This window comes from Tauraco erythrolophus, chromosome 6, assembly GCF_009769465.1.
Source record: "Tauraco erythrolophus isolate bTauEry1 chromosome 6, bTauEry1.pri, whole genome shotgun sequence".
NCBI lineage: Eukaryota > Metazoa > Chordata > Aves > Musophagiformes > Musophagidae > Tauraco > Tauraco erythrolophus.
Window position 1 is genome coordinate 65,289,413 of NC_141470.1, and position 576,716 is coordinate 65,866,128.

The 576,716-nt window shown below is 42.3% G+C and overlaps 8 protein-coding genes and 1 long non-coding RNA gene across 13 annotated transcripts; 4 read left to right on the plus strand and 5 right to left on the minus strand.

The window, feature by feature from the left end:
* Positions 1-364: 364 nt before the first annotated feature.
* AKAP5 (A-kinase anchoring protein 5) lies at positions 365-1,762 on the minus strand. The gene has a single exon (XM_009980947.2). It carries the CDS (start codon positions 1,760-1,762, stop codon positions 365-367), a length of 1,398 nt encoding a protein of 465 aa, XP_009979249.2.
* A 6,063-nt stretch (positions 1,763-7,825) lies between these two features.
* Positions 7,826-54,699, minus strand: MTHFD1 (methylenetetrahydrofolate dehydrogenase, cyclohydrolase and formyltetrahydrofolate synthetase 1). The gene is made up of 27 exons (XM_086613056.1): positions 54,659-54,699; positions 45,621-45,705; positions 43,183-43,242; positions 42,459-42,512; positions 41,958-42,094; positions 41,724-41,824; positions 41,245-41,381; positions 39,085-39,196; positions 34,372-34,499; positions 33,604-33,701; positions 32,731-32,904; positions 32,067-32,203; positions 31,719-31,765; positions 28,540-28,647; positions 28,364-28,438; positions 26,494-26,596; positions 25,193-25,269; positions 24,104-24,244; positions 20,935-21,003; positions 20,270-20,381; positions 17,127-17,266; positions 16,644-16,685; positions 15,488-15,588; positions 14,385-14,562; positions 13,131-13,238; positions 11,748-11,900; positions 7,826-7,915 (listed from the first exon to the last, which is right to left on the minus strand). The coding sequence occupies exons 1-27, from the start codon at positions 54,697-54,699 to the stop codon at positions 7,826-7,828; spliced, it is 2,808 nt and encodes a 935-aa protein (XP_086469182.1).
* A 60,714-nt stretch (positions 54,700-115,413) lies between these two features.
* On the plus strand, positions 115,414-148,095 carry ESR2 (estrogen receptor 2). The gene is made up of 8 exons (XM_009977453.2): positions 115,414-115,847; positions 122,279-122,454; positions 125,222-125,338; positions 134,925-135,224; positions 140,811-140,949; positions 143,412-143,545; positions 145,654-145,828; positions 147,906-148,095. Exons 1-8 carry the CDS (start codon positions 115,414-115,416, stop codon positions 148,093-148,095), a joined length of 1,665 nt encoding a protein of 554 aa, XP_009975755.1.
* Positions 148,096-164,298: 16,203 nt separating this feature from the next.
* Positions 164,299-326,521, minus strand: LOC104383626 (nesprin-2-like). Its single transcript, XM_086613635.1, has 96 exons — positions 326,363-326,521; positions 325,295-325,429; positions 323,579-323,790; positions 323,224-323,299; positions 321,988-322,106; positions 321,288-321,411; positions 320,264-320,421; positions 319,679-319,826; positions 317,882-318,480; positions 316,347-316,526; positions 315,215-315,365; positions 312,593-312,751; positions 311,733-311,894; positions 309,229-309,330; positions 307,702-307,902; positions 306,513-306,678; positions 305,489-305,601; positions 303,509-303,711; positions 302,995-303,114; positions 302,604-302,892; positions 301,644-301,813; positions 299,658-299,970; positions 298,753-298,917; positions 297,531-297,887; positions 296,897-297,031; positions 295,304-295,465; positions 293,810-293,956; positions 292,228-292,383; positions 291,562-291,827; positions 287,264-289,373; positions 285,926-286,248; positions 280,784-280,928; positions 279,833-280,048; positions 279,185-279,450; positions 278,263-278,419; positions 275,327-275,482; positions 272,385-272,525; positions 271,858-272,040; positions 271,176-271,313; positions 269,572-269,757; positions 267,954-268,076; positions 264,749-264,931; positions 259,045-259,167; positions 256,448-256,642; positions 255,782-255,856; positions 254,304-254,423; positions 253,383-253,490; positions 246,465-246,632; positions 244,383-244,508; positions 241,208-241,320; positions 240,416-240,557; positions 239,432-239,563; positions 238,721-238,873; positions 238,255-238,464; positions 236,553-236,654; positions 235,341-235,460; positions 234,978-235,178; positions 232,945-233,118; positions 232,221-232,352; positions 230,017-230,213; positions 228,795-228,927; positions 227,675-227,857; positions 227,078-227,224; positions 225,231-225,407; positions 223,068-223,223; positions 221,272-221,421; positions 218,745-218,915; positions 216,756-216,889; positions 216,265-216,469; positions 214,084-214,263; positions 212,479-212,607; positions 211,760-211,914; positions 211,280-211,427; positions 210,337-210,431; positions 207,291-207,525; positions 205,702-205,896; positions 204,798-204,923; positions 202,679-202,834; positions 198,879-199,037; positions 197,697-197,863; positions 183,583-183,745; positions 179,813-180,000; positions 179,503-179,653; positions 178,821-179,003; positions 177,352-177,489; positions 176,268-176,462; positions 175,163-175,439; positions 173,817-173,953; positions 172,867-172,996; positions 171,473-171,684; positions 167,599-167,799; positions 167,100-167,228; positions 166,406-166,594; positions 165,636-165,725; positions 165,374-165,417; positions 164,299-164,524 (listed from the first exon to the last, which is right to left on the minus strand). Exons 1-96 carry the CDS (start codon positions 326,519-326,521, stop codon positions 164,299-164,301), a joined length of 18,219 nt encoding a protein of 6,072 aa, XP_086469761.1.
* A 1,218-nt stretch (positions 326,522-327,739) lies between these two features.
* Positions 327,740-354,796, minus strand: LOC147528638 (nesprin-2-like). The gene is given in 19 exon segments (XM_086613636.1): positions 327,740-327,760; positions 328,714-328,887; positions 330,673-330,837; positions 331,004-331,191; positions 331,358-331,439; positions 333,129-333,285; positions 333,971-334,083; positions 335,972-336,096; positions 336,099-336,135; positions 337,014-337,151; positions 338,595-338,696; positions 339,462-339,562; positions 340,039-340,235; positions 342,618-342,799; positions 344,024-344,116; positions 344,209-344,286; positions 344,555-344,650; positions 345,609-345,670; positions 354,718-354,796. Coding segments are annotated over 19 exon segments (2,190 nt in total).
* A 54,939-nt stretch (positions 354,797-409,735) lies between these two features.
* On the plus strand, positions 409,736-425,401 carry SGPP1 (sphingosine-1-phosphate phosphatase 1). The gene is made up of 3 exons (XM_086613840.1): positions 409,736-410,353; positions 422,804-422,893; positions 424,850-425,401. The coding sequence occupies exons 1-3, from the start codon at positions 409,736-409,738 to the stop codon at positions 425,399-425,401; spliced, it is 1,260 nt and encodes a 419-aa protein (XP_086469966.1).
* A 16,312-nt stretch (positions 425,402-441,713) lies between these two features.
* Positions 441,714-458,770, plus strand: WDR89 (WD repeat domain 89). The gene is made up of 2 exons (XM_009987714.2): positions 441,714-441,734; positions 457,222-458,770. The coding sequence occupies exon 2, from the start codon at positions 457,253-457,255 to the stop codon at positions 458,420-458,422; it is 1,170 nt and encodes a 389-aa protein (XP_009986016.1). The 5' UTR covers positions 441,714-441,734; positions 457,222-457,252; the 3' UTR covers positions 458,423-458,770.
* A 12,123-nt stretch (positions 458,771-470,893) lies between these two features.
* LOC147528639 (uncharacterized) lies at positions 470,894-486,916 on the minus strand. Its single transcript, XR_015222198.1, has 3 exons — positions 486,834-486,916; positions 483,819-483,890; positions 470,894-472,661 (listed from the first exon to the last, which is right to left on the minus strand). It is a non-coding gene; the product is annotated as an uncharacterized LOC147528639 (long non-coding RNA).
* Positions 486,917-487,702: 786 nt separating this feature from the next.
* On the plus strand, positions 487,703-569,674 carry PPP2R5E (protein phosphatase 2 regulatory subunit B'epsilon). Of its 5 annotated transcripts, none has more exons than XM_086614150.1 (14): positions 487,703-487,787; positions 490,595-490,758; positions 535,785-535,981; positions 549,396-549,497; positions 551,588-551,680; positions 556,192-556,322; positions 556,407-556,466; positions 557,129-557,237; positions 558,054-558,107; positions 558,203-558,253; positions 559,106-559,225; positions 560,347-560,474; positions 562,891-562,992; positions 565,609-569,674. In XM_086614150.1, exons 2-14 carry the CDS (start codon positions 490,602-490,604, stop codon positions 565,706-565,708), a joined length of 1,404 nt encoding a protein of 467 aa, XP_086470276.1. In that variant the 5' UTR covers positions 487,703-487,787; positions 490,595-490,601; the 3' UTR covers positions 565,709-569,674. The 5 variants fall into 5 exon arrangements, with proteins under 5 accessions (XP_086470276.1, XP_086470278.1, XP_086470277.1 ...); XM_086614152.1 differs by having other exon boundaries at positions 562,891-562,977; XM_086614151.1 differs by having other exon boundaries at positions 490,598-490,758.
* Positions 569,675-576,716: the final 7,042 nt, after the last annotated feature.

Consider the following 576,716-nt stretch of genomic DNA (forward strand, 5'->3'; position numbering starts at 1 on the left):
TGGCTAAATGCACGGTACATACAGATCTACAGCATGAAGAGCAGGGAAACCTGGCATGGACGATGGCAGAAGCGTGGCCTCAACATAAAGATGCCATTAAATGAAACTACAGTCGCTGCAACACCTTAATTTTTCTGCAGCTGCGGCTGATGATGTGGTCTGAAGGCCCAGTCCCGGGGGACACGCTGGGCATAGGAGGGTCTGCCCCACGTCCCAGGATCCGTTTCACATAGACACACAACTGAACAGGCATGCAGAGTTAACTACACCTCGGCCCTGGGAGCCCTTCGAGCTCTCCCCCTCCCAGGCCAAATGGAGCTTTAAATCACTCCCTGTACTCTTTATTTCAGGGGCATCGCTGCCATCACAGAAAACTGTTGTGCTTGTTCTGTTCCAGGGCCATTTCGTTGACCAGCTGCTCTATGGATGACTGAATGGCCGCCTTCACCAGGGAAGACGCGGTTTCTATGAGGAGCAATTCGTACTGCTCCCCAGTTCTGTGCCCCTGGTCACCTGGACCTTTCTCCTCTGCCTGGGGACCGCCACCAGCCTCGGGGCCCTCTTTTTCACCAAAATCAAAGCTCCCGCTTGATTTTTTATTCCCTTTTTGCTTATTTCGGTGCAAAACCGGGGACGGCTCATAGGCCTGGTCAGAGTCAGTGCCGTCAGAGTCCTCGGCTTCAGTGACGGTGATGATGATACCGACACCGGTGCCCACGTTTGCTTCTGATGTCACCTGATGGCTGGAGGAGCCCTGCACGCTCGCTGTGTCATCTTTAAACGCTGACTGACTGAAATCCATCACAGTCTCTTTGGCTCTGTGCTCCTCAGGAAGATTGATGCTCTTTTCTGATTCATCTCCTTCAGGCAGCTCTTTGCAGATACTGGGGGTTTCCTGCAGCGCAGTGGTTTCAGGGGCACTGTCGGGCTGATCCGTGGAAACAGGCACTTCGGGAGCAACTTCCTCGCTTTCCGCATGGACTGTGGTTTGAGGCTGGCTCCCCTCCTGCACTGTTTCCGGGGCTGTTTCATTAACTGTCTCTGAATCGGTTATCTCTGATGGAGTGGTGCACTCTGGATGTTCCTCTGCGTCAGGTGTGGGCTCTGTCAAGGGCTCGATCTTCCCAATGGCGTTGGTGCTTTCCTTCGTTGTATCCTGGTCCTCCTCTGCAGAGACTGGGCTGAAGGATTCAGACTTGTCCGTCGGGGCCACATCCTCTGGCTCTTCACCAGCTTTATTCAAAATACCCATCACTTCATTTGCTTGAATGCTGCCCTCCGAATCCTCCACTGCTTCAGCAGGGCTGGGCTTTTTCTTGCCTCTGGAGAACCGCACGCAGGGCATCTTCACCCCAGAGCTCGCCCGTTTCTTCGGGAAGCCTTGCGCACAGCCCTCCTCGGCATCCACCTCCAGCTGCACCTGGGAATCAGAATGCACCTTCTTCCGCGAGGAAGGCTTTTGCCTTCTCCGAGGTCTTGCGAGGTTTTTGATGGCTGCCCAGGCTCCTCCGGAGGATCGCGATTGATGAGAAACTTTCGCCTCCCCTTGCTCAGTGCTGACGCATTGGCTTTTCTCCTCCGAGGCTCCTTCGCACGCATCCTTCACGCTCAACCCCTTCCTACAGGACTTCTTCCGCTTCTTAAAACAGAGCATGGAGGGTTTTGCTGCCTGATCTTCCGATGGGGAGCACGTCACCCCTGTGCTGTGAGCCTCTACCTCTCTTGAGTTCTCCATTTGAATTTCCTTAGTGGCCTTCGCCATATTTGCTCCTCTCCTTTGTGTTATAAATTTTTTTGATTAATGCATCAGACACAAGAATTGCTCCAAGAGCATTTTTTTTTTTCCCAAAAATTTTCAAAATGACGTTAGTTGCTTTTTAACAAGTGGATATGGCAGCGAAGAGAAGTTCCGCTGAAGCTATCGCATCCGCTTTGTAACTCCCACTTTGCCTTATTACTCACTTTATCACCTCTCCAAGGAATCCCGAGTAGACGTGAAGTTGAACAGGCTTCTCCTTGGCTTTGCCGGCCAGAGTCACTCTCACCTCCAGGACAACGCACTTCGAGTTGCGCTCAGTCTAACAGCACGACTATTTAATTGCCAGTCTGACATTACTTTTTTTTTTTTCCCCCAAAGGATGACAAATCAAGCCAAGAGTTAACAATTTTTATTCAGTCCACGGACCTGGAAAGAACTTGTGTTTCCTGAGCCGTCTGCAACGCCACATTGCACAGGGAGCTTGACTGAAGCACCAGTAAAACCAGCGGCCGCCAGTGGTTGCTTTCTGCCCCCCAGTGACAACGTCTGATGCTGCTTTGTCTCGGCTTTGCTTTCCGCTTCAGTTCCTCTCGCAGGTTACCTGAGGTTTGCTGCGAAACACGGCCACCACCACTTCCATCTTTTATCTGTAACACAACAAACAAACGATAAGACCTGTAGAGCATTTTTTTTTTTTTTAAAAAAAAGTATTAAAAAGTATATTTTTTAAAAAGAATATTTAATTTTGAGAGGCAGACCAGGGCTGGAAAAGCAGTTCTAGCTCTAGATGCACCGTAACAGTTTTTTTTTTCCCACTAATTAGCATCATATATGCAAAGGCAAAATAAGGCCACCAGGATGTCAATCCAGTGATGTTCCACCACATATTTCGTGTGGTTAAATGGGATTTTTTTTTTTTAATTGCTCATATTACGGCAAATATATATTACGCACGCACACGCATATATTTTCCTCTCCTACGGTTAGCTACATCTTTTCCCCACTGCTCCATACACACTCAGAGTTCCAGCTAGGGAAATTACACCCTGAGACAGCAGATATTTTTATCTTTAATGCACCATACGACAATATGCAAAACCACAGAATACAAAAAAGAGGCTTGTGGAATACAGAAGCGAAATCACATGGCAAGGAGGGAGCTTATTTATACTACATGTGTGCCTTCCATGGCAACCTCAATTAACACCGCGTGTGTTCATCAAATATATGATACTGTAAGATATATGTCACCCTTAAAAAAAAAAAAAAAAGCGCAGCCTCAAAACATCATCAGAACATTTTTAGATATAAAGATGCAAATATGTGTCACCGCAAACAGATCAACTTCTCCGGGACCGGCTCAGTGAGTCCAGGCAACCCTTCGCACAGTATTTTGCCCTCTGCTTTTAAGTAGTAAGGTGATTAAAGTGGGGGCTCCGGCGGGGTGCGCCCCCCCGCCGAGTAGATTTGTGGGGTTTTTTTAATGTATTTTTTTTTAATTTTCATTTTTTTAAGGGGCAAATGAGCCAAGCTGACAGAGGCGCGTGTGAGTGGGAGAAGCCCGCAAGCTGCCGGTGCCCCGAGCCCGCTGCCGGGCTCCCCCGCAGCCTCCGCAGCCCTGGAAGTTTTGGGGGCGTCTGCGGGTGCCGCCAGCGGGGGCGGGAGCCGCCGGGCACCGGCGCCATCCCGCGCGTCCCCCCCCCGGCTCCGGCCAAGGGGAACATCCCGAAAGCCGAACCCCTCGGAGGGGATGTGCGTGGCGGGGGACGCTCCCCGCGCAGCGACCGCGGCGGCAGAGGCCGACCCAGGGCACCCCACGCGTGTCGTCGCCCCCGCGGACCCCCCCGAGGCGGTGCGCGCCCCCGCCGCCCTGCCCCGCGCCCCCCGCGCCCTCACCTGCCGCCCGGCCCGGCCCCGCTCCGCGCCGCTGCGCGCCGCTCCGCGCTGCCACCGCCTCCCGCCGCAGCCGCGCCCCCCGGGCCGGCGGGGAGGGCGCTGCCGGCAGCCCCCCGCCCCCCGCCGAGGCGGCCCGCCGCCGCCAGCCCCCGGCCCGCCCCCCGGCACCGGGGCGGCTCCGCGGGCGCCTGCTCGCAGCCTCCGGGGAGCGCGGGGCTGGGGCTGGGGGCTCCGGGACCCCGGGCCAGCCCCGCATGCGGGGCAGCGTCTCTCCTCCTGCAGAAAAGCATCTCTCCCTGTTTGCACATCAGCATCCCTTCCCGTTCGTAAGGTAGCACCCCTCTCTCTCATGGGAAGGCACCCCCGCTTCTTACGGGACAGCGTCCCTGCCCTCTGCAAAGGCAGCATCCTTCCCCGTTTGCAGGGCAGCACCTCTCCGTGCGGGGCGGGATCCCTCTCCCTTTCGCGGGGGAACCTTTCCTCCCCTCCCAGGCTGTGCACAGCAGCAGCGGACACGCAAACCGCAAACGCTCGAGGCAAAGGTCTTTCTAGGGACTGAGCTGCCGTTTCCAGTTTAGATCCCAACGGCAGCAAGACGCACTCTCTGAGAGTGGATGCTCACCCAGGAGGAAGGGACCGCTGGCATTTGCAGATCCAGCGTTTGCCTGGCGATGTGGGTAGCGAGGGGGTCTTGATCGCGGCAGCTGGAATTTTTGTCCCACCTGAAACCTTTGCAGCTTTAAGCACACAGTTTGAGTTCCTGCAGGAGCTACGCCTTCAGAAGTGGTGGTAAAGACGGCCAGTTCTTGGGTTTAAACTAATCCTTGCCCAAAATACCAGAGAAAGTGCCTCTTTCATATAAGCCTATTTTCTCCAAAGCAGCCGAGATCTGACTTTAAAAAAAATTGCATCTCCAGCTGTTATAATTGATGGGAGGGCCTCCGGAAAAACAACGACCGAGTGCAGCTGATGAACTACATGAAACTATAGTTCGAGATGCCTGAACGTCCCCATTCATCTCCACGGGGAGCTGACTGACGCCCACAAACGTTTTAAGGACATTAACCACTTCACAGCAGGCTTGCACATAAGAAACCAGGCGAAGCAGCATAATTTGAACCTGCAAAGTGGCTTCCAGTGTAGGCCGGCCTTAGAAAAATGCAGATGGCCTCCTCCTTCCTTAGCTTCTTCAAGGAATAAAAGGTACAAAATGGGTTCCTTGGGCTAAAATGGGATTTCCCCTCGTTGCAGTGGGAGGCAAGAGGGAGGAAAGCAGGCAGCAGCAACAAGGATGGCCAACGTGTGTGTGCTTCCTCAAGGGTGGCATGAAGAAGGCAGGTTGTCATCAATCCCATTCAGAAACATCTCGAGTGGAATTCAGTCATTCCTGCTGCTCCAGGGGAAGATGGCAACACCAAAGGCTATGGTGGAAGGGAAATAAGTAAAAGGGTCTGCAGCAAGCAGAGGATCTGGTCAGAAGATGGATAAGCTTGAAAGAAGATCCCAGACCAGCTGTAGGCTCTGGTTTTCTTTCCGGGCCCACGCTGAAGTGCTGGTGACATGCAGCAAGCCAGCCAAGCAATGCTTTCTCCTTTTTCTTTTGTCCCTATTGGTAGTAAAAAAAAATATATATCTCTGTGTTATTTCTTACATGACATGATGCAGGCCTCTCATTACAGCACAGCTGGGGGAACCGATGGCCATAACACCAGCTAAGGGCCCCCAGAGACCAAATTTGTACGTAATTAGTTTTTTCTCTAGGCAACAAAAAGGAAGACAATCTTCCAATATTTAGTTAGACGAGATTAACTGTCCTTTGTGTCCCATTTGATAGGGCAAGAACTAGGAGGCACACTTAGTTGCAAAGGAGCAAATTAAGAATGAATCGGTCCTGCAAGATCTAAAGTAGGGATGCTGGAGAACTCACATCCCACTAGGTTGAAAGCACAGGTTAGAAAAGCTTTGCCACTAACCTCTAGAGATGCTTGGGGCTATTTTTTGGCCCTTAGGCTTTGTTGCCACCAGTCCCCCCACGCGTAGCAAACCCTTAAACAGCCGCACGCCTGAGCCACTGCACAGCTTCACTGCAGGAGATGGACTAGCAAACTCTTGAACCGACTCTCTCAAGCACATGTCTATGATCTCATGCTAAACGAAAAGGAGGCTAATCTTAGCATAAATTTGCACTTATCCCATCTTTCATAAGCATAAAATGAAGGTGGAACACAGAGCACTTGCAGGGAAGCAGTGTAGCAGGGAAGATTAAATGTAGGAACTGACAGCAGACTTGGCAGCATCAGCTCTGGCAACCTGCTCCAAGGGAAGGCTTGGCCGAGGTGCCGCAGGTGAAGAGCTACTTTCAGCCAGGCATGGGGTCTGGGGCAGCAACTGGGGAACAGCCCTTCCTGCCCCCTGCAAGCGGCCTTGTGCGTGCTCTGGCAAACCTGGCTGCCAACGGCTCCTCAGCTGACACCATGGAAAAGAAAATTTTAAGAGGCTGTGAATGCATCTCAAATGCTCTTACGACGATTTAAGCTATTCTGTCTTTGCTTCTGTGACAACCAGGTAATTTTTACATAATTACTCTCCCCTCCTGAATAACTTCAGAGATGTAGACCTCTCTCTCTCTCCCTATACTTACACAATATCTGTGTACTACCACTGCGCTCTTACATTGGTGCACACTTACACCCCAATTCTCCCAGTTCTCACCAAAATCGGAATGTTTTCAGCTTCACTTCTGATGCAAGCAGATGGGCCTTGCACGTCTTAATTCAGATCTTTCACTGTCAGCTGCAAGTATCTCAAATCCACGGAATAATTCAGGTAGTTTATTTCCCACAGATGACATACATCCTCCAGGAAAGGACACAAGATTAAACACATGCACGCACACACACACACACGGAGTGGTGCATTGCAGGCAACTTATTACTGCAATAATCACTTCCACTTGTCAATTGTATTCAGTCAATCACAGGAACAAGTTCTACTTCAGTAATGTCAGTGCATGCAATGAAAACTCAAAAAGCACTTCAAGTATCTACCAGTTTATTTGCATTAGTTAAAAAATTGGCAGGAACTATGTTTTATGTTACAAAATGATTTTTGGCCTGCTGACAAAACCTGCTACAAATGCCTTGATCGCCGCTCACATTGTCTCTGTTCACTAAAAAGGTCTTGTAGGAAACCAGGCTCGTCCATGGTGTCACTGTACTTATTGTTGAGCATAAAACGTTTCAAAAGCCACATTTGGTAAAAGCCGCAGATATGGGCCAGAGATTCAGTCTCTACAGATCTGATATCCAGAGGTTGCATTTCCATTAACGGTAGAATATGGTAGTCACAGCTGGGCGTTCTAAAAGGGGAACTTGATGCAGCCCAAGTATCTGCAGGAATAATTCACAGCAGAAGCCAGGGGAAGCACTTCTGGAGAGAGACGAGAAGCAAAGGGGATTCCTCCTTGTTCCCTCTGCTAAATGACACTGGCGCAGTTTCAGAACACGGCGGTTTCTCCCATAGTGCGAGAAACAGAATATGGAATTCAGTATGGCAAATAGGAATAGGCAGTATACAAGTCTTTCAAAGATAATATATGGTACAAAACCCCTATGGTTAAGACAATTAAGTCTCAAGACTGTTCCAAACAGCTCCAGCTTTAGGATTTTTAATTATTAAAATCACGTCACTGAATCAAAAGAGTTCACTACACCCAAGCTTCTGTATTCTGCTTCAGCTACAATTATGAAGCAGCAGGTTTGTAGAGAAAGTGTGCTTTATATGCTTAGTTTCAACTAGCTCGGAACATAGCAGTTTAAAAATTATTACAGATTAAAAGCAAGCGGTCGATTCTTTAGCACTCCTCCTTCCAGTCACTTGCACTGTATTTTCAGTCATGTCTTGTTTTGACTTAAAAATAAATCAGGGCATAATTCCGTTTACATGACTCATCAGGTGTTCTTCTGCAAGCTAAAAAGAAAAATAAATTTAATTACTATTATATAGTACTGCAGGCAACTTTCAGGCTGAGTTATAATCAAATGTCATTTTGAAGCATATGGCATAATATGAGATTGGCTTAACTGCATTATCTCAAGACGAGAAATAAAGCCCAAATATTGAAAGCTTTCTACCCTAAGGAAGGCACCTACCTTTGGTTAATAATTCCTTTCAAAAGAGCCCATTGACTTCTCCTGACACTGTGTCCAAGTCTATATCATAGAAACAGGGTCTTGTAGGAAGTCCTGGCATGGTGCTCATCTGAAGAGCAAAAGATAAACTGTTAAAATGGAAGCAGCATGTTTCGTGCAGAAGATACAATACTTAATCACTGCTGGAGACTAGGATGGCACCAGCTGATGCAGCTCCTTGCACACGTACAGACCAGTTGGATGATGGTTGTATACCATTCTGAAGCATCCCGCAGGAATCAGGAACTCAGCAGATAGATTGGACGTTTCATTTTTTTCAGGCTGTGCTAGTGAAGCAGCTGCCTGAGGCCAGTCCTCTCCAGTTGTCCCACTGCCGAGTAGCTGCTCTCAGAGCTGCGGAACGCGAGGCCAGTGGGGACTATGCTTGGCCTGATTTACTAACGCAGCTGGGAGGATTTCCCCTTCCCTCAGTCAGCGTCTAGCCCAGCAGCACATGTAGGCCAACACGAGATGCTCCCCAAAGGTGGGCAACTCGTGACCACGCTTGGTAGTTTGTGCCAGTGATCACTAACCCCTTTAATAAAAAAATTCAAGGTCTCATTTTCTATCTGCATCATCCAACCCTAGCTTTCACAATTGGTATTGTTATGCCTGTCTCTATTAGATTAAAGATCTCTTTGGCAACCTGGTATTTTCTCCCTGAGCAAGCGTTTCGCACGCTAATCAAATTACCTCCCCATCTCCCTTTTGGCAATAAGCCAGGAGGCAGAGCTCTACTGGTTAGGTGCTTTCAGCAGTTCTCAAAACTGTCCAGGGAGCGTTAGGAGTCCCATCCCGTCTTCCTAGGCTGTTCACAAGTGCTAGCACCAGTCCCATATGTACCGTACCACTGCAGGTCTTGCACGGCTTATGCAGAGGTGAGAAAAAAAACCCACTTCAAGTCTACTCTTTGTAATGAATTCTGGGACTGCACTAGCTTTTTGTCAGAGCCGTTGCTTCCCCAGACAGAGAACAGGGGGGCTACAGAGAAGACCCCCATTCCTGGTCTTTGTGTTTAGTCGTATGAATATTTTGCTCTCAGGAGCCAAGGTACTAAGAGATTCAAAGTGCCTGGAGGGGTTTTCCTGTTCTCACCATAGTCGCTGCCAGTCTCCGGTCATGCAGAGCAAGAAACTTCCTATTTATTTACGTATCACTGCAGAATCATAGAGCTTTGCAGATCTCCACCTACAGATTCAGAGGGCCACAGCAGGAGCTGAGACAGTGACATTCAATAGAGTAGGAGGTGCCATATTGCTGAAGATGGGCCTGACTTTGATATTTCTTGCACTTTCTATTTTGAAAGGATCGGTCAATTTTCCTCCTTTCCTATCCATAGAGCAGCCCACAGTGGCTACTCTGCTATCTACTACTTAAAGGCAGGTCTGCTTAAACCCTGAACTCTTATGCAGTACGGCATAATTTCCATCCAGGCTACTAATTTTCTGCACAAGTGTCTACAATGCTTAATGCACTCAGTTATTTTCAGAACTGAGGAAATGAACTTTTCCTCCATCATCCTTCTCCCCTTCAATACCACATGTGGTGAAAAAGAACACAGGGCAATTCACACTGTTTACATCGATGAAAAAAATTAGGCCACATGGATATCATCAATCCCCTTGCAAGATTTCAAATAAAACCAACACCAACTAAGCATGTATTATTTATTGCACTTGTGGAACTTCCAAAACCAACGCCATTTAGGAACTAAAAAAATGAGAGCTGAATAAATAATTTGTTTTCAATTCATCAGCAGCACCAGAAAAGAAACACAATCAATTTCAGTCCAATGATTTATTTCACTTTCATTATCTTCCATGCTCAAAGTTAAATCTAGATAATATTTGAAATTTTCATTTCCTTTAAAACCTCAAAGTATTATGTTAAAATACAACAGCTTCAACTTTGAGCTAGAAAGGGAAAAACCCAAAACTCAGAAGGCTGAGAAAAAAAACCAAAACGTGACATACCTTTCTGATTAACTTCAGATAACGAGAATATGCAGGCACTGGTGATTAATTTCACCTCAAGTTTCACTTAAAAGCTTCTGCATAGAGCTACATATTTGCTGCATCTTCAGCTCACAGTTCAATGGCTGCTGCCAGAAATTTATTCTGAGGCTAACGTACCTCCTGCTGAATGGGTTTAAAATAGTGATGTGATTCAACATGCCCTGGATTGCTTCTCAAAAGGACATCTCTTCCCTGGCTTTGTAGACACTACAGAAGAGTGATCATCATGTCCCTAACCAGAAGACTTACTGTTAATTCTGGCAGAATTAACACCATGATTTACTACATGTCCAAGAAAACATTAGGCATCTGGGAAAGGAGCAGAAAGAAAAGAATACAACTTCATAGAAACTGAAGACATCAGAAAGAGAACCACAATGTTAGTTTTAATGTGTGAAAACATCTTTCTCTTGCACAGCTCATTAATGCTGTGTACCCTTTCCTTCTCCAGCACTTATTAAAAAAAAAAGTCATTGTTTGGATTAAATCTTGGCTTGCAAAAAAATGCCATTAATAACAGGAACAAGTATGCTATCTTTCATTTTATCCCAAAACATATTACTCTTTAAAAAGATGGATGAAGCAGACTTGAATCGGGATGTGGTTATTTTATTTATGTTGGGTAATCTGGAAACCTTTACCTCCCATTTTTTGTTAAAAAAACAAAAAGAGAATCAAAAGATATCCAATATTTGGCTCTAGCTAGCATTTGAAGGAAGAAGGGATCCAACTCTTAAATCAGCAAATTTCATCATCTGAGCCACGCACCCCTAATGCTTTTGAAAGCTTATTAAGCCAAACATTTTGCCATGAAGACTTCAGAAAAAGGTTCAGGTCAAAAAAAAAAAAAAAAAAGAACGGCAGAGCTGCTTGCTCCAACTGCTCCATCTCCTAAAATACTGTAACAAGTTACTTAACATTTGCCCAGAAGAGATTCCTCAGATAAGATTTCCAGTGGATCCTTTCATCCTAACATTCTTACTTTGCACGCAAACCTGAACATTAGTTCATTTTGAAAGTAGCTCCTCTTTCTGCCAGGCTATTCATACCAAAGCTATTCCAGGATCCTGCTTCCACTGTAGCTTCTCTCCCTCCTCTCAGCTGACGTTATCCCAATCATATCAAAGAACAGAAACTAAGAACTCAAGGACATAATGAAATGTATTGTTAGAACTGATGCAGGCTGAACAGCAAACAGATGGTCAGCAAAACTATGAGAACCAAATGGGAAGGGAGTCTGATAAATGATTAATAGTACAGGCCAGCTTCACTTTGGAGGTGTCTCATCAGAGTTGTTTGCTTTGTAAGCTTTGGAGGAGTTGTCTTGTTCTACCCAGATCTGCAGGTGTACACAGACTTCACCTGCAAAGTGCTTTCATCAGGAACGTAAAGTCACAAGAGACTGCTCCATCCCTGGAGACGTTCAAGGCCAGGTTGGATGAGGCCCTGAGCAACCTGATCTAGTTGGAGATATCCCTGTTCCTTGCAGGGGGGTTGGACTAGATGACCTTTGAAGGTCCCTTCCAGCCCTAACGATTCTATGATTCTATAAGAGCAATTAGGTGGGCCAAGGATTTCTCCCATCCCCTCTACCAGACTGCAGTTCCCAGAATTCATTAGCTACAGAGTTCATCCTTTCCTCAAAATCCAGGAAGACAGAAATGTGGGACTTGAGGAGTAGACTGGGGGCTTGCTAAGTATTCAGATGGTCTATTTTAGCTCCCCTCTTCCCTCTGAAAAAAAACTATTAAGGGCATCTAATACACTGGACTTTTAAAACACCAACAAGGACTCTCCTAATTCAAGATACCTTTTGTAACTGCTTCCTGGAATGCACATGAAGTTTTTTCCTCACCCCACAGTTGAGTGTTTCACTCAATCACGTACCGTTCCTACTAGTGGATACAGGAATCCAGCGCCAACACTGGCCCGAATGTCTCGGATTGGCAGAATAAAACCCGCAGGTGCTCCTTTTTGTTCAGGGTCATGAGACAACGACAAGTGAGTTTTAGCCATGCAGATTGGCAGGTTTCCAAATCCCTGGGAAAGGCAACAAAAGAGGTGAGAAATAAGTGAAACACCAGGAACTTTTCCTGTACACAAATGTAGTTGCTCTATTCTGCCATTCTCTGCAGACATCAGACATTTCATCAGGACATTTTACTCCTCACCAACTGCTTCATCCACAGCCTGTCCGATCCATTGACCATTCTGCATCCCCATTTCTTCTCTCAAACTCTCTCCCTGCCCCCCGTTAAGTATTAAAGAACGAACCACCATGGCCCCCAGCACATCCACCTGAGGAAAAAATTAATGGTATGGAAGTGTTAGATATACAACCTTGATAGCTAACTTACTTTCTACTCTCTTCCCAAAACATTAATTTAAAACAGCTCAGAACTAAAGTTGTTGTTCGGCTGAGGTCAGTTAATTAGAAGCGTTTGATCAATATAATTGCAGGTTGTGAGGAAGTGGCAATTACATGCCTACGATATTTTAATAGACTAGTAAAGGAAAAGAAAGAAACATGAAAGCAAAAAACTATACATGCCAGTAGTAAATGGACTGCAAAAGCAGAATTATTTGAGTAATTTTGTAATTGAGTAAACAAAGAATGGCCAGTTCTCACACTGCTCTTCTCTTCAAAGCCCTTAACAGACCTTCATTAATGCAGAAGCAGGTAAATTGATAAGAACATCATGCTAGAAAAGAGTACAAGCAACACAACCACCAGAAAGCATCTAATCCAACCATCAGATGCCAGGTTCAAGACTTATGGAATTAGACGTTTTTTCCACAAGAAGTACTGTATCACCTGAGGAACTCTTTCCCCAACATAACTGCAACTGCCAAAAATCCATATGGGTTCAAGAACTGATTAGTCAACCCAGTGGAACAAGATTAAAAAGAAAAAAAAAAAATCATCAGAGACTACTTAGCACCAGAGTGACCTAATTCCCAAATTGCTGAAGGATTGGAGAGTCCAGTAAAGAAAGATCACTGAATCCTCCTGCCCTTCTCTCCCCATACACTCCCACAGATGTGCTACTCGGCCAGATGAGTTCTGTCTTTTCTACTCCAAGCCAGGGCCTGTTTTTCCCTCCCCACACCACCTCCTCTTCCTCCCCTGCCATAGCAGCATCTAATGAGTCCTGGACAAGGACACGATTTGAGTGACGATTCCTTTCACACACAGTTTGAACATCACTGTTCAATATAAACATTTTAAATGAAAAGCATCACCGGTATCAGGTGATGTGGAAAACTCACTTGCTTAGTGTACAAGGCAACTTTCTCCTGTGCTTCTGGAAGTAGCTCAATGTCACTTGCCCCATAGATCTGCTGGGCAATAAGCCTGATCTTATCTATAACAGGGAGCTAGGAAAAAAAAAAAAAAAGGCAAGTCAGTGTGGCCAAACTACAGAGAGCCATAGCATCACAGCAGCTTCACAATCCTTCCTACGCGTTGTGTGTGCAATGCCCATCTGCAGATACAAGTGCTACTCCCACTTGCAGTAGAACAAAGCTATACAGTAATCTGAGGGTTTTCAAAACATGTTTCATTTATCTTCTTGCAGTTGTTTCCTGTTGTAGTTGTTTCTCATGGTAAGCGGGCAAAACTAGTTTACTACAGTCAGAAACAAAAAGATACACAACAGTATTTCTTATCATCTGTGCTTACATGTTACCCCCACTGCAAAAGAGGCACCTTTACTCTCTTTCAAGTCAAAGTCAAAAAGAGGACAAAAATAATTTGAGGGAATACAAGTTAATGGTTAAATAAAAGCACAAATAAAACAGGTTAAAGAAGAAAAATGGAAAGCATCTGTTAAGGAGCCAAAATAGATGTAATGACATAGCTCTGTACTTCATTAGGTTCTTGAATAGGTGCTTGCTATTAAAGGAGGATTCAGGCCACAACTTGGGAACTAACAGTGACTTCGTTACCTCCAAGTCATCTGTCAAATTTGCTTAACGTATAAAGTCATTAGAAATATACACATACACACTCTCTTCACCCCAACCTGTAGTGTGATTCCATAAGCCTTGCTTGCAGAGAAAAAAAAAAAGTTAAAAATGGACAAATTCTGTTCCATAGCCTGTTGTATTGACTCTTATCCTGAGCAATGAGTGCACCCAGAAGCTCTGCAGTAAGGTAACAGATTTGGTCAGGCTTGTTCCAGTCCATGCTCCGACAGGAATGCATGTCTCAAGTTCAAGAACTAGACTTCTCCCTACCTTGGAGCATGGCTGCCACGGTAAAAGCCTGTTTGTCATCTCTAGCAGAGTCACAGCAGCATCTTTCAGTGTCAAAAGCAAACAATATTTCACCACGTAGTCAAAACAACAAGAACTGACTAACTAGGTCTCGAGACTGGCAGAATAAATGTTGTGTTCTAAACCCAAATTTTTTCTTGGTTTCTCAGAGCAGCCTTTCAGACAGCCTTCAGCAATTTAAGCCAGTGAAACCAACTGACCTCCACCTTAGAAACAAAGTACCTCTGTAATACTGCAAGTTCTTACCTCCAAATTGTAGAGGAACCTGAAGTTGCTGGGTGCCTGTGATGCTCTTTGAACAGCCTGGGCCAGTGCAACCGCTCCTTTACCTCCCTCTGCCCAGTGAGTGCACTCCACAGCATCAAACGCTCCCGCTTCCTTTGCCAGTTGCACAACAAGAGCCAGTTCAGCCTGTGTATCTGTTCTGAAAGGAGAAAAGTTGGCACATTTGTGCCAGAATGCACACGCAGTCAGCTAAGGTTTGTTCTAACCATTTTTTACTCTGGTTAACAACATCCAAAAGTTGTCCAAAGAAATCACAGGATCCAGCCATCAGGAAGCGGCGGAGGGGCTATCCACCACAGCCTTCTCCACCTTGGTGAAGGAAGCTACTCCACAGAGGAACAGACAGCAACAGGTAGCTCTGAAACTACATGCAGAAACCACGACTAATGACAGAGCAGCATTCCAGGCTTGCTGTTGTATCTGACCTGTATTGGCAATGTAGCTCCTGTTTTCAGAAGCAAACTCAAAAAGGCATTGGTATTGCTGATTATAGAGGTGCTACATCATGTGCACGCAATAAGCTAAAAACCATAATTTCTCTGTATCAGCCAATATGCATTTCCTTCAGATGAAGGATCCTTGGCTGGCATCAGCTTTAAAACACCAGTTCAAAGCTCTTCTGCTTGCACAAACAGACCACACGCAGATTCTATTTCCTGTGCAGTACAATGTGCAGAGCCCAAAACGCTTCTTAGCGGGGCATAATCATTCCATACAGCAGACCACTGAACACAGTGTGGTCGACAGCACAGGCACCTCACCACCTATTATGAGCTTAGATTCCACATCGTCACAGGCACCTTTTGTCCACAGTAATTTGGTCAGCCAGGGTGTAAGTGATGGCAGATCATAGTCACTGATCATAAAATCCTAAGCTAATTTGAACTATGGAATGCATTTGAAATGACTAAGCAGAGGTCCCCTATTTATTCAGCCTCCTCCAACGATGCAAAACGCTGCAAACAATACATTGACGGTACTGAAAACAAAAGTTTGTGTTAAACAGCATAGAAAGTGCCACAATTTTATTCCCATGCATCACGTCCACGTCCCAGCTCACTTACTTGAAAGCATTGACAGCCACTACCACTGGGACGCCAAATATCCGTGCATTTTGGATTTGCTTGTTTAGGTTACTACAGCCCTTTGCCAACAGTTCAAGATTCTGTAAAGAAGACAGCAAGCAAGAAGCACGTTTTACCAAGGCAGTGAAACTTTTGTTCCAAATCCACTACATTCACAGTTAATGATAAAAAATGTCAAAATAGGAAAGAAACCACAAAGGCAAATCCCCAGTGCTGCTTTCTGAACAGTCCAGATCAGTGCATGGTCAGGGATGAAAGATAGGAAAAGGAAGGACTACTTCTAATGATCACTGGTTTCAGCCAGAAAGCCAAGGTAAGAGAAATCACTTTTCATCTTTTTTTGTCATTCTTAGTAATTTAATACCTGTGCTAATTAACTCCCCACAGTAAAGCCTCATTTTCTTCTCTGACACATTCCTCTATGTATTAAATACCATTAGCAGTGAATTTCATGACACTTGTTTGAAGTCTGTGGCAACAGCTTTCGGTTTACACATATTTATATTTTGCAGCATCAGAGATTGTTCATGGAAATCCAGACATTTCATCCCTTCCTATGCAAAGTATAATCCATATAGAAGCTCGACAAGTGAAAAAGCTGCAGCTGTGTGAAGAGAACCAGGCCAATAATTCAAGTGTACACAACCATTCAAGGCACAAGGGTAGAAGCTGAGACTTTAGTCTACTTTCCTCTCTGCTTGCAAAGGAGCGGGAGTTAAACAAAAACAGAAACTGCTGCTGCTAAGAGGAGTGTAATTAAAGAGGCACTTCGAATATTTTCAGAGACAATATTTCAGCCAAGAAATTACTGCATCCTGAGAGGATCAGGGGACACAGGGTAGATACTACTATGAAAAATGGAGCACACAGACAATTGCATGAGCTCAGGAGAAACGAAAAAGCCCTGAATACTGGCTAGGTCAAGTACAACAAATGCTTGAAAGAACAGAGCCAAAGTAACATCATAAAAAAACAAACCAAACCAAACCATTACAGCTTGTATGAGGAAGCATTTCCCCGGCAGCTAAAGAAACGACACACATTAGCTATCCAGACATGCACTGCATGACAATATAATATCATGTCATGACTGCAGCTAGTTTGGTCAACTGTCACAACAGCTAAAGAAGGTTACCTCTTCCATGTACTCCTTTGGTAAAGGTACCCCAGCAGTAACCTGGGAAAAAAAGGAAAGAAAGAAAAAAGATGGAACCCTGTAAGATTTTTATCCATGACAGCAATTCATGCTTGATTCTTATTAAACAGTGTCAAGATACAACATTCTACTTCAGGCTAATCCTTTCTTCTACCAAAAAAATAAAAGGAAAAAATAAAAGACTGCAAGATGCACTCCCAACACAACAAATCACTGACTGTGGTAATGTTACAAGTACCCCAGCATACAAACACTTCATTAGGACAATAAAACGAGCAGGTATGTACCTGTTACACACTACAATGAAGCAGCTTACAAGCCACAGGGACATATGGATTCCTTTTACAACTGCAAATCTCAAGACAATTACAAGCAGATCAAACCCTACAAGTCTTTAAGTGCCGAGATCAGAACAATAGTTACAGCCTCCCAGGCCTAAAGAAAACCTTGCCCAGTACTTACTGCAGGCCCTCCTCCGTGCATTTTCAGAGCTCGGACTGTAGCAACCAACACCACCACATGAGGCCGGAGGCCAGAATAGCGGCACTTAATATTGAAGAATTTCTCCATGCCTATGTCTGCACCAAAACCTGCTTCTGTAACTAGAGTAGGAATTAAAAGAAAAGATTCATAGATTCATAGATTCATAGATTTCTAGGTTGGAAAAGACCTTAGAGATCATCGAGTCCAACCATCCCTAATCCCCATTAAACCATATCCTCAAGTAGCTCATCCACCCTATTCTTAAACACATCCAGGGATGGGGACTCAACCACTTCCCTGGGCAGCCTATTCCAGTGGCTGACAACCCTTTCAGAGAAGAAATACTTCCTAACATCCAACCTGAATCTCCCCTGACTAAGCTTATGCCCATTTCCTCTTGTTCTATCTCCCATCACTAATGTAAAGAGCCCTTCCCCTAACTCCCCACCATCTTTTCTCAAGTATTTATAGGCCGTAATCAGGTCTCCCCTCAGCCTCCTCTTCTCCAGGCTAAACAGCCCCAACTCCCTCAGCTGCTCCTCATAAGTTTTATTTTCCAGCCCCTTGACCAGTTTAGTCGCCCTTCTTTGGACTCGCTCCAGGAGCTCAATATCTCTCTTAAAGCGAGGGGCCCAAAACTGGACACAATATTCCAGGTGCGGCCTCACCAGTGCCGAGTACAGGGGCAGGATCACTTCCCTGCTCCTGCTGGTCACACTATTCTTGATACATGCCAGTATCCCATTGGCCTTTTTGGCCACCTGGGCACACTGCTGGCTCATATCAAGCCGGTAGTCAACCAACACCCCCAGGTTCTTTTCCGCCAGGCAGCTCTCCAGCCACTCCTCCCCGAGCCTATAGCGATGCTTGGGGTTTTATACCCCAAGTGAAGGACTCTGCACTTGGCCTTATTAAAGCTCATGCCATTGGCCTCAGCCCAACGATCCAGTCTGTTCAAATCCCTCTGAAGGGCCTCCCTACCCTCGAGCAGATCGACACAGCCTCCCAGCTTGGTGTCGTCCGCAAATTTACTGAGGGTACATTCAATCCCCTCATCCAGGTCATTGATAAAGATGTTAAACAGAACTGGACCCAGCACTGAGCCCTGGGGAACCCCACTGGTGACCGGCCTCCAGCCGGATTTAGCCCCATTTACCACCACTCTTTGGGCCCGGCCATCCAGCCAGTTTTTAACCCAAAGGAGGGTGTGCCTATCCAGGCCAGCAGTTACCAGTTTCTCCACCAGAACACTATGAGAAACTGTATCAAAGGCTTTACTGAGGTCCAGGAAAACTACATCCACAGCCCTTCCCTCGTCAACCAGGCGGGTCACCCTGTCATAGAAGGTGATCAGGTTTGATTGGCAAGACCTGCCTTTCATAAACCCATGTTGACTGGGCCTGATCACCCGGTTAACCTGTATGTGCTCATTAATAGCACTCAAGATAACCTGTTCCATGACTTTGCCCATCACCGAGGTCAGACTGACAGGCCTGTAGTTCCCCGGATCCTCCTTCCGCCCTTTTTTGTAAATGGGGGTAACATCCGCCAGCCTCCAGTCCAGCGGAACTTCCCCAGTGAGCCAACACTGCCCAAAGATAATGGACAGGGGTTTGGCAATGACATCCGCCAGCTCTCTCAGGACTCTCGGGTGGATACCATCAGGCCCCATAGACTTGTGGGCATCCAGCCGAAGGAGCAGATCCTTGACCCGTTCCTCTTGGATCACAGGAGCTTCGATCTGCTCTCCCTCCCTGCACTCAGACACCGAAGGCCAGCTCACCTGGGAACTGCTGACCTTATTATTAAAGACTGAGGCAAAGAAGGCATTAAGGGCCTCAGCCTTGTCTTCATCCCTAGTGACTAACGTACCCCCTGAGTCCAGTAGGGGCTGGAGGTGATCTTTAGCCCTCCTTTTGTTATTAATATATTTATAGAAAGACTTTTTGTTGTCCCTTACGGAGCAGGCTAGTCTAAGTTCCAATTGGGCTTTTGCCTCCCTGATTATCTCCCTACATGCCCTAACTTCCTCCCTGTATTGATTCCTGGATGCCTGCCCATTCTTCCAAGACTTGTAGACATCCCTTTTTCTTTTGAGATGTTCCCAAATCTCCTTTGTTATCCAAGCTGGTTTTCTACCCCGGCGGCTCGACTTCCGGCACACAGGGACAGCTCGCTCCTGTGCCTCCAGAATTTCCTTTTTGAATAGTAACCATCCCTCCTGCGCCCCCTTACCCTTGAGAGCTGTCTCCCATTGGACTTTGTTAACCAGACTTCTAAACAGCCCAAAGTCAGCTCGCCCAAAGTCCAGCTTGGCCGTTTTAGTGTACCCTCTCCTAACTTCCCCTAGAATTGAGAATTCTATTATCTCGTGGTCACTAAGCCCCAGGCGTCCTCCAACCTTCACATCTCCCACAAGACCTTCTCTGTTCACAAACAGCAGGTCTAGGGGAGCTCCTTCTCTAGTCGGTTCACTAACCAGTTGTGATAGGAAGTTGTCCTCCACACTCTGCAGGAACCGCCTAGACTGTTTCCTGACTGCCATGTTATACTTCCAACAGACATCAGGCAGGTTAAAGTCACCCATAAGGACAAGGGCTAGTGAGCGCGAGACTTCCCCCAGTTGTTTAAAGAATAGCTCATCAGTCTCACTGTCCTGATAGGGTGGCCTATAGCAGATACCCACTACAATATCCGCCTTCATAGGCCCCTCTTTGATTTTCACCCACAGACATTCTACTAGGTCATCCCCAACATTTAACTCTAAACAGTTTAGATCTTCCCTTACATACAGGGCAACCCCACCACCCCTTCTACCTCTCCTATCCCTCCTGAAGAGTTTGTAGCCATCCATGGTAGCACTCCAGTTATACGAGTCATCCCACCATGTTTCAGTGATGGCAACTATGTCGTAGTTTCCCCGGATAGCAAGAGCTTCCAGTTCCTCTTGTTTATTGCCTTGTGAGAAGAAGCTTGTGAGAGGTCGATGGGTGGAGAAATCATGCTCTGATTATATAAATCAGAAGCTTCTTGCAAGACAACAAACCCAAAGACAGTCATGATAAAAAAGGCAGATCCATTCCTTCAAAAGAAACAAAAAAAAAAACACCCCACACACTTACCAACAAATCCGTCTTTACCCACAAGCTTCAGTGCTATTTTGTCTGCTAACACTGAAGAATTGCCATGTGCGATATTGGCAAAAGGTCCAGCATGAACAAACACTGGTGTTCCCTAGAAAAGAAGGTGGGAAACGGGGGGAGAGAGCGAAAGAGAAAATCAGAGGGTACAATTTAGCAAATCTGCAACATTTCAGGAGCTAACTACTACGGTACCTGAAGGTAAAGAAAAATGCTTTTGGAATACAGATCTTAAAGCCTTTTGATCAGGCATTTATTATCAGTAATAAGGACTACAGGGCAAACAGGATTATTATAATCTGCACAAGTGGAGATATTAATCTGCTTAGGAAAAGGATGGCTAAATCCCAGCAACTCTTTGCCATTCTCCTGCATCCACACTGTTCAGATTCCCAAAACGCTTCCTGGCATTAAACACAACAGAAGAGATACAGCAAAGCTTAGTGCATTTCCCTGGGGTCATCCCACATGCCAACGGCAGACCTAGAAAGAAGCAAGCCTTCTCCCCTGGCCCTGAACCTTAGGTAGGAAACCACAGTAAACCTCCAACTCTAAGCCAGGTAAGCCCATGCTGATTGTGATGAGTGAACTAAATTGGTTGTTTCTTGGCTCAGAGAACACACATATAGCAAGTCTCCTGTACTCACCTCTAGTGTCTGCATGAGGTTTGGTTTAATAGCATCTTTCATTAAGACAGCCAGAGCACCAGTCACTCCCTGAAAGGAAAAAAAAGGGACAATCAGTTTCCAGATGTACCAAGACCTTAAGTACAGTTCCCATGCAGTGTCAAGGCCCTGCTTTTGTCCTGGCGAGCTCTCAGGATCAGAACCAGCAGTTGCTCTCGATATAACTAATTCTGGTCAAGGTAAGGCCAAATAATGACCTTTACATCCTTGTAAGAGGATCTGTGATTTCTGCTTAGTTCTGACCTTGCTTGGCCATCACTTCGTAGAGAACGCGTAAAGAACCATTGCTGTTTCAATGCTTTAGCAAGGTTAGTAAACAGCAGCAGCGAGAGAGTAACCCTGAGGTACGTATCGTTTACCCTACTCAGTGGCACAAAGCAGGGATTTTTTCAGGACGTTTATTAGATATGTTGAAATACACTCATCACCCTGATATCTCACTTGTAGCATTACTGTCTTTTTTTGCAGTACCTAAACACACTAAGAGGTTTAAAGTTACACATATGTCAATGTTCTTGGGTTTTGCAGGTAGATTTGTCTTGGACTTTTTTCCTTCCTCATTTCAGAAACCAGGCTCTACATGTTGGCCTTAAAATGTCATAACAAGCTGCTACATCCTGGCCAAGTCTCTTGTGCAGAAATAACATTTAAAGTGAACCTCTGTGCTCATAAGAAAGACCAGCCTGACATCATGAAACACAAACACCAGAGGTTAAATTTCCTCTGAGGTGCAGAATACACCTTGCTGCAATTCTGCTTCCTGCAAAGCAAAAGCTTGTGATTTTATCCACATCTGCTTTGGGAAGAGAAAATGAGGGTTTGGTCATCCTTGTGACCGACACAGTCCAGTAGAAACCAAACTGGCTGTCACCCAGAACTTGCAAAATTAACTAGAATTGCTATCACGAGTACTGAGCCAAATGTTCACAGCAGTTATGAAAACCTTGAACCAGAATTTCTTTTTCTTTCCTTTTAATTTCAATTGGATTGCAGCTCTCAATTATATGAAAGATTTTATTTTAAAGACTTTCGCTTCTTTGTTTCATTAGTTTCAATCTTACCAGATGAAAGCTTTATTAACATTTAATGGATAAGCTTGAAACTTCAGTCATCTTCAGAATAATGAAAAACACAGAGCAAGATTTCCATGGCGACATTTCAGGCCTGTGTCACTCAGTGGCACTTCAATACATCCCATCTCTAAAAACCTGCAGTTAGTTTTAGATTCCACATTTCTTCCCAGTTTCTCTGCGCTTCCTGGTTGCACACTCATGACTCTGGTTACAGCAGAAGGACCCCAGACATGTTACTGTGCCAGTCTGATCTCTGCAATCACCACATTTCTGCCAGCAGGAGGGGTATGTAACACAGTCCTAACGATGCAAGCCAATGGCCACCGTCAGTGCAAACATAACATTCAAGAGAACCCTCTGATACCACCCTCCATTCTGCAGTTGCAATGGACAAACATAAATATAACTAGATTTAAAAAAAAAAAGTAAAAAAAATCTTGGGATAGAATCATAGAATGGTTTGTGTTGAAATGGACCTTAAAGATCATCTAGTTCCAGCCTCCCTGATATGGGGGGTTGTTCTTTTCATTCACGAACATTTCATGTTCGTTTTCAGAGATGAACGACTTCTATCACCTGGACTCTACATAAAACTCAAAGCAACTCCCTACTCAAGGACCATCTGCCTCCACTGCTGATGGGCAGCAGGAGAGACTTCAGTTTTCCAGAACAGGGTTTAACTCGGGTACTGAAGGTTAAACTGGCAGCATGCTAGCAGTAGGAATTAAAACCTCAAAGCAGCCTACAGAACTTCAGCACATACCCTCCCTCATTCCCAATAAATGTCTCATATAAGAACATTTACAGATAACTGGTTCCCAGCCTAGCCCTTTTCTGCAAGGCCAGAGTCAGGCCACATCGCTAATCTACTGTTTCTTAGGCTTATCCTGGGAGGAAGTAAAACAAACCAAACACACAAGAAAAAAAAAAACAAAACACAGCAAGATAGAAAGAGTTGGATAAGCCTTAGTGCTGTGTCCCACCTTGCTGGAAACACAGATCAGGATACCCACCCTGTGGATTCTTCTATCCCACTGGAAAGGTTCATTCAGAAAACGCATGACAAACCTCATTAACACATCATGCAAATCTGTAATACTTGTCTTTTGCAAAGCAGGCTGTGAAATATCTGCTATACAGGACAGCAGGAAGCGTCAGTATCTTATCTCTACCGACTAGTGCACGAGTCCTAAGCCTGCTCTCTGACTTGAGGCTGAACGGCAGGGCACAGTTCACATACAGAGCTCAATTCCCCTTCCCTTCTCCAAGCACGGTTGCTACCTTCAAAACATTTATTGGAATAAGTGTCTGGAGCACAGGCTAGTCCCCTGAAACCGCACTGAAGCATCATTTTGGAGAGTGCCAGTTGGCACACTCCACAAACATGCTAAAAAACGTACTAATAATTATTGTAGGGACAGTTGCAAGACAGTGCTGCAGCTTGCAGCTGCTGCTTAGGACTGCTTTACACACTGGCAACAGACATCACCAGTGCTACTGCGTTCAGCACTTCATGCAGCGGAAATAAGGATTTATGCTCCTCATCAATGGCTGTCTTACGGAGACTTTGCACTTTTTGCACAGAGTTTGGCTTTTATAGCATTCACAGTCTCCCGGAATAAGATATTTCATAATCTGTAATTAAATTTGCACAAGGCTTCGTTCCTGCTCGATGTTTTCCGCACTCCAGGGAGCCTGAGAAACAGGATGGGAAGCAGGATGCGTTTTCAGATCTTCTCATTCGTAAATATGCTTTTTATGTAGAAGTCACCATATATTTCCCCATTAATTCCTACGGTGCTAGCTTCGACTTGACACACAGCACATCACATCCAGGCCCCTTTGTCCCTGCCCAGGTCACACGCACACACACTCTCGGGGTAAGGTGCTAGCCACACTGAAGTAAAAAAACTTCAGTAGCTCCAGGGGCTCAGATTTCATCTTTGATCTTCTGTATGCTAAGGTCTTTTCTGTACAGAACTGTATGCTTTTCAAACCAAGGACTTCCAGAAGTAATAGGAAAAAGTTAGCATTTAAGAACTGAAGGAGTCTCTTACAAGGTCATCTGTTGTAACTGGTTCTCCTCTCTTGCTGGAAGCTACTACCATTCTGCCCAGTCGCTTTTTCATATCCTCCAACCCATCAGAGAGTGCTAGAACTGCCATGATTTCGCTGCTCACCGTGATGTCAAATTGAGCCTGCAAGAGACGAGTAAAGAACACGAACTCATCAAGATTCCCTAGCGGCAATCCTTACCTCCATTAAATTCTGGAAATAAGGCCAATTATCACTATCGCAACAAAAAAAAAAAAAATCACCCAAACCCCAGACACTCAAATATAAAAGAAATCCAAAGCATTACTCTCAGAAAATATTTCATTTAATTCGGCCATTTTAAACTGGATTTTTTCTCGCAAAATTAAGTAAATTACTTATTCCATTGCTATTACATGACTCTCTCCTGGCATACATTAGTGATTCATGTAAGTGCTTAACACTTACAAATTACATTTTTGAAGACTGAGCTTACTAACTCATCTGACTATCACTAAACAGTACAGTAAATGACAAAAATCAAATTCTATAGGAAATGAAAGGTAGAATTCATCTGACATAACACAGGCACCTCCACTGAAGCTAAGCACCCTAGGGACATTTCATAGAAAGAGGCTTTTCTGAGCACAAGTCATTTGAACTATAAATTTGACAGTTACTTAAGGGATGAGAGGAGTCACAGCCCAGATTGTCTATTTGACTCTGTTCATTATATAATGAATCTGAACAACAAGCTCAGATACTACGTCTAGTTTTGACCAGATACATCCCACCCAAAGCATCTGCAGTGGCAAAGATTACCCATTGCTATGCATTGTATTTACAGAGGGTGTTTGTGTACCACTGCTACTATGCCTTAGTTGTTCCAGCTCGGGAAGCCAACATTTAGGAAAGAACAGGGAAGGAGAGAACAGATAATAAAACTAAACACTGCACTGCAGCAAATTTAACTGCTTGGTTGATGGGACTTTCTGCTTTCTCTTTAACAAGGTACTGGTAAGAGATGGAAATATCTGGAGTCACAGCAACTTGCTTTAGGACCACGTTTTTCGAAGTACTTTTTAAAACTTGCAAGAAAAGGGAACAATTACCGTTCGTGAGAAGCCTTTTTCTGTTGGAGACTGTCCAATTGTGATTTTCCTAAGGAACCTGTCGTTTGTATCCAGCACTGTGAACACAGAAAGACAAGAAGTTACGTTGCAAGTCACAAGTCACATCTAAGCCCTATGACAGACACTCAGCTAGATTACCTGTGAAGAAGGATGGCAGTTTGAGATACCATCTTTTCCTAAAGAATAGCAAGTGCTGCTCAATGTGATTCTTCCCCAAAACTGAACCGCAACAAAGCTAAGATGCTCACAGTCTAAGATGCAGACCCTGCACTGCATCCAGAGGGAGTCTACCTCCCTCTGCGTGCATTAACCACAAGTCCAAAGCCTCTCCCAATAGTAGAGCAGCTAGTATTATTCCAAATGCTTTTTCTTCATCATTAGTCAATGTGAAATCAGGAAATTATTACAGATAAAAAGAAATAAAATGATCATTTTATAGGTTAAGTGATAAAATGGTCAGATTCTACTATTTAGGGAGATTAGTTTCACACAGCCCCATTAACTCAAATTACCTTGGAAACACAAACTATCAAAACACTGGTTTAAATCTGCTGTTTCTTACTACCTGCTTGAAAAACTCTTAAGTATTTTATAAAATATTTCCCATGAGGCAGACTACTTTAGCCCCGCTGCAGGTTACGAAGTGTATTTTGGAGAATACATTTCACACTGTATTTTAATAAAGAGAAGAAAAAGCAATACTCTTGGGGTCTAAATTAGAAAAAAAAAAAGTCCATAGTTGAAATTTCATTTGCTAGTGAAATATGAACTCTGCCAGACCAGAGATTGATGTTACCTTCAGGTATCTTTAAAAACTTTTTAAATATCTAGCCTTTATTTGCTGTCTGTCTCCCAAAGAACAGCAGAGAAGAAGAAAGTCTGTTCTCTTCCACTTCAAGCACATCATTTAGAATTGAGTTAATCTCAGAGCAGAACCCTCTCCTTGCTCACAGTGCTTTCTTAGCCAGGTAGAAAGGCTGTTGGTTACAGCTGCCAAACTCAGCGCTCTCAGTGACTGACAAATCCAGAAACACAAATTTGCACCAATTAGTGAAGTCTGCTTTGAATTCACAAAGATTAAGATTCAAGCCCCGGTGTCAGACCCTTTAGAAATGGGATCCCAGCTGCAGTCATTTATCCCACCAAACACTCTGGCAAGGAGAGGCCAGCCTTGCCCTCCTTCCCATTTTCCCAGGAAACAGCTCCTGCTGCACTTGCAAACCTCTCTTTTGACATACATTTTGTTTCTTAATAATTCTTTCACCTAATGGCTTTTGTACCTCTTTGCCATGTTATGGTGCCTGGGTCAATGTCCAGTCTCACAAAGGAGTTTACTTCTTCCTTCGTCAAAGCCGTAGGATCAGTTTTGTTAATGCCCAATTTCTATAGGAGGAAAGGACAAATAAAAGAAAAAAAGTATAATGAAAAGATTCACAGAAGTGAACCTTTCACTAAAGCAATGAGCCTTTGTCAGCAGCATCTGCATATTCAGAAATAAGGAGGAGCTGCCTTTTTGGTGTGCCTTCTCCTAGACCCCACAACAACCTGAGATGATCCACATCAGTGTGCACCTGGAAGCAGAGTTTGCTGCTGGCCAGCTGGTAAAGGGCAAGGCAGACAACAGAGATCATCAGGGCAGGTTGTCACCAAGCTTTGCACAAGGCATCTACAGAAAGAGTAAGAGAGAAAGCTCTGCAGTTTCTTACACGCCTTGTTCTAATCATTAGTCTCACATGCTTACATCCATTTCTCATTAGTTTGCCTCGGGTCACTGCACGCAGCCATACGTACTTAAAGGCACTGCTTTCAGCACGCTGGCTAAGCAGTACAAAGGAGGAATTAAACAATTCAGTCACAAGGCTGTCAGCATCCCAGAAAGCTGATCTTGAACATACTGAGAGGATGGGCAGTTTGCCAAGTTGTTTAATTGAGAGAAGAATCATCTCAAGAAGCCTGATACAAATGCGAGCTTAGGAAGGAGGAAAACGATTGAGTTGATTTATGAAGGAGCAAGCTTTTTTTTTAATTGACAGCTAAATCGTATTTTTCTCCCAAAGAACAGCAGGGAAGAAGAAAGTCTGTTCTCTTCCACTTCAAGAACATAATTTAGAAAAATAAATAAATATTTTTTTTTTCTTTTTTCTGGAGTATTAGAATCCCGTTCACATCTTGACATTTAATAAGCAGAAGAATGGTTAGGGTAGAGTTCCCTCAGCAGTCCATCAGGAACACCAAGCAGTATGACATAGTTTCTTTGCTCAGCTTCTTTGGAAGCAAATCACACATTCTCTAATGGTTGAGACATTATAGCCAATTACCAAATCAGAGTTTTAGCTTCCTAAGTAGCCTGACTATTGCTCCTGACTTCCAAATGGGCAACTGATCCAGCCTGAATATTATACAAACAGGTTTGTTCTTGGAATGGACTTAGCAGGCCCCAGGCTGTCCTCCTAGCCAGAAGGTCCAAGGCCAGTGCAAACCTACTCCTACGTTAATCCTTGGTTTTTTTCAGAGGCCAGGGACACATGCTAGTTCACAGTAATTTCCAAGGATCAGAGGAGCTGTGGTCTGCTCAGGGACTGCCACTCAATGACAGGGCTACTCATTTAACTGGAAATTCTTTTTTTGGGGAGGAGTGGGGGATGTAGGGGTCACGTATTTTTTCCATTTTTCCCTGTTTTCTCAATCTGGATAAGACAAAAAATTCTCTATGTTCTCTTTTTGCTGAATTTTATAAATCGCCTTTTTTTGTACTGCATTATCTATATAGCTGTCACCTGGGAAAACATGACATGCTGTAACTGGGTATAAGGTTCAGAGACTGATTCTGGTCCTTTCTTAAACTGCATGAAGGACATCGACTTGCCACTGTTAATATAGGGCACTAAACGCTTTGCCTCTTCCCAATGTGTTACTCATACCGCATACGATAAAGAGAGTTGCATCAATGATTCTTCCCCTTAGGGCTGCATCTCTGTTTTCTGCACTGTACAACGGGCTACTACACCTCTGCACACTTTATGCAAAAAATAAACACCAGCACAACGACCTACAGGACAACACGAGGGCTTCTGTAACCTAGCTCTGCCTACGTAAAGGATGAGTAAAGTGGAACAGAACCAGAAACCCATGTGAAACCAGTGAACTTACCTGTAGTCTTCGGATCTGAATGTCTGAGAACTTCCTAACATCATTGACAGAAGGAACCAAACGGTTGTAGAGAGCCTTACAGAATGAAGCAGGTAGGTAGTTAGCACTGCTGGCACACCCAAAACATCCCGGCCAAAGTGTGCTGGGCTCAAATGTATCATAAGAAAGGATCGTACCTGGTCAGTCTGAGTTAGCTCATGGAACATACGTGCATCGACAGCAGCAGCGACCAGATTGTTGGCTGCAGTGATAGCATGGATGTCACCAGTGAGGTGAAGGTTAAACTAGAGGACATAAAACATATCAGTTACCTCATCCTGCTGCAATTTTCATTTATTTCAATTCATCGTAGACAGATGGAAAGAGAAGTATTAATAGCAATGTTAAAGTGGGTGAGGGTGGAGGGGGAGAGATTGCTCAGTGCAGTATGTGGAAGAGAGGAAAGAATTTCTCTAAACCAGAAAACTGCCTCCCCCACATTTATGTCATTTTACGAACTTCCAGAACGAAGCTTCCAAATAAAAAGGTGTGGTGGGTTTTTTTTGGGGTTTTTTTTTTTCATAAAAACAGTTCTCAGAGGCTCCTTGACACCTGAGAAGACCACATTATGGCACATCTGCATTGCTCCTCTCTCACCTTCCTTCTGACCCACTCTCATTATTTGCACAACAGCTTTCACACATACATTAGCTGAAGCTCCTGCTTCTCCCACAGAGCTATCTGAGCTAAATTGAAACTAGCAACCTTGTGTAGTGCTAGCAGTAGAGCTGTGGTTGCACAGAGCTCTGCATAAGTTAACCACTCAAACACACAGTATCGTAGGCAGAACTTGTAGACCATGTACTACACAGTGTCACACTGCTAGTAGTTTTCTTGGTTCTACCTCATTAAAAGATAGTGTGAGTGGGTTTGTCTACATGAGTTATCTGGCTGCACTTTAGCTATACTTACAAATGGCTTGGGATATATAGCTTATGTGACAAACTTGCATTATGGCAAGGGAGTAGAAGGCGTGGTTAAAATAATCCTTTTCTTCTCCAGCAGAGCAGCAAAGGAGGAAGATGAAAAGGGGACATTAGAAAAGGTTGTATGACAAAAAACTTACAATACTATTTTGTTGAAGCCTTGCTACTGTGGTCTTAAAAAACAGATAGCTGTACTGGGTTTGCATGGTGAGGTTTTGGTAGCAGGGGGGCTACAAAGGTGGCTTCTGCGAGAAGCTGCTAGAAGCTTCCCCTGTGTCCAATACAGCCAATGCCAGCCAGCTCCAAGTTGGACCTGCCGCTGGCCAAGGCTGAGCCCATCAGTGATGGTGGCTGTGCCTCTGTAATAACATATTTAAGAAGGGGGGCACTGGAGCTGAGATTCCCCTGCAGCCCATAATGAAGACCATGGTGAGGCAGGCTGTCCTCCTGCAGCCCATGGAGGTTAATGGCAGAGCAGAGATTCACCTGCCACCTGTAGAGGACCCTACGCCAGAGCATGTGGATGCCCAAAGGAGGCTGTGACCTCATGGGAAGCCCGTGCTGGAGCAGGCTCCCAGCAGGACCTGTGGGCCCATGGAGAGAGGAGCCTACACTGGAGCAGGTTTGCTGGCAGGACTTATGACCCTGTGGAGGACCCACTCTGGAGCAGTTTGTGAATAACTGCAGCCTGTGGGAAGGACCCATGTTGGAGAAGTTCATGTAGGACTGTCTCCAGTGGGAGAGACCCCATGCTGGAGCAGGGGAAGAGTGTGAGGAGTCCTCCCCCTGAAGACAAAGGAGTGGCAGAGACAAGGTGTGATGAACTGACCACAACCCCCACTCCCTGTCCCCTTGCGCCACTGCAGGGGAGGAGGCAGAGAAATCTGGAGTGAAGATGAGCCCAGGAAGAAGAGAGGGAAAAGGTGTTTAAGGGTTAGTTTTTATTTTCTCATTATCTTGTTCTGATTTTGATTGGTAATAAATTAAACTAATTTCCCCAAGCAGAGTCTGTTTTGCCTGTGGCAGTAATTAGTGAGTGATCTCTCCCTGTCCTTATCTTGACCCACGGGCTTTTCATTAGGTTTTCTCTCCCCTGTCCAGCTGAGAAGGGGAGTGATAGAGCGGCTTTGGTGGGCACCTGGCATCCAGCCAGGGTCAACCCACCGCAGTAGCTAAAAGCAGAATGCAGCTAGTCACACAATGATTATAAATCCTAATCAGTAAATGTTAATTGTTGTCTCATTCTACACACGTGCAACAAGAAGCAATTATTACTACCTTGGTTCTGCAGTACAAACTCAAAAGTTTTTCATTTGCTGATCTTTTCCTAGGATGAAAGCTGCATGCAGAAATATCCAATGCTGTATCAAGGTCATTACTGTAACCAGAGACTCCAGATATTTCAATTTTATGAGACACGCATCGATTAAAACACCTCCACAGACCTATGTGTATTTATACCATGTGGGTCATATTTAAAGAAAGTCCTTTCAGCCAGTTTGGTTCCAAGAGTGGGGCTGTTTCCCACTGCTGCACACAGTCAAGTATTTTGGCTCGTCTTATTAACACTCCCAAACAGGAGAAGATTATTTTTCCTGTCACATCTATCATCCACACATGTTCTTGGCATCTGACTAAATCAATATTCTGCCTCCTTAACATTTTTATCTTTTATGGACTTGCCGCATCAACTGGAATGAACAGCCCTTTCGATCATTTCTGCTTTTCTTCCCAGAATTGCCCTGTGTCAATCTATAGTGCGCAAGACAAAGGCAGAATTATACAGGCAATTACTCTGAGAGTTGAGAGAAGCACAAGAGCATGTGCTACACGTGCCTTTCAGCTCCCTGTCCCCAGACACAGGATTTCACTTGTTGCCAAGTCACGTCAGAAATATGCTGCAGTGCCAGTCCCCCACAGGCTGAGGTCTTGGCATTACTGATCCCCAACTTCCCTCTTCTCATTTCATGTTAGTAATCTACAACACAAGTACACCAAAAGAGCTCACAGTGTCGGTGACCACTGCTGCTGACAGAACTACTTCATAAATTTTGGAAGCATATTAAGTCATTATTATCTTCATTTCAGTGCTGGGAAAAAGAGGCACAGGATGTACTTTGCTAAAGGGTATGCAGCAATTCAAGGCAGAGAAGGGGAGGGAACAGAGGAACTGGGAATTTCCAGTTCTGTGAAGTTCCCTGACCACGCAGGCACCATTCCGAAACAACCAAAGATGTTTGTTTTGATTTTTTTTCTGAAATCAAGCATCCAGTTCTTGGAAGTGCTACACCAGGCCATAAGCAAAAATAGATTTTGTAAGTTATCTGACTGCAGTATCTCTCCAAGGTCTGTGAGCTACATGTGCAATGAGGCTTTGTATAAAGAATTACCTCTTCCATGGGGATTACTTGACAATAGCCACCACCTGCAGCTCCACCTACAGAGAGACAACAGTCAAATCATGCAAATAAAGGTCTCCCTAGCCCAGAGTGGTATTATGTGTGTTTGCTTAATGGCTTTAAGAAGGCAGCTACTGTTGAGCAGCTTAGTTTAAATCCTGGCACAGCACTTGAAGACAACACCGAAGAACTTACCCAAGGTTTTTCTTTCTTAAAAGAGATGAGAATTATGTAAAATCGTAACTGGGAATTATGTAAAACTACAACGCAGCAGAATAAAATCTCTGAATGCCATCTTTCCCCATTTACTCCAACTGCAAGCAACAGAACAGCTCATACCTTTTATACCAAAGGTTGGCCCCTGAGAAGGCTGCCGAACACAGGCAAAGACATTCTGGTGAAGGTGTGCTCCTAAGGCTTGAACAAGACCGACAGTGGTGGTGCTCTTCCCCTCTCCCAGGGGAGTAGGAGTTATCCTGCAGTGAAAAAGCAGAACAGACACAATGAAACCCTTGTAGCGGATGAGACTCAAAACACTTACAGGGATAAAACAGTCACCCAGTGACTGCAGTTAATGCCAACTCAAATTCTAGATTGGCTCAGACTTCAGCTGATCTTCATCAGTTCAAAACTGGAATGAAATTGGCAAATTGCCACGTAACTGCTGCAGACTTCATCTGAAACAACTTGCTAGTTACTGCTGAAGGCAGGCTACTAGACTAGGAAAACTCTGACTATGATTCAGTCTGCCCTTCATAACCTTGACCTGCAGAGCAAAACGATTCATCTCCAGGACAGAAACATTAAACTACATTCCCACTATTTGCCATAAGAGATAAGTCTATTTCCCAAACCACTAGATTTTCATAGTGTGATTTACTGAAACTCAGAGCACTCCATACAGTCACTTTACCAAAAGTCAATACAACGACAAGCCATGCTAATAAAATTTCCTTTCACCTTGACATCACGTAAGTGATGCCTCAGTTAAGGAAGTACCTACCCAGTAACGACAATGTATTTGCCATCTGGCTGGTTCTTCAGCCGTTTCAGAGCCGACAGATGAACCTTGGCTTTAGTCTGGCCGTAGAGCTCTACCTCATCTGGGAGCAGGCCGACTTCTTTTGCAACTTGATCAATGGGCTTGGGTACATAAGACTGCGATATTTCAATGTCACTTAAAGAAAGAGAGCAAGGTCAATTTATAAGTCAAAGGCTTCTCACAAATTCCCCACTTTTGGACAGCATAAGCTACAAACACCCAATCTATGTTTTAAAAGGGAAGCTTTAATGCCTCCTAGTTAAATGAATCAATCCCACCAATGGTGACTACATTAGAACAGACACATCTTCAAAGTTCACTTTAAAAAGAAAAATAAAAAACCCAGCAGAAAACCCCAACCAACACCCCTCACCTCCAATCCAAGAATGCCTTTTTTAGGCAACGTTATGCTCCTGTATGGTATTTTCTATGTTTTTCAACTGCTTCTCGTGGATTTGACACCAACAACTCCTACTTCAAGACACTAGGGTTTTTGCCATGTCAGACTGAAAATTTTCCAAAATACAACTGTCTTGCTATCTGCTGAATCAGCAAGATATCTAGCTGGCCTAAAGAGTCTGTGGAAGTCCCTGTTTATGCTTAATATCATCTGGATTACCCAAGCCTACACTTCAACGTATCTCACAGCACCACTGCAGGTTAGCTCTGCTCCCTTAGGAAGGCCTCACAGTGCTTTCTCTCTACTTCTCTCCAAACTTCAACGCCAGCTACAGTCTACACACACACGTATGCCCCGTAGCACACAAAGCTTGGGAACAGAAGTGAATACTATACTGCATGAATACTGCCAGTGGCTTCATTTGAAAGCATTACCTTGGAACAGGCATCTTTAGGGTAAGCTGATTATATTGGATGTTCCATTTTCCAGGCTGGAACTTCTCCAGAAAACGCTGCGCACTCTCCACTGTGCTCTAAAATGAGCATGAGAATGCATTATAGCAACCACCAGTGTATGAACCGTGCTGGCTAACAAAGAGACTCAGAAAGTTTTCCCCTTCCCTCTGTCTCAGTTTGGGATTAACACAAAGTGCTTTGATTAAAGCATTTGCTAACGATCCAGAATGAGATTCTGTTCTCAGTTTTCTTAAAAAGAAAAAAACCCCACCATATCTATCTATCCATCTACCTATTTATCTTCCAGTGTGCTGGATTTTTTAAGGTGTTCTGTGCCAGTACGGTTTCTTAAGCAACGCAGGAAATAGAGAGCACTGGCTGATACTGTTACTCTCCTTTTTATCCAATCACCCTATGGATAGCTTTAGAATTACAGCCAGAGCATTGTAAGCATTGTTTTGAAAGACCACATTTAAAAAAACAAAAAAAACCCCCGACCACCAAAAAAGCAAAACAAAACAATAAAAAAAAAATTCCCTTGTCATAACATTTCCTTAATCTTCATATTCTTCCTCAGTTAACTGAATCCAAACTGCTTAGACTAGAAGTTGGAAATGCTGACAAGACCTCTGTAAGAGCAAGAAGGAAGCACCAGTTGCTTTGGTAGTGTGCTGATGGTCAGCAGCAACATACCCTAAATGCAAATGTAGAGGAGATGACCAGCAGTCTCACAGTCTGTCTACTTACCTGCATTAACATGGCTACAGTCATAGGCCCAACGCCACCAGGAACTGGGGTGATGTAAGAAGCTTTTTCCTTTGCTGTACTGTACGCCACATCTCCTACAACTCTTTTTCCACTGGCCTTTGTGCTGTCTGGGGATTTAAGGAAAAAGTAAGTTATACATCATATTTCACCAAAACAGAGGAGGCAGCACTGACTGAAGCTGAAGTCTTTTCCTCTGATGGAATAAACAAAACAGAAGCTGAGTACCCAGGAAGCCGTAAAGAAAGATAAAAAGTTAAAAACAACATCACAAGATGAAGCTGTTATCATCATACTTCACTCAGAGAGTGGAAACAACTCATGCAACACTTCTTCCCACTAAGTGGCCTTTATCCTCAGCCAGATAGATCTCCCTTTCCTTGAGGATGCAAGTATTTTCTCAGTGGCACAGGGCCCACAGGGCAGTCTGAAGATGACTCCAAAACAAATGCAGAGGGACCAAAGCACAGACCAGGTCTTACACCTGTGCAATAATAAAATACAAATGGGACACACTCTGACAGCCCATACTGTATTGCTCTGAAGGATTAGTACAGTTTCCAGTTTGAAGGAGATAGAAACCAATGACCCAAGAGAAGTGAGAAAAGAAATATGGCTGACTTGTTCCAAAAACCCAGATTTACATTGGCTCTGTTACTTTTCGGAGGAAATCTAGGCCTTACTATCGAATAAAATCATCTGCCTTTACAGAAACTGCAGACAGAAAGTGCTGAGCTTTTCAATTATTCATTGCCATTATAACGATGGACTGGTAAATACTGCAGTTCACAGAGATCAGTGTCTTGTCAAAACAAACCTCACAGGTGGCTTAAGAGAGCTCTAGCAGAGGAATCTCCTTTCTCTCTGGCAAAAAAACCGCTATATCCTGCTGCACTACATGACCTGACAATTCAGAAGCAAATATAGCACTTTTTTTCCAGTGGTGACCTTTAAGATCACCCATAAAGAGAGAGAAAAAGACAAAATACATTAGCAAACTAGCACAGTCATTCGAGGAACTCACTGATTACTGAAGTAATGAGTACAAAGAGCATACCAAAAAAAGCAAATTTAAGTTTCTCCTGGAGTGGCAGATCCTCATTTCAGATATGAGGACTCTCAGTGTGAAAAACCTGAAGATAGATTTTAAAGTTGTTACTTTGCAACATCATATTGGATACATACAGCAAGTGTATGTTTGAACAGAACACAATCAATAACTGTAACATATATTTGGCAAGGGGCAGAAAGGGAAGAGAAACCAAACTCTGGAACAGCTGATTATGGTAAAACCAGAGAGGGAACAAAAGCAGCTCCTGTCAACACTAATTTCTAGCTGCACTGTTACCATCAATTAGCAGAGCTTGAATGTTTTGCTGTGTTTGTGTTTTAAGCAATGCTTTTTATCCCTAAAGTTCAAAGCTTGAACAACATCACAGCTGTTAAACAGTGTTTCTACAGCCTCTGTCAGCTTTGCTGCCTGAGCTGCAGAACAATCTGGCCTTCCAGCCTAGAGACCAGCTTAATTAAGGTTGCAAAAGGCAAATAACGTAATCATAATTTCTTCCAAGGATGCCAAGCAGGCTTCCCAGCCCCCTGGCCAGGAAGACTCCAGGCCCAAGAATGAAGAAACCGAGCGATAAATTAGGCACCCCGAACACAACAGCTTAATCTGTTACACAGACACAGCGATGAGCACAAGCCAAACAAACCTGCCTCTGCATCCCCACCTCGCGCCAAGCGCTGCCGAGCACGACCTGGGAGCTGTTCAATTACCTTTAAAATATTCTTCTGAAGGAAAGCTCACATACAACACTTTCCACCTCTCCACATAATTTCACCTTCTCAATATTCATCATCTCACTCTTAAGAAACACTTGAACTAGTTACAGAGAGTATCAGGGACACTATAACCATTCCCTGTGACTTCTTTGGTCCAGTAGGTTCTCTAGCCAGCTGGAACACATGAGAGAGACCATCCAAGGACTCTGAGACCAAAGAAGTGAAGGACATGCCTACACATATGGAAAAAGCATGTATAATGATCTCCATCTGTCTCTGGAGACAGCTGCATGAGAGACAGCCTAAGTGCAGCTTGTGGACCAGAGCTAAGTCACAGTCCTACTTTCACCAGATGAGGGCTGGAGATATCCACGTGACTTCCAAGCAAACTTGTGCCAATGTACATGAAACTGCAACACGTTTCTGGGGGATATATGACTGCAAGCATACAAGACTATATATGACCCTCATATACAAAACATGAGACCACTGGCTTGCAGTGTACTTCTTTTTCAGGACACCACTGGGAAAAGTGTTTCATGAGGGATTCAACGCAATCGGATCTTACAGGCCTGTGATGCCAGCCTGATTCCCAGTACACGAAGATACAACCAGAGCACCAAGTCAAGGCTTTCTGTATCTTTCTAGCTCCTCTGGTGTTTGAAGAGTGTGACACTGAGATCCACAGAGGCTGATCCTCTTTTGTTGCTCTCATATTCCACTGTTCAAGATTCCCTGTTACCTAGGGCTGCAAAATCCCTTAGCAGAGGAGGACTCTGAACAGGGTTGCTTCCTCCATCAGGACTCAGAGGGACACTTCAGAAACTATGCCATCTCTGGGAATATCCTCTGCCTGCACTTCTCTCCCTTCCTGTAGCAGAGCAATTTCTACAGGCCTGGAATAAGGCATTCAAAATATTTGCTGGACTAGCCTCCAACTGCAGAGGTGGGGAGAGAAAGACAAATACAATCCAGTTTGGAAAGGGAGTAAGACACACTTGTTTAATGGAGGTTTAAGGAGATCCTCTCTTGCCCTGTCTCTACCTAGAGACCTGGAAGAAATTCTGTTCAGCTGTAGAACTAGCCAGATGTGCCTAAACTGCCTATTCTAACCTCCAAAATTGCAGCCTTGGGAATATACAGGCCACTCTCCACAAAAGCACAAAGCTGCATTTGCATGGCACTACATGACTACAACTTTTTTTAACTCCAACTTGGCAAGTCTGAATGAGGTTAACATACTGGTATGTCAAATCATTTGCATTTGCCTGTACAGGGCACCTTGGCTTGCAAAGTATAGGCATATCCAGAGATTGCCATGTCCTCCAGCTGCAACTCACATTTACACCTAAGAGGCACCTAGCTGGGCGCACTTACAACTACGGTAAGATGTATGGCAACTGTGCTTTTTCTCCCCCCACCATGTTCAAAGCACCGTCACGGCCAGCAGCAATATTCTACCTGTACAGTGATGTAGCTGGAGGAGCTGGCAAACTAGCTGCTGTTCTTTCTGTAGCATTGCAATTCCCACAATTCCAGCACTGATTTCCCCAACAGACTAATCTGAAGACTTTTTCGCAACTTATCAGAATGGAAGAAAGAGTCAGGAAAATGTAGCAGCTTCAGAAAACCACGGAAAAGCCCGTGGCATCCATCATTTTGAAATCTGACAATTTCCATGGTACTCTATCAGGCCCTGACTACGGAGTCTCACCACGCTGTTCAGCGTCTTGCCATGTAACACTGACTAGGCTGGCTGCACGAAAAGCTCAGATCTCAGTGCACTGCCCGAGGCAGGCTAATTGCAGAGAAACAGGGATGTGTCCTCAGAGATGCAGTTCACTTCAAGCCTGAAAAAAAAAGGTCACACTACCATATGTCAGAAACATAATGGTAGTTTTATTCGCAACTTGTTAGTGAGGGAGACTCCAAGCCATACTACTTAATGCAAACCAGCAGTGACCTTGTGGGGTTTGGCAAATCGCCTAAGTTTGGGTAGCTTGGTTCAAATATATCAAGCCACAAACAACAGCAGCAGATGACTTTTTAATTTTAATCAGACAGAAGACCAATATTTTTAAATGCAACTCAATGTTATCTTTGAGGAACAAGTCTGCTGAACAGAAATTTCTTCACATTCCATTAAATAATGGCAACAAAATGACTGATTAATTATGAAAACTACCTTTTAAAAGCCTGTGGGTGTAGCACAGAGATAGTTGGATGGTGACTAATTTTCCATATCATTCAATATCTGTAATTTGGATTTAAAATGAGATGAAAACAGAAACTGCCAGACTGTCTGTTCCTCCCTTATAAGGAAGGAGTAGCTAAGTGAAACTCTACCCTAAAACCCATTATGTTCAAGCACTTTATTCTATGCCAAAGCCACTGTCACCAATGATCTTGTAGAAGCTGCTTTGTTTCAACACAACAGCCATTCAAGCCTAAGAAGTTAACGTCGTGGTTCCACAAATCCACAGCTACTTTAAGAGACTGTTTGCCACTTATGTATTTCAAACAAAACAGCTTAATCAGATCTAACTGTAAAGCAACGACAGCAAAGCTGCACGCTCACAAGTGCCAACAGCAGCCAGGCTTCACTATGTAGTTGTGGTAAATTACATGGATATTCTGTTGTAGTATTTCCTAGGCCTCCTCTTTGCTGATCATCAGCTTTATTGAAGGCAGAAACAAAACTGCTTCTGATTTGGCTTTAGGACAATACTTCAGACCAACCTTTTTTTATTCTGGCATCTTCAGAGGTTGCCATCATTACCTAAGACAGACTTAGAGAAGAAAGAAGTCTGCATTGACTAGAAACACCAAGGAAACAGTATCCATGTACTTACTTAGCAACTGCATGTATATACAAATAAATACATCCCCGCTCTTTATACATTACCCACGCACCTGGCACATGGTTAATTCCACAGTCTATTACGATTGCACCAGGTTTGATCCATTCACCTTTTACCATTTCAGCTTTACCAGCTGCAACCACCAGGATATCAGCTTTACCGACCTATAAAAAAAAAAGCCAGATAAACAACTCTGTATCACACCCGCAGTGGAAAAACACAGAGCTGCTTCAGTAGCAACTTAGATCAGCTTCAATTGCAGTGGAACTCTGCGCTCGCCCATTGCCATGGAAGGGAAGGAAGGGCATCATCAGCAATTAAAGGTAGCTAGCTGTTCCTTGGCAAGGACAAATTCCTGCAGCCAGAAATTATGGCCTGTTTTCGCACTCCTACACTGAATTACTGCTAGTCAACACTTTACAGCCTCCTTTGAACTCCTCCATGATGCCCAAGTGGATCATACAGATTACTGTGAGATAAAATTAAAGCCATCTGCATATTCTTACCTCCAAATATCCCTGCATATTCAGTTGCTCTTTTCAATGCTAGAAATACACCCAGCACTCATCAGACAGCAGCCAAGAACAACCCCTGCACAGAGCTCTAAGCAGCACTTCACTTATGGGAGCACTGTCTTGTGGTTTTTATGTCCAGGACTGTGCAAGTCCAGGGAAAGCTGATTCTAATTCAGCACTAATATTCATTCAGACAGTACTGGTCCAAAGCTGGTGCTACTGATGCTAGCTGGTGCAGAAGCTCAACATGAGCCGGCAATGTGTGCTGGCAGCCCAGAAAGCCAACCATATCCTGGGCTGTATCAAAAGAAGCGTGGCCAGCAGGTCCAGGGAGGTGATTCTGCCCCTCTACTCTGCTCTCGTGAGACCCCACCTGGAATACTGTGTTCAGCTCTGGAGTCCCCAACACAAGAAAGACACGGAGCTGTTGGAGCGGGTCCAGAGGAGGGCCACAAAGATGATCCGAGGGCTGGAGCACCTCTGCTATGAAGACAGGCTGAGAGAGTTGGGGCTGTTCAGCCTGGAGAAGAGAAGGCTCTGGGGTGGTCTTATTGCAGCCTTCCAGTACTTAAAGGGGGCCTACAGGAAAGCTGGGGAGGGACTTTTTACAGGGGCATGTAGTGATGGGACTAGGGGCAATGGATTTAAACTGAAGGAGGGGAGATTTAGATTAGATATAAGGAAGAAATTTTTCACTCTGAGGGCGGTGAGGCACTGGAACAGGTTGCCCAGAGAAGTTGTAGATGCCCCATCCCTGGAAGTGTTTAAGGCCACGTTGGATGAGGCTTTGATCAACCTGGTGTAATGGAGGGTTTCCCTGCCCATGGCAGGGGGGTTGGAACTAGATGATCTTTGAGGTCTCTTCCAACCCAAACCATTCTATGATTCTACAGACTATGACCAAAGCTCGTCATCAGTTCTTGCACTGCTTCATTCATGTTTGCTTAGGAAGCTGCTATCCCTTGGAATTTTTTCTTTTAATCCTCAAGGGAGATAAACTATTTCAAAGATTTCATTAAGAATTAGCACTTCACTTGTTAATCAACCTAATGACGGTCTTATTGAACAGCAACTTAATGGCATGAAGCATTGCAGTGTTTCTGATCTTCTTTGTGAGTTATATTCAAATACACCTACCCCCTTTTCAGCTTTAATGCTTTCCTACAGAGCCTGGCAGTGTTGATTGCTCTATGAAATCCAAGTAGGTGGCAGCACAGCAACACACTATTTCTGTCATTCTCACTGCTAAAGAGAAAAATGGTACCAACGCCCTGTCATAGAAAATAGAGTGGAAAAAAAAAAAATGGAGAAAACATTTGGCCTAGCATTTCCCAGCTACTAAAGCAAAAGATCACCTGGCCTTTTCAGGAAAAAACCAAAAACATACGCTTTCTTGCAGGCCACTACATGGAGATTAGGAAAGGTGATTAAATTCTCAGCACTTGCCCAAAGAAAACAACAACAACAAAAATTATTGTTATAATTAAAACCCTCTAATTAAGGGCCAAAAATAATCAGCACCCTATTCCAGTGGAAGTAGTTACACAAATGTGCAATGAACATGACCAGGAAACTGTTCAGATGAGACAACCCAGACCCAATGACGTAGAGTAGCAATACACCAAGGAGCAACGTGCAGTAGGAAGTATTGGCTTGCAGCAGACAACTACAGCCACGTGCATCCAGCCTGCCCTTACCTCCTCAGCCAGCGTGGAGGTCTTTGAATGGCAAGTGGTTACTGTTGCATGATTCCAGAGCAGCAGGTCATGCATGGGAGCACCAACAATCTTACTGCGACCAACCACTACAGCTCTTTTCCCTGCAACCTGGACACCTGCACCAAAGAAAGTTAGGAGAAAGTAGAAACAGGTCATTGTGCATCCTGGTACAAACTAACTTCAATGGCTCTGGAGTTTTTTGGTCAGTTTAAGTCTGGGTCTGGTACTTCAGGATACTATTTTTCTTCTGGGTTGTGTGTGATAGCTGAATTGGAGCTAGGAGGGAGGAAGGAAGGAAGGACCATTTTAAAACTAGCTCTTTTACTATCTGCTAAGGCAGAGCTGAACAAGGCATCTCAACAGAAGTCTCAGTGTGAAGCACAGCCTTGAAATGCACACAATTTCTCCTCGTATTGAAGACTACTGCACTCATGAATAATGGATGGAAACCTCCTTACCTGTCTGCCTGATAAGTTCCATGCATCCTTTCGGCGTACAGGGAATAAAGCAGTCTCCAAGGTCCCCTCTAGACAGTTTCCCAGCATTGATGCTACTTAAGCTGTATTTTGAAAGAATAAAGGCCAAGTAAGACTCTCAGTCTAATGATCACTATTCAAAAGGAAAAAAAAAAAAAAAGAAAAGGTTTCTTTCTGGAGCAGCTGTCATGCTCTCCAGGGGTGAAGTCAGTTTACCCATCTACATCCTTCTCAGGTGCAACAGCATTGGTTATTTTTTCTGTATTGATGGGTTTATCGGAGTCAAGTGGCAGCTGCACTATAAAGCCATGAACAGCGGGGTCTCCATTCAGAGAGGCAATGCACTTGAGGACCTACAACAAGCAAAGACCAAAAACCTAATGGCCGATAAACTGAAATATGACTGATGCAAAGGAAAAAGCATAATCCTATCTAGATTAAAAGATACATACAATACGTTTAGTTTTTCCACCCAAGAGTATAAATTACTCACATTTTTTTATTTGTAGAAAAATACCTGTTAAAGTCTCTAAATTTTACATTGCAGTGTTTTAGTTTGCTTTTAAAATAAACTCAGCAGGTTCCAGTTCTTTTTTCATTAATTAATATCTGTGGGCAAGTAATCTTTTTTTATAAAATAAGAGGACGATTGTAAGTTCATCTCTTGGGCTCAAACCCAAAGTTATGTATTTTTTCATTACTGGCTATATTACTTACGTCAGTTTCTGTTGCTGTGTTTGGCAGTTTTATGTGATTGGCACTGATCCCAATCTGCAAATGAGAACATCAACAAATTATCTGATTTCTGAACCGACATGAGAAATTGATCTGGCTATTCTCTCAGTTCAGCCCAGTCACAGCTACATTCTGTCGCATTTCCCAAGTCTATCTCCTATTCCTGTGGCTACAGTTCTATTATTTGGAAATGCCAACAATGAAGGAGAAGAAAGATTAATGCTTTGCCTACTTAGATTGGTCCATACTTGAGCTGTCCTATTCACCTTTTGACACGAACAACAACATCTTGGCTTGGCAGCATGCTGCCTCGAAATGCCAGCAGAAAAGATGCCAGCTATTACCTATGTTCCCAGCCCTGCTGTAGAATGTAATGTACCACCTGGTGACTGCAAGGCAACTGCAGGTACAAGACATTCAGGGAAGATAAGTGCATGGCCACAGGTCAGGAAAGACACACCACCAGCACTTCAGACACATGTGATCTAGGAGATGATCACACAAAAAGCAGCACCAACCCACATTTGTTATCAGAGTACCCCACATACCTATACCACCTCTTTATAACAAGGAATTCAGGCCAACATTGGTTTCTCAAATATGGGCAAAGCTTAGACAAAACTATTTGATTTGCATCTCTTTTTTCCTATGCAGATTTGACCTACTGTAAGAGTGCAAGAAGAAACATTAAGAGTTTGGGCGTTACCTCAGCAGCAGCTTTCAGCTTCATAGTAATGTAGAGGTTTGAATCATCCCGATTTCCAACCTAAGGATGAAAAGACAGTTGACTCACACTGCAAAACAGAGACTCAGTTACAGGCTGATATGGGCTTAGCCTTTAGGTTCCTTGGCTTCCTCTGAGCTACACTAAGGAGACAGAGGTATTCTTGAATAACTGTAAAACACACTGATAGAGGCTACAAGTAGCTGGAGCTAACAGAAAGTGTTCTTTCAAGTAATGGGCAGCTAAAGACAAGTTAGCTGATCTCCTGCATAAACACTGTTTACACCTGTTGAAATACCTTAAAAACACAGTGCTCTCCAAAGCAGAAAATACTGCCTGCCATCTCATCTGAGAAAGTTAAATCTCTAGCTAATTAACATGATCAGCAGGTGCTGATAACATTCAATTATCTGATTAAGGCTTTCTGAAAAGTCGGGCCTTTTGATACCCAGGAATCTTAATTTTCTGCACATATGTGTGCCTTGACAGAGAGATTTCTTCCACTGCTGTTTTGAACCTTGTGAGTTTTCCTGCCAAACACAAAAACAGCAGAACAAGGACAAAGCGATGCACAAAGAGAAAGCAGCAAGTGGAACAAAGGCCTGTAGTTTTTGGTAGTATTGGGTGCTTACAGTACAACTGCATTTCAGAAGACTGCATGTGCCATCCAGTATGTTTTGTTAAAGGTAATGCTCCTTGCAACCATAAGAAAATGAGGGACAAATAAGGAAAAACTGATAAGCAAACTCTTGAAACCCTGTTCCCTGGTAGTTGGGAGCTACCCCTAGTTCTCACACAGACTACAAGCTGCAGGGGTGACCTGCATTACGTGATCACCCAGCACACACTGGTTCTTCTTCTCTAGGGTCAGACAAAGAGGATGTCTCTCCTTTAAAGTCTGCTGGGTTTAGGAAAAACGTATGCCTCGTACAGGGTAGAAAGGAAGTGAGTGGGCATCAGGAGATGTTAGCAAACATATTGTGCAAAAGAGGACACTCCTGACTACAGGCCAGAAAATAAAGATTAACTTATTCCTTGAGCTCAGAGTACACCAGATACCTCCCAAGAAAACAGCACCTATTGTATGGGGTGCTACATATCAGAAACAGCTATTTGTCCTGACTTCACTGCAAAACAGACAGCTGCAAATATCGGTACTAGGAGATGAACTCCAAGCTCAGACTGTTTGGTAGCTTACAAAAGTGCCAGAAAGTCAAGGAGCAAAGAGGTTGTAAAGGACTCTGAGGTAACCCAGGACTGAATAGAAAACAGACCAACCAAGAAAAAACCCCAGTAACACTACAAGACAGCAATTTTTTCAAGACAGTTTACAAGGTCAACAGTTCAGGGACTTCCATCAAAGCATCCCTTACTGAATTTTAAATACAAGACTTTCCTCCTTCCTTCTAAACACCTGAAAAAAAGTCTTCTGTAGAGATGATCTTCTTAAAGCTACTGGAAAAGAAAACCAGAAACAAAACCAAACCACAAACAAATTTGTTTCTGGCATTGAAAAGGAACATGGTCTTTGTGTACTATAGCGGTCCCAGCATTGGAATCCAGAGACAGGCACCAAGAGCTCTTCAGGAGCCCAAAATACCGAATCAGGACAGAGGTCATCCCTCTAAGCAGCCACTTACAGTCCATCCATTCTTTGTGGCCACACAGTTCCTTCCTGTTGCATGACACTTGCTACTGCTAGACTCCTTTTGATCTAAGCATAAAGATTTTTCCCTGCTTTATAGCTGCAAGGAAAAAAAACAAATCACCTTAACTCTGCCAAACACAGGCCAAAACCCTGTACTGATGAGTGCTTTTTACCTCCACAAGCATTTCTATGTAGACTCTAGCACTAACACTTCTGACAGACACCAAATTCAGTGATGAGATTTTGTTCCATTCCCTGCAAAGTCTTCTCGGCCAAAGGTATTTCTGGTGGGTTACCTCCCCCCTGCCATGCCCTCCTTCTCTCTCCATGTTCTGGTGTAATAGCAGACCAAATCCCTTAAAAAAAAAACCCACTTCAAAGATTTCTGATACAAACACTCTCTGAAAGCTGACATGCTTTGGAGCTCACACAAATGCAGAAATTTGGAATAGAGTCTACAAGCACTGCTTCCTCTTAATAGGCAAGAAGCCTACTTTCACCATTTCACAAACATAACCCTCAAACAAAGAACTGCAAGGGTCTGATGACAGAAAAAAAAAACCAACCCAAAACCCTCAAAATGTCTCCAGGCCCTAGTATCTGAGGAAAAGATATCACAGAATTGTGTTACCATCCCACAGGGAACTCTGCTCTTCTGTTCCTTACAAAACGTTACCATTGCAAGGCAGCTTTGACGAAGCTCATCAGCTGTGCACTTACCGTTGCAAAGCACCACAGATTTTTTTGTAGTTGTCATTAAAAAAAACAATACCTGCAAAATTGCGAGTCCTGGTCTGAAGCCTGGAAATTTCTCCTTCATTTCAACAACTTGCTTCTTTAGCCTCTCTCTCACTTGTCTGAAAGGGGAAAAAAACCCACAAAGTACAAGTTAACCAAGGGGCTGAATTCTCGTACAGTGGTAAGTCAGGAGTTGAAAAGATGACAGACAGGCAGACTGGCAAACACGTGCTTATGCCTTGAGAACCCAAGACTCAGCAATCTCCAAATAAGACTAATGTCCGTAAATCACTAAAATACTTTGAAAGTTTGAATTAAACTGTTTGGGGTTTTTTTTGGAGTCCACATTGTGCTTCTTCACACTCCTCTTCATTGTCTCATAGGATACAAGGGCACAGGTAAAAAAAGTACAAACTTTGGCATAGAAATTCCTGGGATTTCAAACTCCCCACTCAAAAGCAAATCCTCTTTCCACATATGCTGTATCAAACCTACCTGTCTTCCACAGGTACCAGTCAAGACTGTCACGCATGCTGTCCTGGTAAATGATGATGAATCTACAATGGTAAAACTCTTAAAAATTGCTAAACAAACAGGAGGTACCCAAAGACACACCTCTTAGCCTGCTTGGCGTAACCCAGGCTGAGTAGGCTGCAGTCCTACACCCACCTTCATACCTCCAGTCTGCTTCTGTGCTTGCCAACACACATACAAGAAAACGTTCCCAGCCCAAGGGCTTCCAAACAGGGCAAAGATATATCCATGGGAGCAGAAAGGAGAATGAAAGATGGACAGAGGTGAAGCAGTGAGGAAAATTCGCTAAACCCTGGTACACAGCTCAAGTCAACTCTTCAGTGAAGACAATTTTAAGGATGGAAGCACAAGAGGATTCACTGATTAGTTAATGTAGCTCAGATGTCAACTCATAACCTGTTTACTACAAAATGCTTTATACTCATCACTGATAAATTAGCCACGGACAGCTCAAAAGCCACTGTCACCACCCGCTCCAGCCCCACACTCCTCTCCAATTTCTCAACCACTGTCTGCCACACATGCACGATCCTTCACCAGGGAAGGTGGTGGGGAAGACGTCCTGGTGCCAGGCCCAGTGTGTTCTTTCAAATTTGAAATTCTGCCAAAAGCCTGGGTGCACACCCAGCATCACTGCTCTGTCTCCTCACCAGAGGCAGTCAGGATCCAGAGAGAAGAAATGACCAGTTGCACCCATCTCATGGGCTCACGGCATTGGAAGGAGGCTATGGCCCTTCACTGCAAATGTAGAAGATACTCAGTGGCAAAAAAAGCTAAACAAACCTCAGAGGACACTAGAGGCTTGACAGGTCTGTCCTCCTCCATGTGATCTCCAGCCCCTGTCCCACACACTATTCTCAAAGAGGTGAGAAGGCATTACCATCACACTTAGCAAATCTACCCTGCTCCAAACACCCTACTGTTTAAAACACAGATGGTCTCCTAGTGCTCATTCACCCTGAAATCAGTATCACAAGGTCTGCTACTTCCCAAGTGGAAGCACACTTCCCAGATCAGAGGAGGTGCTGTTGGTACCAGTTCATTAAAAATGCTAACAGGAATGGTGCAGGGACAGAGTAGGTAGCTGATGACTGCTGGGAGGCTGCAATTGTGGCTGTATAGGGAAATTCCAGGATGACAGATAGGCAGTGAAGCGAACTCTACCCTGCAACAATATGCTCCAAATCAGAAATGCCAGAGGCAAGAAGGGAAATGGTAGCAGCACATGGCTCTGCTGCAACCCAGCAGCACTGATCTCAGGGGATGGTTGCAGCTGGCCCAGCCAGAAGCAGCCCTGAAGCTGTTCTAAGTCCCATCTCGGGGGAACCACACAGCCTCCTGCTCCATCCCAAGTCATGCATCTCTCCAGCTGCATCCCAAATCAGGCAGTCAGAACTCCGTTGCCCCTGAGGAGCAGGTCCAGAGTATTTATAGGTGTTTGTGTCTGGCAAAGCTGTTCAAAGTCTCTTAACAAGCTTTGGTAAAAGAGCTTGTTCTCCATCTTATTTAACAAATAGTTGTTCCTAGGCTTCCTTTAGCTATCACTTCTGTAAAAGACTTGACACTAAGACCAGCTGATGAGCTCAGAAAATTGTGTCATAGTAACTCTTGTACCGGCAATTCTTCATGCTGAAGTGACAAAAGTTCATCTGCTGGGTAGCAAAAATCACCAACTGCCTCTCCTTCCACTCCAGCTGTAAACCTCTTAGGGAAGGCACCAAGCCTACAGCTGCAGACACAACAGGGCTTGAGCTCACGAGCGGCCCGTAACAACGAGGCGGCAATCGCCAGGAGCGTCAGAGAGCCACTGCGTGTGGCCTCCGAGCGGGTGCCGCGGGTCAGCTCCACCAGGGAGCTATTTCTGAGAACAGCCGCCGGTGCTCCAGCGAGGAGAGCACAGCACCTGGTTCGTGGCCTGCAAACAAAAAAGAAATACCAACAAACGTGAAACGCATCATGATTTATGGCACAGTAAAGCCCTCATAAGAGACATTCAACCGGAAAGGGTCTCAAGTCTGGGTTTTACTCTTAGTTTTCTCACTGGAGGAGAACCAAGCCCACCCAAGGGTCTAGTTTCCCTCTGCCCTCTGTGAAGCAGGGCTGTGGAGCGCTTTCACCCCCAGCAGCCATGACTGTTCCCATAGCATATTGCTGTCGTTTTCCGTAATTAGGCACTAGCTCACCTCCCCGTCAGCTACAGAAGAAAGGTAACACGCACAGACACACCAAGTGGTGCTGCCAGCGCTGATTTGCTTCAGGAGCCTTGAATCAAGAAACTACTTGTTAGACAGCCACCTAGTGTTAAATACTAGTGCTCTCTCGTTACCAGAAAAGCCACAAGTGCGAAGGTTTCAGAGAAAATTAAGGAAAAAATATTAAAAAAACCCGCTTGCTTTAACTCTGCAGACTTACAAATACATTACTAAACGAACTTCGCAAGCCAGCGGCCATTTAGTGATACAGTTTGCAAAATTCCATTGTGGACCTCAGGTCTTCACAAAGATGAAAGTCCATATTGACAAATCAACAATTTTTATTAGCTGTATGAAAACACTTTTAAGTCTTCAAACATACATTTGCAATTGTACATGGCTGTTCCTCCAAAAGCCTTCCCTCTGATGCTAGGACCCCTCCTGTGCTCACACGCTCTTCCACAAACAAGCTCACACAGCAAACAAGGGTCCAGGGTCCACCGAGGTTAAGGACAGCACATAGCTCTAAGCACACAGTGCAAAAGCCATCTCCAAAGATTAAAAGAACCTATTAGCTTTTCTTTCTCTAGACTGCAACACTGAGCTGAATTTAAACTTGTTAAGAGAAGTTCCCAGAACAGCAAAGGACAAACCACACTCCTCCAGCTCTGCTGTAAAAGGAGAGGGAAGCAGAGCTCCCACGCCAGTGCCTCCACAGGCAGACCCCATCAGCACACCTAAGGGGTTCTGCACATGCAGTGGCTCCATAGGAGCCACAGGGGGGCTGTGGGGCAAGAGGACACATGACTGTATTGAAGACGACCTCAGGCTGTGTTTCTGTCCCTTCTGTGAGTAATAGGGCCCACAGCCTACATGAACACAACCAAACGTATCATCTGGCAAATGCCTCCTTCAGTGACAACAATTCTCTAGAAGAGGCCTGCCCCCAAGGGTTCGGCCTCACTGTCTGGATCACGGATTCCCCAAAGGTTTCAGAAACATGCACCAGAAATGCTCTTGTGGCAGCCCTCCACAAATGGCTGTACAAGGCTGATGGTCCTCTGCAGGTCCTGCACCATCTCGGTCACAGCTGTTGTCCCTGCAGCCATTGTTCCTTACCGCCTGCAGCACTGCCACTGCTCACTTTCTGTTGCCCCCACGACAAACAGTCAACTACAGTATGGAGACACAAGTGTCCTCTTCTTCAGATCACCTCGGCACCATGTCTTGGCTAGAAGGACAACTGCTTCATCTTCAAATATTGTGAAGAGCCTGCAAGCAAGCGTGCCACAAAACATCCTCCTGGCTCCTCAAAGAAGTGACAGAAAGGAGTCCCTCCTGGGGGAGTCACGGGTTGGCTGTCCCAGTGGAGTGGCAGTGGCATGGGAAATGCCTTGGGAAAGTCTGAATGCTGCTGGTAACTCCATTGATGGCTCTCATTGAGTGAAGACACTGTTTAGAGAAGGGAGCTGGCATCTGTTCAAAAGTCTCCTGCCCTATCACTGTATGATCCTGGCACACCGTCACCATCTTGTAGGGGAACTACCTGCTTCTTTCTACCACTCCCACAGTTTTTAACCACTCTTTTGGTTGTGTCAGCTCAAATACCTGTCTGAGCACTCTTCAGGCCAGGTAAATACATGAAGATGCTTTTGCTGTCTCATCATGTCCAGAGCACTAGTCCAATGAGGGCCACAAAACAGCTGAGCTGAAGAAGCAATCGTCCGTAGCGGATGCGATAGGCAGCATTTGAGGAACTTCTCAAATGTCCCTGGCTGCCAACGGAACAACAGAGTATAAGTTTCACATAAAGCTGAGTCTTTAAAACTTACACAGAAGAGTTTGTCCCAAACACAAGTTACAATACCATGAACTGTCACGACCAGCTTCCCAAGCTGCAACATCAATCACACCAATCAGGTCTGCATCCCAAAACGGATACCACATACAACACTCAAGGATCAGGTAATTTAATCAGAGGAACACATAAGAGAAACAGATTAAGGACTCAATCCAAACTTGTGGGATTGTGCACTCCAGACAATACTCTAGGCCATACCTACAATGGTCTGTCTTCACAAAGAGTGATATGGAGATTTTATTCTTTCCACAAATGAGACAATGGCAGTCCCTTACATGTTCTTTCCCTTAGGACTCCCCCCTTCCATGTAACCTGGTGCTGATGCGCACCAATCACAGCACTGTGGCCCTGTTGTCCACTACACAATGCTTTCTCCTAGCTGGTAACCTCTTTGGAGCAGGGTCTTGTTTTTAATGTCAGTGTCTGTATAGTACCTAAGACAAGGGGTTCTTACATTTTGGGTAGGATCTCATAACTGAGATCTCACAGACTAGGGAATTTTTTCAGTTCAGGCTAGATTTACCCGGAGTTTCAATAGGAACTCCAAAAAACTTTCAAGGCCCAGTCTGAAAAAGCTGAAGAGTTGTCTTTACCGCACTGTTACCTCCAGTTGTAAGTTTAGCCTGATCAACGCTATACCCAGTACTTTGGCGGGTGTTGAGTCCTCCCTGCCATCACAACTCATCAGCCACTCATCCAAACCAGGGATGTTGGTCCATTCCTGGTGCTATCAGCCAATTCAAGCTAAGCCAGGGGTTTCCAAAACTGAGCTACTTCAGGTGGTAACAAATGAACACACTGCTCACTGCAACAGACATAAGCTGTAAAGAAGAGCCACTACAACGTTTTGCCCTGAGTATCTATTTCAGATACAGAAATGACATGTTTTTATTTTAAGGGAATAATGGCAATTAAAAAAAACGTTGAGAATACTGTATTTTGATTCCCTCCACCCCTCCATATTCTGCATACTTAAAGCACTGTTTCTCTGCCTTTTATTAGTCATTTGTTCACTGTACCGTTACACAATAACTCATCTTTTGAGATAACCAGCCAGCTCAGATTGATGTATAACCCATCCAACACTTAATATCTTTCACAGACTGTCCAGGTGTAAGAGTTTGTTTCTACTGAAAGAAGCAGCATCAACTTAAACACCTAAATCCTGCACCAATGATGTCTGCTGCCCTGTATGTTTGCAAAACACAACCACATTTACTATCCTCACAGGTAATATTCAAAGGCACTGGATACGTCTACTTGTCCTCGTACCTCTTCTGAGCCTTCCAAGACTTTCTAGGTGTGAACTAGCTTTACCTCCTCATCAAGTTCTCCTTATTTATAGAGACAGAGAAGCTCTCTAAGAATTTAGTCTCATGTTTCACAAATTAAGAATACCACTGTCTACCTGATTTTTGTTTAAATAACTGGCATGACTCTGAATTAGGTATTTTTTTCACCTCTCTTTGGTGAAGGGGTGCTTGGTGGCAGAAGAAAGTTCACGATACTTAGGAGTTTTCATTTAAGACACACACAGAAACCCAGAATTACGTACCTAGAACACTACTTGATTCATTTCTCTCATTTGTTAATATGTTAATGACTTACAGACACTTTTCTACAAGGCCCTGAGCAACCTGATCTAGTTGGAGATATCCCTGTTCCTTGCAGGGGGGTTGGACTGGATGACCTTTGAAGGTCCCTTCCAGCCCTGGCCATTCTATGATTCTATGATTCTAGATTAAAGGACAAAGTAGCAAAAAACACCCCCTACAAGATAGTAACTGAAAAGATTTTGCAGTTGATGTAAAGTCAGAAACACTCCCTTTCTGCAACGAGCAAGTCAGTTGAAAATTCCTAGAAAAAACACATGCCTAATCACTTTGGCTGCTGCTGCCAGAGCCTTGGCCTGGACATGAACTCTGGACAAAGAGAATCCTCTAGATCAGCACTTCTCCAGAAAGTCTAGAAGAAAGGGACAGGTGAATAGCCCATTTCCTCATGCCTCCTTCAAATACTCCACTAGGAAAATGCTGAACTACATAAGGCCTATTCCTGTGGAGCACATGATGGTTTTGCGATGCTGGACATAAATACAGCAGAAATAAAGGAAGTGAAGAAGGAAAGCTGTACAGCTGCAATTATTTTTCCATTTTGTGTTGTCTTCAGGTCAAGATTTGATGTCTTTGGAAGACAGGCTTCAGCCAAACACATCAGAGATGTGCTGGAAACTAAACAATCCTTTCTCCTGTATGTGCCTATCAAAAAGCTTGTGCCTCTTCCCAAGTATTTGCACATCACAAAGGTCCTCATCTCTGAAAACAGCTGCTGCCGTAATATAGAAAACAAACAGAAATAAAAAATCCCACCACTGCATCTATAAATGTAAAGAAATTAAGTGATGCAATATGCACTGCCAATGAAGCTAGGAGTTTCAAGGTGAATGCTCAGAATATCTCCAAAACATACTCATCTAGCTAGCATCTTTCCAGATTTCTTGTCACTCTAAAATTGTAATAACGTGTAGCTTGAAAGGACCTACTACACTTCAGGGGCATTTTCTATGCCAGAAAGAGGAAACCTGCAACAGGCATATTACTACGTATCACCAGAACCACACACAGGCATTGCAGAGCACAGTGGCTTCAAGACTACCAAAAGTGTAAGGTGTCATGAAGCACACAAGACCGAGGGAGTGCAATACCCAAGTGGTACTGGCCCAAAACTACCAGGTAAAAAATAAACAAGCAGTCTTTCATCATGGATATTCAGATTCAAGACACATTAGATTTACTTTTCAGAAACGTTCCACTGTCAGTTAGCTGTAGATGTGTCATATATAGCAATATCTAAGATAGGGTTTAATAACTTTTCCGAGATTACTTTAGATAATTTCAAATTTACATTCATGGTCCAAATTCCCCGGCTATGAGAAGAGGTACCCAAGAAACCTACCTAACCAAACTGTTGCACAGAATACAACAGAAGTGTTATCCTTTGCTAAACACTACATTTTCCTAGGGTTAAGGAAATTATTTAACTTTCTTAGCAGATATGTATGTATAGCAGCAGTAGGAAAAATAAGCAAACCAAAATACACAATACAGGGTCACCAACACTCGGGGCTTGCCAGCTAACTAAAAGCTGAAAAGCACAAGAAAGTCTTTTCCTTTAAGATCTGCCAAATCTTTCAAACACCTTTGGCAGGACACCTGCGAACATTCATCTTGATGTTATCCAACATACGGATTAATTTATCTTGCTTTACAAAAAAGCGACCAATGCCTGTACAGTAAGAACACAGAGACCATACCTAAAGCATAAGTTCCCAACTCCTGCTCGTAAAGCATCTCAAAAGCCCTGCATAAATACACAAAACATGTACACCAGCTAGCCATGTGGCCCATCCCATTATCAAAAAACCAAAATTGTGGCGATGACACCACGATATCATTATAGACATTTCACACCTGCCTGGGCACTCCGCTCAGTGCAGAGATGCTGAGGGATCACAAGCTGCTCTGCAGTGCTGCTGCAGGATGCTGCCACCGAGAACCAAGCAGACACGCCACTGGGTTTTTCTGGGGGGCAATGCAGTCGTGATGGCACTTTAGGTTATTCTGAAGATCTTTAATACTACCTTCATTTAATAACTCCCACCGTTTCCAGCCAGGAAGAAATGAGCTTTGAACACAACGTAGTGAAAAAGTTTTAGGGTATCTATCTAGGGTATATCACTATTTAGGTGATATCTATTTAAGGTACTGCGTTCAGCTCTGGGGCTCCAAACATAAGAAGCACGTGGAGCTGTTGGAGCAAGTTCAGAGGGCCATGAAGATGATCCGAGGGCTGAAGCACCTTTCCTATGTAGACAGGCTGAGAGAGTTGGGGCTGTTCAGCCTGGAGAAGAGAAGGCTCCAGGGTGATCTTATTGCAGTCTTCCAGTACCTAAAGGGGGCCTACAGGAAAGGTGGAGAGGGACTTTTTACAATGGCGTGTAGTGATAGGACAAGAGGTGATGGCTTTAAACTGAAAGAGGGGAGATTTCGATTAGATACAAGGAAGAAATTTTTTACGATGAGGGCGGTGAGGCACTGGCACAGGTTGCCCAGAGAAGCTGTGGATGCCCCATCCCTGGAAGTGTTCAAGGCCATGTTGGATGAGGCTTCGAGCAACCTGATCTAGCCGAAGGTGTCCCTGCCCATGGGACAGGGACAAAGATGACCTTTGAGGGCCCTTCCAACCCAAACCACTCTATGATTCTATCTTCAAACTGCTTCGTCCCGGCGGCCAAGCTAGAGCAAAGGCCACGGCAGCCGCATTCCCCCGGCCAGCAGGGCTGAGCTCCCCAGGACACCGCTCTCCCTCCCGACGGCAGCTACCCCGCGGGATAAAACGCCCCGCGGCTCCCCACAGCCTTCCCCCGCCCGAGGAAAGCCCCGCCGGTAGGAAAGGCGGGCGGGCGGGCGGCCCCGGGGTACGTACGCGGAGACTATCTTGCCGCTGAGGATCTCGGCGGGGGCCATGGCGAGGGCGAGGAAGGAGCGGCCGAGCGCGGCGAGACTCCCGGAGCGTCTGCGGAACGCGGTGCCCCCACGGCTGCCCCACTCCGCTCCCCCGCGCCACACGTGGCCCCAAACTTTCGGCTGCCGCCGGCCCCACGGCGCAAGCGCTGACCCCGCCCCGGGGGAGGGCGGAGAGGGGCACCGAGAGCTGACTGGGTCTCCTCCCGCGGTGGCGGCTCGGGGGTGGTTGCGCTGCGTCTCCTCCCCTGCCGTTCCCGCCGCCGTATGGGGCGGTGTCTCCGGGCCCTGTACCCGCCCGCCGCCGAGGGGGAGGAGGGCCGAGCGGCGCGGCGGAATGGCGGCCGAAAGGCTTTACAGGCGCCGCTGCCGGCCCCCGCCTTCCCTGCCGCCCGGTTCTGCGGAGAAGGGGCCTGGGCGGGCGGAGTCAGCTGCAGGCGCCGGGAGGGGAAGGCGAAAGCTGCGCCCCGGGAGCTGGGGCGGAGTGCGCGGCCGGGGGACGCTGCGCGCCGGCCCTAGGGGCTGGCAGTGCCCTTCTCCTGGCGGGCGGCTCGGCACAGCGAATAATGGCTGCATCTTTACGAAAATTGCAAATCAGTGTACGAATAAATTCTGCTTCTTGCCCCGGAGTAGTACTGTGGTGCTCTTCAGAGGTTATGCTAAGGGTAATTTTTACTGTCAACACGTTTGTTCAACATAAAGTCATCAGATTGCTGGCTAGCCGGCCTGGGAAAAGGGCAATGAAGAAAAGGGCGAGATGGTGGTGAAAGGTGGGGTTGTGGTGGAAGTCATGAGTCATCAAGAATGATAGAAACAGGTTCCTAATGGTCGCCTCCAAGGGATGAACTTGGACTGGGTAATCCCGGTAGGACTGTTTAGGGACTGTTTGTCCCTGCCCATGGCAGGGGGATTGGAACTAGGTGATCTTTGAGGTCCCTTCCAACCCAAACCACGCTATGATTCTATGGCCGATGGAGGTGTAGCCTCCTGTCCCATCCATGCAGTTCCCCCATATGTGCTGTTGTGCTGTTACCTACATAACCAAGGCTTTTCCTTAGCTGTGCAGGCCAGTGCAGACGTTTTAGGACCTTGCTTTGAGAGTCAGCGCTGTTTCAGTCGTTTTCTCACGCACATGGCAAATGAGTGATTAGGGTCTAGACGGAGTTGGAGATGGGACAAGCAGTTAAATGTCGCTGAGGCAGGCTTGCTCAGGCAAGATAATGCCACGACCCAGAGAAGTTAAGGAACTCGTTAGTTTTTCCTGCTAACATCTAGCACATGGTTAGAGGACAGGTCCACGATTCAAGAAAGTGGTGATAAAAAGGTCAGCGACAGGGAACTGGCAAATTGGGATTGATGATGGGGTGGACCCCCAGCATTAGGTTGCTGTTGGGGAGTATAGCACACTCGGGTGCCTGCAGTAAAGCAGGACTCCCCTTACTGTTTTGGGACCTAGCCACGTTTGCCACATGTTATGGCAGCACAGCAAAGAAACAGCATGATCCCACTGCAAATTAACAAGCTATGGAGAAGGGGATTGGATGCTAAAGCAGCAGAGTTCCTGCTGACAATTTGAAACTTAAAAGACCTATGTGAAGTACTTTCACATAGATTTTTGCTTTTTGTAGAAGGCACAGGTTTGGAAAAATAAAGTGTTCTGAGGAGTTTATTGAGAAAGCATGCAATCCTGCTACTCCATAATGTAATCGGTTCACAAAGGGATTTGTGGAACTGTCAAATTTTGAGAAGGGAGAAGGGCAGGCCTCACAGCTTCCACCTAGGGCACGAAATTATGAGGACGCAAATATATGTGCCTTTCTGTTTCAGAAGCTCAGAAGCTTTACGGTTGCTTCGTGTATTCTAGGAGGGGAATATAAACCATACATAGTTCAAAACTTGATAAGGCTTTTCTTTGTGCTTCCTTTCACAGCCTAACAAGTGACACCTTTTCTGCTTTCTTCTCTATTGAGGGTAGAGCTTGTTACCTTGAGTGATTAAACTACTGTAGTTAACAATATGTTGTAATTGTAGAATTAAAGGTCAGAAATTTCTCTTTAAAAGTGACTTGGAAAAGACAGAACATTTTGTGGTTTAGGGTTTTTAAATGCTAAATAGAAAAAGCTAGAAAGAACTTATTTTTCTCTTCTTTCATTATGTATTCCCTGTATTTCCTGGAATGCTCCAACAGGCACTTGCAGTATTATACAATCAAAACTGAGATTACACAATTAACTGAGAGAAGGGATTTTTCTAGGCTGCTTAAAATTCTGTGCCTTATTTGTTTGTTCTGTTGCCTTTATCTGAGGCCTGAATGAACTTTTGGGGGTGAAAAAATCCTGTGTTTTTATTAAAAAAAGCAGAAGACAGACTCTTTCCATTGAGGACAGGATATGCTCACAAAAACAGCTTTTAGCAGAAAAAGATTTGACATCCAGGATGGTAGCGTAAAACTATCAGGCAGGAAAAGGAAAAGAAGAAAGCCATCTTATTTAAAGTATTCAGATGACCTTATTTACAGGGTGAACAGAAGAAGCTATTGCCATCAGGAGCTGTAGATTCCTACCCAGAGTTGCTCACTTGCATGACTTGCATGTATGTGTGAGCGTTAACGTCACTTGCTGCTTTGCGTAATGCCCCAGCTCCTGGAAAAAAGATGTCTCATGATGACAGGTAAAACTTTGAAAATGACCTGAATTTATTGTAGAGTGTAAAAAATAGAAAAGGAAATAAAAGTAACACTAAACAACTTATTTTATTGTTTAATTATTTTTGAGCCAGATTCTCATTTTAGGGAAGGAACAGACTCATGAATTTTAAATGCTCGTGCCAGAAAATCAGACTAGCTAACCTCCTTTTGTCATAGCAGGAAGCTCTTTTGTATTTCTAACTTGTCTTGTGGCAGTCAAGTACTAAAGCTGAGAATGTTACTCAGAAGTCGTGTGTGTCATGCCTTTATGTAAGAACACAGTCTCTTAACATTTATTCTTAATTGTTGTCCTGAGGTTGAAATACTGGAAATGAGGTGGGAAAGGAACAGAAAAGGGATTATGTGATGAGAAATGGCTGAACAAACCCTTCTGCTCAGTTCATGTCAGAGCTGAATCCAGCCCCAAAATGCAATTAAAACATTAAAACTACTATTCACATACAGGAAATCTCAGAGAAACATAGTGGCAAAGGAGACAAACATTGAGAAAATGTTTACAAAGTCGACAGCAATGATTGTTGTTTCATGCTTTCAATACAATTCTTTTGACCATATTAATGCAAAAAAAAAGAGAGAAAAACTAATGCCATGATATCGGACAGCTCCGAGCAAAGTCTGTTTTGTACCAAAGCACACTTTTTTTCTAATGACTGTTAGGATGAAGGAGGGTAACAACAGTTACTTTGGGATAGGCTGAAGCCTCAGAATAAGAGAGACCTCTCTGCTGTGAGCGTTGCCCCAGAACAGTTGCTCTGCCTCGCTCACCTCCCTGCCAGGCATCCCCGGGTTTGATTTGACAGCTGCGCAGTGCGATTATTTGCTTTTGCATCCACCCCCTCTTACCCAACATGTCAAAAGTTACAGAGGTTGCTTTTTAAGAAAAGCCATGAAGGCTGCAAAATGCATGCCAGAAAGACTTTCAACATTACTGATGAGCTCACGGCTATTCCTCTGATGACACAGTGCCCCAGATGCCGCAATTTGCTATGAGAAGCTGACCTTGAGTCAGCAGACTGAGGAAGAACATTAGGCTTTGCTTCACCCATTAAGTGGGACAGTTAGGATAGGTCATTGTTTCCGGCAAAGGAAGAGGAACAGAAAACTTAGATTAGCTTCATAAACCTCGGTCGGAAAAGAGATTTTGAGAAAGCTTGTTTGTGGGAGCACACCAGCAAAAGAGCATTAGTCTTTGATTCTTCAAACAATTACGGGGAACGTTTCCTGCTTAGAGATGCCCCACTGAACAAATCAGCATTGATGGATAGGGGAAGAGCAACTGACATCGTCTACCTGGACTTATCCAAAGCATTTGATACTGTCCCACACAACATCCTTGTCTCTAAACTGGAAAGACATGGTTTTGATGGATGGACCACTCAATGGATAAGGAATTGGCTGGATGGTCGCACTCAAAGAGTTGTGGCCAACTGTTCAATGTCCAAGTGGAGGCCAGTGACGAGTGGTGTTCCTCACGGGTCAGTACTGGGGCCACTGCTATTTGACATCTTTGTTGGTGACGTGGACAGTGGGATCGAGTGCACCCTCAGCAAGTTTGCAGATGACACCAAGTTGTGTGGTGTTGTGGACACGCTGGAGGGAAGGGATGCCATCCAGAGGGACCTTGACAGGCTGGAGAGGTGGGCCTGTGAGAACCTTATGAAGTTCAACAAGGCCAAGTGCAAGGTCCTGCACGTGGGTCGGGGCAATCCCAAGCACAAGTACAGGTTGGGCGGAGAATGGATTGAGAGCAGCCCTGAGGAAAAGGACTTGGGAGTGCTGGTGGATGAGAAGCTCAACATGAGCCGGCAATGTGCACTGGCAGCCCAGAAAGCCAGCTGTATTCTGGGCTGCATCAAAAGAAGCGTGGCCAGCAAGTCGAGGGAGGTGATTCTGCCCCTCTACTCAGCTCTCGTGAGACCCCACCTGGAATACTGCATTCATCTCTGGAGTCCCCAACACAAGAAGGACATGGAGCTGCTGTAGCGGGTCCAGAGGAGGGCCACGAAGATGATCCGAGGGGTGAAGCACCTCTGCTATGAAGACAGGCTGAGAGAGTTGGAGCTGTTCAGCCTGGAGAAGAGAAGGCTCTGGGGTGATCTTATAGCAGCTTTCCAGTACCTAAAGGGGGCCTACAGGAAAGCTGGAGAGGGACTTTTTACAAGGGCGTGTAGTGATAGGACAAGGGGCAATGGCTTTAAATTGAAAAAGGGCAGATTTAGATTAGATATAAGGAAGAAATTTTTCACTCAGAGGGTGGTGAGGTACTGGAACAGGTTGCCCAGAGAAGTTGTAGATGTCCCATCCCTGGAAGTGTTCAAGGCCGGGTTGGATGAGGCTTTGGGCAGCCTGGTTTAGTGGAGGTGTCCCTGCCCATGGCAGGGGGGTTGGAACTAGATGATCTTTGAGGTCCCTTCCAACTCTAACCATTCTATGATTGTATGATTGGTTAAATGTATCACCTTACTCTAGAATGTTCCTTATCTACCAGGATGGAGAACACAACTTTGTAATTAGGTAACAGTGACACATTTAAATACATGGTGTTGCTCAGCTCTCCCTTTGATCAGAAGATGAATGAACTTTGATGTAAGGCTTGAGATTGATCTCAGTGTACATGCTTTGAAACAGTCCTTATAGATGTGTTAATGTAATACTAGATAGCATGAGCTGACATTTGTTTCATCATAAAGTGTTTTCCTGAGTGTAATTATCCCCTCATCTGTTTAGCTATGTCATCTGCCCCGTCCATTTTAGACATATCACGGAAATAAGTTGGTGATGCAGCCATCTGTTGGACAGTCGCTGTAAAAATGTCTGTCCTGAGTTAAATGGTATTTGCTTTCTGTCTTTCTCCTCAGAGTTCCTGGTCCAAAGCCTGAACTAGCAGAACAGGGACTTGGAGTGATTCTTGTCCACTTCAGTGCAAAGGCAGACAGATCAAATCAACTCCGTGAGCGGTTTCTAGCTACAATGAATGGGTTTCCTATAAAGCAGCTGAAGGATACTTTCATCGTAGTTTTTTTTGGCAGGGAGGTGAAGCTGGTTGCGTACAACAGAGTAGCAGTAGCAAACGGGTCTCTGATGTGCTTTTCTGACCCTGTCTCAAGTTTGCCATTCACTTGCGTAGCATGCAGGGGTTTTGATTTGACCATAGTTTATCTGTCACTGTAAATTTAAACAGCAACAACCAGGTTGGACTGTCTCTGAACTGCAACTTGTGTTTCTTTGCCAGTGACACAAATTTGTACATATTTGAGTGCATTTTCCCTTGGCTGCTTTTCTTGTTGCTCTTTTAGGTAACTTCCTTTAGAAACGTCACTTTCCCTTCGCACAGAAGTCTTCCAACACTTCTCATTGACCTCTTAGGGATCCTGCAGAAGAAAGATGTCTTGTTAACAGTTTGAAGAATTTCTGCCACACTTGATTCCACTGGGAACAGTGCCAGAGTGCTTGATAAATATGGGCCCTAGGACGTCCTGACTCTTTGATGTTAAGAGGTAATTCAGAGCAAAGAAACCATTTTCGAAGCAGTCCTCTCTCACACACATAATAACCATTCCTAGTACTTTTACAGCATGTTGTGGCACTCCCTGCAATAAACAACAGCCTAATTCACTATCCCAGCTCACTTGTGAGTAACGTGTTACCACATTTTCCAGATAAGGTAACTGAGAAAGAAGGATTAATTGATTGCCTAAAGCAAAATATAAACACAAGCAATGGAGCTGTGATTAACTAGCTTGTACTTTCCAACTCCTCCTTATTCTCCGTGGCTAATAATTTTTAGTTAGTGGCTTGTGACTACATAGGACTTTCTCCTTTTTTTTCCAGCTGCTAAATTTCACTAGAAGACTATGCAAAATATAGTTCCAATACTTTCTATAGAAATACTCGTTATACCAATTCCACCTTTCTAACTGTGTAGGGAGTTACACACACTGATACAGGCAGAGGAAGGCAGTGAGAAAGGTGAGATTCAGGGCTGCAGGTAGGAGGATGTTCAGAAGACAATCTTTCCATTGCAGTTTAATCCACATGGCCTCTCAGATAATTCTCCCAGCCCAAGTGAGGACATCTCTGGCAGAGCAAGATTGTGTAGCTAGTTCTATGCAAGAACCTTCACAGGGTGCTTTCTCAACCAAGCAAATCCTGCTCTTGCAGTGTCCTGCAGAGAGACAGGAGGAAGGTGAGATCCTGTGAAGTCTATGGTGGGGGAAGTCCAAGACTGGCGTGAAACCTACTTTCCCACAGACCATAGTTCCAGCAAGTGGGATATTTGGAGATAAAAACAGGTAAATGGAATTTTGCACTTCAGACTTGGGTGATAACAGTATTTACGTGTGTCTTAACATCCAGTTTGAAATACTGAGTGGTGTTTGATGGCGTATGCACACAGTTCATATATGAAGCAGGCTTAAGTAGTTGTACCTTCAATGTGCTTTTACTTACAGCATTCCTAATTCCAATACACATCCTTGTTTCTATGTAATTGCCTCTAGATTATAGGACTGTCTATACCAGATCAGACAGGTTGTCCCAGCTCAGGGTCATGGCTCTAATAGCGACCAGCTGCACATGCGTAAGGAAGGCTATAGGAACAGGGCAAACAGATGATATTCCTGTCTCCAACCATTTACTGTTGAAAGAATTTCTAAGACAAACAGGATACTGGAAGTGAGGAAGAAATAGGGTAAAGTTAGGGACAAACAGAATGGTTTGAAGCCCCATGCCTCCTATTCTCAGAGGTTCATGAGAGACAAACCACTGTGCTCCATTATCTCCTTATTGGGGTTGTTCTTAATCAGACTTTAATTTCTTAGCATTAAAAATAAAAATCCGTATTTATCTGCCATTTCCCATGTTTGACAACTGCTGTTCGTGATTAGAAAGGAACAGTAAATTGAAGGAGGAAGAGGCCTAACTTATCTGCTTACTCCCTTTTCCTTTGAGGATTCGGTAGCATTCCTGGAGCTTTGTGAAAGGATCTGGTGATTGGGGTAAATAATTTTTCCCCTTTATAGACAGTTTTTTATTTCCAGTCCCTCTCACTTTCTATCATTTTTACCAGCTATAGGATGATGGAGGTTTTGTGCTACAGGCGGCCCACGTGTCTTTCAGAGAAATGATGAGAAGCTGCTTTCCAGGCTGTCCTGGGATCTGAAGAGAGATGCCTTGACATTTTAAGCAGGAACATTTTCACACAGGACTTCATGGCAATTTGGATTTTTTCTTTAAAAAGTCTGATTTTGAGACAGCACGCATGGCGTCCTTCGCTCAGGAAGGTGCCCTTCACTCAGGCACTGCAGGCGTGAGTGCTCCTGACGGAGAAGCATTCTGGCGTCACATGAGGGGTGATTGAAAAAGCCTGAAGGGTTGTCTTGTATTCACTGACTGGGAAGTAGAGCGACACATAGGCAAATAAATAGGCAAATTTGTTTTTCAAAGAGAAGAGTGTAAGAGTTCTGTAGCCTTCATATTGATCAGTATTCAACTGTCTTCACCTATTCCAGGGAGAAGAGGGGTTTAGACATCACCAGCTTACACACAGGCAGAGAGGAGGAACGATGGCTTGCTTGGGTTCCCCACCTCACGTTATGCTTTCAATCTGTTACTTGGTGTTGGTGATCAAGAGTCTGAACTCCATATACCACACATATAGATTCATAGATTCATAGATTTCTAGGTTGGAAAAGACCTCAGAGATCATCGAGTCCAACCGTCCCTAATCCCCATTAAACCATATCCCTAAGTAGATCATCCACCCTATTCTTAAACACATCCAGGGATGGGGACTCAACCACCTCCCTGGGCAGCCTATTCCAGTGGCTGACAATCCTTTCAGAGAAGAAATACTTCCTAACATCCAACCTGAATCTCCCCTGACTAAGCTTATACCCATTTCCTTTTGTTCTGTCACCCATCACTAATGTAAAGAGCCCTTCCCCCACCTCCCCACCATCCCTTCTCAAGTATTTGTAGGCTGTAATCAGGTCTCCCCTCAGCCTCCTCTTCTCCAGGCTAAAATATTGATATATGTATCAATGACATCAGTTCCATCTCCTGGAACTGGGAGAACCCTGAGTGTGGAGGAAATCGTTTATGAAAAATCAGTAAGTGTCAATTCTTGGTATACTTTCAGGTGACACTGTGCCTTTTAAAGCGGATGTAAAATGCAGTGCTTGATGACATATGAATATGAGTCTGTTTTCAAATTAGCTTATTAACACTTTCTTATGAGAGGCATTTCCTGATTGAAATATTCAGATTAATAGCAAGTTTATGGCAGTTTAATTTGAAACGTGCGTACTAGGTAGTGTTTCTGTACGGTGGGAATTCACAAAGCATGCTGAGACTTAGGACTCTGAGGAAAACTTCTTTTTCTTTAGCTCAGCCTTGGAAAAAATTAATATACCAGAGAGCTACACACAGCCTGCATCCACAGTGATGCTGGGCCTCTAGAAATGGCTTTGAATTCAAAGGATCAGACGTTAAGGCTGGAGAGAAAGAAAGAAGCGTTTGCTGCTCATCTGTCTGTTGCCCGTGGCCATGGGGTGATTTGTGCCACCATTTCACCTTCTCAGGTGTGGCTGCAGCACTGTTCCACCTCCTGCTTTCCGTGGAGGTACACAGCTGTGCAGGAAGAAGAGGAGCATCCTAGAATGTGTCAGATGGTCAGAGGTGATTGTGGTTTTGTTGTTTGAGTAGGAACACTTTTCTGGTTTGGGTAAGCACTTTTTATTATGTTTTTGGCCCAAATCCCTGTCGAGAAATTCTTGGTTAGCTGGATCCAAGTGCTGTTGAAACCAGTGAGGTTATTTCTGTGCCTGTTGATTCAGGAAATTTGTGTGTCAGGCATGTCTACATCAATTTACCAGTGTATTTCTCTTCAGGTGTGACATTGTTTTTCACCATCACAGACATTAGCAACATTTTTAAGAGTGGAAAGGATAAAAAAAAATAATTACTTATCCTATAAAGAGAAACCACCATCCTAATCCAGGCTGAGGCCTTAGAGTTTGTTGAAAAAGGATGCTGTTAATGGTGTTACTAACATAAATATTTCAACTGATTTTATATAGAGAACTTTTTATTTGCACCAACAGAGTTAAACCTTTTAAACTCAGCATATGCAACTGGGCTACTGCTGTATGTCAGGGCTGGATTACTGGGAGTAGGGGAAAGCTGTCTCTGCACAGAGCAGCCTCTCCTCTCCTGTGGCATTGGTGTCTCCCACAGCCACAGCTAAAGAACCATAAATTCAACCCAAAAATGACTCTATGCTGGAATTGAATTGACCCATCTGTCAATAATCCAAGGTGCTAGTAATACGGGAAAAGATATCTTTTGGGTGCTTTCAAATTCTACACTTGCTGAGTCCTTTTCAGTTGATGTAAGCTAGGTGGTGGCCAAGGGCCACCTTGCTGAAGGTTTCCTCTTTGCTTCCAAGTGTTGTAAGTGAGCCTTTCTTTGCTTGAAAGATATCCAGTTGTACCGACCAGGTCTTTCTTTAGTTTAACATTGACATCTCTCCACAGAAAGACTTTACAGGAAGACTGAAGTGAAGTGAGACACAGAGTCTCTGAAGGGGAAACACCAGGGTCTGGCAAGGTGCACAGGCTGGTGCCATGGCTTCCACTGAGAGGAGGGGAGGAGCAACAGGTTCTGAGGGCACCTTTCAGAGGGACAGCTCTTGGTGGGCGTGCTGAAATGGAATCGGCCATGTGGTGGGTAACACAGATTCTCTCGCTGCACATGAGGAAGCTGTAGGGTGGAACAGGGCTGTGAATCCTGAGATGTCGCAGGTCTGTGTGATTGCAGCAGCAGTCTAGGCACAGGGAGCTGCATGTACTTCTGCCCTTGGCTCGTATCTCAGGAGCTACAACTCCTTCCCCACCTCACTGCACCCAGTGTGAAGCATTTCACAATTACCTTTTAATCATAACAACTGATGCTGGTAGCTCTTAGTGTAATGTTTATTATAGTTTATTTAAATGGGATTGTTACAAGGGGAAGAACATCCATGTTATTAGCTAAAATTGCTTACAAACACAAACATACACTCAGACTTTCCTTTAGTCTCTGTGATTTACCATTTTCAATTGCCTCAGTGCTCCTCAGTGAGCAGGTAAAGCATTTGGGATATGGAGCTTGGCTTTTTTCCTGGTAGCTTGCCACCAGTACCCTTCTTACAGATTATGCAGGCTTAGACTCAGAAGATTTATAACATGTTATAACAGAGGGCTTCTATGAAGGCGCCGGCCAATTTGTCTGCTTGCCATTGGCCTTACAACATCCCTTGAAGGCCCTGGGAAGTAGGGGATGGATGGATGGATGGATGGATGGATGGATGGATGGATGGATGGATGGATGGATGGATGAGTCTGGTGGGCAGCTGGTGTCCTGCCAAACCACACTGCAGGGTAGATGTGGCAGAGCCTGTGCTGAGCATCTGGACGAGCTCAGGTTTCCCAAATCTCAGCATGACATAAACATGTGCTTCTGAGCTTGGACTCATAACCAGGCAGCTTGACTGCAAGATGAATTTGGGCTTAAAACTGAACAGGCCAGCTTACTTAAAGTGAGTCAACAGCAGTACACAGGTCCATACCAAACCTGCCAGCTTGTGGTCTTTTGTGCTAGTCACTGCAGATATGGCACACCCAGTCAGGGAAAAGATACCTTGTGTGAGTCTGTCCGTTATTGTTCTTATGGCAGCAAGATTTCCTGCAAAGAGACACTAACTTTCTGTGTTTGTGCAATGGGATGCAGACAAATGTATGTATGCAATCTCTAACTGCTGACATCCTCATGGGTGGATTAGTGCTCCCAATGGGCCAGCGTTAGAGTAACCAGTGTTAGACCCATGGGTTCAAGGCATTAGGATGGGGACCCCTCCTTCCTATCCGTGTACGTAGTCACTTGCACTTCTGTCTAGCTTATTTCAGCCCTCCACAGCTTCAGCTCTAGTCAATTGTGTAAAACTGGCATAACAAATACACTTAAAATTTCTTTATAGTCATTTTTGGATTGGGAAAGCAAAAAGGCTGGGGGCAAATGGCCACTCTCAATGTCCAAGCTTTGTTGGGTCTTTGAAGCCAAAGAAGTTGTGATAGGAGAAGAAAGAAGAAAATTCATACAAGGTGGGAGGCAGTTAGGGAAAGCACTTTCTGCAGAGACATTTTGAAATGGAACCGAGGGGAAAAAAAAGGTATTTTTCCTTAGCTTTTGGGTTGCATTATGCTAGTTCTTGAAAAAGGTGACACTAATGAGGAGGACGTGCTCTTCCACTGACTCAGCGATGAGTGTACTCTGGGTTAATGGAAGATGTGAGGACAATTTGCCCTAATAACTGCCACCTTTGCTATTGGGCTTTCTTTAATCTAAATTTTAAGGTGCCCAGAGCCTTGTTAGCTGGAGTACTTTCCAGGTTTTCATGGTAACAGATCTCCTAGCTACCTAGTGCATGCCGCTTCATTAATCAGTCGGAATATGCCAGGGTGGAAGGACAAACTACAAACAATGAACCAGAATCCTGTTTCTACAGTGCTCCCTATAGCTATGCAATTGGTAAAGTCTGAAGGGGAGTGCTTTCATGTGTGAAGAAAGTAGAAAATGTGGGCATAGTTCAACTGTCCATGCCTCCCTGATACTTTCTAAGGAAGACAGAGTGAACTCTGGAGCTCTTAGCACTTCCTATGCAGAGTTGGCTGTTACATATTAGGAATTTGATTGCATTGGTGGTCCCTTCAGAAACAGTCTATTCCCAGAAGCATTGATTGAGAACATCTTGAGACATTTCTGTCACAATCTCTTTTTAAATAGTGATTCCTGACCTTATTTTATCAGGCTTTGCTAATGCCTTCTTTTCAGCCCTGGCTTCTGGGGTCCAGTCGTTCTCTCTGCCATTGTGCCAATAGTTGAGGCTGGAAGGGACATCTGGTCAAACGGCCCTACTCAAGCAGGGTCAGCTGGATCAGTTTGCCCAGGACCGTGTTGAGTTGGATTTTGAAGATCTCCAAGGATGCAGAGCCCGTAACCTCTTTGGGCAACGTATTCCAGTGTTTAGCCACCCTCATGTCTCTCTTATTATTGTTGCTTTCCCCCCCTTGTCTCAGATATTGCCTTCTTGAACCACTTCCTTATGCTGGACTGTGCACTCTGTGCTCTATCCACTTTTAACACTTGCACATCTCCTTCCTGAGACCCACCTCATATTTAGGAAGCAGTGAGCCAAACCAGAACAGTTGGTAATGCCACCATAGGACAATGTTCCTAGAAAGCTTTTCTTTTTGACGGTACTTGAATACATGCTTGAATCAGTCAAGAAACCATAACTTGTTTTATAAACCAAGAACTTTGCCTCTCAACTGAGAGTAACTTCCGTGCTTTTCAGCCACAGGCAATCTTATCAAATTCTTAAATACTTGAATTCAGTAGGTGCCCTGAATGTCATTAAGGCAAAAAGACATCTGAAACTTGCAAGTCATTAAGCAGAGGAAAGCCTTTCTGAGACGGCCTTATGGAGATGAATGAGCAGTTTATTAGTGCACAAAAAGACAACATAACTTTTATCAGTTGCTTCTTGTAAAAATTCATACTTTTTCAGCACTGCATTTTAAGAAGTCCAGAGCATTTTTTTTTCCTTTTGTGGGCTTTGTTACAGCAAGGTTGCTATCTGCGTGGAAAGGGGCTAAAATCAATCCAGCCAGGTTACTTTTTAGTTTAGAATTTACTGAAGACTTTGTACACTCCTGTTAAGTGTCTAGTGAGAGCTAACATTTCTGATGGGAGGAATAGGGATTTTCCTGAAGATACAGGCCTAAAACACTACTCATGACAGTGCTGAAATCACAAAATTATGTCCCATGCCCCAGAATTAGTAGATCTCAAATACCTCTTTATGGCAGGATTAAGAAGTAAACAAATAGGGAATTGAGTGGTACGAAAAGTACCCATGCTGAAATCCATACTTGGGCAGACCCATTCAAAGTGGATCTGCCCAAGATAACAGGCTAAAAAGTCCCTCATTTGGTTTTGGGTGCCATGGTGTTACGGCACCCCACATATAGAGAGTCCTGGTGTAGTGCTGTTGCTGCTGGGGTGTTGCGATGGTGCACACTGTGTGAAATCCCAGCCCACCGAAGTCAGTGGGAATCTCGCCATTTTTTCTATGGCTATGTCAGTGACTTCTGTTATCACAGGTGATGCAATATCTGTGGTACAATGATACAAACGTCACAATGTAGGTGCTTGACCCTGTGGCAAAAAACGCAAGCAAACAGTACTAGTAGCAGCCAGCCAAAGCAAATAGAGAATTGGAGGGAGATCATTTGCTCAGGATTTTTTTCTTAACTTTTACAGAGTATTCTGAGTACACACAGAATTCCTGTTCTTCTTGTTGATTAGCTGTAGAGAAGAATTAGTCAACATTTCTTAAGTAGTAAGAAACATTTCGGCTACAGCAGAAGTCCAAAGTAAATGCTCCTCACACAGCAAGAGCAGAAATGAGTGCTTCTTTCCTCGGTGCTATAGAAATATGAATTTCACAGAGATCTTCTTTAATATTACTCGGTGAGGTCTAGATTGGGTTATCTGTCAGCTACGTCCATAGGCATGCTGTTCCCTATGGGCTGAGCCCTTTGAAAGCCAAGGGGCCAGCCAGAAGGAATCGCTTCGGGTATGTCTTTAGACTTTCCCAGTATGGCCCTGACTCTGCACTAGGTATGGCAGATAATGCATCCGGTGCCGGTGGAGGTGAGCACAAGGTGAAAATCTGCACAGAGCAGAAGGGGCATTTTGAGCTGTGTGTAATCAATGCCACAAGCTCACTCTCTCAGTGCTGTTCCGCAAAACCCCGACAGCTGTATTTAAATAATCCTGAAGGACTTTCTTGGTAAAAAGCAGTGCTGTCGCTTCCAGTTCCGAGGGAGCGATCGATACGAACTGAACCTTTTCCCCCACCCTCTCATGACGAGCGACAGTGACAGCACATGCTGAGCCCATTCAGACTGTGGCAGAGATCCCAGTGAAGCACATGCTCCCCTGAGCTTCAGGAGCGGAGCTGACTGGGCCAGACAGCGTTTTGCCCAAGGCCTCTCCATGCTCCCAGTTCTGGTTGGAGGCAGCCAGTTATTTATAGAGAAGCAATGTGAGTTCTCCTACATCAGTCTCTTTCCTGAAAACTGTTGGCTTTTCAGGAAGTTTTTTTGGCAGTGCCATGTCCTGCAAGTGGTAATATAGTCAGAAGTCTTTCTTGCAGCTTTGTTGGAGAGTTCTCCGTATCTTTCCAAATAAATGGGAAACATATTAGGCTGAATTCAACAACCAATGAATTAAGCACAGACCCACCACTTAAGCCTGTTTTGTGAATATTTACAGTTTTCAGTAACTTGAACAAGAACTTCGTGGATCTAACTGTATATTCTACCATTCGTCCCAGTGCCAAAACTATTCCTGGAATAAATCTGCTAAAATCAAAAAAGTTAAAAGACAAAGCAGTTTCGCAGCACCTGATGTGGGATCAGTGGCTGAGAACAGCTAGTAGAGTGATATGGAGTGATTCTATGTTATGGAACTAGACTTCTACTCTATGGAACTAGACTTCTACTCTATGGAACTAACTCCTATTCCATACATAGAATTCTATGATTCTATGATTTTTCTTGCTAAGTGGCCTTTGGCTTTCTCCTTGGAACTCCTCCTGCAGCTGTAAAACTGGAATGGGTTACACACATTTCCATCAGAGTATGTTGGTACTGCATTTTTCACTCCAGCATGCAGTAAACATGCTCCACTGTACTCTGAGTTTAGTGACCGTATGGCTTTTGCATGCCAGAATCTGGAAGACTGGACCCAACGTGGACTCCAAATAAATTTGCAGCTAAAACTGTTATTCACACATTTGACACTAAAGGGAGCTCTTGTAACAGAGAAGAGAAACATGCCCGACAGCTTGCGTGGACCCTGAACAGGAAAAGATGGGGTAAGACTGCTTGTAGTCTCAGGCGAGTCTTAGGGCTTTATTTTGCAGAAGCTAAGAGTATTTTATCTCATTTGTTAAAAAAGAGCTCTTTTTATGCAGGCAGCTGCAGCTCATACAGCTAGTGAAATAATCGCACCTGCCCGTGTGCTGCTGAGCTCCTGCTTGTCTGGCTGAAGACAAAAGCTTTCTTTTTGTCTTTCTAATCTTTGAAGTTTCAGCCACAGTTCTACTGGCTACAAATTAGTTCAGTCCCTATCACCCCTTGGTTTGTGCCTAGTCTTAAAACCAGGGTACAGACTTTATGTGAAGGCAAGGTTCTCTGTTGTAAGATGATCTCATATGTATTGCCCCTGTTCTTATTAACAAAGGAAACAGAATACTATGATTTTATTCTTTTTTTGTTTGTTTGTTTTCTATTTTCTTATGGGTAGGATAAAGGCAGAAGGAAAGTTAAGACTAGCTTACATTTTTCTGGGTTGCAAAATTAATGTCCGGGAGCAGCAAGGGATGGTTGCTCCCTAAGGGAAGGCGAGCCAGGAGCCAAGGGTGACCCTAGCCTGGGCACTACCCTCACTGAGGGACGGCCATGTCCTGTCTGAACATGATGGGCAGAGCTGGATGGTGGTAACAGGGTCCATCAACAGTCTCAGGCCAGGCAAGCAATGAACCAGATCCAGGGTCCAAACAGTGAGTCAGGAGCAAACGGAGACTGAGCCATAAACAGGGCTACTACGTTGTTCCAAAGTCCATCCAGGAGACAGGGACAAAGGTAGGCTGGAGACAAGCTACAACATACACCTGCGGGGTCCATCCAGGAGAAGAGCAACCTACAGCACAGCTCCAAGGCCTGTCCAGGAGGCAAAGACTAGAGACAGATTTGTGTATAACATAGCTTGGGCAGGGACTGAAGTCCCTGATGGGTGTCTGGTCAGGGCCGTTATGGCTCAGTGCACTGGCAGCAGCCTCCCCTTCCCTCTGGGGGAGCCATGGGGACAGGGTCCTGCATTCACTGTAGAGCAGCCATCAATACTGCATGTAGTGAATAGTCAGCCCTGCAGGTGAAAATATGTGCCTTCGTACTGAGATATATAAAATAAATACTGTTATGCTGCATTGTGGGTTATAGATTCTTCATAGACATGGTGAAGCAGGGAAAAAAATAATTGGTTGGGACTTCTGTAAGTTTAGTTCTAGTTATGACAGTGAAAACTGTAATTATTAATCATGGCTCATCTGGATTTTTGTCGTGCCATGGTGAGGGTTTTTATAGCACTACAACCTGCATTGCAGCCTTTCCCTGCCTGCAGCATGAATGGCAGGAATGATTTCCTCATTTACAACCGAAAGATAACTTGCTTGGTACTTCCCATTGGCTTTTAACCTGAACGGCACAATTCATGAGAAACAAGCTCATATGCTTTTTGAAAGAGGAGCATTTAGTTCTTTTACAGAAGGCAGTTTATTTTAATTATGATACCTTTGCACTCTCCAGCATCTGGAGAAATTTGTCTGAGCAAGATACTAACTGGTTTACCTCTTGGTGTGACAGATCATTTGTTGGTTTCTCACTTGCTATATGTTTGCATGACAGATGGGCTCAAGCTTGAGAAAAAAACCCTAAACTGTCCTTCTTCTGGCTGCATTTTCTGCCAAATCTGATAAACAGCCCAGTTTGAATTTTGACTGCGAACTTACACAGTTTCTGTTATCTTTTATATTATGGCTCCTCAGTTGGCCCAGAAGTCCTTATCTCCTCTGACTGTCCAGGTTGTTTAGGAAGATGCTGCTGAGTGTAAGGATATCTCCTTACAGATCAGGATATCTGTGAAAGACAAGTCTAGAGCCTGTAATCAACAAGATGTGATGATTTCTTGTTTAGTTAGCACTGTCTTCATCACAGCTACAGGTCTCTGCCATTTTCCTGTGAGTCTTACAACTCACGTTTTGTCAGGCAGAGCTGCGTGATTGGACAAGTATCGTGGTAGCAGGTAGGGAGATAATGAATTTCATGTCTGCATGAAAAACTGCTTAGTTTTTCTGGCAAATAAGAATTCTACCTTTGAATAAAGTGGCTTGTGTCTTCTTTGTTTTAGATCTCCTGCATTTCCAGTAACACACCTCTTTGTTTCTGATGCTAAGCCAGGATTGCTTGCTCCTGTTACATGTATTGCACCTGCCTGCTTAGACAGACAGATGCTTCATTTCACCTTACGGTTTTGGCTCTTCTGCAATCTAGTCATGCTCTTCATAGGTACGTAGCTGCATTAAGATCAGATGGGCAATTTCAAACTCCCAGTCTCCCAGGTGAAATTTGTGTATCATAGCTTATATCAGAATTTTACTGGTTTTCTTTGTGACTAGCTGGTTGGCTCCTCTGTTAGATTAACTTATTTTAAAAGGTCCCACTAAGTAGCAGATGAGAGCTTTTGTAAGCTGAGAGACCAGTATCGCTTTTCAGGCCAAAAAGATCATGGATCATTTGCAGCTGCTTGCCTTTGCCCTGGCGAGTGCTTCCTGAAAGATGTTATCAGGCTGGCAAAGGCTGGTGTGACTCAGCCAGACCTGATACAAAAATAGTAATGACTTCTGGATACTTAGTAAATTATGAAAGCCACGCTGTTACGGTATGACACTGGTCAACTTTATCCAAAAAAGCAGCCAGGTGATAACTAGGAGTGACTGATTGGATTTTGTATTCAGTAAAGAGCTAAAATAGATTAAAATTTCAAAATAATTGCTGTAGTGCTAGCAGATTCGTACTACATTAGTTATAAAATAGATGATATGATAAGAACTGGTACTTTGTTACCTAGTGACTGTACCAAGCACCACAAACATGCACAGATTGAAACTTGTTATCTCTCACTCCGATGATTGCACGGAGAGAATAGCAAATAATTGACGGTAGGGAAAACATCTACTGAAGATCATATTTTAAAAAAAAGAAGAGGGGGGACACTCATACCTAATCATGGTTTCTCAAAGGACTTTTTTTTTTAAATGAAACTGTGATTAGTTTAAAGCACCTACTTCTGACACCTGTTTCCATGAGAACAGGAGCAGCAGCTAGAAATCACGTCATTGGAGTTCTTGTTGGTTGCACAGACGCAGGAAACTGCAGATACCGCATATACAAGCATTAGGACCGGTCAGCATATTGTTGTCAGGAGAAGAGGAATGTTTTATGATGTTTTAAAATCCCTTAATAAACTTACAGGAACTCCTTACAGCTAATATTACTGTTATTTTTTCACACACACACAAAAAAATCAAAGGTAATTTTAAATTTAAAGCTAAAATGATTAGTAAGAAGTAAATTTTGCTTTGGAAAACTGCACCTCTCAAGCAGCTAATAACATGAGGCTTGAAAAAGAGAAACTAAGTGTAACCACATTAATGTATTGTTCTGTGCCTGCAAAACTGCCTGAGAAGCGCTTATTTGCCTTATATCACACCCTTTCCTTACTGGTATTCCATTGCATCTAATTTTGATATGTGCTAGCAAAATATCTTTTTGTGTGTTGCTGAATCATGTATTTACTTGGAGTGAGTTACAAAGAACAGTCTTAATTTTCTATGGGATTTGCCTAAATATTTTCTTTGACAAGAAGTGTTTTGCAATGGAAAATTCAGGCATGAATTCCTACTTAGTTGGGCCATACTGTAAAACCTGGAAAGGAACATAACGAGCATGATGGAGTGTTATATTTCTGGGGAAGCTGTTGTTCAGATGTCTTTCATGTAACATGGAGGTGTGGCCATTTGTGCAGTCATTTGAAAAAATCTATTATGTCAGTCATGGGCAAAGAAAAACATAACTCTAAGGTGCAGACAGAACCTCAATAACTGCAACTACAGGTACAGGTACTGCATCAAACCATCAAATCTCACCTCATTTCAACTTTGATTATGAACTGTGGAATCTCTGAATATTTGCAAAACTGCAGATCTGAGCAGCCCTGGACTAAGTGTAATAGCTTTCATCTTTTTCCACAAATTGACTCTTTTGCCTAAGAAATGCAAACCATTCCTTCATCTGAAAGTGTATTAAAAAACATAATTTGTGATTCGTAACACCTATGAATTAATATATAGTTTAGCACAAGGTTCTCATTTCTAATACTGGTCAATCATTGATGTCCAGGGAAAAGTATAAGGAAAGGCTCATGTATGGAGTGACTGGCAATCAGTAATCTAAGCTTAGTTTTTTGTGTGAAGGTATAAACCCCTTTTTCCTGTATCTGGATGCAGGTACTTAATTGTGCTATCTATTTTCTTAAGCTGTTTCTTCAATAAACTGTTGCATGCCTTGTTCAACAGTATTTAGTTAATTGTGCTGAGCCTATCTAAAGGCAACCTTTTTTTCCCAGAGGAAAAACCCACAAGAAAACAAGGAACAAAGCCTGGAAGCTGCAGGTGACTTGTGTACACGTTGCTTTTTCAGGGAGAGGTTGGACAACTTGTAATTGATGCAATTTCTTGCAATAACAAAATGTTCCTGACCTTTTGTTGATCACATAGCAAATGTACTTTCAGTATGTCAAGTAAAATCAAATATCGCTCCTGCTAGTTTTCAAGGATGGTGTTATATTCTAGGCCACTTAATAAGAAATTTGAACTAAGTAGATCAGAACACAATGTTATATTTGAAGACCTTAATGGCCACCAAGCAGCTACCTCGATTTTCCTATTTCAGTATTTTTCATATTTACAAGCAATTAGAACATGTATGTGTGTGAGAAAGAGAGCTGTCAGCATGACATTGAAGAACATAACATTTTGATGCAGGGAGATTTTTGCAAAATAAGGACCTAGGAAATGGTTCACAGCCAGTTCCTTATGTTAACTGCCGGTCAGATCCCACAGCAAACACATAACGTCCCTGTCAACAAATGATAATGCGACTGCAAGAATTAAGTACTTTATTCTGCTTATTGGCAGCTGACCATTCTAGTTAAGCAAAGCACAGCTTTGCAAGATACAAACCCAGGGACAACGTCCTCAATTTCAGTAGAAGAGAGCTTTGCAAGGGGCAGAGGTCAGAGGAGAGAGGAGCAAGAAGGACAGTACCTCACGATGGAGGTCATTCCTACTCCGTGCTCCCTTTCCACCTGGGAGATCGACACAATGATAAATTTTATCGAGGATCCTGCTTTTCTACTTTGACTGTAACACGTCTCCTGTGGACTCCTCACACCAAAAGGAGGAGATAGCTGTGAGCAAGCTAAAACAGCTTTATTCCAAACACAAACTCTTTAGCTTGAGCTAGAACCTGGGCAATGATTATGTACTGAACTAAACAATTGATTAACTTATATTTCCAATGTGCTCTAAAATAGTTACTACTTACATTTGGGGATTTGAGGAGTACTTTAATAGTGCTGCAGTGTTGGAGAGGCACTGAACATCTCAGTTTTGTTTGCAAGATCTTTCAGACCGCTTTACCTTAGACACTATAGAAGTTATTTTAAACGTTACTGAGTTTTGTAGCTGTCACGTATAATTGGGGTGTAATTTTGCTGCTGTTCTTTCAGTTAGCATCACACAAACATAGAAATATCCAACAGAAAAAGTTTATCATTTCCAAGCTGCCTTTTCTTTCCAGATTACAGATATTGTGTGGAGTGGACAATAAGATGGTGGAGCCCAGCATTCTGTGAGAAGGGAACAAGGCAAATTGCAGGATCCTTGCCCTGGACTTCAGAAGAGCAGATTTTTACCTGTTCAGGAAATTTTCCTGGAAAACTCCCATAGCATATGATCCTGGAAAGAAGAGGGGCCCAGGAGAGCTGATGGACTTTCAAAGATCACCAAAAATGGTCCATCCACATGTGCAGGGATTCAAGCAAATGTGGCAGAAGGCCAGCACAAATGAACAAGGAGCTCCTGAGTAAACTCAAACATGGAAAGGATGCATAAAGAGGTGGAAGCAGGGGCAGGTGACCTGGGTAGAATAGACAGACACTGCCAAGTGTACAGAAATGGGGTTAGGAAAGCCAAAACCCACCTGGAATTGAGTTTGGTTAGGGAAGTGAAAGGCAACAAGAAGGACTTCTGCAGGTATATCAACAGCAAAGGGCTGACCAACCTGATAGCCTTCTATGATGAAATGACAAGCTTGGCGAACAAGAGGACAGCAGTGCATATTGTTTACTTGGACTTCAGCAAGGCTTCAGACACTGTCTCCCATAACATCCTCACACACAAACTGTTGAAATACAGGTTAGATAAATAGACTGTAAATTGGATTGAGGGCTGAACTTCTGGTCTCAAAAGTTGTGAACGACACAAAGTCCAGCTGGACCAGTAACTATTGCTGTATTCCAAGGGTCAGTACTGGGCCCACTACTGTGTAACATCTTCATTAATGACCTGGGTGATAGGACAGAGTGCACCCTCAGCAAATTTGCAGATGTTAAAAACTAGGAGATGGTTGTGCCACCATTTAGAGGGACCTCGACAGACTGGGCAAACAGCAACCTCATGAATTTCAACAAAGCACAAGGCAAAGTCCTTCACCTGGTGAGGAAAAAACCCATGCACCAGTATAATGTGAGGGCCAATTGGCTGGAAAACAGCTTTGCAGGAAAAGCCCCAGGGTTCCTGGTAGACTGCAAGCTGGCCCTGAGACAGATATGTGCTGCTGCAGTAAAAGCTGCCAACAGCACTCTAGGCTTCCTTAGGAGGACTAGTGCCAGCAGGTTGAGGAAAGTGATCCTTCCCCTCTCCGCAGCACTGGTGAGGTAACATCTGGAGTGCTGGACCAGTGCTGGGCATCCTAGCACAGGAGAGACATGGACATACTGGAGTGAATCCACTGAAGAGACTGGAGCATCTGCCATCTGGGGAAAGACTGAGAGAGCTGGGATTGTTTAGCATTATCAAGAAGAGGCTCAGGAGGATCTTGTCAATGTATATAAATCATAGAATATTGGAATCATAGAATCATTTAGGTTGGAAGAGACCTTTAAGATCAAGTTCAACTGCTACCCTAACACTGCCAACTCAACCACTAAACCATGTCCCTAAGCACCACATCTACATGTCTTTTATACACTTCCAGTCATGGTGACTCAGTCACTTCCCTGGGCAGCCTGTTCCAATGCTTGACAACCCTTTCAGTGAAGAAACTTTTCCGAATATCCAATCTAAACCTCTCCTGGCACAGCTTGAGGCCATTTCCTCTAGTCGTATCACTTGTTACCTGGGAAAAGAGACCAACACCTGCCTTGCTACAACCTCCTTTCAGGTAGTTGTAGAGAGTGATAACGTCTCCCCTGAGCCTCCTTTCCTCCAGGGTAAAAAAAAAACAGTTCCCTCAGCTACTCCTCATCAGACTTGTTCTCTAGACCCTTCACCAGCTTCGTTGCTCTTCTTTGGACATGTTCCAGCACCTCAACGTCTTTCTTGTAGTGAGGGGCCCAAAACTGAACACAGTATTCGAGGTGCCCCCTCACCAGTGCTGAGTACAAGAGGATAATCACTTCCCTAGTCCTGCTGGCCATGTTATTTCTGATACAAGCCAGGATGCTATTGGCTGCCTTGGCCACCTGGGCACACTGCTGGCTCATATTCAGCCAGCTGTTGACCAACACCCTCAGGTCCTTTTCCAGCAGACAGCTTTCCTGCTACTCTTCCCAAGCCTGTAGCATTGCATGGAGTTGTCGTGACCCAAGTGCAGGACCCAGCACTTCACTTTGTTGAACCTCATACAATTGGCCTTGGCCCATTGATCCAGCCTGTCCAGATCCCTCTGCAGAGTCTTTCTACCCTTAAGCAGATCAACACTCCCGCCCAACTTGCTGTCATCTGCGAATTTACTGAGGGTGCACTCAATCCCCTAATCCAGATTACTGGTAAAGATATTAAACAGAACTGGATAATAAAAGTACCTGATGGGAGAGTGTAAAGGCAGAGCCAAACTCTTCTTAGTGGTGTCCAGTGAAAAGACAAGAGGCAATGGGAACAAACTGAAAACCAGGAAATTCCATTTAAACATGAGAAAAACCTTTTTTACTCTAAGGATGGTCAAACACTGGAAAAGGTTGCTCAGAGAGGTTGTGGAGTCACCATCCCTGGAGATACCCAAAACCCAAATGGACATTACTCTGAGAAATCTGCTCTAGCTGACCTTGAGCAGGGGGTCTGGATTAGGTGATCTCCAGAGGTCCCTTACCCTCAACCATTCTGTCTCTTGCAAATACAAGTATGTCTTCTCCTTTTCTATCTTTTTGTTTCTGTGGTGTGTCTCCAAAGCCAGCTGGTAACCAAAGAGTCACCTTTGCAAGGAATGAAATCAGAATTAGGAATCTAGAAAAAAAGATCATTCTTGGCAGTCATCTCACATTCAGTCCTTGAAAGCTCATGTCAAGTAGCTGAAAGAAATTGCTGCCTCTGTAACCACTGTAGAGTTGCAGTCAAATATCAGTATTTATACACTCAGTATGGAGAACTAAGTGAAAGAGTCTGAGAATTGAAAAAGTGTCTGAAGTAGAATTCCAAATCCTTTTCAAAAGTGTCAGTTTTACAGCTATTATGGTTGTTAACTATTTGACTGTAACAGCAGTTACAACATGACGCTCTAAATGAAAGGGAACCATGATAGCCTGTCTGGATCCAGCACACCCATGATGTATCTCTGCCAGGAGTTAGGAGAGAGTTCAGGCATCGTTCAGCCACAGTGCATATGTTATGGGACTTTGTAGAGTGGCTAAAGGATGTGCAGGGTGACACGATTTGGAGTACTGTTTCCCCTGGCGTTGCAAGATGTGGATCATCCAGGCTTTTCTTGCCATTACTGGCTTGAATACCATGAGTAGTAATTATAGTCAGTGACATTTTTATTCTTTCATGATAGACAGTGTCACAGTGCCACAATGGAGGTTTTAGTGGAGTTTCAGAGCAAATGATGGTGGATTGAAGAGTCTCTTTCAGGAGAGTCTGGGACTCTTTCTGGGGACTTCATTCTGTGTTGGAGGTTGAACCATGAGGTAGAACTGAGGGCACTGGAACTCTCCCGTTCTTCTTGTGGTACAGAATTCTTTACCTGATCACAACCTCTCTTGCCCCCTGGAGTGGTGGGTCAACACAAATAATGCTGGCATCCTCTGAACAGCAGGACACGTGAAGAGCCAGTATGACAGGGTAGTACTGATTAGAGTCAGGCTATGCCATGGAAGGCAGCGCAGGTGGTATACAGGAATACGCTTTCAAATTCCATCAGAATATGGATACCTCATAATTTTTGGTATTTATTGCTATCATGTGCATGTAAGAAGTATGATGCCACCAAAATATCAATGGATTGCCTCTCACTAGTAGTAGTGACTGTGAGAACAGTATGTGAACAATGTAATTTACTGCTTCCTCTAAGGAGTTGTAATTTAAAAACCAATGTTAAAATCTTAATGCTACACTGAAGCTATGTCTTAACATGCATTTTGAAGTATTTTAATTAAAAAACCCAAACTATTACAGATTGTCACATATAGTCCCGTGTCCAAAATATCAGAGCATTCATTGTCTTTGTGAAAATCCAGCTGGAAAGATATTCTAGCCCTCACACGTATACTATGCTGCAACTTGTTGTAAACAAAAGTCACTGTTCCTTGAAAAGTTTTCCTACCTTAAACCAGCGTTCTTACCCCGAGAAGCCAAGAAATACCCAAGAGATATGTGCAGTCTTAACTTTCTTGATATTTGCTTATCCCTAGATACCATTTTCAGCCAATTTTGTTCTGAAGAGTGCTCATTAATATTTTATTCTGAATGTCTCTACAGAGGGAGAGAAAGAAGAGCAGAAACAGCCTAGAGAAGAATCTGAGAGGCTAGAGACAGGTTATCCTCTTATATGACATTAATGGCAAGAGGATCTGCTGGGATTTCTACTAATAAAGGCAAGGGTATTCAACTCCTTCTTTATTTGCAGAGATTATGAGAGGAATCATTGCAGCGACTTGCCATGATACAGTTTTCATGGCTACACTCCTCCATGCTGCCAGAGGAAAGAATCTTTTGTCTGTTATAGACTCTTTCCAGAGGGGATACTTGCTTTTGTTATTGTCTCACATCAGATCCACCAGCAATGATTTAACAGGAGATGGTGAGGGTGCTTTTATGCCCTGCTCAGAAACTCCGGCACATGTGAAGCATGTTTCCGTGTCATTGCATGCAATTGACTTTCAGCTGAAACAACAGTCCTTCAGGGTGGCAAAGACTAATCACGCACTCCCTGCTGTGTGGTTACGAAGTCTAGTGGCTTAGCTATCAAGGAGGTAAGTTGTGATACCCAACTGTGAGTGATGTTCAGGTAAAGTCATGCATGAATTTGTAGTCTCATGCTCCAGCTTTGTCCTGATGCTCAATAATCGTATCCATAGTCACTAACAGCTGAATGGAAATGTAAAAAGATGCTCCTAATCATCTCTCAACTACGAGTACCAACTCCCACCTGAGACCAGTACTTTCTAAAAGTGTGCAAGTGGATTTAGCTGTGGGCTAGCATACCAAATCTTTTTGTAAATGCAGTTTATCAGCAGACATGCTGTGTCTGAGACGAAGACCTCAGTGGATGTGATGAGAATCAACAGCTACTCTAAAAGAAACCAGTTGTATCTCTATAAATTTGGAGCAATTTGTCTTTCTCCTTTCCTGCCTGAGGTGAACTCTAGCTAAAAAAGATAGTAATAGAGCAGTGCTGACAGAGCATCCATGGTACATGTTTTTGTGTAGAAAGAAAAGGTTCTAGGGAGACTTGGTGCTCTCTTTGAAGCGTTATGTATTTGGTTTCTTCACTGTAACTAGCATGTTCCTGTGCAGCAATTTTCAACTGGTGAAATGTCCCTAGAAGAAACATCCTCGCCAGTTACTCCAGGTCAGAGTAATCAATGACATCTCAGAGATTCAAAATAACTCATTTGTTGCCTTGCCATTCACTTGGTGTATCCACAAGTACATTAAAGGTTTGTGTAAATAATGGAAGGTGTTTGTTACTGAATGACACTAGTGTTCCCATATTGCATTATATACTGTTCAATATTACTTTCATTCCCTGACTTGAGCTGTAAGTAGGGTACTAAAATGTAACACTTCCTTTGGACATCTGCCTTTTTTAACTATATGGTTCATTGTACCCTGGAAGAACATCGGCTGGGGGAGGACCTGCACTGCACTCTTGAAAAGGCATTAACTGCTCAGGAACTTAAATTTAAAATTAGTAGGGAAGCTAAAGTGACTTTACTTTGAGAAATACAATAAAGGGAACAAGAAGCAGCAGCAGCCGATTTCATTGAACAACAAATGATACCGAGAAAAGATAGGAAGTTCTTCTTATTTACCTCTCCTGATACCTATCAGTTGGCTAGCATCACTGTGAAGAGCTGTGCTATTTAGCAAAAAAGGAAAGCAAGATGCTCGTATTACTTTGTGAGAAAAATAGCTTTAATTTATGGTACCTCAAACTGCTACCTGTTGATGCTAAAGGCAGTACTTGTCTAGGCCATGGTACTTGCTGTTCTCAAGTTCAGTGATAGGTCACTACCCCTTGTTGCTGGGCTTTAGTGCCCAGGTATTTCCTGGTTACAAAGTTATGGGGGTACCGGATGACACAGGAGGATCCTGAAACTAATTCTGTAGTAAAGAGCACAAAGTACAGGTGCTATCGTTGCCTCAGGCATGAGCAAAACTTTCTGGTTTTGCCCTATACAAAACATCAAATGATAGTGAAATATAAAAGGGTTTTTATCCTTTTTGGAGATGTATAACTTGCAAGGAAAGGGATTACCTTCCTATGAAAATTGCATTATGGGAATACTGGTGTATTTAGGAGTCACAAAAAGATTTCGCAAAAAATGCAACAAAATCACAATCCTTCTCTTCGAAAACAGCAGTAACATACACTGTTTAATAGGCAGGAGAAAATGATTGTTATTTTTCTGAGTGAAGTGTTAGTGATTGTGACCATCTCCATAGCCTGTGAAGCAGTGCCTTGATGTAATTTGGTACTGTTGAGAGAGATGAGGCTGTAGTGACCATGCAAAATAGTGAAAGGAACAATAATATTTTCCTAGAGATAGCCAAAATATTTGCCAAGGTCTAATTCCACAAACTTCCACATAAAGAGGAAAAAAACCCACTAAGTTAAAACTCTGTTTGCCTCCAAGGACAAGACTAAAACTATCCAGAGCCTACCTCAGCTGGCTGCACTCCTGAGCAACAGCTGCATGACTGGATGAGACAAAAACAGCCAAAAAATAATATCATAAATCTGTGGCAATGAAGATTCCAGAAATGTATAAGACGAATCTGTGTAATTTAAATTGCCATTTCCTTTAGGATTTGTAGTAAGTCTTCAAATACAGAGCTGTGTATCTTCCATTTTAACTCTGGGTACGTGGCTTTTCTGCAATTCTGCAGTATAAATTACTTCCGATAGAAGGATTTGAAGTGCTGCGATTACATCGGTTGGCAAAATACGTCATAGAGAACCACATGTGTTTTTCCAAAAAAGCCCTTGTTTCTGTTTTCTGCTTCACTTCAACGTCATGAAAATCCACAAGCATTTGGGCAGATTGAGACTGCTTTTTAGCCCTGTGCTTTTGAGTAAAACCAAAGGGAGCTTTTGAGTAGAATATGTGAGGTTTACTTCAGTGAAGTTTTCTTCCTTTTCAGTCTTATACCTGTTACAACACTTCTATTATTTACTTTTTCTCCACGTGTGAGATTCAGATCAAACATAATGACTTTCTATAGATATGACAGACATCTCTGCTGCTTTTCAGCCTTTCTGATAAATCTGAAAGCAGTTATCCTGCATGATCTATGATTGTGTTGAAAAATGCTTGGTCTCCAAATGTCTGCTCTGTTAGATCTGGAATAATCCAGAGTGACAATTGGCTGAACTCATTATATAGTGAAACTTCACGGATTATGAAGAAAAGGTAACATGGATGAATTTTCCCTAAAAAACTCTTCCTAAAATTATTACAATAAATCAGTGTTATTTGGACATATACCTCCACTATCTCTATTTTAGAAATAGCACAAAAAAAAACAAACCAATGCAATTTATAGCGAAGTGTTAATACAAAATTTCTACATTTATATCCCCAACCAAATATTTTTGTGTAAGTTTGCTGTATTATTTGAAGAGGTCTTGTTTTAAAGATGTTTTCCTTTGATTGGTAGCTACTTCCAGCAGACAGAGAAGTGAGTATTTTTCTGAGCACAAGTGTTTTTTGATCTACACTGGAGAACTGTAGAATCCCTTTCTACTCTCTTCAATAATTGAGCCCCTTCTGTTCCTTACCTCCGATATCCACACTGTGTGTTCATACAAGTCACACAAGCCTGCTGTCCCACACAGCTGTGACCATGCTTCTTGGCAAGCTCTTCTTCCATGCACGTCATTTGCACGAGTAGTCCTTGCACGCCTTATAACTCCTCTCTAAATTTGCTGTACGAGCAAGCTGCTTTGTCCTGATGGCAAAGACCAGAGACACTCATTCCTGAGGGGTGAGGAAGTGGAAGGCTGAAAGTTTCCTTAGACTTTACTCTTGTCTAGTTCCCAGGACACTACAGGTTTTCTGGCTAGAAGGATGCTTCCTCCTTTTCCCAGCCTTCTGCCACATGTGACACAGGCCTGCTTCCTGAGAAAGAATAGTGATTGCTATGGCCGGTGTAGCAGCAAGATACACCACAAGCTCAAGTAATAATACATGTTTCTTCATGATCCCATCCATGATCTTCTGAACTTCCTCATTTTGCTCTTTCACAGGAAACCATTCTGTCTTCTTGCTCCTTCCTGTAAGTCAAGAAATTTCTTTTCTCTCCCTCTCCACCATCAGTCTTTCCCTTTCTGTTGCTTTCCTGTAGCATCCTCAAAAAAAAAAAAAATTATTCCCTTTCCTTGTAGTTTTTGGATTAAAAACAGTTGATGGAATGTAATCACAGGATCAGGACAGATCCTATATTTGCTCTCAAAATAACATATTCCTTACATAAGGGAAGGGATAGACATAAGCATGCAGTGGGATCACTTTGCTTTGTATTACAAATGTGTTTTTTAACAATATTTTACTTTGTGTCTAGAATAATAAAATTCACATTTGGTGAAATGTCATTGATTTTATTTTAGCTCTATCAGATTGTGAACGGATCCCTTCATTAATTATATTGTTCCTGAAGGTACTTAAAAAACACTTTTCTCAATGATTTTTGTAGATTTTTTTTCCTCTTCCCCATTGTATTATGAAAGAAGCAGATGAGTAATTACGTAATATAATTTTGATGGAACTATACTAGAGCTAATAAGACATTAAGCAATATTTTTGCCATTTAATCTACTGCATTTACTCTTGTTCTCAAAAATTTCAAATTAAAAACACACTCATGGCTGTTTTCTGTGAAATTTGAAAATAAAATGCACTCCTACACAAATTAACACAGCATCTGCTGTCACTTAATTAAAAATAATTATGCAGTGTTCAGAATTCACAATGTAAGTTGCTGGTAACCAGGAAGATACTGGCCATGCTGTTTAATATTGGATACCTAGGCTGGAATATTATGAATGGTTTTATTTTCCTCATTGTTCATCTGCATTGCAGATGGCAGCTGCATATACACCTACTGAAAGCCAACTAGCCATGGCATCAGAGAAGTAAGAACTTCTTGCTAGAGAAGTGAAGGCCATGTGAAACACCAAGCTGTCACAGTTAGATGCTCCTGGAGCTTGCGCTTAGTAAAGCTTTCTTGAATATCTCTACAGTACAGGTTCAGTATTTGATATAGTGATGACTGTTTTGACAGGAGGCAGAATAACTTGCAAAATGGGCCATTGATTTCCCTGGCTACTGCAGTCCACTGTTCCTGAACTCCTTGACTTTTTCTGGACCAACGTAGGAGTACTCCAGATAGTCACTCCCTGACGCTGCGAATACAGACCACAGCTCTATTATCTGGTGTTTCTGCAGGGCAGCATTCTCACTTTGCTGGGAGTCTGGAACCAAATGGCTACCAAGTTGCCTGATGAAATATGGCCTCAGGCGGGGAGTGATTAACTGGCGAGTGTTGCAATCCCTTGGTCACTGAGCTCTCTAGTTGCCTCAGACACACATGGGCATACCCTTCTGCAGAGTGTTCCCTGCACTACCCTGTTGGAGCATTGTCTCTAGTGTCAAAGAGCTCCCACCGTAGCTCTTTCTGCCCTGTACTCGTCCTGCATGGATCTGTTTAGAAAAAAGACAGCCTGGCAGTGCTCTTAGAGGTGAACAGCCTGAAAGAGAGATGCCAAGAAGGAAGCATTGTGTCCAGTACCAGAGAGAAATGATTAATTGTAGTAGCACTCTAGCCACCCTACGTTGAGCCCAGCAAATGGCCACCAAGATGATTAGAGGGATGGAGCAAATGACACACAAGGAGAAGCTGACTGGCCTGATTTTTATTCATCTTGAAGAAGAGAAAGGGATGATTGAATGAATCTAATTCAAATACCTCTATAAACATGCACTAGAAAACAGAGCCAGACTCTCCATTCATGCGAACAATGAAAAGACAAGAAGCAGAAGAAACAAATTGCAGCAAGGAGGAAAACTCCAGTGAGATACAAGAAGAAAAATTCTTCACTGCGAGACTGAACCAGCACTGGTACAAGCAGCCCAGAAGGGTTCTGAAACCTTAGTCCTTGGAGATGCTCAGAATTTGACTGCCCTGAGCAACCTAATGTAACTACAGAGGACCCTACTTTGAGCAATGGAATTGGACCAGATGATCTGAATTATTCAATAATCCTAAAAAACTCCGTCACTGACCTGTTGTTTAGAATAACAGTGAGATTGCTACCACAAGGCTCTGAGGAAAACTTGTACAGAAATGTACTTCAAAAATTTAAAACACTTGGAAAGAAAGCTTTAGGAGGAAAGTTTACATACAGAGAGAACAAGATTCAGAAGACATAATGGCAGACCTTGTTAAAGCCACTGTCTAATTCTGGCAATAGCAGCTCTGACATCCCACTGACTAATTTGCGGTGTATTTGGCCTTGATAAGGCAGCGACACGACATGTAAAGCAGGAGGGGGTCAGCCCTTAAGGCACTGGCAACTCTTAAACTTCACAGGGGTTTTAAAACATTCAACACTTTCAGGGAGAAATGGCAGATTGTGACAAGGCAAAAGAAGAGCCCAGTGGGCGAATGAACTGGGAACCGTTACACTTTCCTTTCACTACGTTTTTCCCCTCAGTGCTTTTTTTCATTCTTGTTCATGATTCTTCTCATTTCCCTATTACTTTCTCTGATGCTTCATCCAACTACATACATCTATTTCTTCTAGGGTGTCACACATGGGTCTGTGAGACGATAAGGAGTAAATACACATGGTACTTCTGTTGATTTTGGAGTCCTTCTGCCTGCATCCATCTTCTCTGTTCCCTTTGCTGCTGTGCAGAGTATAAAGGAACATCTGATTATATTCTTTATGCCTGGGTACATCTCCTGACTTGATTTACTTGAATAATCAAATAGAATCAAGGTATTTCCTTTTCTAGTGTGAAGCTTTGATGACGTTTCTTTTAGATCCAGTAGACACCATCAGTGTCTTTGCATAAAATCTGAGATAATATGCCTAAAGACAAGTGGGTTCAAAAAGGAAGGAAAATGCCAAGCAGATTTCTAAAAGGTACAGACTGTTAGCTGATTTGTTAGTAATCTTGTCTAGAACAATGGTAGAATTGATTTAAATCTGTTTACTGACATATTTTCTGTACAACACACATGGAAGAAAGGTGTCGATGCTGAAGATAAGCTAGTTTAGTTTAACAGATCTCTGAATTCTTATTGCATTCTTGGAAACAGTGGAGCAGCTCAATGAACAAGACCAGACTATCTCTACCAGTACAAATAGCACATCTAACCTACAGGGAAATTCAGAGTAAATTTTCAATTTCACATTCAGAATCCAGTCTGATTGATTCCTCCTGTCTTAGGGTGGTGAATCAATGTTACAGGCTGCAGTAGTCTTGTGTCAGTTGCTGTGATGCCATGGGAAATCACGTAGGAGGGACTACGTGATGAGCAGAAACGTGATACATTGAGAACTGAATTATGAATCTAATGAATACTGATTAGTTAAAATTAAGAATATAAACATATATTCCCCTTTCAACTACAAACCTTTCTTACAGGGTACAGGAATCTGTAACTCCAATCTGCAAGTCCTTCAGATAAAATACTGAGTTGCAAAGTACTACTAAAAAGGCAACAGTATATTCCATATTGTAAGGCAAGTTTTCTCCAACCAAACTTCAGATGAAAAATCTGATCAGTAGAATTGAAAAAATAATCTATCTTTGGTAGTCCTATCTGGGAGTTAGAGAGATAGCAACGTCACACATGATTTTCACACAGGTCTTTGTCAAGATTTTCTTGGTGAGCCTCATCACAGAGGAAAGTTGGATCTTCCTGCTGTTTTACAAGAGGAACAGACTGCTTTTCTCCTTCAGAGATTGCTAGAGCAGTAGGACATTTTCAGTGCTTAGAAACAATTCTAGTTTATTTCCCAAACATGATATAAGCCATTAACTGTTATTAAACCAGTAAATTTATAAATGCAGAAAAGCACTTTGGAATAATAATATATGTGTGTTGAGAAGCAACTGTGTCATCCTGCCCTTTCACTCAAACCTGTTCATCAGGTTGTCTTTGTTTTAGGGAAGAGAAGTCAAATGTTAACAGGAGGAATTCAAGTGTTTCATAGCACATGCTGTATAAAATTAATTCTCGTAATATGGGTAAGGTTTCCAAAGGAGGGGAAAAAAACATGCAGAACAGCAGATAAACAAATGCAACAGGAGATTTAAGCAGCATGGGAAAGATGAAGGGCAACAAGTTTGTTTGAATTCTGGAAGTTTCTCAGAACTTCAAAACTCACGACGGTGCTGAGAAACTTCAGGAATGGCTTAGTGAAAAGAAGATGCCGAATCAACAGCTACAGGCTCAATTTACAATCTGAACATTAAGTACAGCAATCCTATTTTACTGACCAGGTAGAGGACATTGCTGCAGATTGCTAACACAGTAGCACCAAGGCAGACAATTTTAGGCAGCTCTTTTCAAGTCAGATGACTGAGCACAATGTTACTCAAGTGGCAGCAGGGAGCAAAAGCAATCAGCTGATGCAGTTTTAACATTTATACCCAAATCCGTATCAGCTGTAACAAGATGTCTCCATTTGGCCATAGGTGCTTCAAGCAAATAAGTTGATATATATCTCTTCTAGCACCTACATATTTCTCAAAATTTAGATATCATTTGAGGATTTGTCCCATCTTATTCTTTCAGCTTTAAACTTCTTAGTGGATTAACTACACCAAAGAAGCGTTTGACAAAGCCACTAGTTTGGGGAATTTAGCTCCCTATTCACAATTTGAATGTTTGAATGCAATTTCAGATTTGTATCTTGTCTTTCTGAAATATATTTTACAGAAAAAAAAAAAACGTAGCAGAACTCTAAATCTCTAAATATTTTGGAAGAATTTTAGAAAACTAGAGAAAAAGAAGTATCTGGAAAGGTGGTCAGTTTGAAAACAGAACAAGTCTCCACAGGCTATGAAACAGAGAAAGACGAAGATGGCATATGCTGGAAGCAGTCACTAATGAGCTGCGCTCAGCCAAAAGAGCACTTGAAGAAACAGCAAGATGAGAAAAAAAAAGAGCCAGGTATTTTTTTTCCTCTATATTGCTATTAAAGCAAATCATTAAGGTCTCTTAAGAGACTCTTTAAAAGCTTATTAAACAGGTTTTGGGTGCTTGAGCTAATACAAGTTGACTCTCTGTTCATATGATGGTAGCTTAAGGAGTTTTTAAGAGACTTCTTCAGCAACCTGAAAGAATGATTTTTGTCACAAAGAGAGGTACAATACGTTGCAGAAGAAAAGTACTGTTTGTAAGAGAGGAGTCACAAGAACTGTATTGTTCCTTTAAAAGGCAACCAGGAGCTGGTTTATCCAGAGTTTTAAAAAATGAACAAAGAACAATTTTAAAGGTTTAATTCAAAACAATCTTGATCTTTTATTAAAAATAATTCTAGTAACAGTCTCATTGCCTTCATACTACTGCTATTATTGTAACCACATTCACTGTTCTCTACAGCTCGCTGGTTTCACAGAATATGTTATAATGCGCTTTAAAATGAGTGGCCTTGGTTGTATCAGATGTAAACATTAGATAAGTGGAGTAACTGTTGAAGTTACATGAAGAATTAATTAGAACTTTCAAACTCTTGGGTGTTTTTTTTTAGCGTCAGAGCAGTTCCTGGATGTCAGGAAACATGTTCAGTAGAATCACAATTGTGATGATATGGGCACTGGTTTCAAGTGATCAAAATGTGAGACTGGATTCCATGTCTGGCTGTGCTCTCATTTGCAATACACAGAGTAATTCTCTCATTGCCTTTCCATTTATTTATATTGAGACTTCAGATGCTCAAAATGTCGTGGACATTGTAAGCTGAAAACAAAACAAGTTCTTTTCCTATGGAACGTAGAGAGATGAAGACTGACCAAATGTTCAGGAAATAAGTACACTTTATGATTAGGATTATTACAATGTCTCTATAATTACGTTTGTTTATCTTAATTCTTTTCTTACTGTTTTGCCTCAGCTCAGTCCTACAATTTTTCTATACCAACACACACTGCTTTGACATCTCTCTAGCATTCATCCTTCTCGCAACATAAAGGGGAGTTCGAAATATCTTATGAGCATGGTCAAGAAAGTAAATCTACAGAAAAGATAAAATAAATAGATGTAACTGTGGATCTGGTCAGAGGAAATGTTCTAGGAGATAAAACACAGAGAAAGGAGTTCAAAACCCAGGAAAGGAAGTAATTATGCCACCTTTTTTCGCTAAACTTTTCCTTCTGTCTGACTGCCCATGTCTAATTTTTGAGAGAGACCTCAAACTGCAGGTACCACCAGGATTGATATTATGGTCCACATCAATGGCTTCTCAAAGTCTACCAGCATTCTTTAAAATTGCCAGGGAGTCAGTGAGGTTCGTTCTTATTGCTATTGAACCTGAATACCTTACAGAGGAAGAAAAATAACGTATTCCAGGAGAACAGCTGCCAAGCTAGAAAAGAATTTCTTAAAGTAGTTAATTTCATCCCAAATGTCCTAATTGTTCAAAGCTGGTGAAGAATATGCATAAGCCCTAAACAGAGGAATTAACATCAGGAACTCTGAATTCTAATTACATTCCAATGAGCTTTCTGATACTATCCTTCACTGACTAGTTGTCTTGCAGAAATGCTACAATTCTGCTGCACTTACATTTTACAGACATATTTTAGGTAGACTCCATGCTACTTTCAGTTCTGTGGTCTCTGTCTCAAATGTTTGGATCAAATTAGATGTTTCTGAGGCCTCAAGAATATGGCCAATGTAAATCACAGTATAGGAACTATTTGTTAGTTCTTTTTGTGTATTTTTGTGATTAGATTATTTTGATCCAATGCAATACAAGCAAGTGAATGTTAAATTTCATGAAAGAACGTATGATTGGTAGGCTTTCCATCATATGACTGGTGAAGAACTTCGTGTGTTTTTCTCATGCTTTAAATTTAATTAATGAATAGCCTTTGGATTTGTCGTGGTTCCTGGTAGACTTTAGTCCCATAGCCCAGCTTAATGTAGTGCATTCATTAATAATTGCATTCTTTCCATCCGTGACAAATTAAAAAATACCTAATTCAAAGCATATTACAAAATCAGAATATTTATTTTTCTTAAGCCATTTAAAGTACAAAATGTGAGAGGGATAGTTGTTTGCCTGATAGCACGTCTAGAATTGCAATGCTGATCTCATCTAGATGTAGATTCAGAGATTTATTTTGAAGTACACTCCTTGTACTTACTTTATTGCATTTGGTCCCCTAATTGAGTTCTTACACTGTCATCCCTCCTTTGGGAGGCTGAATGTTAAAAAAGCAAGCAGTATCCAGAAAAAAGCCCTCCTCCTCTTCCCTGTTTATCTGCACATTTTCATGACTCGCACTCCATCGTGTCTGAATAGGAGGTAGAAGAAGAAGAAATTATCACAAGTGACCAGTTGCCAATCTAAAAACTCTGAGGAACATCTAAGTGGATGTCTTTTGTTTTGTTCTTGCACAACTACACTTAGAATTAGATATTGAACTATATGTAGAAGGAAGTAAAAAATACATATATATGTGTGTATACATATGTATGTTTAATTTTATGCTTCAAGCAGACTTATGAAGTTGAATGCATCTTCAAGTGCAGCTGGATAATGATGATTGTAAAAGATGCAAAGTTGTTCCAAGTGTTCAGGAGCAAAATTTTCTTTCTCATTATAAGAAAGAAAATGTTCAGTATCTTCCTTATCTCTGCTTCACTGCTCTTTGTAATACTTCTGGGAACATGACCTCTTGGATGAAAAACATCCAGTTACTGTAATTGTAAATGTACCAAAGAAATTTCAAATTTATTACTAGGAGAAGAAAGAAAAAACAGGAAGTATTAGACTATAGGCAGGTTCTCACTTATTACTGGCAGCTATTATCTTCTTATCCACTGGAAATGCATTTGTATTAAGGAACATGCCTTAGGCTTTTCATGAGAGAAACCTAGGGATTACAAACTATGTGGAATATTCTAAGATCACTTATAAGGCAGCAAGCAAACACTCACAGTTTAGAAAGTCATTTAAACAATCTTGTACCTATCTAGATTAAACATCTCACATTCCAGCACATAGTAATGTACAAAGTATTTACAGTGTGCTTTTCCAATTAAGATTGTATAAATTGTCCTAGTAGCCTAATCCACTTTTCACACTATGGGAAATTGGAAGGAAAAAAAATGAAGTCAAAATAAGTGCAAGTCGTGGTCAGGAGATAATTAGGTCTATTACATGCAGGAATAATACATGGTTTTTTTTCTTCCCAAAAATGCAACTCAGGAAATAGTAGGCTAGTCCAGTCTTACTGCATGCTACGTCATGGTGAAACAGTCTGTTTGCCCAAAGCTGTGAATTATGACTTCTGGGGAAAAATATTTTTGCTACCTTTGGGTCACCTGCAAGCGGATATATTTCTGATTATATATGTTAGCAGTGTATCTCAGCTCTGGAAGACATGTTTGACCAAGGCTGTTTCGCTAACGAGACTGGAGTTTGGCATAACAGTGCTCCGCACTTGAGGTACTCACCCTGTGGCACAAGCAGATCTTGGCAAGTGGGTGCAGTCAAAGGAAAGAAGATGGTTGGCACTGCTGGGGCTGCTCTTAGCAGCCCTGTAGTACCCCAAGGTGCTTTTATTTCCTCTGAGGCACAGAAACAGTCTATAAGCAGCCTTCAAATCTAAACCTCTTATAATCATGTAAAATCTCATTTGTTTCGGTGAGCTCAGCTAACTGGCTTCATGATATGGAGATGCTGGGAATCTGAATATGGTGTTTGTGCTTGCTCTTCTTTGATTATTTTTGGCATGGAATGCAAGTAAAGCCTAATCAATGAAGTCTTGGGATTACTGTGGATTTTGAATGCTAATTTTCCTGCAGTTTAATCTCATATGCAAGTAGAGATCCTGGCGCTGATGGGTTTAATGGTGAGACTTCCTTTGACTTCAGCAAGGACAGAACTTCTCAGAGAGACCGTGCCCTTCCACCAGAGACAGTTTCACACAGCTAAGAATTTGGAGACAGGTCATAAAAATGTCTAGAAAGGAGGTTCCTTTCCCAGAAAAAAATCAGCAAAATAGTTTTGAAAATGATTTTCTAACACTAATAAAGAAAATGTAATAGACCATTTTATGCTCCTGTCCTTAGGCTGTGCCTTATACCATGATCAATATAAAAGAAAATGATATTTCCTTGATTACTCATTCAAGCAGAAAATGAGTTCTGTTACCTGAAAATTTAGAAGTTTCTTGAGTAATTGGATAGCCTTTGTACATCTTCAATTTTTGATGTTATTGGGTAGTTTATGGTATTTACTAAGAAGTTTTAGCCTAATCATTTTTTTGACAGGATAAAATATCACTATTACAGTGGGAACATTCTCCTAACAGAGGAAGCCATTTAACAAATTAGATGCTGAATGCAATTTGCTGGTCAGCGATGCAGAATATAAAATGCATGTGCAAGAAATAGTTTGAATATCAACCAGAAACTAGTTATGTAAATTACACAAAAGCATCCTTCATTGTGCTGACTTTCTCTTTCTTCCAAGACTGCAAAAGGCATTAGCAGAAATAATTGTAACGTCGCAAATACGTTGTATAGAAATCTGTCTGCTTCAGAATTACAGGCTTTTCTTTCAGTGCTGAACACACTTTAAAAAAAAATCTAGTTTAACATTTGGAGGAGAGCGGATTAACCAGCAGTATTCACTCAATTCCTTCTGGTGCTTCTACAATAGTGATCGGCCTTGGAAGGTGGCTACCAAAGATAGGCTCATATCTTTCAAAGCAGTCATAGGAAAGATCTGCCGCCTTGGCCTGCGAGAGTCTCCTTGTGAGGCACGCTAGCCCTGGTGTGGGTTCTTCTTTCTTTGAATTTGTGACTAGCATAGTACCCAGCAACAACAACAATTCAGCAAGTGCCAAAGAAAGCTCTCCTGGTTCTTGCACCTGCTGAAGTTTCAGTAGTGAGCACGTAGGAAACCAGAGATGGAATAAAGCACTCTTGTATTTGCATCTCAACAACTGGCTAAACGCCATGATCTTCCAACAGACACAGTGTTTGCTTGAAGTAGAAATCAGCATGGTAAAGATGCAACAGGACACAGGCTACTGTTATTTCTAGATTTTATTTGTGGTCCCAGGAGATGGATGACTGTCACTTAGTCAGAGATATACAGGTAGCTGCAGCTGCTTTTCAATTCTACAACATGAAACATGTAGTGCAGAGTATGAAAGAATTCCCTCCAGCCTCCTTCTTCTCTATAAGTCTACTTCAGTTGTCCTAAGTGCTGTCACTGTTAAAACTTTACAGCTCCCAGGAGCTCTGTTTAGCCATTTTGAGCATATATACTTCCAATAGTTAAAGGACCTAATGTGCTCAAGTTTAACTTCTCAAAAAAACCAATAAGTGCTTGTAAATGTTGATCCTAGTTCAGCTTTGCTAACTGGTGCCCCTCTAGTGTCATACTATGAGAGACATGCTGAGAAACTGAGGTGAAAGATGATGAAATGAGTATCCCTGCCCACCTTTTGCTTCTTGCTGGGAAGATAAAACTTTTCCTTTGCTCTCATCTCACATGGACCACCCTTGTGAGAACTGGTTGAAGCTTTCTTCTACTTGGTTGTGGGCTCTGCAATTGCATGGAATGTTCTCTGTCAGTGGAGAAAGGAAGTGGGGTGGGAGACGGGAGAAGTAAATACAGTTTTGTTCTCTAGTTCATGCACAGAATCATTAAAAAAAATGCAACCTGGTGAATATCTGTGCCTTTTTTCCCTATATTTCTCCCCCTAATCAATTTCCGATGTTTTACTTTCTTTTTCAGGCAGTGGACTCTAATACTGTCTTGTTGGCAATTTCCTTGTTAGCCCTAGACTGGATGCATTTTTATATCTTGCTGCTTTTGACTGTGTCTTCAGATATACACAGTTCTGACTTTTTCCTCTAAATCTCCTCAATGAGATGAACTAGCCAGATGTCTTTAGTTTGCATGTTACAAAGGTTTCATCGGTATGGAATTGAAGAGTCATAATTTTATGTGTTAAATTTGTTCAGACATGAGCCTCAGCTGAAAGGCCAGTTCTATTCCTTCGTAATTCCTACCACCACTATTACTACATCTCTTCATAACGCTGCCCAGGCAGAGATTGACAAAACAGGAAATTAATTGTTGAAAACTCTCTAATGTTCATGAATCTTTTGGCTATTCCAGATAAAACAGCTTTGAGAGACAAGTAGGAACGCTGTTTGTACTCAACTAGAGCCACCGTTGCTGGTCTCTAGCAGTCTCTTTATTACATTTATAACTGGTGCAGCAGAAGTAAATGACTGCTCTCTCTGCTGTTTTCATGTTCACAAGCCTGTGGATTTTGTGACTGTCCTTTCCTATCTTCCTTCCTGCCTCTTGGTTTCATGTGAAGATCTCTCAGAGCTCTGTCCTTCATCTTGTAAATGAAGAAACTGACAGAAAGAGATTAAGGTTAAAATGTCAGGTTTCTCTCAATTTTGGGTGCTGATTTTATATGTTCAGGCCCTGATCCTTTCAAGTGCACTCTGCGTTATTGGACTTTTAGATGGAAGCTGCCCTTTGAAAACTAACCATTGTTGCTTCTTGCTTTTCACATCCTTCAAGGCTGGGTAAAAAATCTCCTTGAAGCTGATGGGTGTGCAAGTTGCTTTCCATTCTGGCTGAAAGTGGGAACAACGATATGCTGCTTTGTTTAACAATAATTGGAACATGGGACGCTACTTCTGAGACCACTCTGAATGCAAGTACAAGCTGGGAGGTTTTGATCTGCTTGTGGGTGGGTGTGCTCAAAAGTGAGTAAGGAAAGAGGCAACTACAAAAAGAAGTGCTTCTAGTATGAGCTTGAGAGAAAAACAAAAATTTCTTGGAGCTTTTTGTGCGGAGTATTTTGGGAAGAGTAAAAAGAACTTCTGATTGATTGCTACCCTGATCAGAGAAGCAGTGTTTCATAAGTATTCTGCAAATATACAGTCAAAGAGAAATTACTGCAGACTTCACATAGTGTAAGCATGGGCTTAGAAGAGAGGTTGACCATAAACCCGACAAAATTGTTTAATGAGCACTTAGATTAAAAACATTAGGTGGGTGGTAATTTGGAAGTTCTGCGACTGGGCTTACCAGGACAGTCTTCTCTGATGTGCTGTGTGTCTTCTGCATTTAACTTCCTAATGCTGCACTGAGCCACATAGTCCTCTCCTTCAATTGTGCTGCAGGAATGAATAAAGGAGTAGTGCTGAAAGATGTAGTTCCCATGGCTATCTGGCCTCATATCTTACTGAGTTAACATGCTAAAGCATAAGCAACAGGCTACTTCTGGAAAAAAAAGGATAAAATAGTTAAATTACTCCAAAGATTGGATTTCATTCTGCCAAAATATTATGTAGCACTAGGCAATTTTTTAGAATGGAATGGTCCAGTTACTTCTCTGCTGCTACTCTCTTTCCTCATTGCTATCCCCCCGTCTAGTAGGCAGTCTAAGTCCAGTCCTTCCAGCTTTGAGAAACCAGGAAACAGAGCAGAGTTCAACAGAGCAAGTGTGAAACCACAGCCAGTCACCCAGGCGATGATCCTTGTTGTTCTCCTCAACTGGATAGACAGACTTCTTCAAGATTATAGCTAGGTCGTGTTTTCTTTTTTTTCTTGAAAGTTTATTTTTTCAATAGTTCAAGCAAATCAGACTCTACTACTTCGCTTTCCCCCATTGTGTTTGCTTTAGCAAGGTAATTGGTGAAAAGAACATGTTCTGCACTGATATATTGGCAGCAGATTTTCTCTAAACGTCTGTTGCATTTAAAGCCTCTTTGCATTTAAGATGTTGCCTGAATTCCTGATGATTCTGGATGAAGATCAAACCTGATTAGTCTTGGAATATACTACAACCTCCATCCCTCAAGACCAATCCTGGTTGAAAATCTGGAGCTACTTTCCTGGGAGAATGCAGAAGTCATGTCCCCACTGTAGGAATTTAACCCCTTCCAAATATTCTGTCTCTGCGTCAGAGTACCTCAGCTCTAAAGCTTCTCAGTAAAACAACAATGTACATAAGATGCTGTTGTTTCATGACTCCACTGAATGATGCTTACACTTTATTATGACATTTATTATGAAGAACTGTTTTAGGTTAGAAATCTTCTGTTTGTTTGTTTTCTTGAGAAAGAGGTGTTGTTTTTTTTTTTTTTTTTATTATTTTATTTTTTCCCGCTGTGTAAATTTTGATCTGAATCCCTTCTCTGTGCTATGAGACAGTGGGAATAAAAGGAGGAAAGCAGTTCTTTTGGGAGCGTGGATGTAGGTCATGGATCAGCTGGCTAGAAAGGTAGGAAAGGGTTATGGTTGGAGAAGTGAGAGAAGGTTGGTGTAGAGTGAAACAGAAGTGAAGTGAGTGCAGGAGAGTGCTGTGGGAGGACAACCCACCAGCACAGTGTGGCAACATGGCCTTCCAAGCTCCAGAGAATGCCCTAATGTTGTTTTTGTGACACCTCATGCTGGCTCCTACTGCCCGTCATCCTGCTCACTTGTTGGATCTTCTTTGTAGCTTTACTTCCCTGGGTGGCAAAGGAGGGTCTGCTTGGGGAGCAAGGGAAAGAAGGATACCCAATGGTTCTTAATGCGTTTGGGCAGAGGGCTGACTCCTTCATAGTTTGAGATGATGGCAGAAGAGGGGTGTGTACAGGACAGGTGGCCTGACTGAATCTAATTTTATCCTCTATTTTTATCCAGTCAGTGCCTAAGCTGTAGCTAGAAGTCCTCCTTGGAGGAAGAAAGGAACTGATCTGAGCTAACAGTTTGCAGTCAGGCAAAGGAGCAATCTTTCCTCCCCCTCTCCTCCTTGTGCAGCCCTGCCTTTCTCTTGGTTTGCCATTTGTCTGTCCTCTCGAGGAGCAGATTCGTTTTACTAGCCCAACAGTGAGATGAAAAAAGAAAAAAAGAAAAAGAAATTCCCTCTCTCTCTCTCCATCTCCTTTTGCTGGGATAGCTTTCTGCAAAGTTCCCAAGCTGAAGTGACTTCTCCTGGGTCAGGTGAGCTCCCGAGCCAGCACAAGGGACAGAGAGGGACCATGTGGTCCTGAGAAGGCAAGGGAGAGCCACTGCTGCTGGTAATGGCAGTGAGCTGTCAGACAAGAGAAGATAACCCAATTTGACCTCAGCCAGTAGCTGCTGCCATCAGAGACTGATTATTTTTGAAGGGGAAGTTGAACTAAACTTGCTGCAAAATGAGGTCTGATTCAGAAAACTGTGAATTAAAAAGATATGTGGGAAGAGTCACTGTTTTTTTGTACCTACTTCTTTGTGGTGACATTGAAAAGAGAAACAGGAGTTTTCACCACTATGGTGTTTGTGGTGTTTTGATTTCTTTTTAAACAGACTACTTTAAAGGGCAAGTTGTTTTTAAGTGTCTGCATTGATCAAAGAATAAAGCTCAGTTGCTTCAATTGTTGTAGATACTTTGGGAATCTTTCAGCCACTTCAGGTGGCTTTGTAACTCTCTCTTCTCTTGTTCTTCCGCTGGCATTATCTTCTGCATCTTGAACTTTGCTTTGCTAGTTAGATTCAGGTTGTCTGCTGAAGAAAGAAAATATATTTCAGTTTGCTTGAGTATGTTAGTTTGTGGCAAGAGAGACTCTGAATTAAGGACAGCTGTTCTTGATGTCTGTTGAAAAACTATTGAAGAGCAGTGGGTGTGACCAATTACATTTCATCCCCATACCAAAGCCACTTCATTAGTGATCAATTTGAGCTAGCAGGCCTTCTCTGTCTTGCCCGACTATTCTTCCCTCTCCCACTGCCTACTTCATTGTAGCAAAAAAAGGAGGCAGGAATCATTTGCAAGCTTAGATTGAGTAGATCTAATAAACAAGTGTATTACATCAGTCATGTCCTTCATAGCAGTTGTTGTCTTCTGTGATTTCACGGTTCACATTTTATATCACCTGCCCGGCATATGTAAGGTAGTTAACTCTCTCTGCTGCTTCTTTGTGGCTGTATAGAAAGCAGTTTTCTCCAAGGGCTCCTACGCTATAATGTTTGTATGTCTTCTTTTTTTTCTGACCTTGTCTAGTAGACTAAATGTAACTATAATTAAATGAAGAGGTGTTGCTAAGACAGTCCTCAAGAGGCAGTTTTGGCTGTAAGGCAGATGTGAAATTAATCCATTGCCACTAGCCCTGCAGTGCATAGGGAGGAATTCCTTTGGGGAAACAGTAGCAGGTTGGGCCCTGGGGAGCATGGGAGGTAGGTGAAAGAGGAGAGGGAAATGGACATTTATCTCCAGAACAACAAGAAACAAAACCCTTCCCCCATGACCTGACTGTGGTTGTGTATTGGCAAGAAAGAGTTCATGCTATGGAAAGGACTTTGTTTCTGTCATCTCTAGAGGCCAACTTGTCTGGAAGCAGAAAGGCTGGAGAAACAAGGTCTGATTTTGGTTTTAGGGGAGCAGGGTTGCCTGCTTCATAACATCAGTCAGTCAGCTAGGATCTCAGAAGAAAATTGATATTTGTTTATAATAAATTAATTGCTACTTCAGGACACGTGAGTCCTAACAGACATGTTCTACTATAGCAGTATATTCAAGAGGTCCAAGGGAAGATACAGGAATATGTGTCCAAGGGAAGATACAGGAATATGCTGCAAGACCACAATCCATGGCTGGGAGCTGTATCTGGAAGGACTTAAATAAGGGAAGAAGGGAGTTTGAGCTGTGACAGTAGAGGAAATCCTTTGGATCCAGCAGACCAAATCTCCTATGTGGTAATATCCTATACTGAATGTCTGATATGGAGACTGCTTGTTTTTTCATGTCTGATTTATGAAAGTTCTGGATCCATGTTGAGTGTCTGGAAACCCAGGTTTCCTACATTTAAAAACTAAGTTGGATTCAAAATCGCCTATGTTGAACCTGTATTAGATGAGGTAAACTAGAGGAAAAGAGAATTATTTCTTGCACAGAATCAAGAAACACAAGTTCCACGTGCTCAGCCAATGACTTTCAGCCTTTGACCTCAGTTGTCTGCTGCCAAGACTGCAACTAATTGAAAAGAGAATAAAATACTACAGCAATCTTGAATCCTAGTGTATGTTGCAATCATTTAATATTTAACATTTAACATTTGAAACTTTAGATTTTTTTTATTCTCTCTCTCAAGGATGAATCTGCTAGAAATGGTTTTCTTTAATTCCAGCCTAGTACATAAGAGACCTGAATAAAAACCGAACGATAGAGATTCCTTGGAATGCAAGCAGGAATGAATCCTCAACAGTGTGGACACCATATGATTTTTGATCTCTCCCTAGTGCAATGGCAGCGCTGCTTATCACTACAGCTGAGCTTCAAAGGAGTGGACCTTCAGAACCTGCAGTTGACATCGAATGCAATCTAAATATATTACAGCATCCAGACATATCCCTGCTGAGTTTGAAGCTAGAAGCCTCAAGGAGAGGGGCTAGTATGGTGGCTGAAAATGTTATCAGATTTGGAGGTGCTGTATTTAACCAGGTGGCTATATTTAAAGCTGTTTTTTTCACAGAAGCTTTTCTGTATGGAGTGGAAATAAGCCTTCCCTTGTGATGCTGATTTTTCATTTCTTTTGGCAATGGTTAAGGAATGAAGTGTATGGTGCTGGGATGGAAGCTGTGGTAACAAAGCAAGGCATTCACTCACTGGATACTCACACGTGATGAGAAGAATATACTTTTGCTCAACATAATACAGGGATGGATATTTTCTTCCAAATACTTTGAAGCGTAGTTGTGGTTTATTGTAGCCTTCTTTTCTTTAAAGTTTTTTTTTTTTTTACGGATATGTGAGATACTGCGATGAAATTGGGTAGCTTTTTTCTTTTATAGCTATCAGTGAGTGTCCTTAGGGAGATTGCCGCAGCAATTTAATAATAGGCATGGCAAGAACATGTAACCACTGATGAACATTATCCAAGAAGATTCTCTCTGCAGTTCTGTTCTGGCTCTTTTTCTTCACTCCTCCTTTGGTGTGATCCTTTTACTGTAATACTGTTAAGATTTGTGGAAAGTGGTAAAAAGGTTCTTTGTTAGGTGAATCCTCGAGTCAAACCACTCTTCAAATTGCTTATATAGCACGAATTTGCTAGAAACCCAAGTCACGACTGTGAGACCTGAGGTGCTAAACACAGTGGGAATGCTGAGAAGAAAACTTGGTGCTTTACTTGAGGAGTATACAGACGTATAAACCATACAGTTGGCATAGTGAATCCTATGGTCCTATGAGATGCTCAGCCTTGAATAATTTTAGATAATAATAATATAAGTAACTCTTTGTGTCTGGGACAAGATAAAATTTATCCATTAATCAGTGGTGGGCCTGGGTTGTCGAGTAGGTAAATTTACTCATATAATTCACTGTAACAACTTTGTCTATAGGAACTGCTTTTTGAATTTATTGGCACTAACGTATTCTTCTTTATGCACTTGTACATGCTGGGGAGCGTACCATCCTGAGCTACATCTTATCTGGGTTATTTTTGTCTTGTGTATTGTCTCAAGACTCCTCATAGCTGCTCCACATGTCTGCTAGACAGGTGCTGCTCCACTTGCAAACTGCTGTAGCTCAGAGTCTAATGATCCCAGCTCACAGTCTAATGATCTCTTTCTATGCATGGAAACTCCTGTCTTGATGCTCACCCCTCAAAAAAACTATGAGGAAAATACATTAATTAAAGGCCTTCTCATTTTGTATTGTTTTAGGAAACATTAATATGCATCATATATATAAAAGAGAGAGAAAATAACTTGTCAACCTGTTCCTGAAGGACATGGAGCTGTTGGAGCGGGTCCAGAGGAGGGCCTCAAAGATTATCTGAGGACTGGAGCACCTCTCCTATGAAGACAGGCTGAGAGAGTTGTGGCTGTTCAGCCTGGAGAAGAGAAGGCTCCGGGAAGACATCCCAGCAGCCTTCCAGTGCCTAAAGGGGGCCTACAGGAAAGCTGGAGAGGGGCTTTTTACAAGGGCGTGTAGTGATGGGACAAGGGGCAATGGCTTTAAACTGAAAGAGGGCAGATTTAGATTAGACGTAAGGAAGAACTTTTTTACTCTGAGGGTGGTGAGGCACTGGAACAGGTTGCCCAGAGAAGTTGTGGCTGCCCCATCCCTGGCAGTGTTCAAGGCCAGGTTGGATGAGGCTTTGAGCAACCTGACCTAGGGGAAGGTGTCCCTGCCCATGGCAGCGGGGCTGGAACTACATGTTCTTTAAGGTCTTTCCAACCCAATCCGTTCTATGATCTAGTTACTCTTTATTCCATCTGGTTATCTAACACATAAAATCCTTAATACAATCTTTATTTCCCTTGATTGGAGGTTTTTGCTTCTATTATGTAAAATAGCTGTGGCTCCTAACTGAGAGAAGACCTGAACGAAGAGGAAAGGTACAATTCACAGGTAAATACTTAATGCTGCCTCTAATGCTTATTTGGTATCAATAGTCCTTGTTCCCCTTTCCCTTCTTAGATCTGTGTTTTGTGGACACTTGTGCAGAGGTGCACATGTATTATTCTAATCTTGGTCAGGGCTATATGCCAGGAAGAATATGTACATTAGCTCTTAGATGTGCCTGTGGCAACACATCCTGAAGTTATTGAAGGTAGTCAAATAAAGAACAGCTTGCTTCTGCAGAAAGCTGGTGTGATGTAATGTGACTGATGACAGGGATTGCTGTAGTTTCTGGCAGATTTACCCCCAAAAGTTCAGGTGTCTGTTTTACTAGTTGACTTCCCCTGGATTTCATGGGATGAAGTCAGCCATAATGTTCTCTTGACCCCACTGATGTCCTCACAAGTCTATCTCCTGCTGACAGCTATGGGTAGCATGCCCTCTGTCCTTCCTGGTATTGAAAATTTTTGCCATCCGTTGGTGGAAAATAAGGGGCCCTTTTGCAGTAGACAGCAAGCTGCTGTCTTGGTAAAGGGGCAGGAGGACAGTTGCTAAAAACAGAGGGGAGCTTTGGCACGGATTGGGTATTTTAAGTAGAGGGACTTGCAGGATCAGGGCCTTGTACAGATGGTTTAGGGGCTACGGCAGGACACGAGGGGAAAGCAGCCCTTGTACATGTGAACAACCAAGGTGCACTTCTATAGTATTTAGCAGTAAACCTTTATGTTGCTATCCCATTAGTACTGAGGGTGGTAGGGAACACGACCTTGCCCTTAAGCACTGTTTAAGGGTTACCACAGACATCAGTAGGATTGGGTAAACACAGGTCCAACTCCATATAATAACTAATTATCAAAAAAGTGCTGGCAACAGGGATTTAAATCCCCTGTGGCTTGCGAAAGCTGCTAAAAAAATGCGTTTCAGATTCAAAGCAGCTGTATTTGGACCTGCAAAACAGTAATGAAAGGAGATGGAGGGGCTCAAGGAAAAGAACATAGAGACAAGGTAGAAAGGCAAATCTGATGCTGAGAAAAATTGCATTAGCATAAAGTAATTATGGGAATGGCTGACTAAGTGAATAGCAATACTATCTTGGTTTAGTCTTGTCTTCTTCTTGCAGAGAAGCTGTTGATAGCCAAGGGGGCAGGACTATTTCAGCTGCATGGATCAACAACAATCGAACCTCCGAAATCAGACAAGAGATTTCAGAAGGTTGTGGAGACTTGGAGGTATTTTGGGGTCTAAAATGCAAGAATGAATAACATAAGGCTTTATCCTAGCAAATTTACAAGCATGTCATCTTCCCTAGAGTAAATTAGGTTAATGCTATGCAACTAATCAAGCATTTTGAAAGCAATCCCAATGTATAATTGAGAATTGGACCTTGCTGCATGTCTTCAATTTTTATTATTTTAAAATAAATGTTAACTTGGCAAAATAAAGATATTACTTTAAATGGCTTCCGGTTAATTGGCTTTGTTTGAAAAAGAGTGGTTACAGTAAAAACAAACAAAAAATCCCTCCTTGTCTGTGTTTGTGCAGCTGGTGTTTAAAAACAATGCCAAAGTAGTTTATTAATTGTATTGACCAAAATGTCTAAGATAAGTACATTGCTAGTTCAGAGCAAGTGTTAATTATATTTCAGTTTTTCCTATGACAAAGATATAAAAAGTTTGATTTAGCTTTTTAAAATCTCAGTATTTGCTTCCAGAATTGCTGGTTAGTTAGTCATTCATATTTCTGTGCTAAATATGAGAATGCTTGGCTTATAAAATGATTCAATCATGTAAGAGCTTTAACTGCAGTGAACGACAAATTCAGAAGCTTGTTATGTCAGAAAGGAGGAGGAGGAACTTCTGTTTAGGTCTTGCCTTCACAGGGAAAGGAAACACTCATAGTATCTGTGTAATCTTGCACTGATGAGCAGGCATCACATTGCTTTGAAAAGATTCATATTTGGGATCTGATGACTAAGTGGTGGTGGGCACAACTGCTTTAGACTCAGAGATAAAGGAAAGAAGGAAAACAAATCCAGAATTGCTATGTGAAAACCTTGCTGACATGTAATGCTGTCAGAACATTTATAAAGAGCAGAAACCCTGTTCAGTGTCAATCAGGTACGTGCTATATTGAATGAAATATTTATTATTTTAAATGTTGCCAAATTTCTGCAATTGATAGTCTCTGGATTTATGAACAATAACCTCTATAAGTGAAATGAGGTAGTTAAATTATCGAGAGTTTATGCTTTGATTCCAGTGCAAATTTGTTCTTAAAGTCTAACAGTTTATGCAGATTAAATGATCTCTCAACAGGTTTGTGTTTTAAAAATTCTTTGAAAATTCAGAGAAAATTGTGAAATTTTGCTATATTTTAGGACTTTGGCTTAAGAATCTAATTAGAATAGGATTGCTTCACTAAAAGCAGGAGAATTTTTGAACATACATTAGGGATTTGAGTTTTTTAAGGTTTTTTGAAAACTGCAGAAATTAATATGCTAATGAAAGGTAAAAGCCACTTCTTAGCATCATAGTATTTTTTAGGACCTGATCCAAAGCAAATTGGAATTATTGGAAGTTTCCTCATTGACTTGACTGGGCTTTGGATCAGGCTTTTCAAATTCCAGATCTCATAATGATAAATGTCTCAGGTTTTGTTCTTACAGTTGCTGTGTCTACCTAAGTAGTTTTCCCATATTAAAGTCAGTGATAGTTCACATTCTTTTAATGAGAACTTCACTTTTGAAAAGGATCTTCCTAATTAAACAAAAAGATACAAGTATGCTTCTCCAGTTTGCTTTTGGCAATGCTAAAGGGTATATTTAGCAGTAACTAAAGATTGGACAGCACATGCGTAAATCTTCATCAAACCCATCAGAACTTCTGCCTGAATGCTAGTAAAGACTTTTGGCTAGCAATGACAAGAATAATCAGGTCTTTTTATCTTGGAGGTTTTAAAGGTGAAGTTTTATTAGAGAAAATAAATTTCAGTCTGGAGAGAGGACGGGATAAACAGCAAATTATGCAATTTAGACCTTGGAATGGCTGGTAAATGTGCTGTTTCTTTTTGGGAAAGGGCTCAGCCTTGTCATATGGAGAATGATGCACAATTATCATTTATGTGCAGAGAAAGTTTTGATATAATTATGAGTTGCATGAGAAACTGCTTTTAACATAAAGTCATTCAGCATTTGGTACTGGTGTGCTGAGTATTACTAGCAATCTGTTTCCTCATCTGTATCCTTGAAATTCCTTGCTCATCTGTTGTCCCCCAAGAGGGGGAGAAATCTAAGACCAAAGTGTGATGCCTTTACTGAAGCAGCAAATCCATTTTGTGTTTCTATTTTAAGCTTTAGAACTTTTATTTGCTATTTCAGAACTTTATCAAAATTCCTCTTTATGTTTGTGAACAAAGGTTAAACATGGAATCACCCTCCTGTTGCTATCCTCCTTTTTGCTTTCCTTTCTTAACTTTCCTCTGTCTTTTAAAATAAGATGTAACTTACATTTTGCAGACAGAGTGACTGTAACACAGTGTTAGGGAAAAAACAGCTGTAGTGTCTCCATTCTCAGACTGGAAACTCTGTGTGTGTGTGTGAGTGAAGAGTTCAGCTTCCTCAGGCTTTCAAAGGAGAAATAACAATAAAAATGTTAGACCTGAAGGGATGGACTAAATCTCATACTTCTTTACAGCTGATCTCTTAAGTGCTGTAAATTAGGAGAATCAGTTAATGGAGCTTCAGATATTGCTGGAGGAAGTGGAATCAGAAAATTTATTTTATATCCCAGTGAATTTGTTTGTTGGTAACCTGATAAACTTAAAATATCACGGGAAGAAAATACCTATAGTTTTAGGTGTGATTTTAAAATGTTGCAATTGCAAAATTTCCTTCAATAAGTCATCCACGGTGAGTGTCTGTGATGATACTGTGATAAAGAATGGATTAAAATGTATTAATTAAAACCACTATAAAGCCATGTTAGTATATGATCTCCTTAAATACACTTAGTTTTAGTTCTAGTTCTTGAATATTGATTTAAAGACGCAAGTAGCAAAGAACTTACAGTGAAAAGGGATGGTGATTCAGGAAGCTGAATAGATTTTATATCCACTATGTTATTGTGCTCTTCTGTTATCTGCAACATGCTTTTACTAGCAGCAAGAAATATTCACATAGATGAGTTTGCTGGTCCATTCCTCCAGAGACAGGAAATATGAAGCTCAGAGAATAGAAATCCCAGAATAATTGCTCAGATTTCATTGTAATAAGACTAGGAGGACGTTCAATTTTGTCTTGATTAATATATTAGACAAATGTCCACCCGTGTGAATCAACAACAAAATTCTGACTAACTCAGTTGAGACAGGATTTTGCACACGGTAAAAAACAGATTTTCATGTCCAGGTTAATGATGAGACAAATCTAGAACAGCTTTTTTGTTTGTTTGTTTGTTTAAGGGACTAAAATATGTACACAAACTTTTGTTACCTGTGGATGGTGTTAAACGTATCTGATCTGGGATTTCATGCAGCATTATAACAGTTTTTCATAGGTTGCAAGGCAAGAATAAGCCATACCTTGGTTTCTGTGTTTTTTTTCAGTGAATTAGTGATGATGAGGGAAAAGTTATGGCATAATTACCAATTTGTCAGGCAGTTGTAAGTCTTTTAAGTCATCAAAATTATGTCATCAACTACTCTGCAAAACCTTTTTTTTTTAAAAGAGAATAAAATTTCAGGGACAAAAATATTTAATCTTTGATTTTCTATTAATGTGAAGATGCAGAGCAAGATGAACCCAAGTGAAATAGTATTTTACATAAATGTCAATAAAGAAACAAATTGACTTAAAGCTAAAACCAGAAAAGCAGCGAAAACCGTATTACATTTCATACATAGATTTCATTTCTATCCAATGATAGAAAAGGTGGTTTATTCAAGTTTTATGACTAAAAAGACAAAAGTTTGCTTTGTGAAGTAAAAGGTAAGGCAGCCACGCGTCGATGAAGTGTGTTGTTTGGATACAGAGTAGAGCAAGATGGAAACTGGGCACTCCTTGCTGTCATAGTCACACAAAGGAAGCCAGTCTCTCAGCGTCTCCCAAAGCGTGGTTCAGCTCCGCAGCTTTCGTGGCTGCCTGAGTGGCAGTGATGGAAAAGGCATCGTGCATGTGGCAGGTTTTTCTTGGACAGACAATGGGCTGGCTTGAAAACAATGCTGACGCGTGCTGTTAGTTGAAGAGGCTGTGAGCTTCATTGCTTAATAAGTCCATTGGTGAAACAGACTCTTTCGTTACATAAATTAATCCTACAGCATAAATAATTCGCATAGTAAAGAGGCTGACTGGAAAAAACACAGTAAATAAGATGGGTTTATTTGGGGGAGGAGGGAGTTGGAATAAGGGATATTGCACATTGGTCTGACAGGAAAAAGCCTGCTGCTTTTTTCTCCACTCTTCAGGTCACCTAATCTGAACAAATGATTTCCTGACAGCATGTTTGCAAAGAGGGTTTTCTTATGCCAGAGACAGCTATGGTTATCACTGTTCCTTCTCAGCCTCATAAAGCAAGAGGTCATCTGAGGAGCCTGCGGCATGGCATGCTCAAGGGAACAGTTAATGCATCATGTCTGCTTAGCCAGAAGAAATTAAATCCTGCATTCACCGACACACGTGCCAGACAGAAACTCCCATCCCATGTTTCAGAGCTATGGCAGGTCAGATCCTTGGGTGGTATAGCGTGTGCTGCAGAAATAGATTAGTTCACGTCATCTGGGCATATGTCCTGTTTGTCTACCCACCCATCTAATCTCGTTGCTTATAGATTGCCAGGGGTCTAGGTTTTAGGGACAGTTATGACCTTACTCTATTGCCTGTTGGCCAAAGGGCTCTTGATCTCATCACAGGTTTTGATGCCTGGTGATGGACAGCTGCTGCCAGGGCAAATCGCTCGGCTTTGCTTTCCTCAGAAAGCAAGACAGACGGTCCTCTCCCTGAGAGAACAGGAAGTTTCAATTTCTGCTCTATTCCTATTGCCTGATTTACTTGTGGTTTTTTTTCACATATTGACTTTTTTCCCCCTACCTTTTCTCTCTTAAATTTCTGTCTGGCATGAGTGCATTGCTGCTGGCACTGCTCAGTGTGTGCCTGCTGTATATCCCACAGACTCACGTTGGGGAACTGCTGTGGGAACAGGGAATAAAAGCGGCGGTATTTTCAGTCCCCAATTTATTTATTTCTAACACGGGAGATGCTGAAATGTTGTAAGAGTAAACAGAAAGAACTTGACTTGAGTCAAAGAATCTCAGCCGTTGTGCCAGCTCATGTCTACACCGTGCCAATAACTAAGAGGAGGTTGGATTAGATGATCTCTGAGGTCCCTTCCAGCCTATGCCATTCTATGATTCTATGATTCAGTAACCCTCTAAGCTGTGTAAAAGTCCTGCTGGGCAAAACGAGGCTATTTATCCATATATGTTTGCCCTTTTTGATGCCAGATGATTGAGCGTGGCACTCCGTTTCTTAGCAAAGTCATACAAATTAAAGATGTCCCTCAATACAGGCTCTTCTAATGACTAGAAGGTAATGAGGTGGAGGAGGGCTCCCATATGCTCGTTCTAGGGCACTGTCATTGAGGGAGAAATGGTGGTTGAAGAAATTAATTCCTCCTGGATCCAAGGAACTGGTGTATTCTCTGCTGTGGCACAGAGCTATGTTCCGATCATCAAACGAAGAATTAACTTCTCAGAATTAATTTCTTAAGAATTAGCTTAATTAATTAGCATGTACTGAGAGACCCAAGTGTGCTTCAGAAATTCTGGATACAGATGCACATCCAGCTCCATGAAAATCTGAGTCCCAGGTGTAGGCCAGCCTGTATCACTCTTCCCTGCCCTTCCTTGCATCAGGGGGAGATACTTTGTCTCAATAATAAAGTTCTTATTGGACAAGAGTGGTATTCTGTTCACTGGCTTCTGCCACCATACTGCTGTGGATTGAAGTGTGGTTACAAAATCCTCGGATAGATCCTTGTAATTCCTACTTGTGTAATAGTTTTAATAGATGTTTATTTTCTAATGGAACATACTAAAATTTTCACGCTGCAATTCAAATATTCTTTTTGATCAAATATGTATGGAGTGTCCACGCAGTACTTCGAAGTAATGGCACAGAGAGTAAAGGAGCTGAAGTGTCTTGGTTTGCATCTGCATTCTTGAGCAGGACAGTGGCTTTCCATTTCTGGTCTCTGAATCCCTAAGTGTATGAAACATACCTAAGAAATGCAAATCACGGAAAGCTTAAATCCATTCTGAGGTCTGATAACATTTTAAGGCTCTACAAACTGAAAGGCTACAAACTACTTCAGAGAACCTTAACTCTAGTTTGAATTGAGATCTGAAAACCTTTTCCAATTCTATGTGTACCTTCTAGTGAACTAATCCCATTGCAGTATATGCAAGACTGTTGCTCACCAGCCTGGGCTGCGGCACCAAGGACACTGTTGCATCTTCCGCAGCCAGGAGGAAATGGCCTGCCTCTTGTAGGCAGGATCTGTACCTTGAGTTAATTAGTTCATTAGTTCATTATCTTCAACTCAGTCCAGCTGGCTGATAATGATTGGATGCCATACAAGACGGTCATTTTCATGTACCATGAAGTGTTAAATGTTGGCTGCCTTTGGACAGGACCCACAGCTCTTACCTTCTTGAACTAAGTTGACAAGGTGGCCAGTGTCCAGGGTAATTAATGATCCTTTGATATACTTCACTCTTTCCAGCACAGGTAAAATGGAATTTCCTCTGCTATGAATGCTTCCAGTAGTGGATGAACATAGTCCTAAAAAAAATTCTGGTGGGAAGGGATATCTGGAGAGCAACTAATCCAGCGTCCTGCTCAAAGTGAGGTCAGATTGCTCAGGGCCTTTTTCATTCAAGTTTTTTTAATATCTCCAAAGATGGAGATTTCACAGCCTTTCTGGGTATCCTGTTCCTGTAGTTAATTCTCACCGTGGAGAATTCCAACTGGAATTTCCCTTGCACTGACTTGTGACTGTAACCTTTTGTCCTGGCTTGTGCACTTTTTCTGAAAAGAGTCTGGCTTTGTTGTCTTTGTAACCCCACTTCTGAGAGTAGAAGACTGCAATTAGACCCTCCTGCAGTATTGTGTTCCCTTGGTGGAGCAAACCCAGTTCCCTTTGTGCCTCCATGTATGTCATATCATTGAGCCCTGAAATATATTTATGAACCTTTAGAATAACCTAGAAGTTGTCAGTGTCCTCAGTAACACGAAGGCTAAGATAGACCAAAGAGAGTCCTCATTTTGCTTAAGCATTTCAAAGTGTTCTTGCCCATGTGCTTTTAATCTGCAATATTTTCCTCAGAGGAGTTCTGTATCTCATTGAGAACAGGCTATGAATTTTGCAAGAATAAGTACAACATCTGAGATCTGGACAGTTAACTTTATTTTCATTTTGCTCCCCTATCTGTCCAATACTTGTTGCATCTAATCCTTCTCAGGTAATAATAAACTTGTTTGTTTATATGCCTTCTGTTGGCAGTATCTGGCACTGCTGTGTTTAATGAGTAATAAGTTTTTCACAAAACTTGAAGCACGAGTGCCATTTTATGCATTAGGAATTGCTTTCCTTTAATGATCAGTCTTTGAGAAAATGGTTCAGTTTATTGTTGCAGTGAGTTGCATACAACTTAACTTAGCAGAATAGCAATAGAACGCTTTGCAAGATGACTGAGGGACTTAGGCTGTGGGGTAGTGGAATGCATGCTTGCTGAATCACCTCTATTAAAACGAAAGGAAGAATGATTGCACTTTAAATTAAGCCTAGCAGAGAAAAAGGTCATCTTAATTCTCTATTGCAAACAAATCTTTACTCAAAATATACAGCTGGCCTAGAAAATTCTAAGCATGTTGTAGTGTATATTGATGGTGTAGTGCATGAGAACTCCATCGCTCTATTGCTTTTTGCAGACTTGTGTTTTTCTAGGAAAAGCTATTGTATTATGTTTCCAGGCAGGCTCTAAAACATGGCGGCCTGCCCTCTCTACCTGTTTTTTCCCTCTTTCCAAAACTAAAAAAAAAATTTAATTAGTTATTTCATATATGGCTTTTAAAAAGATATTTGTTATAGGTAATGTGCAATGACTGGCTTTTGAGTTTGTTCAAATAGGTCAGATGGCTTAATTATTTACCCACCTATCTGTTTGACTATGACATCTAAACCAGATCTTGCACCTGATCTGGTGTGCCTTGCATGGTCACCCTCAAGACACATCGAGTTCAGTATCTAGAGCTGTTTAAAGACAAGAAACCTCTCTTCTTTATCTTTTTTTTTGTGGAGAGCACTGATAGCATCACATTTTTGTTCTTACATCCTCATGGATAGTGGTATTATCCTTCGGTCCTCCGGGTACTGGAGCCAATGGAACCATTTTCTCTTATGCCTGATGTGAACCTTGCCCGTAGTGTGTTAGACTTGTGAATGGTAAGTGTTACTCAAGAAATCGGACAGAATGACTATTTACTTACTAATGGCATTTTATTGGTAATGAATAAGCTAAGCTAAACAGACCTAAGTGGATCAAAACATTTGCAGTCTCCCAGAAGACTGTAGTATAAAAATAATGGATACCTGTTTTGTTTCTGTGGCTGGTACAGATCTAGTGCAGTGCTGATGGACTAGATCTAAATGATGAACTTTATAGTTAAATCTTGCTTTTAAAATCTTTCTTCAGAGAAGGAGGCAGTGTTGGGACAGGAGTTCACTTTATGTAGAAGTTCATTTGTGTTTAATGAATGGTGCCTAAGATATGAGGACATTAAACCAGGATAGAAAAATTTTATTAGCTTGTTGCACTATTTATTGTAATCGTTGGCTTAATGTGGTCATGCTTCCTTCTGAGGTATTGGTGTTAGTGGAGTTTGTTTTCTTTAGCTTTAAGTCTTAAGATTTGGTTCCTTCAATCTGCAATCCTTCTTTAAGACATATAACTTCAGAGTTCAGCTGTCAATTTTTAAAACCTTCTGAGCAATACAGGATAATTTCAGTAGCTTCCCTTTATTTGTAAGGCTCTGGGCTTCCCATTTTAAATTCTCTGGGTACAAGGAGATGTGAACTACATGATCCCATGTAGATCCATAGTCTACTGTGGCAAAACTATTTCTGCTACCCAAGTTAATTATCTTAAGCCAATTCTGTTATTTTTTCACTATATTGCAGTCTGCTGAAGACCATGAGTACAGTTGTACAGTTTTCTTTAACCTCCTGGAACCCAGAGTCCCTTCTTTTGTAAATAAGTCATGAGCAGTCTGTTTTTGAGGAGGGCTGTACTGACTTTTCATGCTTGCATGGACTCTCTCTGAAATAAACTTCGCTCTTGCTTCTGGTAACTTCTGTGTATGTTTCTAAATACTGTGTGTTGCCCTTTGGAGACAATATGTCCTTCTGCTAAATAGGCACTTATCCTGCATACCACTCTAGTGCATTACCTCTCCAGAAAAACATGGTTTAAAGCTCAGCTGATTGCAGTTCACAAAATTGTATAGTACCAGCTCTGTGTTCTCTCTGCTTCTACAACATACATCCATATATTTTTTGAGCATCTGAGGGAAACTACACAACCAGTTGCCTGCTGCAAAAACTATCAAAGTATCAGAGCAGACTGTCTCTAGCTGACTGTCACAGAGATATGACTTTCAGGTCCTTCTCTCAGCAGGGTTGGGAGTTATCCTGCACTGTGTGCTCTTTGCAGGGGGGCAGAGGAACACGGTTAGCATGGTCAGCTCTTGCTGGACATTCCCAATGCTCCTGCAGTGTGTCCACCCACACCTTGAATGCCTGCAGCCTCTGAGTAAAGCTGTACAGCTTTACTTACACAAAAGCTTTAAATGCATTTTGAATTCAGTGTGTTCCCTGGGCCCTTTTGTAGGGCCACCGAAAGTAGTCTTAAGATCATTTCTTAGTTCCATCATCTACTGCTTAAAAATTATTTGGGCCACCCACCCCAGAATATGGGAGTGAAAGCACCTTTGGGATTTTCAGCGCTCTTTTGTAGTGAAAATTGAATGATGCTTGGTTTCTCTTAGAGGAGACTGTGAAGCATCTGGCTGGGGGCCAACGAAGCGTGCAGATTGTGTGAGGAGTGAGGTCAGATTCTCCTGCTTTGGCTGCATTGAAGTTCCAGTGCAACAACTGCTGGACATAAACAGCTGCTGAGATATCTCATTTTCCTGTTTCCCACAAAGGAAAAAACAGCAGCTGGGACTGAAGTGCCTGAGATGATTTAAATGAGTTCCTGGTTATTTCTACAGATATCTTCAGTTTCATCAACAGACTGCAAAGTGAGAAGGAACTATACATTTTATTAAAAAAAGACTATTTCTTACGTTTTTTGTTAATGCATCTACCCTCAGTCCTGGCCCGAAAGGAGAAAAATGTATCAATGCCCCGAGACGGCATACTAGAAATGCCATCTGGCTGAGAATTTTTGGGACAGGGAAGTTGCTGGCACTTCAGCAAACCTGTGTTTGAATCTTCCTCATCTTGCTTTATGGTCATGTGAGGTGAGAAAAGGTAAGAATATTTAGCATCAATGCTTTGGCCACTTCTGGAATAGCAAAGCTGTGGGTAACTTTTTAATTGTCTTATGAATTTTCATGTTAAGATCTTATTACCATCTGTAAAAGTACAGTAGAATATCAGTTCTAGGGGCTGGAACTTGCTGTTTTGGGAAAAGAATTGTTTTGGATTGCAAGCTATAAGAGGGCTGCATGTCTGCCTTCAAAGCTGGAATGAATTGCAGATGAAACCCTTAGTGAAGAATAAAAAAGACTACTTTTAAATGCTACTGTAAAAGTAATGCTTCCAGGACAGGGGTTATGTCTTAGGAGGATGGGTTTAGTAGGCTTTTCTTTTTTTCTTTTCAAAATGTTTTCTCCCTTAAATAATTTGGACATATCTACATCTGGCAAAAAGTGTTTGCTGTGGGCAACTTAAGGTCTCTGTTTTTATAATTGATAGTTGATTTAGATGGGAGGAAGGCTGGAGAGTAGTTGGGATGGGGATGGAGAGTGGCAGGAAATTGTAAAACTTCTGGACCTTATGAAATCACTCGAGTTCCGAGTTGTTAGCTTTGGAAATATCTGCATTTTGTGACTTCTACTTTTATAATGGCTCTGTTCAGAGATGCCGTATCCAGGCACCTCCCAGTGATGAAGATGCATTGCTTGCTGACATCCATTACATGTCTTCCTCCTCTGTGGAGAGGGACATGCAGTGGAGTTCTGGGTTTGGAAGGGAAAGGAGATGTATGTGTGTGTGTTTGTGTGTTTTCAAAATATCTGCTATTCCATGTTTGTGTTGATAAAGGGAAGGCTGAAGTTGTACACTTACAGCAGGAGCAGGAGATGCTGAATTTTTACAAAGAGAACTGATTTCTCAGGGCACTCACTCCATAGTTGTGGACTGTAGGGTAATTTTCCCTCTGGCACAGAGCAGTTTTACCCTGGCTGTAATGAGTTACTTTCGTTAAGATCCGAGTTGCCACTTGCATCTTTGTTTTAGACTTCAAGCGACTTACTATTTTTTTATTCATTATTATTTTTTAAGAGGGTCTGAACTCAACGTGTGTCTTAGCCTTTATTTTTAGGGAAATTCTAGAAAGCTTTCTTTTTCTTAAAGGTAGTAAATTTGTTTTGCTTTTACTGTTTCAGTGCATTTGGTATGTAATCTGTCTTAACAGGAGATTTTTATATTTTCTGTTTTACTGATTCCTTTTTTCTTTTATAGAAAAGACTTAATACAGAACTGACTTGCTTTTTAATTCAACTTTTTTATACCTCACCATCTTAGGATGAATATTTAAACAGCAGTCTTCAGTCTTGTTTCAAAATGTCCCTGTGTGCATCTTCTCACAAGGACTTTTCTCAGTTGCTGCCACTTCAGGATATTGGATGCAATAAAACAGAAATTAAAAACTCACCGGCCAGTATCGTCTCTCCAGTTCCCTACAGCTGTAATCAGTCCACGTTGACAGCAGAACACAGTCCAGTCTATATTCCCTCATCTTACATGGAAAACAGACACGAATATTCTGCGATGGCATTCTGCAGTCCTGCTATGGTGAATTACAACCTTACCAGCAATTTTGGTGATTCAGAGGGTGCATCTGTGAGGCAAACATCAAGCCCCGGTGCGTTGTGGTCGGCTCCTGGCCACCTCTCCCCTCTGACATTGCATTGTCAGTCATCGCTTCTGTATGCAGAGCAGCCGAAGAGTCCGTGGTGCGAAGCAAGATCAATGGAGCCAGTGCTACCTGTGACCAGGTTGGTACTACTCATTTCTTTGAAACACCGCTGAAAATTGTTTAGTTTCTTTAATTCTTTTAAGTCTTTTCTTTTTATATTTGACTTCTATGTGTTGATCTCTCAAAACCAAAAACAAACAACGAAACTAAACCAGAAATCCTCCACGAAAGACCAAATTGGTCCTGGGTTTTGTGGGTTTTTTACTGTAAGTTTTGAAATGGGATTTTTTTTTTCAATAGCTCCTTAGAGAGCTATACACCAACACAAAGCACTACAAATGTCTTCAATGTGGGAACTGTTTACTGTGTATAAACAAAAGTTCAAGACTGCTAGGTACTACTTTGTGTAATAAAAATTAATTTTGCTCTGGCAGATTAAGTCCTTTGAGTGAAAAAAATAAAGGTTTGTTCTTTTTTCCTTTTCATACAACATTGTTTAAATTCCATTTTATTTTGATTTCTTTTCTCTAGATATGTTTCTTTACTACATCTAATAGTTGTGAAGGCTCTTCATGAACTTAGAATTCAAGGGAGATGTTTTATTTGGTTTTTTGTTTTAGTATTAACAGTCACCCAGCAGCATGCGTCATGTTCAAAAGGGTGCTGCTACTGAAAAAGTCTGACATTGTTTCTTGTTGCTGTTCTCAACTGACTTTATAAAGGCTTTGTGAAGAGCAGATTCATGGTCTAAATTTTCAGACGTGAAAAAAACTGTATTTGCAAAAACATGTCCCCGTTCTGCACATTTAATCATATTAGAAACCATAAGCTGTTTGTAGATCATCAGCTGATGAAATTGCTCCATTCATGGGCACAACAGCTGTTGGATGGATAAAAGCTCAGGGTGTTGCAGGTGCTGTTCCAGTCTTAGCAGCTGTATGTTTATTCATAGGGCTCCTTATTTAACTCCAGCAGTCATTGTCAATATGAAAAATGGTGTGTCCTGGAAATAGTTTTAGTTCAATTGTTAATAAAGGATTCATGCTATTTTTGAGACTACCCACGTTCATTCTGCAATGAGTGGGCCTTATGTTATCTGCAGACGGTTAAGGCGTGAGATCTACATTTGCTTCTGACTTGTAGGCTGCATAGATCTTCAGCCTGACCACTTGACTAGTCTGTATTTGGAGTCGGCAGAGAGGAGCAGGCAGTTCTGGAGTGCAAATCTACTTTAAGTGTAGACGTGTGGATTGGGAGAGGCTGTTTGGATAGCGCTGATATAGAAAAGAATTCCCCAAGCATGTCTGATGTGAACAGGAGTAACATCCAAACTCTTCCTGCTTTGGTTAACGTTTCAGAACTTTGACAGTCCTGGGAAGGCTGCTGTAGGTTGGTGTTCGAAGTTGTCCAGATGATGAGACAGCAGTTGGAATAACCCAAGAGCAAGAGCTTCCTGTCTGATGCTCTGCAGTGTGCTCTCTCTACATAGACAGAAGCGAAGCCAAACCTGCCACACTAGAGTTTAAGTAAATAAGTCCTCTGGCATTTGTATAGATTCATACAGACTACTGCTCTTGTAGCTGGTGATGACCTAACTTACAGAGGAGAAATGAAATTTGGAGTCTAAATATATGGATGATATTTATTGTTCAGCAGCAAGTAAATACTGTGTTGCTTGGTAGCTGGACCCTCTCAGTGGTTCATTTGTCTCGATATGATGCATTGTAATCCTTCCTTTGTGTATAGAAGTTGTAAAAAAGAAATAAATTTGACAGAGAAACGCAAAAAGCAAGAGCTGTAATTCCCTCATTGTGGATATCTGTCCTGAAATAAGGCTGTAAAGAAAAAAAGAAGTCCTGTGTTTCCTTTTTCTTTATCCTTTGGTGAGGTCTCAAATTAATGTCATGAACATTATATTTATTGCCATGGGAACAATGACTGTGACACTAGAGATTCGTAGATTATACCTTGGAGGAAGAGTTCTTGGGATTGAAACTTAAAGGAATAGCTCTGGGGGAAGGGAGAGGCTAATGCTGTAAAGTGTAAGTAATTTTAAACAGCGTTGTAGTTTGAGAAAAGAGATTTTATTTCAAAGATGAGTAAGAAAGCATTACTACATATTTAGACTTGTTAACAGATTATTTTACCTTTCAAAATAAAGCAAGAATCTCACCGTGACAGGAGTTTCTTTTCCCTGGGTATAAATTTCCATTAACATTAGCTAACGTGGTCCACTTTGCTGAAGCTGATCACTGTGTAATTTGGATCCCCCTGTAGATCAGCTTAAAATAAGGAACCTGAATTCTGGGCATTCTGTTTCCTCACAAATAGGTTCATTACATGGATACAGAAGAAATTTGTTTAACTTTGTTAAGTGCAAATGTTATGCAGTGTAGTGTTACTTTGCACCAATAGTTCAACAAAAATGAATTCTATTCCATGTAAAAATAGGTGTGACTTTTTAGAGTTCTATTTTTGTTTTTTTTTTTTGTATGAAATGGCAATAATTGAGTGATAAAGACTGCTATATTTATTTGCATTGTAGGTCCTGTACCTAGTGAAGACAATAGAAATAGTCTCACAAATTTTGTTGGTGCTGGATCATTGAATTTATATTAAAATTCCATGAAAAGAAAAGGAATATGACAATGTAATTATATTTTAAAGTAGTCTGAAATTGATTTCTGTCTTCATCCTCCAAACAACAAAAAAAATCTAATTAAGGAAACAAAAGGTTTCTTTTCAAAATGAACAGATATATTACTTTCTAAAGAGTATTAGGAAACTTTAATGAAGTTGCAGGAGTGATGTTTCTGGAACTTAATTTGTTCCTCTTTTCTATTATTTCCTTCTGCTTCTGACTAATTTCAGGTAGAGCATGTAAGTAAAGGTTTTTGGGTACACAGGCTAGCAATGCATATTTGAATAGAAGTCATTTAGTAACTTTGTCTTGTTCACTGTGCACTAATCTTATATTTATACACTGCTGAAACTCTGCTCTGAAGGCATAATTATTTGCATTATTCTACTATGGTTTTTTCATTGTGCTCAGTCTGAGAGCACTTAAACCTATCTTGATGTCTCTTTGAGGTGGTGGGTTGGCATCTCCAACTAGTTACAGAGATTAAGTGAAAACATGCCCCTTACTTTTGAGATATCTATGACATGATTTTCAGCATATTAATCAATGTGTAGCAGACCTGTGCTTTGGAAAGATAAGTATTGACAGTTATGTAGTATTAACAATTCCAGAAGTTATAGTGGAGGGAGTCTCTAGAAAATGAAGAAGATAAAGATTGAAAAGTATTCCTCAGCTGATTTTTGCCCATCATCTTGCATAAATTCTGGAAGAGAAGGGAAGAGCCTTCTTCATGCTACAGGTTAGTCTGTATGGGATTGAATTATCTGCAGGCACTGCACGAGCCACTGGCTTGTGGGAGAAAGAAAAGAGTTATAAGAAACGATAAAATCTGGACTACTAATGTTTTACTTAGTAGATTTTTTTTTTCTCAGTGTTTTTTTTTTCCTCTCTCTCTTTTTTAATAATATACAATAGCTTAGGTTTTAAAAAAACCTGTCAGGCGACAAATGCCATGAGCAAATCCTGCTACTTTCTAGGTCAAACCCTTGCCACTCTTCTTCATTTTTAATAAAAAATTGAATTTAGGTTCAAGTTTTCCAGCTGTGACATATGCATCAAACACTTACTGTGGCAAAGCCAGAGGTAATTAGGAAAGACACAATAGATACTGAATAAGCTAAATAGTCTTGCTAGTTCCTTCTCCTTTGGGGTAATCATCTTGTCACTGTTGATGACTAGTACGAAATCACTGACTTGTTAATTTCCAAAAATTCTTAATTCTTTTTCTGGGAACATAATATCTCTATATAGAAACCATGATCATAAAATAAAGAGGAGTCTTAGGAGGTGTAAAGTGATAAATCTTTGTCCATGTGGTTCTTCAGTAGCGGCCAGAGTACATCCTCCATTTTCCTGCATTCTTTGGTGCAGGAGCTTTGTAGTTATACAGCCAGCTACCACCAGTTTTTCTGGTGGACCTGGCAGCTCATTCATCTGCTGAACATGCTGGAGGGCACCAGTCCCAAGAGCACTGGGAGGTGGTCTCTAACCATGTGCGGGGCCACCCACTCCAGTTTGCCGTTGCATGGATACACCGTCTGATCGCGAGGTTCTCGGGGTAAGGAACGTGTACCTTGAAGCTCTTGACTGTTACCTAGCTCTGTTGTCCTTAAAGACAACAGCAACGAAACGATCGGGTTTGAACCTCCTGCTGCTTTGCGGCAGCTGTGGCAGATGAGCAGGTTCGATGCCCGTTCGTCCTGCGGCAGGAGTTTGTCCCAGATTGCTGCTCTGTGCCCAAGCTGTTTGCCGGGGTCCACGAAAGTCATGCAGTTTGGGTGTGTGCAGGGTGACTGTCGTTAAACTTCTAAGCAGGCTAAGAAAAATGGTGTTTTAAAACACTTGTTATGACTGAAAAGTAAAAAACACCACTCCTCAGTGAGATGTTACAGTGTGTGCTTTTGCTTTGTTTTCATCCATAACATCTCGGTGCTTTAACGAGGGCAATAAGCATCACTCTCCACAGCATATCAATCAGTCGCTGAGATCCTCTCTAGCTGATTTCGATTCTCTTCTGACTGTCACAATTGGGTCTTGATTCTTAAGTAGAGCTTAAATATACACCTCTTCTACTAATGTGAAATGCCAAATTACTTTTTCTTCCAAATACAGTGAAAAAGAAGGAATAGCAAAGCTTTTCCCTCCTTGCCTTAGCAGCATATTAGGCATGTGTGATACAGTCGTCTTGTTCTAAGTGACAGTTTCCCCCACACTGGTCTTCCCAGCATGGCAGAAGGGGAAATAGCGATTCAGCAATCCATTACTGAGGGGATGTGTGTAATCAAAGACCAGGCTCATTAAACATCTAAACACCTTTATGCCCTGCAATATCTGAATGAATTAACATTTTTTTAAAAGCTTGCAGTAACTGAATTGTACAACAAATACCTTGATTTTTCTGTTTTGGAATTTGTTCAAAGAACCACCTTTTTTCTTTTCAAATTTTCTACTAGGAAATTGGAGCACGTTCTCCTCAAATACTTATAAACTTGATAATTTTTAGTTGGCATGTGGGTGTACCTCCTGTCACAAAACCAGCACAAAGTGTGCTTCTAATACGTTAGTTAAAGCCGCTGTGACAGCACTTTCAGCATGTTTCTGTTGTTCTGTTTACACTTGCTCTTGTTGGTGAACAGATTTCTTCTGCCCTGGCAACGTATCCTTGTTCTTTAGAAGTCATGAACCATGCTGTCTGCTGTCCTATCCCAGCTGATATTTCTTCTCCTCCCTAACCCTGCTGGAAGATGGGATGCAGTTTCCAACTTCTGCCTCTGTGCTTAAGTTGATACCTCTAAGTTGACTATACAGCTTTCCTTTTGTTGAACTGCTGCTGAGAGTTTGCACATGACACTATTTTCTCTCCGTCTAGAAATTGTATTGACCATGAAGGTAAGGCATGCTAAAACCACCAAGAAAATGAAGTCCAGAGAAAAAGTACACAATGCATGTGCTTCCTCTACCTAAAAACCACTTTAGTGATAATATAAGTTCCTTTCCTCTTGCTGTTTGCAGGATCTCGGTGTCAGGAACTGGCTGTTATTTCATGTGTTTATCCTGTTCTAATTTTAATTCAGTCACTAAGAATAGTTCCAGTAAGTTGCAACTTTTTGCAGCACTTCAGGAATGCATATATCTTATTAATTTATATGGAGCAATATTTTTTTAAAATGTATGAAAGCATTTTATTGTGTTTCTCCATTCTTCATGTATTCAGACTTTCTTTTATTTAGCAGTAGGGTGATCAACGTGGGTTGTCACCTTGAACAGAAAGCTTCGTCTAACATTGTGAGTTCATCTTGTAGGCTGAGATTCACATCTCAAGATGTTCATCTGCAGCATCTCATTGAATGAATAAAGCCTTCTTTATAGGATGAGATACTTGAGACTAGATGTGTATTACTCCATCTAGAATTTTGCCTTGCTAACAGCACAAAGCAACCACGACTCTGTTTGCGATAGTGTTTATCATGTCAGTCCGAGTTGTCTGAGTTCGCGTTTTCCACATGAAGCTTCCCAAGGGCAAAGTTCTCTTGGTTCACAGTTTCCTGGACTTGCACCTTTCCAGGAATTCTTCAGGATCCATCAGCATTCCATATGATTTTTCCAGAGTTCATGTGAATGACACATCAGCGATCTAGTTTTTTGCCTTTAGGTACTTTAAAACTTTATAGCCTGTCATCATTGAAAGCTCTGGGATCAGTCTATATGCTTTAAATAACCTTATCAGAAAAAGGCTGAACAGTGTTTCACACTAGTCGGTAATAAGAAGACTCTATAGAGAAAATAGAAGACAATGGAAAATAATGAAACTCTTCGCATGTAGATTAATTTTTTACTCTTTTCTAACAGATGTTTTTCTTTTCTATCAGAGAAACGTTAAAAAGAAAAACTAATGGCAATGACTGTACAAGTCCAATTACAAACCATCCTGGCTCAAAAAGGGATGCCCACTTCTGTGCAGTCTGCAGTGACTATGCTTCAGGATACCACTACGGGGTCTGGTCGTGTGAAGGCTGCAAAGCATTCTTTAAAAGAAGTATTCAAGGTAGGAGAACTAGCTTTTGATAACTTTACTCAAATAAATTGTTTCATACTATTAGGGACTGCAGCGGCTGATCTAGTAACAAGTTGATCTAAAATCCAGGTGTATGGTGCTGCATGCTGAAAAGAGAGCAACACATGATTTGACTGCTTTGTCTTTTGGCTCTTATGTTATGGAGAACTGGAAACATTACAAAGCAAACAATTGATTTCTTTAGGGAAGAGGCGGAATACGTAACATGGGAAGGCCCTGCACCAGAGGCCTCGGTGGGATGGCATGGCAGACTTCTGAATCTGATTGCAGTTTGTGTCCCAAAGTAGACATCATAATTGTGAATTTGTTATAATAGACACAGTTAGAGTAGGTAATTGTCTGGAGACTTTGCTTACCAGAAACTATTCTTAACAAGAGTATATTATCTGGAGCTGTTGAGTCATAGCATATAATATATGCACAGTATGTAGGATATAAAAATATGTGTAGTAAATATTAGGCACAAACCCGATTACTGTTATTTCTCAGCCCTCCACCCCCCACAGCCTATACTGCAGTATTTCTTACTCTACTAGATCTCTCAATCTGAGACTTCCTCTTCAGTGTTTAAATTCTGAAATATTTGGTATTTAGTTCAAATTTGCTGAGTGACTGCAGTATGAAGTAGATGTAGGTCTGCATGTTTGTTATCACAGCCTATGGGCAGTGACTTGTGCACCACATTGCAGCCTTGGACCACTTCATTTCTTTAACCTTGGCTCTAGTTATTGTGTTCTTTGGCCTCATCTGGGGCCTCTTGGTAGAAACTTAATTCAATTGACCTTAGATAGTACCTGCAATTAGTAACACAGAAAATTCTGCAATTTTTTGGTCTGTAATGGTCCCTTCCTCTCCTACAAACAAAGTCTTTAGCAATCTTGAGATATTTTCTTGTGGATCAATATGGCAGAGTTGGTGTCACCATTAGAATCAAACTTAATTCAAAACTTGTTTGCCTTTTCGATTTATTGTGCAATTTCTGCATGGACGAATAACAATTTCTATAAGCTGGTGCAAGTTCTTTTGATTTCTAAAATAATTGAAAAGAACTTTGTCTCCAGTTTGTCACAAATGGAGACTGAATTTGATCTCAAAGTGTTTTCTGTCAGGAAAATTATTTGCCTGCTCTGCATTGCTCACTTGGGCTTTGGCTGTGAACAGGTTACCCATTGTGGCCTTTTGTACACCTTAATGTACCCTGTCAGGTAACATTTGCGTGTAATTCAGATAAATGAATGTAAGTTCTTGGCATAAAACACTGTCAAGCACTCAGTCACAAACGTTGTTAAGAAGGATGTTGCTTATAAAAATAAAAAACTTCTGGGCCTACCAGAGACCAAACTGTTGGGCTACTGTCTAATTAAAATTAGATGGTAGGACTGAGCAACTGTGTGTGGTCTCCTCTGCTCATCCAAGTTTGTAGTGTGGTGTATTCATCCCACATCTCTGAACATCTGCCTGCAAGCTAAATTATCCCAAGGCCACAGGAGTTTTAAACCACTTTATACTCCTGCGTGCTTGGGTTATAGTGCAATAGAGAGCTTCCTCCTCCTTCCCCCCCATGTTGTGTGAAGAGTGATAAACAGTAATTTGTTTTTCAGTCGTATCTGCCAGTAGGAAATGGGACAAACTGTAACCTGATCTCTGCTTTTCAAAATTATCGGTTCAAAAATTCAAGGTTAAAATTATTTTAATTTTACAAGGAAATAGTCACAATGGTTGAGTTAAATAATTTCTCTTGAGGACATGAACTCTTGGACTTACATCAAGTAAAAAACTCTGGTAGCTGTAGCTTTGCCTGATCTATTCTTAAAGTTTGAAAAAATAACTTAAAACAAAGCCCGAGAGAAAAGACGTTAAGAAATGTAAATGAGTGAATACTTTTTGCACCCATTGGTAACTACCTCCAAGAGACATTTCCAGTATTTGGCAGGAGATGATTTGACTGTATTTACAACAAGAACGTACTCAAGTCCAGTTTGCAGTAATAAACCTTTGGACTAGATTACTGATTAATGAAATACAATAATGTAAAGAGGTTTGGGTGGGGCGAGGTGAAGAGGGAGACAAGGAGAAGACAACAGAAGGGGCTGTAGTGGAAACTGATGAAAATAAGAGAAGCACTTGCCCAGAATATCTAAACGTTATACCTTCTGCTTGTGCTTTTCTTTTACTATACAGTATACATAACTTTATACTAGTCTTCTTTCTCTCTTGGGCTGCTTTTTTTCATTAACTTTAGGCAAGGGTCAATCCTCCAAAGGCTTCTTCATTCCTGGAACTCACCACGTCAGAGAGTTCAGTAAATAGAGCTGTAGTTTACTTAAATCTTTGCAGGACTGAAGCTGTGTGCACTGCTGTTTTCAACTCTGCTGAGGAAAAACATTCTACTATCTACCATCTGTAGTGTCCCAATATACAGTAAGAAGTTGGAGGTTGGGAGCAAATTTCCACAAGAGCATATGTCCCATTTTCAAAAATGAGTTGATACTAGCAGGTGCTTGGTTATCTAACAGTCTTCAGTAAAAGCTGATACATGTTGTCTGGTTACTTTTTGAGGCCACAGACTGATGTTTTCAGTGTAGGATAAATACGCGTTTTTGCATCAGTTAAATTAATGGAGCTTAGATAAGCGCATGTGAAAAAGCTGAGATGCTTAGAATGAAGGTCCTGATTTAGGAAATGGCCAAGAGAGACTGTTGGAGATGTTAAATTTTCTCTTCTTTTTCTGCTGCAGGACATAACGATTACATCTGCCCAGCTACCAATCAATGCACAATAGACAAAAACAGGCGCAAAAGCTGCCAGGCATGCCGACTACGGAAATGTTATGAAGTGGGAATGATGAAGTGTGGTAAGTTTTGCATATCTGCTTGGGCTTTCCTGGCTTATTTTTTTTTCCCCTTCGGTCAATTCTGTATAGATTTTGTCCCCCTCTTTTTCTTGGAATCCTAAAAAGGCACAACAGGCGATTAGAGCAAGGTTTAAGCTGGTTTCGTAGCAAGGAACGTACTGATTCTTAAAGCAGAAGACGACTCTTCATTTTCAGAAGAAAACCTGTGGGAAGGTTAACCCAGGATCCTGCCTCCAACAGTGGCAAAAGTGGGTGCCTCAGGAGAAGTGTAAGAATGAGACTAGCACCTGAATGAAACTAATGCTGACAACTCTCAGCTTCCAAAAATTAGCAATTCAGTACTTCTGGTCTAGAAGAGTTTTCTCATATTTAATAGGTCTTAATATATTAATAGAATGGCAACTTTTCTGTTGTCTCTCTTTTTAATCCTGTAAAGTCTTAGCATCTACAACAACCCATAGCAGCTTGACCACCTGTCATGTGAAAAAACAGCTCTCTGGTTGCCAGGCTTTTTTGTGGGACTTTGGTGGGGCAGTGAGGGGAAAGCAGTGGGCAGGCTGTTCTTTTTGTGAACAGATTATTTTCAGATGATGTGATTCAGCTCTTCTGTCAAAAGAAGTAGTGAAGAGCCACTGTTTGTCACTGCACCCCTCAGAATCATCCAGCCTTTTATCTTATTCTTATCTTGTACTTACAGTGATGTGATTTCACTGTAGTTGTACATTTATAGACGATATTTTAAATGTTACTTTTAAGAAGAGTATAACTTCAAAGATATTTCAGTATCTAATGTGCTTTCACAGTCACGGTTTGCTGTTGTTTCTTATAAATTCCCCAATGTACGTGATAGAAATAGGCTGGGAAAACATCACATAGGAACGCTGGAGTGGAAAGGAGAAGGTCATTGTGCTTGGTCCTCTGCGATTTGCAGGCATGCATCTCATTTCATCCCATTTAATGTAGATATCTATTTCTATGTCAAAACTAGGCAATGTTTTTGTCTTCCCACTGCTTTGATCTGAAGGATGTTTGCAGAATATTCTTTCTTTCATTAAGAACATTCTTTAGACTTCCAGCTTGCATTTATTGCTGGACAATTAATGCCCATTTGTTCTTGTGGCAACATTTTCTTGTAGCTTAGAGGCTCCTCTTCTCTTTATTGTTAATAGTCTGGTTTTGTTTATGGACTACATCACATCCACTCACAACCTTCATTTTATTAGGCTAAATAAACCATGAAATCTCTTGCAAGACAGAGAAGTCAACAGATTCTGGAATTCATCAGGGTAGTTTGTCCCTCAATCTGCTCCAGGCTGAAATAATCCACTTTGCACTTGAATGACCAGGATCATGGACAGAATTCCTGTGAACTCACTGTAGTAGCATTAATACATGTGTTTCTGCAGGAGCTTTTCTCTGTGCACAACCCGCGATCCTATTTGCCTTTTCCATGGTTGCGTCATGCTGGCAGTTCATCATCATTCTACAATCTGTTACGATTGCAGCCTCCCTGTTCATTTCTGGCTGATAACTCCCAGCTTAGAGCTACAATTTCAATTGTTCTCTGTTATAGTTTTGCTCTCCTGAAGTACATTTAGTTTCTGTTGCTCAAGTCAGCTAGTTCTTTCTACATGAAGCTCCTATCTTCCTCTGCAATGATGATGCATCTCAACTTTATTTGTGTTTTTCATTAATATGGTCTTAGCTTCCTTTACTGTCTGGCCTCCAGAAAGGAAAGCCTTATGCTTGCAAACGAGACTCCTTTTGAAACCTTACTTTCTGAATGGTGTCACTGTCTTTTGTTCATCTTTATGAATGAGAATTTTGCTCAAAGTTTTTCCAATTGGAATTTCTATCAAGCCCGGGTTCTGGAGATGGAGAGTTTTTGTAAAGGTTGATTCCACTATGATGTTATAAGTTGGTCCTCCACAATGCTTTCCTTAAATGAATCTTTTTATTCTAATTGTCCAGGAAGTCTTGGTTTGTGATTAGACCTCATAGGCACTATAGTATTACAAGTAATAAATAATGATAATATGTACTTATGTCTTAGCTTTTGTTCCTTTTAATCTTGTCACGTATTCATAAACATATTTTTCTACAATAATGAATACTTATAGTACATTAATGACTGTGCCAGACCAAAAATGACACTTTGTAACAGGAAAGTAAGAGGAATTGTATTTTTAAGAAATTAGTTTTTTAAATAGTAGCACTGAAATTTGAGACTCTTGAGAATTTGAGAATCTTAACAGTTTAATTTCAGAAAAAGAAATATAAAAATTATTCAGAATTGTCTGAGTTGCCTGATGAGTTAAGAGGCGCCTGTGAATAAAGCTGGTGCATGGACACATGGTGACAGACATTTAAACCAGACAGATTTTAAGACTGTATTTCTTGCATGAAACATAAATGACATTTCCTGCAGACCAGAGTGATTATCTTCCAAATTTTTTCTTGTTAGAGCCGTGCTTTAGTATCAATTTTTTACTGTAGAAAGCCATAAAAGAGAGTGTTTTCTTTTTAATGAAGGCTTTTCCCCATCTCCATTGCTTTCCCAGGTCGCTTAGTGAATGCATTGGTTCACATCTGCTAAAACCCTGGCTAGAACAGAATGGTTTGTTAAGTGCATTTTTGCTCAGTGGAGACTTGTTGTCCAGCAGAAGTGATAAAAGAACCTCAGTTACCACTTTGTGGTTTATGAAAGCTCTTCATAAAAACCTTGCACTGTTTGCATCAAATCTTTAAATCCCTATTTTGCATATTACCAATAGACACCTTGAGAAAAAAATGCACATATATGTATGCGTGTGTATATGTAGCATACGTTTCTGTGTGTAAATGTAATTAGGCAGTACATACCATCTTTAAAACAGTAGGAGGTAGTAGGAAAGTGTTGTTTTGGGGTTTCCTGGTCTGAAATTCTCTCAGATCTCATTGCATTCATAGACTTTGAGAAGTCAACCCAACAAGCCACGGGTATTTCAGTGGAGGCTAGCTTAGGGGTGCTTTGTATAAAAGTGACAGTGAATTTTCTTACAAAATATACCATCGTTGCCAAAAACACAGTGAGGATTTTAGACACTGCATCTCCAGATTTCTCTATAGGAAGTCTGTGTTGCCTACTGTTCCAATTAAGAAAACTGCTGCTAAATTTTGGCACTGGGACTGTAAGCAATGGTAGAAAAATAATCGCAAAGCACTGTCACCAGGAACAAGGAAAACAGAAATACTGCAGTAAACTCTGCCCAACAAGCTTAAATAAACCAGATTGGGATAAAATTGATCTTCTCTTGGAGCTTTCTGGTGTTTAACTGGGGAGCCTGAAATAGCTGTTTGCCAAAGGCAGTAAAGAAGAGGAGAGCTGCTTCAGCACTTAGCTGTAGCCACTCTGGGAGCAGCTATGCCCATGCTTTTCTTTTTTGCTTCCTGAGGCTCAAATAGACCTTCTTCCACACGAGTTTTCAGTTTCCCTGTTGGACTAGACTTACCTTTTATTCCCCCCCCACCCCGCCCTGCTCCTGTATCTGTTTCCCCATGTGCCAGTTCTCATCTCAACATGTTAAAAATGTTCCAAAGATAAAGCTCCCTTCTGCTCCCTCCTCGCCCCGAAAGAGGAGACTGGGGACCCATACTAAAAAGTGATGGAGAGAGAACTGCCCTTGGATACTGGCGCCATTCCACAAGTTGGCGGAAAGAAAAACAGGCTTTTCTGTGGGCTGGTATGGTTCAGGATTCGACTTTTACTCCAGTGCTTGAGTTGCTGCATGCAGTTTCTAGATAGCACTTTGAAATACTGCAAATTACTTTTTCACACAGAAAGTAAGTGGGGAAAAAAATGTTTCATGGCATTCTCTGGACATCAGATGTATTAATTGTATTTTAGCTATTATAAAAATTACTGTAATTTCAGCTCGTGTTCTCATGTGTGTATGGCAGAAGACAGCTTCTTTGTCAGCAGGTCTGCTCTGTGAATACAGGCATACTCTCCAGAACATTTGCATTTGATTTCAAAGGTGACTGGAGTGATAATGATTTACTAATGTGTACTTGAGCAAGTCTGAAGCTCAAACACTTACAAAAACTGATTATAATATATTCAATGGTAGAATCTGCAGTTACTGCTGAACTGGTTAGTTACATAAGCAGTTGCCAGAGACTAAAATCAATATGAAGAGCAACATGCCATTTAACTGCCCACCATATCAGACAGCAGAGGCATTTGCATTTTCAAAGAGTTTTTAAAGCAGGAGTTACTTTTAATTTTTATTTTTTTTTTCCCTGATGGGTCTTATTTCTTATATTCTTGTGATCATTTACCCGTGTGGTCTATGGTGCTGTAACTCGAGGTCTTGCCCTTGTTGCAGCACCCTCAGCTGAATAAAGCTATTTTCTTGCACAAAGAACAGCTCTAAAGAAGGAGAGAGCTGTAGGAAGAATGAGGGATTTGATCATCTTGTGCACTTCTCCAATTGCCTGAATTACCTTTCTGTGAATGAATACGAGCCATTAGGTGTAGTTAGGGAGTTGTGGTAAAGTCGGAGATAGTCCCTAATCTGGGAAGCTGTAAGTATTTTATTGCTGTGCCGTTACACAGATTGATCCACATCTCCGTGTCTAGTTAAGCCAAACGTTAAGCTGGTCTATAACTCTTTATAATGTATAGTTTTATAAGCACTTATACATGCCTGCTGGATGCTAATAGACATACAGGTAAAATTTCTCAGTTCTGTCTAAACTTTGGGCGTGAATAAAAAGCACAGAAGTTCCTTTAAATTATTGAAATGTTGTTTTGATTGGAAAGGCTGCTACTTTCAGATGTGTCAATTGACTAGCAAGCTTAAATGTTGTTTTCTTAGTTGTGTAATCTTACAATGCACTCTTTTTTTCTTTTTTTTTTTTTTTTAAAAAAAACACAAGCAGAATAAATTTTAGTGTGGAAATAAATGGTATCTCTTAATTACCCACGAGCTGTGTTTTATGCACACTGCTCAGTGAATCAGCCTTCGCCTGTTTTGACAATATATCATGATACAAAATACAAACAATAATTCAGAATCTGATTCATCAAGGTTTTCTTCTCCCCTTTTTTTTTGTCACCAACTATATTTTTTATCAGTAACAAGTTTTTTATGTAGAAATGTCATAACACTCCTAGAAACTGTTTTTATGTTTTAAAATTTTTGAATAAGTACCGGTTATAGATGAAACTTGATTTAGTTAGATAACCTAAAATAACTTAAAATGGCTTGCTTTTTGCCAGTAAGAACCCTCCACAAGTATTGAGACCTTTAATACTGTCAATAAGTATCACAACCTGACTGAATTATTTTAAGGTGGAGCATGGAGTGCAGCTGCATAGATTAAAATTGTACAAGATTGTATCAATTAGAACAGGATGCTGGACTACTATTTTTAATAATTTTAAGGTTTTATGAGTTTCTTTGATCTTCATTAAAGTACCTGGTCACTTATCTGTATGTTTATATTTTGTATAGACTACAAAGCTATTTTTGTTTAAAAATCTTTAAAACGGTGAATTGCAAAGGATAACTCAGGTCTTGACACCAAAGGCCTGATATTTTCTGTGCCACAGAGAAGTCTGGGTAACAGTATAACAGAGCTGAGGACAGCTGATCAGAGGATGTGGAGTGCCACAAGAGTACCCTTGGTTCACTTCAGTGCCAGGAGCTCAGCTAGGGCCAATGAGCTGGTTGCAAATGCTTGCTCGACCACATGTTGCTTCCAGCAGGTGCGTCCAAACTGCTGGAATTTCTTCCTCATTGTATCATCAGTCATGTCCTCCTCTCCCCAACTCCCTCTTAAACCAGTAGTTTTTCTGACTTTATCATTTTATATATGGTCCCCAACTGAACAACTTTTCCATGAGTTTAATTAAAGACTGCTCTTTGTGTGTCTTCTTTTTTGAGGCTTCACAGCTCCAGGTACTGGAGAATAAAAGCTATGCATGTCATGGACCAGTTCATATTTTTCGATAGCCCAAGAAAATGTCTTCCGCCCTGCCTCTCCCTATGGCTTTTAGTCCCTCTGTGCTAATTTTCTTGTTCTGTCCTTCAAGATGCCCATGTCCAAAGTGCTTCAGTTTTGTAAATAGTGGAAATGATGTGAGGTGTTGATCCTTGCTTTAGTTCAGTTCTCTCCTGGTGGTTATGGTCTTTACCATGCACATTCATACGGAAACCAGAACCATGGAGATTTCTGTAGGTAGACTACCCTGACACCTAGACATTTGCTCATCTGCCTCCAGTTGTACTTTTATTCCTATCACTTAGTACACTGTCGACCTTTCCTCTTTGTCTTCCCTTATGGAAAATATTTACATGCTTTCCGTGCATGACATGACTTGAGAACAGTCTGCAGCCCACTGTGCCATTCTAATGTTTTTCTGAAGCTGACAAAGTACTTTAAGATTTTCTTCTTGACCTTTGTGCATCGGTCCAAAATGAGGCTTAGCACAGAGCTCACTACATCATCCAAGTGTCTTTGTAGAAATTAGTCTATGCCTCACTGTCCTTTGACTCTCTCAGGAAGAAAAGGATTTGCCCAGACAGATGATTGAAGAAATTGCTCTGTGACTTGTGTAGCTCTGCAGGTAACCTTTTTTTGAGTATCATCAAATCTGATTTCATGAATCCACCATAAGATAATGTCTCCAGCTCTGATTGTCTCTGCTGGTATGTTATGTTTCATTAATTGCTGTTCAGCTGCTTTGGCAACTTCTAGATAGATGTCATTCAGCTAAGCCTTTGATTCTGCGAATCATTGTTTTCCTTCAATCCATTTTTTGTGCAAATATCCTGTCAGTACTCAACCTATTTCATCCTATCCCTATTCCTTTTAAGGACACAAAACCATCCTTGTCCCAAACGGTGCAGACTTTAGCCGGACTTCCAGCTGATAATGCTTCCATTTCCAAATGCCTTGTTCCACTTGGATACCTCCATGCCTGAAGACTGTTCATTGAATCATCTTTGCCTGTTTGTCTTCTCCAGTCAACCCAAACTTCTTTTGGGTTTCTAGATAAAGGATGTTCTCCAATATTGGGAGCTTCTTTGATGGTCATCCTGTTCTCCTTTACATCTGAGGTGGTTTACTGAACAGGCAGCAAGTGTGCAGTCCACATTGCTGAAGTCCTGGCAGACTTTGTTAATCCTTATCCAGTCTTTCCAGTGTTGTCATGTTGTACCTGTCTGCCTTTGCATCTCACCTTTCTCGCGGGTTGACTCGAATAGTGCTTGATGGCTGCTGAAGACAAGACAGGACTATGACCTGAAAAGCCGCCTCATCTGAGGAACCTCCGCTGCTGAGAGTCTGCATTCACCCAACATCTTATTTAAAAAGACAAAGCCATCAGCATCTGAAATTATTTTTTTATGCACCAACTCCATTTATTTTTAATTTGGCATATGGTTGGACCTCTTTGCTAACTGAAACCCAGGACCAGAATTGCATTTCTTCATTGGAATTTAGACAACTCGTGGTCTGTAGAACCCTTACGGATATGGATGAAGAATGGTAGGAATTGTTGAGTCCAGTAGCTTGACAGAAGGGAAACTTCCACATTGCCGTGTCCCAAGGTCCAGTAGCAAGTCTGAGCATGTATTGTTATTCAGCACTTACACACACAACACCTGTATCCGCTGTCAGCCACACAGATCAGCACAGACAGAAAATGTGGCACTCGTGAATGCAAGTAGCTGGGTTTAGACAGTCTGTCAAATAGTTGGTGTGTGGATCCTCGTATCTCCCCAGGTGATGGCCTCTGGATCTGCAGCTTCACTCCAGTTGCTGGTACTTAGACCTTCTCCCGCACAATGGTCACAGAAACACACATATGCTATGGATCCCTCCAGTAATGGCTTTAGAAAGCCAATGTTAACCAGTAGCTGGCCCCTGGATCCTAAACACACACACACAAAAATAGGTCTCTGGCAGCTGGTCCAAACCTATAGCCCTACTGACAGCCGACATCCAGGTTATCTGGTCTTCCTGGTAGATGACTTGGAATGCCTGATCCCTCCAGCTGAACTGAAAAGCCTTTCCTGTTGACTTATCTGCTGGGTGTCATGCCCAGACCACAGGCTGATCATTTTCCTTTGATAGTCCTGAGATGAGCCTAGACAGTGTGCTTGTTGTCACTGTTTAAATTCTTGGGATTCTTCCATCTTCATTGATCCTTTGCTTCTTTGTCTTCATGCTCTTTATGAAGCCTTTAATCACATACCCTAATGAAGATAAACCAGAGTTTGTGACCAGGACAAGAAGTCTTAAGGCAACACACCAAAAAGACTTTATAAACGTAGTAACGTCAAGATAGTAGCAGTAACAGAAAAGATGCTTTTGTCAGATTTGTTGTGGGACTGAAACCAAACGAGACAAGTTACTATGCTTTAAGACTCCATGGTGTCTATGTATGCAGTAATAAATGTTGGTCTGGCATACATTTATGTTAGCCCAGGCATTCTCATATCTATGAAAGTTCAACCTTTGGGAATCATATGTCAGTAGAAGTATTGATGACTAGCACAAAAAATTAACTTCAAAAAGATTTAGAGTACAATTTAGCTGTGATATTAGAAATGTTAAGTGCCGGAGGATTCCAGTCGAAGGATTTCTTTGGTAACTTAATATTTTTAAGTATCCTGACTTCTATAAGGTGGAATCTTGCACATTTGTTACTGTCAAGGATTTTTTGTGAATCAGTAAACATAGTCCTTGTTACAGAATATGCTGAAGGGGTGAGGGAAATAGAAGCCATGGCTGAATGTTTTAGCAAATCCCCGTACCATGTTTTTGCAGATGCTTTTAGACTGTTTCCGTGGCAGCTATGCAAGAACAGGTGACAGTGGTCCCACCAATAACACTGACAGAGAATTGGAGAATGTTTGGTGTTGTCAGAATGAACACTGAATTAATTCCAGGAATTTAAAGGACTGCTCTTTGCAACAGAAATAGCATTCTGCACGCAGAACTCCAAACAGGAGTTTGGAGCTTGCTCCTTCTGGATGTGGATATCTGAATTCACTTTGGGGTAATTCCTGCTGCCTTAATGGGATGTAGGGAGAAAATGGGTTGCATCTCAGTAAGCCCCTAGCTGAACACCCAGATAGCAGTGAGGCCCAGCTGTGCTTCTGGCTGAGGTATTTACTCTGCATCATGGCCTAGACTTTCCGATGTTTTTTCTTCCTCCAGTTTACATCTAAACCAGAATTTAAAACCAGAACTTACAAAGATCTATCTTTATTTGCATTGAAAGACCTGATTTATCTCTTTTTGATGTCAATGGGAATTTTCCCATGGACTTTTAAAGGGAATTAACTGAAGTTCAAAAACGAACATTTCCTAATGTTATTTTTTGTTTAGCAGAATAAACAAAATCCTCAGCTGAAGTCAGTGGAAACAAAGTTAAGTCAATGCTGATTGCTCTAGAAATTCTGAATCTTGATGTTCAATATTAGAATATCCAATATTAAAGGACTTTTTTCCTTCTCCCAAACATTTGCCTTCACTTAATGCAACACCGAGAGATAAATACTTCAATGCAATCATGTGCCTCTTGTGTCAGGCTCAAGAAGAGAACGTTGTGGATATCGGATCCTGCGTCGCCATCGTGGTTCAGAAGATCAGGTGCACTGCATTGGCAAAGCTAAGAAATACAGTGAGACGGCAACCCGTGTGAAAGAGATCCTGCTCAGCACAGTCAGTCCGGAGCAGTTTGTTTTGACGCTACTTGAAGCGGAGCCTCCCAACGTGTTGGTCAGTCGTCCCAGCAAACCATTCACGGAGGCCTCCATGATGATGTCCCTGACAAAACTGGCAGACAAAGAGCTGGTTCACATGATCGGCTGGGCCAAAAAAATTCCTGGTAAGAATTTCAATCACCTTTTTCTATATTTTATTCAATGCTTTTACTGTCAATGTGTCATTCTCTACCCTGAAATAACAGCACAGCACAGTAAATGTGCAGTATGAAAATCTTTAGCTTTTCATCCTATAAAGTAATGGACAATTTATTGCTTTCAGTAATTCACCTGGATGTATTTTGATTTAGACAATGACCTAGCCCATAATTTGCCATCTGATGTTACTCAAATACTTGTTCATCTTGCTAAAAACTGTAGTTGGTGTTGCATGTAATTTCTACCTCATCAACTATAAATATCTAATTAATCTGATTTAGAAGGTTCATTAAAAGGTCTATTAACTGAATTGCTATAAAAGAGAATTTAAGACCCAATTCTTTCCTTGAAACCTGATAGAAGGTTTCTAGCACAGCTGATGGAAACTGAAGTGTCCAAGCACCGAGTGTGCAATTGCTTTGGTTGATATAGTTGCTACACAAGAGCATCAGATTGCAAAGTGTCGAGTAGTATCGATTTCAGAATTAGTGTGTGCTCTCCTTCAGAAAAAAAATCAATAAGGATCCTTTTGGTTGTTGGCAACACAAAGAATATAGACTGAAGTACAACTACATCTGTTAGTGCCTTGAATGTCTCAAATGTGACTGTAGTATTGTGGCAATGTACCGTTTCACTTCTTACAAACTACGAGTGGGGAGCGTTTGCGATTCCTTCTCCATGAAGCACCCGTGATTAAAACAGTCAGAATAAAGAATAAAAGCAGCCAGCACGCAAAGAAGATAGTTGGCAAAGTTGAGCAGAAAAACTTGCTGGCTGGCATAGACTAAACAGAAGACTGTGGCCCTTTAGTGAGAGCTAAGGTGACCAACTAATAATACTGAGCTGAAATGACAGACGTGGAGTAGCATGGGGCTTAATTCTTAACTTCAGATATAGTGCTCTGCCTGAAGTGATCACAGGAGCATAGAACCATAGAATGGTTAGAGTTGGAAGGGACCTCAAAGCTCATCTAGTTCCAACCCTGCTGCCATGGGCAGGGACATCCTCCATTGCACCAGGTTGCTCAAAGCCTCATCCAGCCTGGCCTTGAACACTTCCAGGGACAGGACATCCACAACTTCTCTAGGCAACCTGTTCTAGTGCCTCATCACCCTCAGACTGAAGAATTCTTCCTTATATCTAATCTAAATCTGTCCTCTTTCAGTTTAAAGCCATTACCCCTTGTCCTATCACTACACGCCCTTGTAAAAAGTCCCTCTCCAGCTTTCCTGTAGGCCCCCTTTAGGTACTGGAAAGCTGCTATAAAATCACCCTGGAGCCTTCTCTTCTCCAGGCTGAACAGCCCCAACTCTCTCAGCCTGTCTTCATAGGAGAGGTGCTCCAGGCCTCAGATCATCTTCATGGCCTCCTCTGGACCCGCTTCAGCAGCTCCATGTCCTTCTTGTGTTGGGAGATCCCTATGACTGTGCTTACATCGCATGGCTAATACATTCTGCAGTACGTCTGGTAGTCCTAACCCCACCTCCATCAGGACTGAGGGACCTGCACACCATGCCTCCTCTCTTGGATTTTAGGCTGAAGGCAACCAGAGTGTGCTGGTGCGTGCGCTGGTCGTGTCATGTTTGTGCACTATAAACAGCACTTGCTACTTCTCCAATATGCACACAGGAAGACATGACAGTAATGCTGACATCCAGAAATAAACTGAGTGTGTACCCAGTGCAGGAAACAAGCTTGGTAGAGAATATTTCATATGATCCTTAAACTGAGAATTTAGGATAAGGGAAACATATCCTATTTCAGATCTCGGTGGAGCGGCTGAAGGCGCTGCCAGCTCCAGCTGCTAGACCACATCTCCTAGTTGCAGATTACAGTCTCTAGGGCTCAGCCACTATGTTGGAGGGTTCAGGTGTGATGGTTTTAGGGTGTGCAAATTCCAGGTCAGCTGCTGAGCTGCTGGGGAGGAGATGCTCGCACAGCATGAGCATCTTAAACCATGCTAGCTATTTGCAAAGTGATAGTGGTTTTGACGTTAATGTTTGAAACTGAGAGTCCAAATCCTTAATCCTTATTTTTGCTGATTTAAGAAACTCTGAAATAACTGTAAAGTAAGTAACCATAAGGGATTAAATGGTGTCTATTGTTATAATTTCCTGTCTAATGAGAAAAACTTGATAAAAAGGTACCATTTCAGAGGACTCCATATAGTTATGTTAATCTGGTAGGAAGTGAATTGTGAAAGAAAACCAGGAAAAGCCTTAGAAAATGACCTCATTTTAAGCAATATTTGAATGTGAAAAAAAAACAAACCAACCTTTTCCATTTTCTGATTGTTCTTAATTTTTATTTTTTTAACTACATCAGCCTTTTTTTTTAAAAAAAAACAACAAACAACTGCAAACCCAAAACCTCAACCAGTTGAGATTCATTTTTTGAATTTTTTAAAAGATCAGTTTTCAAACCAACTCCGGTTTTGACATAGATCACTTTTAGTTTATTTTCAACATATGTCAGAAATAAGAACTTTTTCTTGGCAATAAGAGAAATGTATGAAGAAAACGCATTGGAGCAGTCAAAGCCCTTCAAAACAGTTCCTGGGAATGTTGACACTTCATCATGTATGTTTATTTTTTTCTGATCATTCCTGTTCCACAGAATAGAAGCAAACACCATTTTAGAACAATGCCAAAAATAGATGTGATGTTTAATATATACCTAATTATAAGTAATATTACCATATTACGTGGTAGTTAGAATATTTACTTGAATGTGGATTTATTTATTTTTTCCATTAAACTGTGATGACTAAAGCCTAGGATATAGAATTTCAGTTTTCAAAAATTCTTGACTGGAGTTAATCATCTAGATCCATGCTCTACTTCCTGGAAGTAAGGTCTTAGAAAAAAACCACAAAGTTCTTGACTAATGACCCAGTGAACAGTAATTTTACTTTCTGTAAAGTTGAATATTTGCTTTTGTGTAGCTGGGTAAGAAGCCCATTTTCACCTCTAAATTATTATTGGATATTATTTTGACACTTACTAAAAGGGAAAGAAAATATTTTAGTTTTTCCTTGTAGATGCTGATGTTAACAGTAACTTTCTGCCTAAATAGGAAAGATAAATGGGTTTGGGTCTTTTTTTTTTTTTTGTATTTAATATTAAATAACCTTCTTTTATTATGAGTTTTATTCTGTGACTGTATTTTGGCTGTACTTTCAGCTGAATGGATTGTATTTTGTTGTTGCTTAGTAAAATAGAAGCTGACACCTGGATTTTTTCCCTCTGAATTCCAAGTACTTTAATTCTAAGTTGTCAGACGCAAGAACATAACTTCTGAAATTGCCTTTTACTTTGCTGACCTAGTCTAAGAGAGTTGAACGTGGTTCACAGTAGAACCTGTATTGCTAATCGATAGGATGTTGTCATAATATTGAAATTTAGGTTCATTATGCAACCTAGTGAGTTGCTGGCCAGAGCACTGTGTCATTTGCTAGTTACCACACATCCAGCATAAGTTTCTTCTTGACTGTGTTAGTAATTTATAATTAACTGATTGAGTGCATGATTGAAAGGACAGGTATTACAACCATAGAGAAATAAGTAGTTTAATGTACTCTGCAGCAAATGAAATAGTATTTCTGACACTGCAGTGGAAGCTGAGGTGGTGATATGCTGTCCTCAATCTTTAAAGCACAAGATTGTTAGGAAAAGGAAAGTTATAGCCCTTCTAATAACTGGGCTCAATGGCCATAAATCATACTGCTGGTGCTGATAATGCGAGTTTCGCAGATGACACCTGAGATAAATCTGGATCTTTAAGTATCTGTAGATAGAACACTGGGACTGGGTCTGACAACTCGCTCAACTGAGATGATACTTTTTAAACCAAATAGCTGGTTGTTTATGCTAGAGAAATCAGCACACTCCTGTGTAAATGTTTATTTAAATCAACTTCTGAAATGTCTTTGGGCTGTCGTTTCCTGGGAAACTGCCACTGTCAGTTTATGCTATTCACACTTCCGTGATTATTTTTCTAAAAGCTCTTTTAAAATTATGAGTGCGTGTCTGGCAGATAATCTGTTGTTGGCTGCGGATATTGTAGTAAATTCTGTGACAGCGAAATCCGGGAGGGAAGGTACTGCTCATAGGCTTCTGCCTACCCTTCTTCCAAGATAAAGAGCAAAGCTATCGATTCCAAAAGGCAGCACTTTTAGCAATGACACAAGAGAGTGCACTTTACCCAGTTTATGTCAACCTGGGGCTGTCACTGACTGTCTTCCAGCCTGGTAGTTTAATAAGATTAAAATAAATGGAGCATTTGTATAAATTACCGACAGCAGATTCTTTGACAGCGCAAACGTACTATGTGTGTTTTAAGACTTCAGACAACTGGAAAGAGCTATGGGAAACCCGTCTCCCATGGCCAAGCCGAGTAAGGATTTTTCACTCTGCAGAGCTGTAGATACCAGCACCTGTGCTGAGAGACCCGTCTAATGCAGCTCTATTTTATAAACTGTGGCCTCATCATGGTTTTGAACACAGCTGCAGTTTGACCACTGAACTCATGGTCATCATCATATTTGTGTTTTATTCCTTGACTGAGTAGTCTGCCTTCCCAATTCCATTTTGATAGTTCACAGTTCTTCTGATTTTCTGTGGTTTGGTTTGGGATTTTTTTTTCCCTGCATGTGTGTGAATTTTATTTGTCTTGATTTGACTTTTATACATCTTTTTTCCCTAGTCTTTTTTTGCAGGGGATGGGAAAGGGAGGGCAATGAGTGTCTCTCCCTTCTGGCTGTGTTGCAGTGCTGACACTTTGCTATAAGTTCTAGAGAGAGCTAGAACATATTTGGCTTATGCAAAATCACATTAATTACGTTCTTGCTTCTAGAATGCTGTGAATAGAGGCAATGGGGACACTGATACCATCACCAACTACCCTTGGTTTGGTTTTTTTTTTTTTTTTTCTGGTTTATCTCAATTTTGGGGAAGGGGAGAGGCAGCAAAAGGATGAGCTGGGTCAACACGTCACAAAGAGGATGATAAGACAGAGGTACCAATATGGGAGTTCTTTCATAGTTACCCAACAAACCCAGAAACATGCCTGTCTTACGAGATTAAAAAATCCTGCAAGCAACAACCATATGCCTTCTGGGGAAAGGGCAGACTATTTTCTTGGGAGTCTTCTGCAGTGCAATGCAGTAATCTCCAACAAATGTGAGTTTTTCAAGTGGATTCCTGGTGCCTCTCAGGAGGCTGTGGGACCGTCAACTTAAAGAGGTTGCCAAGCATAAGGCAGGTCCTCTGCAGTCACTTGAGTTTCACCAGCTGTACGGGAGTGATTCACCTGGACATCACTCTGCTTTATTTCAAATGTGTTGTGGAAGATTTGACAATGATAATAACAAACGTTTATGTTCCTGTTTGAGATGGCAGTATGGTGCTTCTGATGTCAATGTTCCCTTTTCTGGCTTTCTTCACAACCCATAACTCTTTCTGTTTCTATTTGTTTCTCATATATTCAATCTTCTTTAACAAAACAGAGAAATAAACAGGTTGATTTATTTTATGCTATTTTCATCATTTTAGGCTTCATCGACCTCAGTCTCTATGACCAAGTAAGACTCTTGGAGAGCTGCTGGATGGAAGTTTTAATGGTTGGTTTGATGTGGAGGTCAATTGACCATCCTGGGAAACTGATTTTTGCACCAGACCTTGTGTTAGACAGGTAAGAGAAATAAATTTCTTGAGAACACTTCATATTAGCATGTTAGGAAGTAGGGTGAATGGTAAGAGGAAGAAGATTAAGTATGGGAGATGCTATCACTCTATCACTGTTTTATTATAGAATCGTAGAATCATAGAATGGTTTGAGTTGGAAGGGACCTTGAAGATCACCTAGTTCCAACCCCCCTGCCTTGGGCATGGAAACCCTCCACTGCATCATGTTGCTCAAAGCCTCATCCAACGTGGCCTTGAACACTTCCAGGGATGGGGCATCCACAATTTCTCTAGGCAACCTGTTCCAGTGCCTCACCACTCATTATATTGTTATCTAGCAATATAATTTACTTGTATTTGTAACAATAATGCCTCAAGGTTCCACATCCTTAGAGGGACTTAAGGAATGCTACGCATAAAAAGGGGTGTTGAACTTGCAAATTACTGAATTCCTGTAGCACATGACAGTGTGAAGTTTCTCTGTATTTTTCATATCTTTTGTTGTTATTTTTCCTTTTGGTCCAGGCCTCTTGATGCTGAAACTGTAGACACATCAAAACAATGCACTACATTGTCGATTTTTCCCCACATCCCTCAAAAAAGTAGACATAGTGTCAGGCCATATTTGAATTTTTTTAAGTAGCTTTTCTACCTGTTTTTCTTCCTGCCACTACTGCAGACTCCGTAGGTAGCTATAATGATGAACGTTGCAGAACTAGCCAAAAGGGATTTAAAAAAAACCTAGCTTGCTGTTTAATACTGAGAATACTTTTTCAAGATAAAGCAGGGTGTTTAAAAATTATTTCTCCATAACATCATGTACCAGCAGGGCAGGAGATGGATTAATAAGGATGTTTTTCTACAGAACCTTAGAAGGATTTGACCTGGGCTTCACATTGGTGAAAAGTCAGGGAAACATTCTACTCTCTTGGGTAGGCTTAAACTGTCTCTTAGCCTTTTCAACCCAGGGAAATTCAGATCTGTACCAGCTCAGTGACTTGAGCTCAATAATAATCATCATCATAGATACAGAAAGCAAACTAGGTTGGTAAGAGAAATAAATTTAATTTATAAAAGATATGAAATAAATTATTATTTGTTCATATAAAAATCAATGCAAGGACAGGCCGTGTTGTTCAATGCAACGACAGGAAAATGCTGAAAATGTATGATACATTTTGTTCCTTGGGAGCTAATATGTGCTGAATAGAGCGAGCTTATTTGATGCATTCCTTCATCTCTGCAAGACACAGCAGAGTGGGAGCTAGCAAGCGTCTGGGCATGCTGTAATTTTATTCTTTTTAAGACATGCTGATATGAAGCTGGTCTGTAACTTGATTGGTTTTATCTTAGCTGAACTTCAGATACATTTCCTACACAATCTTTGTAAACAGGTACTTCTCTGATGCTTGTGTCTTTGTTTTGAAACTGGCAGCTGCCTGTCCTTTTCCAAAGCTTAAAATTTTTCTTTTGCTGCAAGGACCACAAGAAAGTGTGCAATATGCAGGCAGCTGCCTTTCCTCATGGGATCCAGTAAAGGAGTAAAGTTCTTTAATTCTCCTGTACTGCTGTGCTGAAGTCTGTGCCATTTTAAAAACTGTACAGAGAAAAACATCTCATACCACAGATAAGATAGGAAGCAACCCTTTGAATACTGTGTTGTAGAACTTAATTGTTTTTAGAGTCTAGTACATGTGAAAAAAAAAAATAATCAGAAAACTGGAACAGTAACTTCACTGGTTTGAAATTTGCTGCTGCTTAATTTTAAACCCATTGGAATGGCATAGGGTTGTTTGGGATTTTTTTTCAGATCAGAAAATGGGACCATTTCTAGCATCCAAAATGGAGAAAGTTGTATTCAGTAAACACTTGCAAACATAAAAATAACCAAACCATAAAACCCACCAAAAAAGCGCAAAAATCTATTTACATTTAAACAAGAAAAGAAATTCAAAGAAAAAGGTGCTGGGGGATGGGGATAGAGATTGTTTTATTCATTAAAAATGTCTTATTGTTCCAAGAAGCTTGTTTTAGGGAGTCTTTCTTATCCACCAAGTCCTCAGGCCTATATCAGGTACAAAGAGTGATGCCACCAGTTGAGGTTCTAACTCCTTGTGAAACAAATCTGGAAAATGGTTCAAGGTGGTACTGCACCCTGCACTATAGAGTTTCAAACTGATTATCCAGAATTATACTGGGTGTGAGGATAAAGCCTCTTACGAAATATGGTCATACCCACCTGTGGTCAATCCTTAAGGTGCTTTAGAGAGAAAATCAGTTTCTTAGAGGTGTCAACCTTTTATACCAGTGTAATTTTCAATTTAGATTTCATGATGGAACCTTTTGAATTCTCCCAAAGATGAGATGGATAGGCCTTTTGCAGCCTCCTTTGTGCTTTGACTTTTATCTGGCTGAGTCAGAGTTCCTTCATTCTACTTTTGGGGTAACATTTTAAATGTGTTTCCATAGGGACGAGGGGAAATGCGTAGAGGGAATTTTGGAGATCTTTGATATGCTCCTGGCCATGACCTCGAGGTTCCGAGAGCTGAAACTGCAGCACAAGGAGTATCTGTGTGTTAAGGCGATGATCCTCCTCAATTCCAGTGAGTATGCAGTTGACTCTGACGCTCACCAAACTGTGCTTTTTATTTCGAGGGTGGCTGGGAAACCAGCCTCTAAAAATGACAGATACATCAAATGAGATAAAGCCATTGAAAGAGAACAATAGGAAAGGACTTCTAACCCTCAGATTGTAAGGATTTTTGCTCAAGAAACTTCTAAACTGTGTAATTTGCTGGATTTAGGGTCTGAGCTCTGTTGTAAGAACTGCATGAAAGACTCCAAGTCTGAAAGCTTCTCACAAGGTGGGGCTCATGGCCCAGGCTATGGGTATGTCCTCTTCAGTGAGAAATTTTGCTCGTATCTCTGTGGATCCTGGTCATGTGTAAAGTTGCTGTACAGCTCTACAAACCTGTCCTTAATTCTTACTTCCAGTAAAGCTAGTTATTCAACTGAGTGATGATTAATTGGGCTTCAATGTTCCTATTTAATGGTAATTAATTGGCAGAAATGATTGAAAGTACTCAACAGCTCTGCAAGATGAATTTCAGGATAGGAGCTTTGTTTTGCAGCCTTTCATGCAAGGCAAATAGCAGTGTGTGTTTGCTAGTCTAGGGTAGTCTGCAGTAAAACAATTTTATTCCTCAGAACATGTTGTAATTAATGTTGTCAGAAAAACCCAACAACAAAATAACACCTAACTATTTACATCTACTGTTTTCAGCAAGGAGCTGCTGCGTAATTCTCAGCCTGGTTCTGAAGACAAATAATCTGGCTGTTATCCCACTTGTTTTATTTCAACAGGCGACAAAAGCATTTCTTTCTTCTTAAAAAAAAACCCCATCACCACCACAACCAACCAACCAAAAAACCCAACCAAAAAAACCATGTTCATCAGCTATATTTTCTTCAAAGCCTCACCTCTCAAAAAAATCTCTCCTTTCACCTCTCCCTGCTCTCCTTTCTTGCCAAAGTTAATCGTTTGCTCCTAATTTTCAAGGTGTTCTGGAGCTCCATCCTTCCATAAGTATCTTTGAGAGGACTTTTCCCCCCAAGTCTCTTCTGCTCTGTCAATAATGTTACTATGTGTTTCCAGACCTTCCCATTGGTGATTTCTTCTCTTATCATAGAATCACAGAATCACAGAACGGTTTGGGTTGGAAGGGACCTCAAAGATCATTCAGTTCCAACCCCCTGCCATGGGCAGGGACACATTCCACTAGACCAGGTTGCTCAAAGCCTCATCCAACCTGGCCTTGAACACTGCCAGGGATGGGGCAGCCACAACTTCTCTGGGCAATGTGGTCCAGTGTTTCACCTCTCATTATATCATAAAAATTTTCTTCGTTAGATCTAACTGAAATCTCCCCTCTTTCAGTTTAAAGCCATTGCCCCTCGTCCTATCACTACATGCCCTCGTATAAAATCCCTCTCCAGCTTTCCTGTAGGCCCCTTTTAGGTACTGGAAGACTGCTAGAAGGTCTCCCTGGAGCCGTCTCTTCTCCAGGCTGAACAGCCCCAACTCTCTCAGCCTGTCTTCAAAGGAGAGACGGTCCAGCCCTCTTCCCTCTCCATAGCCCCAACCTCCTTTCTATGCTTTTGCTGACTTTTACGGTTTGTCACTGTAGGCAAGTGCTGTATTGCGGCACCCTTAGTGAGCTGCAGGGAGACCATGGCAAGCTGGGTACTATAAGCAGTGTGTCTCACCATGTTGTCCTCCCTCCCTGGGATATACTCAGAGAAAAAAGATTTTTTTCAGCGAGTAGAGATTAGAGCAAGCATAATGCTATTATTCGTAATAGTTACTCAACTACAAGATGCAGAATGATTGAAAGGAAAAAAAAAGCAAACTAGAAAATTGAAAGCATGTCCATTCTCTAGACTGAAGGGTCTGTGTTCAACACGTCTTGGGAGGATTTGGGAGAGTTACTCAGTTTGCAAATGATGTGTCCATCAAATTTTGACGAAGGGATGTAAGTCAGAGCTTGGCGTGGCACGTGGAGCGTTGTTTGCACAGACTTGAGATGGGTTGTCAGGAAACGTATCTTCTCTAATCCTGTTGAAATATTATATCAGAAAAAAAAATCCACAGTCGTAGCTTTTTTTATTCTTCCTCATGAGCAGGGAGTATTTCTTTCTCTTCTCTGGTTAGGCATGTTTCCCTTGTCAGCAGAAGAGCCTGAAAGCAACAGGAAACTACATCACCTGCTTAATGTGGTCACAGATGCTTTGATGTGGGTTATTGCAAAGAGTGGAATCCCCTCACAGCAGCAGACGACTCGTCTGGCCAATTTGTTGATGCTCCTCTCTCACGTCAGACACGCAAGGTACGTGTTACAGAACGCGTGTAACACGCAAGGTGTTACTGTGTGTTTATCACAGCAGCAAAACAAGGCTTGGACTCCGCAGGACTCCTGAGGGAATCCTGGTACTGCTCTTCCTCTCTGTTCATTGTGAGGCTTTCCTTCCTGGCACAACTAAATAGGCGATGTACTCAAGCGCTTGCTGGCACTCAAAAAAGTCGTTGATATTGAAGTGTTGTCTTCACTGTATTACATTAAATTGTTCATTATGTATCTGCCTGAAACGTTTTGCAATGATAACACAGATTCAGCCTTTCAAAAAACACCCCACCCAGCCACCAAAACTCTTCTGTCCGGAGTAAAAGTCTCTTTCAAAACTGGTCGGCAGTGGTGGAGCAAAGTGTACTATGGGTGCCGTGTTTGTCCCAGGCCAAGTTTGTTGTGTGTCCCAGGAGAAACTATTAGGTCTTTTATTCGGAACCACAGCATTTTTGCCAAGTGGCTAGTGCTGCAGCGATGCCACACTGCTGCATTCCCCATGGGAAGCAGTTCCTTTGCTCCCTACTGGTTCCTGGACCTCCTTGAGCTGCTCATCCTTGCTTGCAGTACAGCAGACTCAAACACAGGGTCCTACAAACAGATGCTTTAATTTTCAGGCTGTTTGTCATTTGAAATTATTACCTGGCAACCAACTATTCATAAAGCTGCCTTATGCCTTGGCTGTGGAGCGTGTGTCCAGGGAAGACAGCCCTGGGAGTGGGCTAGAGCATGCAAAGGAGAGATGGGCATATCTGCCTTTGTGTAGGGACACTGGAAGAGGAACAGCCATCTTTGCAACAAGCTTCCTAGGAGAGTGGGTGACAGCAGCAGGGACCTGACTGTGCTTGAAGGCAGTTTTTAACAGCCAGTTTGTGAACTGGGGGTGAGTTTGGGAGCTGGCCCTACAGAAGCTACAGCCCAGCCAGAGCCAAACTCGACTCATGGCTCTGATGCACTTGCCGTCACCTGGGTCGCCCACTGTGGTGTGACACTGCATCACAGCATTGCAGGAGCTCTTGTTCTGGCCTGGCGTGAATAAACCTTGTGACTATTTGCAAAATCTTTATATTTTCTTATTAAACCAATAGTTTTTACGCTGTGCCTGTCTCAGCCAAAGCCTGGAGGCTAGCTGTTGTGACTTGTCTCCTTTACGTTGCTTAGTGCTGATCAGTCAATTAGACTTTGTTCTAGAAGTAATTGATGCTCTCAGCCTTGATTACCAAATGATGCAGGACTCTCAAGAGCTGGGTGTAAGAGTGGGGGCTGTGATTTCTTTTTTGCCATTAGCATATTTATAACTCTTCAGTTGTAGCAGAACCTCATTTTTCTGGAAGCATTGCCCGCCTCTCAATCCAATCCACCAGGCCAGATCTGTGCTGGCTGTCTGCTGCTTTTTCCACTGTGATAAATTTGATGTTGAGCAAGTGCGCTTAGATTTCAACCCTCAGACCTCGAGTGCGCCTGAAGTGTATGTACGTGCAGCTGCAACAGCGACAGCCATCTCCCGTTATCCCAAATCACAGTACAGCCACAGAGCTAACAAGGTGGCATTGTATCTTACTGCATAACAAAAAATTTACTTTTAAAGCCTGTAGCCATCTGCAAGATCTGACACTGGACATGCAGAGAGGAAACAAACTACTTGAAGTTAGCCGGAGTAATTCGGTCTGCCTACTCGGCCAGGCAGGAGAGGTAGGTAGGCATTAGAGCTACACACTATAAATTCCCCTTTTGTACAAAGCTGCAGCGTGTGGGCCTCCCACGTTTACAGCATCAGAGAGGTTCTCTCTTTGATTTCAATCAGATTGGTACATCTGATTTATTTTCTGAAGTCAGTTTGTGCGGTGTAAGACAAATCTTGGTTCTCTAAATAGTAAAACACTCAGCCTCAAAGTATTGCGATGGTGCTACTCTTGATAGCGGTAAGTCATCTCAGGGACTGCAGCAGCTAAATCCTCTTAGCTCCTAATAAAAAAAGGGCTCTCTTGAAGCCATGAGCATGTTTTCTTTCTCTGCATTTTTGGACCCAGATCACTGACTTATTTTCTGTTTTTCCTCACAGTAACAAGGGAATGGAGCATCTCCTGAGCATGAAGTGTAAAAATGTGGTCCCTGTGTATGACTTGCTACTGGAGATGTTGAATGCACACACTTTCCGAGGGCAAAGAAAGTCCCCGGTCACGCATCCCGAATTTGGCCCGTTAGAACAAATGGAGACTGGAGACGGTCTGCGAAACGGCGCAGCCCAGTAATTCTGTTGAAACTTGGAAATGTGAAGCTCGTTCAAAGCTATGGGAGAAAACAAAGCTACTGTGATGGGACTGCTGAAGTATGACCAAGTGCGAGTCCTCATCTCCTCTAGATTTGCACATCAGTATCTTGGAAAAGGCCTGTGGGACGCACACCCCTGTCCGTGTTTCTGACATTATAATAGCTGCACTTTTATAGTGCCTTTTCTGAGACTCTTCAAAAGCACCTTATGAAATTAAGCCTCAGAACAAACAGTACTGCGAGACAGGGAATTACTGCCTCTCCTTTTCAGAGGCAGGTGAACTGAGACAGAGAGACAAAGAGCCTGGTCTAAGATGACAGAAGAAGTGTGTGTCAGGGCTAGGAATGAGCACCTAGGTCTCTGTCTCCCAGACCAAGGCTTTTAAGCGCTGACTAGGCAATCTCCTCTTTCTGCAGGAGATTGTATGAAGCGTAGAGCAGCATCGGTTGGGACAGATCCACTTACCTGTGTGTGCAGGTGCCTGGGGAATACCTGCTTTGCAGCTGATCTAGATAAAGTGCCAAGATATGTACAGTGTAAAGGAGTTTCTTTTATTCTTAAATATGCAATGGCTGCAAGAGCCTTCATTTGAAGGCCATTCAGAATAGCTTCTAGGGCCGGTTCAGAGCCTCTTCAGAAACGTTAAACCAAGCTTAAGTTTGTATTTCGTGAGCCTGTTCTTAACACTCACATTATTATCTGTGCATAATTCTTCAGCGCTCTAAACAGTGACCAAACTGCCTGGATATTTCAGCCAATACTGGCCTTTGAAATGTGTTTTGTCTGTGAGATGAACATGTTGTTTTATATATTTATTAATGATGTTCAATCTATTATAATATTGAGGTACAAGAGATTGCTCTGTGAATATTAACCGTTTGCATTTGTATGTGATCTGCTAATTAGGGCTTGTGAAATCAGCTAGAAACAAACCATCTTCCCTCCCCTTTTGACTCGCGCACAGAATTATGTCCTGCCCACCCGAAACCTCTTGCAGCCATCTTGCAGGGCGTGAGGCAGTAGATGGGAACCTATACTGGGACCTGCTTTTGCCTGCTGCCCTCAGGTTTGCTGCTTGCTTCTTTTCAAAGTGCATGGCACCTTGTGCTGTGGTTTCCATATCTTATACAGGATCCCTCCAAGAGCAGGGGGAGATGATGGTTCTGGCTCCTCCTTTTCTTTGCAAGCATAATGACTTGTTTGAATTTCACTGAAAATGGGGGTTTAAACCTCCATGTTGTGCTGATTTCTGCATGCCTTTAAGCTGCACTGAGCAAAAAACCAGAGGAAATAGCCTGGTCAATGACCGCAGCGAAGAGCAGGATGACATCATTCATTGTGGCAACTGCCAATATCACATTTTGATGTAAGCTAGAATTGCAATCACTCTAAATGGAAATCTTTACATATAATACGTGCATGTTCTGGGTATTGCAGGTATGGTGAAATTAAATTGGGATCACACCAAAAGTCTCTTTTGACCCAGTAAGTCTTTTGGTTTAGGGACTTTGATTAGTATGCCGTTTGCATACTCCGAATATTAGTCAAAACTTTGTTCTTGGTGGGTTTTTAAAGCCAAGGACAATATTTTTTATAGGAAGGACATAAAGAGTTTTCAGTGAGTTACACAAGTCTATTGTCTTGTTTTGATCTTGTACTATACCAATGCTGCTGCTAGTCTAAATTTTTACTAGCTACCTTTTTATTGTTTTTAAGAAACTGTACTATAGCAGTGCCCTTCTAAATAAGTGTACTATTTGCAACAAAAAAGGGAAAAAATGTGAGTACAGTCTGGAATTCATTGGTACTTTCATTCTGAAGGAAGTTTTGCTGTGAAACTGATGTGTTATGGTGTTTCTTGGGCTCAATCACCTTCTGGCCTCAGTGCCTGTTGTATTGTTCTTTCTCTGATTTTCGTTATCCCGTGTAATCTTTTTGTTAAATACAGTTTTTCACAGAAATGTTTACATGATTTTTTTGTTTGTTTTGCTTTAGAAGTGCTGAATTTATGTGCAATCTTGAAACAAACCTCTTAAAAAGAAAACGGGAAAGAGTGGGTATAAATGGTAAAATTAACTTCTAAATGGAAATTTGCTCTGGATTGACTCTGTAAAAGGGTGACACTTCAGTTTTGTGCCACACGTTGCGATTCACATATGCCGTTACTCGCACAGTGCAAATAGGAAAATGATGTGATTTTAACAGCTACTTTTTGTCTTGTTGAAAATAATTTTATTAAAAGTCACTACTAGTGTTTTAAAATGGGCAAAATCCCATAGCTGTCGGCTGTCTGCATTAATGTAGCTGTGTTCATATTTGGATAAGGAGAAGGTGCATGTCTCTAAGCCAGCACGGTTTATAAACAGGGAGCTGTGTGACAAAATGACTGAACAAGAGACTCAACGTCTTTTGAGATGTTGGATTTGTCGTGAGTCCGTATCCCACAGACTCTCTCAGATGCTGCATTCCTGGTGTGGAGCACGTCCATGTCCCGGCCAGGCCCGAGCAGAGCTGCCACGTTGCTTTTCAGTTTTGATATCGGGAGGTCTTCTTCACTTTCAGCGTGAATGGATTGAGCTGGGAGGAGGGGAGGAGAGCATGGCTGGTTTAGTTCTTTCCTTCACTGTTCTGCCATGTCAGCTTCTGCTGCTGAGCTGAAACCTGGACAGAAGTGACTGTTCCTACTTGAACAAATTATCCTGCAGTTCTGGGATGTTCACAGAGGGGACATCATGCTTTAATCCCACGTGGGGCAGCTAAGCCCCACTCAGCCGCTCGCTCACTCCTCCCTGGTGGGATGGAAGAGAGAATTGGAAGAGTAAAAGCGAGAAAACTCATGGGTTGAGACAAACAGGTCTCCGAACATCCCCTTTCTTCCCTTCCAGCTCTATCTGCTGGGCATGATGTCATATGCTACGGAATATCCCTTTGGTCAGTTGGGGTCAGCTGTCCTTGCTGGGTTCCCCTCCCAACTTCTTGTGCACCTCCAGCCTACTCGCTGGTGGGATGGGGTGAGAAGCAGAAAGGGCCTTGACTCTGTGTAAGCACTGCTCAGCAGTAACTAAAACATCCCTGTGTTATCAACACTGTTTCCAACACAAATCCAAAATATAGTTCTGTACCAGCTGCTATGAAGAAAATGAACTCCATCCCAGCCAAAACCAGTACAGGTGAGAAAAGTTGGTTCATGCAGGGGTGCCATTTACTATGGATTTAAAATAAGAGAGAAAGAAAGAAAAAAAACCCAAACTTTTCCTTAAGCATGCTTTTAAAAACATGCTGAGGTTCCTCTCAAGTCTGGAACCAGAACCAAATCACAAAACAACATTGATTTTTTTTAAAGAAACGTGGTAAGTCTTGGAACATTTCAAGCAGGTGAAATGTCTTCAGGAATGTGGGACCTTTTCCACACCTCTGTCTTCTTGCAAATTACCCGTTTGTAGTGCTGTCACATTGCCAGTCAGAGAGGAGAATATGAGGAAAAGACGTGTCGGAACAGTCTCCCTTGAGATAGTGCTCAACAGGCTGGGCACTTCTATAACACGGGAAGCAAAGTAAGAAGGGTATCACTTAAACATTTTTTTCCCCAATAAATATGCATATTTCCATGATAATAATATGTTAATTCCTTACTGACTGACTGATAGATCTATACAGGGATCATTGAGATAAAAGCAGAGTGCCCTTTTAAGTGCTGGTACTTTTCCTCCTGATGGCCTGTGGAGTATGAAAGACATTTGCTGTACTTGCGTCACTGGAGTGATTTAACGGAGAGATCCTAAAAATGCAGTGAGCCTCCAGAAAGTTGCCTGTGGGACCTATTTGAGCTTTCACCAGTGATGAATCTCTTCTGAGGTAGGAATTTTTGTCTTGTTTGGACTTTATCGCAGGATCGTAGAATTGTAGAATGGTTAGGGTTGGAAGGGATCTCAAAGATTATCTAGTTCCAAGCCCGCTGCCATGGGCAGGGAAATCCTCCACTACACCAGGTTGCCTGAAGCCCCATCCAACCTGGCCTTGAACACTTCCAGGGATGGGGCATCCACAACTTCTCTGGGCAATCTGTTCCAGTGCCTCACCCTCAGAGTAAAGTTCTTCCTTAGATCTCATCTAAATTTACCCTCTTTCAGTTTAAAACCATTACCCTTTGTCTGCTACACTCCCTGATAAAGAATCTCTCCCCATCTTTCCTGTAGGCCTCACTTTTAGTACTGAAAGGCTGCAATAAGATCACCCCGGAGCCTGTTCTTCTCCAGACTAAACAATCCCAACTCTCTCAGCCTGTCTTTGTAGGAGAGGAGCTCCAGTCCCTGGGTCATTTTTATGGCCTCCTCTGGACTTGCCCCAACAGGTCCATGTTTTTCCTGTACTGAGGACTCCAGGTGGGGTCTCACGAGAGCAGAGTAGAGAGGCAGAATCCCCACCCTCGATCTACTGGCCATGCGTCTTCAGATGCACCCAGGACACGGTTGGTTTTCTGGGCTGCAAGTGCACGTTGCCGGCTCATGTTGAGCTTCTCATTAACCAGCACTCCCAAGTCCTTCTCCTCAGGGCTGGTCTCAATCCATTGTCCGCCCAGCCTGTACTTGTGCTTAGGATTGCCCCGACCCATGTGCAGGACCCTGCACTTGGCCTTGTTGAACTTCATGAGGTTCTCACAGGCCCACCTCTCCAGCCTGTCCAGGTCCCTCTGGATGGCATCCCTTCCCTCCAGCGTGTCCACAACACCACACAACTTGGTGTCATCTGCAAACTTGCTGAGAGTGCACTCGATCCCACTGTCCATGTTGCTGACAAAGATGTTAAACAGCCCCAATCCCAATACTGACCCCTGAGGAAAACCACTCATCACTGGCCTCCACTTGGACTGCAAACTGTTCATCGTAACTCTTTGAGTGCAACCATCCAGCCAATTCCTTGAGTGGTCCATCCATCAAATCCATGTCTCTCCAGTTTAGAGACAAGGATGTTGTGGGGAACAGTGTCAAATGCTTTGAACAAGTCCAGGTAGATGATGTCAGTTGTTCTTCCCTTATCCATCAATGCTGTAACCCCATCGTAAAAGGCTGCCAAATTTGTCAGGCACGATTTGCCCTTAGTGAAGCCATGTTGGCTGTCACCAATCTCTCTGTTTTCCATATGTCTTAGCATAGTTTCCAGGAGGATCTGCTCCATGATCTTGCCGGGCACAGCGGTGAGACTGACTGGCCTGTAGTTCCCAGGATCTTCCTTTTTTCCCTTTTTAAAAATGTGGGCTGTGTTTCCCCTTTTCTGTTCACTAGGAACTTCGCGAGTCTGCCACGACTTCTCAAATATGATGGATAGTTGCTTAGCATCTTCATCTGCCAGTTCCCCCAGGACTTGTGGATGCATTTCATCAGGTCCCATGGACTTGTGCACCTTCGGGTTACTTAGCTGGTCTTGAACCCGATCTTCTCCTACAGTGGGTGGTTCTTCATTCTCCCAGTTTCCTGCCTTTGATTTTTGTGAACTGGACATTGTGGCTAGAGCATGTGCTGGTGAAGACCGAGGCAATAAAGTTGTCAAGTACTTCAGCCTTCTCCATGTCAGTTGTAGCCTGGTCTCCCGTTTTGCTCATCAGAGTGGTCATAGTTTCTTTCATCTTGCTTTGTTCTTCTATATACCCAAAAACCCTTTTCCTGTTATTTTTCAGGTCCCTAGCCAAGTTCAGCTCCAGCTGTGCCTTGACTTTCCTGATCCCCTCTCTGCACTCACCGCCATATCCCTGTAATCTCCCCAGGATGTATATCCCTACCTCCACTGCCTATGTATTTTGGTTTTGTGTTTTAGTTTGGCTAAGAGGTCTTGACTTAGCCAAACTGGCCTCCTGCCTCCCCTGACAGACTTCTTGCACATCATGATTGAGAGCTCTTACTCCCTAAGAGAAAGGTCTTTAAATATCTCCTGATTCTCATTCACTCCTTTGCCTCTGAGGGCAGTTTCGCGAGGGATCCCACACACTAGCGCCCTAAACAGCTGAAAGTTTGCCTTTCTGAGGTTTAGGGTCCTTGCTCTACTTTTCACCCATCTTGTACGCCTCAAGATTGAGCATTCCACCAGGTCATGATCACTGCAGCTCAGGCTACCTCCAGTCTTGACCTCTCTAAGAAGTTCTTCTTAGTGAAAAACGGTTTCAGCAGTGCCTCTCCTCTGGTTGGGCTCTCCATCACCTCTACTAGAACTGCTGGCAGTTTGCTGTGTCACTTTCCCAGCAGATGTCTGGGTGGTTGAAGTGCCCTACCAGGATCTGGGTCTGTGAATGTAATTTAGAATTGCTTGTAGAAGATTCAAAATACATGTGTATAAATGGGCACAAAAGTTTCACGTGGAAGCTCAGCCTGAGTGCACAGAGTATTGCTAATGGCCATGGCCATGACTGAGGTCTTGAAGGCACAATGTTTCTGCTGCCACCGGGTGCTCCTGATGGCTTTGTAGCCTAATCATATGGAAAACAAGCCTGAGCTTTTCCCATCAAGCTGGACCCAAATGATTTTTTTAAAAGGTGGCCCAGAGAGCTTGCTTTTGTGCACCCAAGGTTGTTCCTTTGTCTGAATAATAGAAAATAGTTGTGCACTGATGAAATAACTGCTCTTCCCTAGGATGTGCTTCAAGCCACATGTATTGAAAACGCAGTTGTGATTATGAGTCTATTTTGATCCTAGCACAGTGAGCAGATGGCAAAGATAGATGGCATTCTCTCCCTTCCCTGCCCTTCTCCACCAAGGTAAGTGCCCATGGGAGACAAGTTGCTCTTACCTTGAGAGCTAAAGTTAAAACAAAGTATGGATTTGCATGGCTTCATCTGAGATGCCTTAAAGTGAGTAGAGCTTAAGGGCTTGTCACAGGAATTACTGTTTTATGGGGCTGAACCCTGACCATATAGACATTCAATAAACACATCAATATATTCTGCCCAGTTCTTTGGATGGAAGAGTAGCTTATAAGCTACTGTAAGTGAACACCACCAAGGACAGTCCCCACCATGGCAGCTGCTTTTAGTCTCAGCACAGCTGTAGGCTGCACAGTTTCTTTCAATGGTGCACAGTCTCATGATCCTTCCATGCACTCAGAGCTGGAAGTCATGGAAACGCCTCTGCTGTCATCACCATTCTTCTCAGAAGAAATAATTTGACGTTATTTATGTCCTGCCAGACAATGATTCAGCAAAACAGTTAAGGATGTGGTCATCTGTTGTGCTGACCCAGTGCCTAAACCAATACTAAAGAGATTGGTGTAAATGGGATGATGAGAAGCAAGTGGATTTCTAAATTATGGAAAATAAGTATTATTTACAATCATTTTTCACAGTGTTTTACTACTGAACTGAAGTGCGGTGAGTTGAATGGCGCACTGTTCCATAGCTAAGACCTCATTTGATTTACGACCTGGATGTTTTTTAACTCTTTCCGTCTTTACGCGTAGGAGTCGCCTACACTCCTCCTCACGCATTGTTGAGTGTCAGTGATTTCAGTTTAAGTGCACGAAGAAAACAAGATTGCTGTGCTACAAAAATGCCAACTTCTGCTGCTACTGCCTAAACAGGCAAAACCTTCCTCACTCATCACCAAGTCTCGTACTGAGGAGCTGGCATAGTCGGTAACAGCGGTAACTGCACGTTTCCTGTCTCCATGTCCCCAGAATTTTGCTCCTACTCTATATGCGGTTTTAGTGTCAATGTTCCACCTGCACTGCGAGTCTGTAACGGAAACGGCTTTACGGCTGGAGTTGGTGCCTTTTAAAGTATTTTCTGTACATGATACCAATGCGAAAACAACCCGACAACCCCTACCTTTCGCTCAGCTGCACTCCAGTTCTGTGAACTTACAGCATCCGTCTAGTGATGCACGTTTCATTCTGTTGTAGATGGTTATGGATGAATAAATAGGTCTCATGAAAACTAAATATATGGCTTTTGGGTCATTCTTTCCTGTAGATGAGCTCAGCCTGGTTTCACGGGCGCATAACGCGCGCGATCGGGGCGTGTGCGAGCAAGCATCTCATCCTTACCTCTGCAGCTACTCCACAAGCTGTAGGTTCATCTCTTTGTCAGGTACTTGAGTTCTCAGGACATTCCCCAGCACCAAGTGACTACAGAAGAGGCAGGTTGTGCCCCAGTATTTCAGGGACTGGCAAATTTAACCGGGGGGTGGGCAAGTCTTAATAAACAAATGTTTCTCTGCTTCCCATGTCAGCGGAATTGTTGTTGACTATTTTGGGAGGCGGGGGTAGGTAGAGCTGAAAACAGACTGAGGCCTCATCTCCCTGCCAAAGAAATGACTTCAACGCAAAACCAGTTCTGTCCTGGTTTCACTCCTACACGCAGCGCATGTGCAAAAGCGCATGGGCATGTACTCGCTCTCGCTGTTGCTCTTGCCCACCTTTTTTAATCTTTTATTCCTGCACTGAATGAGAACAACCCCGTCCTGAGCAAGAGGACGACACTAAGAAATTGGTGGATGTATAATGAATTGTTTGAAGCAGACTTCAGTGTTAGCCTACAGTGCAGTGGTTATAATCAACTGGAAGTAAAACTATTTAAAGTAGGTTTGGGGGAAAAAACACTTATTTTCCCAGCCTTTTTTTTTTTTTTTTTTGTGACATTTTCAGATAATTTCATGAAAGCTCCTCATTTTATATATTACATCAGCTCAACAATTTGATATAACTGTACATAATGAAAGGAAATTGCAGGCTATAAAATTTTCTTCAGACCTTTTAACATTGTTCAAATTTTTTTCCCCTGCATAGGTTCTTTAATGGCAGAGGAACTGAATATCATGTCAGCAACTGACTATTAGTTCTTGGCAAAAAGGTTTGCATGGGCATTTGTGACAACCTGGCAATGAAATAATGGTTTGAGTTGGCTGACTTCTAGAGAGACAGAAACTTATTGAGATCCATCTGAAAGTAATTGCTTCCGAAATACAAAATAAGGATGGCAGATGGAGTGTGCGTCTGCGTGTGACAAGGGGTGGGCAGGATCCGTCCTTTCTCTCTGGATACAGCACTACTGTGAGAGCTGGAGCTGTAGCAGAAACCTGGCTCTAGAGGTACAGCTACACAGAGCGGCATGCTGGCTTCCAGCCTGTGCAAGCTGTCAGGTCTGGAAGGGCTGCCAGATCCCTGTGTCTTTAGTAGGCAGGAGCCTGGGCACTGCTCCTTGAGACTGAGGTCAAGACGCATCAGTACGGAGCTGGGTATCTTGACCGGTATCTGAGCATACGGTGTGGATGTAAACTACAGTATGGCACCAACACGAAAAAGTGCCAAATCATTAAGCTTTGACTTTCTTAAACCATGATGTTAATTTTGTAAGCTTAACTGCATCACAGTTAAAGTATTAGTTTGGTTTAATAGCCTGGAAATAAACCAGGCTTTTTTTGCCACCGTGGTGAGGAAGAAGCTGTTGGTTTGCTACAGGGTCTGTCGTTCCCTGAACATAAGAATGCAGAACAACTTGTTTCATAAATAGCCCTGCCAGAAGATGGGGAATATGCGACCACCAATGGTGATGAGCGTAGAAAAGGTGGAAGAATTCTCACAAGTTAATTATAAATCTCATTTTCTAAAGGCAATTACACAAATTGGCTAATCGTTGGGTGATTAGCACTGCAATCAAAACACAAAAATTCTTCATGTTCACACAACCCCCTTACTATCGCACTGAGCTCTCCTTGATGTGCGCTTCACCCTCTGCAGCACTGCCATAACTCCTGGTTTAGAAAATCAGATCCAGGGTGGGGAAATATTTCAGTATTTCAAACTAGTAATAAGCATTAGTTGGTTTGATTTTTGTATTCTTCCTCCTGGAAATTACAGTCAGCTGCAAAGGGAAGGAGCTGTGCCACTGAACGCAGGCTCTACTCCTGAAACGGTAAACGCTTCCTCTGAGAAGCAAGAAAGTGGTTATAGATCATCATAGAATGGTTTGGGTTGGAAGGGACCTCAAAGATCATCCAGTTCCAACCCCCCTGCCATGGGCAGGGACACCCTCCACTACACCAGGTTGCCCAAAGCCTCATCCGACCCGGCCTTGAACACTTCCAGGGATGGGGCATCCACAACTTCTCTGGGCAACCTGTTCCAGTGCCTCACCACCCTCTGAGTGAAAAATTTCTTCCTTATATCTAATCTAAATCTGCCCTCTTTAATTTTAAAGCCATTGGCCCTTGTCCTATCACTACATGCCCTTGTAAAACGTCCCTCTCCAGCTTTCCTGTAGGCCCCCTTTAAGTACTGGAAGGCTGCTATAAGATCACTCCTTCTTCACTGTTCTGGTTTTAGCTGGGACAGAATTAGCTCCTCTTTTTAGCAGCTAGAAGAGCTCCGTGTTTTGGTTTTACTCAGAGGCTCGCTCTGAGAAGAACGCTGACAGCGCACTGATGTTTGTAGTTGGCACCGAGGTCTCAAGGACTTTTCGGCTGCCGTGTTCTTGCCAGTGTGCAGGAGCACAACAGGATAAGGGAGGAGCATAGCCAGGACAAGGGGGCCACGACTCTCCTTACGATTTGTACCTGAACTTAAGATTGAGGCCAAACTGGCCAATTAGTATTCCATATCATGCAGCGTCGTGCCCAGTATAAAAGTGAGGGTCAGCCGGAAAGAAGGGCTTTTGCCCTTCCGGGACTCTCACTTTCGGGCTCTCGGAGTGTTTTTTCTCTCTTTCGCTCGCTGTCTCGGGGCCTCCCGTTCATCCGAGATTGCGGTATCGGGATTTATCTGTTTTGGGATTGCAGCTTCGTAACGAGACGGGCCTCGGTCAAGGGGTGGTGAGCAATTACACCGTACATCACTCGTTTGTATGTGTTTATCCTTGTACGTATCTCTATATATGTATATTGGTAGCGGTAGTAGTAAATTGTTCTTATCTCAACCCTCGGGTCTCTTTTCTTTTCCTCTTTGATTCTCTCCCTCATCCCTGAGGTGTGGGAGGGTGAGGGGGGACTGTGTAGGGTATAGTTGCCGGAGCGGCCTAACCCACCACAGTCTTAATTGGTGCCCAACGTGGGGCTCGAGCGGTTGAGATAACAAAAGTAAATTGCTGTGATTTGCCATTGTTGTCCTCCAGGATGTTGCTGGCTGCAATGTTGCTTGTAATGCTCTCATACATGTTCCCAGAAGTCCGTTATTTGGTGCCTCATCTGCCTTATATGATATTAGCTGGAATGTTTACTCGATTTACTGGCTCTGAGTGCTGGACTGTTATAAAAAGCAGGTTCTCGTTAATTAAGGGGCTTGCTATAATGTACTGTGTAACGCTGATAAGATCATGGGTGTTGGCACCAGCTCAGTCTCTGTATTCCGTGCTGCAGAGGCAGATGGCGACGTGGAGATCGTTTATTAACTCTGAGCGTCACCTGGCTGATGTCATTGCCAATTACACCGGTAACTTCTCACTTACAAAAGTTGGTGTTGATTTTGATAATGCTGAACATTATTGGAATATTTCAATGGTTTTGAATTTGCTACAAGGTCTCCTGAATATATGTTTAATTATATATGTACTCAGAGTCAATCGACCATTTAGGGGTGTATACCCATTTATTTCTCGTGTTATTGCGCTTGCCATTCCGACCCCCATGACAAGCACTATAGCTACTCAGACTAGTACAGTATCAGTTGCCCCCGTAAAAAAGAAGAAATGTGTACAAAAGTTAAGACATGCAGGAGACGATGATGAAGGAGAGCCAGGGCCATCACAACAGCCAGAGGAGGAAGAGCAGCCAGGGCCATCACAACAACCAGATGAGGAAGAGCAACCAAGGAAATGCGTACAAAAGTCAGAACGTAGAGGAGAGGATGATGATGGTGAGCAACCAGGCCCATCACGAGAGATGAAGTGGAAACGTTCCGTTTCATGCCAGAGAAGTGAGGGCGTAGATGAGACAATAGCCACCCGATCTCTAAAAATGAGCAAGCTGCGAGATGTTCGAAAAGATTATGGCCGTCTTAAAGGCGAGCCCATTGTCACTTGGTTACTCAGATGCTGGGACATGGGAGCCAATAGTCTGGAGTTAGATAGTGTAGAAGCCAGGCAGCTAGGAGCCCTTGCCATGGATGGAGGCATTGATAAAGCGATTGGAAAACAGACACGAGTTTGTAGCCTCTGGAGACGGCTCCTGGCAGCTGTAAAGGAAAGGTATCCCTACAAGGACGAGATGCCATGTAATATAAGCAAGTGGACCAGCGTAGAGAAAGCTATTCAGCATCTGAGAGAACTGGCTGTGCAAGAGTTGATTTATTATGACCAGAGAGGCGGACCAAGATGTGAGGATCCAGATGACGTCCGGTGCACACGACCAATGTGGCAAAAGATTCTACAGAGTGCGCCACCAGCATATTCCACCTCACTGGCAATAATGGACTTCGGAGACGATGATATACTCCTAACCGTAGGTAATCTGGTCAGTTACCTCCGACGATATGATGATAATACTTCCATTCGAGCTTGTGTTGCGGCTATGGAAGAAACGCTGTCTGAGAAGGATACGTCTATACGATCCTGTGTTGCAGCTGTGGAAAAGCTGTCTGAGGAGGTCCGAGAATTAAAAGGAAAAGTAGACTCCTTGCCACCTGAACCTTCTAGAATTGCAGCTGTTAGAACCGGGTGTTACCATTTTCGAGAGAGACGGTACAGATCATGGGGCGAGCTGTGGTCCTATCTGCGTGATCATGGAGAAGACATGAGAAGATGGGGTGAAAAACCCACCTCAGCCTTAGAGGCAAGAGTACGCGAGTTGGAAGGAAAAACCAACAGAAGTAGAAGCTTTTCCAATTCCTCAAGGAAAGCCGTCGCCCCAGTCTACTGTGAGCGGTCCCATAGTCAACATAGGAGGACCGATACTCCTCGCAATCCTGATTCTAATCCTGCTGATTCCTCTAATAACAGGCAATAGAGGGGCCCTGCCTCCAGCCAGGTGGAGGAAAGGGACAATCGAGTTTACTGGACTGTGTGGATTCGTTGGCCTGGCACATCAGGCCTCCAAAAATATATGCTTTAGTGGACACTGGTGCCCAATGCACTTTGATGCCGTCGAACTTTAAAGGGGCAGATCTAGCTCGTTGGGCCCCTGATACCTCAGGCCATCAAGGAAGGGATGCAACATACAGATAGGCTCGTGATCGAGGGGTGGACTTCACTATAGACACTATTGCACAGGTTATCCATGAATGTGAAACGTGTGCTGCAATCAAGCAAGCCAAGCGGTTAAAACCTTTTTGGTATGGAGGGCGTTGGTTGAAATATCAATATGGAGAGGCTTGGCAAATCGACTATATCACACTTTCACAAACTCGTAGTGGCAAACATTACGTGTTCACAATGGTGCAAGCAACCACTGGATGGTTGGAAACCTATCCTGTGCCCCATGCCACTGCCCGAAACACTATTTTGGGCCTTGAAAAGCAAGTCTTGTGGTGGCATGGCACCCCAGAAAGAATTGAGTCAGACAATGGGACTCATATCTGTAACAATCTTATAGACACTTGGGCCAAAGAGCATGGCATTGAGTGGGTGTATCACATCCCCTATCATGCACCAGCCTCTGGGAAGATTGAACGCTATAACGGACTGCTAAAAAACACACTGAGAGCAATGAGTGGTGGAACTTTTAAACATTGGGATACACATTTAGAGGAAGCCACCTGGTTAGTCAATACTAGAGGATCTGCCAATCGAGCTGGTCCTGCCCAATCAGAACTTTTACGTACTGTAGAAGAGGATAAAGTCCCCGTAGTGCACATGAGGAATATACTGGGGAAGACAGTCTGGGTTATTCCTGCCTCGGGTAAAGGTAAACCCATTCGTGGGATTGCTTTTGCTCAAGGACCTGGGTGCACTTGGTGGGTGATGCAGAAGGACGGGGAAGTCCGATGTGTACCTCAAGGGGATTTGATGTTGGGCGAAAACAGACGATAAATGAATTTTGTGATATTAATTGCTGAATAACCCTGTCATTGCATACCATTATTACTATGGTTGTCATATTATACTAATGCCATTATATTAAGAATCATCCAGGTTAATGAAGAATGAACTTCGCTGGAACCAGAAGCAACTTCCTCGAGATCAACATCTTCAACCTGCAGACGGTGGACATGGACTGTTGCTGGATACACCAACTACAAGCTCCAGCTGTCACACCCAACAGAGACTACATCATCTTTTCTACTGACCGAGTGAATTCCGCATCATCTTTCCTGCCCTGAGAGACTGCTACAACAGATGAAGTTTGGAGCTACGGACTGAATGAACTCAACACACATTTTGGAGGGATGACCCATGAGCTAAGGAAATAGTATATATATATGTAAGGTTTGAACATGACATGCATGGTATGGAATAAGGGGTGGATACTGTCCTGGTTTTAGCTGGGATCGAGTTAGCTCCTCTTTTTAGCAGCTAGAAGAGCTCCGTGTTTTGGTTTTACTCAGAGGCTCGCTCTGAGAAGAACGCTGACAGCGCACTGATGTTTGTAGTTGGCACCGAGGGCTCAAGGACTTTTCAGCTGCCGGGTTCTTGCCAGTGTGCAGGAGCACAACAGGATAAGGGGGGAGCATAGCCGGGACAAGGGGGCCACGACTCTCCTTATGATTTGTACCTGGACTTAAGATTGAGGCCAAATTGGCCAATTAGTATTCCATATCATGCAGCATCGTGCCCAGTATAAAAGTGAGGATCAGCCGGAAAGAAGAGCTTTTGCCCTTTCGGGACTCTGATTTTCAGGCTCTCAGAGTGTTTTCTCTCTCTCTCTCGCTCTCTGTCTCGGGGCCTCCCGTTCGTCCGGGACTGTGGTATCGGGATTTATCTGTTTCGGGATTGCAGTTTCGGGACGAGACGGGCCTCGGTCAAGGGGTGGTGAGCAATTACACCGTACATCACTCGTTTGTATGTGTTTATCCTTGTACGTATCTCTATATATGTATATTGGTAGCGGTAGTAGTAAATTGTTCTTATCTCAACCCTCGGGTCTCTTTTCTTTTCCTCTTTGATTCTCTCCCTCATCCCTGGGGTGGGGGAGGGTGAGGGGGGACTGTGTAGGGTATAGTTGCCGGAGTGGCCTAACCCATGACATTCACCTATGCTTCTTCTGACGCTGTTGTGTCAGCACGGAAATAAGCTGACGCATACAGGAGTGGAAGGGTCAACACTGTTGGAACACACGGCTGGTTGCCCCCCACCAGACACACTCATAGTCCCTGCAGACACTGGCAAAACTTCAGTAACAGTACTCAAAGCGTACAACCGAGAAGCAATGGCAAGGCTGACTGTACACACTGTTTCTCTAGCCCTTGCCCAAGTGTCAGTTTTATTTTAAAGACAAAGCATATAAAAATGCACAATTCTCTCCCAAGGTACTGTACACTATTCAGCAGGTTAAAAACCAAAAAAAATCTTTCATTAAAAAAGTCATTACATTATTTGTATACATCAAGGATAGTCTACATAATCATGTCAATCTAGAAAATATGTGCATTATAAACCATTTCCATGCAACGGAAAAAGTTCTGATTTCAAAGGTGGTATAAAAGACAACACAGCAGTCCTAACCACTAGAACACTATATGTAAAACAAAACAAATGCGCATCCTTTTATTGAATGTGTTTGATGAATAAAAGACAATAACGAAGATTCCAAAAGATGAAGATATTTTTGTTTCCACCAAGCGACTACAGTACCAGAAGATACAGGTAATGTGAAGTGTGTGCAGTCATCGTTTTAGGCAAAGTGCCTCTTCAACTGCTTGTTTGTCGTGCTTACCCGAGACAGACTGCTGTGTTTAAGATGACTGTGGTGTGGTTTCTGCATCTAGTAACTAAGTATTCAATTACCTTGCGAGCTTAAGAGCACTGCACCTATAAAATAGTGTATCTATTGCATCAAAGTATAAAATGTGTTCCTTACAGTTTAAAAATCTATAGAAAAAGTTTGTTTTCCGTACAAAAATGCTAAAATTTTGTCAAGATATACATTTTGATTTGTGAAATTTAACACATTCCCTGTGACAAGGAAAAGAGGCTAATAAACATGAGGCATTTCTTAGCTGTACCAACAACCTGTATTTAATTATGCAACACCACTGCTTGCTTGATGCTAGCAGCATGGAAAAAAGCACCACAGAGAGTGTGTTTTGGTGTAACTGAAGAGTCACAAACTGCTTTCTAAGTTGGTGGAGGCCCATTGGGGTATTGCAGCATGGGATAGAAAGAACGGGCGAAATTGTTTGCCCTGGTGCAGCTGTAGTGTTCCTCCGGAGATCCAATCGTGCAAGCCAGAAGTAAAAGCAGTAGCTGGAGCAATATAAAAAGTAAAGACGCTCGTAATACCCGGTAAATGAAGGAGGGAGATGCAGGAATCGCTTCAATAGGTTGTGGATGGCGTTCGCCTCTGAAAAGGAGAAAAAAAGGAGGGGGAGAAAAAAGAAGAGAGACAAATAAAAAAAAGGCACTTCAGAATCTGAATCAAACAAGCTGTTTGAACTCCCTCTCTCTGGGGTTCACACTACCCTTCCAAGATGCAGGGCTGCATAACTGCAGGGAAACACACTGCACATGAAACACTTTTAACCAGAACTTGAAGGCGTGCGAGACTACTCAGTAGGAAGCCAGCTGCTGGCTTGGGTCTACTGTCCTTACTACTGAAGAAGAAACATTTCTTTGGAATAACTAAGATCAGTGAGTTTCTACCCTGTTTTCAGATGCAAACTTCAGTTTTCCCAGCAGACAAACTAACTACTCTAAATACATGCTGAACTACAAAGGATAGCCACCATTCAGACTGATTATGCTCTTCTTTGCCTTGGCATTACTGAGCTCTGTCCTTTGAACAGACCCTAACGTACTGGGGTGAACTTCTGCCTCTGTCCTTCACGGTTTGTTTGTAGTAAGAGGCTCTAAGCTGCAAGCTTCTTTCTACAGGTATGCTGGTGGAATTAAAGGAAGACTGAAAAGCAAAATATTCTCCCATTTGGCATAAAAAATATTTTCTCAAGAGTAAAGACAAGCCAAGGTTGCACATTGGTGCAGAGGTCTAGGAGCAGGAGTGCTAAAGGAAACTATTCACCAAGGTGCAGCCCAGAGCTGGCAGGTAGAGGAGACACTACATACAGGTAGGCAGAAATCACCTCCACCTGTATGTCAACCTACGAGGTACAGCTGCTTGGGCTTCTGCTGGCACTCAGCTCTCCTCTGCCATTTTCCCTATCTTTCAAGAGGCCAAGCTAATGTTAAATACTACCTTGTCCTTCTCCTTCTGCCATCTGCAGTTCTCCTTACGGTGATCTGTTGAGAGAAATAGCTTTTAGTATCCAGGTTTCAGAAACTACAAGGAATTTCTCTCTCTCAAAAAATACAGTTGTAGACTTTAAAGTCCTGTTGTAAATTCTGTAATAAGATACACACATCTAAAGGTAAAATGATGACATCTGAGGAGCTTTCAGGCTAAATATGTCAAAATACGCTATATGCCGATAGTAAACTATTACAAAAAAAATACTTGCCTCCTCCTCCACAGGGCTGGATTTTGCTGTGACTCGATTACTGGCTCCTGAGTCTGAGTCATCTGGAACTTGCAGGAATGCTCTTCTATCCTAAAAGGGAAGCACACCTTCCTCTTTAATATGCATGTTCAAAACTCACAACAGATGAAGTGCAAAGGGCCATCTTTCATTGCCTTTCTGTACGTGCACAGCCCATTTCCTCTTTAGATGTGCATACCTAGTGGTAAACAGATGCTCTGGTTCTCCAGCATAAAGAAATGATTTACTATGCACAACCTGAAGGAATTACGATGGAACAGGGGCGTACAGGTATTAACTTGAAAATATTTTTATCAGCTCTCTGGATAAGCAATGTATTGCTATGAAATTTTGACTCCTCTGTATTCATTACACACTCCTAGCCTGATACTTAGTATGGATCACAGGATAATTCGGGTTGGAAGGGACCTCAGGAAGTTCACCTAGTCCAACCTCCTGCTCAAAGCAAGGTCAGCCATGAGACCGGACCGAAAACCTTACTCAGGGCTTTATCCTGTCTGCTTTACAAACCCCTCAAGGATGGAGACTGCACAACCTCTCTGGGCAATCTGTTTCAATACTGTACTGGCCTCATGGTGTTGAAGTTTTTCCTATAGCCAGACTTAATTGTTCTTTTTCCAGCTTATGAAAGTGAAAGTACTTAAATTTTAAGTCAGTCTTTTATAAATACCTTTACTCTTAGTATGTTATTACTCTTCAAGGAGAAAGATCCATTTAAACTCTTAACTCACCAGATTTCTTTGTACTGTTTTTAAGTCATGTGAAACTTGTTCAATAAGCTGTTTCAATTTCCATCCAATTGCATGGACCTTCTCATCAGCTTCAATGTGACCACCATCTGATTTAAGCAGCAGGTAAGCAGTGAGTTCTTGAAGTGAGTTTATATCGAGCTGCTTTTCCAGCACCTCTTTCTCCAGTTGCTTAGAACAAACAAACAAAAACCAGTGCAACAGACTGTTACTCTCAACTTTAAGGACGGTCTCAGAAAAGGAGGAACTCTGGTAGGCTTTAAAGAACAACTCAACCTGCCTGAGAATCTGCAATACCTAGGAATGTCTATTACAGCTACATACGAAATGAAGTTCTCTTGAAGAGACTGGTTGTACCTGCTTGAACTAACATTTAGAAATCATTCTAGCAGTAACTAATCCATATGGAAAAGATATTATATCTTGAAAATTGGAAGTCTTACTCCAGCATAAAGACTGTTCATAAGGAACTTAATTATGATGTGTAATTATGGAAAAAATGCCTCATACAGTCAATATCCCAGTCCATTTCAGAAACCAGCCCTGTGCCTAAATACAGCAGGTTCAAGGACAGGCTGCAGACATCTTGAGAAATAAACATATTGCTCTTCATTCTGTGATGAGAGCTACTGACTCACTGGAAGAGCTGAGGTGCTGTAGTTAAGACTACACTTACCTTTAGATCCTTTTGGCATTCCAGTATCGTACTGAGGTCAGCATTTGGATTTGTGATTTGCGCTTTATTCCTTCGGCTATCAGCACTTGCTAACCACAGGATTAGTTTTTGGCTCTGATCATGGAAGTCCTAGAGAAACAAAAGAGTTGCACATAAGAGAAAAACCACTTTTGCAGTGCTTTCACCTGGCTTTGTCTATAAACAAAATGACCAGCCCAGGCTAGAGAGAGCAACCAACAAATTCATGATTAGTGAGGTTACAGCAACCTAGTTAAACTATTCCACCTATGTAATAAAAGAGTATTATCCACTTCAAAGGTATTTTACCAAACTCTTTAAACCCAATGGAATCAAGTTTATAAGAAAATGAAGCATCTTGGATTCTGAGCAACCATTCCACTGATGTACAGAAATTACCCCTCTGCCCTCTTCCCTTCTCTGCCCCTTAGTACCACCCTAAAGAGGAGTTTTCCCTTAAAAGCTGGCATGTGGTAAGCACCTGAGAATGCAGCAGGGCTTGCTGTAAACCTTTCCTCCAGTTGTTTAATGCATGAGTTTCTTTCTCCAAACGCAAGTTCACCTTCCGAAGCCTGTTCTGAAGCTCTTTGAACTCTGTGCTATCCGCTTTCCGGAATTCTTTGCTCTTCAGGTTAACAGAAAGCACCACCGTCTTGTAGTTATCAAATGCTTTAAGCATGTCCTGGCAGAAAAAGAGGATTAGAAGCTTCAATGAATGATGAAAAACATGTTTATTGACAAGAAAAATATGCCCTCAAAAGAATCATAGCTATTGGGGAAAGTTGTTTGAATCTGGTGGCTTTTCAGATACTGTTAAGGAACATATTAAGGTAAGTGGCTGTTTTATGTTATTTTATATTTTTTTAAAGCAAAACCCTTCACTTTGAAGAAAACAAATCTGGTTGTGCCTGTGCTTCTCCCTAAGTCACAGGCATTACAGCTTAATCTACATCTGCCCTCAACTCCTCTGAGCTGCCTCTTTCGCTGACATTTGGACAAGTATTCCTACCGGTCATCACATGGTATTTCCTCTTGATTTATAAAGGTTTTGGTGCCTCAAAATCCTAGAATAATGCTCAAAGGGACACCTGTAGGTCTGTATTTATCCTCCTGCTCCAAGCAGGGCCAACTTCAAACTCAGAGCAGGCTGTTCAGGGTCCCATCTAGTCAAATTTTGATTCCCTATCTCCTCTGGCCTCCTGGTCCCACACCAGGCCACCCCATTGTGAGAAATTCTTTTTCTTCTTTCTAGTCAGAGTTTCTGTCAGCCCATTTCTCTGACTTGCCAAGGTCCCTCCAAATGGCAGTCCTGCCTGCTTTGCTCCTCTCCGTTGAAATTGCATGGGAAAACAATATGGAAGCTGCGAAGTCATGGCTGTATCATCTACCCACATTTATGTTAAGGTAGAGCCTGTATTTTTGAAGGTTTTTTTAAAAAAATGAAGAAGCAACAATACCTTGTACCCTCAAGAAGTTTACAGTTTGAATCAAGGGTACTCAGTCTTTTTCAAGTTGCGGGCTCTTGCAGCAGAAAAGTAAGAGCTGCAGGATGAGCTCCTGAAATCAACACAGCTCAGATTGCTTTTCTTAGCAACCTTTGTAACGAAGAGCGTCAATCTATATATGCTCAAGATCTGCGTCCCACTTGTTGAAAACCACTGGTCTAAATTACATTTCGCCCAACAAAGAACCCGTCTCCCTCCTTCAAGCCACAAAGTTTCTTTCAAAATCAGACAATACAAACGGTCCATCACAGAATTCTAAACACTGGTAAGCCAGTCGGCAGCCAGACTGGCTTTATCCTTATCCAGGACAATTGGGATGTCCTGACATCTCACGAAATTCATGTCTTAGAGCATGCTGGCTCTTTTAGACACCCACAGAAAGCCAAGCTGTCTGAAAAGGGGATTTACAGCCAGCTGGACTCCTCTTAAGAAAATACACAAGAGAGAAGTGAAGCTCTCTTCCTTGAAGAGATCAGATACCCAAATCCAGCCTGAAGGGAAGTATCTCCCTCCACTCGCGAGGCATCACCGAACTTTTCATAGTGCTTGGTGCCTAAGCCAGATCAGCTGGTGGAATCAGGGTCATTCTTGCTGGAGTCACACACTGAAGTGCAGAATCATTCTCCCATGCCTAATGAGTACCCAAGGACATGTAGGCTTAAGCGTACTCTCAACAGGCTTAAGAAATCTCTCCTCTGTCCTGCAGAAGGTCTTGCTTGTGAGCATCATAGAATCATAGAATGGTTTGGGATGGAAGGGACCTCAAAGATTATCTAGTTCCAAATCCCATGCCATGGGCAAGGACACCCTCCACTACACTAGGCTGCACAAAGCCTCATTCAAGCTGGCCTTGAACACTTCCAGGGATGGGGCATCCACAACTTCCCTGGGCAACCTGTTCCAGTGCCTCACCATCCTTAGTGTAAAAAATTTCTGCCTTATATCTAATCTAAATCTCCCCTCTTTCAGTTTAAAGCCATCACCCCTTGTCCTATCACTACACGCCCTTGGAAAAAGTCCCTTTCCACTTTTCTTACAGGCCCCCTCTAGGTACTGGAAGGCTGCAATAAGATCACTCCGGAACCTTCTCTTCTCCAGGCTGAACAGCCCCAACTCTTTCAGCCTGTCTTCATAGCAGAGGTGTTCCACCCCTCGGATCATCTCCCTGGCCCTCCTCTGGACCTGCTCCAGCAGCTCCATGTCCTTCTTGTGTTGGGGCCTGCAGAGCTGAACACAGTATTCCAGGTGGGGTCTCACGAGAGCAGAGTAGAGGGGCAGAATCCCCTCCCTCGACCTGCTGGCCACGCTTCTTTGGATGCAGCCCAGGATACGATTTGCTTTCTGGGCTGCCAGTGCACATTGCCAGCTCATGTTGAGCTTCTCATCCACCAGCACTCCCAAGTCCTTTTCCTCAGGGCTGCTCTCAATCCATTGTTCACCCAGCCTGTACTTGTACTTAGGATTGCCCCGACCCATGTGCAGGACCTTGCACTTGGCCTTGTTGAACTTCATGAGGTTCTCACAGGCCCACCTCTCCAGCCTGTCCAGGTCCCTCTGGATGGCATCCCTTCCCTCCAGTGTGTCCACACCACGCAGCTTGGTGCTGTCAGCAAACTTGGTGAGGGTGCACTTGATCCCACTGTCCATGTTGCTGACAAAGATGTTAAACAGCACTGGCCCCAGTACTGACCCCTGAGGAACACCACTTGTCACTGGCCTCATCATCCTGGGTGTGATGCCAAACTGACCAGTAGCCTCAGGATCTGAGTGACTCCACACCAGGCTGCTGGCAGAAGGGTGAGCACACAGAGATTCTGCACTCCCACAAGTGTTAGGAACACTTGCTCTCTCAGAGTTCAACCTGAGGCATTTCTTACCTAAGCCCTAGGGACCTAACACTTACATGTACCCTGGTAATCTGCTGGTTCAACTTGCAGACCTGACTTAGTCCTAATTTATGGAAGGTGAGTCATAGCAGGCAACATAACATGACCATGCACATGCTGACAAATGTTTGCATTATTCTCTAACTGTTCTACTAGTTGGCTGAAGATTAGCAGAGACTGAATTTATTTCGTTTCTCGCTTTGAACTAACACATTCTATTCGATGAGAAATCTGCATTTGCTAAGTGAAAAACTGCACATTTTGAAATTACGTATCCTTCAATTATAGAACAAAGGTGCTGTTCAGAGCTAAGATTTTTTTTGTGAACATCATATTGCTAAAACCTACAGCTTTTGCGCAGATCTTTCTCAGTCTCTCTGTTGGAGCTACAACACTCCCCCCTCCACACTAATTAAAATTAAAAAAAAACAAACCAGCTTAGACTTTGCAGCCTGTAGAACTGGCTAATTTTCAATCTGCTTCTGGTTTGCATAGCAGGGAATGGCACAGAACAAGTTAAAACCACCAGTACTGCTCAGAATACTCGACTCCCCAAGACAAGGTCTGACCCTAGGTATCTGGGGAGCCTCAGCCTTCATTATTTAACTTTTTTCTATTTTTGTTGTCTAAAACAGAAGGCCTAAAAAGAGAAGTTTGGGGCTGAATGTTTTGTTTGAGAGAGAATAAAGTGTCTGTGCAAGAAAACTGAAAGGAAGAGGTTTTTATTTCAGCCTGGCTGCCAGTTGTACCCAGGCATATTGCCTGCAAATCTCTGCATATGAAGACAGAAGCACCTTGCTTAACTACCCTTCTTAGTCCTCTTAGCTGAAAACAGCTTAGTGCCTCTGTGGCATATGCACATTGTTATTAGCATTCCTGCTGCCCACAGATCCTAGGAGCACAAAGACAATGATAAAGAGCATCAGCACCTTGAAATCCCACTTCTGAGTATGCCATAACTTACTTTCAATTTCTTGACCTTTTGTTTCAACTCCTGCATGCTGGTTGGAGGTTTTGCTTTTTGCAGCTCTTCCAGCTCTGTCTCAGTTTTATCAAGCCAAGCAGAGACATCACTGAGATCTGAGTTCAGCTGCTGCCACAGCTGCGCTTTTTCTTTCATCCTAAGTTTACTTCTGAGGTCTTGAGCGTGGAGGAGCTCCCACCCACCAATAATGCCTATAAATCATAGAACAACAAACGTTTAAATCTTCAGTAAGGTGAAGAGTGCATAAAACAGATGCAAGGAGTTTTAAGAGTAAATTATTCTCCAATCTACTCAAGGCCAAATAATTGCTACCATGTACTACTGTTATCCAGACACATTTTTTCTTGAGATTCTGCAGTGTCTTAAGTTTCATTTTACTGGTCAAGTTAGCCACATAGTAATGCTACACAGGATTTTAATCACATTAATTGAAGACGTTTTAATTCACTTGGAAGAATAAAGAAAATCTAAGGAGACGGAATTCAATGAGCCTAGCTGCGATTTGGTAGATATCAAAATTCATAATGGGACAAAGTACGATCCACCAGTCGGGACTCAGGTTTATGTTTCATCAGTTCAGTGCTAAAGGAGATGGAGATGCCACCTGTGCAATCATTAACACTAATTATGGAAGGACATCTAAGTCCTTCTCAGAGGTCTTCCTATTCATCCCATGGATGGGACTCAACCCTGGTCCATTTGTGAGACCGGAGACACAAACTAGGTAAGCTGGTGCCTATAGCTGCAGTCTTCTTTTTATCACTTGATTCGCTTCTGTGATTGCAGTACAGATGTGTTGTTATTACAATCTCAAGCACCTGAAACCAGGAATGAGGTCCTGAAAGGTTAAGAGAACCAGCTTGTTGGCTTATTTGGAAGCAAGGACCACAGTGAAGAATGGAATACATTACCAGCTTTGGCAAAACACTTCTGTCAACGGGAGCTGTAGCATCTTGTTATATGGAGTACCAAAAACTGAGAAAACGAACTATAGCAATCTTATTTTAGACAAAGAGACACACTTCTTTGGTTTGAAATCTGATTAAAAGTCTCTGAAGTATTCAATATCACACAAAAGTGAAATTGTTCCCATTCATTCCAACCAGCAAAGAGATAGAAGTATATTATGAGTGATAAAAATCTCAATACTGGCAGGAAATATAAAAGCTTAGAACAGCAAACACGGGTTGGACAGTACCAGGTGAGAAGGCAGCTCAGCAAATCTTAACAAAATACATTAATTTAGAGGATAGCAGTTTACTTCTATTCTGTTGGCAAGGCAAACATGCTGCCTTTGTGCCATCTCTGCTTTGTCTCCCCCAGAGTCACAGGACAAGCACCACAGCATCAAAGCCACTCCCAGCGCTCCGTACCCGACTGCTGCTCTGCAGCTGCTTTATTCACAAGCTCGTTGTCAGCTTGGGGTTCTCCACTGCTCATTTCAGGAGAGGTAATTTTCTCCTTGTTGCTGCTGTTGCTGCTTGCAGAGCTGAGCTTCTTCACCTGGAATGACATTTTGGTGAGTGAGCCCTGCAGGTTAACAAACCATCAAAGGTGAAGCCTCATCTGTGTTACTTTGGGGTGGCTGGGCTGCTGCTGAGCTCTTCCATGTCAGATTTAGCACTGGGCTTCCACATCTTTGCTAACAGTTTACACTGGCTCTCTGCGCCTTCTCAGTAAACGAACACTGACGCTCTTAGATGGATTCTAGGTCTTGGCAATATTGACTCTAAGGCTCTAAGATTGGATTAATGATGACAAAAGCAGCCAGATACCAGTACCACTAGTGCCTGGAAGAGTGCTGACAACTGGTCCAGATCCACTGAGCCTGGCAGCTGCTGTTGAAGCCACAGCTGGTAACCAGCCACCAAGGCTGAGGTACCAAGGAACGATAGCCATTTTGGCACATTTTTTAGTGCCCAGCAGCAGATGAAATAGTGGGTTGCATGCTAGAAAAGGACCCTCCAAACCGGTCTGCTTAGGAAAGGTAGATATGTCAGTAAGTATTAAGGGACACCTTCTCCTTGACAGACGTAAATTCTCCCAGACTTGTCCTTTGACAATAGAGGGAGTAAGATCCTCCAGACACTGACTGATCAGAGACCTAACATGATTGTTCTGAATGGCTTTAAAGAAGCTCTTCTAGCAAGCGGATAGAGAATCTCACTGGTTCCCTGAGCCACCAGAAATAATGCCTAAGTTTGTGAACACACCCTCCGCGACTAATCTTTTCCTTCATGCTGGAGGAGGGAAGAGGACAGAGTGATGCAGGAACAACAAACAGTGTAGTACAGCTTCAGTGCCCACAGGGCCTCCAACTCACATAGTCTGGCTTATAGGGAGTACTTGCCTCTGGATCAGACAACACATTTCCAACCATCTCTGCCTGGTTGTATGGGTGTTTCCTGCAGACTGGGGTACCTGGAGAATGCCAAGGATGAGCTTCTGAAAGAGACTTTTCTGAAACAAATAAAACCAAAACCGTATCCCATGAGAGCAAAATCCCATCTCCACAGGAAGCTGTTGCTTTGTATTAAGTTAGAAAGCGCTCTGAATAAAATGGTATCAAGTTATGGCATAAAAATGACAGTTTTGCAGCTTTCCTTGCAAAGCATGCACATTTGCAAAACATCAACAGTGTTCAAAGGTAATGAGATGAGAGCCATGCAGTTATGGGACATTCTGTTTTCTTCTGGAAAATGCTTCAATACAGGTACGAGTATTCAAAAAATAAAAGAAAAAGGCTGCACTGTGGTTTTGGAAAGTTTGTATCTCAACAATACTACCACACATCTGCAACGCATTTCAGAAGGGACAGGTATAGACATGTCCTGATTTGGAGAACGTTTGTTCTGGATTTAACAGACAGGACACACGGTTCTGTCACGCACAAAACACAAAAAGTACTTGCATATGCAATTAAAATAAGAACCAACCAAAAAAGTGATACTACCCAGAGCAAACCACCAAGAAAGTACCAAAAGACTTTGAATCGATATAGAGAAATGCACATCAACCACCTTGGCATTTACCAGGCAAAACCTAAATGGTATGTTCTTGGCTGCTTTGTAACGTACATGTGAATACTGCAGCGTAAGAACACCATGACAGGATGAGACATGGTGTCCACACAAGGCAGGAAGTCAGACATTACGTATGAAAGAGGTTGAGGAATATAGCGTGCAGCACAGGGAGATTGCCATGTTCAGACACATGCATTAGCAGGTGCCTACCAGAAGATGCTTTCAAAGTTTTTGTGGTCATTTTAAGATATGCCTCAGGATTTTCAGTGATTTCTACATCTGAAAAAAGAATAATGTCATTTTCCTCATTATTCAATATTTTCCAACTATTAAAAACAACTAAAACAATGAGGGACAGCAAAGACAAATAACAAAATAAGTTGTTGGTACTATTTCCATCAAACAACCTTAAAAAGTGAGGTTTCCAAAATCCTTATGTTTCTGAAAATATAGACTTGGTTTAGACAATACCATTCCTTTCATCAAAACCTCTAAGAGATGAGACTGCTCACATCCATTAATAGTACTTGAAAACCAATCAACAATGTGGAGCAAGACTTCAGTCCCCCCCCCGCCGCCAACTTCCCACACAGGGACATCCTGCAGTTGTCCATGTCAAAATAAACAGCTGGCAATCGGTTCTCACCTGACAGAGAACTGTAGTATGTTGCTTCTTCTTCGTCTTCATGAGAGGAAGAACCTCCCACATCCCCTGTGTGATCCCACTCGAGTGGGATGGAGTCAACACTGACAGGGGTTTCACGGCCTGATCTTTCATGACCTTGGGTAGGGGGCATAAGGTGGCAAAGGGACTGTGAGGGCCCCTCACTGATAGCCTTCTTATGCCAGGGATCATGCTGGATTTCTCTGGAGTCTTCTGGATCTGTCTCATTTTCAGAGGTTTCGTTTTCATCATCCAATTCCTAAAAATAAATAACAATTATTGCGTATTAGCAAGATTTACAATAGTTCTACACGGCTTAATGAGCTAATGATTGAGCCACACAGTACTACTGAGACTTTGTGGTCAGCTGTAGTAATCGAAGACCATGTGCCTAAAACTAGAGGCAAGCATCACTTCTGCCTCCTTCCTCTTTCACCAAAACAATCCTCACATCACCAGCTACCTCTCATCTTTCAAGACACCCAACCACCACCATAACATCTATTTCTAGCTTGCAGGGAGGGGTATCCACTTCCAAATGGACACCACAAGTCAGCAATGAAATGACGGTCAGGCAGGGGTGAACGGCTACTTCCTCTACCTGGCTTTTTAATAGATGTTCCTTCTTTTTGAGCCAAAGCAAACTGACCATCAGCTAAATGTTCCCAGTGAAAAGTAAAGAGCATACTGTTCCCCATTCAAGGTTCCCACAAAAAAGTGGACAGATGGACCCTCACAAACAAATCCATAAAAAGATGTTCTAAGCACGCTATTAAACTAAAGAAAATAAAGCAATATTAAAAATACCAAAAAAGCTTTCGAAGCCCTCAAATCACTACTATCTAAACATTAACCCTGTGAATTACTCCCATGCTATTATCCAGATTCTGCAGATGGAGAACCAACACAAGAGGCGTGAGGAGACGAGACTGGTGACAAAGTTTTAGCAAAACTGGCACAAATGCTGAGAAGCTCCTGACCCTTTTGAGGTCCAACCACTCAGGCAAGCTGCTAGAGATAAGCAATGAGCATTGCAGTTCAAACACCAAAATCTTGCCAAAGCATCACAACAACTTTTGCTTCTTACAGGATGCTTTGAAGTCAGTCTTTGATGAAATCGGGCAACTCGCCCAAACACTTCCTGGCAGTATCTATGAAGTTCTTCCAATTCGTCTTCGATCAGGGTAGCATCCAAAGGCTCACTCTTCTGAATCAACTGCTCCCCAAAAACTATTAGCTGATCAATCTTGTTGGTGTTTAGTGTTATTTCCTGCTGGAAACCCTATTTGAAACACACAAGAAAAAGAATTACTTCTTCAATGTCCCTTTCTAGCCTAAGGTTTGTCCTTCTTTTCTCGCTCACTACAGTGAAAGAAAAGCAGCAACTGACATTGATGTCTAATTTCATTTGGCAAATATCTTTTTACTCAAGCAGTCCAGAGGTCTGTTTTATTAGCAGGATTACAGTTCCAAATGAAGTGGCATTTTCCACCCATGTGTACATCAATATCATCACAGAGTCCTGAGCCTGCAGGGGATCACGACACGAGAGTTCAGCTCATCAGAGTTTATTTTTCTTTTGGGTACACATAATCTTTTTCTCAGTAGCAAAGAAGTTTGGCTGGTTGGGCCTCCAGCCTACACAACAGTAAATCTACATCCCAAAACAATTAGTGCAGGGGGAAAGGAGAAACGAGCATATGAGCAGGTCGCAAAGAACCAGTATATTCTTTAGAATCATTCCACACGCCCGCTGTCTTATTTCTGTTTGAAAGTCCCACTTACAAAAAATGCACTCAGAGGAGAGATCCTACCATAATGTCAATTCGAAAAAAAAACTCATCAGAAAAGAACACCTGACTTTAGGAATGTAGCTTTCACAGTTAATCTGCATGCGCTTCCTTCCAGGCCAGATATCACTGTCACTGACACTCAGTGTTAGGAGAAAATGGCAAGAATAGGACTGAGCTTGAACACTGAATCTGACTTTAAATACTGTACAACTTAATCTTGATTCAGAGGATAAGTCTTAACAATTTCCTGGTGTCTTACAGCCCTACAGAGATCTGTTGGCTAATGCGAAGTTCCAGAAAAGTAGATGATTCTGTCAAGAGAGGGCAGCCCAATAGGATCAGCTGGACTACGTTAAACTGCTTGATAAGGATACCTACATTTAACTGGCGCATTTTGTCACCGAAGTTACTTTTTGAGAAGTGCTCCACGTTTGTCAGCTGGAGGTCCATTTCTGTGAGCCAAACAAGGATGCCTTCCCTCATGCCCTCAAACTCCTCTCTCCGATTGGTGAAGTGCTGAATAGAAAGAAGGAGACCACTGTTAGAAGACTTCAGGTACTGAAAAAACGGGTTGCAGGAGCCCCCTGAAAACAGTGTTTTGTTTCAAAACTGCCGTTCACCTTAAAAGCCTTGAGGGCACAAATGGCACCACGTCACAAATATCACCACGTATAAAAACTGTCTCCTTCCTGTAGTGATGCAGGAACAAAGCATCCTATATTAATACACTATTCATATGGGAGAGGGAATAAAACTTCAGCAGTGCAAGATGCTTCTATAGAATTATATTCTGGCTTCCACACTGTATACCTTCTCCCACATCATATACTAGTGTAACAGTTATTTGGACTCAGGTTTAACATCTAATTTGTTCTAAACTCAAAAGACAGGCAGACAAAGGAAGCAAGCTCGATCTCTAATTAAAGTAATTAAAACTATGACATTAAAATCAGTAAAATAATGGAGAAGCTGGATCATGGATGACCATGCCAGTGTAACTAATACATCATGTGACGTGGAAGCCAGGAGGAGCTCTCCTAACAGACACGTAGCTTGCAGTGCCTCAGTTCTCCTCGGTGGATTTACTGTTCAGGAAGGGGATTATATGACATCCCAAACACAACAGCTTCTAACTGCACAGACCAAACCCCATCAGCACTCTCATGGCCTCATCCACTGACTTTTGGGATCTATAATTTTACCTGTCAATTGCTTGCAGCACTGCTGTATTTAAAAATCAGGCAGTGACAAGTTTCCCCCAGGGCACAGTGCAGAATATCTGCCCAGAGATCAGTTTAGCTGGACAAGCAGGACACTTCTCTGAAGTGTCACAAATACACTCTTCGATAGCATTCTTTTGGCTGGCAGAGAGCACAGCAGGAGCTGGTGACAGCAGCGTGTCTCTCCATCACATCTCCATGTTTAAAGCCTTAGAGGTGAATCATAACTTGGCATAAAGTAGACCTGCATTGTAAACTCCAGACCTTGTCTGCACTGGGGCCTTTTTGTCTCTCTGCCTCTTATTTATGAAAAGGTGCAAGTGCATGAACGCACCCACCCATGATGAGACTGGATGAGAGGAAAGTGGGATAGGAGCCATAAGGTCTACACACCTTCCAAAATCCAGACCCATTCTTCCCTTATGCTTCTTCAACTACTAAGAACCCATCTACCAAGGACACGTTTATGTCATGTACTTGGTGACCTTTCCAGAGCTGCTCTCCTACACAGGTAACTCAAGACAGAAACCAACACAAGATAGTGGCTCCAGCATGTGTTTTGCCCTTGGGTGATTCCTACAGAAACTTGCACGTGATCCTTGCTCTCTCACCCCACAGTGCAATTACCTTGAGCCTCCTCAGAATGGCAACAACTCGTTTCTGGAGATTATCCCAGCGCTGGTTGCCTTCATATACCATCTGCTTCAATTTGCTGGCTGAGTCCGTGCGGTTCTCGCGGGCAAGGCGCCTGTACTGCTTATTGATCAGCTCCAATTGAGTGAGTCGTTCATGAATTTGCCGCTGGAATGCCTGCAAGGCAAAACAAGGAACTTGGTTCCCTTGCTTGTATGAGAAAGGATCAGATGAGACTATCCATCAAGAGAGATGGATGATGCCCTCCCCTTAAAAACAGACCTTCCAACTGCAAAAATTAAATCTAGAGAAAGACCCATATTTTAAATCATTTACTCAGACTTAACTCATTAGGAAAAGGAAGGAAAAAAACCCCAACCCACAAAGGACTCCTGCCTATAAAAAGCAACTCTTTAACTTATAAGCAGGATCTTGTCAGTTCAGAGCATTGGATTCTCCACATTAAAAAAAATTCTGGAGACAAATAAATCAGCCAGATACCTAGCAGCCACACAATGGCCAAATTATTGACCAATAATTATTATGTTGTCTATACCACCACCGCCAAACTAGTGTTTTTCAGTGATCCACATATTTCACACAGACAATAAGGACTTAGCAGTCTGACCATTCAGCCTGCTGTTGAGCATAAAAAAATGAAATTAAAAAAATTCACCTCAAATTTCTTCAGCTCCTCCTTTGCATGTATGTACAAAACCTCTGAAGAATTAGGCTTAGCTGCTACAATTTCAGATGTTTTCAGCCAATCTTCAAAGCAAGAATAGTCCTCCGAAAACTTTTGCCATAGGCGCGAGGTTTCCTCGATTCTGAGAGAGGGAGACACCAAAATGGAAAGGTTTTATCACAAGCTAACTATTAATTTTGGATTTTTTTCTTTTTCAAAATTCAGCATGTGACAAAAGCTACATCATTTCTTCAAAATGCTGCCACAGGCTTCTTAGGAAGAGTCAGAAAAAGAGACTTACTTAATCCGCCTTTCCATAGACATGGCACAAATGTTTCTCCACCGTCTGTCCAAACTCCTGCTAGTCTGCTGGATGGAGTCACACTGCGTCTCGTTAGCACATGCATCTGAATCATGCAGCAGGACTTCACAAATATTAAACACGGATTCCACTCCTGCAGTGTGTTGCTCTATGTCTCGTTGCAGATCCTGCCATTGGCAAAAGAATAGCTTGAGCAGAAGGAAACACGTGCGGCTAGACTGCAGACATACCCTTTCAAAATGCTCCAGAGGATGGGGAAAGAGCAATCTGTGTGTCAGGAAAAGCTTATTTAGCTTTAGAAAACAGACTTGCAGGGTGAGCTGTGCAGATGACAGGCTGACAGGTCAGGACAGAACTGCCATGCAAAAAGCGATGGTCCAGCTTTGGTTTCTCAGTGAAAGCTCAATCTTCTCGTTAACCATCTGGATAATTTTAACGCGCATTCAAAATCCAAACCCTACACTTACTAGTTTTGACCCTACAAGACGACAATGTCTCATATCAGCTTACACTGTAAGACTTGACAGAGAACTCACAGCACAGTTCGTGCACTTTCGTGACTGTGTGATCACAGGCTGATATCACAAAACACAGCACACAAGTAGCTGGTGTTACACTTTTTCTTATTCCCTTTTGTAGGGCTCCTGTTTTGACAAGAGTATTTTAAAGGGTCTGGCAAAGACCCTTTGTCTATTCTACACGACAAGCTTCTTCTCCAGAGCCTGCATCTCCATTATAGTCTGGCCTCTCGTTCTGTACCTGTAACTAATCCTAAAGTCAACGTAATTGAATCACAGAAAAAGAAGGCCTTATCCAAATATTTCTTACTGGAAAGGCAGGTCTGTACAACGCTACCAATTGCAAATATTAATAAAATTACAACGTCCACTACATTTCCATTTTTTCAACCCATTTCTGGCTTTCCTAATGAAGGATACAGGGACTTTTGCTTGAATAACACTAGAACAACAAACACAAATGAATATTTTACTGATAACAGTGAACAGGTACTCCCATTAAATGGTATTACTGATTTCAGTGAACAGATGAAGCAGAATTGGTTTTGCTTTAGACTTACAAAACCAAATCAAAATCAAAATAAAAAAAACCCCAACCCCAAAACAGACACAGCTTGTAGTAAATACAAAAGGAGTTGAAGGAAGATCTTCTCAGAAGTCAACAAGCTGCAAGGAGCTGAGTATCACCCAGTGGCAGTCTTCAGTGGTGTTACATGGGTAACTGAAAGGGCTGAGCCATAAATGGTCAAAATTTGGCTTGTGGGATTTGCAGTAATGTACAGCTTTAAGGAATGTAGAAGCCAAAATCTTTACATAGAAGAGAGAGTGTGAGAAGCAGACCCAACATAATTTTTGACAGCATATTAAGGATTCACAGCTGTTTTCTGAGCAAGAGGCAGCAGTGCTTTTAACACAAGCTCTACATCTGAAAGCAGGCTCTATCCCACTACTGGTACCTGGAGAGACTCTTCTGAATTCATTAAATTACACTGGATTAACAGCTGTATTAGTGAAAATACGGATTTGGACCACAGATTACAAATACACTCTACTCGGACAATGACAATGTTGCTGATACAATCTCATTACTTTTGGTCAAGCCTGGGTTCATGGAATAACCCTAGGCAGAATCCTTGCTGTTTTCCAAGCTGTTATTCCAAATGACCTGACTGTATTATGGTGAGACAACACAACAAACTAAGTAATTAGGCCAGGAAAATACACTGAGCCCAGAAAGGTACTTTTCCTTCAACTCTGCATAGCATTGCCCAGAGAGCTTAAACAGACTACATGCTGCTAGACTTCTGCATTAGTGAAACAGCTTTGAAATCTTAAAATTAATACTATTCATGTTTTAATCTTATCCTTTAATTGAACAAACATGCCATAAAACATTTCTGTGGATGCACGATGCTTTTAAATGTCATTATTCAAGACTGGACAGGTAAAGCTTTTCCAGTCACGGATGTCAAATAAAAGAAGCCTGTAGGGCATATTTCTCACCATCATTCTGCTCTTGCTGAAATAATGGTTCAGATAAAACCAGGAAAAATCTTTTTGCTTGTCGCATTCACATAAAGGTTGTTTCTCTAATGCGGAGCAAAAGAGGCTTTTTGTTTTTTTTTACTGTGGTCTTTTTAGTCAGCACAGTCTTCTCACACTCAGTCTGCTAAAAGGTTACAGTAGAAGTTGTCTAGAGGTGCCCAGAGGTCTATGTTTGAAATAGAATCCAAACAACAAAGCAGTAGGTAGCTCTGAGCAGCAGATGATGGCTTTTAAAGCGAGCTGGAGCTTGAATGCTCATAATAAAAATAAATTAGTTTGGACACAATTCCTTTGTGCACCACATTCTTCTCTGCCTGGCAATTTATCACAGCCTTTGAGAATGCAAAAGGTTTGGATGGGGAGAAAATATTTCCTTGTTGTTTACATGACCATTCACAATGCAGTTGAAACCATCAGAGGCATTGGGCCAAGGCTTCTGGTGTTTGACGAACTCCTGCAGTGGAGTCAGTGGGAACCATCTCCACTCCTTTCGCAGAGGAGCTGGCCCTTCCCGTGACATCTGGGACATGAGTGGATGGAGAGCCATATCAACCACAGCCCTCAGGTCTAGGTCACTCAGGGATCTTTCCTTCGGCACGAAAGCAGCAGCCACAGAGAGAGAAGATAGGAATGATGGGGAGAACACTCATAAGTGTTCTTAAAAGCAGATACCATAAAGCTTCCATGCTTGATCCTCAGTTTTAGGGCAAACATTCTTGTTTAACACAAAGGCCAGATGATAGCTGTGGTCATTCTCAGCCTTCCCAAGGAGACACTTTGAATTTAGGCAGACTTATAGCACAGCCCTGAGCAAAACCTGACTCCACCACCAAGTCTGTGCTTTGGAGAAGTTTCTTTTCCTTCCCTGCCTGCTGGAGAGAGAAATTTACTCCAGGACTATCCAACTCATCTCACACTTCCACTTGGCTAAGATAGCTGGCACATTCAGCCATGCCCAATCCTTCCCATCTCCAGCACTTCAAACTAGCATAGATCCTTAAGATCCCCCTGGTAAGCCACTGCCTCGGATAAATGTCTACACGCACTCAACCAACACCCAACAGTGCTAGGCTGGTTCACTCTTATGCACGCAGGATTCATGCACCATCTCACTCAACCCTGATGGGATCTTCAGAGCCTCTCTACTGGATCAGGCCTCAAAGGTATATTTGCACAAGTCCACCCTCCAAAGTTCAAACATGCTTTTCTGCCAAGCTTGCTCTGCTGTCTGCAAGGAGGGGAAGAGAACTGAGCTAGGGAGGACAATACGTCAAATCACAGCACTTAAATCTGTCACAGCCACTTTGCAGGAGACCCGGCATTCACACCTTGTCAGCCTAAGTCATCCTCAAGGATTTTGCCCGCTGCCTGTGTCCTGCCTAGCCCTTTTGAAGTCTGTTGTACTTAATTGAGCAAACTATCAAATGTAAAAATGCTCTTGTTTGTGTTTTGCATGTTTTCCTTGGGTGAAGGGGGGAAGGAGGAAGTGGGGGTAAGTCAACATAATACTGAAATTACAGCAAACAAATAAAAATTCTCCATGTAACGCGTCTTGGCAGGAACATGCCGTGAAAAGCAAACAGTTAGAAGGCCTGGCTAAAGAAAAGAAACAGGTGATTTTAAACCAGGACCAGTTGTAATCAGCAGCATTTTAGCTCATTTACTCTGGCTGCCACTATTTCCCACCTGCTGTTCTGCCAGTCTCTTCTGGATTTCTTGGTCATCACAGATGTCATAAATGACAGGCTTGGAAAGCTCAAACTCGATCTGGGCCAACCAGGTGCGAAGGTTACTCGTTGTTTTGTCCAACAGGCGTACTAAATCACATGTTTCTGTCAGTTTCTTCACCCTGAGCAAACCAGGAAGAACATTTTGTTACAAAGATCTGCAATCAGTGGAAATGATGTCAGCAGAAGGTGATGACAGGCATGGCTTTATGAAGCACTTACTGTCACACCAAGCTGTCACCTGTAAATCAGAGCCATGTTTTAGTCAAAACCCACCTAAATTGGCTCAGCAGGTCCTTGCTCTACAGCTGCAGGAAGGTCTTGTGTGAATTCTTTAACGAAACTGTATGAGCAGAGTGAATTTTTGTAGCCCCATTCGTCTGCTAACGAGCTGTTCAGTCAGTTCTTGGACATTTGTCTAAGGGGGAGTTTGTACCCTAACATGCTGCAGATAAACTAAAAAGGGTGTCTACGGTCTTATTTTCCTGCTGTGAAATTACGTTCGGTGTCTTCTTCGGCAACCAACAGGCCCACCCTAATCAGCGAGGTACCACTCTGCCAACGGAGGCATCATTTGCCCAAACTACAGGTCCGACACCCTGGGTAAACAGATGCTGACAGGAGAGGAGAAAGCCTGAACAACAGCCACTGTAGAACTTACAGCGCCATGACATTAAAAGCTCTTCTAAACAACACGCTGAAATGTGCGGAGATGTGCCAGACTCCCACTGGGTGAAAATGAAAAAAAACAATCTCGAAGAGGGAGAATATCCAACGGTTAGAGAGAGTTGTGCAGCAGAGAAGCAAATGAACCAGAGATCATTTACTTTTCTTACCGCTGTTTGTAGCACAGCTCCCAAACGGCAGACAAACTTTTCTTTATTTCCAGCTTTTACAGCATATTCCCATGTTAAAACCTCTCATCAGCCCCTCAAATTATCCAAGTAGCATGTTTGCACATTTTGGCAAAATTGTCCCCATATGTTGGAGGAATAGCTGTTAAACTACCTCACTGCTCTCAAATCTTTCCTTGAAATTCTCATTTATTGCAGTTCCCAAGAAAACTTGCTAAAAAGCCCAACACTGGTGCCGTGGGTTAGGCTGACACTCCCACACAGAGGGTCACTCACCCTCCCCCACCTCCAGGAATGAGGGAGAGAATTAAAGGAGAAACGGGAAACCCGTGGGTTGAGATAAGAACAATTTACTACAGATGATTTAATACACAGTGTAGATGCTCACCACCCCCTCGTATGCGAAGCCCATCTCGTCCCGAAGCTGCAATCCCGGACGAACACGAGGCCCCGAAATAGAGGAGGGGAGAGAGAGAGAGTACTCCGAGAGTGGGAGTACTGGGAGAGAGAGGAAAAAAAAAGGCAATAGGGCAAAAGCGCAGCAAGCGCAAAAGAGCAAAAGCGGCGAAAGAGCCAAAGCGCAAAAGCCCTTCTGTCCGGCTGTCCCTCACTTTTATACTGGGCATGACGCTGCATGATATGGAATACTAATTGGCCAGTTTGGCCCTCAATATTAAGTTCCACCACAAATCACAAGGGGAATCGTGTCCCCTTTGTCCCAGCTATGCTCCCCCCTCATCCCGTCGTGTTTCTGCACTCCGGCACACTGAAAAGTCCTTGGAGTCTCAACCATCAACTTGCTATCAGCATTCTTCTCAGAGCGAGCCTCTGAGTAAAATCAAAACACGGAGCTCTTCTAGCTGTTAAAAAGAAGAGCTAACTCTTGTCCCAGCTAAAACTAGGACATGGGGTGACATCTCTTCTGACTTCGGACTGAATTGGAGCTTGCCATCTAGACCTTGGTAGTTAACGAAGGAAAAAAATAATAATCTAGATCATGATTTCCATCAGACCTGTCTTAAACATCCACATCAGGAGATGAGATGAACTGTACCAAAAAGCACGTATTTCTCTCCATGAACAGCAATGGTCTACCATGCAGTACAATAAACATCAACATTGCAGATGCTAAAGTCAGGTGAAATCATTCCACCCCGTCTTAGGGAGAACCCACTTCTTAGCCAGCATCCCTTCCCCATGCTGTCCTCCTGGCTGCTTGCATCTTTGTCTACTTCTGTCCCTGTGCCTTGGGATGGATTTCTGGACCTTGCATGTCATTTTTAAAATGCAGATTTCCAAATCCAATCCTAAGTCACTGTCTGGTCTAGCAACTACCCAAAAGAGCCTCTATCTAAGTCAAGTGCAGTGCAAAAAGTTGAAGTATGTGTTGTGAAAAGGCCAAACCACTACCTGTTCATGAGCCACCATGACCTCTTTGCCAAACTGCAGGAAATTGTCACCAGCTAAACAAAACTAGCAGGTGGGACTGGAAGGGCAGCTCATACAAGGGGATCATTGCATGTGCCGAAACACAGGGGACTGTTGAAGGATTCAAGATGAGCGTTAATAGTACTTGGCAACACTAGTATTGAGCAAGCTAGGGTTGTGGCGGGGTGGGGGGGGATGTAATGTCATCTAGGTGCAGGCAGGGACAGATTACACCAAGACAGAGGTGCCCTGCCAGGGTACCTGGATGCTGGCTTCATACAAAGGATCTGTCCCTCCTTGCAAGAAAAACAAGTAGTTTCCTGGCCCACCGTCCTGCCTGCTGCCAAACTGTCCTAGCGAGCTTCAGAGGAGAGAGGTCCAAACTGCCTGTGACTGAGTGGCTTTTGCAGGTGCCTGTTGTGGCATATGATACAACGACAGAAGATATGCAGGACAGCTAATCCACGGTGAATATGCCACTCTGTAAGCAACAACTAATCTTATTAGCAACCTTAAGGTAATCAAAGAGGATATGTACGTCAGCTAGATGCTCGATTTAAGGTAAAGCACTTATGGCGGAGATGTGGGAACAATCCTGCTGGATTTGTTCAGTGCTATTGTTACTGCGAAGGTACAGAGTAATGTCAGCAAATTTGGAGTCTCATAAGAATTAGCGTAATGGGAAGCAGGTTCCCCAACCTCTTGTCCCAAAAGGACCAGGCAGTATTTTCAATTGTTTTGCAAGGAGAGAAGACGACAATACTCCTGGCAGGTATTTAGCAACTCTGCACTCTCCTAAAAGTAAAACCAGTCTCGCTTGCTTGATGCAACTCTGCAAGCCAGCCTGAAGGATTTAGCCCAAGTCCATGGTCCGCCTCGTCACTGCCTTGTGCCCACAAAGCCACTGATACTGGTTGTCGTGGTTTTAGGCTGATCCAGCAACTAAAACTCACACAGTCTCTCCTTCTCCAGTAAAGTAGAGAGAAGAGAAAAAAAAAACACCAAAGGGACTGAGGGTTGAGACAAGAACAGAGGGAGCACCCACCAACCATGGTCCTGGGCAAAACAGACAGGGCTTTTCTTAAAGCAAAACAGTTTATTAATGATTACTTAGAAGGACAAAGGGAAACAAAAACCGATTACTCGAGAGGACAGAAAGAAACAAAACCAGATCTTAAAACCGACACCTTCCCCCCCCGCCCCCTTTCCTTTTCCTCCCGGCTCTACCTCCTCCCCCCAGCAGCACAGGGGGCAGGGACTGGGGGAGTGCAGGTCAGTTCATTCCGTGCTGTTACTGCTGCTTCTTTCTTAAAGGAGAAGGAGTCCTTACACCCTTTTCCCCTGCTCCAATGGATCCCCTACCCACGAGGAAAAATCCACAAACTTCTCCAGCGTGAGTCCAGCCCACTGGAAACAATCCTTCCCCACAGATTGCTCCGGTGTGGGCTTTACCACAGTCTCAGGTACTTAGGGAGCTGTAGCCACTCGCTCCGGCGTGGGTCGTCACGCAGACTCCAGATGCCTCTCTGCCTTGTCGTGCACCCCAACACGACCATCCTGAGGCTCAGGCATCTTCTCCCCACGGGCTGCGAGTGGGTCTCTGCTCCACCGAGGCCGTCCTGGTTGCAGGGGGGGCCGCCTGCCATCTCACCATCAGCCGCAGGGGAAACTCGGCTCCGGCACACCTCCTCCCACTCCATCCTCACTGACCTGCTGTCGATGAGGCTGTTTCTCTCAGATCTCAGTCCTCTCCAGGTGAACTCAGCCCAGTGGGCACCCCGGAAGTGGGGTGCCCCCGAGTTCCCCAGCTGGCTCCGCCGCCGCCATTCTCCGTGGGCGGCGCTGGCCCGATGCAGGCAGCTGCCCGGCCAGGAGCCAGGGAGCGGGGGCAGTGCCCTCCTCCCTTCTCTGCTCGATCCTGGGCAAAGCACCTTTTCCGGTTCCTTTGTCCCGACTTAAATAGGGCAATTCGCAGAGGCGCCCTATTGGCTCAACCCCGAGGGGGATGGCAGTCTGATCTGGTGGCCAGAACTAAGCCTAACCCGGTTCCAAAACCGGGGAGGTCACAGGGACCAAAACCTCTCTCTCTCTCCTGCCACCAGAACCACCCCCCCCTCCACATCAAACCATGACACTGGTGTAAAGTGCAAAGCAGCTGCCTCTGCTCCTTTACACTGATGGTGCTTTCCACCGCTGCAGCTGAGAGGAAGCCAGTGGATGACAACAGTGTTTAGCTGCTCTCGCTTTCCTTAAGCTCTTTTCAGAGCTCGGCACCTAAGTTCAACCCTGTATGCAGAAGGCACCTGGCTCCCGAGCAAACAGCAGCTATGTAAATCTTCCTGCTTCTGGGTTTTAATTCCATTAATTGGTACTCAACAAACATGTCATACTCTGGTCACTGTACAGCATTTTCTTGTGCTATCATGGGCTGGCAGTAATATACCCAGAAGTCCTAATTCTCCCTCAACCCTCTCCCCTGCTCCTGTCCCACCAGTCAATTTGGATACAGTTGGTTATACTGCTCCACAGTGCCTGGTGGCTCCCCAGGGCGTGCAGCTCACCAAAGACAGGCAACTCAGGAGCCCTGCTCCCTGGAGAGATGGGACAATATAGGCCCTCTGAAGGGAAGAACTGCTAGAAGAGTCAGGCCTGAGGAAGAGTCTGAGCCAAACATCTACACTGTTGCATTGTTAAGTCTGCATGACTTCAGGACGGTCAGGAGGAAAGTAAGGCTAGATCACTGGACTGTCTCTAACTGTCACTGTCCCTGACTGTATCCAGTGGCAATTTATTCTCAGCATATTCTATGACGTTTCCCACTAGTGCTTTGGAAAGGTCTCTCTGGTGACTTGCATGAGATGTACATGTTGGACCATCTGATGCTACAGTTGACCTGCTGAGACCACAGCTTACTGTGCTGCTCAGGACCATCTCTCTGCTTCCCTGTACTCCCTTCTCTGTATCTACCTGTTTCCTATCCTGAAGTTGCACTACAGAAAAATTCATGGCTTGCAAAACATGTTTCTTCAGCCTGCATATCGGATAACAAATAGGTAAACACAGCCAAGGAAGTCCAAGGCAAAACCAAGGGATATTAGAATATAAACGCATGTTTTTACTACTGACAGCACATCCAATAAATCTAAAAAGCAAAAGTTTTAGAATCCAAGGGGGGCTTTTTTCACCAAAAAGTCCAGCAGAATATTATTTTGGCTTAGAAATCACTCTAAAATTCAAGTTATGGATATTACCATAAATATGCAGGTCTTTATCTACGAGCATTACTAGAAGCAACAGTCTCAAAGACAGCATCACTGTGGTACCGCCAGCTTGTATTTGCTTTCTAGCAACTACCATTACAGACACACTATTGTAATTAAGTAATTTAATTTGTTACATATTCTGGATAGAATGTGTCATTTGTCAATCATTTAACCACCCTTAATGTTCTAAGTCACTAATCTCAAACTTGAGCTAAGCAGCCAGAGAAGAATGAAAACCTAACAGAAGTTCCCATTAGTGCAGTGTATAAATAGGAAGGCAGGCTTGTCCAGATGTTCACATTGGCTGATGTGCTCTTGTTGCAGTCAGCAGACACAGGGCCCAAGGTAAAGGGTTCTACACTGAAGCAAAAGGTGAAATGATGAAAAATTTGAGCATCCTCCTCGAGCTCCCTCAGCTTGCCCAGAAATCACAGGGAGCTGCCATTTCTCTGGCTACAGCTCAAAGGAATGGTGAAATAGACTAATTACATCCACAAGTCTTACATTTGCACAACCATTCTCAGATGCACTTCTGCACACTGCAAGCATTCTTGCCAATTATCTGCTCTTTGCATGAAAGAAACCTCATGAATTCTTTTGAGATGCATCCTGAAAAGACTATCTGTCCAGAAAGACAGGCCTCCTGGGAGCTGGGCGGGAGGTGCACAATGCAAGTCACCAAGCCTTCAGGCAAAAGCTCTCCCCATGTCCAGGTGACCAATCACCTAACACACAGTGAATTAACTGCAATAAAAGTTCAAGTGCAGCAGAGGAAACCAGCTCCTCCCAGTTACCCAGAGAGTAGTAGTAATGGCTGCCACCACTGTTGATTGAATTCTTCCTCTACCAAGTGTAATTTTCAAGGTCAAACAGGCAAAACTCACTGTTCACTGAATAAAGGCCTATCTATCCATAGTTCACTTCCTAATGAGAACTCACCTGCCACCATTCAACATGGCCACAGAAGCAAAAAGTAGTAAAAATGGAAAGAAAAATACCCAACAAATATCACCACTAATCTAAAAAACCCAAACAAACTCAAACATCTCTCGTCCTTTGCAACGAGCCCAAAATAAAAGATATCCTGATTCACAACAGCGCTTAGACACATGTGTAAGATGCCTGGACAAGCCAAACAGCCAGTTTCTAAATGTCTTAACCTCTGCACCAAAATAGAAGGGGCAGAAAAAGAACAAAACTAAAAGCTGGCTGCAAAAGTGAACAGAAGGACTAACTGACCTGACTCGAGATTGGATTTGGGTCTTAATACCCTCAATGAAGTTGCCAGCATTGTGTTATGAGAGAAATGAGTTAAGCTCTTTCAGGCTGCATCATTGCACAGCCTCACAAATACATAGAATATTTTGTAGTAACTACTCAGGAAATATCTGGCAGTAGAAGGCACTTCCAGGTTGACTGAAATGTATTCACACGAACATAAAGAATTGTAAAATGCCTGCCAATCGCATCGCATTAGCTGTCAAAATGCTGCGGGAAAAGGTGCAGGAAAGCTCAAACAATAAGTAACATTGAAATTTTAGTGTCTGGAGGAACGAAAAGCATCCTGATATATATTTCAAACTGTCCTTCACAAGCACAAACGTCATCAGAAAGTCTTTTTAATGGAAGAGGAGCTGGAATCGCCCTGCCAGCTGATGAGATTGTTCACAACCCGGTAAGGCAAAGGAGATGCACAACCCAGGAAACCTTTGTTCAGCAAGCTGCGGGGCGAGCTCAGCCATGGGCGGGACAAAAGACTCGGTTTGGAGAGGTGATGTCGAAGGCAAATTTTAGGCCTCCTTATAAAACACGAGGAGGTTTCTCGGTCCCGCGCCGGGCCCTGGCACAGCGCCAGGAGCCCCCGGGCTGGGGGCTGGCTGGGCAGGGCGAGCCGGGCAAGCCGCGGGCGAGCCGGGGGAGGCTCTGGGCGCGTCACCCCGCCGGCCAGCCCGGGAGGTGGTGGTCGCGGATCTCCACCGCCTCGGGTACAAAACCCCCAAACGCGGCTGGTTTTAAGCGAGAGGCCCCTGGGCGCTATTCCTCCTGCCAACGTGCCGCATCTCTCGCTCCTCCGCTGGCCCGAGGCGAGTCGCAGGGAGCCACCGGCGCTGCGGTGCCCTTCCCCGCCCCCCCCCCCCCGCCCGCCCCCCGCCCAGGGCCGGCCGGGGCCGCTGCGCCAGCGATGCCTGCGTGAAGAAAAACCCACCTCGACCAAACCCGCGGCCGCTTAGCAACATGGCACTTACGGTTGGCAAGAAAAAACCATTCCTCGGCTTGCAAATCCCAAGCTGCGAGGGGGACCGCCTGTGCGACCACGGCAGGCACGGCAGAGGAAACCCCTCCTCCGCAGATGCCCTATTTATCGCCGCTTTAGCAGCCCGCGTAGGGGGGAGGCTCGCCGGTCCTCGGCGCCGACCCCCCGAGCCGGGGAGCCGCTGTAGCTCTCCCCGGTTTTAACCCCTACGGTTTTGGGTTGGCATTTTACCTGGCAAACGGCCGCATCCCTCCTCAGAACAAAACCGCCAGAGCTTTGTTCTGACACCAGAGAAGCGCCCGCCGAGCGGCTGCCCGCGGCTGGCGACGAAAAGGTTGCAGGCTGGAGGCTTCGGTACCGAAAAAGGGAGACGCGGCGCTCATTTCTCGTTCGGAAGAGGGACTGCAGCCTCAGACCCGGATGATTTGCGGCAGAATCGATGTGAAGCGAACCCAAAAACCCGAGGAAACGTACATCCGTGCACAGGCACCACGCACGCAGATATATCCTTACTTCCCCTGCATTTTTTTTCCTCGCCTTTACCATTATATCCCAGGTATTTAAGTACGAATTAAATCTCCCACACACTAACCTGTCCTCTCTTTAACCTTCCATTGCAGGCGGAAGGCCTCCAGTCCAAGTAGCCTGTTCCACCGGAGGACAAAATAACCCCTAATCTTCATTTATGGTATCATTCGTTTGTGGAAAAACACGCTGTCATGATTTCTGTGTGTTATCACTGCCAGAGGGGTGGGAAAAAAAGGCGGAAGTCAGAGAACCTTGGATTAAAAGTCACTCCCCACACAGCCAATATCGGGGCGGGGGGAAGAGGTGATGATAATCCCACCAAAAATGCAAGGAATGATTTTGAAATCAAAGAGTTTTCAGTATTCAGGTAATCTTCTGCAGGCCTGTATTGGCTTGCTGATCACTCACAGTCAATATGTGGAAGGATAAAAAGGGCCTGGGAAGACACCACACACCGTGAGCGGAGTTCAAACATTTGCACGAGTAAACCACACCCAGTCACCTTGACAGTTCAACCTGCTTACGGTCCAGGAAGGTTCAAAAACACTTGAAATGGTAGGTCTGAGGCAGGAAACAGGGAAATAACCCTCCCAGCTTGACAGGCAGACACTGGGAATGGTGACAGCACGCAGAAGATAGGGACTGGAAGACAGCACCACCAGCTCCCCCCTGCCCCCGGCAGACATTGCATAACCAAAATAAGCCCAACCATCCTGCCTGATACGATAATGAATTCTGTCACAGCTTTTGCACCAAAGAGAAGCATAATCCCTAAAGGACCAGGAGCCCAGAGAACACGGAAAGCAAGCAGGCACTTTGTGAGCGAGATTTCAACTGCACAGATTTTTTTTTTTTTTTTTCACCAAAATAATTACAAGAATAAGATTTTACAGTGATAACTGCCACAAATCAGTATAATTCTGCTGAACATGGCTGTATTGTTTATTTAGGATCCTCCCTGCAGCATACTTTCCTTTCCTTTCCAGGCAATACTGATTTGGAGCGATTCAAAAAGACCTTTGAACTTGGAGTGCACCCACACTGCCTGCGAGCCGCCCGGCCGCAGCTGCGACAGAGTAGGACAGCACACCAGCGCGGTGCCTGACGGTCTGCCCTGCCAAAGGGTAAGCAACATGGCGGAAAATAAACAGGGACCAGAGGAGAGGCGGTACGCACACGCTCGCTCTTTGTACCTACCAAGCTGGGGCCCGCTGCCGCCGGAGCAGCCGCAGGGAGGGTGCAGGGAGGAAGGGGAAGCACAGAGCGGCGGCTCACTGGAACTCCCCAACACACCTCCACGGAGCCCCACAGCATAAGGTGGTGTCACTGGAGGGCTTCAGCTCCCTCCTGTTCTACTGCGACCTGAGCGGTTTCAGGCTGTTTGAGAATTCCAGCGGAGTATGCAAGAAACCAGCTGAAAACACCTTGAATCTCCTGAGTCCGATGTGGGAAGGAAGGGGCTGAATTTGCTTGTGGCAGTTTAAGATTCCTGGACCCTGCAATGAGGCTGTTGGCTTGTAAATGCAGGGAAAAGACCTAGTTGCCAAGGATTCACATTTAAAACAACGAGAAGGCACATCTGGTCTTGCTAGCTCCTGTGTATTTTCATGCTCGCATTAAAGGTCACAGCCTTTTGAAGCCATTTGTGCTACATACACAAAAACGTGCCTTTCTCCACAAGGCTTAAAACAGGAACCAGATCCACCAAGTGAAAAAACACATCACAGTGCACCCACAGCCAGAGCAGCTGAGAAACAGCATTCCCTTTCCACAGGTTAGTGGCAGTGGGAAGAGCTGTAGGATGCCCAGAGGTACAGAAATGCAATGTTTGTTACTTTAGAGAGCAGTCTGCAGACCCAAAACTGCCCGAGGCAGCTCCGGATGAAGCTAGTGGCTTTAATGAAGGCTCAAGCACTGCCCAAATGCTTTGCACGACCTCAGGCAGCACAGACGCCCTCCCCCAACACGGGGATGCTCCTCCAGCCTGCCAACGGGCACTGTGCAAACAGCAGCACGGAAGGCAAACACCTCCCTGCCGGGCTGGGAAGCAAATCGTGGAGTTAGTATCGGCGGTGGATGGGCCAGGGAAGAGCACCGAGGGACACGGCTGTGTGCAGCACAGTTCCTTGGCGATTCTCACCACTTCATGCATGGCCGGGGAGTGCTGCTCCACAGCATGCCAGGGACGTAAATCCCACTCCACGGGTTTTTGGCCCACATGCAGCCTATGCACTCCTTCTGCTACTGTTTCAGGCCTTCACTTGAGTGCATGTACAAGCATGCAATGGTTTCTTCTGGCAGAGCATTGCTACGAGGCTGGTGACGAGAGAACAAAAGCAAGAGATTTTCTGTGTCCGGTTTTACAGTCGGTACAACGCTCCCTTTCTGCCTGTTAGTATGTTGTATTCCCCCTCTACCAACAGAGACTTCAGCATGAGAACTTCCCCTGGTAAGAGTATCTTCTGAGCTGAACAGAAATGCATTTGTTCTCCTTTCCAGGCATGCTAATATCTTGATGGTTACTTTATCCCACGACAATTAACATTCTGAGACTTTTCCAAGTTTGCAGCAAGCCACCCTCCGGCTGCAACACATGCAGCAAAGCTTTTGTCACAGACAAGCCGAGCACAGGCACGTAATGAAAGCGTTAAGTCCCGCAGGCACAGCCATATGGCAAATCTGAGCTTGTCACCATGAACTAAGAGAATCACTTCACGGACTACATGGAGAGCTCACCTAATTTGCCCATCTGTCCCAGGATGTTTATTGGTTTAAAAAGGTGAAAAAAAGCTATCTGGAGGAATGCTCTGTATTGATACATTGGCTTGAGACTGGTTTGGTTTCATGTTAGTATCACACAGACATAAACTGCACTACAGAAAAGATAAGACATTACTTGGGTTGCAGGGTCAGCCACGGAGACATTAGAAACCACAGAACTGAAATTGCCTATAAATCTTGATTAGACTCCCTTGTGGATACAAGTTACTTTACACTCTTTAACCACAGGACCATAAAGTGCTTGCCTACCAGAAAGATTCAGCGCCCAGAACAGAGGATCGGCTTCCAACATACAGCTATTCAACGTACATTTTCTCCTCCTGCGCAGTGCATGGTTCCGTAGTTTACTTACTGCCCAAGTTTTGGCTTGCCATGAAGACATCGTGAGATTTGGTCCCTGCCTCCATTACAGTCGGCCACTGAGGGCCAGGGAAGCAGTGCAGTGGGCTGTGGTGCACCCACAAGTGTGAATAAAGGCAGCAGCTCGTTATGTGTTTAACAGAAAGTGCTGATGTCATAATACTTGTCCAAAAAAAGCTTCAAGCGGTTGCAGATTCGGCACCCAAAAACTCATAAAATTTTCACTTCTATTTTCATGGGCTCTTTCAACATAACTTAATTATTTCTTTTTTTTTTTAAAAAAAAAGTTTTTTCAAAAGCAAAGTGAAAAGGAAGGAGACAGTCTATCAGCACGGTGCATCACAACCACTCCTCACAGGTCATCTGGCCTCCAGCTCAAGCCTCCTTGCTCTCCTCCACTCCTCCATGAAGAGGCCCAACTTGTGTCACATCTGTGATCAGTAGAACTGCTGCCTCCTCCCCATCACCTGACCTGAAGAGAGGAGACCCAAAAGCACAGGAGGAGCCTCCTGTTAAGTACCCCAAAGCGTACCTGCGAGCGAGGTGGAAATTTCAGTTAACTGAAGTCTTAATTTAATTCCTTTAGAATTCAGATCTCAGAAGCAAGCCACCATCATAGCAGTGATCTCGAAACAGAAAGTCGCAAGGTTGTAAAGAAGGCAAAAAAACCTCTTAGGACCACGCTCAGATTCTAGTGTGTCTAGTCTGGTGGTTATTTATCACTGAGCAGCTGAGAACATTCAAGCTGCGAGCCAAGCCCAAGCCAGGTGGATTAATTGAGGGAAGAGATGTGATACACCCATGATGCAAAACACTGCAATACACTGAACCTCTGTTAGCATTAAGTGCAAGAGGACTAGCAGAAGCCATTGGGCTGCCTGATAACCTTGGACCACTGAGGGAGCTGCTTAAAACCACGTTCTGTCAGGCCCTTCCAGTTCATTACCCTGGTCCTGAACATGAAGTCGGTGGAAATCACAAGTAGAAGCTGCTATGTTCCAGACCTTCTGGGGTAATAACACAGGAAAAGTCATAAAGCATCACACCAACTCCCGAGTAGCTGCGATATCCACTTAGATATCCAATACTGGGAGCTACACTGATGCTCTAGGCAAATCGGCATTAACGTACCTCAAAGCACCACCATACACTTGTCTAAAGATAAAGATTTAAGACATCCCAGGTAGACAAGTGCTCTGTTGTCACAGGTGACTTGAATAAGACTGCCAGATCTCTCTTTAAATATCTTACCAGTTCTTCAGCATCTTTTCGTAAAAATTACTAGAAACATGCCACGTTTACCTCAGTTTTGAAATAGTGCATCGCAATCTGCATTTAAAAATTGATACAATTCAAAACTAACACACAGCAGAACACGAATGATCAGACAAGTGTTTTTAAAGTTGTATGTTACCGTTAAGATGAGAAGAGAAAATGTGCTGTTACAAAAGTGAAGCTTTCTTTCCTACATCAGATCAAATACAAAGACACCTTGAGAGGGACCATTGCAAGACTACCTGCAAAGTGTTAGGCACCTTCTGCTTAATCATTCATGGCTCATGTGTCACCATTAATTCAGATCTCATTCCTGATTAAGATCCAGCACACTTAGGGCTATGTTTTCACAGCACAACCACCCACCTTAGCTGTCCCAAATGTTAATCGAGCAAGAGAGCTTCTGCAGGCCCAGAGAGGGGCTGCAGGTGAAACAAAACCTTGGGAGAGAAGTTTAGACCAATACTAATTTGGTGTTTAGCCGTATTATTTCTGGATTACTGATAAACTCGGGCAGGCGGTGAGATCAGCCCAGCATCCTCCTCCCAAGCTGTGGTAGAAACTCAAGAGATAATAGTAAAATGGGATCGTCTCTGTAAAGCTAATACTAAAATGATCATGATGTTCTTAACTCTGTCAAGTATAATAAAGATGTTTAATCTTATAAGAAGAGGTCATTGCCTCCACTATGCAGGCTTTTGTTTTCATTTCAATTGATAGTGTTTTCCATTTCACCCTCATGCAGAAGATCCTGAATTTAAAAAATAAACTCATGGTATGGTCTTCCAGTTGTTTTTAGGAAAAGAGACTGAGTAAAGAAATAGCACTAATATTAAATGAAATTCATACACTTTTGAACGTAAAAAGGAACATTATAATTATATAAATCTGACTGTCTACAAAGACAGGCCAGGAATCTATTCCCAAATTCTGTGCATTCAGACATAGGGTGAAATCAAGTCTTGTCCTAAAATAGGAGGTTCTCCTAAAGAGCCTAAGTGAACTCCTACCATACTGCCTTAAAATTAAGTTGCAATTCAACACATGCAATAGAGAAATCACTTTGACTCTTCCTTTTACATAGCTCCCATGATGAAAATTATATTTTATATGAATTCTTACACCCTGCCCTCTACCATTAGATAAATTAAGACATTTGGTGTCATAATACAGCAACAAGTCACAACAAAAAAGCATTATTTCAGTTTAATTTGACTCTTAACAATAAATTTCAACAGAACTGAAAAGTCATGTCAGTCTGTTTCTGGCAGTCAAGGACACTAGCCTCTCATTTTTATCTCATCTAAAACACGGAAAATCATTTTCTTACCGTGCTCCAATGACATCAAAGAGATGCTGCCAGCGATCATTGATTTTGGTGAGTTTATCATCTATTTCTGCAACTCGACTCTTGTTGGTAGCCTTGATGAGCTGATCACCCATTTGTTTCAACTGAAGCTTCTTTTCACTAAACAGGTTTATTTCTTCCATGCAATCCTGACAGATATACACAAACATTACTTAATTCCTGGGCAAAACAAAACAACAAAACCAAAACCAAACTAGCTGTTTTTTTTCCCAGGTATGTGATGTGAAGTCAGGTTTGGCTTGGGATGGCTGAGGCTTCTACATTAGCATGTAGAACTTTCACTTAAAACAAAACAAAACAAAAGGGTCAATAGAAAAGCACTCTCACCATGAAGCCACCACGAAAAACTAAGCAGCTTAAAGACTTGCAAGTACCAGGAGTAAGTACTCCTAAAAATAGCAGTTTAATGTTCTGATTTTGTCTCTGCTTTCCTGATTTAACATAATTTTCCAGTCAAGCTACCTCAAAAGAACCCAAATTCAAGTCTAGGATGACTTGACTTTGCTGGTATTCTTATCCAGAGGAGATCTGGGATTAGGTAGAGAGACCTTTAAGCCATGGGGAGGAACGCTGCAGCAAAATAATGGTCCTGTTTAAAATCGAGCTAATACGAAAGTATTACAAAGCACTAACTGCACTGAAGAATTAGTGTGAATTAGAAGGGACAGAATTAGGTTTTATTTTTGGTTGTGGTGACTTCTTGTTTGCCTGGCATAAGACCTACCCCATCCTTCAATCTTTTCTCTGCCCTTTGCCTATGAGTTTCGTGACGGCCAACACGGGTGGAGGTGGTGAGAGCAGCGAGAGGCTCCCAGGACACCACTGATCCTTAGCAGAGAACGCTGTGAGCAGTGCTGTACGTGCACATGTGCCCAGCAAGCCAGACCCCCACCACCGCAACTCACATACATGGCACTTCAGGTCTAAATGCAGTCAGGTGGCATTTCTGTTTTGTATTATGCTCCAAGTCTGAACGTGAAGAAGATAAGAGCTGAGGCTAGAAAAGCTCATCTTCTCACAAAAGCCTGCATGTGCTGGCTTTAAATCACTTATCGCTTCCGAGAGGCAAGGCAGAAATGAGGAATGGTGTCTCTATAACGAGCTATCAGACCGCAATTGAAGAAAAGTAGTGTTACAACTTACCTTCTGCAATTTGTCTATCATGTCGTCAATGCTTCCATCTGCAGTCTGCAACACTTTGCTCTCCATTTGTACCAGAAAGGTGCACAGCTCGTTACTCTTTTCATTGAACACAATCCAGGCACTGAGCCTGTCCTCGATCTCCTGCTTATGCAGAGACACCTATAGAGAAGCACACACATTAACTGCTGGCAATATCTTTCTCAGGAAGGAAACCAGCAATTACGAGCCTTCTAATTTCTAGTCTGCAGCTGATCATATTCCATCTTGCAGGAGCAGTTATTAAATATCTCTAGCTTTCTTTTCAAAGCCAGCAAGCAGATTGTTATTACATCTTATTTGTGATAGCAGGGCCAAAAGTTGACTGGCAAACACCAGATTCCCTCCCTCAGAAGAATTAAACTGAGTGACAGATTTATAAATAATGATATTACTATAACAATTTAAATATTACTCAGTGAAAACCTGAAAATGTCAAACAAAGAAGGAATCTAAACTATGTAATTACTACATACTGTTAAGTACGGTCTCATAAATAACACAAGAGAAATAACACCTATGTAAGTTCTTATTTTTCTGAAACTGTAAGAGAAACTTTGCCACTACTGACTGCAATTATTTTATCTCTATTAAAATCTCCCTCTTTTCTTTCCATTTCCTCACTGGTTCTTGAAGAACTTCCAGAAAAATCACCATTAAGAATCTATCCTTTTTATTGAAAACTATGGATTTTTTTTCCGCAAAACTACATTTGCCAGGACAGGTAAACAAATTATCTAGACAGGGAAATTAAGGTCTGATGCTGCCTGAACCAGCAAAGCTCATATCACTACTCCAACATCTCAGAAAGAAGCAGGGTCACTCTTCTACTAGCTAATAGCACTTATTTCTAGCCTAGAGGTCCTATATATTTGTATTCATTTATCTACTTTGATCGATTCCTGTACGAAGACGTATGGGACAAAGAAAGTGAAAAACGGTACACGTTCTACTAAAACAAAACAAGACCAACAACTCAGTCCTCACCTTCACCAATAAACTTTACATAAAGACAACCGAGCATAACATTTTGCTTGCCTTGGCTGCGAATGGCAACTCTAAATCACCCCATGGCAGGACACATTCCCTCTTCACATCTAACATGCACCTTATACAGCGTATGACTTCTCAAAATGCCATTACTGATTCTCCTAGACTAATCTCTAACACCGCTTTTTACTTCAGAATGCAGTTTAAGTGTGTAGTGCAGAAGCAAGACCAGCTGCATGTAACACCAGGATCAAAACAGGAAGCACCAAGTCATCTCCCACTAGATTGCTTTCGTCCTTTAAATTCTGACTTTTTTCAAGGAGGGGACAGGGAGGTGAAAGTGTTTCTAAATCTTTCGTGCTGATCTAAGCAAAGAGATGAGGCCAAAAGCACTGCCTTGGGACACAGGGAAACCATTTCCAAAGTTCTCACTGGGAAGAAGTCTCCTGGATACCCCAGGGACCTCAGAAAATCTCCCTAAGAAGGTCTCTGCTCTGGGATGCTCCTTTGTACTCTCAGCCTCAAAGGTATGAAGTTTAAATTCTTCATCTTTCCTCTACCACTTGCAACGTCTCCCATGTGTGGAGGCAAGTTAGCTTGGTCTGTGGAAGAAGAGACTATGCATGTCAGCAAAACCATCATTAAATCCTGAAATGATCCTGACTTCATTTTTGTCTGCTAAGCATGGGGCAAGCAGGATTTTAAGAGCAGGAAGCACCTTTTAGCTGGCTAAGCAATACAGATTGGGGGTAAAACAGGAACGAGCCAAAAAAAATCCCACAGAAGCTTCTAGGAACGCGACTCCTTCAAGCCAGGCCTTGCTTCGAGCACTTTCTCTGCAGACCAGCTGCTCCAGAAGCAGCTCCAGTTTTGCATCCACAGTGTGATGCGGGAGCAATTTGGGCATTCCCAAGAGAGGCTAAAAAGAATATCGAGGCCCAGGCATCCAACCCGTACGCCAGCGTTCATTAGGGCAGGATGCTCGCTGATAGGAGTAGTTAAATCTCTGACCTACATGTACCTTGCAAGGGCAGCTATGTAAACGCTAATCCCTTGAGTGCATCTGCTCACTAAGTGTGTTTGTGGCCCAGCACCGGCATCTGGCTGCCCCACTCCCATGGCCGTGACAGCTGCAGCAGCGTCTTGCTCTCAAAGGCGTTCACCGCTCTGCATTTATACTGCAGATTTTTATTTTTTTTTCCCCCCATACAATACATCTCGGCTCCTCCATTTTGTTAGCCAAAACAAAGCAGTCGTGCTAGCAGTAGAACTGATCAAGCCTGCTTTCCTACCCTTGTGTCCAGCGCTGAGCATCAGTGCAGCCCCTCCGGGGGCTCAGAAGGGCTGTGGAAACATTTCAGTACGTCCCTCTGCTGCAGCACTGAAGAGATTCCTCCCACTACAGACTTTTGTGTGCCCAACACCGTCACATTAACATCACCCCTTTCTCCTCTCCAAGACAGACTGAACTAAATGTTGTTCCCTCAGAAAATTAAAATGGAAATTTGGAATAAAATCTGAACTTAAACTACTACTTGGACAGACTGAAGTGGCGTACATACAAAAGATAGCTTAATTTTCAAGGTTCACCACAGTTGAAACAGCAGGCATCAGTTGTTCACCATAAAAAGGAAAACCAACAAAGTTCCCTCATTTATAGACTTAACTACGGATTTCCATTAGGAAAACGGTTCAGGCATTTCGATTTAAAAATAATGGCCTATATTGCCAGGATCAGGGAGAGTATCTCTGAAATTGCTTTCAGAGTTCAGCGACAATAACAGAGAAAACACTGGTTGTAGATTAACTGTCCAGTTTAAGGCAAAGATACTAAATTCTTCTTTCTTGTTGCAACGCAAAACATAAACCCAAATAACTATTTCATCACACCAAAGTTAGTGAAATAAGCACAGCTGTTCATTACTCTGGCAATATTCTCACCAAGATTGCTTTGCCTTTGCCTGTGTAAGGGAGTTAGGCAGAAAATACTAACCTGATTCACTACTTTTTTTACAAACTGTAAAATATAAGCTATTGATTTGGGAGTAAAGAAAGGCAAGAGTTTGGCTCTATGTGCCATCCAGAGTAACTTCAGACCCCGAAGTGTTTTCCTTCTTCCAATCCTATTAACAGAGCAAAGTAAACACCCATTCAAACTGCATAATAACCTAATGAATCAAGTTCATGTGACTTCGCTGGTAAATGTTCCCCAGCAATTTTACACGCAGCACTAAATTAAGGGTAATGGAGCAACAAGCCACAAAGAACAGGAACGTTTCACAGTCTTTTACTGCTACAGAAAAGACAAGTCAGTTCTGAGTGTGTTTAAAACCAAGGGGTCAGTATGTAAACACGTGTAAGTTTTCTTTCTCACCTCTCCTGGCATTTTTTTGCAATATCAGATTGCAAAGACCTCCCCCTTCCTTTCCCTGCTTCACGCCCTCAGGCAATTCCTGTGTTTATTCCTCTCTCCCCCCTTCGGCAGCCCAGAACAAAGCCACCAAGTTCAGTAAACAGCTGCAGTTGAGCTCCGTGCAATTCAGGCACTCACTACTCACAAAGAGGTTTTTTTAACAAATAAATCTCAGCGATCTGTGTCCAGGAGACAAAGTGCAAACTTCAGCCCTGGTCAGCTGCACGAGAAGCCCCATCCCCACCCAAGACTGCAAAAGTGAGTCAACCCCAAGAAAAATCCCATCTGCTAACCCGCTCCCCCTTTTTCTGCCAGGCCCTACGAATATCCCGCTATAAAACTCCAGAGGAGGAAGACTTACTTGCAAGCAGAGCTCTTCCCACCGCTTGTGCAAAAGTTCAACCTGCTCTGCGAACACCATCACGTCCTCGGCGAGGATGCAACAGTCCAGCTCCGCCTTCGTGCCCCGCAGCTCCTTCATCCTGCGGGCCCAGTCTGCCAGCGACTGCTCCAGCTCCTGCATGGAAACGCGCCCAGAACAAGCCTTGGCACTAAGCTCCTCTGGTTTCCAAACCTGCTCGTTAATCCCCTGCCCGGCCTGCGGGGGAGGAGAGGAGGGGACGGTGCAGTCGCCTGTGCTGCGCTCCCCGACGCACACCCGTGGGTCGGGATCGGGATCAGGATTAGGGCACGACTCGGAGCCCACGGGAGCCCCGGGCAGAGCTGCTGCGGGTCGAGCGGTGCAGCAGCAGCCTCCACTGCATCCAAAAGCTTCGAAACGCTGCCTGACCCTCCCGCAGCTCCCCGTGCTCCAGGGCGGCGTTTGGGGTTCGACATCCAGGGAGGAACTAGCCCACTTTTGGGGTTTTCTCTTTTTAATTGTTATTCTTTTGGCCAAGTTGCTTTCCACCTGCATTCGTTCCGATTCCAGGTTATTTATTTGAATGCTAAAAAAATTAAAATTGGTTCCCTTCTCTATGGAACGATTTCACAGGCACTCCATCAGATTTCTCAGAAATCTGGAGCTTTTAAACTGCTCACTCACACAAACACATTTCTCTCTCTTCTGCTTCGTCCCCTCAATTCCTCTTTCCCTTCATAACAAGCTTATGTGTTTTCCTGGTCAGTGTTCAAATTGTCATGTAAAAAGCAGAGACACCACTGCACACACTGGGCAACAGGATGTTCCACACAAGTACTAGGTCCCATTTTGCAAGGCAGTTGCTGAGAAGTGTCACTGGCTCCTCTAACAACAAAAGCTTTCAATTTGTCTCATTTTAAAGGAAAAAAAATTGTGAGTGTTTGTGCAGGAGAAGCGTGCTGGGTCCAATCCAAGCCCTATGAGAACTTCCACAGGTCTTTTGATCCAGTCACTTATTTAAATTGGAGGAGGGGGGGTGGGGCGGGAAATCTGATCTGCTTCAACATTTGAAGAAACAGAAACAAATAACCGATACTAAATTACTCCCTACAGATGTGGACACATGCATTTATACATCCTAACACAGGTCGAACCCCTGCATTAATGGAGCTAACAACGGAATTTCATGGGACTTTGCTAGCCTCATATAAGGTCCAGGCCTGAGAGAAAAACAGCTTTATTCCATAGAAGAGTGAAATGCCAGGAGAGGAAAGGAGGTTCCTTCTCCCCCGTGCCATTTGGGGTCTTTTATTATACTCTGATACCCAAGAGCAGCAACTGCACTGACACTTGTCTGACCCTGACACCTCTGCAGCTGAATTTCTCTTACTGGAACAAGAGGCAGGAGGTATGTGCTGCCATCTCACAAATAATTCAGGGCTACAGCAAGACTGCTGCTGTGGGAGAGGCAGCCAGCACCCACAAAGAAGATTTCAAACAGCTGATAATGAGTTCAAAGCCTTGGCTCGTTAATAAGCTTATTGGTTCCCACTACATATGTCAACAATTCACTTCATAAAAGGATGATGAAAGACTGACCAGTCCAGACAAAATGTCTCCTATCCCTTGCTGTTTAATTCTCATGCTGCACTACAGGCTGTGAGGGCTTTTGCCACTCCCTTACTCTTAATTTTCCTTCTCTTTAATTATTCTCAGATCCCACAGGTGTGCACGGTGCTTTGCAGACTTACAAGGTCTCTCCCCTGAGGAGCTCCTTGTCCAAAATGGACTGGAAAACAAAAAAGGAGGTTCAGCCATCAGAGTAGCAGCCAATTGAGCTGAGACTAGGGAGTTTTCTCCCTTTTGTTTGAGAAACTGCTAATTTTATAAATTCAGGCTGTGGAAAGGGAGCAGAAACAGGTAAAAAAATTCGAACACTACTACTCTTCTTGTAATTTCTTTGGTCAGCTGGACTTTGCAGCATTGGTAGCAATCAGGATAGTATAAAGGAGAGAAATTCAGTGTCATTGAAGAGCAGGCAATAGGGGAAACTGATTTTACAGGGATCAAGTATAGTGCAACTTTACATCTATTTAAATATAATATGGCTGTTCAATACCTTAATGTGTTCCTTGGCTTTGCAGAGCTCTTCCTGTTCAACTGGGAGTGGGTCTTTTACTTTCTCCTCCAGCTCTTGCAGACTGCTTTCTAATTCCTTGGTTTGCTTTTCAGCGCAGTCCCAACTCTACTCAAGGAGACCCAAGGAAGTTATAAAAGGTTAAGATACTTTATCATGACATATTGAACCATATGGGCATGTTACAAAACAGCCTCTTCGACCCACTGAAGTAAATAATCATGTGCTCTTGTTATTTGGATTTTCTTTTTGATATGCAGTACCCCCCTCCCCAAGAATTTGGTGCATGGATTTACAGAACTTGAACCTCTCTTGTATTTAAGGTTTGCCTTACAGAGAATTTCTGCTCATTTTGTTTTGTCCAACTTGAGAGGCTTTAAGCATAGTTTTAGGGCTGAGTGTTGTATTAATGACAGCATTCAGTTTTAAGACATACCTATGTGCTGGCTAGCCATGAAAGCAAATTCACTGCTCCAAGTCAATATGACCAACCCTTCTGTTTAGAGGTGCAACAACAGGAGGAGCAATAAGTAATGCTAACTCCCTCTAAGCTAAATTTTAGTTCAGGTTTCACAGCCCGAAGCCAGAGGGAGCTCCAGGCCACAGGGAGCATGAGAACAATCAGAGCAGGAACATCGGTTGTACCAACAAACGGATGCCAACTCCGTTTTCCTTTGGCGAATCAGGTGACTACAGTTTTAGCTTTCCGTAAGCCCTGATGGTGCACAGCAGGCACTTCCCACAGAGCCCCTCTGCAGTGAGCAGCAGCTCAGCATTTGCCTTGTTGCTACAGAGCTCAGCTCCGGGGATGGTGGGGCAGGGAAGCTCTTGAGACCCAATATTAGAGAAGCAGGTGCTGCTCCTCCCTGGGGAGGGCATCATCTACCTGTAGGGTGCTGCTGAGCTGCATCATCATCTTCTCCAGCTGGACCTGCGTGTGCCCCCAACTCTGCTGTAACTGGCTGAGCTCCTCCTGGAGAACTGCATCAATCTTGGGATCGGAGACAGTCCTTAACTTCTCCCCAACATCGATGATTAAGGAGTACATGGCTTGCCACCTCAGAAGAGTCACTGTCTTACTCTTTAAAAGAAAAAAAATTAATTTTAATATTTAGAAGTGCACTCCTGGCATTTTGTTTGAGAAGAAGTGAAGCCTCACATAGCAAGTTTCAAGGCACTAGTTTGTTCAAATTCATGAAAGCGTAAGGAACAGATCTTCCTCCATCTGCTTTTTTAATTTCAGAAAAATCAGATTCTTTCTGATCTTCCAATTCACAAAACTCTAAAACAACTTTTCACAGACTGAATCTATAGAGTAAAAATGCAGTAATTAAAAAAAGATGGAAATTAAGTTGTATGAGTTATTTGGAACAAAAAAACAGTTTAAGTTCTGTTAGCACCTCTACCATCAACAACTAAGACGTGTTTTTTAGAGATAACAGCTCTGTTAATCATGACATACTCCAAGTGACATAAGCCACCAATAATTTACCTACAACACATATTGGACTATAACACAAGCAAATATGATTATTGTTTCTTTCTGTAAAACAACAGCAGGAGGGAAGGGCAATTTGGAGTAGGAGGGAGAAGAGTTTCTGGCTTTTCTCACTAAGGAAAAGCATGAACACTAACTTGTAAAATCTATGGAACATCATCTTTACGTAGTAGGTAAAAATAAAAACAAATAGGGCAAGCGCCAAATGGAATACTGGTAATGCGTTAATCCATCAACATTAGGTCTGTGGGAACGCAATAAATATTGAACCGTGCAAGTAGCATTGGATAGTACATTTTTGAAAGGTTTTAGATTGCCTTAAGCAACCATCGAGTTCACTTCTTGTTTTTACTTTCTTATAAAACAAAGAGGTGCATAATTAAATGGAAAACCAAGACATCCAAAATTAACAAAGGAGAACATTTTTTTCCACTGCATGTAAAATGCAGAACTGAAGAACTGCTGCCCAGGTCTGTGCATCCTGGAGCAGTGGGTCCAAGGATAGACCCAGACCCCCTTGCAAGTGCTTTATCGTCTGCTCCTGGCACCCCCTGCCCACCCCTGCCCACACAGGACCCACATGGCCTGTCTTCCTGCATATGTGCCTGCTTCCTTCAGGCAAACTGCAAGGCTTGCATTCAGCAGCCATGTCAAGAAGGTGCACACAGACCCAGAGGGTACCCGCTGACCAGGTTCCTGCCTAATCTCCCTGTCGCTCTGCATTTCCATGGTCATTATCAGTAGTATTTTTAAAGCTTACAAGGCTACTAAACGACAATGTTGAGCGGGAAGTTTCCTAGTGTAATGAGCCTTTCACAATGTCACAGTTTTCTCACTGTGCTCAGCTTTAAGAAGTGTCAGCAATTGTTCTTCTCCAAAAAGCATGTGACTTGAAAGCTTTTTACATTACAGGACAGAAGCTGTTTCAGTTTGAGAAAAAACACAGATTTTAGATTTATGAGAAATAAATACAGTACCTTGACATCATGAATTAGATCTCTAAGCTGGCAAATGTTATAGCAGTCCTGGCTCTTCACAGCTTGGAGGAAGCCGTTTGTATCAGCAAGAAATCTGCTGAGACTCTGCAGGGAATTCTTGAAGAGCTGCCACTGGCCAACGAGTCCATCAATATCTTTCTTTCTCTGCTGAACCATCCGGCTAACGTTCTGCCACTGGTCTATCAGCAACGTGAACTTGGAAATAAACTCTGTTCTGAAGATGACAAGTGTGGAGTGTCAATATATTTTGATCTCAAGGCTCTATTTTACAACAATCGTGATGGATTTCCATTTGCAATATTGTATTCCAATTACAATACCCAACTATGCAAAAAGCTCTATGCAGCCCTAAGCTCAGCTGAGCTCTCTGTATTCCATCTTTCAAGCAATGCAAAACCACTTTTACGTGATAAAAGAACAGATAATGCAAGTTATTCTTGTTATTGTGGTATTAGAAACGTATATAGTACAGCAATCACAGAAACAACAGGCACTAAACATTTCTCTGAAGTCAAAGGTTAATGCAAGTGAGACAAGATCTCTGATTAAACTGCAAAATTGATCTGTGCTTTTACCAGGCTGTAAGCAAGAGTTCAGTAATCATTGTATCCTACAGCAGAGGGACCTAACTGCAAAGTGAAAAGGCTCTGCGTTGTTATCTGACCCATTCAAGCAGTTTTTTGGTCTCTCCTATAACACTGTCAGATGATCCAGCAAATCTGTGAGAACCTCAGGAAGTTCAACAAGGCGAAGTGCAAGGACCTGCACGTGGGTCGGGGCAATCCCAAGCACAAGTACAGGCGGGTGGACAATGGATTGAGAGCAGCCCTGAGGAAAAAGACTTGGAAGTGCTGGTGGATGAGAAGCTCAACATGAGCTGGTGTCCTAGTTTTAGCTGGGACAGAGTTTTTTTTAACAGCTAGAAGAGCTCCGTGTTTTGGTTTTACTCAGAGGCTCGCTCTGAGAAGAACGCTGATAACAAGCTGCCAAGGACTTTTCAGTGTGCCGGAGTGCAAAAACACGGCAGGATAAGGGGGGAGCATAGTTGGGACAAGGGGGACACGATTCCCCTTGTGATTTGTGTGGAACTTAAGACTGAGGGCCAAACTGGCCAATTAGTATTCCATATCATGCAGCGTCATGCCCAGTATAAAAGCGAGGGGCAGCCGGGAAGAAGGGCTTTGGCTCTTTTGCTCTTTTGCTCTTTTGCGCTTGCTGCGCTGTTGCTCTGCTGTTTTTTTTTTTTCTTTCTTCTCTCTCTCTCTCTCTGCCCCTCTCTATTTCGGGGCCTCGCGTTCGTCCGGGATTTGCAGTTTTCGGGACGAGACGGGCTTCGCATACGAGGGGGTGGTGAGCATCTATACCGTATTAAATCATCTGTATTAAATCATTCTTATCTCAACCCACGGGTTTCCCGTTTATCCTTTAATTCTCTCCCTCATTCCTGGGGGTGGGGGAGTGACCGGCTGTGTGTGTGTGGGGGAGGAAGTTTTCAACCTAACCCACGACAGTCGGCAATGTGCACTGGCAGCCCAGAAAGCCAACTGTGTCCTGGGCTGCACCAAAAGAAGTGTGGCCAGCAGGTCGAGGGAGGGGATTCTGCCCCTCTACTCAGCTCTTGTGAGACCTCACCTGAAATACTGTGTTCAGCTCTGGAGTCCCCAAGCACAAGAAGGACACAAGAAGGACCTGCTGGAGCAGGTCCAGAAGAGGGCCACAAAGATGATCCGAGGGGTGGAGCACCTCTGCTATGAAGACAGGCTGAAAGAGTTGGGGCTGTTCAGCCTGGAGAAGAGAAGGCTCCAGGGTGATCTTATTGCAGCCTTTCAGTGCTTAAAGGGGGCCTACGGGAAAGCTGGGAAGGGACTTTTTACAAGGGCGTGTAGTGATAGGACAAGGGGCAATGGCTTTAAACTGAAAGAGGGCAGATTTAGATTAGATATAAGGAAGAAATTTTTCAGAGGGTGGAGAGGCACTGGAACAGGTTGCCCAGAGAAGTTGTGGATGCCCCATCCCTGGAAGTGTTCAAGGCCAGGTTGGATGAAGCTTTGTGCAGCCTGGTGTAGTGGAGGGTTTCCCTGCCCATGGCAGGGGGGTTGGAACTAGATGATCTTTGAGGTCCCTTCCAACCCAAACCATTCTATGATTCTATGATCTAGCTGGAATGCTTAAGACAACCCCCATCTATCTATTCTGCTCCTTCTTCAGGAGGCCATGGCCCTCAGATTAGCTCTTATACAAACACCTGTGTTTGTGAGGCTAGCTTCAATGCAAAAATCCAGCAGCTTTGCTTAGTTTAGCCCTACCTTCCCTGGCAGCTTTCAGCCAAACTATGGACTTCATACTGAAGTGGCTGAGGGGAGCACACACACTGTCCTGCCAATTCTCTGCAAGCAGCAAGCTCTGGCAGAGAAGGGTAATGTGTTCACAGCAGAAATGCCTGAGACAGTTGAACCTCTGCTCACAAATATTACTTGCTGCTTCTCACTCTACATTGATTAAGAGAACAGCGTAAGATCATACTGATAAAAACCCGGTTTAGCTACCACATATTTTGGGGTTGTGGCTGATGACTCAGGGCCCTGCCACTGTGCCAGGGGCAATGTGAATAGCCTCACACCTCTGCACTTCAAAAAGTAGAGAGGTCTAGTGAGAGAGAAAGGATCCTTCATATGCAGCATCCTCATTACCCTTTGTAAGAAGGTAGCTTCTCCACCACAGTTAGAGGTTCAACAACTGCAGGGTAGCAGTAGACAAAGAAGCCTCCTGTGCAGGAGCAGTTATTTTTGTTAGGTAGAGCATACAGTTACTATCCAAAATGCAGTTTGGCCAGGGCATCTGTGTTTCTTTCTCATTGCACATCCTCCCACTTCTGCAAGATGTGCCAGGGGGTTATTTAAAGAGTGAACCCAGTCAAGAATTTGGGTTTATATCCTCATAAAAGCAAAGATTCAATATTAACCCTAAGGAAGAGAGCATATTCACTGAATTACCAAGATCTTAGGGAGAAAAACAAATAGATTACCTTTTCTCTGCTTCTCCAGATTCCAAGGAGAGTAAAACTTCTGGAATGACAGAATCAAATGTCTGCTGATTTATGGAAATCTCAATTTGCAGCATCTGAAAATACCACGAGAACAACAGTTTTAACTATTCACTGAACAACCTTTGCTAAGAAAGCTGGTTCTGCTCATGTAGAGTGACAGCATTTATTTAATTTTAAATGCTGAAAGCTGTATTATTTTCAAATGCTAGAGTCAAATGCATCCTAAAAGATTCCACACTTTTTGCATATCAGGAGGAATATGTACTTATATGATAGCAGAACCCATCAGGAGCTGTATGGTTGTTTTTCCATCCTCCTGCCGCTAGGACAAAGTCTCTAGATAGACACTTTGCTTAGAATTGCATCCACATGCTACTGCTAGCATGCAATGTAGCTTCTCCTCCAAATGGATACTGTCATACATGTGTGATGCACTCTGTAACACATGGCAAATGTTTGGAAGAATGCCAGTGAAACAGATTTTCACCAAAATCTAACAACTGGTCAAAACAGAAATATGCTGTGAAAACATTTTGGTTTAAATGCAATTCTTCCAAAAACTGGTAAGGTTGCTGCCAGATCACCAGCAAACTGCCTACCTAGTTACCACAGGCTTCAGAGCTCTGGGACAGGAAGACAGGCAAGTAACCTCAAGGTTGGAGAAATCTAGGACTTCCATGACACAACACTTGAGGTCGCATTCCTAAAGGTCTGATCCCTGTAAAAAGGGATCCATCCATTTTGGAAAAGGATTTTCACATTTCAAAGTTTTCCTCTGAATAAGTACAAGGGCACATTTCAAGAGTGAAATGCTCTGTAAAACTCTGCCCAGATCTGCTTTCAAAGGGCACAGTATTTTCTAGAGATTTCCCCCCACCCTCACCATTCAAGAAGTTGCTTCCATTTTTAGAGCTAGCTTTACCTCATATACTCTCTGTTGCTCCTGTAGTTCTTCCAGCCGTCCTGGAATATCTGTTTTTAAGGCCTCTTGCATTTTTTCTAGGAATTTCATCAATTTTTCACATTTCTGAAATAATTTCTTTCCATCATTTTGAGTTCCCTCAACCACACTGTAAAACAGAAGAAATAATCAGAAACTATTGTGTTGGTGGTTGTTTTTCTGGCTATGTTTGCATAGGGTCTGATGCGGTGGTTGGCAATACTAACACTGGCACTTCGCTACCTTCTTCGCCTATGAACATCCAGATTTTTGCTTCAAGTGACTTGAAACACAAATAGCCACTGAATAATCTGGAGTAAACTGAAAGGGCAGGAATTCAACTTGGAAAGCCCCTGAGAAAGCTGAGAATAGACGGCAAGACTTCCTATGCTTTCCTCTGGTTTTGATTTTCCTCACAGAAAAAAAAATTAGTAGTAGTGATTTTTCATTTGCATTTCGGACCTGCAGTGTTCCAGAGCAGTTGCTGTTTTCTGACTCCACTGCCGAGTCAGGCTCTGAATTTTCTTCAGGGTGAAGTCACTGAGTGGCAGCTTAATGCTTTCTTCATTCAAACTCTCTATGCTTGGAAAAAGTGCAGCAAGCTTCAGTGTCTGATTCTGGAAGTAAAAGAAAAATAAATTAATTTCAAAAGTACTGACTTTCTTTCCTTTCATAGAAATACAGCAGCCTGTTCTGTAGGAAGCATCTGAAAGTTACACATCCAAAACGCTGATCCAAAAAACCCCAATGTTTCTGTGTTAACTTCAAAGAATATAGGAAACAAAAAAGTCACAACTCCTCTCTTACTCAGGGCCCCTTTTTCCAACAGTATTGAACAGCTACTGAACAGCTGGTACTTGCAGATTTACTTTGTCGCCTACAATAGGGCAACGGGGCAGCTCCATAGCAAAGCTGGGGAAAAAGTTCTCCCATCAACCCCAAATCGATGTGATTTTCCTTCCCTCCATGCAGGCATTTGGCCTGCAACGCTTATCTAGAATTTTTAGGAACTTAAAGAGTTGCTTTTTGTGTTTTGGATGAGATTACCGTTACTCTGATGGAAGTGCTATAACTACGACACTTGGGACATAAAGAGTTTCTTGAAGTAGGCAAGGGCCGCTATCCTCTGGACACTTAAATCCTGAGTATGTATCTTTTTCTACTTGGGAATCTAAACATACCACGAGCAATTCCGAGTGGCCCATTTCTCCCTCCAGACAGAGACTATTGAAGGCGCCTGTGAGACTCTTGACATGACCCTCCAGCGTTTCAAGGCACTTCTCAAAATCCTCCATTTGTAAAAGATTGAACTAGGGTGAATATTAGATACTTACATTAATTATGATTTGACACACATACTCAGTATACAAAAAGAAGCAATAAGCAGTACTGTCAGGAAAACAAATGTATGTTAAATCTGAATTCCAATGTATTTATAACTCACTAACTAAACTTTTACAGTTTTTGCACTGGATAAGGGGAAAATTTAAGCCAAAGCAGAGAGCAAGAAACTGAATCTCTAAACACTGAGAGATTCATAGCTGTCTGGAAGGAATAGGGGCATCTGCAGTACCTTTTTGTAGCTTTGGGCTGTTTGATTTATTGTGAAACTGGGAAATCCAAATTTAGTTTATCAGAGGGAAGAAACTTGTGTACATGAGCTTCCTCTGAGCTGCACACAGGGGCTGCTCCCATGTGCCTCCAGCTAAGGCTGTGCAGCTTATAAGAGCTCTGTGGAGAGAAGTAACGAGGGCTGGAATTCAACTTTTTGATTCCCTAGGTTGGTATCTTTGGGTCAGGGAGAAGAGCACCGGGGAAGATCTTTCTTTCTTACAGCTCCACATTCTCTAGGAACAGCAAACAGCAACATTTTTACAAGGAATGCATGGTAAAAATTGGTATGGGGAGAGAGACAGTTCGGTGGTAATGCTACAGGGTTACACCAGAGAAAATGACTACCCAGAAACGAAATTTTTCATGGAGCAAGAAGTTCACAGGGAATATGAGAAATCTGCTATCTTCACAAAGATATCTGGCTTCCAGCCATTGAACTGTGCTGGTTGATAGAGTCATAAAGAGAGCTGGCTGAGAATTCCTTGACTAATTTGAGTTTACTTTAGAACAGAAGAATTCATTGAAACCAGACTTTTTCACAGGAACAGACTAGTTTTACACCAGTAAATGTACAGCAGCACATTTGCTCTCAAGTTTTCTCAAGAACACACGCACAGAGGGAAAGTCAATCTCACAACACTCCTGTGAGCAGAGCACCATATGGGGAAACCTGGATCGGGGTCCCTTCCTGCTCTGCCTAAACAGGGATGTGAATCTTGTCATCAAAAGTACATCAAGTGACCACAGTTTTCTGCTTGGTTTTAGATACATTGTGTGTACTTTTATCAAAGCAAACTGAAGCCCTTAGGCTTCTTCCAAGGCAGAGCTGAGCAAGTTTACAACTTACTTTGAGGTTCACAGAATGAACATACATTTCCTAACCTGTAATCATCTGGGGGTCCCGTACTGCTCGACCATAATAGGTCCACTTACAAAGGCTTGCTAGAGCAACACAAGCAGGTAAGAAGGCTGAAACTCTTCCTTCATCTGTCCCTCTGGCTTCGTGTATTAGTTCTTTAGATAGTTGATCATACTGTCAAACTTTATTTTATTGAAATTTTATTTTATTTCATTCAATAACTACAGGGCTCTAGTGAAGAAGGTAGCTCACACAGGGCTCTAGTAAAGAATTTACCTCACACTGACAGCTAATTTCATACTCAGAAAAATACCTCAAATTCATCTAGCTTCCTCTGCAACATCTTTTCCAAATAAGATACTCTCTGAAGCGGCTGCAGCTTCTCCAACAGACTGGCTCGTGCAGTTGTCCCAGCCTGCTGTTCTATCTGATCAGCCATCAAAGAAATCTCGGCATGGCGTGCTGCTATCTTTTGAAGGCCATGCTGTAAATTCTGATGAGAGAAGGGGAAAGAAAAGAAGTCAGCAAATGAATCAGATCATCATTCAAGTGCCACTTTCATTTAGTATCTTTTGTTGCTGTAACTAAGCTCTTTTTGTTGATCTCCTCCGGGAGCCAAATTCAGCTATGGCGAAAGCTTCAGTCTTTTACTCGAAGAATAACAGGAATCGCATCCATTGACTCTACTGCTAGGAAAGGCACGGTTCAAAGTTCAATGCAACACCAGTGACTTCAGGCAGTGGGATACTACTGCTACAGAGGAGAATAGGGAGAGAAATCAGAATAGCCCTCTCTACAGAATGGATTTATACTAGAGATGGAGAAACGAGCCCATGCTGCGGATGAGAAATGTCATTAAGTTACAAACATACCAGTACTTTGGATCCCTTAGTGACCGAGGACTATGGTTTTGGTTTTATTTCTTCCCCTTTACTACAGAAATGATGCTATAACATTAAACTCTAAAGGCAGCACAAGAACAAAGGGAGTCATTTTAGACTCATTCAATGTACTTTTTTTTATTTTTTTGACCTGGACAAGGCATGGCAAGATGTCATCTTGAAATGTACCTATTTCTAGAACCGTCATTTACTTTTAGCCATGAAATCCCCTGGAATTTACCACTGTATGTTGTGTTTTCTGTGAGTAATGATCAAAGACTTCTGACTGATAGCAAAGAGTGGACATATTTCCCTAAAAAGTAAAATAGCTCTTAGTTCCTGGATCATATTGTGAACTGCCACTTCAGCCATTTAGTAAAGAATCCATTTTGATTTCTCTCTAGATCAGACATTATTTTTATTTATTGTGGGGACAGAGTTCCATAAAACCATAATCTTTCCTAATATATACTAGAGGACAAGATAACACAGGTTAAAATACAGTTTTATAATGCACACGTATTTTTAAACACACATAACTCATATGCTGTATCACTGAACCCCTTTCTTCTAACTCACCACTTTCAAAAACCACAATAAATTCCACGTGTCCTACGCACGCATACCAGGACAGGTTCTACAGTGCTAATGGCACTCTAGTGGTCATGCTTTGCTTAATAGATGCAAAACTCTTCCCAAAAATTTCCAGAAAACATGATGCCTTTTTTGCTGATATATTGATTAATTTATGTCATAGCCATTAATACATCAGAAGAAAGTGAAAATGTTTTGGTCTAAGTTTTGCTGTTGTCAGTTTCTTCTGACATGAGAAGAAATACATGAATGCTCTTTCCCATAACATAAAGTTTCTTAATTGGCCACATGCAAAATGGAGTACTTTGGACTTCTTCCAATATGTGGCTAGAGGTTCATAAAGCATGATGAATCATTGCTCTGCCCTGACATAAGGATTATTATATTTCTTTATTGCAGTCTGAAGAAGCCAAAAATGTCAGAACCTAATGACAGTTTGCTGCCTGAGAGAGGCAAATGTACCCTGTGGTCTCAGCATGAGATCTCATCTGCCTAAAGTCAGAAGCATTTAGAATAACCTAATGAGCTCAAAAATCTGTGAACTTATGAGTCCAGGCCAAAACAAGTACCAAACCCAAACAGAACCAATTTGAAGACTGTGGAATGCCTCAAGATTGTCCTGTGTTCTGGAAAACAGGTCTTTTTTCTCCAGGTATTGTTCTAGCAGATATTATCTCTCCTCCCAAGCCGTGTCCCATAAAGTAAATAATTCTCGGTTTACTGATTCCTTCCAACACAGGCTTGATTCTTTGTACAGAAGCGAAAGGGGCAGAGATGGAATATGATGGCTCCCTTCTGCTCTCTTCTCATCCTATGCTAACTCTAGTTTGGTTTGGTTTCAGGATCTGGTCAAAGTATTTAAAGGAAACACAAAGGTGCTTGGTAATGGAAAAAACTCACAGATTTTGTGCTTGCCACTGACTGGATTCAGGGAGGAAAGGGGAAGAAGGTGTTCTTTCGATTTGTTTCTCAAAAATAAATCCTGGTTTGTACCAGGCAGCAGAAACATATTCACGTACCTTTATATCCTGTATCTTCTGCTTCAGGGTTTCTATCACATTATCCTCGGGTATGTGAGCATCCAAGAGCTGAGTGCACTGCTCTCTGTGCTCTTGTAACTTGGCTGCTGCCTCAGTGCATAAAGTATCGAAGGACTCCCAAAGCTGCAGGGTTGCTTGCGCTGCCCGCAGTTGATCTGTGATGTCTTCATTTACTGAGTTCCATCTGCCAACATATCAAAGGATAAGAGTGTTTTCCCAGGAAATTCTCCTCCAGAGTATTATTTGGTGTAGGATTCCTGTGGGAGTTTCTTTGCATTCACACCCATGTTACTGAAAGCCCACTGACACGGCACCACTTTGTGCTCTGTGATCTGTCACAAAAAAGCATCAGCTACTTCTACAGGTACTCTTAGACAGGTGAGTTGTATTAATACAGATTTAAAAATCTGACAGACCTTCAAGTCCTACCTCAGCAACTTTTTTTTTGGGGGTCTTTTTTGCAAGCTTACCGAGCGTGTTCCTTTGTGAAGTTCTGCTCAATAATCTCTGCAAAGGAGGGGGAGCAGTTCTTCTTCAGGTTACTGGCAGCAGCCTGGAGCTTAGCCCAAATTTCTTCACTGTTCTCCGATTCATCTTGAAGAGACTGCAAAATGGATTATGATGGCAATTAGTTGTGGAGATGAACCACCTAAGCATAGTTTCCCCTATAGATTGGTAGGGATAAGGCAGCAATAACACCACATGTTTGCAGAACAGATTAAAATGTTTGTGAAAACTGTAACATGTGATCCTAAAAATTAGGAAGCTGAAAGAGAGGTGAAATGGTCCAACTCAAAAAAATCATTCAGAAGGCCTATTTTAAACTGAGGTAATTTATTTGCTCTTAAAGAAACAGCTCATTTAACAAACCCATGGCCTTCAACTGATTAAATTAATTCACTAGAAACCAAAAATGTTTTTATTTTAAGCCACTGTTTCAGGAAAATTTCTACTGCCAGTAAAGTTGGCTTGACAACTCCTGGCTCCGGCTGCATGTTCCCCCTCCTGATACAGGAAATGGCATAACGCTGCCATAGATCATATCTGTGAACTGATCCAGATTAAAAATGAAAAGGGTGATGGAAGGAACGAGGTAAGAAGGTAGCAGGTTCCTTCCATTTATCATGCATCCTCAGGTGAGGATGGGAAGTGGTTATGCAGGCTTTCCAGCCCTCAGTCTGACCTGCACCACTTCTGATATAACCTGAAAATAAACCTAAATGGGCCTTATTTACACTGAAACAGGGAGTGTTTACAAAGCCTTTCAATGCTCGTTTAAAGATATGTAAGGGGATTTTAGCCATATCCGTAAAATGTTCAGATCCAGGGCCAGCCTGACTACCTGCTCCAGATGCCCCACTTAGACTCTGTAATAGCCAAGCAGAGTCCCAGGACGATCCAGAGTATTTATGCCCGGCATTTATGCCCAGCCTCATCCAGAGGCTGTGCAGGGAACTCCAGCTCTCTGGAGGGCAACTGAACAGTTGACTTCGCGCTGGAGGAATCGGAAACACCAGGCTTGGAGATGCCCCTGCTCTGTCGCAGGGCTGCTGTGCCCACCCAGCCCAGGCCACAGCTTTTGGGAAGGGAAATCCTGGGTCCTGAACCTTGACTCCAGTGCTGTTTATACGTGGAAAGATCCTTTAACGCAACATGTGTCAGTGCTCACTGGCACAGAGGCTGGGACATAGTACCCCAAGCACAGCGTTCATGAGACGTGCTCCCTTCGCCAGTTTTTTCCCAAGTCCCCTTCATTTCTGCTCCGAGTCTCGGCATCGATGCGCAAGCATCTCCTTCCAGGTTATGCTACAGTTTTATTTTATGGCAGGGTATTTCCCTGGCAAGCACAAGCAAAGGGGCAAATTTCCCTTCAACCAACGAGTCGAGAAACCAACATCTCTCCCCTGAATGGTGGATAACCTTCAGGCAAACACATACAGCGATGGCATTAAGTTTTCCTTTGCCAGCTGTATTTTCAGCCAAACTTCCTAATGTCCACGTGGATTAAACACAGAGTAGACATTCGTGTGGGGGATGGTGGTGGAGTGCACATGTCCATCTGAACTCTTTAGTGCAAGGAAGCATGAGGACCTGGTGCTTCATATGGGGATGCCTTCCAGCATGTGCAGAAGACTAAAACATCAAGGGATCTTTGCAATTCAAAATCGAGGCCCTGCCAGCTCACAGTATGGTAGCAGCTGACCCGTACTTCTCTCTTGAACCTTGGTAATTAAATTGCACCAAAGTTGAATTTACATGCTAAATAAATCAAGAAGTCTAAAAATAGACCTCAGTGCCTCTGGAGATAAAAAAAAAAATATTCCACTGACTTCAACAGCACTATAATAAACAGGAAGTTGCCCAGATAATTTTTTTTATCTTTTTTTTTAGTGGAGTTTGTTTGTTTGTTTAAAGGCACAGAAGGAAGTACGGAAATAAGACAACTTCAGTAGATTTACCTGGAGAGTTTTGACCCGGTTTCTCAAAGCTTCCAGTGACACCACAGAAGGTTTGCACTGGTCTCTGTGGCACAAATATCTTGTCGTCATCAGGCTGACTTCCGCATAAGCTTTGCTATATACTTCCCACTCCTCCAGTATTGACTGCATTGAGGTCTTTAACTGTGCAACCTGCAAACGAACCACTTTTGTTACTATTTCTTGGATAGTCCTAACATATAAATCACCTTTAAATTGACTTAAAAATCTAAGCTCAATGCTCACTCCATGACAGTCCACAAGAATTCAACACATTGGAGTATTTTCCTACTTGTAAGGAATTGCTCAGGCTTCAAACCAAGCAGTAAACAGTACTTAAAGTATAAGAATTTGCTGGAAACAAAAATTTAATCAGAGTTCAAGGTAGCATTATTCTATCAGCCACAACTCCAGAACACCTGAAAAAGTAAAAAGTACTGAAATAATGAACTGCTTATTCCTTCCTGCCAAAATCAACCTGAAGTTCCGGGAAGTTGAGAGCTCTAATCTTCTTAGGAAGCGGATAGTCTGATCCAGAAATCAAGTTTCCTTTTAATGGAAATTTGAAGAGATTTTGTTTTGTATGAAAGAAGATGCTATTACAATACTCTGGAGAGCTATCATCCCTGTTATGCCACTGTGCTCTAATAATAAGTCACAGTTTAGAAACTTCAGGATTCACATATAAAATTAAATGATGGATATCCTCTTCATTCTCTATGTTTCTTTCATTATTGCAGTCATTTAATCTACATGGAGGCAAGCATGGTTTCCATTTGTCACTTACTCCTAGACATTGCAAAGAGAAAACCACAGTCCTCCTTCAGTGTGATCTGTCACTTTTATCCTTCTGTATCAGGAAAGTACATAAGGCATGTCCTGGGTTAGACAAAATATTCATCTAGTTCAATATCTTATTTTCAGTCATGCCAGTATCAGATGCTTTGAGAAGAGCACGAGAACCAGGCAAGCCAACAAGCATGTCTCCATGGGACCTGGCAAAGTCAGATGCCAGATTTCAGTTCTGACTATGCATTCACACAATGGAAGATGAAGACTTTTCTACACCATCATGCAGGCTAAATAGGCTGCATGGATCATTGTATCCTAGTTCCAGGCACGCAGGAGTAGATGGATTAATCATCCCTATTCTTATTTGAATCATGGTACAGGTGGGAGGAATCTCTAATTGCTCTTTGTAGCCTGCAGCTAATTACTGCCCACACAAGGAAGATGGAAAGACATTGTGCTTGTGAAATGTCTCTAGGCCACAGACAGACTCACAGTCTTGAGGTCAACCTACGGACCAACCTCAATCGAGGTACCACATCTCCTTAGACCTATATTTGAAATCACCACCTGGCTCTGCTGAGAGCAGTCACTTGTGGGAAGAAAGCTGCACCCCGTGTTTCGTTGCACATGCAGACAAGTAGACTGTAAGAACATTCTGCAATTTATAAGTTTGATACTTAAGGCATAAAAATACTAAAATTAAAGTGACCCATGGTGACTGTAAGAAGAAAAAAGCACTAGGCTGTCAATCCTGCCCATTTCAACCCCCAGCTCTACAGCAGAAGGAAAAACTTTCATCATCGATCCACACAAAAATGTCTCTGCTTTCTTGGTAAGAAACAACCACATCATTTCTGTTGAAACCTAAAACAAGCAGCAGCAGCAGCCCCATCCTGGACCAACAACTCTTGTGGAAAAGTTCAAGCAAAAGGATTCAGGTTTCATAAAGCTTCGAGGAACGAAAGCAAGGCATTTATAATAGAAAGTGTAAGGGAATCTTCATTATAAACACCATCACTGCATCACATATAATCCTCAACAATGTATGGTTATTTGTTACCACAAATGAGTACATTTATGGATTTAAATCTTCTGTGGTTATCAATTACATCTATGTAAAAAAGATCAGTTCCAAGTATAAAGATAATTTAACTATAAATGCAAACTGCTGTGAGTCAATTTGCATGGGAAACCAATCTGCCAGACTGTCCTCGAAGCAATTGGAAACTACATAGGATTTGAAGACAGTGAAAGCCATCTGAGTGCATGGATGAAAGAGTAACTGGGAGATGGAAAGGCTAGAGTGAGAATGGGGCAGGAGTAGGCAGCTTCCACCAGCACACTACAGGGGAGAAAGACCAGCGTATGAAAGAGAAGCAGATTGAGTAAGAGAGTTTAAGGTTTCCATTTTCAACTTGTAAGAAAAATAGCAGTGCTATTTCTTTATTTTCTTAAACTACAGATGGGGATCTGTCCCTCTTCTCCCTGTATTCAAACTGCTTTGACATCAGACTTTTCTTCCTCTCTCAACCTTGGAAATACATTAATTTACGTTATGGTATAGACTTAAAAGGAAGTTCTTAGAAAGCTTAAGATTAAGAGTAAGGAAAAATTTGCATCTTGTTTGTACCAGCTCCTGCTACCATCCTATGAAGGAGCTTAATAACACTACTGGTAAGAAAACAGAAAGGAAATCTGAATGCCAACAAAACTTTACCTGGCTTACAATGCTGTCCAACATTTCACACAGCTCAGCTATGCCGAGAGATAGAGCTTCTGGGGTTTGGTCTGCACTGTCATTCAAAGCCAAACTCTGCTTGAGCTCATCAAGGATTTTGGATTGAGTTGTGAGCTGATTTTCTAGATCCTAAATGAAAAAAAAAAAAGAAGAAAAAAAAGGAAGATAAATAAGCTATTTTAATGAGACTATAGAAAAAACCTTCTGTGAGGAGCTTAGATAAACATTGCTTCTTTAAAACCAATTCTGTGTAATTCTTCAGCCATGCAACACCATCACCATTTCAACTCTGATACGGAACAACTGCTTTACAGGAATTCAGAATGACAGTGGCTGCTTTAGATAGTCTCCTGCAGGTAGAGCTAGAACCAGTCCATTTAGTGTCAGCCTGAGCACTGGACATCATGCTTGGGAAGGAAATCACCAGGAGCTAATTCCTCAGCCACCATGCAGGCCTCTTTGTACCTCTCCAGATGCAAAATGTTCTTCTACTAATGCAGCTGAACTTTTCCCTGGGCAGGCTAGCACTCAGGTCCTCCTCTGCTCCAGAAGACAAAGGTAAGATAGGAACTGATTTTGCAGTATGAGGGTCTCTGATATCTTAACAACTTCGAGAAAGCTATTTGCAGCTTGTCCTCTTAGACAGAGGCTTTCTCCATGGGAGAAACCGACTGAAATCAACGGAGATACCTGCGAGAATAACTTTCCCCCTAACACAATCAGCAAGATTATAAGCTAGTCTTGACTTGCTAGGGAAAGCTCAGCAATAAAGTTCTTCACAACACGAGTAAATGTCCATACACACAATGGGCCGCAATTGTGTCCTACAATACTACACTTAAAGTCATGACCTTTTTTCCCCCCTACTCACTGTCCCCACAACGTTTTCAGATTCAGACCTGATTTCCACGAAGCAAATTAATGTGAACGAAACATTTTAGCCACCTGCATCCGAGCACCGTACCTTGCTGTGAGTAGGTTAGTGTTTTAGTCAAAGATAACCTGTGTCTGTCTTCCATTCTGGCCCTCAACATGTTTCAGAGAGCTTCAGAGAGACAAGTAATTTGGTGTGTAACTGAGCACTCTAGGCAATAAAAGAAGACTACTACAAGAGACAGACATGTAACCATAGCAATGAAAGAACAAATATTCCACATTAAAAAATCGAGAGGGAACACTGTACTGAATGAGAACAGCAGACTGTCAAGAGTAACAGAAGCCAATTATTAGCTGGCTGCACCTGTACTAATTTTGAGGGAGCTGATGCCTAGAAAAACACAACAAAACCAAATGACACCCAGATTCTTGAGGATGGTGCAGAGAGACTACATTCTAGGGTAGAGGAGTAGAGTGAGTTGTTATCCTTCCAAACGGGACTGTGTAGTTTCCACGACACTTCTGCCACAGAGCTCTTCAAACTAATGGAATTGGTAGCTTTTGCCACAGCTGTGCTGAGCTCAGAACTACTTTTGGAGGCATCTCAAAATAAGATCTACAATATTGCTGCACAACACTCCAAATACCATGGAACAACAACAGATGCATCTTCAATTGGAGGAAAAAAACATAAAATAGAAATTCACATTAAAAGTGGAGCTGGCTCTTTATCACCTGAACCTAACATGCTTTAACTAAAATTACATTGTAGTATTCTTCCAGGAAATGGCAGCTTCCCTTACACTTTTTTCTGTTAACATCTGTGCAGTTCTTTAGTCTGGATCCAGCAAAGTGCTAAATACATTTTTCACAACAATATCACACATATAATGCTTTACCTTGCAATTATCTAATGTGTTCTGCGCAGAGATTGGACTTGCTGGTGTTTGTAAAGATTTCAGCTGATCACTCTGAGCCTCCAGCCAGTCGCGTACAGTCTGTGCTTTCTTCTCATTTTCAGTCATGTCCCTCAAAATCTCTTCCAGGTCTTGCATCTGAAAGTTACAGAACTAGTTTGACTTACTTAAAACTAGAGGTGGGCAGAAACAAGGCTCCCCCTTCCATGACAAAATTTGAGATTACAATATTTACACTGAAAACATGATATACAGAAAATATTTTGAAAGAAAAAGCTAAAAAGTTTTACTGGCTTTTTAGGATCCGGCCTTTTCCCTGCGAAGGAAATAAGGTTCAGGAGCTGGCACCCTGCGGACCTGACAAGTTGGGGACCCTGGGCTATGTGGACATGTACATATGGAGTCTGAAAACCTCATTCTCCCTAAAACCCACCAACAAAGTTACTAATAAGCAAGGGACCTTAAGTCTCCTATCTTCAACCTGGGTCCTGGGGATCCACTAAATCCTAGAATGCAGTTTCTTGAAAACAGTTAGAGAAGATCACTCTTTTTCAACCACAAAACTGAAATTTCATCATTGAAATTTTTAATTGTGTGGGAACTGAATTTTCCACTTGAAAATGTTTCTGGAAGAATTTCTTAGGAAAATTTGGGAATTTTCTGTTTCATCAGTGGTCTTTGTATCTGGATTTAGGGAGGGCAGCTTCTCCCAAAGCTCTGTAAACTGGGGAGAGAAATAGAGATGAAAGAGGAACGTGCTGGTAGACAGTTTCATTCCAGCAGTTTCATGTTTGCATTTTGGGATGCTAACGTTCCCCCCGTCTCTTCCGTATCGCACAAGTCACACTAGCTTGGCTGGGCACTGGGGCATGCAAGCATCACCATCTAATTCTGGATGCACGGATTATTTCCAGCCTCACTGAAGTAATTCTGAGGCACCACCTGAAACAGATTTTCTAAAAAGAAACCCAGAAGATGTGCTGGTAGAGTTAGTTTACATGTAGAATTTGCCTATCAGTTGCTGATCTTCAAAGCACTCCAGTGGGAAAGAGCATTTCATTACTGCAGAAGGAGGACACAGACAGACAGGATCCAGACAGACAGGATCCGTATTGGGCCCAATGCTGTTTAATGTCTTCACAAGCAATCTGGATGATGGGATCAAGTGTACCCTGATGAAACCAAACTGAGCGGGGAAGTGGACACTTCGGAAGGGAGGCCACCCTCCAGAAGATCTGGATAGGCTGGAAGAGTGGGCTGACAAAAGTTCAACAAGGACAAGTGTAAGGTCTTGCACCTGGGAGAACATCATCCAGGAGCGCAGCATGCTGGGCCATCTTGTCTGGACTGTGCTTTTGCCAAGAAAGGTTGGACCAGATGATCCTTGAAGTCCCTTCCAACCTGGAATTCTATGACTCTATGATTGATTACATGATTCTTAATAATTAGGTTTTTGGCAAATCCAACTGCTGTAACAGGAAAAAACGGGTGGTAGCTTAATATAGCCCTATTTCTCATTCCCATCATATGGCATGCGGAGGGGTTGTTTTGGTGCTGTGTTTGCTGAGCAGGGCTTGGCTTGTACCAAGCAGTACAGCACCTCTCACTTCCACAAACCATCCAGTGTTTTCTTCCATTAAGTTTTAAATGCCCCAACTATCACAACACTCCAAAGCTTCAACAGACTTCACTAACAGGTTCCCCTGCAGACATCACCCTGATTTCGTCTTTTTTTCATAGTTTTCTCAATATAGGTTGTCTTTGTTGATATGTCACTGACTATTCATTTCTTCACATGAGGAACCTTATTTTTCCATCTAATATAGTTAACTATGGTAAATCTCAGGCTGTCATGAAGAACAGATTTTGTCTATTTTCCCTCCCTGCAAGTTATAGGAGAGCTTATCTGCCTAGACTTTGCTGAGGTTTGGATGCCCACCCACCATCTGATAGCTGACATGCTACATAACTGCTCCACCGGCTGCCCATAAGACAGCAGGATGGACAGAGAGCAGAGAGCACAGGGAGTCTCACTGTGTTCAACAGTGTTTTCAGACTCGGGGAGAAAAGCTGCTTGCAAAATACAGAGCACTGGCACAAACAAGATCAGAGTCGTGAGAGAAAGCAATGAGAACTCAATCAAACCTTTCTCTTCAGAGACGCCTGCAGCTTTTGCCAGCGCAGGTTCATCTCTCCAAGACGCTCAGCAAATTCTACCCTGTCGTACCGCTTGCTTTCCACATCACAAGTGCTCATCTGCAAGAGCGACTGGTTAACAAAATCTACAGTCCACTGTTTAAATTTCATTTCCATCATATATTCCTGGAGGGAAAAAACAAAACAAAACAAAACAAAACAAAAATGAAAAACAATTAGTTCGGCAGTTTTAATCTGATCAGTTCCAGTGATGCTTCAAGGTAGTTATGGGACATTCATCATTCCTTATTCTGAACCGTGGCCTAAAATATTTTTCTGAAAGATATTTGGCCGTGGGAATAATTCTCAATTTTTACCATTCTATGTTTGTGTGGCTATTTCCATCCACAGAAACTTTTGCAGAAAATCACTACCATTATGTGGGTAGCTCAACGCAAGAACAGACTAGTGCCAGAGCAGGGAATAAAACCCAGGGGCACTAGACCAAGTACTTCATCCATGGGACAACACCACCGCACTGCCATGGGCCAAGATTAGGCTAAGACCAAGGTTTTCCCACACTCCTGCGACTCACAGACAAGCGCAGACAAGAGCTTGTGCTCCTTTATCAAAATGTCTAGTATCAGAATAGAGTATCAGAATAGAGTATCAGAATATCTGGAGGGAGAAAAGTCCTCCAGCACCAGTGTCCTTGCCCGCAGGGACGAGTGAGGAACTACGTGCAAAGTGAGGACAACATAAGGGAATGCTTTTTTATTTCAGAAGGTCTTAGGGGAAGAGAGGAGGGAAGGGCTCCTCGTTGTATCTAGTAGAACCCAGAGAAAAGCCACCAGGGAAAACCACAGTAGAGGTACTGAAGTCATAGCTGCTTCCCTGTGGGAATTCATGACCCTTATCCCAGCTTTCTTCTCAGCATACACATCCCTGCATTGCTGACAAGTACAGAAGACACACCTATAAACTGATCTCTAAATACCCAAAGGGTTAAAAGCAGCACCTCATCTACACGTTCCAATTGCCAAATCCGACTGATACAGACCAACGTGTTACATTATCTGCTATACTAAGGCACTGTGAAAGAAATGCTTGTGTTGGCACTTGCCAAGGTACCGAAGTGCCAGAGATCTGCAGCTGTAGACTGACTGCCATCCTGTCTGAGTCCAGAGCACCGCTCGGTAGCTCTGCAAAGGCAGAGCAAAATACAGCTCTGTAGAGATCCATGCCCTGAGGTTGGGCTCCCTGGCATCTGTGGAGTTATAAGCATGGCTTGAATCCTTCCTGTGGCTGGGGCAATCAGCCTCTGCCATCGTGCTTTAGCATCTGACCAGAGCCCAGAGTCTGCTGCAGAGATGTTTGCCTTGTCCCTCTCTCCTAGCAGGTTCTCTCTTTTGAGGAAACCTAATATTCGAAAACCCTGTTCTCTAGTTAAATGGATCCTGGTAATGGAGCTCCATTACGAGGCATTCCTTGTTGAAAAGACAGACTAAAACACAGCACAAACACAGAGTCTATCTTCCTAAGGAAGCAAAGCTTTCCTGCTCAACATGTTTTGTAATCTAAATGTAACGAGAGAGAAGAAGCGAGACAGATGGGACGGCATGAGGAAAAGGAGATTACTGCACAGCAGGCAGTAGCTGTATTGCAGGGCAGACAGTGTTTTGTGCGACATGGAAGCAAAAGGTTTTTATAAAGGAAGATGTCAAGGCACCTTTGAGACCGTTTGAGGAATCCTCCTGAGAGCAAAGGGAAGGATATGACAGTGGCTGTAGGCTGTTTCCATCCTTTCTACAGACAAACACCTTGCAGAAAGCCTGGACTTACATCTTCCCATTTACCTTGTACTTCTGAAGGAGGCTTCTGACTTGGGCAGCACTACGTTGTGAATTTATTGGCTCCTCATGTCCCTGCTGTTGTTCCACATGGTCCAGCCAGGCCATTAGTTCAGCAATAGCTTCCCGTGATGAAAGTTTTTCCATCTGAAGCTGGGAGTAAAGCATATCATGAATCCTCTACACTCTGCTTGTTACAAATATCAAGGAAGATGACATCTGTACTTTCATAAAGGCTCAGGCGCTATAATTGCAATTATCAGGGTATGAACTTGAAAGTGAGCCCAGTGCTCCAGAGGGGCATGTGACTTAAATTAAGAAAATTTCAAGAAATCAGAAATTTGAAATAAAATTCTTTCTAATTTTAACAGACTTGCATATAAAACTGTAAAGATGATAGGTATGTGCAAAACAGCGCAGGAAGAACATTGCAATAATTAAACTGCAGTACAATACTGGGAATATTCTGAAAGCAAGACAGCTAGCTGATTAGGAAGGAGGTGCTTTGAGGGCCTTATGAAACAGCCAGCTGAATCCCAGCAGCAACATTCTAAAGTAATTATTTAGCTTGAACTGAGAGATGGCAGCAGAGTTTCTCCTCACCTGGTGAAGCTTTTCTTGGATGGCTGGGAGCTGTGTAATCAGTTCTCCCCATTTTTGCTCAAAGTTTGCCAAAGATGACTTAAGTGCTGCAGTTTCGGCTTGCTTCATGTGAAAGAGCTGGTTGGCAGTGCTCACTACAGATGACTTCAGGGAAGATTTTTCATCAACTTCCTTAGAAAATGCCTGAGGTGCACAGGAGAAATTGAAGAGAGGGTAAATATTTATATATATCTCATTAAATGAAGAAGACAAACTAGGCTTTCAGTCGTAAGATGAACTGTCTCAACAAACAGATTATTGCAAGTTTGTAAAGTTCAGAAAACCTGAACTCAACATGTTCTGGCAGCAGGTAAGGTTTTTTCTGCTCAGCTTGATACAGTGCTGAATGCCACCTTTTGCTCTACAGGGATTGGGAATATCCTGATCCCCACTTCACATAGAGGTCCAGAGAGCAACTCCAGTCCTCGAATCTCTGGATCTGTGAATCTGCTAGTTCACACCTAGCAGTCCAAACTTCATGATGCTTTGCTTTCCCACCACGCAACACTCCCTCTGTCAAGCCTCACATTGGGGCTGAACCTTCTGGCTAGTCATACAAGGGGAGCACAGCACTGGGGGGACAGCCAAAGACATGAAATGCAATTCAGCATGTTTCTCTTCCCTGACTTGGGCTGACCATTTCCACAGCCTCACTGTCTTCACCCTTGTTCCCTCAGTCCACACTCCAGATTCAGTTGGTAAGTGGCCCATCAGCTTGGCTGAACGGCGGGATCTGGTATTTGGTATCAGGAGCAAGACAGAAACCATGCTGTTACGCTGTAGGTGCATAAGAGAACGTGGCTGGACTGTGGTGTGTTGTAGTTGGGAGCTCATTATGAGAGGATTCCATTCTGATTTATACACTCTGGCTGGCCTCTCAATCTGAAGGAGGGTCTTTGGTGGCTTCCCATCCTCATGGTTGCCCACACAGATAATGGGGTGGCTTTGGGGCAAACAGCCATTCAGTGCTATACTGTGTGGGCAGCTACTCGGACATGGCAAATACAAAAACGACTCCAAAGGGGCATTTTCACTGGAAATCACAATGTCGTCTCTAAATCTGGCAGGAGAAATGACTTACCAACAAGCTGTTGATATTATCCCTGATGGTGGGAAGATCTTGTGACACGTTGAGAGACTGCTCCTTCCAAAAATTCATTCTCTGCTGAGCAGAATCCAGCCATTTCATTAATTCCGCCGAGTCTCTGTTGTAGCTACAGGGCGGAAACAAAACACACAAACATACATCTCCTAGCTGAGTCTAGGATACATTTCTCACCCTCCAAGTTGTCCTCCACTCTGTGAGGAGGCATGTGCTATTCTGGCACCTATGCTGCTACATGACCCTACAGAAGCATGGCTACAGCATGGATTCATGTGCAACACAGCAGATCTGCTGGAGGTACACACGAAACCGTTCCTATCAGCTCTTTTCAGCCGGTCCACTCCCCTTGAAAACACCCTCTTTCTGTGTTCACCCAGCAGTTGCCAGGACAAGCTCACACGGGCGAAAAGAGCTTTGCCGGAGGTCAAAATCACCAGAGGAGATTGTGCACGCTGCGAGATACAGTGCAGAATACAGAGCAGGGGTAAACACCAACAAACACTGGCATGCTCTGTCCACAGTATGAGTTCAGCCAGCCTGAGCTCAGAGCACACAGACCAGGAGCAGGGAGAGCTGAGTGTGGTAGATCAGCTGGTGGGCTGGGCTGTAGAGCCCTAAACTGTCTCCACCTGACATTGTCAGGTCTGCGTTGACAGTTGGCTTGGGGCATGTGAAAGCATTGAGCATGCTTGGGTCTTCCCTTGTTGGAGGGCTTCAAAACACAAGTTGAGGCAGGACATCAGCCAGGTCTTGAATGTTTCTAAGGTGGATAGTGTCCGTGCATAGACAGGCGCGCTATGCCTTTGCATGGGAATCAAGGCTAGCTTGCATTCGTAGCAGGCCAAAGTGCTTAGGGCAGCACGATCTGAGCTTCTGTTAATACTTCCAACGCATACACTGCAGGATGCAGCTAACTCTCACCTAGGTGCACTGACTTTGCAATGGCAGCAATCAAAATATTGTTCCAACAAAAATAAGCAGGAAGCGAAGCACTTGTCTACACAGTGAAAGAAGATCTGCTGTGTAATAAAGGACCACTTTTCTGATCACCATTGCTTTTTTTTTTTCCTTCTCATTTTTAAGTTAAACAAGCTATGTTATTTATTAATTCACTGCCATATTTCAGAAAATACATCTATAAAAGGTCAGGCACTAATTTCCAGCTGGTATCTCTAATTGCTCTCTGAGTTATACCCACCTGACCAAGAGTTTGAGGAATGGCTGAAGTCGGTGTAGTTCATGGTCAACTTTTTTGGTTAAAGAGAACTGCTGCTCTTCCAGCTTCCAAATCTGGCTTCTTATTTCTGGACTATTCACAGCAGTCAGCAATTTCTTCCCTTCTTCCACCATCTGGTACAGCCTGGCACGCTTTTCATCAACACTGCTTTTGATTTGCTATCAGAACATGGGAAGTTTGCGAAACAATAGTATTTTAAAAACCAAAAACACAGCTAGCAAAACACATATAATTTTTAATAATGTCTTGATCTCACATTTCCCCTGTCATGTATTTTATTTTTCAAACAGAAGGAATCTGTACTTCATTATGTGCAAAAAGGACACGGGTTATTTTTCGTTGTTTCCTCTGGATAGATAAGACAGATCTCAATATAGTTTCATACATTATCAGAATGACCGTGTTAACGATTTAATGAGCTTTTTTTGACACATGTAAACCTCAAGCAATGGACAAACACTCTCTATCAGATCTGGCTGCATTGCCCAAATATATGACTGTCCCCAGCAGAAAGTTATTGCCCTCCTGTTCTGAGAGGGCCTTCTGGCTCTATCCTCTTTCAAAAAATGTTACCGCTGTTTTGAAGGAAGCTGTTGGGATAATTAGAGAACAATGGTGGCAGGGAGGAACAAAGAGTGAACAGTGAAGGCATTAAGTAAAAGACACAGGAGTGGTCTGGTTTGCTTAGACAGCTGAACAGAAACAAAGCATCATTTTACCATTGCTACACTTCACTGAAAGGTAAAAATGATAAAAGGGAAAAAAAGAAAAAGAAAAAAAAACCAGGAAGCAGATTAGTCCCAGGGAGAAGGTAGAATGGAGCAATTTTGTGATGCAAGTATCTCACTTCTCTCCAGGCAGAAGGGACTTGTACAATATTTATTATTAATAGGGATATTTCTCTGACAGAAATTAAGCCCCAGAGACTTTTTTTCTGCTCTGTCCTTGAAACTGTGAAGCTCCAGTGCTGGGATTCACCCCAAACACATCTTCTAAAGCCTTACTACTTTGTTTCTGATGTCTTTAAAGACAAATAAATACTTAAGAGTGAAAAGTGAGTTAAGAATTTAAAAAAACAGGAAATCATGCAACTTCACAATCAACAGCTATGCAAAAAAGGCATGTCTCCTGTCTCCCTGCGAGAGGCATCAAAAGCACCAGAATGCCACTGCGACTGTAAATATCTACTCTTGATTTGTTTCAGAAGCTTTACTGTAGCTCAGAATTTTCTGGGAATGTCCAATGATCTCTTTCATGCAGTCAACTAGATTAAATCACAGCAGTCCTTTTTGCCTTTATAGCCTATTAATCTAAATATCAAACTGGACTCAATACAGACCAAAGATTCATTAATTCAAAAATTTCTAATAGAGTGGGTCCTCTGAAGACCAAGAAGAGTCAAACCTTTGAGGAATACAGAGCACCCTCTGAGGATACACCACTAAGTTTATTGACTGCTATTTCTTCTTCATTTTATAAAACAGCCATAAAGGCTGCTTTCACATCCTTATACTTAAATGTCCTTAAAACACAGATAAAATGTTTCTAACTGGACTTGAGGTTCTAAATAACGGTGTAGCTCTGCTATCAGAGATGCAGCTGGGAACAAACCAGGAGCCTATTTGCTATTCTATACAAAAGGAATTCTGTTCTTTTTGGTCAGATAGAAATCAGGACATCTCATTTTGAATTCTCAGGATTTTAAAAGGAGCTGGTAAACCTGTAGACCTTCTACCACAACCAGGGGTTCAGATATGTGAAGGTACTGGGTTGATTCTCCTCTACCATAGGTTTTACACCATGGCATAAAAATTGTTCCTGAATTACAGAGAAGTGGCTCAGTCTTCACTTCAAGGGTCCCTGCTGTCCTTGGGATCCATGTATCCTGCACACTATCTTCCTCCAAATACTTGCATTTGAAGACCAAGTCCTAAAGTAGCTATAGTCATTAGTCTCACTTGAACGAACTTAGAACCGCTGGTTGAAACTAGCAGCTCGATCTGCTACTCTTAGAAGTAAGTTTTCAGCTTGCATCCACGCACAGACAAGGACAGAAAGGAAAGTGCACTGCAAACCATCTTCTCGTATTCTAACTGATCTTTTTTTGCCGGCTCTACAGAACCACGAAGAAAACCATTCAGAGAGACAGACACATAACTTAATACCTGTAGAAGTGCAATCCTTTCCATTAATCTTTCTTCTGTTTCTTCAACCAAATTCACAGAAGGCAACAAGGAGGCAAGTGCCTCTAACTCATTATTGATAACCAGGTATTCATCATCAAATTCCATCCATTCCTAAAAAATACATCGCATCATTAACATAGCACACACCTGTATGCGTTTTTGCTACACTAGACTGAGGCCTTAATGCTTATTCGAGTATCAGCAGCTCTCGCTTTAATGAAACAAAACATGAAAATAGGTGAATAATACAGAAATATTAAAGTGAGACATGATTTCACCACAGATTATTTAATTAATTCATTCTCTAATATACTCAAAGTTTCTTATTTCAAAGTGGTATTCTTTTTTGTTCTCTAGGGGTGTTTCAAGATCAATTTTTAGGTTTTATTTGAAAGTGGTACTGGTATTTTTGTGCCTTAAAGGGCCCTCTTGTCAGTCCAGGCACTCAAAAATTACTGCAAGAAGTCATAAAGTCCCACCTATGTCAGACTACTGGGTTAAAATGTACACTTTCAGAGGTTTTCAAGGAAAAAAGCCAGTTTACTAACCCACACAGCACGTAACATACTGTTGCTGTCCAATGGAGACAGGAAAGGACAACTACTAGCCAAAGAATCACTGGTACAGAAAGGGTTCCCCTAGACACAACTCTTCTTTATCCAGTTTTTTTTTTTTTAACTCCGGGTTTCTATGGATTCATTACCTTTAACAGGCTTTTTAAGTGTATAACATGCTGGAAGGCCTTTTGCTTCAGCAACTTGACTTCATCCACCAGCTCTCTCCAGAATTCCTCTCTCTTTTGTAGGATGAAGGGAGTCACTCTCTTGGAAAACGCTTGCATGAAAGCCATGTGGGTCACGAGGTTGTGCAGAAAGTCCTGAAAAAAACAAGTTAAATCTTTCTCTTTAACAGAGATCATACACCCACAGCACGGGTATGAAGAAGACAGAGAAGACTCCCTGAGAAGAGCAGCCAGTTTCAGGGTGTCTCATAGTCGGAGTCAGAAGCCTTCTACCCAAATTCTGCATCACCCCAAGATGGGCAGTTACTGATTCTTTTATGGTTAGTCAGGAACCAGTGATGAGATGCATACATTATTTTCATTTACGTATTTCTAAAGATAAATATCTACATTTACACCTTCAGTTCACATGAAATATGAAGATGTTGTAGGAAGATGAGGGAGGGAAAAGATAAGCTATAAATAGATACGTAGTTTAGCGTGAGGTAGTTATCACCAGACAGCCATTATCCATTTTATTTCAGCTGGATGGGAGGTGACTCCAAGCACCAAGGGTATTAGCAGTTCTAACACCCAAGTAGTAGGCAGGGCACAATAATACTTTGCAATAACTATGAGGTAACAGTTTGATTTAGTTATGGCTCAGCTAAGCTCTTGGGAAACGTCTGAATCTCAACAGAACATCTTCCCCCACAAAAAAGCTTTGAGGGTTTAAGATCACACCCTTCAATCAAGATCTTCTTCACTAAGAACTAGTAACTAGTACAAGAATTTCATGTAAGGGCTGTACCCCAGGCATAGGCTGCCTGAGTATCCTGATAAGTCTTGATAACCAGGGCAGGGAAAATGGCTTTTGCAGTTTTCTTTTGCTTTTGTACATCAATGTATGTATATTTGAACTGCAGATATATTATTTGTCTTCCTTTGTAAATTGATTCATAGAATCATAGAATCATAGTATGGTTAGGGTTGGAAGGGACCTTAAAGATCATCTAGTTCCAACCCCCCTGCCATGGGCAGGGAAACCCTCCACTACACCAGGTTGCCCAAAGCCTCATCTAACCTGGCCTTGAACACTTCCAGGGATGGGGCATCCACAACTTCTCTGGGCAACCGGTTCCACTGCTTCACCACCCTCTGAGTGAAAAATTTCTTTCTTATATCTAATCTAAATCTCCCCTTTTTCAGTTTAAATCCGTTGCCCCTTAGATTTTGCTTTGCTAAGGGCAATTTGTGAGTGACAAAATTCCTAAGATTTTGCTTTGCTAAGGGCAATTTGTGAGTGACAAATACCATTCCAATGACTCTGTAGTAGCGGTTTGTAGCACTTGGCATCCTGAAGCCATTCTTAAGGGAGTTTGAGCTACGTGGAGCAGTTAAATCAAGGCGTTGACATGACAGAGACATCTTTGAGTGACCAGCATTGGCCAGGGCTTCTTGCCAAGCAGCAGGACAGTGAGGATGCAGGTGCATTCTCAGCCATCTCCATCAAACATGTAGCAGTTGGTGATTCTGGGCTGCCAAGGAGAGGATGTAAACTATCCTTCCTCAGGAAAAGGAGCTGTTATGAGTACGTTTCCTCCATCAGATAATGACAACACAGAATGCTGAAAGCAAAAGCTCAACTTCCCAGTTGCTAGACAGTAACTTCAGGAAACTCACTACTCATTTATTACCAGTAATTAGAAGGACATATGTTTTTCTCACATATCAATATGTGAGGTATGCCCAAGTAGTGCTAGACTGACAAAAATGAAATCTGGATTTTAATTTATCACCAAAACTGCGGTCATAATAACAACCCCTCTTTCATATTTTAGCGGGTCCTATTTTGGTCTACTCAAAAACTTGCCTTTGGTTTCTGCATGTAGTCCCGTCTTCCCCTACGCTATGAGCTAGTTATTCTTCTCCATAACACTGGAGAAAAACCAGTCACAGAAAAATAGTGCTCCTGCTATGCTGATCTGAGCAGTGCTATGATAAGCATCTTATACCTTCTGATTTTCCAGGTAGGACTGTAGAGCTGCTCTGCTTTTCATTAGCTGCTCTGGATCTCGTGCCATCTTCTTTTGTCCAATAGCTACCAGCTGTGCAAATCCATGAAGTAAATCCTCATATTGTCTGTCACTCATGGAAGGAGAGTTCAGCTCCGCATACTTTGCTTTCAGAATGCCCCACATGTCATCCAAAGTATCCTATAATGTAAACTCAGTTTAGTGACTCACGAAGGACAGAAATGAATCCTACAAACCTGCACACACATTCCCAAAATAACCATCAGCCTTTTGATGCTAAAAATACCTTGCTTAGAGGAACCAAACCTTGTTGAGTAAGTGGAAACTGTACTGTGCTCTTACCTCTAATTTATAAACTTCCTGGATTAAGGTGATAGGTAACTGAAATCTTTCCCCATGGCCTTCCAATTTTGCTACTTGTTTTTCAAAGTTTTCCAGCTCCAAAGCATAGGCGTCAGTTTTCTGAATTAAAGACAAAAAAAGCACTATTAGGAAGAGTTCTGTTCCATTAAACTTTCTATTATCACTAGTAGTGCAGCAGATCCAGGAGCTGGATCTCTGCTGTGCTAATACTGCCTAAGTTCACAATGTGACCCCAAGATCCAATGAGCTCGTAAGCTAAATAGACAAGACTGTTCATGACACCGCTTTCTAGGTTCACACAGCACACACAGGAAGAGAAATCAGGTCTTGTGTCTCAGTCCAACATTCAACATGTATTTCCATTTACTAATTCAAAAGCAGCCATTAAAAGGAACCATGGACTCAGAAAATACCATTTTTTCTTATGAATTAAAAAGACCCAGTCAGGGATGGATTTAGACAGGTTCTCTCCGAAGGATGGGAGGGAACTTCTGGTGTTCCTTTTCCAAGAGTGGTTACTTGACAGAATATATCTAAGGCAGCAGTCCCTGCTAGGGGATTCAGCAGTTCTGAACATAGCTTTCAGCCCAGCAGAAAGTTATGCCTGTAAACGAGGTTATGAGCCTGAAACAAAAAACTTTCAGACACCTGCTTTGCTTCACCAACAAGTAGATAGATGGCGGATGACCACTCTGGGGAGGATATGCAGACTATTCATTTTTAATTCTCTGCTAATCCCTATAAAGATGAAGAAAACAGCTTAACTGGTCAAATCCCATATGATAAAGTGCTCACAAATGCTGAATGAGTAGATATAAATCCTGGAATCCTACTGCCAAAAAGAAAAGCTAGTTTTGCATACAAAAAGGCGTAATGTGTGAAGTGCTGTACTTTGTGTGGCTCTTTTTCTACCCTGCGATGGTGTGGGGTGTACTCTGAGAGGTTATGGAGAGACTGGTTCCTTCACTCCAACTACTGAAAGGACTGGAATTGGGTCTGACGACGTATTGGGGTGAATTTAAAAAAAAAAAAAAAAAAAGGAGTGGAGAATACTGAACTCTCTCCTTTTCCCATTCTTAAAATCCAAGTGAGACTAAAACTTTAGAAAATATGAGACATAATAGACTGCAGAAAATGAAATAATAGGTAATGCTGAGAGTTTTTCCTCTCCTTTCCTTTGAATGAAATTACCTGAAGCTGTTCAGAAACATTATGTCCAGATATTGCATTCAAGCACTGTTGCAGAGTAGCTTTTTTCTCAGTTAACTGATCATAGAGCAGCCTGGTCGCATTCTGTAAAAGCAACAAATATCAGAAGTATATCACATATCAGGAATATAGTAATGACCAGGCAAAATTACACAGCAAATGAAATGGTTACCTCTTACAGCAAAAGCACTTTAAAAAAATAAAAGGAAGGATGTGCATTATGGGCTTAAAGCAGTCATTTAGAGAGGGAAGTTCTGTAGTCTGTGTAGTGTAAAAAACCAGATTACTCTGTCACAATGATCATCTATGACCGTAAAAATCTGTGAAACTTATGTAAAAACAAATTATTCTCTTCTGAAAATGAGAAAATGAGCCCATTACTGGCAACTGATGGAGCTCCATGGCTTCTGTAGAAGTAAACAGTGCAAGACTAGTCCTGCTACTGTTTGGAGACAACATCCCAGTGTTCTTCAAAGGAACTGTTTTATTATTCAGTAGTAAAGAGCTAGGCTGACTTGCAGATGATGAGCACACTGGAGTTTTGCTGGACATTGGACACTGTATTTCAGAGACCAGGCTTTTGTTTACTTCAGCCTAAATACCTGATTTCATAGAATCATAGAATGGTTAGGGCTGGAAGGGACCTTCAAAGGTCATCTAGTCTAACCCCCCTGCAAGGAACAGGGATATCTCCAACTAGATCAGGTTGCTCAGGGCCTCGTCCAACCTGGCCTTGAACGTCTCCAGGGATGGAGCATCCACCATCTCTCTGGGCAACCTGTTCCAGTGTTCTACAACTCTCACGGTAAAAAATTTTTTCCTAATATCCAACCTGAATCTACCTCCCTCTATTTTAAAACCATTACCCCTTGTCCTATCACAACTGGCCCTCCTGAACAGCCTCTCCCCATCTTTCTTGTAGGCCCCCTTGAGGTACTGGAAGACCGCTATAAGGTCACCCCGGAGCCTCCTCTTCTCCAGGCTGAACAGCCCCAACTCTTTCAGCCTGTCTTCATAGCAGAGGTGCTCCAGCCCTCTTATCATCTTCGTGGCCCTCCTCTGGACCCTCTCCAACTGGTCCATGTCCTTCTTATGTTGGGGACTCCAGAATTTTGAATATTTTCCAGCAAAAGCTGGTAGATTTAGCCCATCGCAAGAATCTATAGAGATGTTTTTCATTATCTGCTTTTCCGAAAAAGAACAGAAAAATGCAAATTTGCAAAATTATGGCTTCTGCGGCACAAAATCTAAAGGAACAGTAAATGCAAAAGGTCAAAGCAACCTCCAATACCTAGCTAAAGTAGCCCAGTGCCAGACACGGCACCAAAAGGGAAGATGCCTGTCTCTCCTGAGTCCACAAAGCAGCAGAAAGAATATACAAATCCCTCCTTGGCCTAATTCCTACACACAGAAACTTGCTTTAGCCTGTAGCTCAGCACGCATGGGATCCCAGGTTACTTCCATCCTTTCTGTGTGCAAATTTTCTACTGTGATCAAGGCCTCTAAGGTGGTCAGCATTGCAAACAGCAAAATTAACTTGCTCCTTGAGAGGCGAGGACAAGTTTGTTTAATACCCCCAAAAAAAATGAAAGCCCATTATAAGCTCATCTGTAGTCCACATGCATTAACACTGACAAGTCTAACAGATGCCGTGAAATAAGATGTGCATTTAGCAGTGGAGTACCTGATAATTCCTGTTATCATTCAGCCCAGCTTTCATTGAGTTGCTCCTTGAAGCAGCGGCAGCTTGAGTTTGTTCCAGCCGTGCCTGCAAGTTGTTAAAGCACTTGCAGAACACATCTGTGCTCCCATCAGTGCAGCTAATAGACTTTAGAAGATCATCCTTTCTATGACTCAGATCAGCGTGAAGTTTTTGCAGCTCAACAGAAAGAGTCTAAAGGGTTGAAAGAAAGATAACATAGGTGAAAATGGTCTCTGTCCAAGGACTCTTGCCTGTAAAAGGCAGCAGGACTCAGTTGATAATTGTTGTTAAAAGCCATAGGCCCAAATCTGTGCAACACCAAATAGTTTGGTGGTGTTATTTCTGAATAATACCAGTAAAACAGAGAGGAAATATAGGGCCATATATATTCTGTTGTAACAGAAATCCACTGGAGTTTCTCCTTCCCTGGATGCTTTAGGACAGTTACCTCATAAAGAGCCTGCTGCATGGCTGCCTCTTCAGCAGAGAGGACTGAGGTGTTCAACATTTCCTCCACATTATTCAAACATCGGCTGATTGCCAGAAGCAGCTCAAACAATTTTCTGTCCAAATTGGAAGAGACTTTCTCTGCCACGTTATCCTGGGTAAAGGCAAGTGAGAAGTTTTCAGTACTTTCACCCAAGGTATGGCTAAGATTTATTCACTCGTATAAGGCTAGAGGCTCAGTCAGCTAATAATAAAATGGAATTAATGAAATACTGAGGGATAGACTCGGATGAGACAGTTATATGCACGTAATATTCAGAGCTGTCAAGGCCAAAGCTGAGACAATGACCCTTTACGTATTGGGAGCGGCTGTGGTCTTACAGGTCTCTCATCTCAGGAACAGGCACAACAGAATTTGTCTTGTCAGCTCCAACGCCACAGATTTACAAAATCATTCACAGGCTTCTTGCTTTATATAGTTTGAGAAGTTTTACCCACACTAGCAGAAGTATCATAGCTGAAACTTGAAATGCTTCGCCTCAAAATCCTAAGCTGATTTCTACATTATAGTCCATACCTGATGCAAAAGATACACTACAGTGAACGCCATTTGCAATAATATGATTATTGGCTATGTTTCCCAGTGCCCAAACAGTGTCTTGTGTCTAGAATCCCTGGTATTTTTTGCAATGCTAGGACATGCCATTTTTACCTGTGCATGCACCACGTTTGCTTCTTGGCTTAGGTCTCCCAGCTGGACAGCGTAAGTTTTCAGTTCTTCCACAGTTGGGGTTCCTGCACTGGCAAACGTGCCTCGGGGCAGCATGTTCATCTTTATTGTAGTCTAACATTTGGAAAAAGAACATTGCAATTAGGTGAACAGCTGTAATGAAAACAGGGCTATAGGCAACTAGATACCACTCCTCTCCAAAAGCATTAAAATGAAAGTTTCAAGGCATTGATATAAAACACCTGGATAGCAGGGTTCCCTTTTTAACTGGCAAAAATGAGTTGGGCAGGCTATACTCTGATGGGAGATTGACTGAAAAAGAAGCCAGCTTCAAGGCCTACAAGTTGTACTTTGTGTTAAGCCAGCCCTGCTGCCCACTGCAACGTAAGTCTTGCCTAAAAAGAGCTGACGTTCATCCTTTTACAGGACCGCTATCCTTCCATGTAATGCAGTAATTTCAGAGAACAGGGAATCTAGTCTTTTTAATTAAATTTGAACAAAACTGCTAGTAACAGAAATTACAGTTTTGTCCAAGCAGTAAAATACTGCAGTCTGTTCAAAGCAAATACAAAGCATGCTTTTGTTGCAGCCCAAACTCCGCTTTTGGTGTGTGATAAAGAGAGAACACAATGGTGAATGGCAGCACAAAATTTAAGCCAGAGATTCATTTTGACCAAAATGTTCTCACTTGCAAGAACTCAGACTTAACCCCCATTAACAGCAAGGATTCCCCGACTTCACACTATGCCAGAAGTCGCTACTTCAGAGACCTATTTACCTCAAAGTAAAATTAAAAGACAATCATGAAAAGACTATGTGGTAACAGCTTCCTCTGGAGAACACTTGCATGGATTTCAGTTACCTGATGAAGAGACATGATAAGATGATGCAGGAAGATACTCTAATTGTTATCTTTACTACAACCAACAGCCTGCAGAAAGTGTGTTTTACTGAACTTAAACAGACCTGAGGTTCCACGATCTTGAAGAGAGGAGACTTTATTTTTGACAACAGTTCTTGTTGTAAATATTGCCATTTATTATCCATTCGGTCCATTGGAGCTAAGGTGGGATGAGCCTGCTTGCTCTTTGGATCAGATTCTCCATTGCTGTATTGAGAAAACATTGTTAGAACGGCCAATACTGAAGAAGAATAAGCAAAATTAGATTTGTAAGACTTGTATGAGATTAGTTTCTATTGCTCCTGCCTCAAAACCAGAGCGAAACCAAGTACGCGGATGATCTCTCATCCAAGCTTTGATACATTTCTTTGGGCTTTTCTCTTCCCATGAAACATCCTAGAGGCCTGCTGCCAGCCTTTAGCTCTGAAATGACAATATGAGGAGCATGGTGCTGTAGCATGTCTTGGTTCCATGCTGGAAGGTACACGATCCCAATGCCTGCTTTTCAAAGATGCTGCCTTTAAACCTAGCTGGCTATCTCCGTGCATTTGTCCAGCAATGGCTATGAACAGAGATACCCAACTTGCCTCCAGATGGATCTGCTTTAGTTGATGGCAGGTGTCAGTTCTGCCTGATAACAAGAATGACTCTAAACACTGGAGTCATCCCAATGTCAAGGAGGATGTCACATACATGAGATTCCATTTCTCTACACTGTTGATGGCACAAGTTCTCCCAGCTTCTGCAACCTTTCTCCTAAAGACCCTGGACAGAATCAACAGTGCCACTCCAAAGTTTCAGCAGGTTTAGTCAGTTTTACATCACTGAGTCTGGTAACTGATTTTGTTGTTTTGTACCTTGATTCTAATTTCTGAGTCACACTGTCCTCAAACTGTGGCTTCATTTTTTCCATGCATGCCTCAATGAAGTCAATGACGCTCTTCTGCTCAGCTGCTTTTACGTTTGGATCCTGTGCACAGAGGACAGCATGAATGGTAAAATCAATTGTGTGCACTGTTTTCATCTCAAATGATGATTGTGCCTTTCCAATCACATTTTACAAGAATTCATTTAGCAAAGAAGATAAGAATACATCTATCAGAATAAAATGCATTTTATGTGTACACATGGAATCAGCAAACAAAGCATTTTCTGAAAACATGTATTTTTATGGAATATATTTCTGCCTGAGTTGAAGTTTTAAAAGCAAAACCCATCAGTCAGAAACAAACTATGCACATATAGAAATTTAAAGGCCATCGACTGCCATCCTTATACAGAGAAAAAGGCAAGGGAAAATGGAGATTTGCTCAAACATGAGGTTGAGTTCCATTAGTTAAAAAGAGGGTGTCAAGTGAAAAGCGAGCAATTTTAGCAGTTCAGGCTGGATCATTTTCTCCAACTCTTTTCCAATAGCATGAAATTTGCTCCTCAGTAAATTTGCGGATGACACCAAGCTGGGAGGCTGTGTCGATCTGCTCGAGGGTAGGGAGGCCCTTCAGAGGGATTTGAACAGACTGGATCGTTGGGCTGAGGCCAATGGCATGAGCTTTAATAAGGCCAAGTGCAGAGTCCTTCACTTGGGGTATAAAAACCCCAAGCATCGCTATAGGCTCGGGGAAGAGTGGCTGGAGAGCTGCCTGGCGGAGAAGGACCTGGGGGTGTTGGTTGACTACCGGCTTGATATGAGCCAGCAGTGTGCCCAGGTGGCCAAAAAGGCCAATGGGATACTGGCGTGTATCAAGAATAATGTGACCAGCAGGAGCAGGGAAGTGATCCTGCCCCTGTACTCGGCACTGGTGAGGCCGCACCTGGAATATTGTGTCCAGCTTTGGGCCCCTTGCTTTAAGAGGGATATTGAGCTCCTGGAGTGAGTCCAAAGAAGGGCAACTAAACTGGTCAAGGGGCTGGAAAATAAAACTTATGAGGAGCGGCTGAGGGAGTTGGGGCTGTTTAGCCTGCAGAAGAGGAGGCTGAGGGGACACCTGATTACAGCCTACAAATACTTGAGAAAAGATGGTGGGGAGGTGGGGGAAGGGCTCTTTACATTAGTGATGGGTGATAGAACAAGAGGAAATGGGTATAAGCTTAGTCAGAGGAGATTCAGGTTGGATGTTAGGAAGTATTTCTTCTCTGAAAGGGTTGTCAGCCACTGGAATAGGCTGCCCAGGGAGGTGGTTGAGTCCCCATCCCTGGATGTGTTTAAGAATAGGGTGGATGATCTACTTGAGGATATGGTTTAATGGGGATTAGGGATGGTTGGACTCGATGATCTCTAAGGTCTTTTCCAACCTAGAAATCTATGAATCTATGAAAAGGACAAAATATAATTTTCATTTAGCAAAACAGAAGTAGTTTACAGAGCACAGAACATCACAGGATTTTTTTATTAACAACAACCTTAAAGTCATCATGAGTTAGCCCACGGGAAAATATTCACAAAGCTTTAGCTTCAAATTCATCTTCAAAAGCAATGTCAAGATACAGATTCAGATTTCATAATACATCAGTGCTTCAAAGATAGGAGACTGGAGGGATGGGTGATGCCGTCTGAATCATTATGATACAAGGCAAGTGTCAGGGTATGTCATAGTTTGATATGGAGGGGGGGGTGGTTCTGGTGGCAGAAGAGGGGTTTTGCTCCCTGCGACCTCCCCGGTTTTGGAACCGGGTTAGGCTTAGTTCTGGCCACCAGATCAGACTGCCATCCCCCTTGGGGTTGAGCCAATAGGGCGCCTCTGCGAATTGCCCTATTTAAGTCAGGACAAAGGAACCGGAAAAGGTGCTTTGCCCAGGATCGAGCAGAGAAGGGAGGAGGGCACTGCCCCCGCTCCCTGGCTCCCAGCTGGGCAGCTGCCTGCATCGGGCTGGCACCGCCCACGGAGAATGGCAGCGGTGGAGCCAGCTGGGGAACTCGGGGGCACCCCACTCCCGGGGTGCCCACTGGGCTGAGTTCACCTGGAGAGGACTGAGATCTGAGAGAAACAGCCGCATCGACAGCAGGTCAGTGAGGATGGAGTGGGAGGAGGTGTGCCGGAGCCGAGTTTCCCCTGCGGCTGATGGTGAGATGGCAGGCGGCCCCCCCTGCAACCAGGACGGCCTCGGTGGAGCAGAGACCCACTCGCAGCCCGTGGGGAGAAGATGCCTGAGCCTGAGGATGGTCGTGTTGGGACGCACGACAAGGCAGAGAGGCATCTGGAGTCTGCGTGACGACCCACGCCGGAGCGAGTGGCTACAGCTCCCTAAGTACCCGAGACTGTGGTAAAGCCCACACCGGAGCAATCTGTGGGGAAGGATTGTTTCCAGTGGGCTGGACTCACGCTGGAGAAGTTTGTGGATTTTTCCTCGTGGGTAGGGGATCCATTGGAGCAGGGGAAAAGGGTGTAAGGACTCCTCCTCCTCCTTTAAGAAAGAAGCAGCAGTAACAGCACGGAATGAACTGACCTGCGCTCCCCCAGTCCCTGCCCCCTGTGCTGCTGGGGGGAGGCAGTAGAGCCGGGAGGAAAAGGAAAGGGAGGGGGGGAAGGTGTTGGTTTTAAGATCTGGTTTTGTTTCTTTCTGTCCTCTCGAGTAATCAGTTTTTGTTTCCCTTTGTCCTTCTAAGTAATCATTAATAAACTGTTTTGCTTTGAGAAAGCCCTGTCTGTTTTGCCCAGGACCATGGTTGGTGGGTGCTCCCTCTGTTCTTGTCTCAACCCTCAGTCCCTTTGGTGTTTTTTTTTTTCTCTCCTCTCTACTTTACTGGAGAAGGAGAGACTGTGTGAGTTTTAGTTGCTGGATCAGCCTAAAACCACGACAGGGCACCATCCAGCTTTGTAGTATTACTAAACCTTTTGGACATGGGATTTTAGGGGTGAGGCCTTTCTCCATCCTGACAAACTTACCCTAATCCTGGAGGGGAAGGGTGGCTGAAACCTACCCTTGACAGACTTGACCCCACAGTGAAAAACTGCAGCAGGTAGTAAACCAGCTCTCCCCCACACACCCAGGGGATGTGGAGCAGCCTGGAATCCTGGTCAGCAGTAGAATTACCTGTGGGTGCTGGAAACTGTTGTGCTGATTGAGTGGCTGTTCATCAAGGGCAAGCTGGGGCGTGCTGGAGCCGTTTGAGTTTAGGATCTCAAGGGGCTCCAGGTCAGTCATTTTCCTGTTGTGATCCTGTAAAGAAAGATCCGCTGTGGGAAGGCTTCCAGATTTGACAAGAGGGCAGAACCCACAGGTGCAGTTTGGGGAAATGGCAAAAACGGACCTGTCTCAGACTTAACCACATAGAATCAAAAGTGCAAGAAACAGTTGCTACTCTTGCAAAGATTACCGTCCAGTTCCATCTACTGAAAGTTTGATCCATTCTAACCTGTTGCTAAAGTCCTCACATTTCTCTCCCTGACAGTTACAAGGCTTGTTTTGCTCTTCCTGTTAGCAGATTGATGCCAACCCTCCATTCCTACTTGTGTGACACTTCCACGTGTGACAAAATTATAGGGACGTGCAATTTCTGCTTATAAACTTGCTCATGCACCTGGATTTTCTGTCCGTGCTCACAGGAGATATTTCAACAGGAGCCTTTACCAGCGCTAACTCTCTCCTGGGCCACACAAGCTCACTTTTAGACTGTGATCCTCCAGCACCAGAGAGAATGTGGCTGCTTTTACACAAAACATCAGCTGAGCTTCTCTGGCCCCTTGCACAACAGAGTGGGAAGTAGCTCTGAAGCCGGGAGTTACTGCCTCACCCACTGGGAAACTCAGCAAAGAGTGTGGAGTGTGTACAGCTCCAGTACTGATCTCTGAGGAACACCACTCGTCACTGGCCTCCACTTGGATATTGAACCGCTGACCACAACTCTTTGAGTGCGACCATCCAGCCGATTTCTTATCCACCGAGTGGTCCATCCGTCAAATCCATGTCTTTCCAGTTTAGAGACAAGGATGTCGTGTGGGACAGTGTCAAATGCTTTAGACAAGTCCAGGTAGATAATGTCAGTTGGCCTTCCCTTATCCATCTTCTACGAGCTACTTATTGTAGAAAGCCACCAAATTTGTTCAGGCACAATTTGTCCTTAGTGAAGTTGGCTGTAGCAAATCACCTCCTTTCTTCTTGTGTGCCTTAGCATAGTTTCCAGGAGGATTTGCTCCGTGATCTTGCTGGGCACAGAGGTGAGACTGACCAGCTTGTAGTTCCCCAGGCCTTTGTTTTTGCCCTTTTTAAAAATAGGAGCTATATTTCCTCTTTTCCAGTCAGTGGGAACTTCACCAGACTGCCATGACTTCTGAAATATGATGGATGGTGGCTTAGCAACTTCATCTGCCAGCTCCCTCAGGACCCGCAGATGCACCTCATCAGGTCCCATGGACTTGCTCGCCTTCAGGTTCTTTAGATGGTCTCAAACCTGATCTTCTCCTACAGTGGGTGGTTCTTCATTCACCCAGTCCCTGCCTTTGCCTTCTGGGATCCGGACAATGCAGCTAGAGCACTTGCCAGTGAAGACCGAGGCAAAGAAGTCACTGAATACCTCAGCCTTCTCCATATCCTGGGTAACGAGGTCTCCCGTTTCCTTCCAGAGAGGGTCCACATTTTCCCTAGTCCTCGTTTTACTGCCAATGTACCTACAGAAGCTTTTCTTGTTGCCCTTGATGTCCCTGGACCAATTTAATTCTATCAGGGCTTTAGCTTTGCTAACCTGATCTCTGGTTGCTCGGACAATTTCTCAGTATTCTTCCCAGGCTACCTGTCCTTGCTTCCACCCTCTGTAGGCTTCCTCTTTGTGTTTGAGTTGGTCCAGGAGTTCCCTGTTCATCCATGCAGGCCTCCTAGTGTTTCTGCCTGACTTCCTCTTTGTTGGGATGCACCACTCCTGAGCTTGGAGGAGGTGATTCTCGAATATTAACCAGCTTTCTTGGGCCTCTCTTACCTCTAAGGCTTTACGCCATTGTACTCTACCAAGCAGATCTCTGAAGAGGCCAAAGTCTGCTCTCCTGAAACCCAGGGTAGTGAGCTTGCTGAGTGCCCTCCTTGCCACCCTAAGGATCTTGAACTCCACTATTTCACGGTCACGACAGCTACAGCACATTAAAGCACTATGACCCTCTCTTGCATAGCATTCATGTGCTTTACCTGCTCTTCATTGTGTTTGTCTTGAAGCATCATCTGGACTGTTTCCAAATTGCATTTCACTTCCTTCAGCTTCAAGGAAAGAGCCTCTGTCTCTTGTTGGTAGTTTGCACTATCTCCACAGTATTCCAGTGAAGAAAGGACACTTTGTTCAGTCTCTGAAGATGGCACCTAGAAGGGACACCAGTCAAACATTCATTCTGAGAAGTACAACACTCCTTTCCTGATAAAATTCTGAAGCCAATGCTCACATTTGCCCTGTCTGAAAAGAATACAGGCAAAAGAGAAATATCTGCAAACCCCCTATATTTTCTCCAACATAGTCTCTTTTTATTCTGAACAATGAAATACATTTTATACAGATTTGGTCTTAAAACTGTTTCAAACAATAGCCTCTGCAGGAAGTTATATTAACTCAGATGCGGAGTAATAAAGAGGAGAGCTGAAATTATAGACTCCATTCAGATGCAACCAAGAAGACAACACACCACAAATAGGCGAGAAGGAGGCAGTGCACAGACTGATCTAGTGCACAGACATGCTATTTCATAGAATCATAGAATGGCATAGGCTGCAAGGGACCTTAGAGATCATCTAATCCAACCTCCCTGTCATGGGCAGTGTGTGTTCAGCTCCAACAGTCAAATATGCTTTACATGGGCTCTAGGTCACACCGAGAAAAAAAGTATATTTGTAAGTATGTCTTGTGTAATTCCTTCTTCTTATTTGCCCTCCTTTAAGAAGCAATAGTGCACACTTCCGTAATAAGGAGAAGCCTAAAGTGCTTGGAGATATCAGCAGTTGCTTGGAAGGCTGTACAGGTCTGTATACACCTCCATACATGCAAATTTTGGTACTCAGTAAGCAAATCAAGGACAACACCACCACAAGAACAAAACTACCTGTACACTCCCAGGGCTCTAGAGCATAAATTCAGGCAGCCGAGATGATCAGTGATAGTGCACAAGCTCTGTGTTAAAATGAGATTTTGCAGAAAAGCAGAGAACAAAACCACATTGTTTCAGCTATCAGTGCCTTACTTCAGCTGTTGCTGTTCTTCTTCGCCTCTGAGACAGTATGGGGCAGTGCCATTAAACACAGAAAGTAAAGCTGAGTATACAGATCCCAGAACGGTTTGAATATGCCTACCGAGGTATACACGACTGCAGAAATACAAAAGTACCAGTTTACTTCAACCTCCACCTGACATTTCCAGCTCTAACTCTAAGCCTGTTAGGTTTAGTGCATTCATTTAAATAACAAAACACCACACACATGTAATCCTGTGCGTGACACCCTTTTGTCGCACACGGACGTGCACATGAGCACTTAGTTTGCACTCACGGCATGCTCTGCCCCACCCCAGCTGGACATTGCTACTGCAGTAAACTTTATCCCCTTCCTCTACAGAAACAGAAAGTCAGATATAGAGTCAAATTACAACCTGCTGGCCACACTTCTTTGGATGCAGCCCAGGCTGGCTTTCTGGACTGCAAGCACATGTTGTCGGCTCACGCCCAGCTTTTCATCCATCAGTATTCTCAAGTCGTCTTCCTCCTCAGGGCTGCTCTACATCTCTTCATCCTCCAGCCTGTATTGATACCGGTGGTCGCCCCGACTCTTGTGCAGGACCTTGCACCTGACCTTGTTGAACCTCATGAGGTTCACACGGGCCCACTTCTCGAACTTTTCCAGGTCCCTTTGGATGGCACCCCATCCCTCAATCATGTCAACTGCACAGCTCAACTTGGTGTCATCTACAAGCTTGCTGGGGATGTGCTCAATCCCACTGTCTGTGTCATTGATGAAGATATACAGGATGGCTGGGGAGGGACTTCTTACAAGAGTGTCCACTGATAGGACAAGGGGAAATGGATTTAAGTTGAAGGAGAACAGATTTAGATTAGATTTTAGGAAGAAATTCTTCAGTATGAGGGTGGTGAGACTTTGGAATAGATTGCCCAGAGAGGTTGTGGATGCCCCCTCCCTGGAGGTGTTCAAGGCCAGGTTGGACAGAGCCTTGAGTAGTCTGGTGTAGTTGAGAGGTGTCCCTGCCCATGACAGGGAGGTTGGATTAGATGATCTCTAAGGTCCCTTGCAGCCTATGCCATTCTATGATTCTAGGATATTAAACAGTACTGGTCTCATTACAGACCCCTGAGGGACACCACTTGTTACCCATCTCCATCTGGACTTTGAGCCGTTGACCACTACCCTCTGGATGCAGCCATCCAATCAATTCCTCATCCATCAAATCCATCTCTCTCCAATTTAGAGAGAAGGATGTTGTGGGAAGCCATGTCAAAGGTCTTACAGAAGCCCAGACAGATGACATCCATAGCTCTTCCCTTGTCTACTGATGTAGTCATTCCATCATAGAAGGCCACTGGCTTGGTTAGGCAAGACTTGCCCTTAGTGAAGGCATGCTGGCTGTCTGGAGTCACCTTCCTGTCTTCCATGTATCTTAGCATAGCTTCTAGGAGAATCTGTTCCATGTGCCATCTTCTCAGGCACAGAGGTGAGGCTGACAGGTCGAGAGTTCCCAGCATCCTCCTTTCTATCCTTTTTTAAAAAGTTTCCTTTTTTCTAGTCACCAGGGATTTCACCTGACTACCACGACTTTTCAAACACCATGGACAGTGGCTTGGCAACTGCATCAGCCAATTCCCTCAGGACACTGGGATGCATCTCATCAGGTCCCACAGACTAACGTATATTCAGGTTGCTCAGATGGTCATGAACCTGACCTTCTCTTACAGTGGGAGGGACTTTGGTCCCCCAGTCCATGTCTTGTGGTCCATCTACTTCAGAGGTGTGGGAAGAGAGGTTGCCAGTGAAGACTGACACGAAAAAGTTGAGTACCTCAGCCTTCTCCTTGTCTGTTTTTACCAGTTTGCCAGTTGTGTTCATTGGGGGGGGCACACTTTCTTTGACCTTCTTTTTCTGGCTGACATACCTACATACACCCTTCTTACTATTCTTTCCATCCCTTGCTGAGTTCAGCTCCAGCCACCTGTTGGCCTTCCTGACCCCATCCCTACATGGCCAGCCAGCATCCCTATATGCTTCCCAGGATACCTGTCCCTGCTTCCACTGCCTCTGCATTTCCTTCTTGCCCTTTAGTTTGACCAGCAGGTCTCAACTCAGCCATATCAGTCTTGCCTTCCTTTCCTGATTTCTTACACCTGGGGATCAAGAGCTCTTGTGCTCTATGGAAAGCATCCTTAAAGATCTGCCAGCTCTGTTCTGCTATCTTGTCCCTGGCAGCAGTTTCCCAGGGGGTTCTATTGACTAACTCCTTGAACAGCTGGAAGTTTGCTTTCCTAAAATTTAGAGCCCTGACTTTACTTTTTGCCTGACCCACATCACTCAGGACTTCTAACTCCATCAGTGCATGATCACTGCAGCCCAGGCTGCCTCCAATCTTGATGTCACTGATTAGCTCAGTTGCATTGGTGACCATCAGATTCAGTATCACATCCCTTCTGGTAGGACTGTCTATTGCCTGGCTGAAGAAGTTATCCTCAATGCACTCCAGGAGTCTCCTGGATTGTCGGCAGCTTGCCATGCAACTTTTCCAGAAGATGTCTGGGTGGCTGAAGTCCCCTAGCAGGAAGAGAGCCTATAAGCACGATGCCTCCTGTAGCTGAAGCAAGAAGCCTTCAGCAATAGGCTCCCCTTGATCGGACGGCCTGTAGTAGACACCGACCACAAGGTTCCCTTTGTCGCCTCAGTCTCTAATGCTTACCCATAAGCTCCTATTACCTCAAGAGCCTCTGGCTCATCTGCAAAAGACTTCAAGTGCGCTCTAGCGCACCCAGCACGTCTCAGAGCAACAGACTGAGGGCCCTCGCTAGCACCCCATCTCTCTAACCTTGGCATGTCATCCCACAGTTTGTCATGGGCAAACCTGATACTACCCTTCTCTCCCTTAAAGTCTAGTTTAAAGCTCTGTCAATGAGCCTCACTAGCTCACGAGCAAAGACTCTCTTCCCCCTTTGAGAAAGGTGAATTCCATCCAACACCAGCGGGCCTGGTGCCGTGTAGGCTATCCCATTATCGAAAAATGCAAAACTGTGGCAGTGACACCAGCCATGAAGCCACATATTAATAGACTGGGTCCATCTGTTTCTTCCAGTGTTGCTACTGGCAACTGGAAGGACAGAGAAAAAATAACTTGTACTCCAGATTCCCTTACCAACCATCCCAAGGCCCTCAAGCCTCTTTGATCACCCTTCAACTATATGTTGTAGCTTCATCGCCACCCATACGGAAGAGCAATAACAGGTCCAAGGGCTGTACCCCACTAGGAAGTTTCCTAGTGATGTTCTTAATCCAGGACCGAGGGGGGCAGCAGAATTCCCTAAGAGAAGAGTCTGTCTGCCATATTGGACCCTCTCTTCTCCTCAGAGGGGAGTCACCTACAAGTATAACCCATCTTTTTTTCCTTGTCCAGTAATTCGAATGTTTCTCTGAATCCTACAGTGTGTTTTTGGCTGCTATAACTGAATTTGGAACCAGCTACATTTGCATGGGAGGGACAACACACCAGAGGGATGCAATGGTATCCTTCAGCAATGACCAAGATAGTAGGAATTATTTAATTTTAACATGCAGTTAAGCTTTAAATAGAGAACATAAATATATTTGGCTCCATAAATCTCTACACATACACACATCTCTAGGGAAAACAAACAGATTTACCATTTATAAAAATAAATGTCTTCCTGTCTCCAAATAGTAATTGATCTTGTAAATAAATCATTTAACAAAACAAAACAAAAAATCACTTGCTACAGGCAGTTGTGTAGCATACGGAAATGTCACAGAGTAGCAAAACACTAAGTGGAAAAGATGTTGCAAGCGAAAAAGCTGTCTGGTATGGTTTGAGGAAAGAAGACCTCCTCTAAGAACCCGGGCTACTCGAGCAGAGAAGGGCCCCGGCTCGCAGCCTGGCAGCACGCTCTCCACAGAACATTGAGCTGCCGTGCCTGGCTGAAGAAACCGTTCCACTCAACTTCAGTATTGCTGGGTCCGACAGGCTGTGGGTGCCCCTGAAGGCAAGATGCTGACAAAACACAATGGTGGCACACAGAGGTGCCAGGAGGGCGTATGTTGTCTTGTAAGGCTCTTGAAACCCAAAATGTTCAGCCAGAGGCTGAATATAGGTGTTTAAAATATAGGTGCCTATTCTCTTGAACACAGGTGTTTAAATTCCCTTTATCCTCAACGGAGATTTACTCAGTGCAGCCAGGGGTTCAGCTCAGCCTAACACAGCCACGTTGTGTTAGGCTGTGCTTGGGTACCGCAGTGACTCCATCTCCTGCGGCTGCAACGGCAGCTTAGACATGTCCTGCACATGCGGAGACCCACAGCATCACAGCGTAGCGGAGAGAAAACACAGAGTTCACACATGCAATTATGTCATAAATAAATAATACGTGCACATAAGGCTATTTCTCATAATACCAACACAGAACATATTGTGCTGCTGGCTGGGTCCTAATAGTTTGCTACGGTTTTTCAACTATAAATTAAAGGTTGAGCATGATGGAAGGAGTCAGGAGGAATGGGAGACAAAGTGACCTTAGGGCCTGCTCCTGCCTCAGGCAATGGCAGATTCTGTCTTCCACAATCTAAACCCAGGTAGCGCTGAGGCTGCTCTGCTGCCAGTTTGCTGCTCCTGGCCTTCCTGAAGCATTCATGTCTGTGTCCATATGCTCTTGGGTATATAATCTCTAGGCTGCTGCCCACTCCTCCCTTACCCTGTGCATGCCTTCCACAAAGCAGTAACATATAGGAGTGTCAATCTCCTTAATTTCTCCTTTAATAGCCACTTAAAAATCCCATAGTTGATGTATGTTTACATCACTTGAATGCCTCCATTCATGCCCATATGAATGTCAGCATCTTGAAAGAGGGCAGATTTAGATTAGATATAAGGAAGAAATTCTTCGCTCTGAGGGTGGTGAGGCACTGGAACAGGTTGCCCAGAGAAGCTGTGGATGCCCCATCCCTGGAAGTGTTCAAGGCCAGGTTGGATGAGGCTTTGGGCAACCTGGTGTAGTGGAAGGTGTCCCTGCCCACGGCAGGGGATTTGGAACTAGATGATTCATAGATTCATAGATTTCTAGGTTGGAAAAGACCTCAGAGAGCATCGAGTCCAACCGTCCCTAATCCCCATTAAACCATATCCCTAAGTAGCTCATCCACCCTATTCTTAAACACATCCAGGGATGGGGACTCAACCACCTCCCTGGGCAGCCTATTCCAGTGGCTGACAACCCTTTCAGAGAAGAAATACTTCCTAACATCCAACCTGAATCTCCTCTGACTAAGCTTATATCCATTTCCTCTTGTTCTGTCACCCATCACTAATGTAAAGAGCCCTTCCCCTAACTCCCCACCATCCCTTCTCAAGTATTTGTAGGCTGCAATCAGGTGTCCCCTCAGCCTCCTCTTCTGCAGGCTAAACAGCCCCAACTCCCTCAGCCGCTCCTCATAAGTTTTATTTTCCAGCCCCTTGACCAGTTTAGTCGCCCTTCTTTGGACTCGCTCCAGGAGCTCAATATCTCTCTTAAAGCGAGGGGCCCAAAACTGGACAAAATTATCTTTGAGGCCTCTTCCAACCCAAACCATCCTATGACTCTATGATTCTATGACCTTACTTCCTAAAAATACTTCACTTTTTTCCCTAGCAAATTGCATTTTCAAGGAGCAAATCACAATGTATTTATTACCACCCAAAGTAGCAACATGAAGAGGCCCACCAAAAGTTGTAGGTATCCTACCACATCATACGCACTGCAACAAACTCCAGTAGCGTAACCATAATGACACAGGGCCTCTGCCCACTAGGTAGGTTATATGACGAGCTCAGAAGGTCACCTCGTTCAGCCTGCTTCAGGCCTTCAAACTCACCATAGCTGGACTGTCATCACCTGTGCCAGGGCCTTCAGTGCTCTGCAAAGTTTGCATAGATGTTTCCTCACCATGTTTACTGTGTGATTCCATTATCTCATCAGCATCCTAGAGAGAGAGAGAGAGAGAGAGGCAAGAGTGGAAGTATTTGTATCATTAGTAGTGCAGATGTGTAGTAGTGCAGATGTGGCACTTAGGGACATGGTTAAGAGGTGGACTTGGCAGTGTTAGGTTTACAGCAGGATTCGATGATCTTAAAGATCTTTTCCGACCTAAACTATTCCATAATTCTATAATTATTGCCTTTTCGTGCTAGAGAAGCCTCAAAGGGCAGCAACCACTCAACCTATAGTGGTCCTGGCCCAAGAGTATTCACAGAAAGAAGTTCTCTTATGCCTGTAACATTGACATACAGAAACAAACAATTGCAGCTATCACAACATTATTGAGACATCATGAAGAATAGAGCAGAATGCCACCAAAATTGTAGCCGATTGGGTGTCTTAGATGCTGATCTTCTCACGTGCAAACAGAACGTCTTCCACAAATCATCCCCCAACAAAATGCACATTTTTAAGGCCTTTCCAGGAATTAGTGATGCAAATTGCTGCTATTAAATGTGCACTTCTATCGTTGGGGGTTTTGTCAGGCTAGGTGAAATTGATACAGAATCATAGAATCATTTAGGTTGGAGAAGACCCTTAAGGTCACCGTGTCCAATCAACATGTGCAACAGGAAAAGGGATTTTAAACGGCCAGATTTAGTGAGATATGGAAGACAGAGGATCTGAATAAGGCCATCATGTCCTGCATTTCTACAGTTCTCTTGCTTTGCAGACTTTAATAGTACCTAAGACTTGTGTAGATCTTTTCCACAAAGATGAGTTCCCATCCCTGTGGAGATAAACCTGAGTGCATTACCTGAACAATGCCATCCGACAAGGTACCAGAAGACCAGGAGGTTGCACTGTCTTCCTTATGCCTTTCATCACCTCTTTCTGAAGGCCAAAAGCTTGCATCTTTCTCTGTGGCTGTACTTCCCTTTGAAAGCAGTAACAGCTCAGCATTAGCTTGTGAACAGGAAGCTCAGATATTTCTTCAGGCAATGTAAATTACTGTAAACCTTTAGTAACACTTTGCTCTATTTCTGCTTTGTTTATCTATCTTTATTGTGTTTCCCAAATCCCACCTCTTCCCTTGCTCTATAGCTCTGCTGCAAGATGAACGGCAGCTGGATGACACTGACCGTTTTCTTTAAAGACTTCAGAGTATCCTCTTTTTTTAACACAACTTAAAAAAAAACAAAAAAAAAAATCAAGAAAGAACCTTTCTCCTGTCCTGTTCCCTAAAAAGTCCTGTATGTAAAGAAAACTGCACCAATGAAGGGGCAGAATCAGAAACCTTGGAACCGAAGTGTTTGGATCAGTGTGGTATGAAACCACCTCTATCCAAGCTGTTGAGACTTCTTCACGCTGTCTAGCCATGGAGTTTGGTCTTTGCTTAGCCTAAAGCAACCCCTTCAACACTCTGTCACCTCTTTGCCACGTTTCCTTTCTATTCATGTTGCAAGGATGTAGCAAAAGGGCTCATTAATATCCACAGCGAGGACTGCAGAGAAACGGACGTTCTTCAAACCTTGGTTGGGGCCATGGTCTCTCGCAGGAGATGCAGATGACAGTAGCTGGTCACTACCAGCCCAGGCAGTCTGTGAACTGCTGTACAAGCAGGTAGCTGGGCTACAAGCACACCAGCACTTTTGCACATTTCCGATTTCATTAAAATACATTTTGGTTAGTTCCTAGGGTGCAGAAAGTTTAATGGATTTTTTTCTTTTTCCCAAAAGCTATTAACTTTACTCCCAGCTTTGCTCCTCTGCAGTTCACCTGGGCATTCAGATTCCCCACAATCAGAGCAACTTGTTGAGCAGTGTCTCCCAGTTTCTCCTATTCTCCCAGAAATCTATCCTATCTTAACTTCATTCCCAATAGTCTGATCATGCCCTTTTTTCCTTAAGCTCAAACACACAAAGCATTTTAATTGTTTCTTTCAAGTTTTCACTTTTCAGAGGCTGTCTGATTCCGCCCGAACCACCCTTCTGCATATAAACATGGGTATTTAGGCCCACATTTTGCCACTAACATTTCCAGGGGATATTACTGTAAAAGCAATCCCACCAAAAGCAGGATCGCACACCACAGAATTAAGTGCCGTGTAATACTGGTATTGTAATATTGGTAGGCTGGGTCAAGTGCAATTTTTTAATATCTCGGAGTGATAATAGATAATTAAATTTGTTCTGAAGCATTTTGGATTTACGCATTTTTCATAATTTGTCCAGTACCAAAATCTTGTATCTTATATATACAGTTGTATATGTATAAGATATATACTGAACTCACCTTCCTATGGAAAGAACAGTCTTCCGATTCTTCATCTAAGGAAGGTAGAAGAGACACCATTCCTCTTTTTTTCAACTACAAAAATACACACAAAGAGACAGTCCAATTATTCATGACAAGAACAGTAAAAGCATCTTCTCTTCTTCCTGTAAACCAAAACAAAGTTACCATTTGGAGTCCACTTTTGGGGAAGCACTGGACATCTGCCATCCTATATTAAGGCAATTGAAAGCTGCAGGTACTAAGCATCTCTGAAAATTGGGACTTCTCTCTATGCTGCAATATTTCAACATCACAGCTATAATTGGGACAAATTTTGTTTTGCTCCATGAAAACAATTTACTGAAAATCCCAGAACAACTGATTATCAACAAAACTACACACTGAGCATGTCGCTGCTGATTGCTTGCTTGATGCAAACTTCACGTTGGATCTGCTCACGCTACAAAAATAACCAGAGGCACATCTCTCTCCCGCCTTCTCCTAGACATGCATCATCCTCAGTCCTTCTGGGACCATTCAGAAGCACAAAGGGGAGGAGGAGTATTATTGATTTACAGCTGCAGGGGTGCTCCTCTCCCATGCCACTCCTCCTGGAGGAACAAAGGTTATTTACCTTCCCTCTTCAGCTCTCCATAAGTGATCACAATGTGGTTCTCCACTTACCTGCTGACCAGAAATGTCAGTCCCAATCAAGTCACTTTGTGCTAATACAAAGGCTGTGGGTTCATCTCCTGATTCAGGCACTTCTTGCTGTAATCGCTGGTGAAGCTCAGACATTGAATTCTTCATCCTGGTAAGGACATCTTCCTTTCTTTGGCACAACTTTATGATTTCTTCTTTCACAGCTTCCATTTCTCCCTAGGGAGCAACAACATCTGTAAGCATCCATTTTTCTTACTTAACCAAACAGTAACGTAACAGATGATACCGGTGATGCATCTTACTGGGATTGGGGCTATTTGCCCTTTTTCCTTTTTCAGGGCATTAGGACAGTTCCCCATTGTTGCTGCAGGAGATGACCAGACACAGGCAAAACAGCCACAACAGATTCAGTTCAGAACTGCACTTGCCACCTGTAATGCAGAAGTTGGTAGTCTGAAAGGAAATACAAAAGGCTGGATACTTCATTCTAACTAGGTCCTGCATAGCCACAGGGAATACAAGTTTCCTTCAGGACAGAGGGAATGCAGCTGGGTTACATTACTCGGTGTGTCAGAGCAGGTGATGTTACTTCCAACTACCTTCTCTGGAAACCTGATTCAAAACACTTGGGATAGCCTTGATGACGGCAAAGACAGCAATAAGAGTAACTCTGGGCTGAGTTGTCTTTGCTGAAGTTAGCCTAAAATAAGGAAACACAAACCATTCGGTGGGTTTTAGTAACATGGCTAGGGACAAAACTATCCCATGTCTTTGAATGTGATACTGGGGAGCAATAGTCCCCAGCAAAGTACAAGGAAAATATTTAATGTTCTGCAGGGATTAAACAATAACCCAAGTAACTCCACGCTCACAAAGGAGGAAATAAATCTGTCTTGGTCTCCTCCCTGGCCATGACGACTGCTCTAGGCAGTGTTCTGCCCTTAGAGCTTTCTGCTAGGGCTTTTCCTCTTCACCCAGTCTCCAGGTGACCAAAGAAAGCACAACAAATAACAGAGTAAGACAAGGCAAGGAATAAAATGCCACACTCCCTTCGTTACTAAAAGTGCTAAAGCTCTTTGAAGCATTGATGCTTGCTCAGAAAACTAAAACGTGGCTAAATATCCACTGAGCACACTGCCCTCAGTCCACCGGAGACAGCTTTGATGCTAGGCTTGAAATAATAACAGCACTGATTCCACACCATGCTCTGTGGTGGTGTGAATAATGCTATGCAAGTAATAATCTGTTGCAGATGAAAGCAGTAAGACTGCTGGTCTGTCTCGATGACAGCTTCTTCTGTTAATAACACTAGTGCGGCTGCGTGATTGGGAAGGTGGAGGCAGGAACCCCTGCAAATTTTCAAAGGACACGGGAACTTTGCTCAGACAAGGATGTTTTTCCCTTTGTACACCCAAAAACACAAAGTAAAATCTTCCAAAGCTAGAGGCAAGAAAAAGTCATTGGAATGAAGAAACAGCTATCCATGATAATTTAGCATATTTTTATAAACGTCCACTAAGAACAGTGTTTCCATTTATTTCATTGCAGGCGGAGACCTTACAGCACACGTTTACCAGCTACTGCTTTGCAAACTTAACTAGCCAAAAACCTCCTCAGAAACCAAATCTTTATTAACTTTACTTCTTCATCTGAAGCCCCTCAATAAGATGGGCAATTCCATTGCCCACTTCTATTCATGGAATGCTACAATCATGAAACAGGTTTTCTTCTAAAACAAGAGCTACTAAACAGAAAGTCCTACACAAAAAAAAAAACAAGTAAGAATCATGAAATGAGTCACGCTTAGCACTAGCATCAAGCCTCCAACATCCAACCACCTGAAAGAACAGCTATGTACTTAGGAGCCTACCGAGTGATTATAGTTATTAAGCAAGTACAATGTATGTGTATTAACATTATTGTGACTGACTGCAAAAAGCTGAGCATTTCAGAGGCACTTTATAAATAGTTATTACACTTAATTAGCAATTTCCTGACTTCTGCAGTGCTGTCCTTAAAACACATCTTATTTTTCCATTAAATAATCAATTAATCCATTACAAAAAGCAGCTGACTGCAGGGAGAAAAGCAACACATGCTTATCAGTTGATGAAAACACAGTGTGGCAGTGAGGACGAGGAAAGAAGTCTAAAGAATCTAACCCTAACCAGTATCACCAAAAGTACCATTGCACGGGCAGAGATCAGAAATGGACCCAGTTCTCTCCTTCTACAATATCCTAAGCTGCTACCTCAGCAACGTTAGCAGGATGCTGAGCACAGGTAAGCCATCAGTGCTGCATACTGTTTCACCAAAACGGTTGTCAGCTGTCATGAAAATGGCACTCTAAATTCTCCTTAGAGGTTGATATAGGTACAAATGACACATCGAAGTCAAGAAAGAGTATGACAGGTACACCTGACTCGCAAACTAATATTAACTGTAATATCATCTGGTAATGTCAGCTTATGTATGCACAGTCACACCACGGCATTCAACTGCCTGCTTGACTGTGGTGGGGAGGGGAAGCATACTGCTGTTTTTCAGTGCTCTCGTCATCACAATCAGCGTTAGTCAGGACAAATAAGAGACATGAGAGAGAAAACAATGAAACTCACCTCTGGACAAGTCTTCTGAGCCAGTGGTTGATCTTCATGTGATATTTCAACCAAGTGGTTCTTTAAGAATTGTTTCAACTTTTCAATTTCTTGTTCACATTCTTCTGTTTTCTTTACAGCTTCCTGTAATATAGTAGTTCTCATAAATCACTTTGAATTAACTAGTACAGGCACAAGCTAGTCAGTAACGCAACAAACTTACACTGAAGAGTACTGAAGCCTCCTTTGCAGCTGTAGTTACACGTAAAAGAAACTGTGTTTGTTCTGCTAACTTTGCACAGCCCTATCATCACAAAGTTTATTATTCACTTGCTCAAGACAAACAAACTGATCTACCCACAAACGGAAGTATGGTGTGGTATTCTGCTTAGGAGCACATCTTTGCTTACTCCACAGCAAAGTTATGAATTTGGTTATAAAACGTAAAGAAGGCACGTTTAATTACATTCACTACAATATAGGACAGGTTGAAAAAAAAGAGAAATTACAGGGTTTCCCATCAAGTTAAAAAACCTACCTGTTTTTTATTGGTGCTCAAGTCTTTACTGCCAGTTACTTCTGCACTGACCAAAACCAAACTGTGCTGCACACCAGGCAGACACTGCAGCTCAGAGGATAAGTCAACCGCAGTATCTGACAATTTGAATACTTCCTATAAAAATGGTAAGTATTCCCACTTCGTGTGAGCTTCCTCTTCTCACATGACTTACAGAGCACCATATTATATGTTATAAACAGCTAACTTCACTTTTACTCATTTGACCATGACAGCAAAATCTCATCAACCCCCCGTGCTTTACTGTCCAGGCAGAAATCGGCAATCTCCCCACACACATTGCTCGTGTTGGTCAGCCACAACCTGTCACGATGTCTCAAGTCATTAAGAAATTGTTACATCTACAAATTAGAATAGTTTGTAAAAACATTTAACTCGCAGAACATTTGGAGGCTCCGTGTTCTCTGACCCCAGGCTGAGAACCAAAGAATATCTAATGACTCTTCCTCAGGTGTCTGCAAAAGGTAACGAAGAAAATGCAGCCTGTTGTCAACAGGCTTGACCTGACTCTGCTGACAGCAGCACCTGAACAGCCTGTCAGGTCAAAAAATCTCTCTGCAAAGCATGCACAGACTCTGTCTTTCAGAGCAGAGTCTCTCCTCCTATGAACAGCAACAGTGCTGTTTCCTCCGTCGCTTCTTCACAATAGCACTCCCTCCCAAAAAAATGCAAACTAATAAGATTCTAAATGATTTTTTTTTAACTTACAAGTTTTAAAAGGAAGACAAACTATTTTCCTCACTTGAAAAAAAAAAAAAAAGCCAAATTGGAGAGCATGATACTTTATTGTGCTCTATAATCTTAATGCCATAGCTAAAGAATCAGAGGAGGGAAAAAAGAATAGCTCTTTCCCTGCTCAGTTTTAATGAGAAACTAAAAGTCCTCCTAAAAGAGAGATTGTCCTACCCATAGCTTCATTTCCACATGAACAGGACTCTTCAGTAATAGGTAAAATGTCTACTACCTCAAATTTCCTTGACTAACTGAAGAATACGAATATTCTGTATACACACTTCAATGTCTTCTGTCACAAGCCAGAACGTGAATACAGCCACTTCCCTGAAGATAACTTGTCTGTTCCCTGCCTCCCAATGAGGGGCAAAAAATCTTACGTTATCGTTTTCCTAATACAGCATTAATTATACCATATATGTAGGACTGAATCTCTTCCTAGAAGTGTTGTCTTTCTTTTGAGTTATTTCCTGCTTAACATTTGCTTTTTACTTTTCATATTGTGGTAATACTAGACGACCCACCCATGGAACAGGCTCACCTGCCCGTAGTGTACATGTAGGCAGGCATTGCATTTGCTATGGAAGAGCTTACTAAAAACGAGCACGGTAGATCATCAGATATGCAAATATTGCCAACCTCTTGCACAGAAAACCAGTAGAAGCAGCTGTGGCTTCCAGCTCCTCTTCCTGATCATGCTATTTAAGAGAGACATAGATTTGTTGGAGCGTGTTCAGAGGAGGGCCACAAAGGTGATCCAGGGGCTGGAGCACCTCTGCTATGAGGACAGGGTGCGGGAGCTGGGATTGTCCAGCCTTGAAAAGAGAAGTCTTTGGGGGGACCTAATAGCTGCCTTCCAATACCTGAAGGGAACCTACAGGAAGGCTGGGGAGGGACTTTTTACAAGAGTGTCCACTGATAGGACAAGGGGAAATGGATTTAAGTTGAAGGAGAACAGATTTAGATTAGATTTTAGGAAGAAATTCTTCCGTACGAGGGTGGTAAGACTTTGGAATAAATTGCCCAGAGAAGTTGCGGATGCCCCCTCCCTGGAGGTGTTCAAGGCCAGGTTGGATGGAGCCTTGAGTAGCCTGGTCTAGTTGAGCGGCGTCCCTGCCCATGACAGGGAGGTTGGATTAGATGATCTCTGAGGTCCCTTCCAGCCTATGCCATTCTATGATTCTATGATTTAGGTAGTGATAGGTGTGGTACTTGACAGGCCATAATAAAAAAGAGGGCAACATTCAACACAGGTCTAAGTCACCTAAAATCCTGCCCCGAAGCATTTACACTAGCTATTACAGGTTTTGTTTCTGCTACACTTTCCCAGGTGTTACACTGCAACTTAATTATACAAGAGTTACTAAGGCAATATTCTATTGCATCACAGATAGCAAGATATTGGCAAACACAACCAAACACTAACAGTTCAAAACTAATCCTCAGGAAAAAAATAACTCTCTATATATTTGTACAGGAAGCCTGCCTTCCATTCGCTTTCCTCTCTATTAGGATACTTACTATCTTTTTAATGAGCACTCAAAACGCCATCCTTTAATAGCTTTATCCTTTGTTATGTCTTAGCTGGTGCTGGACTTGTATTTTAGTACTGCTGCTTTCAACCCATTCAACAGGACCGGAAAATCTTTTTCACACAGTTTGATATCCTAGCTGCCAAGAATTGCCATTTTTCCGACCCGTTTTCTCACAAAGACATTTCACTCAGCTACAGATTGTTGGATGCCTATAAGATAAAGGTAAATGCTGAGCAAAAAAGGTTACGGCTGTTTCAAAAAGGAGAAAAATCTAAACCTTGACCTAATGCTCCAGAAAAAACAGTTAGAAGTCTCATGATAACACTTTGTAATTGCAAAGCACCCTGTTTCTGATGGTTTTAAAGTGTTTTGAAAAGTCTCAAGTATTTAAGCAGGTAACTCTCTGGAAAATGCACGTTTTACCACACCCATTTTTCAGACATAAGAAATTGTATGGACTGAAAAAAAATAAAATCATGGGGATCTGTGCTGGGTTTATGTGGTGGGGTTTTGGTAGCAGGGAAAGGGCTACAGGGATAGCCCCTGTAAGGAGCTGCTAGAAGCTTCCCTGGCTCCAAGTCACATCTGTTTTGACCAAGTCAGACCTGTCTCTGGCCAGGGCTGAGCCCATCAGCACCTCTGTGAAGAACATATTTAAGAAGAGATAAAGAAACCTGCGCCATGAGGGACCTGCAGTGAAGCGGGGGGAGGCAGGTGCAGGGCCTGGCCATGACTTCCTATGAGGGCGGCTGCCCGCACTGGGCTGCTGCCACTCGAGTGGAGATGGCCGCAGCAGCGCGGCTTGGAGAGCTCTGAAGCGCCCGGCTCCCGGGGCTGCCGCTGGGCAGAGTTCGTCCTGCCGGGACTGCCGAGGTTCGTCAGGCTGGTCAGGCCCAGCGCAGCTGCAGCACAGAGAGAAGTGAGATCTGAGAGAAACAGCCACACAGACACCAAGGACAGTGAAGATGGAGTGGGAGGAGCTGTGCCAGAGCTGGGATTCCACTGCAACCCGTGGTGAGACAGCAGTGGCCTGCCTGCTGCCCGTGAGAGAAATGGCGGAGCAGAGATCCACCCAGAACCTGTGGAGAACCCCACGCTGGAGCAGAGATGCCAGTGCCTAAGGGAGCTTGTAGAGGACTGTCTCTGTGGGAAGGACTCCCCACACTGTAGGAGACTGATGATGGAGCAGAGAGGCATCTGCAGTCTGTGGAGGACCCCACACCAGAGCAGGTGGCTGTGCCCTAAGAAGCTGAGACTCTGTGGGAAAAGCCCGTGCTGGAACAGTCTGACGGGTAGGGACTGGATTCCGTGGGAAGGACTGATATCAGGGAAATTTGTGGAGAACTGTCCCCCATGAGAAGGGACCCCACTCAGGAGCAGGGGAAGAGTGTGAGGGGAGTCTTTCCCCTGAGGATGAAGAAGCAGCAGAAACAGCATGTGACAATCTGACTGGAACCCCCATTCCCTGTCCCCCCGTGCCTCTGTAGGGGAGAAGGTAGAGTCGGGAAGAAAGGAGGGTGAGGGGAAGGTATTTTTAAGATCTGGCTTTATTTCTCATTATCCTCTCTGAATATGACTGGTAACGAATTAAACTGACTTGTCCCCAAGCCAAGTCTGTTTTGCCCGTGGCTGTGATTGGTGGGCGATCCCTCCCTGTTCTTATCCTGACCCTCAAAGGCCTTTTGTTATATTTTCTCCTCTTCATCCCATTGGGAGGGAGGAGCGAGCAAGCGGCTGTGTGGTGCTTAGCTGCCGTCTGGGGCTAAACCACAACAGGATCATCCAGATCTCACACAGTCATTGCTTTTTTCCGAACTGCAGGCATGCACTAATCATGTAGCATGTTCCAGTTTTCCTCTTGGTTCAGTATTCTTAATTTCACAAGCTGAAAATCAAAAATAGACATTGATGTTTTAGCTGCCACTTGTGTCTGCCTGGCCTCCAAAATGCCCAGGAAGAAGTTACATGTTCTAAAGCATTCTGCTTTACTGTAATAGGTTTGGAAAACCAAATCAGCAAAGATACTGTTACCATTTTTCTAGGTGCTGCTATCATCCTGCCAAGAAATGGAGGGGTCACATGAGAATTTTCATACCTCTGTTGACATGGCAACATGCATAACTGAACTCCAGATTGCCTCCAAATATATCTACCCTGGGCAATGGAGCATGACACCGATACCCCTGAATTAAAACCTTCCTGAGGCGGTACAACCACATCACCCAGTGAAGTGCTGCAAAGATTCTACTTCAGGTTTGGAGCCAGCATAGCTGCTTCACAACTCATACTGCTCATGAGTAAACGCTCACTGACTCCACAAGCACTGCCTTCTCCTGCAGCTGTGTGTCACCTCGATGCTGTTAGATCACTTCTGTTTCCATAGCTCGTCCGGCCAACAGCATCTCCAAGCCCCCTGTCCCATGTTCACTTATGCAGACACATTCTTGCATGGGACCTTCTGAAGGGAGGAGTTCACCCTGCCTCAAAACAATGAATTAACCCAGCACCAGTAGTAGAAAATGGTCACTTTCCTGGCTCACTGATTTGGAGAGATCATCTTTAGTAAAAGACTTTCTGCTATTAATTGTCAGTAATTTCTATCTAATGGCTGTCAACAAAGAATTTCCATGTTCTGGATAAGTTTAAGGACTTGAACGCTACAGATTCGAGCGCCTCCATATAACACTGGACTTCAATCACCAGTTGTGCAAACTTGGGTCATAAGACACTTCTGCCTTCGTTTCTCCTACAGCATGCTAAAATACACGGTGTCAGTTGTGACTGAATTTGAATATTGTCTACTGATCAAAATTATTATAAAATAAAGGTGGTTTATGTGACAGTAAAAAAAAACCAACAACAAACAACAAAAAATATTTACCTCCAGTAGGTCATTTTGTTCCTTAGTAATTTTTTCTAATTTCTTCAATTCTCTCAGGAGTTGTCTTGCTCTTTGGAAGACTGAGAAGGGTTGCGTTTTCACCCCTGGGAGCTGAAGCACTTCTTCATAGGACTGTATATGAACAACGGTCTTCTGCATGGGACCAATATGGTCAAGTATAACCTATCAGGATATAGAATAGATGATGGATGTGGTACTGAATTGGAAAAATCAACACTGAAAATTAATAGTGCTGTCACGATGTGCAGAGGTTCTCTTTGGTGAGTTTCCCATTTAAGAAGGAAGACTATTTTAATGTTGGAACAAATAAGCTAAAATCTATGGTGAGGTTGTCTAAAGCAAGATGAAGATACAATTTACATTTACAATTCTTTTTCTGCATAGACATACATAAAATTCGCACAGTGACAAAAAAGGGTCACATTCAGATTAGTTACTATTTTACCAAGCGTGTCATTTCAAAGTAGCGCATCTTTGGCAGTGCAGACAGTTAAAAACTGGTGCAAACCTTTTGATGTCACTCTAGCCAACTCTGGTGTTTCTTTTTTTGTGGTGCAAACCAGTGACAACATGTTCTATGTTAAAGCTAGCCATTTTATGATGGTCCTATAAACAGTCTTATCAACATAGCTGTTTTAGGTAGGTTTGAGGATTCGGCAAGGAGAGAGGCACACGTGGTAAGGCTCAACACCAGCACTATTTAGTAGTCAGCAAAATCACTCATTCCCTCTTATATTCCAATTGCTTCGTCTGTCTCCAGCTGTTTCCCTCGCGGGAGAACAGAACCGCAGGTCGAGACTCCGCACTCGCTTCGTACTGTAAGTACGACTCGGTCACTCACACACAGGACAGAATATTCCAAGAGTCGAGGGTCACACTGGTTACACGTGTTATATACGGATATATGGATGTGTACATGTGTGTACCTAGAAATCCTACAATCAGTTTGCCCACATGCTGTTCTTACCCAAATCACTCACAGACCTGCCAGCACTACCACTCCTGATGTCGTGACCACGGTCGACCCTTGGATATTGTTGCGCTCCGGGGTGGAGGCTGACAGGCACTCCACATGGCAGGCATCCCTGCAGAGACTCCGATGACGGAGTGCGTCTCAACCTGTACCCCTGTGCGGGCTGTGGTACACCCTTCGTCCCTCCACATGGGGCCACCACGTGGCAGCAGGAGTGGGACAACACTCCGCCTTTTTTGTTAATTAAGGGCCCACCATCGCGCCTGCGCACGGCAGCTGGGGGGTCACCCGGTGGTCTGCCTTCCTCACTAAGTCTTCCTCTTCTCGCATCTCGCACATTCGCTTTCTCTTTGTCTGCCAAAAGTTCCGAATTTCTGCTCACTCAGTTCTACAAAGTCCCAGTCCTGCTCCATCAGTTCTGAAACATTGTACCCAGTCCATCCGCTGAGCCATAGTCCCATCTTTGTTCTACCAGCTCTGGAACCCTGTGTCCCATCCCGCTGCACACAAGGTTTTCCTCTTCTCACTTTCCATGTTGCAACTGGCAAATCACCAGTTGCAAACTGGCTGAGAAAGCAAACTCCAACAGCCGATCAGTGCAGCATTACTTAATCAATGGAAAGTCATTCAATCAGTGGACCCAAATGACATTCGTGCATCAACTTTTTTATGCTCCCCTACAATAGCTGAGATGATGAACCACGCAGAAGATAAGAGAAACATCTGAAGATGGCTTTCTTTCAAAGACAGCATTTCAAATCACAACACCCCAAGTGAACGTACAGTTTACAACCACCTTTATCAGTTTCAGATGAACAGAAATGTGCAGTTTCATACCACAACACATGTTTTATGGAAGACTTGGTCATCAAGTTAGGAAAGACAGAATGGTAATACCAACTCACAACTTACTGGTTCTCTTAAAGAAATACGAAATCCTACTGAGATCTCACTCAAATGGGAATTTCAGAAGAAAAATAAATAAATACAAAACACCTCCGGACCCATTAATTACTAATATTTTTGTTAAATTCCTTCTCAAGAAGATTGCATTGTAAAAGGTCCCAGTTGAAGTAGAGATGCTTATTTTCTCATTCATAAGCAGCCTGAATCAGGAATTTTGTTGTTATTAGCATACTATCCAGGCTGCAATTTAAAACAAGGAAGCAGATGAACGCTATTTTCCAGAAGAAATATTACTTTAGTTTTTCCATATGATGTAGCCACTACAAAATCATTCTCTGGATAACAAAGCCATGAGAGGTATGACGACATTTTTATTTCTCTCCTGAAACTGAACCATGCTTTTTGCATTTCAGTCAGCTAACAATGTGGCCTGCATGTGGTATAAAAGAAAAGATACCACAATGCTTTGCTATACTTCACTCAAGCAAAGAAAGGAAAACCATCTGGCCAAGGTGTCTTTGCAGTGAAGTCCCTGCATGATGAAACGGCTTTACAGTAAGTCATTCCAGCCTATGTTTCCAGAAACATCTGCTAAATTTTGCCTCCGTTTATGGGAAAATAGGGCCTCATTTTCAGACTTTCAGATTACTCACTGCTTGATGCCAAGTGGAGAGACGTGCAGTGAGCATTTTTGACAATTAGGCCATAAACTTTCCAAAAATGGAGACACTCAAATACGGCAGGTATGTCTGAACATGCACGTAAGTTACATACTCAGGTTCTCCATGGGCATGTTCTCAATAGTGCTTTAATCTCAAATGTTTCAGTTCAGACAAGAACTGTGCTCCTTGAAGAAATCTCCCAACAGTCCCACCTTAGGGTTTACATTACGCAGTTGTCTTGGACCATGCAAACTGAATTCCTTTCAAATGAAACTAAAGAGGATCTTCTCCCAGAAGAGCCTCTGAAGAGACCCAGCCACTAATGGATGTCCATTCTATAGGACCACTCCAAAGTAAGCCTCCAAGACCCATAAGACATAGACATCAGGTCCTCCGCACCAAATGATTGCACTACTTGCCGCATTAGAAACACGTAGCTGAAATCATGGCTGAAGTAACATTTTCAATCTCTGACCAGAGAGTTAGCATTTGTGTGATACTAACATTTCAAAGTCATACGCTAAAAATTTGTTCATGGTAGCTTGCAGCCACAAAACAGCTTTACACCTAATCAGCATATTTATGCTGATTAATGCATACATACATAGGGAAAAAAAGCCTATACGCAGGAGTATTCACAGACCTGTCCATGTTTAAGTTGGTCTTTAGGAGAAAATTCTAACAGATCCTCTGATGACAGGATTGTCTTCATTTTGGCAATATCCTTCTCAAACACTTTCACATGAGATTCAATGGCACCCAGTTCCTAGGATTTGTGAATAAAGAGAATATTTGTTGATAGTACAGTTTAGAAACTCCCTCCAAAAAACAAAGCCAGCTTGCATTTCTGCCTTTCACGTAAATTTAAAAATACTGAACAAGTGCAGCATATGCAGGTCATGTTAACGGATGACTGACAACTGAAAGGCTAGTTATTATAAACCATGTACCGTCATAACTTCTGGACGTCAGCTGGTCTGTTTTAAACCCTGAATACAAGATTGAAATACGCTTGAAAAGTCACATTATAAATAACCAGTAGTGACAAGACACTTTTCCAGTGGTGATATTTATTTATCAGCATAGGAAACTGATCTAATTACACTGTTGGAGCTTCCTATATGAAAAGTCTTATGTCAGATGGAAAATGGCTTCTCATATAGTACAGCCGCTTGTGAACTCTCATGGAGACAGAGTCAGAGAATAAATTAGGTTGGAAAGCATCTCAGGAGGTCTCTGGTGCCCCTCAGAGAAAGTTGTTTGGGTCTTGATCCTGTTGAGATTTGGGTATCTCCTGGGATGGGGATTTTATCCACCCTTTGAGCCTTTGATCTAGGGTTTGACCAACCTTACTGCAAAAAAAACCACTTCCTAATATGTAGATGGAATTTCCTTTATTATAATTTGGATCTGTTGCTGCTCATCTTTTCTCTGCACACTCCAAGAAGAGTCTGGCTCCATATGGTTCATAGTCTCCCATTATGTAGCAGTAGACAGCACTAATACCCACACCCACCGCCGAGCTGTCTCTTCTCCAGGCTGAACTGACCCAGGTTTCCCCGACTTTCCTCCTACATCCTGTGCTACAGCCCCCCAACTACCTTGGTGGCCTTCCTGGACTCGCTCTAGGTATGTCTATGTCTTTCTTACACTGGGAAACCTAAAATCAAGCACAGCACCCACATATGATCTTACAGGTGCCAAAAAGAAAGACTGCTCCCACAGACGTCCTGGCTACACTCTTACTCAGGCAGCCCAAGATGCTGTTGGCCTTCTTGTTGCCAGGCCATGCTGTTGTGTCATGATCAACTTGATGTCCATCAGGACCACCAACCCTTTTGGCAAAGCTGCTTTCCAGCTGGCTGGCCCTGAGCCTGTATTGGTATTTGGACGTGTTCCCTCCTGGGTGCAGGATTGGGTGCGTTTTCCTCTGTTGAATCTCAGGAGATTTCTGTCAGCCCATTTCTCCAGCCTGTCCAGGTGCCTCTGAGACCTACCCTCCAGCAAGATAAGCTCTTTCAGTTTGCCAGTCAACAAGCCCTGCATTTCTCCTCCTAAACAAGGAGTTTCATCAATACTTCTCAACTTTATGGCTTAATTAGACACCAAACACCTTTTGACTGTTTCCAAACAATTAATTTCCTCCCTTAGCACAAGTACTAAAACCAGCACATCTTTTTTCTATGCAGGCAATATAAGCTGTATTTCATAATACATGATGAAGCTCTGATAAAAGGCACTTATAGATCACTCGAACTTACATCAGCCACATGCTGGATCTGTGGAAGAATCTCTGCTATCTCATGCTGTAGAGTTGCCACTTGATCATCTATTTCATTTAGCTGCTGCGTTACACCGTCTGTTTCAAAGACTGGTGTTAGCTCCTCCAGCTCCATGTAAACACTGTGTAGAAGATTTTGCTTTTGCTCTGAGTCTTCCAAAGCCATCTGGAGACAAAATAAGAGCTTAGTTTGATTCATCAATGGTGAACAGGAAAGTTTCACAAAGGTTAGGACCGAAGGAGTCGGTTTTAATTTCCTGTATGTCATTGACCATTGCATATATTCCCAAAAGCTTAGTTCACACTAAAACATTTAATTCCTGAGGGAACCGAACTGCTGCATCCTGCAGGCAGGAAACTGAGAGACAGATGCCATGATTCTAAAGGAATCAAGAAGATAAAATTAAGTCTACATGAGCATGACAAAAGGCATGAAGAGGAAGATGTCAAACTCAGAGAAAGGTCCCACCCCAAAAAAGGGAAAGTATGGGATCCTGGAGAAGACTCCTCTTCAGCTCCTGTGCCACAGTCAGGCTGACCCCAAGTACATGAACAAGACATGTCAGCAAGGCACCTGAAAAAGGGTTTTCTGCACACCAGCTTGCAGACAGCAGATGTAACAAAATGCTCCAGAAAACATCTGGCCAGTTGTGCACAATGGGAAGATCCTCCCCATCTCCTGCAGTTAACTGGATGAGCTTTTGGATTAATTACAGCAAATGTCTTCATGAAGAACAGTGAGGGTTGCAAGAAACGCACGTGATCCACTGAAGGAAAGGACTGAATCCATGTCTCAACTTTAATGCAGGCCTTGAGCACATTTCCAAATCCACTAGCTTCCCAGCCCACAACACATAAACCACTCCAAATCCCAAAAGCAGAGACAATGAGCTTTTGTCACAAAAATGCTCACATATTTTGGAAATCACAATCTCCCCATTGTGGCTACATGCTCTGTAATGTATCAGTCTAGAAGAGCTACTTCTTGCAAGGAATTCTTACTAGTTTTAATACAAAAACCTATGTTCAGAGCACCAACTTTCTTGGCCTAAGCCGAGGAGTACATGTATAGAAAACTCAAATTTCAAATATGCAAATCCTCTTGGCACTTGCCTGGCCCTGATCTTCCCTGTAATATTACAAACATTTGATTCTTGAAATTACCAACCAGGATTACCCTCAAGACACAGTGGGAACTGCCCTCCAAACCACAATTCAGAGTTTCCGTCTAACACACAGACATCAAAACACCACTTAACCCTTTCTGGATCACGTACACACAATACGGAAAGAAGCATATCTATGCCGGCAGTAAAAGCTGACTATGGCCACACAGTAGGATAACAAGACAACCACGCATTTTTGGAAGAAAGTTGTACTACAGTTTAGCACTTTCACAAGACAGATATGTCCAACACCACAAAGTATCTATCTATATTTCATGAGAGTTAATTATAACTATTTCCCACTTAAAGGATTTATTGAAAATGGCAAATTATTTACGTCAGTAAGACAAGAATGCAAAATTGTGTCTGTACAGAGCAACCAGTTCTAACAAGACCATATATCTGCATTAACACTTACCTGAAGGTCATCAGTATGTTTGCGTAAGCTTTTTGCAGAGTCATTGTGAGCATCTGCTCTTAGCAAACAGTGAGTGTTTTCTATCCAAACTTTCATATTCTTCAAGAGTTCATCATATTCTTCCATCTTGTTCGCAGCCTAGGAAATGACAGGATTTTACAAAAAGGCACAAATGCATTTCCATTCACTGCATAGGATAAATGCATCTATGGACAAAATTAAAATAAAACTGGATGCATTTTCATCAAGGTCAGTTAAATTAGTATGGTGAAATGAAGACTGTAATTTTTCTGAAACAGTTTCATGATTTCAGGCTATCTGCTCTAATCAAAGGTAATTTTGGTGCTTAAATTTCACGGGCCATTGTCATGATTTATATGGCAATGTTACTTAAATAGGCAGCCCATTAGCAGAGTCATAGAGAACCATCTCCTCACCCATCCAGGGGCATGAATTCCCCACACTGATCTGCATTAACCATGGTGCAGAGCCAGTCCTTTGGGGTAGCATCTAGAGGCGACGTTTACCACTCCAGAAACTCTTAGCTACAACAAGCCAATGCACCTACAGCAGGTTTTTGACTCTCCATTCATCTGACAGCCTTTGATGATGTTCTGTGCAAAGCCTTTATTTTGTTTTTTATAAGATGCGATTCTTTTTAAACTTTTATACTTGCATCTACCTTGTTTAAAATGGCAGTTCTGTGCTCGGCGAGTTGTGAGACCTGTTGGTACTGCTGCAGGGGGGTTACTAAGATATCCATCAGCTCCTGTGCATGGCAGGAATCCCGCTCTACTATATCATGCACTTCTGCATCCAGTTCATTGAGTTTGTAATGCCAAAGGTCCAGCATATCCCAGATTTGCTGCATGTGGAGAGAGGGGAAATAAAATATAAGGTCAGGCTCACAGATAACAGCAGAGTTATTTGTTCTTCACGTGGGGCATGTGCAATCGCAAAGATTTTGGAACTGATACGATGAGAACAGAACACTCTGCATCTACCACTGTGATTCACAGTTGGAAAAAAAACCACGCATTTTCCTGTGAGAAAGAATTGGTAAATATTCACCAGCTAAATGCTTGCTTGTATTTCTCCTTTCACAGACGTAAAATGATTGGAGGGCCACTTTACGCTCCTGCTAAATCAGGCTGTGTAGAAACAACCAAAAATCTTTTAACACCCACGAAATTTCTTTAGCAAGATTACCTTCTGAACTTCTTTGGCTTTTGAAATGTTTTCACTCTTCTGTTGTAACATCTTCTCAATAGCTTGAAGGCCATTGTGAATAGTTTCTGCTTTTCTTTTCAGCACATACTGGGGAGAGCTCTGCAAGATTTCAAAGCTAACCTGTCAAGAGTAAAGAGAAAACGATAGGGGAAATTACAAAGATCTGCTTGTTTCTATGCACCACCACACCAAAATATTCAAATTCTTTTTGTGTTTCTCTTGACGAGTCACTTAAAAACACAGGAATGAAACCACGTTCACAGGGAGAAGCGTTAACATGAGCAGGTGCAACATCTCCACGTTGTTCAGTAATTTCTTCTCACTTAAAAATGACCAGTTAAGAAATGCAATCCCTGAAGAAAAAAGCAACAAGACACTGCAACTCAGCTGCCCCTGCTCTAATCTGTAACAGAGGCTAATCGTGCTGCATGGCGGAAAGGGTCACGCTTAGATTCGTGCTGTAAGAAACCCAGGATGACACCTGCATGTCTCAGCTGATGGCTATTACTTCTCTCTTAGAAATAAGGGAATATGGAAGTGCAACAATACATAGTGAATTTCTAAATATAAATTCAGAGATTTATTACTAAAATAAAAGGCTCTGAACCCCATAAAGCATGTGGAACTTAATTTTACTCTGCAGAGCTCCACAGAAATGAAAAATCCATACACTGGAGGGCCTGATTTTCTATGTAAAGAGAAAAATTCTCAAGTAAGCTGAAGCTGAGTAATTGCCTGAGCACAGAACCGAGCGACACGGTAAGGTACCAGGTTTCTACAGACTAGATGAAGTGCAGGGAGTGAGAAACTCCTTGCTCCTAGCCCAAAGTGATGTTTTCTCTTACTGAACTCTGCCAGCTGTTAGGGTCAGCCAAGTACCAGAAAATTGTTAAATTATGGTAAACTCTTTGTGTGCTGCAGCCCTAAGATTTATGGGGCATATGTACATTGTACAGCTTTACACTGAACTGACGCAAAAGATTTTTAGTTTAGTAGTTATTCTGGTTTGAGGCTCCTTATACTGTAATAGTTTATCTTTTTGTGAGAGGAGGAATTAAGATCATTATTTAGTTAACAAATTATTTATCCATTTTTATTTCTTCATTTTATTGACATTATTTATTATTTATAGATTCCAACATGTACTGTCAGACCAATTTAATAATACCCATAGTACAGTATTGTATTGATATAATTGCATTAATCAAAATAAATATACAGTCAAAAGAACTGCAGTGCTCCTCTCAAATACTCATGTTTATACAAAAAAGCTATGAAGTCCAGTCTGTACTTAGTGCCTAAGACTCACTGGAAAAACAAACTCAGGCTGCAATCACTAAACACTTGACCATTACTACTATCCTGGAGTATACCAAACATGAAAAATTATTGCTGTTTGTAGCGCTAGTTTCCAAAATAGAAGAGAAACGTGTATGAGCGATGTGACACAGTTGGAAATGAGAAAGCAGACCAAGCACTGACTTTCCCATCTTTCCTCAGAAAAAATGCTGCTCTGGTCACCAGTAGGGCAGGATTTTAATTTCAAGACTTCTTACTGAGATAAATGAATTGTATTTTTCACATAAAATGCATGGCATCAGAAGTGCAATTTATTTTTATTTTCAGGTTAGCAGATTTAGAAGAAAGCAGAATTCCATTAAAATATGACAAGTTAATTCAATTTGACACATGCTGCTATCTCCTAGTAAGTAACTAAACCGATCTCCACTTCCACTAGGATTTACTTTGTTTCCTAAATGCATTTGAAAACAATCCAAGATAGCTTATATTGTTTTCCACTACCTCAATGTGAAAAGCAAATGTTAACTAGTTTCCAAGACCAGTTCTTTCACTCCAACATGTAATGTGCGTTGGGATAATCTTTTTTATCTCAATAAATGAAACATAAAAAATCTCAGTAAAAAAAACTCCCCAAAGCACAAATGCTGTTTTACTTCCCTTTTCCTTCTCTCTCCTACCCAGTTGCTGGTTCTAAAAAGACTGGTTCCATTTTGAAACAGACACTGCAAAGTTAACGAAATTAAAACTATTAAGATGTAATGAATATGTATCTAAATATTTAATGCAACATAAAAAGAATGCATAATCTGATAGACACTAACGAGTAACTGGATTTCAAAATTGGTTTATTAAACTTTAAAGTTTTATCAAATTAACTGAGATTTAGCCTTTAAAATTAGCACTGAATACTATTATTTCTGAAATAAGACACCTGAAAGATTTTTTGTTTTTAAAAGTAACACAAATGAATAAATAACAATGATGATAATTATACTAGACTAAAATCTGACCCCAAACTTACAGTATTACTCCGTTTTCCTTTAATTTTGCTTTCAGTTAACTGTTTATAACCGCTGCAGATAGAAAACATTGCAAAAAGCTGAGGCAACGTTATTTAGTTATTTAAGCTTTTAAAGGAATGCAGCCATGTCCCAAGGGGTGGTATAAAGAACTACGCCATGATACCCTATCATGTGTGCAAATTAGATTAAAAAAATCTAGTTTCAAAGCTCTCTTTTAACACAGTTTTGAAAATATCTTCTCAGTTAAGCTATATGAACTTCCCAATCAACTTTGATTACTCATTCAGTTTAAGAATCAGACTGAATAGAAGACAGGATTCGTATCATATCCAAGACTTTATTGCTAGTGGTTCTGCCACGTCCTCTTTTAACAGAAAAGAAAAATATTCACATTGCTTACTGTAAGGTTATTCCAAAAGGAGACAGTTAACATGAGGAATCTTTCCTCATGCATACATTTTCACTGAGAGGAAAATGTACCTAAACATAATCGATGTTTCAAGTTGAAATTTATAGTTACAACATTCATTAAATACTGCTGTACTTACTTATACATTAAAAAAAAAAGGTAAATATGAAAATTACATCAACAGTTACCTTGTCTTCTAGGTCTTGCAATATTTTCTTGCAGTCCTCCAACTGTCTTTCAATCTCTGCAGGAACTATTGCGTACATTTCAGAATACTTGATCCGGAGTTTCTCCATGATATCCTTTAGAGTTTGACTTTCTTTACCAATCACACTCTGAACCTCCTACAAAATTAAGAATAGCTTCAGCAGTTTTATCCAGTTTTTACCGAGTGCATGTGTGTATACGTACATATGCACATATATATATACATACATACTGTGTTTTATATTTCCTACCACGATTATGATTTGGAAAAGTTGTTTTTGTGGTATCAAACCTAATTCGGCTACCTCTGCAAGCAGATTAACTTTGAGAAATACTCATTTAATCTAATGATGCTTTTCAATCTGTTAGAATTAATTAAACTTGATACTACTCCATGTCAGGCAACTGACGCACTGATATTTCCTGACAGATATAGCAATGTAATCATTCGAAGTGCTCCCGTGATTAAATGTTAACCTTCGTGCTCTCTCTTTTGCCAAAAGTGCCTTTCCTCTTTCAAAGACGTTTAATAGCCAGCGTTCAATCCTTCATTATTATAAACAACACAAAGGCCACAAAAAGCAACAGGTTTCAAGCTGAAGTGTCTGCTTTCAGGCAATTACGCAGAGCGGCACAGCAGGCTCCTTTCGAAACAGAAGTTTCCAGTTCTGCATGAAGAATGTAGGTTTTATGAGATAAAAGAAACTTGAACAACTGTCTACAGCCTGTGGCCTAGAAATAAAACCCGATAGCAGAAAGAATGAAGAAACTCATTTGTTTTGAAGGTTTTCTAGAATTTCAAGTTGGCAAGTTCTGTTTGTTTGCTTTATGGTTCCTTTTCCCAATGCTCAGCTGTTTGAGAAACTCAAATGTGAACTCAAGTTATTGGGGAAAATTATCTAAAGCTCCTACCGGGCAGTGAAAGACATTAAAATTAACATTCTTTTCTCTTACAGTCAGGGGTAATGGTAATCTATTAACTCCTAGTCTTCACTTGGGAATCTTTTCCCTCACACACATACCGTCCACAGAAGAACTATGTAAGAGTCTGACATTGGTTTATTTCCCCATGACAACTGGGTCTGATATTAAAAAACTCAAAACCGTGAGACACAGCTGTGTGCCTCATCCTACCATAGAGAAGGCTGCTGTTGTCCAAAAGCCCAACTAAGATTGTGCCAACATTTACAGGAGTTCGTAGATTCCTGACTTGAATTTGTAAGAATCAGTTACAATATTAGTGTCCAAAACAAAGCATGTCTCTGCAAACTGGTTTCTGTATATAAATGCATGTTCACATTTCCCAGATTATTTAGCTGGAAAGCAGATGTCTGTCAAAACTGTCCCAATTTTTTTCCTAGGGGACTACATGATATCACTTGCCATTTGCATATTTATCTGTGTTGGTGAGTTAAAACTTTGCCACCTGACTAACCTAGATTTATCATCTGGAAGTGACATAGGGATCTCCATTCAATAAATGCAATGAAGCCCCAAATAAGGCTATAGTTTTTATAGAAATAAGGTTTTCTTTGCAAGTAAGGATGAAATTGCCCTGCAGATTTTGCCTTACTGGTGTTTGCATTAGGTAAAATTAAGGAATTTTGCAATCCTTTCATCTGAATCTTCTCAAAAGGAACAGGCCTGCTGTGACACACTGCTACAAAAACATCATTAGATGGGATTGCTGCTAACATTTGCCTTTGCTGATTGCTGTCAGGCGCAGAAGCAAGGTGTAAACTCACTTTCGGGTGAGTTTTAGGTGCTCAGAGTAGCACAGTTTGGATATGAGGGAAAAGAACAGGCATCAAGCACCTGCAGTGGTAACATTTCCTCCCAGAGACAAAGCACCCAGTAAAAGAGCAGACCCAACTCTAAATTTTAATTCTAAATAATTTTAAATAGAAAACCATCCCTTTCAGACAAATCCACAAGGTTTCACTACAGTAAAGCCGGCTCATGGGTTTTCAGAACTTCCTCAAGATGTAGTTAACATTTCTCTTTCATGTAAACCCCTAGGAAAATGCTCATATCTGCCACCACGCTCTTTGGCTTCCGTACTTTTCCTAGTCCTTTGCCAGCTTCAAGCATCCACCTTCTAAAGATGGTGGGGACCCCCAATTAGTTTTTATACAAGACTCAGCAAAGACAGCCCAAATTTTTAATAGACCTTAGTAGGCTAGAATAAATAAATTATAAAGTTCTATATTTAAAAGATAAGATTTAATCTAGTTAAATATAATTTTAAATATATTTTTGATTAAATATAATTTAAAACATATTTTTGATCAAGATTTAAAAACTAAGAAAGCAATAAAAGCAACAATAAGGCTAAATTGAAACAAATACAATGAAAAGAATAAAAAAATAAACCCACATTCAGGAAGAGTTAGGAATAAGGCCATTTCATAAAGTCAAGAATTCAAAGAAGGATAACAAAAATACACTTGAAATGACAGAGATGTATAGACTGGGTTGCTGCAGAGTGCTGGCTGCTGCTAGTGGAGACTGTCGTCTTGATCACAATTTGATTTCTAAAAAGCATTTACCAGGTTAAGCTCCTGATGTGGAACAGCAAATCCAGAGCATCTGAAAAGCTGCTCTGTCCAGGTATATAGAGGGGGAAGAGGTGCAGGATGTGCGCTAAGCAGTCCTTCCTAAAAGACATGCAAGTGGCTGTGAATCTCTCTGCAATCTGGAAAGACTTCTACGGCTGCTAACTGGACCACACAGAGGGAGAGGAATTCGAACCAAGGACGTGGCAGGGCCATTCATATTCTGCTGAGCCAGATTCATTCTCTTTAAATCAATGTGCATATGCATGTATTTTGCCACTAATTGTGGAGCAAATTCAACTGCCAGCATAAAACAGAAGGCATTCCAAATGTCCCCACACAATAACAGAGCCGTTACCAACCTGCAGTTGTCCTGCCTTTTCAGTAGCATCTTGCAATAACACAGATGCAGCATTCTGTAATGCATTTGTCACAGCACTTATTTCTTCAATGATCTTGTTCCTCTCTTGAATCTCAGCTTGTAAAGAATCCTTATGGTCTTGAGTCTTTTCATACAACCTATGAAAGATTTCCCACAAGAATACATTGTGTTAGATTCTACACTAAGTAGGAGAAACCAAAGCACAGACTTAATCCAGATATTTTTAAAGTATATATCCAGAACCACGTCTTTATTTTAGTATTATTTTCTGTAACTAAATCTTTGAGTTTCTGTCCTTTATTGTCTCAGTTTCTTCAAAAATGAGTGTTTGGATATTGCTAAACTTAGTATGTTTGGTAGACCAAATCAGATAGCATGCGTATTTAAACAGCAAACAGACTTCACGTTCTCAGAGACGGAAAATGCTGGCAGAGCAGAATATGTTCACAAAGATTTCCAGGTCAGGCTGCACGCATGGAGAAGGGCGAGTACAATCACAGGTTTGAAAAAAAAAAATGTTTGAGGCAAATTTTAAACAGTGGCACTCACTTTTTAATGCAAAAGTTGCACTGTTGCAAAAAGCACAAGGTCTGATTTTCCCAAGAGTGGAAGATTCACCTCCAAAATCCACCATTATCCCTTCTAATTCCTTCTACATTTGAATACTAATTGCAGCCCACACATGATATGGCCAGGCTCAGGTCTTCTGCCTAACTACTGTCTCCCAATGCCCGTGCTGGAGATAGAATATGGGTTAGATGGAGCATTGGTCTGACCCAGTAGGAAATTTGCTATCTTATTAAGTGCATTACAGTTTTCATATATTCTTTAATACTCAATAAAACCGTGTGCTTGTAAGTAGTCCTATGTCATATCTTCAACAGAAATGTCATACCACTTACTTTTTACAGCGATCCTGCATTGCTTTTATCTCACATAAGGCGGGAAAGGCAGTTTCCATCTCAGTATTTTCAGATGTATTCAGGATGTTTCTTATTCGGTGAAGAAGTAAGAATAAGAGGAGCTGTTGCTGCTTGATATTTTCCTCAAACGAGTTCACAAAATCTAGTAATTCTACCAGTTCTTCTCTGGTGGCCTTTTCTTTCTCTTTAAGACTTTCTGGCTGTTCTTCTTGGAGCTTATCAAGAATTATTGTTTCTCGTTCCAGCTAAGCAAACAGCATGTCAAAGCATGAGATAAAGTGCTTTTTTATTCCATTACCTTAAGTTACATTATTCATTTACTCATACACATGACTAAGTACTGGGAATTACAAAGCCAGAGAACTTGAACCTCTGAAGTGTGCCAAAACATTAGAGCTTGCTCTAACAAAGGACATAACCATACACACAGTTGTTCTGGGTTCAGAGAATTTGTACTGTAAGAATCCCCATCGTTTTTGACTCCAGGTTCAAGGAAGGCTGGGGATAACTGGCTGATCAGTGGGTGGGAAATTATATTCTGCACTGATCTCAGACTTTTACATGCCATTTTACCAAGTCTCATCCCTGCCTCACTTCCCAAAACTTACAGTTTGTTGAGCAACTCACCTCTTCATTGATGAATTTCCACTCCTGCTTTAGTTCTTCACAGTTAATTTCCAGACCCTCAGCTGCCTCAAGCAAACCCAGCCAATTTTCCCACAGCACTCTTACAATCCTGCCCAGTGCCTTGTCGCTTCGCTTGCATAATCTCATCAGCTCTCCAGAGACCTGTCTCAGCTTCACAAGATCATCTTCAGCCGAGTCAATGTTGGAGACTAAAATCTTATAGGAAAAGTAAACAAGCAAATAAATAAAACAGTACAGTGAGAAGTGCTAAAGAGGCATTCAGTAACATGACTAGGGTCCTCTAATAAAATGGCAATTGCTCCACTGAGCTGGTTAAATACAGTTGTAATGAGAGAATTCCATTGGCTAACACTGCTGAGAAAGATGGGGTAAATAAAACGAGCAAAACAAAGAAAGAACAGTGTGGCCAGGCAACTAGGTTGTTCTTACTTCTTTCTGGTTATTTAGAAGAGAAGAAATGATGAGGAGTTACAGATATATAAAATGACAAGCCTTTAATATGATGAGTACTAAAAGAGAAGACAGCAAAGAGGTTGGTCATAGCAGAGGTCAGGTGAGGAGGCAGCAAGAGAGTCCTGGGTGGGGAAATTCTCTGATTTTCACTTCTGAGGGAAAACAACAGTAATGTTAGAAATCTGATCGGCCCTGGTCCTGCAAAGAAGCAATGAGGGTTCTCAACAGAAATGCAACACTATCTTAAGCACAGATAATGTTTGTTTTCTACAGCAATGAGATGTACTTCATTTTACATGGCCTATTATAATCCGGTCTTTTTACACATATATAAATATATTCTGTAGTCTTATATATACATAAATATAGGATAGAGAATTTCACTTTTTTCTACTATGATTACACATGGATAGTGTAGCACATGCATGGCACACACGTTTTGCATAAGCTTTACGAATTCTCCAGAGTGTCTCTTACCTTGCTTTCTTCAAAGTGCTCCAAAGCTTCTTTGTAAGACATTGGTATTTGAGAGAAAGACTGACTAAGCAACTTTCTCAGTTTGTTAAGATCATCACACACCTTATCTTTGGTTTTTGTGTAGCTTTTGTATTTTTCAAAATACCTGTAGGAAACAATTAACAGACCAATTAAATTTTGTTGTGGTTGCTCCTCTCTCCAACCACAATGTCCACTAGAATAAAAACCCAAAATTCTTCTGAACTAGTAGTCCTTAGTCTTCTGCAAGTTATCTTCAATTAGCATTTGTTATAGACTTCAGGTTTGATATCTGAGATACTTTACAGATGCAGGTACAAATGCCACAGAGGTAAAGTAATACAGGTATGTATATTCATGTATCAGCCATGGAGCTGCTCAAAAGAATTGTATCTTGATTTAAGTCTCCATCCTCCTCAGATATTCCCAAACCTGAGTTCCCAGTTTGTAATAGAATCATAGAATCATAGAATCGTTAGGGCTGGAAGGGACCTTCAAAGGTCATCTAGTCCAACCCCCCTGCAAGGAACAGGGATATCTCCAACTAGATCAGGTTGCTCAGGGCCTCATCCAACCTGGCCTTGAACATCTCCAGGGATGGAGCATCCACCACCTCTCTGGGCAACCTGTTCCAGTGTTCTACAACTCTCATGGTAAAAAATTTTTTCCTAATATCCAACCTGAATCTACCTCCCTCTATTTTAAAACCATTACCCCTTGTCCTATCACAACAGGCCCTCCTGAACAGCCTCTCCCCATCTTTCTTGTAGGCCCCCTTGAGGTACTGGAAGACCGCTATAAGGTCACCCCGGAGCCTCCTCTTCTCCAGGCTGAACAGCCCCAACTCTTTCAGCCTGTCCTCATAGGAAAGGTGCTCCAGCCCTCTTATCATCTTCGTGGCCCTCCTCTGGACCCTCTCCAACTGGTCCATGTCCTTCTTATGTTGGGGACTCCAGAACTGGACGCAATACTCCAAGTGAGGTCTCACGAGGGCAGAGTAGAGGGGGAGAATCACCTCCCTTGACCTGCTGGCCACGCTCCTCCTGATGCAGCCCAGGATGCGGTTGGCCTTCTGGGCCGCAAGAGCACATTGCCGGCTCATATTGAGCTTCTCGTCCACCAGTACTCCCAAGTCCTTCTCCTCAGGGCTGCTCTCGATCCATTCTCCGCCCAGTCTGTATTTGTGCCTGGGATTGCCATGACCCAGATGTAGGACCTTGCACTTGGCCTGGTTAAACTTCATGAGGTTGGTACGGGCCCACCTCTCCAGCCTGTCGAGGTCCCTCTGGAAGGCATCCCTCCCTTCCAGCGTGTCGACGGCACCACACAGCTTGGTGTCATCGGCGAACTTGCTGAGGGTGCACTCCATGCCACTGTCCACGTCACCGACAAAGATGTTGAAGAGGGCCGGGCCCAACACGGACCCCTGAGGGACGCCACTCGTGACCGGTCTCCACATGGACATCGAGCCGTTGACCACTACTCTCTGAGTACGGCCATTGAGCCAATTCCTTATCCACCGAGTGGTCCATCCATCAAACCCATGACTCTCTAGTTTAGAGAGAAGAATGTCGTGCGGGACAGTGTCAAAAGCTTTGCACAAGTCCAGGTAGATGACATCCGTTGGTCGACCCTTGTCCACCGATGTTGTCACCCCATCATAAAAGGCCACCAAGTTGGTCAGGCACGATCTGCCTTTGGTGAAGCCATGTTGGCTGTCACCCACCACCTCCTTGCTCTCCATGTGCCTTAGCATGGTTCCCAGGAGAATCTGCTCCATGACCTTGCCAGGCACAGAGGTGAGGCTGACTGGCCTGTAGTTGCCCGGGTTCTCCTTGTTCCCCTTTTTAAAAATGGGGGTTATGTTCCCTCTCTTCCAGTCATCGGGGACCTCGCCAGACCGCCACGACTTCTCAAATACAATGGCCAGTGGCTTGGCAACTTCATCCGCCAGTTCCTTCAGGACCCGCGGATGGATCTCATCAGGTCCCATGGACTTGTGCACCTTCAAGTTCCTCAGATGTTCCCGAACCTGCTCTTCAAGTACAGTGGGCGGTGGTTCATCCTCACAGTCCCTGCTAGTTCTTTCCACAGCTTGGGTGGTAAGACAAGAGGCTTTATCAGTGAAGACTGAGGCAAAAAATTCATTGAGTACCTCAGCCTTCTCTATGTCGCGGGTGACCAGAGCACCAGTATCCTTCCGGAGGGGGCCTACATTCTCCTTGGACTTCCTTTTGTCCCCTACATACCTATAGAAGCATTTCTTATTGCTTTTTATATCCCTTGCCAAATTCAATTCCTTCAGGGCTTTAGCCTTCCTCACCTGATCCCTGGTCACTCGCACAGCTTCTCTGTATTCCTCCCAGGCTGTCTCCGCTTCCACCCTCTATAGGCTAACCTCTTCATTTTCAGTTGGTCCAGGAGCTCCTTGCTCATCCACGCAGGCCTCCTGGCCTTTTTGCCCGACTTGTTCTTCGTCGGGATGCACCTCTGCTGAGCTTGGAGGAGGTGCTCCTTGAATGTGGACCAACTTTCCTGGGCCCCTCGTCCCTCCAGGGCCGCCTCCCATGGCACCTTGCCCATCAGGTCCTTGAAGAGGCCGAAGTCCGCCTTCTTAAAGTCTAGGGTACAGAGCTTGCTGAGTGGTTTCCTTGCTGCCCCATGGATCTTGAACTCCACCGTGTCGTGGTCACTGCAGCCAAGGCTGTCCTTGAGTTTCACCTCACCCACCAGTCCCTCCCTGTTGGTGAGCACAAGGTCGAGCATGGCACCCCTCCTTGTCGGCTCCTCTATCACCTGCAGGAGGAAGTTGTCATCCACGCATTCCAGGAACCTCCTGGACTGCCTGTGCCCTGCTGTATTGTCTCTCCAACAGATGTCAGGGTGGTTGAAGTCCCCCATGAGGACCAGGGCTTGTGACAGCGAGGCTGCTCCTATCTGGCTATAAAGCGCCTCATCTGCTCTGTCCTCCTGGCCAGGTGGCCTGTAACAGACCCCTACCGTAACATCCCCTATCCGTCTCCGTCCTCTAATCTTGACCCATAAGCTCTCTGTCAGCTCCTCCTCCGACCCCAGGCGAAGCTCCACGCATTCCAGCCGGTTGCTGACATAGAGAGCGACACCCCCTCCTCGTCTCCCCTTCCTGTCCTTTCTAAAAAGCTTATACCCCTCCATGTTGACACTCCAGTCATAGGAGTCGTCCCACCACGTCTCCGTGATGCCAATAAGGTCGTAGCCCTGCTCATGTGCACGCATCTCCAGCTCATCCTGTTTATTTCCCATGCTGCGTGCGTTGGTGTACAGACACTTCAGCTGGGCCTCCGACAAAGCCGACTCGCTGGCTGGAGCGACAGGGGTTCTCTTGGACGGCAGTGTAAGTTCGTTTGAACATACCTGCGATCCTTCCCCAGCCTCTGGACCCTCAGTGCTGGCACTGGTGCCATGCTGACAGCGGTATGAATCTGACTTCTTGGCTGGAGTGGCTGGAATTCCCTTCTTCTGTTCTACGGGTACTTCCAGCATATCTTTATCATTCTTGATATTCCCTCCCTCCCCCTTCAAATCTAGTTTAAAGCCCTGCCAATGAGCCCTGCTAGCTTTTGAGCTAAGACCCTGGTTCCCCTCTGAGAAAGGCATGTTCCATCCGGTACCATCAGACCTGGTTCAGGGAAAGCCTCCCCATGATCAAAGAAACCAAATTTCCGTCGGTGGCACCAGCCTCTGAGCCATCTGTTAATCAAATCTGATTTTCTGTTCCTCTCTATGTTCTTTCCTGCCACTAAAGGGATTGAAGAAAACACTACCTGGGCTCCTGACCCTTCGACCAATCGCCCCAATGCCCTAAAGTCCCTTTTGATGGCCTTTGGACTTCTCTCTGTTAGCTCATCACTACCAACTTGCATTACCAGTAATGGATAATAATCAGAGGGCCGTAGCAGACTAGGGAGTTTCCTATACACATTCTGTTTGTCCCTATGATGCATGGTCTCTACAATTCTAATTTCTTATTTTAGTATCTTATTATCTCTTCTATTACATAAGCCTTTAAAGTCATCCGATTCTTTGATTACAAAAGTAGATTTTAAGGTTATGCTCAACAGAACCAGAAGCACTGGATCATGAGCAAGCAATTTAAAAATCTTTTACTCTGTCTCCCAAACCTTTTCTGTACATGTATCTGACGGTCCCTCAGATCTCTTCTGTACCAATATTTGAAGGAATGGAATCATAGAATGGTTAGGGTTGGAAGGGACCTCAAAGATCATCTAGTTCCAACCCCCCTGCCATGGGCAGGGAAACGAAAGAAAGGGAGGAAAGGGAGGAAAGAGAGGAAAGAGAGGAAAGGGAGGGAAGGGAGGGAAGGGAGGGAAGGGAGGAAGGGAGGAAGGGAGGAAGGGAGGAAGGGAGGAAGGGAGGAAGGGAGGAAGGGAGGAAGGGAGGAAGGAAGGAAGGAAGGAAGGAAGGAAGGAAGGAAGGAAGGAAGGAAGGAAGGAAGGAAGGAAGGAAGGAAGGAAGGAAGGAAGGAAGGAAGGAAGGAAGGAAGGAAGGAAGGAAGGAAGGAAGGAAGGAAGGAAGGAAAGAAAGAAAGAAAGAAAGAAAGAAAAGAAAGAAAAGAAAGAAAAGAAAGAAAAGAAAGAAAAGAAAGAAAAGAAAGAAAAGAAAGAAAAGAAAGAAAAGAAAGAAAGAAAGAAAAGAAAGAAAAGAAAGAAAAGAAAGAAGCTATGGGCTGCGTCTTATTTGGTCTTTACCTTCCCAAGCCATCAGAATAGCCTATGGAAGACACGCATTAAGGCACCTCTGAAAATTAGTCTACTCTGCACCAGCACTGAACTAGAGACTGTGGAAATATGCTTTCTTCTGATTCTGGCACCCTATGACACTCAGTCGAGGCCCATACATAACTTTTGGAATATACTAAAAATGATTGCATTCAAAGTTAGTAGCAACATGCTTATTGTCTGGTAATTTTCCTTTCATTACAATCACATCTGGGATCAACAGAAATGCTTGTAGTTCTTTCTGCTGAATTACCTGGTTCTATCAGAGCAGAAACAACACTGCATTTATTATCAGTCAAATTTCTCATAATAAGGAACATGATCTAGGAAGATCTCTTAAACCTACCTCTGTTCATCCGCTTCCTTTCTTTGAGCCTTATCCCTTAATACTAAACTCTTACTGACTAGTTCCATTAAAGTATTTTCCAGATGTATTTTCTCTTCTGGTTTCACCAGGTTTTTCAGCTTGGAGTAGAGGTTTTCTATGTCAGCCTTTAAAGAGTTGAACTCTTCTTGTTTCCATTGTGCAGTCTGACAGACCTCCTCTGAGCTATCGAGATCTGCTGCAGCAGACTGGACTTGAGCTTCATAGTCCTCGAGGAACCTGGCAGCCCTCTGAACAGCCTTGGTATAAAGCTCAGCAGTCTTACATGCCTCCTCCAGAGCACTCTGAAAATGTTAAAAAGACAAAAGAACAATCAAGAAAGACTGCTGTGCTCCTCTGGATCACCAGATGGTCTTCTCAGAATTTCACACCTGGTTGTCTTTGAGACCAACGCTCCCAGAACCGGTCTGAGGAGGTGAGGAAGGACACACGGTAAATGCACGCTGCTATCTAGGTAGTCACAGAGCAATGCTGTAACCTATGGACTGGTTACCCTCAACCATAGGAACAGAGGTTATGAGGGAACTGCCAATACTGGAAAGCTCCAGAGAGAAGAATGGCAGAGCACAAGAGCCATTAAGATCCTTTATGGACATGACAGTATACATCCTGTTCAGATAAGGAAGGCCCACATTATTCTGCTCCAGGGGATATCTCCACTATGACTTGCCAAACTGCTTCTCACTAAACTCGTATGTATTTATACACAGAATCATGTGTTACTTTGCCAGCTCTTGGATTCCCACAGGGCAGAGAAACTTGGGCATTGTACTTCCCTCACAACACCCAAGCAGTGAAGATGAAGCACAGCAAACCAGGAAATCTGGCAGCAGGACCACAAGTCCATCAGGTACGTTGAGTCTGTTTCCCTGTTATTAGCTACTACCTCATTATTTCCTTGTTTGTATCCATTCATGTCTTGGTGTTTTCATCATTTCCTCTACATGTTACATAAAATCAGTCCCAAGAATAATCTCCGGACAATTGCACCCAGTCTCTCTTCAGCTCAATATTTCAACACAACTTTTTCCTTTCTCCCCTTTACCTTTCTTTTCTTGTGCTAATCTCCAGTGCTTGATTATAATCAAAGTGAATACAACTAATTTCTTTCTATCCTTAGTTTATTATCATGATTCCCACCACATCCACCAATGCAGAGATGATGATGGGCCGATTCAGTTATTAGAATAAAAGGAGGATATAAGTCATGAAAATATAAACACTACAGTCACAGACACCTCATATAATTATTGGGGAAAAAATATATGGCCATACCTTACTTTTATTAAATATACTTACAACACGGGCAGCAACATCTGTCTTCAGTCGCATTTCATGGTCTTGCAGTGCCTCTAATTTTGTTTCTATAACAGCAGCAAGAGACTTTTCCTCTTGTTTTTCCCTCTCTTTTTCCACTATACATTTAACAGCAGAAAACTTTACTTGCATCATATTCTGAATTGCTTCCCATCGCATCTTTTCATACCGCATTGTTTTTATGTCTATCAGAAGTGGTTGCTGGAGCTCTAATTGAATATGCTTTATGATGTGGAATATATGTTCTACTTCATTCTGGATATCTTCCTTGTTTACACACTGGAGTCTAGAGACCAAGTTTTGAAGAAACTGATTCAGCTCCTCAACATCTTTCTCCAGGCTCTTTATTTCTTTCATCTGAGAAACTTTGAATGGTGTATCAAAGACTTCATTTTTGTTTATTTGATTTGTTACTTCTTGGATTAAGTACAAGATTTGTTCAACTATCTGAAACAGAATCTGTGCAGATACAAGATTCTCGGCAGGAGAAGAGCTAGAGACATCATTTAGGATGTCAGCTTCTTTTCTTACAGTGGATGTCAGAGTCTGGATTTCACTTAGTGATGTTTGAATCTTATCACATTCCCTAACAACATTATCAAAGCTTATTATCGTCTCTTGAATTTTATTTTTAATTTTTAAAAAATTAGTTTGCAATTCATCCAGCTGCAGTGAGTCCCATTTTAGACTTACACATCCAAAGATCTCTTTGTACTTCATCATTTGTGACAAATCAGACTGAAAAGCTAATACTTTCTCTTTAAGTGCTTTGCATTTATCCTTCACTTCCTGCCGGGCACCTAATAATTCACCTTCTTCTAGATTCATTTCACTATACTGTAGATCATTAAGATCTTGCTGCAATAAAGTTATTCCTTCAGCAAACTCTCTGTAGACAGCTATCTTTTTTTCTACTTCATGAAGTTTACTCTGAATTTGCCTCTGTGTTTTCCTTGCTCTATTCTTCAGACTTCTTAACTGATCAATCAAAAATAGTTGTTCAGACAGGCTCAGTTCCCCAGCTGTGACCTGACTCTCTTTACAGTGGGATGAGATAAGTTCTTCTATTTCCTGTATGTCCTTTAAAATCTCTGCTAAAATGGCTTGTTGATTGATTAATTCTGGCCATGTGCTGGTCTGGTTCATGTCAGGCCTGGCAAGCATCTCAGCATTTCGAAGCTGACAGTGAACTTTTTCTACTTCTGCAATAAGTCTTTGCCTCTCCTCCAGCTGGAGCTCTAGGTGCTCTAATCTTTGAGTTGATTTTAAAACAAGAGCCTTGTATGAATCCTGCAAGGTTTGTAAAAGGAAGGTCATATCAGAGATCTCCTCTGGCTTCAAGGTGGGAACGAGGTGCTGCAGCCCATAATCTAGTGACAGAATCACAGGCTCTCTGTTTAGAATTTCCGTGTTCATAAGCTGACAACTTTTGATCTGTGATTTAACATCACTAGGGAAAAGTGCTGCTTTCTGATCAAGACAGGACAGTGAATCTTTGACCCATGAAATATTTTCTTTCAGCCTTTTCATCAATTCATGTTTCATGAGAGCAGGACCAGTCATCTGAACATCCTCTTGAGGAGTTTGTTGCGCTGATAATGCTTCCAATTTGCTCTGCAAATCATGTATAGAGTTCTCCAAAGCTACCTTCTCTTGATCACTCCAAATTCTTTTCATCTGCAATTCAATCCTTCTTTTTAATAGAGAAAGACCATGTTTAATGTCTTGCAGCTCTGTGGCCCAAAGTACAGGGCATTTGGCTTTTCTTTCAGACGAGGAATATAACTCTGCTTGTAAACATTGTTCTTGTATCAGTCTCTGAATATCCTGTGCTTTATTCATAAGCAGGTTAAATTCATTGATTTCTGCCACAACTTGACAATGTTTCTTTTGCACTGTTTGTTCCATGTGTTGCCACCATTGCTCCAGCTGTCTCATTTGGCTTTCAGTTAACACTTTATCCACGCATGTTAAATGCTCAGATAAACTTTCTTGCTGAGTTTTCAACTGGTTTAAGACATCTCTTTCTTTTTGTAAGGACTCTATGCATGCCTTAATTTTCTCCAGAAGAACAGTGTTGTTCATAGGACCCCTGCCAAAAATACAAGTAGCGTTCAAAAATAAAAATAAACTTCTCGCAAAACATGGACTAGACACATTTTAAAAAGAGAATTTCACTATTTAGAAAATGATTCACTCACTTTATTCACTTAATCACATGTATCTCTGTGTTCTCTCACAAATCTCCTAACCATCACTGCAGTATCATTGCATTGCTTATCTGTACAGCATTATTTATTTCCAGATATCTCTTCAGGAAAGATATGTTCTAAAGAATATTCTCTAAAATTGCAGTATATGCTAATATAGAATGCACCCTTTCCTAATGGAATGTAGCCTCCCTTTAAAGTTACAATAAATAAAATTTTAAAAATCAACAATAATGTTAAGTCATCTCTAGGTGAATGAACAACATTTTATGGTAATTTCGATTTACAATGAAGATAAAACTTAAGTTTTAAGAAAAACTTCAAAAATTCCCATTGGTTCAAGATTAATTTGGAGACGTTTATCTACTCATCTTTTATTTCCAGGAGTATTTTGAATTCCCTACCTGAAATACATTTAGCAGCCAGATTTTTACTCATTCTTTTTTTTTCAATCTTTTTGCTATAAATTAACAATTTTAAACACTATTATAAAGATTTTCAAATTACTGTGATACATTATTGTGACCAATAGGCTAGTTCCATGTTTTGTAGGCTAATTCATAAAAAGTACTAAATATTTTGCTTGTGTTAGTCACCTCTGAATTGGTACTGTAGACTCATTCATTGCCACAACTCCATGGTCTAGGCAAGTGCTCTGTGTGGTGGGTGGGGAACTGGCTGCCACGCTGCACCCAGAGAGGGGTGGTAAATAGCTCCTTTCCAAACTGGCAGCTTGTCACAAGTGGGGTCCCCCAGGGATCCACATTGAGCCCAACGCAGTTTAATGTCTTCACAAGCGATCTGGATGATGGGATCAAGTACACCCTGATGAAGTTTGCTGATGATACCAAACTGAGCGGGGCAGTGGACACTTCAGAAGGGAGAACCACCCTCCAGGAAGACCTGGATAGGCTGGAAGAGTGGACTGACAAAAGTTCAACAAGGACAAGTGTAAGGTCTTGCACCTGGGAGAACATCATCTGGGAGTGCAGCACAGGCTGGGATTTATTCAGCTGGGAAGATGCTCTGTGGAAAGGGACCTGGGGGTTCTGGGACACGACAAGCTCGATATAAGCAAAGAGTGTGCTGCTGCAGCAAAGAAATCCAACAGGATGCTGAATTGCATCAAAAAGGGCATCACCAGCAGAGATAAAGAAGTGACGAGCCCACTCTACTCAGCGCTTGTCAGGCCACACCTGGAATACTGTGTTCAGTTTTGGTCTCCACTATACAGAAAAGATGGGGACAGGCTGAAGAGGGTCCAGAGAAGGGCCACAAGATGATCAAAGGACTGGGAAGCCTGCCATATGAGGAAAGGTTGAGGGAACTGGCTTTGTTCAGCCTTGAGAAAAGAAGGCTTAGGGGAACCTTATCACCATGTTCCAGTATTTAAAGGGTGGCTACAAAGAAGGTGGAGACTCCCTTTTTACAAGGAGTCACATGGAAAAGACAAGGGGTAAGTACAAGCTACCCCTGGGGAGATTCCGATTGGACAAAAGAGGAAAATTTTTCCCCATTAGAACAATCAGCCATTGGAATAATCTCTCCAGGGAAGTGGTGGATTCCCCAACATTGGACACTTTTAAGATTCAGCTGGACAAGGTGCTGGGCCATCTCGTCTAGACCGTGCTTTTGCCAAGAAAGGTTGGACCAGATGGTCCTTGAGGTACCTTCCAACCTGGTATTCTACGATTCTATGATTTCACTCAGAAAAAAATCTGTACTGATGAGTCCTTAAAGAAAAATTAGTATTTCCCATCTGCCATATTTTTTCAAAAATATTTTAATATGGCTTTTAGATAGGTTTTTAGCACAGCAACCATTTATTTCTTTTGCCTAAAAAATACAAAGAGTAGATGTTGCTAAAGGATAGCAGAGAACCACCAGAAATGCTTCTGTTTAAGGCTCTTTAAGCTTACAAACCTACGAAACTTCTCTTGCTACCTAACGTTAACAAGATGGATAAAACACCATCTTCTTGTCTGAGCATTATTGAAGTATGGCACGAAATTTAGTCCAGGACTATATTTGTTCTGCAATCTATTGACAGAAACCTTCAATTATACTTACATTTTTATGTTATCTTTTTCTGTTGACAAATTTTTCATTGAGGACTGCGCAGCAGAAAGATTTTTCTGGTACTCATTAATTAAACAGTACTGTTGTTGCTTCACTTCCTTAACAGCAGCTAGCTCTTGAAGCAGCCTGTCCCAGCAGGGCACCACAGGCTCTGTGGTTTGCAGCTCTGCTCTGTTTGATCCTGTTGCATTGGGAAACGCTTCTTGACTATGACACAAAGATTTTGCTTTCCATGTTTCCAGTTCAGTTTGTAAATTCTACAATCAAGCCCATCACAGAGAGAGGATTAAAAGAGGATCTTAAACACTTCCAGCTTTCAGCACAAAATACAGTTATGTACTGATACATCTCCAAACATATGCTTGCTCAGTCACATGCAAATGAGCACACATGCCTGTGCACATCACGGAAGCACACACGCGATCATAGATGCATCTACCACGGCACTCTAGAAGAGCAGTACAAAATACGGTATTTACATGGACATATTTGCATTAAGGCTCAGTGTTTGTAGATTACCTGGTAGACAAACTGACTAATCATGCAGTCAAACCTTAGGTAAGACTATATGCAACCATTTTGTTTTGCCAAGTGAATCATAATTCTGTAAGCGTATCACTACATTAACAATGAGGAATGGCTTTGCGATTTCCATACCTCCAGCTCTTTTAGTTGTTCATTTATGAGCACGATATCCAGTTCAGCCACTTCATTTTTCAGCTTGTTGACCTTTTGTTCCTCTTCAAAATATTCAGTGTTTACTTGCACTCCAGGAAATAGTTCCTTCTGGACAACCACTTCCGTATCTGCATCCTACAACGCAAAACAGGATTCTTACGTCTGAAGATCCTAAACCCAACAAGTTTTCTGACTGCAACACTTTGCTTCACATGTTTAAGCCATGCCTAAATCCTGCTGTGGTTTCCCCCACAGCCTCTGAGGGTCAATCAGGATCCAGGTGATGGAACCTCCATCACTGCCCCTGATCTCTGCAGTCACCCTGGCTTGCCAGCACTGCTCAGTTAGCTACAAAATCTCTGCTCATCATTTGAAGTTTGAAGCTCTGATATCCCTGCCTTCAAATAACATCCTCCCTGAACCCACCTCTGCTACTGATACATTCACAGCTCTATCCTGTCTTCTCCCCTCCCCCTCCTCCTTACATTTCTGTGGTCCTTTAACCTCTCCTCACACCCACATTCCTTCTGCTCGGGACCTGCCTTGATGTACTGCTGTGTCCTTCACCAGGACCATCTCTTCAACTGTTCTTCCCAGAGCGACACATGCATGAAGCAGCTTGGCTGTGACACAAAGCCACGGCTGCTACCGCCACAAGTGCTATCCAAAATCAGGGGTAAGATGAGAGTGTTAGGGAGCCATGTCTCAATCGGGATGGGGAGGAAGGGAATGGGGGGGCTCCAGAGCCAGTCCCTGGCACTGCCATCGATTCCCACAGTGACAGAAAGATAAGTCACTTGGGGTGTGATCAGGTTTAACAGCCCATCAGCTGAGCTGAGGTCATTGCCCAAGTAGATGCTCTTAACCAGCCTCAGTCCAGATGTAAAACATAATCCCCTATATCACCTTCAGCTATTGCAGACAACAACATAAATGAAAAGGCACAGAGATTTTGTTGGGGTTTCCAGTTAGAGCAGATGCACAAGTCCCAGGTAAGACCTGCAAATGGACAGGCCAGCTGCGGACTTGCCTAGAGATTTAACCGTGAAGATTAGATCTGGCCTTACTCTTAAGGAAGAACAGACTTAGTAATGTCATTTAGTAATGTACTTTGTTACTCATTCAGCTTGAATTCATTCTCTTTTCTCTATTTTATTTAATTTATTTTCTTATGCTGATCACCCTTGGATTTCAGTTTTCTGATCTGCCTTTCTTATGATGGCACAGACTATCACAGCTAATTATAATAACACAAAAATAAGTTATATTGATTAATAATTTAAAGAGAAACCCTAAATATTACAAAATAAAGACATTATGATGGCTCGTAAACCCAAAATTGCTCTTTGAACAGATCCACTGAGAAATATGATGTGGCTAGCACTTTGGATAAAGTTCAAAACTCCCATGGACATAAAGCAGAACTATAAACAAACCTCTTGATTTTGATGCAACTGTAATTGTCTCTTCTTTTATAAGAGAACTTCAGCTGAAGCCCATGTGAAAACAAAAATTCAATGACTCTGACAAAGGCAGCTTGAAATAACAAAATGTAGGTTACCTCATAGGCAGAAACTGGGGGATTAGGTTCCACACCATGTTTCTCAGCTGCTGCAGGTTTCAGGACTCGACTTTTCTGGCACACCCTTTGTTGAATCTGATCCACGTCTTCTCTATATGACTGATTCTTGACATCGCTAGGTTTCTCCTTTTGGTGTAAGAAAAATAAAAGAAGGAAGTAACGAAAAAGCCCTGATCAAACCTGCTAAGTAGTAATTACAGTGCTTGAGATGACAAAGTTACAAAGCCCACAATTACAGGTAGATGAGGAAAACCACAATTACATCTCATAATTTATTGCGGGCAAGCTTATGGCAAAGGAAACCATTTAGAAGAAGCAGTACTGTAATTTTGTTATAAATTTTTAGAAAAACTGCAGACTGTAAGTGTTTTTCCTCTGACCCACGCTGCTCATGTTTTGTTATTCAAAACTTGGACCTTGAACTGTGTGCCCTTGGATGCAGTCTTTAGTGCATTTCTTAAAAGGTTTAGCATTTTCCTGAGGCTCCGATCTTGTACTTGTACTGTAGACAGAAAGCCTGTGGTTAGACACCCAGTCGATTACCAGGCAGGATATACCCACGGGCAGGCCAGAGATTTGCTGTATGTACACACTGAGGTATTTGCTGACTGTAAGTTCTGCCTGAGTTTGGTGTTCAGCTGGGGATAGATAAAAAAATGCCACACATCTCCACAAAATAAAGCATGGCAAATCCTTACAGCATGACCGTGGTGGAGAGCACAGCACGGCGTATCTATCTGCTGCACAGATAGCTGAACTAGTGGCTGCAAGTCAGACACGGTGTACAACGAAAGTAGCCCACCCGCAAATCAGAATGAACAAATTTACCCCAATTCTCAGCAAGCTCATGAGTGCACACTGTGCTCCATCTTTTCCAACTACACTGCTTTCAGCATCTCACACAGTTGGCTAAAACTGAAGGTCTGAGAAGAGTCTGGCTCTGTCTTCTTTATAACACCCCTTCAGAGAGGGCATGACAGCAAGGAGACCCCTGTAAGCCTTTTCATCTCCAACAAGAACAAAGCCTCTTCCCACTCGTTATGGCTCCAGCTCCTAAATACTGCTCTAGTTTGTCAAAATTCCCCTTGTACCAGGGTGCACCAAACAGGACACAGCATTTCAAACGCAGCCTCCTACATGCAAAGCAAATATGTAAATAAGAAATCTAAATAAATGAAAGGGACTCAAGCAAAAGGGTAAGACGACTTTGCAATAAGTCCAGGTGACTTGGAATGCAATATCCTCAGCAAACCACCTTGTGGCAGCCCATGGTAATACAAAAAAAAATTCCCTCCATACTAATTTTAAAGGTACAGGAAAGGATTCAAAGTGTTAATGCATGTTAAGTATACAGCACATCATTGAGAGTTTTATTATTTATTTGTTTAGTAGTGGTATCATCCTCACTACAACTAAACTGTATACATACACCCTCAAATTTAATCACTCTTCTGTAATCTCATGTCCAGTTACCTCTGCTGGATGGGTTTCCTTTCTTGTTTCATCACCTTCAATACCAACACCATACTGACGTCTTTCCAGGTCTGCTTCACCACCCTGAACCGCATTGTCCAGAACATCCTCTTGGGCCTTGTCACGTTTGTCCATAGCTGGGCTCTCTTTACCAGCTTCCCCCTGATTTGACAAAAATACAAAATGTTTACAACCAGTAAAAGACACAGTCCAAAATCCAAGTTTACTAAGGAACATCACACTCCACAAGCTGTCTACTCTATCTTCAGTTTAGTTTAACGAATGAAGGAAAAGGCTGAGGTCACCAAAACCCAGAGTCTCATGGAAACACCTGCTGAGATCAGTTTGCTGTATCAGCACCTTAATCACTATGAAACAGTTCAGAGACAAACCAAGCAGAAGTAAGTGCTCACATGATTTTTAACACCGTCATGGAAGTTTCTGCTTAGACACATTTTGCAACCCTAACTATTGAGCCAACTGCATCCTGGGCTACATCAAAACAAGCATGACCAGCAGGTTGAGGGAGGTGATTCCACCCCTCTACTCTGTCCTTGTGAGACCCCACCTGCAGGACTGCATTCAGCTCTGGGGCCCCAGCATAAGAAGCACATGGAGTTGTTGAAATGAGTCCAGAGGAGGGCCACGAAGATGATCTAATGGCTGGAGCACCTCTGTTATGCAGACAGGCTGAGAGAGTCGGGGTTGTTCAGCCTGGAGAAGAGAAGGCTCCGGGGAAACCTTCTAGCAGCCTTCCAGTACCTGAAGGGGCCTACAAGAAAGCTGGAGAGGGACTTTTGACAAGAGCGTGTAGTGATAGGACAAGGGGCAATGGATTTAAATTGAAAGAGGGCAGATTTAGATTAGATCTAAGGAAGAAACTCTTCACTCTGAGGGTGATGACGCACTGGAACAGGTTGCCCAGAGAAGCTGTGGCTGCTCCATCCCTGGAAGTGTTCAAGGCCAGGTTGGATGAGGCTTTGAGCAACCTGGTGTAGTGGAGGGCTTCCCTGCCCATGGCAGGGGGGTTGGATGATCTTTGAGGTCTCTTCCAACCCAAATCATTCTATGATTCTATGATCTTGCTCCTTCTCCAGAAATCCCAGTACGGATGGTTTCCACTCTGATATTTTGATGACCATCTCCCCAGCTACTGTTACCACTCAATGGTCAGGTCAATGAAAGATTTCATAATCATCCCCTCAGCTTTACACATGTGAAGTCATTTACAGTGTGAACATCCTGAGGTCAGCAGTTCCAGGTTAGTGATCTCTCACTCTCTACCTTGTGCGTGCAGGTGACAAAACCTGTTGAAATCACAGGTATGTTGCAGGTTTTGTACCATGGAGAAAGTAGGTCCAAGCCCTGAGGGCTTGTAGAGATCATCACATTGATCTCTTGCGCATTTCACGTGCGCAGCTGAGAGGATGATTTGGAGAACATAATTTCTCATTCCTTTCATCAGATAAGGAAACTATGTTTATGTAAGACTACATGTTTTAAGGAATTACATATGCTGTTCTAGTGAACAGACAAACACACGCACACACATATATAAGCACTGACGTGTATGAGAACATATTTGTCAAGCACCTGAACGGTCTGCCTCAATGTGTCCTTGCTCTGACAGATCCCCTGTAGTGGGCTGTCTGACAATACACTGCTTTCCTCAGAAAGTGGATCATTCTGCTTCTCTTTCTCGGACATATTTCCATTCACATCTTGACCCTAAGAGAAATGATATAAAAGAAAACCTGTTTGTGTGACCATAAACATTGTATTTTAACATTAAATCTCTGAATGGCAAAATCATCTACGAAAACAAGCAGGACAAATATTTCGCTGCAGTTGTAAACAAGTCTTACTGGTTTAAGAGAAGCTCTCGAAGTCCTTTGGCAAAGGTGTATCTGCAGTTTTCTCATCTATACACCTTCTCCCTTTGTGTCCTGACCCGGGATACCTGCTCTAATTACATGCAAGAGAAATCTACGCGCAGGTCGTGTTTAAATGGAAAACTGCAGTTTCGAACAGACATTATCGGCTTGTTACAGACTTGTTATGACAAGTTTTTCTCCACATCTTTGATTTACACACACAGATTTACAGAAGGCTTAATTTTGACAAAATTAAGGATGGAATATAGGATGCAATATACAAAAGGCATTTGAGAGACAGACGCCTCTTTAACCAGTCTTCCACTGCCATTACTGTCAACAAATATACTCACATCATGCATTTCCAAAGGCTCCTTTAACTCCACTGCTATGGGGCTCTCTTCTGCAGCGACAGGAGCATCAGAAGTGATCTGTATCTCTCTCTTCAGCCGTGTATCCGCCTCAGCTTCCATTTGTATTGCATTACCAAACTCATCTTTTAACTCAAGGGCTCCACTGGAAATACTTTCCTCCTTTTGCTTGACATTTTCAAGTCTTTCTTCCAGACTCCTGTGTTCACTCTGAAGTGTTTCAATCTCATCTTTAATAAACTTCTGTCCTTGTGAAGAGGTGTTTTGTTTAACAGTTTCTGCTAAAATCAAAATCTTCTTTAACGTGTCTTCGCATCGACTAAGAGGTGCTTGTTGTTCCTTTAAACATGAAGAGAACATTGTATTGAAAAGTTTCTTCACTCAATAAACTTAATGCTAAGATCTAAAGTAAATCGCTAAAACCATAAATATTTGTTGTGAACAACAAACTGTGCTGAAAAGTACATGCGGACCTATTTGCTGCAGAAAGCCAAACACTAAACTACTAATTTTAATCAGCCATTTTTATGAACAGAGAACACCTGAAGCTATAAGCATTACGACAATGATAAAATAATCAGTATGCTGTGAGGTGCATGATGATGCTTCCAAGTTTCGAACAGATAATCCCCTCCTTCTCCTATTATTTCTTACTTCTTAGAGGGATAGCAAACTCTGGAAGAAGGGGAATTGCAGTGATCCATATCTGAGCTATGGTTTCAGCTTTCAGCAGCTCTCTACACCCACAGCAACTGTTATCCATTCTTCCAAAGTGCAAAAGAATGCCTACTTATGCATGAAGGACACTTCTTAAAACTAAACTTGGCTCACTGACATTTTCCTAAGCTTTCTGCTCTGACTAATTTAAAGACACTTACTAACACGAAATTTAATGATCTCTTTCCTCATGATGCCAAGAGAGGAAAAAAAAAACCAACCAATCAAACTGAAGCCTGTGTGCTTGAGCTGGGGCAATTCTACCTCTAGTTCAGCTGACAGTAAAGGTATACTCAGTCCACTAAGAGTGGCTTTAGGCCTACAATTATCTTGACAAAAGAAACACCACATATACTCAATATTTCAGAAAGGTTTCTTAGTTTTTCAGTTTGACACCATTAGCAGTTGTCTTTTATAAACGTGATGGTCTCTACAAGCCCCCAGGGCACAGATCCACTTTCTCCATGATGCAAAACCTGCGACATACCTGTGATTTCAACTGGTTTTGCTCAGCTGATGGTTGTACCATTGCTGGACCTTCACAACCAGCAAGCTTCTCAGAGACAGTCTTCAGTTCAGTGCTCAGGCCTGCTACCATATCCTGAAACTGCTGGTGCTGTTGAACATGACTTTCCAATGTCTGCACTATGGTCTAGAAACCAAAGAGTTTCAAGGATTAGTCCACCATTAGCTCAAACAACCACAACTCATCCACAGACTGTCATAGCTTTTCCAGGACCTCAGCAGCACAAAAAACTCGCTTGTTTCCCATAAAATATCCAGCTACCCACAGGTGCACAGAAAATCCCTTGCCTTCTTCCCAGCACATCATGGACTTCACCATGAACAAAATCTTCATTAGTAGGAGGAAGCAGAAGAGTTTGCATTCCATAAGAATATACTTCTAAAAGGGATGTTTTCCACTCAGAATGGATGACAGATTAGATGCAGAATGCTACACAGGGTGCAAATGCAATTTGCACTAAACTGGGTGGAACCAATAACAAACAAGATGCAGGAAAAGCCATTCATCCTTCCAAAAGGGGAAAAAAAACCTCTACTGTGGCTTAGAGATTATAGGAATGACTGCTTCATATTACGGCTACCTGAAATTGTTTATACAGGTATAAAATGTTATTCTTCACACTCACCTTGGTCTCATTTGTTTAAACATTTATCTCTCTGCAAAGCACAAAAAGATATGAGTTTCCGGTGTTCTTTTCCCTACAGTAAGAGAGAGAGAGGAATTCCCTGCCCTTCTACAAAAGAACTTTCACCACTCCCAGCTCTCCCCATAAACTTCCCAGCTGAATGACCCTACAGGCAACCAGTGAGCACTGCAATCAACAGGCATACCAATAATCTCGTAAGGAAAGAGAACGAGGTTCCAACCTGCAGCTGGCTGAGCAGATTTTCATGTTGGTGCTTTAATTCCAACCATTCCACCTCTGTGAAGCAGGGATCCTCAGAGTGACCCTGTAGGTGATCTTCCTGGCTTTTCAATTCATTAAATCGGGAAGTTAAGTCTTCTGCCTTCTGCAGGAGGTTGACGTAGTTTGTCAGCTGAGCTTGCTTCTCCCACAAACCAGGCTGAAGGGCAAAACCAAGCTCCTTTTGCTGTTTCTCCAGTTCAGTTAGAGCCAGTCTCAGATCTTCTTTGCTTTGCTCATACTGCTCCATGTTGAACTGAGGTTGCTCTTGAGGGCTAGGAAAAAACAGAGCATTTAACAGTATTGAAAAAATTTTTATTCGTTATCTAGAAAATGTCAAATTGTGAACAAGTCAACCACTGGAATGAACTTGAGTATACTGAATATTTTTCTTCAGGTTTTAAATTACTTATCAGCTTCAGCCTGCAATTTTTAAGGTGATGAAAATGAAAAACACTGAAGTTATTGCGGCTGAACTGGACTTAAACACAGGACAAGCAACTAACCCTTTTAAACCTTAAGCTATAAACCCCTAGTTTCCAGCATCTGAGATGTGATGCTCATGCTCTGTATTTTTCCACTTTTCATTACAGCATAAGTTCTGTTTAAAAACTTCAATATGGCTATGAATCTATCTATTTTCCTTGACAGCTTCTTATGTCAGTCTCCTGAAAGCAAATGTTCTGTAGAAGAAACAATTTTATTGGTTGAGATGGGGGTAGGGGAGTGTTTTAGAGGTAGACAACAAAACCAGCAGATCCAATACGGGTCATGTTAGCACAATCCAGTGCCCACTTTCCTGACCTTGACATTTTGGATTTTGATTTGTGTGCTTTATAAGCACACATGCTGATCTGCTGCAGGTGAATAGGTTGCATTTGTCCATAAGAAATATGCAACTATGATCAGTGAGACAAAAGTAACATTCGTATGTTCACATTTAGCAATGAAGCACAGATATTTTCCAGATGGAACTTAAATGCCAACATTTGAAAATACGATCTCACACAAACAAATCCAAATAAATAAAGTCTGGTTAAAATTCTGTAAAGTACAGCAGGATAAATAAGCACAAAAGCAAAGCTTAAGTGTTTTGGTTTTTGCCCCTCAACATTCATATTTTTTGGCAAATGACAAATAAAGCACAGTTCCATTGTTTTTACTGAAAGTCAGTTCAAGGACATTACGGCAGGTAAGTATCTTGAAAGCACCTGCACGTGCAAAATCAGAACTTCAGTTCACGTTTACACGGCACACCTGGAATAACCTGACATGTTTTAAAGGATCAATTTGGCTCTCAGACATAGTTGCCACAGTGCCAGTGACAATAAAGTGCCTTTGCTGACTTTAACAATACCAGCTTCCACAGCCAAGAAAGCCTCTCGTAGTCAGAATAAACCAGGCTTTAAAATCTCTACTTTAAACATCCCAGCCTCCTGCATTTACTCCAAACTCTCTTTTGAAGCAGTACAAATCAGTGCAAAAGTACATCCCACCTCTGCTGGGGGACCACACCTGGGGCACAGAGCCCAGATCACATCGCAAGGAAGGGCCATGGCCGTGATTAAGTCAGTGCACCCTCACTGCATAGACTAATGGAACAAGAAGCAATGGGTGTGCATGTTTTGTTGTTTTTTGTTGTGTTTTTTTTTTTCTACAAGAGTGGCTGAGCTACTTCAGTATCAAAAAGGAATCTGAGACAAGCTGGGCAGATCCCATCAGTTGTCCTGTCACTCCCCTTACACCTCCTGGCTACACCCCCCACTCAACCATTCAATCCAAACTGTAATCTATCCCTCCACAACACTGCAGAAATACAAGTATTTTTGTAGGTATCTTGTTCTGTCCCCAAAGAACACAAATTCAACGGAAATGGTGCAAGAAGAAGAGAAGAAAGCCAACATAGCAGTAAGCGTTCTGTACTATCTCTTGGCAAATTCCACATTACCTTCTGTACTCAGCGGCTAACCGACAGATGCTTTCCCACTGGTTCTGGAGGTCGGAAATAGTCTGCTGAACCACTGGCTTCTTATTTTTCTCATTTCTCAGTAAAGTTTCTCCCAGAGCTACCATGTTCTGTATTTTGGCCTCTCCTGCATCTTTGAGAGCTGTGATCTCCTGTATTAAAGAAGCAGAAGCAGTACATACACAACTCTTTCTGATTACAAAATAAAAAGTATTACCAATGATTTTAACCAATTATTTTTTTAGTATTTTGTACACTGCTGCTCCAGACAAAAGAATTCTCTTTCCAATACATAAACAGGTGCATCGTCTAGTTTTAGAAAGTCTGAGATAATGAAGCTGAAGTTTATTAATTATTCACTACACAATCAATCCAACACTGTGCTGATAAAATAAAGGAAATGTTATAGAGAGATGTTTGGCATGATACTACCCCTTCCGCAGAACAAAACACGTAAATCCTCATCCTCATTTCCAGCTACTCTGTTAGGCAGCCTCCTAAGTAGTCAGAGAGAGGAGACACCAAAGAGGACATTGGGGCCTGAGACCCACCCAGGCAGTGGAGCAGCCCAGCACAACAGCACTGCAGGACACCCAAGAAGCCACATACTTTGCAGAGGCTCTCTGGGCGCCCCAGCTAAGTTACTGACCTCCCTCTCCACCTCTGGAGTAGGCTATGATGGGAAGACGCATGGTCACCAGCACCTTTTGAGTTCAGTGCTGCTCCACTCAGAAGTGCAGCAGAGAATCTCATGTGTGTAATAAACTATGCAAAAAAACCTCCACAAAACCCAACACCACCCACCCACCCTCCCACAAATAAGGAACAAAACCACAGGCAATCAGCAGTGACAGTATCTTTTAGGAGGTATTGACTCATCAAGCATTCCCCTGATATCAGCATGAGCTGTGAAGTTGAAAAGAAAAACATTTAACACAATACCTTTATCTGATTAATCTTTTCGTCTGATGCCAACTCACTTTCCTGTGAAATCAAGTTATTAACAGCCTCCTCGAACTTTTTGATCCAGCAAGAAACATCCTGGGCAAGTTCTTCAAAGTTCTGTCCTTCCACTGGAAGTCTCTCAGTGTTCCCTGCCATTTCACTTATACATGTAATCAGTGTGTGGTATCTACTAATAAGGTCACTGGCTTCTGAAACGGTTTTATCTTCCTTCAGCCCGGCCTCCCTCAAGGAATTTGCTAGCTGAACCATGGAGTCAAACGGTTTTCTGAAAAATACAAAAAAAATAATAAACATCTATTTGTTGTAACAACTTGGAGCAATTTTCTTTAGAAGACAGTTCTTAGATAGAGACCAAAGAAAACGATACCTCTGCATTAATAGTGTTTTATAGAAGTTCTCAAGTTCTGTCTCATCTTTTTTAATCTCTTCTAGTTTTCCTTCCTGAGCAGTGAGCCATTCTTCCAAGACAGTGTTGCTTTCTTCAAGGCTAAAAGCAGTACAAATATAGACACAGGTCAAAATGGGAGGCATTACATGACTAAAACCTGCTGACACCAGTGTTTTGCTGAAACATAAATATCATAAAATATCAAAAAGTCATAAATATTGCCTGATCAAGCAAAGTTTTAAGCACAAGCTTAATTTTCTTAAGTATCTCAGTTCATATCACTGAAACGATCCAAAAGCACATACTCCCATATAACACTGAGTCTGCTACAAAGTGAAAAAACATGAGGCATAGAACAAAACATTCACCACCCTTTATCAAAACACTATCTTTAATAAAAGCAGGGTTGTTTGCCATTCACTATGGCTGTTTAATAATGAATCATTTTATAACACTTGTGATTAAAATGTCAGAAACTACATTAGTTCCCTACCTACTGAGCTGCTGGAGAGAAGCACCGAGTTCCTTTTCCCGTTTCTGACATTTGGAGATTAATCTTTGTAGTTCTGCTTCTTGATCTCTCACACGGCCGTTGAGGTGGCTAATGCTTGCTTTGGGCAGGTAATGCTTCACTTTATTCAATAAAGTTTTAACCTCTTGGATATCTCGGTCTTTGCCTTCAGATGTTAAGAAGTGCTGAATAAGAGCACAAACACAAGATGCATTTGTCAAATTTGCTGTTGTACAACAGATAATTATGTTACACGAGTTTTTCAACTCCTGATATTTCCACTGACATTTTCCACAGCAATTCCAGTTCCTGAAAAGGAATATATGTTAATTCACAGTTTGCTGACTACCCCACTTGCAAATGGAAAAGTTGCTGTTTGTAGAATAAGGAGAAAGTGAAGTAGATGACTTGGATTTTCTTCTCTACAACACAAATACACACAGAAGAAACAAGCAGCATTCAAATCTAGCACTGACATCACTATGTCTTCTGCTGCTTAACTGTGAGTGCTTCCTGCAGATATTGCGGCTTCGCCATCTCTTTTCTGTTGATTCTGTCTGACTTGGAGTGAAAATCTAGCTACAAAAAAGTGAATAATAATTTTTCACATTTGAGTCCAATGGGGGTGTGGAAAAATAACAGAAATTGGGGGGGAATGGGAGAATATTGTCTCCCAAAGTCCAGCTTATGTCTTAACATGAGCTGTAATATTAGAGCAGCCTTGAGATAAGACACAGGTGCTGCTCCCAGGAACAGAACGCACTTGGAATGGACAAGGCCTGCATCTAGCCAGACAGAATGTGCAACATCCATGACGTGGGGAACAGAGTGGTACGGAGGTATTGCGGCTCATCCCTGTTATCATGGATAAAGAATGTCCAGCAAAGATAACCACATATTTGCTATCAAAGAAGCTGGATCACAACTACTGCCTCAGCAATGATGGTGAAATCATGTCCTGAAGCTGAATTTTGCTCATTATAACATCAATATAATACCAAAATACACCTCCACCTCAAAAGCCACTCCCTCCGGGAGACGCAAAAATATGTATGACTAAAGTCACTCAAGCTCCACCTAAAAGTAAAGAAATAGTATATAATGGCGAAAAATAAGGAGGATGTTAGGGAGAAGACCTCCATCGAAACATCTGGGATCAGTCGATGGGCTGGATCTCTCTTCTCCCCACCATAAGGACACCTATTGGGTAAGAGCTCTGTGTTATGCACATTTACTTACCAACATCTTGCTAGCTATTGAGTATTATCACTGACCAGTTCTGGTTTTATATTATTCGACATCAAATCTGTTTTTGGAGTCAGTCCCTATCACTGGCTATCTTTGAATCTGTATCCTGTCACAACCATATGTAATAAAATTTATCATATATATATAAAAATATAAATTTCCGAACACTCCATAATTGATACAGAGGACATAAGGGATTTGGCCTGGTGCGCTGCCCGTGGGGTCCCTGAAGAGGTTAGACGAACACCCTCTGACTTAGCGGGCTGCCCAGGGAGGCAGGCAGGTCGGGTACGAGGGTCTTGTCTTTCTTGGGAAACTGGTAGACTGGTCAGATTGCTCCCTGACCTCTGTAGACCTGGCCTTGTGTCATAATGTGAAAGATTTCAGATTTTCATTTTACTGTCTATATACTTGACTTTCGGCATCTTTGCACACTGAAGTATTTGGTGAAAGTGCATTCACTTTCACTGAATACCGTCCCGTCTCTTACTTGCCCAACTATGTATGACCTTGAACAGTGATACTCCATTTTAACAAAGTTCTATTTTCATTCGACGACCTATCCTAATGCTTTAAGTTACATGAAACGTTATCGTAGCCTCAAGTTAACAAAACCACCGAAGGCGAATTCACTCCCTAGAACAGACTCGGGTGTAAAGAAGTAAAACTTCAAGAACAATTAGCTTTAGAAATTAAAACACTTTAATACTTTACCTTTAGCCTCTGCAGTCTTTCTTCCAGTATCAGTTTTGTTTCTGAGGGGTCAAAGCAGTCCTTCAAAGACAGCTGAGTGCTGCTGAACCAGTCATTAAAATTCTTGCACTGACCTGAAAAAAGATACATTTACATTTTCTTCATTAATTGTATTCTGTAAAACAAAATCCTATTTAACAGGAAGATTTCAGACAATTTGTAATCACATTTATCAGTGCTACTGTCAAAGGTTGCTTTTCGCTACAGACCATGTGACAGAAAATGCTCCACTTCATACTTCTTTTTACCCAACATTAATTGACAATAAACACAGCTGTTCACTTCAGAGGAGCAGTCTGCTATACACAGCAGTTTCAGTACACAGGACCTGGATTTCTTCTCATTTCCACACAAATAAATATTACTCAAAAACTATTTGAAGATGAGACTACCTTAAGGGCTAATTCTACACCTGCACAATCCTGTGTCTGCATAAAACAAAATGTAACTAATAATGCTACCCATTCTCGTAATTAAGATTAAATTAAAAATGACTGGGAAAAAAAGAGTTTGATTTCTGCATTTTTAAATTAAATGATATGATATTTGTTCCAGAATTACACTTTATACTTATGTTATCTTTTTTTTAAATGTAAAAAAAGAAACAAAATACTTCGATTCAGATTGAGTGGTTTGTTGGAATCAAAAGCCATTTTTATCCAAATCTTTATTTTGCTCCAAATCTTGAAGCAGTTTGCGGTATCAAAGAGGCTTCAGACACCAAACCAAAAATAAATTAACTGCCTAACCTTTAAGTGATTATGATAGAATCATAGAACCATAGAATCATAGAATGGTTAGGGCTGGAAGGGACCTTCAAAGGTCATCTAGTCCAACCCCCCTGCAAGGAACAGGGATATCTCCAACTAGATCAGGTTGCTCAGGGCCTCGTCCAACCTGGCCTTGAACGTCTCCAGGGATGGAGCAATTATGATGGTCAATACAAACGTATAAAGCTACATAAACATGAAATGTGCTTGCTTACGGTTCAAAACACCGATAAAGTGATCTTGAAACACATGTTTCTTCTTATTAAATAAATCAGTGAGACATTTAAGCTGCTTATTTAATTCATCCACATCAGGACAATCCGTCTCTTCTTGGAGTAATGTCACATGGTGTTTTTGTTGCAGAATTTTCTGGTGTATCTCCTAAAGATAAAAAAAAAAGGACAACTGTTAAAAAGAAGAATGTGAAGTGACAGCAGAAGTTCACTGTACAGAGCTGCTCTAGTACAATCTAGAGTTTTGCAAAAGAGTTTAGTCCTGCCTATGTGTCAAACTAATTTCTTGAAGTATATTGCCATTAATGAGGCAATCAGTAGGTAGATACAAGCACTAAACTCTCCTTGAGCAGCGTGTATACATCTGTATGCATACATAATCACACATACATTCCCACGTGCACATTTTGGCATCGCACAGAACAGATACGTGACGTGCATAGCAACACAGTATGTTCCAGGGCATATAATAGTGAGAAGCTCTAATGTCTTAGCTGCCACAGGCACTATTCCACCCCTAACTGCCTTACTCTGTATGTCAAGTCCCTTTCAAGTGGGTTGAAAAATAACTTAGAGAGAGCTGGGAGAATTAATTAAAAACAGTATCTTTCTTCCAATGTCTGTGGGGCAATTTCACTGCCTCAAACACCGGTGGTCTTACACCTACAACACACATAATCCACTCACTGCTCAACAGGAGATTTAAATCTTGCCAGCCTTGAACCTCCAAGCAGGAAGCATCTCTTTTTTCACCTCTCTCCCTGGTGCAAAGCGGAAAGTTGGCTTAAATTGCCTTCTGGGACCTCCCCTTGCAGGCAGGCTCAGGTGGCACAAAGACAACCTCTGTATATTACCTAGTCTTGGAAAAGATACAACCCAGTACCCCCACTACTGCTTCAACACATCTCGGGTGGTGGTGATACACTGCTGTCACGACTATCACTAACCATATCCAATAGCTGCAAGGGTTAACTGACTACATCTGGTAACACCCAGTGAAAACAGCCTTTCATTCACGTTTCTGGCAGCTTAAGGAACTATTCAAATCAGGCTCTTCACTTGAGATATTCCAGCAGTTTACAACATCTACAGGAGAAATATTTATGAAGACATGCCCAGGAGGGAAATAATGAACAAAATTATAAAAGATGCGTGATTTGTGGCATGCTACCTCTAATTTAGTAAAGATCTCTAAGGTGTCAGAAGGAGATAAAGCTTTTAAAAGTGATTCAGTCATTCCAATCTGTGTCTTGGCCAGATCAAGGTCTCCTTTTAACTCTGCTGTATTCACGCTGAGTTCACTGATCCCCCGCTTCGTTGAAAAGAGCTCTTTGATTAGGTCCATTTTTTGCACAACAGATGATCTGATGACCTTAAAATTCGAAATAAACATAATGTAAGAAATTATACAGGATTGATTTCCTACAATTTTACAGAACTTCATGACAGACGTAAAAAGCAATGAAATGATCTGAAGTCCAGACGTTTCAATCACAGCCTGTTCCAGTTTCCTTCCCTCCCACTCCACAAATTGAAAAATAATAGTATTTATGCCCTGCTTTTCTGAGGAGGAATGATCTCAGTTCATCTTTATTAGTGATGCATTTACTGGTGCTGCTTTACTAATAAATTTATTTGTCAGTCTACTCCAGTGTCTACTTTCAGCTGGATAAAGGCCTTCCACGTGCTTTGGCTACCAGGAAATAGAGGGTGCCAGCTCTCTCCGTAACACACCTCCCTGCAGTGATCCCACTGGGGCAAACTTCCCACACCAATCCAAAAAATAGGCAAGGATGGCAGAGAGGTGAGAAGCTCTGGCTCAGGACTAGTCACCAGAAGCAACAGGTCCTTAACCTTATCCTTAAGGCTTTCACTGATTTGCATGAGACAGAAACTCAGTGGGGTCATGGTCACATGCTGAAACACCTCCCCAGGGTGCTCAGGGCGTCTGGTGCTCCCGAACAACATAGTGTGCACAGCACAAGGTTGCCAGAGTCCCTTCCTAAGCTCCTTAGATCACTTTACCCAGTGAAACTCCTTCGAGTTCACTGTCTGCTAAGGATAAACATGCAAATAGCCAAACCGGGTCAAGCGGAAGGTGTATATGATAGAGACTGGGAGCAGATCCTTAGGAAACTGGTATAGGATCAAGGTAGGCTAACGTGGTCTCAAACAGTGGAGCTTGCTGTGTGACGTTAACACGAAAAGATGAAGATTTTCTTGTGATATCCCAAAGGAAAACATCACAGTAAACATCACTCTATGCAAACAGCTACATTCTACCAAGCTACATTAAGCCATATCCAGGTAATGGTATGCTTTAAAATAGATGGTCAGCATGCTAAGTTGCTGGGATCCCCTAAGGGATGACAAGGTCTGTTTTGCCTTGTTCTTGGCCAATAGCTAAATATCACTGATATTGGCCCCTTTCAGCAGGCCCACAAAACAATTGGGTCAGGTCTAAGTCCCTAAAAGGCACAGGACCAAGAGAGGTCTTTGAGTTTAAAATGACAAGTTTGGTTCTAACAGCTTAAGAAAGACAACAAATGAAATGTCACTGCTAATAGCCAACAAAATGCCTCCAATTCTCTTGGGGGAGATTTAAGTCAAACCAAGATATGATTGTGGCAAAGACTATAGTAGAAGTAGGGCTGTAGTAATGAGTACTAGCGTATTAGCTCTAAAGGCTTCTTTGCACCTGTAGCTCCAGCGGAGGTTCATTACTATTCAGAAGTTCTTCTATCTCAGCCACTGTGTTGTCAAATTTCTGGAGTTTCTGCTCTTGGACTCGTAAGCATGCCTAAAGGTGGAAAAAACACATTGGTAATTGCCTTTCCCCCAAATTTAATTTCCATGTTTCTGTTAGAAAACTATTACTAATATTCTGATGCTGCATTTTGGTATATAGAGCTCCCATGACTGGTCCATTTCCTGATTTTCATTTTAGCAATTTAGGCATTTTTTGTATTAGAGTCAGAAATACTCAATGTTTCTCAGGCAAAGCAGTTATTAATGCAAATCTGGCATAAATTTAACAATCTTAATTATTTTACATCTGTATTAACCCAAGTAAATTTGCAGGAAAACAATCTTAATTTTGTATTGATTTCTTGCTGCTTCTATTAAAAAGGGATATTCTCAGATGTTGCAGACTTCAGACCAAAAATTGGCATCGCAGTCATATGTTTGAGTAAAGATGTGATAAAATACGATACATGCTGTAAGCACTTTTTAAATATAAATCCTTTGTATATGAAAAGACCTCTACTTATTTGAATGGATTTGGAAAAAGCCAGTAATGTGAAAGTAAAATATCAGCTTCAACTCATGAAACAGGATATATCTAAAATAACCACATTGTCTCATATTTCCAAATCGATATTCCAGACTCCCTCAGGACCAAGTATTCCTTTGCAGTCTCTGTACAAGCAATCATCAAAACCCATTCACATGCTGCAGCCTTTAAAAGAGTTCCCATTTCCATATCGGCTACAGAGGAAAGCAGAACTTCTCTCACATTATTTATGCTGAAATTATCCTTAAATACACAGTCAAATGATTCATTACTCTGTTCTTCTGTGACAGGTTTCTTGAAAGCACATGCACCTGTGCTCTGCTGGGTGGTCACAAAGGACCCTGGGTTTCAACCTTATGTAACATGATACACACTGCAATGGTTGTTGATTTTTTCATAATTAACATCAATGTAGAGATGTTTAAAGATCAACAACAAAAGAAATCATAACAAATTGATAAATGAACCTGATGCCCTCTGCACTTTAACTCATTTTACAAAAATACCAATGCACTGAGTTCAGTTTTCCCTCCTCTATTCAGCTTTTATAGTAGCTCATGGTTAACATGGTTCCTCTCTCCTTTGCCCTCTTCTCCCCGCTCTTTTCAGAATTATCCTCTTGCATGAGAGCAGCAGAGTAACCTTAGCACAGCCTCCTCCAGCACAGCCCTTCCGAAGCACCAGGAAGGCACGTCATGGTCACATCACGCCGGGCTTGAGCAGTTTCCAGGTAACAAAATGGCTCTTAAGATGCAGTTGCCAGCTGGTGCATTTTTACTGGAGCCCTCAGGGACCTGAACTACCCCAGGTAAATTCTAACAACGCAATGGTAAAGGCAATAATAACGTAACAAAATATCCACCTCTGCACTACACCACCTCTGCGTGTACACTACTCTTCAATGGGAAGATCTATAAACAAAGAACACCTTGGCTTTTTACTGCTCTGCAAATTAAAACAAATGAGCAGTGCTAACAGTAGCAGTAATGCTGCAAATAAGCATAATAAAAACCAGAGCATTTGTAGCATGTAAACACTGAGAAGAAACTGCCTGCATATTTTCAAACAAGCGGATACGGGATATATTTATATTTGAACCCCACTGAAGCAGGAAATTACTTTTGTTTAGTAGATAGTGGCTATAAGCACAACGAAGCAGTGCTGCTGGTCGATTACGACCCTAAAGTCAGAAACTAAAAGATGCCAAAAGTTAATGTTATGATCTGTGTGAACGGGCAGCCCAGGCGTTGCTGATGCCTGCCCACGTGCAGCCCCTGGAGACCCTTAGCAGCCAGTCGCTATTGAGGCTGCATTAAATTACGCTGGGGAGCACACTGGGACAAGGATACACTGGGGAGCACAGTGGGACAAGGATCACAGGAGCAAATAAGCCACCTCTGCAACCTCTGCTTGAACTGTGTGTTGCCCAGCCACTTCTGAGACTCCCGTATCTTCACTGATGGGCAATTTCTAATTAACCATTAGCCTATACATCCTCTCTTCCCTTTCTTCTCTAGGCACAAAGAAATATGTGCAGCACTGTACTCCAGCCTACAAGCTTTCCAGGCCTTCTCTTTGCTGCATTCCTATCTGCACAGCACAAAGGAATGAGGGGGCTTTTGTAGCTTCAAGCAGCATTTGCAGTGTTGCATTAATTTAAAACAATTTAGTATGCATGTACACTATCTATTTATTAGTTTCCAAGACCTGTATGCCCAATATATTATGCAGTATCTTCAGTGAAACTATCCATGCAACGATACGACCAGTATCCAGATACGACCACAAATGTTACAACTCCCTCTGCTTTCGCAGTGCTGGTATTTCTATGCGATGTGCGTGTTTATAGTCCAAAGTCCATACCACTACAGTATCAGTTAAGGGTAAAAAATTTGCATTCAAATTACCTTCAGCTGCGTGAGGTCCTCTTCAGTCAGACAACGGTCTTCTACGTTCTTAAGTTCTGCACTTGCCCAAGCGTCGATTGTGCCAGATAAACTAAGAAGTTTGTCCCACAAAGCCTGAGCTCTTCCCAAATTATCGCAGTAGTTTTCAGTCTTTTCATTGATCTGCCATGAGATTTATATACAGAAAACACACACGGATTTCAAAAATCTTGAGTTATATTCTAAAAGCGAGGGCAGCATAATAAAATTTGAGCGAGAGGAAACCACCCACAAAAACAACAAGCGCGGCAAGGGAAAAAAATCTCATGTGTCTTCACAGTGAACTGGTCATGGAGAAGATATTTAAATCCCTGCCACACATGTCGCCAAACATACCAATCACAACGGCAGCCTGCCAGTTTTAAGGCAGGTTTAGGAAGGAGCCTTGCTCATTAATGTTTATCTACTCTCAGTAAATACCATCTAATCTCAGTATTGATGCACTGCTTAGATCGACAGTGGCAAACATTTCTCACCAAAAGCACTAGCATTCTAATTCTCCAGATTGTCTCCCAAGTCTAAATCCACAGAAGTTGTTATGGAAGATTACGGATTTGTGCAGAAAGCACAAATATTGCCTTTCTGCATTTCCCAGAATTATTTACTGTCAAGGAGTATCCATGACATAAACTACCTGAGAGATCAGAAACATTACACCAATAGACACTCTGCAAGCTTTGCTCTGGTAAACACTTGCATTTATCTCTTAAGAGTCTTTGCCATATTGCACTTAATTTATTCCAAATATTACACATGCGTCAGAATCAATTACTATAATGCATAACAGATAAGACCACCCTGATAATTTACTTTTTACATACATCCAGCCATCTGTCCACAATAATGTTAGCCTCATTCTCGAACGGAGGCTCCTCAAAGCTTCTCATTTTATTGAGCTGGAATTGAAGGTTTTTGCAGATCTGGTTTATTTTGTCTACATCTTCAGAATGATTATTAAATTCCTCTTTTGCCTCTTCAATCTGTGAAAAAGACCAAAAGGATATTTATGAGCATGTTTATTTATGACTGTTTATTCAGCAAAACATTTTTAACTGATGTGCTGTTCTTTTCAGCTTAGAGAAACAACAGCATTACACAAAATAATCTATTTTATATAATATGATGAGACTAGGAATGTATCCTGTGCTGTTATATCCCCGTCATGCCGATAGGAACACTTCCCTCTTAGAAATCCATATCATCCTGTTATTGACTGCAAAACAGATGAGTGGGAACTATGGATAATATATTTCTGACTAAGAGAGCCAAAACTGCAGTTTGCTTTAACAGTTGTACTTGCGAGACCCAAGGGGACTGCACATCCATCCACAGAACCTTGGTTACAGAAATAAACAATGCACAACATAATAATCATCTGAGATACTATTATAACTCTAAAAAACATAACCTGGCATTTTGATCCCCGGTTTTGAACTACTTCGAAGAAAAAAAAAAAAAGCTTAAATCCTACTTAAATATAGCCATTGTCAAATATGCCGTTGTCAGAAACCGAAATGTCCCTTTTTCCTACTTCCTATTTAAACACTAAGACTGCTTCTTTGTGCTTAATTGTAATGTTAGTGTATACAAACAACATGGAAGCTCGCTGGAAAAGAAACACTGACCTCTAGTGTTAGGCAATATGATATTAAAAGCTCTCCTTATTTCCCATAAAACAAGCATTACATCCTGTCGTACAGATACTGCCAGCCACTGAGATCAGGGCAGGGACGGCAGAGCGGCACTCACAAACCAGAACAAGGCAGAGAATCTTCTCTGTTATTGTTTTATATAATTATGATTAAAAAATCATCAGCACTCAAGGACACGCCTTGCATCATGCTGCAACCATGGCGGACCACAGTTCTGAGAGCGGGAGCTTCATACAAGCAGGGGCCAGGGTACGCAGGTGACCTCCCCTGAAGCAGGGGCCCGAGTGATACGAGATGGCAGAGGTCTCACCAGTGAAACTGAGAAAAGACCCTGCCCCAAATGAAGTGGGGGTGGCACACACGGACACCATCCCATTGCCTGTGGGAAGAAACCACTTACATTCCTTCTTCAATTTAACCATCCCAGGCGTCGCCCGCGAGCAAATGTTCCTGAATGATATGGGTGATGCCTCATCAGAAAGCCCGAAAAATGGGATCTGAACAACCAGTTATACAACTCAGCCAGGAAATGTGAAACCTGTACAGTACAATGGTCACAATGGACACAGTGCTGTTCACGAATCCGTTAGCCGTGGACAACTAAGTCCAGTGGTTGTATTCATTTAGCCAAGAAGAACGTAGCTGGCTGTCAAATTTTTGTCTGAAAAATGGTAAACTTTAAACTAAATGAGGGGGTGTCCAGCAATACCTGCTCATTCAGTCTCATCAGCTAAAGTAAAAGCTACTTCAAATGTTCAGCTGCTATCAAAGACAGCATGGAGCAAATGTTGGTTACAGAGGCCAAGGCTCTTATATAAAAGGTCTGTCTTCTAAGTAGGTTTGTAACATAGGAGAAGAGGAGAAATACCAAACTACATCGGTATGGCTTCTAACTGCAGCACAGTTTGGCCAGCAAAGTCAGTGCGAGGGCAGAGATTCATGCTGCAATTGTAACCAGCTCAAGAAAGTATCATATCATCAGCCCAGTCAAAACCATTTCAGCACCATGCTGGCAATCCCCAAGCTGTCTCTGAGTGCAGTGGCAATGACATCTGCAAGGTACACAAGCTCCAGCCTGGGAAGCAGGACAGATCTGTCCTGGCCCAGTCTCTGAGCAGATGTGCCATGCTGACACAGCCTTACGGCTCCTGTTCCTGATCCTGCTTGCTCAAAGCTCGCTGAAGATCTCTGCACAGCCCTGCAGGGTGCACGCAAACCCTGCAAGCCCTGCCTGGGACCCACTGACACAAGCAAGGAGAGGATACGGATCCAGATTCTTGGTGATTAGCTACAGTGACAACAGAGAAACAAGAAGCCTCAAGGAGTTGCATTACCTATTATTTTTGCCATGGTACAACATTTTAAAGTATCTTCTTAGTAACAAGTGAATTTGCTATTTCTGTAGATTTACAAACTGCCCGCTATAAGGTTTATAACTTGGTAGAAAATATAGAAATATTCTAAAGAATATGGGTGAATATGGCTGATTTCAACATGTGGTTTTGGTAGGACAGGATTTAATCTTATTTTCATACTAGATCATAGTTTTTCTATGGGTTTGTTGTTTGGTTTTTTATCTCTCCCCTTTAACAAGACCTTGATTCACTAACCAAAACTAGATATTAAGGTAAAACAAAACCAGGCTATGGTGTCTAAATGTATTTTGGAAGCCAAAGTGAAATCAAGGTCTTAACATATGCCCTGGTAGGGTGAGTGTGCAAGGGCAACCCTACACCCAAACGCTCCCAGGAAAGGCTTTTCTTTCCTTTTCAGTAAGTTCTTGTTACTCACCTTTGTTATTAGTCTGTTCAAATTCTCCTTCCCCATGTAAGAAGTTTGCTGTGAAAGCAAAATCTCCTGTTTCTGGATGATGCTGGTCAGACTAGTTTTGTAGCTTTGATACTGCTTCAGGAGCTCCAGAGCCCTTGCACACTGCTCCTGGCTATTAAAAAGAGATGTATTATTTATGGCCTAAGCATAAAACAGCAGCCTCAACCTCTTGTCTGCTTCCTTCTCCTACATTGAAACATGTGGGAAGTTTGACTACTATGCTTAGAAGAGAGAAAAGGCAGGATAAACTGCACCAGTCATAAACCCTGCGATACTCTGTGATCCCTGGTGTGGCATTTGGATAGTTTTTGGAAGCAGAAATGCCCTTCACCATCTGAATCACATTTAACTGTGATGTGACCTCAGCAGTTCAGGTTTACATGATACTCTCCACCTGAAAGGTGAGCTCAGTCACCAGTAAACTGAAATACAACATGCAGCAGGTATCACAACAGCTTGGGTGGTGGACAGTGGGAAATATCGCCTCAGCCCAGCCTGCAGTGGGATATGAAAATATTACTCCCTTCGATGCCTGTGTGGGCCAGTCCATGCAAATCATAAAGGCACCTTTAAAAACCTTAAGAGAAGGACAGACGCCCTGGGTCATCAATCCTAGCCTTCCCCAGTCCTCACTCTCTCAGGCTTATCAAACCAAGCTCCTTTATTGTTCTCCTGCATAAAAGACTCTCTGTTTTTGCAGCTGTCCTCTTCCATTTGTTTGTTTTGACTTTTCTTTTTGAATGTACTGGTATGAAATTCATAGCAAATACAGAAGACACAAAGACACATCATTCCCAGTAGCATACAGACTTTTCTTTTGGATATCAGTTAAGTCCAACACTTCACTACATACCTGCCAAATGATGGGACTATGATGTCTTTAAAATATAGAAAATTAATGAGCTTTAGCTGCAAACTTCTATGTGCAATTCTTGGCTTTATGCTAGTTAACAGCATTATAACAGTAACATTTGCTACTGTATCAATATTCCATTGACTTTAAAGTATGGTCTAAGGCTTTTTTGCTGTTTCATTTTACAAGCAAGCTTCTTACTTATACAGTACTACTTCAAAAAGTAGCTTTTCTCCTTACCATTCAGCAAGCAAGAGTTTTGTATCCTCCCATAACCTCTCTGTAACTCTGCATTGTTCATTTGCTTCCTCTGCTTCTTCCTCTTTGATCTGTGGGAGCTTGTTAGCAATTTCTCGCATAGGTTTCATTTCAACAGCAGCACAATCCAATTCCTTTTCCAATTCTGTTAATGATTTTACCCTTTATTAGAAAAAAATGAAATACAGCTTCATATTAAACTATTTTTTTTTCCCCAGTGTAATTATTAAGTTCCCTAGAAATTCATCCTGAGCTGCATATACTAACAAATTACATCATACAAAGTCTAATTTGATCTTCGGTTTGTGTAATTTGACCCAGTTCTTCAGACAAGTTATGCTGACCTAGGCCTTTTAAGAAAGTAATCCAAAATTCCAAAGGCCAATAGGGTCTGTATGCATATAGTGAATTATTTTATACTAAAAGGTAAGTGCATTACAAAAATATGGTCTAAGAAAGGCAGCTATGCCATAGTGTGGGATTTCACAACTTAAAAACTGTCACAGTTTATAAGCTCCTCTCCCATCCCTTTTTCCCTCTGTATAAACAGTAGTGACTTGTTTATCCATCCTTTGCAAGGCTGCACAGGCCTCCTCTGAAACAGTATCAGAGACATACAAATCATGTAAGTGGCTTTCTTGGGGTGTAGTAAAATAATACAAGGCTTCTGGGGTCTCCGACATAAGAAGGACATGGAGCTGTTGGAGAGGGTCCAGAGGAGGGCCTCAAAGATGATCCGAGGGCTGGAGCACCTCTGCTATGAAGACAGGCTGAGAGAGTTGGGGCTGTTCAGTCTGGAGAAGAGAAGGCTCCGGGGTGATCTTATCGCAGCCTTCCAGTACCTAAAGGGGGCCTACAGGAAAGCTGGAGAGGGACTTTTTACAAGGGTGTGTAGTGATAGGACAAGGGGCAACGGATTTAAACTGAAAGAGGGCAGATTTTAATTAGATATACAGAAAAAATTTTTTACAATGAGGGTGGTGAGGCACTGGAACAGGTTGCCTAGAGAAGTTGTGGATGCCCCATCCCTGGAGGTGTTCAAGGCCAGGTTGGATGAGGCTTTGTGCAGCCTGGTGTAGTGGAAGGTGTCCCTGCCCGTGGCAGGGGGGTTGAAACTAGATGATCTTTGAGGTCCCTTCCAACCCAAACCATTCTATGATTCTGCACTGCAGAGTTTCAGATCACATGCATCAGTACTCAGCAAGGAGACTCATCTGCCTGTTTGACCATTTTCTTACTGAAAACTAAGATCATAACAATCAACCTTCTATTTTTTCTTCATCAACACTGCTTCAAACGAACACATACAGAGGAGTTTAAAAGAAAAGACAAAAACGGAGAAGGTTTCCTTATTTAGACTGTGACAGAATGAAATAAAACATCAATTCACGGCTTCTTTCAATGCTCCACAGATGCTTCAAGACATATTCAGGTTTCAGTGCTCTCCTGAGAAGGGGCTGCAGGCCCTCCAATTTCACTGAAACTATGAAACTGAAAGAGCTTTAGAAAAGAATCACCTTTGTTGAATTGCTGGAATTGTTGGATCCTTCAAGCCTATTTTGTTAATTCTGTCACGTAGATCCTGAATGTTTTTAAGGAGCTCACTGTTTTTTGTGGAAAAAATCTTGTACAAGTCTTTTTTCTCTGTAAGCATCTGTTCACTTGGGAGATCGTAAGTCGCATTTAGTTCTTCAGATAAAGTCTGAACAAGGTTTTCACAGCAAGTCTGTCTTCCACATTCAGCATCTTCCAAACAGATATCAACTGTTTTCAAGCGTTCATCCAAACATTTAGCCTCTTCTGCCATATGACAAACTTCCTGTGCCGCCTCTCTCACTGCTTTTCCCTGTATTTCAGGTTGACCTGAGAGATCTGTGAGACATTTGATGGAAGACTGAATCTTCCTCAATGAGGCCACAAAAGCTTCCAGATCTTTAAGGACTGTCTCACGGATCTGCATTTTATGGCTCATTTCTTCAAGCTGGTTTTGATAGTAAATCATAATTTTACTTGCAGCTTGCAGATCTATTGGATTAAATTCATCTCTTGCTGAACTATCTAGGTGTTCCAATTGTTTGCACACTTCAATCTGATTTAATATGGATCTCTGTAGCTCCTGAAATTGAGAGAAGAGAGAACGACCAACAGTGTTACAAGTGAAAGAAAATCTGTATCCTGCATTCAAGCCGAACCTATGACTGAAAAACAAATTATGCTCACAATAAAAATAAATATGCTAAACAGGGTGGTTAAGAAAGAAAACCTCTTTTTTTCTATTCTGGACTTGGGTGGAGAAATGGAAAAAGAAGAAAAATCAAATAAAATGGCATTCCACAGACAGAGAATTTGCTCAGCATTACAGAAAGCCTCTTTCCAGCAATTAGACAAAAAGGAGAGAAAGATAATAAGAGCCCTGGGACCAAAACCGGCAGGCTCTCGCAGTGGGAGGTCACTTAAGAGCACAGGTGGGCACACAGATGTTTGCTACTCTGCCGTCTTTTAAGTCCTTTAGGCCATACTTTCAGAGGAGACTTGCACGCATTTGAAAATCTCTTGGTGAAGCCTGCATGCTATCTGGTTACAGTCCTCAGACAAACAGCAGTGTGTTAGTGTTGTGAAACTCCAAATGTGCAGAGAGCTGGGAAAAAACTCAAGGTCCCTTCCAGCCAAAGAGAGTCCTCCTAGACAGAGTGCACATGCTCTGCCCTACAGCTTGAAAGACCTAAACCCTACTTAGCTCCAGAGCCAAGGGCAGAGAAATGCAAACTTTCAGTTCTGCGCAGCAGTCAGCGTGTTCAGCTCCAAGTGCTTGTCAAGGACAAAACAATATTCACTCTGTCTAATAGACAGACCAGAGCCCAGGCACAAGATACTCACAGCAAGTGAACAAGTCATTGCATCTGTGCAGAGCTTCCCAAACCATCCTGGAGTGTGCTCAGATACCCCAGCAGATGCGACACAAGGCAGCTTAGCTTAGCTCACAAATTAACACCACATCATGTGTATGACTCCACAAAGCGACGTAAAGCCAGGTGGGAACAATGCAAATGTAGATCAAAGAAAAGTCCTAACCTAAGACAAAATGTTCATGACTGTGCTTTTTACTGTAGAGCCTATTGAGGGTCCCTGGCTGGCTCTACAGGAACAATGACATTTAAAGCAAAGGGAGTAAAATGCTGTTACAGACTTCAGAAGGTTTGGGAAGACTTCTGAGCGGTCCCAAACTCTCGAGTGAAAATCCCATGAGGTTCTCTAGTTCCTAGACATATTAAAAACTATTCTGGCTACAATGTGGTCTCTGCATTTTCCCTTACCTTCAGTTCCCTATAAGCAAGATCACTATTCATGAGATTAAACTGCTGGATGTCCTTTTTCTTCAGTCGCTGGTCTAATTCACATAGAAGAATGGATTCGTTTTCTATTGGCAAAACAATTTCCAAAGCAGTCCTTAAAGAGTTTGTTCTACAAGAAAGGTAAAAAAAATGAATTGGGAAAGAAAGCAAGAAAAGACACTCAACGTTTTACAGCATAAAAAGCCACAGAGATAACGTAATTGACTATCTAAGAGATCTAAACCTCCTCCTTCTGAGGTCAAAGGAGTTTTCCCATTGATTAATAAGAAACACAGTGTGAATCACAGTGAATTTAATAAAAAGGTTGAAGGAAATAACACTAAACTTGGAAGCGATGTTACAAAAATCTGGCTCTGTGCTTCTTGGAGAGATTCACACTATCTGCAATGTATATATGAACCAAGTATGTTTAAGAAAAGCTTAGTTTTATGCAATTAAAAAAAAAAAGTTAAAAACGTGCAGGTATTTTCTTTAACACGTTATTCCCTTCACATGAGTTACAAGGAACTATTCCTTAGCTAATATCATGAACTGTTAATTTTATACCTGGTACTCATAATATCCTGAAGCTCTTTCCATTCTCCTTTTAGTTTGCTTTTCATCTCAGAGATAACAGCCTGCTGCACTTCATCCACAAGATCTTCTAAGGCAGATGAGATGCTTTCCAATCGTGTCCAACCAGAATTGGTTTCGCTTTCTATCACCTAAAAGATATGCAGTGTTAATATGATATTGTATTTTTCAATGGACTGGACAGTTCATAAAATTACAGTCACAAAAGTCTCTGCAGAAAAAGTGAAAACATAACCTGAAAGTATCTTTTGCTTTCTTTTTCTTTAAGACTCCATTTTGAGCTGCATGCAAATCTCTACCTATTTTTTACGATGAAAATTTCCATGTCAAATATATGCCTTGGCTACATTTTATAAAAGGCCCAATAAATATGGTTCAGCCATTTTTACTACAAGAAGGAATGGCAAATATCTCAACTTAGTTATGTTCAAAAGAACAAAATACAAATGCAGAACTGAACCAATTTCTGAGACAATAGATAACCTTGATACTCCTTTCAAGCAAGGACTTGAAAAATTCCAGTAAGAAATTCTCCAACATCGATTATGTGCCTTTTATCATCCCCTTAAGGTTCTCACAAACCTAATCAACTCGTAAGTCCTGGAACAGTTTCATTCTGCACATACACCACTGGCATTTGATAATTCAGCTCTGATGACTCCTTCAGCCCTGACCATGGTCCGTCACTTACCACTCCTGCTGACAAAATAAGCTGCTTTCCATAGTTATTTTCTTCATTGGACCTATTTCAGCCTGCAGATAATAAACTGAGAGCCATCGATTTCTTCTTTCAGCAACACTTGCAAAACTCCACTGCTAAGTAGGAATGCAGTTCTGCTGAATGCTAAACCCTTGATTTCCCTTCTACTTCTAATAAACGTGGTTGTAAGGATGCTCCTTTTCCCTTAGCAATACACATAACACAGAGAGGTGAGGGCTCTACAAGAGAAAATAACAATTTAGGCACCAAGTATGTTTTCAAAACATGAATACTTACCTGTAGTTCAAGCAGCTTATTCTGAAGGCATGAAGTGCCTTTTATTTCATCACTAAAACCAGATGCTACTTTATCTCTGCTGATTTGCAAAAGTTCCTCCAGGTTACTTCTCTGTGTGTTGTAGCTAAAGAAAGATGCAATCACTTTCAGAGAGAATACTACTTCTAGTTTAGTGGAACATGGCAGGGGCTGGGACTTGCTGACCAAGAGATTACTGTACAAAATAAGCACAGTCTATTGCAAATGCATATTTTTACCAAAGTCCCAAGTGAATGGGCATAAATGGGCAACACACAAAAGAGCTAAGAAATTGCTCACCTGGCTAATTTCCAAGTATGAATACCTGTCTGCATTCTCTAAATTCAGTTCTATGAATGTAAAAATGTCAGTTCTTTAAACGCTTGACACATTTTTTTTTATTTTGCAATATTCGAAGTTATCAGTAAGGCAGATAGATTTTTCTGGCCCAAGAAAAAAGCAGATGAAAAAGTTTTCTAGCTCTAAGCTACAAAATCCTAATGTTTGAAGCATTTAGCTACTATAGTGCTTCCTTATCAATTACAGAGCAATATTAAGTAAACAGTAGTAGAACAAGAACAGAGTTCTGCATAGCAAAAGTGCACCTTATGTTTGATACATTCAATGAACGTCTAGCATAGGATCATCTCAGAATACATGCATTTTATCCTTGAAAAATTACCTCTCTAATAAAGCTGGTATGGGCAAATCACTGTTTTCCTCAAATTTCTGTGCATAGCTTCCTCCATTGTGATGTTTCACATCTGGTTCCAAAACTGTATCTGCAGCAGGTCTGGAGCTCTAAGTAAAAATAAAAAAAGGTAACAATGACCTCTGCGTCACGCTGTGTCAACACATAATGAAGACCAACAGACGTCTGTGAACTCCTGAAAGTAGCAATTGCTTCATGTGTCCCAAAGGAGATGCGAGAGACCATTCATGAATAAAAGATGTGTTTAAACCCAAACGCAAACCAAAAGGGCAAATTTTTGAACATTTGCAGCCAGGTCATTCATTCCTTCCACAGATACTGGATCTTCGGCAAGCACAATCCACTTGTGTAAATTTTTGCTGCAGCTCCATGGACATCGTTGGGCAACTGCAAGGCACTGTCTTCTGCAGCTTTTGCCAGGCTGCTTATACCAGATGCCTTCGCATGCCTCTCACCCTTGACTCCATGATACACTCTACTCCTAAGTTTGAGGCTGGTTGATGTTAGTTATACAACTCATACTTTGATTATCCATGAGAGAAGAGATTTCATTATCGTACCAGGGATAATATTAGTAACCTTACAAGAGATCTCCTTTGATAATAGCCAATCCTTACATATCTTCAAACTTTACATAAATGCAATGAGTCTTTTCCTATAAATCACCAGTCTGGAGGCTGTCTGATGAGCTGTCTCCAGCCTTACTTGCATGAACGTTTATCCTAAACGAGACATCTGCAACATCCAAATGATGAACTGCAGTTATCTTGTCTCTCTGAAATGATTTCTAACAAGTTACATGTGTTCTGGTTTTCCCTGTATTTCTCTAAGGCAAATGCCTCCAACTCTTCACTTTTCCTCTCTGTGTCCTCTGAAACATGTTAAAATTACTGGGACACAATGGGAGATTTGCACTTGAACACAGCTTCACACATGACTCTTCCAGTTGAAACTCACTCTTTAGTGAAACATAATGCAAGGTTGGAGAGTCACACCTCCTCAGGATGCCTAGTGCTGTTCCTTGCATGCTACTTTTTAATATTTATTTAGTCTACATTCCCAAGCGCAACGGGTTTTTGATGTCTGATCAGAAGCCTGAGGTCCTACCACAATAAGAACAGTAACAGAAATAATCAGTTTTTCCTTTCGTCAATGATGTCTCCTAGACAGAGCACTGTTTTCTAACAGTAAGTATGGACTTCTTACCTCCTGTACTGAAAGGGTATCAATTTGTTGAGAAGAACCAGGCTCTTCTCCATTTTCAGAAGCAACAATGGAGCTCCTACGGTTTAAAAGAAAATTCAGCTTAAGAACAACATTTGAAATACAAAAGGGAAAAAAGAAATCCTGGCTAATGCTTAAAAATAGTGCAGCTATTCATTAGGGTATCATCACCCAATGAAGGGTAATCTAACATCATACTTGCAAGTTTATCAAACTTAATACTAAATGTTTAAATGCACACAGTAATCTACTCAGTAGTACATTTACAGTATCACAAAATTTATCCATATATCTGACTTCTATGAATCTACAGCACATCATGCACTCAGTCACCCACTCTTTCTTAGATGACTGTCCTTTTCCAGCATGAGACAGCAGGGCCCTGTACGTATCTGACATAATTTGCTGGAGCTTTTCCAGCTTCTGTTCACAGTCTGCAGTCAGTGTTTGTATGCCTGGGACAGTTTCTTCTGACAGCCTTCTCAATTTTTTAAGGTCTTCTAATGACTTGCTAAGTTCCCTCAGGCTGCCTTCCTGTGAAAAAAAGGCCTAAACGAAGAAAAACAATATCATAAACTCATGTTAAGTCATAAGGATATGCAATTATTCTCATACATTTTTTTCTATTTCCATTGTCTTCTTGGATGAGTGCACTCCAAGCGTATGCTGTCAAACCAGGAGAGAAACATTTATTTTCCTTCGATTGTTTTTCACATAGAGCCAGGAAAGAAATTAGGATTTCTGGCAACATGTTGCCCAGCTGCATTCACAAGACTATACTGAGTCTTGCTGGATTTTGAAATTCATTATGTTACTACAATTTTAGCTACTTTTGGTCCCAAATCCTCTTCACACTGACATCGAAATACATGTCCCACTGACTACAGAAAAAATAGAATTGGAAAATTTGTTTAAAATATTCCCCATCAATAGTTACACTTTCTAGGGTGAAATCAAGATATATGAAAAATCTAACAAAAATATGAGCAGAAGGAATGCACCTGAGAAAGCTTATTTCTCTTTACTCTTGCATATGTAATATTTGCTGAAGACAAACCCATGAGAAGCAAAGACTAAAACTCCGCTGAATCCAATGACAACCAGAATTTCACCAGAAGATCAATTTCTTACCCTTGTAAGTGGTAAACCAGCCACATCAATGCATCTCAAAGAGGAGGATGAAGGAAAATACTAGAAGCAACGAAGTGTAAAACCTATCACTTATTAAGTAAGGAATATGTAAGATTCCCCATGACTCACCCTCGTAAGTGAAACATTAACTTCTTAGTCTAACTCTGTGGTTAATTTAGACACACAAACACAGAGGTAAAGTGCAGCTACTGCACTGTGAGAAGGTACTCTCATCTAAAGGCACTTCACACCATCTGTGCAACTGTAACAAATCAAAAGAGTCACAGAACACCTAATCATTTCTCATTTTTACGCTTTGCATAGCTAAATCTGTTTTAGTGCTTTAAGGCTGTCTTTAAAAAAAAAGAAAAAAGATACTATCCATGTAAGGAAGAGGTAATTCTCAGTCTACAAGAAGGCTAATATCTTCAGACAAAAAAGGTAAAGAAATAATTTGGGTGGCCTCTTTGTTCTCTGTTTACATAAGACCAAGCACAAGGGCTCTGTTCCACAAACACAGGCTGCAATAATGTACCTAAAAAGGAGCAAGAAGGGCAGACAAAGCATTCACAAGGAGAAGTAGGTGAGCAGAAAAGGAGTGTGCCAGGTACCTCATGTTCCTTGACGAGCCCTTTGGTTTTATCCATATTTAGGAGTTTCTTCTCTTTGCCTAACTGCTTATTGATTTTTTTTAAAGTTGCATTAAATTTCTTTTTTTCCCTTTCTACTATGAGCTGGACACAGGATACTATTTCATGATGAACTGCCTGCAAAATTCAAAACACATTATCTCTGTGAGATGGTAAGACAGTATTACAAAGCAAATAAAAACCTCAGAACACAGTGTGACAAAAAAAATGTTTTTCAAAGATGCCAGGCCTAATGAAAACAGACAGTGGTTCTCCTTCCTATATTATCTCACCTCCCATCTTTTACGAACATCTTTACTCTTTTCTTCCACTACCAACTTTTCGCCATCAGATGAAACATTTTTCAGTTGTTCAGCTGCTTTCAAAAATTTGTCAAGAACTTTATTGTCCAAAGCATTAAAAGCTTCCTGCAAGAAAAGCATCATCATGAAAAATAAACAGAACTGAACCTAGCTTATTTACTGAATCAATTTACATCAGTAGCATACAAAAAACACACATAAAGCATGTATACACTTCATGTATAGGCTGTGATGGCCCTTGCATGGGTGAGTATGAGGGCATTCTCCCCCTCTTGCACACCTGCAAAAGGCTGGAGACAGTATCAGTGTATGCTTTTCAGAGAAAAGCAGATGTTCTTCTCGTAACTCCTATTTTAGGGGCAAATTTGGTACCAAAGAAGAAAGACTAAGGTCCCTGAACTCTGCCTCATTTCTAGGGAATATACACGTCCATGTCCCATGCCTGTCAGAGAGCAGGTGAAAGCTCTGCACCAGTGCAAAGGGATCCTATGAGGCGGCCTGGAGTGAGGCTCCCCGCTGCTCCCAGAACAAAGCTGCTGTACAAGATGTGGCAACACAGATCTTGAGCACTTCCATTTTTGATACCTCACTAAGGACCCCTTTAAGACACTCAGATTTTGCGATCGAACACTTTCTTGACCAGTTAGCCACTGGGAAAAAGAGGACATTCAGTATTTATAATCATACTTTTAAAACCTGCCCAAGAATTCAGGCATGCGATTCTTGATGGGAATCTTAACTATTAATCAGGCCAAAAAAATGGCTGCAGTTCAGAACATGATGGGTTGGGATGATGGAGTAATTTAAATTAAGACAGGGCACTGAATAAACTGCCATACAGATTTACATTTCTTCATTCAAGCTGTCTGCCAAGTCAATATATGCTAACACTGCTAAATCAAAAAGCTGAGAAAAGAATTAGTAACTACCAAAAAAAAAAAACCACTGTTCTTTTTCTCACAGTGGTACCTTAGCCTTTTAGATACTAACTAGTACTAAGAAACGCTCAGATTCAGCTGGCTCAGAAAACAAACCCACCTCATATCTTGAAATACATTCTTCAGGACTTAATTTTTGACTGACAAGTTGCACAGCCTTTGAAATGGAGGCCTCAAGTTCTTTCTGGGATTCTTCAAAGTTGAGCAAAGCCTCCTTCTCTGCAGGTGTCTTCTCAGATTTGGACAAGATGTTGTTCATGTCACCCATGAAAGCCTTGGAAGTAAGAGACTCTTTTCAGAACGTGCCTGAGTGTCAGTAACTACGTAAAGCTATTCCTTCATAACATCACTCAAGTTGTTTGCGTTGAGACACTGATCTTTGAAACATTCTAGTTTTTGTCCCGTCAGGAGTCTGGGAGACTGATTCCAATAGTATAAACCCTTTTTTATTTTAAATTAATGAAAACGAGTCTTCCTAATCACGCAACGCTAAAATTAGAGATGTCTGTGGGTATAAACTACAATAACAACAAAAAAGGAGTACCTCTATTTTGCCTCTGGCTTCTTTAACTCGTGCCTGCAGCCCAGTGGTGTGAGAATGCTGTTGGGACACCTGACTTGAAACACTTTGTGTCAGGGATTGCAGTATCTCTTCTGCTGCCACAATGTCTTCTTGGCACGAGGCTCCCCTTGCAGCCAAGCTCTGATTTAACGAAAAGCAAGAGAAGTACAGTACTTCTGTTTTTTGTTTAAAGGATCACGGGTGGTCAATATTTGGTCAAGGAAAAATCTTATATTCCAATTATGGTCAGTGCATCGCACTGCAAAAATCTCTGTGTAGACAGAAAGAAATTTGCTGCCATCCACAGGGGATTCTGTTAGCTGGAACATTCTTTCTGACAATGTGACACCTCCCACGTCTCTGTCTCAGAGGCAGTCAGAAGTATTTTTTGAACACGCTCTCCCATCCAAACAGCTTTCCAAATGAATGTACAAACCACACATTTGGATATGCACCGTCTGACCATGAAGTCATCCAAAAGCAGGCACATATCAAGGCTCGGATTTTCTTGTGGTATTCAGTAATAAAAGGCAGGAAGCAGCTGGGCATTTTGCATGCAGAAGTAGTATGCCATGTTTGAATACTTATTGTGAAATGCCGCTATTAGAGCTGGTTTGATCTGTGAATATTCAACACGCTTTCCTGTTTGAAGTTGTCAATTAGCATTCTTCTAATGATAATCAGTGCTTTATTCTGGATCTTGACCTACTGTACCTGATGTAATACGCGACCTGATCTCTTCCGCTCACAGACATGGAGGCACCACTACCAGTCACATTTTTGGAGGCTGTACTTCAGGGTGTCCTTTGTTACTCTGTTGTCTTTAACAAACTAGTGTCACACTGCAAAAATTAGGCTCACTTTATAAACATATGCCCACTGTTGCAAAGAGATGAATAGATTCTTTACATAGGCTCACACTACAAATTCCGTCAACTGTGCGACAAGGCACAAACCAGAAGTAAACTAACACTAATTCTGGTTCACAGTTACTGTAGGTGGATCTAAGGTACCAAAGAAGATCTCTGTTTAATTTTAGCCCTTAGACAGAAGAGTTCTAATGAAACCTCCTTTGGGTGGTCACCTTCCTACTGTTAGAATATACCATATTCTGCTATGCAGAAATAGCAAAAGGCAACCCAATACAGTGCTTCAGCTTCTCCAGTGCAAAGCTTGGGATCTTTGTTCAGTCCCACCTTCACTGGGAGGTGAAGAAAATAAATCAGTCTTTGTACTGAAGCTGATTATATATATATATATATATTTCCACCTGCTGGAGGTGGAAACGGTAGTCCCTGGCAGAGAGACATGAGAAACAATAGAGACTAGTGGAAGTAACAAGAAATTAATCGGTGCTCATTGTGGATGTTTACAGCAACTGAGATGCACAAATTACCCAGCATGCTGCTGAAAATACTTCAAGTGCTCGAGTTTTTGACAAGTAAGCCTTGAATGCAGCAAAGTTGTCCCAAACACCCACCCTGCACTGCAAGGCAGATGACAGAAAGTGCTGTATGACCAGGGGAAATTCTCAACTTGGCACTTTGCAAAGTTTTAGTCTGCTGCAAATGCTGTGCTGGACAGGGAGTAATTAATACCACTAAAGAACAAGCTGCTGCAAGATCAGTGGCTGCACCAGAACTTCATTGCACCTGTTTGTCATCTGGACACACTGACGTTGGAAGATTCATTTATAGCTCATCTGGGAGTGATCCTGGGAAATAACATCAAAATACTAGCACTGCCTTTACTTTTTACCAGTGTTACAGCACAAAATCCATATTCATTTCTGCTTCAGATGACAGCACATTTTACCCCAGCAATGAATCTGTGCTGAAAGATGAGAATCTGATGAACAAGTATTTTAAGCAGTGTATTTCCATTTTCACCTGCAAATGTTCCTCCGTCTCACGTTGCATACGACCCTCGTGACTGATCTCGCCAAGCAGGCATCCAATCTCTGCTGCCCAGCTGTCCACCCTTCCAAGGAGCTCCTCAATTTTCTCCAGGTTCCCTGGAAGCTCCCTGGTCTTTTCAACAGCATCTGTGCTCTCTTCACCAAGCTATAAACAAAGAGCAGGGTAAGATGTTCATACCCATCATTGGTTCATGAGTCTCTCCACTACCCTCCTGCAACACACAGTCACCACTCAGGTTACTTTCCAGTTTTTGCATCCAACAGGGATCAAAGGAGAAATAAATGGCAAACATACTGGTAAATAAACCACATGAGGCTCAGTTCTTCAACCCTGAGGGCAGGTGGGACAGCAACAGCACAACCTGTGTCCACATGGCCCACTCTTTCCCCTATAAGCAAGCAGCCACAGCTACACTACTGTGGAGAATAACTCCTGGGCTGCAGCATCTCCCAGGATATGTCAGGGAACTGTCTAAGAAAACAATAGCTGGTATTGGCCCAATCAGTTTAATGGTACTGGCAGTCACAGGCCAGAGCTCAAGCATTCGACCTTGCCTTTTTATATATAAAAATAAATATAATATATATCATAGCCATAATGTCCAAAGCAATGCCAGAAAAATAACTCCCGAAGTCCTTAAGCCCTTGTAAGGGTGCAAGAGGCCTCTTTATCTCTGCTTTCTGAATGTATTTCCTAAAAGCATCTCTTACTAAGGGTTTTCCTCAGAAACTCTGGATTTCCCTCACCCTTGGGAGCATTTCATAGATTTCATAGATTTTCTAGGTTGGAAAAGACCTTAGAGATCATCGAGTCCAACCGTCCCTAATCCCCATTAAACCATATCCCTAAGTAGCTCATCCACCCTATTCTTAAACACATCCAGGGATGGGGACTCAACCACCTCCCTGGGCAGCCTATTCCAGTGGCTGACAACCCTTTCAGAGAAGAAATACTTCCTAACATCCAACCTGTACCTCCCCTGACTAAGCTTATACCCATTTTCTCTTGTCCTATCACCCATCACTAATGTAAAGAGCCCTTCCCCCACCTCCCCACCATCCCTTCTCAAGTATTTGTAGGCTGTAATCAGGTCTCCCCTCAGCCTCCTCTTCTCCAGGCTAAACAGCCCCAACTCCCTCAGCTGCTTGTCATAAGTTTTATTTTCCAGCCCCTTGACCAGTTTAGTCGCCCTTCTCTGGACCCGCTCCAGGAGCTCAATATCTCTCTTAAAGCGAAGGGCCCAAAACTGGACACAATATTCCAGGTGCAACATGTTTCCTTTGATCTTCTTGCATTCTCACTAAGTTCATCTCCTACAAAAATGTTGTCATTTTTTGCCACCATTTATTGTCACAACAGTACCTGTAATAAATGTCAATGAAAGGCTCTGCTTAGAAAATTAAGAGCTCTAATGTTCCCAGGCAGAGTGAAAATGTCATCCTTGCGAAAGTATTCTAGGAAATGTAATACATGTAACATTAAGCAGGTTGTATAGGAATTCACAGCAGCCTAAAAACCTGTCAAGTGAGCTGGTATTAAGTTGCACAACCCTAGAAATATCTATGCAGCAATAATTACTTTCTACTGGCTGAGGCAGAGATTATACGATTTAGCAAAGGCTCACAAGCTCTTAACAAATGGACTACTTCCACCTCTAGAACCGAGTAAAGAGCTTTGTTCTGCAATAAGATCTCCTTTTATAAGTGGTTTTGAAATTTCCATGTAAAATTTGAACATTTTCTATCTTGTCACAAAGAGCATTTTTAAGAATGGGATGCCTCTGTGCGTTCTCTGTTCCTCCTGCTTTAAAACTGGTAACACTGAGTCGACTGAAAGATTTATTAACCTCTGGTTAGCAAGCTGTTAAGTCTAGAAAATACGACTTCGAAGGCTGTATGGCAAAAGAGTCATATGAAACCAGTAACTTACAAAGTGTGTCCTCTTGATGAACTTAGCCCATCTCTTGTTAAGTTTCTTCAGCTCTTTGGCAATATTTGATCCAACTTGCTCTTTGCTGACTTCGATGAGATAGTTTCCAGCTTCATTTAAGGAACCATGAACTGAATTCCACTTCGCCACGATCTCGGCAGGGATCTAGACAGAGGCATTGACATCATTTAAAGCAGAACTCGGTCAAAAGTGTATTCCCAAAAGGAGGAACAGAAAAGCAACAACAAGTACAGTCATGTATAATGCTTTCCTTCCAGGAGGCTTCCAAGTATCTCTGTCTGTCATTACAAAGAGAAATCCAACCATGTACCTCTTTTGGATGCTCATTTCGTTTTTCTTCCAGCCACGTCTTTAGTAAGTGGACGTTTTCTGTGTAATTACTCCAAGAAGACAGGACTTTCTGTAGGGTAGTATTTACATTGGAAATATAGTCTCTGCACACAGAAATCTTTGACTTCACTGTCTTAAAAAGTTTGCTAATTTCTTGAGGATCTCCAGCTAGGACATCAAACAGGGAATACCATTATACATTTGGAAACAGAGAGTTTAATTACATAGAAGCAGTATTTTACACAAAATATAAGTGGGAATTAAAACTGGTGACAGCACCAAGAGAGGTCTTCATATCAGTTCATGTGCACAAACTTACCTAAGTCAGGATTGCTTATGTTTTTGTTTTTCAAATCTTCACAGATCTGAGTAGCAGTTTCTAGTTGTGTTTCAAGTCTCTTTTCTTCAACGAATTTCTGCCCAAAGTGAAAAGTAATTGGCATGGGTAACACTAACCCACATAAAACTAGGAAGGAAATGCAGCTTGGAATACATTTTTTTCAATATGAGCCTATAACCTGCAGGTTAAAGGTAAAGTGAGCAAAGCCCATCCAGCAACTCATCTGCACCATTTAGTCTGAAACAGACCTGTTCTTTTTTCTTCTTCTGCAGAGTAACTTAAATGGGAACATTAAATCCTGAATGCCATTGCCTGAGTCACAGCCCTGCATGAGTCAAGACTGTTTATTTCAAAAAGTTAAGGCCCTAGGGCAATATTGAGAAACAGCATCTAGAACAAGTCAGGCAGAATTTAGTCACACAAGTCAAAAAAGTGATGAAAGTGAAAGGGGGGTTTCCCTGCATACACAGAAATATCAACGTGCCTGGTGTCTGCCACAGATCAAGTAAGATCCAAACTGGGGATAGAAAAGGTGACAGAGGAAGAACTGGGAGCAGAGGAGGAAACTTGTGCTTTGAACACTCACACAGGGAATGAGAGGGTTGATCCTCAGCCCCCCTCTGTCTGAGCTGCACCTCACCCCAGAGGTCCCCACTGCTACAAACATCCTATCTAGTAGGCTACAAAACAACTTCTCCTGTGGCCATGACAAACCTGGGCCACCACACCACCACTCAGCCAGGACCACAGAAGGAGAACCAGCAACAAGCCTCAGACTGCCAGGGAGCGCTCTACATTCTATCAGCTTGAGGAAGATCACGAACTACAACTGTAGAAATAACATGACAGTAACTATTTATGAAACCAACTGAATCAAAAAACTCAGCACAAATTAACTCTGTACTCCCATCTCACCACAGAGTAAGGTTCATACTGCTCAGGAAAACTGATATTTTATACAATCTCTTGTTGTCTCCTTCCACAGTTAACGATGCTGGTGAAATTCCCACTAATTTAACTAGGGATTTGCCAGCCTGAAAAGCTTCTGATAAACTCTTTAGAAACTCAACTAAGATGGAATACAGGAGGAGTCCCATTAACTGGAGATGGGGCAAAATTGATGGCATCAGCATTTTCATCTCTGCCTCTATTCTTGATGCATCTTTGGCAGTATTTGGGGGAGGGTAATCCATCCCCTCCCATAGGCCTACATGTGGCATCATTTTAATAACTTCAGCCCAGAAGCTGAGCTAAGTACAAAATATAACAAAACAAGACAATATATATTCACCACGAAGCATAAGGAGGTAAGGAAGCTGGAAAAGGAAGAGGCAACAGCAAAAGGCAGTATTAGCCAGCACTGTGGGTAATGGTTGTTTTTGAAAATAGCAACTACTGAACTACCCCAGACAGGTTTGAGTTAGGCAAGTGCTGCTACTGCTGGCCCTATAAATAGCCCAGAACAAAAGAAATCTTCCCAACAAGGAACCAAAAAGGGCAGAGAAAAAATGACAAACAGTCACAGCTCATTCTATCTCTCCAAACTGAAGAAAGAACTCCCCTTCAGAGGAAAATGGGAAGACATGGAGAAAGCTTCTATGGAAGTCTACCTGTCCTTCTTTGCATAAATCCCAGATCTCACAAGACTACTGTGCTTCTACCAACTATTGCAGTATCTTCAGATGAGGACAGACAGAAGCTTGAATCAAAGAGAAGTGGGAAGAAGAATTATTGTCAGGGTGTGACACACATATTTTAAACTTACGTTCCAGTTTTGCAGTAGTGATTCCACAGACTCTTTTGTCCCGTATTTCATGTCCCTGATATTTAGCTTTAACATCACCTCATTGGCAATAGCTGAGCACAGTCCATAGTGATATTCAAGAAAGGTGTTGGAGTTTGTGAAACGAATATTGCTGAATCTGCAAACAGTGAAATGTTCCAAAAGTTGACTCAAAATCACTGTCTACTGAAGGCATTAATGTATAATGTTTTTAGCCTAAAAACTCAGAATTACATATATGTAAGTGTTATTTGTTATGACAAGAGTAAAATTTTAAGATAACAACAGTCCATTTTTTTAAGTAGCAACAATTTCAAGTCAATATTGACTGTTCAATTTATGAACAACCTTAAATGCCCAGAAAACTGGCATCTGCCATCTGTGGCATCTCAGGTTACAGACACAATTCCCTGGTCATTTTTAAAAATACCGTCCAACAGATAAATGGGGTCGCATCACCTGTAGATCTCAGTGATTTTAAAAGATGGAAATTAAAAATTAGAGAATCCAAACCCCCAGAGAAATTTTTACATTCAAAATATTCATGTTTCCTACCCCTAGTGGGTGTTTCCTATCCACAGTAGCAAAGGGGATCTGAAAAGTTCCTGTTAATGAGCTCCACTTTCTACATGTAATTAGACATTCATCGGACCAATGAGTGAACCTGCCTGCTCTGCATGACAGTTGATCTGTGCTTAGGCGGAAAATGTTCTTTCTCTGTAAGGCATGGTTAAATTATGTGCTTTGTTCAGAACAGCAGAGCAAGCCAAGAGCAAAGCTAGAGCATAACATAGTCAAAGTAGAAGGAATTTGAGGATCACAACCTTCTTTTCATTTCCTCTAACTTTTCAGGCAAGACTAGTGGCGTATTCTTCTCATCTTCATTCTTAAATGATTGGAGGGTTTCCAAATGAGAATCAAAACAATCCATCAAGCCCTGGGGAGAAAAAGACATAGTAAGCCATTCATTTTAATTTTAGACTATTTCACCTGGGAATCTGCAAGTCACCTGCCATTAGAATGAAAGCTATTAAGAACTAGTCAGCACAAGACAATCTTCCAGTTTCTTTATTCATTAAAGTGCAATGAAATTATTTATCTCATCACCTTGTAAAGTGCATATTTAGTGCAGTACTACATGATTTCTCTTACTACTGTGCATCTATTTAAACATAAGGAACATGAATCTACACTACCCGTGCAATCAGTTTTTCCCTCACTTTCACTATCATCTTTAGGACTAAAAAGTGGCACATTAACAGTTTCAGGATATTAAGCTCATCTTTGTTATGTGTTAGCAAATACCGACAGCAAAATCTATTGAGTAAACCTATTATGCCACATTTGCTTAATACTTTATTTGCATGCTCAATAAATTTCCTTCTAATACCATTAGATACATATTGCATTAACCCTCTGAGAGTTGGTATCACATAATTGGGGAATATTTTATAGGCATGTGTCTCAGCACCAAATTCTTAATACAAAAATAAACCATAAAATGCATTCTACAGAAGATAACCATATTAATAAATGGCATATAAAGAAATACACCAGAAGTTCATTTCTATGTAATAAAACCTGTCACAAAGCATATTAATGGAATTGGCTAAATCCTGGGCTAGCCCTCAAGCCCCAAAATAGTGCACACACCTTAAACACTTGACTTGGCAACCTTAACACTGTTCCAGTCAGACAGTTATGAGCATTACTGGGTAATTTCCTAGATCTTTAGATAAAGTAAAATTTCCATTACAAGGCGCCACCTTGGCAAGAAGATCCCTATGTGAGACGCACTAAAAGGACTGATTAGAGGAAAGAAGGGAAAAAAAATGTTCAGCAGAAAGTCACCCCATCAGAAAAAGCGGATTTGACAGAAATTAAGTATCTTGGGTTTCTTCTTCTTGAGAAACTTAACGATTTTATCTACATGTTCAATGGGAAAAAAGAAACTCCTAAACCAATGACATCTCTCTGTCTTATTCTTAGAAATGCTTTACCTACTTAGGCTGAACAAGAAAAATTGCAGATCAAATGGCTACATTCTGGCAAAGCTTTTAATCAGGTAAAAAGCCATCTTTCATATCAGGAACTGACTAGCAACAGTATGAAAAAGTGGTGTTATCAAGCCACTCACAAGAATCTCTATTTCCCATTCTTTCAAATTCTCTCTAAGGACATGCCACAAAAACATCCAACTTCCCCCTTTTTCATAAAAAAAACCCAAGTAGAGCATTATGATGATTGACCAGGCACCAACACATCTACTCTTTTTTAAGTTTTCGAACTCAAATGGATGTTTGAACTATTATCAGCCTAGAGATTTCAAGATCAGAACAAATAACTTGCATGGTACTGAGGTATCAAAACACCTCTCGTTACTTCAAATGGAATTACAGAGTGATTCAGCAAATACTTAACTTTAAACACACAAACTGCATGAACTCACTGGAATGTAACTCTGAGCCCAAGTGCTTTTCTGAATAGGTATGCATTAAGCATAGATTTAAAGATAAGGATGTAATTACCCTGTATTATTACCTAACAAACAAACAAGTTGCAGGAACCACATAAAAAAGAACACCATAACTTATTCAGATAGTACTCAAATTTAATCTCACCCCAGCGAAGTAAGAGACCTTCCTTATAGACCCATGCAGTTATTTAATTAAACTCATCATTGTTCAAAGGTATGTTCAGAAGAGCTTTTCATCTTCATAAGATAAACATACCCATATCACTTCCCAAAATGTCAAATAGCAATTCCATAACAAGTGCTTTGCAAGGTCAGACTGAAGCAGAATGTTCCTTTGTGATCAGCATACCTTAAATGTTATAATTATTTCTTTGAAGACAAACATTGCTTTAAACGGGTCCTGCAAATCAGGCAAATCTTCTGCCTGCAGATGTTCTACCTCCTGAAGCCAGGCCTCAATGCTATCCAGAGGGAGGGCAACATCTGGTCCAGCTTCACTTTCCATTCATTAATCTTAAAAAGGAAAACAAGTGATTAAATTTCTCATTATTGTTTTCTTCCCCATCCCCAAGATACTGACATATGCTCTGTAAGCTTATGCTCTGGACGTCCCAGAAAAAAAACACCTGTCACCATTCAGAAAAGGAGCTTCCAGTGAGGTAAGCTACTGATCAGCTATGTTTACCTGAGACTCAGGTTTGCTCCCCAGCCTGTAATCTCTGTAACACTACAGAGAATTCAGCAGTTACTATCCTTGGCTGGTGACCATCACAAGGCCCAGCAACAGGGAAATTTATAGTAAACTAGTTGCAAACCAGAGGGGAAACAGGGATGCTCTGGATGGCTTTCCATCGTGAGGCTGACAGGAGAACATCTCTTCCATAAAGAGAAACTACCAGCGAGGCCCAAGACATCCCCACTTGCAGCAGAAGACAAACACAGCCAACCTCACTGCAAGGCAGTGACCAACTGGATCCCACTACGTCGCTATCCATGCCATGGAAAAGACTATATTAACACACTTTTCCCAGCTGCATCATTATCTGAGCCACAATTATGTCCCAAAAGAACCTTTTAAGCATAAATAGGCCAAAAACTTTGATCAGAAGACTGCTCAAAGATAATCAGATGCAGACTGTTTTTCACAGACGTCTCACAGTCCTGAGGCTCAGGAGGCAGAAGGGTAACACAGAGTCACCTTCTGTCTCCTCTTGGACACTGTACATCACTCATTTTGTCTGGACTTCAAGTTCAGAGTCAACATCTATTTTATCAGTCCAAACAAAGTATCACCTCCCCACTTTTCCACGTGCGAGTTCCTAGGGTAGACTAAGGCTTCTTCATCAAACACGCTTACACTGATAACGAGGTGAGCTAGAAATGTCTCTGACCTGAGAGATCAGTTTATCCCACTCTTCTCTCATCTGCTGCTGGCCTTCGCTCAGCTCAGCTTCACTCCTTTTTGATGACAACACAGGTAGAAAGGGTTTTTTTTCTTGGTTAAATGCTTCCATAAATGACATCATTTCCTAGGGATAAAAAGGAAGAGTAACTCATAGAAGAAGACTTCAGATGGAAGCTCGTGGAGCCAAGCACTGCCTTTGAACACATTGGTATGACTTCCATTAACTTCAAAGGGTGTGATGCACAGAAAGGCAAGGTAGCAAGCAAGAGGCCTACTTATCTCCAGGCAGTATTGGGTCTGAAATTATAGGTGCCATTCACTAGGAAAATCTGTATTTAATATAATGTCAGTGCGGTGAGGACATGGTTCTCCCCTCCCACAGTCCCCATGGGCCACTTTATTACGAAGTCTAGCCACAATATAAACCGAAGGAAATTTGTCCTGGTTTTAGCTGGGACAGAGTTAGCTCTTCTTTTTAGCAGCTAGAAGAGCTCCGTGTTTTGGTTTTACTCAGAGGCTCGCTCTGAGAGGAATGCTGATAGCAAGCTGATGTTTGTGGTTGGACATGAGACTCCAAGGACTTTTCAGTGTGCCGGAGTGCAGAAGCACAGCGGGATAAGGGGGGAGCATAGCTGGGACAAGAGGGACACGATTCCCCTTGTGATTTGTGGTGGAACTTAAGACTGAGGGCCAAACTGGCTAACTAGTATTCCATATCGTGCAGCGTCATGCCCAGTATAAAAGTGAGGGGCAGCCGGACAGAAGGGCTTTTGCGCTTCGGCTCTTTCGCCGCTTCTGCTCTTTTGCGCTTGCTGCGCTTTTGCCCTATTGCCCTTTTTTTTCCCTCTCTCTCCCAGTACTCCCACTCTCGGAGTACTCTCTCTCTCTCTGCCCCTCTCTATTTCGGGGCCTCGCGTTCGTCCGGGATTGCAGCTTCGGGACGAGACGGGCTTTGCATATGAGGGGGTGGTGAGCATCTACACTGTGTATTAAATCATCTGTATTAAATTGTTCTTATCTCAACCCACGGGTTTCTCGTTTCTCCTTTAATTCTCTCCCTCATCCCTGGGACTGGGGGAGGGTGAGTCAACGACTGGCGGGGGGGCGGTTTTGTTGCCGGAGCGGCCTAACCCACAACAAAATTTTACTTCAGCACAATCTATAGCCAACATTTCAATTACTTCTCTGCAATATTAGTTGGCTAAAATCTACTGTTGTTATCACAGAAATGGCAAAGGTAACCTTGTAAAGGGCACATGTGTTTGAATCTTGTCCAAGTCTTCAACTATGTCAATTGACTAAAAGATGCTACTTTAGTCTCTCAAAAAAATACTTGCTCTGCTCAGAAACCAAGCAGCATTTATCTTTCTCCTAACAGAAGGAGTTTTATCCTACCCTTCCCTCAATCATATGAGGGCATTTACCAAATCTATTGTCAGATTTCCAACTCTAGTTAAAAAGTTTATTTAACACTTCAGTTTAGGCAACAAAGATGAAAAATGCTAAACATATTCCCAGAAACAAAGCTTCTTTTCACAGAAGCAGTTAAACATGAAATGCAACTTACTTTGTACTTCTGGTAATATGTTTCATTCTCTGTGTCTATCAGCAACTTTGCTAACTTCTTCTCCTGTGTAGCCAACCAGCTCATGGCCTCTCTTACTTTTTCCTGGAAAATTAGAGCAGAAAAATCCACTTTTTTTTTCCATTTTGCAAACCTTGTTTTTAATTCACATTGTGACAGAAAACAACACAGATTAAGCATACAATAAATGCCATTCAAAGCTATTGAAAAATAAATAATAATTCCTGGAGAATCTAATGAATTTTGAGTCAGGCACTATTACGCAGCAAGGCCAAAGTTTTAAACCTGGCACCTGGATATATGAAAGCATCTTTAAAGAAGAGCCTGCTTGCAGTCCTGCTGAAAGGAGAGTATCAGTATGGGGATACGTGAATAACCAATTAATACATAAACTCTCATAGGAGAATATAGAGAATAGAAAACTTGGGGTTTCCAGCCAGCGTGATCTGTGAGTAACAACTTCTGTCCACTTTACATGTGAGCTAATAGATTTAAAGCTGGTTGTTCTGCACATTTGCAAATCCGCCTCTACCCCAATATTTACATACAGACTTCAGAGCACACTTGAAGACAACCAGGCTTGAAAATGTCCTCTGTAATAGTTAAGTGAAAAAACAAGACAACTTGCACAGCAATTCCACTTGTATTATCAAAAATCTATCCCATTGAGTCTTGACTACCAGACAGGAACACCAGAAAGCCAATTCAGCCCTGTCAGTAGCCGAATCAGAGGACTTACTATCTGTTACTGAGTCAAGTTATAAACTGGGCAAAGAAAGTACCGATGTTCTTGGCAACCATGATGCACATTCATTTAAAAATGCCTCAGTGATAAACCACATGACATACCTGCATGTCTTCCTCGGACTCATGCAAATTCCTGGAGTACTGCAAAAACTGAGCCACATAAGTCATGATCGATTTTTCGTCTGGATTCACAACATCAACATCTGCAAGAGCCAACGCACCATTTACATAATTATGCAGCCTGCTAGGCCTGATCACATAATTACACACTATACTGCACTTATTAAAACACATTACCATAAATATGTTTATTTTGCGGCAGCTCAGTTAACATACCATTGACGAAAATTAATATGTAATGAACATTTTTTTTCCTTGGGAATAATTTAATATAACATGATTAACTAACGAAAAAGTTTCTCCCATGAACAGCAAAGCTTCATATCCTTTCTTCTTCATATTGTTCCTGCATCTGCTGCCAATTCAAAAATCCTTCAAATCCCAAGTACAGTTGGTGTTATAAAATGAAGAACTTCACGTTTGAGCATTACAGTAAAGATCGATGTTCCATTTCAAACTTCAACGCAGTCTTACTTTTTCCTGTATTACAAGTCAACACATACAGGATTATATTAATCTCACTCCTGATAACAAAGATTTAAAAAAGCAGATCATTTACCTTCAGGTTCAAGAAGCCGTGGAATATTCAGCTCCACTTCTGCAATTCTGAAAGCCTCTTTCAGGTTTTCTTTATTGCTTCTAGCTTTTGCCTTCTCCAAATCCACTAGACCTGGTCGTAGGGTTTGGATGATGGCTAAAAATGGTAGTCCGCTTCGCCAACTTGACTTGAAATCAGTCACATTGACAGAGCCGTGCCTATCCCAAAAACAATTAGAAACAAAATGTTATAGCCTGTTTCCTCAGATGTCCTAAGTACACGGGAAATAGAAATAGAATATAAATTCAGTAAAATGGAGCATGAATCAAATCCAGGCAGTTATAGAGAACCTTGCCACTGAACTTCTACAGAAGCTAGATCAGACAACAATACAGCCAGTACTACCAATCACTACAGTTATATATTTTTATATTATTTTTGCAAAATTACTCAATGTTTTTATCTTATACTGCATTCTGAAGATAAAGCCTTGCTGATCCAATACCCTTTCTGAACAACACCTTTGTGCTCAATATCTATGCATTCTACAGGATGGAAAAACAACAAGCAAAGCACTGAAGAACATGTAGGTATTTGTTTAAGGGTGTATGTACTGAGTTTGTGTGGCAAGGTTTGGTAAGGCTGGAGCAGGATCCTGGCAAGAGCTGTGGACCCGTGGAGAGAGAAGCCCACACTAGAGCAGGATTGCTGGCAGGACTTGTGATCCTGTAGGGAATCCACGCTGGAACAGTCTGTTCCTGAAGGACTGCACTCCATGAAGGGGACCCACACTGAAGCAGTTCATGAAGAACTGCAGCCTGTGGGAAGGGCTCACGTTGGAGAAGTTTGTGGAGGACTGTCTCCTGTGGGAGGGACCCCATGTTGGAGCAGGGGAAGAGTGTGAGGAGACCTCCCCCTGAGGAGGAAGGAGTGGCAGAGACAAGGTGTGATGAACTGACCACAACCCTCATTCCCCGTTTTCCTGCGCTGCTGCAGGAGAGGAGGTAGAGAAAATCGGGAGTGAAGCTAAGCCCGGGAAGAAGGGAGGGGTGAGGTGAAGGTGCTTTTAAGATTTGTTTTTATTTCTCATTATCCTACTCTGATTCGATCTGTAATAAATCAATCTTTTTCCCCAAGCAGAGTCTGTTTTGCCCGTGACAGTGATTACTGAGTGATCTCTCCCTGTCCTTATCTCCACCCACGGGCTTTTCATTAGGTTTTCTCTCCCTTGTCCAGCTGAGGAGCAGAGAGATAGAGTGGCTTGGGTGGGCACCTGGCATCCAGCCAGGGTCAACCCACCAAAAAGGGTATCGAGTATTGGAATCACCTCTGGTATTTTAGAAAATCCAGACATTAGAAGTGATCTATTACTGCAGGAAAACTATTTCTTTTTCTCTTATTTAGCTTAGTGTCTTTAAAACATCTTCTGTTAAGCAGTGCCTGGACAGCGCTGTGAGCAGCCCAGCTCTGCAAACCACAGTGAATTCTGGGACAACTTTCCAGAAACAGCACGTATATTATGAGTATGTTACATCAATGAAAAGATGTGGGGTTTCAAGTGATCAATTTTAGTTACAAAACAATGGGCGAGGACTTAGAAGATTTGCTGTTTTACCAAAGACTATAGGATTCACTGATAACAAAATCATTCAACATAACCACAGTTCAGAAAGGATGCTACAAAACGGACAGCAATATTGCTGGAAAAGAAAAACATGCAAAAGAAAGAGGAAGATTAAACAGGCAGAGAGCTGTTTTTTACATGCCAATCAATCTTGTCTGATAAAACACAGTTAAAAGGGAAACTTCAGTGCCTGAAAACATTCTCCCAGCAGAAAGTGTCTGATGTGCTGATGAAGGCCTTTATTGTCCACTAACAACATGGAATATTAGTAGGATGGTATTAGAACATAAAGCAACCAAAGAGCTGGAGAGAAAGGGCTGACTTTATAGTAAAACATATTTGAAACATCTTGGCGTGAAGCAGCAGCCCTTGAAGAAAATGTAAAGCCTGACCCTTGCAAGAAATACCTGTATGTGCTCTAGACTGTGCACTGTGAATACTCCCACCAAAATCAACTGAGCTGTCTGTACATCAAGCATAAGGAAACATCTTGATAGAACTGTGGACAAGGACCTCTAGGACCAGGGTCCTTCTTGGGGATCACTCAGTGTTTTGACAGAAAAACATGAGATGTGTGGGAATCCTAAAAACCCTACATTTTCCATTTAAAAAAAAAATAATCATTGAAACTTTGTTAACCAGTACCAACCATGGGGATTAAAATTAGCAAATCATGTAAACATTCCACTGGACTTACTACACAGAAGTCCCTAAAAGAGAAAAGCCAAGCAACTCAATTTACATTGTGGTATTTTATTAGTAGGATTAGCTTCACGTTATATTTAAAGGCTCATGTCAAAACATTTAGGGCCTGATTGATGCTAAACGTACTGGTAACAACACCGGAAATCTAAAGGATTTTCTGCTAAGCTGTCCCTAAGTAATGCTAAAAAACAGGGGAGAATATCAACGCATTTCGAGGAAAGCAGCGAATACAATGTATAACATACATATTATTTATAAGTCTTGGACTTACAGTGAACATTGTTCTTTTGCCCACAACAAAAGAGCCTTTGTAGCAGACAGCTTCCACCGTTCCTTAATCTTAGCACTTTTTTTGGCTGATCGGCTTGCCTTTGGAGAGGAGTCAACAGCACTTGAACAGTCAAGTGAAGGCTGATTGTAAGTACAAGCAAGTGTCCTGGCAAGTTCTTCAATCTACGAGAGATGATGGGAGAGTTAATCAGGCTTCAGTGAAAAATTACCAAGATATCAACGGCAGAAAGCCACAAAGAATTAGAAAGGATTCAATCACAGCTGTAATAGTAGTTCCCTACCCCCAGATCAGGTTTTTTTATCTGTTCAACCTGAACTATTTCACGCTGAATTCCCATCTTCAGGTGATTTTTGGCAATAGATATTCACCTAAAGACTTCCATGTTATATCATTGAGGAGGGACTTTCTCACTCAGTGCACTTTCCTCCTCCTCCTACCAGTGAAAGCAGCTGGCGGCCGCTGTGTTTTCTGCTGTCAACGGTGTCACGTGTTTGGCATGCTCAGAGTTTGTCTGCTCAGTCAGGGTGTGGGAAAAGCTACTCAACAGACCTCAGAGATCTACATCTGGTTAGAGAAGCTTGGTTTAGGTAAAAAGATAATGTATACGGCTACGTGCAGCACAGAACCTTCGGCACCAAAGTACCTTTACCAAGAAAAACGTGGGGTACATCTAACACTGTTAAATAACTTTGCTTCTCGGCTCTCTCCTGAGCCTCAGTCACCAGTTCACCCTCAGTGCACCTATGTCAATTCACTGCTGGGCTCTTATTAGAAGACAGTTTGGCTCCATCATCCTTTACAGTCCTACAACATGATTAAAGCAAGGCCCTGTGCTTTCAAACACCCCTCTTCCCCATAACTCATGCCATGCAAGAGAGACTCTCAGTATCTTGTATAAGAAACACCACTACAACAGCCTTCAGGTTATTTCAGGCACCTGCTACCGAAGAAAATAATAGCAAGAATTACACAATGAGCACAGCCAGCACTGAAGAGGGGAGCTGCCTCTGAAGGAGATGGATGTGAGCCACTTTGCACTATTTGCTTTATTTGGAGCTTAATCATTACAGGCCTTAGACAGATAGGCAAACTTCAGCCTATTTTTCAACTGGTTACTTAAAAAAAAATCTCAGTATCTTTCCGTCCTACCATTTGCAGCTCAATACTGTTGATCAGGCTGTAATGCCATCATTGCACTGGTGAAGCAGCTCAGAGACACAGGCAAGATGCACCGGTGCGTCTCCTCCCTGAGCTGTCACTTCAAGATGTCAGAAAATAATCTTTTGCTTTGTACTAGTTCATCTTGTTTGGCAACCACGTAAGTCAATGCATTTTTGTGCTTTTTCCCCTCTACGAAAACTCTCTTACATCGCTGAAATACTTACATGAAAATGAAATATAATTGTCCAAATTAGGCCAAGCACAATGGAAGGTTTTCCTTCAATAATGTCAGCAACATGAATATTTATGAGCTTGAGCTAGGAGAGGAAAAAAAAGGATCATTGTTAACAAAGAAAATGTTCCACCAGCTAAACTGGCTTTAGTTGTGAATTTTGAAGTTAATACTCACTGATCTGCTCTTTAAAAATGTCAAAGCATTTTCTATGTTGCTTCTGCACTGGAAGGTATTAAATCCTTTTTCCCGTGGCTGTGAAGCAAAAAGAATAGGTTACGGCCTCAGTTGTAGAAATTAATTTTGGTTTACACTTTGGAAAGGGAAGTTCTGCAAAGATTCACAAATCACTTCGGATCAACTTATTTCAGTGTGTTTCAGTGTCAGTGGTGTAAGGATAAGCTACTTGCAAATAGCTCTACGACTCCAGAGGGATCATTTATACATTCACAATTAAGCAAATCCAGAATCTTTGCTGGATATGACAAAGGACTGAGCTATTATTTTTATTACTCTGTCTTACCAGATGTTGACCTGAAAGCACTTCCAACAAATCCAAAAGCAAATGTCCTTGCTGTATGTCTGTATACAGGTCTGAGATAACAGAAGGAGGCGTATGCTGCAAAATAAATTTCAATGCTTGTCACACCATCTTCTGGCAGTTTGAATTCAACAGCCTATAGAACATCACAGATTACTCCGTTGTCACAAAATATTTAGCATCCTCCATTTTTTCAATAAGCTGAACTATAAATCCTGCATCTAATCAGTCATATCCTGCTGCTTCTAACCTGTTACTATGTTTGTCTCTTATTCCCCCTTGATCTGCCTCTGAGTTTTGCAAGGTTTGTTTTAGGCCTCATTTTCAAGTATTTATACTTTTCAAGGAGGTATATGGCAGAAGGCTCCAAAACTTTGAAAAAGGGAAAGTTAAAAGAAGCAGTTAATTCATATTTTTGACTTCTTAATCAAGGTACTCCAAGTACAAATTTGACTCTAGAGCTGAATAACTAAACCCTCACTCTTTTCACCCACTTGTAGACAATGCAAACCTACCACAAGCTCAGCAGCTTCTGCTCGAGGAGGGACCAAAACAGGATTTTTTTTTTTTTTTTTTTTACCTGAGCAAGTCAGAGCCCCAGCACATGCTGCATGAGCTGCTTTGTGAAAGCTTAAAGAACACCTACACTACTATGTGGTTTGTCTTAATACTTACCAGTCACTCAGGTCATCCCATTAAACTCATGTTCTTGAATTGCATAATAGAATAATACTTACCTAAACACAGTAAAACTAATCATCAATACAGAACCTCATAAAACCCTGAGACATGTGCCACAACCCAGCATAAGTATGTTTTACCACATCCGCAAGAAAGATACTGACACCTACTTACAGGCCATCTCTTACAAATGTCCTTGGATGATCATCAATACAATGCTGTTACACCTATTAAACAACTGCTTTCCAGGGGCTGCTTTTTCCAGTCAGCACCTAAAATCTTGTATTAATCTCCATACAGGATGTTCAAATCAAAAGGCAAAAAGCATACCTTTCCTAAAGAAACCCCTTCTTACCTTTGCCAGTATTGAATTTATCCAGCTAGTGAAGGTTTTCTTCTGTGTAAACTCTCGCTGCGCTGGGGGAAAAAAAAAGAAAAAATGGTTAATGGAAAAAATGACCTGGTTTTACTTCTCTTACTCAAAAAGATACATGGCATCCATCTCAAATCTAAGGTCCGTTCTTCCAGATATTAAGATACAATTTAATATTAGTCTTTCTCAATCCTTATTTTAGAGCTGATATTTTCCTGCTTGCAGAGATGATACTGCAAGGACCTCTACAACTATCAAGCATACTTCCACTGGATGCAGCAAAGAGCAACCAATGAAGGTTTTCTCAAAAGCTCAGCAAATGCAAACAGCACCATGAACACATCATCCTACAGAGCAATACATCCAGAATAACTTCATCCATTCCTAACTGTTCCTTGAAAGACTCAGGGCCATCATCGGTACAAGACCCACTGTTGAAATCGAATAAAGTCCGTGAATGCAGTTGGGTGATGAGACCAGGAGGAAGGCTCGAATTAGGTGATAAATGCAAACCTGTAGGTGAAGCCACACAACAAGGAGGACGGGAGAGGATGGTGGGGCGGCGGGTGGTCGGGCAGCACGTGTGGCCCAGGGCTGGAGGGAGATGGTGGGCAAGGCGGCTGCTGCAGGGGCACCCACCGCTCACTCCCCAGCTGGGGTGAACCCTCCTGCCGCACGGGACAGGCAGCGGGACTCGGACCAGGCCATCGGCTTGCACAAAGGAACAAATCTGGGAGACGAGGTGGGAGTGGGTGATCTCTTCTGCCTCTGAAAGCACACTCGTGCACAAGGGAGTAATGTGAAGGCAAGTTTGACACCGTAAGGCAAGCACAAGACTACTCAGCAATACATATGTATGTTTTTGTAGGCTGGGCAGGATGAAAGATACCAAAAATATCAAGCCCTTGGGGGGAAAAAGAAAAATCCTGACTGCTCTGCTTATGAAAATGAAAATCTCACTCAGAGGAAAATGTCCCACTCTTTATTATGTTCTGGGAATCTGGCAAACACAAACCCCAGTGCTGGGTGGCTTTTCATCATCCACAGCAGCCCAACGGGTTTGCCACGCAGAGCTTCAGCAGCTCGTGGAGCAGAGCGAGCCGCTTAAGGATAGTGCAGCCTCCCGCTCCGAACCCCATCACTCGACCCACAGACCTCCTTCTGCTTCACCGGGAGGGTGAGCAGCGACAAAAACAGTCATGTATTACGTGCATCGAGGGCTGTTTTGCATCCTGTAGCTAATAATGTCTTTCAACAGTCTGCCTCTAATCTGCAGTACTGTGATCCTGTCGGAGCACGAAACACTCCACTGCCCCCACTTGCTGGATTGTTTTATGCTTCTTTTTAAATATCACGGAGATCACGATGAACAGTAAGATAAGGGCAGCCTTAAAGACATGGACAAAAATGCAATCTCAAAACTCTGTTTTGTTTGGAAAACAGAAAATAAGTGCAAACATGCCACACGGACCAATCAACGTCGTCGCAACGCTCCCGAGGAGGACATAAATAGCATGGAGATATTGGCTTCATGTTTGCACAGCACCCAACCACACCCTTGGGTTGAATATCCGTGCGGGAGCCATTCCAATTGCCTAATGAGTGATTATTAAGTAGCCGCGCTCAGTTTTATCAGGCAGGCAAGGCTGGTATTGCTGGCACTTGACGAGGGACAGAAAGCAAATATTAACTACTCTGCCTGACGCCAGCAACTCTTCCAGCTGTAGCTCTCGCCAAACACACACGACTGCTACTGATTTGAAGAACTTGCTTTTGGGGTCGGTTACAGAAAGATGATTAGGATGAGGACATTTGGTCTTATTTTGGCTGAATCTCTCCATGTTAATGTGCAGAAGCATTATGCAATGTGGGCCAGACACTGCAAGTGTTGATTCACACGGGCAGCTCTCCAGCAAATGTCTCACCTGGAGAAAGTAGAAGGTGGTTATTTCACTGCACACACCTAAACACACCTTACACCCTCCTCAAGCTCCAGCCGCTGCCTAGTGCAACCCACCGGGCTGCCTTCCAAGCCGCCACTGTCTCAGCTGCAATGTGTTTTTCTTTCCTACCCAAATAAATAAGAATTAAAAAAAATCTGATTGTAAATCACTAACAAAACTCCATGCCTGCCAATATCTCCTCAGACTGTAGTGCAGCAGTCACTCTGCTTCCATCCAGGCCACACGACACACAGCTCAGCACAGATGTGCTTCTGGCATCGTGGCAGGTCGTCGAAATGCAATTTTCAGGCCAAGCATGTTCTCCCTCCCAGCTCCCTCCCTGACTCTACTGCTCAGAGGCGCTAATGATTTAATCAAGCTCTCAAATTCTTATCTCTACCACGTGGTTAATTAATACGGATTTTTATTTTTATGAGGATGAATGGATTCTTTGTTAGGCCTTTTTGTAAGACTCTAAGTGACCTTGGTTTTCTCTTGCCCTAGTTTTCAAAACGTCGCTGACCCAGAATAAAAGAGCTATCTAAAAAAACCTGATCATTTTCTCCACTTTGGGCCAAAACTCAACGAACCAAGAAAGCAGATCTGAGAAAACAAAATAAGAATCTCCTAATCTGAAAACATCCCAAATCTATCACATTTCACCCTGTGTTTTAAAGTTAATCTTCAGAACAACTCTTTAGGGAGGAATAACACATAGTAGCAGCGTGTCACGTACGCTAGCCAAAAATCAATACACACTGCTGGACAATGACTGTTTTATCCAGTAATGAGCTATCAACAAGTGTTACAAACCAGACTAATCGTTACGGGCTGGAGCATGGGGACACGGCCAGGATCATGTTGGTGCTGAACTCTCCCAGGAGGAAGAGGAGGGAAGGGTATGAGCACCGCCAGCCACGGTTTAACTCTCAGCCTTCCTTTAACAGCAATACAGAAAAGCCAGACTTCTCTCCTTCGTCGCCTTCCGTGCTTCCCTTCCCAAGGTCAGAGACAGCAGCTGACAAGAAAGCACCATCTTCTCCCTCGGCAGAGAGTTAGAGGAAGCAAACTGCACCATGTAGCCTGTCTGTCCACGCTCATCAAACAACATCACCAAACAGCAAAGAGGTTTTATCTTATCTCGAGGACCAGCGCACCACTGTCAGTGAACCATTTACAACTGTGTGGCTTCTTTCAAGACACTTTTTTAAACAATTATTTGAAATTAATAAGCACAACTCTGTCATCTTCCCATCTCTGTTTCACCAGATGGAATTACCTCTTGTGTATGATATTTTTGCATCTTCCTTTCACCATTCAGGTCAGCTGAGGCTACGTTTACAATAGCAAGCAGTGCAGCCCAACAGGAACAGATCAGCAGATCAAGAGAGCTGGTGTTCAGGATGTAGTGTACTCATGACACGTGTAGGGAAGAAAGGTTGTGTTGACTAGCTCTAGCCTGAATGTCCCCAGACAGCCATGGTACCTTCTGGGAGCATTTATTTCAGCTGCATTCTAAATCACCATTTCCAGTCCCTGACAGCTCAGCAAAATGAATCAAAGCATGGTCAGCAAGGATAACTGGGAGAGGTCCTTCAAGACAGAACTGCTGGTATGAACTGAAACACCAAGCAGGTACACGCTGTAAATGGCAGGAACTATCAGAAGAACTGTTAAGTACTTGCCAACCTAGGGAGAGGGTGAGCAATTCACCGCTGGGCCCTTTATATAATCCCTTCTCCTCCACCCAGTAACAGAGTTTCATTTTCTGCAGACAGGAAAGCAGGGAAAAGAGTTATTTCCAGCATTTATGTTCAGCAACATGGTGTTAAGCAATTAAAAACAACACAGTATTTTTTGTCAAGATTAAGAAGTTTATCCAAAGTCCAATGAAGGTGACGAAAATATTCCTACAGGAATGGGTCTTTTCAAATCCAAATATCATATAAATACTAACTAATTAACTACTACCATGTCTGTGCAGCAAGTGGGAACTTTCCTTTCTAGGCTAGTCCTTTCGAGCTCCTTTTCCTTTTGAAAGTAAATTATCCAACTTACCAAAAGCACTGCTAACTCCGGAAGCACGTTCACAATGAGTTTTGCCCTCCCACCTTGCTTAAACACTTTTCCTCTTCTCATTGCCAGGATCCTGGAGCAGCTTTAAATCCCCACTGTCTTTACTGCCACAACAGCCCACAAAGTGAGGCACTGCAGTACTTGGGGGCATAGACAGAGGTTGCAGGTTAAATTCCTAAAGGCACTAAGTCACATCAACATACTTTTAAAGATAAGTGCTTAAGTGGCTTTTCTAACATTTTAAAGAAAATCCACAGTGAAGCATGGATTTGAACATAAGTGGCCTTCAGTGCCCTATACAGGTGCCTCAGAAGCCATCCACTCCGGCATTTTAATACCAGTTTTTAACCAGTTATGTACCTGACATTACCTTTAACAAATTGAAATTTATCTAGCAGGGAACACATTTATACAATCTATCTTTTTCATTAGGCATGCGAAATAGACAAAAATACCCATGACTGATTTTTTTTTAGGCAGTCTCATATGTCAGTTGCCTCTCCAGTAACGTCAGCCCTATCACATGCCATGAAGCCACACAGTTAGGAGAACTGCAGACCAGCTTTGCACCCAGGCAGCAGGCAGCATAAACAAGTCATAAGTTTCAGTGCAGGTCCTATGGGAGCTTTGTGATTTGCAAAAGTCACCCCTGAAATATAATAATAAACATTTAATGGACTTTTTGATTATTCTGGTTAAACAACCAAAAAAAAAAAAGTGTAGTTGTAATAACATACTGGCCCCAAAAGGTGAGGCATACATCTAGAACAAAAAAAATGCTGGTTAAGAATCCGTAGTCTACCTGACCTCTGGATTAATTAAACGAGTCTCAGAGAGATATCCTCCTTTAATCAGACATGAGTGTAATCTGCTATAAGCTGCACAACAAACTCTATCTGTACATACAATCATATTTTCAATTTCACTTGAAAAGAAATCATTCATAAAGGATTAGACATAACTGCATGGAAATTGCATAACTCATTTATATCATTAAACACTCTTCAAAAACAGCTTTAGCAGCCACATTCTTATATGATCATCCTTCGGGTTACAGTAATAAACAGTAACATGCACACAGATTAATAAGCAGAGCCAAAAATTAAGACCCCTGCAGTTAATTAAACAGTGAATGATTAAGTACATGCACCAAACTCTGAGAGCTAAAACATGCTCTCTTGTGTCTGAATTAGCTCAGCAAGCATGGAAAGAAAAGGGAAAACAGAGTTCTGCACAGGCTTGGTGGGGAACACCTCACATAGGGTCTGTCTGCGGTCCTAGGGAAGAAAGCGGAAGGATTTGTGCATGGGATGGAAAGGGAAGGTTGGATCCTTCACAGGTAAACAGATTTACATCCCGAAAGCAAAAAACACTCCCACTCCACAGCAACATAAACCCTGTCAGTTTCTGCTGCAGCCATTCCTCTGCAAGTGCCTGCACATCCCCCTTTGCTGCAATCCCACAATCAGGCCCATCAGCAAAGAGGAGTCATATCTCCAACAGCTCTCAAAACATTGCCATGAAGCCCTTCTCTGACCAAAGGAGGAGACGTGCCTCCTCATTTCAGGTAGATGAAAACAATTTTGGACTCCAACTGTGCCTCTTCCATTTACAGAAGGCTGAGCGCCAGGCTGGACCCCTCTACGAGGACAGCCCGTCATGCAATGCTGGGGGAGAAGCCATGCGAGGAGGAGACACAGGATAGGGCTCCTGCATTATTTCTTCCGTGCTCATGGCCAGCCAAGCCCCGAGCTCCTGCCTGCTCCCTTCAAAGCTTCAGCAAAAATGACTTCAGTTTTCAAAGATGGTCCACACGTCGCAACAGAGCATCTCCCTGGCAAGGATCTTGTGTTCACCAAAACCTTTGCAGCCTGCCTGGCAGAAGAAACCCTTTCCTGGAATATTTCTCCGTAGGATATATCCGTAATAGGTCCGGCTCCAAGCTTCTCACCTGCACTTTCAGGAAGCTGTGCAAGGACACAAAACAGCTTTACAACTGCTGTAAGTTGTGCTGCATGAGAAAACTGAGAGAAAGCAGAGAGGGGCTGGAGGACAGGGCACAAATATCATTAACCTTATTGTGATTTAATTTTATTATAACATCTAGGAGAGAGGGAAGGAAAAAAAGAGCAGAAAAGAAGGGTCCAAGTCCTGACATGATGCAATTTCACAGCAAATTCAATTTTCTTGGCAGGCAGGGAGGGGGTAACTATTACTCTTTTGTTTGCAGAGATGAGCTTGAAAACTGGAAAAGGTTAAATAACAATATATAAATTTGAAAAGATACATATATAAGTGTTTATATTCTTGCAGCTTTTACTTCAGCCACATGATTTTGTGACTAGCTTCATCATCTCAAAATAGGAACATCAGAAACCATATTGCTTTCATTTCTTTACCTATTTTCTTCATGTTTTTCAAGCTTCATTAAAGCTTAAAACATTGAGCTGAAAGGAAAGACACACTGGGAACAGTTACATTTCTACCTTTTTTCTAGTGACTTTCTTTACTGCTTCTAGGCCGAACACTACTGAAGAAAGTTGAACGTTCATCCTTGAACACTCTTCTACCTAAAAGCCCACTAGCAGAAATTCCACTGAAGCAGGTTTTTACAATATTAAGTCACTGGCATTAATTTAAAAGGATTTCTATAATAATTAGCACTACTATGTAGTAACCTCTTCATTAATTATTTTAAGGGGGTTCTTTTTCTTCTCTTTCCTTCTTTTTCTTCCAAAAAGTGCTGTCCTCCTCATAGCAGACCGACTTAAATCACAGTAACACAAACTTAAAATCTGTGTGGTTTTACACAAGCTAGGGAAGGGAAAAAAAAAAAAGCTAAGCATTTTGTTACATTTTTAGGCATATACCTTCACAAAGTTATATGATCAAATCAACTTGCACATTAAGTTGATCTCATCCTAATTAACCAGGCTAGACAAGTGCTCTATCACCACTGGATGCCTATCAGGAAAAACAGAAGATTGGATCACGAAGAATTTAAATGTAGAATAAATATAAGCAATTCAGACAACATCTCACTCCTACTTTTTTCTTCTGCACCAACTATTTATGCGTATCTCCTGTTACGCTGTATATTATACAACGCCGGACATACTCTTCAAAGCTATACTTAACAATTTGAAAAGCAGATCATAATCAGTTTTACATCCATCTTTAGTCATCCAAAAAATAAGCTGCTTTTCCAATAGTTAAAAGCAGCCATTCCTTGAATCTGGGATTTCTCTGAAACTTGTACAGGTGAACGTGAAGAATTAATATAAACAATGTCTTTGGCTGCTTTGCAAATCTCACCTCAAGATTCCTATTATTGAAAAAAACCTTTTCCTTGAATGATCCTATCATTCTTATTTCACCTTTGCTACCACAGATGTGCAGTTTAGAGTTACTAAGGGTTTCTATATGTCATATCAGAGAACATCTTCTGTGCTTCATCACATTTCTTCCTTATATCTAATCTAAATCTGCCCTCTTTCAGTTTAAAGCCATTGCCCCTTGTCCTACCACTACATGCCCTTGTCAAAAGTCCCTCTAGGAGCTCAAATTATTACAGCAAAGAAATGCAGTAATTTCAACTTTAATAAGCAGGGCTCTTTCACTGAGATATTGACAAAAGAGCCCTACTGTTATTCGACACAAACCCCAATCCGATTTTGCAGAAAACCGCATAAGTATTATTTCAAAATAAAACTCCATTCTAAAATCACACACAACTTTATTTCTGTACTCTCTGCCTTAAAGCTAGCTAGTGTTTTTCCCAGCCCATTTCATGACAACGGCCACCTCGCTCTTTCTACCAAGGCTGAGCTTGACTGGCACAACAAATGCGTGTCTGACAAGCTGTGCTTGGTGCAACAGTCAGACTAGCTCCTCTCTGCCAGGAGTTTTTGCTTGCTCTCCTGAAAACGCAATACTGAAGCAAAATGGAAGAAAAATTCACCATTAAAGACGTTTGGCTTTAGACCACTGTTAACACTCACTCATGGAACCACATGGCTTCAATGACAACATTAGTGCAAATATGGATCGTAAAAGTGACTTGGCAGAATATTCTTTTGCACCATCTGTTTTAAACATATTTCCTCTCAACTAAGCACCACAGTAATGTCATTGCAAGTGAGCTAAGAGGAAATTAGCTCTGTGGAAACATGACCTAGTCCCATCCATCCTAGAATAATCAGGCTCTAAACACATCAGAAATGGGCTTTCCAGCAGTGCTAGTCCTGCTGCCTGAACTACCCTCCTCAATAGCTACCATGAATGTTTTCACAAACACATTTAGAAGAGAATTAGCCTTCCCAGGAAATTCTTATAGAATTCTATTCTAGTCTATTTTATGGTTCTATTCAACATGTGATTAAGGAAAAGCCAGAACACCTATCTGAAAGCTCTGATGCACTGATTACCACTTAACTGTCCAGGTAGCTGCCACTAAAATGGAACAATTAAAAATCAGCCAGCGAGTGCTTCCTTAACAAGTTAAAAACGCATTGCAAGTAAGGATGAAAGCCTCTGACCTCTAAGAAATTTGTTTAGAAGCCACAAAAATTTTCTACTTATTTTGGCCACAAGCTATCTTTCTACATGTGCAGGGGATATAGCAGTAAGAAGAGAAAAACAAATAAAATAAAATAGCACTGCAGTTAATAGAGGTTGAGACAGCTTAATGAAACCACCTAATTGTCAGCAAATTGAAAACAAGGCAACTAATGAAATGGCATAACTGTTTTCATGTTGGCGATTCCCTTGAAAACAGTTTACAGTAATGTGTATTCTGAGCAACAAAGCATAAGAACCAGCAAGTTCATCTGTACCAAAAAAGGCAACAGCTCTGAAAATACCACGAGAAAGTCCTATGAGAGCTGTCATCTTTGCTTTCACCCCTGAAGCAACTCTCACAAAACACAGAAAGAAGCACAGACACAAACTCACTACGCTGACTGTAACACTAGTTTTAGCAGGTTGCTCAGAATTCTCTTCGACTTGTGCACGATCACAGATTTTTGCAAAAATCTACATTAAAAAGGCACAAAAAACCTACAGTAACTTACCTTGCAGCGATAGACAGAGATCATCTATTTCAGAGGAAGCCTGCTCCTCTGTTGAGGGAGATGCCTGCTTTGATGCCATATTAAATTCTATGCAGATTCTTTAATCAATTTCCAAACTGAAATTATACAAAAAAAAAAAAAAAACGAAGAAAATCAGTACAGTTTCACACAAAAATTGATGATATCAAAGATGCTTAAGTGTACAGCCCTGAGACATGTTTTTTGGGTTGAGTTTTCCTCCTTTGGAAGGCTGTTTCCTTAGCTCATACAGAACAAAGCAAACGTTCCTACCGCGTGAATCCAAGTTTTGGTCCCCTGACTCTTTTCTAACGGTGGCCAGCAGTACTCTGCAACACAAACCATGGATGCCAGGGAGTCTTGCCATGAAAACAAAAGTACGAGGATTCAGAATAATTCAAACACAGTTGCTTTCTTTGAGAAAGCCAGGTTAACAAAGGCTCACAGTGCCTTCTGCAGCTTTGTTGCAGCCAAACCTCAAAGGTTTTCCCTAAACCTTTGTACTTTTCAGATATCTCTTCCTGGCCAGATAATTGTTGCAGAATGGAAACAATTAAGGCAGAATCTGCAAAGATTAAGATGAAATGAAAAAGCAGCGGTTATCGTATGAGAACAATCGCAACTGCTGCTTCTGTCTGGTACCTTTGTTAGTCCTCATCCCCTGGGAAGGAGTTTCTTTTTCCAACTCCTCCGTTTTCCTCTCCCTGGATACCTCCCCTATCTCTAACGCAACTTCACTGAAGGATATGCTGTATCTTTCCTAAAAGACTAAAAGACTGTGGTACTGCAGTAGCTACATTGTTCAATTTGCCACTGGATAGTTAGCTACAGACTCATTTCTAGCAAGAACTTAAATTAAAAGAGAAATAAAGCTGAAAATTAAATAAGGGCTCACTTTAAAAAAGATTTGTTATCTAAATAACCATAACCTTTTCATCAGAAGTACTAGGATATACACACCATATGTTAATAACTCATCCACCAAGTATATGTCAAAATAAAGGGTGTGAATAGATGAGTAAGGACACACAACATTAAAGAATGCCAGAAAAATTTTTACATTCATTCCCTTGTGGATATGAATCATGAGGCAGCCTTTGTTTACTCCACTATATACTATTTTTCCTCAGTCCCTATCTCCTTCATCGCACAGAAAGGACAACGGGTTTAATGAGGAGCTGTTCAGTATTTTGTTTTCCTCATCCTGAACAATGTGTGTCCTTGTGCTCTATCCAAGAGCTGCTCTGATGACAGGATTATTAAGTTCCTCACAACATTTTCTATGGCACTCATCACCCCAGTATCTGAACACTTCACAGACATCTATCAATTTGCATTTACAGCACCTACGTGAGATCAGGGGTTATTGCCTAAATTTAGAATCACAGAACAGTTTGAATTGGAAGGGACCTTTAAAGATCATCTAGTCCAACCCGCTCGCCATGGTACATCGTTTTACCGATGACAAGCACAGGCACAGAGAGAACAAAGGCAAAAAAAGTTGCTAATTTGACTCTGCACTTACAGAGAAATAGCTATTAGCACAAAATCCCCAAACAGTGAATAGGTACACATCTGTTCCACTTCAATGCACCCAAATTTGCGATGGTGACACAGGCGGAGCCAAGTCATGTTCACCTAACTTGCACGATGCTAAAGTCATTGGGAGCATAGGCCAGGGAAAGGGAGCAGGATTTGGCATTAAAATTCCTCTATAATAACAGGAAAATATGCAAGAGCCATGAACAGCATTGATGGAAGTTTCATAAACAAAACAAAATGCATTTTTAACCTTTGTGTGACTGTTCCTCCTCTGTCCCATCCCCTGCCAACTACAGCAACCACACAGCACACTGTCTCCTTCTACGTGCTTGTACTGCACTTCATGTGATGGGATCCCAATCTCAGTTCAGATCTCTAAGCATGAAAGTAGCTGAAGTTAATAAAACTTTCAGCATTTTAAAACAGAAAGTATCTTAAGCTTTAAAGCATTAATTAACTTTAATTAAGTTACTTAATTTATTAATTAATTAATTAAATTATGGCACACAATCATAGAACAAGTATAATGAAAAAAAAAGTATGCTCCTGTTCTGTCTTACAGTCAAATTAGGGCTTCCTTCCCAAAAGGATGGGACTTTTTTTTCTTTAAACGCAGCAATCCACTCAACAAATCCACAGTGCAGGTTGTAAAAATGCACAGCTAAGACAAGGTGAGTTTATGGTAAAGCTTCCACGTCCCTGAAACCCTCCATTCACCATCCAACACAGCACATACGTTTAGCCCTGCCTCTGATTTCTGCTCTGCCCCAACAGAAGACTCCAACAGACTCCATAGCCACTTTGAAAGGGACACACACACACTCTTGGAGGACATACCTGCAAGGATCTTGGAGGACATACCTGCAAGGATTAGTATTCTTTAAAAGGTACAAGGTACAGATTGTCTGAGAAGGGATTATACAGAGACAATAAGCTAGTCCCTTTGACCTCCCCCTCCCCACCCCCCCCCACCCCCCGAATTTCATTCAAATAAAGCACATTAAGTGTAACTACATCATACCAAACTCTGAAGAGTCTAAAACCATCAAGCCATTGGTACCATCGCTTGGCAATGCCTTTCAGGAATGATCATCTTTTCTACTTTGTATTTAAGTCAGCTATTTTGTTTAACAACTCAACAAACTGCAGAGCTAAACCAAATCCTTCATTTCCATGAAACGCTGGACAACAAGGAAATATAGTACTGAAAATAGATAAAATGCTTTCAAATGACACCACGACTTTTCAGTGAGGATAAAACCACAGGTGAAGAGAATGACCTTGTCTTTCCCTCTTTCTGGAGAGTCTACCATTAATACAAGAAAGCATTAACTGCTTACACCTTGGGATAACCTGTGAACTATCACAGAGCCAAAGAGACAGTTCCAGGAATGCTGAGACTTTGTTTCCAATAGATTCATTTCCTGTTGATCAACTTATGGGAATTGTACCAGAGCTGTTGTGCGAGCTCATCTTTTCTTCAGCATGGGAGAAGTCACACAAGAAAGGTGCACTACAAATGTCCTCCTCGAGAGAAAAGCTTTCCATAATGTTCTCCAAAGAGATAAACTCTTGACCGCCGGGGCTACACCTGCAGCTCAAATGGTTCAACCACCAACAAAAGCTTTTCCCATGATAAGAAAAGAAGACTCCAACCCAGGCTTTCCTGTAGTTGGTATTGGTAGAGTACTTCTTCCCTTACCTCTCCAGCTATTCCCACAATGAGCACCTAAAAACATAGATGGAAATTAGATCAGCACAATCACATCATGCAATTTCAACTTAACTTCCTTGGAATCTCTCTTCCTTTCTCAAGTTCAGCTGAAAATGGCCAGCAGAGCGAAAAAAACCACCTGGGTGTTAACATACAGACATAGGCACATTGACAGAGAGAAACCTAAGAGCAGGTAGCAGACCACAAATCTCTAGGAACTAATCTGAAAATAATTATACTCAAGTTTTACATTCCATTATCATGAGAGTAGACAACACTGACTTAAATACCACGCCTCCAGTGAGGCTTAAGTCCCAATGAGACCTAAGAGATGCTCTTCTTAGGCAGGGTCTTTATAAGGAAACTCTTGTCTCAGAAGAAAGGGAGAAAAGAGTTTCAGATGGATTTGGAGGATTCATTAGCAAGGATTTCATAGCCTTAACATCACAGTTTGGATCAGGGTGGTTTGCAAACGTTGTCTTTCAGCAGTTCCAAGTACCGAGCACGGTAAGATTGCATTGTATGAAAAAAACAGCAGTTACACGGTATGCTCCCTTATGGTGAGCCGCTGCCATTTTCAAAACAACGTATGTAACTACAGTTAAAATATAAAATGTGCATTTCATTATTTATTTATGGTTACTTCTACAAAAGAGCTGTGCACACCAATTAGGAAGCAAGGTAAACTAGTTGGCGTGATTTCCATACTGCCCCAGGTAAGACCGTTTGCAGCCCCTGAATTTCCAGCTAACTCCTGCATGCCCCTACGCCGTGCCACAGCCTGCTGCACAGATGTACCCTCAGACCACTTCCCATGAGCCAATCTTGAAAAATCATATGGCATGAAATTAGCTCAGATGCGCACTCCTTAAAGCTGAAAGCAGCAGATACCTTGCAAACAAGCCCAGCCAGAGGCAGCTGAATATTATAACCCACTGCTAGCAAATCTCTGCTTCACTGGTTTTGCCTTTCTAGACACATGCCCCATATTTTCCCAATTACATTGGCTACATGCTTTCCACTGGTGTTGCAATAGGAGTTACAGACATCTTTGCATGGCATCTCCAACCGCTTGTTTTTACTTTTCCTCCTTTGAAGTGCCACTGATTATTTATGATCCACTCAGGGACTCAAAAGACTTTCTCTCCATAGAGGCCTCTACATGTAAACTGAAGTCTGTTCCTAGCAACAGATTATTATTACTCATGTATTCAGTCGAGCCAACGCCATGAACAGAAACAGCAGATTTTTATCTTTGGTGAGCTAGTCCAGAGGAAGTAGCTCCACAATGCAGACTGACTGAAGACCTTTTTCTTTCCTGGTTATTAACAAAGATCTCAGTTTATTTTACATTCAGAAAGAAGCAGTAACATTCAGAAGTGCAAGCGCTGAGCCTTGCAAAGTGATGCTGAGCCACCTTCTTTTGGCAAACTATTTTTCTGAAAGTCTGTTGCAGTCTCCCTAAAAGCAAATTGTTGGGATCCATCCAAGTCATGATAATATGACCTAAAGAATTATCACGGAAAATTTACATCAAGTTGGTTTGGGTTTTGCTTTCTCACAATATTTTCTTTTCCCCTCACTTTTGATGTAATCACACCTCTGTTAAATTAGAGAAGTTCACACAGCACCTAAGTTTGGTGGTCATGCTTTCTCCTCAACACTTCATTTACAAGGGTTGCCCGATTTTTTCACCCAGGGTGGGTGGTGGGGAGGAAGGCCTGTTCAAAGCATATATTTTCCAAGATCTTTGCCCTAAAATGCTCTATGTCCTTCAGGTCCTACTCCAGACTGGAGGGAGTTCATCCCTTCCACATTTAAAATGCTTGCCAACATCGCTCTTGTGGGCGATCTCAAATTGTATGCACGTCCACAGCTGGAATAGGATCACGCAGCAAACGTACTGACCCCCTTCCCTTCAAAACCAGATTCTCAGGTAGCAAAAGTCAGGACAGCACCACTGACAGATCTACCTTGACTTCCCCCACTTGAGATGCTGACAACTTCTCTCTGTCTGGCAGAAAAAAAATATTCCATGGTTAGGTTACCATCACTTTGAAGGTGACAGGGAAAAGATGCTATAGCCTTCTGATCCTACGTAATACCCTACAGCAGTCAGTCTTTCAATAAGTGTTATCAGAACATGAGGCATTAGAGAGACTGCACTGCCTGGGATAATGCTGAAACAAGTCCGGCCTGGGCTCTTCCTAAGCTATCAGTAGCTGGAGATGAAGGAATCGAAAAGGGAAAAGCTTGGAAAAGGCTGAACAACTCTGCTCAGAAAGAACTAAGCCCAGAGAGCCTTGGATCTGAAAGAGATAGAGAGATGGACACAAAGCCACATCCCATTGCCACAGAAAGAGTCTTGACTCGTGTGAACTGACACACTGAAACTATACACACAAGGACAGACTCCTCCAAAGAATAAGAGCTGCAAGACCAAGACATCTTGTATTAGTTTATTTATGACAACCAGCAGCAGTACATTTTTGTTATCCTGGGACTTCCCAGCAATCTATTTATAATTTTTGAAAACATGCCAGGACAAGCATGTGAGTATACAAAAGCCACACCATTTTTTAAGGCCGGTGAATGCTGCTGGTTGGTCTTTGATTTACACCTCAGTAATACTTCCTGTTACAGAAGCACAATGGATCTTCTCATCATATTAATCAATTCAAAAACGTGGTTAGGAGAGTGTCTTTCTTGACCTTTTCTTTTTTTGAGGAGGTGGTAATATATCAGTCATCCTGGTACAATTACACAGTTTGAAAACTGCACCAACTCCACGCTGTTGTTTACACACACACAAAAATGCCTTTATTAACAGAGCTAAGCCTTGTTTGCACATTCACAAAAGTCAATCCGTGGAGGCACACGATGCATTTGCTTGCCCTCAGAATAAAAGCTTAACTCGCATTTATCTATTCCCAAGTGGAAACGCAGTGTCGAAGCATACTTAGTAAAGCTGGAGAAAACGTTCAGTTTTCAACCGATTTCCAAGTTTTCCCACATCGTTAATAAAAACAAGAACTGCTCAGAACTCGAAATCACAGCTGCTAACGTAAAAAGGGAGAGCGATGAATGCCTGGAGGCTCAGGAGGCTGATGCCATGCCCCTCAATCACCCCAGGGCACACTGCTACGCAGGAAGCCAAAAATACCACGGTGACTTCAGGGTTCCATCCACGTGGAGGGTTTGAGTGACAATTCAACCTCCAAAACACAGAGACCATAAGCACATCCCAGCCCAAATCTACCTGTGCAATGCCCGGAAGCCTCCAATTATGTGCAAAAAGCCATGTCGTTTATGCGGTGTGTTGTCACAAGGCCAGAATGGAAAAGCTTTTCCAAAGCCGGAGTCGTTCACATGCTTCCCTGCCAACCCAGCCGTGCCGCAGACCCAAGGCCGCTTCCCGCAGATAATGGGGCCGTGGGGAAGGGTTATCGTAAAAACAACACCAGAAACACAAGCTGGCTCCAGACGTGTGCGGTACCTGGGAAGCACATCCAGTGCCTAAACACGACCTCTTCCTACCCGCTCGGTTAACTAGGAAAGCACGCAACAAGATGACAATAGCTGTCCCTTCACTCCTACAAGCCCCTCTCCGTTTTCTCACAACAGCCACCCCTATCCGTGCCCCTTACCCCAGCTACCTGGGCTCAGGCGAGGCCAGTAGCCAGGCACAGCACTGAGTAGCCACGCTCTACCTGCCCACCTTCCGGCAAGGAAAAAGGGTGCCGCGTGGCCACGGCAGTCCCAGCGCCGGGGCGCAGGCAGAGCTCTGACCTTCAGGCACGCAGCTCCCACCGAAAAGCGAAGGGCCGTGCACAGCTCGTCGTACTTCCTCGGCGCTCCCTGGCCCCGACTCAAGGGAAGGGAAGGGGGAGGGAATCGCCTGCAATCAGAGTAAGCTTAACTCTCACGCAGAGGACAGCCTGATCAGAACAAAGTGGTCAATGCTGCCTGCTTTGACCAAGTAAGAAGTCTTCGCAAGAAGTTCTTTTTTCCATTTATAAACGTTTCCTTCTTTCCCCTGGATTGCAACTGAAATTCTTTGGTTAGTGTTTTAATAGAGACTCACAGCCAGCTTCTCATTAACACCGGAGCCGCTTTACATAGTATAAAAGGTATTTAAAATAGCAGTATATAATAACTACACCTGCTTCGTATTAATGACATGATATTAATGAGAATCAGGCTCCTAGTAATATTCTGCCTTTGAAGGAGTACAATTGTTTCCTTTCCATTGCCTTCCTAATTCCCTTTTTCCCCAAAAAAAGGAAACAGTCAGATGGTTAACAAACAGTATTCTGTTGAGTGAACGCTTGTCAAAGTAATAAAAGGCTTGGAGTTTCTCAATTAAATCATAAGGCTGTTCTTGTTCAGAAAGATCTTCCCAAAGAGCAGTAATGTGCTCTTTCAGGAAATCAAGAAAAGGGAGAGGTAAGGATAGTGACAACCTAAAAGCAGGAATTTTCACTAGAGCAGAGACTCGTTTTTACATAGCAAAAACGCTGGAAGTGGCAGTACAATGTTTGCAGGACAGACCTCTGCAGACAGAGCCATCGATGGTGTCAGGAAAGGGGGGGAAAGTGAAACGCAAAGTGTGTTTGGGAACCAAAAGAGAAAGGGCATGTCTCATGCTAAACCTATCTGCTTTGGCAGTATTCCTGTAAAGATCACGAACTTGTTTTGATCACTAAATATAGCAGAGAAAAGGAACATACTCCAGGCAGCTCTCTCCGGCAGCGTTTGCTGTGTTACGCAGGCAGGAGGAGGACACAAAAGAGATTTGTCAAGTGAACGGCAAACGAAGCTGCCAAAATTTGATGGCAAACAACAGTTTAAACGATAGGTCCTAGCCTGGCAACTGTGAATTCATCAGCTTCTCTCTCAAGCACGGCCAACTGAGGCTACAGCACCGCAAACTACCACTCTTCCCCAGCACATCTCTGTTCTGACCTGGAGGGGCCGCCTCTCCGAAAAGCAAGTTTTTCATGTCCATGTAATTCTTCCAGCTGAAAATTCTCCCTCCCCAAAAAGTGCTCATCAGGGCCTCGTTTGCCTGTTTTTACACCTTCTGTCCCACTCACTTAAAGGTTTGTGGGCAAACCAGCCTTCCCACGAGTGCAGCACACGTGTCCGCATGTCTGTGCTGGTTTTGCACGTGTGAAAAGGGCCTTTTTGACGGTGTTGCCTCCCACCCTGACTGTGCGGGACCCTCCACTGTGGGACAAAACCGGTGCTTCGCTTGGGCAACTCGGCAGAGCCTCTGAGTTGCTCTGCAAAGTAAAGCACTTTTGTTTATTGCTTAAGACAAATAAAATGCCTTGCTTTTTACTTTCAAAGAATTAGTTGCTTTAGGGAAAAAAAAACCCACACAAACCTAAATCTCTGATTTATAGCATAGTTTCAAGCCTGTAGAATAACTTTTTGTGTGCAGTGAAAACCAGGCCAAACACTGTTATTCTTACCAGCACTGCTGCCAGACAGGACCAAACAGCCAAGCTGCACATAGACCACATAGACAAGAGAAATTGGTGCTACACAGTAACCTGCTAGAATAAAATGCTCTCACTATACAAAATTTAAAAAAATACAGTCGTGATTGCAAAGCCCAGGACTCCAAACCAGAAACAGCCCAGAGAAAAGGATGCCTTACTTATTTAATGCGTTGCCCAGAGAAGTTGTGGATGCTCCATTCCTGGAGGCGTTCAAGGCCAGGCTGGATGAGGCTTTGAGCAACCTGATCAAGCGGAAGGTGTCCCTGTCTGTGGCAGGGGGTTTGGAACTAGATGATCTTTAAGGTCCCTTCCAACCCAAACCATTCTATGATTCTACGATTCCTCTTCTGCACATGCAGGACGACAGTCTCCTCTTCAGTGTCCAAATCCCAGAGCTGTTCAGGCTGCTTGCTTTGAGAATCAGGATTTCTTACAACGGAGACAAAACAGGATGAATCCCCGAGAGCCTCGTGCATCTCCCTCGCTGCAAGGCAGCAGCGTTACTAACACAAAGCCACTTACAGGCAAGTTCAGTCAAGCAACAGAGAGCGCGTAAGCGTTGCGTAAGCGGAGCTGCCGTACCATTCCCTCCATTCCCTCCCGGGCCAGGCTGCCGCAGCGAGGCCAGGGCCACGCAGGGGAGGTAAGTCGCGAGCCACGTCCGCCCGCCCGCGCCAGCTCCAGCCCACCGAGGCATGTTTCTGTACGGTTTGCAGGGACTTGCCTCATGGAGTCACCGGCCAGGACGAAACTCCGGCAACGCGCTGGCATGTGACCGCCAACACAAGTCCTTGGAACAGGATATGCTTCATTTTCCTTACAATCCATGCACTGGCTTTCGGTACAGTAAACTCCTGGACTGGCTTTTCTGAGAATCTTTGCAAGAAGGAACATGTTCAGAGCCACCTCCAAGCCATTCCAAGTCTACCTACAGCACTAGTAAGGCACAAGCGCTCTGCAGGAACAGTGTTTGCTCACACCTACATTGCACAAGCATCTGCTTCCTCCCCCTTCGGAACTGCTGAGGTGTCCTGGGCATATAACTGGGAAGAAAATTCAGATTTTTCACTCCTCTGAAACAAAAGTCGGCTCTGCTATTACTTCCCTCTTACAAAAACAAGCTCTGCGTTCTCCATCCCAGGAGTATTTCATCACCGACATCCCACCCAGTTCTGCGTAACAACATTGCAACCAATCTATCACACACTTTTTTTTCTTTAAACAAAAACAACCAACCCTAAACCTGTCAGTCTGCTAACCGTGAAACTGCTTGTTACAGTCCAAGCGGTTGATGAAGCAAGATGACAATGCCAGGAAATACCTGGAGTTGATCTTCAACGTTTATTTTTGGAGATGGGCTTTTCTTCCAGCTCTGATTTAACAGTTTGCTTTCTTCCCCTCCTCTCCCCAGTTGTTCTCTCTGGCATCAAATTGCAATTTGTTTCACCTCTTGGAGTTCACCCAGGGACCCCCTAAGCAGAACTTCAGGAATCAAATCCTGGCTCAGACAACACGTTCCTTCTATTTCACAGTTACCATGTTCTTTCTCTCATGTGAAAAAAAGATAGGAGAATGCTCTGGTATTGGTCTGAAATCAGAAGTGCACAGGATCTATTTAACACTTAGTACTTGCCTGTACTTCGTAACTGCTACAAAACCAAATTCCTTCAACAAATTCTGCCCCTAGACACTCAGCTCATTTACCAAAGGAAGCCCGTCTGCTGTAAACTCGTTCTCCACACAGGAGAAATTTTATCCCGATGATACCTGGTTTAGCTGTGCAGATAAGTTGGGCTTTTTTCAGAAGAGGTAATGATTTTTTTTTTTTCCAGGCCACTAAATCACACAGCGGTGGCAGCAACGCTTCAGAGCAGACCAGGTCACAGCTCCAAAGCTCCCCGAGCTTTGCGTTTAGATACGCAGTGCAAGTTTTACATCTATCAGTTTAAAGTGTTTCCGCACATCATCCGAACACCGCTGAATAATCACACAAGCTGTCTTGGGCCACCGCGAGCCCGAAGTGAAGTACATCTGCTCCTTCACAAGGTTTAGCCGTTTGCTGCAGACTGAGAACACACATAATATCGCCCAGACCGGCCCAGCGGATACACAGTAATTCAACTACAAGCCTGAACTCCGGATTTTTGAAAGGGAAAGGACAGGGAAAGGAGGAACAGCCTAAATAATTTTGCAAAAAGTTTTTGCAAAAGGTTTTCACAAAAAGGAACCGAGTACCTACCGGGTGCCATCCACCACCAAGCACCAGGCAGCCGGTCTCGCTCCTGGGAGAGCAGCAGGTTGCAAGGCAGCTCCGAGGACCATGGGCAGGAGAAGGAACACACCTCTGGGAGACAGCGGTCATCGTCATTGCTTCCCCCTCTGCCACTAACCTGACGTGCGACCTTGAAAAAGCCACTCTGCAAATCCCCTTTGGCCTCTTATTTACAGCAGAAGATTGTCTGGAGCTATGGGTCCAGCCCGAAGCTTTTCTGAATCCAATGACCGATCAGAGAAGGAGCAAGGCTTTGAACTGGACATCGTCTGCTCTCCAGTCTCGGGTAAAGCCCCCAAGGCACACTGCCTTACACCGCAAAACCTACACTGACGCCGAGCCTGGTCAAAATGAGGGCACTAGGAGCTCTCCTAGAATCTCTGCTGAGATATGAGACACTTTGGCTGAGATTCAGCTCTCCTGACACTAAACAGCTACAAGAGAGATGCCTCTGCGTGCGTTCATTGTTTGAACTCAGCAGAAACAATGGAGAGAAATAGGCACTTTTAGGGCAGTTCGTTCGATGTATTTTTAGATGTCCAATTCAGTGTGGATGAATCATGGCACAAAAGTGTTTGCTCCTCTCTAGTGACTATGAAAGGAGTCTGGACACCGTCTCTCATGCAGATAATTATCTTGTAGTTTGGCAAGATGAATTGACCAGAGAAGTAGTTGTGGATGCCCCATCCCTGGAAGTGGTTCAAGGCCAGGTTGGATGAGGCTTTGAGCAACCTTATCTAGTGAAGGTGTCCCTGCCAGTGGCAGGGGAGTTGGAACTAGACAATCTTTAAGATCTCTTCCTATCCAAAACATACTGCGATTCTACAAATCTCATCCTTTTAAGACAAGGGAGAGGAAGCAAGCAAAGAATCACCCTCCTCAATTTAGACTTAAGTGAGAAAGAGACTTAAGTTGCCACCAGAGACACAAGGTGCAAGCGCTCTGCACTTCCCTCCCTCGTAAATATCTTGTAACCAGACAACATTCAACCACCTTCACCAAGAGGGCTCAGCTTTGCTAGAAGAGCTTCATTTAGTCACTGAATTTGAAGCTTCCGTCAAATATTCCTACAACTAAAGCTCTGTATTGCTACACAAGAGGGTCCAAGAAGCAGGACATGCTGCTTGTGGGGCAGCTGTCATTTCTCTTTCTGCACCATTTAGGTGCTTATTCACAATGCAAACCAACTCAACGCAAACAGGGCTCACTAATGCAGACTGAACCGAACCCATTTCTGAAGTGTCTTTACAACCACTTCATGGCCAGCTGTACATGGGCCATTTGCCACAGCCCAACAAGGCATGTTCAGCAGTGCGTTCATTCCTCTCTCTGACTCACCCTTTCACTCCATCACTCACCAACTTCTTGTCTTTCTCCTGGCAACCAACAGGCCAAAAGATTCAGAAAGCAAAACTTTTTCCTGTAAAACCCACACTTCTGCCTCCTCCCTACGCTTCCACAAAAGTAATTACAAGTGCTTTGTTTTCCATCTTAATTGTCATTTCCTTTGATAGAACTTGCAGCCTGAGTCTTAAAGCTCAAATAACTAATACTGTTCTCTTCTCCCCCATTCCTGGCCACAAACAGTGCTGCTTGCATCAGGGTTGGCAATTCCTTAAAAACCTCTCGAGCCAATCTGTGCAGCTGTATTGTGTAGGGAGTTATCAGCAGGCTGCAGGAGGGTTAGAAAGCAAACACACCTCTCTACGAGAGACCAGGGACCAAAGTTAAGCCTGGGGTCAAAGCTCTGCCCCATTTCCCCTCTTGTGGGGAGATAACAGCCTGTTCTGCACCAGCCCTTTCCCCGGCACAGCTTTCTGCTCCCTTCCTGTGTGCACAGCTCAGCTACACAGAAGTTTTGTCTCCATTCCTTCTTCTGTCCCTATGCTGGCCCTTTAGCATCTCCACAGAAGCAGCTTGCTTCATTTCCTGCTGTGAACACTGTGATTTAGGTGATCTATAGGGGCTGTCTTCTTTGTATCCTCACTAACAGCAGGGCTCGCGTGCGAACCATGAAGGTCACAGGAAGCTGGTCAGTATTCAGAGACACTGTTCAGCCTTCCCGTCTCCACTCTGCAATCCCTTCGCAGGCAAAATGCTCCAGACATTGAAGGTCTCTCTCCTCTCAACATTATCTCAAGCCAAAATACATTGATCCTTCTCAATGACTACGCGCTGCTGACACCCTTCATGCTCCACGGAATGCAACTACGTCCAGCAAAGGCAGGCAGTCAAATCCATGTCCTATGGGGAGACATACACTGTATTTTTTGATTCATAGTCCAGTAGATATAATGTTCGGCTCCTCCTGGGGAAGTTGCACGTTGGCATGGGAAGGAGTGGGTGAACATAGCCTGTCCCTTAGCATGGTCACATCACTTGTACTCCCAGACATATATTTACACTCCAGACCAATTCAGCCACACCAGTTGAAGTAAAATACTCCCCCAGACCCAAGCCAGGTCTCAATCCCTGCCACGGAGCACAGCTGGCAAAAATCAGATCCACCTGATCTCCCAGCAGCTCCATGGCCACCTCTGTCTCAGTAAGAGAGTCTTCCACCCACACCAGCCTGGGATGAAACCCAGGCAGAGGAAGATTAGGTGAGAGATATATGAAATGTCACCTTCCCTTTAATCACAGCTTACGGATCCAGTCCTGAAGCGTTACTCATACAGAGCTCCACACGTATAATCCCACCACCTAATCCAACTACTTGTTCAAACAGGCACGTTGCTAGGAGTGGGTCCTTGCCATCACCATCTACATTTCCAGCATTCTTCCGAGACCACGTCCTCTCCCACATCTAAAAGTCCTGTGACAGTTCAAAATAAATCGCGGGAAAGCCAGGGCAAGCGTGGTGGCACACACGGCTCATTCCTTCCACACGAGAAACAACACAGCCCGTCGCAACCTCATAGGTGCTCTCCCACGCTGCCAGATCATGTTGGGGAAACACTTCAGTTGTGGTAAGCAACAGATAAGCATCTCTCTCTACGTACACCGAAAATACATCTCAGCTGGTAAATTTTTAAAACCAGTCTTTATTGTGCCCCAGGGAAGAAAAGAAATTGGGTGAATGGGCTCTGAAAGGCACAGCTTCGCTAGGAAGAGTTTGGATCGTCTCTTCGCAGCTCCCCGTACAAACCCGGCCATTCAGAGTCCAGATCTAAAACAGAGCCGCAGTTGCTAAGAAAACATCGCTGCAAACAGATGTCGGGAGATGATTCAAGGAGTAAGGGAACATCCCTGTACTACAGATAAACCAGCATGAATGAGGCTCTTTATACCTGATCTTCCAAGCTGTGCTTCTTCATGCCCTCTTTGGGATTTCTTCTGTAATTCATTTCTATAGTCAGGCGGTGAGGAAACTGAGCAGAGATGAACTCACTGTTTATGGAATTAATTACTGGTAAAAGGGTTTTACAACACGTATAGTGAACTCAGTAAAAAGGCTAAACTGTGGCCCATTTTTCCCGCAAAACAAACCATTCTTCTCCTGAAACAAGAAGCAACTTTGCTCAAAGACCTATCAGAAGAAATAACAGAAAATCCAGTTAAAAATGGCAAAGGATCTAACAGTAACAATTTTTTTCTTTTGTTACTTTCCCTTATACCATAAAAGTTAACATTAACAACTAGGGAGATAAAGCATTTTCAACCTATTAGATCATTAGCCAGTACTGCATGCCGCTTCTTGAATTACTTCATTGTGCCTATGCTTAAAATCTTTGCCTGACAAATAAATAAAAAATAGCTAGCACACTATGGGACTGGGCGAGTGCTACTGACACCAACAAAGTTCTCATTTATTTTAATGACCTTTTATCAGAGAAAAAAAGTTCCTTTGCCCCTCTTAAACTGTCATGCTCAATTCTTAATAAGGTATGACATCGAAGGCACTTTAAGTACAGTTTCCTGAGGTTATTTGTGAAGAACTGTTTAAATAAAGGAACTTTGATATATGTTTTTATAGATAACTAGAGTAAAAAGGTAACTATAATTCATTACCCTTCACTATGAAGAAGGGGAGAACAAACATCATTTGTACACTTCTGCATACGTACTTGTACAGCACCTGGCCCAAGGGGTGCTCAAACATCGCCACTGTACAAATCAGTACAGGGTGACACGCTTGTTGCAGTCACCGCTGATTTTTCATCACCCCTCCTACCACCCCTGTGCCACTGCCCGTCCCCCTCTGCCTCAACTCGTCCCCATCACCCTCGCTGGCAGATGCCAGGGCCACTGCTCCTCTGCCACTGCACGCTCGCTCCACATTGCCCCATCCCCTCCTGCTACGACCTGCCGCCTTCTTCTTCTGTCTCAGAAATCAATTATTTAGGCTGCCCTGATTTCAACGTGAGGTGGCTGTGTGCGTGCCTGTGGGGTGGCGGATGCTGTTATTGTGGGCAACGTTAACAGTTGCCACCGGGCTCCTTCTCAGAGCTATAAAACCACCCCAGAAGTGACCGAAGCCCATGACTCAGCCATCCAGGCGCTCCAGGCAGTGCGCGTCCCTTTCGCAGGAATTGCGTTTCAAACACAGGTATAAACAGACAGCGCCCACCAAGCTACGGTTTTGTTAGCTTGGCCAACACTCGCGATAACCAGCCAAGATCCTGCACGTGGCACTTAACATCTTTGTCCGTCTGTCCTGTGATGGGAGATCACCCTGAAAGCTGAGAGGGAGGAAAAAGAGGGAATGATGGAAAGAGGGGGAAGAGGATGGATGGGACATGAGGCACCCTGAAAGAGAGAAGCAGAGGTGTGAGGAACACACAGTCGCTGACCTGACAAAGGTTGCGAGAAACCCTCAAACTTGCTCAAAGTTTTTTCTCTAAATGTTTTGAATAGCTGGAGGAGCATGCACCTGCTCTACCTCCCATTTCCTCCAGCAGCTCTCAGGCAAAACGAGAAGAAAGAAAAATTACACCATTTTGGGGAGACAGGGAGAGGACTGAGGTGAAAGGAGGACAGAGAGCCTTCCCTTCAATCCACACACACAGTGTCTGACACCAAGTCAGTACCAAGCTACAGACACCTCACATGCCGCATCCCATGGGCCGCAGTTAACACAGATCAGTAGTAACTGCTCCAACAAAAAACAGGAGGCTGCGAGGAGCCTTTGAAAGATGGGAGAGAGGGAGGGAAGGCAGGAGGGAGGACGGCACACAAGGCGGGGAAGAGAAAGGAGCCCATGTGCAGTGGGAAGCACAGAAAGTGCGAGCCCTCGGCAGGCAACGTTCAATCCAGGGCAGCAGCAGCGACCCGGCAGTGACAATACAGCGGCTGGAGACGCCAGCAGCGTCCGTGGCTCTCGCAGGAAAGTACTTACTCCTTTTCCGGATAACTTTTCCTGAATAAGTATCCACCATCACTTCCCAAACACGCAACCCGAGCGATAACGACTTTGTTAAGCGATAACCCACGGCACCGCGCAAGGAGCGGAGTTGCGGGGAAGCGCCGTCCACCTGCGCGCACCCCCGGCTCGCTGCCTCGCCCTGCGCTCGCTGCCCACCGCCTCAAAACATGCCGACTGCGGCTACCGGCCGGGGAAGCTGCCGGACGGCCCTCGCTCCCGGGAGGGCAGGGCCCGCCGGAGGCGGGAGTTCCCACAAAACCCGGCTCACGCCGCCGGCCGTGCCCCGCCGCGCTCCGCCGAGTCAACTCCCGCCGCTGCCCGCAGTTGTGTTTTCCCCCTTTCCCCGGCAAAAGGGCTGGGAGAGGGGGGAACTCGCTCCGGGAGCGGGGTCTCTCCGCGCCCCCCGCGCAGCGGCGTCCCGCGGGGAGCACGGGCGGTGCCGAAGGTGAAGCCGGCACTAAGCGAACAAAGGCGGCGGCGGCGGGGAACAAAGAGCGGCAGGTACCGCCGCGGCGGAGCAGCGGAGGGGAGCGCGGCTGGGCGGAGCGGCGGCACCGGCGGGCCGGGGGCGGCGGGGCTGGCGCCGGGCCGGGCAGAGCCGCCGCTCCCCGCACAAAGGCGCAGCCGGGCCGCGCCGCAACTTCCCGCGGGCGGGTCCCGGCGGGGCAGACTCACCGCGGGCGCAGTCCCGGCATCGGCGGCGGCGGCGGGCGCGGGTGCTGGCGGCGAGGGCGGGAGAGAGGGAGGAGGAGGAGGAGGAGGAGGGACCGGCCGCTCCCCGCCCCGGCCGCTGCCAGCGAGCGAGCGCGCCCCCCGCCCGAGGGCGGGAACGGCGGCGCGGCCGCGGCCCCCGCAGCGCAGCGCGGCCCGGCCGGCGCTCCGCCTCCCCCCGCCGCGGCGGGAGGGCCCGGCGTGCCGGGGTGGGGGTGCACCTCCCCGGGAGGATATCCGTCCCCCGCAGCCGGGTCTGCCCGCGCGTGGGGTGTCTGCCCGGGGCAGGCAGCTGCAGGCGCGGGAAGGGTGCAGCCCTCCCACCGCGGGCGGCAGTTCCCTGCCGGAACACCTCCGGAACAGCCCGGACTTCCCCGTGGCTGGGCTTTTCCCATGGGACGCCCCAGCGAGAGCGCGAGCGCAGTGCCCTGCTCCCCGCGCGCTCGCTCCTGCCTTCCTCCGGTTTGGTTTTTCATGCTTGGGGTTTCCCGGTGTTTTCCCTCCCGTCGCTAACCGGGACAGTGCTGCCCATCCCACCCCTTGGAGACAGCCTGGCAAGGCCACAAGCCCCGTGCGTGTCCGGGCGTTTTGGGTAAAGATTTGTGCTGGAAGTAAGAAAACTTGTGTGTTGGTAAGAAACATGTTCTGGTCTGGGAGGGTTTGGGGTCGCAGATGATACAAAGAAATAAAACGGTTTTGTATTGTCACAGATCTGCGAGACCCCCATATCGAATTTAGAAGATCAGAAGTACAAACAGGCAAAAATTTGAGACCTCTCCAGTTCCTACCAGCCTCCATAGGTCTCCCCGAGCTCAGCTCCCTTCACCTCACACACACATCCCAGGCACGAGCTGCCTTCCGCCTCTTTCAGATCCAGGCTTTTTCCTCAGCTCCAGGGACAGCACCACCCAGCCTTGCCCAGCCAGAGCTCTGCAAGGGTAAATAGGGGCCAGTGATGTGAACGTGGAGCAAATCAGGGTTTTTTTAGAAGTTCAGAGGAGGGTTTTTTTTTTGAGGCGGGAGAGGAAGGAATTTCTTAGATTTGTTCTATTTGACACTGATAGCTTTTGGCTGTAGACTTCACGAAGTGAGAGGATATAAATACAGAGATTTGCTTTACACACCTAGAGGTCGGCCGGCTATCCAAAGAAAAATGTAACTTTCCAAAAGCCACTTCCTAACAGTGTTGATACACTGGATTTCTCCTCAATCTGCTGATAAAACATCAGCCAACTTAAAAAAGTGAAAGTAAGAGGTCTTGTATTTGAATGCTACCAAGCCAAATGTACCTACTTAACTCAAGCTTCTCTTTATACCCTCAGATGTGTATAAAGTTCTGCCAGGTTTGGAGCCCTGATTTTCTGTAAGGATTTTTTTCTTTTTCAGGCAAAAGTGAACCCTGCACCTTTTTAAGTGCTATTTCAGCTGGGGCCCGAGAACGTGATGACTTGCAGAAGCATCTGTCAAAGCTGGTTACAACTTGACTGCCCTGCCTTGGTGAACACCTGCTCCAATTCATGCTGTCCCTGCAACAAATTGATCCGTGGGTGCTCTTTGTGTACTTTTTAACTTGTTTTATTGAGGACTAATTAGTGTTGTGTCGTGACATGGTTGTCTTTGATATTCCACAGACACAGCTGAAGGCAATGGGCTGCATTCAGGCTGCGCTGTAGTTTCCTAACTTCTGTGTTATGGCTACTGTAACACATATCCTCAAAGTGAAACAAGCATTTCTGACTGATTTTCTACTTTTGACTGCCAGATTTCAGTCTCGTGTTTAAGGAAGAAGAGATGAAGATGCAACATCAAAGCTAAGCTCTATTGCTTGAAGAATTATTTCAACCTCCTTCTTGATCACTTGAGACTATTCCACATGAAGAATTATTTCAATCTCCCTCTTGATCACCTGAGACTCTTCCACATGCCATTAAATTCAGCAGAAAAAGTCTCATGGAGTCTCGAGCTTTTGTGCCTTGGAGAACACGACCCTGCATTATCGTTCCATGCTCTTCTCGCTGGCTTAGCCCCGCTGTGAACCATGCAGCTCCTTGTTCGAGCATACACAGCACTGCAGGCACCTGCCAGGCTTTGTCAAACACAAGCACGAGTCCCAGCCCAAGGTGCTTGTTTTCACTTAAATTAAGCATTTCATAACTAGCATGTAAGGCACTTTGAGGATACAACACTAAGTATTACTAGCGCTAAATGGCATTATTGGACAGGCATAATGCGAGCAATTATATAGTAATACCATCAAATAAAGGTGTGGGACACAAAGGTAGAATTAAGTCATATATGCCTACTTTATATCCAAATCTTCTGGCTGTTGATTACTCAGTGCAGCCTGACACTCTGAAAATGAGCTTTCATCTCTTTTTATACACACCCTTCCAGCTAGGAACTGCTAAAGCCCTGTGCTCAGGCTAATGCCTTGGCAGGTCTATGGGCGCTGCCAGCGAGGCTAGCGAGTGACTGCCGTGGATCGGTCTTTGTGGAAGGTGAACAGCTGTAAGCTGCGTGAGCAGGGCTCTCACCTGCTGCCCATGGGTGTCCGAAATGAGCTGTCTGGAGAGATGCACGGGGCACTGGGGAAAAGACCTCCAGAGTAGCACTGCAAGCTACAACCAGCAATGGTGCAGGTAACTGTGGTGGGGATGAGAAGCCCTCACAATTCCTGCGTGCCTCCCAAACAACTATATGATCAATCTAGTTGTGTGTCTTGCCCCAACCTTCTCACACCACCCTGAACAGCAAGCTCACAGAGCTGGATGCTGCAGGATGTCTCTTGTGCAAGGCATCTGGGTGTCTCACACTTGCAGGTCCCAAATGGATGAACAGCATGAGCTTCATGGTAAGTAGGACATCCCTTCTATAATGCAGAATTTGCACAACTGGATTCCAGCACAACTGGATTCCAGGGAGATCAAGCTCCCCAAGGCCACTGGATAAAGTGTTCACTCTGAAGGATAGTGATGGCTGTGTAAACTCAGTTTGTTTGAATACTCCAAGTCATGTTTGCCCTGTAGTCTGCTGGAACAAACCTTTGGCCTGGTGACTCTCCTCTTTCCCCTGTGTACAACCCCCTGTGCCGTCCTGGCACGGTGTGTGTGCACTGGAGCTGGAGCCGGGAGCCAGATGAAAATTAGCCCAGAAGGAGAATACTTTGTTTTCAGCTGGATTCCTCCCAGGATTTGACTGCGGTATGAGCACACACAGCACGACTGAGGGGGCAGCAGGATCCAGCACAGTGATGGGAACGCATAGTACAAGCTGGAGCTGGGAACAGGACGATGCAGCAAGAGAACAAGGGACCAGCACCCTGCCCGAAACCTCAGCCTCCGTGCCCAGCTGTTCTCTGCTTAGCCCGTCCCTCACAGGAGAGAGAAAGATTGGGAAAGGGGAGGGAGGGGTGAGAGTAGAAAAAGCACCTTTGGGCTTTCCTACCCTCCACCCTGTAAGCACAGCAACACCGAGGAAATAAAGCTGCGGTTTTGCAGACATTGTTTTTGGTGGCAGCGCTTTGCTGGAGCGGTTGGGTTACGCTCCTTCTGTCGTGTTGGTGCAGCTCTTTGTGCTGTTGTGTTGTCAAAGAGACCAGGAGACTGCTTAAAAAAAGCAGCACCTTCCCCACCTTGATTATTTTTATCCTGGCTCAGTTCCCAGGCACAATTCACCTCGTCTCCGCCGAGGTACAACTGGAGGAAGGGCGTTGGAGTGGGATAGCGTAGCCAGAAGCAGGAGAACAGGGGTCTGCCTAAATCCACAGTGCCTCTCCAGAAATGCCCATGGCCAAGTGCCTTGGGGAGAGTTTCTCTTCAGCAATCATGGGCAATTCGTTTGCCAGAATTAGGGAGATCAAACAAGAGGAAAGAAAGGTTGAATCCATGTAGGCACATGCAGTGTTTGCATACTATTTTCCTCTGCGAAACATAAAAGGAAATCTGACTGTAATCATGTTAGAAATGCTCCCTTTTCCCCTCCCATTTAATCCAAACACTGTCCACAGCATGTAAGACGGCAATCCAGCAGACTGCTTAGGCATGGATGCTGCCTTTAACACCTGATTGTTCCTGCTGGAGTTAGCGGAAACACTTAGATGGTTAAAGTTGCACATGCTTAAACACTTAGTTAGGTCATGAGCTAATTGAAGGACAGAGAAGCACAGCTCCAAAAGAGAAAAATAGGTTAATAACACTGAAGTCACAGCAAATCCATAGGAAATCTCCTGGAATAGGTTCATAATTAGTAAATCTACGCTTCTCAAAGTAAATATCCTTACCTTTCTTCAGTTCCCTTTTTCCCCTGGTTTTGGCTGTGGGCTGTGGTTCCTGACTAACAACAGGACAAACCGAAGACTTCTACACTTACAAATTAGTGTCTGAACCTTATGGCTGCATCCAGGAGCCTGTACCATGCACTTACACCTTCCTATGCAGCATCACATGAGTGAGGTGTTCGAGGGAGTAGCTGTCTTAAGGTAACCAATGCTGAAAACCAAGTTTGGTGTGAGCTCCGTTTTTCAGAGCAGAGGCACTGGACTCTGCTCATACAGAGGCAGAGCCCAGGTTGGTCTCCTGAGGCCAGGTACCTGCAATGTGAGCTGAGCAGGGCTTATTTTGCTCTGTGCATAAATAAAGGTTTCCAGTTTACGTTTCCCCACCTCCTAAAGTGCACCAGCTCCTCGGTTCCAGGCGAGGTGGGTTCGTTAGGCAAAGAGACGTAACTTCAGGTTCCACCCTGAAAGTTAAAATTCAAAGCTAAGCTCCTCCAGCCCTCAATACCAGCCGAGTGGAGTCTCTTGGATCACAGATTTTTATTGAGGTACCTCCAACCTGCCCAAGTCCTGTTTCGGGTACTTAAATGCCTTTTGGATCCCACTTGAAGCCTTGCATTCCTGATGGGCTTAGTGGGCTTCGGAGACTGTGTTTTAGGAGTCTGTTAGACTCCTGACAAGATCGGGTCAAGGTCTTAACAGGCCTTGATCCGATCTTATCAGTAAACTCGAGCAAGGTTTGGGCTCAGAATCTCTTTATCTTAAACCCAAAAGTTTATCCACTTTTTTCACTTATGTTAGTCTTTCTAATAAAAAATATTACCTCTTCTATCCTTAGACTGTCACTGCTGCAGCACTTGCACTGCAGTCTATTTGTAAAAGCACTGCAATGAGCCTGCAACAAGACCACGCCAGTCCTATCAGTTTTACCCTCATGCTCCAAGGCTGGCTGGTGCCTGCCGAGCACACCGCATCCCACCAGCAGTTTATCACCTCAGTTTTGGCTCCGTTTTTCAGAAGTTGGGTGACAGAAACTTGCCAAGAAACACTATATTCAGCCAACCATAGCAGAAGATGGAGAAGCACAGTAGTGGTCAAACGCCAGGTCTGGATTCAGGAACCTGCAGGACATAGGAAGAAATAACAGTGGCTGGGCAACAGCTTCTTTGCAAAATAGCTCCAATGGGCCATCTGCAAGCTCCAGAGGCTTGTAAATCAAAACTGGGTAGCAGAAGGCACCCAAGGGCTTATGCATTTTTTTTTGTTTGATGGCCGCCTCTGAACCCTGAAGCCCTTTCTCTGAGGCTCAGACAAGACCTGCAGTAGTTTCACTTTGAGTGGTGACTGTTGGACTCTCTTGACAGCCTTTCCCTTCCTCGTCACCTCTGGGAAAAGGCCCTTTCTCTGTAGTTGCGGGTCTTGATAGTTCTAGGACATACCTGGGCTGAGGACTGCAGAAACAACATCAGCACTTGTCTCCCACTCATGCTATACTGGGCACCCTTCTCGCACCTTCGTCTTCGAGGAACAGCACCCTTGAGCAGCTCTCAGGCAGCAGCAGTTTGATTTGCCTCTGCTTCCAGCTGCAACACCTACATGGCTTGGGTGGCTACAGCCCTTTTTCAGCCGTGATTCAATGGAGAACAAAAAAGCTCTTGAGGGTAGGAAGTGGGGCTAAAGCTTCTTTAGAAGAAGGATTTAGTAATCCCGATCACCACCTTTAAAAATCAGTGCCCTTGGGCCCCAGCCAGCCCTCCGCTCTGTCAACATCTTTACTGCCAACTTCACTAACAGTCACACAAATGTAAATCTAGTGTGAGAAGGGGATTAAGCCCATTCTGGTTTTATGGCCTATGAAACGTCTACTGCCCTGCTGCCACTGGGCAGTGATACATAACACAGAAAAGGGGAATTCAGGCTGCTATCGCATCTTCAAAGTTTTAAAGGAAAATATGTAATTCCAGGAACTTTACCAGCCAGTGAACTGCATATGCATACGAGTTTTCTTCTCAGTCAGAAGCTGAAAGCCTGTTCCTTGCCAGATGCTGGTTAGAGTACATCATTTTTTTTCCTGCAAAATAAGATTAGCAACAGCAATTTTCCATGCATTCAAGTTCAGGATTTTGTCTGCAAGGGGATTAAAGCTCAGGCAAACATGAGCCTGCCTGGATACTGCCCTACTCCGTGTGCTGCTCTCACTCGGGATGAGACCTGTGCAGGGTGCTATTTAGGAATCCCACTAAAATGATAATTTCTTCACTGACGACTCGGCTGAGACTTGCAAGAAGGACTGAGGGAATTACATTTATGGTTTCTAAAAATTCCAGTTCGATGTGGGTTCCTGACTCCCTTAGGCTGGTATTTTCAGACAAAAGGCTAGCAAGGGGTTTTTTACTATAAAATTTATGATTGGATTTCAGCTCTTGGGCTGGGAATATATTTTGGTTCCAGATTTCGATAATCTTAAAGCATGGCTCAGATCTCTTAGCAGGATTGCAATCCCACTAAATAATTGTTAGGATTATTACCAGTATAACTCCCCTGAGCTGTCAGCAGAAAAACAGTCAAGCTGAATACATATTTCAATTAAAGATGCGGAATTATGCGTATTTATGCACAAGCCTGAAAAACAGACGATATTTAAAATGTACTTCAGGGCAAGAGATACAATTAACTTTTCATTACCTTTATTATTTTCCAACTTATCCTGGTCTCTAGCTTGAAAGTCTCATTCAGTCCTTACCTGTGTAAAGTTGCTGTTGTCTTCAGTGTGAGATGTTCTGGGCGACTGTGATTTTTTGGTCACAGGGGATATGTAGGGACTAGAATGAGATATTGCGCTGACCTTCGAAGGCATCACGGATAGTGTTTGCCAAAATGGGAATCCATCTTCCTGACAGACACTCCCATACACTCTCTTCGCTTCATCTTTCAGTTCTCCTGGTGAAAATCTCTTGCAGATCAGAAAGAAAAGTGGCACATGGAAGGCAGACTGCAGTGACCTCTTGTTTTGGTAGTTCGTGCTGTTTGTTTTGGCATCGCGGATATATTTAGTAAACTGTCATCTGTTATAATTTGTGTGGGGTCAGCTCCTGTATTTTGAGAAACGTCCGCTGTCCTGCATCGCCAGGAGTCCTTCAATTGCTCTTTCATTTACACACTGGCCTATTTTTAAAGCAGCATTAAGGAGGGGACACATCGACTCCCTTAAACTCACCATGAGGATCCTGAGCTACCAAACACTTGTGCTGTGGCATGGCAGGTTTTTAGCCAAATCTTCTTCTCCTGAGCAAATGATTTGGTATTTATTTGTAAGTAGTTTTCCTGAAACCAAGGGAAATGCATGCTAAATAAGATGCTGTTGTGTTTTCTGGCTGCACGACAGACTGTCCCTTGAAGCATGGCCCTGGCTCCCTGGCAGCATCCCGCCTATTTCTGGCCATTAAGGCCACGGTGCTGGGCACTGGGGGACCTTCTGCTCCACGGGAGCACTTGTACCACCATCACGTCACGTGTGGGCAGCCACCAGCCACGCGTTGGTCGTACCGGTCACAGGTTTGCTTGCTCCTCCGCTGCCCAGGGCTGACTGCAGAACAACACCTTGCTCAAAATTTGCAGGGGAAAAATCCAAACATGTTATTTTGTGTTTAGCCCAAACATCAGGATGTCAGCAATCAGCAGTCACCCCTCACATCTCAAAGAAAGGGAAGGAAAACATCAACAAAACGAGCCCATGCCGGCACAAAGCCTGAGTTAAATCAGTGGTATCCGTGCCGCGCTGGTGTTATCTCACCCCAGCCCTTGCAGAGCCCCACAAGTGGGGCCCACGACCCCTGTTCTCCCCACACCTCTCCATGGCCTTGCAACCTGCCATCCCCACCCCAGGGATGTTGCACCCTACGGCTGACCTGTCAGGGTGAGCTTGCACACCGTGCTGGCTGCCAGCCCTGGAGAGGAGCCTGGCTCAGAGGCAGCCGACCACACATCCTACAGCTGGCTTTGGGCTTCCTCAGCCTCGGAGGGCAGCAATAACCCCTTGTCCCCACTGCCAATCAGAGTTACTCCTCTCATTATCACTCCTAAATTGCTCCTGACATAGGCTTGTCCTGCAACAAGTCCCAGATCTCTTACTCAGATATATACTACCAAGACCGGGTCTTGACATGCAGTGGGGAGCCGAGCTACCCCCTCTGGCTTTGGGCACTCAGGGAAGCTGCTGGACATCTCCCAGCTGCCGCACAGTGAATCCTGGGCCCTTATTCTGCAGAAATAAAGTAAATGCTTTTTCTGAATTTCAATTCCTGGAGAACATCTACTGATACGTAGGCCAGTGCAATATATTATCACATATTGTACACTGCTTGCCTTGGAAAAAGCAAGGTCAAAGAAATACACCTTGCAGGCACAGCGGAAATTTTGTGAGGATTGCAGTTCTTCCAGGAGTTATTATTAGGGCTTGTAGTGCATAAAATCCATGACTCTCTTGTGGCAAAGGAGCATATTTCTGCCACCAGCAGAAAAGGGTAAGAAGAACCTGTGCATGGCCCTGGAGGTGTCAGAGGTAATGGAGTCACTATGGGTACCTGTGCAGGAACTCGTTCCTGCTGGAGGCAGGTGGAGGTTGGACCAGTTCAAGCCTAAGCTGGTCAAACTGATGCTTGAGCCTCCTCAGGGTTTGGTGGGCAGGGAGCAAAATGGTCTGGAGGAAAGTCAGGAGCAGAGGAGTCCCCAGCAGAGCAGAAGCTCACGCAGACGAGAAGGAGCAGGCCAAAGAGGGGGGAAACGTGGGTGTGAAGAGCAATGAAGTTCTGGCAGGGCCAGGACTCAGCTGGAGGGTGGCTGACGCAAGACCTTGTCGCTGCTCCAAGAGGCGTTCCTGTCCTTCCCCACCAGCTCCAGCCCGATGGTCTTCACATCTCCTCTGCATCGGGACTGGCACTTCTGGGTACCATAAATCCCAGCTTAAAAGAGCTGATGCAGCTGCAGAACAGTCTGGAAAAAAGGCATGTAGTTGGTTTTCAATTGGCTGGCTGGAGCCAGCGTGAGGATCCATGGTTGATGGATCAGATGCAGAGGGAGCAGGCAGGATGCAGGCTGCAGCTTCTGGCAGCTCTGCCCCATGGGTGAGTGTGAGCCAGCGTTTTATTTAAGTTGATCTAAGTGGGGTGGTCACAGTAGGGTGATCCCATCTTGAGCCGCCCCAGTCATGCCCTCTTCTTCTGTCCTATACCGTTTAGTGATGAGAGGCCCACAGGGTGAGTCAGCTCAGCCAGCAGTTGCAACAGAAACTACTAGGAAGCCTTTCTTTACAGGGAATGTGGTCAAACATTGGAACAGGCTTCCTAGAGAGGTGCTCGATGCTCTAGGCCTGTCAGTGTTTAACAGGCATTTGGAAAATGCCCTTAATAATGTGCTTTAACTTTTGGTCAGCTCTGAAGTGGTCAGGCAGTCGGACAAGGTGATCCCTGTAGGTCCCTTCCAACTGAAATATTCTATTCTATTCTATTCTATTCTATTCTATTCTATTCTATTCTATTCTATTCTATTCTATTCTATTCTATTCTATTCTATTCTATTCTTTCATGGAGGTACTTTCTGGGATGCTTCTGATCAATCAAATCCACTTACTGAACAAATTCATCCCATGGTCATGTCATCACTAGGTGCAATGCAAAGGGAGTAACCTTAAGCGTGTGGTTTTGTGATGGGGCTGAGCCCGTTCACCTGCCCACAGCCCCTGAGGTGCATGGTTGGGTCCCCGTTCCCCTCCCCATGGCACTTGTGGCTGGGCAGGACTGCAGCGCTGGCACCGGTACCCACTGACCACGCAGCAATCTCGCCCTTCAGGGAGGTGAAGCAACCAACAGCTCATTGCGAAAAATAAAAATAACTTCTGTCTGGGCTGGTTGAGCACCCTGACTCTCTGTGCCAGTGAGCACCGAAGCAAGGGATCAGGGGAACTGGATTTGTCAGTAATTTGATGAACTGAACTGGATCCTAAAGCTGCCCCTCCAGTGTGACTGGAGTTGGACCATGGCAAGAGGTGCAGTGCCAGCCGGCAGGCAGAAACTGATGCTCACAACCAGATGTGCAGTGAACTGACCTTTCCTGTGACAGCAACATGCAGCTCTGGGCTCCAGATATTTCACCAACCCAGAACAAAAGGCAGGTCAAGGTCTCTGCAGGCAACACGAAACAAGCTGCCGGCAGACATGCATGAGCAGACTGTATTCCTACAAAAGAACACATCTTTTAGGACAAAACTCAACTCTTGCTACTGCAAGCAAAGGTGAGCTGGATGTAGGAGAGCATGTGCTGCTTGGAGCAATGAAATGACCCATCTACGAGTGCCAGATGGGCCCCTGAGAAACCCCTGTGTGACACAGAGATGCTGTTTTCCCACTGTCACCATGGTCCAAAACAAAATGGAAATCTTTCTCAAGTTCAAAGTATTACACCATGCTGTTTTAATAGCAAAGTTTGCTGCGTAATTTGGCTCCGTGCTCCTTATTCACTTCAGGCAAATCCAAAAGTGAAATGGGAATGGGGTAAGAGGCCAGTGCTGAAACGCAAAGAGAAGTTGCTCATGGCTGATGTTTAGTTCATGCCATTAAAGCTTCATTTTCAGTGCTACTAATCCTTCATTTTCATGACAACTTCGAGATCCATTATAATTACAATGTAATGAAAAAGCTGAATCCAGAGACGTAGCTGCAAAAGGGTAATTGCCTACTGTGCATCGTATTTAGAAGAGGCAATTAACTGTATATTCCAGGGATGGATTGAAAAGATGAATTTTAACAATGACAGAGTTCAACCATCAGGAACTCTTGATTTTAAAAAATCTATCCGGTATTTTTGTTTTCTTTTTACATTGGGTCTCCACAGTTATTTCAATTTTTAAAGAAAGATTGATTTCAGCAACTGCTAGAATTAATTAGATGTGACTAACCAGGAGGGTACCTGTAGCTTTTACTTATTCAAGTGAGTCTGTATCTTATATGCATTTATTCAGATTCTTAATTATATTTTGAATAAAACTACTAAAATGATGAACATTATTTTTTTAAAAAACAAGATTATTTTTCACTTAGGTCAGACGGGATGGAGGTTGTGTTGCAATTAAAAATGAGTAAACAGGTGCTTTAAAATTTATTTTTATAGTACAAAGTATCTTAACTGTCCTGAATACATACAGGAAAAGACATGGAACTTACATTTTTTAAAAAATTAAAACTAACTGATTTATTAAAGAAAAGAGCATTTTCTGTAATTGGATTTCAACTTTTTTTTCTGGATGTCAAGATTTCAGAAATGCTAGCTCTCATCCTCACCTGTCTTCCTTCTTAGGTAAGAGGAAGAAAACAAGTTTTCCTGCTTTTTCAATTGTCAATCAGTTTCTTGAGCTCTCCTTAACCAGGTAACTGAATAAACTGAAAATAAGAAATACTCTTTCTGCTCCTGCTCCTGTTGAAGCCAGGGCCCTGCCTCACGCCAGTGCCAGGTCCTGGAGCACCGTCAGGAGTCCGGCACTGCGATCTTCAGTGACTTCACAGCTACGTTAAACTGAGGTGGCTGTGGGTCATATGTAATGATAAATAGCTTTATTTTCAAAAGAGTAAATACCATTAAGCAACTCCAATGATCTTACTGGCTTTTCGGAGGACGGCGCCGAGAGCTGGGGTAGTAGGTGAGTCACTGGTGACGCGTATCAGCACGACGAATCCTCCTGATGAAGTCAAAAGCACTTTGGCGCAAATCTCCTGTAGAAAGTGTTTCTTCCAGGTCCTGGCTGGGACAGGGGTCTCCCACCAGTGCGGTGAAGGCCTGTCTGACTGAGAAACCGTCATTAAACGCTTTTAATCAAAACTCATGTGATTAGCAGAAGCAACGATGACATCTAGTGGGGAAGCGCATTATTCACACTAAGCGCAATTGATGCTGCGGGCCAGCAGGTCATGTGTATTTGGGAGGGATTTTTCCAAGGAGGAATTATCACCACTGCCGCTAGCGGTTAGAAAAGCAGCACCAACGAATGTTTTCAAAGCCTGTCCCAATGATTTGTAAAGGTTACGTGACCCTGAGTTTCTAGGGGAGAGCTGCTACCCGGCACTGAGACCAGCCTCGTGTTTTTTCACTAAGCATCACGGAATCAAACCTTCTTGTTCCAGCCTTTAACCTGGAGGGTTAAAAGCAGCCGAAGGAAGGGATCTCGCTGTTGAGCTTAACTCTATGCTTTGTCCATTTTGTGCTACAGAGGTTGACGTTGCGTGCTTATGTAAACACTCAATAGAGGCACGAGCTATAGATTGCTCCTCTGCCATCATATCATATCTGGTGTCAGCTGCCAAAACCTGAGAAATCAGAATTTTTAGGCCTGCAGTCCATGCCTCTCTGTGCTTTTAAAAGACGGTTTGCCAACAAGTTGGATCAGAAGAGAAGTTAAAGGAGGTGTTTCCCTACAAAGCTGAAAAGGCAGTAGCTGTTTTTATAGTCCTGATAAGAAGAAAGATATCAGAGGGAATGATAAGCTTCCCATGGCTTAGAAACGAGTGTGAGTCTAAGGTGGGAGAGCCCATGGTGGGCTACTAGGAAAACCTGCTACCACCAGAGCCAGCAAGGAGAGCCTGAAAAACCAGGAACGCATTGTGCATCTAAGGTTTATTTTGGTTTTTTTTCAACTCAAAGTGCATGAGCTCTACCCATAAGCATCCTGTTTGGAAAATGCTACTGCATGTCAGGGCAAAGCCTTTAGACTGTGCAGGTTAAATTTCCTCCAAGATCCAGCTTTCCTCCAGGAAACATGGAAGCAGAAGCAGCTTCCAGGGGCTTCCCCAGGAGAGGGGCAGCAAGGCAGTATTGGCAAACTGTGCAAAAAGCATGGCCTGGGAACCTGAAAAAACTCTGCTTTTTCAGTCTTGAATTGTAACAGGCCCATAATAGGGCATATTCTCAGGCAGAATGTAGAGAAGAATGTCTAGTTTTCATTGGCTTAAGGAAATGTCTTTAAAAAAAAGGGATTCCTATGGCTGCAAAGAAAATTTACAAAACATGCCCTGTTTTTTGACAAAGAAAATTAATCAAGACCTTAAACAATGAGTTCAATTATACAAAGAGCTGAAGCTTTCCTCAGTTTAGGCTGGTTCATTAAAACCTAGCACTAATAGAGAACTCTGGGATTGTTCAGGATTACTGCAGTGTTCGGCCGAAATCTCAAGGTAAATACTCGACTCATGTTTTCTGCTCTGGGAGTGTATTAAATAGGCAATAAAGCTTCACCTCGAATAAAAGGGTCTTGTGTCTCACAACATCCCGTCCAGCTGCTGCAGAAGGCTTGCAGACCCTGCATGGCTCCCTGCCTGACTGTGAGAGTTTAGATGGAGGAAGGATGCTGAATCCTCCTCATCCACACACCACAGATGCCCACAGAAACACAGGAAAGCAGGAGGGCTTTGCTAAAGTTATTTCCACTGCAATAGCTTCTTTTACAGCAAATTGTCCTCAGTTCTCAGAGTCCTGTATTCTTTCGATTGTAAAACACGATTTCACTCATTATATTTCCATGTCTTTTTTTTTTTTTCTTTTGTTTGCCTTTGCAGTTCGGTGCTTTGTTAAAGCTGTATTGGGACCCTAACTTGAAACTCAGTGAAGCTGCTCACAAAGTGAAGATGCAGCTGCTGGAAGAGGACAAAAAGTAATCCCCACCGACATGGAGTTGTGTTTGCTCAGAGCAGAGTAAAGTGGACTGCATGGAAATAGCGAAGCATGTTACACAGGCAATCACGTCTGCATTGGAGGGCCTTGTAGTATTCTTTTCCAGTCTCAAATGCCAGCTCTAGAGACTGAAAACCAATTCCCAGCATTGCCTCTTTGGCCAGAACAGTATCGGTATGTCAGACTCACCATATACGTTTATGTATTTATTTTCTCTTTCCAACGCCCAGACGAGGCACACCAGGACCCACCTTAGGGCTTACGGACAACAACGGATACACGTGCAGCGGCACTGGGCTCTGCCTGGCATGGTATGGAGGGTGGTAAAGCTGTGGCCATCTTACGTGCGCCAGCTCACGTCTTACAGCTCCCAGCAGTTTGCAGGCAACCTTGAAAGTTAAGGATCAAACACTTTGCAGTCCCACCCCTTTTCCATCAACATTACCGCTCACTGTGCAGGCTCAGGGCTCCCCTTCCTCCACACAACATGAGCTCCTCCCACACATAACTGAACTTGCTGTCGAGACTCGAGAGCCCCACTCTCCGCTCAAGGCGACTAAGCGGCACTGCTCCTTTTTTACTTATTTACCAACAGTGGCTCATTTTTCATAGAATCATAAAATCATAGAATGGTTAGGGTTGGAAGGGACCTCAAAGATTATCTAGTTCCAACCCCCCTGCCATGGGCAGGGAAATCCTCCACTACACCAGGTTGCCCAAAGCCTCATCCAACCTGGCCTTGAACACCTCCAGGGATGGGGCATCCACAACTTCTCTAGGCAACCTGTTCCAGTGCCTCACCACCCTCAATGTAAAGAATTTCTTTCTTATATCTAACCTAAATCTGCCCTCTTTCAGTTTAAATCCATTGCCCCTTGTCCTATCACTATACATGCCCTTGTAAAAAGTCCCTCTCCAGCTTTCCTGTAGGCCCCCTTTAGGTACTGGAAAGCTGCTATAAGATCACCCCAGAGCCCTCTCTTCTCCAGGCTGAACAGCCCCAACTCTCTCAGCCTGTCTCCATAGCAGAGGTGCTCCAGCCCTCGGATCATCTTCGTGGCCCTCCTCTGGACTCGTTCCAGTAGCTCCACGTCCTTCTTATGTTGGGGACTCCAGAGCTGAACGCAGTATTCCAGGTGGGGTCTCACGAGAGCTGAGTAGAGGGGCAGAATCACTTCCCTGGACCTGCTGGCCACGCTCCTTTTGATACAGCCCAGGATACGGTTGGCTTTCTGGGCTGCCAGCGCACATTGCCGGCTCATGTTGAGCTTTTGTCCCCACCGTGGGCCCATAAAGCACAAGCCAGTGCACAAGAAGGAGGGAAGCAATGAAAGCAGAAAGGGTCGATTTCCCAGTTGTGTATCCAGGACTGTATAGAAAATGGCAGATGCGCAGCTCCCAAGATATGAGCCCCCTTTAATCTGCCCTTACTCAAGGCTCGCAGTAGTTTATTACGGATCAGTAACTTCTTACAGGTTATGCCTGTATTCTTGCTACCCTGTCAAGCACCACTTTACTCCAGGACAAGCCCAATCGATTTGAACAGGCTCGTTTGTGACCTTTTAAAAGTCCCCGCTAAAAGTCGAGGGATGCGATGTAGAAGTACCACATGAAATTCGCTGGCCTGTGTTACGCAGGCTGGCAGAGCAGATAATCAGGAGAGGGTTTGAAAGCTGTGAATCCTCATGTTAGTGAGGGTATCCGCAGATGAGAACTTGATGTAAATGGCTGGAGAACCTGCCCCGTGGAATGGCATCAAAGAAACTCCACTGAAAAACCAGACAGTGGGATGGTAACAGCTTGGTGTAAGAGGTTTTGATTTATTTTTTCCTCCTTGAAGTAAAAAGGAGGCTGTTGTTAGATTTCTACTGATTACATTTCTTGGTGATAGGTGTAGTAAATACACTTAAAGGAGAGATCTGCACTGGGGAGATTTGGGAATCTGGGCATACCAGGAAAAATTTAATCAGAGAGTTTTTGCTAGTGAGATTTCCATCTTTCTCTTTACTGTCCCAAAGTGAATGGAGTGCAAGACTTCCCAAAGTCTTTCAAAAGTCTTTATTAAAGCTTGGAAATAGGTGACAGATGAGGCTGCTGTGCCTGTAAACAGTCTTTCTTAAGGATACTGGCATTGTGTGATGTTGCGGAAGTTTTCTGGCTGCTACATGGGCTACTACAATAGAAAGCACCTGTGCCTCGTCAGGACAGGTGCTGTGAGTCACGTTGGTCAGCCGGAGACCACGTGACTCATGGATGGTTAAAGGCGGGGCACTCCCAAGAGGGACGGGGGCAGTTCCCTCCTGGAGACTGGAGTGGTAGGAGCCCCTGGAGAGCAGTGTCTTGAAGCTCTCTGTTAGAAGCCTTTGATTGCGGTATAGACCTTTGGAGTGAAATAAGACCTTCTGATATACGAGGGGAATCACAACAACCTTCTGGGTTGTGATTCCTGAAGAATGAGATACCAGCGGTCTGCGACAGTGTGACATTTCCTGCATGACTGTGGTGCCCACATGACCGTGGGTGAGAATTGCTCATAAATTCCACATTTTTGGGAAGCGCATAAAGGAGTTGGACTGAACGTGGCTGAGGTTTTTTGGAGAGCAGGGGACCCGCTGCACACCCGTGTGCAGCACAGCACTGGTTCTACAGTTGTACAGGATGTCTTGATCCGTGGGAAGTGTTCGTGGAGATAGTCCACTAAGATTTCGACTGCCGCACCTCTGGAAATACAGCAAAAATTTAGCAAAAATAAGGACTCATGTATGGGAGCCTTGAGTCCATCTATAAATGCTTGTGCTTTCAGGCACTCTGACACACACGCTCTTCCATCCCCCAAATTAGCCTCCTATTCCAATGAGCTTTAATGGACACAGAGAGCCAAATGTGAGTGCCCTGGGAGGCTTACATGTCCCTTCTCGCACTCACACAGGTTCCTCTCTACCTTCATATGGAAAGCTGATGTTTACTCCAAGCTACGTGTAATGTTTGTGCACGCAAGCTGGGAACGCTGCTCCTCACAACCCTACAAATCGGGCACATTTCCAGAATTTCCTTCCTAGGTCCCTTTTATTTTTTGCCACGGATTTCTATCTCGCTGGTTTAGGTTTCTCTCTGCCCACCCGTACCTACCTAAGGATGCCTAAAAGGCTTACAGTGGCCAAGCACCGCAGAAAGAAGAAAGATATTAGTGTTTTCAGAGCAACACCCCATGACTTGGAGCAGGTCTCAGTGTGCACAGCCAGCTGTTGGGTTAGTTGTCCTTGCTCCCCACTCCCACATCCAAACCTCCCTGGCTACCATGCTCTGTGCCAGCCAGGGCAATGCCAGTACTTCTGGATAATTTCCTACACACCTTCGCTCCTCCTTTAGCTCAGCAGCTGCAGTTCAGTCAGTGCACATTCATAAATGCTGTGATTTATTTGATGCACAGATTGGCACATTTATGCACTTACATGTAGTAAACCTCAGGCCTGCTGTGTATGTACGGATCCGTTTGTGTAATTAAACATTATGGGGTAATTACTCTAATTGCCTAGCTTGACTTGTTAAGCCTTCCATTCTGAAGATGAAATTCATTCACTTAAAGAGGCTCCATCTTCGCACTCCACTCATATCCGTGCCTTATACAGCCGAGGGCTTTGCCATACCCCCTTTCCCGCATCGTGACTCCTTACGTTAGAGGCAGGCAGCGACTGCGGCCGCTTCATCCTCAGAGCTGCACGCGCCTGTCGCAGACGGTCTGCAGCGAGGCGCGTTTGCTCGCACACCCTGTGATTTCCAGCACATATATAATGCAGCTGTAGCTTGGCACGGTGCCCCCTTCTCCCTCCCTCTGTCCTCACTCAACGACCAGTACAGGCTGAAGAATCCCGTAAGGTCCGGCTGTGCAATGTGGGTATCTGCCTATGTGCATGAGCTGATCCCTCTGTGTTTGCAAAATTCCCTGATCTGTGTGTTCACAGACGAGTCCACAAATGAGAAAACGCCACGGTTTGAGCCCAAAGCTGCAAAGACATCGACGTTATAAAAACCAAGCCTCCAGCACACGGGCTGTAACTTTGCATTTTGACTATTTAGATAAGAACACGCCACAGGCCACCTACTCTGTTACTCTTTACAAAGGCTCAGGTTTAATCATTGATGTGCTGAAAGGAGATATTCCTTCATTCTTGCAATAACTCTCCGCTGTTTGCGCTGAGGGGAAGGGTCCTGAAGGAACGAGCTGTTGTAATCACTCGCCAGCTCCTCTCAGCCTTTCTCAAAAGGCAGACTTTCACGTGTCGACCATGCGCTGTCCTCATCTGCCTCACCCAGCAGCCTTTTCCTAGGAGGGCGAATTTTTGTTTTCCCAAATTGGATGGCTTTCCCAATTCTTTTCAACAGATGTAGAAATTATCCTCAAAAAAGCAACCAGTCAGATCCAAAACGGAGGTATAGCTATCCAGTGCTTCTCCTTAGCTCTGCAAATGCCTTGAGTTGTTGTGCTTTAAAGCTGTGACATAGTGAAGTTAAAACAAACAGTACAGGCACTTTATGGGCTTTCTTCTCTTTCTGGGCTCTGGACAGCTGGACTTACAGCAACTCCTGCATTTATTTGGACAGGTGGGAAGAAAAATGAGGCAAACTCATTCATTCTCTTTTAATTCTCTGAAATAGCTCTAAATGAGATTTTATTGTTTACACAGCATATATGAAACAGGCATTGATCCGACATAAAGTTTCATGGTGCTGTCCTTTGGAAAATGTATTTAGTATGTTTGTGGGTTTCCTGCTTGTGTGTAATACACATTCCAGACTCCCAGGAGTATTAACAAATAGCCTTCATAGCATGCCACAGCATGGTGGCCCAGTACGAGAACAAACCTTTCCTTGGAATTCAGAGGTACCTGCTCCTGCTCAGCCTCATTTCTCTGTACCACCAGGTGGCTTTACCACCCAGTAGCTCATATCTCTTCCTTCAAAGTCCCTACAAGTACAGTGAATCTGCTTGTAAGTGCAACCATCAAACCAGTGGAAAAGAGAGAAGAAAACTAAGACATTCTTCAGCAGATGAAATCTTAAATTCCCCATACTTTTACAGAGAAATCTTTACTGATCCCTTGTCTGTCCTTCTCAGGTTTTGTTTCAAGTTAGTTACAGCTTGCTAACTTACATCTAGATTTTGACTAGCATAAGGTGTCTGCTCAGACATATTTCTGTACAGCTATGAAACTTTGCAAAGTGGTGCGTGTGTCTAATTTTATGATAGACATTTTTGTAGTTCATCAGAATAAACCAGTTAGTAACACAGAAACAGGATGTGTTACTATTTACTGAATCATAGAATCATAGAATCATAGAATCATAGAATCATAGAATCATAGAATGGTTTGGGTTGGAAGGGACCTCAAAGATTATCTAGTTCCAACCCCCCTGCCATGGGCAGGGAAACCCTCCACTACACAAGGTTGCTCAAAGCCTCATCCAACCTGGCCTTGAACACTTCCAGGGATGGGGCATCCACAACTTCTCTAGGCAACCTGTTCCAGTGCCTCACCACCCTCTGAGTGAAAAATTTTTTTCTTATATCCAATCTAAATCTGCCCTCTTTCAGTTTAAATCCATTGCCCCTTGTCCTATCACTACACGCCCTTGTCAAAAGTCCCTCTCCAGTTTTCCTGTAGGCCCCCTTTAAGTACTGGAAGGCCTCTATGAGATCACCCTGGAGCCTTCTCTTCTCCAGGCTGAACAGCTCCAACTCTCTCAGCCTGTCTCCATAGCAGAGGTGTTCCAGCCCTCGGATCATCTTCGTGGCCCTCCTCTGGACCCGCTCCAGCAGCTCCATGTCCTTCTTGTGCTGGGGACTCCAGAGCTGAGTGAAATTCATCATGTTCTCAGGAAGAATAAATCTGGATATTTTACTCTGGGTTTTTAACTCAACTTACTTACACTTTTTAACTACAGATCTTTACTCTCACTTAAACACTGCAAATATCTGGCTACTGACTACTCCCTACTTTTTTCAAGCAGCACTCTGTCCAAAATTCACTCCAAAAAGAAAAGCCCTGAGAGGCTCATTGACTAGAATACAGAACAGTATGTGGGGAAGGATGAGGGTCACAAATCCACAGCTGTGTTAAAAAAAATATATCTATATCCCTCCCCGTAGTTTTTCTTTAAGTGTGACCATATTGAGTAGCAAGTATTTTACTGGAAGCACTACACAGCCCAGTTGGGCAGAGACAGACCGGAGAGATACTAAAAGTTTGGCAGACAAACTCAGGATTTGCATTTTTCATTCATTTCAGATGTTTTTTCCTTTTACATATTTAACTCTTATTTTCTATTACAAAAATGGCCATATATTCATTGGAGAGAAACCATGGAGCTCTCTCCTGACAAGCACTCTTCAGCGGTACAAAAAGCTGCATCAACAGCTCTTTCAGGCAGAAAAGCGACACGCATGGGTTTCACACGCAAATTTTAGGGGGCTTATCCTGCAATTAATTTTACACACATCAGGTAAGATTTCAAAGAGGAAAGCCAGCTGCTGCTGAAAAGGCTAGAGAAAGCTCCTGCTTTAGAAAACAGCAGAGAGCCGTTTGGACTCAATTACCTGTGTAAAAGCTGGTTCCCACCTCCAGACAATCAGCAAAAATGGACCCAGGCTGGCAAGAGGGGTGTGGAAAATGTTGGTCTGCAGCACGACTCGCACTTGGTTGCCATGTGCCAATTTGCACCGTTTCGATCCAAGTCTCTGCCCTGATTGCAGCAGCCGGCTTTTTACACCAACTGGGTTTCGATATGCAGCTTTCCCGGAGGCCCTGGACTAACAGCAGATTTCTGAGGGAAGAGAAGGATAATAGATTTACTAGAGCAAACTGGTGCTCAGTAAAACAGAGTAGTAATATAGCTAAATAAATAAAGCAATTAGGAATACGCGATTTTTTTTCATTACACGAGTACCTTTCAAGCAGCCTTTATATAGTGTAACCATCCCCTCAGACCCAAGTGAGCTCTGCATGAGCAGCCAACTAAAAGCCACGTTACCACATTAGCCTGGTGCCGATTCAAAGTCAATACACTCTGCGCCCAGGGGGCTTTTCTGCTGGGGCTTGGCAGCACACAAACGCAGGCACACAGCTTTCGGTGGCCATGGAGCCGTCTGTGGTACCTCAGCGTATGCCATGCCAACGTACCCAGATCTACCTGCGGTACACTACGTAGGTGCATGTCTAGGCTGATCTTTAAGTTACAATAATCCTAACCAAAAAAAAAAGGGCAGTTTTGATTTGTCATGCTCGAGACCTTTTGTCATAACCTGTGCCTTTGCTTTGGCCCAGCCCTGTTTAAAGCACCTGCACAGCATGCAGGTACAGCCCTGCCAGTCAGCGCCAGCAGAGTCCCACTCCCAGTGAGTGCTGCAGTATGTGGCTTCACCAGCTGACAGAGACTGGTCAACCAGTAAAGCTCAGGACAACCTCTGATCCCTTGGCTGTCCCTCAAGCTGTATTATCGCTGCAAACATGTGCTTCCCTTAATCTCTCTATAATCTTTTCCCTGACCAAGTAATTAAAAAACAGTTCCATGTCTTTTCCCTAGCTTCTTTTAGCTGAGCATTTTGCAGCCTCCTGTCCTTCTGCCCACAGTCTGTAAATTTTGTCCTGTGATTTTTTTTAAATCAAACTTTGTATTCCTCTGTCAGCTCTCCTCTTCATACGAAACTTTTTTCAAGTGAAATGCTCTCTTTTCCTCTTCTACCTCATGGAGCTTTATCGACATGCCTGAAGAGTCCTTGTGGAAGCAAACTCTGATCTCAGCCCCGTGTGGTTTTTAAACACTTCCCTCCACGATTTTCTATTCATCTCTTCTTATCTCACTGTGCCCACAAGCTGGAGCAGACAGCTGCAGAGCATGAGCAATGCGAGGTGGGGTCTCCGTGCCAGGGCAGCAGGCCCGGGTGCACAAAGGGATTTCTGTATGATGGCTGTCAGTGAGGGCAAGCCCTGGCAGAGGAGGCATCTCCCAGACGGGGATATCAAAGCGACAGCCCAGGGCCACCGCAGGAGGCAGCCGGACACCTCTCCCAGCCTTGCCCAGCTGCTGGGCCCAGGGCCACCTCCTGCCCGTGAGAGCCCTGTCCTTCTCCCAGCCCTCGGAGATACCCACTACAGAGACCATGGCTCTTGGTCATGGGAAGATTTGGTATGTTTTCTGTAGGGTCTGTATTTCTGTTAGATATTCCTCTTGAAAGCTTCTTTCCTGTCATCTTCAGGATTACCTTCTTCTGTTTTTATGCCTTTGTGAAATAGTTTTATGCCAAACACGGGATAGATGCATGCTGTGGTCTGATGGTTTTTACTGTTTTGGTATAGTTAGAGGACATGTACAGGACTTTGACATCAATTTTCCAGCACAACAAACAAATGTTGTTATAAACCTGTATTCTCTCTGGTTTTATTTTGAGTGTCATTAGACCACACGGGAAAGAGTGTGACAGCAGCTTTTGCAAAGTATCAATTTTGTTTTATCAAGGATTCTGCTGGCAGTTTATACCTCATATTGTAACTGTTCACAGTAAGGAAACATCAGTGGATTCAGTGCAATAAAGCTTTTGTACATGGGTGCCAAGGCTCCTGCATCTGAAAGGCTACATGGAAATTATTCACAAATGCAGGAATTCACTGAGAATAGCTTTTCTGGCACTTTTCATCAGTTGATCTACAAAGGAAATCAGTGTCCTTATTTCCACGTTATTGGTACAGAAGCACAGAGGGGAAAAAGGACTTGAGACGTTTATGCATGCTAACAACATAATGGCTTGCAGAGGTGTTGAACACTTCTGGCTCCTCTTCACTTTATTTAGAGTTAAGAGAGCCCTGCAGGCCCATTAAGCAACTATCAACCTTGACCTAAATAATTTCTTTACATTTCAATCTATTTATTGCCTTACAGAGAGTATTTCAACACTAAGAAAGGAAGTTGCATCTTAATTCTATCAGCAGTAGTCCTACAGGCTTCTCAAAACTCATTTCAAACATTTTATGACCGTGCCGAGATTCAGAAACATTCAACCTTCAGCACTGAGTGCAACCCTCATGACTCCAAAGAGATGTGTGAGCGTAAAGATAAGTCCTTGCAGAATCACAGCACTGGGCAGTTTCTTCACTGGAAATTAAACATTTCACGGTGAGGCGTTACAAAGAGGTATTTTTTTGTAATTACGTATTTGGGAACGTAGCGTGGCCACTTTAATTCGGAGGTCACTGCACACTAAAAACCCACACAGACTGCCTTGTAAGAAATAACCAGTAAAGTAAAGGTGACATATTCTTAGGTTTTTTTAAGTGCCACCCAGGTTCATGCATACAGGCTTCCTCCATCTCTGCATGAAAAGAATACTTACATTAGTAACTGTGTGGGGCCAAAGAAGCAGCTGAAACCAGAAAGCTACAAACGACGAGGATTTATACAAAGTTTTTAAACTTCAGTTTTTAAACCATTTAAGCCAAAATATATAAATCAATTATTCTATGACTTTCTGCCTCTAGTTTCTTAATGAAGTCCAAGTTCACTAGGAAAAATGAGGAAGAGTCCTGTCCTAGATAGGACTTACAAGCCATAGCCCACAAAGAAATTACTCTAAGGGAATTATTCTGTCTGGATTTTTTTTTTTTTCCAGAACAAATCAGATTTTGCCCTTGTTACTGCCATTGTCAGAACTCTGCCAGTGCTTCTCTTCAGCTGGTACCTAAAGGGTGAGGAAAATATGGTGAAATACAGTAATATGGCCCTGGTACTACCATATGACCAGAAGTGTGAGCACCCCACCAGTCCAGGTAGGATTAAAGAGCAGGACAGAAGCCGTTGTACAGTCTGGGGGTGTGGAAGCTCTGCCAGAAGCACTATACACACAAAACCAAAGGGAGTTTTAGGAGCTCTCCTGGCTGCACACATGGGCTAAGTATCCACCAAGCAAATGCAGGGGAGAAAGCAGACAGAGCTAATGATAACAAGGCATATTAAAAAGGTGAACATCCATATGTAAGCATCTATATCTAGATATACAGAGATGGGCAGCCGGTCATAAGGCAAAACCACATTACAGAAAGTGAGCACTTTCACTCTACAAGAAATAAGGAGAAAACCATCTGATCAGCCAGAAAAAATGCAAAATTTAAGATCAAGTGAATGCAACAACTCCAACTCCTCCATGCATAGTGTTTTGTCTTCCTTTGTTGTCTGGCTGAGCTGGTTTTGAAAGCCCCTTCATCAGCAGTATGTAGTTTCTAGCACAATAAAGGTGCAAAACTAAACATTCCTTAGAACACTCAGGCTCTTAACTGATGAACCTATATTGCAAGTTTCTCCAGTCATGTTTGGTTATAAACAATTTTTTTTTTCTAAAATGCAGTGATCAAAAAGATATGCAGTCTCCCATCACCTCCAAAATTAATAACTTCTTCAAAAATTGCTTCTCTTACCATATATCATATTTTATTGCTTTCTTTTTAGCAGCCACAGCAGATCACGAGGGTGGTACTAGAAGATGCACAGGCCAACTAACAGAGCTCCTGCATCTTGAAGTTATGCTTTAAGCATGGTTACACCACAGCTCTGTGAAGCAGCAGTCTTGCGTTCTGGGCCAACTTCCACCATTTACATCTCCCGGCTCCAAACCTCCAGCTGTTTAACTTTTGTTGCATTGACTAATCTCACTGAATTCCAAGGGCAGGTCTTAGGGGGCCTCCAATAAAAGTATTGCAACTCCCAACACCTGTTGATTCAGATCACCTAATCAAGTACCTGCTCCCTTTTCAGCCAAAGCAGTTAATCTCCAGCAAATATGGACCTCCTACATCCCAATCTCCTACATCCCAATCACCAAACTGCGAGTCATGCACTGTCTTGCTAGCTCTCCTTCTAGCCCTATGCATTTCGCAGCCAACAGTCTAAATTCAGGTCAAGGTTTAGCCCAGCCAGTAGCTAAGCTACCATGAGGTCGCTCGCTCGCTCACTCCTCCTGCTCAATGGGGTGGAGAGGAGAAAAACGTAACCAAAGGCCTCAGAGCTGAGGCGAAGACAGGGAGGGATCACCCACCAACCATGGCCCGGGGCCAAAGCCACTGGGCTTGGGGACTAATCAATTTCATCAGTTAACAGTTACTTGAGAGGATAATGAGAAACAAAGCCAGACCTTAAAAACACCTTAACCCCATCCCTCCCTTCTTCCCAGATCTACCTTCTCCGCCCCACCTCCCGCCCCCGGTACGGCAGGGGGACAGGGAGTGTGGGGGGGTTGCAGGTTAGTTCATCACACGTTGTTTCTGCCACTCCTTCCTTAAAGGAGAGGACTCCTCACACTCCTCCCCTGCTCCAACATGGGGCTTCTCCTCACGGGAAATAGTCCACAAACTTCCTCGACATGAGTCCTTCCCACAGGATGCGATCCTTACCCATCACATTGCTCCAGCGTGGACTTTTCCCACGGAGTCACGGCTTCTTAGGGTGCAGCCACCCACTCTGGCATGGAGTCCCTTCTCACAGACTGCAGATGCATCTCTGCTCCACCGTCAGTCTCCTGCAGTGTGTGGGGGTCTTTCCCACAGAGACAGTCCTCTACAAACTCCCTTAGGTGCTGGCATCTTTGCTCCAGCGTGGGGTTCTCCACAGGCTGTGGGGGATCTCTGCTCCACTGTTAATCTCAAGGGGGTACAGTGGGACAGCCTGCTGTGTCACCATGGACTGCAGGGGAACCTCAGCTCCAGCACACCTCCTCTCGCTCCATCTTCACTGACCTTGGTGTCTGTGCAATTGTTTCTCTCAGATCTCAGTCCTCTCTCCGCTGGGCCTGATGAACCTCAGCAGTCCCAGCAGGATGAACTCCGCTCAGCAGGCACCCTGGGATTGGGGCACTTCAGAGCTCCCCAAGCCATGCTGCTGCAGTCGTCTCCAGTCAAGTGGTCTTGGCCCAGTGCGGGCAGCTACCCATGCGGAAGGCTGGGGGGCTGGGCCCCTGTCTCCCCACTCTCTTCACTGCAGGCCCCACTTAGCTCAGGTTCCTTTGTCCCCTTCTAAAATATGGCATTCACTGAGGTGCTGATTGGCTCGGCTGGTTTTGGAGCTGGGGAAGCTTCTGGCAGCTCCTTACAGGGGCTATCTCTGCAGCCCCTCCCCTGCTACCAAAACATCACCACACAAACCCAGCGCAATTCAGTGGGAGGGATGGAAGATGCAATGCCCTGGATTACGCCATAACCTAGTATCTAGAGGAGTCTTCTGAGTCATGAGTGGGTTGCATCCCATCAGGACAAGGTGAAACTTCATTTATATTTCCCACTCCCTAGTTGACTATGTTTATCAAGTTGTTATGAGAAGGATAAGCTCTGGAGCTTCTCCTCCTTCACGCTTTTCACAGAAGCCTGTGGCTTCTCTGTGAACAGCACTGGACTCACTGCCACGAGGCTCTGAGCGTGCATAGCAGAGTGGGCTTCTCCAGGGATTCAGGTGGAATATAGACACATCTTTGCTGTGTTTCTGAACCATGGCAGGATTCGGCCAAGAGTCTGGACCCACCTGTCACTGCTGCCTGTGCAGTCATGGGCACTCCAGTTTAATGATCTGTGGAACTGTCTGGACAACAGAGTAGGTGGTAGGAATTTTTATATACCTCTAGGGTCAGACAGCTGCCACAGCAGGAGATTTATACGTAGTTTTCTTGAACTTGGCCAAATAAATCCATCTAAGTACTATTTCTGGTGCCCAAAGTAAATCTTGTAGAACCTATCCATCGTGACCACGCACTTATTTACGGACTTGGATGTCTGAGGGCAAGTCATACAACCCTAGGTATTTTAACTCACCCACCCCTAAAATTTGAATTATTTAACCTCATGATGATATTTTAAGGGTTAATTTACATTTGAGGAAACATCACAGACACCCCCATAATTCTGAGCACTTTCTGCGTAATTAAGAAAAGCAGCAATGTTCATGCAACCCTGAGAACGAGAGCCTGCAGAACTACCAGTTACATTCAAAATACTTGTCATACAGGTTCTGAATTGCCCTGGGATGCACGGGTTGCACTACTTGGAAAAGGGTGCAGTAGTAAGGCAAGCAAGTTCTTCTGAGTATCATCATGTGAGTTGAGCACACCTGGACTTTCCCTGAGACCGCCCCAGGACTGGGAGCACGTAACATCCCGAAGATGGAAGACTGAGGGAGGTGGTTCACTGGCATTTTCGGCAGATTGAAAGGAGAAGGCTCTTGGTGATGTTGTGAATGTTCTCAATTCATCTGCAACAAACAGGACCATAGTGAGTGAATTAATATTGACTATAACATTTAAAAAAGGGTTTAGCAAGGTCCTTCCCAGGCAAGAGCTTTGACCACTAGGCATTTACGTCAAAAGTGAGCATCCTGTCCTGTAAAAAAGTGAGATCTACCCAATTATTTATCAAAATACTCATAACTGACTACCACCAGTAGATCCTGTATGGCACATAATTCAAGGTATCTCACTTTTAGTCCTGCCTGAGGAGTGAGACGGAGTTTCAGAGCCATCCTCACATTTTGTTTGTGTCACGGTTTAACCCCATGTGGGGCAACTAAGCCTCACACAGCCGCTCACTCACTTCCCCCAAGGTGGGACAGGGGAGAGAATCGGAAGGGTAAAAGTGAGAAAACTCGTGGGCTGAGATAAAGACAGTTTAATAGATAAGGCAAAAATCGTGTGTGCAAGCAAAGCAAAACAAAACAAGGAATTCATTCACTCCTTCCCATCAGCGGGCAGGTGTTCAGCCATCTCCAGGAAAGCAGGGCTCCATCACACGTAACGATTACTTGGGAAGACAAAACACCATCACCCCGAACGTCCCCCCCTTCCTTCTTTTCTCACCGGCTTTATACGCTGAGTGTGACATCATATGCTATGGAATATCCCTTGGGTCAGTTGGGGTTGGCTGTCCCAGCTGGGTTCCCCTCCCAACTCCTTGAGCACCTCCAGCCTCCTCGCTGGTGGGGTGGGGTGAGAAGCAGAAGAGGCCTTGACTCTGTGTGAGCACTGCTCAGCAGTAACTAAAACATCCCTGTGCTATCAACACTGTTTCCAGCACAAATCCAAAATATAGCCCTGCACCAGCTACTATGAAGAAAATTAACTCTATCCCAGCCAAAGTCAGCACAGTTTGCTATCAGCCAGCTCCAAACTGGCTCAAAACTCTCATCAGCCTGTAGACTTCCTAGTTTGTCTGTCAAGGTATCCGCCTCTTCCATTGAATTGCAGAGGAAGCATAAGGGCTCAATTTTGGCCTCTAGATTGTGGTTTGAAGGTTAGGAGCTAACGAAAATACTACAGTGCTTAACATGCTCACACACATTTCTTATGGGCTGCAGAGCAGGTCTTTGTTGTAATATGGATGACCTCATTTGTAATAACAGCCATAATTACAAATAGTGCTCCTGAAACCCAAAAGAATTCATAATTAGTATGAATTATGAACATATTCCCCCAAATTGCAGTTTCTTTTCCACCTCTGAACAGAAAATGAACAAACGTTGTCAGAAAGAACCCTACGGAAGCTTTCACTCCTCCTACTCTGAGTAACTTGACACACCCTTGAACATGAATCAGCTCCATTTCATAATCTTGGCAATCTGGGATTTCCCAAGAAAAAAGTCTGGAACTGATTAAAACATGCATCTGCGCATGCTAAGGCAAATTCCCATCTGCTCCATATCTTATACTTCGCATCCAGATTCTCTTGTCACATCCAATCTGTCTTCCCTAGTGATTTATTTGGCACATACATGCCTTGCCTAGTTTCCTGCACATGAACTTTCAAGCTTGATGGTAGGATTTGAACACGCTACATTTCTCCTCCCTTTCACGTCCCAGGATGTCACGTGGTAAACTCTCTGCTCCTGCTATTCAGGTTGATTCCCATGATTTCCTTCTCATTAGCGTAGTGTGGGGCGCATTCCTTTAACGAGTTTGAGCAATGAGAATGGGTCTAGCCTCTTGAAAAGGTGCTTTTTTGTTTTTTTCCATGAAGCTGTAACTCCTAGGATGTGGTCACCTTGTCTCTGACAGGAGTCCTAGATGCCTCCCAACTCTACAATACCCTATGGAGAGGCTTGTTTTCATCCTTGGACGGGGGATATGTTCTTTGAACTGGCCCACCAGCCAGTGGGTTCTGCCACTGGGGAACCAGGAGCTGGGATCCCTGCTGCTCTCAGCATGCTCCAACAAGAAGCATCCTGCTGCCAAGAGTTCTCAGCAGTTGTTTGCCCCTGCAGCACAGCTGGCTTGCAGAAACCGATGTAATTCCCACTCTTGCACACAAAATTCGATCCAATATGCAATAATTGCAGTTGATACAAGTCAGCATGAAAGAACTTATTCCCTTCTTAGAGGACAAATGTCTCTAAGGGATCTGCAGAAATTACAGTGATAAAAAGGCTGCAAGTATTGTATAACCATAAAAATTCAGATGATGTGTGGAAGAAGGAACTCTCTAATTCTGGGCTCTAGGTTAAGGAAGAGCTATACACAAGTTTGTTTTTTTTTTTTATTCTATCCCTCCTCTGCTGTCTTGCTAGAAATAAAATATAGCTATAAAATAATGCAGTGCTGGTACCCAACCAGGTGCATGTACCAGGTCAGTAACTTGCCTCTTCCACAGGCAAACAGTGTGTTGATAATAGAGGAGAGCAAGGCAAGGAAGGCAGCGTCAGCAATTCTGAGTAAAAACAGTCAGTTCTACAATTTAATCCCTCATAGCCAGAGTGAAGAAACATCTTCAAGAAATGAGAGTTTCACACTCACAACTATGTATTATTAACCTAAGCTTTTGAAAAAGCAGAAATCTAAACCGTCTCCTCTTTTTTGATTTCTTGTTTCTGAAAAAAAGAGCAAGCAAACCTCACCCACCCATAAAGCAACCAACTTCTCCTCTGCCTTCCCAAACTTAAATGTTTTCAATTCAAAATCCTGGGACGAAGAGCTAAAAAGACAAAGGGTTTGGTTTTGCTTTAGGATTTGCTAGTCTCTTTGAGACATCACAGGAAAAAAAGTCCCTATTTTCTCATCATACAGACCACAGATTATAAAATTAAAACTACAGGAACCTGGGAAAATGGAAGAAACAGAAGCACATTGAAACTGTTACCAAATCTGTATCTCTTTTCCAGTAGAAAAATGAAGGGGGCGGGAATCACGTATTCCCTCATATGGTTGTTCTAAGGAGCTGCCAATATAAGACACTCTTATGCAATAATTGAGGACATATAATAATTTACAACGCCAAAACCTGAATAATCTAATTTTTAACATGATAGAAACACTCCTTAAATAATGTCACCTTATCTGAATTACGTTTGAAAGGGGATGCAACAAGGTTAAACACAGGGTGCAAGTTCACAGAAGAATGAAAAGACTGTAACTGCACTCCTAGAACAACTTTACAGAGGAGACCTGATCACTGCAGTCTCCTTTATTACTTATTTTCAGCTTTTTTATTCTTAGTTGTTATAACAAATCACAACATTGTACACCGCACATCTGCATACAATTCCCTAGTCACTAAAATGCTGTGCCTTTCCAAGATTATGCGCCAATATAGACACGTGGAGAAAAAAAACCAAACCAACCCAAGTAGCTGGGCAGATTCAGCAATGATGGGCAAACTCAGCCCTCACCCAAATGAGGCTGCAGAACAGTAAGAAGTACTTCTTGTGACGTGAGAACGTGTCCTGTGTAAAACAGGGACGTGCCAAAGCCACCTGATTCCATTCCCTGGAAAATCCAGGCCTGTAACTCTGAAGCAAAACATCCACCATTCAAACAAAGCCTCTAGTTTCTGCTTTTGTTGCTGACAGTGCTATTGCTAAGTTCATGTTTTTTGGGCCTTCATGATTCAGCGTATCTGGTCTGCCAATGGATCGGGTTTCCGAGGTACTCAGTGACCTTCCCCTATCATACCCGAACGCCACAGCAATTTAATAGCATGTGAGCAAGGATACAAGGAATTTAACACATTTACAAAAGCAAACAATACGGGGAAAGTGTTATAAAACCAACGAAAAAATAAAGAGGCACTCTTGCTTATGGGACTTTGAGCATTATCCTGCAGAAATAAATGCATAACAAGGCTAAATTGAAATCAGGGGATTGCAGCAAGTCATTGAACTAATTTTTTATTGCAGTTGGTAAAGTTTTTAGCATAGCAACGAGGATACCAACATGAAAGAGACAAGAACTAAGCCTTATTCTTTCCAAACTACTTAACTTTTTTTTTTTTTTTCCCCACAGAGAATAACATAGTTGTTAGACCTTATCTAAAAGAAGTGCTACACTGGTTCATTAAATACATTTTTACTCAAGATATCTAAATTTTTTTAAGTTCTCTTGAAAAAGCTATCACTGGAATTTATGAGCGGTAGCTTGTACAGAGATAAGCTACACTTGAACACCTTAAATTGCTTACTAAGAAAGTGCTGTGCAGAACTTGGCAATGACCAAGTGCAGCATAAGCAAACTGGAAACTCTTCAGTATGTTCTTTCTCCCGCTGCTGTGGTGTGACGTTAGCACCTTCCCAGTGCTCCTTCACTGAGCTACTGCCATAGGTCATATTCAAGAACAAACTCAAGCACTCTTTGGGGTTTTTTGCTTACAGTAATAGGTATTAATCGAAAATAAAATACATTTTCTTATTCTCCTACGTATTTTTCAAGACTAAATCTTACAATAAATACACTCTCACCTTCTCGAATCCGGGTACTCAACTCACCAATTTCTTTAAAAAAAAATCATAATAACCCTGGTAGGATTAGCACATTTAATCCATTTGCATTCAAAATTATCTAAAATGAAGCCTTCCTCTGACTCTAGGCACTTTAACATCATTAATAATATAACAAAACCCTAGTAGCATTAGAATAATTATTTCAACAGGAAACTAGCTATTCAGACCTCTACAGATACTTCTTTCCATCCTTCATCATGCTGGGAAATAATTTTAACTCTTTTCACAAATGCTATCCAACAGATGTCTTTTGCACAAAAAGATGACCGGATTCAAGCTATTTCAGGTGATGACAGAAAACAAGTCCCACAGTCCTGGAGAATGTCCCACCACCTGCTCCTTCTGTTGTATTAGGAGAGAAAAACAAGTGGCTCTAATGACTTAGATAAACTGGTCCCCAATTGTTTAAAGCTTTACAAGGCAGAACCAGCACCTTAAATACACTCAGTAGACAGTGATCTGTGGTATCCAATTATTATTACCCAGCTGGCTTGAATTGAAACTGAATGTAATTAACTAATTAACTAAGGTTGAGACCCTGCCTACAAAAGGTGGGCCATTTCCTCCTGGCTGTGGAAGATGCAATGGCATCCTTGGAGCTGCAGCCCAGGCTGGTGAGCAACATCTGGTGACCCTGACATGATACATCTGAGAGACCCTGAGGACCGTGACTCCCTTGCTGGAGCCAGAGTAGCCAGGGCTGGAGCGAGAGTCCTTTGGTAAAGAAGGTAAAGCCGCAAGCCCTGACATGATATTCACAGGAGAGAAGTGTCCTGGAGTTGGAATGAATGGACTGGGTCTCTGCACACTGTAAAGCCTTTACTTTCCTCTAAAAACAAAAAACTAGTAAAACAAAAAGGGGGAATTATGACATCCAATTATTATTACCCAGCTGGCTTGAATTGAAACTGAATGTAATTAACTAATTAACTAAGGTTGAGACCCTGCCTACAAAAGGTGGGCCATTTCCTCCTGGCTGTGGAAGATGCAATGGCATCCTTGGAGCTGTGGCCCAGGCTGGTGAGCAACAGTGATCATCCAAATGGATGCCAAGCAAGATGTTCCGCTTCGAAAAGGAACTCCTGGTTCTGCTCCTGTCACTCAGGCAGGGTGGTCACAGCAGCTGTAAGCATGACATATTCTGCACCTCATTTGCCACCATTTCCCACAGCTGAATTGTCAAATACTTACTTCCAGCCTGTGGGAACGTGGCTGCGAGTATGCTGGTTTGCCAGGCATCCTTGAAAATGCACGCGTTAGGGGTGTCATGCTAAGACAGCACTTGTGTGGCCAGCTGAAACGCATCCAGAATAGCTTTGGGGCCACCTATTGCAGATCATACGAAGAAACACATTTCTGGAAAAGTTCAGTTACAGGGTGCACTCCACACTCTTGGAGTGCCCACTGCAACTGTAACTTTCTTCAAACGCGCAAAGGTAATTTAAAAGCCACCTCAGTATTAGTGCCATGGAATTTTCACACTAACAGCTCAAAGTAAACAAGTTTCAACCGCACACACAAACACTTTCTGCTTTTTCAAGTTACCAAGTGCATACCACAAAGGCAAGTCTCACTTCATCCTTTGTAATCACTGCCATTTTTTTCTCCTCTGTACAGTTATTCAGATCTCATTCCAGAATTCATCAAGCTAATTAACAGATTTCAGTTTGTTCTATGTTTAAGGGAAGATTGTTTGTGGCCTGACTCTGGGAAAATGCACAAAAGGCAGCGGCAGCTTGTTTTTCAGCTCCTGTCTTTGCATTTTCTGCTCAAGAGCCAGGGAAGGATGTAAATTAGGAAGCACATGTATCTCGCATGATTAGCATCGTGTTTCTCAGAAGGCAGAGAAATGACAGCACACCTTCCGTTCTTGAGACAGAAAAATCGATCACGTCCCATTTCAGGGTGGGTTTTTTCACGTTTCTCTGCCAAGCTGCTGATCTGAAATCTTATTTACATCTCATTCATCCCTCTTTCAGTAACAGCAGCTCCTACACTGGTAATAGGATTGTTTATATCATGATAATGCCTCAAGTGAGGTTAAGACTGTATGATGCAAACCCATGCAACATACAAATATATATAATACACAATACAGGAAATCTATCAGGATTCATTTGGTGCATTGTTACCTGAGCACTCTGGATAATAATCCTTCCAGAAATATTTTACAATGTGAACATCATAGAATCATAGAATGGCATAGGCTGGAAGGGACCTTAGAGATCATCTAATCCAACCTCCCTGTCATGGGCAGAAACGCCGCTCAACTAGATCAGGCTACTCAAGGCTCTGTCCAACCTGGCCTTGAACACCTCCAGGGAGGGGGCATCCACAACTTCTCTAGGCAATTTATTCCAAAGTCTTACCACCCTCGTACGGAAGAATTTCTTCCTCAAATCTAATCTAAATCTGTTCTCTTTCAACTTAAACCCATTTCCCCTTGTCCTATCAGTGGACACTCTTGTAAAAAGTCCCTCCCCAGCTTCCTGCAGGTTCCCTTCAGGTATTGGAAGGCAGCTATTAGGTCCCCTTGAAGTCTTCTCTTTTCAAGGCTGAACAGTCCCAGCTCCCGCAACCTGTCCTCGTAGCAGAGGTGCTCCAGCCCCTGGATCATCTTTGTGGCCCTCCTCTGAACACGCTCCAACAAATCTATGTCTCTCTTATGGTGGGGACACCAGAACTGGACACAGTATTCGACGTGGGGTCTCACAAGAGCAGAGTAGAGGGGGAGAATCACCTCTCTTGACCTGCTGATCACGCTTCTCTTGATACATCCCAGGATGCGGTTGGCCTTCTGGGCCGCATGAGCGCACTGCCGGCTCATGTTGAGCTTCTCATCTATAAACACGCCCAAATCCTTCTCTTCAGGGCTACTCTCAACCCACTCTGTGCCCAGTTTGTATTTGTGCCTAGGATTGGCCTGACCCAGGTGAAGGACCTTGCATTTTGACTTGTTGAAGCTCATGCAGTTAGCACTGGCCCAATTCTCAAGCCTATCAAGGTCCCTCTGGATGGCATCTCTTCCCTCAAGTGAGTCCACGGCACCACACAACTTGGTGTCATCGGCAAACTTACTGAGGGTGCACTCAATGCCATCATCCATGTCGCTGACAAAGATGTTGAACAGCACTGGACCCAGAACGGACCCCTGAGGGACACCGCTTGACACTGGTCTCCATGTAGACATCGCACCATTGACCACAAGTCTTTGAGTGCGACCATCCAGCCATTTCTTTATCCACCGAGTGGTCCATCTGTCAAATCCGTGTCTCTTAATTTTAGAGACAAGGATGTCATGTGGGACAGTGTCAAATGCCTTATTTCCTCAAGGCCAAGAGAATCAGAATGCACCAAATGAATTGTCTCGTAAGGATCTATTCCTTCAGAAATTTAAAGGAAAACACAGATAAATTTTTCCAAGTAATCCCAAGAGTGTAAATTTAGGAAATGAAAGGCCAAAACATTTAGATATTGGTTTAGTAAGCATATTCTGCAGCCAAAAGCTTAATTCAGATCAGCTTTTTTATGGCACGTAAGTACTTCAAGGCGAAAAAAATTGATTCTAAGGCTCATGGTTATTCATGAAATGTCTGCTTCTGGCATTTAAAATTTAAACCATGATGGTCCCACTAGATTAACCCAACACGATGCGTACCACGGACCATTAGATTTCAACCTGTATCCATCCAATAAAATAAAGCATAACTTCTGCTAGGCTAAAAAACAATTTTACATCTAATCTTCAACAGAAGACATAAACCAATGGAAAACCCTCAGCTTCTCTTGGGAATGTGTTCTGGTGGTTAACCATATAAAAATGTGTGTCTTATTTCCTATTTGAATTTGTCTGGCTTTTGCCTCTGGCCATTACTTCTTATTATGCCTTTCTTCAATAGATTAAAGAGCCCTTTTATATCCTGCGTTTTCCTCCAGGAATGTTCCTATACACTACAAACAAGTCACGTCCCAGTCCTCTCTTAGATAACTTTTAACAGCCTGAGCTCTTGAAATCTCCCAGTGTAATGCGTTTTCTCCAACCATCGGAACATTTTGCTTCACTCTTTTGCTCTCTTATTTTCCAACATGCTTCTTAAAATCTGAAAACCAGAAATGTATGTGCTATCCTCTGGATGGCATTGTTGAGGCCAAACATAAGAGGTAAAATAAACATTTTTTTATGCCTTTGTTTATACACTGATTAATTCTTTTCTGCCGTAACAGCATACAGGAGAGCCCTTATCTGATTGCTTACTTATTCTGACCCTTAAATCCTCCTCAAAGTCATTACCTTCTCCAGCTACCGTCTTCTGTTCTCCACTTACAGCCTCCACACTTGGTTCTTAAGATAGACAACTTTATAGCTGGCTGGATTAAAATTCACTAAGTTTGAATGAGTCGCTTCTACCAACTGTTCTGATCAACGCCCCATCCTCATCATTATTTACAACTCCATTAATCCTGGAGCTGAGTTTTTGCAGCAGCAGGTTTAGATCTGCTTTCAGATCATTGCTAAAAATATAGTAAAACATAGAACCTACTACTGGAACCTCTTTAGACATCATGTCTTTCAACTAAGCTCTCCTACAGACTTCCTCTTCTGGAGATCTGGCAGCAAATTTCATTTGCATGGTTTATTGGCAGTGCATGCACCCAATGTTGATGAGAATATCACGCAGGACTGAATCAAGCACCTCCTCAAAACAGTGTTAATAGCTATTTTTACTAAAAGACTGTGTAGATTTGTATTACATTCCTTCATTCCAACCTTTTATTATTTGAATTCCACATCAGATTTTTTATTTTGGTTAGGATAGCTATTAAGCTAACTTGTCATTCGGGTCATATTGCTCACCCTTTTGAAGAATGTCACAAAGCAGCACATTTATCCCTTGTTTAACCTCCTAATTTTAAGGCAAGATATAAATACACTGGAGTACTAGCAAGCCATAGATCAGCATCAGTTGGATGGGCAGAAGCATTAGAGAGCACCAGTGCCTAAAGCTTGCCTTTCTCACGGCATTTCCAGGACGGAAACTCCAGCAACTGTGGACTTTCAAAGTACCTGATCACAGACTTTCTGGTCCTGCTGAACTTCAAGCCGTGCACACCCACCCAGGAAGAGGTGTGGAACCTCCTCCCGGCTATGGAGAGATGGAGCAAGGCACGGCCCCTTTCCTGACGCCCAGCAGAAGCTCCCTGAGTGGCTGGCTGCTCCACAGCCCCGCGGGCACCGCACCGCCTCCATCGGTGCGTTAACCGGCCTGACCGCTGGGACTAAGTCCACTCTCAGTCTCTGCTTGGAATCAGCTTTTCCTCTCCTGTTTACACCACCGAATTTAGGCTTCTGGGGCCGATCCGGGCAGCTGACCGGGAGGCAGAGGAGGGCAGGGGCAGCCGGGCGCAGGCCTCGGCGGCGCTGAAGCGAGACACGGCGGCTGAGGCGACGGCAGCTCACTCAGAAGGAAGGGCAACTAACTCGCCAGGAGCCGGCCATGCCGGTGACCGGGCTGCAGCCGGCGAGAAGGAACCGCCGAGCCCCGGAGGAGGCGAAGGGCCCCGCTCCCGCCCGCTCGCTCCCTGCCGCCTCCGCGCCTCACGCTCGAGGCCGCGGCACGCCGCCCGCTGTCTCGCGCAATGTCAAAACCTGATTGGCTTCTCCTGCCACTGGGGGCGGGATCGGGAGAGAGCCCCAGCCAATCCGGCCCGAGGAGTCCCCGCCCGCCCGTGCGGGCGGCGGTTGTGCGCAGGCGCGGGGGGGGGAAACGGACGGCGGGGGACGGACGCGCGTTCGTGTGAGGGATCGAGCGAGCGGGAGCCAGCGGCGGGCGGAGGGGTTGCGGCGGGCGGAGCGGTGCGGGAAGCCGAGCCGAGGGCGGCGGTGGCGGCCCGAGCTAGGTGGTGCCCGTCGCTCCGCGACGCCTCTCGCTCGAGCAGGTTTCTCCTCAGGGGACGGTTCCCCTCCCTCCCTCCCTCCCGTCTCCGCGGCGCGCACGGGAGCTCCCGTTCCTTCCGCCGCCCCTCAGGCGAAGCCCCCTCAACTCCCCGCCCGCTGGCCCGGGCAGCGCGTCGCCGCCCTTAGCCCGCCCTTCGCGGGCGGCTTCTCCCTCCCGCCATGGCTCTCTGCCAGCGCCTGGCCCGGCTGGCCGCCCACCTGCAGGACCCGCGGAAAGTGGCCGCCTTCCAGCGGCTCTGCGGGGTGGAGGGGCCTTCGGGCTGGGCCGACGCGGAGCGGCGAGCCGGCGGCCGGGGGCCGGTAGTTAACGGCGGCCCTTCGGCCGAGGAGCGGACGGGAGAGCCGGGGCATCCTGCCGGGAACGGGACTGTGCCCGGCGGCGCGGGCCCCCCGCAGCGGTGGAGGAGGAGGCCGCGCCGCAACTCCCTCACGGAGGAGGACGGCAGCCAGGAGTTCTCCACCCGCAGTCGCTTCCTCTACTATCTCTTCAGCCTGGGCACGGAGCTGGGCAACGAGCTCTTCTACATCCTTTTCTTCCCCTTCTGCATCTGGAACGTGGACGCCTGGCTGGGCCGGAGGCTGATCATCATCTGGGTGTGGGTGATGTACCTGGGGCAGTGCACCAAGGATGTCATCCGCTGGCCGCGGCCTGCCTCCCCCCCCGTGGTGAAGCTGGAGGTCTTCTACAACTCCGAGTACAGCATGCCCTCCACCCACGCCATGTCGGGCACCGCCATCCCCCTGGCGCTCCTGCTGCTCAGCTACGGCCGCTGGCAGGTAACGCTTAGCTCCTTGTCCTTCTCCGTGTGTTTTCCAGCCCCGGGGTGTAAGGCTGTGAGAGACTTGAGTTCTTGTTGGGGGAGAGAGGGGCAGAGTTCGGCTAAAATGTGAAATTCCTGGTTTTCCTTGCCGCAAACTCCCCCCCCCCCTCCCGGTTTTTAATTTTGTTTAAATTTTCTATGATCCAAGCAAGTGCTCAGGTATCAAGAGCTGTTCTAATAATTCAGTCTTCTGAATGGAAGTTCTGCTCACTTTGTGAGTGGTTAACTCAGTATGCATTGAAAGTCTGCTTTAACAATCTATATTTGTGAATTGTTTTTCAACTTGTCTCTTGTAGGGCGAGTGCTTTGCACAGAGTTTGGAATAGACATCTGCTATTTTTACAGGCGTTCAGTTTTACTGGCTGAGAACTGGTGGAGAGCCAGGAACTAAAGGGCTTTTTGCTGATCCTTTACTAGAGTCACTTTGTAGCTTTAGTGTTTTCTTTAACTCTTGTCTTTTAGTTTCATTGCCTGTAAACTGGAAATTATTCTTTCTCTTTTGAGGAGTACATATACTTTCAGATGGTTTTACGACTATTAATGTGCTAATAACTAGCAGGAACTGATAATCTCGAATGATTTTTTTTTTTCTAGCACCTTCATTCACCAAAATCTTAAAATCTGCATGTTGCTCTTTGGATCAATGAAGTAAGTTAAATCAACACTTGATCATCGAATGTTTCTCACAGTCACAAGCTGTGGCATGTGTTTAGGTGCTTGATGTTAGCAGTGTGGGCAACAGTAAGAACTGCAAAGAAAGCACAACGCTTATTCAGCCGCCTAAATCACTGCACCAGTTTCATTAGTAAATGAGGGAGAAAGCTTTCCCAGGTGGCAAATGTTCAGTGTAGGGTTTTGAGGGCTGTGTGTCACGTTTAAGAAGCTGTGCAATAAGTCTGTGCTTAAGTTGTTAATGTTTACAGATTCTTACTATAATACCTGCCTATTTTAAGCCAGATGTTTGTTATCTTGGTAGAGAGAACTCTTTTTTTAAGGTTTTCGAAGGGGCTGAACTCCTGTCTTCCCAGTTAACTATTGCCAGTTGTCTGCTGTCACAGTGTGACGCTTTGTGGCTCTATCTGAGCATCTAGAATGGGTGCCTGAAAGGAAGGAGATGGTTGAAGGTTAGAGATTGTAGAGATTTAGCCAAAGTTTATGCATTACTTCTGCAAGGTGATACAGCGTGCCCAAAAGAAAGCTATTAGGGATTCATATCCTCTGCTAGGAAAATGTGAAGTTTTGCTCTGCTAGAGTTGTGCAGGCATCAGATAATAATGCCATGTTTTGGGGATGTTTGAAATAAATATTTAGAGTTCTGTCACTGAGATGCTTAACCTTAAAGTTGTTTGTTTGTTTTTTTAAATGAGTACAATCTGAGTGTTTGATTATTACTTGTTAGATGTGTAGGGCTGATGTCAGTTGGAAGAACAAACGGGATTTCTATTTCTTTGCACGTGGGAAACCTCGTTTAGCAACATCAGTCCATTAGCTTTGCACAGGCTCTGATGGGGTGTACAAAGGAGAACCCGGCTTGATTGCTTTTATAGAACCAGTAAACTGACAATGTGTGAAATGGTGTTTTTGTCAGTGAACCAAGCTCAATCTTCAGTTTGCCAACCCTGCAACTGCAGTCTGTGAAATACAGTGCTAATTGACTAAACATATTTATAATGAATGTGTGTTAAGAAATCATAAACATTCAGCCTTGTTGTTATTCGTTTAGAACCACGCTTACAAAATGGAGAGCAAAGTGTTTGAGTCTTAGTTTTAATTCCTTTTTCCTATGAAACGAGTTTGAGTAACAGAACTCTCTGAAGTCAACTTCTACCATTTCAAAATGTTCATTTAAAAAAAAAAAAATCCCTTCCAATTTTTAAATTATTTCCAAATATTAATCAAAGGCTAACCCGTGGCATGCTGAGTATCTTCTGATTCACCTCTAAAGAGAGTTAAGCTTTCATCTAATGCTGCTTCTGTTCTCCATATTTTACCAGCGTTAAAAGGGATTAGAATCTATATGACAACTTTTTTGTCATGTACTTCTGGAAATAGAGTGTGTGAAAAGAGACTGACCTCAGAACTTCTTGGAAAGCTATTAGTGATAAAGAGCTTGTAATAACTCTGTTTTTTATTAAATTATACATATTTATCAGTAGATACAGATGGCTAGATTTAAACTTGTTGGCACATGTTGGGGTACAGTCTTTCTATATATGCAATATGAGCAAGCGTTACGCAGACCCTGATCATAATGAATCTGCATCTCAGGACCTTTTGTTCCGAAAAATCGTAGTGGAGCAAGAGTGTGAATTTAAGCAGACGCAGCTATTACTCTCTGCAGGAACTTTTATTCTGGAATACAGGTAACTTTAATTGAGTTTGTTACTTAGAAATTTATACTAAACCAAAGAAGGCCACTCTTGCTTGGAAAGAGGTTACTCCAGTGAGAAGGAAATCACTTTCCTGTATAGTTTATTTGGAGTTTGTGTTCATTGCGTTATAACTTCCTTCTATTGCGAAATAGTTCTTTTCTATCAAAGATAATCTCTGAGTCTTTCTCTCAAACAACAGAGAGAACAGAGCAAATCTGCGCTTGTTTTTCTAGATATGGCCCAAATTGTCCATTTAAAAACTAGTTTTGAATTCCAGTAGGTTTTCTTTTAACTTCTTGAATTAAGTTTGTGCTTTCCTAGTTTTCAATGCCTATCAGTAATCCTGTTACGATTATTTTTTTGTGTAGTATTCAAAAGGAGTTTTGACTATACATAGTAAAACTAAAATATTTGCTTATAAGCAAAATTGTTCAAGTAAATTATTTTCAGAGATGATGTACTTTAAAGACGGTCGTGGCAAATTTTCACATTTAGAGATTTTGGACATAGGGAATATTCAATGCAGCCAACTTTCAGACAGAAACAAATTATATGTTTCAATAATTTTCATAATAGCTAACTGTTCTGTCCATTGTGGAAAATAATTTTTCATTTCTCCTTGTATTATGAGAGCTTTCCTGAAACTTTTGATTCTACTTGCATCAGTTTTATATATTTATTTATTTTTTATTGTTAAATCTCAGCAGGGAAAACCACTTGCTTCAAAGGCACTTTAGTAACCTTGAAATAAAAAGCTCATGCCAAAGACTCACGAGAATTTAAGAGTGTTATAGTATTATAGATCTTGGTGTTTTTCTTTCTGTCTTTGAAGCTCTGATACCCTGAAAGAGGAAGAAAAACGCTTAAAAGACAAAGAGGTTATAGATGTAGGGAAAAGTATCTTTGTCACATTGGGGAAAACCTGCTTTCTTTGAAACAGTCACAATTTGAGCTGGGCTGGCTTATATAGTGTCCTGAAGATGGAGGAAGAGATGGTGTGAACTGCTAATTGTCTACAAAATCTCTCAAAGCATAAGGCTGAGTGAGACTACTGGAAAAAGTTTTTTTTTTTTTTAATATTTCATTTGATTACTTTGAACTGCTGATTTCAAATACATATCAATACATATTTTATTAGAACTGGTGCTGGAGTTACGATGGTACCTGAATGTGTCATAACCTGATGTTCTGTTTTGAGGGGAAAAAAAAAAGATCAGTCAGGGAGAGAGCAAATACACTTTTCTCCCATAGTTCCTCCAGGATGCAGCCTGGCTCCAGCAGTAGTTGCCTGGATTAGGAAGTGATGGGTTCACACTCCTTCCTGAGCTCTGCAGTAATGAGCTGAGTCAGGAACTGCTGACTCTCACTGCAGGCCATGGAACAACCTTCATTAAGTTGATGTTCAGCAGGAGCCCAGAGCCTTGGTTGAGTAGCTGGCCTCTAACTACATTAAGCAACGTGGTTTGAATGGGTTTATCTTCTGAAGCGGTTTAAATTACTTAATATGATGGCATTGATGTACTTGTCTGCCAGTGTTTTGTGTGTAAATCTTATCATCAGTGACTGTCTTTCCACCCCACGGATGATAGCAGGGGCCTTGGTAAGCGCTGCTGCTAAACCCGCAGCAGAGTGCATCTGTTCTGTAATGGTTTCTTTGACTGACACGCTTAAAAGTTTTTGTTGATTTTCATTTACTTAGTGCTCTGCTGACTCTCCACAGTACCAGTTGTGTACGACTATCACGTGGTACTGTGTCAAACACCCTTCCAGAATGCTTCCATCCGCACCGTTACTCTTTATCAACCAAAGCTGATCAATCCAATCAAATGAAATGGGTTCAACAGGATCTGTATTGGGATTTCAGAGGGATCTGCATTGTTCTGTGATTCTGACTGACTACAACTAAGTTTTACCTCTAGAATTGTCTGCCTGCTCTTTCATTTCAGAAGGCTAACTTCTCTCAGGTCCCCACTGGGAATGGAGAATGATTGGTTATCCGGGTTGGATGAATAGTCTAATCGTGACACTGCTGTAATGAGAATTTTACAGGAAGTGGGCAAATCCTAGTTCTAAGTGTCTGTCCTTGCTGAAAGGCTGGTGTTATCAGTAGGATTGATGTAATGATAAAACTGGAAGCTACACATAGGAGGCCATCCCTTATGTATGCAGTCGGTGTGTAAGAGCAAGTGCCAATTCCTTTCAGACAGAGAAGCCTCGTCTCCCAGAGAATCTCAAATGGATTTTGGCTGAAATACTAAAATGTTGTGAAGAAACTTAGGCAGAGGGATATGTGCTTGTCTAATTGCTTTTGTTACCTGTGTTTCTTAAACAATCAAACAAAAACTCTTCTGACATGAGAAGCGTAATTGAAGGGGTGATCTCAAAACCTGGAATTGTCCACGCAATGAAGAGCTCTTGAGAAAGAGATGGGAATTTGGAGGGTCAGCAGCACTGGCCTTGTGTTGTGTATTTGAGCCGTAAGGTCGTCTTTTGTGGGCCATGTTAATGCCTGTAGTTTGTTTGTAGAGGAAGCTGGAAAAAGTTGCATGGCCTGTTTGATTCAGATGCTCTTAAAAGTTTGGAGACAGCATAGCCAGTTGTTGAAAATTCCACTGGGGAGTCTCTGCTGCAGATACGCAGCAGCCTGTCCTATGAAGGTGTGTTGATTGGCATTAAATATATTTTTCAGTTTTGCATAAGCAAATCTTTAATTAATGTAAAGGATCTTGAAGGGAATATGTAAAGCAAATGCTGTAAGGTTAGATACAGAGTTTGTGATGAAGAAAGGATTCAAAGGAAATACTTCCCAAGCAGTTTTTTTTTCTTTGTGGACTGTACACATGTAAAGCACTCCTCATCATTTCAAAGAGGGCGTGTTGATTAAACCTGAGGAAATTTCAGTTTGCAGAAGAAATACTTGTTAGGTGTTGGGGGCATAAGCGAGCAAGTTGCAGGTGATTCCTGCTGCGAGTGTTCAGGGAGGGATTTTTTTTTTAATGACTGCAAGGAAAAAAAGTAACAGGCTCTAATTCCTATTGTAACTCTTGAATTTCTTTCTAGATTGTGTGTAGTTAAAAGTAGACCTTTTAACTCCCTGCAGGGCTGGCATTGAAGTCTTTGTCTTGAAATTTGAAGAGGAGGTTCTTGTAATGACGTGTAGCATTCCCAGATTTTTATATTTTTGATGTTAAGGTTGCTCAGTGCAAGAAAGAAGGAAACAATTGGTAAATGTAGTTGTTTACCACTTAACCAGTGTTGTTTACCACTTAGCCTCTTTTGAAAAGACAGGATTTTGTCTATTTAATTTTCCTAAAATGACTCATAAGTTGTCCTTCCTTTTTAACCATCCTTTTCTCCCTCTTCTGCTCTCTCCAGAAAATAATTTATATATCGTGCTTCTTGTACTCATCTGGCCTAGCAGTGTCTCAGTCATTCCTGTAAACATTGATTATAGTTTTTCATATGACCATTGCCAATACACAGCCCAAATATCTTATTGAAAGCGTGCTGCTGCAAGTGCTGCTTGGATTCTTTCAGTGAACTCTGCCTCAAAATAATTGTCTCAAACTCAAGCTGAATTTCTGAGTTATCATAGGATTAAAAAAACATCATTGAGTAATACTGTAGAACACGGAAAATGATGATTCTACGAATACTAGAAAATTAGTTTGGAATCCTTTGTGGATGCTGGCAATTTCTCCAGTGTAGAATGTGCTTTAAAAAAGTAGAGAAATGAGTGTCTAGAGTGTGTTTTAAGAATGTTCGATTATGAAAGAAGGAATTTTCTGACCTAGGTCAAAGCTTTTAGGACAGATTGTTTCCTTATGAGCATTTTTAAACAATGGTTATGTTATTAAGACTCTTGGCAAAAAGTCAGATCATGGCGGGGGAGGAGGATAGGCACTTGAGGGAAATGTTTTCTGTGTGATCCAGTCAGAAGCTTGCAAGCCCGTTTCGGAGGATGTAGTCAAATAAAATGGGAATTTCCTATTAAAAATGTAGGTCATAAAATTCTTAAAGACTTCTCGGAGTAGTTTCACTGCTGTTTTCCAAATATGACCAATTTAATTCAGTTTAATTGATCAAGATAAGATTCTGGATATGGGAACAAAATTGAGGCCAGAGAGAAGATGAGTAGTCTACTCAATCAGCTTATTCCTCACTTTAACTTAATATGCAAATTTAAGAAATCAATTAACTTTTTTTTTTTCGTTTGTTTGGGTGTTTTTTTTTAAATATCATGATTGGTGATCTGTCCCTTAGTAATATACATCAAGACTGGGACACTTTAGTTAATAGGTATGATGCCTTCAAAGAAACGTATCCATTCAAACATTTAGAAGCCAAAATGTCAAAAAGGTGCCTTTTTAATCTGTATGTTGCATTTGTCTCTGTCTTCAGTCTCTGCCTTGTTGTTAATTCCTCTGTCTCCACTTCATCTTCTAATATTGTATTTGTACTACACGCTTATGCATATTATCAAAGCTTTATTCTAGCCTTCAGAAAAATATTTGTGCGAGCTGGATATCAGTGATTTGATCTAATGTGGAATGCGGGGCACTCAAAGAGAAAAATGCCAGGATAATGTTGGTTTTGAGTCAACATGTGATTTCTGAAGTTCAGATTGAGTACTATGTGAGTGTCTTTATTTTTGTTTGGTTGGTTAGAAAAAAGAAAGCACTCTGCAGTTGAATAAATAATCCCCATACTCAAAATTGTTGAGGTGGCATGGTAGTAGCTATGGAGGCATATTGAGTTTTTGAGGGTATACATAGGATGGTCTTAATTGAGGGCATGGAGGCAGGGATTAGGATGTTTGTGTCTAAAATGGGCTGTTCCTGAATATCTCTCAGCATGGTCAAGAGTGAAGATATGTCAGTTCTCTTATTAGAAAGAGCAAGCTGAGAGAATGAAACCTGGTTTTGATGTCTACCTCTGCCAGGTGTGATCTCTACTAACCTTTTGGACCCTCATCTAAAAGGAGATATGATGCCAATCTGCCTTCTGATGCCGAAAGGAGTAAGAACAGCAGCGACTTGGGGAAAAGGGTAGAAGTGAACTTGTGATCTTTTGTCCTTTGTGCCTCCGTAGGTCTGATTTGGCATGCGAGGAACCATGGGACTAAAATGACTGGAATTCAGCAGTCTTGCTTTAATGTCTTTCATTTAAGTAGAGACTGTAAGCGTGTCTATATACAACCATATAGAAAAGATCTAAAAGTTTATAACTCAAAGGTAATTGGTAACTGTTAACTTCCAAGTTTGTGAATGCTGTATTTTCCAAAATGAGACCCAAGCAAATCTCAAAAAAAAGAGTGCTTGTGGCTTTCTTCCATGAGTGCTTGAGATGACTTGATATAAAGTTTTCACATTAATTTTTCATAAAACATGCCTATTTTTAGTAGACAACATGGTAAAAGCTGTTTGTTTTGATGTTTTTTTTTCTTTGAAGATTCATTTGTGATTTGTGAAATCCACTATTTATGGTAAAGCAAGGCTGATAAAAAAAAAATGTTAATAGTCTTAAAGTACTATACTAATAGAACATGTTTTGGTGTTTGTGAGGGTTTTGTATGCCTAGGCAGTGGGAGGCTATGTGTGCTTACAGCCACGGTATAACCAGTGCATATATGCAAAATACTTACAGGCAGTCTTTTTCTAGATGAAACTACATTTAGAAAATGCTGCTAGAACCTCAGTATTGCATTATTTTCGACAACAATTCGGAACTAAATTTATGGTGTCAGCTTTTTTTAAGAACTAAGGTGATGTCCCCTTTAGGTGTTATGACTTGGCACGCTGCTGAGCAGTCTTGCTGAGCAAGAAGGTGTGTGGGAGCGTTAATATTCTCCTTTGGTCACCTCGTACACTTAGCCCTACGTGTGAAGACAAAATATGTTGTTGCTGTATCACCTCAAGGCAAATATTAAGCAGGTGCTACCAGTTTGGTGTTCTAGGGATTCTTGAACCCAGTGGCTGCCTTTAAAATGTGTGAGTGAAAACAGGCCAAGGAGGAAGCAGGGTACTGTGCTTTATTGGTGGTGGAGTAGGGGGATTCATCTGCTTGATTTCTGCTAGTGTCCAAGGAGCCTCAAAGGGTACATGCAGCTTCATGATGCTCTACAGGTGGGTACTGTGATTGTGGGAAGAAAATCAGATCAGTTATGTGGGCAATGCAGGGAGGTATGGATATAATGTTGGAAGAAACCAGGACAGATGAAGGTTAAAACCTTCTTTGGGTCAAATTTTATTTCTGTAATTTGTACATAAAGATGTCTTTATCTAAACTGCTAGTTATCTTACTGGCTGATAAGTAAGCTTCAAACATAAACTGACAGTTGTCCAAGTGTGCCGGTTACATAGTGGGAGCATAGAGGAGAATGCTTTGTGTGGGAACTAATCACAAAAACGGACTTAACTTTTGTATTGTGGAATATTACTCCTGAGGAAATGAGAATAGTTCAGTCTTCTGCTTTCTTATAGTGGACTGGATATAGTACGACTAGGTAGTTGTATAGTATATATACCTGTGAATACTACTATATTAGGTATAGTATATATACTAGTGAATAAGCTGTCTTGGGTGGAAAGAAACTGGACTTAAGACTTCTGTGATTTTTATCATTATCTATTAAAAATACCGTGAATCAGCACGTGCCTAATACTGCAGACACATTTGTGGACAGGTCATGCTAAAGCTATTTCAGTAAGGATAGTTCATCTGGGTTTAAGTTAAAAATTCTTCATTATTTTAAGAATATATGAATTGGGGTTAAATGTATAACTGACTTTTTATTGGGATGCAACAGGGAAGTGTCTGAGCTCTTGGGCACAGGTGCTTTGCCACAGAGGAACTAAACTAGCTAATGTTTTCAGATGTTTTAAGGGATATTTATTCTCAATGCTATTAGAAACAGAGTGAGACATGACAGAGCCAAATATTCTTTCTGAAATTTTCTTCCAAGTTGGAGTTTCTGACAGTTTCTTCCTTCCTCAAACACCCCTCCCTGAGAGTTTCTAACTGGGAGCAAGCATTTTTCTTCATTTTCAGAATTTAGCCTACTCTCCCTACTGTTTACAGTGACCTGCCCAGGACTCTTAAAACAAGACTCCTCACATGTGCCTTTTCCTTCATACTCCTTGTTCTCAGGGTCTTGCTGTTTAGCTGCTCTAACCTCTTCTCCTGCACAATCCCAACTCCTTACCTACAGTATCAGTAGCTGCTAAAGCCTGCTGAGCCTGGCACTTCATTGGTCTTCCTGCCAAAGCTCCAGCTTCTGTTTCTGTCAGGTATTTCAGAAACGCAGGAAACATCTTTATTCATCAAAGAAAAGGAGCCTGAAAGCACAAGAGATGTGCCAGGAAACAAGAATGGATGTATGGTATCAAGTGGTGATGGGCAAAACCGTTTGAAACTTTTCACAGAATCATAGAATCATTTGGTTGCAGGAGACCCTCAAGATCATCGAGTCCAACCATTCACCCTGCACTGTCAGGGTCCCTAAACCATGTTGCTCAACACCAAATCCACATGGTTTTTAAACACCTCCAGGAATGGGGACTCCACCACCTCCCTGGGCAGCCTGTTCCAATACTTCACAACCCTCTCTGTAAAGAAATTTTTCCTGATATCTAACCTAAATTTCCCCTGGCGCAACTTGAGGCTGTTCCCTCTCGTCCTGTTATTCATAACATGGGAGAAGAGACCGACCCCATCTCCCTACAACTTCCTTTCAGGTAATTGTAGAGAGTGATAAGGTCCCCCCTGAGCCTCCTCTTGTCCAGACTAAACAGTCCCAGCTCCCTCAGCCGCTTCTCATAGCACAAGTTCTCTAAACCCTTCACTAGTTTTGTTGCCCTTCTCTAAACCCACTCCAGCACCTCAACATCCTTCTTGAAGTGAGGGGCCCAAAATCAGACACAGTACTCAAGGTGTGACACGTGCATGAACAAATGCCAGCTCATCCTACCACCGAGTAATTGTGATGCTATTAAATTTGCTGGTCACGAGGTTTGTGTTGCTTCTGGCGGTAGTAAATCTTTCCTTGATAGTCTCCGATAAACAAGAAGTCTGTCTTCCCAGGCTTTCATTTTGCAGGGTGTGAAAAGAGGTGCTAGAAGTTCCTCTTTACTTCAGAGGACATAGGGTATACCTGTCTCTGTGCATCCAGCGTTTCTGCTGTGGAAATTCTCTGGGGGCAGAGTGGAGCAGCACCAGGCAGGGAGGTCGTGGGCTCTGAATGTCCTCCTGGTGCAGGCAGTGTTCCTTCTGCCCTGAGATCAGTGGAAATGATGGTAGAGGCACGATGGGCCTACACGGGCCATGTATTCAGGTGGTGCAGCACGGGGTGCAGGGATTACTTTTGTGGCTGCTGTAACAATCACTGTCAGCATCTGACAACTCTGCAACCATGTCTTGAGTATGACCTAGTTTCTGGTGCATTGCCTGGTATTAGTGTAGCTCTGAAAGACAGGAAACAGAATTTGTTCCTTCATCGTTTCAGTTAGAAATGAATCATTAAGTACATAATTTTGTTTAGGTACAGTTTGTAGATGAACATAGTAGAAACAAAGACAAATGTTACTACAGGAAGCAGAGTTTAAACTAGGTGTAACACAACTGTGAGCTGGGCATTTAGAATTGATTTTAGTGTGAAATACGTTTCTTCTGTGAAACGTAAGCTTCTTGATTTTCTGTTAGTTTGAGAAAATTTTTTTTTAGGTTTGTCATGCTAACATGGTCCTGGAGCTGAGAATTCAAAGCATGTTGGAATAATGCAGAAGACTGATGATCTTTTCTCAAACCTGAAGACTTCAAGCTTCAAGACTGATTTAGAAGCTTGTCGATCTCTTAAGTGGCCTCACAGAGGACATAGAACTTTCTCCAATAAGATTAAAGATACTTTCTCTAATTTGTTGGGTATTCAACCCTTCAGGTTACCCATACAAGGAGCAAGGGAAAGGGCAAGAAAAACGCCTGTAGTTCTGGGGTTTTATTCTGAGACTTGAGTACATCTAGACTGCCTGTTTATATTGAAAATGTTTATTATTGCTTTCCTGTAGGAAGTGAAGCAATTCTGGAAACATGCCATTTTGTCTTGTGACTGCTTCTTTTATGGAAGTAATAATTATTTTTAATACTGAAGAAAGGAAGCTATATCCTGTCTTGTGCAATGTTTTGCAATATGGTAGTAGGGAAATATTTCTTACTGTGCTGTTACATGTGAACTAGCATACCTTTATCCAAAACCTAAGAAAGTGAAAACTCTTAAGTAAGTTTCTATGCATACTGGTATGTGCTTATTAAAAGAAAGTATTTGTTTGTGGTAAAGAGTCCTTATTAATAAAAAAAATTCTCTCAGAAGATGGAAATAATTCAAAATAATTATTTGATGTTTTCATTTAATAAACATGGATTGTAAGAGGAGGTTTATATGGGTTCATAGAGAACAAAAAAGATTAATATTCTAGGAGTATCATATTGATGCTCAGAGATTGAGTCAAGAATTGCAGAAACTCTAAACCAGTGTGTAAGGAATTGAGTTTATTTGTAACTGATTGAGTTCTTCCTTTTGAGGGGAAAGGTGAAGCTACTAGAGTCTGCCTGGATAATTGTTAACAACACTAGTATATTATATAGCTGCTTCACCCAGTTGTAAACCTGTTCCAGAGTATATAACACAAGCCTTGTCTCTGCCCATACTGCAAATCTAGTGTATCATAACATGGCAAGAATAACTGCTACAAAGATCTACTAACTTCCTACTGAAGTCTGAAAAGATATGACCAATGCCCTGAAAGTCATATATCCTGAATACAAAGGAAGAGGACAAGGAAAAAGTTTGACTTCATGATGTTTTGACGTTGTGAAAAGTGGACTTAGTTAAGGTGGTCTAATAGACTAATAGGTAGGCTAGGGCAAGGAAAAGGGTGAGCGTAATTTGCATTAATTGGAATTAATAATAGAATTCTTGTAAAGTGATTTTTTTTTTTTTTAAAAATTCTAATACAATCTCTCCATTTTTTTCCTACCAGTATCCCCTTATGTTTGGACTGATCCTTGCATTCTGCTGGTGTTCTTTGGTTTGCTGTAGTCGAATTTATATGGGAATGCATTCAATTTTGGTAAGAAAAGAGTCCTACTAAAACTTTTATGTTAATGGTGTTCTGATATCATAAACTTCCATCACAGTTAAGTTTTTACAGTGCAGTAATTGTATATAGATTTTTGGTTTTAGAGTGTCCTACCATATAGGAACAGAATACTTATATTTCTTCAGCAGAGAAATTGATACAATAGCTAAAAGTGGATGTCAAACTTCTGTTAAGATATACTTTTCTTTCATGAAATCCACAGTTGAAAATTAGCTGATGTTTAGTAGCAGTTCTAGTGCAGAAACTGATGACGGCACTAAAGTGTAGACTGTTTTCCTCTACACAGTAGGAATAATTTTGCAGGGTGAGAGAGTGGCTGTTAATGTCCACTCGGGTTCCATGTCAGCTACTCAGAGCGTGTGTGTTTCAGAGTGCCCTACTAAATGGTAGGGTTTTGCTCACCAAGGTTTCTAAGGAACCAAATGGCAAAATGGTCACCTTCGAAAAACAGACTTATTTATTAAAAAGGCAAAAAAAAATCAAACTGAAACACAAAGGCATGCAACGTAAAAATGGGAAAACAAGAACGCTACAAAATGTTAGTCAAATATAAGACCACTAATAAGGATAACTTAAGAGGTTTTTGAGGATCACTTGCTAGAAGGAGAAGAGCCAACAGACAGAAAACAGTAAGCCTGGTAGTAACCAGTAAAGCTGGTAGATGAACACAGTGTAAACACAGTATGTGAAAATAAGGCTGCTCAGAAAAACTGAATGACGCATTTGCAAAAGTGATTAGGAGACTTCTGAAGTCAGAACCATCTGTGTGGAGGATGACCAGCTGACAGGCCATGTCTTAGAACAAATAGTGATGCATCACATACACTAGGTTATTCAGCAGTTTCATATCTGAGTTCTCTGTAGTGTTTGAGTGAATACAATTAACCATGTGTTACTGTAATATAAATCAAGCATGGTGCCTAAGATGGGGAAAAGTAAGGTGGCAAATATGGCAGAAGGTTGTTGAGGTTGCTTCTGAAATAAGTATCAGTCAATTGTATTAGAGCTTTTATCAAGCATTCAATTAGTAGAGGTGAATAAAAATTATTCATTGAAGATGGAGCAATACAAACACTGCTGACGAAAGTCCCACCTCCTGGCTCATGTGGAAAAGCTGATAAGCATGTGAATGAAGATGATCTGGGTTCTAGTGCTTCGATTTCTGAAAAGCTCTCAACAAATTCCTTCTTAACTAAAGGTGACAAAACTTGCAGATGATTCTGTGCAACTGAGTGATTAACTGGAATTAAATGCTAAATTAAAAAATAAAGTAACCTTTGAATTAAGAAAAGACATTTTAAAAACAATAATAAAACTGAAGAACAAGTGTGAAGCCACCGGAGTTCCCCCTTCCTCTCCTTTAATAATTGGAAACAGTTCTCCGTTCTTGCAGCGTTGTTAATTGCGAAGCCAGAGTAGAAAGCCTGAGCTGCTCTAATGCCGAGCTGCAGTGGTCCTCGACTGCCTCAGCAGCTGTTGCTGCCAGCAGGCCTGCGTGTTGGCACCCAGGCACTGGGATCCGGCGTTGCGCTGGTCCAGGAAACTGACTTGGCACAACTTCCTTAGCTGGGCTGGCTGTGTGCTGGCTGTAGGCTGGAATGGCCCAGTGCTGGGCAAGGTCTACTGCAGCCAGCGGATAGGTGGATCCATAATGTCATTTGATCATGAATCATTTGATCATAGCTTCGTTCGTGTTCATGATCAGTCATGATCTGGTCATGTCCTATTAATAGGTGGTCAAATGCAATTCCTTACTGTATCTTTAACATAAAAAAGATGTGATCTTTTACAGTAAATGAGAAAAGATGGGGATCCACAAGTCACTTTTAGCAACAGAGCAACTGGGCTTGTCTCCATGCTAATGTAACTTAAATTATTTTTTTAAATAGTTATTACACTGAAACTATATCTTTCTCTCTTCAACAGGACGTTATTGCTGGATTCCTGTATGCTATTCTTATCTTGATTGTCTTCCATCCTGTTGTGGACCTGATTGATAACTTCAACTTAACTTACAAATATGCACCCTTAATTATCATCAGTCTCCATTTAGCCCTGGGCATCTTCTCTTTTACTCTGGACACCTGGAGCACATCACGAGGAGACACAGCTCAGATACTGGGCTGTGGTGCTGGAGTGGCCTGTGGCTCCCACGTTAACTACATCATGGGTCTAAAGCTAGATCCTTCTCCCTATACGTTACCTTTGTCTCTTTCCTCTCTCACCGTGACTGTGTTTGGAAAAGCCATATTGCGATTGCTGATTGGAGTAATAGTTCTGTTGTTGACGAAAGTGGCGATGAAAAAAGCCACTATCCCGCTGGCGTGTAAAATATTTCGCATACCACATGACGATGTACGGAAAGCACGACAACGCATGGAAGTTGAGCTTCCCTATCGCTATATTACGTACGGAACGGTTGGCTTCTCCCTCATGTTTGTTGTTCCTTGCCTCTTCCATTTCATTGGCCTTTCTTGATGCAGTTTTATCACTCTAAATAGGGAGAACAGAGCTGGTTGCTTTTTGAAGGGGTGCACTGGTTTGCTAAGGGGCGGCCAGTGAGCTTGGCTTTAGTGGAGTCTTCACTTTAACAGCAATACGTAGCAGGCAAAGCATTTACAGGACTCTGCGCATCTTTGGGTGTGGTGTGGGGCCCCAAGTCCAGTACCAGTCCGCAAGATGTGCTGAACTCTGTAAACGCTATGTCTGGACATTGCTGTAACAAAGTCTGTGCGTGTGAGGCAATGAATGTATTGGGAATGTCTGTCATACTGTACCTGTGTACATTGACATTTTAACAGGTGTGTCTGACAGCTCATCAGACAGCTCCACTCATTGTTTGCCACTTCATAGTAATTTATTCAAGTCCTTGGACCATAGACTGCTAAATTTGCTTTCCTCTATTCCTTCCTGAAGTCCTGCTTCAAGATGTTTCAGCTAATAGGCGTTTCTAACGGACCAAACTTGTAATGAGGTTGAATTTTTCTTAAAAAAAACCCCGACAAACACACAGAAGCCTTTTTCTTTGGCCCCCTCTGCAGAGTAAAATGTCTGGATCGGCAATGGTAGATATCACTAGAGTATATGTGATTCAGGTACTGTATTTTATGGATTAATAACTGTGCCTTCTGTTGCTAAATTAAGAAAGGCCATATATACTGTGATGTAAAAATGCCTGATTTTGTTTAAAATCCTTCATAATTAGGCAGATATTTTTAAATGTTAGATTGTTCACATTGCTGGCATTGTTCAAGTTAACCAGAATATTCAGTTCAGCCTGATCAAAATTGCATAACTGAAATGACTCGGGAATCGTCTTTAAATTCAAGATGATGTAAATGGACAATAATCCCTTTTGTAAGTGTTTTTAGTGTGTATTGTACATTACTGGAAGAGGATATATTTTTCTGGAGATTGTTTATACAGTGGACAGATATTCAAAATTAGTTATCTAAACATATAAACAATAAAAACACCCCATTCTGCAAAGAAATGGGCCTCACTTATTCCAAACTAATTTAGAAGGACCATTGTTTTTAGATATTTACTTAGAAAATATAATCCTTATCCTAGGAAAAAAAATGTATTTTTATGCATTAGCATACTATATTTAAAGGTGGTAATCACTTTTACCCAGTTTAGATAGCTATAAGACAGTATAATCATAAAATTAATTTTTTAATCATTCTGATAGGCAGTTTGTCAGCAGTCAAGACTGTATGGTCAATGCATAAACGGTTTGTGCATATCTAAATTATCCTGAATTTTTATGTACTTCTCAGCTTTTCATGATCCTTTTTCCAGTGATGAGTAGAATATGACCCTTCAACTGCAATTTCATGTGCCTCTTTTGTGTTTTCATTTTGTCTGCGGTTATGTGTTGCCTAATCTGTTTTTTCCATGTCAGGAACTGTCATGTTGCAGTAAGAGCTGTCTTATTGTCTGACCGGACATGAATTACTTAGTTTTGTATTGAACGTTTTTTCAGGAAAAACATAATTTGATTGGGAAGAATAGTGATAGATAGAATACAAAGCTTACACTTTTTGTAAACAGTATTTAGAATTGGATGGTTTTTTTTTGTATCGGAGCTCATATCTCCAAACTGTTAATAGGTAAATTAACAAAATTAATTTTGTACCTCTTTCCTCAAAGCAGTCAGAGTTCTGGTACGCCGGCATTAGATGGTGTGAAAAGCAAACTTTGCTGGTGCATTTCTTCAGTGCATTCAGAATGCACCAGTGTGAATGTATTCAAAACTGGTAGTGTGTTAAACAACTTCTGTAGTTGGAGAGACCTTACCGAGTAGAAAACGGTTAGCTTATTTCAGCGCATGTTTCTGGGTTTGATTTTTTGTATCTGTTCCTCTTTTGCAGTTTAATGCTGAATGTGCAGTAAAAGGTGAATTGATTTCTAAAGTTTTGAGGGAGGGATTTCCACTGGTTTGGCTTTGCACACGTTAAATAAATAGCTGGGAGGGAATGTACACAAAATGCCTTATGCTTAAAGCTCTGAGCAAGTGGTGTAATTCCAATTATATTAAATTGGTCGGAGGGCTGGAAATAGTAGGATAACTCTGAAATTTAGGGCATATTCTCCTTAAATATCGTAGCTTTACAGTGCGCCGTGAAAAATGATTAAATGCTAGCACAGAAGAGACAAGTGAGCAAAACTGATTTTTTTTTTTTTAAGGTACGTATTTGACTTCTAGGAACTTAAAGTTTACAGCATAGGAGTGTTCTTAAAGCTGTCTTTTCTAGCTGTGCTTGCTCTGTTAAACTATTAATGGAAAATAAAATCTACTGTAGAAGCTCTAGGATGGGTGGAAAAAATCATATGCATGTTGGGCTTTCAACAGGCTAAGGAATATTGCACTGTAGTTTATTCTACTGTTACTCATAAATATATATTTTGTATTTTTACACATTACATCGGGTAACTTTGAAAGGTCGTGTTCCTTGTGCCACCTAGTCTAGTACACAGGAAATGTATATCAGAATGTTTATACAGCACCTTTACAACCCTGTTTCCAAGACTGCAACCACTTTACTGAAGTTTACATGAAAAGAGTTTCTGTTCTATTTTCATGTTTTATACGAGGCTAGGTTCAAGAGGGCAGTTTAGCACAAAATACCATGCAATATGGATACTGTTATAAAATAAAGAATCATAGAAATGCAAAAATTTAAAAATCCAACTTAAATATTTTATTTTAGTATATTTTTGTTTGATAATAATCTAAGATTCCTTCAAATCAGGCATGACAAAATAGCAGGTAGAACTGGAGCACTTTCTCTGCCCTAAGCTATTCTAGAGTTGAACATGAAAAATGTTTCTAGTGTGAGAATCAGCTGGTACCAAATTATTTATAAATAAATTTAACATAGCTTTAAAAAGTAGTTAAATGTCTTTTCAGAAGAACAACGCACTTGAGAACTTTCATGAAGTAATGCAAAAACATATTCATATGTCACTGCTAGTGAACTTCCTCGGTTCCAGGTTGTATAGCCCTAAAGAGAGAAATACTGCTACTTTATAGAAGCAGATAGAAATACATATTTATTACAGAAAGCTACGAGTGAAACTTGTCTTGATCGGTTACTGTAAGAAATAAAACCCAAAACTAACGGTCACATAGGGTGTAACTTGGCACAAAGTTCTATTTCCAAGAGGCTGAAGAGACTCAAATTAGTCTTAGGCTGCCTTAAACATAGGAGCAGGATTTCTTCTCACCTGGCCCTTAATCGGAACTAACATATGCATTGCATCTTGTGTAAGTTTTAGGATCTATTCTTTTGTAAACAGTTTCCTGTTCCTAAAACAGCTGTTACTTTTGAAGCATTTTTCTCCTGTGTGGTCACCTATGAAGCTCTTCGGTCTCGGATCACGTTTGCCTTACCACTGGCTTACCTTGCAAACTGGGGGGGTGGGAGGGGGGAGGGAAGGGGAAGGTGGAGAAGCTATTTTAAGGTAAATTGGCAAACCAAAGGGAGTTTTATTTTGTTTATTTACTTGGAAATGTTTTTTTTTTTTTAAGCTCATGTACAACTTTTCTGCTGGAAAAAAACCCCAGAGAGATGCATTTCATTTAAAATGGCACCTCTAAATGTGATATGTGGCTTTTTTGGTGTCGTGGGGTTTTTTGTGGTTTTTTTTTTTTATTAACCAGAACAGTGTTAAATTGTCTGGATTTTAAAAGCTATGATGTTTTCCTTTGCTACTGTTTTTTTTACTGCTTTCAGTATTTTTTTACTCCATTTCTTGCTTGTTTCCCAGGGACTGTCCTGAACTTTTTGTATGCAATTGCTACTTATGTGAAGATTGTAATGTTGAACTTGTAAATACTTAAGGGCTGTTAGTGGCTGTTAGCTGCTCAAATGCATACAAACAAACCTTGCATGCTGTAAGTAAATACATCTGTTGTGCTAAAAGTTGTTTCTATTTCAGTATTTGCTTTCTCAATACAAAAATGAGATTTTTCACAATACATAAGATATTTAATCATTCAGTGGTATGAAGGGGCATTGCTGTCTAACTCCTGTTAACTTTACTGGGAGTTCTGCACCTAGTTCATTCCGTATTACCTTGAGAATGAACCCTGAAGGTCATGTCCATGCTCTGACGTGCGCACATGGTTTATGTGAAGGGACTTCCTTCTTGGGTGTAAATGCCATATCCTTTTGATATCTGAGAGATTGTTCTTTTTAAAATCCTACTTAGCCCAGTTTTTACAAGACTTTTAAAGGGCTTAACTTGGAAACGGTTTCTTAGTAGCTGGAACTGGCTGTACATTTGCAATGCTTATTTGATGCTTTCCCCTCTGTACCATAATCGTGCTGCATGATGAGATCCCAGAATAATGTCAGTAGATAAAATGATGACAGGAGAATTGATTTCTTGGGGTGTTGTGACTCAACTTATTGTAATTGATTCTTGGGTGGTTTTTTGGTCTAATGTACAATGTTTCTCAGTTACACAATTTACTGCTATATTCTGCAAATGTCTTTGAGGAAAATTTGACGTTTTTGAGGAAGTCTCATTGCATGACTTCATGCCAGAACTTTATTCTAGTGGAAGCTTAAGTGGCCTTTTTGTTTCAGCAAAAATATATAAGCCTATTTTAAAATTTACTGTAAATACCGTATTTGTCAAATTGATAGATTACTTGGGTCGCTAATGTTGTTGTTCTTCCTATGCTACTTCTTGAAACAAAGGCAAACAAAGCTTAATTTGGAAAGAAAGTGTGTGATATTGTGTGGCAGAAAGGATATGGCTCTTCAGGTGTTCTCTAAGAAGTGAGTATCACATGCTAGAGTTGAAGCCAGTTTAACTATGCATTCTTTGCACTCCATTCTGCACCAGAAATAATTTGTTGGTAAGAGTCTGTTTAACAAAACAAAGCAAAGCAATGTGTGCTTGCAGTGCATAATCGGTGACTGTTCCTGTAGGATCAAAAAAGAATAGCGGGTACATACGAGAATGCTACCTTAAAGATATTGACCAGTAAATGTCAATAGAAGTCCTATCAAGTTGGAGAATTTTGTTAGTCACTAAACTTTGACTAAATTAGTCACTAAGTTTTTTTTCCATAACTCTATTTTTGTTAGCAAGTGTTCTGAAAGACAAGGGTGATATTCCTGAAATGGAAGTTTAGATCTTAAGGTAATTCTAGATGTCTAAAGTATCATAACTGAAAAAGATAATCTCAGGAGCCTAGTAACCTGAAAAGTAAGAGCAAAGTCTGAGGGGGATTTTGTATTAAACTTAATGCACTTAAAAATTATGCCAAAATTTGGCCTATACTTGATTTATATGAAATCTGTAGTATAATATAGATCTATATATATAATATATTGCATATTGGAGTTTAATTTTTTATGTATACATTTTTTTTCTTGTTACTGCAGTCCCTGATAAAAGCAAGTGCTCATAAAATATAAACCAGCTTTGTCTGTATAAGGTAAGGCTGTATGTTAGTAGTATTTCGGGAAACAATTCAGTTGTAACCCGCGGTCTCTCACCCTCTTGGAAAACTTTTTATATATAAAAAAAGTACTTTCAAATGCAAGCGCTGAGTTAGTTGAGGAATAATGGTTGCTGTAAAATAGTGTACAACTGATGTTTTAAAAATTAATACATCAGAACTTTTTGTTATATTATCATTAAAGATTTTGTACTCATTGTACACTTTCTGCAGTTGTCAACTAATACTTAAACTCGTATTGACTGGTAACTGAAGTGTCTTACTTCATCTGCTATGAGTGGGTAATAAACTACTGTTGGGTTCAAGTGTGTTCTGTTGTCTTTATTCCTTACAGGAATTCCTAAAGGAACTCGTGGTTGGACACATAACCACAAGCGTTAAACACTGATCACAAGAAAATGTACATATTATCATATGGCAGTAATCATTAGAATAATATTGTCTTTTAAGATGTGGGCTTTAGATGCAAAAGTTTAGGTAAAAGAATGAGGAAATACTGACATGAGGGTTTTTTCCCCACTGCCTTGAAGTCTGGACTGTTTAGTTTCATATGCTAAATGGTAAAACAAGCTGTTGATCAAACCGCATACAAAGATCTAAGTTGTGTGTTTCTGTAGCCTTTGTCACTTGTTGCATGCTGGTAAGTGGATATGGAGGTGTGCTCTTATTTTAATGGATGAGAAATGTGCTTTCTAGAGTAGTGCCTGTTGTGGGGAAGAAGGAAGTTTCACAAGTTCTGGAGCTATTGAAGTTTGGCTTTCCAGGGGATGTCTGATGACTGCTTTGTCTTATGCTGCAGGTTTAGCTTACTGAGATAGCTCAGTGCTTATTTGAAATTAGAATCCACATAGTAAACAACCATGAGTTTGTGTCCTGTTGGGTCACTTTGCAGTAACTTCTGCTTACCTCCAAAATCTACTGTGAAAATTGGCCAACTGTGGGTGTTTTTTTTCCCCAGACTATTGAATATCAACAGATTTTCACAGAATGCATGTAGGCAGTGTATTTGCATGAGCTTTGCTTCTTTAGTAAACCAGATGAATTGCAGAACCCTATGAATTTCAAACGCTGTGAATTTTGTTTTACCATGGTCCCAAGATGCTTTAACTGCTATGTAATATACAAGCATGAGAAAGTATTAGTTCATTTGTATATTTGTATTAACTTTAAGTAGCTTCAAGTTACTTGGAGAAGTGCAACAAAAAAGTATTAGTCAACATAACTCTTGCTTCCTCTCTTTCTGCAGTGGTACAAGGCCCAGTGAGGAAGTTTGGGCAGTTAAGTAATGTATCTGAACAGTACTGCAGAACACACTAGAAGAGGTGGAGCTGTCTCTTAAAAGGAAACTGTTACGCTATGTCAGATCCATTTATTGGGCACTGTACAGTGTTTCTCCTTGTTTTGCTAACTGGAAGGATTTATGGAAGCTAGTGCACAAGGTTCTACTTTTTACGTAAGGTAAGAACTCATAGTTTTATGGCAAGCAAGTCTCCTACAATTAGCAGAGACTGCCATGATTTCTTTTTTTTTCCCTACCAAAGTCTGTGTGTCCTGTTAGAGCTGTCAAAAATGTAGATAACCAGGATGTTAATTCCAAGGATCACAGAAATGTATGATCTGTTGATTATTAGTTTGTTCTGTAAGTTTCAAGATAACTTTGAAGATGCTGAGATGAAAAACAAAAGCAAACTAACAAACAAAAAACCAAAACCAAACAAAAAAAAAACCCTATTACTTGAAGAATCCCGAAAAGGATAAACTCAAAATTAAGTACATGATTAAAACCTCAACAAATGTGACTAAATCGCGCCTTTTAATGGCAAGATTTTAACTTGTCCCTCCACTGCTGTTTGTAATTGTTTATGGTTGTTGCTGAGGGAACAAAGATTTATTATAAGGACTTAACTTGTTACCAGAGCAAAGCTCTGGTCTCTTTCTTCATAAAATGACTCATAAGTGCTTGGTCTAGTTCTTCATTCTAAATAAAATAATTTTAAAGGGATTTGGAGTAAGCATTCCTTTTCTGCTTAAACAGCTGATGAAGCTTAATTGATAAGACTCATGACAGTTCCAGTTTATGCCATGAACTGAAACCAGAAAGGTGCAATTGGCACTCTCCATCAGCCCATCCTGGCCAAGTGTTACTGAACTGATAACTGTATCTCCGTAGACCTGAGATCTGGATCTTCCTCAATTGTATATTGAGTTTGTTCCTCTTTGTGTGAGACTTTTAGATCACAAGAGTGGACCAGATGCAGGAGAACTGCATAAACCTTTATAGGTACAAATCATCTTTAATAGTCCTTTGACATCAGTTTAGCCCTGATTTGCATATAGGTGGTCTAATTTGATTTGACTTTTTCCTTGCTAATTACTTTGCAGAAACTAAAAGCAAGTTCCTGTCCAAAAGCTTAAACCTGCAGTGCACTAGGGATTGTCCCTTCCTCTGTTTTGCATTTTGTCATAGAGCCTTCCCTGTGCTTTAACCTTAGTCTGTGAAGAACAGTTGGATGTAGACACTTGTTTTTCTCACTCCTTTAATTGTCAAATATTTATTACAGCCTTTATTGACTTAACTGAATGCTCTGGCTTTATGCAAGTGACTTATTCTGACCACATGCAATAACTTTTCGGGATGGCGTGGCAAATACTTGGTTTACAAATGATGTGGGTTTGGTACAGCACATAGCAGCCCTTTCTGAGTATGGCTGGCATGCTTGCTTTTACTTACCTCTAATGTTCTGATCCTCCCTCCCCCTTCTGGGAAGAATACTCTCTTCTCCCGTCCCCACAGCTATTGAACATGGATCACATCCTAAAGAGAAGTCTTTTCTTTAACTACATAATAAATACATTGAGTATGAGAAAGGATTCTAAATCAGCTAAGAATCTGTGGGGTTTGTTTCCCCCTGCCCAAGTACATGCAATTTGTAGGGGAGCAAACCTTTTTTTCTTAATCTCGGGAGGGAAGTAGAGACTTCCTTTACACTGCCATAAAAATCAGTGAAAGGCTGCTGTTTAAATAGATGCTTCATAATGAAACTCAGTGAAGCTTAGACAACAGCGAACTCGAAAAGACAATCTTGTTTCTGTGGACACTATCCTAAACTCATTAGTTCAACAGAACTGAAACATTTATTCTCTTCTAGAAACCTCTACAAATTAGTGATAGAAAACAGGAAGTCTGCAATAGGTGAAATCACCTGCAGCTTGATTCTGATCAGCTTTTCCTGGGTGGGAAAGCAGTGATTTCCTGATTCTGTACAAGTGGCCACTCTCACCTCCCAGCCATCCAGTGCTTTCCTCCCAGCCATCCAGTGCTTTCCTCCCAGCCATCCAGTGCTTTCCTCCCAGCCATCCAGTGCTTTCCTCCCAGCCATCCAGTGCTTTCCTATGTGCAGCCTTCCTATGTGCTACAAGCCATTTTCCCTCACTTTTGTGGACACCTGCTTCTCATCTACTCTTCAGTTTTTTCCCTTCAAGTATCTCCAAAGACCAGCATCTTACCAGACTTTACAGCCATGCTTCGTGCTCGGTGATGGGCCACAGTAGAAATGTCCTTCAGCTCACAATGGAGAGCATTCATGTGCCAAGCTAGTTTCCTTCCTGCAGTCGTGCTCTGCGTAGTTGGGTATCTCTGTTCTGTGTTAAATAAACACTGTGGCTGGTCTGAAATGTGCAGAGTAAGACCGTAGATTATGAAAAATAGCAAGAAACTATGTCACTAGAGCATTGTGGAAAGAAAAAGAGGGGAGGAACCTGAGTGTAGCACAGGTAAGATGCTGGCATATGGATGAGAAAAGAGCTGTGGAAATGGGTAAGGGGAGGACATAAGGGATTAACAGAGATGTTGGGCAGTAACAGGCTGAAGGAGAAATTGAGAGTTGTGAAAAGGCATGAACTGTAAATCTTTTGCCCTTTTCAGAACATCCTTGGGGTTAGGAACAAAATAAATTCCATCTTTATAGTCTTTTTATAACTTTTAAATTTCTTATTTTTTTCCTTGCTTTTTTTTTTCCTGGCTGATATGCCGTTGTGTCTGAATGTACTTAATATTCAAAAAAGAACTAGTTAGAGTTTCCCGAAGTTGGAGAGCAGGGAGCTGTTTTGGCTTACAGTTGTGGTCATCTGTTATACTAGCTAGAGAACAGTCCATCACCTGCACTAATTGTAATGCTGTTTGATTCCAGGTAGTCTCAGATTTGAGTTTGTAGATGGAGTCCACAGTTGATCTTCTCAGAATCTTAAAAACAAACGAACAAAAAAAACCCAAACTGCCAAAGCTTATTTTCTGGAAGTTCTTTTCCCCTTGAATGTATAAGGCTAATTTGACATCATAGCTTAGCAAGCTTCAGCAAAAACTGTGTTCTGCTTCCATATCAGTTAAAGACAAAAAATTCCGTGTATTATTTAATCCATCACGCTTGATCATCTCTTCTGGTACGCGATTAGCCATACTTGGATAATTCCTGCTGTAGAGAATTCAGTCCTGATGGCTGATTGAGTCCATAACTGCCTTGGGAAGATTGCCAAAAAAATGCCTGTGATGAAGAGTGAGTTGGCAATCGCTAATCTCGTGCTGTTAAGCAAAGGGATGTGGTCATGTTTGCCTCGTACAGAATGATTACATTTCAGGACATCATGGCCCAGATTCCTGCTTACCTGCAAAGATTTTTAAACTGACAATTTTGAGAGGCTGTTACCTGTGCTTCCAGTGTACACAGTGTGTACTTTAATTATTCATTTTTGGTAATTTACTGGTCACAGCATTATTCATGCTGTGATGAGTACTAATTGTATAGCCGTTATTGCTGTGGACTACAGTGGATCAGCTGCAGACGCTGAAACTATAAATGAAATAAAGCTATTACTCAAATTGACACTTGCTGCTTTAAGAGTTAGAATATTTTCTCTGGCCTGATGTTTATAGGACCTAATGCTGTCTCTGACCATTTTTGATAAGGTTTGAAGCAGTAAAAGTTGCTGACATCTTTAAGATGATGGCAAAAGCATGAAGTCAACCAGTTTAGCATTCCGACTGATTTCATACCAATGCTCACAAGCACTGCACTGTGCTTGCCTTGAAGCAGCAGTTCTGTTCTTTCCTGATGCATTGGCCGTGTGACAGTATTGGGATTGGGACTAGACTTCAGGCTGACTAACCTCACTAATATATAATTTAAAGAAAAATAAGAAACTGTTATTGTCAGTTTTGGCTCTTTCTGCTTAAAGGCATGTCCAGATGTGGTTTTTTTAAACATCTGGTTGCAGAGATTTCTTTCTTGTCAATGCAAATAAGTGTCTATTTCAAAATTTGTATACAAGACACTTCAGTAGTTATGCAAACACTGTACTTATGATATAGCAGTTCTGAAACATGTTTCTGGTGTGATGGCCTAGTGCTTCTCTCTCTCCTGAATTCGGGCTTTTGGAGAGGCCACTCTTCTGTAATTGATCTCGATGTCATAGAACCATAGAATAGTTTGGGTTGGAAGGGACCTCAAAGATCGTCTAGGGCAGGGAAACCCTCCACCACACCAGGTTGCCCAAAGCCTCATTCAGCCTGGCCTTGAACACTTCCAGGGATGGGGCATCTACAACTTCGTTGGGCAACCTGTTCCAGTGCCTCACCACCCTCTGAGTGAAAAATTTCTTCCTTATATCTAATCTAAATCTCCCCTCTTTCAGTTTAAAGCCATTGCCCCTTGTCCTATCACTACATGCCCTTGTAAAAAGTCCCTCTCCACCTTTCCTGTAGGCCCCCTTTAAGTACTGGAAGGCTGCAATAAGACCACCCCAGAGCCTTCTCTTCTCCAGGCTGAACAGCCCCAACTCTCTCAGCCTGTCTTCATAGCAGAGCTGCTCCAGCCGTCAGATCATCTTTGTGGCCCTCCTCTGGACCCGCTCCAGCAGCTCCATGTCTTTCTTGTGTTGGGGACTCCAGAGCTGAACGCAGTATTCCAGGTAGGGTCTCGCGGGAGCAAAGCAGAGGGGCAGAATCACCTCCCTCGACCTGCTGGCCACGCTTCTTTTGATACAGCCCAGGACACGGTTGGCTTTCTGAGCTGCCAGCGCACATTGCTGGCTCATGTTGAGCTTCTCATCCACCAGCACTCCCAAGTCCTTTTCCTCAGGGCTGCTCTCAATCCATTCTCTGCCCAGCCTGTACTTGTGATTGCTCCGACCCATGTGCAGGACCTTGCACTTGGCCTTGTTGAACTTCATAAGGTTCTCACAGGCCCACCTCTCCAGCCTGTCAAGGTCCCTCTGGATGGCATCCCTTCCCTCCAGCGTGTCCACAACACCACACAACTTGGTGTCATCTGCAGACTTGCTGAGGGTGCACTTGATCCCACTGTCCATGTCTCCAACAAAGATGTTAAATAGCACTGGCCCCAGTACTGACCCCTGAGGAACACCACTCGTCACTGGCCTCCGCTTGGACATTGAACCGTTGGCCACAACTCTTTGAGTGCGACCATCCAGCCAATTCCTTATCCACCGAGTGGTCCATCCATCAAAACCATGTCTTTCCAGTTTAGAGACAAGGACGTTGTGTGGGACAGTATCAAATGCTTTGGATAAGTCCAGGTAGACGATGTCAGTTGCTCTTCCCGTATCCATCAATGCCGTAACCTCATCATAGAAGGCCACCAAATTAGTCAGGCAGGATTTGCCCTTAGTGAAGCCATGTTGGCTGTCACCAATCACCTCCTTGTTTTCTATGCGCCTTAGCATAGTCGCCAGGAGGATGAGAGCACTGTTTGGAACACTTGACCTTAGTCCTAGAGTACATGATACTGAAGCTCAGATTTGTTTAGACTACTTCACTTTCTTTGGAGGTGCGGATCGTAAAGATTCCTTTCTAAAAATGTCTTTTGTTTTAAGTTCTGTCTGTAAAGTGACTGTCAAGAGTTACGATCCCTGGAGCAACTGCCGTGCAATTACTGTGGGGAACTTTACCGATGCAATTCCACCTGATATATCCCATGGCTCACTATATTATACATACTGTGGCTGCGCAGCGTTGGTGTGCTATCGAGAAAATTGTTGTACTTTCTGATAATGTGGCTGGATTCATCTGGGAGTACTGAATACCGAATCCATGGCTGGAGAAGTATGTCATCCCAGTTGATCTTGCAGCTGTTTTTACTATGTGAACAATGAACCGAAGGTATTTGTGGCAATTCTAACCACTCCAGGAAGCTGGGATGAAAAACTGCTAACTACAGCTATTTCTCAGTGTGATATTGACTTTTACAATACAGCCTTAAGTATTATGATGAATATTTGTGTGAAATTTGATATTGTCTTCAATGAAATCATATGCATCTTGTTCTGAAAATTTCAGAACAACTCAACAATATGAGCAGTGATTAGTGCTGGGTGATAGACTTCAGTGGGATCAGGCCTCCCAACAATGATGGAAGGTATTCACTGTGAAAACAGAAAAGTGATTCAAGTCTCTGTGCTTTGATGTCATGTGCTTAGATATTTTTCTGTCTTCAATGCACCATGCAGGAAAAAAAAATGTCCCCTAAAATAATTGTTAAGAAGCAAAAATAAACAAAAAAGGGCACTTTTTTCATGGCAGTTGATGAATTAGTCTGTCTTCTGTGATACCTGCTTGGCTAAGAGGCTTCTGCAAGCTGTACACCTGTGGCTCCTCACGAATACAAACAGCTTTATTAGTATCTGGTCCTAATAAACTCTTGAGAGAGCAAACTTTAAGCTGAAATCTCGGTGAATCACCAGTGCATCTGTGAAATACAAGTCAAGTCGACCATCTCATAGTATTGCAGACTGATCACAGAGAAGGGTATTTTCTACTCATAGATTATTGTGCTGGTAGGTACATAAATAGCTGCAGTGATAAAAATAACAGTAGCTATACTGGAGCAGGTAGAATTAATTGAAAATTTGCACACTGCCAGTGGCAGGCAACTGAAATTGTTAGTACTTTGAAGTGTATTTTGGCTGACTTTCTGCTTTCGTTACTTGTCAAGAGTCAAGGAGGCCGTTAAACTGAGGTACAAGTCGTGTTATTTATAATGGTCCGTGGTTATTATCCATGTGACTTGACCACGTTATTTGGTTTAGATAAAGCTCTTTTTTTTATCTTTCTAGAAAAATATATAGCCATCTAAAATGTTTAGATTTTAACTTAAATTGCTGTACTGTCCTGGTTTTGACTGGGACTGAGTTAGTTTTTCTTTTTAGCAGCTAGAAGAGCTCTGTGTTTTGGATTCAGTATGGGATTCGTTATGAGAATGTTGGGATTGGTGCGGAGACATCAAGGACCTTTCAGCTTCCCATGTTCTGCCAGCGTGCAGGAGCACAACAGGCTGGAGGGGAGCAAGGCTGGCACCAATGGCCCACAGCTCCCTGTATGATTTGAACTTAGATTTAGGATTGAGGGCTAAATTGGCCAACGAAGTGTTCCATATCATGCAGCATCATGCCCAGTATATAGATAAGGGTTGACTGGGAAGTGGGGCTTTTCCTCTTCCGAGATCTCTCATGGACTCTTGGAGTCTGAGTTCTCTCTTTTTTTTCCTCCCTCTTTCTCTCTGTTTTTGGACCTCTCACTTGTTTGAGATTGTGTTGTCAGGATTTACCTGTTTCGGGATCATTTGCTGGAACAGGATAGGTGTTGGTCACTCAGTGGTGAGAAATTACACTCTGCATCACTTGTTTGATTATATTATAATATATATTAATATAGTATTATCATTATTACTTTTAATTTTATATTACTATTAAATTGTTCTTAACCCATGAGTGTCCTTCCCTTTTCCCCTTTAATTCTCTTCCCTGTTCCCCGGGCTGGGGGAGGGCGAGCGAGCAGCTGTGGCTGGGCAGTGTTTAGTTGCCAGCCAAGGAACCAGAACTGATTCCAACCGACACCCAGCAACTTTGACATCTTCATGATCGACATCTCCAAACTGCAGACCGTGGACACGGACCGCACCATGCAGTTGCTGAGTATTGCATTAGTGCATGATCTGAGATGGATGTTATTCACTGAGAAAAGTAATTTGTACCTTTATTTTTGTACCAGTTAAAATCACATCTGTGGTCTTTTCTGGGAAATGCTCCAAGTTGTGGTAAATACAATTGGGACCAAACAGACTTCAATGCTGAACAGTAAATTAAGAACAGAATGAGGAATTTTGATTTCTAACAGTTTGGGCACTACTATATAGTTAAAAGAAGCAAATGTGAAGTGTGCTATTGTTCTTCTAATAACCTGTATGTGCTAGGTTACAAGCAAAATAAAAAGGAAAAAATACTATTTGGAACTTTAATTGGAACAAATAAGGGTCTGGAAAAATGTAAGCTGAAGGAAAAGGAAACCTAATTAACCCCTTGTCCGTCTCGTTTGGCTCCCTCGCAGGAAATAATCCTTCTTTCTGTTCCCGCTTTCCTGGAGAACAGCAGCTCCTCGCGGCACACCAGCACAGCTCCACCAGCACACCTGGAAGCTGATGGAGCTGTGCATCTCCTCCTGTAACCCTGTCAGTCTGGCCTTTCCCTGCTTCCCGACAGGTATTATTTTTAGATGCTGTCAGCTACTGCTAAAAAGCTCTAAAGGAGAATTCCCGGATCCAGCTGACCAAAAACGATCTCACGTGCCGCGGGGACACAGACACTCCGTGCCGTGCACGCGTCAGAGACAGCAAAACCAAGGAACAGACTGATTTCCGTGACTGACGGACAAATCCTCCCTTTGGTTAGGCGCCTTCTGGGCGACTCCTGAACTCCGCTCTCCAACATGAGGTCATTTTCCGTTCGAGGTTCTCGGGGCGGTGCCAGCGAACCGGAGCGATGCCCGAGAGCGGGCACCGCTCCAGCTAGGAGGCGCTGCTCCCTACCGGCAGCCCGAGCTCCGTCGGAAGATGCAGGCCGCGGGCTGGCACCCACCCCGGGCCCACCGTCCCGCTGGATCCGCGCGGGCCCCTCTCCGGGAATTTCTTGCGCGCCTTCCCCTTTAAGGGCCGTTAATGGCGCCGGGCCGCTTGGCTCCGGCCGCCCCTGCTGCCATGGCAACGGGGAGGGGCTCTCCGTGTGTCGCGCGCCGCCGACGGCGGCCAATAAAGTTGTGGCGATTCAAGGGCCGGGGGTTACGCCCCCTCCGCCGCCTGCACCAATCCCCTTCTCTCTCCGCCAAGCAGGGAAGATGGCTGCCGGCGAAACGGCCGCAGCAGCCAATAGGGCGGCTGCGGAGGGCGCGGGGGCGGGACGCACGCGGCGGCGGCCGGCTGCGGTGCGCGGTGCCCGGCGCGGCGGGAGGGCGCCGCGGTGAGGGGCCAGGCCGGGCTGGGTGAGGGCCGCAGCCGTGGGGAGGAAGGTGTCCGCCGTGTGGGCGTTGCTGCGGTGAGGGGGCGCCTCCGAGGGGGATCGTCTCGGGGGACGCGGCCTGGCCGGGGTATCCTCTGTGGAGGGTTGTTGAGGGAGGGGAAGCGTCCGCCCTGTTGAGGCTGAGGGTGGGTCCTGTGGGTTTGGCAGGGGTTGCTGCTGTGGGGTTTGTGGTGGGGGAGGGTAGGGGTTGCCCGCAGCGGGTGACTTGGGCTGGGAGAGCGATCGCCCAGCGATGCCCCTGTCCTGACCCTGAAGCTGCCCCTGTGCGTCGCGGTTGGGCATCTCGTGGCATACACGTGGTGCCCTGTGCGGCGGAGGTGAGAAATGGGGGGCTCCTGAAGCTTCATTCCCTCGCCACTGCCTTTTATTTTTCCCCTAGGCTAAACTGAAGCATCTCTTGCTTTGCTGATAGTGATGGTCTCTGTGTCTCTGGTGAAGCGTGAATAAAAACATTCGGCTTAAACCGTGAGTTTATCCTGGTACTCAGCAAAGCCTATAAACTTGGAAAGACTGACTGTGCTCTCAGAGCACTCTGAACGGGGGGACGGGGTGGTGGAGGGTTGACACTGGTCTGATCACCCTTTCTAGCTTTGATGCTTTTTCTGGGAGAGAGTGGGCAAGGATTGAGCCTGGCGTGAGAATTGAGACAGTGTATCACTAATTTGGGCAGGCACATCTGATTAGAGTTGTGACAGGCCACTTGTGGGCTGCTAGACTTAAAATTAGGACTTGCATTCGCAGTTAAAATATGTTTATTAAGAAGTTACACCGGTAAGTACCAGCTGACTTCATGAAAGTTCGATGAAAACAGGGATCTTTTTTAATAATACTAACAGTCTGAAACAAAAAAATCTAGAGAAGTTAGAAGAAATAAATGCTTTTTTGTTTGTTTGTTTGCTTTTTTCCCTTGGGAAAAAGTAAAAAGAAACTTTTAAGATATTTTTAAAGAACAAAAAAATACTTAGAGAAACAACTGCCAAAGCTGTGATACTTACATCTTTAAATTATGTTTTATGTAACCAACAGGTATTTCAAAATGTGCTGTGTTTGAGAACTATAACTGTTTCCTGTCGGATATGGGGAGTGGAATTCTTAATGCTGTGTTATATTAAGGACTCATGTTGCTTATAATTGTATAGTTCCAGATTCATTTTCCCTAGAAAATATATGTATATTATTGATCGTATATATATGATTCAAAGTATATTTGGAAGAGTGCAGAAACACGAGGTCTTCTCTTACTATGTTCTTTTTTGGGTCTATAAAAACTTTGTTTTCACAACCGAGCTATGTTAATGCCTTTTATTTCCTAACACTTCGAATGGATTTCCTGTTGGAGAGCAATCATCAGATTCAGTGTGGTTTGCGTGCAGAGCAGCTCCTGTAAGATAACTCTGATTGTTACAGTGTAACTGAAAAGGTTTCTGTTCATGTGTATCCCCAGGATTGCTTCTTAGGTGCTAATTTTAGATAATGCTTATCTAAAGTTTACCTGTTGGTTTCTGATTCTTTGGGGTTAAAGACTAAGGTAGCTGTTTGCATTTTCCTCCAAATGTCTTTTTATTGGGGCAAGGGAACAGCCCTCTAGGGAAGACGAGCCTAGGACTTCTTGGCAGCCTCTGCATACGTAGGCAGTGATGTGGGGCCTCATCTGTTTCTTGTGTGTTCTCAGACTTTCTGGAAAAAATTTTCTTCCTTGTTGCCCCACAGGAGTTCTGCTGGGCATGGGCTGATCCTTGATGTTCAGGTAGCTTTTTAAATGCCTGGAGTACAAGACGTTGGGGTTTCTTTAAATTCCTTTTTTCTTGCACTCTATCAGCCTTGAGGACTTGGATCCTTTGCTGTCATTATGTGCTGGCAGCACTTTCCAGCTGGGTTCTGCAGCTTTTACTACACGCCTTTTTTCCTAGGTGCTTTTACTGTAACTGTACAAATAATGTTATTTCTGAGCTTTTCTGAAAAAAAATCAAAGTGGAAGGAAATCAGCACTACCGTGATGATTTCCAGTGTTGGTGTGGAGTTGCCCGTGCAGACTTCTAGAGCTTGGTTTTAATCGGTGAGTGAGAAGACATCTTCTGTGGGTCTGCTTCTCATGTGTGATGACAAGTCTGTTAGTGGATTTCATACCAGACATGAAAAAAGGGTGTTGAGACTGGTGAATCGGAGACTGGGCAAGGCCGGGTTTTGGAGGTGAGTGTGTTTAGTGACTTGCAAGTAGTTTAGATGCAAGGTAGACAATGGAGGATGTAAGAAAGACAGGAAAAGAGTGCATTGCCTATAGCCATGTGGGGTTAGGAAGTTCAACTTCAGACATGCCTTTGACCTCTTCAGACTTAAGCCTGACCCACTGTCCACTTCTCTCTTACCTCTTCCCCTTCTCATGTTCCTGTACTGTCTCTTTTCCTTAATGGAAGGGTTACATAAATTCTTGCTGGTACATTTTTCCTCACTTATTTCCTCCTGCCGTTTCCTTTTCCTTCCTTTTTATTCCCCTCTATGCTGCCCTCTGACTGTTACCTCCTTCCCACTTGCAGCTGTTGAAGCCCTGGGAAAGGACAGCTCCACTGCAGCACTTTGCACCTACAAACCAAGCAGAGTTGGTGCTGGGTCAGGTCTGGCATCTACACGTTTTGTTAATTTGTGGGGCTGGTGCAGTCAGCGTGTAGAGATGGGACACGCTCAGTGCAGTCTGCAAAAAAGCTTAGAGCATTTAATGGAGGGTTGATTAGTTAAATAGATGTGGATGTAACTTAGTGCATGGATGTGACCAACTAGAGCATGTTGTATTAATTTCTGAAATAAATGGGAGGGATTGTGAAATTGTCTATAGAAGATTGCTGCTTTGGTAGATAGGACATTGGTAGAGTGAAGGAAGTCCGATGCTGAGATGTTGCCTTCAGACTAAATTTCAGTAGTTTGGATGAGTTGTTTTTAGGATGTATTTTTGCCTTAGCTGGTGCTTTGATGCAAGTTTCAACAAAATACTTCAGTGAGAAGAGAGCAGGAGATGGGAGTGGACAACTCACTGGGAAAAGAAAGTAAGCCAATCTAAAAAAATCATGCCCAAATTGCAGGACAAATCCTGAGTAGTTCTATTAGGCTGTTCTAAAGGTCCCAGCGTGGAGTGCGTTTTCTGTCCTGCTTCTAGGTCCTACAGGATATTCGAGTGTTTTCAACAAGCGAAATATTTTGTAAGCAGTGGTGGGAAGCAGATATTGAGCAGCTGTCCATTTTAACCAGTTCACATTAATATTTTCTTTAAAACTCTTCAGTCTGATGTTTTTTTATTCTCTTTCATTATGTCAGGTGTTTTAGTCCAGAAGGACTATTGCATTATCCAGTCTGATCTCCTTTGCAAGACAAACCATCTGTACTGTTGTTTTTACCCTTTACAGACTTGACATAAATTTATCTCCCCTTTTCCTGTTAATCTGAAGACACTTCTTGCAGACGGTTAATGTTCTCAGATTTGTTTTGTTATTTTCATTACACTATTTGTATTATTGAAAGGTTTTGCACTGACCTGAATGATTAGTTTCAGACTAAAAGTTGCAACAGAGAGAGGAATGAATATATTTTAAAACCTCTTGTCCCTGTTTTGCTCCTCACTGTGGCCTTATAAAAGGCACTTGCTCTTTTTCTTTGATTCTCTGGTTTTCCAGCTAATGAAAACTTAATGAAAAACCAAAACTAAAGGGTTCTGGAAATCCTTCTTTTAATATAGCAACTGCATCTTGTCTGTGAAAAAGCAGGAGCATTAATACACTCATAGTTCTTCTGCTGGATTAAACTGACTCAAAAAATTAAAGTAAAATGATTTTTTTTTCTGTATTGTGCTTGTATATAGGAACAATTCCATTTGAAAATGTTAATAATCTTTTTTTGCAATTTCTTTTCTTTCTTCAGCAGAATCTTTGTCTTTTTTCTTTGTTTTTTTAGTTGATCAGCAACTTATCACTTGCACCTCTCTCTGAAGATAGCTGTAACTACCGTGGTCTTTCTTTTTCCCTGTGCCTGTTATTTCAAGACAAAACCATTGCTCGTCTTCTCATTAAAAATAAGATGATGTATAAGTGGGTAAGCAGTTAAACTGGTGAAAAGCCAACCCAGCATTTAACTAGATGGAATTATGTGCTGGCAGTACCTGGAACAGGAAGCTTCAGATGTTGATCACTTGTCAGTAATTTGAGGATCTTTTAGTAATAAGCATTTCTTTATGTTTGTTGATATGGGAATGACTGAGAGAGCTGGAATTAGGTGTTGTTATTCCTTTGTGGAATCAGAAGGGGCAAGCAGATGGTTGTGAAAACAAAATTTCTTATTCAGAAGTGTACAGCTCTTTTACTAGCAAACCTAAGTGACTTCTTGACTTTTGCGTAGGGTTTGTGGAGGAGTTTTCTGAGGTAAGTGAAGTTGATTTTAGTTTACTCAATACCTGTCAAGACATCTAAAGGAAGTACAGGACTCAGTTTCGAGAGGAGGAAAAATAGATTTAAAGAAAAATGAATTCTAGTGAAATTCTAGTGTTTTAATATCTCGGATAATTATCACCATGTATGTGTATTGAATGTTCCTGCTTCAGGAATGTTCCTAAAAGCCAAACATGAGTGTAAGAGATTGAGAGGGGAAGGGTTTTTTAGTTGTTGGAATTGGTTTGTTCCCTCCTTTCCCTGGGAAAATTTAGTGATGGTGTTGCTGGATGCTTAAAGAGTAAATACAAACGCACAAAAGTCAAGTGTTCCCTGTGTGCTTCTGTGTGCGTTGCGTGGAAGTATGAGAGTCACATCTGGTGTTGTCATGAAGTCTGAAAGATTAAAAGCTGTGAATTAAATTCACAAAAATGAGAGTTTAAAAAGGAGCACGTAACTTATTTTTAATCTCTTTGACAAATCAGGAGAAAATTGCAGTGTAGTTGAATTTGAGGGTTTTTCTTCTCCAGTTTTTGGTGCTAGACGGTTCTGAGCGAAGGCTGAGATTTTTGATTAATAGTCTGATTTGAGGAAGTGAGGCTTTTAAAAGGAAGAAAGAAAAGGTACCTTCGTAATGTTCTTTGCAGTACTTCAGGCTTATTTCCTATGCCTTGCACTGTAAATTAAATTTTTGTTTCCTTTAATGCCACTCTGTTAAGGAGACAATTAGCATATCGTAACCGATTAAAATTAGTGTAGGTGTATATAGATGTAATAAAACAACTAAGTTCTCGCCTTTTGAATTGCGTGGTCTAAATCTTTGACTCGCAGCTTCTGGAAGAGTGATTGAGCTGCTGGTGAGTGGTGGTCATGAGTGACATCAAGTGGGCTGAGTGTGAAATAACAGCTTCTGTCCCCCGGGCACCCTTGTGCCTTCCAGCTCGCTGTGGCATGGCCTTGGTGGCGCGTTCTCAGCTGTGCTGATGTCATGTTTGTGTCGCACTCAGAGGTGCCGTCACTGCAGGACAAAAAGTCTGCAGTTGTACGTTGCAGTGAGTGACAAACATTCAGACTCGAGAGGGAGGCATTGCATTTCCCGTGCAACAGCTGTTCGGAGGGGCACGCTCGAGTCCTTAGACTTGTAACCCCGCGATGTCAAAGGCGTGGGGCGAGGAAGCCACCTTTAGCTGGAAGTGGCGTTCTCTCTGTGCACGTTCATGCCCTCTTACTACAGTCTTAATACTGCTTCTGAAACTGCAGTAAGCAAATGTGTCGTGCTGTTGTCTGTCTGGCAGTGTGGTATCTTCCAGAAAGAAATGATGAGCCAGCTTATCTTGTAGTTGCTTGTTTTTCAGGCTGCCTTCCTATTTGTGTTCTTTGCAAGGGCTGTTGTGGGTGCCAGGCTGATGAGGTTTTAAAAGTAGATGAAAACAGTCAAAGTTCTTGCCCCCGCTGTTCTAATTGGAAACTATTTTGAAAGATAAACTTTATAATTTCTGCTGTGAATTTTATTTATGGTCAGTTTATGTTTTTAAACGGTTGTGCCAGTATTGTTCTTGACTAGCTCCCCTCCCTCCTCAGCATTTATTCCTTTGATGTGTTTGTAGATAGTGATCGTATCCCCTCTCGGTCTCTGTCTTTGCCAAGCTACACAAGGCGAAGCGGCCCAGCTACTTCTTATAAAATAAACAGTCCGTTCCCTGGATCATCTTAACCCGTCCTCCTCTGCGCTTGGTTGTGGTTTAATCAAGAGATTGGCTTCAGCAGAGAGCCCTGCTGGCAACCTGCTGCCAGCCTGTGAAATACAGATTGACTAAAAGCACTGAGAGCAAACATGGCTTGAGAGCAGGGTTATTAAAATGCATAAAGCTCTTGACTTTGCTTTTTGTCCTTGTTTTGAGGCAACACTATCTGCCAAAGATGTTGAAAAGGTCTTTGAGGGTCTCGGAAGAATAAGTTCTCCATCCAGGTCTTATGGGTGCTAACAAGAGCATGTAGTTTTTGTTGTGATTTGCCAGCAGCGATTGTCTGTGTCGCTGCACACAGTTGGTGCCTTGATCAGAAAGTGGTAGAGTATCAATACCTACGTACTTGCTCTCTCATCCTTCCCTTTTGCTATTCTGTTTCTTACAACTGACTTCTGAGTCACTCTCATAGTGAAAAAGAAGTTGAACATGAATTTACAGTGCAGTATGGTGGAAAATCATTGTGCACCTGGATGTTATAAAAAGAGAAAAATGATTTTTGTATCTGTGTGTGGCGTTGGTAAAGTGAACGCTGGAGTGTTGCGTGTGGTTCAAGTGTAAACACTGTCTGAAGGCTCTGAGAGTGCCTTGCATGGGTACATCGTGCACATACTTCATGCCTCAGCATCTTTTGTGGAGACTGAAAGGTAAATTCTCTTGAACAGGATAGAGCCAACATAGCTCTAACCCCGTTTATTTCAGCCTCTTCCATCCTACTGTTGTCACTTAGATGACACTTTTTCCTCTTGTCTGCTACAAAGCATTGAAAATGGAGCTTAGGCATGATAAGGAGTCAGCAGAGCCTCCAGCTGTCAGGCTGTGCACAAAGAGCATGCTTTGGAAGTTGATTGTCTGTGAAGTGTCATGGGCACACAAGGATCTCCAGTTTCTCCTGTTGCTGTGATACTGGAGAGGGTCTGACAAATTACCTTGACGTGGTGATTTTCTGGATTAGCTAAATATCAAAAATGGGTATTGTGGGATGCGGCTGTAGAAGATACCTTTGTGATATGCACGTTCCTGGGGAAACAAATTCTCCTGCTTAGGTTTGAGAGATGTTTGTGCTTGCACAAACTGGAACTGCAGAGGATTGCTTAGGCAGTGATGACACCGTAGTGCTAAAAATTGCCAAGCACACAAATGTTGTGTTTGGAAAATACTGGTGCCACATCTACACGTGTAGGGGAACATCTTACTGGTTCACCAGCAACATCCCTAGTGAAGAGGAGAACAGTAGTAGCTGATTTAAGCACGGGTTTTTAAGAAAAGGGTCTTGAAAAGATAATAGTCTTGTGTTTTGAAGAATGGGCTCTGGTAATGAAGTATACTGAAGCTAAATCACTGTTGTGAAAGAACTTCTAAAATATTCTGGTAAATAAAAATTTTTATCTCATTATAGGTATTTTGGCACCAGTGTGTGGTAGTAGGAGATATTTTTCTTGCTGTAGCTAAGTTTCTTTATATCTTTTTATTCTGGTTGCTGCTAAATTTAGGCTGAAATTTGCCTGGCTTCCTGTGGTGTAGAAACAAATTCTTTGGAAGAATTTCAGCAAAATTCACTAATATTGGGGAAGAATCTTCTTACTTATTTCCAAGTTTGTTTGTTTGGGTTTTTTTTATATGAGGATGTTGGTACCAAGTGGCAATGTCTGCATTGAAGGAAATAAATCGTAGTGTTTCAGAGTCACTAAATAATTCATGTAGCTGTGTAAGTAATTTTTTACTTTCACATTTCTCTGTAGGGTGGATCATTGGGGTTTCCCATTCATGTGGTGGTTTTGTTCAGCTTAAAATGGCCCTGAAAATCGTCGCTCTTGGAGTCCTTTCTTACAATCCCAGACTTAAAAGGACACAGTCTTCAGTTGTGGCATTTGCAGGTGCCTTGCAGCACTACTGTGATTTTAGCAGTTTATCATGTAGTGGAGATGTTCAGAACAAGGCTTTTTCTTTCAGAAGTCTGCTGCTGACTGTACTTGCTAATGTTTGTGTACACAAGTATTATTACGAGTTAGGCAAACACTGTCTTTGTTTCACTGATTAAGAAAGTAAAGATTGAATGTTGCAGCTCACTGGGAATTCCTCAGTAAGCTGTTCTGCTGGAGTCAGGACTGGAAAGTGTTCATAGGCCATGGTCTTGTTCAAATCCACTCAGACGAATAGCTTTATTTCTGCCTTCTTTATCTGAGAGATAACTGTCTCGGTGCAAAGCTCTGGTGCCTTTTAACAAAAGAATGTGCTGTTAGTGAGGAGGTGTGAAAGGAATATTCAGAGAAAGGTATGAATCTTCTTTTAGCTCCTCATAGCTATATTGTGGAAATGTGAATGGAGAAGAACTTGATACTACACGCAGGAGAACGTTGCACCCTACATGTTTGATTTCCAGCAGTTGCTGGCTGTATGAGACTGTTTAGGTCTGTATCTTCTTTCCTATGTTTGTGGCTACAAAAAGTAATGTCAATGTGGTGTCTACGATGGGAGGTACTCACAAGAGAAAGGAAATGACTTCTGTGGTCACTGTGGTCTGGTGAGATAAGCACAAATACAGAAGTCTGAGACTTGGATTCTCTTCAAGTTTTGCAGCGAGTTGGCTGAACAGCTGTGGCTACATTACAGACAGACACCAGGACACACAGGTGCCGTGTTCTGAAGCTGTGAGTTATCCAGCATCTGCTGGAGTTGAGAGCGTTGATGTTTGCATAGCACTTGGACAGCGAAGTCTTCTGAAGCAGCTGGGTGCACACATTGTCCACCTTCCGTTCCTTGTGGGAGTGTTAACCAACATCCTGGGTCCCATCATGGGAGGAGGTGTTTGTTAGAGAAAGGCTGAGTGTCGCAGAGCTGCCCATGACTTCCCTGATAGACGCTTGCTCTCCTTTTAGAAGGTGACCTGGATGCCTTGCCCCATACGTTGTTAGGGTGCTGGGCGGGCTGGAGTACAGGTCAGGCACTGTTTGTGCCTGGGAGGAGAGGGGAGGAAGGAGGAGCAGTAGGAACAAACCTCATCTTTGACCCTCATCTCAGAGACTTGCTCCAGTGCAAAAGCCAAGGCCCAGCACTAGGACAGTTTTCCTGGCAGCCCTTGTCTGGTCTCTGGAATCCGCCTGAGGATGCAGAGTTTGTCGCTGACCTGCTCAGAGGCCGTGAGCGTGCGGTTTAGGCATAGGTTAGCTTTCAGAGAGGGGTTTTGATTACAAAAATTAAGGAGAATATATGGAATTTAGAAGATAAATGTCTCGATTACAGTATCTCTTTCTGTAGTTTAACCTGTGCCTGGGAATCTATTGGATCTGCCTTTATAAAATAGGATTGCTTCTGCTGCAGCGTGTGTCAGCTTGATCTGAGAATAGCCCTGAGAGTAAAACAGAGCACCTCTTGGCACTTTGCAGTCTGCCTTGTTGGCTGACCACAACACCTGGATGCAGTAACTTCCTCTGCCTGGTGAGGTCACTGCTAGGAAACCTCCCTCTCACAAGAGAATTTTCAGTTGGATCCGATCGCTCATGGCAGAGCGTGGTTTTGGTGACAGAGCTGACTTTGCTGCTCCTCTTTTAGTAGGTGTGTGTCACTAGCGTGGAATTGGGTGAAAAGAGAAGACTGAAAAAGGAAAATCCTCAGACATGTTTGAAGTAATGTTTGACACAGCTTCTAAGAGTGTTTAGAAACTTCCCTGTGGTCCATGTTAGGCTCTCCTAAATATTTCTAGAAAAGGCAGTTTAGCTATCTGAGCATCAGATTTGAATAATTTGACTTAAACATGAAGGCAAAATCAGTAATTTGAGCACTTTTATAGTTTTGTATGATGCTTTCTGGCTTATTTGATTTATTTTTTTTTTAATTGTATATTGGATTGTGCTACACTTAAATTTTTCTTACGATGGCTTGTCATCTGGATCCTTTGCAGCTCTTTGCCATCTCTTTTGGTTCATGAATTTATATCAGGAGGCTTTCATTTACTCAAGTTTGGATGTTAATTCATTGCAACTTGGACCTGAAGACATCCCTAAATTTTCCAAATCTTGCCTGCATCCACCATATTTTCCAGCATTAGGTACAAAATCAGAATAGGTCTTTCTAGTTGGAATGCAAAATCTTACACCAAAAAACTAATTTTAAAAGTTTGCTTTTGATGAGAATATTCAATGTATGTTTTTTGTTATCTGTGCATTTAAAACTACTTCTAGTTGAATCCAAAAGTTGTTTTTGTGCTCTCTCTTCTGCAGATATCTGGTATAACGTTCAAAAAGAGGTTTTGTTTCTGTATTGACATGAACACCTGCTTCTGCCTCCAAAAGATGAGTTCACAAAAGTTGTAGTTTCTTTTTTTTTTTTTTTAATTATTGTGCCCTAAAGCACTGAGCACCTGTGACTTTTCCCCTTTGTTCTCTCCTAATTCTGACGCTTATTTTTCCCTCTAACTGGTGCTGTTGTTTAAGGCCATTTCCTTGGTTCTCTGTCCCACCTACAGCTCTTCTCTCCGTTGCTGAACAGGATTGTACCCCCAAGGTCCGTACTGGTGAGGGGGTAGGATGGAAGTGATTTCATGGAATGCAGGTAGTTGGGTAGACCTAATTTTTTTTTGCTTTTCCCATAAACTTTATTGTGGCAGCATTTTAACTTTTTCTTCCTCTCTGCTCTCTTAGTATTTTTCTTTGTACTGCCAATGCAAAATTGTGTGGAGTATTTCTTGCTGTGCTTTACGTTTGGAAACTAGATGTAACTGATTTGAAAGGATGAAATAATTCTCTTGGCAGTTCACCTCTTGTCTCTGCGCTTCAGCAGAGCCTCTTGTGCATCTTATTCCCTTCCTCCTCAGTAGACTAAATGCTATTCTCCTTGCCTTCAGATGGCTTTGTGGGAAAACACCTTCTTTCTCTGCTTTGGTAAAACGACAGTATCCACTGTAGGGGTTTGTCCTGCAGAAATTGCACGTGCCTGACGGGTGGTTTGTGCTTCCCCTCAGTGCTCAGACCGTTTGGCTGATCTGTCTTCTGCTGTGAAGCGGTGCCAGTGAGGAGAGGTCTCCGAAGGCGTTTGGCACCAGTGAAGTGCAGCGTCCCAGTGCGTTCCCCTCAGCCAACCTTGCGCTGTGCCTTTTTGTTTTAAAATGCAAACCACATGTAACGTTGCGTGCCTGAACTGCTTTCCACTGCCCAGAGCTTCAGGTTTGTTCTTAGTTTGTTCTTGAACTTCTAATAATTGTGAAAATAAAGGGAGGGTCTGCTTGTATTGTTTATACTAGGAAAGAACAGCGCAAGATTTCATCTACTGCTGTTCAAATCCCTTGCTATTTTTGGTATTTGACCTCTGTGGAGAAGATTGCCAAAACTACAGGTTGTTTTCGTTTTTATTACGTGTTTCTACCCTCCTACTCCTAAGTTACTCTTACATACTGATTAAATCTTTGAGGCAAAGTTCCATTTCTCCCACATTTTCCATCGTATTTTCAGAGCGGTAATTTTGTGTTTCTGTGTGGTGCTGAGCTAACGTTCTCTTTTGGAAATGAGAACTAACTATGCAATTTGGCAGCATCTCGTGTACGCGACTAAAAGGAGAAGGAAAATAACTTATGAATTGCTGGTTTATTTTTTGAAAAGCTTTCTGGATTAAAGAGGACTCGTGAGCCTGTTGGCTGGAGTTTAGGATATGGCACGAAGAGTGCAGCAGTGTGTGCTGAGACAATATTAAATGTTTCATTTGTGCGGATGGGTGCTTACCTTTCACTTCCCTGTTGTTGGAAAGGCCTGCTTTTGGCACCCTTGGCTGTTTGCTTCTAGTCTTGCTGTATGGTTGTTTCCACACTCCACTAGTGAGAAATAAACAACAAAGGCCTCTGAAAATCCTCTCCTTCCTCTTTGGCATCCCTTCCACTTCATGCCTTCTGTTCTAAAAATCAAGATTATTTCTTTTTTAAAGGAGCCTTGTAGGATGTGCTGGAGGTCAAAATACGTTAGGTTGTTTCAGAGTACTGTGTTTGTTCTGAGTTCCCAAGATGTAATGAGCTTTGAGTGTCCTTCAGGAGTCTCGTTGGTTTTGGTAGTTGTGACATCAAGGTGTGCAGGGGTTGCACAGAAGTGTGAAGTTAATTCATAGAAAAGATCACATGGATGCAGTTCCAGAGGGCTAGATACAATAACACAGAGGTTTCAGGGTTAATTTGTGAAAGGTGTTTTTACCTTGTTCAGAGGTGCAGATGGGAGATGCAGCCGTTACATAGGAGGAACACTGATCACTGAGGATAGGACTGGGCTTCTGCTTCAAACACAAGCGACTGGCTACAGCCAGGCACCTTCAGCCAGGTACTCGTGTGTCATCCGAGTGGTGGTGTTTTCCTGGCACCTGAGCATCACCTGGATTTTGTCTGTGTTGAGACTGTAGATCCGGACCGTGGGCTACTGGGAGTTGGATTAAGTGAAGAGCCTGAGTTTAATTACCTAACTCACGTTCTAAGCAAAGGAGGTACTTTGGGGAAAGAAGGGGTTTTGGCCAGGGCTATCTCTGCCATTTCTCCTCAGACCAGAACAGTTCAAGAACAAGCTGTCTGTCTTCTACAAAGACTGCACGAGCTGGCAGTTGTGCTGTATCCAAAGTGCGTCAGGTTTCACAGATACTGACTTTGCCAAAGGATTCTTTGTGGCAGGAGCAAAACAGGTACCTGTGGTGTTGGAGTTAAGGAGTGCTAAACTAAAAGTGCTTCACTTCTGCCGTGCAGAGCACCGTGTGCTTTGTAGGTGGCTGCGGTCCAGTGCTTGGTTATCTTCTATTGTGTTTGGAAGACCATTGTTTCCTATTTGTCTCATAAATTTAACACAGATCCTATTCCTGCCATTTAAACGTTCCCATCAAAATACAGCAGTGACTTCCCCTTCAGAAAAGGAAGGGCTGGCAGCTACACCCTGAAGTTTGAGCATGAATTGTTTATATAACCTTCAATCACAATTTCGTAATAGTCTGAAGACTTTCTTACTAGGGCAGACATTTTACTGAGTTTTTAGCAAAATCCTGGCTGCCATCAAATGCAATTTTAAGGCTTCTTATTTGTTGCAGTGGAAGTAGAATTGAGAACTGTACCCTCCAGCTTCCTGATAGAAATTGCACATCTATTTGGACACACGAACAGCATTTTCTGTTATTTCAGAATAGCTATACCTATGTCATTCAGGGATAAAAGCTTAAGAGCTATCCTGGACTAATTTTATTTCCCAGAAAATATTATTAAATGCTTTTGCAGACTCTGGCTTTTTACAACTTCTGGGTGCTTGCAGGGTTTCCTCACTCTCTCTTCCCCAGCAGTGAAAGCTCTAACATCAGTGTTGTAGAAACTACTCATTGAATAATATTCTCTATCAAAGTGAAAAAACAACTGCAGCTTGCTTTCCAAACGGATGGCGTTTGTCTGTTTGAGTTCACTGGGCATAAAAATTCTGAGTATTTAGAGCTTGAAATTCAGGTCAATCTGGTAAACTACATTTGTCTTACAAAGAGTTTACAGGGAGAACCCCATTTATTTATTTATTTGTTTGTTTGTGTGTTTATTTTTTTATTTATTGGGTAACCATAGCACTGCAGGATAGCTGGTTTATGAAAACTCCTTTCTCCACCTGCATGCATGTGTCTTTGAAACTGCATTTAAACAGAAGCTTCTGTTGTCATTCATCAGTAAATGGGATTAAGTAAAAGCTGTCCTTATTGGTGATATTAATGTGTTTTATTTCTTAAATTTAAATTATTAATTTGCACAGAAATTTAATAGTTTTGTGTTTGAGCAGTGCAGCGCGCAGTGTTTGAGAACAGTCCGCTGTGTGTAATAGTTCTAGTAAAAGCTGGTTCCATTCGAGGACAAGCCAGAAACGCAAGTAAGGAGCAAGCTCTGTGGGTACGGTTGCCAGAAAACATGTTGAACTTCTCCTCTGCAGAGGGGAAAGGAGTTTCCACAGGATGTCTGTGTTTTATGGCAAAAATTACTTGTCGATGTGCTCTGAAGGGTTGCTTTGATGTAGAAGATTAACCTGGGGACCTCATTGTCAGGATAGTACTGAGGCAAATAGCTCAGTGAGATTATTTGTGACTTGGGAATTAAGCTTTTATGAGTGTACCTAGTTAAGCTGTGTTTTCAGAATTTGCTGTTTGTCACATGCTGTCATGAATATTTGTATGTACCAAATAGGAGGAGGGAAAGCAAAACTCTGAAACTACAAACATCACCAAGAGGGAAAAAAAAAAAGCAGAAAGGAGTTTTGTTGTAGTAACTTTTCCTTTGTTGATGGTCTCTCGTGGACCATTAAAATAATTAACCTAAAACAAGTTATTCGTGGAAACTTGCTCATTCCATCCCTAAAAATCCAGCCTGAAGAATTTGCAGAAAAAATTATGATGGGACAGCTGGGAAGGCTTTAGAATATTTTCTTACATTCTGGGTCTGCCTAATTTTTAGTCCATACCTGTTTGGACTTTTTCAGAAAGGATCCTTTAATGCATGTGGTAACTAATATTGAGTGCTGGCCTGGTCCTTAAGGAAATAAGAGATTTTTTGAGTTCTCCTTTACCCTTATTTGCATTACCTGAAAGGTCTGAACCCGTGAGAAGTCACTGGAGTGTTGACCCCCTAGAACCTGCTGTGATTCCCTCAGTATTTGTTGTTTTAACACAGAAGAGTAGTCCAATTGAACCTGTAATTTGAACAGAAATCATTCACGTGGATGGTTACTTAACACAGCCCACCTACATCTTTCCTTTAAAAATGGTTGTAGCTTGTGAACGCACTAAAACCATGTATTGTTCATGATGGCAAATACCTCATTTAAGTTTAAATGCTTCACTACTTTCCTGACTCTAACTTGATGAAAGCCTTTATTGCAATTACAGAATTGAATTTTCCTTTTTGTTACAGAAAGCAGAACTCTGGGGTTTTTTTTAGGGCACATCATTTTTTAGAAGTGAATCTGTATGTGAGAGGATTGAGACAATGTTGTTTAATTTTAGTTTTGCTTGGTAAAATTTGAGTTTGTGTGCATCACTGAAATAGTTTGGGTTTCTAGGTGGGTTCAGTAGTGCCAGAGAAGAATTGCCTCTGCAGAGAAGATTTTTATCAGTTGCACCAGTTTTTATAGGACACTCAAAAAACATTTAGGTTCTTAGGAGAACTGATGAAAAAGCCAAAGTTGCTAACTTCCATTGAATTCCACTGATGTCACGTGGCCTGTTTAGGTGGTCTGTGGTATGCTGACAGGTGCTATGTGCGTCATACTTGTAAAATTTATCTCGTCTGGCTGTTTCAGGCTGTAGTTCTGCATAATTTTGGTCTGTTCTCTGCCTGCCCTTTGCACATCTCTCAGCAGAAAAGTTCACCTACAAAGTCTCGCAGTTGCACTGAAGCAGCAGTCTGTGGGCTGTGCCTCCTAGCAACTTCTTAGAACAAAAACTACTCCTCCTCGGGTGGTAGTGGTGACTTCATTTTCTTTCCACTTGTGGAGAACATCACTTTACTATTTACTTACAAAAAGAAAAAAGCAAATTTAGCCAAGTGACTTTCACAGGATGCACAGACAGACTATTTAACCTTTTACGGGGATTATAGGAAGTAGTGCTCACAGTCACAAGAGGCTGAGCTCCGTGACTCGGGGAGCCCTTTCCGGTTCCCTGTTTCTGTAAGTGAGGTTGTAGCGGACAGGACATCAGGGTAACCAAATTTTGACTTGGTGCATCATCTCTGTGCAAGGTGTCTTTTCACCTGTATTTTTAAAGCTAAAGTTATTTCAGAATGTTATAATTAAAACTCACCTTAGATGTTATTTATTACAGGTTCGTGACGACGTTAGGAACAGCATTGGAGATGACTGCAGTGGAGAGGATTGAGGAGCAGCTTGCTAGTCTGCGCATAGCCAAGCGTTCTACGCTGAGTGAGGAACCTGCGTACGTGCTGGACGTAGACGTTTCCAAACCTGCTCGGTCTGAAAGCAGTCGCTTTGTGGCAGTTTCGTGTTCCAAGAAGTCCATTAGGGTGTACAACAGGGAAACGTTAAACTTCCTGCGGGAGTACAGCAGCAGTCCTGGGATACTTCATGGAGTCAGATTTGCACACGCGTGTGACAGCATCGTGTTTTCAGCAGGTAGTGATGGTACAGTAAAATGTTGGGATATTCGTTTGGCCACTCAGAAGGCTGCGCAGATATTCAGTGGCTACCCTTCCAACGTGTTCATCAGTTTCGACATCAACTGCAGTGATCTCATAATTTGTGCTGGAACAGAAAAAGTCGAAAAGGACACATTTCTGGTGTTTTGGGATGCAAGAGGCATTACAGACTGCACCAGCACAACCAAAGAACCCTTGGGAGTCTATTCTGAAAGTCACAACGATGATGTCACCAAAGTTTGTTTTCATCCTGTCGAACGCAATTTAGTGGTTTCTGGGTCAACGGATGGGTTGGTGAACGTGTTCGACATTAACAAGGATAACGAAGATGATGCTTTGGTATCGACTTGCAACTCAGACTCATCGGTGAGCTGTGTCGGCTGGTCTGGGAGAGGGTATAAACAGGTCTACTGTACAACCCACGATGAGGGCTTTTGCTGGTGGGACATTGCTCAGTTAGACACTGAAGAACCAATAACACTCTCGCGTGTTCTAGATGTCAGAGACACAGGCTGCGGTGAAAACAACAGCTTGCACTACCTGGTAGGTGGTTTGTACCACGAAAAGGCGGATAAACTCTTTCTCATTGGGGGAACGTCCACAGGAAACATTCACCTCCTGGGCTGCAGCAGCGACGGACTAAGCCTGGTGGGTACCCTTGGTGGAGGACACTCTGCCACTGTCCGCTCCTTCTGCTGGAACCTGGCAGATGAGTCTCTGTTGACGGGTGGAGAGGATGCTCAGCTGTTGCTATGGAAACCCGGAGCTGTGGAAAGGTCTCTCTCAAAGAAAGCGTCCATGAAGATTGCTTCTTCCGTGCAGAAGAGAGTAAGAGTTCACAACAGCTCCCTCAAAAGCAGGAAAAAGTAACGTCCCGAAAGCGGGAGTCTCTGCGGTGTAGGGTGTTCCTGGTGCTTAATCTCTCAGGCAATCCTGGCTGTGCTTTATTTGGGGGTGTTCTGTGGAAAGAACTGCGATGCTTGAATTCTACTAGGGAATATAATTTTTCAGTCATCAGATGAATGGCTTTTTTTTTTTTTTTCCCCAAGTTGCTGATATTAATAAGAAAAGAGTAAATGTTTGCTCTCGAGTTCTTGAACAATGGATCCTAAATCATACTACATAAAAATGTATCTGTGGTTGTTTAATGTCTCAGCCAACACTTTTCATGTGTAATGTAGGCCTGTGGCTTGCATAATTTGTTACCTTCCCACTAAAATTCCCTGGCATGCTTTAAAAGCTTTTGTATTTCATAATGTGTTTTGCTTTCTTTACAGAGAACTTAATGAAATGGCCCAATATATTAAAAGATTTTATGTCACATCTTAATGCTTGGGGGAATTACTTCTTGATGAAACAGAAAATAAGTCCTCTTCTGCACCGTCATGTCACTGGTTTATAACAAGCTCATAAAGAAGCAGCTGATAGAGCCGTGTTTTTCATAGCAAAGACAGGAATGTGTTCAACCAAGCAGGAACACAGAATTCCAAGCAGCTAATTCTTAAGTGTGTGAGAATTATTCACCTGGCTTTATTTAGGGCATTTCCTGCATGAAAATACCCAATAATCATAGAATGATTTAGTTGGAAGGGACCTCAAAGATCATCTAGTTCCAACCCCCCTGCCATGGGCAGGGACACCTTCCACTACACCAGGTTGCCCAAAGCCTCATTCAACCTGGCCTTGAACACTTCCAGGGATGGGGCATCCACAACTTCTCTGGGCAACCTGTTCCAGTGCCTCACCATCCTCAGAATGAGAGTTTCTTCCTTAGATCTAATCTAAATCTCCCCTCTTTCAGTTTAAAGCCATTGCCCCTTGTCCCATCAAAAGTCCCTCTCCAGCTTTCCTGTAGGCCCCCTTTAGGTACTGGAAAGCTGCTCTAAGATCACCCCGGAGCCTTCTCTTCTCCAGGCTGAACAGCCCCAACTCTTTCAGCCTGTCTTCATAGCAGAGGTGCTCCACCCCTCGGATCATCTTTGTGGCCCTTCTCTGGACCTGCTCCAGAGGCTCCATATCCTTCTTGTGTTGGGGACTCCAGAGCTGAACACAGTATTCCAGGTGGGGTCTCATGAGAGCTGAGTAGAGGGACAGAATCACCTCCCTCGACCTGCTGGCCACGCTGCTTTGGATGCAGCCCAGGACACGGTTGGCTTTCTGGGCTGCCAGCGCACATTGCTGGCTCATGTTGAGCTTCTCATCCACCAGCACTCCCAAGTCCTTTTCCTCCATGCTGCTCTCAATCCATTCTCCACCCAGCCTGGACTTGTGCATGGGATTGCCCCGACCCATGTGCAGGACCTTGCACTTGGCCTTGAATCTTGCAAGCAACTTCATTCTCTTCTGGAAAGTGCATCTCAGGGGAGTGCACCCGGAGGACTGGGGAGACCTTCAGTGGGTTAAAGAGACTGATGGGTATAATTACACCAGTGGCGCTTAAAATCCCGAATCCTGCATTTGAAATGAGGTAGTACCACATGCTAAGTGGGAATGTGAAAAACCAAAAACGAGCTCTGCCTTCTGAGATGGTAGTTACGCAGTAACAGACCAAACGAGGAGACTTCTAACAAAACCTTGTAGAGGTTAATGTGTGTCCTTTCAGACATGTTTCTCTCTGCAGAGAGCTTTTCTGCTCAGACATCTTCCTAGGGCAGCCTTGGTTCAGAATTCCATCAAATATCTGTTAAGTGGTGCAAAATCTGCCCAGTACTTCTGAAACGGTTGAGTCGTCTCCTGCTGCACTGGCAGACCATGGTCTGTGCATCTGGCTCTGCCCACCGTCACCTTCAGCCTTTTGAGCTGAAGTCAAGCGGTGGTTGGTGGTTACGCAGTAGTGGACCTGCGTGGACTGCAACTGGAAACAGCACCGTAGGATTCAGGAGTTGCTATGTTACGGAGTAGTTGGCAAAGGATTTAAGAGGGGTTGGTTTTATTTGTCTGCCTGAGGGAGGACAGGTAATCCTTTCAAAACGAGTTTTGAATGTCAAGTTTAGAGGATTAGTCTGGAGTTCAGGAACTGTTTCCAAAGTACAGCAGATGCCTCTAGTATATGGTTACAGCTGTGCCAAAGATGTCTTAATCGTCTCTGGAAATGAATCCTATTCAACCAGAAGCATCAAGTTCCCACATGATATGTTTTACAAACTGTTCATGTCCTTCAGCCACAACTGTGCATCCGTGGTTGTTTTGTGTCTGCCAGTTGGTGATAATTAAGATGATTCACTTGCTTTTGTTACGGCTGGTTATTTAAAAGTGCAGCTTCAATTTAAAAATCACATTTCTCTCTCTTTTTTTTTTTTTATTACTTGTGTTAAATTCCAGTTACGCCCAACGTCCTTATCTGTTGTTTTCAAATTACTTTGTGCTCTTCTGAGACAACTTGGGCAGCAAGTGTCACGGCTGTGACGCACCAGGACCACATGCCCTTTCAAGGTTTATTCTCCCAGGTCAGTAGTTGTTGCCTGTTTCTGTGGAATTCACAGTTTTGTAACTGAGTGGACCAAAAGCTTCAGACCCCTCGGAATTCACTGTAACGTCCTCGCAGGCCTGACTTGGTTCAGTACCAGTAGTTCGGGGTGGGGAACTGGAGGGTGATTCTGAGACCTATTTCATTGTAAGGATGACGTATGACTTGCTTTTTAGGTGTTCTGCTGCTCTTTTCCTGGTGTCTTGACACACTAGTGGAATAAGGTCAGCGGACCTGTCTGAGGGTTGTGTGTAAGGGATTTCAGATGGTGGTCTGTGTAGGGCCACGACGGAAGATTACTAACTGGACTCAGCTGTGAGAGAGGGAACTGGGAGGTTTGTTATTTAACAATATAATTACAAACTGAGCTCAGCTGTGAGAACATAACCTTGAAGAAGGGAGCTGGGAGGGTTGTTGTTGAACAACCTGGTGCGATCCCAAAGAAACGCTGTTATCCACCAGAGCACATACTTGGGAGCGTGCAGCAACGCGGGGTCAGTACCTTCCTGTAACTCTGCTGAGGGTGTAAAAGAGGCGTCTCAGGACGGAGAGAGGGGGAAGCTGCAGAGCATGCTGTAGGGGCAGACAGGGGAACCCCCGAAGGTGCTGTGCCTACCGCCCGGCTCTGCTGTGACCCCGCTGATCATCACCCTGCTGCTCGGCGGAGTCTCGGGCGGAGTCAGGATGGTAAAACTCATAAAGGGAAAACGATATGCTAGTGACTGCTTCGGGAAGGCTATACCAGAGCAAGAAATATGGTTGTGCTTTTCCATAAAAACGGTGTGTTGGGTAAATTTTATGTGTAGGAATCCCTCGAACCGGTTACATCTTGATTTCTTGAAGAGTTTTGTGTGCTGTTTACAGAAGTGCACGGTGAGGGAGCTTTTGGTCGCCTCCACTTGCTTTCAAGTTGAGCAAGAGTGTGATGTGTTCCACCAAGTGTCTCTGGACGAAAGCAGCAGAGATGGGAGTTCTGGCACTGAAGTGTTGGAAGTATTCAGCCTGTACCTGTTACCTTCTTTTTGAACTAGACTGATACGTGACAAATTGATATCCACCCCAGTTAAAGCCATGCTTTTCCCCGGGAAGCTGGTTTCTCCTTTTTACATACATAACTTAAATAGCAATCGAAGGGGAAGAATGTATGTGTCCATCTACAAATTCTGCAAAAGCACAGCAGCTGTCAGGAGACTCAGGCTTGTGTTGCCTCTGAAAATACTCAATCATTTTCTTTTTCTTTTGTGTTGACTTATTTCAGGCTAATAGCCATAAAATAAACATAGATGCAAGCCACATGTTAACGAGTAATTAGTGTTGCTTACTGTTGTAAACTGCAAACACTATTTCATAGACCGCAGAGCACCGACAGAATGCGTATGCGATCATCTAAATAATAACAGACCTGGAGTTAGGCAGGTTAACTCGTCCGACTGTATTTAGTCTCTTAGGTTAATTTTGATGGCTGTAAGCTGGCTTCAGCATTGTTAAGAAGCACATCTGACCTTTGTAGAACTTATGTAATTGAAACTACGTGTAAGTAGCAGACGTTCAAAAATCGTCACTGCGTCAATTGTTTAACCCCAGGGGAAGCTTTAATTCCAGAAGCTGTTATCAGATTTTTTTTCCAGTAAATGAAAAGCAAAAATCCAGATAGGCTACCTAAGTACAGGAAAGAGTGTCCGTCTCTATTCAGAGATGATGGTAAACCTGTTGTACAGTATTTCTGAGCAGCGGGAGATTATCCTGCTGTGAACACACAAAAAGAAACTTACTTGCATTTGACATGCTCCTAAATTTCCTCTTTGTTTCTTTTTTGTTTCTCTGTTAGTAAAATCTGACACTCCTGTGCTCGCTGTCGTTATGTTCAAGGTGTGCTCCCATTGACCACGAGCTTGCTGCCTCTTCTCGAAATACTGTTCTGCTACTTCATTTTGTTCAAGTAAGAGGTGTAGCAGGATGACAGCCCCTAGTCGGTGGGTAATTGCAGCAATTATTTCAGTAGGGTGTAGGATTTTACCCACACTTTGGGATTGTGGTGGAAATTATTTGACAAATCTAACTAAAGGTGTGAATGAATTTCTAGGTGGAATTTAGCCAGTTGTCAGTCGTGAGCTATTTCGTGGCCAAATTGCATATGGTGTATTCAAACGGACATAACTGCGTATCTCTGCATTAAAATACTGGTTAGCAAAGATGCTGACGTGCTCCTGTGGCTGCATCTGGTGCTTCGTGGTAAGATGCCCCATCTGCTGGGATGGAGCCCAGCCCAGGCATAATGGGGGCTCAGTATGGATGCAGTTAATTGCAGTGTCAGTTATTTTATACTCCTGAAAGAACTGATTGCCACAGGAACTCAGAGCTAGCCATGAGAAATGCTGGGAGGAGTTCCAGAGAGTTCTCAGTGCTGGTTTTAAATGATCATTTGGGGAAGTCTCATAAAAGTGGGAAAAAAAGAAGGTCCAGGGAGCTCACAATACACAGTGAATCACCAAAGGACTGTGCACCCCAGGTAGCAGACTTGATATTATTTATATTGGAAAGTATATTAGACTAAAGCCGAAGCACAAATACAGACCCACAATTCACTTTTCTGGATGTCTTTAATTCAAGAATTCTTAATTACTCATGAATACCTGTGAGTACAACGTTACCAACAAGCAGTACTGCAGATCCAGATGAAAAAATATTGAATATGCCCATAGCGGGTAAAATAGCTGGAAGCAACTAACTTAACTTTTACCGGGACTTCTGGAGGGTGCTGAAGAGCTCTGCCTGTAAATCAAGTACAGTGGTTCTGATTTCTTTCTTTGTTTTCAGTAGTGTGGATATACGGAGAAGGAAGGCAGAAAAATAAACCAATAAAGTGTTCGTAACACTGCCTTAAACTGTAATTATTCCTGCCAAAAATTATTCTGTGCTGGTGGGTGTAATGTTTGCATTCAGAGTTTCATGTCTCTTGTCTTAGAGAAAAATGATTTTGTTCTTTATGTGCTTTTGTTTCTGCTTATCACGTCAGACGTGAGGAAGAGGTATGAACCATGGACTGGAAATTCTAGTTCTGTTGATGCTCTGCCAGCAACTGCCCAGCTGCATGTGCCCCCCAAATATGTTCCTGTGTTTGAATCCGGTAACGATTTAAGGTTTTTCTTGGGTATCTCTCAGCACCACAGAGCCTGCAATACTCACCAGAGTGCTGCAGAGGGTACCAGTTGATAAGTGAGCTGATGGGTAGATCTCGAAAGAAATCGAGGCTGACATGCTTTGGTGACAGGAACTCTTATTTATACACAGAGATCTCAAATGTTGCTTTAAAAGTCTTGCAGAGACAATTCCCATCAGGACAACAGTGTCTTGGATCAACTAAGATGGTGTTTGTGCTTCATCCCCCCAAAAAAATCAAGTACTAATGTTTGTTAGAAAGAAATGAACATTTTAAAAAACAATCTTGTTGTGCTAAATGGAGACATAGAATGATGCATGAGTCAGAGGGAATACCTCTAGATACTGAGCCCGTTACAAAGAAGCCATGAAGATCCTAGGTATCTTCTATGTGTGTGTGGTATTAGGGCAACGAGAAGATTAAATGATTGCTGGGATTAATTCTTATAGTTGGGTTGAGTTTATTGAGTCCCAACTGTTGCAAATAGTAGAGAGCATGAAAGCAATTAAAGAAGGTAATAGGAGCACACAGGCATCCCACCACAGGCCAAGGAATGAATGGAGGCATCTTGTTAAAACATCTTGGCTAAAGCAAGCCTGAATCCTTTTTTATTTTTATTAGTGTTATTATTTTAACATTTCTGTTGTGGTTTATCGCCAGGATGCCTAGATGGTGAGTGAACTGCAACTCTGGGTTTTTACGAACTAACTCGGTGGCACCTGCAGTGAGTAAGAGCTTCTCAACCCTTTGTGCATTCTCCTGCCACCCAGGACTCTCGTGCTTCCCAGTTTTCACCTGACTTTTTTCCCAGGTGTTCCAAGCCTGCATGTTTACTGTATTTCATTTCAGAATTCGCTCCTGTTTATTTTCTAAACTGTTCGAATGCCTCAAGACTGCATTAAAGTGAGACGTAACTGAAGCGTTTGTGGTTCCTTACAGGGGTGTGTGCTGTATCAGACACATTTGCTGGTTGCAAGATTTATTAACGTGGCAAAGTTAGCACCTGGAGAGTTACCTAGTTATGCATTAATATGGCAGGTCTGGCTGTCCTGTCAATACTCCTTAAATACACCAAAAAAAAAAAAGTCTCAAGACTTGATTATAGTTGACAATTTCTGTAAGTGTGAGTGTTGTTAAAGAGTTTAGTTCATGGAACAATTCTGAAAAGCTCCATCATATCTTATAAATGAAAAGCCAGTGTTTTCCAGATGGCTCCATAAATAAATTTGGTAGATGCAGAAATAAGTGAAGGTATTTCAAGAGCTCCAGGCGTGTTTTTGCACATAATGCTGTGGTGAGCTAACAGAGGAAATGAACTTCCTTTTGTTTGCAAAATATAAAAACCCTCAAGTTCTTAAAGTTTTTTCCACACTGCTGGGCGAGTTAAGCTACTACGCAGGTTTTTCTTGTTGATGACAGGTTTCCGTGCATACGGTGTTCATGAACCCTCCCCCCAAACCCCGCAGAAGGGCCACGGTTAGTTCTAGGCAGCTCATGTGGGTGCAAACCAGAGCATTCTGCTGGGTCAGAATCCAAGGTGTAGGAGAGTAAAGCGTACACGTGTCTCCGACCTGTAGCAGAAAATACAACAAACAGTTACTGCTGTGTTTGTCTCATCTTTCCATTCTTTTTGCTATCTGTTCAAAAGTTGGTTTCACTTACTACGCAATCTGGGGTCATCTTTCTTACTACAAAAGACACGGAGTTACCAAAGTCCTTTATTATCCCTAAGAACCTCCTGTATTTGTTTCCTGCCTTGTTGCTCTTGATCTCAGTTTATCTCTGTTCTTTAGGCAGAGGTGAACTTGACAGTTACCAGGATGATTTCCAACTGTCCAGCTCGCCAGCACAAGCCCCGGGACAGCACCAGAGAAACAGGAAATACACTGTTTAAAAAAAGAAAGTTTTTAATCCCCAAACTGCAGGAACGTTACTGAGTAAGCGCTCTGAAAGCACTTGCTGACGTTTTGGGCCATGTAGCTTCACGCAGCGTTGGGCAAACAGAGTGGGAAGTGCAGAGTTTTGCAGCCACCTGCCGTGTTACCTGTCTGCACGTGCAAAGGGCTCTCGTGCGCACACACACCTGCCAAAATGGTGGCCAGGGAGGTCCTTTGTGTCACACATGACATGGAGGAGCCTGGAATCACTTACGACTGTGGTCCAGCTATCAGGAAGGTTTTAATACAGTTGATATTAAAGCAACTGTTTAAGTGGAATAGTCTAAATATATACTTGGAATAATAAACTGTTGCTAATCTTCTGAAAGAAAATAGTACTCTGTCATTTGAAGATTGTTTTTCCCAGATTTTAGACAGGATTGAAGCTGCTTTTTTTTTTCCATTATCTCTAGTATAACTAAAATAAGTCAGTATAAGTCATTATCTCTAGTATAACTAAAATAATAACCTCGATTTAAAGGTATGTTACATAGTTATTCTCAAGGAATGAAATTAAAACCTCTAAACTTTAGAACTCAGGCAGAGTTTAGGTTTGCAGAAGTGCAGCTTTTTTGTATAAATTATATGCATTCTGTTCCATCAGGTTGGTTTCGTTATTATATATTTAATGAGCAGAATGGTCTTGAAAATTTATGTGTGTATTATATCAGCTTTTAAAGAATGACACAGAATAGCAGATATCTTTAGCTTCCCTAAGAAACTCCTCAGGGTGCCACTAACTCACTTCCAACCTGTGTTCCTACCTGCTCGTTTCGTTCGCTGAGGCTGGAGGCAGCAGCAGAGCCAAGGTTTCCCTGTACGGATAAACAGCTCTGTACGTGCTGGATGGATAAACAGTGAATTTTTTCAGAGCTTATCATTGAAGTGTGTCAAACAACGAGTGGATGTTGTATTTTTCTCTTTACAGCCAAGGAAAGTGAAGCAAAAATCTCAATTGCACATAAGGAATCTGTGCCAGAACTGGATCGAAGCCGAGAACTCCTGCTTCTCTCCTGCACCACACAAGGCTGCTGCTGCTTTGGCCTCTTTTGGAGTTTATATTGTTACCAGCAGAGGTAATTTATTTTGTTACTTTAATTTAATCTAGACCTCTGTTGAGGTCTAGAACCCCTGAGGACAGAGAGACAAGGAGCATGCAGCCAACGTACCAGACGGAATAAACCACACATGAACAGAAAAGGAAAGGTAAAGAGATGAAGTGATGCCAGGTAGCCAAGTTGCAGTCCCCATACCAGAAAAGCTGAACCTTTCCCCAGCTCCTTACTGATTTTTGTCAAACTTTTGCGGACGTTGGTGGCAGGGAGGTAAATATGTACAAGGTTTTAAAGAAATCTTGGAAGATAACAAAATCATGGTTTTGTGGTTGCTTCCTGAGAGCCCCTGGGGAGAGTGAGGGGTGGCAGCAGGGGAGAAAGCAGGAAAATGTTCATTTGAAAGTCAGACAAAGAGGTGACTCCCACTAGATGTGTATTGGTGAGGCAGGAGTAAGACGGGTGTAACCCGTGTGGCCAGTCCTGTGCTCCACCAAGGCTAAATCAGAAACCTGAGGGCTTCTGCAGGGATGGCAAGAGGACACTAAGATCCCAGAGTCCTGTTTTCCTACAGCAGAAAGACGTGGAGAGGTTGCATGGCTCCCAAACATGCCGGAGATGAAGTGATGCCTCTGTTGGACATGAAACTGCAGTACTGTGCTGCAGGAGGCTGATGGATAACGATGAGCCTTCAGAGGACCCAGTGGGGAACCATTCGGAGACAGAGGAAGAGAAGATGAGATAACTGTGAACAAGTTGTGCCAGAGCAGCAGCAGCGTGGTGGCAGTCAGCGTGGAAGGCAGCAGGACCGAGGAGGTGGGTGCGGTGCTGTTTGGGAATCGGCTAAGGTGTCACCCACGGTATTTTATGATGACACCCTGCAACGGGATCTCTGTTTACATTTTAATAGATCCATTTAGCAAACGCAGTGGTAGGATTCCTGCCGGTGCTGTTCAGCCAACTTTGTTTTCCTTGCTAATGAGCACTGGTGGAAGGCAAGCACAGACAAGCAACTGCTTGTGCCAGTCCGCCGTGCCGCCGTGCCTGGGCAGTGGGGGAAGCGAGGCTGAACGTTGTGCTTAGCTCAGCCTCTCTCCCTGGGTGAGGATCTTTGCCAAGCTCTGCCCTCAGACCTCTTTACGCTTTGCACCTGTACGCACGTGTCACGCTACTGAAGTACGACCTGTCCCAGTAAAACATGGCAGAGCCCGCTCCTGCTTTCTCTCCTGCTCCCCCAGCACACCTCCAAGGCCACGTCGCAAACGTCACGAGTCGCCCATTCCACACTTACAGTTGGGGAACCCTGGAGTGGGATCTGCTCAGTTTAGGCTCAAGGCAGCCCGGCAGACACGGCGCTGCCTGTGTGATTGCTACGCAGCTTCAGTAGGCTGCAAAAACATTTCAGTTGCAGAGCGTGGCGCAAAGCAAGTGGCTCAGGTTGAGTGCAAGAAGCAGAAACCTGCTCAGAGAGAGTCTGTTGGTAGAGAAGTCCAGGCTGTTATCCTAAGGAACCTCAAGATAAAGTTAAATGGAAGGTGTTCACCATGGGTGAAGCTAAAGCAATCTTGTCGGGTTTTTATTTCATAGAATCATAGAATCATAGAATTGTTTGGGTTGGAAGGGACCTCAAAGATCATCTAGTTCCAACCCCCCTGCCATGGGCAGGGAAACCCTCCACTACACCGGGTTGCCCACAGCCTCATTCAACCTGGCCTTGAACACTTCCAGGCATGGGGCATCTACAACTTCTCTGGGCAACCTGTTCCAGTGCCTCACCACCCTCACAGTGAAAAATGTCTTCCTTATATCCAATCTAAATCTGCCCTTTTTCAGTTTAAAGCCATTGCCCCTTGTCCTATCACTACATGTGCTTGTAAAAAGTCCCTCTCCAGCTTTCCTGTAGGTCCCCTTTAGGTACTGGAAAGCTGCTCTAAGATCACTCCAGAGCCTTCTCTTCTCCAGGCTGAACAGCCCCAACTCTCTCAGCCTGTCTTCATAGCAGAGGTGCTCCAGCCCTCGGATCATCTTCGTGGCCCTCCTCTGGACTTGCTCCAGCAGCTCCATGTCCTTCTTGTGCTGGGGACTCCAGAGCTGAACACAGTATTCCAGGTGGGGTCTCACGAGAGCAGAGTGGAGGGGCAGAATCCCCTCCCTTGACCTGCTGGCCACGCTCCTTTTGCTGCAGCCCAGGATACGATTTGCTTTCTGGGCTGCCAGCGCACATTGCCGGCTCATGTTTAGTGCTTTTGTCCTTAAAGGGCCGGAGGGGAAAGCATTAACAGTGAGTCCAAGGCATGGATGTGAAAGAGATGGCAAGAACTGAGACCATGGACCACACTGAGGCTGTCGCCATCTGACCTCTCTTGTAGTGGCTTGGTTTGCCTGCAGTGTTCCTGCGTGGATTTTATCCATTGTGGTAGCTCTCAGTACCGCACACGCTTGGGATAACAGCGTGAGGTGTGTGCAGGAGCCAGGGCCGTGCTTGGTTGCCGCAGTAAGTTATGTGAGAAGAGATGATAGACCAAACTTGTTTCATTTCACTGAAGTTTGATAAACCCGTGGAGCTTTCCTGCCGGGTCTGTTTGGCTGTTAACAGTTTAGTGTTGTATTTAATGCACTAACGGCACTGACAGTCCCTGTAAAATTGTTCTTCTTAGAAGCCAGGGCAGGTCTTAAATGGCTGTGATCATTCATAGCCTCCATCACAGGAAGGTTGAAGGAGTTTTTTAGTACACATTTAGGCTTTCCCCAAGCCATGGAAAACGCTTAGAAACCTCTGAAACAAACCCTAAAACCTCCTGAAAAAGTCTTAACTTGCAAGAAAAGTCACATATTGCCTCTGTCTCCCTTCTATTCTTAAATAATGTTCCGGAGAAAACCTCCTTGCAGCTGCAGACTCTGCAGAGATGCTCTCAGGCAGAGTGAGGGCAGCTGTCACCCTTCCAGAAGACTGTACAAATTCCTGGTGTAACACCTACGATGCTGGGTAATAAAATTGTACTCTGGGGTGTTTGGGGCATTCCGGTGGACAAAAGGCTGCCAGTGCAATTCCAAGGGATTCTGTCACCTTCAACAGTGCCAGTATTGCACAGGACCCCTTGCCCAGGAGACTCACCTGTGAAAGAAGGTGCTGGTGGTGTCACTGTACCGCTTGCATCACAGCCCTGCTTCGAAATGTGCTGACTGAAATGGATTCCCTTAATCTTGGGATGTTGGAAATGAAATAATGAGTCTTTCCAGAAATAAAATGAGGTTGGTCAAGCTGGCAGCTCTCTCAGTGAGACACAAATGCTTTTGATTAAATAAAAAACCCTAACAACTGCTCATTGTAAAATTATGCTCTTTTTTTGAGGGTAGTTTCGGTGTTCTCTAAGTGGGGTAGTGATAGCAGTGGCTGGATTTTACACTTACAGACTGACTATGTAAAAAAAAAAAATCCTTACCTAATGGGTTTTTCACCTGGGACTAAGAATTTCTCAATTTCTTCCTGTCCTTAGTTAACTTAGCCTGACCTAGACCCAGACTTAGCTCCAGAAGATCTTTTTTGTGAACTTCAACATTTTCTAAATGTTTTGAGTAAAAATTTGTTTCAATGTTGTCCCTGATGTTTGTTTTACCCTTGTTTCATTCTTAGTTTTGCATTTGCTGCTTTCTCCATAAGGAAACAAAGAGGAAGTGCCGATATCATTACATACCTGCAAGTTGTAAATCCTTAGTTGGCTTGAAACGTGCACATAGTAACAGAGCCTGCTTTAGTAACACAGAAATATGCACAACAGACTGAACTCTACAAATAATTGTCATTTCTGCAACTTGTGGTGCTTTAGATCCAGTACCGTATATAATACAGCGTGTGTGCGACTGAAATCCCCTTACGTATGAAAAACTTCCAGCGTTAAATGTATAAAACTCAGATTTCAGGGATGTTTAAAATTTATTTTGGAACAGAGACTTCAGTCAATACATTCAAATTAGTGGTAAAATTCATTAACAGCCAAGAATCTAAGTATCTAATCCTGCCCCACGCCTGTGAGAACCGCTGAATTCAGGTTTGGTGGGATGACTACAGTGAGTGGGAGTCCTAAACTCAGCAGTACTTTCCTTAAAGACATCATGATGTAGAGATAAAACATGTGAACTCCCCCCTCGGCAGCGTGTTGTGGTTTACATGTGCGTGTGTTCATATAACATTAAAATGTCAGGAAGCGTACAAGTCTCTTGAAGTGCATGTGAGCGTGGGCCATCTAAAGGGGTACCTGCTGCTTTGGGACCTCCAGTTCAAATATGATCCCCTAGAAAGTACAAGTTTGGCTCCATGGCCTCTCCACCACAAGACCCTGTAGTCCTTCACCTCTCCTGTGCACTGGAGAAGACCACAGGAGAGAAGACAGACGGTTGCGAAGAGGCTGCTTATCCCTACTTGAACAGCCTGTGAGCGCTGCAGACTCTGCTCTTCAGTTAATGGCTGCTTATAGGAATAAAATTTGGTAACAACAGGCTTTTATTACAATAATGAATGTATGGCAGGATGAATGCTCGGGAGCTGAAATTGGACACAATTCAAATTAGAAATAAGGTACATTCTAAGGGCGGAGGCCAAAATTAACCATTCCAGCAACTTGCCCACACCCATGCAAGATCATGCCACTGGAAATTCTAAAATTAAGATTGGATTTCCTTTAAAAGAAATGGCAACTGCTCATTTACTACAGCATCATGTTTAAACATTGATAGTTTATTTTTTTTCCCCTCAAACTCGTTTCACTGAAAAAACTCAGAAGAAAAGATCTTTTCACTCTTTAGCCAGGAGTACTAATTTTCATTGAATTCTTCTCTTGCCCTCAGTCAAGAAATTGTCACTCTGGTTAATTCTGTTTAATAATTCTGTTAAAGGCATCATGCCCTCCACAATTCCATAACCGCGCAGCTTTCCTTAATTTGAAACGTTAAATGTTTGAACTTCAAATTCAAACACTTAAAACGATGAAACCGTCTCCCTTGGAACACATGTGCCAGCCTGACCTTTCTAAACCTGGCTCTGAAGTGGCCCTTGAGCTGTCAGGAACACTGGATTGTTTCAGGACCATGTGGATATGGTCCATGCTGCAGCTGCAGCTCTCTGAGTGAAGAGTCACACTCGTTCAGTGTCTTTGTCTTAGTTCTTGAGTACTTTCCATAACAGAGCTACAGGCAAGAGCTCCTCTGTACAAGGGAAGGAGCCAAAGGAGCAAGTAGCTGTTGCAACCACCTCCCTGTTCACTTAGTTGCCCTGATAGCAGCATGTCACGACAGCAGTAAAGGCTCCAAATGGATGCTGGAGGGATTTGGTAAGTACCAAAAGAGCAGCTTGTGTAAAGAGGTGGTGGAGCAATTACCAAAGCAGTCGCTGAGGAAGATGCTGTAACTTAGTAAAGAATCTCCTCACATATGACAGTGCGACCCCAAGCAAGAAACTTCCCGGTTTCACCTTCCAGAGCAGAACCAGATGCTGCACCTGGAGAAAGAAGAAGATACATCATTATTTAAGCAACTGCTCCAGAGATATCTTAACATTATCACCTCTTGCTGTTCATTGCCATGCTGGGAGAGGGTCAGCAGTCACTGGGATTGATAAGGAACTGAAAGAAAGGTAACACCTCAAGTTTGGTTCTCAGATGTCCGTCTGTGCTCGTGGTGTATTTTTTCCATTTGTTTAGCTCAGGTGTATAATTTTCTTATCAATTTTCAGGAAAATCTCGCAAACCTGCAGCACCCTTCTGCATCCTGAGACACGGGGAGGAACAGAAGCAGGTACAGGACAGCACAAGGGACAGTTCTTTCCTCCTAGAATGATGAATAAATACACTGAAGTTTCTTAACTTGCATTTGTAACACAGACGAGAACAGCAGGAACAAAGATATATTTAAATACATATATCTTTCATAACTATATTTAAAAGGTGTTAAAGAACAACAAAGTTATGGGAGAAAATGATTGTGAGAAAGAGAAAAGAAATGAGCAATTCACAGGAAGAGGAGAACTCAGAGATGAGAGACACTTGCCTGCTAAATCATGGATTGTGGGGTGCGGGCGTTGGGTGGTGTGCTTGTACAGTTGAATACATTTATTGTGGTATTTTTACCCCCATTTCCACTGAAGTTAAGGGCTGCAAAGAAATAGCTCTGTTCAAGCTGAAAAGAACAAAAGAAATGGGTGGTATTTCGAGAGGAGAGGTACTTTTCCCTTACTGGGAAGGTTTGGGAATTCTGCTCGCAACACTACGGGCCCTGGTTCCTCTCTCTTGTTTATATTTTGAATTTTCAAGTCGCATACTGAATTATGCCAAGTGACAGAAGGGAAAATGTCTGTGTGGAGCAGAGTCATGCTCCCACGGGGAATTGGCTTGCTTGGCATATCAGTGTTTTCAGGCACTACTGACCCTCTGAGTGAGGAACAGGAAGAAGAACGATGAGCCAGATTTTCCGACAGGCACGTGCAATTAAACACATTTGAATATGCCTTGTTTATGCTCGCAAGGAGTTATTTGTACTTCTCTCCTGAACAGTCTGAGCCTACTGTAACCTTTTCTAATAGCCACACAGGTCGCTGCCCTCTTCAAGGGCTTGATGAACTTGACCTTGCTTTCATCCTTTCCAGCCTCGATGGAGCCCCTGACTGGGTAGAAAGGATTTTGGCCAGCTGTAAGGCATGCAAATGCCTTAATGGGGGAAAAACACGAGCTAGAGGTAGGATACACATATAATGCAGGATCTATGCATGAGTATGGAGCGAGAAGGCGAAGGGCTGAGTGTGTTTACTAAAGGCTTCTGGCAGCGCCTGCTTTAGGCTGCGATTACAGTTAGCATTTTCATATGAAGCTTCTCTCACACTCAAAATTTGCAAGGCTGTACACATAGCCCATCACTTCTTAATGCAGCAAACATCAGCAGAAATTATATATGCTCTCATGAGTTGGCTTACACTGGAATCCAGCTTTTTGGGTGAGAAATAACTGATTTTGAGGCCTCATGTGACTGCTGATGTAATTCATGACATTTTTACTCAGGCACACTTGTGCCAGAACCATAATTTTTTATACAGGCAGAGGAGTTAAGTCTGGTCTTGTACTACACAGGTTTATACTGTTGTCCAGCTTTCCAGACGAGAAGGGAAGTTTACATGTGTAAACATGTGTCTTACTGCAGTAGGGAAAATGGTTCACAGATGCTTTTGCTGAGTTCAAAAAACTCAGAGGAAAAGCTGAAGAGGCATGGCTGTGCTAAAAAACTGCAAAAAAAAAAAGAGGCAAGAAGTAGATACAACCTTGTGGTTCATCGTTTATTTAAAAGCAGCTGCAAGGACATCATCAGTACAAGCAGCCCTAAAATATTTCTTCAGGATTAAAGAACCAAAACAAGAACTGGAATATTGCAATTACCAAAACACATTAAATTATTGGCAGAGTTCAATGAATGCAGGTAGTCCACCCGATTTCAATGCCCATCCTTCTGTGTCCACGATATAAGATAAGATAAAGCAAATGGAAACTCCTCTCTATATAATGGAAAATGTTGATGGGTTGTTTTTTTTTTTTTTTCTGTAATATTGATTTTTCTGATCACAACCTTTTGTAAAAACCCATCATCTCAAGAAACTCTTTGGCTGTGTACACCAGTCAATGACACTTAGTCCCATTAGTGGGAAAATGGATATAACCACCTAGGGAGTCTCTCTTCAAGGAAACAGAAGAAGCTGTGGGAAGACAGGCTGAACAGTCTCATCTCTTACTCAAACTAGTTAGAGATTTTGACCAATAGTGTACTCTGCTTAACCACAGAAAAACTACTCCAAGAGGATGATCCCATTATAAGGAGTTATATAAAAAAAAAAAAAAAATCATCATTGTGACCAGAATGCTGGTGGGAAACCTGTAAAATCTCTGACTTCACAGTTCTTTCCTTCTGAGTCGCTCTGAAATGACCAAATAGTGAATTGAAGGGCAAGATGGCTAATGATAAAGTGACAGAGTGCAATGGACATGGTACAAAATATCTTAAAATACAATGAAATTTGGCTTAAACATAGTTTGTTAGAAAAACAATGAATTGTAAAGGAAACTGGAAACATAAATAACTTTGATTTAGAAAAAATAAAGACTTGATGAGTCTTGGAGAGTGACCAGTCTACTGGATCCTTAACGAAAATATGTATTAGAGAGCTCCTGGCAGCTTTCTATGTTGCTATGATGGAGGAAAATAAAACATTATACACACCTATTGTGTTTTAGGTTCTCATGAATCAGATTGGTTCTGGCTGATGAAGGTGCACAAAGATAGCCAATGCTAGACTAGCTTGCACTCAGCTGTTTTGGTTAATAGTATATCTGGAGGAGAAATACCAGAAATTTCGTAATTCTTCAGAATTAATCCTGAAAAAAATGGCATAATTCTGAATGCAACAGATCAGATGTGTAGCCCATTGAAGAACATCCATGAAAAAAGTTAGTACACAAGTTCTAGAAAAACACAAGGTGGACTTTCAAAAGCTTTCTCCTTTGATGCTTAATACTCTTAACACACAATGGAAAGTGGGCAGCTAAGACCAAGCCTGTTATTCAGAGGAGAAAAATTGTAATCAAGAAAACATGAAGCCCACTCCCAAACTGCCTTTCCCTCAGGACAAAATATCCTCAGTGTTGTTTTTAAGACTTAATAGAGACTACTTGCCTGGACTTGCAGCCAAGGTAGCTCGCTTGTTGCTTCTTTTTAGGAAAAAAATGAGATGGGAATGGGTCCCTGAAAACACACATGCGCAGGGTCAAGTCTCACGCTGGCACTGCTGTTAATTCACCCCAGCACTGAAGTGTCCATGATTCCAGAGATGGGGCTGAGGACAGACAACATCAGTGCACTGCTGCTGCAGGCCACATGCCTGTGGCACACATCTCCTGAATGTTAGCTGAGGGAGGGAAAATGTACACCATCTCCTGCAGATTCTGACAGTATCCTGAGGAGGGACCGGTTCTGAGCATGAAGGTGAAATCCAGTCATTCTATCTCAAAAAAATACTTATTCTTGGGGAAAAAAATAAACACACAAACGTTCTGACAAACAGAAGTACTGCACGAAGGACTGTCGTGCTTATGTTGAACCGCCCCACACACAGCCGGTCACTCCCCCTCCCCCACCCCCAGGAATGAGGGAGAGAATTAAAGGATAAACGTGAAACCCGTGGGTTGAGATAAGAGTGATTTAATACAGATGATTTAATACAATGTAGGTGCTCACCACCCCTCGTATGTGAAGCCCGTCTCGTCCCGAAAACTGCAAATCCCGGACGAACGCGAGGCCCCGAAATAGAGAGGGGCAGAGAGGGAGAGAAAGAGAGAGAGAGAGAAAGAAAAAAACAGCAGAGCAACAGCGCAGCAAGCGCAAAAGAGCAAAAGTGCAAAAAGAGCAAAAGCGCAAAAGCCCCTCTTCCCGACTGACCCTCACTTTTATACTGGGCATGACGCTGCATGATATGGAATACTAATTGGCCAGTTTGGCCCTCAGTCTTAAGTTCCACACAAATGACAAGGGGAATCGTGTCCCCCTTGTCCCAGCTATGCTCCCCCCTTATCCTGCCGTGTTTCTGTACTCCGCACACTGAAAAGTCCTTGGAGTTTCACTTCCAACCACAAACATCAGCTTGCTATCAACATTCTTCTCAGAGTGAGCCTCTGAGTGAAACCAAAACAGGGAGCTCTTCTGGCTGTTAAAAAAACTCTGTCCCAGCTAAAACTGGGACAAGGACCTTTATGCTTGCTGATCAAGGACCTGCACATGGAAGCTGTTATCAGTCCTCCTGCAACTTTGCATGGATCAGCAATATAAGGTATGCCCCACTGTACATCCATTCCAAGAAGCAAGAGGGTCTGAGCTATGAAGAGTCACCTCAGAGGACTGATTTGGACTGAACTGCTCTGTGGCTAGATCAATGTTCCCACCTGTTAGAAGTATACTGAGTTTGGATTCCAGAAATAAGTCTGTTGCATGGGAAATGTGAGCCATCTTACTCAGCACAGTTTGTAAAAGTAGCAGCCATCTGTCGGGGTTTATAGAAGGCTGAGAAACACAGGATGTTTCCTTCTATTCAGATGTGCAGTGGATGTGCCTTGTATGAGCAGACTTCTTACAATACTAATCAAACAACTGGGACATTAAGCTCAAGAGAAAAGCTTGTTTTATGTAGTAAAATCGGACTTGAGCACGATAGAAAGCGCTACAAATATACATGCATATATGCATATAAGTAATCGTTTAAGTAAAGGTCAGCAGAAAACAGGCCAGACAGAAATTCAGAACAAATACGGCACTAACTTTTGAGATTAAACTGACTGCTTTCCGAGGTGCTTTGTGGAAACCACTCCCAAAAGAAATAATCTACAAAAAAGTGAGATGAGGAAGGGTCCAGTTTCAAAATAAATCTACATGGCAAAATCACGAGCCGAAATTAGTTTAGAAAGACTCTCCAAAAGGGGATTTGGCATTACTGACAAAACTGAAAGATGGATGTGTACAGCGTGATCCGAGACATCTAAAAACGAGACAGAGGCATTCCCATATCATGGACAGTGCTCACCGAGACCACGTAAGACACTGGAGAGGGAACTGGGCTCAGGTGTCTTCAACTGCAGGAAAATGTCATACACAATGCGAGTAACCTCGTGCTACCGTGAACGTTACCCACCGGAGGGGAAAAATTCCCGCGAGAGTTCGGAGGATGCAAACAGAATTCTGCAAATGCCACGAGAACAAATCCAAGAAGTAACCAAAGATGCAGATGGAGATGCTGGCAAATAGCATTAGCAACAGCTAAGGTTGTTTTTGCCAACAAAGGAAAAAGTTCGGTATAGTAAATCAAATAAAATTAAACATGTAACAGCAATAGATGCCCTACTTTTTTCTTCAAATGTCTTTTACCATCTTTTTTCCCCGGGAGATAACGAGTATTTTCATAAATCTCAGTTGAAAGCAGACTACCTTACTTATATTTCTGTCTAATGGCTTCAATAAGCAGGTAGCATTTCAGATGGCAAATATTTTTGCAACTAAACTAAAGAATTCTGTATACATCGCATTCAGGTTGAAAGATCCTGTAGATGACCACCAGCAGGACCAGCACTAGATGGTAATTTTCTCGAAGAAACACTTGGAATGAGATGATAGGCAATGGTACCATATGAAAGCTTTGGCATGTGTCTTTGTTAGAATTCTGTCAATTTGTTAAAAGCAAAGCAGTGAGTCGTAGTGGGGAACAGGAGGCAAGTTAAATTGCTTACACATATATATATCAAAACAGTTTGCCAAGTGCAATGATACCAGGACTTAGGAAAAGAAACTCCAAAGCATATTCACTGTTGCGTATTAAAATGATAGTGTGTAACTTCTGCAACATCCCAAAGAAAAATGGTCGGATCACACGGGGAAAGGCCTGAGGTGGGTTTCAGTGGGTGTGGAACTACATTTGATGGCATCATAACAGTTTGAATGTCAAGGAATGAAATTCTGGATCAAAAATGGTGTACTTTCTTCCAAAGTTCAGTAACTTGGAAAGGATGTTTTATGTAGAAGATGGAGAAAACTTATTTTCATACTTTCCAGGATGTGGTTTAAGTAATATTTTAAGGCTCTAAGTCAAGCTGCAGTGAGTTTTGAAGAAAGGAACCTGGGATCGTAATATGAATTTCACCTAGGTATACATCAGCGAAAAGAAAAAAAATCACATTTTAAAATTGCACTGAGGCGGGCATTGAACAGCGTTGCCCAGGAGTAGCTCACACTCAAGCTACAAGATGGCAACCAAATTCCAATAACTAAGCTCTGCAAAGATTACAGGACTAAAAAAATTGTCCCAACAGCCCATCATTAAAACTCGGCAACTGCAAGACACCAGAATTATTCTACAACTTGCAGGGAAGAGCTTGTCTGAAAGGCTCTCATGAGCCATTTGTGCACTGAAAGGTCTCAATATCAGAGTTTCATTGTCTGGTGTATTTCTGATGCACATCGGCGCATGCAGCACAGGTGCACACCTACAGAATTGCAGTTGGAGATGAATCTGCTCAGAGGTAGGAGCTCACCTAGAAAGACACATACGAGATGACTCATATGTGCACAATTCCATTAAATATTTATGTATTCAAGACGAGTGAACAGTCTGGGTGGTCTGATTCTTTTTTATCTGTATTTGAGCTGAAACGGCTCAAGTGGGAGCCACAATTTCTTTGAATTTACTAAATATAGCTGAAGATGAATTTTCCAGAGGTGTCTGTTGGTGCCACTTGGTGCCTTAGCAAATCATGGTTTTAACTCCTCCTCCTTGCATCCTCTTAAAAAGGAAAATCTCAACTCTATTTTTGATTTTCTCTCATTCAAGTCTTGGCTATCAATTCTCGCTGTAAATTCTCTCGGGACCCACCTGACAAAGGATAATGTTGAAAATTCTCTAAGTGTGAGGACTGGACAGCACGTCAAAGAAGCCACTCAGTAATGATAACATGCCAAGTTTTATCACAACACATCACAGATTTTATATTGGTTCAAATTCCTTTCTATTTACTGAGTTACCTTACCCTAAATCTGGTGTCTAGACTTCTCTACAGAGCTGATTTTTTAAAGTTGATAGTGGTGCATTTTCATGTAGTAGCAAACGGGCTTCTGAAGTCATTAATGTGTTGCATATGTAATGTGTGTTGCAATTATGGCACCCTGTTATCGTGCAAGGACGATTTAATCTCCTGAGTGTCCTTGGGCATCTGTTTTTTAAAATTTTGCTTTATTTGAACCTGCTCATACCTTTTGTCTCTAAAACAGGACATGAAACCCGTACTAGTCCATCTTGCCAGATAACACAAGAACAAATACTACACAACAGTTTTGAAAAATAAGTCACTCATTCACCCATCTCCATTCCATCGAAGACCTTGACAGACCTCTGTCCCATTCAGCCTGAAGTTTTTTCTCACAAGCTCAAAGTCCCCAGTGCGGGAATAGTACCCAGCCATCTTATTTCTTGGCTTTCTCTATATTATCTTTTCTAAATATAGTCTATACCAAATCAGAGAGTTGTAAAGATAAGGAAGGATGCCTGATGGGTTTGTGCAATGGTGTAATGATGTTTCCTGTTTTATTCACTATTCCTTTCCTAACCTTAGCATTCTCGTCTCTTTTGTCATCAAGTACAGGAGAGGCTTTCATGCCATTCCTTCTCTGCGTTCCCTAAAAATCAGTTCCACAAATGTGCTCCTTTAAAGTGAGACATTCTCATCTCTTCAACTAATTTTTTAAACTTCCAGCACTTGCACAGAACAACACCATTTTTGTTCTTGTTCCAGTTATCTATTTCTGTGTGGTCCGCTTAGTCAGGAGATTGTTTAGGTGGTTCTTTGCTGTTTTCTGTCTAAATGTAACCAATTTCTTCTGCCTTTTTCTGGGATTCATAGCTTTCGGATTTCAACTCCAGTTCCTGTCTCATGTGAAGTCCTTTCTTACTAGTCATTTATAGGGTACCTGTAATTACTGTACAGGGTCATGAAAGAATGATAAGCTTCCTTATTCACATAATTCTCTCAGTGGTGAAATTACCCTACTTGTTTAACCCTGACAGTGGATCTGGGAAGATTTTAGAAAATGTTCTTAAAGCCTTTCTTTTCCTGTCCTTCCTATTTCAGCAGCAATCATACAGATTCCTTTCCAGTGCTTCTCTCCAGTACTGTCTCTGCTGCTGCATCTGCCGGCCAAGGAACAGACGGCAGCGCTGACTGGCTTGCACCCGTGCTGCTTATGGCTAACCTCCGCCTACGGTGGATGCAGAGGAGATTCCTTTGTTTTGCTCAGTGTGAGCGTACTCCTGCTCATGCAGCAGACTCCCAGGAGGATTTGTGTTCAGACCTGTGACGAACACTCAGCCACTTCTTTCCAAGTAGCTCTGCTCCCAATGTCTCTCAAAAGCTCTGTGGAAGTGCCCTCGGCACTTGCACAGCCCATCCTCTGCCCAGCTTCGTCCCACAAGCTTTGGAACCCATTAAGACTTACATTTTAAACTTATTTAAGTGCTGTAGACTGCCTCTGATGTTAAGCGTTCCCTACAACGCTGAGCTGAGCTACAGACTACAGAACACTTCCATTTGCCAGAATTTGAAAACTTTAAATTTAACAGTATCTAACAAGTTAAGGTTCTACCATGAGATAAAGAAGATAAAGCAAGTTGAAAAAAATAAACATAAATACTTGCTTGTTCTCTTTTACAACAAATAGAACAAGATCTCTCTATCTCAGCCTTCTCCGTCCTCAGGGTCTCTGTACTTGGGGAAAATCTCAAGCGTTTCATCACCTGCTGCTATAACCACGAGAAATGCACCAAGCTTGGGAGAGAGCTGGTAGGGACCTCCCTGGAGGTGTGGGAAGCACTATGAGAGCAGCAGTTCATACACTTACAGCACTGTTGGACACCTTAACCACTCACTGGTATCTTACCCATTTTACTTGTTTGGTTTGGGGTGTGGTGATGATGTAGGAAGCATGGCCACAGCAGGGGGTGCTCACCTGAAGAGGATGGCTTTATACTGGGAGATTGTAACAGCGTATATATTGGCTTATAACATACTAAACGCAGAGATAAATTTAACGAGGAGACTTAATAACAAAATGAAGAAATGGAAGCAGACCTCGTTTCACTTGGGATTCAAACACACCCCAGTGGCACAGGGGATGACATAACACAGGAACAGTTGCTCCGTTTCCAGGCGCAGTTTCAGGCACCAGAGGCAGCCCCGTGGGCGGCTGCCCTGGGAGAGAAGGGAGGGAGTGCTGGAACCTTCAGGGGCAGTTGGGCAGTGACAGCTGGAGAGAGAAGGTTGGCTGCAAAGCCCGAAGAAGGAACAGGTAAACAGGCAGCGAAGGAAAGTTAACCAAAAATTCAGAAAACTAGGCTTAAAGGAACGCCCAGGTCCTGGAGGCAAGTTAAGACGCTGGAGGAGACGAACAAAATAAGAACAAAAAAGTGAATTGGGGAAGAAGTGAGAGCAGCATTGTGCTAGGAGGAGGCAGCTAGCCAGCTGCAGGGGCGAGGAAGCTCCTACTTATCTTGCCATGTTGACTACAGAAACAGACTTCAAACAACACAGTGTCTATAAACAGAGAGGAAGAATTAGTTCCCATTCGGGTAGCTGTGTCTATGACCCGAAAATCCTTACCCCACACATGCGTCAGGAACTCAGTTCCTGAGGGCACTGACAGCATTATTGCATAGCTGATACGAGGAGGAGCAGTAGGCAAAAAGTCCACGTAATAAACACTTGCTTATTCTTACAGAAACTTGGTACTGCGATTGTAAATATTGCCCAAAAGTTGGATGTACCATTCCTCCTCAAAACATAAAACATACGAATCAGAATTCAACTGCAGGGTAAACAGACCAAATAAAAAATGGTTTTCTGTTACTTACGAATTCAATTCAAAAAGTAAACAAAAAATCTGACAGTTCTGTTTCAATCAAACGGATGGAGCAGGACAGTCACTTCGATGCGGTATTCCGCTGCGTTCATTTTTGTTAAAATTCGTACCAGACAGGCCCAGTTCACATGCTGATTTGCCTCTTCAAACAGCACTGCTGCTTCCTCCATAACACTTTCTCTTTCTGGTCTTTTTCCTGCTGGTCTGAATAATTAGTTCTCTGGGGAGATCAAGTCTTTTCTTGCTTGCTGGTATTGGAACAGGGAATATTTGAACTAATCCTATGGTACCCCTGATAATGCTCCTTTTGACATATAGGAGATCCTTTATGGAGCATTACGTGACCCTTACAGCAGGCAAATAGAGGTCAGATGTGCTACGTGAAACACTGACAAGCTCCAGCCAGATCCATTTATGTTCAGCACTCAAAGGAGCAGGACTTCCACAGTGTATCTACACAGCAATCCTGTTTGATGAGCTGCTTTGTAAAGAGCAGAATGCCAATGTGGATGCAAGCTCCATATTCCTGCCTGGGTGGCCATAACAGATGGTCTACAGTGGAACTTCAGTCACACAAAAAAAACGTCAAGGGGCACAAATCTGAGTCCCTGGTACAAAACCTCTGGTTTGGAGGACTCTTGACTGGTCCTCTGTTCAGGTGCTAAAAAGGACAGCGCCAAACTGGTGACGAGCTGGCCCTGAAAAGTCCTTTCTAAGCTATTTTTAAAAATCCCTTTTATAGGACAGTAAGGCAGTGTAACTTTTAAAAAGGACAGGCTTGTCTTGTGACTTTGATAACAGTGGAGAAACACTGATCAAAAAACTTATCAATGCTTGTAGGTCTTCAGGAAGGGCTGCGGGTATTGAACGTGTGCATATCTTTTTACCTATGCCTGCACACTTGTATGTGAGGTGTTGGCCATGTGAAATTTATCTGACCACAGTTAATTTTTATTCTTGCAAATTGATATTATAGATATTTATATAAACACATATATAAATATATACAGATACACATGTAAAACACCTGTGGTGCTTATTTCTTCTCCATCTCTGCTTGGGATTCACGTGATCATTTTTAAAGTATCCATTTTTACAAAATACAGACTAAACAAAGAATAGGAGAAGGACAAGTGACAGTGCCCCTTTGAAATATTAGCAGTTTTACAGTCACATCTTATGTTGTGGTCTTAAACCTCCTCACAGATGGAGACTTTATAGATTGAAGTAGAAAAAAGAAAGCAACCTGGAAACAAAAGAGAAGCCAACTCTGTAAAGTTTACTGGACAAGTGATAAAGAAAAGGTTTATTCATCGATAAAGCCTGTTTTTTTTCTTGAATTGTTACCATACAAACATCATCTGGTATAAAACACATCATAAAAATGCTTTACACAATCAAAATGGACAAAACATAACCACATGATGCATCTTTCACATAAGAAATAAACCAGCTGAATGCATTATTTACCAGCTTGTTGGCTATACTGAAGAACTAATCCTATAGGTATTATACAAAGACAGAATAAAAAGTAAAAAAAAAAATCTCTGTGTGCACAGGAGAGTGGACTTGGACAGCAGTCTTGATTTTTATCCCTTCTATGGCAGTGGTTTTAATAAACACCCACATCACATGCTTCAGTTTTAGATTTTTGGTGTTTTACAAAGATGGATTTCATTTCATACCGGGAAAACCACGTAAAATAACATGCTCAACTTCACCTAAAAAGCCAGTCTGGCCATTAGACTGTGCTAAAACTTCCCTTTTGCAGAGTATGCTATCAATAACTCTATAAGCTGCTCATTGCACTGTTCAGTCCAGACCAAAAACAGCACAGAGGACAGGGAATAAATCTGAATATTAAAGTATGTCACTGGCAAACACGACTAACAGAATCAGTACATATAACAAAGTAAAATATGTGCATCTGCAGGTTCTGTCCCTCGTTGATGGGGGCAACAGGAAGTCACACTGGTTTTCCCAAATTTTACCTTATATTGGTATGAAAACCCCTGACCTACATTCTTTGTTGTCAAGCCTTGCTTGCATTTCGATTATTTTGGCTGGTTTGGTTTAAATTGATTTAAGTGAATTTAAAGTTTTAAATATTTACAAATACATACAAATCTCTCTTCTAAATTTAGAGTTATTCTGTAATCGTGGCACAGTTCAATCTTAGTTAAATTTTGGCTTTTAAATACAATTCTTCTGAGAAATGCAATTGATTTACAAAGGATAACAAATTCTATAGTTTTCTGACTTAAAATCACATGGAATTTTATTTTAGAAAACATCCTGACGACTTAATTGTCCATCTGCCCAGCGATAAAAATGAAGGGACAGCACTAGGGCTGTTGCAGTAAATCACGTCTCAAGTAGCACTACTGTCTACTTGAGGGAGAAATAACTGGCTTGACAGGTCAGCAGAAATAGATGCTTGGGTAAAACTGGTCAGCAAAATTGTGAATAGATCATACTGACTCAAAAGTATTTGTATTGGCACATGTAAACAGGACTGTAGTCTGTGAAAGGCATGGCAGCAGATGCTGGCATGTCGAGGCCTTAATTGCATTACTGTGTCCAGTCTTGGGTGCTGCAGTTCAAAAAAAGATGTGAATGATTTTGAGACAACACAAGGAGAAGAACTAAGCATCTTGAGAGGTTTAAAACTATGACACACAAGGAATCATAGAATGGTTAGGGTTGGAAGGGACCTCAAAGATCATCCAGTTCCGACCCCTCTGCATGGGCAGGGAAATCCTCCACTATACCAGGTTGCTCAAAGCCTCATCCAACCTGGCCTTGAACACTTCCAGGGATGGGGCATCTGCAACTTCTCTGGGCAACCTGTTCCACTGCCTCACCACCCTCACAGTGAAAAATGTCTTCCTTATATCTCATCGAAATCTGCCCTCTTTCAGTTTAAAGCCATCACCCCTTGTCCTATCACTACATGCCTTTGTCAAAAGTCCCTCTCCAGCTTTCCTGTAGGCCCCCTTTAGGTACTGGAAAGCTGCTCTAAGATCACCCCAGAGCCTTCTCTTCTCCAGGCTGAACAGCCCCAACTCTCTCAGCCTGTCTCCATAGCAGAGGTGCTCCAGCCCTCAGAAGGACTGAAACGCAGTGGATATGCTATAGGTAAAAAAATAAATTTGGAGAGACATATTTCTTAAGACATGCAAGAGGCATACGGCAAGAGGAGAGGCTTTTAAAACCGTTCGCGTCCATTACAGTTATACTTTGGTAGCAGCGAGCTTTTGCTTTAACAAGTGTTCCAGATTCCTCAAAGTGAGCTGGACCAGGGAACGAACTTGGCTGAAAATTAGCAATTTTGAAACACCTTGAATCACTCTAAAACGAGCCTGCCACAGTCCCACCTCCTCTGTTATGCCAACGTTGGCACTTGCACACCTGGAGGGTAAGCTGAGTCAGGAAGCGGAGCGGGATAAAAGCAGGTCTCTGTAGGATGATTAATGTTCAGGGGCGCGGGCACTCACTCTCTGCACCAACAGGGGGATGTGACTGACCCATCAAAGCAACCAGCTCTCAACCTGCCCTTGGGCTCATTTCCTGAAAAAATGACTGTACCCCGAGGGTTTTGGTCATATCAATACAGGAGGACTGCTGCTCATATAAGCGTGTTTGGTTTTTTTTCTTTTTGCCAGAAATACAGTAGAAACAGTGGATAGTATTTTCAAACATAATAGTCCTGTTAACACAATTAGTCGTATTTTGGGGGAAAAAAAACAATCAACCACCAAAGAGCAATTCATCAGCTAAATAAATTTAAACAAAGTTTACGATATTTAACAATACTATTTACAAGCACTCCCTGTGCTAGCCACTATACATATAAACACACTTTTTTTTAAAAAAAAAAAAAAAGACAAAACGATTCAGACAGCAATCATACACTGGCTGAAGAAACCCGAGGGCAAGGGGTGCAGGGCTGCACAACCCCGCCGCCGAGAAGCAAGCCACTGCTTCCCGGCTCTCACCGCGGAACAAAACCAGGAAACGAGAGCCGGCCCCGAAGCGGCTCCGTCCCTGCGGCGGCCTCTCGCACAGCCGGGCCGGCCGCAGGGCCTCACGGCGGGCCGGAGCGAGGCCTCTCCAGCCCGCGGCTCTCCCCGGGAAGGGGGCTCCGGGTCCCCCAGGAGGGCCCGGCGCGGCGGGGCGGGGGCTTTACCTCAGCGTTAGCAGCGTTCCACCTCAGCATTCCCGGCTTTTTTACCTCAGCCGACAGGCCTCGCTCTGGCGGCGGCCGGCGCTCGCCTGCCTCCTCCCCGGCCCGCGCACGGACGCGAAGAGCGATAGCGGCGAAGAGCGATAGTTCCGACGAGCCGCCCGCTGCCGCCGCCGCTGCGCGCCCCGGCACCGCCTCTGCCTCCTCCTCCTCCTCCTCCGGCAGCGCTCCCCTTTCCCGGCTGTCCCGGCGGCGGCGGCGGGCGCCAATGAGGCGGCGCGTCCCGGCGGCAGGCTCCAGTGGGCGGGCCGCGGGCCGGGGGGCGGTGGCAGCACGCTCGGTTGTGAGTGAGTGAGTGAGTGTGTGTGAGTGAGTGCCATGGCCGGAGCCCGCTGAGAGTGACAATAGGAGCGAGCCGGAGCGCGACCCCGACGCCCACCGGGAACCCCCCCGCTCACCTGAGGCAGCCGCCGGCGGAAGAGGCCTTCCCTCCTCTCGCAGCACCGCCCGCCCGCCCGCCCGGCCTGCCCCCCCTCCCGGCCGCCCGCACCGCGCCCGCCGCTCCCCCTCGGCTCGGCCCGCACTCGGCTCCCCCCGCGCTTCCCCCCCCCCCCCCCCGCCGCCTCCTCAGGGCCCCTCCGCAGGGCTCCGCCGGGAATGTGAGTGAGGCAGCAGCCATCGCAGGCAGCGGGCCGCGCCGAGTGCATGGGACTGAGCGGAGCCCGAGCAGCCGCCCGCTCCTGAACCCGCCGCCAACGCCGCCCTGCGCTGGGGAGGCCGCCAACGCCGCCGAGGCCTACAGGCTCCTGCGCCGCCGCCGCCGCCGCGGCAGGGACCGAGCCCGGCGCGTATCATACTCGGGCCGCCGCCGCCAGGCATCGGCCGCGCTCCGCCAAGCCCGGCTTACGCCGCTGCCGCCTCCCTCTCGTCTCCGGCTTCTCTACCAGGAGGGTCAAGGTAACTCCATCCCTCCGGCCCGCGGGGGAGCGGCGAGGCGGCGGCGGTGCGGGGAGGAGGCGCGGGCGGGCCGAGGCGGGGGGAGCCGGGCGGCGGTGAGGAGGCGCGAGGGGCTGCGGGGAGGACATGTTCCAGCTGCGGTGCTCCGCGGCTCCCTTCTGGAAATGACAGCCGATAGCAGCAGGCGGGAGGCAGCTAATTACACCTCTGCTTCCCTGGGCGCGGAGCGAGCCGCTGGCTCCCTTCCCCGGCGATGATAGCCGTCGGTATTTTCACGTCCACTCGCCTCGCCGTGCATTACACCCCCCTCCCCGCCGGGGACCAGCAGATCTGATGTGCGTGGCTTCGTATTTACCCAAATACTTCGGGAATAAAATGAGATCCCCCGCTGAAAGAAGCGAGCAGCGGTGGCTGGGTTTGCAGCTTTCCCACTCGCACACAATAAATAATCTCGGGCTCCCCCCCCCCCCCCGCCACTGTTCGCTGAGACTGTGTGTTTCACTGTGATAGTGTATTCAGGGGAGCGAACGTTCATTTGGAGAGATGAAAAAAAGATCAGTGTTTACTGTAAGGTTGTTAGGCTGGATGTAGTCTTGTTGAATTAGAATTAGATTTTAATAATTTATAAAGCAGGTTAGGGAAACTGTTACTAAATTTACAGCAGAGAAGTGTCAGTAAAGCTTCTTGCTGACACAATGATCCTGCAGTTTAAGTGATCTACTTTAGTGCCTATCCATTATTATTATTTTTTTGTAATTTAATTTTGAGAGAGTGTGCAAACGTTTCTGCAGCAGTGGTTACACTTTAATGATACACGTGATGAAGAGGTGAATCTTTTTGATGAGATGAAATAGGGCCAACCAATTCAGGTTTCAAGAATATATTTTTGCTGGTATTCCCATAATTTGGTTTATGTAACAGGTAACTTTGTGTTTGTATGTTTTTTGGCAGACTGTTGAAATCTTAGAAGTGGGTTGCTAAAGTGCAGGCCGTTCTATTTCAGTTTATCTGACTTTTTTTATTTATTAATCTTGGCTGGGGCCTGAATGCCCTGGTGATGGTGGCATTTTTTTCCCCCCAGATGGTAAACAAGACCAGTTTAAGGTACAGGTTCATGTTGCTGATAGTATATTATGTTTAGAAAGCGTAAGTTGGGAGTGAAAGAATACCTCTGGAGAAATCAAAAAGATGGAATAAGGTTTTTTCGTTATTGGAATGCCAGCTGCACAGTTCAGCTTCTGGGTGCTGCACATGCTTCCTCGAAGAAGCTATGGAGTTTACACTTCCATTTTTGATAGATTTAGTGCACATATGTCATTTTGCATTAAATAGTTCTTACCTTGCAGAGCTTGTTTACACTCTTGCAATAAATCACACTTGCTAAAGCTTTTCTTACAAAAGACAAACCCAAATAATGTCCGTTTCAATGGATTTAATAATTTCTGAAGTGTGTGAGTTACCGAATGTTTTAATAAAATAAGTACTCGAAAGCGTTCTCTGTGTTGTGGAATCAACTTCTTTTAGCGCACGAGTCACTTCGGTAATTGAAGTCAACAGACACTGAGGATGAGTAATGCTTTCCAAGGACATGTTCTAAGACCCTGATCCTGCAAATGCTTATGCCGATGCTTAACTTTGCAGGAGTGTGCAGCCCTGCTGAAATCGACGGAGCTGCTCCCGTTAATGACTGCGTTATTAACGCGGATGGTTCTGCCGATTTCGGTAGAGGTGCACATGCTGGTGAAGTTAACTGTACACAGAGCTGCTCGAAACACGTAGGCCTGGATTCCTCCGGCCTCGTTTCCCTTAAGTATCGCTCTGGTCTTTCACCAAGGTGTGATGGGCCTTTTTAACAGACAGGACCAGACTGGTAAACGCAATCGCTGGATGGATTAATTCACTGTTTAAACGTTTCCTTGAGAGATTTGTTAGTAGTGTGCAGTCAGCTACAGGAGTACTACCAAGGCAAGCTTTATAGGAAGAAGCAATGCTTATTTCTTAGACCGGCTGATAGACTTGGGAAACAAACTTACTTTTGCTTGCAGAAGCCTTTTTTGGCTCTCTGCCTCTCCCTGCAAACCTTGTCTGGCCTGTGCCCTTAGAACAGCTACGGCTACCACACTGCTATTCCTACAGAAATGCTGGAATGTGGAGTAACTGTATGTGAAGAGACTCACAAGAAAATAACTGAGCCTTTCTCAAATGGAGAATAAAGAAGTAGTACATAAAATTCGTCAGTGTTAGTGAAATTATGAAGCATAGCAATACTTTTTTGCTGTACTTTCTTACATCTCTATAAACCTTGTATGTAGGTGTGGCAAATACACTGTAATTTTCTTCTATTTTTTGTCCTATTCATATTGGTGACTTTAATGCTAAAACAAACATTTATACCTTTTTGTGTACCCATTCTTTAGCATGCATTGTGCCTTCAGAACGAGTTGAAATTAGTCTGTCTGAAAGAACACAAAGTTTAAGGCTACAATCCTATGTCAAGTCTACAGGTGTGTGAAGTTCTGTTGACGTGATGATGTCAGCCTTAGGTCTGAATTTCTCCTGTTGCAGGATTTTTGTCAAATGGAAGACACAGATAAAAAAAGTGAGCGAGCAGAATTATTACACTGTTCCATTAAGTTTATTCCATACAATTTGTACATATGTTTGTGGGTTAGCTCTCTTAACAGTCTGTCTGAGTGAGTTGTCAGCAGGAGAGTGATGCAGAAAGAGAAAGATTTTTGGAGAATTTAGGTTGGTCTTTACTCATTTCATCCATTTAGAATACGTTCGTAACATTTGTTTTCCTTCAGTAGGGATATGTCCTCAGCACCAACTACTCCTCCATCAGTGGATAAAGTAGACGGATTTTCTCGGAAGTCCGTCAGAAAAGCCAGACAGAAGAGGTCACAAAGTTCCTCCCAGTTTAGGTCTCAGGGCAAGCCTATCGAGTTAACTCCCCTGCCTCTGCTAAAAGGTAAGATCAGGAATGATTTTTAATTAATAAAACAATTTTACTCTACAGCTGACTTCTAAACTCAAAGTATTCTATTGCCAAAAATTGCAGGGAAATTTTGCCAGCAGTGAGAAATGTTTCTTGCCAGTAATGTATGTATTTAAGCTCTACAAAATATTTTATCTTTGACTTGAGGGTGTGGTAATTGTTTGCAATACTTTTGAAAGTTTTAAATGATAATGTTAACTCGTACCATGACTTGAGTTTTCAAGGCATTCGGGCTACGTGTGAGTATTTTAGTTTGTGAATCCTCAGCAGTTGACCTAAATGAACACTGATTCTGGTAAGGGTAAATCGACTTGCAAGCACAGGGAAACTGGTTTTTAATATCTTTCCTTGTAACATGTGGGCCTGCAACCTGTGACACTGGTGCCAAATGAACCCCACAGGTGTGTTTTGAATGCCCTATAGCAAGGCATTAATGGGGGGATGGGATCCATTCCTCGAGCATTTGTGAGTAGGTAACTCCCAGCTCATGGCTTCTCCTGCGTTTTTAAAGCGAAAAGTCCCATGGGCTGCAGCCTCTCGAGAGGAAAGATGCTGCCAACCAGGTCTTAGGCAAGACACCACTGTTTTGAGAGCCTGCGTATCCCAGCTCCTGTTGAGTTTCTGCTGGCAGATTTAACCTCTAATTTGGGAAAGAAAATTATGATCTAGCATACTACTTTTGAAAGGATGCCAGTATCTCTGTAATATCTTAAATGCATCCCCTAAGTCCCAGTTGTCATGAATTTCAGTACGAATCCAGAGGCCAACAGCACCTCTCAGAATCAGGTCTGTCTGGTGAGGAAGGAGGAATCGCCTTCCAGAAGTGTTTCTTTTGCTTCAAATTCTCAAATGGTTTATTTAGTTTTGTTAATTTTTTTTCATTACCATTCTTCTTTTCTGTTATAAATAGTGAAAATAAGCATAGTTAGTGCTGATCGTTCTGGAAAATAGCAAGATAAATAGTTTTAATATTACAATAGGTTTAACATTACGTCTGTCCCGTTTTTGCTTTGTGAGCAAGTATATTTCCCACATTGCCTCCTCTGCCTGTTTGACAAATTTGTTAATCAGGGTATTGAAATATGTAATAGACGTGTAATTGTACTTGGGTTTGGTTTTTAACCCCACTTCTTCATGAGAAGAGAGAAGTTGCAAACCAACCCTCACAAAACCCTTATACCTCATTGTGTGTCTCTTAACTTAATTGAAAGTAGGATTCTAGGATTAGTTCTGGTGCAGTTGACATTAAAATACTTGGGGCTTGTTTCTGTGGGGATACCTGTAAGAATGTGCAAATAGCCATACTGGGTCAGAAGAGAGGTCCATCTAGCTCCACTGCCTTGTGCCCGACAGTGACCGACTTAGAAGCGTGGAGGAGAGTGGAGGAGTGAGGGGGGCCTGGAGTGATGCTGTACCAGAACGCTCTCCCCTTCAGCATTTCTCAGTTGAGGGTCGGTTGGTGCCGCTGGATTTGACTTTGTGGTCTGTGATGGGTATTATTTTATGAATTTTTCTCGTTGTTTTGTGACAGTATTATAAAGAGGCAAATGCTCTCTTAAAATAATTTTGAAGCTCAGTTTTATACTTCTGCAGGTCATTTTTGATATGCAGGTCATTTCCTTTAAAAATCCTAGTTGCTGTGCTTCAGAAGGTGGATGGAGTTGATCCTTTGGCTTAAATGGCTAGATTAGTGGGACACATTGAGATTTGTATTTGTACAAATGAAGAAACTGATGTAACAATTTTTTCATGTTATTGTGTAGTCCCATTCAGGGAGGAAACCAGACACGTGCACAAGCGTAAGAAAAACGTTGCCCTTGTCTGAGGACCTGGTCTTGCAGAAACACAGGCGTGTGCAGGTGCTTAGTTTGGCTGCTGTAGCTAGTCCTGTGGATTGGCATGTAAAACTATAATAAGATAAAACAAACAGATGGGGAGCAGAGAGTGTTGGTGAGACATTTATGATTAGTGTCATAATGAGTTACAGTGGTCCAGCTTCAAATGAAGAATCTGGTCCTGTGAGTTAGTTTTCCCTCTTTGACTTACTGTGGATTCCCAGAGGTGCAGGGATCTCCCCGTGCAGATTAAGTTGCAGGATTTGGCCCTAACAACCTCTCTGAAACAGCAGTGGTGTTGGTCCCTGCTGAGGGGACACTGGCAGTTAAAACTCGTGCTACTGTTTGGAAATATTCTTGACCTACATTAATATCTGTAATGTTCAGGATTATCAAGCCTGAAAGAAGTGAGGAAACAATTTCCTCCCGCGTTTTTCATACTTTCCTTGGGCAGTTGCCTGAATGTCCTAATCTTTTAAACTCTTAGGTTTATACTTCTCTTCAAACAAGTGACTAGTCCTATTACTTCAGTCCAGTAATCATATGATTTCCAATTTTGTCCTTATTGTTTGGGTCTTTCAATCCAAAGCAGAGAAGAGATTTCAGCAAAATAGCTTTTAAAAGTCTCAGAAAAATGAAATCAGTTTGGAGATCTACAGTTGCTATGTTTATTTAAACTTCTTGTTTGGGGTAAATTTCAAGTTTAATCAAACCTCTTCTGAAATATTTCAGTATTGGCAATTTTTAGAGGACAGACCTCGAATTCAACCTTATATCTATGATGTAGGGCCTTTGCTGACAAAAACATACATGCTGTGCTCCCTTCTTTTTCTCTTTTTTGGTAATTGTATGGCATATTGACGTTTGCAGGCTACCTTCTCTCAAACAGTACTTTTACAGAGTTCAGTGTCTTCTTTGATTACAAGAATCATATATGCAGAAAACTGGATAAATGTTTAGTCCATTCTGTGCAGGTTTTTATACTGTGCCTGTCACCATAATGATTTGAGCACCTTCCAGTAGTGTATTAAGTGACGCGACTCCACATCTGTCACATCTTATCTGCTCTCATTCCTTTCCCTAGGGGCAGAGTCATATATAGTGAAATGGCTTGTTTTGGTAGTGTTTTAATGCAGTCTGTTGCCTTCTGCGAACATGCATGCCTGTATTGCAAAAACAGATAGATAAGTCAGTGGTGGTGGTGTTCATTTGGTAATAAAAATGTTTCAGGAAAGAAAAATAGAAGAGACAGTGTGTTTTGATGCTACGTACAAGTCTGAACGATAACCTGCTATTTAGCAAATGTAATAAGAACAACTGGAATTTTTGGTACTGCTTATTCCAGGAAAAAAAGTGTAGACAAATTAAGTTGTTACTGTTTTTTTTGTTGTTGTTGTTTGGGTTTTTTTTTTCATTAACAGAAGTGTGTGTATTGTATCTTTTTGTAAACAAACATGTAAAGTGCTTAGAAAATAAGATGTGCCTTCTGAAGCTCTGTTGGGCTGAGTTTAGACTTTCAAAAGCCATAAGCCAAAAAGCTGCTCTGCCTACAGTGAAGACTTAACTTTTCTGATTATTTAATTATATCTTTATTTATTGAGTTGTTACTAAATCTAAATTGGAGTTATCTTTTCTAATATGACTAATGTCCAATAACACCTTAAACCCAGCCTTTTCTCCTTTCTTTCAAGGGCAGAGGACTGGGGCGAGAAGTGCATATGAGAGTTGTGATACAATTGTTTTGCATTTTCAATATGTGTATTTTTATACATATTTCAGTCTCACGTGTGTATTTTAAATCGTTTGCATGTGTTTGCCTGATGTGTCTTGCAGCGCGTTATGGGTTTTCATTTTGGCTTTACATTCGAAGAGGCTGTTGGTGTCATGAAGGCTGGCACGTCCCCTAGGTAACTGGTTTGTGGCAGAGTAGCCCTGGTGAAGGGCCCTTTTTTAGGAATGAATATTTCCACCTCTGTGCCTTAGTCAAACCCAGCTCGAGTTTGTTAACCAGGTTTGTGGCATGCCTCGGATCATGCTTTTTCTATAGAGGAAGATAGATTATGTGTGCATTGGATAAGTCTGTTATTTACTAGGGGGTTATTGTGCGTTCATTTTGTATAGATGCTCTTTTTACCTGGAAGTCTCTAGAGGCAGATCAGTAGGAGTCTAACTTTAGAAAGCAATTGGTTGGAAAAAAAAGTATATTGCAGTGCTGGACACGTGAAAACACAGCAATTTCGGTATGACTTGTGAAAGGGAGAGTTCATTTGTCTTTCTGCTTGTATCTGTAATGGTAAGGGAGTGTCCAGAGGATGAAGACATACATGTAAATGACTGAAAAGATCATATGCCTTATGAATGCATTTTTAGCATCTTGAGAAGTTGGACAGAAAACTTGTATGTAATTCACAGTGTTCTTCCCATCCCCCTCACCCTCATTACAAATACATGAGTTAGATAAAGCAAACCATCCAAAAGTAAGACTGTTATATTTTAAATCAGTGTATCCCGTTTTTCTAATTTCAAGGTGTGCCTATTTTTTCCTATCATTCTCCCACATTTTCCAATGATCTAATATAATTAGTGTAGTTCACTTTCAGATTTTCTAAAACTACTGTATATTTTTGCTGAAAACAGCTCAAAGTATGATTTTTATTTTTAGATAATTTTTCTTCCTTAGCATAGGCACTCAGAATTTCTCTGTCAACAATACCAATTGCTTTGCTACCTCAATATTATGAAATTTATTGAGCTTCTAAGACATTTATCAGATAGTTTCCATGGCGTTAAAGAATTGCTGGAGTGACAACAAAAGAGCATTGCACAGTCGGAAAGGGAAGATCTCTTTTTACTTGCTGTTTGCTCTTGATCATATTATTTCCCTACAGTTGAGATTTTATTATAAGCTTTTCTTATGAATCCTATCTGTAGGTCAAATGCTGAAGTTCCTATGTAGTAAAAAATCCTATCAACTCCAAAAGACTTTTGACTAAGTGAGAAATGCAAGATGTGCACTTTCTTTTTCAAATAGTTACTTTTCTTTTTTTTTTAATCTTCTTTATCGTAATAAAGTCTGTTTTTTTTTCAGACTTACGGATACCACCTTCAGAATTGTGCGTACAGGAAATAGTTATGATTTGAGTTGTAGAAGAAAAAAGATTAGAGCTTCTATTTTTCTGTTGGCTTCTTTGGCCGTTGGCTGCTTGTCTTTTCTGTGCTAGTCTCCATTTGTGAAATGTGGAATGCTGTACGGATAACAGGAAAGTGTTAATAGTATACCCAAGCTAAATACTTTCTCCTAATTTATAAATTGAAATTTAGGGTCATGGTGGTCATGACTTTTTAAAATAAAACTTTCCTCTATTTCCGTAATTGGAAATAGATCCCAGAACTTCTGATTCATTGTGTGGAAGAAACCCTGGAACTTGGTTTGTGCTGTACGTAATTAGTGGTGAATAAAACATCAATCCTGGAACTACTTTTAGGAATTTTGTGCCTATTCTGGTTGAAATAAATCTGCATATAATGGGTGATATCTATGTGAGATTTGGGAATAGGGCCACAATCCCAATAGTGAGAACAACTTAGCCCATTTATTATTTTTTCTTAAAATGTATGAGGTTCTTGCCGTACGTAATTAATTTCTTCACTTTCTGTTGTGCTCTTGACAGTTGTTTTTTGAATATGTCCTTAACTTTCTTTTTAATTTTTTCAACGTCTGGTGGTTGTGGAATAATTCTTTCCAGTAATCTTAAAGGTTTCTGATTGTTTCTAAAACGTGTTTGATGGTGTTTAGAAAGGATCTTGTACTGCTAACATTCTGCCTTTTTGATTTTTTTTCTCTGCTTGTTACTGCCTCCCGCATTTGGAGTGTAGTTTTGTAGAGCTGTATTTGTAGGGAATGGACATGTGTAGAAATGCTGACTTGAAGTTAAGTTCGTAGTAAAAAAATGCATCCATATCTTAACAGTGTATTAGTGAAACTGCAGTTAGTAAGAAATTCTGTCAGCTCAGCCCTGATCTTCTAATGTTTCTGTTCAGTTTATTTATTTCTAAGTTTTTTTAGGTCTGGGTCTGGTGGTTTTTCTATAGCAGTGGTGGTTTTTTGTTTGTTGGGGATTTTTTTTTTTTTTTTTTAACCTAAAGCCTTCAGTGTAATTGAGTTACTTCCTGAATTTCTCACTCTACCTTTTGGAAATGTTAAGTAACGATCATTCCCATCTTTTTTTTTTTTGTTTGTTTGTTTTCTTTTAGTTTAATTTATTTTTAAAGTCAAGTAACTTGTAATCACTGTATAAAATGTATTTCTATACTCTTCACAAAATTGAGTCTAAAGTCTTGGTAATTTTCCGCAGGAATGTTTGGACTTTACAATCATGAGAAACTTTTGTTTTCAGTCTGTATTTGTACAGTATGTCTCTATAGTATGTTTCCTAGTATTATTTATTTCTCTAATAATATTACAATTTTCTTTTCTGTGTCCCAGCATAACCCTATGTAACAGAGGTTCTCTGTAATAGAACCTCCTGTTTCTGTAATAAGTACCTCCTTTATATTCCTTTCCCAAAGTACTTTTGACAAATATGGGTTCTGGTTTAGCCAGGCAATTATCTCTGTATAGTATACGTGATTGTTGAAGTATAGTGCTGCCTTTCATAATTGGTTACGATATGGAGCTTTACTGTTGTGAAAGGTACGTTTTCCATGTCTCTGGAATTATGTGCGTATTTATAAAATCTGTGTTCGTGTATATTAAATGTGTATAATACGTATCTGTGTATATTAGTAAGCTGCATATATATTTAGTGTCATATATAAAGTTTAGGTTTTGAGCTTATTTAATTTTCTGGTTTGTTTTTAAAATTGGGTACTTATAAATGGGATACTCCTTCTCTACAGTAAAGCTTGGTAGAAAGGAAGCAGTCTCTTCACATTCATCCGTTGTAAGCTCCTGCCTCCCTGAGAAAAGAGCACTTTCATTTATGCTTTCTGAGGAGTGGGAGGAGGACAGAAAACTATTTTTAGGTTCAGGGTAACTTCCTTTCACCTACGGTTTTCTCATTCAAGATATTACTGTTTCTTTGGCTCGATCAGGAGAAAATCTTTGGCTCAATCAGGCTCAAATCAAAAAAAAAAAATCAGGCTCAAAATCAAAAATCCTTACAAGTAGCAGATGAGAGGACTCACTGAGTTCAATGAGTTTTGGTTGGCTTGGGCATTTATGGATTAGTGGTGGGATGGTGTAATCTTGCTAAGTGTGTAATCCACAAATAGTCAGCAAATGGGCACACAGTACTTCATAAAGGTTAGGGAAGATCTGTCAGAAAAATACTGGAGTCTTCGTGCAGAAGGGTATGGCAGGGCTTATCTTAGTTGGAAACCTCACTGGTGGGAAGTGTCAGTCTTTGCTGCAGGTGCAGTTAGAGGAGTTTAGGTTTTTCTTCTGGTGGCAAAGCTTCTTAAAGAAGTTCCCAAGGGTGCACCAGGGTGCACTGCCTCTCGTTTGTGCCGAGACAAGTGTCTGTGGGGCCACAGAGTAAACCACATTGTTGACAAACATTTTGCCTGCCTCTTTTGATTTATTTTTTTTTTTTTAAAAAAAACCTTTATAATTTTAGTGATGTGCTTGATCTTGTGTCCTCTAGAACAGTTAATTCAGTGGAACCAAAATGGTGAACTTTTACATAGGGTTGGTAGCTTCTGTGTCTGTGGTTTTCTGCTTTAAAAAAAAAAAAAAAGTAAAAAAAAAAATTGCTGCAGCTACAGTCTGAGGATCTTTAGCAAGTGTTTTCAAAAGATAAGGCAGCTGTCCAAAGAACTGTTGTGAAATACTTTTGTGCCCTTAGTTGTTGCACTTCATTGAAAAAATTGTCTGTTTTGAACAAAATCTTGAAGTCAAGCTACAGGGGAATCAGTTTCGATCGGGAGTAATAATGATTTACAATAATGGAAGGTTTTTCACCAGTAAATGTTTCTAATTGACAGTGATGTGTGTATAATTTTGAAAACGTATATATTCTTAGATTTGTTTAATATAACAATGTATTTTTTTGGTCTCCTGTAGCAAGTTTTTCAAATCACAGTATGTCTGACGTTAGCTCTACATGTTAAAACAAAAAAAACCAAAACCAAAAAAACCCACTGAAAACAAAGTATGTAATATAATAGTTTTATTTTAAAACTTTAACGTTTTATGATGTTTTTATTAATACATTTTTATTTTAAAGGATCATTATTTTGCATTTATACCCTTTATTAATTTTTACCACTATTTTTTCTCTTCTGATCTGCATGACAGCTTCTTAGCTGTGGTATTTTCCTTGCATGTAAAGTGCACAGTCCTTCCCTTAGTATCTACAAGAGTCCAGAGCAGAGGAGGAACAAAGTATAGCAGGGTTGATGTACCTGGTTAAATGGGCAGAACATGAGAAAGTGAAAGGGATCCTTTCTGGGTAGCTTCCTAAAAGGAAAAACAGAATAGCAGGTTGCTGTAAAGTCTGTTGAACATCTCTGGGCATACTGCTTCTGTAACAGTAGCTTCTCCTGTTCCTTGATCTGAGGAGCTTATTCTAACAGCTTGATGTTGGACTTCGGAACTAACCAAGTTACAAGGGGTGGAGGCAAGCAGTTTATAAGTTTGTCCATAATTAGGGTTTTTTTTTAAGATTTTTAAGAATTTCGAAAGATGTATCTGTTGCAAAACATCGATTGCAAACTTAGCCTTCCTTACTTGCAGAAGCTAAAGTGAATCATCAGTGGTATCTCAGGGATGATGAGTAAAGGCAGATAACTGTGTGTACCTACTGGTAAAAGTATTAGCTTTAGGACTTGACTCCCCAGTTGGAGGTAATGGTTAAGTACTCAGATATAGTAATTTTTATTCAGAAAAATCAGATAGATACCTTCATGAAGAATAAGGTTAAGCTGAAATTGCACGTTGTCTGGAGACGTACTTTGCTGTCAGATTATGATTAAAACAATGAAATAAATGTAACTTGCATAGTTACCCATTTTATGCTTTTCATCATGAAGAGTGGCTAGCTGTAAACGTGGTTTGTGTCATGGGAGGGAAGCGTTTCTTTAGGTATTCGTTTATCATAAGGTTAAGAAGGTCTGTCATTAGAATTGTTATATTTAATTTAACTCTTTTTGAGGAGCATCAGAAAAAATGCTTAGTGTCGTTAAGAAGAAACAACTGTGGTTTGTGTCAGATGTGGTCTGTAGTTTTCTGTGGGATTCCTGGAAGATTTTCAGGAAGTTTTAGGGATACATTGTGAGAGATCTCTTATTTCTTCACCATGGTTGTGGTGTCTACCTCATCTGAGCTGGCCTTTTGTTCTTTGGGATTTCGATGCTTCTTTGCAGTGTCATGAGTTTAATATTATTGTGAGTTTCTTGGCTTCTTTTTTGTGTGTACTTGTACCAAACTTAGATTTTCAAGTTTTAAAATGCGGGTGGCAGTACATTTGTTTGTTGCTTTCAAGGTTTTGAATATATTGTCATGTGGATTACATTGTAAAGGAAGGCTACTGCAAGTCAGGGGGATAATCAGAAACTGAGGAAAGGATGATTCCAGATTTTAGAGGAATGAAATATTCTTGGTTTTCTTCCTACATCAGTAGGATGTAATATGAATGCATAAACTTCCATTAGTTTTCTTTGCAAGTTTAGCTCACGTGCTCTCCACTTTGACATTCCTACAGCAGGGCATAGATGTTATATGGAGCCTCTTTATAAGTAAGAAAGTCTTATCTAGTAAGTGTTTGCTGACTTCGCACAACTTTCACTGTTCAAAACTGTTTACAGAGAATATATTTTCCCATCTATGTGGAAACAAAGGTGCAAAAGGTGGTAATTGCAACGGAGACAGTACTTAAATCACTGTAGAGAGCATAACTTATTTGTTGAATATTATCATTGTTATCAAGGGAGAGTAATTTTGGCAGCTTGTTTTCTTTGGTGTTTTCAAATAACGTTTTTGGGATAGCTTTTTGAAGAAGTTGAGGTGGTACTGTGCTACCAGTCATCTTGGTTCTCCTTCAAGAGAGAAGGAGATTTATTCCACCCAGCCCGTACTTCCCCTTTCTTCTTCTTTGCTTGTTCGTTATCACTGCCTGCCTTACTCCCGCGTTATACTTCTGTCGATAACCTCTGACGGACACAATTCACTTATTTTTCCACAAGAGGGTGATAAAACTCATACATGTACAAACAAGCACTTCAGATGGAGTGGGCTGCAGAGGTTATTGGCAGTCTCAAGATAATAAAATTAGCTATATTTATAAAAAACCAAATAGTCTGTTCATCTTCATAAACTCCATCAGGGTGTTACAGCGGTTGTTTGTCTGCACTTCTGGAGGCAAGGCTAGACCTGTAAGAATGGAGATCCACCCTGTGAAGAGCATGCCAGCTCCATCCTACCTCTGTTGCAGTAATCAGGCCTTACTGCAAGACAGTCTTCCCTTTCTCTTATGCATGCAATGATTTCCTTGTCCTTTCTCCTCTGTGCGCTCTTGATTTATTTTTTCTTTTTTCCCCTCTCCTGCTTATTATTAGAAGAAATGGAACCTCCTTCTTCACCAATGCTAAGAAACTGCAATGGTTGAAACTTCTCATCTTAAAAAAGTGCCAAAAGGGTGAAAAGGCAAGACAAAGAGAGAGAGAAAGTAGCCACCACTGTGATTTGCCTTTAATGAAGGACCTTAGTAGCAGTCTGTATCTGCTTTTGGCAAAACCTAGACTTTATCAGGTATTTTACTCATGTTTAAAAGCCACTCTCGTTTCTGGTTTTACCACTAGAAAGGATGATGGGGAAAAGTGGTTATTAGTCCTTCTGAGAAGGGTAGCTCCAAAATTGTCTGTCTGAAGTGGTGGAGATTGTGGCTAAAGTTCTGGCACCTGGCGTTGGCTCTTGGAAGAGCGGTGCAGTTGTCTCTGGGTACCTTGAATGGCAAAGGTACGGGAGCAGACCTGTTAGGTATGTGGGGGAGGACTGGGATGCTGGGCTTGTTAGATACACTTCGAGGAAGAGGCAGGATATCAAAGTTGCTGTTAGCCTGTATTTTGGGTGCGATAAACTCAAAAAAGTGACCGTTGCTGTGAACCGCTTTAGAATATCATCTGAGCTGCCAGATTAAATCTCGTTAGCCACAAGTAAAAAAAACTGCAGCGAGTCCCTTAATATTAGAGGAGCGAGCAAATGGTATCTACACTGTGGGTTAGGCATAAGCTAAGCAGCGAAAAGGCTCCTGGAAAAATTCTAGACACTTCATTGCGATGAGTCAAAAGGAGTCCTGGCAAGGAAGGAGAAAGGAACAAAATGCTTGAGGTTATGTTTACCCCATGCTCCCTTTATCTGTGAAATTTCAGGTCATGGAGTGAAATTTCTCACTCTGCCTTAATTTCAGGAAAAACAAATAAACGCCTCAAATTATAAACAACAAAAAAAAAGCAGTCTTTTAAGAAAAAGACAACCACAGAGTCAGTGATCTCATCAGAATATCTCAATATTTTGTCTCCTTCTAATAGTGGGAAATTCCTAAGGCAGGAGAAATGCGTTGAATTTCTTAGGATGAGTCTGTTCCTCTTCCTGTTCTTTCAGTGTCCTGTTGTCTCTAAACTACTACATCCATAATGCGCACAGTCAAGTTCAGGAAACAACACCTGGAGCACCTTGCTTCTTGGGCAAGAAGGGCCAAGGTTAAAGTTTAGTTCTGTTATCTCTTAAGTTTCAAGTGGGACAGATTCTTCCAGCTAAGGCACTTGAGGGAGCCATCCCCACCTCAGAGCAGCCCCTCTACAAGAGAAAAAATAAACCCTACAATCTCAAATCATTCTTAGAATTTCTGTATATGCTGCTGAACTGATTCTGAGAGAGCGTAAAGGAATTGGAGAGATTCTAATTCATGTTACCAATGTAAAAGTTTTATTCTTAAGTTTTCGGGATGTTCTCCTAATGAAGGAACGCCATGATATCTAGACACAGAAGTAAGTGGCTAGAGCGAGGTTTCGAAGTGTATCTAAGCAAGTTTCTTTGATTTCCTGCTTGGTAAGGAACAGTCATGCCCGTTGCAGAGCCTATCTTAATCAAGGATTTTGCAGAGAGGAGGATTGGCATGCCCTTCAGAGAAGATTCTGAGGTGACCTCGTTTGACATGAGTGCATTGTTGGTCTCCCCTGGTTTTGCACAGTTGATCCTAGCATGAGCAGGCATTGCACTACAGCAAAAATTCGTTGGAGAGCCAGCATCTTCAAAGTTATTTCACTTGTGGTGAGATGTGCCAAAACTTCATGGTCAATAAAAGCAAACGGTTTGGAAATGAATGTATTTTCATGTTTATTTGTTTTTGCATAAGTAGTACAGTTCTGGATTAAAAAAACCCCGGTATTTCAAATATAACGGAAAAGCTCTACAACAATGCATATTGTACAATAATAGAGCACGGGCTGTTTTTTTTTTTTCATCACAGTTGGTCTTTTTGGATAAAGCATTCGATACTTGATAATGTTTTTGCCCATGTAGTTTTAAATGTCTCAAGCAACAGGACCTATCTCATGTCCAGAGCTGCAGTTGGATAGAGTGCCCACCCCGTGTGCACCTGCTCCTCAGGAGAGGAGTCAGATGGGTTTAAGGGATACAATTCAGCCTTCCTCCCCATTTCTAGGTTCAGTGGCTGGATAGACAGTGCCTCCCCCTCTTCAAGCTCATGTCGCATTTGTGGTTAATGCCATTTTTCTGTATTGTTGTTTCCCAGGTTTCTTGTCCATATTGAATATCTATATTTGGGATTATTTTTTCCCAGATGTATTAGTTGGTGTTTTTCCAAACTGAATTTCACTTTATTTTCTGGCCATGTAAGGAATTTGATTAGATTCCTTTCTGTTATTTCTGACTTTACTGCTACTCAGAGTTCCCTATTTAATATCCTCAGAAGATGTTATCTACATGCTATTTTAATCATATAGATCATTAAGGAAGTTATTAATGTCTGGACTAAATTGATTCTTATATCTCACTGGCATTTCTTTCCAGTTGGCTACTTTGAGATTTTTATACTTTTATTTCGAGACTTTTCAGCGTTACTGTATTTCTCAGCCTTTCCTATCAAAAAAAAATTGGAATCAGTTTTAAACGTATGACTTTCAGGGAGAACAGAAGTGTGATCTATGCTGGAATAGAGTAAACTTTGTAAATCCAATCACAATCAAAATTGAATCTGTATTGTAATAATTGCGTATATATCTTCACATTGATTTCAATATACTGTCTTTGTACTTTAATTTGTACAGTAGTAGTTCTTAAATGATAAATTATTAAGTAAATATTTTCCTAGTGGAATGTGCTTTCTATTTTTGTATATCATCTTGAGAACAGAATGTGATTCCTTTCTGTAGGGTCAGCTATTTGAAATACTTGCCTGTGTTTGTTCTAACTGCATAATCTATAATCCTCAATGTGTCTTTAATCCACTTTATCTCTTACAGAACAACATCTTTGGAATAGGGAAGAATATAGTGTGATGGATAGAATCTAAGGGTATAAAGTTTGGGAAAATTAAATCAGTTTCTGAGGTCAGTATTGATAGATTTTGGCAAATACCTGATAGAAGAAATGACTAAAAGAAAATTAAATACTACTCATATTTTCATTCCTAGGGAATGAGTGAATAGTAAGCAACAAAGAGGTTTTACATGTTTCGTATCTGGAAAGATGGTAGAATTAAAGATGGAATTTACCACCTGGCTAATCCAAAACATCTCCCACAGGGTTAAGGGAAAGGAATTGATTTGTTTTCTTTTGATGCTTTATGGTTATTGTATGAAGTCGAATTGAACTTGAACATGTTTACCTTTGCATGCATGACTAAACTAGAATCCAGAGTGCACGTTTCTTAGCACTGACCACTTGAGACTGAGTGGATGCATCAGCCTGGAACACATTTAGCCGTGGGTTCAAGGAGGGGGGGTGTGTGTGCATGCATGCACGTGTTTGGAAGTCTGTCTTTGGGAGAATGAGTGTGTTCTGGTATGGGCTAGTGGTGTTTTTGACAGTTTGGTGTGCTGGTTTTGTTAGGGATTGCACAGAGCTTCTGTTGTGATTGCTTCGTTAGAATAATGGAGGAGAAAAACTTCTGAAAAAAATTGCCTGTAGCCTGCGTGTATTAATAGCAAAACGTGACCCTTTAACAAAATTATTTACGTGGTTGGGGTGGGATCTATTCTGATGGACTTGATAAACTGTGCATTTTTCAAGTAGGTGAAAAAAGAAAGACCAGGCATGAACAATCAGCCATCAAAATTTGAGAAGATTTTTATTTTAACTAACTCTAAACAAACTTTATTTAAAACCACTATTTTTGTGTGTAAATTTCAGGTAGAGTATTTTATTAGATGAATATTGAAGTGTGAGCTGCAAATAGCGTTGACTTTTTTTTTTCCAAGTGTTGCCATTGCTTTTTTATGTTTTGGTAACTGACAGCAATTGAAAATCGTTAAATAAAACAAGTTGTCGAAGGTCAGGTTTCTGTGTTTGTCTACTACTAAGGTATTAGGTACCATTTGTCAGGGGTCTATGGATTTCTCATTTCACCCAGTGAAAAATAATCTGATCTTACAAGGTCTTTGGGTTTTGGGGGTGGAGATAATGATCATGATAAATGGAAGACTTGCACAGCAGAGATTTTTGTTAATGAAGCCACACTACATAGCAGACCTGGGTTCAAATACCACCAGTAATTCTGTTTGTTTGTTTTTTTTTAAAGTAGTTGGTGTTAAACACAAATATTCCTGATTTCCTGTTTTAGAAGATGAAGATCAGCAATGTTAAGTAAATCTGGAGCATCAGTCCTGATGTTTGTTGTTCTTACAAATGATTAGCAACATGCATAACACTGAAAAACTCACGTTCTTATAATACTAAACAGAAGGAGAAAGTTAGTGTGGAATTTCAGTGTTCTACATTTGTAAAACTTCTGAGAATCCTGCGAGGAGAGGTGAATTGCAGGGCAGTTTATTTACATGAGTAGAGATTTCCTCTACAGGAAAAAAAAGATACCATGTAAAGCAGCATGGTCCTTATCTGCTACTTGCCCCTAAAAACAGTTCCATCTAATCCACTCCCTGGAAGGGCTGGGAATGGCTAGCAGGGCAGCAAGTGAATCTGGACACAGGAATGTCTGTTTTGCACCTCCATATGCCATTGCAATAGCATCCATGTGGCTGGAGGGAGGGCCTGCACTTTATTTTTTCCCATGAGGAAATAAGTGGGAATTTGCATTTTTTTTTTTCCCTTTTAGACGACAAGAAGTTTTCTACCAGCTTCACTGTTTAAATTCATATTGTGCTTTCTGTGCTGCCATCCCATTTTCAGAAAAAGAGCAGTTGCATGGAGACAAAGAGGCTGCTGATTTAAGTCTCAATAGAGAAGTCTGTTAGGCTTCAACTGTGGGAGGATACTAAATGTAGCCAAGAGGTTGGCAGATGCTACCTGGACCAAAACTACTTGAAAATATTAAGCAGCTGTTTAGTAGATTTGCCTAAAAAACATTTAATGACTGGAAGAATTGCTGTGAAAAATATGACAGAGGAGTTTTGATTTAAAAATGGGCTGATTGTTTGGATGTTATTTGCTGTTCATGTTGAATAAAAAAAAAAAGTAAAATAGAGTTCAGCTACAAATATTTTGCTAGTGTTGATATGAGGGGAAAAAAAATCCAACCCAAAGCCTTCTTTCTCTTCCCACCTGTCCCTACAATTTTTTGGTAAATTGTGTCAGTTCATGCAACATTTTGGCTTTCATTTTCAAAGGGAGTAACACCGGTTGGCATAATACAAGTTAAGCTGAAGGCTGTGGAGTGTTGACTTCTGACTTTTTCAGAAAGCTCGGTGTATCTGCTGCTACTAATGATTTCTAAGCTGTAACACTGAAAATTTACCTACGGGATTTGTTTTGTGCTGCAAGCGCTGAGAGCACCGTAAGGAGGCCAGAAGCAAGGTGGGGGACTGGACCTAAATTTCTGCCAGGTGCATTGCGGAGCTCCGTGTACGGCCCAAGAGGGGGAGCTTTCTTCATCTGCACCTTCCTCATCCCTGCACTGGCCTGCTCTGCAGGGTGAGTAGTCCCAGGATCTGCCCTTGTTGCCGAACCAGAGCGTAAACACTCTTTAGCCGTATCGTTTCGGGCCTGCGAGATGCTGTGTGGGACGCATGAAGTGAGCTACCCCAGTGGTTTTGGTTGGTTTTCCCTTTTGGCGGGTGGAGAGGGGAGATAAAAAAGTCGCGTGGAGCTGTTATGCTGCATGCCTAAACGTGGAGAAAAGGCCTGAGGAAGCCATCGCTCCGGACCAGGGTAGTTAATTTAAGCAGGGAGTGTGGACTTCTAATTCATTTCTAAGTGCGGTTCCCTTTGTGACCTGTTCCATGAAGAGAGGTGATTACAGGATGTTTGTGCTGGGCCATTAAATAGTTAACATCAGTGGAGATATTCATGCTTCAGAAGCTGAGATTTGCACATGTGTGAGGATAAGCGTTTCCAGTAGAACACGTTTCATACTTGTAGGGGAGCGTAAAACAGTTGACGCTTGAATGTCATTTGGGTTCACTGATTGAATGACTTTCCATTTGGACTAGATGATTCTTTGAGGTCCCTTCCAATCCCTAATATTCTGTGATTCTGTGATTAAGTAACGCACTGATCGGCTGTTGGAGTTCTGCTTTCTCAGACAGTTTGCAACTGGTGATTTGCCAGTTGCAACATCGAATGTGAGAAGAGGAAAACCTTGTGTGCAGCGGGTCAGGACACAGGGTTCCAGAGCTGGTGGAACAAAGATGGGACTATGTCTCAGCGGATGGACTGGATACAATGTTTCAGAACTGATGGAGCAGGACTGGGACTTTCCAGAGCTGAGTGAGCAGAAACTCAGAAATTTTGGCAGAAGCAGATGTGCAAGACGTGGGAAGAGGAAGACTTAGTGAGGAAGGCAGACCACCGGGCGACCCCCCAGTTGCCGTGTGCAGGCGCGACGGTGGGCCTTTATCTAACAAAAAAGGCGGAGTGTTGTCCCACTCCTGCTGCCACGTGGTGGCCCCACGTGGAGGGACGAAGGGTGTACCACAGCCCGCACAGGGGTACAGGTTGAGACGCACTCCATCATCGGAGTCTCTGCAGGGATGCCTGCCATGTGGAGTGCCTGTCAGCCTCCACCCCGGAGTGCAACAATATCCAAGGGTCGACCGTGGTCATGGCATCAGGAGCGGTAGTGCTGGCAGGTCTGTGAGTGATTTGGGTAAGAACAGCATGTGGGCAAACTGCTTGTAGGATTTCTAGGTACACACATGTACACATCCATATATCCGTATATAACACATGTAACCAGTGTGACCCTCGACTCTTGGAATATTCTGTCCTGTGTGTGAGTGACCGAGTCGTACTTACAGTACGAAGCGAGTGCGGAGTCTCGATCCGCGGTTCTGTTCTCCCGCGAGGGAAACAGCCGGAGACAGACGAAGCGATTGGAATATAAGAGGGAATGAGTGATTTTGCTGACTACTAAATAGTGCTGGTGTTGAGCCTTACCACGTGTGCCTGTCTCCTTGCCGAATCCTCGAACCTACCTAAAACAATACTTAACCTGGAAAAAAGTCAAAAGAGGTGATTGATGTTTTGTACCTTTGGAATAGGTTTAATTTTATGTGCCTGAAGCTTCTAGCAGATGGAGTAGAAACTGGGGAAAAAAATTACCTTTTCAGCATGTCCCACCCATACTTAACATACAGCCACAAAATAGTATTCAAATGCACAGGAATCTCTTGATTGAATCTGATTGGGAAATGCAGTTTTCCGTGGCCTAATTTTTCTAGAAATGATTGTTTCATTGTAGGCCAATTTAACCCAAACCTAGAAGATTTCTGAAAAAATATCTGAAAGAAAAAATACTTTTCTTTTTTAAAGTGAGGCAAAGAAATATAGCAAGAGCTTTTTCACGGAGTCTGTGTTGATTTATCTTGGCGACTAGTTCTGCTTCTGATAGAAAGGGGGTTGCAGATTTCATAAATATGTTCCTTGTTGTTTCCTTACTGTTTTGTTACCACACTATACAGAAACGGGGCTAAACAGTTTAATAAATTTTAATTTTTCTTGTAGAATTTCTAAAAAACGGTTACTGAAAGAGTGCACTTTTGCCCATGTGAAATGTTTGCTTTAGAACTTTGCTAGTGGAACCTTGCTGTTTGTCAGAGGTGGTTTTTGTGCCAGGATCAGCCTTTTGCTTTTGTCCGTGCATACCAGCCCAAATTCGACAGAGTTCTGAGATGGCAGAAGATTATTTTGTGTATTACAGCTAAGATAGAGTTATCATAATTAAGAATGATCAGGCATTTCTGCATCTGTTATTAACTAGAGTGTGCATGTGTCATCTTCACAGAGCAAATGAGGATGATTTGTTTCCTCTTAGGTGTGACAGAGGCATCGGTGTTACTGCTGTTTGTGGCACTGGTAAGGTGCATCGTGAGGTCTGGGACTTGGCATGCTTGAAGAAGCTGTAGGAGAATGAGAGATGTAGATCCATTAAATGATCGAAGACCCAGAGAAAATGCCTTGTGCAATACAATTTCAAAAAAAAAAAAAAAATCTATTCAGTTTATCAAAAAGCTTGAGAGCACATATGGTCGCAGTGTCTTATGCGGAGAAAATAGTGGTCAAATACAAGAAGAACTAATGCTGTCGGCTAAAGCCAGAAATTAGGCATGCGTTTTTAATGATGAGGAAAAATATGTGCTGGCAGGAACTGTTTAAAGTGATGTTAGACTCTCTGTGTGCTTCCAAATCAAGAGTCACGACTTTTAGAAAAGTTGTATTTTAGTTGAACAGGAGTTACCAGATTTAATTCACAGAGAGCTGCTTCATTAAGAAATCTTAGGGACTGTTCCATTTAGGTTGGACTATCTGCTCTGGTAGGTGCTTCCAGCTTGCAGTTTCCTAAATCTGCAGCTCTAAGACCCCAGCTGTTTCAGAAGCTTTGAAGGAAAGGCAGTAAGAGATTTAGGAAGAAAAGTGAGGCTTTCATGAGTTTGACTAGTTGGATATTCCGTTGGAGGAATTACACTTTGTTGTTCCTCTGCCTATCTTGGGAGATGCTCTGCGAGTTGTTTGGAGCTGCTTGCTCTTCTTGCTGCTCAACCGGGGACACTGGGTCGTGATTTACAGAGTGGATGATGACTCAAAACACAAGTGAACTTGGTGGGAACTAGTCTTGAGTACTGCACAGCCCTAAGTAAACATTCAGGAAAATCAGGATGTCTCAAATTGGGCATTGAAAATTAATGGATGCTTTTAATCTGAATCTTTTTATTTCTCAGTGTTCTTTTAAATTAGTATCTTGTGAGTAATACAGCATAAAAATGACAGTCTTTAAAAATGTTATTCTTGTTTGGTTTGAGAAAAACAAGAGATAAAAATTAAATATGACATTCTACAAACCCTTTAAGATTTGCTGCTTTTATTACAGCTAAGTAATTGAAAGATTGCTCTAATCTTATTTTAATAGAAACAAATCTGATTGAATTCTTTTTGTTTTTCTTTTCAAACATCACAGAATGTCACAAACATTTTTCAAAAGTTGCAGCCTAGTGAAATTCAGGTCTGATCCAGACTGGAGCACTGTCGCTTCATTGGCTTGCCGCGAGTGTGAAGTCCATTCCTTCTCAATCAGTTGTTTTTTTTTTGAAAGTAATAAAACTTTTAAATGAATTATTCTGGTTTTTAATTCATCATTTCATTATGCAAAATTAATTTTTCTTCGTAAGAGTGGTGTGCTGTGTATTTTTTAAATTGTTTTAACTGAAATCTGTGTTTTATTTCACTGCTTCATCAGATCCATTTCTTCTCATTAGCATGTTTTAGCAGGCCTCACCAGGTTAAAGTGGGGCTGTAGATATAAAATAGTTTGAAACTGCGCTTCTGCTTCCATTTTCTCACTTCCTTCTGCCCGCAGTGAGCACAAGTATCTTTGCGTGCCCTCTCTGCCCTCCTTTCTTACTGCTGGGAGAATGTTGGCACCACGTGCGTTTGTCATCTCCGTTGTCAACTGAAAACAGTTCAGAGGCAAATGCCTTGTGTGTTCACTTGGTATTCCCTTCCTTGGGTCAAAATCTTAGGAAATATTGAACAACTCCCTATACTGTGAAGTGATGTTTTACAGCACCAAAAAGTTCATCTTTGTGGACTTTTGGTATATTTATTCTTCTAATTTTGTGGTGTAACGTGCAGTAATTTACTGTAACGTTACATGTCCTTACACTAACTTTTGCCCTCCTTAGGCATTTGCCTTCCTATTTCCAAACAGGTGTCTTAAAAGTAGTCAAGCAGATCATTGAAGGTAGAAGGGAATGTCTGTCCTTTACACTGAAATGTGTGAAACCTCAGAGATGCTGACGATATGATTTTAAAAAAAAAATAAATAAAAGGGAGCAAAAGAAGGAGGTTTCGTGTCTGTTTTATACAAACTCCTTAAAACTTGCTTTTTGATTCATTTTTTTTATGGATTTGGGGAAAGTAAACACAAAATGCTGATGAGTCCAAAATTTGTGGAGATTTGATATATGCTTAAATACAGGCAGTGAATTGCCGAAATGAAAGCCATTCAGCATATCTTGCTGAAAAATGATTATGCTCTCGTTTTCTGAAAAGAAAGGATTGTAATTCCAGCTTGCCGTTTTAAAAGAAGTATTTCCTTCAACATTGTTTCAAGATAGAGTTTGAAAAAGAAAGTAATTCATAAAATGTTGAAATACAGTTCAGTGTCAAAGCAACCGAAGAATAAAATTACTCAAAATAAATAGCTGCTCTTATTTTGAAAGCACATCAAAGTGGAGGAGCTTCCTTTAGGCGTAGTTGCTATCGGCTGCACAAACCCCTCCTTTCTGCCACTGGATGATAGAGAGGAATATTAATAATATCAGTTGTGCCTTGTCATATTTTGCTGCTTAATCATCTTGCTTGGCACTCCCCCGGTCGTGTTTCGGGTTCTGTGTGGCCGTAATTCAGGAATTCAGCTCACTCGGGCGCTGGTATTACAGTCCAGTAATCAAAGAGGCTGGGATTATGCAGATAATGAAAGGACTGGCCAGCGTGTGTTTACCCAGGAAAACTGGAGTGAAGTTGGAGACAGTAAACAGCTGGGGAGCCGCCTCCTGCGCCGGACCATGGATGTGGCTCCTACGTCACGGCTGCGTTAGAGATCCAGGGTGGGTAAGCAGAAACCGAGAGCGCTCTCGGGTTCAGAAACCTGTGTCAGCAGTTAGTGCTTGAAGTTTCTGCCATGGAAAACTCCAGTCTCTTACGAGTCTTCAGTCATGTTGTGTTTCATATGCTGTTGCTGCTGTCGAAAGTAGTATTTCAAGGAGGTTGCTAACGTTTTGTGAGAAAATACTTGATTTATAAGGCAACAGTTTCCTGGAAATTAACATAGGTTAGAAAGATAAAGACAGGCTATAGCATGAATCTGAATGCAAATAAAATAGAAAACCATTTTTTTTGTTTGTTTTCCTTCATTTTTTGTTAAGAACTACAATTTTAGAATCTAAACCTAGCATTTTCTCAGAGGCTGGCACTGAAGCTAGTGAACCGCTTGGGATTCAAAGCGTTGCTATCTTTGTCTGGATCACTTTTAAAAAAAATTTTGGAGTAGAAAGCAATTACTTAGCTTGATACTGAGGTAGTTGTAGTTGGGGGGCACTGTAATGGATAAAATGATGAGAGAATAAAAGGAAGTATCTAAACAAATGAAAATAAGTTTGGATGGTTTTTGGTTGTGGGTGTTGGGATGGTGGGGTTTTTGGTGTCTTCCCTTCCCCCCCCCAAACTCAAGAAACCATTTCCCTCTTTTGGTTTATAAATGGTGTTTCATCTTTAGGTAGTGTAGGTTCTTCCAAGATACCCATGATTTTTTGTGAAGTGGTTTTCGTGCTCTTGTCAATGCATGAATAGCAAATAATAGAATGGGTGGGGAGGAAGTTGATTGCAATTTGACTTAAAAGCATGAATGTTTTGACCTCAACGATTGGCAGTTTGAAAAGAATGATTTGCTGTGCTGTTTGTGTGAGCGTGTGCTTGTTTAGTGTTAATCACCATCCAGTTATGAATATAATTCACTCGTTGGACAAGTGAATTAGACTATAGGCTCGTGTCAGACTTTCAGTAAGCACTCACTTCAGAAGGAGGGATGTTCTTCAGAGTGCTACGTTGATGGAAAGAAGCAATATTCATCTTGTGGATGTAATGAAGATTAGGTTCTTCAAGTTGGAGAGGTCTGGGAAAAAAATACTTTTTATTATAGTTCCTTTTATGTTTGAAAGATGGATTTCCTGAGATACTGTTTTGAGTGACTGCTCTGAAATTTTTGTGCATAATCAAAGGATAAGGTGTTGAGGGTTTTTTTTTGTGTGTTTTGTTGTTGTTGGTTTTTGTTGTTTGTTTTTTCTAATTGTTTATGTTTAAGGTTCTAAGTTTTGAGTAGAATGCTTTTTGGTTTGGTTTATAACTTCAGATGGCTTCAAAACTTTGATTGACAGGTATCACTTAAAATATTCTGTCTATGCAGGCTGTAGCAAAGCAGTGTACTCAGAGGAAAGCTGATCTTTAATTTTTTAAAAGATACTTTTATTTGACTTGTACTTACCAATGTATGGTGAGCTGTATGAGACAGTGAGTGGAAATTAGATCAACTTATAAACTGATCCCATATATTCAGAGTTATTCTAGCCTTGTGAGCCCAAAAATCTGAGGAAGTGTAGGATCAGTGTCCACATTATAACAGTTTTTCCCTTCATTTCAGCAGTAAGACTGGTTTTCATGTTATTCAGAAACAAGTCTTAATTTGGTTATATTAGCATTTTGCCTAATTAAGGATTGCTGAATCACGTTCAATATTTGAAAGGCAGGCATGTAAAGGGAGATGTGTGCTAATGTCTGCGTTACTCTGGCTAGTGTGGTATGCAAGGCAAGGACCGATCTCTCTTTTCAAGGGTGTTGAGAGGGACTGTATTTGTATTTTAATTTAAAAGAGAGATTGCAGTATGGTTTATTTTTTGCACAACTTTTTGCTGAAGTTAAGACAAGTTTTGAAGTTGTCATTGAACGTGCCAGGGCCTAAGTTGGTTCTCATCCAGTTGGAGGTAGAGAATTATGTACAGAATAAAGGTGAAATTGACTTCTAAAACCAAGTTAGAATTCCAGTTTTCCAAGTTTTTATGTGAAAGTTAGAAATCCAGAAGCTTTCATACTAGTCATGTGTTTTTAATTATTTCCATAGAAGAAAAATACTGTGTTTGGTTTAAGAAGGGACACCCGTGTTGTTTATTATACATGATAAAAAAGAAGCTTAATTTCAAAATACCAGTCCAGGGGAGTTTTGTATGCCTCTTGTTAGCCTGCATGTTCTACCCCTTGGACCTTCAGAAAATGCTAGGCATTTCAATTATAATAATTCAGACATTTCTGAATCATCAAATAGTTCTAAAATTCTTCTTACTACAGATTTCAATGAGTTCATTACTTATATTAAGAAAAAAAAATTCTTTTTTTTTTTTCTTTTCTTTTCTAAAGTGCAGGAAGCCCAGAAACATAAACTGACCCAGGATTGTTATCTTAGACCTACCCAAAAGTAAAGGGTTAACGGCAGCTTGCTAAGGAGTGACAAGGAAAGGTAGGATGATCAGGGAAGGGGGAAAACCAAGGGAAGTTGTTGCTTAGTCACAGAATCAGGAAGCAGAACCGGACAGACCTGTTGTATAAGAGGAGCTGGGCTGTATCAGGTGCAGTGGAGGGGAATTAGAGCTGGTGAATACCAGAACAGGGTCGAGTTCTTGGGCTAATTTATTCTGCAAGTGGGAGAGGAGGGAAGTGCTACTGCAGGTATCTGTTTGTGGTATCTGAGCTTGCTCTAACATCTAAACCATTTCTCTTTCCCTTGACTTTTTTAACTCTGAGCATTTTGTAACATTGGAAAAACAAGAAGAAAATTCGAAGATTACTTAGTATGCTGTTACTTGGAGATCTTACAGCAGCTTTTCAGTACCTAAAGGGGGCCTACAAGAAACCTGGAGAGGCATTTTTTACGAGGGCATGTGGTGATAAGACAAGGGGCAATGGCTTTAAACTGAAAGAGGGCAGATTTATATTAGATATAAGGAAGAAATTTTTTACAATAAGGGTGGTGAAACACTGAAACAGGTTGCCCAGTGGATTTGTGGCAGCCCCATCCCTGGGTGTTCATCCTAGTGTTCAAGGCCGGGTTGGATGAGGCTTTGAGCAACCTGATCTAGTGGAAGGTGTCCCTGTCCATGACAGGGGGGTTGGAACTAGATGATCTTTAAGGTCCTTTCCAACCCAAACCATTCTATGATAGTGAGGATGTGGAGAAATGATAATAAAATTTTATTCCTGAACAGGTGAAGTACATTATTGTACAATAATACAAATTTGTTTGCTTTTACAAGTACTTTAATCAAAAATACTGATATGTAAACATGCATCTGTCTACAAGCTGGTTGAATTTTGGAGTAATTTGATTTTTTTCAGGTGATCTGAGCTATTGAAGGGAGGGCCAGGGGTAAATACTTGCATGATGAGTGCCCTAAGGTGGTGCCGATGCCTCAAGGAAGGATTATCTTCTAGTGGGTAGAGTAGTGCCCAAAGCAAAAGAACCTGCCATTTTCTTCTTCATTGCACAAGCAGCCTTTTTTCATTTCCTCGGCCTTGCTGTATCGTGATCAAAACCTCGCATTAGGCCAAAGAAACCTGTGTGTCCAGGTAAGGTTACGTGCAGTGAGACAGGACAAACTGGGCAGCTCTTTGCACCTTGTCTGAGTGAGGACAAACAACTCAGGAGAGCTCAGATATCCATCTCTAGTAGGCCTGGCTGAGTGCAGGAGATGACACTGAAATGGCAGAAAAGCCTCATGGGCAGTAGGGACCTGCAAGTCCAAGCCAGGAGGGAAGCGTGCTGGGTGGATACGTGCTGTGTAAAGTCAGCGGAGTCCTCTCCTGGTCGCTGAGCCCAGCCCAAGGCATTTGGACTGGCTGGAGCTGAGTACCACCAGTGATCCCTTGAGTCTCTGGGCTCAAGAGATGTTGCAGGTTATTGTAGCTCTGGGACTGACTTGCCTGCCTGCCACGTCTGCCTCAGAGATCGGAGAAGAGTTTCCTGTAAAATGGTCAACAACCATCAGGCCTTGGTCTGCACAAAAAGTACTTTGGCTATGCCCATATGAAGGATGTGAGTATGTAACTTGCAATAACCATGTCCTGTCCCATCACAGCTGTGTCCACGGCTAGAAACTCCCCTACGTTTTTCCAACGTTTTTGATCAAAAAGCATGAGGTTGGAAGGTGGAGAGAGGCTAGAGGGACACTCTTGAGCTGGGTTCTAGGGCCCGGGTTGCTCCTGTGATGGTCTCTGCATGTACTACAGGAGCTTGCTTGTGCTACAGGAGCTTGCTCTCCCTCTGCTTACTCCTCACTCCTGGCACCGTCATGGGAAGCAGGGATTCCTTGTGGGCTTCAAGGCACCGTACATTCGAACCCAAATACACGTGTGTGCCTTTTCTGTCATACAGTTAACTTGAGTTTTTGCCGTATTACTTGTGACCTCACTCTGGACTGGAGTTGTACAAAGCCATGTGGAACTGTTTCTTTAAAAACAAAAATAACCCCAACCAAACCACACCAAACCAAACTGACGTGAGAATGGGAAGCGGGATGTGCAGGGCTTAGTGGTGGTGATTTGCAGGGTAAGGATTGCAGTGTATGGTACAATTTTCTTCTTTTTGGCAGAATCGTATTTAAAGCAGATCCTTTTTGCCTTCATTTCAAGTGAAAAGAAGTTCCTTTCTGAGAAAAACAAAGCATCATAGAAGCATTTCGTTTCTTATTTGCAGAATAAATGATTTCAAGTTCTTTTAGGTCCGTATGGAAAACGTACTGCACTGTTTCACTGGATGCTGTGTTCTTCAAAACATGTCATTTTTTTTAATGGCTGTTTCTTTATGATCCACAGCTGAAGGCCCTTCCCTTTACCCTTGGCAGCCTATGCAGTCTTTATGAGGTGGAACAGGATCTTTATTTCGTCCTAGGAAATCATATTAATCCTGCCAGTATTTAACTGAATCCAGGATTACTAATCTGTCAAAAAGCTCTGCTTTTAGTTTTTACAGATGATATTCAGGACATCTGATAGTTGCATTCATGTTGTCAAAAACGCATGCTGTGTTTGTCTGTGGTAACCTCAGAATTTCTAGAAGGGATTCATTATATTAATATTAAACGATTGCAGTCTTCATTAGTAAAAATGAGTCAAGTTCTCTTAGTAAAATGGTAATTTTCTCATTTACGTTCTATATTTCTGAAATAATGGCTTTTAAGTACTCAGCATTTAAATTTGCCTTGCTAGTGGAATAATAAAGTATTGTGATGACTGTAAAGTAATTTAGAATGAATTTAGATCATTTGGTTATTTACTTTTCCCAGTGTTTTCCTAGTAAAAGCTGCCTGACTAGTCTTTCTGTCTTGTGATCTGTTTTCCCTGTTTGGACCAATTTGGTTGATAACTATGCAGAAGCAGAATAGTTGGGAGGAAATTCCAAGGTGCTTTAACTTAACTTTTCGTTAGCAAAGTGATTAAGAAGCAAGCAGGGCTCGCCGAGTTGTCTGAAGCATCATGTTGTAGCTGTGAAGCCAGCTGGTTTATGTCATCTATGTAAGACAGAAGCCTGCATGGAAAAACACCTGTTTCAGAATGGGTTGCTTATATGTGTATATTGTCATCGCTTGTTTCACTCTTTAAAAATCTAACTTTATGTGGGTTTTCTGTCTTTTTTTTTTATTTTTTAAGTAGATCCTGGCAAGTTTACAGATTAATCTAGGTAATATGTGGGGGAAAAAAAGACTGGTGAATAGGTAGAGTACAGTTGACCTCTGGTGCTACAGTTATCTCCTGTTTTATGTGATGCTTCCTTACAGGATTTAGAACTTTAAATGCATAAAACTCTCAGGAGGGAAAATCATGACTTTCATGGAGAATAAAAAAAAAAAGTAATGAAAAAAGTGTGTGAATGAAGTTGCTATAGCATCTTAGAGGCTAAAATCTGTTTAATTGATATTAAACTCTGGGCTTCACTTTGCATGGGGCCAGATTTACTGGAAGCTTCCTCATTTGAATTAATGCAAGTGTGAGGCACACAGATTCCTCAGCGCAGCAGCTCAGAAAGAGTTACTCAGCGAGGTTACTTTTCCAGTTGTGACTAAGGGGCCAATTAGCAGCATCCGGAATGAGATGACAGCGCCTAGGTAAAAATAGATGGCATTTGGAGAAGCTGGGGGCTGTTTTGGAGAAGGTCTTGAGCTGCAGACTGAGAAGCAAGACAAAGAGGCAAGCTTCAGAAACAAGTGCTACAGACATGATTGTGAGAAACTCCATGAACAGGCAAAGGTAGGAGCAGCTCAGAGAAAGGGCAAGAAGTAATACCAAATTGGGCTTTCAAACTGAAGGGCTTCTGCTGCCGAAGGAATGCCTGAGCTGGGTTCTTCACTCCCTTCTGACAAGAGAGATAATGCTAGCATTGATATTAAAATGAAACAAGCTGTAACATCCTCTGAAAATGACAGGAGCCAGAGGAGTGGGTGTAAAGCTCGCTAGATTGTTAGGTCTTATGTTAAGGATTGATACTCTAATGCCTCTGTCAGGGGAAAGAGAGGTGCACAGAAGTGCTGCTTCAGTAGGTTTGCTTGAAGGCGATGAGGGCGAGTCCCTGCGACCAAATAATGGGATGGTACGCGAGGTGCAGGCCGGGGAACTTGACAGCATGGGATTGTGTTTTGCTTCCCAGCCTTTGGAGTTACACCTTCGTTCTGTGACCACAACAGTTTTGACGGTCCTTCTGCATAAATTCTGTAGGATACTGAAGGCACTGGATTAGTATAGTTTAAAACTGTTTTGTTCCTCACTGACCTACTTTGACTGAACGTTAGCTATTGGATTGGGGAAGGGCCATCTGTACATGTGCCCGCTGGTACAGCCTGAATGTAAAGTAAAGAGAATGGAGAATGCTGTCTGCCTTCTCTTGGGAAACTTCAATCCAATGGAAGTAATTACCTAAAATACTAGCTTTTACTGTAAATGGCATGCTTTACTTGTCATTTAATAATGTATTAGTGAATTTGATACTTGGTGAAAAATAAAGAAGCCAAGCAAAGATGCACCTGAAGTCCTGTCTTTAAGTAGGCAAAGGATATGTGTGAGTTGAGTTCTTGCTAGTGGTCTAGTAGTGAGCCTGTTACTTCCTAAAAGGTATGGCAAGCTAGGGAATGTGTGATCTGTGTATTCGTCTGGTCAGATACGAAGCTCATTTGCTGTACTATACACGCTTTCTTGATCAGTGATCTGTACCAGCAAAGACTATAAAAATGCCTTTTAAAAGTTACGCTATTCACCAGTAGTGTTGTTGGATCACCTTGCTTACGAAGAGGTGCTTTCACACCTACCTGTGTATGTATAAACTTGCAAAATACACACTTTTCCTGCTGAGTTTTTCTCCATTATTTTTTTGTGGCATACATAACTAATGAGATTGCTCTTCCTTTTCTTCATTGGTAAGCAATGAGCTTTCTGCCAATTAGAGCAGAGGTGTAATCGCAGTTCTAGTGAACCAATGTAATACTTCCACTGACTTCAGTTTGACCGGGATGCCAACTGAATGTGAAGTTTGTGCCCACAGTACAGATGAGGATAAATATTGTGTGTAATCTAATTTCAGCTTATCATTTTCAATAAAGAAGCGCCTTAACTAATGAGTGGTTTGGAAGAGGTAGAGAGGGTAGCAGTTGATGAAGGGTATTGTTTGGTAGCCACAGGGGAAAGGTTTTAATTGCATTTAATGCCTAAACTGTTATGTCTGGTTAATATTTGTAACAGTCTAAACTAAGAAAGTTTTGCGAAGTGACTTGATGCACAGCAGAGCAATACCTTTGGTTACATTAGTTGCATGACGTAACCTTGTCTGGGTAGTTTTCAGTTTTCTCAAACTTGTTTATGAATCTTAAGAACTTAATACAAAACTTCAGTTGTCACGGGTCAAGTGTGTATTTTTAAAGATAATATGCTGTTGAGACTGATAGTCATATTTCAGAGTGGCTAAGTAATCTCTAGAGAAACTAATTTCAGTTGCTAAGGCCCAGTGATCATCAGATAGGTTTGTCTGCCCAGTAGCAGATGGCATTTCTGAGGGACAGAAGCCCTAAGGTTGATATGCATGCATGCAGGTAAATATATTCTGCCAAAAGAAAACGGCTTTTTTTTTTTTTTTTTTATTCAGTGTTTTTGGAAGAGATCAGAGGTAAAGATGATAGCAAAAAGAGTCCACGTGCGTTGCGATAATGCAAGGCTATGATAAGGGTTGTTCTTTAGGCAGTTACAAATATTCAGAAATGAGGTCTTTGCTCTCTGGAATCTTGTGTTGGGGAGATAAAATGTCTACCCAATTTAGGATTCAAGCAGCAAAAGAAAGTTGCTGTTTCCTAATAAAAGCGACGTAATACTACTCTACGTTAGTCAGATTTCCAAAATTTAGCAAAAATACCTGGCTTAGGTATAACAGAGTGGTGGACTCTAAAGGTGAATGGTAATTACTAGTCAATGGTCAATGAGTCTCTCATTTAGTTGTTTTAAAAACTGACCTGTGCCATTCTGTGATGGAGAAGATCCTATTTTTAAAGGAATAGTTGGTATTTTTACATAGACGTATATAATGATAATACAAATAATACAAAATATCCAGCATAACACAGACTAACTTGACAGATTATAGGGGTGTATTATATAAATGTCATGCTTTTCATCTCTATTGATGAATTGTTCCAGATCCTGAATAATATGAGGATCAAAAGGTTGCTGTAGAAATGGTCTAGAATGGGGATATATTCCTGTGCACCAGGGAACATGGGAGAGTTCTTCAGCAATTGCAAAAGCAAAACAAAATAAGGTAGCTTCGTTTATTTATTTATTTTCTGTCATTTAGACAGCTCTGCTAGGCTTGGCATTATGAAGAAGGGTGTTCCCTTAACAGCTTGACTAATTTGAGATCCTGTCATAAGGTATTGAGTAACACAGTCTGAGCCTTACAGATGACCGTATCTCAGGGCAGCTGGTTGAACCTAAGTGCTATAGAAGGCTTTATGCAAGGAAAGTATCTTGAAGGAGGGAACGATGTGGGAACTTCCTTTCTTGGCAAATAAGATTGCATGTGGATTGCAAAGTCCTCATGTAGCATCTTAGAGTAATGCTTTCTAGTTTCTCAGTTGGCAAGGAGATGTCATCCCACTGTGTAAATCAGGATGTACCTTCAGGTTTTCCTGTGCTTTCTCGTGGCTCAGACAGGATGTAGTGGGGGTTATGTCCTTCTGCTCAGGAGATGTGGATGAACAGTGACTGGTGTTCCTGAGGGACATGCTGCTGCATATGCATCTCCCCCTGCAAGCCTGGCTTGGTTTTGGCATGACATTGAATCCAGCTGGAGATGTTGATTCTGATCTCAGAGGATCTCAGTGGACTGGAACTAGTATTTAGAACACTGAATAATCAATGATGAAGGCCAAACCCAATAATTTTGTTTTTCTGTTGTGCTGGAGCTTCTGCAGTAAGAAGCAGAATGTGTGTGAGGAGTTGAGCTTTCAGAGGGTCTGTTCGGGGACTTTAGAATAAATTCCCAGCTTGTTTCCATATCTTCCATCATAACCTTGGGTACATTTATTAACTCTTGTCTTTTTCTCACACAAGCATAGCATTTTAAACACATGCAATTCCATAAAATTTGTACTCCATTACACACATTGCTCCATCCGCAGAGAGAATGATAGAGCAAACACATGATGGACAGTCGGATTGTGTAGTGCATTACTGGAAAATGCTGGGAGACTATTGTGGTAAATTAGCATAGAATAGAATATGTTCCTGACTAAATTTATACTACCAAATGAGAAGGGAATGAAAGTTATGCTTTCAGGGTTCATTTAAACTCTTCTAAATGTATAAATAGGGTTATAGAAATCTGTATTTTATATGTGTGTACATTATTTAAGATAATAAATATAAATATTTTTAAATACAAGCCTGAGCTCTTAGACAGTGGTTTGTGTATGTAAAATAGCTCTCACTTAATTACTTCTTTCACTGGAGAATGAAGTTCTGTGACTGCTGGGATAAATTAGTGGGTCAGTATCAAGCAGAGAAACAATCCTGGCACTTGTTCTGAGCCCAGTTGGATAAGAGTTATGCTTGGGGTTTCCCGTGCTCTTAGTTCAGTTTTTTTTTTGCAAGCATTTAAGTGTTTTAGAATAAATTTCATAGAACAACTCTGTAGTTTGAGCAAAATGAATATTGCATATTTTTGTTTGGACTTATGGCAGTTTCAGAGCACTTAACTGAGGAAGGTGTATTTTTTGCACTCTTACAGCAAGCATGTACAGCTCTATAATTTTATTATGCTTTTGTTATGTACTTAATGCATCAAACAAATGAATTCCAATGCAAATCCTGAACTGCCTTGTGACTGCAGTTAGAGTGGAAGGTAACTGTAAGATTGCTGCAACAAGTTTGTGTTGCTATATTTAATGATCATTACAGAGCAAAAGCTTCTCATGTCATGTAGAAAAAAATGTAATCTCATCAGAATCTTTCAAAAGGAAGATAATAATCTTAAGGATTCTTCTGTCTTAGGTCAGCAGGCCATCGTGGTTTTTTTGCAAAGGTGTTTCTTAGTAGTCAGGAACTTGTAAACAGTTTTCTGATTTTTAGATTTTTTTTTTTTTTTGCCATCCAAGAAATCTGGAAACCCTGAAATGTTCGTTACAAATTGCTACCCTTGCCATTTTCTTATATTTCCCATTAATTTACAAAGAAGGAAAAAAATTTGCACAAGATATAGCAAGATAAAGTTGAAGCCCTCGTGTAAGCCATCATTCTCTCTAAAATTAACAGAAACAAAGTACAAGATAAAAGTGGTATAAGCATAGCATGACAAAGTTGAAATAATGAGCTGAGACTTGTGTCTCTGTTGACATCTGGAATTCCAGTGCTCTAATAAGAATTTAGGAATGGCTGAAGGACAGCAGGGTCCTAGAGACTAGCTAGGCCATTAAAAATACACTGAAAAGCAGCCTGAAGGAGTGTTAGTGATTTTAAAGGAAAGGAAGGCAGCAGTAGGGTGACCCAGTGGATGACTAGTTACTATTGTTTAGCTTTGCTCTGCATCCATAATCTGAGAAATCGCTTGGAAAATTGGTGCCGTTGTTTACATGGTGTTACTGTCTCTGGTCTTCGTGATGTGTTTTAGGGTAGAGGAGCTGAGCAAGTAGGTAAGTTCATCTTGTTTTCAGTTTGCATTTGCTCTACCCGTAGCTTTTGCTATTCAAATGTCTACAGAAGAACCTGACTTCAGTCCTGGTGTACAGCTACTCCTGGTAAGAGCTGAAAGGAACCAGTGGAAGGTTCAGCACTGGAGGCATTACTAGCTAGAATTGAGCAAAGGTCTAAGGAGTAATATGTAGAAATCCTGGAGTCTCTAAAAAACCCAACTGCAAAGATTTTTCATGTAGAATCAATCTTGTGTTTGTAATGGAGTATGATGTTAAAATTCAGAGATCTTTAAGTTTGTAGATCTATTTTGATTCTTAGACTAAGGGTGTCCTAACACAGCTCTGGGAGCTTCCAAGCGTGGGCTGATTGTACTGGGTTTTAGTGTTTTCTCCCAGCATAGTATTGGGTTGTTTTTTTATATACCTAGCTAAATTAACAGATCAGTGCCTAAAACAAAACACCAACCAACAAACAATCAAAAATCCCCAAAACAACCCCAAGTCCTGCAAGTGGACGTGTGCTTATATTCGTACAAATGTAGAAAGTAGACGATGAACAGTTTCTGGTTTGGGGATTTTTTGTGGGTTAGTTGTTTTTTTTTAAGAACATTTAAAATCTGTCTCATTTTTTTTCCCCTTCCCTTTGGAGAAAACTTGGAAAAGTAACAATTAGTCTTGCATATCTAATGGTAGAAGGTTAGGCAGAAGGTGTGTAGCAAAGGTATCCTGATAATGACCGCTGGAAGAAGCGGCAGGCCACTCAGGAGGACTACAAGGATCTCATGAGGTTATGCAGGGAGAAAATTAGAAGGACTGAAGTTGAACTAGAACTTACTCTGGCTACTGCCGTAAAAGACAGTAGAATATATTTCTAGAAATACATTAACAAGAAAAGGAGGGCTAAGGAGAATCTCTGTTGTTTACTGGATGTGGGGGGAAACATAGTGACAAAGCATGAGGAAAAGGCTGAGGTACTTAATGCCTTCTTTGCCTCAGTCTTTACTAGTAACACCAGTTGCCCTGCGGGTACCCAGCCCCCTGAGGTGGAAGACAGGGACAGGGAGCAGAATGAAGCCCCCATAATCCAAGGGGAAATGGTTAGTGACTTGCTACACCACTTAGACACACACAAGTCTATGGACCCAGATGGGATCTACCCAAAGGTACTGAGGGAGCTGGTGGAAGTGCTCACCAAACCACTTGCCATCATTTATCAGCAGTCCTGGCTAACCAGGGAGGCCCATGTTGACTGGAAGTTAGCAAATGTGATGCCCCTCTACAAGAAGGTCTGGAAGGAGGATCTGGGGGACTACAGGCCTGTCAGTCTCACCTTGGTGCCAGAGAAGGTTATGGAGTAGATCATCTTGAGTGCCATCATGTGGCACGTTCAGCACAACCAGGCCCAGTCGGCGTGGGTTTATGAAAGGCAGATCCTGCTTGACTGACCTGATCTTCTGTAACAAGGTGACCCATTTAGTGGATGAAGGAAAGACTCGCCCTCAGTAACTTTGCAGACAACACCAAGTCGGGCGGGAGTATTGATCTGCTTGAGAATAGAAAGGTCTTACAGAGGGATCTGGAGGGGCTGGATCAATGGGCCAAGGCCAGTTCTATGAGGTTCAACAAGGCAAAGTGTTGGGTCCTGCACCTGGGTCACAACAACCCCATGCAATGCTACAGGCTTGGGGAAGAGTGACTGGAAAGCTGCCTGGCGGAAAAGGACCTGGAGGTGTTGGTCGACAGCCAGCTGGATGTGAGCCAGCAGTGTGCCCAGGTGGCCAAGGCTGGCATCCTGGCTTGTATCAGAAATAGTGTGACCAGCAGGACTAGGGAAATGACTGTCTGTGAGGTCGCACCTTGAATAGTGTGTTCAGTTTTGGGCCCCTCACTACAAGAAAGACACTGAGGTGCTGGAGCTTGTCCAAAGAAGGGCAACAAAGCTGGTGAAGGGTCTGGAGCACAGGTCTTATGAGGAGCAGCTGAGGGAACTGAGGTGGTTTAGTCTGGAGAAAAGGAGGCTCAGGGGAGACCTTATCGCTTTCTACAACTACCTGAAAGGAGGTTGTAGTAAGGTGGGTGTCGGTCTCTTCTCCCAAGTCACAAGTGACAGGATAAGAGGAGATGGCCTCAAGTTGTGCCAACGGAGATTTAGATTCAATATTAGGAAAAAATTCTTCACTGAAAGGATTGTCAAGCATTGGAACAGGCTGCCCAGGGAAGTGGTTGAGTCACCGTCCCTGGAGGTATTTAAAGGATGTGTAGATGTGGCACTTAGGGACATGGTTTCGTGGTGGACTTGGCAGTGTTAGGTTAGCGGTTGAACTCAATGATCTTCAAGGTCTTTTGCAACCTACACCATTCTGTGATAATTTCTTCAGCACCTGGGGTCAGTATTCTGAAGTGACAGGACAGACGTGGACGATATCTCTCTCTGGTGACTGTTCAGCAAACCTAATGGCTTCGACTCTTCTGAATGAGAGGTAGCTTGTACTTTGAAAGTGCAATTCAGTAATAACCTGCTTAGAACAACTAGCATAAACTTTCTGAGACAGTATAAAAGAAACTTGAATCAGTCCAGGAAAATTGGCCACAATAACTCTCAGTGTTTCAGCAAAGTATTTTTGTCTTATTTGGGGATTTTATGCCACGTAGTCAATTTAGGAAATTGAAATAACATTCATTATGTATTTTTGCCAGCCTTTTTGCTTCCCTTAAAAATAAATCACTAATCATTGTTTTTGAAATACTAGTGAAAAATTGGGGGGAGGGGAAGAAAGCAACCTAGAAAATCTATGATCAGTTTGGGCCTAAAAAATCAGTGTTGATTTCATATCTATGCAAACTCACCATAAATAATGTAATGGGATATATTAAAGATATCACAGTGTGTCAGGAACCTCCAGGTACGTAGCTGCTTTAATCAAATCTAGCCCCTAACCACTAACTCGTGTTCTTGTTTTGCTTAAACACTTTGAGCTCCTATTTTCTTCTTCAAAAATATTCTGCCATTTTCATTATATTACCTATTCCCCGAACAATTTTTTCCTCTCTGTCTTTTCCAAGTAAGTCTCCTGCTCATGCTCTACTTCATTCTGTTTCTCTTGGTCTTTTAATAGCTGTTTTATGTTGTTGCTCTGCCTTCTTTGGCTTCTCACTCTGTCCTCTTTTCATAATATTCATAGCTGCTTTGCTGTTCTTTCATCTCTTCTGAAATTTTTTGGTACACTCATCCTTACAATTTTCTCTCTTCAGTTTTTCTCTAAAATTTTTGTAATTTGAATACTTTACTGTACATTCTCTGTTATCTTCTTTGACCTGGATCAACTTTGGCTTGAATGTACTTGTAGGTAGAATAGGTAAACTTTGACTGTCTTGGATTTCTCTGAACTCTCGGATTAGTCTGAACTCTTCCTATATGTTGAAGAACTGATGAGGAGGGGTTGAAAAGTGTTGTCACCTTACCTAAGGAAGAAGGCATTGCTGCTTGACTATGGAAAGACACGGTTACTACTAAGTGGTGATTGTTAGCACTACTGTGAGGGACATTATATCCCATGAAGTGTCTTGTGAGTCTTTCTTTCTGTGGGACCTAGAACAGCGATTGGTATATCCAAATGTCCTGGTAATCTTGTCTTCCATTAGTTGCTCATGAATTATCACCATCCACTATGTATTTCCCTGATTGCTTGTTATTATCTGAGATGTTTGATATAACTCTGTTTCATAATGGATCCATCATGTTCGGTTAGTGATGAGTAAGAGTACCCAAGCTTGTAAAACCTAGGGCTCCCTGGAAGCTCTTAGTTCACTTGGAGGTGACACATCATCGGTGCTAATTTGCACTAATTCAGTCCTTTTGCAACGAGCATGGATGACATAGTATTTTGCTGTGGCTCATCATTAGCTTTGACAACCAAGCTTGTGGTCTTGGTCCACTTCCAAGTTGAAAGATGTCCACAGCACAGACACACCAGTGTAGTCAGTGGTGGGATGAAAAGTGTTCATCCCAGATTGGCAAAGCGTTGCCTAAAGGAATCTGTTCATTGAAACCTTGACTGCCATGGCTCCAGATTGAGCCATATGGGTGAAAGTGAGGAGGCTTAAACTGTTGCCTGCACCATGCCTGCTGTGGAAGTAGGCAAAAAGTTTGATTCAAGTTTCATAAACTTTAGAAATATGGTTTTAAAAATATGCTTTGCTGATTATTGTCAATCTGTTTTTAATTCTTGGTCTCATGATGAAGGAAATGGCAGCCCTGTTAAGGGCTGTTCTATTAAGAACCTGAAGCTTGTAAGATTTCACATATGTGAGTAAAGGCAGAATTTCGATTAATATATTAAATGCTATAAAATTTTGGCAGTGTATCTGACTAAGAATGTGTCTATTAGAGTATCCCCTGTTGCTTGTAGTGCTACTCCGTATGCACTCAAGGAACTCAAATCAAATGCTAGATCTTCGCTGCTTTGAGACTACTCGGCCCAGTAAATGATGTTTGTTGGAAACCTCTGTGCAATGATCAGAGAGTGCTGGCAAGCAGTAGAGGGATTTGCAGCATCCAGGATCCCTGCGAAACTGTGCGGGAGGCTCCCACTTGGTGAGAACTTGTTCAGTTTGATCAGGGAGAAGTTTATGGTCAGAGAAATGATTCTCTGTTTTGAGCTTGGTTGTCTGAAGAGACACTGATCCTCTGGAAGAGTGGAGGAGTATGTCCTGTGTTGCACTTCTAGTAATACATTTTGAAAGTGCTAGAAAGAGTATGTTGTGCTTTTCTTTTTGTGCGCGTTCACTCCTCAAAGTCAGCTTGAGTTGGTCCCACTGTATTTATTGCTGTGTGAATAATGTTGGTACTGGTTAGACTTTGTGTATTTGGAACACAGTGCCTAACTGCGCCCTGCCTGTATAATTATGAAGTGTAGAGAGTAGGTTGGGAAAACAGCTTTGAAAAAAGCACCTATTATAGGCGAATGATTACTGACTGCACAAAGCGTTCATAATATTGACAGCCAGGCAGGAAAATTAAATGAATGCAATCAGGATGGTGATTACTTTTCTCAAGAAGTGTGCGTAAGAAAGAGAGGGCAAACATTTGTACTTCTTGGCATCTCAAGACCAATATTCAACTGTGAAAAGTGGCTTGTAGAAACGTGCTCGTTATGTACTGGGGTACGTGTATGACAGGACCTTGAGACAGCGAAAGCTTTGAGCTGAGTGTCGATAGACCTTCTCTCGAATTGAACTCGAAGAAGACCAAAAGGCTTTCAAATTCAAATTTCCAAGTTTTATTTGAATGAAAACTAGAAAGTTACCTTCTTATAAAATAGAATTTTCATAGTGACCTGCGAGGGACAGATGTAGACATAAAGAGATTTATGCACAACTGCCGACTTTGTGCAGGTAGGTCCTCGCTTCAGTAGTGGGTTGTGTTCAGCTTGGTGGCTTGGTGAGTGGCAGCAAAGTGGGAGGGGTTTATTTGATTTATTTTTTTTTTTAGAGCTTTTTTGGCACAAGGAGATTTTTACTTAACCAAAAAAATCATTATCCTAGGTTTATTTAATAACTGGAAGATATGGAAACTAAAGAAAAACTGGGGGTTTTTTTTGCCATCAAGTCGATAGGGAAAGAACATAGGAAACAATCTAGTGGGATGGAGGTGAGTAAATACAGGGTTCTCAGATCTTGGGAAATTACAAAGAATTTCTTAGAATTAACGTGAGTAAAAAAGTTACTGTTAATCTGTCTGTCTCCCATTCTGGACATACTTTGGTTTTAGTGTGTGGTTTTATTTTTCATGCTTAACATGATGTTGTTTGCTTTTACGAAAGTACAAGGAGATGATGATGCTAGTTATGCAAATATCTTCTTCAAGCTAATTAATAACAGTAATGTATGTACTGGAAGCAATAGTTACTCTGAGGACATTTTGATTTTAATTATTAATAAATGTTTCGATAGTACATATGTGGGTGCAAGGTAGCATGTATGAGTATATCCTGGTTTTACTTAATATTTTCTATATAATTTGCGTCCTTTGTCTTGTTTTGCTATAATTCTAGGGCCTATTCTGTCCTGCATCTGCAATCCCATGATTTTTCCTTGCAGTTGCCATGTTGGCTTAAGCAATTCAATTGTTCCTTCTGTCTTTCATTTCTTCACTTCCCAGCATTATATCCTTCCATTGCAAAAAATACAGCCAAAGTGGATCAGGGAACTGATCCAGGTGTTCAGTGTCTTTCCCTTGGTTTTTCACTACCATACACTCAGTTCTCTGGGTGCCACTTTGCTGCAACTGATGCATAGATTTACTTACCTGTGATCCAAAAATCAGTTGCTGGTAAATTACAGAATCATAGAATGGTTTGGGTTGGAAGGGACCTCAAAGATCATCTAGTTCCAACCCCCGCTGCCATGGGCAGGGACACCTTCCACTACACCAGATTGCCCAAAGCCTCATACAGCCTGTCCTTGAACACTTCCAGGGATGGGGCATCCACAACTTCTCTGGGCAACCTATTCCACTGCCTTACCACCCTCAGAGCGAAGAATTTTTTCCTTATATCCAATCTAAATCTCTCCTCTTTCAGTTTAAAGCGATCACCCCTTGTCCTTTCACTACATGCCCTTGTCAAAAGTCCCTCTCCAGCTTTCCTGTAGGTCCCCTTTAAGTACTGGAAGGCTGCAATAAGATCTCTCTGGAGCCTTCTCTTCTCCAGGCTGAACAGTCCCAACTCTCTCAGCCTGTCTTCATAGCAGAGGTGTTCCAGCCCTCGGATCATCTTCGTGGCCCTCCTCTGGACTCGTTCTAGTAGCTCCATGTCCTTCTTGTGTTGGGGACTCCAGAGCTGAACACAGTATTCCAGGTGGGGTCTCACGAGAGCTGAGTAGAGGGGCAGAATCACCTCCCTCGACCTGCTGGCCACGCTGCTTTCGATACAGCCCAGGATATGGGCTGCATCCAAAGAATTGATTTAATTAATTAATTATTTTAATTAGAATATGAATGTAGTATAAATATATTTTTATATATGTTTGAGACTTGCAGTAAAAGTATGCTATCAGATTTTTATGTCTTTGATAAAAGGGATGCAGAAGGCAGAGACTGCAGAGGTGACTGATGAGAAGAGACGGGCTGGTTGGATTAGGATTATTTCGGAAAAAGGCTATTAAGAGAGAAACTGAATTGCTTGGCCATTTTAGAATTAGTATTTCAGCTCTTGTAGTAACAATTGTTGATCCATGTCTAAAAAAAAATAACAGTAATTTCTGTCAGTTTTTCTGATAACTTTATAAACCACTTGATTTTGTTAAAGACTCTGATTTTGTCTTGATTATCGTTGTTCAGATGTGTTAGTTCCTGCTTTCACTAAGCCGGTTTCCTTTGAATCCGTGAATACTCAGTATATTTCAAAAGCTCTGTACAGTTTTAAATGGCTAAAGAGAACACTGACAAGCCTGGATACTAAATCATAGCAAAGACCTTCTGAAAATGAGGAGAGTACTCACAGTCATCCAGACAGAAGTTTATCTTTCTTCAAGTTTCGATTTTAATGAATCAATCCTCTCCTGTGCAGTGGACATAAATCACACATGCCACTTAATAGTGTCATTTTGATTTTATTTTATAGATTATTAAAGTATTATAAGTATTTACACAGATTTATTAGTTCAATTTTCAGTTCTTTCAACTGAAAGTAGATAGAATGGTAATATTGCAGGTGATTAAGTTCTGGGGCTTAAATGTTTGGCAGCGTGTTAGCACAAGAGAAGTCATTGAAAGCTCCGAGTATCGTCTGCTGAGAAGAAAATGATTTGCTGTTTTTCGTCAACTAACTGTGAACATCTGTAATGACCTGCATGTTTCATTTCAAGTCGTAGCGTGAAGGAGTTCAACTCTGCTGTGGAGCTCAATGGGTCTGTACCCCCAGTACCAGTGTGCTCCCTGCTCCAAGTCGTGGCATGAGGATGGCTGGGGAAGTCTGTTCTTAGTGATCTTTTGGAAAGGTTTGTGCAGCTGTGAAAGAGATGTTAGAGGACTAAGGAAAACACAAAAAAAAAACCCACCGCCAAACCCCCCAAAAAAAACAACAAAAAAGAAGAAATCTCAAACAAAACAAAACCCAAACCAACTAATGTTATGGTCTTTGTGGGAAGGTTGGGAACATGGCACACTGATTTTATTGATTTCTGCTGCCCTTTTTTTGTGCTGTGCATATTAGGATTCCCTAAAATTTACTCATATACTTTTCCTGTTTCCAAGTGGTAGAAACCCAGGCATTAGATGTCACCCTGTTCCCAAGGCACCTTGAATTCCCAGGAACAATGAGAAATATTGTTGTGTCAAACTTCTCTCAGTTTTATTTTGTAGTGTGAATGACAACTTGCTTAATAAAGAAAAGCAGATATGACCAGAACAATTGGTTTGTGGGAGTTTATTTCATGGGGCTTTAGTGTTTTTTTTGTTGTTTGTTTGTGGGTTTTTTGGTTGGGATTTTTTTTTTTTTTTTAGTTTGCTCCTATAGTTTGCATTGGTCATTGACGTAGTAAGGCTGGCATGAATTTTGTGTAGTGCTCTCGAGTGGTTTTTCTTGAGAAGACCTTAATTATATTCTTCATTTTGTTCCCACACCTCCAGATACTTAACTGGAGGAAAAAAGAAAACAAACTTTTATTAGTTATTTTAATGCTTTAGTCATTTTTTAATTTTTATTTAATACTGACCCTACCTTAAAATGAGTATAATCTGCAGTCATACAAGTCTGGTTATAACCTGCGCTGAATTGTGTCTTAATGGATTCCCATTTGATTTCAGCCTGTGTTTTTCTTGGACTAGGATAACCTTGTTGGTTGAAGTAAATGTGTACCAGCCGTGTAGAACAATGCAACCAAAACCCCATTGTGTCCATGTAACATCATAGATTTTACTGATACCATTTACACGTTGTCAAGTTCTGTGGTGTATTATGAATGGCATAAGAAAGAGCGCAAGTTACAATTAATACTCTTGAAAAGTAACTGATTGCACTTTTATTTCTTTTTTTTTTTCTTTTTTATTTTTTTTTCCCCAGCTTATATTTACAGTCTGTCTTTTGGAAAAAAATTGTTAATTATTTTTGTTGCATGCTTGCTAACAACAGTGAATTCTGAAGTCCATTCTCCTTTTTTGTATTGTTTGACAGCAATTAGTCAAGAAAGCAGTCACAAGTACTTGGCTTCCCCAGGGCCTTTATCTCCTGTAAGGCTGTAACCTTAGAAAGGATGTTAATAGAAGTGGTCTTTTTTGTAATGGGTGAAGGCTAATGAGTTTCTCTGACTCCTTGGCTTATCTTAGGTTTCAGCACTGCTGCTGAGAGGCATTTGAATGTATTTGAGACCCCACTTGGAGAACCGTGTCAGTTCTGGAGTCTCCAGCACAAGAAGGACATGGAGCTGTTGGAGCAGGTCTAGAAGAGGGCCACAAAAATGCTCCTTAGGAGAGACTGGAGCACCTCTGCTATGAAGACAGGCTGAGAGAGTTGGGGCTGTTCAGCCTGGAGAAGAGAAGGCTCTGGGGAGACCTTCTAGCAGCCTTCCTGTACCCAAAGAGGCTACAAGAAAGCTGGAGAGGGACTTTTTACAAGGGTGTGTAGTGATAGGACAAGGGGTGATGGATTTAAACTGAAAGAGGGGAGATTTTCATTAGATCTAAGGAAGAAATTTTTTACAGTGAGGGTGGTGAAACACAGGGTGGAGGTGAGCGTAAAACAGGTGACGCGTGAATGTCATTTGGGTCCAATGATTGACTTTCCATTGATTAAGTAACACTGCACTGATCGGCTGTTGGAGTTCTGCTTTCTCAGACAGTTTGCAACTGGTGATTTGCCAGTTGCAACATCGAATGTGAGAAGAGGAAAAGCTTGTGTGCAACTGGATGGGACACAGGGTTCCAGAGCTGGTAGAACGAAGATGGGACTATGGCTCAGCCGATGGACTAGATACAATGTTTCAGAACTGATGGAGCAGAACTGGGACTTTCCAGAGCTGAGTGAGCAGAAACTCGGAAATTTTGGCAGAGAAAGAGAAAGCGAATGTGCAAGACGTGGGAAGAGGAAGACTTAGTGAGGAAGGCAGACCACCGGGTGACCCCCCCAGCTGCCGTGTGCAGGCGCGACGGTGGGCCCTTATCTAACAAAAGAGGCGGAGTGTTGCCCGACTCCTGCTGCCACGTGGTGGCCCCACGTGGAGGGACGAAGGGTGTACCACAGCCCGCACAGGGGTACAGGTTGAGACGCACTCCGTCATCGGAGTCTCTGCAGGGACACCTGCGACGTGGAGTGCCTGTCAGCCTCCACCCCGGAGTGCAACAATATCCAAGGGTTGACCATGGTCATGGCATCAGGAGCGGTAGTGCTGGCAGGTCTGTGAGTGATTTGGGTAAGAACAGCATGTGGGCAAACTGCTTGTAGGATTTCTAGGTACACACATGTACACATCCATATATCCATATATAACACGTGTAACCAGTGTGACCCTCGACTCTTGGAATATTCTGTCCTGTGTGTGAGTGACCGAGTCGTACTTACAGTACGAAGCGAGTGCGGAGTCTTGATCCGCGGTTCTGTTCTCCCGCGAGGGAAACAGCCGGAGACTGACGAAGCGATTGGAATATAAGAGGGAATGAGTGATTTTGCTGACTACTAAATAGTGCTGGTGTTGAGCCTTACCATGTGTGCCTGTCTCCTTGCCAAATCCTCGAACCTACCTAAAACACTAAAACAGGTTGCCCAGAGAAGTTGTGGATGCCCCATCCCTGGAAGTGTTGAAGGCCAGGTTGGATGAGGCTTTGAGCAACCTGGTGTAGTGGAGGGTGTCCCTGCCCATGGCAGGGGGGTTGGAACTAGATGATCTTTGAGGTCCCTTCCAACCCAAACCATTCTATGATTCTATGTATGGGAGAGACCTGGCTGGTGGAATGGTTTTAGGGTGACCTGGTTTTGGGACCGTCAGTTTTCCAGAGGCATTTGGGGGATATTCTCCTCTATAGCTCGTCTTGTTGGGGTTCTGCAGGACCACCTTTCTTGCATCTTCTGTGCCGCAGATGAATATAGCCTTTGGGAACATGAGGTGAACAATTCTGATGATACGATGTGTGGTGTCATGACTATACAACTCCCCTCCGCCCCTGCTTAATTTCCTTTGGACACATCTGTTGTAGAGCTTACCCAAACCTAATGAATGAGATTGGTGTGTGCTGCCTGGTGTCTTCAATTAAACTTTACCAAGATCTTGGTTGTTCTTTGTGGAATGCAGTTTGCCAACCTATTGAATCCTGTCACTGCTGTAGTGCTGGAAGCAGAAAAAGGTTGACTAGTCTGTTGTGCTTTCTCATGTCACGTCAGAAAGCACGTAGCATCTTGGTTTGTACTGTGATCCATGTTTATTCTTTCCAGCGTTTAAGCAATGTAGAGAGTTAACGTGAAGTGCCTTGGGGTCCTTGTATCTCTATCAGTACTTTTTAAAACTGTGCTGCTATACACTATGACCTTGGAATCTTTCATAGGTCTTTTGAACTTGAAACTGGTTACTGTTGTGTATGTGGTTTTAATTAAAACAGATTCATGGTACTTCATCTTTAAACCTACTATACAAGTACTAACAGCTTCCATTGTTTACCAAGTGTTCCTTAACTTGTCATACTCTTGTGTCAACAGTAAGTTCCATCTTAGGTTGGCTTTTTAATAATATGTCCAAGTTTTAAGAAACAAACATCGATTCTTTGCTATTAAAATTTTTCAAGTTGAAATCAGCAAAATTTTTCATTTGCATGTTGTGTTGTGGCTCGTAAGGTCATTCACTGGATTCTGGTGCTGACAGCATTTGTGCCTTGAAAAAAAAAATAGATCAAAGGAAGTCTGAGGGCATACTTTCAGAGTGCAAATGCATATTTCATTTCTGCAACTTTCCACTATTGTTAGCATTTTCTGCACATGAACATCAGGTAAACTAAACTTTCTGCTTACTCTTTTGATGCACTTAGTAAAATAATAAAAGGAATGTCAACTGCTTAGTGGTTTGTTAGTTTACCAAGTCTTTTATCTGCTAAGAATGAAGAAAACAGAGCATAAGTAGTAAGTAGTACATTCTGCTTGCTTTACCGGTCAAGTACATACTATTACTTTGTGTGCAAATGTTCCTATTGATGCATGTTACATGTTCATAGTACAGTAAAAAATCCTTACTATGTTTCAGTGGAATTGATTTTGCTGTGGAAAGTGTCAACATGGAGATAATGATTGAATCTGAAAACTTGTTTGCAGAATTATAGTCTTGCTGTGTATTCATATACATATTCATGTACAGAGTTATAAATGACGCAGTGTTTTTAGAAATATGAATTAATCAAGCTTGATCTGTTTGACAGTTCTTTCATCCTTCTTTGTAGTGTAACGTAACGATGGTGACTGTCAGCCTCCAGTGAAGGTAGTGGTATATCGTAGAATTCATTCTCGAATGCTGTTGTGTTTGCATTCTCCACTTCAGCCTGGACTTTTTTGGTGAACTTTATTTTCTTGATAGTGGATGATGATCAAATTACTTCTACAACATGTTGTTCAAGATCTCAAATGCACAGTAGTAGTACAGCGCCTATAAGGGATTTGTTTGTTAAACTGAGCTCTGTTTTACAAAATTGTATGATTACTGCTTTCTTTTGAAATTGATATTCAAAAAGCAATTTTTGTTTTGTATAATAAGATGCTAGACTCACAAATTTCCTTTCTTGTTTCATAGACGTTCCATCTTCAGAGCAGCCTGAACTGTTCCTAAAGAAACTTCAACAGTGCTGTGTCATTTTTGACTTCATGGACACGCTTTCAGACCTTAAAATGAAAGAATACAAGCGCTCCACTCTTAATGAACTGGTGGACTACATTACAATAAGCAGAGGCTGTTTGACAGAGCAGACTTACCCTGAAGTAGTTAGAATGGTGAGTGAGTTCCTTCCTTTCTCATGGTCTCTTTAAATCCACTTGCAATTCCAGTTACGCATTGTGGGCGAAACTGAACCCTGGAGTAGGTGGATTAAATGAGGCCTTTCATTTGTATTTTCTACTAGACATCACTTGGGGATAATTCTCCAAAGACAAAAATATTAATTTTTCTATATGCTTAATTAAAGTCAAGTAGATGATGGTTATTACAGTGTCGCAAACGTATGAAAGGAAACCTGGATTGTTTCCTGGTGGCGAAAGCCAGTTGTCATAAAATCCGTCTCCCTCACATTTCCCCCCACCTACCCTCCCTCTCCACCTCAGTATAAATAATAGAATAATTTTTGCAACTTTCTTATCTTTCTTTGAACTTTATCCAAGCTCTTGAGTGTGTACTTTAGGTGGAGATAGCTTAAACTGCACAGATAATGATTTTTAAATAATAAATGCTAAAAATGTTCTATAGGATCAGCATGAAAATTTCTTGGTTGTATATGTGGATTCATAGCAGCTGCTGTTAGAGTGAGCAAGATTACTCAACAATAAAGCCATACCTTGTATACATGAAGTGCAAATAATAGTGTTTTCAGGGTAAAAATGGAAACAGTACCAGATGCTGGCTGTATGGTGAAGAACGTTCATCGCGATTGGCAAAATCATTCACTGCTTTAAAGTATTTATTCTGTACTACCATATGGAACGCTTAGAACCTATTATTTAAATGAGAAAGCAATTAGTTAAACACAGATTTGGTGATGTTGGTTTCCTAATGGTACTGTGTGATCATGGAATCCACTAGCTATGTGCTGTAAAAAGAAAAACGTGAATAGATTTTACATTGCATTACATATGCTCCTGATTTCTTTTCTGACACACAGCTACATGCTGTGTTGCTTGTCTGTAATATTTAAAAATAGCTGTAAATTGTGACAGAATCACCAAACAGTTAATAGTGAAGAAAAAAAAAACAGAATTAAGGGTGTATGGAAAAATTTTAATATGGCTTCTTTGTGTGTGTGAATTGTCAGAAAGCCTGTAATTATGTGATCAGATTCATCCCCTTCTCCCCCACCCTCCCTTTCTCCCTTCTGAACTGGACCAATCTTCTGAATGAACTGCTTTTCAGTCTGTTGTGTTCCTTGTTCAGCATGTGGTCTCATGTACCATTCGAATACAGAGTTACTAGTTCTTTGCTGAATTCTTCTGCTGGTGCTGCACTGTAGTGTCGAAATGGTTTGCAAATGTTAGTTTAATCTTACTTGTACCCCTTGCGATGAACAAATTATATCATACCCTTTGTATAAACAGGAGACTGATGCACAGGTAACTTCAGTAAAATTGGGCACTTTTTCAGTGTGTAGAAGAGGCCTCCAGACTCAGTCCTGGGAGAATTTGGTATTTTATATTTTTAGTGGTTTTGTTTTTGAGGTTGTATTCTCGCAGTGACTTTGGTTGTAGTTTACTGCAGCAACATTTGTAGAATAAAGACTCTGCAAGTTTGTGTTGTCTTAGGTTGAGCCCCAAGAAACAAGAAGAATTTGATCTGTAACTGCTCACAAAGTTCAATTTGAATTATAAATCGTAATGTATGAAGCAATCCAAACTTGAACTGTAGAAAAGATGCAAAACCCCTTTACTGGCGTGTCCTACTGTCCCTGCAGTCACTTATGTTGGTTCACAAAACTGTTTTTATCTTAAGGAAATGATGCATTGCCTAAATAGTTTGAAGAGCATGGGCTTAAATAATTTTCTTAAATATAGTCTGTAACTAGGGTATGGAGGAGTCACTGGAAGTAAAGATACAGCGTGAATTTTTCCTGTGGATTTCACAGATATTTGCTAACGGACCTTCAGGAATTCCGGTTTTAGCTTAGCTCATTTTTGATGGGAAACCGTTCCATCTTCTTTTCTCCAGTATTCCCCTGATCCTTTTATTGCATCATGCCCTTCTTCATTTTACTTTCTTCTGCCTTGCATTTGGGCTCCAGTGCTGAACTCAAGCTACGTTTTCTCTTCAGTGCCAGGGTACTTAAGCAGGGGAGAACTGAGAATATGCTCAAGTCCTGTATCTGACTACTCAGTGGTCTCTGACTGCCCAAACCTGGCTATTTTAAAAATAAAAAGATGCCTCAGTAATTAGAGAAGTGGACTTGTTTTTTTCTTAAAGAATTTCCTGAGAAAGTTGTAATATTTAGATTTTGTAAGAAACTCTAGCCTGCAACAGACACCTGTGCTTTAATGAAGATGTAAACGGGCAAAGTCATGGAACAGGTTATCTTGAGTGCTATTAATGAGCACATACAGGTTAACCGGGTGATCAGGCCCAGTCAACATGAGTTTATGAAAGGCAGGTCTTGCCAATCGAACCTGATCACCTTCTATGACAGGGTGACCCGCCTGGTTGACGAGGGAAGGGCTGTGGATGTAGTTTTCCTTGACCTCAGTAAAGCCTTTGATACAGTTTCTCATAGTGTTCTGGTTGAGCAACTGGAAACTGCTGGCCTGGATAGGCACACCCTCCTTTGGGTTAAAAACTGGCTGGATGGCCGGGCCCAAAGAGTGGTGGTAAATGGGACTAAATCCGGCTGGAGGCCGGTCACCAGTGGGGTTCCCCAGGGCTCAGTGCTGGGTCCAGTTCTGTTTAACATCTTTATCAATGACCTGGATGAGGGAATTGAAAGTACCCTCAGTAAATTTGCGGACGACACCAAGCTGGGAGGCTGTATCGATCTGCTCGAGGGTAGGGAGGCCCTTCAGAGGGATTTGAACAGACTGGATCGTTGGGCTGAGGCCAATGGCATGAGCTTTAATAAGGCCAAGTGCAGAGTCCTTCACTTGGGGTGTAAAAACCCCAAGCATCGCTATAGGCTCGGGGAGGAGTGGCTGGAGAGCTGCCTGGCGGAGAAGGACCTGGGGGTGTTGGTTGACTACCGGCTTGATATGAGCCAGCAGTGTGCCCAGGTGGCCAAAAAGGCCAATGGGATACTGGCGTGTATCAAGAATAGTGTGACCAGCAGGAACAGGGAAGTGATCCTGCCCCTGTACTCAGCACTGGTGAGGCCGCACCTGGAATATTGTGTCCAGTTTTGGGCCCCTCGCTTTAAGAGAGATATTGAGCTCCTGGAGCAGGTCCAGAGAAGGGCGACTAAACTGGTCAAGGGGCTGAAAAATAAAACTTATGAGGAGCGGCTGAGGGAGTTGGGGCTGTTTAGCCTGGAGAAGAGGAGGCTGAGGGGACACCTGATCACAAATACTTGAGAAGGGATGGTGGGGAGGTGGGGGAAGGGCTCTTTACATTAGTGATGGGTGATAGGACAAGAAGAAATGGGTATAAGCTTAGTCAGGGGAGATTCAGGTTGGATGTTAGGAAGTATTTCTTCTCTGAAAGGGTTGTCAGCCACTGGAATAGGCTGCCCAGGGAGGTGGTTGAGTCCCCATCCCTGGATGTGTTTAAGAAAAGGGTGGATGAACTACTTAAGGATATGGTTTAATGGGAGATTAGGGATGGTTGGACTGAATGATCTCTAAGGTCTTTTCCAACCTAGAAAATCTATGAAATCTATGAAACTATTGGACGGAAAGTTTCTAAACTGGAAAGCTGGTGTACCCTCATGGTGCCTGTGGCAGCCGGCAGTGTTCTTGGTGTGTACGCTCTTGGAAAAACACTTTGGTGGTTTTCCATGTGAGCAGGATGCTGTGCTCGGCTATTGAATTTACGTGGGTGAATCCATGGCGAATGCATGAATGATTTCCGTTGAACATCCCAGCGAATGCTAATGCAGTGTTTCTCCTAAACCACATCATCAGGGCTTTTGTGCGTTGCAGGTGTTCTGCATTTTACAGATAGGCTGTCTGGTGAAAGTGCTGTTTTTCCTCCTGGTCTTTGCCTATAAAAGCAAGACACCTCCATTATTTTGAGTGCAGTTGTACAGGCCCTAGAGGGAAAGGTAGGACTCCTAATATTATATAAAATAGGTTTTCAGCACGTATTGCCTGCGGAATAGATGGCATCAGTCACTTTGCGCTGAAGCGTCATGTTTGGTGTAACTTGTTCTTTGCAATAAATGCACGTTCGTGTTTCACACAGAATTGTGCTCATAATCATATACTGAGACAGACTGAACTGTGCACAGTTGGCTTCACGAGTGTAACTGCCACCTTTATCTACTTCTGAGGATTTTCATCTACGTCCCCAGCTGCGTTCACAAAGGAGCTGTCAAGTTGACAGTCTCTGACCTGTCATGATACCGAAGAAAAAACAGCAGTATCTATGTCCTGACCAAATTGGGGTCCCTATTGACTGCCTGCCACAATTGTCACGGGAGCGTTTTCACTGAAAGACCAGTATCTTCAAAGGGATCAAAAAGGAGCACAAGTGTTCTTTGTCCCTTTGGAAGGTCTTCTCCCTGTTATGTTTTATGTTCATGAATGTAGGAACTAATATTTCCTGCTTGGCCCTTTGGGCTACTGTGATTTAGAGGTGAAGTACTGTAAACAGGTGAAAAAGAAAGAAGCTATTTTGTGAGTTTTGGCATCATTTAAGAGCAGAAAAAAAGGCACACCAGTCTGAAGCTGATATTTAAAAAGTTACTAATATTCATAAAGAAGGATTAATGGCTAGATTGCTTTCTTAATTATCTAAAATGTCCAAAAAAAGTATCTGTGGAAGAGCCGTTTTTTTAAAAAAAAAAAGTTTTATAATGCATGCATATATTAGTGTTCTCTGTTCATGGCCCAAAAGGAGTTTGGCTTTACGATACTAGGATAGAAAAAGGTTGCCCGTAAAATTTTTCAGAAACTCTGCTATTTTTAATTACTTCTAGAATGTGATGGTGTTATGATGTAAGGGTTTGAAAAAGTCATTTGTGGTAGCCAGCATAGCAGCTCCTGGATATTTTTACTGCCAGTCATCCTAAATTCATGCCATTAAAACCTTAATCTCTAATCGTAATGTCACATATTTCCATCTTGTTCTCTTGAGCATATGATATGATGTTTTACGTAGCTAAATGTGAAATCAGTCGGGTATTTGTCAACCTATGTCCATGTCTGCTTCTTTAAACCTCTCTTTTTAGCTTGATATATACAGAAGTGTTTGGCATGTTGTGGGTTATTAAAAAAAAAATGGAATTTACTAACGGCCACGAAAGCAAGTTTGCAGTGGCCTCATCACTGTCATCAATATCAATTGATGGGAAGAGCGGTTGGGATTTGTGTTAATGGCCATAAGCTGGACAGATTTATTCAGGAGGGTATTTGCTCAGTGCGCTTCCCCCGCAGTTTGATGTGTTGTTCAGAAGGGCAATGACATTCTTTAGAATTAGGCTGGTCTTAGGAAAAAAGACCCTTGCCAATTAAACCACATTCTGCTAAGAAGGAAATGTCAGTAATATGGCTTTATGAGCCAATAATTGGACACTTAATCTAAAATTTGTTCCTGTCTGAGCAAAGTGTGGAGGCTTAAACTAATGATCCTGATTTTGTTGGTAGATTAAGCAATGGTAGTTGAATGAAATAAATGTTTGTTATTATCTGTGGTATGCTAAAGGGTGTATGTAGTAAAGCTTTTTGTGTTTTCTGGGTATTAAGGCATAGATTAAGGAAACTGATTTCTTTCCGGATGGGAAAAATTGACAAGCTGTTAAACTGAGAAATCTGGCCGAATCTCTTTGTTGGTGAGCAACATTTCAGCTCTCCTACTTCTTCAAAAACTGCAAACTCAACCCCTGACATTTACTGTGATGTTTGTGCAACATCTGTGGACAGTTGCTAGCCCGTAAGAGATGGCTAATGAAACTGATCCACTCTGAGATATACCTGTTGGAATTCAATGGTATTACTTTGTTTGTCTCTCTTCTAAGTGCAGAAATGCCTTTGGCTTCTTGTCGTCTTTATCTTTTCTGGAATGACGAATCAAGTAACATAAGACTGTAATCTCTGTAGCGAAAGTGAAACATCGTAATAGATGTCTTGAGCTGTGTTGAGCAACACAGTGAAAGAAATTTGTTTAAATGAAAACTCAAATAAATACAAAACCTTGAATTTTAAAGGTCAGATTCTGATTTTTTTCCTTCTTCTTCTCTCTACTGACATAAATCTAGAGGGATTGCATTCCTTTTACTGCAAGTTTGTCTCAACTGATGTATGGGCAGAGTCTGGTCAGGAGTTTGTTTGTGACAGACCTGTTAAACGTAAAGAATATCTTGTTAAGCCAGGACTTTTTTAGCATGTTAAGGAACCCATTTTTAGGAAGTGTTCTAACTGTTAGACTTCATAGGCATTATGAATTTCTTTATTTTCTATAGCTTTAGCTATAGCTTATGGCTAAGTATGACACCTTGCTTGCTAAATGTTCATTCTGTTCAGGGTTTTCCATGTTAAAATGTTCTTGGATAGAGACTTTTATGCAAGTCTACCTATATTCACTCTTACCTTTTTGATTTAGCAAAAAAGCACTCCATGTGTTCCTCTTGGTTCTTGTATGAGATTTAAAAATATAATACTGAATGTCATTTTGAGTTTAAGGGAAATAAATGAAATCATACATTCTTGTAAGAATTGACAAATAATATCTCTTTTCTAGTATGAATTCTATATAACTTAAGGAATTCTGTAAAATATTAGCAATTAATCTTAGACTCAACTTGAGTCAGTAAAAGTTGCACATATTGTTATGAAACCATTTGAAATGCTGAAAGGAAGATGCAGTGTCCTTTGACCCCCAAACCAGACTTTGAATAAAAATTGTCATGTAGGTGCAGCCATGATGGAACAAGTCTGCCATCGAAATTTTAAAAAAAGAGACAAAAATCACATTGTGTTTTTAATTCTGTTCATTTTTTTAATGTGAGGGTTATCAATTCTGTAGAATCAAGAAAAGACACTAACTTTGGTTTCTTTTATGCATTATTTCCAAATTCCTCTGTTAGATGCTTTTTATTAGTCACATTCTTTGTACACAAAACACAATGCTTATTAAAAGAAGAGGCTCCGATCTTCTGTACTCCTCTCAAAAAATCAATTGGAGGCAGCTCCTCTTGCAGTAGTTGTCCCTAATAATTTTTCCCGACAGTATGTAATTACGTTTACCCATATCCATTATTCCTCCTGTTGGTTACACAGGCCTTTCATTCGTCAGACTTTATCTGCATGATAGTGCAGTGACTAGGTCTGAAGCACAGAAATAAACTGGAAAAACATTTTTGTTCCAAGTACTTGTGTCACACAACTGCACCTTACTGCCTCTTTTTTTTTTTTTTTTTAAAGTAGTGTACACCCCCACTCCCTGTTTTGGCTGTGTCATCTTGTTAAATACCTTTCAAGTCTTGTGTCTGTAGATAAACACAATGTGAATCTTCTGGGAGTTTAGATTTTTTTGTTTGGTTCTTCAGTTTGGAGTCTGAGACAGTACGAGTTTTGTAATGCTCTCTAGAGTTCAAGTTCATGTATTGGCAGCCTTTCACTTCATCTCACGCTTGCTCTAGAGATGAAGGGCTCTTTCTGCTGGTGCTGTACTTTAATTTGTCCAAGGTAATGGAGTTATTGCTATGATTTATTTTTTTTTTAGATTGTATTGTACAGAATTAGCTGGGCACACATTAAATAACTGTTCCACTGGATCATCTCACGACATAGTTACACAGAGATAGCAATGAACAGTTGTTACTAGTAGGGTACCCTCTTATGGTTCAGGTCTAGGTGACTTAGAGTGGAATTTCAGAGCCCTGCTTTCCAGCAGCAAGAAGATGGACCCAGGGGTGCTGCCTGGGGATGGGTCTGTGCTAGCACTTCAGACTTAGGTTGTGAGTGTGCTCGTGAAGTGGATCTCCCACTTTGAAGTGAAGTGGATCCACTCCACTTTGATGCTTGTGAGAGAGAAGTCTTAGGGTTTGTAGGTTCGGTTCCTTTTGAACAAAACGTCTACTGGAGTGTTCCTAATGCTTTCCAACTTGATAATGGGCTTCAATGCAAGAGATCGCTAGAAAGAAACCCCTCCCTCCAGACGTAGGTGGTGTGGACACTGCACCCGAGCTCCAGCTGAGTTGTTCTACAGACTCGCTCCTGTTGCACTTCTCTGCCAGCAGAAGCGGAGCCTGAGGATCTCAGTTCTGCTGCCTGCTCATCTGTATGGGTGGGAGCTGCTACCACTGCTGGAATGAGTGATGGTAAGCTAACAAGTTTAGGAGCCCTGATCTAGAGCTAAGTTCTTGCAGGTTATTGATGGAATTTTTAGAAGGCTTAAAGGTCAATAAAAGATGAGAAGCACTCTTCTGCCCCACCCTGCGGTCCGGGTTGTTGACTGTGTTCGCAGTCCAATGTAGTTCGTTTTGATTCAGCCAAGTCCAAAGCAATGCTGCTGGACAAAATGAAGGCGTATGATATTAAGCCCTGAAGGACTGTATTCAGGCAGGCAGTGGTACAGAAAAGGACGTGAGCATTGTGGATTGCTATCATGAATATCTCAGTATGAGTTCGTGGTACAGTGCACTGTTCAAAGAAGTGAATGTCGATAAATTAAAATGGCAACATACCAGGAAAAAAAAAGAGAAGGTCTGGTTTCTATACCTACCCCAGTACAGTTGTAGTGCACAGGTGGAGCTTAAAGGAAGGAAGCGAAAATAATCACAGGATTAAAAACAAACAAAGAAAACAACAACTGCCTGGATTCAGAAGCTCTGGCTTTCCGTTCAGCAGCACAGAGGCTGAGAAGTGTCATGTCTGTATAGAAATACCTGTGTATAAATAGATACATTCTGCATATGCAGCTACATACACAGATGAAGAAGAGATCTGGTGGTTTAACAAGAACCAATGGAGAATCAAGCAGATTCAACCTTGAAATCAGAACCAGTACTGTAATTAAATTAGTAGTAAAACTTCAGGAGAAGAGAGCTGGTGGAATCATATATAATCTTTTAAGATAAAATTAGGTATTACTTTTTGTAAGCTGTACTTTAGTCAGACTTCTGGGAATGATTCAATGGGTTACAGAGACAGATCATAGCTGAGTGACTACGGTAGTCACTTCAGGCTCTAAAATACATAAATCAGTAAACAGCATTAAAAAAAACACATATGCAAATATATTTCAGAAGGACAAGTTCAGTGTCTGTTCCAGGGGCCGCTGTTGTCTCCCAGTTAGCACGGCTTCACATTATGGCTTAATTACATTTTCTCGTTACTGTATTTTGTTAACATGCACAGTATTTTTAAACATTGTGTGTGCAGAGATACTTGGTTTCAATTTCATTTGTACTTGTGGTTAATTTGGATGGTTCCACTTACTGGTAATAGAAGAACAGGTGTTCCCTGTGAGCTAACTGGGTATTCACTTATCCTGTTTTTATGTAGTGAATATGTTAAGCTTCCCTGCTTGTATATTTGTTTTCATTTCAGGCTCCATTCAGGAAAACTATTACTGATAAAAATCTTTGTTTCAAACAGCACAGAGTAGGAGCACTGAGCTGAAATTGAATTTGTGAAGCATTTCTGTTACAGGGTCATCATTTTTGGAGCGCTGCAGTCAGGGACAAAGAGAGGACTTCTCAAAACATTTATTCTTGACTTCAGACTTAAGCCTCTTAGTACTTTCTTTTGTAAAAGTTATTTCAAATATAAATGTGGTGATAAAATCAAAGCTTTTTTGAAGCTTGTTACTTTTAACTGTGTGTTCATAGTTTTGTACTTCTGCATTGCCAGGTAAAAGTCATCAGATCTGTTCAGAACTTGCAGTTCATTCTTTGTGGGGCTATCAGAGCAGCCTTCCCTATCTTCTTGTTTATTTTTAACGAATAGGCATTGACTTGTAATTGCCTGGAAAAGTGTCTGTCTTGCTTCTGGTTGGAGTTGTGCCTGAATGACACACTGACACGGAGCTTAGAGGTTTCTGGGCATTTCCAATTTAAAAATCTTATAATTTCAGCATTTCCAACTTGATCTTGGAAATTTTAGATTCAATACCAATGGGTAGATTTTACTAATTTGTTAAACTAGTTTCTGGCATTTCAGTGTTCAAATTCTGCGTAGCGGGGGAACAGTGATGTACTTTTCTACACCGAGTTTGGTGTGTGATTCTGGAAGGGCCAGTCATGGAGGACAGCGTGCAGACATCTTTGAGTACATACTAGAGGAGATATGTCATGACACAACTTTCTAGAATATTAGAATTCTGGTTTGCTTTACAGAAATATCATCTGGGCTTGGAGGTGTTCCTAATCAGTGGAAAATGGAAGTCGGTATTGATCAATAGTCATTTGTGTTGGTTATGGGAGAGGAATCGTCAGAGACTATATGCAGGCTGGCAGGGATGTCCTTTGGCTTGATCCAACAGAGGTCAGAAGAGAAATGATTCAGCTATCCAGCTGATGGAATTTTGGCATGCTGCTTGGGCCCAGGGATAAATACTAACTAGCTACCTTATGCCTATCTGAGAAAAATGATTCTTGCCAGATTTGATGTAGCGTATTCCCATCTTTGTGTGGTGGCTGTCAAAGTCTCTAACGTACAGCTGGGCAGTTCATGCATGGAAGAATTTGTTGCCTTCCGTTCTCCCTTAGAGGCTTATAAACATTAGCCACCCAGAGGCTACTGATTTAGATAAGCATGCTATAAATTGACACTGCATGTAAATGAGCTATCATGCTGGGTTGTGGTGATTAATGTAACTGTAACAGCACACATTATCTTTTAAAATTATGATAACCTGGGGAAATCACTTAAAGATAACCTGTTCTGTCTGTTGTTCTCAGGAGAATATCTGCATTTTGGCTCCATATAGCTTAGCTTTACTCTTAATGCAAACCAGAAAATTAAAGAGAGCAAACTGTATACTAGGACCATATTCTAACTTGCATTTGCTCCTGCACGTTAATTTTCTTATGCAAAAGACCCTGCTTTTGAGTTGCCTTGAGACTGGCCTTGTTTTAATAGGCACTCTGCAGAAACCATGCTGGTTTTCTTACAAGCTCAAGATTCATCCCTGGAAGTGTTCAAGGCCAGGTTGAATGAGGCTTTGGGCAACCTGGTGTAGTGGAGGGTGTCCCTGCCCATGGCAGGGGGGTTGGAACTAGATGGTCTTTGAGGTCCCTTCCAACCCAAACCGTTCTATGATTCGTCAGTGCTTAACTAATTGCTGCTGAACCCTTCTTACTTCTGTCATGCTGTGAAGGCCCTGGCACTAACTGCTTGAGATTTGATTTGACTTAGCTTAAATCTTCCAGGAATTCGTCTTAGTTTAGCTTTTCGTTCTGAAAGTATGTACTTTTCCTCGCAGCTTTTGCTTGTGCCATAATTCATTAGTTGCTCCAGTTTCTAAACACAACAGCTGATGAATACTTACGTTTTCTCTGATTTGTTGGTACAAGTTTCATTAATTTATGTATGGTTAAATTTGCAGAAAAATTTCTTTCTTGTTTCAAATGAGGGGTTTAAAGCAGAAAAAAAAAACAGCTGTGAAATGCCTTTGGTTTTACTAGTTCCCTATTTTAGTCCAAATCCTGAGAAAGCTGGGATTTTTGAATGCAAAGTGTTAACCAAAAATGTTTCAGTAAGTATTGCAGAATCCCAGATGTTCGAATCCAAGGCACCAATAGGTACATTTCCCACTTTTTACTTGAGAATCCTTTGGGCCATTTACCCTCTTTTGCCCTGTGCTCTAACACGGAAACAACTCTCGTCCTGCCAATTCTGATCGCTCTCCTTTGCTCTCCTTCTCTCCCTGCTTTTTTGTATCAGTGATAGTAGAAGGAGGAGCTCGGGAATCCTGGAGGAAAGACAAACTATAACATGTGTGGCTTCCTGGAATAGTTATTTGACTACTTCTCAGGAGACTAGAAAAATCTTTTCATGGAAGGGCTCTTGAGAGAAGTGAATGAGTCAGGGGAAGAGGATGGAGGAGGAAGAAAAAGGATATCTCCTAATAAGTGCCAGTAATCACTTGGCAAGTCGAGTTCAGTGTCTCAGCACAGGCTATAGCAAGTGCTGTATCTGTTAAGGTTGGAAGCCCTGCGACTTGATGATGCGAGATACACAGTGAAGGCTTCTGTAAGTGTCTTATACTGTAATTGTAGTGAAACACACCCTCTTGTGGCAAAAGGAAAAAGTCCAGGCAGAAACCAGTGGGAGCTCTTTTTTTCCTATGCTCACTGGTTTGCCTTAGTTATTCTTCTTTTGTCTTTCCCTTGTGTTCAGTAAATATTCTTTATTGGTACGGACCACATGTGCTTTCCTACAGTTTTCTGTTGTTTCATCTTTCTGTTTATGCAGTACCTGGATCTGTTCTGTTTGTCTTGCTAATTCTGAAGCTTTCAATCTGGTTTTATCAGTACTTGGATTGTATTTAAGCCTTGGCTTTAAAGGGCCCTTTCTTACTAGGTTGCCAACATACTTAACAGACCAACTTTAAAACATTTACAGGAGTAAAAAGGCTGGAAAAATAAATAAGGATGTTGAAGAACATACTAATTTTGTTTCTTAAATAGCTTAATTTGTCTGAACTACTAGGAAGGGGTCATGTATAGACAAGATTAGGAGATAACATGCTGCTTTTCCCAGCTGTTTGATTAACCAGCTTAGAGATGGGTCAAATGCAGTAACAGAGTGCAAGGAAGGCACAACATCACCTTCAAAGTGCAGAAAAGGCCCTACACCATGTTTGCAGTTTATCAGATTTGCTGCATAATAAGCTGTACCCTCCATTCAGCACTATAATTAACCCAGGAAAGCACTCCGGTTCAGTCTGTGCTGATAGCGTGAACCTCACAAAGCCAAGCAGTCTCAGCAAAATACCTCTAAATAAGATTAAGGAAAGCGAACCAACCATGAAATGAAATGCAGGCTAAGTGTCACGCAAGTACTATTTGTTGTTTGGATTTAGTACCAAGTTCTGTACTTGACATGAGGTGCCCAGGCATATGATGTGTGAATAGCACTGGCAACTCTTAGCACGTGCGGGCAGATGAGACCTTAAGCAGGTATCATTAATATTTTCCCTGTGTGAAGGAAAATAACCGAGTATTGTATGAAAACACTTGTAAATGCGTGTCGATGGCATTTCCCACGACTTCTAAACAGTCATGGCGCTCAGCCCAGTGACGCTCAGCAGGATTGGGAATTACATGTCGGTGGGCTCATCAGAAACCATGGTGGACAGAAATGGTGACAGATTGGGTAATGCTGGGATATCAGTGGAAAGCAGAAACAAAAAGACCTGGAGAAGGAAAAGCCAAGGCTGGTGGCAGGTTTGTAAAGTGACAGGTTCCTTAGACCTGTGCTGTTGCTAGAGAACTTTGTCAGACAGCAGGCGAAATACTGCTTATGTGATGGAGGCTAGAGTAGCTATAGGCATATAGAGTCCTGAAATTTAGTACCTATTTGAAAAACAGATCTCATCATTCTTTCTTTGACTTTTCAGGTATCTTGCAATATCTTCAGAACTCTCCCACCTAGTGACAGCAATGAATTTGATCCAGAAGAAGATGAGCCCACCTTGGAGGCATCATGGCCACATTTACAGGTTTTTGATCATTTATCTTGGAAGAAATGCTTATCATTGCTTAACATGTCTAAGGATTTTCTCAGCTTTTTTTTTTAGCCTGTGAATCAGAACTAGTCTGTGAGACACTGACATCTATTAATTTTGTTCATGGCTATAATATAGTACCTACCTGGAATTTGCAAAATGTTAAAGCTTTCTTTCAAAATTGCATGGATGTTGTCCCTCATATTCCTTCATTGGTTTAAAAATTATTTTGCTTTCCAAACTGCTCTGATGCACAAGTGTTTTTCAGCAGCTTCAGCAAGAGCATTGTGGGGATGCTACTGCTAGCAGTTTTGCTTTACTAAGGGTAGTTTAGTTTTCATACTAAAGTACACAGGTGTTGGCAACTGATCAGAAAAATGAATGAGAAGCTACATCCCCGTGTAAGTCTTCCTTCTTCTCCCAGATTGAGGTTTACTTTCAGGTGTTTGTAGCAGGATGATTGCTCAAAGCTGTGTATCATCCTTTCCTCTGTACCTCAAGTGTCAGCACAAGGTATTTTGAACAAAGAACATAAACTGATTTTGGGGAAAGCATCGTTGATCCTAATGCAGTAAATTCATTTATAGAAAATGTAGATGCAGATCTTGTCTCTGTTAGTCAGGACAATGACTTACACCACTAGTAAATTTAGAAGAAGGTTGCCTGAGTAACAGTTTGTGGAGCCTGGCAGTTTCTGTGAGCAAAGGAGCACGATTGGTCTCAGCTTGCAATGAGGATTGTATTGGACAGTTGGCGTGTACAATCCTTGCCTGTGAGCAGTTTGTTTCGCTCTTGTGCTCTCAGGTATAGAACCTGTTGAAGTGTAAGTTTCAGCCCTTGTTTATATTTACAGTTCTCAAAAAAATAAAAATCTTAGAAGCTTCGAGGCAGCTCTTATCAGCTCTGCCTGCCTGGAAACAGCACAGGCATGCATGCCTCTTACCTTACGTTCATTGAGACAAGTGTTATAGTTTTAAAAGTCACTACTTACATGGAAATGATGGAATTTCTTAGCCAGTGAATGATTTACCATTGTCAGGAAGAAATGCACCAAAGTATTTGTCAGAGGCTGATGGAATTGATTTCCTGATGATTTAATATTACTTATGTAAGCTGTCACTTTACCACGTCATATTTCTAAACCTCTCTCCCCCTTTTAGGTTTCCTATTGCTTGCTTTTAGAAGTGAGAGAACACTGACATAAAACAGCAGCAGCAGTATTGCAGCATATTGGATGTTTGCGTGGAAAAGTTTAAAATTAGTTTAAAATGTAATTTTTAGCTTCCTTTCTCCTTTCAGTATCAATATTCATACTCACTGAAGTCAGAAAGGAAAAAGTTTTCAATGGCTGCTCTTCTTGAAAAGGTTCAGCGAAGAGAATTGCTAGCTGATAGCTCCACTGATCAGTGACAGGTCAGAGTTGCTGTCTTACGAAGCCTCAGCAGTCCCTGTTTCACTTCACCTCCTTTTTGCCTGGTTTTTGTACTCTTCCTTTTCTCCACTAAATGAAAAGTCTGTTGTTCAGGCAGAGATGGAATTGCATGAAAGTAAGCAGGTTTTCTCCAGCCCTGAGGCTAATCTTTACAGTAAGTTAGGAACTTCTGAATAAATTCTGGTTTGTATTCTTCTTCTGTGTTTCAAGTTGTAGTAGAATGCTACTCTAAGCAGATTCTAATTTAATTTAAATATTTCCCACTGTTTCACCAACCCTTTCAGAATTGTAATGTCTGTATTTGATGTGACTTCAGCAGTTCAGAGGGCAGTTTAAATGTGCTTTCCAATTACTCTAGGAAGCTTTACAAGATGATAACAAGCATTACAAGATGTCAGTGCCTGTTCTTGGTGATGAAATGTCTTTGACTGGAGTTAAATAAGCAAAACTAACTTAAAAAGCTCATGTAGTTCATTCTAACTCTGAGATAGCACTTTGATAAAGGAGAAAAATCGTTTTCCTTTTTTAACCTTTTGCTCTGTGGGAAAATAAGTATTTTATGTTCTAGCTAAAGAATTTAGGGAAATACTTCAAAATATTAAGAGTAATCAAGTCATAAACTAAACCATGGATATTTTTTTTCCATTTGCAGCTTGTATATGAGTTTTTCATACGATTTTTGGAAAGCCAAGAATTTCAACCCAGCATTGCCAAAAAGTACATAGATCAGAAATTTGTATTGCAGGTAAGCTGATCTGTTTTTTTTAATGTTTTGTTTTGCTTTTGAAAAAAAGTCTTTAAAAGATTTTGTTTAGAATTTTAAAGCATAACTTTATTTGGAACAGAAAAAGGCCAAACAAGCATATGCAATGGAAGTTTTCAATCTATAGAGGGAGGGGAAATACATGTGTGTGTTTCCTCTGTCAGTCTCTGTTGCTATAGATATATAAAATAGTTGGTTTGGCTCCAGTTTTGATACCTTGATCAAAATATTTGACTTACTAGTTATGAGAGGGAGCTGAAACAGTAACTGTTGAAAAATGGAAGGCTTGCTATCAAGTAGTCTAAAAACGCTGCTATCTAGAGAGGCTACTTAAATGCCAGTTTTAATGTGTCTTAATATTGTTAAAATATTTCTGTTGGAAGGGGAGAGTATTTCTCCCTTCTATCTCTGCTGGAGAGCTCGCAACAGGGGCAGAAGTTCATTAACAAACCCATTCCCAGTGCAGTCCTGGAAACAGTGATGCTATAGTGGTTGGAAAGGAAGTAAATCAAAAGGCCGTAAAAAGCTTGAACTCTATTAAAAGCGTGGAAGAAGAAGTAGCATCAATAATAAACAATATTGACAAAGAACGGGTAGCTTTGTTTTTGTAGTTTGCTTGCCATAATTATGGCTAATTGGAAGAGATGGCCTCTGTCATTTGGTCAGCTGGTAGCCAGGTATTTCACATGTATTTCGTCTTTCTCCTCCTCGTGTACAAGGTAGGCTTCTTGTGTGCTTTGTTATTTCACTTGAAACTACAGCAGTGGGTCTTCTATGCTGAGGAATTTTTATCCAGGCCTTGACGGACACCAAAGCAGAGATGGCTGAAAGATGATGTTTTCTGGGATAAGCCAGGAAACTCCACAGATACTAATTTTGTCTTCAGCTTTCAGGAATAGGGTTTTCTGCTCCCATCGTGAATTTCTGTATAAGTGCAAAGTCAGAAAGAGCTTCATGTTTAATGCTGTCCATAGCTTGCTTTTGAAATCAGGGAGATTTGGCAAGATGCCTACCTAGTTAGAAAAGGGAGTTTCCTTGCGGGCTGAGACTTGAATAAAAGCCGAACTAGGAGTGGCAGGAGATACTCAGCATTTCTGAAGACCTTTCTCTCACCTTTTTGTCATGGAGCTTTTGTTTTTTCCTATAGTGCTCTGGCAATAAAAAGAGTGCTTTTACTGTCCTTGTGTATTTTATGTATGAAGAATACCTGAAAAACGTAGATAAGAGAGCAATTTCTATCCTTAAATTCGAAGAAGGAACTTCAATTTCCTTCTTAATATCACAAGACCTTCTTCACTCTACAAAAGCAATGGGATATACTCACGGTTTTATTTTATCCATCTTCTAAATAGAAGAGCATTTTTCATCTAGATCAAACCTCTGTGGCGGAATTTCCTTTTTCTTCATCTAAATATTGATTTGAACAAGGAGGTGCACCAATCTAATTCTCCGGTACCTGGTGAAGATGAAAGAATATGCATGGGGAGTAATCACTCTTAGCAGGTTCTCCAGGGCTGGTTTTATTTTGTTTAGATATAGCAGGATTGCATTAGAAGGAATGCTTGTGTTCTGCTTCAAAATCTAGAGAAAATAATTCCAAGATGCTCCTGTTACGTGCTGCTGAACTTGGTTATGACTGGTGGCATCCTGCTCACTCGCACCCTGTCAGGGCTTTCAAACATGTCACAGTTTTGCACAGGAGAATGGGTCTGAAACAAGAATGATTTACTTTTTTTAAAATTAATCCTGTTAGTCTTTAATAAAGCTACTGAATGAAAGAATGGTATCTACAGAAAGAGGGGAAACAGGAGATTTTGAAACCTACGTATCTGAAAATGTACGATAAAATAATTAAGAGTTGAAAAGAATTCTAAGAATTCCTAAGTTCTTGCCATGTGTTTAGGTGATGCATTTTTATGTATTGCTACGCACAGTGTGTCAATTTAAAGTTCACATTTTTCTATTAAAAGTTCTGTGGAGCCTTATATATACATGCAAGTAGATATATGTCTGTGTGTATAGGTGTTTGTGTTCAGCCTGTAGGAACTGGGGTGTCCTTCCACTTCTGGCTGTATTTGTTGTGTGTCTGAAGTAACGCCCGAGAACTGTGACTGCAGATCGCTTACGTAGGAAACCCATTTGAGACTTGAGAACATGAAGCATCTCGGGTGTTTCGTGACACTGACCACACAAGTGTGACAGTCTTTGAAATCAGCTTTCTCTCTAAATTAGTTTTTTTTAACTTTGTGGAACTTTAATGAAGTGTTTCTTGGCAGTAGGAATGCCTATATGAAAAAATTTTACAGTTTTTTTAATGGGCATTTTTCAAGCTTTTTCTTGTTTACTTGCTTTTTCTTTCTGTTTTTTTGAATATAGATGTGTTTCTGGCTTTCATCTCTATGTTTTGATGAAATGCTGCAGTTAACGGTGTAACTGTTCATTTCTGAAGCCTGCTTATTCCATACAGTCTGAAATGGTTGGCAGTGGTTGCTAAGAGACATACTATTCAAATATATCCACAAGTGTCTGTGTTATCTAGGTTACTATTTTGGAAAATTTATTTCCCTTTTCTGTGTATGTTTAGTGTCAGAATAGTCACGTAAATGATGAAAGTTTTGCAGCTGATCCATAAAAATAAGACTTTATTGTTGAAACCTGATAACAAATTGGACATATAAAAATAATTGTAGGTTGGGTTTTTTGGGGTTTTTTTTTTGTTTTTTTTTTAAATGAGAGACTGAATCTTAGTTCAGCAATGCTTCCATAGAGGATCTGTATAAGAGAACTGGAAATATAAATATTTTGCTCCTAAAAGCAATCCAGTAAGAAAATTAAAAACATAAGTGTTTCCAGCTGTTTGCTGTCTTTGGGTGTAATTTGCTGTTTGGGGAAGGATGAGGTGACTGTTTCTTTAACCGTAGAACTAATTGAACAAAGCAATGTGTTTATAACCTCTGGAGGGCAGCTGACAAACCTCATCAGTTCCTCATGAAATTCCCACTCCAGATTCTTAGTGCAAGGAAACGGTAGTGGGATCTCATTACAAGCTACAGAAACATTCATAACAATGAAGAACACATACATCAGTCCTAAACCTGGATGTTGTTAAGCCATCTGGGATTTTGCTTTCTAACTTTCAATCGTCTTTTTCTGTCTTTTTTTCTTCTTCACCTCCTCAAAGTTCTGTAGCAGTTTAACAGGTAGTATACATACACTGCCATATCTACTTATAATAGGTATTTATCATTTATCTATTTGTGAATCCAAGATAATCTTATTTTCTGCCATTCCTGTAACAATTTCTGACAGCATCTTGTACATTTATAAGACCTCTTTGGCAAACCGTCTTTGTTTCTCTTGCAAGGCAGGTACTGGTTGACAGTTATTTTTTTCATGCGAGAGAGATACTGTTTGCTTCTGATTCCTACCTTAAACTTCCCTGTTTGTGTTGGGGTTGGAGTTTTGTGGTTTTGGGTTGGTTTTTTTGTTTGGTTGGTTTGGTTTTAAATAAAGTTTACCTTCTAACTTATTCCAGTGCTCCGCCAGAATAGCCAATGTTGCAGTGTCAAAAAAGAAGAAGAAGAAGGGATAGGGGGAAGCTTACACAAGGGAAATAGAACAAAGATCTGCAGGTGATATTCCTGCTGCTCATTTCATACCTTAATTCTTAGAGGCAACATCAGGTGTCAGTGTTTTGGGATGTATGTTGTACAATACAAGGCATCATCTGGCATCCTCTTTTGACTGAGGACCATGTAATTATTTTACTGTTTTAAAATCTTATTTGAGAGTTACTTTGTAAAGATGGATTTTCTGTTTTCCTTTTTTTTTTTTTTCTTTTTTTTTTTTAAAACTGGATATTGAAATTATAATTTTGTTCAACCTGGGGGATTAATTCCCTCTAACACTTTGACTTGTGTCGATTGGTGGAGATCCTGGAACAGGAGATCCAGTGCTGGCGCAGACTTTGCTGTTGAGTCTTTCCACAGCGCGAAGGCCGTGCAATCACTAGGAAGGCTGAAGAGCTCATAGTATAAATTACAAGCAATACGAAAAATGTGACCATGACACAATGTTGTGGGAACAAAGTATTAGAGCACATGAGGATCTTTTAGTTCTGCAGAGTGAAGGAATGGTGATTGGTAAGAGGCAAACTGTCTTACTTTGTAGATATGACAGCATCTAAGAATTTATTTTATTTTTGGGGAGAAGGGAGGCAGCATTTTGGAGCCAGTTAATCAAAAGTTTATTAGTTGTTTGAAGATTTCCAAAGTTTTGTTGTGTCAGAAGTGGAAATTAATAAACTGAGGTTTGTGATGTTGTACTGAGGTTACAACAGATTTTTTTTTTAATACTGTATTTCTACACCTTGGGTAACATGAATGTCGCATTCTTATGTGCATGTGCTTTCATGAACTTAACTTTTTTATAGAAGTCTGTGTCATACTCGTCCAATGTCTACTGTTTCAGTTCTCTTTTTCCTTTAAACACAGCTGTTGGAGCTGTTTGACAGTGAAGACCCTCGAGAACGAGACTACCTAAAAACAGTCTTGCACAGAATTTATGGCAAGTTTCTGGGTCTTAGAGCATTTATCCGAAAACAGATTAATAATATTTTTCTACGGTAAGTTGTGGGAGAAGGTACTTTTGGCTTATGGACATTTTAGGAAACCAATATATTACTTATATTTAACTTTTATTTTTTTAGATTTGTTTATGAAACTGAACACTTCAATGGCGTAGCTGAACTGTTGGAAATTTTAGGAAGGTAAACGAGTCCTTATTTATAGTCTATCTCAAACTTCTCTTCTGGACACATCAGAATAGTGTTGGATTCAGAAAAATTAGTGCTGTAAGCCCCGATTCTGAAAACAGATGTGTGCACATGCTCATCTTTAAGCCCATGTGCAAATCTCTGTCACATCTTTGCCAAGAGTGTATGACTGGGTGCAAGTTACAGCCAAAAGCTTTGGACTGATTTTGTGTGTGTATATGTGTTAAATTTCGTGCACTTCATCTTTACGCGCTGCAGAGTTTGGGTTTTTTGGGGTTTTTTTGGGGGGGGTTTTGAGCACAGTAACTGTGAATATTTTGAGTAAATCTAATTCTGGTAAGTTCTTTTACTCAAGAACACCTTGCATACATGAATTCACAGACTGCTTAGACAAGGTCTTATCTGTTTGGGAACAGGCATGTGCAGCTGTTTGTGTGATTATTCCTAAGTTGGAGCCGAATTGCTACCTAGATATATACTGTAGTGCTCATATAAAGCAGGACAAAAGTCATCACCTGTTTACAAATGACATGAGCCTGCTGTTTGTAAAGAGGTGCTGACTGCTGAATTATTTTAATTTAGGAAGTGCTTGTTCAGACCTCAGTAATGTTTTCTGTGGTGATAACACTAACAAATGTTTCTCTTCTAATTTCTAGTATTATCAATGGTTTTGCTTTACCTCTTAAGGCAGAGCATAAACAATTTCTGGTGAAGGTGCTGATTCCTTTACATACTGTCAGGAGTTTATCACTCTTCCATGCACAGGTATAAATTACAAAAATATTTTCTGCTCAGCTAGAGTGATACATATATTTTTAAGGTTGCTTTGGAAATTTAATTGCATAGCATATAAAAGGTGGGGGGAAAGTTTTGAAATGTGGAAAAAATGCATTAGATTTTTTTAAAAATGCATTTAATGTGATTTGTGTGTTAAATGTCTTGCTTCTGTTGTGATTAGATAATAAAAAGTGTAACATACATCTGTAATATTTGGGGATTTTGTTTAACAGCTAAACTCTGTCTTTAGATTTTCCTCTCCACTATTTTCTCATTCTCACAAGTTTGCCTTTCCCATTCTCTCTCATGATGTAATTTTTCTCTGATAAGTGGTGCCTGTTGCCTTTGTCTCTGATTTTCAGGTAGTGCAGTCATTCTTATACTGATAAAACTGTGCTTTCTAAATATGTTATTCTAGGTGTTAGCTGTGTCAGCTCACCATGCCAGACTTTTTGTGGTTTTGCCAATGTATGAATGTGTAAAAATATGCAGTTTCAGAGAGTAACAGAAGCTTCAAAACATTGGTTGTGTGACTGCATTTAGAATTCCAGGTTGCTCTGATTTTTATTGTCTATGCTGCTTGGTCACCCTGCTTTTTTTTGAATGTGTTCTGTTGTTTCTTATGAGCTGAACTTTGAGGGAGTTTGCACAGTGCAATCTACGTGCATCTCAGTTTAAAATTGGATGCAGTTTGAGAAAGCTGTGGAGCATCTTGCCTTGAGTCTTTTTAAAAATATATTTTCTTTGTGGTTTCTTTACAGAAATGTTCTAACTTCATTTTCTTAAATCTTTACCTCTTTGCAGCTGGCGTATTGCATAGTACAGTTTCTGGAGAAGGACCCCTCACTCACAGAACCAGTAAATATTTCTTTCATGCTTTTTTTTTCATAATAAATGGCTTACCCTGTTAAGAGAAAAGTCAAAAATCTAACTTTTTTTTTCTCCTAATTCAGGTCATTAGAGGTTTAATGAAATTCTGGCCAAAAACCTGCAGTCAGAAAGAGGTAAGTGATATGCTAGTATTAACGATACATAGAGTTATTTTGTGTTACGGTATATAATAGGCAGGGAATCTTTAGATGTTCCCAGGTAGATAGGACATGCTATGGTGGATCTTGATATTAACTCTTGTAGGTGGTGTTCCATACTTGAATTGTGGTTTTTTTGGACAGTTTTGACTATGAAGAGATAAGTTTGATAACCATGGTTTCTGTTCACAAAATAAACACTAGTTCTTGTGCAGAGAATTTCTTTTTGTTTTAGAAAGGAGAAAGCAAACATAGTTGAGGAAAGATTGGAAAGCTCCATTAGATTTGGAATTGTTTGTGTGTGAAGATAGGATTTTTCCAGGGAGGATGAAAGATATTTTGTTGTCTGGCTTCTACCCTCTAAACTTGTAAAAGACGCATTTAGACCTTTACATTTTCATTTCAAATTCTTGATGCAAATGAGAGTTTCCCTAATGAGATTTTACGACACAGCAAACCCGTTATTTTGAATATTGCTTCCAAAAATGAGGTAAAATTAAGAGACTCTCTTTAGTTAACAAAGTTTAAGACTTGGCCAAATTCATTATCTGTATGAGGCTAGGTTTTCGGCATGGATATACTGGTGCAATTATGAGTTTTGTTGTACAGGACTACTCTAAATACAGCATTTGCACACGCTTGTCCTTTTAAGAGACTGAATCCAAAAGCTACTAAAGGTAGAACTGAAAACGTTTTTGAGAAAGGGTCTTGCTGAGCCAGTGAGGCTTCCATTTCTTCCTAAAGTGGTAGAATTTGAGGGTTACCAGCATTTTGTTGATCAAGACGATACAGAGGTTTTATATTCAATGTTTCCTTCCTTGTCTTTAGGTCATGTTCCTAGGAGAGCTGGAGGAAATCTTGGATGTAATCGAACCATCACAGTTTGTCAAAATCCAGGAACCCTTGTTTAAACAAATTGCCAAGTGTGTCTCTAGCCCTCATTTCCAGGTCAGTGGTAGAGATTACTATTTGTATAGGCATCTATAGTCTCAATTTCAAACACAGCATCCCCCCCAAAAGCAAATATTATTTTATGTTACGTGGTTTTAAATACTTGTAGTCTGAATTTCCATGGAAGAGGGTATGTTGCAGTGCAAGTTTAGTTCTGAGCTCCACAAATAACTTGTTAAATGGATCAGGGGTTACAGCACAGAACTTGTTGTTCTGAGCCACATAAGGCCTTAAACTGTATCCAAGCAGACTTGGAGCCCTTCTGAGTCTACATGACAGGTGCTCCCTGCGTGGCTTTTGGACTGATAGACCATGTACTATGTATTTGCACCCTTTCTTAATGCAGTATTGTGCAGAATTCTTGTTTTCCTACTCACTTCCTTCTGCAAGGAGATGTCTGGTTAGAGGTGATAGAACCCGTAGCCTGTTTCCTTCGCATTGTATAACAGGAAGAAGAGGAATCAATAGGATTTAAGTTGAGTCATATGTGAAGAGGAGACAGGATTTATGGCATGTAGTGTCTCCATATTAAGCTAGGTGGCCTATTCTGTCACAAAGGCAGATGTGACTGTTTTAGGCTCTTCCTTGCACTGCGTTTGTTTTTACCATAATTTAGATCAGTGTTTTCCCTCCTACATCCCCCCTTTCTGCTCCCCAAGGTGATTATTATCATTATCCCCACACTTAAGACCTCTCCCCCCTTATTCAGCCCAGCTACTGGGCCTTTCCCTATCTCCTTCCTCCGGTACTCCACCACTGCTCTCTTCCTTCCAACTGCAGTGACAGGATTGAGGGAAAGGGGCGATGGGAAGTCTGTCTGCTCTCCCTTCCCCTCCACAGCTGCAGCATTAATGCAGTGTCTGCACCTGGTCTTCAGTGAGTAACAACATAACGTTGAGGGGAAAGAGACGAGTGGATGCTGTGGGATCTGAATTATAGGATAAAAACATAATTCCATTAATGCATGTTATGCTACTGATTAGAGTTTTAATTCCAAAGTTAATGATTCCTGTTAATTCATCTTCGTGAAATCTCTCTGTGATTTGTTTTTCCTTCAGAAAATTACAAAATTATAGATGTCTGAATTCCTGTTAATGTTTTATTCCTTTGACTTAAAGGTGGCTGAAAGAGCGCTGTATTATTGGAATAACGAATACATCATGAGTTTGATAGAGGAGAACTCAAATGTTATACTTCCCATCATGTTTTCCAGCCTTTATAGGATTTCTAAAGAACACTGGAATCCGTAAGTTTTTGTCGTTACACTTTATCTTACCATTCCACATACCACTGGATAAACTTAGGGAATGTCTGCTGGAGAACATCTGAACAGGAGAGATTCAAATTCAAAGCTGGCATGAGCAGGTGCAACGCTGTTAGTGCCAATATAAATTAGGCTATACGTGAGCTTGTCTCAAAATGTTTTTAATTATCTGGTATGTGTACAAAAATCAGTACCTTACAGGGTAAAAATAGACCTTCTCACAAGTTGGAAAAAAGAGAAATTAGACGTTACATTGTTACAGAAGAAAAAGTGTTGCTCATCAAGCATTTCTCCTACACAGTTTCTTATAAACTGGTTAATCTCTTAAGCCTGATCTTAAATTGTCTGGAACAATACTGCTTGGCATTAATAAAGCTTCGTGACTGTATCGTGGATGATGCTGATACCTCTGGTAGACCTCTGGTTCTAGCGTTTTTCTAAACACCTGTGAAGCATGTAGATAGACATCAGTATATTCTTAGGTTGGGGTGTTTTTTCTAAATTTATTTAAACATAGCTGCTCTCTGTTATGCACAGTAATAGAGTAATTGCTTCATATTGATATCCTGTTAATTTGGAATTTGTGTTTTTGAACTAAATGACCCTAGTAGAAAGTGTTTTAATGGAAAATCCTATTATGGTTAGATGCCATGTGTTCTGTGCTTTAGTTGAAAAGTTTTTCTAAGTCAAGGTGATTACGATTTAGTAAACCCAGTATTTTTAATGATCTCAGCTATGCTCAGGTCCCAGTTGCTTTAAGACCTTACTATAAGGTATTTGTAAAATATTTCATCTTTTAAAATGTTACTCTTTTTGTTGTGTATCTAGCCAAACCTCAAGTTTATGCGCTTTCATGATGAATCTAATGCTACTGGAAAGCTTCTGTAACTAACAATCGTCACAAAAAGTCACTTTCCATGGCATAGTATGCATTACTACTCTCCAACCTGCTCGTGCTCTGGTTCAACCTTCTATACTGTGTGCTGGAATGCTTCTGTTAATGAGAGTGTTCCAGTGTCCCAGTTTTCATACCCACAGGAATATTGTACCTTTGACATGCAAGTCAGGCTAAGATACATGTAAAATAAAGAAAGTATTTAAAGAATTTTTATATTTTTATAAGAACATTTTTAAATGTAGGCAACAAAAGTGAAGGTTTATGGAGAGAGGTGGATGATAGACGGGGAGGGAGCGTGGGAAACGACACATAGTTTGTCTGCTATATGGTTTCTTCCAACGGTTCCTGCCACTTGCAATGTTGGTTCGCTGCCTCCTGGCTGAAGAGCTGTTTCTTAAACAGCCCCATGTCCGTATATGACAACCATAGTAGTGGATCAGCCACTGGGATCTCTTGATTGATAATCTATTCCAAATTGTTTGAAAGCGTTTTAGATTTGTTTCTTTCCCTTCTCTTTGTTGTTTCTTTATATTCATCTCTGCCACAAAGAAGTTTTGACCTCTAGATAATCAGAGGTCTGTTGGCTCTGTCTTACTTTGGGAATTCTAGTATATTTTAGGTTAGTTATCCAGTCAGATGGTATAAAAGAGTAAACTGATTGAACCTTTTTTTAACTTTTGTGGGACAGAATGCCTCTGAATCCTTTTGAAATAATGATCATTATACATCATTTCTTCCTGTACGAACAGATTATGCCTGTTATGTTTTATGCAATGAAGCAACTCAAATTCAAATAAGCAGTGGTGTATTGGCTCTTGTGTAAGGTCAGAAACAGCAATAAGCAAGTAAACAGAGGTTTATAGAGATATATCTGTATCTACAGATATATAGATACTATATATATATTTTTATATGCGTATATATACTTACACACACAGAGTTTTACACAGATACTGCAGCACTCATCTGAAGAACTTGTGGGTTTTTAAGAGTTTTTTGCTTTAGCAAAGTGAAAATGAATGTGAAATGTATGAGTACAAGGTAATCACTCTTGAAATACAGCCTTGTATTTGACATAGATGCACTGAATATTCAGCTTCATAGAAAAAATCATAAGGAAATACGAATCAATCCTGTTTCGTGTTTAAATTCTGTTCCTTCTGCCAGCATTGATGATTTGAATCCCTGGAGTTGCATTTAGAATTGCTCCACAGCATGAGGGAAGAGTCTGTAGTTATATGTAATAGCTTTCTGTTGTTACCTTTTACCCTAGAGTTTTGGCTTGCTCCATTTAAGTAGTCAGTAGAGACATGAAAGCTGATTTTCATCTTTAAATATGTTAATCAAAAGTAGTTTCACTGAAATCAAAGAATTTACATTATCATACTTTCAAGAGCAGAATTGGTCGCAGAATGCTGGTAAGAGAAGACACTTATTTCACGTTTGATTTCACCTGAAGCTAATAGACTCCTTTCTTTTTTCTTTTTTAATGTTTCACAGGGCTATTGTGGCTTTAGTCTACAATGTGTTGAAGGCATTTATGGAAATGAACAGCACCATGTTTGACGAGCTGACAGCCACTTACAAGTCAGATCGTCAGCGGTAACTTTTTAAAGCTTTTTTTTGTCAGCTGTGCATAAGGCCTGCTGTTTAGTTTTTCCCTTACACTCAGATGCAATCACATAATCTCACACATAATAGACATGATGCCTCATTTCCCCCCCTCCATGCTCTTTAGCCTTCTCTTTGCAAGATATAAGATAATACCACGTACAGGTTGTCCTTTACCCCTTGTGAAATACAGCATCCATTGCGTTGCTTGGGAACCCGCATTCCTCGTGGAATTCCTTTTGACACCGTGTTCCAAAAGACTGAAATGTATCAAGATCTTCAATAATGAAAGAAAAACAAGGCTTTAATGATAACACTTTGCCTGAAGACTTCAAAAAAAGTCTCACTAAGGTTTGGAAAGAGACATGAGGGAAAACTCTTAAGATTTGATTTTCCAGACTACTCTTCTTAGGCTAGATGTGATCTTAAAGCAAGAAGCAGCTCTCAATCCTTTCATTTCGTATTCAGAGGTCTTGCTGTGTCTGAGTCTTTTAGCATGCAGGATCCATTAGATACACCATTCATGCAATCATTAGTTCCACCCTAGTAAAATACTTTTTGTCTTTTCTCCTATTTTCCTTAATCTTCGTTTTCCAATTTTAGTGCAGCATCTTTACTCAAAAGTTTCAGCTTATCTAAAGTGTCAGGTAAAAAAATGAGGAAACTCTGGGAACTCTGACAGTTTGCAACTTTGTTTAAGTCATACCTTTTCTGTGACTCAGGGTTCCTCCAAGCAAATCAAAGGCTGCTGTATGTTGTCAGACCTCGTTAGGTCAATATAGTCTCTAAAGGCTCTTGGAGGCCATGCTTTTTTAAATTGTGTGCCTGGAGTCACACTGTCCTTTTTGTTCTCCATTGTTGTTGTAAAATAGAAAGTTTTATACACAAAAAAATCTGCAATTAACAGGTTAGTTCAGTAATACAGCATTTTACGTTTAGAGACTTAGATCTATATTTGAATTAAGATGCTAGATGAATTCTAGATAGGTGTTGACAAATATGGCTCAATCTGCTAGGGCAGCGGAGACACCACTGCCTGTTTTCTAGAAGGAAAGGCAGAGAATCTTAGAACTGGTCGTCTAATCTAGCCACTTACTGAGGGACCTCAGTGACTTACATCAATTTGCAGTTGCACTTTGCCACTGAAAATGAGGAACTCGGCTCTTAACGGGACCAGACGCTGTAGTATTATGTCCCGTGTCTGGATAATGTGTGACGTTTATTGACTGAACTGCACAAAGAATATTTCTTGCACCTACTGATATTGTATCTCCTATCAAGGCTGGTGCTAACCATTTCACCATTTTTATTTTCTACTTACTTTTTTAAACCATGTAAACACCTGAATTTATAAACTGGGATATTTACCTTAATGTTTAAAGAAAATCTTTAGCATCTTTATGAAACAACATTTCAAAAGCTTTGGTATCACTTAAAACTTGAGAAGACGTGTTCAATATTAATGACTGTGATAGTTCAAGTAGGTAAGTTGGATGAGGTGACTGTCCTCTAAAAGTCTTTTAGGTAAGCAGGCATATATTTCATAATGATTAGAAGATAAATATCTGGTAAGTAGCCTGAAAATGTCAGGCTATTTCACTTACGTTTAATTTTAAATACTTTCTAGTGACAGTGAGCTTTTTTTTGTTTAAACTGTTCTTCAGGAATTTTTCTGAACGTTGTTTGTATTTTTTTATATATCTTTAAAATACTCTTTGGAAATTAAAATTTCTCATAAATGAGCTAGATACTGGTACTTGGACCAAATCAAGATGTGTATTTTTCACATGTTGAAATATTTTTCAAGAATTTGCTAATGTGACTAGCAGAGAATCTTCATCTCTGTAAATTTTAGATTTCCATTTCATCTGAACCTACAAGGTGATGTAACAGAAATTTAAAGCATTTTGTACCTCGCAATATCAAGGAGATTTATTCAAAGTAAGCTATGGCAGAGACAAGAGATGTAGAAAGCAAATAATACAGGTAAAGTAAATGTTAGGTTAGCTGTTTATCAAATTGGCCATTGAAGTCTGTTGTTAAAGCAAATGCCACATAGGTCTTGGAGGAATTTGGTAAGGAAAAAGAGTAAATCATGGAACAAAAGGCACATCTTACAGCTTGAACTCTCCCTTGGCTGGTCCCTAAGCTGTATGAAAGCCACCAGTCAATGTAAGTAAGAACAGAAAAGTGGCTTTTATTTATGAGATTAAAAAATACCTTGCTTAAATACATAAACTTGAAAATAATTAAATGCAAGTTAGTCCTGAAATGTTAATTTTTGTAATCCTGATACAATAAATCATGTTCCATAATGAAACTTCACTGCATTTTTTTACTTCTGCATTACAAATCGGTGTCTATGAACACTGTCACTTTGTTCAGCTTACGTTTTATGTTCTTTTCGTACTGCTTTGTGTAGTGATATTTATGTAGGTAATGAAAAGCCAAAAAAAAAGAAGTAAAAAAAATTAATTACGTGTCAGGAAAATTGCAGTTGTGTTCAACAAAATTAGTGCTCCTAATTAATGTCAACCATATATTTTTTAACATAAGTGTTCTACAGTCTTCTCTCCTGCTAACTCTTTGTTTTATTTCATCTGTCAGTGAGAAGAAGAAAGAGAAAGAGCGTGAAGAACTGTGGAAAAAACTGGAGGATTTGGAATTAAAGAGAGGTCTTAGACGTGATGGAATAATTCCAACTTAACAAAAAAACAAAACAGCATTATTAACCTGTGGAGTCACACATTTATGTAGTAGAAGATGGAGCAACAGTTTTCTGTATTGTGCAACTTTACAGTAGATTTCACATTTGTTTCATTATTACAACAGCACTGTATATACCTGTCTCTAAGTAAAGGAAAAAAATAAGGACTTTAATCCAAAGTTTGGACAGCAGATGGACTTCTCAGAACTTTGCAAACATAATCGTTGTTTTAACCCTTCTTTAAAACCAGTCTTCAAAGATCTGTTGATGAAAATTGAGATGTCAAATTCCATTGTCAGGACCTGTTCCTTATTTATCATTAGCAGAGAGTATAATACAACTTTCAAATGTGAACAATCTTAAAATTTAGCTTGTCTTTCTGCTAAACTGTTAAGTGTATTTATAGTAAAAGAGAAAAAAGACTGTCATTTCCTTATGAGTTTGTGTAACATCCTCCTTCTCTGGATAACTTTACTGTAATTTGACTTTTTTTCCTTTTGCACATCTTCCTGAGTTGAATGTTCATTCAGATCAGGGCCATGAAAAGTATAGGTCCTAAATAAAAGTTTTGTTTACTGGTGTGAGCATTTTTTTTTTTTTTTTTTAGTACCAGGCTGTCTCTGGTGCTTCCGTAATTTGAACATTAGGAGTTAAAAAACAAGTAGGTGATAAACATAGTAGGAAAGGGAGCTTTGGATTCCTGCACCTATTTATTGCAAATCCAAATTAGTGTCCACAATCCTTTAAAAACGGGCAGTAGTGACACCTTGGACTTCAGTACCTAGCCAGTATTAGTGATATGGCATTGGACACACATACTAGAGTTGTTTTAGAAATACTAATTGCTAAATTGTGACAGTTTGTTTTTCGAGAGAATAAAGACAAACACTAAACATTGCAAGCATGAAATTGACCTCCAGCGGTCATAGATCAAATTGGAAATTGAGTTGAGGTAGCAGTTTGGACTGTTTGGAGTTGTTGCCTTACTTTTTAGTATGTATTTATAAAGTGTTCCAGCAAAAGAGGATGTAGCCTCTAAGAAACATACTGTAATGTTTTTGTGGTTCTAGTACTATTACTCATCACAGTCCCAGCCCTATGGTCATAGCTGGAAAGGATTCTGGATAATATACTTCTGCATTCTCATCTGGATGCTCATTCCTAACTACTGTATTTGTTACCAAAAGTGGTTCTACAAATGCTACTGAAAAAAATTCTGGAAATCCTAATGTTCTGAGTATTAATAATAAAGTTTAAAATGCTTTTATATCAAAGGTGCATTGTGACCAAATTGTTTAAAACAAAAGAGAAAGAAAAAAAGGTAAACAAAGAAGAGGGCTGTATTATAAGTATACATTATTGGCTATCTGCTTTGTATTTGAAAGTGGAATCTTACATCTTTGGTAGGTAAAATGCTGATAAGACTTATGTACAGTATATATTTAGCTAATGCAGTTGCATTATTATATACCGAAAGGTATGTGTTTCAGGATTTTTCTCCAGGATGCTTTTGAACTGTTATAGACATATGACAACAGTGAATTGATAATCCTAAACCATCAATCCAGCAGTATTTACAGTATAAAACTGAATTGGTGTTCATGAGTCTTTGTGATAGTTGCAAACATGAATTTATGACCTGTTGCCATTGGTAAAAATACAGTATCAATACAAGCTTGTATATTTTTCTTCCTACCATTTAAATATACAGTAGGATTTGAAGTTTTCTTGTTTTCAGGCACGGAAAAGAGGTAAAAAAGAATTCCCTCCTAGACTACTGACTGTTTCAGGATTATCAGGTCACAGTTTGTACTCCTGGGTCTGTGCACACAAATGTTGTAAACTCAAAAGATTTTGTAAAAACTTGGCACTGTTAATTCTGGAAAAAAAAAAAAAAAAGTGGAGCGAGTCATATGCAACACCAAACACGACATGGTTTAATGGGATTAATATGAGCTTCTTTTAAGAACACTGACTGGGACGCAATGTAAATTAGGCAGTTACTGTCATAGTTGAAACATTTTATTTTAAAGTGCTGAAGCAAAGGTGCAAGCTGAAATACTGAAGATTAAATAAATTTATAACAAATCGTGTCCCTTAGCCCATTGATTTTGACAGTCTTTTATTTCTGTTACCAAAAAAAAATACTTGCTAGTGTGATTTCTGTGAGAAATTATCATGCTTTACAACAGGGTGGAGTTAAACTCGTGCTCAAAGACTTTGTTCAGTTGTGAAAAACTGGGGTAGAATGGAGGAAGAACGATTAATGTTTTCCACCTGGTGGAATAAACCACAGAAATGTGACATTAGAAGAAGCACCTTGTCCTGTACTTAGAGTTTAGGTGAGTGTTGTTTGTTTGTAGCTACTTTTGGTTTTGACATTGACATTCTGGTATTGATCATACAAAACTGATGAGAACCTGATGGGTTGCAATATTTTGTTACCTCTGATGTTACCTCTGATGTGGGGATAGTGGGGAGTATCTAAAGTTTATAGATGATTTATCACTTCCAAGAAGGAATGTTTCTTTAACGTGAAAGAGACGATGTGCTATTAGTCACTTGACTCTAAAAGGCTGATACGACACTAGGTTGCACTGTGCGATGTACGTGGAGAAGCACTTGCCACAATGATACGGCCGTACCCCCGGGATCCACTGTTTGCTGCAATCCAAATGCCATGTCCTGCTGCTCTGCAGAGCTCCCATTGGTATCAGTTGGAGTTGCAGGCCAAGAAGAAGGCAGCGTATGGGCCCAAGTGTGATCAGTACGTCTATTTAATTACGCTTTCGTTTGCTGCTTGAGTTCCAGAAACGACCTTGATTTCTGTAAATGTTTTTATTAACTGCTGGTACAGCAGTTGTTGGGCGGTCGCTCGTGTCCTGTACCATATTGGTTTCAGGAGAAAGGATCGAACGCTCTCTGGTAAAAAGAAAGAGCCGCGTTTTCAAAACTAGGGCATTGCATCAGGTCATGGGGATAGAACAACTGCAAAAGTAAAGTTCCTCTCGTATACTTCAAATCGAGCACACGTTGCTTTCTTCATCTTGCAAGTCTCCCTTACTGTTTTCCTTTCATTGCTTTGGAGTGGTTTTTGTCACTCTTCCAAAGGTTGGAACGCTTTAAATAAAAGTATTCTAATGCCATTGGAGCGTTCACTAGCAGGGTTACAGTAAATTTAATCTTGATTTTTGTCAGCATAAATAAAAGGATTTAATTTATTTTTTTATCTCCTATATATGGAAAAATTGAGGGTGTTAGAGCCAAGAATTGCTCGAGTAAGAAATGCAGCAGCTGTACCTACATTATACGTGCGTAAGTACAGCCTCAGGCTCTCTCACTCTGTGGAAAGGAAAATACATTAGGAGCTTTAGAAACCTCTTTATTGTTTTGTGAGGAGGAGGAAAGACTAGAGTCTTCTCCCCTCAAGTAAAACGGAAATAATTTGCTTTTAGTTCTGTCTTGAAAAAGAAAGATGGCCTTTTCTCTTAATTGTATAACAATACCATCCCGAAGCAGTTGCCCTAAGACAAGACAAAGGTGACAATGCTTAAGATTGAAGAAGGTTTTTATTTATGTGTGGCTTTTTTTCTTTTGGCTCACCTGCTTCCCTTAGCAGCTCTGGAGAGAGTCACAAATTAGTTTTTCTAGTTGGTATGTGCAGCAGATTTTGTATAGTCCAGCTTTTCGTTTTGAAGTTCTATGAAATGGTATCTTGAAACAGAATGGAACTAATTTTGGTTGAAAACTTTTATCTGAGTGTTGCTTCCCATCCACAGGAGCACACGCTTTTTATCATGACCTCTGAATACAAGTTTTTGTTATTTGAATCACTTACTGTAAATATGTTGTATTCATAACCTCATGTAACGGTGAGGAGTTTTCAAATATAAATAGTACCGATACATTTCTTGTTGTTGTCCTATTTTTGATTGTAGTATAGCGAATGACCTGTCATGCTTTTTGTTTCCAGGTTAGCATTAGATTCATAGATCTTAATATTTTAGCATTTCATTGTTTAAGCAGGAGAGGGCAGCAAAAGTTCATTTTTCCCCATAGGAATGCTCTGGTCCATTACTGTTTTTAAACTTAGATGCATTTAACTATCTGTGGGTAGGGGGGAAAAATGAAACATTTTTTATATATACTAAAAGGTGCGTATGAAAATATATAGACTGGTCCAACCAGACTGTGAAAATGTCTTCTACTCTACATTGAAGTAATAATAAAAGTACCTTCCACCTCTGGATACAGTACAAGCAGGTCTTAAGCTCTTGGATTCAAATGTCATTCTTTGGAAATAGTTTACTTTCTTAAAAATGGTATCAAAGAAACTCTAACTCAATGGTGCTCCCAGCTATAAATGTGTAATCTTCCTCTTTTGCACATGCTCAAGAGGCTCTGTACTGTGGGTGCATCTAAATAAAGAAGCAATGAAGTGTTTTCCAGGTGCTTGGCTTTTTTTTCCACCTTCTCCCGTCTAAACCTCCATGTGCCTTTTCAACAGTGAACTTCCAGCGATCAGATACCCATTTGCGTGTATTAAATGTAAGGCCGCTTGTCTGAGGAAAAAAAGCCACCAAACAGTGAGGTGGTAATTTAATTTTCTGCCAGAATTAGCATAGTTAACACTCATTTCATTAAGTTTTTTTTTTTTTAAAGGTCTTCTCATGACGAACATCCTTGTACTGCACACAACCGTGCCAGTGAGGGAGGTAAAGAGCTGTGGATACAGAAAAGAGGCATTGGAGCCACACAATGTTCTTTATAAACCCTTCAAGCCTTACGCTTCACAGCTGGTGAAGGAACTTGTTCTTTTGTAACATTATTCTGCTGTTTCAGTCCTTGTGTTACTCTGCCTTGCAGTTCGGAAGCGAAGAGAAAGGCTAAAGATGGTTACGTACGTGGGAAACACCCTCCGGAGAGAACCATGGATAGAGCCTGGTAAGGGGCAGTGCTGGCGGATGCTGCAGTAAAACTAGAGACAAGATGTAGTAAACATCTACTTCTGGTTTTAAAACATCAGTTTCCTATGTGTATTATTCCAGGAGCCTAATTCCTAAAACTTATTTCCATTTTCATTTTTTCCAAATTAAATTTTCCGCAGTTGGGCGTTGTGTGCCTTTGTTAGAAGAACTCATTATCACAAATCTCTTTAAATACTTGTAAGACAATATTCAGATCACTTAATAACCGCAAGTCTCTTGACTTTCTTATTGCAAGGCAAATATTTTCCAAAGAAGTTAAAAAATGAGAACACGCAGTAAGCTGGCCTTCAGGGTAGGATTTGTCTTCAGTACTTGCAAGTTAGAAAACAACCTTTAAAGGACTGGAATTAAAAAATCAGTTTCCTACTTTTTGTAAAAGTAATTGCTTTGCTAATTTTTCATCTTTGTCTTTCCTTCTCAGGAATGTTTTGATTTCTCATATAGTAGCAGAGCACCTAGTTTGTCTTAGGTTAAGTTTGGACTCGGGATCACAAGTCTGTGGCCTACAAAAGCAGTTTTGTGTGCAGGTGAAGGCTGTTCCCAAGTCTGTAGACAATTGTACATGAAAATGTACAGTACAGCAATAGCTTGGGTATTAAACTAGAAACTGATACAAGGTCTTGCGTTATGAGGTCAAAGCTACCTACGGTTTTAAAGATTAAATGCTGAAGCCAAAGTGAATATCCTGAATTTGTTAGCAAATATCTTGGAAGGAATTGTACTGACCCACTGTGAGTGGTGACTACAGGCTTTTCTGGAAGTCTCCATCACATGAAAAAAGTTACAACAAAACTTTTATCCTTTACTGTTTTTCTGTTTGATTGTTTTGGGTTTGTTCCCCCCTCCCACCCTTCATTTTGTCTAGTCAGTACTCCACCCCCTTGCCCTTAAATCACTGAAGGTGTGAGAAGTTGGGGATCACTCAAGAAGGATGGAAAGCTTGTGATACATCTAAAGAAATAAATGTTTTGCCTTAATAGACAGTGGCTCATAGCTTTGACACACACTTGAAAATGCCTGGGAACTTGTCTTGCATTATCTCTGAATCTGGGAAGGTCTTCCAAAAAGCGAAAGCTCATATAGTTAAGTTATTCTCTACCGCTTCTGAGTCTTGTTACCAAAATTCTTCCTATGTCACCAGCTGGGACAAGTTTTCGCTTGTGTACAAAGCCTCTCCGCTTCGCCGACAGAGAGAGCAGCAACCCAAGAGTCAGTATTTATAGAGCATCTGGCTAGTGGAGTGGTGCACTGAGGGATACGTATGCCAGCCCGCCAGCCAAAGCAGGATGAAGCTCAAGCATGTTTGCCCCGACAGCAAAGAAGGAAAGATGTTGCGTTTGCGCAAGGACACGTTGCAGACCTCCAGCAGCGAAAGGCAGAGGTTACCTGCAAACTTTTTTTTTGAGTCAGTTTTGCATCTTCACCTCCTGGTGAAGCTGCCGTGGTTTAGCAGTGTAAGGACACTGGTCAAACAGTCCAGCTGGATTTTGGGTGTCTTTTAATATTAATTCCGCAAACTGTACTGAATTGGACTACTGCCTATGCTCATCTGTCATTCCTAAGACTACACGATGACTCCCATGCTTTTCTAGATATTCCTTTGGCTGTGTAGATAATGTGCATAAGTGGAAAATCCCTCTATACTTCAGTGTCTCAAACAAGACGGGCAGCTGCATTGTATAGTCTTCCGTGTCAGGCATCTTGGAGGCAGTAGGCTGAGGTCTGCAGTTGACAGATCTCAGAGTAAACTGAAACTTGGCAAAACACACTCTTGATTTCTGGAGCAAGGAAACGTGAAATTCGGGCAGTGGTAATTAGTTTATTAATCCACAGACTATTTCACAGACACAAAGGGATGTTATCACTAGTTACTGTCCATGACACTCCTCAGGCAGTAATTTTTCACGTGGTGAGTGATTACGCACTAGGTTGTGAACATTGCTTCTTTCCAGACAAAAATTACTCTCAAGGATACAAAGGAAAGAATATTTCCTACTGTAGTGTGGTGCCCCTATGCCGTTCCCACTTTCTCCCTGCGCTGCTGAGTGCTGCCAGCGTCCTGCGATGAGACTACCAACACACGTGTGAAGGCTTGCAGTGGACTGAATTTAAGCAAAATTTGTCGTCGTATTCAAAATTGTCACAAGGAGGACAGGATTGGTGATGATGGAGCAGTGGGTATTTTAACCTTACCCAAGCAAATGCCTTTCTATGCAGCTAGCTAAAGAACTAGGATTTTTTTGAGAGGTGCTGTGAAGCCTTATTCTCACTGGACCTCACAATATAACTCTGCTTTAGCAGAAACTGTGTTGAAACTTTTTTCAGATGCAGTTCTGTTTCTATAATGACCTTCAATCTATTAAATCTCCCTAAAATTCCCAACATGAATCATTAAAAGACCCTTACCCTGCTTCAAATCCCATTGCTATCTGTTTGATTATGCAGAGTTTGTTGATAAAGTACTTTGAAAACGTTGAAATCTATAAATTTTCTCCAATATTTAGAAATGCTTCTGCAATAAATGCAACAGAACAGCTAAAGATGTAGGAGAAAAGGGCTTTGATTTGACACCTTAATGTAAGATCACAGAGGGAATACATTTTTTTCCTCCCTTTTTTCTTCCCCCACCTGACCTACTTCTGTTTTCTCTTGCTCTAAAGTTGGTTCTGCTGATGGTGAATTCGAATATGTGCAACACAGAAGCCAAATGAAAGAAAATGGGAGCTGCTTTCAAGAGCTCTGCTTCCAGAGAAAGTCCATGTAAGTTCCCCTTACAGCACAACTTTCAGCGCTGCTCCCTTGAGCCCTCCTCTGTGCACAGAAATCGGTGTCCGGTTATCCCCCAAAGCTCCTAGAGATGTAACACCTTAATCGAGGGTTATCTCTGATCAATGTCTGCAAAGATACGGTCATCACAGGCTGTGTGGTTTTGGTTCTTCTGCTAACACAGTTTAGACAGGCCAAGCAGGTTCAAGGATTCTTGCTAGTTTGCAGGTTTTTTGCCAGAATTTGGGAGAGCAGCGGTGACTTCTTGTCCCATGGCATTTCAGTCCACTAGCTTTCAACTTTTTCGACTTTCATTCCTCTGAATTTTCATCTGTGGTTTGAGGTGGGGTTTTTTTTGTTGTTGTTGTTTTCAAAAGTGTCTTATTTTTGGTATGTTAGTGACTTTCTCTATGTGGTCCAAATGCACTTTATTAACAAAGATCAAGCAGTTTTAGGAGCAGCACAACTACCGATGCTTGGCTTCCCGTGTCTCCTGTACCGCTTTGTAGATGTGGCTTGCAGGCACCCACTCCTCTGGCACACAGGGCAGAAAGGGAGGAGAGGGGAGGGGAGGGGAAGGTAAGGGAGGGAAGGGGAGGGGAGAACTGCCAGCAGTCAGGTGCACATGGCATGATAACACAGAATTTATTTCCTTCAGAATCTTTACCATAAAGGGAATTTAGGCTCCTTGCCTGGGTTGTGAGAAGTGCTATTCCAACAGCAGCCCCCTGGTTTATATCAAGTGCTTCAGACTTGACCAAACGCAGAAGGGGCCCCGGCATTCAAACGCAGGAGCGCACTGTCTTGCAGCAGGTATCACATACATGCAGAGTTTACCCTTTGGATTATGAATTCAGTGCCTAGGAAAAGTGATTAATTAAATGAGACAGCTAAGACACCCCTCCCCTTTGTTCCCTCCCCTTTTAATCAAGCACAATTTTGTCTCTGCTAAATACACCATCATTAAACGGCTTTCTCTTTTCCTATTCTAAATTACCAAACTAGTTTCAAATACTTAGCAAGGAAACGTATGCAGTATATAACTTAATGGAACGCCATCCAACCTATTATTGGGATTTGAAATCTAATAATTAAATGTAAATGCTTAGATTCATTGTCTGGGAAAACAGAACCTATAAACAAGCCATTTAATGTCATACTGGTGTTTTCTTTTGATCAGGCTTCAATTAGACACTGACGTAGAATATCCTGTTTTGGTTGTGTCGTTACTGCAGCAGGGAGTGTTAGCATGAAATCCAGATCCTGCAGTAATAAATAACAACTGAATTTCCAATGCTTAAGATGAAGTTTCTGCATAAGCTTGATTTCACAGGGCAACTATTCGACAAAACTGCATTCATTATAGTAGGATAGTTGCAAGGCAGAACTGGGAAAAGTATTATATCTCAGCGCTTTATTGAACAGAACAGAAACAGAAAAATCAGATGAAAGGGAAGCAATGTCCTTCCAACAATCTCTTTCAGTAGGCAGGACATACAAAATGCAGGTAAGGCTTAGGAGCAGTGATTTCAAGCTTGCTATGGAAATCCTAGCAGTCAGTTAAAATTGCATGACCTTACTTTTCTGGCTTTTCTCCATCTGTACTGCCTGACTTGGCAGTGGTTGAAGTCCCCAAAACACAGCTTTGAAATGTATTTTCCTTTACTGTAACCTTGAATTGTTTTCCGTGTGTTTGCATTCTGCCATTCCCATCCATAATCCTCATCAGTTTCTTCGTGCTAATATATTTTCCAAGTCTTACTGTCTGAAAATATCTCTTTGCAGAGTGGGGCGTAGTTATCTTTTTACCTGCAAAAAAAGGACCAGGCAGGCAGAGAGGAGGTTGGGAGGAGAAGGGTTTCTGGCATTCCTGTGTTAGTGAGATGGAAGTGTGAGCAACGTAGGGAGGACATACATGCTCCATATGGGTATGGTTCCTCCCTGCCCCAGGTCCTGAGGAGACAGAGCCATGGGGTAACCCTCACCCACACCCCCTGGGCAAACTAGTCCTTAGGTTTTCCATCCCACAACACTCTTCGCTGACTGCCTTGATGGCTGGACACCTTCTGATCCCTCCTTCCCCAACTTGGCATGTCCCCTCTCTCTTTCACAGTTTTCCTTTTCTTCCTTGTATCAGAGACCATCTTTCATTCAGCCTAGCCTAGCCTAGCCTAAGCTCTTTCTGCTCCTTCAAGAGGCAACCGTTGCTCCTTATTACCAAACCCACTGCAGCCCCAAACTACACGTCTCTGCTGTGGAGCTCGTGTAGACTCCAGTTGTTTTGTCTGAGCCTGCTCCTCCTGCCCTCCAGAGCTCATACCCTCATTGGGCACTCTTCTGTGTGGGATCCCCTGGCAGGTCAAGTCGTGCCTCTTACCTGGCTCTTCTAGAAGAAAAACATCCTCTGCTCTGCTAACAGGAGTATGTGAAAGACCTGGACGTAGCAAGTCAGTAATGACCCCAAATCAATCAGATTCTTAGAGGGGAGAGCGTGTAGAAAAAAGGTGCATGTTAGTCTGAAACAGAATTTGACCCTATGCAGGAGGAGATTCTGTTTTATTCTCAAACATAAATGCATGTTTTTCTGTCCCTGGCTAAGGTTTTTTTTTTTTTTTAAATATTTTATTATTTTTACTTTGGGTGCAGTCATACTTGCTTGAATGATGGAGATCTTCCCTCTTCTCAGTACAGAAACACGATGAGACGGATTAAGTACAGCCCTTCTGTAAACTGCAGGACTTAATTCTCTTCCTGCCAGAGTCAATGATGGAAGTCCTGTTGCTGTCACCAAAAGTAAAATAAAGATCTGCGAGGAGATTGAACAAATCTGCTGTGTCTGTGTGGGAAACCGGTCAGTACTAGCAGAAGTGATGTGGACTCATTTCCTCTTCCTGCAGTAGATTTATCCTACTAATACCATCTACTATTGTGCGTGTATTAGCTGGATGACTTCTAGAAAGCTTTCACGGATATAAGCTTCAGAGAGACTGTGCGATCCCGGTTTGCTTCCTGCCTGTCTTACAATCACGCACCCGTCAGCTCTAGAGAAAAATCAAGTAAATTCGTGCTGCATTATTTGTGAGCAGTCAGTGAGCAAGCAGCTGAACACTTCAGCGCATAAAATAAAACCCAACCCCTTGATGTCAAGTAAAGATGGTTGTTCTAAGGCTGTCTAGACACAATGTCTGCGTACAAAAGAATTGGCTCATGAACAGGGCAGCATTGTTCACAAGATGATATTCTGCTACGGGGGA

Bases quoted from the DNA above. Each gene is read 5' to 3' on its own strand.
- LOC104383626 (XM_086613635.1), bottom strand. From the start codon at position 326,521: ATGAACAACATCTTGTCCAAATCTGAGAAGACACCTGCAGAGAAGGAG. The intron at 230,214-232,220 runs GTATTAAGTTAT...ATGTTCTGATAG, and splicing joins AAAGGATTGCACTTCTACAG to CAAATCAAAAGCAGTGTTGA. The intron at 197,864-198,878 runs GTAAGTTGTAAC...TATATCTGTCAG, and splicing joins TGATAGACAAATTGCAGAAG to GATTGCATGGAAGAAATAAA.
- MTHFD1 (XM_086613056.1), bottom strand. From the start codon at position 54,699: ATGGCCCCCGCCGAGATCCTCAGCGGCAAGATAGTCTCCGC. The intron at 32,204-32,730 runs GTAGGTACTTCC...TTTTCACTGCAG, and splicing joins AAATACATTGTCGTTACTGG to GATAACTCCTACTCCCCTGG. The intron at 31,766-32,066 runs GTATGAGCTGTT...GTCTCTCTGTAG, and splicing joins GCCAACCTTTGGTATAAAAG to GTGGAGCTGCAGGTGGTGGC.
- WDR89 (XM_009987714.2), top strand. From the start codon at position 457,253: ATGACTGCAGTGGAGAGGATTGAGGAGCAGCTTGCTAGTCTGCGCATA.
- PPP2R5E (XM_086614149.1), top strand. From the start codon at position 487,952: ATGACAGCCGATAGCAGCAGGCGGGAGGCAGCTAATTACACCTCTGCT. The intron at 549,498-551,587 runs GTTTTTGATCAT...TTCCATTTGCAG, and splicing joins CATCATGGCCACATTTACAG to CTTGTATATGAGTTTTTCAT. The intron at 551,681-556,191 runs GTAAGCTGATCT...CTTTAAACACAG, and splicing joins ATCAGAAATTTGTATTGCAG to CTGTTGGAGCTGTTTGACAG.
- ESR2 (XM_009977453.2), top strand. From the start codon at position 115,414: ATGTCCCTGTGTGCATCTTCTCACAAGGACTTTTCTCAGTTGCTGCCA. The intron at 122,455-125,221 runs GTAGGAGAACTA...TTTCTGCTGCAG, and splicing joins CTTTAAAAGAAGTATTCAAG to GACATAACGATTACATCTGC. The intron at 125,339-134,924 runs GTAAGTTTTGCA...CTCTTGTGTCAG, and splicing joins AGTGGGAATGATGAAGTGTG to GCTCAAGAAGAGAACGTTGT.
- AKAP5 (XM_009980947.2), bottom strand. From the start codon at position 1,762: ATGGCGAAGGCCACTAAGGAAATTCAAATGGAGAACTCAAGAGAGGTA.
- SGPP1 (XM_086613840.1), top strand. From the start codon at position 409,736: ATGGCTCTCTGCCAGCGCCTGGCCCGGCTGGCCGCCCACCTGCAGGAC. The intron at 410,354-422,803 runs GTAACGCTTAGC...TTTTCCTACCAG, and splicing joins TCAGCTACGGCCGCTGGCAG to TATCCCCTTATGTTTGGACT. The intron at 422,894-424,849 runs GTAAGAAAAGAG...TCTCTTCAACAG, and splicing joins TGGGAATGCATTCAATTTTG to GACGTTATTGCTGGATTCCT.